The sequence below is a fragment of the Aphelocoma coerulescens genome, chromosome 5, assembly GCF_041296385.1.
Source record: "Aphelocoma coerulescens isolate FSJ_1873_10779 chromosome 5, UR_Acoe_1.0, whole genome shotgun sequence".
NCBI classification, from domain to species: Eukaryota; Metazoa; Chordata; class Aves; order Passeriformes; family Corvidae; genus Aphelocoma; species Aphelocoma coerulescens.
Genome location: NC_091019.1, coordinates 27,785,139 through 28,343,511, shown reverse-complemented (window position 1 = coordinate 28,343,511; position 558,373 = coordinate 27,785,139). Strand labels below are relative to the sequence as shown.

At 44.6% G+C, this 558,373-nt stretch overlaps 13 protein-coding genes and 1 non-coding gene across 42 annotated transcripts; 6 read left to right on the top strand and 8 right to left on the bottom strand.

The window, feature by feature from the left end:
• The first annotated feature begins 12,637 nt into the window (after nucleotides 1-12,637).
• On the top strand, nucleotides 12,638-58,847 carry DGKZ (diacylglycerol kinase zeta). 2 transcript variants are annotated; one of them, XM_069017319.1, is made up of 31 exons: nucleotides 12,638-12,875; nucleotides 33,856-33,964; nucleotides 34,670-34,765; nucleotides 35,569-35,646; nucleotides 35,971-36,027; nucleotides 38,143-38,211; nucleotides 38,620-38,691; nucleotides 38,990-39,106; nucleotides 39,199-39,270; nucleotides 39,562-39,657; nucleotides 39,930-40,012; nucleotides 40,532-40,592; nucleotides 40,998-41,111; nucleotides 41,506-41,646; nucleotides 42,162-42,240; nucleotides 42,530-42,585; nucleotides 43,625-43,687; nucleotides 43,928-44,001; nucleotides 44,113-44,224; nucleotides 44,536-44,735; nucleotides 45,036-45,136; nucleotides 45,267-45,346; nucleotides 46,709-46,778; nucleotides 50,547-50,587; nucleotides 51,165-51,355; nucleotides 51,844-51,875; nucleotides 52,636-52,679; nucleotides 53,024-53,144; nucleotides 53,656-53,692; nucleotides 53,985-54,084; nucleotides 56,451-58,847. In XM_069017319.1, the coding sequence occupies exons 1-31, from the start codon at nucleotides 12,682-12,684 to the stop codon at nucleotides 56,565-56,567; spliced, it is 2,877 nt and encodes a 958-aa protein (XP_068873420.1). In that variant the 5' UTR covers nucleotides 12,638-12,681; the 3' UTR covers nucleotides 56,568-58,847. The 2 variants fall into 2 exon arrangements, with proteins under 2 accessions (XP_068873420.1, XP_068873419.1); XM_069017318.1 differs by lacking the exon at nucleotides 12,638-12,875 and adding an exon at nucleotides 24,705-33,045.
• Nucleotides 58,848-62,201: 3,354 nt separating this feature from the next.
• Nucleotides 62,202-67,427, top strand: MDK (midkine). 2 transcript variants are annotated; one of them, XM_069015956.1, is made up of 6 exons: nucleotides 62,202-62,309; nucleotides 64,510-64,555; nucleotides 65,697-65,780; nucleotides 65,881-66,042; nucleotides 66,150-66,311; nucleotides 66,735-67,427. In XM_069015956.1, the coding sequence occupies exons 2-6, from the start codon at nucleotides 64,549-64,551 to the stop codon at nucleotides 66,758-66,760; spliced, it is 441 nt and encodes a 146-aa protein (XP_068872057.1). In that variant the 5' UTR covers nucleotides 62,202-62,309; nucleotides 64,510-64,548; the 3' UTR covers nucleotides 66,761-67,427. The 2 variants fall into 2 exon arrangements, with proteins under 2 accessions (XP_068872057.1, XP_068872058.1); XM_069015957.1 differs by lacking the exon at nucleotides 64,510-64,555.
• Nucleotides 67,428-67,826: 399 nt separating this feature from the next.
• CHRM4 (cholinergic receptor muscarinic 4) lies at nucleotides 67,827-84,359 on the bottom strand. Of its 3 annotated transcripts, none has more exons than XM_069015954.1 (3): nucleotides 84,280-84,338; nucleotides 71,365-71,406; nucleotides 67,827-70,826 (listed from the first exon to the last, which is right to left on the bottom strand). In XM_069015954.1, the coding sequence occupies exons 1-3, from the start codon at nucleotides 84,335-84,337 to the stop codon at nucleotides 69,349-69,351; spliced, it is 1,578 nt and encodes a 525-aa protein (XP_068872055.1). In that variant the 5' UTR covers nucleotide 84,338; the 3' UTR covers nucleotides 67,827-69,348. The 3 variants fall into 3 exon arrangements, with proteins under 3 accessions (XP_068872055.1, XP_068872054.1, XP_068872056.1); XM_069015953.1 differs by lacking the exon at nucleotides 84,280-84,338 and adding an exon at nucleotides 77,263-77,439; XM_069015955.1 differs by lacking the exon at nucleotides 71,365-71,406 and having other exon boundaries at nucleotides 84,280-84,359.
• Nucleotides 84,360-100,413: 16,054 nt separating this feature from the next.
• AMBRA1 (autophagy and beclin 1 regulator 1) lies at nucleotides 100,414-231,875 on the bottom strand. Of its 5 annotated transcripts, none has more exons than XM_069017315.1 (19): nucleotides 231,667-231,851; nucleotides 220,815-221,070; nucleotides 220,503-220,561; nucleotides 219,581-219,764; nucleotides 218,741-218,913; nucleotides 217,891-217,957; nucleotides 217,152-217,298; nucleotides 215,839-216,923; nucleotides 197,594-197,680; nucleotides 193,113-193,295; nucleotides 178,866-178,946; nucleotides 178,209-178,309; nucleotides 152,187-152,297; nucleotides 144,303-144,491; nucleotides 143,702-143,856; nucleotides 129,301-129,440; nucleotides 112,440-112,532; nucleotides 110,723-110,916; nucleotides 100,414-102,016 (listed from the first exon to the last, which is right to left on the bottom strand). In XM_069017315.1, the coding sequence occupies exons 2-19, from the start codon at nucleotides 220,947-220,949 to the stop codon at nucleotides 101,526-101,528; spliced, it is 3,675 nt and encodes a 1,224-aa protein (XP_068873416.1). In that variant the 5' UTR covers nucleotides 220,950-221,070; nucleotides 231,667-231,851; the 3' UTR covers nucleotides 100,414-101,525. The 5 variants fall into 5 exon arrangements, with proteins under 5 accessions (XP_068873416.1, XP_068873418.1, XP_068873414.1 ...); XM_069017317.1 differs by having other exon boundaries at nucleotides 215,839-215,993; nucleotides 231,667-231,837; XM_069017313.1 differs by having other exon boundaries at nucleotides 215,839-217,298; nucleotides 231,667-231,853.
• Nucleotides 231,876-234,391: 2,516 nt separating this feature from the next.
• Nucleotides 234,392-236,416, bottom strand: HARBI1 (harbinger transposase derived 1). Its single transcript, XM_069017312.1, has 2 exons — nucleotides 235,747-236,416; nucleotides 234,392-235,180 (listed from the first exon to the last, which is right to left on the bottom strand). Exons 1-2 carry the CDS (start codon nucleotides 236,414-236,416, stop codon nucleotides 234,804-234,806), a joined length of 1,047 nt encoding a protein of 348 aa, XP_068873413.1. The 3' UTR covers nucleotides 234,392-234,803.
• A 16-nt stretch (nucleotides 236,417-236,432) lies between these two features.
• On the top strand, nucleotides 236,433-261,160 carry ATG13 (autophagy related 13). 5 transcript variants are annotated; one of them, XM_069017300.1, is made up of 18 exons: nucleotides 236,433-236,521; nucleotides 242,861-242,942; nucleotides 243,816-243,896; nucleotides 244,534-244,653; nucleotides 245,111-245,157; nucleotides 245,717-245,857; nucleotides 246,914-246,954; nucleotides 247,493-247,589; nucleotides 247,934-248,032; nucleotides 248,769-248,859; nucleotides 251,198-251,296; nucleotides 252,452-252,562; nucleotides 253,678-253,811; nucleotides 254,976-255,093; nucleotides 255,807-255,884; nucleotides 256,189-256,305; nucleotides 256,777-256,905; nucleotides 258,117-261,160. In XM_069017300.1, the coding sequence occupies exons 2-18, from the start codon at nucleotides 242,874-242,876 to the stop codon at nucleotides 258,192-258,194; spliced, it is 1,650 nt and encodes a 549-aa protein (XP_068873401.1). In that variant the 5' UTR covers nucleotides 236,433-236,521; nucleotides 242,861-242,873; the 3' UTR covers nucleotides 258,195-261,160. The 5 variants fall into 5 exon arrangements, with proteins under 5 accessions (XP_068873401.1, XP_068873403.1, XP_068873402.1 ...); XM_069017301.1 differs by lacking the exon at nucleotides 236,433-236,521 and adding an exon at nucleotides 237,131-237,430 and having other exon boundaries at nucleotides 252,479-252,562; XM_069017299.1 differs by lacking the exon at nucleotides 236,433-236,521 and adding an exon at nucleotides 237,131-237,430.
• Nucleotides 261,161-263,358: 2,198 nt separating this feature from the next.
• ARHGAP1 (Rho GTPase activating protein 1) lies at nucleotides 263,359-289,313 on the bottom strand. 7 transcript variants are annotated; one of them, XM_069017304.1, is made up of 14 exons: nucleotides 288,341-288,742; nucleotides 286,699-287,004; nucleotides 284,138-284,321; nucleotides 283,259-283,351; nucleotides 272,745-272,832; nucleotides 272,372-272,503; nucleotides 271,786-271,872; nucleotides 271,053-271,151; nucleotides 270,239-270,346; nucleotides 268,961-269,037; nucleotides 268,492-268,569; nucleotides 267,818-267,946; nucleotides 267,562-267,665; nucleotides 263,359-267,133 (listed from the first exon to the last, which is right to left on the bottom strand). In XM_069017304.1, exons 3-14 carry the CDS (start codon nucleotides 284,274-284,276, stop codon nucleotides 266,954-266,956), a joined length of 1,314 nt encoding a protein of 437 aa, XP_068873405.1. In that variant the 5' UTR covers nucleotides 284,277-284,321; nucleotides 286,699-287,004; nucleotides 288,341-288,742; the 3' UTR covers nucleotides 263,359-266,953. The 7 variants fall into 7 exon arrangements, with proteins under 7 accessions (XP_068873405.1, XP_068873407.1, XP_068873410.1 ...); XM_069017306.1 differs by having other exon boundaries at nucleotides 286,699-286,902; XM_069017309.1 differs by lacking the exons at nucleotides 286,699-287,004; nucleotides 288,341-288,742 and adding an exon at nucleotides 289,265-289,313.
• On the top strand, nucleotides 288,867-291,641 carry ZNF408 (zinc finger protein 408). The gene is given in 8 exon segments (XM_069018737.1): nucleotides 288,867-288,968; nucleotides 289,015-289,473; nucleotides 289,870-290,858; nucleotides 290,860-290,886; nucleotides 290,888-291,153; nucleotides 291,156-291,218; nucleotides 291,221-291,283; nucleotides 291,286-291,641. Coding segments are annotated over 8 exon segments (2,325 nt in total).
• Nucleotides 291,642-297,091: 5,450 nt separating this feature from the next.
• Nucleotides 297,092-306,932, top strand: F2 (coagulation factor II, thrombin). 2 transcript variants are annotated; one of them, XM_069017297.1, is made up of 14 exons: nucleotides 297,092-297,214; nucleotides 298,117-298,280; nucleotides 299,278-299,302; nucleotides 299,501-299,551; nucleotides 300,046-300,151; nucleotides 300,233-300,360; nucleotides 301,981-302,277; nucleotides 302,644-302,757; nucleotides 303,026-303,152; nucleotides 303,653-303,820; nucleotides 304,147-304,320; nucleotides 304,433-304,611; nucleotides 305,842-305,912; nucleotides 306,639-306,932. In XM_069017297.1, the coding sequence occupies exons 1-14, from the start codon at nucleotides 297,136-297,138 to the stop codon at nucleotides 306,780-306,782; spliced, it is 1,827 nt and encodes a 608-aa protein (XP_068873398.1). In that variant the 5' UTR covers nucleotides 297,092-297,135; the 3' UTR covers nucleotides 306,783-306,932. The 2 variants fall into 2 exon arrangements, with proteins under 2 accessions (XP_068873398.1, XP_068873397.1); XM_069017296.1 differs by lacking the exon at nucleotides 297,092-297,214 and having other exon boundaries at nucleotides 297,831-298,280.
• Nucleotides 306,933-308,138: 1,206 nt separating this feature from the next.
• On the bottom strand, nucleotides 308,139-361,913 carry CKAP5 (cytoskeleton associated protein 5). 5 transcript variants are annotated; one of them, XM_069017292.1, is made up of 45 exons: nucleotides 361,833-361,913; nucleotides 351,790-351,881; nucleotides 351,064-351,257; nucleotides 349,752-349,958; nucleotides 347,152-347,323; nucleotides 346,105-346,237; nucleotides 345,716-345,819; nucleotides 345,231-345,344; nucleotides 344,923-345,027; nucleotides 342,298-342,387; nucleotides 342,030-342,194; nucleotides 341,108-341,236; nucleotides 340,164-340,343; nucleotides 339,135-339,248; nucleotides 337,819-337,929; nucleotides 336,535-336,627; nucleotides 335,779-335,964; nucleotides 334,095-334,189; nucleotides 332,683-332,740; nucleotides 332,476-332,601; nucleotides 332,003-332,139; nucleotides 331,668-331,842; nucleotides 331,019-331,132; nucleotides 328,793-328,921; nucleotides 328,027-328,221; nucleotides 327,270-327,405; nucleotides 326,428-326,516; nucleotides 325,497-325,607; nucleotides 325,087-325,212; nucleotides 324,282-324,431; nucleotides 323,693-323,896; nucleotides 322,881-323,016; nucleotides 321,897-322,090; nucleotides 319,478-319,650; nucleotides 318,167-318,340; nucleotides 317,608-317,728; nucleotides 316,748-316,927; nucleotides 316,102-316,289; nucleotides 315,632-315,707; nucleotides 314,646-314,834; nucleotides 314,396-314,530; nucleotides 313,794-313,877; nucleotides 313,543-313,702; nucleotides 311,779-311,933; nucleotides 308,139-310,546 (listed from the first exon to the last, which is right to left on the bottom strand). In XM_069017292.1, the coding sequence occupies exons 2-45, from the start codon at nucleotides 351,844-351,846 to the stop codon at nucleotides 310,292-310,294; spliced, it is 6,219 nt and encodes a 2,072-aa protein (XP_068873393.1). In that variant the 5' UTR covers nucleotides 351,847-351,881; nucleotides 361,833-361,913; the 3' UTR covers nucleotides 308,139-310,291. The 5 variants fall into 5 exon arrangements, with proteins under 5 accessions (XP_068873393.1, XP_068873392.1, XP_068873395.1 ...); XM_069017291.1 differs by having other exon boundaries at nucleotides 361,803-361,898; XM_069017294.1 differs by having other exon boundaries at nucleotides 308,139-310,543; nucleotides 361,803-361,898.
• On the bottom strand, nucleotides 317,452-317,560 carry LOC138112134 (small nucleolar RNA SNORD67). The gene has a single exon (XR_011151565.1). It is a non-coding gene; the product is annotated as a small nucleolar RNA SNORD67 (small nucleolar RNA).
• Nucleotides 361,914-363,818: 1,905 nt separating the features above from the next.
• Nucleotides 363,819-448,622, bottom strand: LRP4 (LDL receptor related protein 4). 4 transcript variants are annotated; one of them, XM_069017286.1, is made up of 38 exons: nucleotides 448,419-448,622; nucleotides 406,529-406,675; nucleotides 395,744-395,860; nucleotides 394,032-394,145; nucleotides 393,473-393,589; nucleotides 390,898-391,026; nucleotides 390,424-390,543; nucleotides 390,168-390,293; nucleotides 387,759-387,884; nucleotides 387,175-387,309; nucleotides 386,885-387,010; nucleotides 385,608-385,838; nucleotides 385,194-385,350; nucleotides 384,620-384,837; nucleotides 383,523-383,699; nucleotides 382,833-382,958; nucleotides 381,922-382,130; nucleotides 381,227-381,308; nucleotides 380,500-380,605; nucleotides 379,475-379,676; nucleotides 378,864-379,053; nucleotides 378,482-378,613; nucleotides 377,669-377,809; nucleotides 376,882-376,968; nucleotides 376,508-376,679; nucleotides 376,263-376,425; nucleotides 375,792-376,017; nucleotides 374,089-374,392; nucleotides 373,580-373,798; nucleotides 373,132-373,266; nucleotides 372,772-372,880; nucleotides 372,307-372,451; nucleotides 371,691-371,804; nucleotides 371,272-371,395; nucleotides 370,227-370,294; nucleotides 369,522-369,609; nucleotides 368,856-368,997; nucleotides 363,819-367,114 (listed from the first exon to the last, which is right to left on the bottom strand). In XM_069017286.1, the coding sequence occupies exons 1-38, from the start codon at nucleotides 448,501-448,503 to the stop codon at nucleotides 366,779-366,781; spliced, it is 5,745 nt and encodes a 1,914-aa protein (XP_068873387.1). In that variant the 5' UTR covers nucleotides 448,504-448,622; the 3' UTR covers nucleotides 363,819-366,778. The 4 variants fall into 4 exon arrangements, with proteins under 4 accessions (XP_068873387.1, XP_068873390.1, XP_068873388.1 ...); XM_069017289.1 differs by having other exon boundaries at nucleotides 372,307-372,448; XM_069017287.1 differs by having other exon boundaries at nucleotides 382,833-382,955.
• Nucleotides 448,623-462,072: 13,450 nt separating this feature from the next.
• On the top strand, nucleotides 462,073-544,160 carry CSTPP1 (centriolar satellite-associated tubulin polyglutamylase complex regulator 1). 2 transcript variants are annotated; one of them, XM_069017285.1, is made up of 10 exons: nucleotides 462,073-462,154; nucleotides 472,038-472,140; nucleotides 487,474-487,604; nucleotides 528,969-529,053; nucleotides 534,007-534,092; nucleotides 536,550-536,745; nucleotides 538,435-538,544; nucleotides 541,593-541,656; nucleotides 542,165-542,347; nucleotides 542,511-544,160. In XM_069017285.1, exons 1-9 carry the CDS (start codon nucleotides 462,109-462,111, stop codon nucleotides 542,343-542,345), a joined length of 1,002 nt encoding a protein of 333 aa, XP_068873386.1. In that variant the 5' UTR covers nucleotides 462,073-462,108; the 3' UTR covers nucleotides 542,346-542,347; nucleotides 542,511-544,160. The 2 variants fall into 2 exon arrangements, with proteins under 2 accessions (XP_068873386.1, XP_068873385.1); XM_069017284.1 differs by lacking the exon at nucleotides 542,511-544,160 and having other exon boundaries at nucleotides 542,165-542,451.
• Nucleotides 544,161-544,311: 151 nt separating this feature from the next.
• On the bottom strand, nucleotides 544,312-554,053 carry ARFGAP2 (ARF GTPase activating protein 2). Of its 2 annotated transcripts, XM_069017268.1 has the most exons (17): nucleotides 553,896-554,053; nucleotides 553,533-553,651; nucleotides 552,552-552,624; nucleotides 551,914-552,045; nucleotides 551,744-551,824; nucleotides 550,811-550,913; nucleotides 550,122-550,178; nucleotides 549,526-549,570; nucleotides 548,377-548,429; nucleotides 547,824-547,960; nucleotides 547,147-547,278; nucleotides 546,540-546,668; nucleotides 546,332-546,460; nucleotides 545,823-545,949; nucleotides 545,613-545,703; nucleotides 545,376-545,494; nucleotides 544,312-544,945 (listed from the first exon to the last, which is right to left on the bottom strand). In XM_069017268.1, exons 1-17 carry the CDS (start codon nucleotides 553,965-553,967, stop codon nucleotides 544,925-544,927), a joined length of 1,620 nt encoding a protein of 539 aa, XP_068873369.1. In that variant the 5' UTR covers nucleotides 553,968-554,053; the 3' UTR covers nucleotides 544,312-544,924. The 2 variants fall into 2 exon arrangements, with proteins under 2 accessions (XP_068873369.1, XP_068873370.1); XM_069017269.1 differs by lacking the exon at nucleotides 549,526-549,570.
• Nucleotides 554,054-558,373: the final 4,320 nt, after the last annotated feature.

Sequence of the window (558,373 nt, the reverse complement as noted above, 5' to 3'; positions counted from 1 at the left end):
AAGGAGGAAGATCATGGAAGAAAGTATATGAGGTGCAATGGGTTACTCTGATGAAGAGGCTGTGCAGGGGTCTGTACAACAAAGACATAGCTCCTAGCACTGTGGTCCTATCCTGTCTGAAAAAATACTTAAATCTTTTCATTAACTGTAAAAGCAGAGCAGCTGCACTCCAATGGGCAGCGACCTGGGTCCTGGCTGTCTGTCAGCCTGTACCTCTGACAGTCTATTTACATATTTACATCTGTGAAAACCGATAGCTTTTGTCTTGATTTTGTGTGAAACACAAAACAACAGGAGGTCTAGAAAACAAATTTTCATTTTCTAGCAAGCTCCAAGTGGGTTCATTAGAATCTGACCATTGAAACAATTCCTCGCAGTCAGCCCTTCATGTCTGGAAGGCAGCCCAAGCAGGAGCTCCTTTCAGAGATAAGGTGTCTCTATCTCCCACCTCTGGCTGGGCTGGCACAGCAGGACTCTGCCACAGCAGGATGTGAGGCTCAGGGCTTGCAAAGGTCTCTTTCTGCAGATTATAATTTCTTTGTGGAGAGGAGTAAAGCTGTTGCCTCGCTGTTTTGACTGAGCTGGCCATTGAGCAGTGTCTGGGAGAGACAGGAACTCTCTTTTCTGACCTGGGTCTGTACTTTCAAGAGGGAGTTGGATGTGGGATTCATGGCAGATTAGTCTGACGTGGGTTTTGCAGACCCTTGCAGAGCTCCCTTCCCCTGCCTACCCACCAATGCAAGGAAATGCCTGACCTTGCCCTGCAGTTTCTTCCTGGGCCAGAACTAGTTGTGGAGAATCTGATGTTTTCCCTGCAGCACCTTGTCCAAAAGCAACCTCCTAACCCTGCGTCAGTATGATGCACCTTCCCCCACTATGGAGTGGGGCTGCTCCCTGCACTCACCAGATTTAATCCAAAGGAAGGGCTCCTGCTTTGCTCAGCCCTGTGAAACTTCACACAGCTCTTTGGGAATTGCCTTCCAGGGAGATTTTGGCCTGCACCCTTCATACACACTCCAAAACAGGTGCAAGAGGGAAGCTCTTAAAAGGATGAGTTCTCAGGCTTTGGCTCCTTAACACTGATGCAGCCAGAGCAATCAGAACCCCTTCCATCAGGAGAAAATTTCCCTTCATCTTGACAAATCCTCCTAATTCTGCAGTCTACCAGATAACTCTGAGCTGCTCAAAGCAGGCACATTAGGATCTTTTGATCCCCGCTATGCCTCCCAAAATGCACCAGCCAATCATACCTACCAGTTTGGCTACAGCAACTAATTAGAGCAGATTGAGAGAATAGCAAAGCAAGAGTCACCTTCTTTACAAGTCACCTTCGGCCTCACTCAGTTGCGCTTGTTCTGCTCCAAGTGCCCCAGCCGAGCTCTGCCACAACAAGCTGGGCTTCTGCCCATTCAGGGTCACATTTCTCAGAAGCCTCTCCACTGTCAATTCATACAAGCCCTGAACAAAAAAATGCTGGCAGAACATGGACTTTGTTTTTCAGAGACAAATTATTCCCGATTGTTCTGTTACCAGGCCAATTAGAAAAAAAAATAAAGAGAGAAAATAATTGAGTTTTGTGGCTTCCTGCTGCCAAGCGGGTCACCGGCAGTGCGTGGTAGCAGCCTGGTGGGTGTGTTTTGTTTGTTACAGAAGGACATGTGCTGCTAGGGCTCTCAGGAGAGTATCCAGGCTCTCCAAGGCCGGTGTGGTCCCTCTTGCTGTTCTCACATGGGAGTGTGCTAGCAGTTGTCTCACACAGCCATTATGGGATGAACAGGCTTTGGTCCTGCTACCTGGCAAGAATCCTGGGCTTTTGGACACCTTCTGGGGAAAATGGGACAGTTGCACCCCCTCACACCCCCCAGGTGCTGGGGGCTTGTTAACAGTGATGGCACCTGGATGGACACTGATCTGGCCTGCCTCAACAAAATCTTGTTGATTTTCTAATCTGGTGGTTGAAATGGGGTTTAGAGGTGAGCAGGGTGGAGGTTCTTCTTGTGCCCAGGGAAGGAGACAGTACCTTCACAGAGCTTTACTCACTAGAAATGCCGCTTCCTAGAAAGCTCATGTCCTGCCTGTGCTTGCAAAAACAAGGATGAGGTCTGTATGGTAAATACCAATATGCCTTTGCACTGTCCCACATGCCCACACAGAAGGAAATCCCTACCCAGGGCACAGGAGAGGCACACTCCTGCATGTCCCCCAGGTAAGCAGGTAAGCACCAAGTAAGCAGGTGACCTGGCTCAGCTGAAGGGTGCCGGGAGGATTGGACTGACCCAATCCTACTGTCCAGCCCCATCATCCTTAGGCAGCATCTGGCTGCTCTTCCCAAGTCCTCAGGGAGCTCCAAGTGAAGGGTGACCCTATTCATGACAGAAACACAAAATATCTGGCAGAGAGGTGGGCAGAGAGAGATGCAGAAGCCTGTGCAATCCATTACATCCCTCCATGCAGGCATATCCTGTGATGTCTCATCTTCTCCAGACACGCAAAATCTGGCCTGCCCTGCCTGTGTGACAGCTATACAAGGAGGCACCCAGTGTCCAGCCCCTTACTCTGACTTGATTGAAGGCACTGTTAGTTCAGGGCTCTCCTGTGCCTGCAATAAAGGCCTCTGCTTCCCACCCTGAAGCTCATTTCCTATGGCATTGACACATCCACCACTGAGAAATGCTCTCCCTTCCTTCCTCCCTGAAAGTCTGGACCCTGCTCTCACCCAGCTTCCTACTTGTATCCATCCCTGACTGGCCATCCACTTCCTCAGCTTGGTGGCCACTAACTTGTTTAACCATAAGGGACAAGACAGATGTTTCCCAAAATCCCCTGGGAGCAAGAGTGGACCTGCATTCTGCACCCCCTGTAGCTCCTCTGGGCAACCCATCTTTGTCCTGCCCTGGGAGCCCAGCTGGCACAGATGAAGGTGGCTCCCATAGTCACTGGCAGCAGAGGCTCCCTAGGCCAGGAAGAGCCCCAGGGCAGAAAGAGAAGCATTGCACTGTGAGTGGTGAGAAGAACAAGGTGCCACAAGTCCCTCTGCACCAGCTGGGCACCAGCTGCCTCTCCCTTTCCACAGCCTGCTCCCAGCCTCTGTGGGCAGCAGGAGGACATGGAGCAGGGCCATGCACCCATGCAGGGAGTACTGGCAAGCTCCCAAGCAGGTCTCTGTGCCCACAAGTGAGGGTGAAGATGTTTCCCTAGGGCCAGCTGTGCTTGTCAGGGAGGGCTCACCCAGCAGCACTCCAGGTTTCAGGGAGAACAAAACCCCTGTGGGGGCTGGAAGGGCTGAGTCACACATCGAGGAGAGTGTGGGCTCCCTGTCAGTCACGATTCTGTGGAGGAGTGGGCGTGGGGGCTGCTGTGCCCCTGGGAGGCACAAATCCCCCGGGAGGCGCAGCCAGAGACAGATGTCATTGTGACTTTTAGGGCCAGACAAAGGTTCGGTGACTTGAGCTGGAGGTGCCAGTGGGCTGTGGTCACCGGGAAAAGACACAGCACCTCTTCAGCCCCTGCTGCTTCCCATGTTGGGGTCAGAAGTGGCACGGGAATGTGCTGTGCCACAGCACCCTGCAGCAGAGGTGCTGCAGGGCCCTATGGAGGTGATGGGGAGTACTGGCATGAGGGATGAGACGCTTCTGATGACTCCCAAGGTGATACAACAGTCAGAGCAGGTTGAGGACAGGCTCCTGCTCCCATCATGCCAGACTTTCATGGGAAAACACTGGGATTACAGGTGACTGCAATGTGCTCTTGCTGCAATACATACCCAACCCGCGACAAGGACCTTGCCATGATGCAGGGAACGGCTCTTATAGACACAAAGTTTGAATTTTCCAGGGCCTAGCAGGTAAAGGCACAGCTTGTGAATCTGGGGCAGAACAAATCAGACACATATGGGAGCTTTGTAGGGATCTCTTACCCCAGCTGTCATCTGCAGCACCAGGGTGGGCTGGGACTGTGGTCACAAAGTCCAGTCACAGCCCAGGACAAACAAATGATGCAACTCTTCTGATGGATGTGGGCAGAGAACAGAAGGATGGTTCTACCTTTGCATGCCAAGATTGGAGAAAAATTGACTTGAATAAGGAAAAATCAGGAATAATGTAGCCTCCTAAGTGGCAAGGAGCTGAGTGAGCCAGCTGGAAGGACAGAGGCCATGCTACAGCAATACCTCTGCTCAGCTGGATACCACTGTCCACAGCTGGGGACCCTGTCCCTGGGCAGATCTCATCCATGTTGGATGATTGGACAAAACAGCAGGTACTTTGCTCTGCTGGGGCTGCTGCTGTCCTGCAGTTTTCCAGGCTGCCTGACTTCACCTGACAGTAGGTCTGGTTAAGACAAGTGGCTGAGACCCAGCTGCCTGAGCTGCCCTTGCTGGCAGGCAGGTGCCAGCTGGACTGCAGGCAGAGAGTGGTGGCTGAGTTGTCACCCTCCTCTGCCTTCCCAGACTCTGAAGAGTTAAGTGCTAGTTTCAAGTGTCTCTAAGGTGACACCAGGCTGCCTGCTGGATGCAGCTCCCCACAGCCCCCTCCCCATGCACACAGCACACACTCAATGCTCACTTTCTGCTTTGTCTTTTGAGAGCTGCTCCAGGTTTTGTGCACAGGCACTTTCCTCGCTGCCTACCTTTCCCTGCTGCTCCTGCTCAGCTGCTGCTGCTGGGGACAGTGACAGACGTGCCTGGCTCCAGAGGGACCTCACAGAAGAAAATCCAAGCTCTCGCTCACTGCAAGCATCGCTATCCCTGGACTGTGCTTCTTCAGCAAACACCGTGTTCTGCACTCGCTCCCCGCTGCTCTCACGCTGCCAGCACCTTTGAGGAGTAGCACCAACATCTTCAGGTTTGTGTCAGATATTCCTCCGCTTCGGAGTGGCAGGGCAGTAGAGCCGGCAGGAGGCTGAGCTGCTGCGTCTGAGCTACCCAAGCTGCTATCAAGAGACCAATAAATACCACTGCAAAATTTGGACGCTGTTTTTTCTCGTGCTTGTGCTCCCTCAGGGAGTTAAACCTTGCCGGGATTGTCCCACGGCCCTGGGGAGGCAAAGCGGAGCATCCTGTGGGACCCTGCGGGACACGACTGGGCTGCCCAAGAAGTTCTGGGGGCAGAGTGGGACTCCTCACCTAGAGAGACACCTCACTCCAGCATGGCTGAAGGTCCCGAGAACTGGAGAGACTTCTCCTCTGCCAGGAGCGATGGTGAGGTGGCCAGGGGAGCCACAGGAAGCCTCTGGGGAGCAGGAGATACAGAGAACACTGGGCGAGCACAACGCTTGGGCCTCTGCAGCATGGATCCAGCCTGGGAGGAGATGAGAGGGGCAGTGGCCGTGGCAGAGGTGGAGGAGCAGTTCCTGCACTTGGCCATCAGAAAGCAGGTCTCCTACAGGTAGGAACATCTGGGTCCCCAAGTGTCAGGGCTGCACTGGGGCAGTGGAGTGGCCTGTCCCTGAGGCATCTCCCTCCCAGGGGGTCAGGGATGGCTCTTTCCAGCGACCACCAGCACATTCCCATCAGAAACTATCTCAGCACAGAAACAAGGCAACCAGTTAGTCCAGTCCCTCCCATCGCGTGCAAGAGCCCCCTCTGCAGTGGCAGCACCATTATCACCTTTGCAGACCCCCTTATTTTCGTTCTACCCAACTCCTTCTTCCCATCCTGGGGCTGCAATGCCTCCTAGACAGTGGTCTGGGCCTTTTGGGGGTACCTTGCAGCAAGAGGAGATCTGTCCTGGCTTTTGGCGTGACTCTCCTGTCACAACTCCTGTTCTTACCTCCCCCCTGCTATCACCAGGCAAAGCTGGAAGAGGTGAAAAGTGATTCTTACAGTTCTCATAGGGCTTATGGAAGCCACTGCCTGGTGATACTCAGGTGAGCTCCTATTCCCAACTCCAACCATAATGTCTGAAATCCTGCTTGGGTCAGCATCTCCAGGACTTCAGCTCTATTCTTCTGTCACAGCAAATAAGGTCTGGTGTCCCACCCTGCCCTTTCCTTCGTTAGAAGTGTGTTTGAGCCCTTCTATGATTTACTACCCCCCATCTTTGCAGAATGGCTTCCAGGTGTAAGTGAGGAGAAATCTTTTGACCCTGCACCTGCCCAGAGTAAACATGAGCACTTGCAGAACTGACCCTGGACTTCTGTGAGAGTCTGGGACTGAGAGGAGGGGAGAAGGCAGGAGCTGCCTTCTTACCATTCTCCAGAGCTGGCTTGGCCCAGAGATGTTTGTGTCCTTCTGAGCTCCATGTCACCATGTCATGCCATGTTCAGCAAGTGCCACAACATTTACAAGCAGGTGGAACACTAACATGGAGAATCTTGGTGCCATTGGTGCCATGGCAGACAGAGAAGCTGGATGAGCTCTCCTGCCTCTGGTCCTGCCTTGGGGACTCTGGGGTGCAGAGCTTTGCCAGGGGGAAGAGTTTGGGCAGGAGCTGTCGGTCACCCCCCATTTGCACTCCCACACGTACAGCAGCTCTTTTCCCCCCCTTCCAAGGGCTTCAGTGCAAGCTGTGAGCAAATTGCTCTCTAATACTGCGGTAATGGGAACTAATGGGAAACCTTATTAGTGCCTGCAGAGCAGGAGGGGCCCCGAAGCTGACTCATCCCCAGCACTTGTTATTCCTGTCGTGGGTGGCAAGCAGGAGCCGGGGTGGCAGAGAACTCTCCAGGTCTCCTGTGTCCCTGAGCCTTGACACGAGCTGGGGCAATGAGCAGCTCTTCTGGTTCTCATTCTGTACCCAGGGCTGCTCACTGAGGCACCAGGCAGAGCTGGGAGGGTCTTGGCCCTGATGGCACAGAGGATGAGGAATTACTGTGCCAGGCAGAGCAGGATTTTCTCCTCTTAGCTGTCTTCTCCAGATGTGCACAGTGTGTTTTGCGAACAGATTAGCCAGCTGCAATTTTCCAGCCTTCCCAGGGGAGGAAGGGACCATATTGCAACCTAAATTATCAGCCTGAATTTGTTCCAAAATTATCTAAGGTTGCTAGGGATTGTATACACCCTGCCCATCCCACCCCAGCCACCCCAAGCAGGTGGTGCAGTTGACGTGCTCCAGCCTGTGCTGCCCTAACACAAAGCACCTCTGTCCTACACAACTCTCACAAGGGGTCTCTTTGCAAGGGACTTTTCCCCATCCAATGCAGGCTTTGCAGAAGGGAGGATTCTGAGAGGCTGGAGGGAATGCTGCAGCAACCTGCAGGCCAGCAGCAAAGGAAGAAATGCTTGGGATGAGCTGCTTCCTCCACCCAGTGTTTTGGACAGCCAAGCAAAGGGAAGGAGAAATGGGAGAGGAAGTATCTGGGGGTGGAAAGCTGCTTGTTCTGTCCCGTGACACCCCTGTAGTTTCAGGTCCAGCTGCTTCCTCAAGCAGGTCAGGTGGTGATGGAGCTGTTACCCAGAGGTGGGCTAACCTCCTATCATGTGCCCCTCCTGCAGAGTGAGAAGTCCTAGGGAGCTGACAGAAATCCCCTTGCTGTGCTGTCCAGCTCTGGAGACACTTACTGAACCCTGGTACAGAGTTTAGAGGACCTCCTCCATGGGCCGTGGGCATCACAGGTATCCTCAATGTCAGCCGAAGGTTGGAGGCCCCAGCCCCCTTGCTGCCAACCTGCCTGCTCCTGCTGGGACCCATTAGTCATCACGAGGGGCAGGCGGCATAAGCTGCTATATAAAGGTTTTGAAATGAGCAGAAATGATATTAATCCCATGGAAATAAAGTTCCTTCCATAAATAGCTGCCACGGTGTATGGAAGCGCCTTGGGCGGGTGGAAGAGAGCTCAGCACTCGGGTTATATTTAGGGATTTGAGTAGCAGTTTCGTGCCAAACTTATTAATGATGCTGGCTTGTGCACCAGATTTGCACATTCTGGGACAATTTTCCCAGTAGGGAGGTGCCTCTGCAATGCCAGAAGGACCCAATGCCCTCTGTCACCACAGCAAATGCAGAGCAAGCACCAGGGTTGTGTGCCTCGATCCTCAGACAGTCACTTCAGACAAGGGGAGTCTAAAGTCAGCTCCTGCTTGCCTTGACTGTCTCCACCAAGGTTTTGTGATGGGGCAGGATTATCTCTAGCTCCCAGAGTCGGGTAGCTCCAGTGGCAATAAGGCAAGCTAGAGGCTGGTGGAACTTTGCTGTAGGGAAAGCCAACCTGGAGCCAGAGGCCTGGGACAGGTGGTGGCAGGTCACAGCAGCACCCTGCAACCTCCCCCGAGCAGTTGTGGGTTCCCTCTCAATTTCATCATTGCTTTCAGGGTGATGCTTGTAGCAGTAGCCTCTGTCACTGCCACTGCTCCCAGCAACCCAGCCCGGAGGGGTGTTTACCCAGAAAGGAAACCACAAGCGCACAAAAGCTCCTGTACGAGCACTCCGCAGGCTCCGTCTATGGGGCGGGGTGCCAGGTGTCAGACACGTACCCTTCGGCTCTCGGTCACGGCCGGAGGTAGTGCCCGGGCCAGCCCACGCACCACAGGGCTCCACACAGGCATCTATGGCAGCGGGAAGAGCGGGTCCTGTGTCCCTCTGTGCCCCCCAGGCAGCTCCCGTCCCTGCTAGGGAGATGTGAGGCACCTCGGCTGTTCAGCGCGGTTCCCGGCTGGCAAATAGGACGCAGCTAATGCATCTCACAGGGTGTTCTGTGCCAGGAAGCTAAATATAACCCGCAGAGTGGAGCAGAGGGGGCTTCTTTGTAATGTAAATAGCAAGGGAGCTTGGGCATAGAGCAGGCCAGAGGGGAGAGCTGGCAGGAGATGCTGGAGAGAGTGAGGTAGGAGTCCTGAGGGGCCCAGGGGAAGATGGTTGCAACTCTCTGCTGTCTTCTCTTCTTTTTGCCTTCAAATCTGGGTTCTGGATGTTTGTGAAGTCCCAGGACAGCCTGGGCAGCGCAGGGGCTGAGGAAGAAGGAAAGGAGAGCCTCCACTGTCTGCAGGGAGAAAGGGACAGAGAGGGGATCTCCTTCCTCTGAGTCCTGCCTGCTGGCCTTTTAATCGTGTTAGCCCTGCTCTGCAGAGCAGCATAATCAAATTCCCACTCGTTTCCAGCAAGCCAAGCCCGCTCCACTCTGGCAGAGACATCTGTCTCTGCATCCCTCTGTGCAGCAGGGGAAAGGAGATGGGTGGCATGGCCAGAGGGAAGTGCTAGAAATGAGCAGGTGGCTCCTCACAAAACTTGGTCGGGGGTGACAAGTGTCTCCCCTGCCCTGACTCTCTCCAGAACCAGGGACAAGCTCTGCTGGGCCCCGCTGTCAGATACAGGCTCTAGTGTATGGCACAGGGGTGGGATGGATTCGGAGTTGGCATCACCCTGTGCTTGGTGCACAATGCTGGTGCATGTTCACTCTCATTCTGGCTCTCATTCCAGACGTTCCTATGTGCAAGGCAGTGGTGAACTGGATATGGGACTGTGTGTAACAAGAGATAGAAACATCCCAAGAGGCAATTTTGGAGAAACAGGGAGGTTGTGGGTACAGCCTGGCTGTGTAGGGACATTCCTGCAGCACTCCCAGGGAGGGGTGGCATAATGCAGCCCCAAGCCCCATCTTAAACCAGGCACACTCCCTGGTTTAAACTGACCCGAGACCCTGCTGCTGCCAGAGGGGATGCTCCTGCCCTTCCTCCTGCTGTGTTTTTTCCACATCAGGCAAGCCAGGTCAGCTCCCTGAGGCAGCTGAACACAGCCTCCCTCCCCTGTTTGTCCCCACACCCACAGCCTCAGCTTTGCATGTGGTGTGGGTATACAGGGGGACCATGGGGTGGGACTCCCCGAGCAGGCCAGCAGGGAGGTTGTTAGGGGCACTAGCCAGTATTAGGGGCAATGCCAACCTACATCTGAACACTCCTGGGTGGGGAGAGCTGGGATCCCTGAACCAAGAGCCATCCCTTTCCCTGACCACTCCCTCCCTTATCTGATCCTGTTCAAAATGTAACCCACAGGCAGGTATCCTGCTGAATTGGGCTGAAGCGGGCAGCTTAATCCTTTCAGTACCAGGGTGCTGTACAAACTAGCATGAAGACAAGGGTGCCAATTCACAGTAACATCCAGCACAGTGACCCCCATCCCTCTCCTGTGCTGCATACAGAGAAGCCTGTGCCAGCGGGGTCTGTCTCCTCTGGCCTCCTGACCAAGAGCACCCAAGACTGGGAATTCTAGGGGTTGCTCCACAGTTTTGCACCAAGCCCAAGGGACAGAACCGTGAAAGGATACACGGACACAGCACATAGAGGATGGTGAAGGTCCCAGGGGTGTTTTACTTTTCCAACAGCCCCACCAAGCCCTGGTGCTCCTGATGCTCCTGGGTAAGGGGACTAGACATCAACACCACAAGACAGAGAAAGAAACATGAAAGGGAAATGTCTGCAGGCAGGGAGAAAATGCAACTAACCCATCATGGCATGCAAAGCAGCGGGGATGACGAACACTTTCCACAATAACAAAACTCTCCCTTCCCTGATCTGTGAGCTGGAGTCAGGCATCCAGGACCTGCCTTTTTCTCTCTCTGCACAGTAATTAGTGCAGTGGGTTGTGTTCAGCTTCAGAGCTTGCCCGGTGAGATCAAGGTCTGTCAATGATTTTTTTTTTTTTGCTTTTGATGATGGAGTTTAAAGCAAGACCATGTGCCCCTTTAGAAATGCCATTTGTGCAGGCTGCCAGAACCAGCTTTGCTTGCTTGCCTTTCTCTGGCCCACAGAAGCTGTCCACAGACCCTCTTGGTGATCTGAAGCTCTCCTGGAGCCAGAGCACACCAAGCAGCATCCGGTTGTGAAGAGCTGGGGTTTTTGGAGGTGGGGACAGGCCAGGCTTGCAGGCTTAGGCTGTGTCACCCCAGACTGGGAGATGGATGATGAATGTCAGGCTGTTTCTCCACTCTCTGGAGGCCTCCTAGATGGTTCCACTTTTCACACTGCCCATTCCTGGTTTATCAAGGCATTTTTTCAACGAATTCCAGTGCAGAGTGAGCAGATGCTGGATGTTGTTTTCAGACCCACCACACAGGGAGGATGCATACACCCAGGGGTTGTGAGTGCTGTGGTGCCCTGCAGGGTAAGGAAGTGCATGACACAGGGTGGGTGGCAGGAGGACAACCCCACTGCCATGGCACAGTGCACTTGACAGTGCTGAGACAGCTTTGGGTGAAGGGGCTGTCTCAAGTCTGGGGGCATTCAAAGAACCACCCAGCAAGGGAGGTGCGGCTCCTCGGCGCGCAGCCCAGCGTGCCAGGACGTGCTCCTGCTTGCTGAGGGTGCGCACGAGGCTTCACTGGAGCAGAGCCGGCAGAGGAGATGGCCAGCGCCGTGGGAAGAAGGCCGCACAGCCGGCTGTGATGACAGCCGCCCTCACACTTCCAGGAAGTGCAGAGAGAGGAACCAGGTGGAGGGTGCAAACAAAGCCGGGGCCCCGGCCGGGCGGCGGAGCGCTGCCAGGGACCTGCCCTCGGGATGACTCCGGAAAGCGGCCACCGGGGGAGGAAGAGCGAGAGTGAACCCCGGGCTGGCTGAGCGCATCAGCTCATGCTGCGGCAGATGTGGCGGCATCGCTCCTGGGACGTTCCCCAGAGCCCTCCGGGGGACGTAGATATAAGGTATCCACCGAGCTGGGCTCTGCCGCCTTCCTCGTACTGTTGGGGGGCTAAGGTGCCGTGGCGAGTGCTGACAGCCCGTGCTTTGTGGGCTGGGGGAAGGCTTCCCGTGCTCGCCCAGCGCCTCGCCAGCAATCCCATCCTCTTCTCTTAGTGCCTGGGCTTGCGCAGCACAACCTCCCAGCCAGGATGTCACAGGGCCGCCCGGGCGCTTTCGACGCCAAGCCTGTGAGCACAGCGGGCCAGCCGGGCTTTGCCTGGGCTGTCGATTTCTGGGAAGCAGCAAGGTGTGTCCCCATCGCCACCAGGCCTCCTGGAAACGGCTGGTACTCAAGGTTGCCAGTGGGACCTGCCCCAGGGTGTTAAGGGTCGGCAGGAGCACCATGCAGCGGGCAGCCAGGGCCCTACCCTCGCAGTCCCCGCAGCCCCGGCTTTCAGCCTGGCTCCGCGCCCTTGGAAAGCGGGGAAGCTGCCGTTGCGGCCGGCACATTTTCCATGCAAAGGAGGGCTGGGAGAGCTGCTCCTTGCCTGGACTGGCAGCCATGGCCGGCAGGCCTGCCCCTGCCGCTGCGCCAGCGGCCGCTGGGCCAGGGTGTCGCTGGACTCAGGGAGAAGCGGGGCAGGCGCTCGCCGGGCTTGGTAAGAGCCTCAGGGCTGGGTAAGAGCCTCAGGGCTGGCCTCGGCGACAAGGCCGGCAGTGGTTCCCGGTCCCCGGAGAGGGCGGTGGCGGTGGGGCTGTTGGCTCCGTCCCCTCCGTCCGGCGGTGAACAATGGGAGGCGGAGGCAGGGGGAGGCTCCGCTTCTGCCGCCGAGCCTCTTCCGAGCGCGGGGCGGCGGCGCGGCTGACACGCGGCTTCCTGAGGCGGCGGCGCCGGGCGCGGGGCCACGGGACAGGCTCCGCCGCCAGCCCCGCTCCCCAGTCTCGGCAGGCGGCGCTGGCGGCGCGGCCGCCGGTCCCACCGGTGAGCGGCTGAACTTCCTGCCCGCGGCCCCGGTGGGGCGGGGGAACCCGGGCCGGCCGCGCCCCCCGCCCGCCCCCGGTGCCCTCCCCCGGTGCCCTCCCCTGGTTCGGAACCCCGGTGGCGGCGGCGCTGCCGAGCCTTGAGCTCGGCCATGCAGGCGGCTCGGCCCCCGCCGTCCGGCGGCTCGCCCTCCGCTGCCGCCGCCTCCTCCGACACCGCCGCCGCCGCCACAGCCGACTCCTCCGGGGCGTCAGGTGGCGCCGAGCCCGAGTGGGGGCCGCCGCCTCCGCTGGGCCGCCGCCACAGCAACAAGCGCTTCACTGGCCTCAAGCTCTTCGGGCGCAGGTGAGCACCCGGCGGGGCGGGCGGCGGGACGGTGGGTCCCGCCGGGCGGGCGAGCTCCGTGTGGTGCCTGTGCCGCCGACCCGGCACCTGGCGGCGGAGCGGGGCCGGAGGGAGCTAGGCTCCCGGGCAAGGGCTGGCTGTAGGCGGCTGGAGCATCCGGAACGGAGGCGGCGGAGCACCGGCTTCCGAGGAGCCTCCCGCCGCCGGGCCGTCGGCAGCCGCCTCACCAGGCCCGGTCGAGGGGCTGACCCCGGCTGAGCGCAGCCGCAGGGGGATGCGGGACACGGTGTGGGGATGGAGCGGGGAGTTTGTTTTTCCCTCCTTTCGAGCTCTTGGCACGAGCGGTGGGAAGCTGGGGAGCATTGCCCTCGCTGCGCGCTGTCCTCCCCGTGGAGTCGGAGCCTCGTCTCCGGGGGATTCGCTTCCACCCGCCTAGAACTGCCTGTCTCCATCCCCGCACGCCCGTCCCGTGCTTTGCCTGCGACACTGGCAGTCCTGCCGCGCCGGGGGATGGCTGTGCTCGCTGGGATCCCGGCTTCGCATGCATCCTTTCCAGAGCTAGCCGGGCTCCTTGTGCCTCCCTCAGCCTCTCTGTTGGCCTCGTGGGGATTTGGACCGTGTAAGCGAAGTACCTCGAAGTACCAGAGCCTGGTACCTCTGCCATCCGGAGGTCTTTGAAAATATTGAATAACTGAGGTCTGAAGGAACCTCTGGAGATCGCCTGGTCCACACTGCTGTCTCAAAGCAGAGTTGAATTTGATCGGGCTACTGATGTTGAGTTTTGAGTGTTGCCAGGGTGTAGAGAACACAGCTTCCATGGACACTCGCTCTCGTGCTTCAGCTCCTCGTTTTTTTTTTTTCCTCTAATAACTATTCAATTTCCCTTGTTGCAGCCTGTGCCTGGTCTCTCTCAGGTTGTCACTGTGCACGTCTGGGCAGCATCTGACCCAATTTTCTCTGTACCTTCCCATCAGGTTCCTGAGGATGGTAATAATGTTCCCCCTCAAACTTTTCTGCAGGTTAAACTGCCCCCATTATCTCATCCTCTCCTTGTACTTGATTACTCTTGCCCCAGCTGTGTTGGTGGCCCTGTGACAAACTTGCTACATCTCATGAGTATTTTTGGCATATGGGAGCAATTGAAGCAGGATGCAGTGCCACCAGGGTGGTATCACACGTGCTGAATGGAGGGGAAAGGCCCCAGTTTCAACCTCCACAGCCAAGCCGGAACTGGGAGTGGATGGCTTGCAAGGTCACTCCACCACAGTGGTGTTCTCTGCTCTGGTTTCAGAGCTGTCGGCAGTGGCTGCCTTGAGCTCCTGGCAGTCCCTGGCCTGCTCCCAATACTGTGTGGCATCTCTCTCTGACTCCTGGGGCTTCAGGCTGTTGTTACTGCAATGTAGATGAGAGCCAAGGGGAAGTTCTCCAAGTGTGAATAACCTTTGGCAGCGTGGACACATGGGGAGAGGCAAAGTGGGATGGGCAGGAAGAGCTGGAGGAGGCCAGCAGGCCTGCCAGGATAACTGGAAATGCCCATTAGGTTGTTTGGTGTATGGATACTTCTCTCACCCTTGTGCTGCTGATGTAGGGACCCAGTTCCCTCTGGCTCAGGATGATGAATGCAGCACCCTGAGCTGCACGGTAGTGAGGAGAGATTCCACAGACCTCTGAAATTGAAGGGGCTCCCACACACACCAGTGGGAGGCAGACTCGATGGGAAGTCATGCAGGATAATTAGCTGCATGCCACCGAATTCATGCCCACCTGAGCGTTGGAGCAGGGGATGGCATGAAGTTTCTTCACCTCCTCTGAGGGAATTATGAGGGAAGGCTGTGCTACGCTTCCTTTTGTCAAGAAGTACAGCCAGCCCCTACCCCCCAAATGCTTTACAACAGCCATCAGTGAGGAAATTTGCACCCTCTTCTATTCTGAGATTTACCCAGAGCATATGTGTCTGGGAAACAGGTCTAGAGGAAGATAAGGTAATCAGGAGGAATTTGCTCACTGGCAGCAGTGAGTCTCTGGAGAGCCTTGGCTTCAAGGAGAGGGGTCTCCTGAGGTGGACACCCTGTGCTGGACTCCACCTGCAGCAACACTGGGAGGCATGGCCAGGGGAGGCAGGGGTCTGCAAAATGGAAAGAGAGCCTGTCTTGTCCCCAGGGCAGGTGAGCCCTCAGGGGATTTGAAGCAACAGAAAGGTGAGCCTCTAAGCTCTGGCCTCTGGTGGTACGTTAGTCCCGTGTTTTGCAAGCAGGCTTATTTCTGTACCTTATAATTGCTGTACAGGAGGGTGGAGCAATTGGCTCTAGAGCCGACAGAGACAAGTGCACAATACATGCATCCGGGCCATGGATGGGTAATTCTTTTAATTGGGCTGATAAAGAGATTGGGGTTGATCAGATAAGAGGTAGTTAGGATTAAATTGCCTTTCTAGGTGCCCTGTTTCTTGTGCTATAAGTGAACTGCACAGTTTACCCTTTCCAGGGATGAACTGGGGAAGGAGTGTAAGTGCTGGGGACAGTGCCTGTTTCTTGCTCGCCCCCGTGCCAGTGAGCTGGGATGCTGAAATGGATCTTGCCTGTGAGCTTCAGAGCTTCTGTAACAAATCCCATTTCGAAGGAAGTATGTGTAATAGCTGGTGCGATAGCATAAGCAGGGACCATAGGCATCAGTGGTGCAGATGGTAGTCCAGCAGAGAGCATGGGACTAAGTTTTTGTCTGGGACCCTTTGGCAGGTCTTGTGCTGAAGCCTGCACGTGAGCCTGGGGGTGCCTGCCACTGCCCCAGGAAAGGTCTGTGGGTGGCAAAGCCTGTGGGTAAACGGCACTCAAGAAACTGAGCCAAGCACCCGCCTACGTCTTTCTGGGACGTCACTTGTCACTGTCTTTCTTGCAGCTTGATGCTTGCACCCATGTGAAAGCTGAGAACGATGTGCTACTGGGACGGCAGCCCAGCCTTCCCCATCCCTGCTGTGTGGGGGGTGCCCTCGAACCTGGGGCCCTTGGGCCCACTTTCCCCTGTGCGGGTGCAGTAGAGGGGCTGTGCAGTGGGGTAAGCCCCAAGTGCCCTGGGGGAAGACCAGATGGTAGTGAGGAGCCTGAAGTTTGTGCTCTGCAGGCTGGCAGACTGAGAGCAGTGCTTCCCTCGGGACAAGCTTTTTCACAAGGCACCTTGCTGCCAGCTAGCTGTTGAGCAATCATCTTCCTACTTCTCCTCTATGCATGTCGATTTTGTATGCCTCTAGCTCTGAAACCCTCCAGCCTCTGCTCCCCATCCTGCTCAGAGGTGATGGGTAGCTTTAGCTGGGCCTGGGCCAGTGTCACCTGTGGGGATCCCCAGCTGTCCCCTGCAATGACACTTGGGCTTGTTTGCAGGGCAGATGGGATGTGCCGAGAGAGTTGTTTCTGCTGCTGTGTTTGCTCTGTGATCTCTTCTCAGGGCCTGACCTCCTGTGGGGCTGCTCAGGGACTTTTTATCTTGATGGGGGAAAAATAAAGCACTGGGCACACTGAGCAGCCGTACCTGTTGGCAGCCAATGCAGCCTTGCAGCAGAGCCAGGCTGGGGCAGCTGCCAGCTCAGAGTGGGGCTGTGGGATAGGACAGGGAAAGATCAGAGCATAGGGGGTCTGACTGCTTCCAGAGGCTGAGGTCCTCCATGGTGTGGACCCTACCTGCCACCTGCCTTGTCTCTCCAGTCGCAGGCACTCTCTGGCAGCTCTCCTATGCTCCCAAGATCAGAGCAGGGGCTGCCACAGTGACATGTACCTGCACCAGAGAAGGTGTCAGGACCTTTAATTATAGCATCATAGAATGGTTTAGGTTGGAAGATCATCCAGTTCCAATCCCCCCACCATGGGCAGGGACACGTTCCACTAATCTTCTTAAGAGCTGGAGCATCCTTTCCAGGAAACCCTGTAATCTCTTCAAGGGGCTGAAAGTAGGGAGGAAGACGGACCTGCAAGCGGGGAGAGTTTGAGAGCTGTTTAATTGTGTGAGTCCTCTTGGGGACTAAGGAGATGCTCGTAAGGGGAGACGAGCCCTCTGCAATGGGCGCAATGCTCTCACGAAAGGCAACCTGAGCTCTGGCAGGTGGTGGGAGACACAGTGTAGGATTTCCTTCACTCATCATTGTGCAATGCCTGGGGAGCAGACAGTCTCCCCAGAGACTTGGCAAAGCCTCTAAATTTAACTTGCAGCTCTGCTCTTGGTGAAGCTGTTTTCTTTTTTCCAGGTGACTCTGTGAGCTGAATCTTCTGAGTTATCTCTCAGCCATGCATTCGCTTGCTTGCTGGTTATTTTAAACCAGTGCTGACTTTGAGATACTGAGTTCCAGAGTAGAGTGAGGGCTGTAGGCTGACTTGTTGACCCTTGGGTCCACAAAGAATCTATTTTGGAAGAGATGGGGGACTGGCAGTAGGTGAATGGCTTCTGCTGGAGACTTTTGGAGGTAGAGAGTCTGGTGGAGATCTGACTTGGGAACACGGGCTAGATGTGGAAATAGGGGAAACCTGTTCTGCTAGTTCTTGAGTTGGCACCAGGCGCTGGGGATAATAAGTGGCTCTGTCTTTGCAATCCTGAGTTCAAGAGCTTTCCCTGGGCCAGCTCTCCAGTAATAGAAAAGTAATACTCGGTGTTTCTGTTGCAACTTGCAGACCCAGCAGCAGCTGCAGTCTGTCTTTAGGGGCTGGGAGGCTTTCTTCTTCTCCCCATCAGGATGCCAGGTGGAGGATGAAGCTCTGCCAAGGCAAGCAGTGAGGCTGCGCTGGCCAGGCCGGTGCCCAGCAGAGATGGAGTCCTGTCCACACTGGACATATGTTAGACCCAGTGCTGTTCTCTTCCTGCCTGCAGTTTAGGGGTTGATGCCTTAGGGTGCTAATTTTGTAGTTAACTGTGAGCTCTGCCCCCAGGGAAAGCTCTTCCTCATTGTGCCAGGATGAGGAGCTGAGAAGATCTCCTTCCCACTCCATGCTGTCCCAGACAGTAGGAGTTAATGGGCCTCCTTTCTCAGCCCTGCCTGCCAGGCAGGTTGTGCTGTCTGGGTTAGGCTGTCAGTTCCAGTTTCTACCTGTGACCATTGCTCCCATGCCCAGAAATAGCCTGGCTGAGCTTTGCCCATCTAACAGCTGTCAGCTCTTCCCAGTGGATCAGGGCCTGGGGAAATGAGCTGAGCACGCCCCTTCTCAGAGAAGCCCTGCCCAGCTGTGAGAACTGGAGACCTCTCTCTGGGGGGCTGCAGGATGCTGCCCAAGCTGTGGGTGCAGGGTGGTAGATACATGGCACTGATGGGAAAGGCCCACTCTGGGAGCAGACAGAGGTCTGGCTGGAGGTAGTCCCACCCTTTGGCTGCTGCCCTGTCCTCCATGTGCCCTGTGTTGGCGGGAGATTCCTTTAGCGTGTCTCATGGGCTGTTGCTGCCCCCCTGGCATTACTGCAGGCTGCCAGCTTGTGGCAGGCTCTAGTCCCAGCCCCACGTGGGGGCACCCAGCCAGAGTGTGAAAATCTCACCCAGCACCAACAGTCAAGAGCTAAGTGTTTGCCCTTTCCCCAGCTCCACTCACCCTATCTCCCTTTCCCTGCTTGCCAGCAGCATCTCATTTCTTTTTGGGGCTGGAGCAACCTCAGCTCCAGCATGTGCTATGGCTTTGAAGAAAGTCATGTGTCCCAGCTGGCTGGCCCAGGAAGTCAGGGCAATTAACATAGAGCCTTCTTGCAGAAGGTTTTCCCCTTGTTTTGGTGCAGCTTGGCTTCCACAGGAAACGTGTGTGCAGAACAGCCTGTCCCTCGCTTGCTGTTGTCAGCCCAGGTGTGGATCCAGAGAGGAGGGGTACTCCTTACTGCCTGCTCCCCCTGGCTGTGGAGAGTCCCACTTCCACTCTAGGGCAGGACTCCCCAACGGGACAAGGATAGAGAATCATGGGGCAGAAGTACCTAAGATGGCTTGGAGCCTCCTCCTGAGCTCCCAGCCTCTGGGCATGGCCTGTAGCCATCCAAGAGAGAAAGCAGGGAGCCATGCAGATGGCCTCTGTGTGAAAGTTCCCACTTGGACAGCTTACCTGTACATCGTCCTGCCTTGCCACCCTGGCTCTGGCCAGGAGCCTCTCAGATCCAGGGCTAAGCCTCTTACTGCCCAAGTTTGAGGTCACCACACAAGGGGACATGGTGTGGGGCACTCTGGCACCTGGCGCATGGCAGCTGCTGCTGCTGAAATGTGCCGGGGGGTGGGGTGGGTGGGTGTTTTCTGCAGAGATTTTGCACCCATGTGAGGCTGGCAGATGGCAGGATTAAGAGGCTACAGGGCTCCTGTCCTCTGAGAGCAGCCGAGATGCGTGGAAGGAGGTATCCTGCTCTCCAGTACAGCTCCTGGCAGGGTTGTAGGTCGGCATGGGGCCAGGAAATGTTCGGGCAGAGGCTGGTACTGAGGATCCCCCCCCGGGCTCGAACAACGTTGCCCGCCCACAAGTTTTCTTGTGGTTTGAATGAGTGAGGTGAATGAAGCAGATGTGGTGGGGGTGAGTGTCAGAGGGGTCCCAAGAATGACACTTCCCATCTACACTGGTCACCAAGAGCTTTGCTACCCATCCCCTGGCTGGTGGTAGTTGGGGGTCCTAAGGGTTGGTGCCCATGCACAGGGGCCAGAGGGTTGGGAGCAGGTGAACTGCTCTGCCCAAACAATGCTCCTCCATGCAAGGCTTGGAGAGTGCCTTCATGATTTATTTGAAATTCAAATCCATGCCTGGACCCAGCGGTTGAGGTGAAGGAAGGCAGCCAGGAACCAGGCCAGCACAGGGAAGGAGGAAGGGAAGCAGGGCTCTCTCTCTGTGCCAGCCTGGCCCTGCTCCCTGAGTTGTGTGCCCTCTTGCAGATGGCTGGGTTGGGCTGGAGGTGACTCTGAACTGGGCTGGGTTACTATCCCAGATGAAGGAGAGTGATGCTTGATGTTTGCTGACTGGCTCTTAAGGGAAAAACAGCACTGCTGACTCCAGCTTCACAGGCACGTTTCCTGCATTGACCTCCATGGCTGACAGCATGGGTGGTGGCATGGATGCCACTGGAGCCCCTGGGATCTGCAAGTGCCAAGGCAAGGGGAGAGCATGTGTGGTGGAGAGATGGCACTGGGGCAGCAAAACTGGGGCAGGGGAGGATGGTGCTGTGTGCTGAGCAGCCAGGCATGTCCATGGCTTGCTGACCACTCTCTTTGTGTCCATAGACTGCACCTGCCCAACAAAGGTGTCTTCCCTTGTCTCCAGGGCAGCCAGCCCGGCCGATGGGGATCCAGGAGGATAAAGCACCGGCCAGTGGTGTATAAGTATGTTGTATTTTTATTGGCTTGCACAGGCTGTGCGGTCCCAGCAGCTGCTGCAACATTTCTTTTCAAGAGCTCTCCTCCCTCCCACCCACGTCTCACCCCGCTTCACCTTCTTGTGTCTGTACTAACCAAGGCCACCAAAAGCTGGGCTGCTTGCCTCATGCCAGTGTCACTGACTTTGTTGTAGAGGGCAGTTTGCTGCTGGACTTTGATCAACTAACATGGCAGCTTCTGTTTTGCTGGAGTTTGGATTGAAGGTCAATTGAGCTCTTCTTCCTCTATGTCCTAGCCATTGTGGGCATAAGAACCTAGATCTGGTGCATGCTGAGTGCTTGGAAGACCTAAGGTGAGAGCACTGAGGGTGGTTTAGCCAAATGACTAAACTAAATAATAATAAGTAATAAAATTTAGCTGAAGCAGTCTGAAGTTCAGTAAGGCTGTGATTGCCAGAAATGGTGGAAAAACAGGGCCTGGGAAATAATCACCATTGCTGGGACGTAGTTGCTGTGTGGGAGCCAGTTCCTGGGCTAGCCAATACCTCACTCATGAGTGTTCCCGAGGAGATATGGAGGCAGGCTATGGGATAAGTCCCAAGTTCCATTCCCAGGCTCCCTATGCCTTGGTCTTTGCAGAGCAGCACATCAGCCTGGTCAGGATGTGGCTGCACATGTGTGAGTGCTGCAGTGGAAGACCCTTACTGCTCTTCCTGGCTTCTGCTATACAGTTTCTCTGCGTGGCATCCTGGGCCTTTCTGAGTTTGCCACTCAGTCTCTTGTTTGTCTGATGTTGTAGACACAAAAGTCTTGTGTCTCAGGGAGTCCTGTCGTTGGAGGTGTTGGAAGCAAGAGGCAGTGTGGCCAGTTAGTGATCTGCAAAGGGGAGGGGGATGGGTTTTGGAGAGGTCCAAAGAGCCGTGGGTTGAACACCAGAGGGCACGGTCGCTCTTCGTGCAGACCTCTGGTGCTCTGCTGTGCAACTCCAGCCCTTTCCCTGCAGCTGACTTCAGCTGGGTGTTGTGACATGTCCCTTTTGCAGGGTTGCTGGCCTTGACTCATCACTCCTGGTTTTTCTTTCCTCTCTTCTGCAAGGAAGGGATTGGCAAAGCATTCGCATAGAGCTTTTTTTATGCTGCTGTGGCTGAAGTGGCTGGTGAGCTTGATGGCTTAAACTGGTCGGCTGCTGCTGTGGGCTGGCTGATGCTCGGAGGCAAGCCTCCAGCCAAGGCAGCTGTCAGCCAGCTCCCCACTGCATGGGCTTGTGTGTCCTGGTAGCACTCAGAGCCTCACGATGGCACCCACTCAACTTCTGCACCTGGAGCCTGGGTCACTCTTCCCACACCACAGGTCTCTGGAGCACCCAGTGTCTCTCTGAGGGCATGGGAGGAGGAGCAGAGAAACTCGGGAAGCAGAGCAAGGCAGCCCTGTGTTACTCATCTGTGCTAAAGTGCTAGTCCATTACAGGAAGGGGGACAGTGGTCTGCTCTCTACACAGGCATTGCTTCTTCCCCTCTCTGAAGGATGATGGGAGAAAAAAGCCAATCAGTGATGCTGGCAGATGTGGGGACATTAAGATGAAAGAAGAAAAGGATAAGAGCAGGTATGCTGAGGGCATTTAAAACAAAAAGGGTGGAGGAGAAAAAATCCCAGCTTTTCCTCCTGCCCTCCCATTTGTTGCAGGGGGACAAGCTGACATTCACCAGAGCCAAAAAATTATAGATTTAGCATTGTTAAAAGGAGTTACTTGAATTTTGATGTGAGGTGCGGGACTTAGACACTTGCTGCCACAAGGTGAAAAAGTGAAACCAAAGGTTAGACATGATATCAGTAACAGGGTCACAGTTAAACCAACAAATGCCACTCGTGTGGCAAGTCAGCATGTGCTTTGCTTAGTCACAGGGTCATGATGAAGGCTTGGGAGGTGTCTTTCCTGTCCCAGGCTTTGTGGTGTAGAGAGATCACTGGGGACTGGGTTTCTCAGGGATGCTGAACAGTTCTCCCCCTTGCAGACACCTGCAGGGGCTGCCACTTGTGGTGTGGTTTCAGGTGCGTGGGACCAGGATCTCCTCACATGGAAAGTCTTGCTCAGGGCTGCGTGGGCCTGGGGAGCTTCTTGGTCTGAAGCAGTGGTTTCTGCTTGAACACAGCAGACTGAAACCTATGACAGCAGCACAGGGAGCCAATGGTCTCCATCACAACCTATTCACCTGTCTGCATGTTAACAGGCTGAGGGCTTACTAAGTTGTGGGGGAAGGAGGAGAATGGCAGCAAGGTTTGCATGGCTGATCTTGAGGAGAGGGATCTTAGGCTTCCTGTTCCCACTGCCTCCAGGGACTTGGAGAATTAGTGATCTGGTCTCTTGGTGGTCACATTGACTTGGAAGGGATTTTGGGGGCTACCATGGTCACCCCTTCAGGCTGTTTCCATTTGTAAGTCTAGGTCCTGCCAGCCCAGGAGGGAAATAGGATTGTGGTGACTGTGAGGAGCAGCAAGTGGTATCAGCAGGAGTCTCTGCTATGCATAGATCATGGGGGACAGGGAGAACAGGGTGGGCATGGGGCACTTGAACCCTCTCTGGAAGTGTTCAAGGCCAGGTTGGATGGGACTCTGAGCAACCTGGTCTAGTGGAAGGTGTTCCTGGCTATGGCAGTGGGGTTGCAACGAGATGCCCTTTAAAATCTCTTGCAATCCAAATCATTCTGTGATTCTATGCTAAGCTTCCTTGGCTGGAGATGGGGCTGGGGAGGAACCGCACATATCTCTTACCAGGCTTCTTTGCTCTGAATGATTGACTAGTTGTAGCACATTTTTAATTTTCTCTTTGATAAAACATCCTGCCAGTCCCAGTAAGTGAGTCTTAACAATGATCGCCTTGGGCCTGTTCCTAGAGGCCCTTCTGCAGCTGGCAGCATGGCTGCCCTGAGGCTGCAACAATGCTGGGACCTGCTTGACTGCTAGTGGCAGCTGGCTCTTTCCCAGCAGTGGGAATTTCGAAGGATGTGTAGATACCATATGTAAGGAAGGGGGCAGAACCCTCCACCCTTCCTCAGCTGCCAGTTTTGAGGGGGGAGAGGACTGATGGGGGTGAGTACCTCCTGCCTGCCGTGGGTATCTCCAGCTCCCTTTCCTTGCTGGTGTTGTGAGAAAAGGGCTGAATGCAATCCTCAGCAGCTTTGGCAATGGCCAGGTTCGCTCATGTGTCCTTCCCACTGCTCTCTCCCACTGCTTCACAAAGGCCACTTGCTCCTCCTGCCGTGATGGAGATGGCAGCAATGGTGGTAGGTCAGCCTTTGGGCCTGGCTACCGTCTGGTGAATGGTTTCCTGTGAACTGATTTCAAGACACCCATCGGGGCAGGCAGCTGGCCGCCTTCGCCACACTGGCTGCAGCCTCTGCGACATTTTGTTATGGTTGTGTTACTGTAGTCCCGCTCCAGGCCCCGAGGAGCACTGGCCACGGTCCAAATGCACGCACATTCCTACACACAGAGGAGAAGAGCTCCCTGTCTAATTTTAGCCGTGACATGTCGACAAGGGGAAGGGGCAGGCAGGAGGGGGCAGGGTGTGAAAGGACGAGGTCTCAGCTGCCGCCACTCGCACTGACTCACTCACTACGGCCTTTGTGTGGCTATCGGCTCTCATCGCCCGGGTGAATGACCGAAATAACAATAGCTGGTGACGCATCCTGGAGTCAGCTGGCCTTTGGCGTGACCTTCCCTCCCCTTGCTGCAAAGACCAAAGCCGAGATGGGTTTTGTGGCCCCAAAAGGGAGATGGGTTGTGTTTGGCTGGGAGCAGATCCCTAGAGACAGCTGGGGGACCCGGATAGTAGTGAAGCATGACGGGGAAGTCCCCAGCCTGGCTATGAGAGGTCTCATGTGGGGTTTTCACGACGAGGGAACACAAAAAGCTCCTGAGACATCTGTGGAGCCTACCTGGACCAAAGACTAACTCAGAAGCAAGTTACCTCCTGTGCATGAAGACAGGCTCTCCGTGGCAGGCAGCTTGACTCTCATCAGCCATGCAAACCCCTTTATCCAGGTTCCAAGAAGGCAGGAAAGAATCGCTGCTTTGGTGGGTTCCTTCCCATGTCCTCCTGCTGCCACTGCCAGGGAAGCTGTGCCATCCCCGAGCTGCAGTGGAGCGCTTAGAGAGCAGCTGGCGCCGTGGGGACCCCTCTCTTTCTGGGCCCGCTGTGGTGCATGCGCCTGCGGCTGGGGGCGAGCCGGCCTTGGGGCTGCTCGGAGAGGAAGTGCAGTTGGTTATTTTAACGAGCGCTGTCAGGGTTTGCAGCGTGGGGAGGAGCGGAGGGAGAAGCCAAGCACTCTCTCCAAACTAGGACTTGGTAGGGGAGGGCTGGCCCGCTGCTGCGGCGCGGCCACTGCCACCCACTCGGCACCTGCAAGGACCCCTGCGCTGCTCCGGATCAGGTCACGGGGGCTTTTTCCCACTACCTCCCCTTTCCTTATCCTGCTTGTCCCTCTCCCTCACGTTTGCTGCTTTTGTTTGTGCTGGGTGGGGGATGGGAGGGGACCTGGGGGGAGAGACAGCTCTTAGTTTGTAGGTATGGCCTTTGGTTCCAGAACACTGTGAAAGGCAGGGGGAGCAGACCCCAGAGTCATCCCCAAGACCCTCAGCTTCACTTCTGCCGAGCACTGTTTGCTGCCAGAGCCTGGAGCAAGCTGGTCCACAGCAGTCCCCAGGGCTCAGGCGAGGGGTCTGCGAAACACAGCCACCGTGGCACTTAGTGGTGCCTGGCTGTTGTGCTGTGGGGTTTCCCTGCCAGTGGTGTATTTCCAGCCACCCATTCTGCTGCTTGCATCCTGCCAGTCCATGTGGCATGGGGGTGGCAGCAGAAAATCTGCAGGTAGCAGAGGACAGGGAACCAGCCTGTGCCTTGCTAGGACCCGCAGTCCTCCGTCGCTTTGCTGTGGGATAGTTTAGGAAAGCAGGACAGATTTGCGGACTCCTGGTCTATCCTCTGGTGCTGGTGGCACTGTGATTCCCTGCTTATGCCAGGAACAGTGGGATGCCCTTCCTGATCCCTGCTGTGGGCTGGAGGGAGGCATGTGATTCCCATCTTTCCGATCAGTGCCTGTTGTGAAGTGCCTGAAGTTTTCTTGACTTTGCTTTGGGATGTGTAGAGACTTACTAGCCCTGGGAATCACTGGCTGTGTTCTCTATCTGCCACACTGCAGCTTTGTTGTTACACAAGGTTCATCACCTCCTCCCTGGGGCTGCTGCCCTGGGCAGACACTTTGTATTGCCTTGCCTGGGGCAGCGCTGTGGCTGATAATTATTTCTGCGCCGGGATTTTGCTCTTGTGTGCCAGGGGAAAACTCTGGGACTGCTCTGGGAGTTTCGATCAAACAGCTGGGCTGTGGGACTGGCCACCCTTCAAATCATGCATCCCTCCTTGTGAGGAACAGAGCTGTGCTTACTGAAGGAGGGTGTGATAATGGGAATCTGCAAAAGATTCCATGGTCTGGGCACCTAAACCACCAGGACACCCTGCTGAGGCCCCTGCTGCTTTGCTTCGTGAATGTCACTCTGGAAAGGAAGCTCAGAGAGAGAGAGAGAGAGAAGAAACTCTCCAAGTCCTTCCCAGCCTGCATCGCTGGTCCTGCTAATGGGACCAAAATAGAAACTGTGTGGCCAGCCTCTCCCCGACCCCTGCTCAGCCTCAGCCCCAGCTGATGGTGGTGGCTCACCCTCTGCGTTTCAGCCCTGGTTAATTCATGGCTCAAGGCTGTCAGTCTTGCTGTTTGGCTCCTCAGCCAAATGCAGCAACAGATTGTTTACATCAGTGCTGTCAGGTTTCTTGATTGCCAGGAGGCAGATTATTTACTGTAGTGGCATATAAACTTCATAACATTATGATGGTGGAAAGTTGTCAAGGGATATGAATGCCCAGAGTCAGCCCAGAAGGCTCCAAGGAGATGGTTTGAGTTTAAATTAAGATACAGCACTGTCTTCCATGGATTTTGGGAAGGAAATCATATTGTTGTAATGGGAACATTACTCTGAATGTTAGGGCTGGCAAACTCTTCACTTTATGAAGCCTCTGTGGAGGATCTGAGCTACTCTGGCAGTTGTGCCTTAAAACAGATCTCATGTTTGCCCTGAGAAGGTGGTGAAAAGGAGATGGCCCCACGGCATCATGCAGAGCTTGGGGTGAGGCAGGATGGATCTGCCATGAGAATGGTGTTGGGAAAATGCTAGGAACTGTATAAAAAGTCTCAGTCCCTTCTGCTCCCAGCCGCTGTTCTTCCCAGAAAACCAAATGTGAGCATTTTCTTGTGAAGGGCCAGGCATTAAGGTGGCATGGCTTTTGCCTTGCTTTGATTGAGGCATGGCCAGGCAGTGTCCTTCTACCTGGCTTTGCCACTTGGAGAAGCCTACCATGACAAACTGCCGAACTGTGGTGTTTCATTTCTTTGCCTTGCTACAGTCCTCCCCCAAGGCAGCTGCTGGTCCCTGGTGCTGGATCCATCACCCTGACTTGCTCGTTCAAAGAACGATACAGCTTAGAGGCTGTATCTCCTTCCTGTGGTGTCCCCAGCTCCTGACCAGCTGTGAGTTGTGCTCTTGCTCAGCCAGGTACAAGATGGGTACAGAGAGGCTACACTGATGTAGCTGCATGTCCCTTGTGAAACAGTGCTGTCCTGGGGCCTCCAGGTTGTCCAGCTGGAGTGCCCAGTGACACTGACAGTCTTCTGAGCAAGTTGGCAAATTTGCTTAGGTATTGCCAGGGGCACCTTGCTCTCTTGTCCATGACTAGTAGCCCTGGCAGGGGCTTCTATGCAGCACGTGCAGGGACCTCAGGGACCACAGGGCTGGGAGGAGGTCCTCTGCAGCTGCATGCATCTGACCACCAGCTGGTTTCTAAGCACTTGCCTTGCTTTCTCAGGAGCAGAGAGGTCTGAATTCATCTTGATCAGGCCCAGGGTTCACTGAGAGATAAGTGGAGGCGTGTTACCCTCTGAGTGCCCTGCTAGGATCAGAAACTGGCTTCTGCAGCCTAGAGGGGCAACCTTATGGTTGCGGCAGCAGTCCCCTCCTCTGCAGGGTGATAGTGCAACTGAGGATGTCCTTGGCCATGATTTGCCCTGGGAATACCATGCTCCTGCAGCTCAGAAGCCTGGAAATGGCCCATATAGGTGGTGGCACTTGTTGCAGTAGGTCAAATGTATGAACCCTCAAGTAGGTGAGCACAGCCCATAGCTCACCCCTCATGATGCTTTGAAAGGCTCGTGGTTTGGATGGAGCCTCCCTGCCCCTGTGCTGAAGGGAGCCCCATCTCCTTGCTCATACTGGACCCGGCGTGGGGGAGCTCCTGACTCTGTTTTATTTGCGTGATGGTAGGAGAGATGGCAGCTGGAATGGAAATTCTGAGTAGAAACAAGCTGCACAGTTTGGGAACTTGCTGATCACTGCACACCTCACTGCAACCAAAGCCTGAGGGCTGCACCACATCTTAACCAGCATTTTCCCTTCCCCATCTGGCACGGGGGCACTTTCCTCAGCAGACCTCATCTGTGCAGGTTGCTCTTTGTGTAACATCAGAGAGGCCTGGTTGGGGAGCCCCAGGGAGAGGAGAGGTCAGTGATGATGCGTGGGAAGCAGGACGGGAGAGCGGGGACAGGATCTCAGCAGGGGTGGTGTGAGGACAGCAGTGTACATGGGAAGATTGAATATCAGAGCACTGAAAGGGGGGTGTGGGATGTGCAAGCTTGTGATGGAAACAGGGGCTGAAGGCAACCAGTGGTGTGCCAACAGGGTGGGAATGAGCAGCAGCTCTCTGGACGGGCTCCTGGGCTCTTGTCCCTCAGTCCCTCCAGTGCCCTCGCAGGAAGGAGACAGGGAGGCAGAAGCCCAGGAGATCTTGCTGTCACACAGGAGGGGCTATTAATAACACTTACACTTTCCTTGTGGTTGATCTGTACAAGTCAAGTGTCCTTTCCAGGGAAAGACAGCTTGTAAACTGAAATGGGCTCCTGCTCACACTGCCAGCTCTAGTGCCACAGCAGCTCCCCAGCACCCACAGCTAGCCAGGATGCAGGAATCCAGCCAGCTGCCATCAGGACAGGTGCTCGTCATGGAACAGGGCAAAGCTCTCAGACTCATTTCCCTTGTAGTCCCGTGGCTGGAAAAAATGCTTTCCAATCGACTAATTGGAGGTTTGCTGAAAGGTCAGGAGGAGCTGATGGTATTATTATGTCCAGACTTCTCTGTGGCTCAAGGCTTGTGCATGTGCTGCCAGCAGCGTCCTGCAGTAGGGTCCTCTTGCCTCCTTTGGTGCCAGGAGAGGGGTGCCAGATTTGTCATAGTATTAAGGTAACCCGAGATCTCTCTTGCTTCTGGGCACTGGCAGGAATAGACCAGGCTGCTGGAGGGACTAAGGGAATAGCAATGAGGAGGAAGGGCCAAGAGGGTGTATGGCACAGGATCCCTCTGCCCATCACAGAGGGCCTGTTAAGTATGGTACATGAGAGTTTGCTCAAGGCTAGTGAAGCAAAGTAGAATAGTGGAGCTGAATATTCACATCCTCTTCCTGATGTGGGCAGAGGTTATGTCATGGGGGACACTGCATGTTTAGCCCTAAGAGTCAGCCTGTCTGGTTTTGGAACTACCACCACCAAATGAGGGATAGCTGCTGGATATCTGGAGAGATGTCTCCGTATCAGCTGATCCACAAGCTCTGTGGCTCACTGCAGTTACAAGATGCAAGTTTTTCCTCTTCAATCCCTGCTGTACTTTCCAAGGGTGTTTAGATCTTGCTGGGACATGTTCCTGCTTCAGCAGCATCCCTGCCCACTGAGGCCAGGCAGGGTGTGTAGGATGCTTTAAGGAGCCTGATAATAAAAAACACCCCACCTTTCAAGAGCTCTGATTGCAGATCATGAGCAGACCAGAGCTGCTGTCTCCTTCCTTATTCACAGAAGGAGATTGAAATGATAGTGTGTATCTGCTCATAAGTAGAGTTGATATCCCAGTGCATGCAGCAGTACTTCCTTTCCTTTGCACCCTGCAAATGCCAGGCTGCCTCTATTCAGCCTCCTTACCTAACTGAGCCAAGCAGTGCGGCCTGCAGAGCAGCCACAGGTGCTGGCTCCTCTCCATCTTTTCTCGGTGACAAACAATGGAGATCCCAGAAACGTGCTGGTGTTAAGCCAGGGGCTTCCAGAGTTTAGCTCCTTTCGAGCTCCTCTCTGCCTCGTGCATGGTTCCCCAGCTGCTCTGCACACAGCTCTGCTAATGCATATCAACCATGGGCAGCCCCGGCAGTTCGTCCATCTGCTCCACCAGCAGCAGCTCTCAACACCTGTGATACACCATTTGGAGCTCAGGCTGGAAGTGAGATGCAAGAGGTGGGGATATGTTCACCCAATGTATCTGAGCTGCCACATGCTGCTGTCATGGGCTGTCAGATGGCAGTCTTGTAATAACCTTCACCACTGGTGGTCGGAGCTTGCTTCCATGTGCCATTTACAGACAGCCCTGAAGATGAAGAGGTCCACAGTCAGCTAGAGCTCAAACATAAATGTCAAGCCAAGGTTGTTCTAGCAGGTTTCCTCACGAGACTGGTGCAAAAAGGAAGGAAGCTGTGTTGAGAGATCTTCCTGCCCACAGCAGCAACACAGTGAGTGGTACAGCAGCTTTGTGCTGATGGGATATCTGGGGCAGGAGGGAACAGCCATTCAGCTCATTTGAGGTGCCTTTGGTCAGTATGTCTCCCCCAGCAGCTAAAGCTGGTCAGAAAGGGTCTGTTGCAGTGTGCCACATCCTGTGTTCTTGCTTGTGTTTTTTAATATGTTTTATTTGTTTGGACAGTTTTTAATGCCTGTTGGTGATGATGCTCATTGACAGGCATCTGAGCAGGATCCAGGGTGTGCCAGGTGGCCACGAAGGCCAGCAGCATCCTGGCCTTCAGTAACAGTGTGGCCAGCAGGACTAGAAAGTGACCGTTACCCTGTACTCGGCACTGGTGAGGCCACACCTCAAGTGCTGTGTCCAGCTTTGGGCCCTCCTGTCACTGAGGTGCTGGAAGGGCATTGAGGTGCTGGAGCACGTCCAGAGGACAGTACAGCTGATGAACGGTCTACAGAACAAATCTTAGGAGGAGTGGCTGAGGAAGCTGGGGAGCCTGGAGAAAAGGAGGCTCATGCGAGACTTTATTGAGCTCTACAAGTACCTGAGAGGAGGTTGTAGCAAGGTGTGGGGTCAGTCTCTTCTCCCAGAAAACAAGTGATAGGACAAGAGGAAATGGCCCCCAATTGTGCAGGGGAAGTTTAGATTCTCTGATTCTATGCAGTTTACTGTGCATCATCCTGCAGATAAGGGGGAAAGGGGACACAAATGGAGCACTGCAGTGTTGGGAACAGGCTGGAGGCCAGGGTCATCAGCAAAATACTGATGCCCTCTGCAAAGCTGCCTGGGCCTTGGTGGATTGAACCTTCTGGTGACCAAGTACCTGCCTGCATTGCTTGCAGTGGTAGGACTTGAGAAATACTTCTGAGGAGGTGAGGCTTTGGTTTTGCTTTCAGTTCAGCCAGGCTTTAGCTGCCCTGATGCTGCTCTCTGGAGGCCATTGCCTTCCGTCCTTCCTTCCATCCCCTACCTTACTGAGTACAGGCATGGTGATAAGACTATAGAAACTGAAGAGCTGGCTTCCTTGTCTGCAAGGCTGGAAGAGACCAAACCAAGCCTTCTCTGTTCCAAAAATACAAACTCAGCTTTGTACTCGCTTATTAAAAAGGGGTACAGCCCAATGGATTGCTTGTGCTACAAGCACTATAAAAAACTCCAGTTTGTCCAGAAAATAAAACCTATGTCCCATCTTACGTGCATTTCCCAAATAAAAGGGGAAGAAGCTTCTGATAGATTTGCCTGTTTGTGTGGACCTTGGGTCATTAGAAGTTTGGGCCAGAGTGATCTCCTGAAGGTTGTCTGATACTACTGACCTGCAAGAATGTGAAAGAGCGTGGGTAGGGAGGAAGACAGAAGAAGGGGAGCAGATGTCAGTCTTAGTGGTGAGTAGCATGCCCATGCCCTCGTGGTGGGTAGGGGAGATGCCTTGCACAGCATGGAAATCATTGAGAGTGGTGGTGGCTTGTGTGTGCTTGCTGCCATGATCCAGAGTCCCCTGCCTTGGGACCAGTTGAGAAGAAGTTTGCTTCTACCAAACTGTGTGTTTTGGTGGGTTTTTTAAGTTGGCCTTGAATAAATCCTCTCTAGCCACTGAAGAGAGGTGACAGATGGAGGGTGGGAAACGAAGCGCTGTCTCTGGAGGAGGAGAGCACTGGAGCTAGCCAGACTCAGCTCCTTCCACTCAGGCCTTTGCGTGTTGAGCCGCTGCCACTGAAAGTGTTGCAGCACCTTCCACCTGTGGCCCATGGCTTTCCACAGACTGCTGCAATGTCCAGGCAGCCCGTCAAGTTTTGTGGGCTGGGCAGGGAAAGCATGAGAGCCTCTGTAAAGCTCTTTCTCCCATGAGAGGGCAGTTTTGCTTAGGACATATGGGATGGTTTTCCTAGCTCTCCTCTGCCCTGCTCCAGCCTCTTTCAGCTCTCCCAGACTGCTTCTACCAAATTTTCCTGCCCTGGTTTTACTTGCCTGGTTAATTTTCTTCTGTGGGCTTTGCAAGGGCTTAATTTCAACTTGCTACAAATTCAGTGGGACTGGTGCTTAGCCAGAGTGGTTCCTGTGGGGAAACCAGGTGGATCAGCATCAGGAGAGTGGGGGGTAGTGGGAGGTACCAGGGCTGATTGGCACCTTGGGGTGCACAGGGGCTCTGCTGATCCCACAGTGGAGAGCAGGGAACGCAGAGGGTCCTGGCCAGGTGGTGACACCAGCCCTGCCGTTGCAGCCCTCTGGGCTGAGCTGTGATACTTGTGGAGCAGTAGAGCTGTGGGGAGCAAGCCCCTGCCACACGCCTCAGGTAGCATCGCCATGTGTCCCACTCCCTGCTTCAGCCCTCTGTCCCCTGCTTCCCCCTGTCCCCTTGCCCTGACAGCCACAGTGTGGCCTGGACTCATAGGGGAGCCTACTTAATTCCTGGTCTCTGTGTTAACAGCCACCATCTGGATGCAATGGAAACCTTTTTTAGGCGGCACTTTGGGCGGAAGGGGCAGCGGCGCACCAGCGTGGTGGCTGTGCCCACGGGCAAGGCCAGGCGTCGCTCCCAGGTGGGGCTGCCCTCCACCTCACTGGCCCAGTGCCGCCGAGGCTCAGGCACCCCAGCAGCATCCGTCTCCTGCCTGGGTCTGGTCCGGCGTCCCGGCACCCGTCGCCGTTCCAGCACCACGCCGCCCTGCCTCAGCCCCAGGTTCGCCGTGCAGACGAAGCGCGGGGGCCAGGCACAAGCCATTGATGCCAAGCTGCTGGGTCCCTCTGTCCTGCTGGCCAGCCTCATTCCCACGGGAGAGATGGGGGACAGGGCTCACTGCAGTGACAGCTCCACATCTGAGTCTCCAGAGGACAGTGGTGCAGCAGCAGGAGCTGAGCAGGGCCAGCGTTGTGCTGAGGAGACGTGGCTGGCCATGCTGCCCCAGCTGCAGCCACTCCAGGCCAGGCTGCTGTCGCGGGGCCCCCGCTGCCTGCGGCGCGCTTCCTCCCACCGCCTGCCCACCGAGGTCACGCACAGCCGGGCTGCCTACGGCCTGCCAGGCCGCTACCGCCGCCTCAGCCAGCGCCGGCGCTCCAGCGATGCCCCTCAACCTGGGCTGCTCCCTCCTGGACACCCACAGCTGCTGGCCCAGTGCTGTGCAGGAGTGGCTGGAACCAGGTGCCCCCCTGCCACCCTCGTCAAGGGTTTGGGACCAGAGCACACTTGCCGCACCGCCCCGGACAGCTGGAGCCCCCGGCTGCTGTATGTATGGCAGCAGTGTGCAAGCAGGCAATGCCATGGGGAGGGGAGAGGTGGGGTGCAGACCCAGGTTTGGTGGGGAAGGAGGGAAGAGACAGCGCCATTGGCCCTGGCTGCCATCAGTGTCTTGCAGTGCTGCTGGCGTACCTTGAGCATCTTCCACTCAGGCCAGCACTGCCACTGATGCTCTTGGTGCAGCCCCTGGGGCTTGTGAGTGTCCTCTCCTGCCAGGCTGGGGCCAGAGGAAGGTGGTAGGCCTGGTTGCTGGCTGGAGATGCACACTTTCTTCTGCTGGCTGGATTTCCCACTCCTTTCCTCCACCCTGGCACATCTGGGAGAAGCTCACTAGCCCCAAAAAAACAGCTTCTTTTATTCTGGCTGGTTGTACTGGTTCCTGAAAATAGGCCAAGTTCTGAGGTGCCTTGGTGTGGGAGAGATGCAGGGAGACTGTGGGACAGGAGCTCTGGATTGACCCTGCCAAGGCAGTTCCACCGACACAGCTCTGTGGATACTCCCAAGGTGATTTACAATGGAACTGTCATCCCTGAGGGCATTAACATAGCAGACCCAGGCTATGCCTTTTGTTGGGTACAGAGTATCTGGCTGAGCTGTCAGCAGCATGGCCAGTACCTCTTCATCCCACAGGACTATCTCACAGGACCAGGTCCTTCTCAGCTAGCTGGGCTGGAAATTCACCTCATTTCCAGCCACTTGGTCCTGAGGAGGCTTTTCTGCTCCAGCTTCACGTTGCATTTTAGAAGCAGCTTGTGCTTTGCATATATATTTAATAGCCAGCCGTCCTGTGTCTTCCAGGAAAGCTATTGCCAAATCCAGTCTCCAGCACATGGTAGCCCAGCCAAACCCAGCACTAGCCCTGAGGAGCGACTCGGAGAGGCAGATACGCAGCACTGTGGATTGGAGTGTAAGTTGTAGTGTGTTTTGCTGGGCATTGCATGGAATGGGCTCTTGGCCAAGAAGCAGCAGGCTCTTCCCGGGTTGAGGCTTCCCAGGTGACTGACTTTGACACATTTATGGCCTCTGCCATTGCCACCAGCTGGTGCCAGCATCTGTGCTGCTGGCAGCACTACTTGATGCTGCAAGAGAGAGGCTGTGGAGACACAGGTGGTTCCTGGAGGGATGGCATAACTACTCCACTGCCAGCTTTTCTGCTTCTGACAGCCAAGATCTGGTGGCTGGGCCCAAGCAACAGGAGCAAGCCCCTGCTCCTTCACAGGCAAAGCCCCGCAGGTTTTAAGCTGCACCCTCAGGCTGTAGAACAGAAGCTTGTTCAGGAGAGTTCCCTGGATTGAATCTGCCCTGATGCCTCCTCCCGGGGTGATGAAAGCAGCTCTCCTGTGCAGGACACTGCAGGTGGTTTGTAGGTCTTGGAGTTGGTTTCCTGGGGCCCTCTTGTTTACAGCAGGTGGGCCATGGCAGCAGCTTTGTGAGGTTTCCTCTGTCGAGATGTCCCTGGCTGTTGTGTGCATCTTATCTTCTGGCCTCCACCTAGTTCCAGCCTCCCACCCCCAGCATTGTCCAGTATCTTGTCCCTTGCACAAAGCATTTTAGGGGCTCAGATGCCTCTATGAGGATGCTCTCAGAGCATGTGTTGTCTTGTGTCTTTCAGGAGGCTGCGGTCTATGGGGAGCACATCTGGTTTGAGACCAATGTCTCTGGGGACTTCTGCTACGTTGGGGAACAGAACTGCATGGCAAAGCTGCTGGTGAGTCACCTGGGGCCACCTGCCTCACCAGCAAAGGCCACAAACCCGGCTGTGTTGTCACCTTATGGGGAGACCACAGAGGCCATGCTGCTGCTGCTGCTGCTGCTGCTGCTGGAGGACATGCAGGGGTCTGGAGAGCTGCTGAGGCAGGGACTGTGTCCCTCCTGCCTCTGCATACCAGAGGGCCAAGTCCCCAGTTTCTGCCAATGCTGGTTCTCAGTTTGCAATGGGAACCTGATGCAGGGCTGCCGCTTGTCTGGAGGGTTCCAGAGGGAGGGTGTTGGGACTCCACACCCTTAGAAGGACAACATTAATCCAAGACCTTTCAATAGAGGAGAAAAGTGAGCTCTGGAGACCCAGGCCTGTTGCCTCCTGCCCCTGCAGTCCTCCCTCCCAGTTTGCAGGCTCAGTCCTGCTTGTGATACAGGACACACAGCACTGATGCCACCCTGTGCCTGCCACCTTGCAGGTGTCTGCCACTGATGCCACCCTGCAGGTGCCTCCCAGACCAGCTTCCATGGTGCTCTCAGGCAGTATCAGAAGAGGACAAGGGCTGCAGGACAGGACAGTAGGGAAAATAACCTCCCTGCTCTGTCCCAGGCTTGAGAACATCTGCTATAGGCACATGCTTACATCCCTTCGCTAGACAAGAAGTCTAGGTTGTATCTAACTTTAATATAGAGCTTGTTCTGTATCCCAATGCATATGAAGGAGGTATGATGGGAGGCTGAATTTGCCAGGCTCTGAACACTCCATATATTCATTCACATATATTTTTTTTCTCCCCTTTTCTTATCGCTCAGCAAAAACCTCTCTCCAGACGTAAGTGTGCAGCCTGCAAGATCGTAGTGCATACACCCTGCATTGAACAGCTGGAGAAAGTGAGTAGAGCCTGTTAAGCCCTCCCTGCAGCTCACAAAACTGTAACAGCCTTTTCTTGGGCAGTGAAACACAAGAAAATTGGGGAACTGCAATGTGTAATTGCAAAGAGGGGTCTTCTGAGGAGACAGTACCAAAATGAGGATCTAGTGACATGACTGGGACCCGAGGCCCCATTTTGTTCAGTAACCGAGATGTGAGGATTTTGTGGCAAGTGCCAAACAATTCCAGAGGTTCTGGGCCTTGCTGTAGTACAGTAAATTCTAGTAGGTTTCCTTCAGGTACAATGCTTTTACTGATTCCTCTCATGTGTGTTCAACCTACAGATAAATTTCCGCTGCAAACCTTCCTTCAGGGAATCAGGATCCCGGAACATACGGGAGGTGAGAAATGTGCCTTGGACACTGCCCACATCTGCCTCTCCTGTTTCCAATTTGGTGGGAAAGACACCAGATGCTGCCAGTGTGTTGCCCATCCGAGTGGAGGCGTCATGTTCCTTCCTGCTCCAAGGGGGTGGTGCTGTAAAAGGGATGTTTCTTTGCAAGGCAGCAGCACTGGGTGTGAAGAGTGAGGAGTTTGCAGGCAGCAAATGCAGAGCAGCCGATAGTTTGCATGTTCTGAATCTCCTGAATCTGCCTGGGGGGAACCTACAGATGGTGTTTTCTGGGAGAAACTTTGCCCGTTGTGTTGGTCCCCAGGCACATAGATGAGGCTGTGGCAAACAGCAGGTCTCCGAGTCTCCTGCAGTTTGGAAGGAAGCAGTATGGGCTCACTTCTGGCTTTATCACTCAGCACTGACCTGGCTGCCAGAGGTAGAAGTGGAAGTTGCCCACAGTAGTGCTATCAGACACCTTCAACCCATGTTGTAGTATACTGGACATAAGCAGTGGCCTGGAATCTGTCTGCTGACCTGCACTGGTGGAAGCAGCTGTCAGCCTTCTTGCTTCACCCTCCAGCCTGTGGAGCCAGTGGAGCCTGTGCAGTGCTCTGGAGTGGGTGTAGGTGGCTCGGTCATGTGCCATTTCGGTAACAGAGCTGCCCCCACGCTGTGTTTGTGCTGGCACAGCAGACCTAGTTGGGGAAGGGTATTCAAACACAGGGCTGCCTGCTTTGAAATGCCAGCAGGACCTCATAAAGGGAAGCTTTCAGCATCACTTTAAACCTTCCTTTCTTGCTTTGTTTTTCTTGCTGTGCCTCCTTCCCATATCACTCTTAGCCTAGCTCCCTTATTTGTGTTTCACTTACCCTTTCGGCTCTGCTGACAGCTTGCTGCCTCTGCTCCATCTTCTGTCTCTATTTTTCTTCTCTCCAGCCTCTACAAATTTTTTCTCCCTCCCCTTTCTTGGTTTTTCTTTTTTCTCACAAATTCTGCTTCTCCATCCTGTCTTTCTAATGCTTCTCAGTTCTTCCAAGGCGTCTTCCTTCCTGTTTCCCTAAAAAAAGGTGCTCTCTGGCATTTGTGGTGCCAGGTATCCCCTTCAGGGTCAGCCCTTTCCCTAGATGTGCCTGCTTGGACCCAGAGCTGAGCTCTAGGCATAGCCCTCCTTCTGCTCCTACTGGATTAATGTCCACTAAAGCCAAGAAGACTCTTTGTCCTCTCCCGTGTGCTGCCCAGAGCAGGCAACACTGGAGCTCTGACCCAAACCTCCTGCCAGTTTCTGCCTTTCATCATCATGATCCCAAAAGCTGTCAGGAGCAGGATGTTGGGTCCTGCCATGCCAACCTGTGAACTTGCACTCCCTTTTCTCTTTTTGCTACTCTCTCTGCAGTGCCTTTCCCAATACAGGGCTGGAAGAGTAGGATGGGATTTAGGACATGTGGTGCTTCATTACAAAACTTCTGACTCCCTCACAATCACTTCTGCAAGTCCCAGCCCTCAACCCACCATGAGCCTGCAGGCAGAGCAGAGGTGCTGGTGAGCAGCCTTGCTGCCCACGCTGGGACTGAGGCAGGCTCAGGATTGGTCTGGGGAAAGAGCAGGGGGAAGTGGGTGTGGAGGGCTTTGGGGCTGCCACTCTTCTCGAGGAACACAGAGGGAGGAGGTTTGCAGCTTAGCTGCAAGCACTTCCATCTTCTTGCTGTGGGCACAAACTGTGTCTCCCTAGGGATTTTCACACCTTCCACCAGCACATTTTTCACCTGGCACTAGGGGCATCTGGGCAGAGATGTTAAGGGACAGAGATGTGCTACTGCTTGCCCATTCTCCTTGGGTCTGCTTTGTGTGATTCTCAGTCTTCACTTTCCCTGTTCTCCTTCCTATTTCTTCTGGTTTTAATTCCCTTTATTTGGAGCGTCTTAAATTGGCCTCTTGCCCCCTGATTCTTTGGCTTTGCCTTCTTTCAGAGGGTGGAGGCTGGTGCCTATGAGCAGTGGTTTTGCTGCAAGAGCAGAGGCTGGCTGGCCTGTGTCCATTCCTTCTGCCTGTTCTGTGTTCCCTCACACACTGGGCCCTTCATTCCCCTTTTTTTTTTAATTTTCTTTTTTTCTTTTCCCTTTAGCCCATCGTTGTCCGGCATCACTGGGTGCACCGGAGGCGGCAGGAAGGGAAATGCCGGCAGTGTGGCAAGGTGAGAGGGCATTTTGGGCATTTTTCTCAGCCTGAAGGAAACCTAAGGTCAAGCCAGGGACATCCCACCATTCCTGTTTGGCAGCAAACCCACTACACGTGCCCTGCTTTGCTCAGTGAAGCACTATGTAAGTGCTTCCCACATAGAGTAGTTCTTCCCCTGGGCCCAGTCAGTCCTGAAGGAGACTGTCTTCCTGACATGCTTTGTTTGAGCAATAAGGACACCCCTGCAGAGCACAGTGGCCTCCCTGGTGCCGTTGTGGTGGCTGGGACTGTCTGACAGGATCTGGAGAGCTCCAGCTGCAGATGTGCTCTCTTTGTTAATGTTTCTCTTACTGGTGCAAAAGTCCTGTTGGATGGTAGGAAACTGTGAGGGAATTCTTTAAGCCTCTTATCCTTTCTTCCATAGGGTTTTCAGCAGAAGTTTGCCTTCCACAGCAAAGAGATTGTAGCCATCAGCTGTTCCTGGTGCAAACAAGCGGTGAGCAAAGCCCTCCCCCTGAATGCCTTACTTGTCGGTTCTGCACTAATGACCACTGCTTTCTGCTGGGACTCCCCAAGTAGCCTGCCCTTAACAGCTCCTCCTGCTGGGAGAAGCTGTACTATGATATTGGCAAGCTCCTTCGAGAAGCTTTCTCTTCGTTGCCTTCCCATTACAAAATTCCTGCATGGTTTCATCCAACACTCCTTGCATTGGCATGGGGGATCTGAGAGGAGGAGGTGGTGGCTGTGCCCAGCAAACTGAGCAGCTGAGTTCTCTCTGTCTTCTTCTTGGCCAGTATCACAGCAAAGTGTCATGTTTCATGCTGCAACACATTGAAGAGCCCTGCTCACTGGGGGCTCATGCTGCTGTTGTCGTTCCTCCTACCTGGATTCTGCGGGTCCGGCGGCCCCAGGTAAGTCACTTCAGCTCTTGTGGCTCTCTCACAGTTCCCATTTGCCCAGTGGCTCCTCACAGAGTTTTTATGTTTGTTCCTTTTCTCTCTAGAATCCACTGAAATCTAGTAAGAAGAAGAAGAGGACATCATTCAAGCGGAAATCCAGCAAAAAGGGGGCCGAGGTAAGAGATGAGGGGACTGGGAATGACCTTGTCTTGGAAGGGCAGGGAGACTGAACAGTGAGGAGCAAGGCAGGGAATAAAAGTGGGCTTTTCTGGGTCTGCACTGAGGTTAAAGAGGTTGAGCTGGAGGGAGGGTGCCTGCTGGCAGGGTATATCCCAGATACAAGGTTTATGGGGTGGCTGGGATGTTCTCTTTCTCCTGCTTCTGACCTGCATGATGTTAGGGCTCAGTTGGAGGTGGGAGTTTGCATTTCCCCAGCTTTGTTGAAGGATCTATGGTATCTCTTGCAGGAAGGGAGGTGGAAACCCTTTGTCATCAAGCCCATGCCAGCTCCTCTCATGAAGCCCTTGCTGGTGTTTGTGAACCCCAAGAGCGGTGGGAATCAGGTATGGCCTTGTCTGGTATCTCCCTAAGAAGACATCTCTGTGAGGGTGCTGCCATTTGGCTGCTGAGTTCTCATTGTAGTTTTGGTGATGTCTCAGCTGCACAAGAGGCCACAATGCCAGTTTGCTGCCCAGAAGTTCCCACCTTTGCCAGGCTTTGCCTATGTCCCCTCCAGAATAGTGTTGTCTTAGCCTGTCCCCAGGCAGGACCAGATGCCTCCTTCTGCTGTCCACTGGGAACTCAGTATTACCTAAAGTCTTTCTTCTCCCCATAGGGAGCCAAGATCATCCAATCCTTCATGTGGTATCTCAACCCACGGCAAGTTTTCGACCTCAGCCAGGGTGGACCCAAGGAGGCGTGAGTACTGATGGGGGCAGTACCTTTCTCTTCCCCATCCATGTCCCAGGATTCCTCCCTAGAGCTCTTCCCCCAGCTGGCAGAGGCCTGATGCTTCATAGCTCCCACATGCAGACAGACTTTCAATGCTTTGAGAGGCCTATCTAGGATAGCTTGTGATAGTCACTCATAGTCAGTGATTCCTGATGGAGGGCTGGTCTAATCTTAAGGCTAGTGATGAAGAGCCATGGGGTGAGGTTCCCAGACATAGTTCCTTATATTCAGTTAATGTTGTGTGAGTCTTGTCTGCTTGCTGCATTCTGGGTTATCTATGTGTTCACAGCCTGTGGACACCCCACTCTTCCTTCACAAGAGCTGGCGAAGCCAAAGTTACGGTGGCTTTGCCCACTGCTGTGAGCAGCTCTGGAGGGAGACATGGATGTGGCTTTTTGAATGCCAAGGGCTGTGAGGCAGCTGCTGTGTAACACCTTCAGTACCTCTCCCCTCCCCTCCTCTCCTCAACCTCCCCATTCCCTGCAGGCTGGAGCTGTACCGCAAAGTCCACAACCTCCGGATCCTGGCGTGCGGGGGAGATGGCACGGTGAGTCTCCAGCCCCTTCAGCCCATGGTGCCCCTTTGCCCAGGCCTTTCCAGTGCAGACAGCAGCCCTCCTTGCTGTAATCCAGAACAGGGCAAACTAGGCACACTGTGTCCATGGTACAGCTGGTAGCATGGATACTGTGGGTGCCCTCATGCACTGTTCCAGGGAGTGATAGTCTGTAACATGTCTGGATTTGGAGCCCTTTTGAGGGCCAGTGTCCTCACTGGGGTTCCTGGTATCTCCTGCAGCAGCTGATTAGAGCATTAAAGACTGTGAATAGCCTCAGCTGTGGCTAAGGAGACCCCATCTCTGCCCTCTGCCATCGCTAGTGCTCTGAGTCACCTCTGCCTGCCTGCTGGTCCTTGAGATAAACAATGGTTTCTTTGCACTCTCTTGCTTGAGCAGGTGGGCTGGATACTCTCCATTCTGGACCAGTTACGTATCAACCCACCTCCTCCTGTGGCCATCCTACCTTTGGGGACAGGGAACGACTTGGCCAGAACTCTGAACTGGGGTGGGGTAAGTGATGGGCACAAGAACCCACTGCTGACAGAGAAGGGCTGAATGCTTCTACCCTTGTTTCAGACACATGGGTGGAGATTTGCATGGGCTGGTGTTTTAACTTCCTGTAGATAGAGACGAACAAATAAGTGCAATTTGGATGTTGCTATTCTTCTGACATTTGAATTGTTCTGCATTAGATTATACAAAAGCAATTGCTTTTTCAAATTTTGGAAGATTTTTAGAAGGAAGATTCATTGTTTTAAATTTCAAGTCCCACTTCATTGGGCATTTGAGTAGAGTTGGTCTCTCTTCTCCATCTTTTACTCTGGGATGTCTTATCAAAGCCTGCTATCTGGGATATCTCTGTTGGAGGCAGGCATGAGACTCACCAAGTCCTTCCCTTCACCAGGGTTACACGGATGAGCCCCTGTCTAAGATCCTATCACACGTAGAAGATGGGAACATAGTGCAGCTCGATCGCTGGAACCTCCATGTGGAACCAAACCCTGATGCAAACCCTGAGGAAAAGGATGAGGCAGCTGCTGACAAGGTGGGACACCTCCTCTCGATGTCCGTTCCCTGTGCTAGAGGTCTGCATTCTCTTTTCTCCACTAGCTCAGGCAGCCCCAGCACCTGGGGCTACATTGTTGGATTGGTGTTTCCCTCTCACTCCTCCAATTCCACCATTCTCTTCATGGCTCTGAGCCACAGCAGTCATGGAAAGGCATGTAGAGTTCATAACTAAATGCCTACCAAAGGTTTTTAACCACAACTTGCAACAGGTATAAGCCCAGTCTTCTGTGAGACTGTTCTCTTTAGCAGAAATGTGGATGATTGCAGAAACCTCAGAGAGCAGAGTGTGTCCCCTTGGGCCACTTCCCTTACCCCTAGGAGCCAGGAACTTATCCATTATCTCAGGCTGGTAACCTCTGTATTTTCCTAGGGAAAAGGCAAGCAGGGTCCCTCAGCCTCATGAGCACTGTAGTAGCTCTGCAGTAAACTGACTTAATCTTTGCCATGGGCACATGCTGGCAGCCTCATCCTTATTCTTCCTTTCCATTTCAGCTCCCTTTGGATGTCTTTAATAACTACTTCAGCCTTGGCTTTGACGCACGGGTGACGCTGGAGTTCCACGAATCCCGAGGTACAGGGCAGTGGCAGGACTTGGTTGGTATCTGTGGGATGGGCCCGTTCTTGTTTGTGGGTTCCTCAAGAAAGTGAACAAGAGAATCGCTTCAGGGACAGAGCTGGAGGTGAAACAGGAGGAGCAAGTCCAAGCTGCAGAGGGGGAAGAGGGGTGCCTGCACAGGAAAAAAGCTGGGAGCAGACTCCTGGCTGAGGCTGGCTGTAGAGCTGTGTCTGAGGAGAGCTGGTAAGTGAAATATTTCCATATGTAGGCCAGTGACCTGGACTTTTTTTTCTCCTTTCCCTAGAGGCCAACCCAGAGAAGTTCAACAGCCGGTTTCGGAATAAAATGTTCTATGCTGGGGTGAGTGTGTGGGGGATGTCTGAGCCTGCCGTCACAGCAGCCTTAATGTCAACTGGAGCACAGGCATAGACCTGCCTTCTGTCTGCACCCTAAACTCACTCATTTAAGTTACATGGACCTTCACGTGCACTCAAGCTAAGCCCCCCAGCCCGAAGGTGGAGAGTTGCTGGAGAAAGGCTGCAGCACTGGGAGTCACAGCTCCTCTTTGGCTGCGAGTGCTGCTGGCAGTACAACTTGCTCTGTGGCCTGCAGTACAGTTGCTGTATTGATCTTCTGCCACTATTGTTCTTGATCTCCAGCTCGCGGGTGGTCACCCAGGCAGGACCTCCCTGGAGCTGTGGGAAGGCAGGCTGTCCCCCCTGCAGAGGAATAGGAAGCCTTTCCATAGAGTCTCCACACTACTTTGGTCTTTTATTGTATACCTTGGACCAGTTACAGCTTCCTGGCTAATTACACCCTTCTCCCGTATCTCACCTCTAGAGCCTTGCATCTCAGTATCATCTTTGTTCCTCTGTCTCCACATCCTCAATATGCTTTCTACCCATGTGTCTGGTGACTGGTATTTGAGCAGTACTAAAGGCCAAGCTGCTCTGTGCCATCTCACATCTGTCCTGCTTGTGTCTCTTTTCCTATCTGCACAGTTAAACCCAAAGGGAACCCATGCTATCCCTCCTGGAATCTCTAGATGGGGTCACTTCAGCTTTGTTTTGTGGTACTTCATTACAGCTTGAGACTGAATTTGTCTTTTGTGACTTGAGTCTTTACTGGAGGAGACTCACCTTGCCAGCTCTTCCCTAAAGTCAGGACTGGGCTGGCAAGGGAATACTAGAGCAGGTTACTGAAGGTGTCCCAAAGTTTTTGGTAGACAAAATAGCAAGAGGAATGGATCATGTTGTTTTGGAGGAGGAGAAGACTTCTGTGGATGAAAAGGGGGTTTGCAGGTTTCAGCAGCTGAGGTCTGTGGCGGGTCAGGGGCAGGCTTCCTGGCTGCCCATTCTGGTGAACACCTGGGCACTAACTCTGTCTCTTACCTTGGCAGACAGCCTTCTCTGACTTCCTCACTGGGAGCTCCAAAGACTTGGCGAAGCACGTCAGGCTGGTTGTGAGTGTGCTGGGGTGCTCTGGTCCAGGGAGGGGGTGAGCTGTGGAGGCATGAGGAGTGTCCCTTGGCACACTGAGTACGGCAGGGTTGGGGAGCAGAAATGTTCCTGGGAGCATCAGCTTCCCCTGACTTGGAGAACACTCACTGTTGGGAGCAGAGGAGGGAGGCCATTTCTTCCTAAGTGGGTAGGATGGACCGGGCTCCCCATTACAGCAGCCTGAACACCCGTGTTGTCTCCAGTGTGACGGGACAGACCTGACCTCCAAGATTCAGGACCTGAAGCCCCAGTGCCTGGTCTTCCTTAACATCCCAAGGTGAGCAGCCCCAGGACCTGTCTTCATATGCTGGGCTTCAAACACCTGTGCTGTAGATCCCTGCTTGGGTTTCGGATGCCGGTCCAGGCATTTCTTCCCATCCCTTCACAGGTACTGTGCAGGCACCATGCCTTGGGGCAACCCTGGGGAGCACCATGACTTTGAGCCTCAGCGCCATGATGATGGCTGCATTGAAGTTATTGGCTTCACCATGACGTCGCTGGTGAGTCAGTACTGTTGCCAGCTGTTGGTAGCAACCAGGGGAGTGACTGGTCTCATTGACCAGGTGTCAGCCAGCCCACAGCTCCACAGATCCTCTCTGGAGGAGTTGTGGTACTGGCCTGTGTGACAGTGTCTGCTCTCTAAGATTTGGGTGAGGTGCTGTTACGCCCTGGTCTCTGTGAGTCCCTTCTCACTGAAATCAAACCTGAGACCCTCAGAACTTGATTCACTTGCAGCATCCAGCTCACAGTGGATGCTCTCCTCATCCACGTCTCAGTCCATGCTCTGCTCTAACTCTGGACCCTTTCACAGGCTGCCTTGCAAGTCGGTGGCCATGGGGAGCGGCTCTGTCAGTGCCGGCAGGTGGTTCTTACCACGTCCAAGGCCATTCCCATGCAGGTGGATGGAGAGCCCTGCAAACTGGCGGCTTCCTGCATCCACATCTCCCTGCGCAACCAAGCCAACATGGTGCAGAAGACCAAGCGGCGCAACTCCATGCCCCTGCTCAATGAGTAGGTTCCTCAGATCGATCTACCACCTTCTCTCCAAGGAAGGAGAGTTGGCAGGGAAAGGGATGGGACTGATCCATGACTGGCAGAGGCATTTCAGTCCTTTCTTGGGGAGGGTCTGGGAAGGGATCAGGTCGCAGTAATAAGGCCTGATCGTGATGTTGGAGAAACTCTGGCACCAAGCTCCCCACTCCAGTCTATACAACACTGTGCTCTTGCCTGTTTTGGAGGGATGAGGGGAATAAGGAGAAAGCAGGCTGTCATTTTTTGATATCTTCCTTTTTCCTTGCCCCCTGCACACAGCCAGCAGCCAGTGCCCGAGCGGCTGCGGATCCGGGTGAGCCGAATCAGCATGCGTGACTATGAGGCACTGAACTATGACAAGGAAAAGCTCAAGGAAGCCTGTGAGTGACCAGCTGAGTGACCACGGGGTGGGAGCTGCAGTCCCCAAGTCTGGCAAAGCCTGTAGCTAAACAGGTATTGGTAATGGGGCATGGGCTGCTCCCTGAGTTGTGCCTGTGCCCTGTCCTGCAGCTGTGCCACTGGGGATCATCGTGGTTCCAGGAGACAGTGACCTGGAGTTGTGCCGGACCCAAATTGAGAAGCTGCAGGAGGTGAGTCTTTGCATGAAAAGTGGTCATGGCTGAATGCGGAGGATGGAGGGACTCAGGGAAAGGATTTCTAAGCCTCCTTGACCTGCATGCACCAACACACACACTCTTGCTTTGGGTGACACTAAGAGGTCATGGTTTGTCTTCACCGTGTGGTGGAGGCAGGGTCCCAAGCTGGATGGCTTTTTGCTCCGTGCTGTCTGGCAGCTTCTTTTTCAGCATTGCTCTTCTGACTGTTCTCCAAGCCCAGAGAGTGACCCTGAAAAATACAGAGTAGCATAAAAAGCTGGCACACATCCTCTGGGGGCCTGTAAGCCTTCTACCCTCCACAGGTTCTGTGTTTTCTGGCACAGCTCTGCCCTCTCCAGGTGCCTGGGTTAGGTTTATAACCCCTCCAACTCTTTTCATTTGCAAGCACTAATTTTTGTGTCCTTGCCAATGTACTAGCACGTGTCTGTGACCTGTACACAGACTGTGTAACTCTTGCTCCTGGTGAACAATACCTTCTAAGCCCATAGTGTGGCTCCTGGTGCTGCACTGCTCAATCTGATTGTTGCACAGAAGATTGAAGGGACCTTGCTTAGTCTGCTGTTAGCTGGCTCTTGTGCCTGTGGGAATCCCATCCAGTGTGTGCATAGTGCCCTGCAGGGCTGAGTTGCAGAGGTGCTTGCCTGGGCTGGGACACTGGCATCTGCCTCTTGCTGTGCCTGCTCTGCATGCCTGTCCCCTGCCCACCTTGTGCCCAGGCACTGGTGAGGACATGCAGGCAGACACATGGCTTTCCTGCTGTGTCAGTGTGGTAGACTGGTGCCGCTGCAATCTCCTGCACCTTTAAAACTGTGCAGTGTGGCTGGTGTTCCTTGGTCACCTCATGGTTTACCTCTTCTCACTCCTTGGGCAACGACTGTGCTCGGGCCTTAAAGCCACGCAGGGACCAGGCCAGACAGTGTGTAAAGCCAGATATGGCAGCACATTAAGCAACTCCAGTGGGATGAGAGAGGGACTGGGCAGCTGCCCAGACACAGGCTGTAACAGCACACCTTGCCTTTCTGCAGGATTTCCCTCCACAGCCCTCTGCTTTAGAGCGCCTGCTCTTTCAGGTGTGTATGGCCTCACTCTGTCTGCTGGGTCCATCCGTCATGTCCGCTGTGCTGGTCTCATGGGCTCGTCTTGTGACACCTCTCTACAGTCAGCTCCAGTCTGTCCCATGCTGCTCCCTGCTGCAGTGTGCTGTGCCTGTGTTGAAGTTCACCCAAGTGCCTGTGGTCCTCTGTGTCTGCAGGGATCTCCCAAAGCAGGAGGAATGCTCTGAGGAGAGATGCAGAGACCATAAGCTACATCTTTATCCTCTCTATTATTATGCAGGAGGGAGATGGAGCCAAGCCAAAGACACTGTCATTCCAGAAGCTGTCACCCAAGTGGTGCTTCCTGGACTGTGAGTATCACCCTCCCCTAGGAGTGTTGACTGGGTCTCATGATGTGCTAGGCAAGGTCCTTTTGTCTGCCAGCTCAGTGGAGGTAGGGCGTGGAGATCCATGTGGCTGGAAAGATCCAAGGGTTATTGATGCATTAGAAACCACAGAAGCACCTAAGAATTAGGGCCTAGGAATTATGGCTCCTATCCCCAAAAAAGTGGAGGAATCAGTAGCCCAGCTGAAGTGCATTGACACCAATGCATGCAGCATGGGCTACAAACAGGAGGAGCCAAGAGATACGGCACAGCAAGAAAACTATGACATAGTTGCCATCACAGAGACATGGTGGGACAAGTCACACAACTGGAGTGCTGCAATGGGTGGCTAAAAACTCTTCAGAGGGGACAGGCAAGGAAGGAGAGGCACTGGGGTAGCCCTGTATGGTAGGGACTGTTTCAATTGTCTAGAGCTTAATGATGGTGACAATAGGGTTCAGTGTTTATGGGTAAGAATCGGGGGAAGGCCAATAGGGCAGATATCCTGGTGGAAGTCTGTTATAGTCTGTTATAGACTCCCACCAGGATAAAGAGGCAGATGAAATATTCTATAGGCAGCTGGGAGAAGTCTCACTATCACCAGCCTTTGTTCTTGTGGAGGTCTTCAGCTTACCAGATGTTTGCTGGAAATACAACACAGCAGAGAGGAAACAGTTCTCAGTGTGGATGGCAGCTTCCTGACACAGACAGTGAGGGAGCCAGTAGGGAAGGCATCCCACTGGACCTGCTGTTTGCAAGCAGGGAAGAATTGGTGGGTGATGCTGGAAGCTGTCTTGGGCATCACAATCACAAAATTATAGTTTTTGATCCTTGGAGAAGTAAGGAGGGAATGCCAGCAGAACTGCCACCTTGGACTTCTGGAGGGAGACTTTGGCTTGTTTGGGAGGCTGGCTGATGGAGTCCCTTGGGAGGCAGTCCTGAGGGGCAAAGGAGTCTGGGAAGGCTGGACGTGCTTTAAGAGGGAAATCCTAAAGGCTCAGGTCAGGCCTTATGTGCTGAAAGACGAGCCAGCGAGGAAGAAGACCAGGCTGGCTGAGCAGAGAGCTTTGGTTGGAACTCAGGAGAGAAGGGAGAAGGGGCAGACAACCCAGGAGGACTATAATGATGTCATGAGGTTATGCAGGGAGAAGTTAGAAGGACCAAAGCCCCACTAGAACTTAATTTGGCTACTGCCATAAAAGACAACAAAAAATGCTTCTGCAAATACATCAGCAACAAAAGGAGGTCTGAGGAGAATCTTCATCCTTGACTGAGTGAAAGGGTAGAGATATAGTGTCAAAGGATAAGGCTCAAGTACTTAATGCCTTCTTTGCCTCTGTCTTTAATAGTCAGGCCAATTGTTCTCAGGGTATCCATGCCCCTGAGGTGGAAGACAGACAGGGACCAGAATGAAACCCCTATAATTCAAGGGGAAATGGTTAGTGACCTGCTGTACCACTTAGACATACGCAAGTGTGTAGGACTGGGTGGGATCCACCCAGAGGTACTATGGGAGATGACAGAAGTGCTCACTGAGCCACTTTCAATCAATTACCGGCAATCCTGGCTGATGAGGTGGTCCCAGTTGACTGAAAATAGTAAGTGTGATGCCCATCTATAAAAAGAGCCAGAAGGAGGGTCTGGGGAACTAGAAGCCTGTCAGCCCAACCCTGGTGCTGTGAAAAGTCATTGAGCAGATCATCCTGATCCCATCAGGCAGCACAGGCAGCACTACCAGGGGATCAGGCTCAGCCAACATGAGTTCGTGAAAGGGAGGTCCTGCTTGACCGAGCTGATCTCTTCCTGTGTCAAGGTGACCTGCTAAGTGGATGAGTGGAAAGCTGTGGATGTTGTCCACCTGAACTTCAATAAAATGTTTGACACTGTTTCCCACAGCATTATCCTGTGGGAACTGGCTGCTCATGGCTCAGATGAGTGCAGTGTTCACTGGATAGAAAACCAGCTGGATGGCCCAGCCCAGAGCGTGGTGGTGACTGCAGTTACATCCAGCTGGTGGCCGGCTCCAGTGGTGATCCCCAGGGCTCAGTATTGGGGCTGGTCCTGTTTATTATCTTTATCAATCTGGATGAGGAGATCAAGGGAGCTGGAGCTGGAGAAAAGGAGGCTGAGGGCAGACCTTATCTCTGTCTACAACTACCGGAAAGGAGGTTGCATCAAGTTGTGTTGGTCTCTTCTCCCAAGTAACAAGCAAGAGGTTGAAGGGAAATGACCTCAAGTTGCATCAGGGAAGATTTTTTTCTCACTTGAAAGGGTAGTCTAGCGTTGGAACAGGCTGTCCAGGGAAGTGGATGAGTCCCCATCCCTAAAGATATTTAAAAGATGTGTAGATGTGGCACTTAGGGACGTGGTTTAGTGGTGGACTTGGCTGCTTTGGTTTAATGGTTGGACTCGATGATCTTAAGGGTCTTTTCCAACCTAAGCAATTTGATGATTCTGTGATTCTATGAATTTGGGGGATGAGAGGACAGACACTCAGTGACAAGCCACAGGGAACCACTGAGGCTTGGGACTCACAGATGTTGGGGTCTTTGGGGCTGAGCACAGCCGTGCTTTGCCCCAGGCTGCGTGTCTGGCTGCTGACCATGAGTGGAGCAAGGGGTGTCTGCAGTTCTCTTGCCCTTGGAGCTGAAGACAGCTTGGTGGCGTGTGTTTATCACTGCGGGACTTCTGGGGATGCTCTCCTGTGTCCTGCAGGCAGGGGGCCCCCCTGCTCCAGCATGCTCGGAGCCAGGCTCACCATGAGTGTCGCAGTGTTACGGGCGAGCAGGCTCCCTGCTGGGCTCCAGCTGCTGCTTCTCCCCTACCTGAAAGTAGCTTTCCCTTCTCCCTTTGCCTTCTCTGACCAAGAAGCTCCCTCTGTCCCTGAAAGCTGGCTGAGTGAAATGCCCATTCATAGCATTTCATCTCTCTGACATCCCAGCAAGCAGAGTGTAGACCACAGCAGAGCACAGCCATGGGTTGCAAAGTGGGCCTGGGAAGCCTCGTGCTAGGCAGAGAGGGTGCAACTTCTCCCTTCAAGATTCCAGCCCTGCATGTGGGGTTGCTGGTGCTGCTGCTCCCAGGTGTCGCTACCAGGACTGCTCTACCAGGGCCAGTTTCCCTTCTCCTGCCAGTCTCCCAGCCGCAGGTTCTGGGCTCAGGAAAATGTGTCAGGAAAGAGACTAGAGCCTCATTCAACACGGCACAGGTTCATTCAAGTGGCTGAATTGTAGGCCTTGAACAGTAGCTCCCTAGATATCCAGGATAAACATGGCTCTTTCACTCCTCTCATCTGCTCTGGCACATCCCCACTCTATTTGCAGAAAGACTTCCTTGGGTCTGCAAGGATCCCACTGCAGCAACCTCTCCTGGACTGGCACCAGCAGCCCATCAGGACATTGTGGAAATGCTGCTCTGCATGGGAATCCAGCTGTTCTGGCACTGTGCTCTTACCTGTCCTGCTCTCCCTTGGCTCCCTGCCAGGAGTCATTGAAGAGGAGTTAGCAAGCAAAGGCATGTTTCACAGGGCCACGGTGGTCTATAGGCCCAAGGGGCTGCCTCTAGGGTGAAGATACCAGCAGAATCACGAAGGGAAGTTGTTTGTGCCGAGTCAGGGGCTGTTGTTGGCTTTGCTGTACCCTCTGTGCAAGCCACGAAGTGGCTGGATAGCTCACTGTCACTCGTGGTGGGAAGAGGCTGTCTCCCTTTCTCACACCAGGAATCACCCCATCTTGTTCTGTTCCTGTCTTACAGCAACCACGGCCGATCGGTTCTACAGGATAGACCGTGCACAGGTGAGTGCAGCCTCATCCTGCACCCCCTAGGAAGGTGCTTGGGTGTCCCCACAGACCAACAGGCAGGCATAGCCTTGGGGCCACACAGGTCTCATACCACTGCCCTGCCCTTTGGCATCCCCTAAAGGGATGGCATGACAAGCCTGCGCCAGGACCAGGCTTAGCACCTCCAGGTTTCTGGAGAAAAGTGAAGAAGCCTGGGTGGTAGCACAGAACCCTGGGTTGAAAGCTGCCTGCAGGGCCCTCCAGTGCAGCGGGTAAGGAATAGCAAACATAGCAAGACTGGCCAGGGGACCTGCCAGCTGGGGTCATCTTCACCAGTATTAGATACTTTCCCCAATGATTTGGGGAGGAAGACATGGAGATAAGGTTTACAAGGTTGCTAAGGTGGCAGGAGATAGGAAGCCTGAAAAGAACAAGGAGAGATGCAAAGGCTCCCAGGCACAAGACTGTTCAAGCCACCATTGCTCTGCTGAGCAAATGGGTGAGCTACAGACCCACCCATTGGGATATGAGGGGATGGAGTTTTGCAGAAGTAGGTCTTGCTTCTAAGTATGTCCTTACTTGTGTCTTTCAGGAGCACCTCAACTATGTGACAGAGATCTCTCAGGATGAGCTCTATGTGCTGGACCCAGAGCTAGTGGTCACTCAGACTGTGAGCACTTCTCCTGCCATGCCCGACCTCGTGGACTCATCTGCCACACCCCCTGGGCACCATTTTGCATTCCCCTCCTCTTCCTCCTCTCCACCCTCTTCTCCTGCCCCCAGGTGAGTCTGGAGTGGGGGTGCTGGGTCTCAGGAAGAATGGGCAGTGATGGGAGAGATAGGGTTGGCTTCACAGCATTGATCCCTGGGCCAGATTACAGGGGAGCTCCCTGGAAGTAAGCAGGAATTCAGTGTTGAGTTAGACCAAGGGATGAGATGCCATCCTCTTTTCCTTGTTCCTCTGCCAGCACCGCCCTAAGCAGTGGGGCATCAGCAGGTGGCTCAGCCATGGGGTCAAGCTCCAGCACCTGGCCCACGGGGCAAAGGGCATGGGTGTCTTTCAGCCCAAGTAAGGGCAGTGTTGAGTATGGATGAGCAATGGTGCTAGGAGCAGCAGTAGAAATGGGAGTGGGAATGGGGAAGAATGCAGATTAGGCAAGGAGGAGTGCCACAGGAATGTTTCTCCATCCCTCTAATGGTGGCATGCCCATTAGGGCCATCTGCTGCCAGGACTGGCAGGGTTAGTTACACCTTTTCTTCTTCCCTTCCAGCACTGAGCCAGAGCGCTGCCTCCCACATAAAGGTGAGTCGAGTTCTACCCCTGGTCATACCCCCTCTCAGGTTGCACTGTTTTGTTTTCCTGCCATGGTTTTTTTTGGCCTATCCTTTAACTGGTGAGCGGGCAGGAGCCCTGTTGCTCCATGTGTCCTGAAACATGGAGCCCTGAGGGCGGGTGACCCAGAGGTGAGCACAAGAGACCTGACAGTGATTTGTGGAGTGGCCCAGCCAGGCGCCTTCCTGGCTCCACCATGCGGGAAATCATGTGGCAAGGGGTTAATCCCCCACCTGCAGAGCTGAGCGCTGTGGACTGGGTTGAGAGGCTGTCTCTGCCTCTCCTTGGGGAGGTGGGAACACTAGATCAGGGGCCTCACCAAGCTGAACAAATGGAAAGAGTTTCCTGAAGCTTGATCGGAGCCTGGAAGTGTGAGTGAGTCATTGGTGAGAGGCGTCTTGGCCACTGGCTGATGCCCAGGAGACCTGCTCCCCACTTCCATCACAAGTTACCCTGCCCAAGGGCAGAGACTACTCCCCCTGTACATGCGCCTCCCTGGGGCTGAGGTGTGGCTTCACCCCTAGCTACACAGTGTCTCCTTCTTTCTCCTGGCTTGTTCCTTACATTCCTGAAGGTGGAGGAGCCATGTAAATGCAGTCTGACCAAGGGGTTAATGCCTGGAGGAGCTTGTGCTCCTGCTCCGCACCTCTGGTGCCCACTCTTGTCTCCAGGATTAGATAAGCAGTGTTACAGATTGACTTTTCTGACCCTGGCACATCTCTCTTTGCAGATGACCTTCTGATAGAAGCTGCCAAGAGCGGCAACTTCAGCAAGGTAGGTGCTCGAGCAGCCAAGGCTGGCTTGTGGGCTGGTGTGCCCCTTGGGCTAAGGGAAGCCCTGCCCGCCATGCTCCCCAGTTGCCCTGGAGCAACGCCTGTCAAGGGCCTTCCTTCAGGAGTGGTGGCTGGAAACCAGGCACGCTTCTGGCAAGAAGCCCTGGTTCCTCTCTTGGGGCACATGAAGGGAAGGGACTTGGTAGCATGACTGACCTGGACAAAGCTCCCCACCAGCCCCAAGTATTCACACAACCTGTCAGGCACTTCAGGCACATAGTGCTAGGGCTTGGGGCTTGGAGCTGGGAAATGCAACTCATCCTGAGCAATCTGACAATCCTGTAGTTCCAAGAGCTGCACCAAGCTGGAAGAGACCTGATGGTGCGAGACTCCTCGGGCCAGACTGTCCTCCACCATGCTGTCAAATCAGGAAGCAAGGACATCGTCAAATACATCATCGAGAATGGTGAGCTGGAGCTTAGCAAAGGAGCCTGGCAGCTAAAAAAGATCCCTCTGCTTGGAGGGAGTGCTCCTGGGCTTAGATCCCTTCCCTCTGGGTTTGCTACATCATCCTTCTGGTGTATGGGTTTTTCCTGGCATCTGTCTGCCAGTACTGGGGTGTCCTCATGGCTGTTGCTGCATCCTGGCAGGGACCAGCATGTCTCTGGGAAACATTTCTCAAGTGTCCTGTTTCTGCCTTCAGGGCAGCTGACCTGTTGTTTCTGGCAGTTCCCACTTAAATACAGACCTCTTTATTTAGATATTTCTCTGTAGCGAGTCCACAACCAGTTCTTCTTTCCTGGGATCAGCTGGGCTTAGATGCCATTGTTGACCTGAGTTCTTTGGAGCCAGGACTTGTGCAGGCAGCATGAAAATAGCAGCCCCTATGGAATGATGCAGACTGTGACCACAGAGTAGACAGGTCTGTCTCTGCCCCGGAGCTGGGTCTCACTCACCTGCACTCTTTCTTTCCACAGCTCCTTCAGAAATCCTTGATGCAACAGAGGAGGAGAAGTAAGTTGCTGCCTGACTTGCATTACCTGTTGGCCAGACCCTCTGCGAAGTGACCAGTCACAGGGACACTTCAGCTGTCCTTGCTATAATTGCCAGCCATGATTCCCAGTCCATTTTGGACAGACTGTCCCTGAGTAGCATCCCCTCCTCTGCCAGGGCAGCCTGGACAAACACACAACTCGCCATCAGCTCCTGCTGCTGCTGCTGAATTGCTGTCCCTTGCTGCCACCTGCATGTGCTGCTTGTCCCTGTTCAGGGGGACATCTCACATCTCCGGCTTTCTCCTCCTCAGCGGTGAAACCAGCTTGCACCAGGCTGCAGCCTTACGCCAGCGCACTATCTGCCACTACATCGTGGAGGCCGGGGCTTCGCTTATGAAGACTGACCTGCAGGTGACAGCGGGAGCGGTGGCAGCGGGGCTTTCTGGGGTGACCAGAGGGCTGGCAAGGAGCAGAGCCAGCAGGAGAGCAGAGCAGGGATGCTTTGGGTGGGGGTGCTTGCCAAACAGAGAGCTGACATGGAGCACCCCTGCTTGCCCAGTAGAGCCCAGCTGCAGAGGGGTTAAATCCCTCTTCTCCTGGTGCTTCTCTCCCTGTTGTTTTATTAAATTAGAAGCAAGGGGCTGGAATGTCTCATCCCTGTCTCCCCCTTCCCACCCTCAGGGGTCAGAGCAAGGACATTCTCCTTGAAAGCTCCCTCCCAGCTGCAGGACTACCCCCACTCTCCCCCACAGGCAGTCATGATGGGGGATCTGGGAGCTCCTCTTGGCGGGTGAAGCTGGCCTGCGGGGAGCAGGAGCAGGCAGTGGCAGCACATTCCCTCACATGCCGAGTTAATTGAGCTGTGCCTTAGTGTTAGGGAATTGTGCCAGCCCTGGCAGAGGAGCTGCAAAAGGGGAGGGCTTGGGGCCATATTTTGATACAGGAGGTTCCTGGGGCTGGCATATGGCAGAGAGGATGTGGTCAGGCCTGTCTGGTGGAGGCTTGTAGTGATGGGCTGTAGCAGAGGTGATGTAGAACAAGCCAAGAAGGTGCAATCTGTGGGTCTGGGACGCTGGTTAGGAGCCCATTTGATGGGTGCTGGTGCTGGTGGAGCTTGGGGTTCAATTTAGACAACGCACATCCCTGTTTGCCAGCTGTACAGATAATCTCTGGCTCCCCATCTCTCTTCCTTGTTCCCGTCTAAGGCTTAGGCCTTGAACAGTGCCCAGAGTGGGACTGGCCTGATTGGAGACTCAGCTGGCAGAGGCAAGAGGAGAGGGCAGTTCAAGAGGCATGGCCCCTCTCTGTCCCCAGCCCCCTCATTTGCCTGAAGGAGGGGAACAGCCCCCAGCCTCCCAGCACAAAAGGGAGCCTTGCTCAGGCATGTGCCCCCCCAGGGATTGGGTTTGCACGTGCCTGTGCAAATGCATGTCAGGTTTGTGGCTGCCTGGGGACCCCTCTGTGCTGCTGCACTGACCTTTCATGGGCTCCGGGTCACAGCCTGCTGCACAGGCAGGATCCACCTCATTAGAAACCCCAGCAGCAGACCTGTAGCACGAGTTTGGAGCAGACTGATCCCACTCCCTGCAGAGGTGAGGGAGGCTGAGCCTTATCAGTTGGCGTGCCTCAGCCCAGCCAGGCAGGGAGGCCCTGGCAGCTCCGGTTTCAGGCTGCAGGCAGGCAGTGATGCAGAGGGGCTTCTGCAGGGGAACAGGAAAGAAGCTCAATTCCTCCTCTGTTAAATGAGTGATTGCATTCAGGGGATGTGGGGAGGAGGCCCTCAAGGAGAGCCAGCACCAAAGCACAGAGTGGTCTCCATCCCCTGATGGTGTAGCTGCCAGGGGGTGGGTGCAGGACCATGGGGTGTGTCCAGTCTTGGGATGCACATGCCAAGGAGATTTCTTGGTGCATGATACCTCTCTGCAGCCACACACGGGTGGGCTTTTGTGCACAGCCACATCCAGGCCCAGCGGAGGGCTCTGCATGTCTGACCATTGTTCCTGATGGAGAAATATGGCTGCGGGCTGCTCTGGAGGCCCCGGCACGCTACTGCAGCTGCCTGTGCCCTGCTGTGCACCAGGGGATGAGCTGGACAGGACGGGTATCCCTTCCAGGGCTGGTTTTCAATGGCAGCGGCAGAGCGCCAGGTTTTTGTGGCCTTTCTCAGTGGCACAGCAGAGCCTGGGCACTTGGAGAGGAGGAGCAAGGAGCAGGGGGAGGGAAGGGGGAGAGGAGACAGAGCTGGGAGCTGTTAACAGATTTGCTTTTTATGGAGTGCGGGAGTTCATTAGTGGACACAATCCAGATGGCTGCAATAAGCTGGTGAAATGTGATCCTCCTCCGGGAGCTGGAGCGCTAGCCAGGCTGTGAGGGAAGGGGGGTTGGTATTCCAGGGCATTCCCCAGACATACCCCTCATTCCGCACCCTTTCCCGCCTGCACAGGGAAAGAGCAGCACAGGGGAAGAGCAGGTCATGGGGACCAGCCTTTGTCTCCTCTTGGGTAACTTGGGTAATTCCCAGGATCAGTCATGTCCTAGCCCATGCCTAGAGCTGATGGCCCTTCAGGGGACAGCTTCCAGGCCTGCAGTAGTCAGGCTCCTGAGGAGCACGCTTTCATCCCGTGGTGAACACATGGGCATTTGGCTGCTTCCTGCCTCGGAGTTTGGCTGCAGGCTCTGCTGGACCCAGCCCCATGGGGGAATGGGAATGCCTTTGGGTGCCAAAGCAGCATTCAGGCAGTGCTTGGCACTCCTGACTCCTTGCCTCCCCTGCGCAGGGAGACACCCCGAAGCACCGTGCTGAGAAAGCCAATGACCCCGACTTAGCTGCCTACCTCGAGAACCGACAGCACTACCAGATGATCCAGCGGGAGGACCAGGAGACAGCTGTGTAGTGCTTGGCGTGCCTTAGCCCAAGCCAGCTCATGCAGGATGAGAAGAGGACAATGCCAACTGGCAGAGCTGTATCTGGCCCAACCCTCCCCAGATGTCAACCTGGTCCCTGGAGATGGATACAGCAGAGCTCTGCCCCAGGCTGGGCTGGGGCTCTGTTTATGAGGACAATGGGTATTTCAGACTTGAAGCCTGATTCTTTGTGTGTCCACCCCTTCACCTCTCATTCACCACATTCCCTGCTCTAGATGGGCTCTATCTCCCAGCCGTGTTGGGGCGGGCCAGGCTGAAGCCCCCAGTCACCCTGGTTCATGGGAGTAATGCCAGTGCCCCCTCCACAGGCTCCTACCTATGATCCTTGTGGGACACCATTGCTCAGCCCCTCTCTCCGCTGGCAGTGCTTGGCTAGGTCTGTGTCCTGTTCCTCCTCTCCTGTCTGGCACAGCTATGGGAGGCACAGGCTGCATGGACAGACAGCAGAGGCTGTGAGTCTCAGACTTTGCCCCAAAGGAAGCACCACAACTTACTGGCCCTGCCTTCTCCTCCCTCCTGGGGCTGCACCAGGTCTCTGTGTTGCCCTACCCAGAGCCTTCAGCAGCAGCAGTCACTGGTGCACCCGGCCTTTCCTTGGAGCATCTGGGACTGGTGCAACTGGAAGTAGGGCAGCAGGTGCCCTCCTGATCGGCCTTTAGTGCTCAGTCAGCAGTCTGACTCGGGGCTGGGATGGCATGGAGGAAGGCTACCAAGCCCTCCCACCACGCTTCCCTCCACGGGGCTGGGTGGGACTGTTTGCACAGCCACTCTGCTGGGCATCTCTCTGAGCCCACTGCAGGATGGTGGAGAGCTGCACTCATCTGTGAGTGGCAGTGGCAGTGGTGAAGCTGGTTATATTTCCCAAATGCTGACTTGGATTCAGCTGCCCTCCCTGCTTCAGTTTCTCCCTCACTGGTAGACTTTGCATGGGGCTGGATGGGCAGTGCTGGGGTCAGTGCTGCTCTCAGGGATCCCCCATCCAGGTTGGGATGCCCCCCAACCTGGCAACATGCATCCTTTTAGTCTGACTCCTGCTATTCCCCAAACTGGGCACAATGCTTTGCAGGGAAAACTTGAGAGCTCACCCAGCCGAGACACAACCCACTGGGCAGACCACCAGTTCACCCTCTCTAGTTTTAGCAGAAAGAGGGATTTGGATTCACAGGAACCATCAGGGCTCCTAGCCCTGATTCATGCCTGCAATGGATTTCACCTACCACCTGCCATGGCGCCTGAGCCACCACAACCCATCTCCCCTGTGGATGCCGTGAGTGCTTGACGCAGAGACATCAAGCAAGGCCTTCAGCAAGGCTTTTGCAGAACTGAGTCTCAGACCAGGAGGTGCCCACAGAGGAGGAAAGCTGATGGCTCTGAGCTTAGCAGACCTGCTTGGCACTTTTGGTTGGGCAGTGGCTGTGATGGGGGTTGCTGTTCACAGCTTGGCTCCAGGAGAGGATGCTGCTGCTGCTGCTGTGTGTGGTCTGTGCAGTCCCTCTGCACTCATACCCAGCTGTGCCCACTGGTAGTGCTGGGTGGCACCATTTGAATCCCTCCTACTACCAAGAAAAGGGTATGAGGATACTCTAGGGAACCAGAATACCCTTCAGACTCTTTGGCCAGGGGCAGGGTGCCCTTGAAGGATGGGGGTTGCTGTACTGGGGAACAGAGGCACAGGGCTGTGCAGGGTGCCCAGGGGCCAGTGGCAGTATTGGCAATTACTCATGATAGCAACCTAATGAATTGAGAGCTGGGACATTCCAGCATAATGGAGTTCTCATTAGCACTGCTGCCAGGCCACTGACAGACAAGGCACTGTCATCTCAGAGGTCCATGCCACTGCTGCCCCAGACAGGATGCCCAACTTGGCCCAGAGGCATTTAGAGCCTCAGTTTCCCCCTATCTCCCTTACAGTGTTTGTACAGGTAGTTGAGAGACACACTGTTCCCCTCCCTGCCTGGCCGCTCCGTGCACACGTGAGCTGAGTTGCTGTGCAATTCCAAGCCTGCTTATATTTTGGTGAAGAAGGAGGGGGTGTTGGTCACCCTGCCCGCTGAGGGCAGGGGTTCTGTGCAATACCTGGGTCTGTGTTTCTTAGAAGCTGTTGTAGGATTGTATTTTTGTAACTATGTGAGGGTGCTGGCTCTAGCAGGCCCAGGGCCTGGCACGAGCCTGTGTTCCCATTGCTTTTCAACTTTGACTGTTTGGATGTTGTTGTTTCTTGCCATTGAAATAAAGAGATTGATGTTTTAGTTCCTGTCTCCTGCTGCATCCGCAAGATTGCAGCGGGTACTGCACAACAGATGCCTTGCGTCGCACAGGCAAGGGTGGAACCCAAGGCATCTGCCTCCATCCAAACTTGGGGGTACTTCTGGGAGTTCCCTGCTGGCCCACGTTCTCTTCCCAGCACAGCATCCTTCTGGGACTGTTGCTAGATATGGGGTCCTTGTCCTGTGTCATACCTCAGTGCTCAGTGCAATGTGGGAAAGGGAGAAAGTGCACTGCCTTCCCAAGTGATCCAGAAGGCCTTGAAAGTGTGAGTCAGGAGCTGGCAGCCTGCTATTCTTCCTTCGGGCAAAGTGAGCAGCAGCCCCAGCAGCTGCCACAGCTGTCAGTGGGTACTACAGCAGCATCCAGCCTCCAGTTTCAAAATGTTTGTTGGCCTTTTTTTGTGGTGAGCTGTCCCCAGCCATGCTGCTCTGCAGGAGATGAGCCTGGCAGGGGCTCTTCCTATTCATTCCCAGCTCCAGCAGGGAGTCTTGGGCTTCTGCCTCTTGAGCACTGAGGGCAGGGATTATCTCTGCTGCTCTGGTGGAAGGACTGCTCTCTCATTACAAAAGCAAGGATTAGGGACACTTCTGCTTCCAGCCTCAGACTCGTAAGCATGACTGTGGCCAAGACACTTCTCTCCTGTGGAGTTTCCTTTGAAAAATGAGGTAATGGCAGCGGCCAAGGGCATGCTGGTGATGGAGGTGTTGGGTGATGAGGAGCTATATGCATACCTTAAACTCAGATTTCTGAGGGCAGTTTGGCTGCCAGCCTGGCACTCCTGCCAGCCCCTCTCTGCCAGGAGAAGCAGCCTCCTTCCCTGCCTGCATTGTCTCTTCCACTGTCATTGTGCCTCTCTTTCATGGTCTTCAACCTTCAGCTCCTGCCCAGAGCTAGCAGTGAGGATCTGTAGCAGGTGTAAGGCACACCAACTTGTCCCAGCCTCCCCAGGGACCAGGTACGTGCAGCTGGGAGGAGGGGACCCTCTCTACTTCAGTGCCCAGACCCCGGCATGCTGGGACTTGCCCCACATCTCGGCAGGGAGGGCTGTCAGTAACCATGGCACTAAGAGTCTTCCAGTTGCCCCAGTGTCAAATATACAGTGAGGAAAAGAAGCAGTCCCACTATGTGATCACTCTGATGAGGAGTGTTGGGAAAGGGGCAGTGTACCTTTGGGGCAAAGTCCTACCCTTCTCTCCAAAGGGTGTTGGCATCCCCTCTTTCTCCTTTTCAGTTAGGTGCTGGAGGTTTGGAGGTCTGTCTGCCCTCCTGTGGGATGGAAGCACACCTGGGGGTGTAGGCACCAGGTGCACGTGTGCAGGCTGGAGAAAGCCATGCAAATTCAGCGCCAGCTTAGCAGAGCTGGGGTGACAGCAGTGTGGCCCTGTTAATGATTACCTGCCACACACCTCAACAGGGGAAAGGTCGTTCCTCTCCCATGCATGGCTGTGTTCCTGCACTGGCACTGCCGCAACATCCAGTACCAGTTCCCCAAGGACCAGGCTTTGACCAGAGATGGAAAACGCAGAGCTGACATGCCATGAATTAGCTTGTGACATTTTTAGAGGTAAAAAGCTCAAGTTAACCAGTTGCAGGGAAATGCATCTGGGTTGGTCACATTCCCTCTTTTTCCTCCTTTCCTCGGTATGAGGCCCCTTTCTGCAAACACAGCCTTCTGCTGCTTGTTTGAGCTGGGGAAGGAGCCATTTCCCCCACGTCCCTCAGAAAGAGCCCAAAGGGACCAAGCATAGTCACTGCTGAGAGTGATGTGCAGCAATGCATCTCTGCTCTCTCACACAGCCAGGACTTGTCTCCTGATCCCTTGGAAGGAACGAAAATTTGCACAAGGCTTTACCATACCTTATGCTGCTGTGCCCTGGGGACCCCAGTGAGATCTTCAGCTCCTGGCCCGAAATAGCTGAAGAGAAGCAGCGGTGCTCGCTCCACATGTAGTTCTTTAACAGTTCTACAGTCCCTGGTTTGCTCATCACAGTCCCATACTTCAGACATGCAAACCTGATGCACACCTAGATCCTTCTCCTTTTTTACATTGAAGTTTGTCTCAGCAGCTTTCTTCAGCTTTAGTGCAAAGGCCCAGCAATGGGGGGAGGCTATTGGCTTTGCCACCTGCCCAGCTATCAGGATCCATTTCTGCATCCTGGGCTCAAATGTAAAGCCTGGCATCTCCAGATCCCTCACCACACAGCAGTACCTGTTGCTGTGTGTGCAGCAGAAAGGGGAGATGACCTGTTCCCACATTTGCCAGGTCTCCTCAAAACCTCTGCAGATGTTCAGGAAACTGCTGGCAGAGTGGGAATTAAATGTGGCAATCTCTTGGAAAGTGATTCCTGGTTTTGAAGCAGCTCATAAAAAGCAGCCACCCCCCTGCCCTGCCCTGCAACTCCACCTGTGGCAGCCCTGCTCTCAGCAGACTTCTTCCAGGGTAAGAGGTGGAAAAATGGCTCCATTCCTCACCACAGCCCCATTTTTCTGGCATGATACTGTCCTTTCTGGCTGCTAATTCCAAAAGGGAATTGACTTGGCTACTGCCTTGCTCACGTCCCAAGAAAAGGTGGTGGATGGGGAGAAAGGGAGCAGTCACATCCGCAAGGTCCTTTTCATCCCCCACCAGAAGTCTGATACCACTGCTTGGTCCAAGGAGAAGGGCACATGGCTGAGCTGGGGGCAGGCAGGTCACAAGGGATGGAACTGGGGAGATGCTTCGGACAGCATGTAAGTGATGTGCTGCTCTGGGTGCTGAGCAAGTACCCCTTTCCTGCTAACTTCCCACGAGGGGCAGAGCAATCAGAGAAGGGTGAAAAGGGAAGAGATCATGAAAGGTCGGTCCATTGACACCAGAGCCCTTGATGGAGAAGGAGGCATCCATGGAACTGGTGGAGACGCGGTGGTTCCCTTCACTCCACCGAGCCCCAGGAGTGCGCCGGAGCCGGCTTCCAGCGAAACTCAGAGCAGCAGCGCCCAAGGGAGACCTTGCCCGGCTGTTAAGCTGTGCACCCTTCGGCCACTCGGTGATGCTGGGGTGCGTGCTCAGCTGAACCCGCACAGCTTCCCTGGCACGGCGCCGCGGGTGCGGGTTGGACAACACCGCAGGAAGATGAGAGGGGACAAGGGACAGGGGCCGTGCCCCGCGGAACCTGACGCCCCTCGGGCCCAGCTCACCCCCGGCCGAGGGGCCCGCCGCCGGCCCGCGCTGCCCCCGCCCCGCCGGCCGAGGGGCCAGCCTGCCCCCGGGCCGCCCCTCTGCCGCCCTGCCTTTGTGCCTGCCGGGGGGCAGAGGAGGAGCTTGCGAAAAGTTTTGGGCTAAAAACCCACCTTTTTGCTGCCAGCCGAGCCCGACGTCAGGGGCCGCTGTGCGCCGCGCGGGGCTCCGCACGCGGCCGCCACACAAAGGCAGCAGCTCCGCACCGCTCCGCTCCGCTCCGCAGGTGAGTGCGGCCCCCCGCCCACAGTTCTCGGGTCGGGCCCCGCTCCAGGGCCCCGTGCACGGCGGCACCGCCCGCCCGACACCACGGCGATAGGCGCCCCGGGCGAGGCGAGCGGCGACCTCCCGTCACCTCCCCGGGGAGGCGGCAGTCACCCAGGCTGAGGGCTCTCCGGAGTGGGAAGGGGCTTTTCCGGGGTGGGGGACAGGCTCTGGCTGAGGAGGAGCTGCAGAAAGGGGCGATTGGTGCCGGGAGGCCGGGGGCGGCGACCCCCCCGGTGCGGGCTCGCCTGAGAGGAGCCAGGGAAGAGCCTGGAGGTGCAGAAGGATGGAGTTTGGTAGGGAGTCAGGGCTCCTGGAGAGCAGACGGGTTGAGGCAATGGCCCGGTATCCTACCCCATACTCCTCCGGGGAAGCACCCCAAACTGGTTCGGGGAGGACTCAGCTGGTGGAGATCCTCCGATTGGAGCCAGGGGAGCTGCCCCGGAGCGGGGCTCGACCGCCGCCCGCCTCTCCGGAGGGCGAGGGAAAGAGGCTGTACGGGGCTCACGGCACAGCATCTGCCCTGAGGAGGGAGCAGAGGGAAGAGGTGTGGAAGGGTGCTGCCTGCTCCCCTCTTTGCCCCCAGTGCAGGGGCAGAACTTTTCCCTTGGAGCACCTTCTCCTCCCTGCGAGGGGAAGGTGAGGCCGCCTGACAGAAAGCCCCACAGCCCCCGGCTCTGCTTCTCTCAGCACCTCTAGGAAAGCCTCCCGGTGGTGCTAACGCCATGACTCACGGGCACATGCTCGGTCTCCCCTTTCCTGGCAGCAGGGAACTTACTGCTGTCGCGGTACTTGGCACTCCAGGCCATGGGCTTCCCAAGAGCGCTGGGCTCCTCGAGTGCCGGGCTCCCTGCCCGGAGGCTGGGAAGCAGCTCAGCCTGCGGAGGGAGGACAGCAGTCCTGCGCCCACCACTGCCAGAGCCAGCTGCAATTTGAGCCGAGCGAAGCCGAGCCGAGAGGTCCCGCTACTGCAAAAGGGGCTGTGAGGGGGGTGCCAGCCCAGCCACCGCCCTGTTCTCAGGAGCGCATGGGGACACCATTGAGGGGTCAGGAACTGGGGAGGACCTGTGGCCCGCATTAGGAGGAGTCGGTAGCACTACCTGGCCCTGAATGGTGTCCGGAGAGGGGTCCAAGCTTTCCCATCTGCAGTAGTGGGTATTTGAGCTCTGCTTCATCTTCAACAGGTGATTTTATTTTTCTTTTTAAAGCTGATCCTAGATTATAAAAACCCTAGGCAGCTAGAGGAGGGGGAATGGAGAACAGGGACTGCCAAGATGTGGTCAGGCTCCAGGCTGCTCCGTTCATGCAAGCCCATTCCCGGGAGAGACAAATGCTATGTGTGAGCCAGCCAGCATCTAAGGAGGAGAGAAGCCAGGGCCCCACAGGGATGCAGGAAGAGCACAGCTGTGCGAGTGTGCCTGAAGGTGCTGTCAGCCCAGCCCAGCCCATTTGCCCGACTGTTTGGAAAACCAGTTGGAAAACTGTACTCCTTTTCCCTTATGAATTCTTTAGGATGAGCCATGACTAAAGGTCCCTGCAGACCTTTGCCTGGGGAATGTGATGTGCTGGGCCGAGCCTGGGAGCAGATTCAGGGATCCCTGGGGCTGTAGCTGGTCAGCCCCTCAGAGGGCATCCTTCTCACATCCCTGTGTACACAAGGGCAGGGTCCCACTGCACCCATGGCAAACAGAGGGAGTCGGTGCCTGGAGGCGAGGCAGGGGTGAGCACAGCAGCTGGGGCGATCTGCCCTGGGGGCTTGGAGGCCATGTCAGAAGGGTCTGAGCAGAAGGTGCTGGGCTGGGAGGTAGGTGCAAGGAGCACAGGGGAATGCTCTGCAGCAAAGGATGGGAGAAGTTTACAGAGCACCTGAAACCAGGGGGATGCTGTGAATAATGTGGATGTCAGAGGTGCTATGCCGTAAGGGCTGCTGCAGAAAGCGGGACAGCCATGTCTGTAAGTCAGCTCAGCTCCAGCCTTGTCATCTGTAAGCAGCCCATCTGTGCTAAGCCCTTGTCCCCTTTGAAGGCAGATGGGTGGGAACAGAGCTGAGCCGTGCTGTGCTCGGCAGGATGGCTCCCAGCCAGGCTGGGTGAGGGGGAAGGCAGATCTCACCCCCACAGCTGTGCCCTCAGCCAGCCGGTCTGTGTAATTCCCTGTGACAGCTCAATGCAGAGCGAAGCCGGCAGCTTGGCGGCGGATGCATGAAAGGTGAGTGCACTGGAGCCTGAATAATGTGGGATGCTGCTCTCTCTGGCATGCTGCCCAGGGAGCCCAGGGGAGGGAGCAAACACTGACCCTGGGCTCATCCCTGCATTGATGTCCTCTGGGGCCTGCAGTTCATCCTGTCCTGTACAGCCCAGTTCTGCGAAGCCCATCACAGAGCCGGGGCAGGTGCCATGTAGTTTCTGGATGGCTGCTGCCACACAGATATGGGTGGCATCTTAAAAGGCTTTGGGGGAGCAGGGAAGGGGTCTCCAGATTTGAAATGCTGGCCCTGCATGCCTGCACTCCTGTTCCCACTGAGAGCAGGATCTGGGACCCTAGAGTTGGCAGCAACATCCCACAGAGTCTCATGGTGGCAGCCATGGTCCAAAGCCACCAAGGCAGGGGGACAGGGCATGGTCCCCAGAGCCAAATCCTTATGTGTATGCACCCTTGTCCCAAACCTGCTCCCAGGTGTGTGCACTCCTGCACACCCCCTGCATGCACAGGTGGTGTGGGCAGTGGGCTCAGCACTCCCACTCCATCCCTCCAAAGAGCTCCCACACTATGGATGCTTTTTTTGGTGTTTAATCCACTGATTTAACTCTCAGACCCCTCATTGGCAGCAGGTTTGTTTCTTCTGGGCTTTTTTCCTTCTCCCTGGCATCCTCTAGAACCAGAGTAAGGTACTATGGGAGCTGTGCTCCCCAGCCCCAATGCTCTTTGGTATGGGTCAACAGCCTGCTGGGTCATGGCTAAAGAACCCACAGAGCAATACGGGGTGTAAGGGCTGGCAACTGGCAGCCAGATGTAGGCCCTTCCCCAGATGCTGTGTGGGCTGCAGGAGTCCCCATGGAGAACATTTCAACCACAGGCAGGGCAATAGGGGGGCTGCAGGGGTGGGAACAATCTCTCAGCCCTGCAGTTCCCTGGTGGGACGCAGTCGTTGAGGTACACAATTAACCTTCCTGTTGCAATTAATGAACATATTCTACCGGGTGGCAACAAGCAGGGCACAGGGGTGTGTGCAAAGGAGGCAGCTGCTGTCTTACTCCCACACAGGTTGCCCACAGCCCACCATGCCCCCCCCTCGATACCACATTGCACCCCATCCTCCAACCCACCTCACCCTCTCCTTCCTCCACAGGCAGGATGCAGGTCCGGGGCCTCCTCCTCCTCCTGCTGCTGATCCTGGTGGCTGCCGCCGCTGAGGCTGGCAAGAACAAGAAAGGTGAGGGGCAGCCTGGGGCAGGGGCCCAGTGGGGCAGGGGGCAGAGTGGGGTATGCTCCCCTGTGCCTGCAGAGAGCACCCACTCCACTTTTCCATACAGAAAAGGCAAAGAAGGATGGCTCCAAGTGCGAGGACTGGCGCTGGGGACCCTGTGTTCCCAACAGTAAGGACTGTGGCCTGGGCTACCGTGAGGGAACTTGCAAAGATGAGAGTAAAAAGCTCAAGTGCAAGATCCCCTGCAACTGGAAGAAGAAATTTGGAGGTAGGTACATGGAGGTGGGATGGTTGAGGACCACCCTGTGCTGGGTGACTGGGGCTAGTGTCCTGCCAGGTCCTGGCCAGTTCTGATGCCTCTCCCCTCTCATCCAGCCGACTGCAAGTACAAGTTTGAGAGCTGGGGAGGCTGTAGTGCTCAGATAGGCCTGAAGACTCGCTCCGGCATCCTGAAGAAAGCCCTGTACAATGCCCAGTGTGAGGAGATTGTCTATGTGACCAAGCCTTGCTCTTCCAAGATCAAGTCGAAGTCCAAAGGTCAGTTGCCACCACTCCTGTCCCCACAAGGGTCCTGTTGCAACCCTGGGCAGGGTTTTTTCAGGCGTACCTTGGCCTGTTGGGGTTGCACTTTGCTGGTGGTGTGGGGGATTACATAGGATGCTCTTTCCTTTGCACTGCGAAGTCCAGCTGCTGGCTGGGTGGGATGCAGGTGCTACTAGGAATAACCTTGGTCTCCCCACAAACCACTGGCATCTTTGGTGGGATGGGGATTCCCTGCTCTCCTCACTTGGACTGGTGCAAAACATGGTTTGGCATGGTGGGAGGCTGCCAGCAGGGATGCAGCCTCTGCGCCGTGCCCAGGCAGCCATGCTGGCTACGTTTCTACTGCAGCAGTGTCTGGGGCACCACAAGCTGCCAGCAGATGCACTAACTCTTGTCTCCTGTGCTTCTTGAACGCAGCAAAGAAGGGCAAGGGGAAGGACTAGAACAGGAAGCCAGCATCCTTATCGGTCCCTCGACATGGTGCGTACAGGACTGGATGTCCAGCTGCAGCTGGCCCACACTACAGTCTTCCTCCTCCTGTCCTTACTCCTTTCCATGACCTCCTCTTTCACTGAGATGCCTTGTTTTAATCATTAGTGTTGTAGAGAGCAAACCCACCCATCCTGCAGAATAGGCTGCCTCCATCCTTGCTGCCCCATGGCCACTGCCAGTGCATCCTGCTCACCTCCCCTCAGCTGGTGTTGGGGTTCACTGGGATGTGCTCGGAGAGCTGGGATGGAACACACATTTTTCCACCCTCCAGCACAAATGAGTTGCCTTTAGCGCATCCTTTTGCAAGCCCAGGAGCCTCCTCACTCCTCCACCAGGTACCAGTGCTGGAGGGAAGGGCTGGGTGTTGAATGCCTGAGTAACCCCATCACCCAAGCTTCTCACTCGAAGACTGCTCTCACCTCAGGGGGTTTATTCCAGTATCCCTTTGGCTGGGGCATGACTTACTGCAGCAGTTGAGGAAAACACAACCACCACTCTGAGAAGCAACTGCATCTCCTTTCTGTCACTTCCAACCTTGTGTGTCCATGCTGGAGCTGCAGCCCCTCTGCCTTTGCCATGCCAACACCAGTGCTGGGTGGGAGCTCTCACTCCTTTTGGAAAATGTTTTTTTTTCTTTTCCAATAAAAATCTTTTTAAAAAAAGTATCAGAATCCACCTGTTGTCCCCACAAGGTGCTGCTGTGCTGGAAGCCCCAGCAAACCCCAGTTTTGCTGACCCCACTGGCACCAGCAGTGAAGTTACCATGCAGCTGGCAGTGGTGGCCTGGGTGCCACATGCACATGGTCCTGGACAAAGCACATGGGTCAGACCTCAGAGCCTCTTTGCAACAACGCTTCAGGCTGCCCCCCCCCCCACCCCCTTAATCTTGGCAGAAGGGATAGGCTGCAGGAACTGTCACCAGTGGGTGACACCGGGAAGCGGGGAAGGAGCCACCCGGGTGATGACTCATTCATTCCTCACACCATGGCCATTAGTTTTCTGGTCCAAGGTCTTTATTTGTCTTGGGGTGTGTTGGGCTGCAGTTATAACCATTTAAAAATACCCAGAACCCCACCAGGCCTTTTGGGCACCCCTAAAGGCAGTGGTGGAGGGGTTCCCATCTGGGTTGGGGCAGCCTTTCTCCAGGTTGCACCTTGGCATGAGGATGGGAAGGACACGTGGACACAGAGTTTGCCAGTGCTAGAGTGGCCCCATCCCATCCCTTGCCTGCACCTGGCTGTGTCCACCAAGGCTTGCACCTGGCTTTGGGAGTAGCTGAGGAGCAGCCCCGGGGTGCTCTGGGTGGCCCACACGGGTGGGCTGGGAGGAGGCTGGAGACGCTGGCTGAAGCCCGCATGCTGAGGGCTCTGCCACAACACCCATGACAGCGTTACATCCAGCATTACATCCATTTACAAAGCTCAGCAACCATCTCCTTTGGCCTCCCTGGAGGATCCCCCTGCACTCAGGGCAGGAGCAGGGCTGGAGGCCACTGCCATCCTCTCCTGCCTCCAGAGCCACGCATCAGGCCCCCCATACCTATCATGGGGAGAGCAGGGACCTGCTCATGGCCCAGGTAAGACATGGGGCACCTTGGCCACATTGCAGACCCTCTTCCCACCCTCCTCTGAGACCCTCAGGTCAACCCTATCCCTCCCAAGGCCAGTTATTTTCATGGTCACTGCTGCCCACTTCTCAGGGGCCCCATTCCCAGGGCTGTGGAGCCAAGTCCTGCACCACACCACTGCTTTTCTTTGCAGTTTTGGTTTCCGTCGTCGTCGGAGGTGACTGGGTTTCACACTCCTCACCCAGGAGTGAAATGCTTGGTTTGTCTGTCTGTCTTTCCAGCAAATTGCTGTCTGAGGGCAGAAAGGGTGTAAAGGGGAGAGCAGAGGCAGAGCCCAGGGAAGAATTCTGCCCCAGATTCCTGGGTGAGGATGTCCAATGGCACTCTCAAGGGAAAGGAAGCAGCTTGCCACATCTTTTAGGGTCCAATCTTGACTGCCTTCACAGGGGGCCTGGCTGGGCCAGCAGGACTCCCCATTAGCATGCCTGAGCCAGCCTGGTCCAAGATGTCTAGCAAATGTTTGACCCTGGTTTCTTTTCATTTCTTGGGTAATAAACACTTTAGAAGCCAATGGAAAGCATCCAGCATTAGCCCATCTGCATGCAGACAAGCTCTGATGCCTTGGAGATGGTCAGCTGGGGAAAAAGGTACATCCAGTCTTAGGAGAACACTGATGCCATTTGGCCAATCTCAAGAGCATGGAGCTGGGAAGGGCTCCTGGTGACCACATCTCCTCCTCTTGCCTCTGGCTTTCCCGCTGGCTCCCTGAGCTAGTCCCCAGGCCCCGGGGGACTGGAAGGACCTGCAGCTCAGAGATGCCTTGGATTTTTGTCAGCATTGGATGAAGGCCATCCTCTGCAATCACTGCACAGTCTGCACTGTTGTGAGTGGGGAGCAGAAGAACCCCTGCTGGCAAAGGAGGCAAAGGGAAGGGTTTCCATAATGTTACTGAAGTGGTCCCTGAGTGCCAGTTTATCTGGCTGTGCCAATGTTCCTGTACTGGCACATGAGAAGGTGCTTGAAGGTTTTCTTGAAAGTGGCATTGCAGAGGGCATAGCAGGCTGGGTTGATGGTGCTGTTGACATAGCAGAGCCAGTAGCCAATGGACCACACTGTTTCGGGCACGCAGGTCTCGCAGAAAGTGTTAATGAGGACCATCACGTTGTAGGGCGTCCATGTGAGTATGAAGGCCAGCAGGATGGCAAATATTGTTCGGGTGACTTTCTTCTCTCGGGCAGCCATCTGGCGCTTCTTCCGTACTTGGCTCCTGGCGATGCTGGCAAACTTCCTGGCAACATTGACTGGGCGGCTGTTGGCCAGGGAGTTGTGGTTAGAGGCTCCTGCCTTAGCTGGGACAATCTCAATGGCGGTGACACATTCAGTCCCCGTCTGCTTGGTGACAATCTTAATCTTGGACCACTTGGAAGTTGGGTTCACCCGGGGGATGGCTGGACTCTGTCCTTGCCCTGCTGGCAAGATTTCTGCTGTGGGCTTGTCTTTTGTGGTCTGGGTCATGCTGACAGTGCTGGACTCATTGGATGTCTCCTTCTCTTCCTGATGGCCAGTGGCCTCTGTCTGTGCGGATGGCTGGTCATCCACTTTCCCATTCCTCACTTCCTCCTTCACCTCCACAGCCCTCTTGGGAGAGTTATTGTTGTTCTGTTTGACTGGGGGGCCCTTGAGGAATCTGAGGGACTTGCTTTTCCTCTCTTTCCTGCTCTCAGGCTTGTGCCTCCTCACCCTGCTTCTGCTGGCCAGGGAGATGTGGATGTACAGCACCGTCATGATGACTACGGGCAGGTAGAAAGCAGCAATGGCTGTGCCAAAGGTCACCGCTGGGTTGGAGAGGAACTGGATGTAGCATTCCCTCTCGGGGACTGTCCTCTTGCCCACAATGAACTGCCAGAACAAGATGGCAGGGGCCCAGAGAATGAAGGACAATATCCATGCGGCCGCGATCATTAGCCCTGCCATCTTGGTGGTCCTCCTGGCCGGGTACGTCAGGGGCTTGGTGACACAGAAGTACCGGTCAAAGCTGATGATGAGCAGGTTCATGACAGAGGCATTGCTCACCACATAGTCCAGAGCCAGCCACAGGTCGCACACCACAGCCCCCAGTGGCCAGTAGCCTTTGATGATGTAGACCGTGTAGAGGTTCATGGAGAAGACCCCGATGATGAGGTCCGCGCAGGCCAGGCTGAAGAGGAAGTAGTTGTTGACAGTCTGGAGCTGGCGGTTCACCTTGATGGAGAGCATCACCAGGATGTTCCCCACCACAGTGACAAGGCTGAGTGAGCCGGTGACAGTGGCAATGAAAACCAGCTCCACTGTCTTGTAGTTGGTGGGAGGCTGCACGGCCACCTCAGAGCGGTTGCCCAGGGTGAAGTTGTCATAGGTCAGGTTGGCCATCTTTGCCTGCCAGGGCTGAGCAGAGAGGTTGTGCATGGGATCTGCAAGGAGAGCGAGGACAGAAAGGGAGAATATCAGACCTTCCAGCCTGGCCTGGCAGCATTTCCTCAGTTTCCCAGGCCAGCACTGCTCTTGGCTAGTGCTCAAAAATCTCCTGGATTTCTCTCTGCCACTCCAGGAGTCCGTTGGAGGCACTTTTTGTGTCCCTATTTAGCAGTAGAGGAGACACACAAGTTGAAGGGAGAGAAGCAGGAATGGGGCTAGGACAGTCCTATAGCCAGGGTGTGATGGTCCTTTCTTTGCAGGGCCAGGAACCATATCCCAGCGGGAGCACAACTTCGTGTGCCCCAGAGTGGCACACAGGGAGGCCAAAGGGCTGGGGGGAAGAGGACTGCAGAGCCCAGGGGGGATGCACATACAGCATGCACTGCCAGAACAGCATGGCATGGAGCCAGTGCCCTGCCCCAGGGACAAGAGCACGTTTATGGTACGCCCCAGGCATGTCCTGCTGAGCTCCCCAAAGCACTCCCCAAGAGGTGCCTAACCCACAAAGCCCCTGCCACGGTCCGCTCGGCTCACCTGTGTCTCTTGCAGCAAACAGCTCCTTCTGGAAGATGAAATCTGGGACAAGGAAAGCAATAAATTACACCACAGCTTGTGTGAGTCCCACGACATCTTACTGGGGGCACCAACCTATCCAACAGAGGCAGCCCTGACAAAAGGGTGGCACTGCTCAGATACAGATGCTGAAAAGCCAAGAAAGGCCTGAAGATGGGTAATTTGGCGTGGCACAGTGCACAGCGCAGCAGGCTCAGGAGAGGGAGGGAGCTGCACAAGTGCCATCAGTCAGTGATGCTCGGAAGTGATAACCCCTTCCCCCAATCCCACATCACACTGCAGCTGCAGCCACCCTGGCCACAGAGATGTGTGGTGTGCAGTCAGACACCCAGCATGATACATGGAATTATTTATGAAAAGTGATGAGAATTACAGACAGAATTACTGCCTTCATCCAAACCAAGATGCCTGTGGTTAATCACCCAAGGTAAGAGTAGAATGGACCTTAAAAAAAATCAATAGACCAGAAGTGCTATGTTGAGATGAAAGGGAATTTCCTGGAAAGCAAAGGAAAAGCAAAGGCACTGAGGGAGATGGGCTGGACAGAAGAGCTTCCCATTGAATCTGCCTCTCCCACACCATCCAGGCCCCCAAAACATGCTGGGCCTTCACTAGTCTCACCCTGGCTTTTGGGGGCATCCCAACCCCAACAGCCCATGAAGGGCAGCCCCTCCAGCAGCTCCTCCTGGTGCCCAGGGCAGGGGGTCAGCCCCATGGGCACTGCTGCCGGGAACCCAGTGGGAGCCAGCGCGTGGGCAAGTGTCCCTGCAGCGGGAGTGCTCAGCACAGTGTGTCTCTGGCTTGGGTGCTGTCTCCAAATGCCTGGGACCCCCAAAGCTGATTCTGCTAAATGTCTAAACATGCCATTAACACGCACCTCTTCCAAACAGGGTCTGGCAGGCTTTGAGATCGGCTCTTCTGTTCTAAGTATTTGAAAAGAAATGCCCTTGTCTTTCATTTGTGGTGAGGGTAGGAGATTTCCGCCATCAGAAAATAGCCAAGTTTTTAATATAAGCAGTTTCTAATGAGATACAGGTGTAACTAAATGAAAATGTGGCTGCCAAGATGCTAAAGCCAGGGTCTGATGTAGCTATTTAGGCAGCTTCTGCATTCACAAGGCTACAGCTATGATAGTGGTGGAGCTCTTCTTACACATGCAAGGGAAAGAAGTGAGTAAGGGACAAAGAAATACCTCTCTACCATTATCTGTGAAGACAAAAGGCATTTAAAAGAAAGCAGTACCCTTTGGCAGATGCCACATGCCAGATACAGATGGTGCGAGGAAGCCTGGTAGCACTGCCCATCTTTGCACCCAGCTCCAAGGACAAGGGATGCATCGAGGGAAGGGGAAAAAGGTTTCTGCTGCCATCCTTCCTGGGCACCCAGCCAAGGATGTGAGAAGAGGTGATAAGTGTATAAAATGGCTTAGAAATACATAATCATGGCAGTTTGGGGGTTGGTTTCAGTACGATTGAAATGAGTTTTAATTTCTTCACTTTGGTGAGATGGGGAGATTTAACTGTCATTCTTGTAACAGCTAATCAAACTGATCAGACAAGCTAGCAATCATGCAGACATTTACCCCAGCTCTTCCAAGAAGAATTTGAAAGTCTTTAAAAGAAACCTTTTCATCGTCTCTGCTAAAATATGGGTTTCAGTTTTCTCACTTTTGTTCATGAACTGCCATCCTCTTCTAAGCGTGTCTAATTAATTATTAGACTTGACAAAGACTTGTGTTCTCAGTTACCCAAAGTAAGAAAAGTCCATCTCAGCCCCAAACTGTTCTGTACGTGTCCCAAGACGGGAGGAAAGGCTGCGGCAGCCCCACACGCGAGCCTTCGGATGCCACCCAGAGGTCATGCTGCAAACTGGCGTCAGGAGGCAGAGGCAACTGCAGCCTCAGGGTGGATGGCTTAAACACTGAGCGTTGTGAAAATAAGCCTTCACCGATCAGCAAAAATAAAGCAATCCCCTGTGTGAGGGAAGGAGGAGGACTGAACATGCTTAAAGGTGTGAAGATATGTACAACACAGAGCAACACGTGTGAGCTGGGAGCTGTGCACACCACTCACCCTTGCCTCAGATGCCCAGGCTATTCTCTGCCATGCCCCAGCCCACCAGGCATCCTTCTTTCCCCATCTTCTGCTCTGCATCCCACTGTCTCACTCTTTGCCCCCGACACTGGCTCTGAGCTCACTGGGACCGCTCAGCACTTCCTTTGCCTTCCTGAGCAGAGCAGGCAGCTCAGTCTGGAGCTGGGGGAAGGCCAAGGATGCTGCAAATTTGGTAGGTCTGAGCAGCTGACCAAGCCATAGATCATGCCTGCATGGGCACTACAGATAGATCTTTGCCTTTGAGATGGAGAGCATCCAGGCTGTGTGGGAAGGGCCTGGGTGGGGGCACAGCCCTCAGGCAGCCACACCTCTGTCTGCATCCCCATCATGTGTCCAAAGATGGAAAGAGCACACAGAAGAGCTGTGGAGCTGCAACAAACTCACCAGTGCAACACCATCCCCACCCTCATGCCAGCCACATCACTGTTCCCAATGCTGTGACACCAAGACACCAAGGGACCTCTCCAGGAGCTGGTGTCTCTCCATTAAAGTTCTTCCTCATGTACCCCAGTGCCCAGTACTTGCACACCTCCAGGAGCTCATTTCTTCTGTCCCTCCCCTCACAGCCCCCATCCTGCATCACCCTCTCTGTCTCCATTCCCTTTCGCACCCCACTTTCATGATGGCACCACAGACAGGGAGGAGATGAAGCCTTGACAAAGCTCAGGGAACACTTCAGAAGTGCTCCTGGGGCTGTGACACCAACTGGCTTTTCAGCCTGCACACAACAGTTCTTTGTCTGTGGTGCTCAGTAGGTGCTCTCCCACACCTGCTTGCACCAGCCAGCTACAGCAAACTCCCTCATACTTTTGGCAGTGATTTGTGGCTGGTTTTCTCCTCTGCATCGAAGCCATTAGGAGACTCCAACTCTTTACTGCTAGCATCCTCTGGTCCAAGAGTTTCTGTGGCTGCTGCAGTGCTCACCGATCATGTAATCAAGACAGGGAGATGCCTTTCCCTTCCAATACAGGTACAGATCCAAGCAGAGAAGGTTGTAATTTGAGTGGGGCCCAACTATTGTGGGCAGTGGGCACAGCAGGGTCCCCATTGCTGCCTGCAATCACGGGTGTGACCACTGTTGGGTGAGGATTCAACTCCAGAGCAAGAGCAAAGCCAGTGTTCCGTCACAGGGTGACACCCGAGACCACAGCAGAAAACTCCTGCTATTTCCTTGCTGCACCTCATGTGCCTCTCCAGCAAGCCTTCCCAGCCTGTCAGCTCCTACAAACTGCCTCACAGACTGTTGCCAGGTCAGAGAGGAGAAAGCCCTGTCACAGACTGCTGGTGACCACCGTGTACCCAAAAAGTCTGCAGTAGCTGGAGGCTGGCACTCCATCAGCTGCAGTCAGTGACTGAGCACCTGCTGCACACAGCTCACGTGGGATGGAGGGTTTGGTTCCCTCTTGCCCTTGTTGCTCCTTGTGTGGAAGGAGCTGGCCACCCTCCCCACTGGCACAGCAAGGACAATGGGGGAGGCTGGTATTTACATACACCCATGTGATGGTGGCACCTCAAGCCGTGGGATGAGCTCCTGGAGCAAGCAGCCCTCCTGCCCCAGTGTTCCCTGCCTCTTCTCTCTGTACTGCACAGCCTCCCTCTGCTCCACAGCCCCCATCCCACACGTCACCACCCGCCATCCCCTTTCCTGTTTTGACACTGCCCCCATCCCAGCATAATCCTCAGGGCTGGGGATCCTCAGGGAGCAGGTGCAAGCGAGAGGCAGAGCCACATCTGGTCCACATGTGGTTGAAGCAAAACCTCTGGGAATAAGCAGGGCTCTGCATGTACCCAGTATGCTCTGCAAGGAACCCCATCATAAAGCAAGCCCCATGCTCACACACCAGTCTGGGGAGGAAGATGTTCACAGGGGAAGGAGAGGAATTTGAGAAACCCGTACTTCAGGAGATGCCTATGAGTGTGAGCTGCTCCCAGAGGAGATGGGCTTTAGCTCTGCATGAGTTTGGAGCAACAGCAAAACTGAAAGAGACCTCAAGCCCAGGGACAGGATCAAGTGGCTGTGGCTGTCAGTTCCTGGCTGGATGGATCCTGTGGAGCTCTGGGTGCTGCCTGTCTCCAGGAGAGAGGGAAGCTGGCCCCCTCCACCACAGGCACATTCCAGCAGAAGGCACACATCACCCACTGCTCTGTCCGGGTGCCCAAGGCTGGGCCTCGGCACATCACCTTTGGTCTCACATTTGGAAAGAGCCAGGCCAGCCCCACTGCCAGCCCCACTGCCAGCCCCACTGCTTGTCTTGGCCTTCCTAAAAGCATACAGAGGGTAAAAGTCTTAATGGGGTTAGTCCTGTCATGTCAAACTCCTGATGTGATGTAGGGCTGGGCAGTTTGTGCAGCCACCACCACAAGGAGGAGAGGAGAGAGAAAAAAGAGGGAACAGAAGATGGTAGACATTTATGGCTCACGTACAAAAAGAGAAGGTATACTGAGGGAAGGGTGACAGTTTGTGCTGCTAATTGCATTATCTAATAGCTGTTAATTAGTTCCTGAATCATGGCACCAGTTTACAGCTAGTGAAGGATTGTTCTGGTTGACAGATTCACACCCCTCAGAGTGTGAAAACAGAATTCCTAGATACTGGGAACAGGCACCTTAGAAATAAAACATACGGGAGAAGACTGAGGGCAGGCCTTGTGTCTGGCAGAGGGAGGGTTGGTGTTGGGCGGCTTCCGTGCCTCTGCATTGGAATGATGAAAGCAATAAACAACCAGAAAAGCAGAAAGGAGATGAGGGGCCAGCAGGATCTGTTGTGTTAAAATAGCAGGGCTCCCCCTGCCCTCCCAGCTCCAGCTGGTGGCTGTGCTTTCAACCCTCTAGTCAATGGATCCCTGAAGTCCTTATTCTCCTCCAGAGGAGATCTGAGCCATTGTGGAACAGGAATTGTTTCTTGTCAGTAACATATGGGGTGGTTCTGGGCATTTGATTTTTCCATTGAATAATTTATTCTTCTTTCTTCCTCTGCTATTCAACTGGTCCTCATGAGGCAAAGCAATTTTCCTCCATCCCCACAAGTTAAGAACCTCTGATAGCTTTTCCTGGAGCCATGGAGAAGCAGTAAGCTCAGTGGCACAGGAGCAGCCAGCTTTCAGGGGGAGGCGAGGGGGCCAGAGAACACCCCCGTGCCTGACACACGTTTGCGCATCAGGTTTGGAAAATCTGATGTGTCCGGGGCCAGAAGGGAGTGTTGCAGTAATGTAACCCCACCACCCCCCTCAAGCAAGCCAGGAGCCTCCCCTGCCTTCCCTGCTGTTTGTAACTATGTGGGTAATGCTGGGTTTCAGAGTAAAGCTGAGGCACCAGATCCAAGGCGGCTTGCACCCGGCTGTGGGAAGCGCCCCCAGCTCAGAGCTGTGGCTGTTGAGCTGGGCTCCTGCAGGTAGTGCCCAGCCCAGCAGGCCCAGCAGCATCCCACAGCAGGCATAGCTGCACCCCCTGCCCAAACTGGCCCTTCAGCACTTGCCTGTACCCCTAATGTGCCCTTTGCAGGTTGTAAGGGGCCGCATGCCATTTATCCACAGCATTACCAGACAAGAAGCAAACCAGCAAGGAAGTGTTTTTAAAAAAGTAATTGAAAGGTCACTCCTATAAATAGCCTACCAGCACACTGGTCACTCTGACAATTAATTAACCATCTGTCACCCAATTATTAGGCCATATAAATAACCTATCAGTGGAACGCTACTAGCAAGTGTGCACGGCAAATGCCACGCGAGCCAAAGTCCAGCCTTACCCTGCTGTGCCCAGCCTGCAGCTCCCAGGCACCGGCGGCTCCCCAGAAGCTCCCACGCCTGCGCTGGCTCCGACGGTAACATCCCGGGGGGAGAAGGCTCACCACGGCGGCATCACACAGCGGGATGAGGGGGACGAAGTGTCCTCCCTCCAGTGCCCTCTGCCTCGGCCGCCCCAGGGCTGCAGCTCCCAGCTGGTGGCAGAGCTCAGCCCGTGTCGCTGAGCCAGGAAGGTGCTGGGCTTCCAGCTGAGCCTGGGCTGGAGCCACACTTCCCCCCTCCCATCCACTGCATTAATGCTCTCTGCCTCAGAGAGATGCTCATGTTCTTTTATATGCCTGGGTTGAAGCTTTAACAGAACCCAGCTGTTTCAAGGCAGCGCAACAGAAATAACCCCACTGCAGCCCCAGGTCCCACTGCCGGGAAGGGCTCTAGGACCACCCAGCAGAGAGGAAGGAGGGAGAGAGAGGATTACAGCAACAAGTGACTGCCTGGATTAGCTGGGCTCTTCCCAGGGAGAGATCAGTGGCCGGGATCAGGTGCCTGTGGGACAGAGAACAGTGGAGGAGAGACTGAGGGCTAGAGGGGCAGGTGTTGCAAGACCTAAGATCTGTTTGCTTAGAAAAGCAGTTCCCCCTGCCCCAGGGACAGGCCTTGCCTGGGGATGGCAAGGGGGAAGGACTCAGCTCTTTTTGGGAAGCCAGTTGTAGGGAAGCCCCCTCACCCTGCCATGGCCCCACACAGCCACAGTTGCCCAAGCCAGGTCGCTGCCACCCATCTGGGGGATCTGCCCCCCCAGGCCAGTCCCAGAGGCCAAGGCTGGTGCTGAATAAGGCAGGAGCTGGCCCTCACACAGAGACCCGCAGCACCCTGCACTCACCCTCTTTGCCCCCCAGGGTCCCCATGAGCTGTAGGGTGGGGATGCAGCTCAGACAGTCAGGGATGCAGTGCTGCTCTGGCAGAGCATGGGTGTCAGGAGGGCAGGGGGAACCTGTTTCTCTGTAACTCAGCCCGGAGCTGAGGCATTGCAGGGAGCAAACAGTAAGGTGCTCATCTGAAATTTCAAAGACCTGACAATGGAAACAAGAGCCCTTTGCCCCATGGAGCAGAGTGAAGATTGAGAGCAAATGAGCCAGCTGAGTAACAGGTGAGAGAAAAGAGCTGATGCCCTGAGCCAAGGGCAGAAAATCAGGCAGGAGCAAGAACCCTGCTGGATGGATGTGTATGTGAGAGCCCTAGTCCTGGAGGCAGACAGCAGATGGGAATCTTTGGGGTGCTAATGAAAAAGAAAATTGAAAATACTAGACTCCATTTGGCCACAAAACCTGCAAGAGGGTTTGGAGTTGGAGGTGATGCCTGAGCAAAGGGACAGAGTGAAGGAGACGACCTGCAGCAGTAGGTGGGCAGGAAAGCCCAGGGCATGGACAGGCAGAATGGAAAATGTGTGGGCCAGGGGGCCAGGGGAGGAGAGCAGGTAGGAAATCCTCATCCATGGTGACAACAGAGAAGGGGAGGGATGGAGAGGAGGGAGGTGGGAATAGTCTCGGGCTACCAGGGAGGGATTACGTATCTCCTCTACAGAAAAGTCCTAAGAAAATCTTCTGAGAAGGAGAGATCTCACACAGAGACATTGCCTGCAAACCTCTCCCTGCTATCTTCTGTGGAGGCTCCCACCAGCTCATGGCTGGGCAGAGTGGGAGCTGTGCTGAGGCTGGAAACCTTTGTGGGCTGCAGCTCTCTGGCCCAAGAAGCCTAGCTCTGCCTGGGAGTCACCTCTCTCACTGCAGGATGGTGATCCCCAGCCTGTCGTGCTGGTGCTGAATAAGGCAGGGGCTGGCCTCCATGCAGAGATCCACAGCACCCTGCACTCACCCTCTTTGCCCCCCAGGGTCCCCATGAGCCGTAGGGTGGGGATGCAGCTCAGACAGTCAGGGATGCAGTGCTGCTCACCCCACACTAACGTTTCAGGCAGCACCCACAGCACAGGACAGGGGTTTTAGCCACCTCATTGCCTGTGACTGCACAGGGTAGCAGAGGGTTTCATGAGTTGAGCATCACTTATGGGCCTTGGTGAGTTATCTGAGCTCTGCAAGAAGCATAGAGACCACCATGCTAGACACTGCTCCTAAGTGCTGCAGAAAGGCAGGCCAGAGGCCAGGCAATTCATGCCTGTTTTCAGGCAAAGGCAGATGCCAGAAGGGTTTCATTGCTCTCCACTCCTCTCTGCTCACATGCATGCACTTTTTTGGCTTTATCTGGGACTGCACATGATGTAACTGTCAGCAGAGCAGGGATCCAAACTACCCCAGAGGCACTAGAGACAGCGAGATGCAGGGTACTCTCCTTCCCATCTCAGTCATGCAAAGATCTCCCAAGGATCTTCATCCCTGCTCAGCAGAGCCAGCCTGCCACGCTACCCAGGGCTTGGGAGCTAACATCAACACTGGGAGGGTTTGCAAGTGAGGGGTCAGTGAAGTACGGCGCCATGGAGGCCTCCGGAGAGCTGCTCTGTGACCTGGAGCGGATGCAGGGGCCCAGAACATCATGTTTGCAGACTCATATTTTCAGACCTCAGTGTTGCACAACTGGAGCTGAGTTTCCCACAGACAAATCAATCTAACTCTGCTTAAAGGGGCTGAAGACATTAACCCATTAACTGGCCAATGCAAAGCAACTTCACCAGCAGCGTAAACCCTGCTGATGACATTTCACCTCCAGATACTTCCAGCTGAGGCCCCTGGTGTCAGCCCTCACTGCCTCCTCTGCCAAGCTGCAAGATGCTATACAATATGCTAGATGTAAAAGCAGTTGTGGTACCAGAGGGGCTGCTTCTCTGCCTGGCTTTCTCGGCTGGAGGAGCACAGCCAGCCTTGATAGCTCAGTAACACACTGATAGCTCAGGCCGAGCCTGCTGTGCTCAAGGAGCTCCATGGTTTGCACTGAGTTTTGCCTTTAAAGGATGAAATTCCTAGTTGCTGCCCCTCCTTCACCAACTGACCTGGGATGCAACTCCCCTTCGAGGCTCTTGAAGACAAGTAATCAGGCCTGTGCTTTCCCATGTCCCTCCCCAGCTCTCTCTGAGTCACTGGAACAGGTGGGAGAGGTTCCTCTGCAGCCACACATCTCAACCTGCCTAATGCTGGGGCAGGAGGTGGGAAGGGAACAGGGCACTTGGGCATCTCTGCCACTGCCTCATGCACCGAGTGGGAATGGAGCTCACATTGCACAGGACATAAAGGCGTGGTGGGGACAGGGTCACAGCAACACAGAAGAGACACTGTCACTCACACAGCTCTGATTTGCAGGACCTCTGGCAACAGCTTGGGGGATTGTCAGAGGGACAAAGCACTGTGCCTACAGCCATCGCATTTGCAGGCTTGGACAGGCTGCTGATGTTGATTTTCTCAGCAAACTTACATCATACAAGGTATAAACCGAGCCTTTGCTGGAGTTCCTCCTCCATGCAGTGCAGCCTCAGGGCTGAAGGCATCTCTGGAGGGTCCTGAGAGCAGCCCTGGGGCGAAGGCGTGAGCAGCTGTGCCCGGCACGCAAGAGGTCGTGCTGGGGAGCATCTCCAGCAGAGCCTCATTTGCTATGCTCACAGTGCCAGGGGACTCAGGGTCTGAAGAGAGGTCAAATGATGTTGTCCTGACACAGAATCAAGTCCCAAGAGGACCAGTGCATCGATCCGCAGGGCAGGTGGGAATGGCTGCCAACAGGCACACAGAGTGAGGACACCCAGGTGTCTCTAACTGGGGGAACTGGGACTGGTTGTGTGGCTCCTGCTAAAACTGTCTCTAAGCATCAAGGGGGCTATCCGTTTATGAGACACCTTTCCCTGTGTTCATGCACCAGCAAAATGCTGCAATCATGGGTCAGCCTGCCCAGGGAACACTTGCCCGAGATTAATTTGTTCAGGGAGTGCCTCACTCCTTGAAGCTTCAGTAAATGAATTTGTCTGAATACAGGGCAAGGGTCCACCTCGGTATGTTCAAGGGTCTGGATGCAGTGAGACTCTGCCATGCCTAGAGGCTTAAAAGGATGTCATGGTGGGTTGTGCTGCAGGGGACGGTCAAGGCTGGCACACTCCTCCACCTGGCTGTGAGTTAGGCAGCAGCCACACATTCAGGCCCTCACCTCCTGGTCTGCCACGGCCCTGGGCAGGAGAGCACATGAGTCTTCCTAAAAACTGGTGTCTGTTTTCTGACTGGTTGCACAAAACCCTCAAAAGAAGGATGGATTTGGCACAGCTCCAATCACCAGCTTAAAGAGGCTTCAACACTGCCCGGGTGTGGAGCCCCGCCTCACCACTGGCACACTCACGGTGGGTGCTGGTGCTTGGACAGGCTAAAGAGCAGTCAGCAGGGGATGCTGGGATGGGAATGAAGAGAGGAGAGGAAGTAGATGGGAATGATCTGGTCCAAAACTTCCATTTCCTTGCTGTGTCAGGTCCCAGACTCACATCTCCCTGAAACATGTCTTTTAAACATGCAGTTTTAGAGCCAGCCCAGAATGGGTGCCGAAATGCAAAGCAAACCTGCTCCCTTGGCTTACTGGAGGGCAGTAAGGGCATAGACCCATGTCAGACTGAGCAGCGACTGGCTCCAGGACAATGCCCACCTCTCCAGAAGATGCCCATCAAAGCCCTGACTTAGCGTGCCAAGGAGAAGGGGTCAGCTTGCACACATGAAACACTTGCTGCATGTCTGTCCATGTGGAAAGAGGAGCTGTATTTGTGCAGAAAGCAGGAGCCTCTTGCAAACAGCCTCCATTTCCCTCTCCTCTCATGAGTGCTCTCCCTGCTGCCTTTGCAGAGCTGCGTCTGCCACCTTGGCTGGGCACTCACCAAACCTCTTCACCTCTGTGGATGCTGCTGGTCAGGGCTCAGCAGGGCAGGCAGAGAAGGGCTCAACACAAAGGTATGCTAGGGATTGCTGTGCATCAGCTGCTCCTCCTGGTCTCACTGTTTTTATTCCCTGTTGTTGCCTTTTTTCCTTCTTTTTCTTTTCTTTTTTTTTTCTGGGGAGATATTTGTCATTTTAATTTTAAAAAACAAAACAACAAAATCCCAACCATGACAAAACCTGACATCAATGGGATGCTCGTGGGGACAGTTAAAAGAGAAAAACCATGCTCCTTCTGCAAACTCAGAGTAATTGGATCACAGCATTAATTAATCATTTCAGTTCATTTCTCTTCTATGAAAGAAAACAGACTGACCCGCTGAGACGGGTGCGCCCCTTGTGTGAATAAACAAACTACTTTTACTGGTAGCTCTTCTCCTCCTTCTCCCGCCAGCTTTCCTCTTCCCACTCATCAGGTCACTCCCAGGCTGCTGCTGCTCCGTCCGGCAGCCCTGGAAACTTGCTGCCAGTTTGAGCAAGGGCACATTGGCTTGGGTCCCACAGGGAGCAGGGCCGCTGCACAGCTCTGCACACCTGCTCCCATCCCCACCTTTCCCACCCAGGGCTCCCAGCACTGGCCGCCATCCCAGATGAAGGGTGAACCAGGGATGGGTCGCTGTTTAGGATTTCCACTGGATGCCCTGTTCTTTGCTGAGATGTCCCATGGGGGCCAAGTCCAGGCTGCAGAGCTGCAGCAGGTGCTCAGATCACAGGAGTCAGGGCGTTAGGAAGCAGGAGGTGATGCCCAGCAGTAGTGACAGCGGAAAGCATCTTGCTGTCACCTGAGATTTCAACACGAGCATTGTCTCTGGTGATGTTTCACCAAAAGCCTGGTCTCTCGGATCCTGGCACCTGAGTATTTTGATAGACAGTGCCGGCATCAACAAGCCACCCAACTGCATTGGTAGCAACCCTTCCAGCCCCTGTGTTCAATCTGCAAGCTGTGGCAGAAGTGAAACCACCCTTGGAGATCACTCAAGGCAGTTGTGACAAAGCAGGGAGCCTCCAAATGCCCAAGCACAGCCCAACTGCCAGCAGGGCACAGGGGAACACCAGCTACTCCTCAGGTTGGGAAGTATCTCCCTAGCCTTGGGCTTTGCAAAGACCAGCTATAAAAATCCATCCACAGCACAATCAGAGGGGTTGAAAGCAGGTCAGACAGAAGCCAGGGCTGCTTTTATTTTTAAAAATGATAAGAACTGTTGCCTGATTTGAAGCCAGTGTCATTATTTTGGAAAGAAAGAAGGGTGTGGCTGCCCGACTCTTGTCCATGATGGGCCGACAGAGGAGCACGGGCGAGCTCTGTCATTACCAGCAGGAAGGGTGCAACAGGGCCAGAAAGGGCTAAAGGGAAGATGAGACCCACACTGAGGGAGAGAGTGGGCAAGATCTGTCTCCCTTGCAATGCCCAGCTGGCAAAGGGCTCTGTGGAGAGGGGGAAAAACTTCTGCCTAGTCACATCCTTGGAGGTGGCCACAAGCGCCAGAGGGGTTTGCCCAGTATGGCGACAAAGTATCCAAAAGATAGGGATCGTGCCCCTGTTGCTCTTGTTGGAATAGCAAGGGAAGCAAAGAAAGCGTGCAGGTAGTTTCTTGTCCAGGAATGTCTCCTTCCCAGAGAAGGCACCAGCGGAGCAAATAACCCCCGTCCTGGGTTTCCTCCTGGGGGTGCCTGCCCCCGGGGCTGCAGGCTGCTCATATTCCCTACTCAGGGCGCTGACAAGGCTGTTTCCTGGGTGACAGGAGGGACCCGAGGTTCCTCGGGCGACGGATCCCGGGAACGGTGTTGGTTTGGATGGGAGCAGGGAAAGGGGATGCCAGACATCACCCTGGTGCCCTGGCAGGACTGCACGGCTCCAGACATGCCGGGGCAGCGAACCAGTGCGAGGGTCCCGACCCGCGGGGCATCCCGGGGTTCCCGGGGAGACGCAGGAACGTGGGAAAGTTGCAGAGACACCTCCCCCATTCCTGGGGCGACCGCGTGCCACATCCCGCGGGGGTGCGCAGCCCCCTCCCCATGCACCCTAAAGCCATGCAGACGCCCCCCCGCCGGACCCTGCGGGGGCTGCCCTGCGCCCCCCGCCCTGCGCCCACGGAGCCCCGAGCAGCGACTCACCGGGCAGCCCAGCCCAGGGCGCGCCGCCGCCCGACGCCGAGCGGTTCTCAGCGGCCATGGTGCCGCGCCGCGCCCGCGGGGGCTCCGGCTGGCATGGCCCGGCCGGCTCCCGGCTCCGGTCCCGGCTCCCGGTCCCGGCGGCGCCGCGCGCGGCGGAGGGGCGGGGAGAGGGGAGGGCCCGGCTCTGCCGGCTCGGCCCTGTCCTCCTCCCCCCGCCCCCGCCCTCCCCCGCTCCCAGATGTGTCGCCCCCAGATGTGTCGCCCCCAGATGTGAGCCCCCCTCGCCGCCACGAAAACGCACCGGGGCGGGGGCGGGGAAAGGGGGGGCTCACGACGTCAGGAGCCGCTGCCAATCCCCACGCCGCCGTTCCCCCCGTCCCAGATGTGGCCTCCCGGCCCCGCCGGCCAGATGTGCGGTAGCGCTCCTGCAGCACCCCGGACAGCGCTCCCGGGACCGCCCGCTCCCCGGCGCCGCGGCTCCGGCCCCTGCTGCCACCTCCGCACCCACCGGCGGGGATAAGTCCCGATCCGCTGCAGCCGGCAGCGCCGGGAGCACCGGCGTCCCAAGGCGGGGGAGAGCGAGGAGCAGAGAGGCGCAGAGCGGGGCCCCGCACAGCCTGGGCAAAGGGAGGCCTCGACGCTTTCCCCAGTCCCCAAAACTCTGCCGGGCTGTCACTAACGCTCAGAACTGCGGTGTTCAAACAGAACAAAAGCCTCATCAGGCAGTACCACAACCAGCTGACTGACTGTCCCCCAGGTTTGGCTTTTGGTAATGAGAAAGAGTCAAACGAGAAGAAACAAAGTGAAAAGGAAAAATAGCTCCCTGTCTTCCCTTTCCTCTACACCTTTCCCCTTCCCTCCACTTTACACCCAGAGCAACTCCCTCACCCGCCCTGTGCCTCTCACTTGGGCTGTCTCAGACACACAGGCGTATCATTTCCCCATCTGCTCGGCTCTCACGCACACGTGCATAGACACGCATAAACAAATAAACGCCCCACTTTAACCCTCCTTTGGAGCGATTACAGTTGCAGATGGGTTCCTACCATTCATTCCTTCACCTCCTCACCCTCTTCTTGTACCTCTTTGGCTCTGGGAGGTAGCACTTAACAAAAGCCCAGTATTTGAAGTCAATTTCTCATCTAAGGATGTGTCCACTTCACAGACTGGACTTTTCCCTAGATCCTGCAAACTGGTATCGTCTCACTGCAAATGAAGACGCATTTCTGAATTCCAGCAGAGCAAACACTGTTAAGGTAATTCAGACAATTTTCTCTGATGACACATCTCCTGCTCCAGGTGCACCTCTGCACACTGAAAAGGTTAAAGCCCTTCGGCACTTGCATCTGCTGCTGCTTTTGCACACCAAGAGGCCCCTGCCACAGCAGTGAGGCAGATACACCACCATTTTGGTCACCATAGGCCACATTCTGGCATTTCTTTAGTGAGTTTAGTCAACTTCTATTTGCTTTCCTTCCTACTTCTTTGAGAAGCAAGAAGACAAAGCTTTCCAAGTGTCGGCTGGTGTGGAGCCACGCGATTGCACTGAGTGCAATGAGGCTTTGCTGGTTCTTTTCAGCTTAACATCTACCCACACTCTTTTTGCAGTCACTGACCAAAACCCGTCAAAGACTCCAGCCAGTTAATTGGAGCCTCTTGCCTTGTCCCAAAGCCCTGACCTCAAATAAATACCACTATCTCCTCCTCCTCCTTCTTTCCCCCTAAAAAAATTAATGTGAATAAACCTTTGTCACACTCTGTGAGAATTCATTAGACTGAGGAAATATCTGCTTCAAAGCCAATTTGATTGTACTGGAGTTGGGTTATTTGATTGGACTCTTGTTTCAAACTACAAGTCCCCAAAGACGAACAAAAGACTGTAATGAACAGTGAGATGTCTTCTTCCAAAGCTGATCAGTCATGGAGACAAAAAAGTGTAACCAAAATTGAATACAAAACTTTTCATCTTCTAACTCTTAGTTTAGCTATATACACTCATTAGTCAGAAGCAGAATTTCTGAAAGCCTGTACACATTCCAATTAAAGATAGCACTTGCTTCTTTTGGCTTGACATTTTCACACATTCCCTTCTTGTGGGCTGCCAGTGAGTTTCACCAGCCTCCCTTGCTGCCACCGAAGGGACATCACCTTCCTTCCTGGGCCATGTCAGCACTGGTTGTGAACAACAGCTAATCCACTCCAGAATCAGACCTCAGCTCCAACCCTTCCCCTGTCCAAATACATTGTGACAGGCTGTGAGGTGGGACAGGAGGACTTGTGGTTTTCCCATGGAAGAAGCCAAGGGCTGACTTGACTTCATATTCAATGACCCAAGCAAATTAAGGGCCTCCCTTTCTCTCTTTTGGGGTTAAGGCCTCTGACAGCCTGAGACTCCTGCCATCCTGCTGGACTGGCCCAGCTAACCAGCCAGTAAACTCAGCACCCGTCACCTTGTAGGGATCTGGGATACTCCTGGAGCTGTCCATTTTTCATGTAACTGCACGTCTCCCATTTTTTGCATCACTCTACTCCCAGCCTCTATTTTTTGGATGGCTTCTTTGTCTTTTTTTTCTTTTTAGCCATGCTGTGCTGTGCCTGATGTCTAGTCAGCAATAGCTAGTCTTCCATTATCAGCTGGCAATGTTCCATCATGCTCCTCTATCTCAAAAATTGCCCTTGCAGCAAAGCACCATAAACACCTAGAAATGGACAAAGCCACTCCTCTTACCTCTGCCTCTGAAGTGGGATATGCAGAAACCAGTGGAAATAACCACCGTGATGCTCACCTTGGCTTGTGACAGTTCCCATTCACAGCCATCCTGAGGCAGAGTGATTACACCACAGAGCAGGTGCACAGGAGATGAGTATTTTTGAAGAGCAGGAAAGGCAGTTGGGTCATTTACTCTGGCATCCCCCACAAGCCCAGAAACACCCACCCATTATCCCTGACAGATTCCCAGTAACTATACTCAAACATGCAGCAGCCTCAGCAGCAGCCAGCACTGGCTCCTGGCACACAAACTAATGCCAGGCTGTGTCTGCTGGGGGACTTGGGGAATTCATGGCTAGTCCTGCAACCCTACACTCATGGCAGGGAGTCCTCAAGCAAAGAGCAGTTTTCACCTATCCCTGCAGCACGTACATGAGGCGTGCACCAGTTCAGACACACACCTCTGGCACTGAGCTCTGCCAGGGACAAATCTGCTCACCATCAGCTCTGGCTAGGTTTCCCCTTTCCTTCCACAATTCCTCCCCTAGGCTGACAGTCTCTGCCAGCCTCCAGCAAAAACACTCCAGCCCAAGCCTGTCCTCCCATCCTGCTCACAGAGAGATAGATGCACTCCTGCATATGCTTGCATGTTCACTCTCCTTTCTTTCTGTCCTTCAAGGCACTCAGGTTTTCCTTCTGCCTCACACACCCTTTCATGCTCCACTTCCCTCCCTCTGCCACCAGATCCCTTTGCCCTCAGGTGGATCCAGATTGCCTCCCCAGCACAATGCAGGCAGCCAGTCCCCCTCCCTCTGACAGACGTACTCCCACAAACTTGCTGAACCCATCTACAAGGCTTTAATATTCATAAAAGTCAACCTTAGTCTAAAGAAAATGTGGTTGATGACGAAAGTATTTACATTGCAAATCACTTTTAATAGCCCTCTGGTAGTCAGGCTGGTGATAAATGTTAATCCATCTATCAGCTCAAAAACAAAATAAACCCAACTCACAAGGGGACAGTCAGAGAGAGAAAAAGCAGCTGGTGACAGTAGGAAAGGCTCAGGCCCCTGGACCATCACTGCCACGGGAGATGGGTATGAAGGCTTTGCTCAGCAGTCGGTGAGAGCAGTTAAGTGTTCCAAAGGGAGAAGAGGCAGCTGCTCTACCTGCTCTTGGCCAAGCAAGGAGACACCCTTCACTCACTGGCGTGGATCTGGCATTGCCCGGCAGGACAGAGCTGTCTAAATGCCAGGGCAGTAACTCAAAATCCCTGTCTGTCCATGCCCAGGGCTGCAGACAACAGGATAGTGCCACCTGTGGGTGGCATCAATACAATCCCCAGAGGAACAGCCCTTTCCCCTCATTCCGATTGTCCCCAGGGCACATCAGGAACAAATGGCCCCAGACATGAGTTCTGCAGGACAGTCACTCATGGGTGCAAGGCGAGCCAGATCCCAGACCATGATGAGACAAAACCATGCTGCAGTGAGCGGGGCAGGAGGACTTTCAGGGTCAAGGAGAAGCAGGTCAGCTGCAGCCTTCCTGAGAGAGAAGGTGACTGAAGGCACTCAGCCATGCCCTGCTGCCTCAGCCAGGCCCCCAGTAGTCATCCAAAGCCACATATTCTCATGCCTCATAGCATGCCTTAACTGGAGACAGGGAAAAAATACTGATGCCAAAGCTGCATTAAAGCACATCACTTAGTGCTCAGCTGTTTCTCAGCCTCCCGGGCTGCTTGCAGAGACAGGGTAATGAAAGATTCTTTCATTATTTGGAAAATGTCATTTTTAGCACCAGAGAAGGATGCCAGAGCCACAGCCTCAGGGAGTGAGTGATTATGTTTAGCCATGGAGCAGGTGTGACCCCAGTGGCTGGGGTGATGGTGGCACCAGAGGCCCCCACTCGCCCTGGGCTTTGTGGCAGGGCACAGCCAGGAAAGCAAGGTATAGACAGGGATGCAGGGAAGCCAGGTGAGCACGAAAAAGAGTAGTAACTAATCCAGAAAGCTATCCTCCCGTGCCTGGCTGCTGCACAGCCATGCTATTCACACCAGTCTGTGAGCCTAGGAGCATCCTTGAAATGCCAGTGGAGCACCAGGCACCGGTGCTCTCAGCCTGGCCACAAATATCAGTGCCTTAAACCAAACAAGGGGCTATGGCAGGTGAAACAGACTTCTGGCACCTGATGCTACCCTTGGGAAACCTGTTGGGCACTGCCAGTTGCTTGAGTTCATCAAAAAGCAGGAGGGCAGCTGCAGCCTGTGCCTGATGCGGCACCTCTGGAGAGAGTTAAACACAACAGCCTGCACCCAGCCTGGTGCACTGAAATCTCTTCAGTCAATAATCATCTGCTTTTTGTCTTTTAAAAGATTGCTGCTGCTATTTTAAGGTTGTGCTCAGTTTTGTCACATCTGCCATATAAGCACAACTTCAAATACTTCAATATAATTGTTTTGTTGTAGTCCCCACTCTTGCAACTCTTACTTGCTTTCTGGGTAATAGAAGGGGGAAAGTGCTTCTGAATCACTACTTTTATACCTATTATCCAAAAGAAAAAAAAAAAAAAAAGAGAGAGAGAAAGAAAAGGAAAAGAAAAGAAAATTAGGAAAAACAATTATGGATGTAAGCTTGTGCTGCTCTCCTGCCATTTCTCACATGACACAGAAGACAGCACATCGTCCCTGTGATTACTGTGCCCATGGGATGGGTCTGGCCTATGGAGCCAGGCAGCATGTGGGAACCCTGTGCCTGCCTGCAGTTGCCATGAGCTCCCCAGGACCCTCTCCCAGGCACTGGCCCACACATCAGGGAAAAAGCAAGCAGGGGCTCAAGCCCCTTTAACAGATTAGTCTAATTAGTTAATTTACCAGTTCACTACTTCACTAATTCATGAATTCACTACTCCACCATGCTTGCCCACACGGCAGTTCCCTTGCCAGCAGTGAGAGCCTAGGTTTCCTCCCTGGCATGGCACAGGATGCCCAGAAGCCCAGTGCCAGAGCCTGCCACTGCTGCCTGCCCTCCAAAGGCTTTCAGGGTCAGCTGCCCTCCTGACACCTTCCAGCTCAGGAGATTGGTGCAAACCATTTCTGCTGGGTTCTGCAGGATGTGCCAGCGGCTGTTGCAGAGCTGCAGGAGAGGAGGCCCACAGGAAACATTGGTCCCTGGACTGCAGGGGCTTGAGCCTCTAAACAGGGCAAACCTCCATGGAGCTGAGACCACCTTTGGCACATGTAGCCGCTCCTAGAGGAGAAACTCATCCAAATGAAGAGAAAAGCCCCAGTCCCACACAGGCACTGAACCACTCAGCCCAGCCTTCCCATGGCTTGCCATCCTCCCTGCACAGGGGCACCGAGGCAGACCCAAGCCTCTCCGGGGGCTTCCCTGCAGCTCCACTGCAGGGGCAGAGAGCCAGCAGCCCTGCAGTGCAATCGCCCTGCCACCAGGTTTACTGCACCGAGAGGCTTGGCAGAGCCTGCCTTCTAAAACACACACAGTCTAATAAATATCTGCTTCAAAAGCTCTCCCTGTTTTAAATGTATCTTTTGAAAAAGAGCATTTCTCTCGGTTTGAGTTAATCGCTGGCACTGCTGGGGGACAAAGAGCTCTACATGTGTGCATCTCACTTCAGGCAGCTCAGCTCTGATCCCCACAAGGACAGAATTTGTGCTCCCCACGGGCACATATACCTCACATAGAGGCCCCAACAATGTTAATGCTACCTACAGTGTCCTTCTCAGGGAAGGAAACCAAGAGGAAGACAGCAAGTGTGCAAAATTCACAGCAGGTAAAAAACAGTCAGCAGTTCCTGTGTCAAGAAAGCATTTAATACAGCCAGAGTGAAGCAGATCCTTCCTTTTCCAAGAAAGATGCTGCCCCTTCCCTGCATCTTCCCGTGCCTGTCAAGGACCTGGCCCTGGTGCAGGGGAAGGTACAAGGCCATGGGTCACTCGTCTTCATCCCGTGGGCATTGAGTGTATTGGTGGGCAGCCCTCCAGCACTGACACGTCCACACGTGAAGCTGTCCCTCCTCTCACCCCTTCTCCCCAGCCTCTGCCCACTGAATTTTACCCCGGGCAGAAGAGCCCACCGTGGGTTAGCCATGGGTAACAAACTGCCCCACACTGCAGGGATGAAGGCAGCCTACTGCCATTCACCCCACAGGTCTGTATCCCCAAACCCAGCCCCAGCACTCACCAAGGAGACTTCACCACCCCAAGCCAAGCCAAAAGCATGGCTAAAATCTTTTGTTATGGCAAGAGGCCATATCTCAAGGCAGAGCCAGGGACGGAGGAGGCTCGAGGCTGCAGGATGCAAGAGCTCTGTTCTCTGATGGCCAGGCTAATAACCCTGTATTAAATTACAAGCCTGGGTTCAGTTGTGGTTGTTTTGTTTTTGTTGGGTTTTTTGTAAGCTGTCTGTTTAGATTTATCAGCATAATTCCTGATACTGCCTTGTCGGACATCATTATGATAATCTCACTACTGTGTCTGCCAGGGAATTGGGAGGCGAGCAGGAGGCGGCTGCAGAGCAGGGGAGTGGTGGGGCCTGGGCCGCCTGCAACACACAGCCCCAGGACCACTCACCCCACAGCTGGGGACCCTGGGGAAGGTGGAGGCACGAGCCCCCTCAAGGGGACTCAAAAAGAGCCAGCTCGCACTGAGAGACAAGGGATCCAGTCTCCAGCCAGGCAGGTCTCCATCCCTCCAACAATCTCAGTGAGAGGAAGAGACACCTCAGGAAAAGGGGAGAGGGCACACAGAAAAACCTGGAGGATGTGGGAAAGTTGGAAATGAGCAGCCTCTGTTTTGGCATTGATCCCTCCCCTTAATTTGGAGTAATTACTTGATTAATTTAAATAAGGTTTTTCAGAGCAGAGAGCACAAGAGGAAGAGGGCAGGAGGCTTCCAGCCCCACTCTGTCCCTCCATCCTTCCATGCTGCAGCCCTTCTCTGCTCCATGGGTGCTCCCTTGCACACGTACACACAGGTGTACACACACATGCACACACAGTCACACAGAGCCTTCCTGTCTTCCCCACTGCCAGACCTGCTGTGCTCCACCTTGGCACAGGTCCCCTGCCAGCCCTCAGCCATTGATTCAGCTGGCAAGCCCGGCCAGGAAGGCGGCAAAGTGCTTCTTCCTGGGGACCTGGCACCAAGGCTCTCACTTGAGGCAGGGGGGTGCTCCAATGCAGCACTGCAACCTCTCAGCAGCTGGAGTAGGGTCGGCAGCTTCCCTTCCCAGCAGCTAGAGCAGTCTGTGCTGAAGAGCTGCCTGGGAAGGGATCTTGGAGCTTTAGGAATTTTTGGGCATTACATAGAGCAAAGGTGCCCCTGGGAGCCCATTAACCCACATGAAGCATCCCCCTCTCCACTGGGCAGGGGCTGGGGCAGCCACAGGTGGGAGGCAGGTAATCACATCAGCAAAATAAATAAAAATCCCAGCCCAGTCTGGTGTTTTCATTAATGAAAATGAGCCTGTGATGGGAGGTAATTCCCAGCCCTTAGGTGATTTGGCTGGAGGATGGAGCTGCAGATAGGGATGTGTCTAGGCAGCCAGGCAGAGTCAGAGCCTAATCAGGGACCAGAGCCCCTTCCAAGAGGGGATTGGGTGCATGGCCTTGAAACCTGGAATGTGAGGAAAGGAGCTGTCAACACCTTCAGAGAGCAAGTGTTTCCAGCTGCCTCGCTGGAGATGCAGTGTTACCAGCTACTGTCGCTCGGGGGGCATCTGGCTGAGGTCACCACAGGAGCAAGGGGATCTTCAGATCCCATTTCACAGCACTCCTAGCCCCACGTTCTGGCTACACCTTTTCCAGCTGCTGGTCCCTGCAACTACCTGGTTGAACCACCCTTATCCAACTCCTCCAGTCTCCCTTCATGCACCCACCCAGGCAGTTGCTCACACCAGCACTGCTCTCTCCCAGCTCTTGTGGTGTGCCAGCATCCCCCAGTACTGCTGGGAAGTGGGATGGCAGGCATTCCCATAGCACAATATAAAAACAACTAGGTTCCCCTCTTACTACTGTAAAGTGGGGAAAATCTATATTCATTTTCAGAGCTGAGTGAGAGCGACACATTTTGAGGGCAAATTTTCTTCTCAGGAACACTACACTCTGATGAGCTGAATTAATTCATACCCACTTGAGTGTCTGACCCTAAATAGATTGTATGACTGAAATGTAAAGAAGCATTATTGTAGTGATAGCATTTAAAAGTAAGCAGCTGTAGTCTTATTTGTTTGAAAGGTAAAACTGTTTTATGAAAATTTACTTATTTCACCCATTCAAGGCCAGAGACCTGGCCTGGAAACCTTGCAGCATCTCCAGCACAGAAGTCAAGACCTCTCCCACCTTAGCCATGGAGCAGGAGCACATCAGCCTTGTGAGGAATAGTGCAGGAGAACACTTGCAGGACACAGAGCTTGTCCAGAGAGTGCAAGCAAAGCAGAGCAGTGCTTAATAAAACTCCCCCAAATAGCTGAAGATGCCAGCAGGAAGGAACAACCCTTTGGGGCTGCAAAGGGTTGGCACAAAACCAGAGGGGCTGCAAGTGGGGTCAGGGCAGCTGGAGAAATAAACCCCATGCTCCTGCCAGGCCCAAAGGGCTTTTCCAGCTGTTTCTCAAAGGACAGGACCTGTTCTATCTCCAGCCATCCCTACAGCTGTAGCTGCCAACGCCTCGGGGAGACCCAACCAGCACCAGCCCACAGCTGCCATGCAAAAGCCTTCCCTGGTCCCTCAGCTGGGCCAGCCTTTCCACACTGGGCTACAGACCACAGTCCCTCCATCCATCACCTCCCCAATGAATTGAGGCAGATGTCACTGGCCAAAGTGTTACTGCCAGCCCCAAGCTGGGATGCTTCAAATAGCTGTGCACTGCGATACAAATTGTACTTTGATGTGGTACATTAGGCCATCTGGCCAGCCTTAAACAGCCTTGATGAAGACAGAGCAAGGGCTGCTCGAGGTGGGAGGAACCTCAGCAGTTTCAGGGCTGTTTGCTGTTCCTTGAGCTAACATTTGTGCAGTCAGTGGGGCTGGGTCTGGCAGCATCGAGGGGGTCCACGCAGGGTGGGTCTGCCCAAAGGCAGCGCTTCAAATGACCAACGAGTGACCCCCACTCACATGGACATGGGCACTCACAGCCCAGATCTGCTTTCGGCCAGCAGAGCCCACAAATCTGCACAACCCTGGGATGTCCCTGTGGATGGATGCGAGTCCTGGCAAGCATCCAGACCACCCCTCTCCCATTAGTCCCATTAACTGTGTGGGAAGCAGTGCTCCTAGGAAGGAAAGCCCATGCTCACTGATGGGCATAAGAGAAATAGTGCTCCAGAGAGGGAGGAAAAAAAAAGGCAGGATATGGTTGCTAGAGAAAATCACCTAGGCAGGGGTAAGAGCCAAAGGGCAGGGAAGGAAATAGGGAACAGGAGCCTGAAGAAACCCAGAAGAAAGGAGGTGCACCATCCTGCTGAACACTGCAGTGAAGATCTGAGGGGAGCAAGTGCAAGCCCACACAGCACTGAAGCAGGGAGCAGCATGTGGGACCTGGATGGGAATTCTGCTCGCTGGTGGTTTTCTGACTGCTGGTGTTCCTGAGCTGGCTCTTGTAGCACCTTGGAGTCCTGGTGTGGTTTTAGCTGAGCAATTCCTTGAGTTTAATTTCCAAAGTAACTTGTAGGGAATGAGCTCAGTCCCTCTGCAGGACAGGCCCCAGCGGCGCCATGGGTGCCCTGACCTTCACCTGGCCGCTAGCGCCGTGCAGCCCGGTCTCACTGCTGCGACCTACATTCTGCCTCCCCAAACGTACGGCCTTGCACTTAGCTGCATTCAACCCACGGAGTGCTGGATAGGGCTAATTTCCGACCAGGCTGTCAGGAAGTATTATGTCAAATACCTTACAGGAGCCTAAGCATATTATGCCGACACAGCTACCTTTGTCAACCAAATCAGAGATCTCATCAAAAAAGCAATGCTGGGCTTAGCCATCCTCAGCGCCTCCTGAGCAAACCCATCTCCAGGGCTTCTCCTGGGTCACTGCACCCCAAGCGCTGCCAACCACTCAGCCTGAGGCTGCAGCTCTGTGGGGAGCAGCCCCAACCCCCCTAACAAGAGCCAGTGGAGCTTGCGTGACACTGAAATGAAGAGTTCGTGGAGCAAGATCCTTACTCCCACATCGTGGGTGGGAAAGGCTGGGTGCAGGGCAGCATCTTGTGCTGGGTTACTGCTGCTTTTGCATGCTCAGCTCTTGCCCTCCTTGACTGTGACCCATGGCCCAGGTGCTCCGTATGCATGAAAAAACCTTGTCCTTCTCAGTATCACTTGCCCTTGCCAGTCACACTAGGTATCAGAGCCCTAAAGCTGATGTTTCACGGCTGTGCTTGTCCCCACCTCAGCAATGCAGCAGGACCAGCCTCAGTCCCTCCCTAAACAATTGCTTTAATTAGCATTTCCTTTGATGTAGGTGATTAGCAGAGGGCTGCTGGCGGGGCTTCCATGGGAACTTTTGCAGTGGGCAGACAGATAAGTGCAACCCTCTACTGCTGTAGCACTTAAACGTTTTAATATCAGCCTCCCCAGTGGCTGCCAGTCAGTCTTCATTAGCCCCTCTGAGCCTTTTCTAATTCTGCCTGAGGCTGGAGGGGGAAGTTTATGGCCCCTGCCGAAGCACGGACTCCTCGGTGGTATGGCCCTGCCTGGCAGGACGATCAAACCCAGAGGTAATGACCCCCAGGGAAAAGGCAGAGCCACAACCACAACACCCTGGGGAAGTTTGACAAGGACCCAGGGGAAGGAGAGAAGCTGGGCTTGGGTACCAGCCAGCAAAGGGCTCTCAGCAGTGCTTGGTCAGCAGCCAGCAGTCACCACTTACTCATCCCCCCATCCCCAAAGTCTGCAGCGAAAACAAATCATCTGCAAATTAAAGTTTCCCTGCAGTGGGGTGGCAGTGCCCCACGCTGTGCTGGAGAAGGCACTGGAGTCCATCTGCTATCAGAGCCAGCTCCTGATCCTATCAGGCTCTTACTGTATTATTGAACCAGGGATTGAGGGACAGGCTTTAATAGCTACGATCGTATCGGGGTCCAGCATTAAACTCCAGGAAGCACCATGTAGCTGAGCCTAAGAAATAGAAAGAACCAAGCCTAAATTACCACATCTCACATTTTTGCAGTGTCTATTTACCCCAGCCTCTGTGAAGCTGAGGCTGGGAGCTCAGACGTTGAGGGTGAAAGACCACTTGGATGTTTCGTGAGCTTGGAAAGAGCAGGGACTCCAAAGTCCACCTCCACCAGCCAAACTGAAGCAGGGCAGGATGCAAGGACAGAAAGGGAAACCTCAGCAGCTGCCAAAATCCGTGTGCCTACCTGAAGCTCACTGCCTGCCCAGCCACAGCTGAAGTGAAGGCTCAGTGGGGTGACAGAGACCAGCTGCAGCTCTCCACATACACAGTGGTCCAGTTTCAGCAACAGGTCCTCCTGGAGACTTCTGTGTCTGGCCGCCTTTTCCAGTGGTGGCATTTGCTCCCTGCTGTGCTCACATCTCCCAATTGCTCACATTTTGCCTGTCCCACTGAGTTATTTGAGCGCTTGCATGGCACCCCCAGTCCCTCCCTCCCCTGTGGCACCACAGAGCTGGCATTGGCAAGCAAGACCCTGGCACAGAAGGTGGATGCTTGGAGGCCAAGCAGCAGCATATTGATTTTCACACGAGAGGCAAAGGGGAAGCCTCACAGTGTCCCCTCTGGGATGCTGGCTCCTGGCACAAAGAGAGCTGATGTGCAGGGCCAGCATCCCGGGGAAGACAGCTTGATCCCTGCCAGCTCCTACCGGTGCCACATGCCATCAACAACTGCTTGAAAGGCAAAACAAAGAGGAGCCGAGGGACCTCACTGGGAGCAGATGAGAGGCACTTCTGTTCGAGATGCTGTGGGGAAAACAAATCCTCGTGCTCGGCAGTGTGCACAGAGTGGCTGTACGGGCTTCCCGCCCATTACCACGGCAGGAGCCGGGCAGGGAGGGGGAGAGGCCTCTGCTGCCAGGGGTGAGGGGAGAGGGACACGGGCATTAATTGGCTGGCACAGTGGCAGCTGGAAAAACTGCTTTGCCTTCCAGCTCCCTCGTGTGCTGAGGGCCCCCTTCATGCAGAAGTGGCAATGGCATGACATTTATGCACTGCACACCAAGATCCCAATTAGTGGTGGATGGCTCACATGCTGCACACTTTAATTAATTTGCCTTTTCCTGTTGGAGAATAACTTCTCTGACAGATTGGGACTGAGCAGAGAGGGCAACTGCTCCCTATCCAGCAGCCTGAGCAGCAACTGGAGGAACCAGTTATGGGGCTTGGATTTGGCATCAGTAATAATGGGAGAGACTCCCCACACACCCACTGTGACCCGGTCCCTGCCTCTCCTTCCTGCCCAGCACATCTCCTGGTGGTCACATACAGCTGGGGTCCCAGCACCACCCACTTACAAGGTCACCCCATGGCAGCCACATGTGGGTATAGTGTGGGACTTCCAGGGAGGTTACACAGAGGTACTTGGAGATGGAGCAATAGATCAGCCAAGGAGTGAGGGCAGAAAACTTGGGACTCCCAGGGACAAGCAGGCATCACCACTATACCACCTGCCAGGGCTTCAGCAACCCTGTATGGGATCCCTCTCTCCAAGCAGTGCTCACCCTCTGGTGTGGTCCTAGGCCCGGGGATGCCAGAGCATTCACTGGCTGCAGCAGTGTCCATGCAGGTTTCCATCTGTGAAGGATTCATACAGGAAGTCCCCTTCCAGCACAGAAGCTCCAACCACTACCTCCTCCCACTGCCCCAGGTTTCTGGCACATTCTCTCTTCCTAGCTAACCTAAATAATCTTGTATCATCAGCTGTTCCCCTCCTCTTTAAGCTCATTAGGTCTTCTAGAGAACACTGGCTCCTACTGAACCTGACCAACCCACCATTAACCTCATTCCATGCCAAGAAATGGCTCTTACTTTTGACTCCTATTCCCACAGCTTCTACCTCCAGGAGGACTCTACCCCTCACCCTTGAGGTGACTAAGTTTCTTTAATAGCCTCTTGTGAGGGACTTTATCAAAAGCCTTTTGAAAGCTAAATAAAATTCTCTGCACTGTATTTCTCCTTTCCCCAGGATTTTGTTAGCACATTTAAAGGCTCTTGACAGTCTATGGCTGAGAAAAGCTTTCACTTTTTAAGATTATTTCCTGCTCCTACGCAGTAAAGCTCTCATTTTGCCTCCTAAATTGGGCCAGCAAGTATGCACAGCTCTGGTTTGGTTTCCTGAAGCAGCTCTTGTTGAATTTCCATGTTGCACCTGGCACGGCATTTGCCTCAGTGCTGCATTGTCACACTGCAGCGAGCAGGTAAAGCTGCAAGGCTTGGGGAAGGAGCCCTGAGCTGTGCTGCTGTGCTGTCCCTGGCCTGGGCAATCCCACTGCCTCCTGTTCTATGCAGGGCTCCAGGCCTCAGGTCATCATGCAAATTCAGGGGTGTTGCTTGAGGGTACAGTTGGATCAGCCCAGCCAGAAACAACCGAGCAAGACTGCTGGGCTGTAGCAGGGTAGTCCAAAGAAGATAGAGTTTTATCCCACAAGAAGCATGGGAGGCAAAATAAATAAATTGCACTGGGGTGGGTGTGTGGGTGGGTGAGCCTATTATGTAAGTGGGCTCAATTTTCCCTTCTGTCCCCTCCTCTTCCCACCCACTCACCCAGGTTGCTCCATTAGATCTCAGGCAGGGGTAATCTGAGCTTGGCAGATTCTAGGTCTGAAACTCAAGAACACTGCTATCTGTACACACAAGCCCATCACCACTTAGGGCACCTGCTCAGTTGTGTAGCCACAGCAGGTCATCTACAAAGCATGTCCAAGGCAGCACCTGAAGATTAAGCCTGTCCACACCCACTGTGCCCACTGCTCCTGCTTAAAGCCTGTAGGAACACAGGCTGCAGTCAGGCTCAACTGTTACGAGCCTTTGGCCCAGAGCTACAAAGCTGCCTGCTCTGACCAGGCCTGCACCCTTACCTCATCAGGAAGAGTCTCCCCTTCGAGTCTTGAACGGAAAACTGCTTTAGAGCTTCAGAGGTGTCCCATGTCAACGGCAAAGACAGTGGCTGTGGTCTGCTCCAGCTCCCACTGGAGCTCACCCCCTGCTCTGTCACAGTCTCCAGTGGGGGCAGGTGTGGAGCAAGGGGAAGCTGTCGGCAGGGCAGGCTTCAGGCCTCCGCGCAGCAGCCTGGCCAGAGCGCCCAGCAACAGCGCACGCCAGGCTTTGAGAATCTGCCAGCACCAGAGTGAGGCAGCCCAGAAGACACTTCTCCAACTGAGATGGAAATTTTTCTGTAGATAGCTTGGCTCATTCCGAAAATGGATATCTATAAATGCTCTGCAACACATCTACCAAGAATGGACCTCAAGACTCTTCCAGGAATCATGCAGGGAGAGGAAAGAAGCGATGCCAGGCTGAGCTGAAGCAGTTTTTTTTCCCAGGGTCTGTTTTAGTTTGTTTTCAAGCAGAGCAATAAACAGCTCTGTCTAGACCTGCACTGCCTTGTCTGTCCATCTGAGACATAGCTCTTCTGGCTCCCAACTGCCAGCACATCCCCAGGCCACTCCACAGTAAGGCAATACAGGGATGCATGAAACCTTCCTTGCCGCACAAGGGAATCCCATTTTTCAGGCTGCTCTCCTGTCAGATCAGGGATGTGGTTGGCTCGGGGCAGGTTTTAGAGCCTCATTAACACTCCACAATGAGGCCTGGCAGCAGCTGATTTGATTTAAGGTTCATTTCCAGGCTGTGATTTAAGAGAAGATTTGCTTAATGTTCTCTAACAGACTCTTCTGACTGGGAGCTTGAGTGCTGCCTAATGACAGACTTATTTATTGTAATGTCTTAGCAGCACAGAATCTAGAGGAGCTGCTGGCAGGTGCTCAGACAGCAGTGGAAACATCCCTAACAGCACAGAGGTAAACAGGGGAGTGTGCATTCCTTTATCCAGAAAAGCCAGATACTGCAACCCTTTTCTGTATCAAGGGGTCAGCAAGACAGACCACTCTCTGCTTGCCCAAGATGTTCGGTGCTGCACCTCTACATACCTTTTAAAGCTGGAGAGGTGAAATGCTCCTCTTTCTCCTTACTGCAGTACTTGAATGATGGGAAATGCAGAAGTGCCTGCTCATCTCCAGACTGGTTAAAATGCAATTTGCAAGCAAGACTCCCAAATGCACCTCCCTGTTTCCCAGTTTTGGGCTTTCAATTCACAGGTTGAGTCTGCTTTCCTCCTGGGAAAGGGGTGGTCATCACTTGACATTTGTAAGCTGCCTTGAGCTTCTGAGATGGATGTATCTATCCCCAAGGCCAAACACAGAGACAACTGTCACACAAACGAAGACAGGAGGTCAAGCAAGGGTTTGTCATATTTTAATGACATTGATCTTTGGTGTTTCCCTCGTTAGCACTCGCACTCTCCCCGTACTTCCTCCACAAGCCTGCTAGGGATGGAGAGTTACAAACGAAAAGGAAAATCACATTTGAGACTAAAAACAAAGTATCAGAGCCTTGACTTCTCCACTAGAAACTACATGTACAAGGTCAAGATTTCACATGCAACACTTTACATCACAGACCCATACCTCACACCCTGGCCTGGAGCTGAAAGAGATTTCCTGCCCCTTGCCAAGGAGGTGCAGCTCAGTCCTGGCACCATGAAACCACTGGGGTGGCTCATTCATGTTAATATTGGCACAGCTTAGAACATCCTTGTGTGAACTGCATCCTGACTAGAGAGCAGTAGCCCTTGTCCCTCTACCTATCTATATGGCATCTCTGCTTCGGTTCCTGCCAAGTCCTAAACTAACTCTTAAAAGGAAAGATCCCCACCCGTGAGCATATCCTGAGCCATGCATCTTGTAACAAAGCCCAGTTCTTCCCAGAAAAGACCACAGCCTAGGCAGGACTGGTCTCAGAACACCACACTCTGGGGGGGGGGGGGGGGGGGGGGGGAGCAGTGCTGTGCTATGGAGAGGGACTGTGGCCTGGAAGACTCCTCCACTCCAGCAACAGAACCGGAGCATCACGCCTGGGTTTGCCCAGTACTGCCTGTCTCCAGAAGGATGCTGCAGGCCCCCTTTCCTTTCTTCACTCTACCGATCAGCTCCATGGGTATAAAAGGGCAGGAAACAGGAAAGGAAAAAGGCTTTACAAAGGATGACACACCAAGTTAACAGGGCTTAGCTCATGGGATGCCATGGGGTTTCAAAATTTGGCTGATATGCAGCAAGTATGGTTTGTATTCCTGGTAAGTCTTCAGCAGTGGGAATGTTGGAAGTATGCTTTCTTCCCCATGGCTTCCCTTGCAATTCTTATCCCTTCCCCCATCAGCCAGGATAGAGAAGCCCTCTGAACTATCAGCATCCTGTTAGAGCCACCCATCCCTACTCTTCCAGCTCCTGGCCAGCTGTGAGGTACAGGTCTCTGCTGAGCAGTACAAGGGTAGCACCAACACACAACTCAATCTCTACCTGTTCCGCGACTCCCCACTGGTGCTGTCATTACTATAGAAGTTGGTACTGTCAGGAAGATGGTTATTATTAGTTAGGTCACTGTATTCAATTGGTCCCTCAGTGTCCATGGAGGACTGGGCCTGCTCTGGCAGGTCCAGGTCACCAGCGCTTTGTCCTTCACTCCCGCTAGGGGCTGTCCGCGGGCTCAGGCTGTGCTCTGGCAGCTGCACAGACTCGGACAGCATCCGTCCCTCCAGCTCTGTGCCCAGCTGCTGAGAGGTGGACTGCTGTGCTGACGTGCCCTCAGCTCCAGTGGGCTCTGCGCCAGTCTGAGAGCTGCGGTGGATCCGGTGGCTCACAATGATGTTGTTGCCAAAGCCACCCATGGACGCCATGGTGGTGCTCTGCTCCCGCTGAACCACGGCTGTCATGCCACCTTCTGCCATCAGCCTTTGAATCCTACTCAGGGCATCCTCCCCGCTGGCCCCATATTCTGGCCCTTCACCTGCAAAAGAAAGAAGAAACAACTCTGGTACACAAAGCAAACTACAACAGAAAATAAAGCATGCTGAGTAGTTGCATCACACAGGGTCCATGTGCTGGGACAGAAGATAGATTTTATTCCAGAGGGAGGCCAGTATTTTATTTCCGTAACTTTCCACTTAGTTAAGTGACAAACAAAGGCACCAAATTCTGTCAAGAAAATCCTGGCCACTTCCACAGGTATCCCTCACAGACTTGTGTGTCCAAGCCTTGGAAAAGCAGCTCTTATCTAGCCATAAAGACAGGGTAAAGGGTGGTAGTCAAAGAGGCAGGATGCTTTACCACAGCTGTAGAGACAATCCTGCCAGTCCCATGGGGACAGGAAGAGAAATCTCAGTTTGCACTGCAATAAACCAAACACCGTCACCATGGTGTTAAAGAACCCCATGGCTTTTCCTACTTCACCTGTTGCAGATGACATGACAGCAACATCCCCAGTGTCAGTCTAGGGAGGACATAAGAAGCTGGCCAACAGCAGACAGCAGCTACAGAACATGGTCTTCCACATCAGCTGTGATCAAGTGTGTAGGCTCCTGCTCCCCTTGACTGGTATCTTTCGAGGAATACAAAAAAACATCTCAAGACCTACAGTCTTTGTCTACTGTTATCTCTGAGCCTTCCCTTTATAGTCAGGCTGTAATGAACTCAGAGAACCATCGTCAGATATCTTGGTTGCTCAAGATTACTTTAGGAGAAGAAAACCTCACAAAAGAATTGTTCATGTAGGACATTAAATCACCATGACAGAGAAGTTCATCCCAGTTTGGTTTCCTAACATCCTCCTTTTGCTACAAACCCTACCCAGAGCATTTGGGGAGAACAATCTGTAATAATAAACTGCTAGAAACATTCCACAGTGGGATCTTGCTGATTCTTATTAAAGAAATAAATCTCACTCCCACCTCTGTGAAGCTATCACAGTGCTGATTTGAGGAGGAAGCCATGAGCTCTCCTGGCACCAAGGAAATGAGCATGAATGTCAAGAAGGCTAGATGAAGGGAGGAGTTAAAACACAATAAAAACCAAAATGCCACACTGACTAGGAAAACAAAAACACTTGGGGCTGTGGAGTTTAATATCTTTACCGATGATTTGGATGAGGGGATCAAGTGCACCTTCAGTAAGTTTGCAGATGACAGTAGGTTGGTTGGGAGTGTTGATCTGCTGGAGGGTAGAAAGGGTCTCAGGAGGGATCTGGACAGGCTGGATCATGGGCAAAGGCAGATTCCATGAGGTTCAACAAGGCAAAGTGCCAGGTCCTGCACTTGGGTCACAACAGCCCCATGCAGCACTACAGGCTGGGGGAAGGGGGCTGGAAAGCTGCTCAGCAGAAAAGAACCTGGGGGTGCTGGCTGACAGCAGCTGAACATGATCCAGTGTGTGTCCAGGTGGCCAAGGAGGCCAATGGCATCCTGGCCTGGATCAGCACTAGTGTGGCCAGCAGGACCAGGGCAGTGATTGACTCCCTGTACTCGGCACTGGTGAGGCCGCACCTCAAACCCTGTGCCCGTTTTTGGGCCCCTCACTACAAGAAGGACATTGAGAGAGAAGGGCAATGGATGTAGTGAAGGCTCTGGAGCACACGTCATATAGGAAGAGCAGCTGAAGGAGCTGGGGTTGTTTAGTCTGGAGAAGAGGAGGCCCGGGGGAGATCTTATCACTTTCTACAACTACCTGGAGGGAGGTTATAGCCAGGTAGCAGTCAATCTCTTCTCCCAGTTACCCAGCAACAGGATAAGAGGAAATGGCCTCAAGCTGCACCAGGGGAGGTTCAGGTTGGACATTAGGAAGAATTTTTTCACTGAGAGGGTGGTTACTCATTTTAACTGCCCAGAGAAGTGGTGGAGTCACAATTCCTGGAACTGTTCAAGAAATGACTGGACATGGCACTTAATGCTATAGTTTAGTTACATAGTGGTGTTTGGTCAAAGGTTGGACTTGATGATCTTAGAGGTGTTCTCCAACCTAAATGATTGTATGAGCACGTATCCAGCATGAGAGCTAAGGTATTCAGCACACTCCACACCATGCCACTGTAGAGATGTCATGCAGTCAGTCAGGGACAGCTTATTCCCTTTTGTCATGGTACTTGCATCAAGCACTACCAGTGTCCCCCACCACAGGACACAGCTAATTTCATCCCCAAATAAGTGTGCTGACATACTGCCCTGCTGTAGAAATATTATGGACATTAAGGTCAAATTTAACTCTCACCAGCAGAGTAAGTCCCTTTCTGCTAGGAATGTAGTAAAGCTGCTATATCCACTACACATAGCCCCTTGATTAGAGCATCCATGGGACCACAGAGACACCTGTAACCACATGAGAATCTACAGCACAGCCTTAGAGAAGTGAGCAAGAATATCCCCTGGACAGAGCCTGATCCACAACTCTAGCAGAGAAGTCCTATTCAGGATGCACTTGCTGTATGAATTAGGATGTGGTTGACGCATGAACTAGGAACTTGGCTGACCAGTACAAAGACTGAGGACAGAGGCAGCTATTAAACTGGAAACCCCAGTGTGAAAAACATGCATGCCAAGGGATATTGAAGGATTAATCATGAGCAGAACTAAGTGGAAGGTTTGAGAAGCATGGTTTTGGATTCAGTCATCACTTCCTTCTGAGGGCATAGTCGTAAGCACTTCATTACCAACCATCTGGCCAGGCCAGAGAGGAAGCCTAAGAAAGCCAAGATTTGCAACCTGATCTAGAGACATGCCAGACAGTCCTATCTACACAAGTCCTGAAACAGCAGGTACCGTGCTCTTGATAGATCACTTACTATAAACCAGTCCAGTACAGAAGCACTGGAACAGCAAAACAGCAAGGACTCCCAGCCAGCCAATGCTCCTCAGCATTACAAACACGTGTTTCACCACAGCACCCCTTGCTCTTCCCTGTCCCTAAATTACCATATGCCATGGCTGAATTTCCAGTTGAGACATCTGTTTGCTCACAAAACAGGCAAGGGCTGATGCTACAGCAGGAATCAGCAAGGCATGAGCCTTCCGATCACAAACACAGAGATACAGAAACATTGGAAATTCCCAGCCCACCAACAGCCAGAAGTGAGCCTCACCATTCAAGCAGCCAACAAATACTTTTGCTTTGGGGACTGTCCTCCCCTTTCCCTCTCTCAGGTTTTGAAGGTGACTTTGGCTGACTAGTTCAGAGCAAAGCTTGCTGTGCCATTTGCCTTGAGCTGAGCTACAGCACAGATTCACATACAGCCCGTTTCTACTGCCTGCTGACTCCCACACACATTCTTTCATCAGGCTGCCAATGCAGACTACATTAGTACTCAGAGCAAGTGAAATAAGCTGACTTCCATTTGGTGAAGGTAGAGGGTGTGCACACAGGCACTTACCCAAAACAACAGCAATGCTGCACACCACACACTTTTCAGCTTGCTGCAGTGCTGTGCTCCTACAAAAGTTTTCTACTGCAACCAAAGTGACCTTTCCAGAAGTCCAAACTCCCATCTATTCCAAACACAGAATAAAACATTACTCTCAAGAGCAATTACCCCAAAGACCAGGGGATTTCTGTCAATGTAGCTGACTGTCTCAAACATTTAACTAAGTATTCCCTAGCTAATGCATCTGTTTTTAAAAGTCCTCTATGCTCTAGCTAAGCTACTCCAGCAAGACAAGAATTTGACACAGAAAACTATGCAGACAAAACATCTCATGAACTTTTGATGGAGCTGGCAGGGTATTTCCACTTTTAAATGAAGTGGACTCTCAAGTACTTATAGCGAGTACGACTTGTTTATCTCTGGGCACGGATGGCACACACCTGATGAAATGCAAAGTCCACAGAAGCAAGGATGAGATCAGACTCCCCTGTGTCTGTGCAATATACTGACATTGCTCTTGAATTTTTTCCTATTTTCAACATTCCTTTTTCTAAAACCAGCAGTAGTTAGGAGCCATGTTTGCAAACAAAGCTTCAAAATTAGAACTAACAGTATGCTCTGCAGAGATATCTAAGTCTTCAGAGAACATGAAATAATAGCTCTGAGGTGTGAGCTGACCCACTAATTCAGATGCTCAAAGACAAAAATATCAGCATTTTTAAGTTAATTCACCCCTTGCATAAGAATAGAAAAGGGAGGGACATACCACAGTATAACCAGCTATGAATAATCCATTTCCCTTAATGCCACAAGAAATACTACTAGTTACTTTTCTTTCCAACCAAGCCCAGTAACACGTTCACACTTCCTTTCTGAGGTAGTTAATCCAAACAACTCCACAGAACACAGAAAAGACACAACTTCTTTAACTTGTAAAAATTTTCTTAGTAATATATCACCTTGGCTATTCATATGTTACTTACTTTTGTAATGAGAGTTTAAAAGTAGCCCACATAATTTAATCCCAAGAGAGCCAAGTACTTGGAGTAGATCACGCTGTAAAGTACATACTTCTAGAACCCAAGTCTATTTTTTAGGTAGTGGTTTTCAGAGGATTTTAAAGAGAAACCAAAATTTGCAGTTCTATAGGACATATGACGCAGATTTTACAGATGGACGGGCAGATGAAAGGCTAAGGGATCTACCCACGTTTCTAGTTGGAGAATGAGAGGCAGATCTGGAAGCTGATCCCTGGTGTCCCAGTTCCCATTTCCACACTAATTGCACAAAAGTCACATCACATCTGACAACAGCACTGCAAGAACGTGTTCAGCTAGCATAAAACAACATGTTTCTTCTTGTAAGCATTCATGAGGCTCGGCTGGGGACAGAGTATTCCTGCCCAAACAGCCCCTCAGCATGTGTTCCTAATGTCTCAGATTAAATGAGTTACATCATATGCAGGCACACTGATTGCTTCTAAGTGCTCTTCAGGCATCTTCAGGATGCTCTGCTTATATCAGGAAAGTTTTGCTTGCATGTGCTGTCTTTTCACTACCAATAGTTTGAACAGACTTGAGTCTCACAAACCCAAGCCTTCATTTTACAACCCTCTTCCCTTTCAAATGTATCTGCTGCAACCTCTGAAAGCAGTTGGAACTAATGGAAATTTGCACTGGCTGGTGATAAACACTTCAACCTAACAGGTTAAAAACTGTATATGGCATGACAGTAGTCAATATTTTGCTCCCCTAAGACAGGCAAAGTAGCACTCCATTGACAGCAAATACTCTGATGACTACAATTTCAGTAACTCATAACATGTGCCTACTTGCACAACAAGCACTGCGCTAGCTACCTGAATTTTAAGCCCCAAAGACAATGCAGATTATAGGAAATGAGATGACAATTGCTTTCAGTTATTTGTTGGTGGTTTTTTTTCTCTTTAACAACTGGATTACCTGAAAGATGTAACTTTCTCAACAACCAGGGGATAGCATGGGCCCACTATCAAACAAGTGTCTTGCAGCTCTGCAGAGGTCAATCTCCCTCAGCCTGCAGCAGCTTTGGGACAATTGCAGACCCTGGCAGTTACTGCCCCTTGCACTGTACTCCACAGATCCAACAGCCTGAGCAAGCGACGGCCACAGCCTGACCCAGCCTGGACCAGGAATTACAATTTCTAAAGGTTAAAGCTTTGGGCCATTAAATCGCATTAGGAATTTTTGTTGAGTTTTAAGTGAGATTCAATTTACCAGCTGAATACAGATCCCACTCCCATCATGCCTGTCTATTTCCAAGGGAAAACATAGTATAACGCCCAACAGATTGTTTCTAATTAAGGGTGCCTTAAAGTTACAAATCTATCACTATTTCCACTATGTCTGTCAGCTTAAAAGAAAACAGGAGACAGCTCAAACACTGTTTTAAGCATTTCTTGGTACCTCTCCTAGTTTTCTCTCAACTCTAACTACCTTTCCTTTATGTGTGGCGTGGGAGTAGAGTTCACAAGTCCGCTATTAACTGCTGCAAAACAGAAAGATTCAGACATTAGAGGGATTCACTTCTAATAAAGTCATCATATACTCATTCCTCCAAAGGAGGTAGAAAGATAATCAGAGCAGCAAAGTCCCCGCAGAGCTTTGCATGAGAAAAGGAAACTATTTATACCCGCACAGAGCTTAATTAGATTTCTGATGCAATTCTGCACACTTTTTTTTTTGTACAGTAAGCACATATCTGCAAGAAATGCCCTGAGCCAGAATTCCCCACAACAGCAGGGCTGACAGGACAGAAACCCACTCTCAGGGTAGCATTAGCCTTTCTTTTTCTTTTTTAAACATACAAGGGTTTTTTTTTTCAGTCAGTCGGTCAGTTGGTTGGTTGGTTTGGGCTTTTTTGCCCCTCACGGCAGGGTGATAACTAAACCACTTTCCTTTACATTACTCAGGATCACACTTGATTTATCCATTCTGCTGCTGATAATACTGCTAAGCCTTTACATAGTGATTTCCATCTTCAAAGCCCCATATAAAACACTAATTAATCTCTACAGCCCGTGGTGTGCTGTACTATGGGAGGATTTATTCCCATGTGCTAGACGATTAATAATTTGCCCTGGGTCACACCCCAAGTTACTGGTAGCACATTTCTTCCTTCCCCCCCCCGCCCCAACATCTAGATCATGCTCTTAGGAAACAGTTTCCCTTACAACAAGCAGAGTTACGGTAGACACAGTGGGCAAATTAGCCATCAGACATCAGAAAAACACCACAGTACCTAATCTTGCCTGCTGGATCGTAAGAGTTGATAATGCTGGGAAAACAGCAGCCTTACTGTCACAAGCAGCCAGTGATGCTTATGTGTAATGTGAGGCACAAAGACTCAGAACCAGACCACTGCTGCCACAAATATCTGGCTAACTGGCTGAGCTGTTGGTAAAATCAGAAGAAAATCTGTCTTTCTGCTTCATGTCAGGTCTTTGTACTAGTCTTCTATCATGGATTACTGTTGATTTTTTTGATCCTTCATGCTCCTGACCACTACTGTCTTCACAGCTCCCAGTTTCAAGTTACTCTTGAGCCATTAAACAGGAATTTCCACTGAGCATGCAACTGGCATAGGAACTGATCAACAACATGGTAAAACGTCTTGGCTCATCTCTGGTGCACACGTTTAAACTGCAGTAACTCCTTTGTTTTACAGGCCCTAATACAGCTGACAGAAGTGTGACAGCCCATTTTGCAGGTGTGGCCATTTGCAAGGGGACATGCAGTAAGTCAATGTCCGAGATGGAAATCACACCAGATGTGGAACTCACCAATCTTCCTCCAAGCAAGAAAGGGAGACAAAGAGAAGTACCTGTCCTAGGTTTGTTATTTACACTCCTTTTCTTCCAAATGTTACATGTTTTGCTTCTTTGTAAAGATATCCTGCCCAAGGCACTGGTAAAAAACAGCCCTTTCCCCATCTCATTAACAATCTAGCTAAAACCCATGACCTAGATCTGGAAATTGAAAGGTTAGAAAGAACAACATAAAGAAACTCTCAGATGATTGTGGAACAGTAGGAGAGAGAAGCAGTGTTGGAGAACTCTCCTGGTTTAATCAATTCCCAAAGCATGCAGCATCAGCCATCATGGCCTTGATGGAAGAAGGTCCCACACTGTACCCTGTTCTCAGTCTGTGTACTACATTCAGTGGAAGAACCAGTTCCCATGAGTTCAGCATTTGTCCAGACAGTCTGTGTTCCAGTCTTATTCCCACGGCCTCAATTGTACCAACCTTCCAGAGAGGTTAATCTCAGCTCTGCTGAGATAAGCAGATGGAAACCCACAGGGCAGGAATTTCCCACTTAACTTTGTACAGAAGAGCTGAGATCAGAGAAACACAAAGCCGCATCACACATGCTGGACATTACACAGACAAAACTGTGTAAGAGCTGAAACTGTGGAAGAGTAACTTTCAGAGTGACAGAGAACAAGCAGGCACAAACAGGCGTGTTGTGGGTTGCTTCGCAAAGCCAAGCAGGTTCATCATGAACCAACTCCAAAACTGTCTCCTTGATTTTCTCTTGTCTTCCCTATATACTGCCCAACCCCTACCTAGCCAAGCCTTCAGAGTTGAATTAAAGCACAATGCTACAGTATTGAGACAAGAAGCGTGGATAAAATCAGCATGTTTTCAACAGTTTAGTGACTTCCTCATTGTACAGGAATTGCACAGCAGCTGTTTCCAGCTCCTTACATGTTGGTAAGTTTTCCTGGACTGCTAACCACTGAAGACATTTTTGCACAGCTGAGCTGGGCACTCATCACATACTTCATCAATTGAACTGAACAGAAACCTCAAAGCTGCTTTGTGAGAAGTGATTTACAGTATTTTATTTTGTATCCAAATGTTGAGCTTGTGAAGCCTGAAGACTTTTTGCATAAGTTGGAGGACCAAGCTAAACTCTAACACAGAGGCAGAAAGGATAACTCTCAGCAGCTTGCAGCCTTACTATGGTTAGGAGTTTAGGAGATGTGTGAGGAATGAAGGCAGTACAGTTGATTCTACAAAGACACAATGATCTGGAGAAGAATTTTCCTTCCTCAAAGCATGTGAAAAAGACAACTTCTCTATTCATATGGCCAGAGATTCACTCTCCTGATTATCTACACCTGGCTACAGGCAAATTAGGCTGGAGAAATCTTTGGTGAAGAGATAAAAGGAGTGTCCAAATGCACTGACAGGATGTGGAACATTTGTGGAAACTCCTAAATCACCAAGTAAGCTCTGTCAGATAAACCAGTGATTGATCTCCTACCTTCACCAGTCCCTGCAGAGGCGGATTCCTGCTCCTGTACCTCCCTCTCCGTCTGAGTCTCGGCATTCTGCAGCTGAGGCGCCAAGGTCTGGGTACCCTGTGATGTCACAGAGGTGGGGGGATTTCGGGGTTGTAGGCCTATGGCATTCATCAGGCCCATGTCCCTGTCTGTCCTCCATGTGGCTCTGCTGGTTCTGAAAAGAGAGAAAAACAAGTAAGACCAGGATCATTGGAGGCAACATGCCCAAGCAAGACTGAAACATGCACGTGAGGCTCTTGCCTCCACTCCAACCAGGCACCCGTGTGCCACTATGAGGATGGGGATGAAAGGAATTGGGACCTGCTCTTATTTACACACACTAGTCTCTTGAGTTTTAAGCTAATGGAGTCTTAAGAGTCCACTCACCCTTCCACAGAAGCAGTGTGTCTGACAGGCACAGAGGGATATCCCTGCAGCATCATTAAGCCTGCAGAACAACTGTCTTGGAGTCACTGCGTTGAGGAGGCAACACAACGTGCAGTGCAAGAGCACAAACATGAAACCTCCTGCACGTCAGCAGGGCAGTTTTAACTCCCATGGATGTAGCCTGTATCCTTTTCCTCCTCTGGACTTCCTAGTTTGTTAGCGTCACTCATGAATGCACTCCAGCAGGCATTTCTGCCCATTCCAGTCAGACAAGAGAAATCCTCTGTTCTCAAAAGGAACCACCTCAAGGCTCATTAGATTCTGACTCAAACAGCCAAAGTGCACGATGCTACAGCTGAATCTTGACAATGCCACGACGCTCTTTTCTGAATTGACCTCTAAGTGCTGGGAATGGTGAAGAGATTCAAGGAGACTGCCTCATTCATAACCTTTTTTCATAAGGCTTTGAAACCTGCTACACTTTTTTTGCTCTCTCTTTGAGCTAGCTCATTCTGGACCAGTATTTCTGCCTTCAAGCTGCCATTATACCAGACTGAGTATGTACTGTCAAAAACTTAAGTAGTGGCAATATCCACTCATACAGCAGAGTAAGGAATCTGCTGCTTATTTTTCACCCACAATCAGACCAAGGCTGTAGGACAGCCCAGACATTCGTCTTGTAAACAAGCTCACAACTTCCTTGGGATGCTGAAGCTCACAATTCAGAAACACAAGTATCACCCTCTTGCTGAGAACAGCTAGCTTATGGAGAACTTGTCACTATGGCAAGAAGCAACGGATTGCAGCATCACCCTCGTGTTTAGAACAACATGTGCGTTACTGGACAGACTAAAACAGCCAATGGAGCCATCAAGGGATTCAGCTTTATTTTTAGAGTTTATTGCTGAGAAACAACTGTCCCACGACCAGCAATTAAAAAGATGAAAATCAGTCACCAGGTCGGCACCACAGATTTGCCCTTTTCTCTGTGAACTCCTCTGTTCTTCAATTATCCTCCAAAGGCCATTTGCTTTACATGGTGTTTTGGATGCATCAAGCCCCACATGTTCCTCCCATAGCTGCTACTGGGGCCCTGAATGACATGTGTACTTTACTAGCACTGGCACTTTTGGGCACTGAATGTCACTTGCTGGAAGAAGGCCAGGTGACCCAACTAGGCAATGTCAAAGGGGGAGAAAATTGCATATTTAAAGCTGCCAGTAGTAAGAGAACAAAGAAGTGATGCTGTCAGATGTAGCAAAAACAGCAGAAAGGGTCAGGTCTCTCTAACCCAACACCCAGGAGACTCACCCAGGCCGCTCAGTGTTCCTGCTGCTGGAATGCACAGTGAAGACATTCTCATTCAGCTGGTCCCAGTGGTATTCAACTCCAGAGTTTAAGGCCCTTAAAATGCCAAAGAAGGAAAAAGTATTAGCATAACAGGACACTAATCAAGCCAGCACACATTACATCCCCACAACATGAAGAGCAGCGTTGATTCCTGCCCTATAGAAACTGCAGATCTAGCTCAGTTCACATTTTCATGGAAAGGGCTCATCACCATAAACCACCTTGCAAACACAGAGTGCTGTATTACCAGATTGCTCTGGAATATTCCATTCATTTCAATTCAGGATTAGCAATAAGACACGGCAACAGGAGCAGAGAGATATTCAGGAAATTAAGACATACAACTGTGTGTATGAAATCAGGTTACCCTAACTCCAAGTGACTAAACAAAGAATTGGAATGGAAAGACCAATTGTCTCTGCGGTGTCTGCAAGCACTTCCTGCACTAGGTGATGGTCAGTAAAACACTGCTCTTATTCAACTTTACACTTCTTTGCAAATGGTTCTCATTCTACCTATAAATAACCTTTATCCCTCTCACTGACAGCCACTGTGGAGCAAGGACAGATGTAGAGGGTATTTTAACAAGTTTCCACAGAAGAACTTGTACTGCATCAACAGCATGTGTGTCTGAAAAGTCCAAATTTGAATTTTACATCTACTACTACTAAGTATAATGGAACAGCCAACGCTCGGGAAACCTTTCACAGAGCATTTCCCCAAAAGATACAGCAAGTCAAGCCTTACTACTCACAGGAACAGACAAGGTTAACAACCATTGCTGAAGACTACAGGCAATCACAGAAACTAATCCACCATAATGCTGTAAGTACACATCCCACCAAGAAGAGGGTGAGAGTGAATCCAGCTTACTCTGTGCCATACAGAAATGTCAGAGGATGGGCACTCACTATGCAGTCCAAGGCAGCATGGAGATCTCCCACCTACTGCTGTGTTCCACCTTCAGAAGCACTCCAGGCTGCATTACCATGGAAGGCACTTTCTGTACAGTGTTTTGCCACACCATGCTGACAGCTCACGTTAGCTGGCCTGGGAGTTTTGAAATGGTGCTGTGTACTACCACGTGGCTGCTGGACTGCACACACCTGATGGTGCTGGGTGGAGAGTTAGCAATGCTGTGCAATGGTCACAGCAAGGCAGCAAGTGAGGGGAAAAAAACCCAAACCAACAAGAAAAGTCCTGTGTAGACAGAAGGGAACTGTGTCTGAAGAGCTGAACTTCCATGACCCTGCAGACAGTCTCAGAACTAGGGGTAGTCCCATAATCTGAAAGAATTCACAGCAAGTAGTTGGTAGCTGGTTATGCCTCCAGCACAAACGAGATGTTTTATGTACATATAAAAACTGTTGCCCCTGTAAAGGGATGCCTCAGCAGAACTGACAAGAACCCTGGCTTAGAGGATGCTGCAGGTCAGACATGCTGCAGTGGGAAAGCAGTTTGTACTGGAGGCCTGAGGCTAGGCTGCCAGGGTGACAGCACCCCAGGTTAGGATCCAGGGTGAGAGAGGAACAAAATTAGGCCAACAAAACCACACACAGAGTCTACAGGAAATAAACAGCCATTGCTTTTTTATTTTTTGTGCTGAGCTAGTCCTGTGCTGCATTACACCCCACGAAAGCAGCTGCCAGTGAGATGCCAATTTATAAAGGTTTCTGAGTTTATTGAAAGATGGTAACTTGTCACTAAATCTGTGCCAGTCCCTCTGGCTGCTCCATCCCCTGCCTAATATACTGGCTGAGGCTTAGCTGTCACACTTGGCTGTCTGCTAAGCAGCACAGTCCCTAGGCAAGAGAGACTTCCTGACCTTGTAGTCAAAATTTCCATAAAAAGTCTAGTGTGCTTGGTATCTTCAGCTATTACACAACAGAGCTAAGCTGACCCGGGCTCTTCTCCCTCTTCTTCCACATGTCTTCATGCTTTCCAAAGAACAGGCATGGTCCCCCACAGCTATGTATGTGACTGGTATTCCTTGCCAGTGTGTGCCCTACTTGTCTTTGCCAGCTTGCCAGCTCCCAAGACAAGAAACCAGAACACCACAAAGTTTCTCCCAGGCCAAGATGGGAGCTGGCAATACTGTGTTTCCTCTCTTCCCCCAAACACCATGTTCCTGTACTACACAGAAAGTCCAGCTACTGCACACACACTTCTTTGAGTGGATCAATTTCACTTGTACAAAAGCATCATGGTATCAAACTGACACATAGTACCCCAGATGAAAAGCTCCTGACCATCCTCCTAGCTATTCTGCAGGGTCTCACTACTGTACAGTCGAGTTGTTGGACAGCAAAGTCCATTCTAACTCTATGCTGTCAGTTTGTGCATGGTGAAATCAACAGGCGTTCCATTTAATACGTAACTTTTCACATTGGTTTTAAACATTGCCATTTATCAACTGAGCTTTGCTGCCAGGGTCCTATCAGCTACTCCTTTACTGCCAGAGAATCAAGGACTTTGTCTTCCTTCCTTAGAAGGAGGGCCTGTAGCAGATGGTGCAACTGCTCTGGCTGCTGACTCTGGGAACACCAATAAACAGGCTTAAGCCAAGGTCACTACACCTGGCCACAGTGGGAGTTCAACATTCTCAGCACCACTTTAACCCAGCTTTTTAGTTTGGTCTGAGTGTGTCTCCCTGCTGGGCAAAAAGAAGTGGCTCAGAATAAACAGCTGGCACTCCCTGCAGCAGCAAGCATCTTCACTGCTACCTTTCTGCAGTCTCCTCCTTTGGCCAGCTATGCAACTTACCCTTTCCCAACTCTACCTCTTGCAAAAAACTCCAAGCCAAAAGGCCCTCAGCAACATCTCTGTCCTCTTTTGTATGCATCTGTGTATCTCTGACCTGGAACCCACAATGGTCTCTTCACAGCCCTAAGATCAATATCAAGATTGCTCCTGATTAGGTTTTCCAGCCTTCAGATGACTGATTGAGCCTATAAGAGGTGTTTCAGACTGCATTAAGATACAGTGAGGAGAGCATACACCTGAACTTAACAGAGGGCACTGGTTGGGCACTACCTTTTATATGAAGATCATAATTTCTCTTCTTAATAAATCAAAATTTCATCAAAGAAATACTACTACTGTGTGGTCTAAATGCCCGTTTTAACACCATTAGAAACTTGATCACATAGTCGCACCTTAAACCAACTTCACTACACAACAAGATGTGTGTGACAACTACAATTACCTTGATTTAAATCAGATTTTCAATTAAGCTTAACACTTCCTCTGGTTTAGCCACACCTATTTAAAATAGTGCAATCTCCCTTTTCAGAAAGCCTAAAGGTTTTTTAGCTCCCATTGCAAAACACTGCTTGAATTTTGTAAATGAGCAGCCTTTCACAGTATGTTTCCCAGGAGATTTGCAAATCAAGGCCTGACGATTCATTCCAAAGAAGCAGAGCTTACACTGGAGAAATGAATATTTTTCAGGTAATGTAAGCATTTAACTTTTGCTTCATCAAACTCTAGACATGGAAATGCTAGAGGCACTTCACATTTTTCAAGGCATGAGGTAGAAGCTCTGGGTAGCAAGAAGCACACTGCCACTTGGATGTGGATGCAGTAAAGAGGACATTTGTTGCCCAGGGTTTTAGGGTGAAAAATTGCAATTCTCCACACTGTGTCAGTCATGGACAGTGAAGTCCACTTAGTCAAGTTCTTACTTTCTTCCCTTTTATGGCTGTCACTAAGCTCTCTAAGCCCTCCCTGGAAATTTCCATTAGCTTGTTATATGCAGAGCTGCTCACAGCCTGGATTTCCCAGCAGGGATCTGTTCTAAGATGGACTTTTCCTTCACACTTGTGTCCAGCTCACATTATTAACGAGCTCGGAGAAGATGAAGGGCACAGACTTGCAGGCTTTGCTGAAAGTCAAATAAGGATTCAGAGTGGAGCCTGTTAAGTACCAAAAGCCAACAACTTAGCACAGCCTCTCCCTCTGCATGAAGGTATTACCTACACAGCTCAGTTATGTCCCCAGGAAGAAACTAAGCCCAAGTACTAGGAATTAATGACAACATTATTAACATATGACAAGAAAGCTGAAATACAATTTATTGCATTTGTTTAACCAGTATTTGAAGGGTAAATTGACAAAGCACAGGTCAGCACAAATGGTCTTGGACATCTGGGTAACCCCCTCCAGCTGGCATATCCAAAATTGGGAGTTGAAGAGGAGGAGGGATCAGGATGAGAATTCTCCAGCTCTACCATAACAATACAGCTCAGGAGCATGACAGCAAGACAAAACAACCCATAATTTCCAAGTAGTGTATGCATGTCCAGGAAGGCATAAATAGCACTTACTACCTTTTTACTTAAATTATCAGGGGATGATTTAAGTGAAATATTAAGAAGACAGCAGCAATGAGCAAATGCACTGCTCTCCTCCTTCAAATCCTGCCACATGGAAAGGCCCAACAGCAGGCCACTTGTTTGCTATAGTACCAAATTAAATTTTGATTTAAACATTGCTGCCTGCAATCCCATCTAAAAGTATCAGCACAACTTCATTACCAGAATGAAGATTGTGGCAAGCCCAACATGGAAAGGAAGCTGCACAGTGATGCCATGCAATGCACCTGATCTTCATGCTGCCAAGTTTGCTTTCTCCACAGAAGAAATTACTCCTTAAAGCTGATTTCTCAAATATACAGTCCATTCAAAATCACTAAACGCATACAATACAAAACCAGATTAATTTACAAAGGATTTGAATTCCCCAAGTGCTTTCTTCCCTTTGTGTAAACTTGTCATTCTTAAGCCATTCAAACTGTATCAAGGAACTAGAGAGAGCTACAAGAGAGCAAGGTGACACTATGCTAAGGAACAGGAATCTATTGTCCTGGTTTGGGAAGGAAGAAGCAGCACACAGTATCTTGTGCAGTGCAATGCAATGCTGGCCAGATTCCAAATGCATCCTTGTCAGCAGCTCATTATCTCTTCTGCCAGCATGGTGATGATCAGCACAGCAAGCCCATCCCTAGCTCCCATGATTAGCTAGGCAACGGTATTGTTAGTACAAAGCGAAGTTTGGCACTCCCAGCAGCTGCCTGAATAGGAAAACAATAATTTCTAACGCCCTACTTCATAAATATTTAGCTTTCTGTGCAGGCAATGAACCACGTGCAGAGACAAATCCAAGTGAAAATTGGCTGCAGTGCAAACTGTATGGAACCAGCAAACGGGATTTCTGGAGTAATTCTGCAGGGCACTGGTTCCCTTTGACCAAGGAGAGGTGGTAGCTTCACTGGCACCAGCCCATGTGCAAATAGCCAGGGGAAGAGCACAAGACCGAGTACAGGAATTCACAGAACACAAGATCTGCAGTTCATGATCGACAACCACTGATATTTAAATGACGTATGACATTATCCTGTCCATCACATTGAGATGAATGATGCATCTAAGAGCAGCCTCATTTTTACTCCTTACACTGATACAACCCACTAATTTTCCAGAATCCTGCAAATTTTACCTGCGTGAAAACCAGCAACCATGCAGAAGCATATCCTGACACCTACTTGAATTGTCCAAGGTGCTGCAGAAGCAGGACAGCAAGCAGCTTGGTGCAGCTGGTAGCTGTGTGCCTGCTTCAGGGAGGGTGCCAACTCAACTTGGAACACTTTGCGAGATGACTGGTCCTGTTCATTTGATTGTGCAGTCCTGCCAGCTAGGTTAAACGCTGGGATTTTTGAAGATGCTGTATTCAAACTCACACCATTTATGAGACCAGCCTTATAAAGCTGGTGGCACCAGTAGCTAATTCACTAGCTCTTCCATCTCAACAATGTGAACACACACAAGTTTGCTCTGCCTACCAGTGGGCACCTAAGTCTGGATCCAACCCATGATCTTGTGGCCAGTGGGGAAGATTTAGATAGAAGGCACATCCCTAACAGCCATCTTCCATGAGCAAAATTTTGGTATCTCAGCTAAGGAAGAGAGTTATCAGTCAGCTAAGCTGGTAGATACCTCAGAGAGAAAAGAGGGAGTGAAAGAAAACAGAGATTAATATGACAAGAGCCCAAACAGAATAGTTTCTTCTGATCCACAGGACCACTACACCCAAAAACCAAGTGACTTCCACTAGTCAGCATTTGCAAGCTACCTACAGATTGCATGTAGAAGATAAGCAGACTCATAAAATAAGCTGAAATGGATGATACACCACCAGAAAGCATTAAGAGAAATTTGTCCTATATTCCATGTGAGAAAGTCTTCAATTAAGAATTAGTCTTCCAACACATTCAACAGGAGTAATAAATGGAAATTAAGCACCAAGACAATGACAGAGCAGAAAGAAAAGAGTTTAGTATGAAAGTGTGGATGTTTGATTATCTTGGGACCCAACTACAAATATTGAGGTTGAGAGTGCTGCCCTTAAGGAATGCAAGGCTGCACAGAAAAACCTGTGTTAAGAGCAAGGACAAGAAAAGTCCCTCTCAGACAGCCTTCATTTTTCTGCCAAAACACCACAATAGTTTTTAAAAGTGATTTTCTCAGAATTTTTTTACACTACTGTCATGTAAACACACTGTGTTTATATACAGCGAGACATAGGAAGTTGTAACTTGTACCATGTTTATGAGAAAAAGAGCACAAGACCCAGGCCAAATAGCCTGGAATAAACAAGGCAGAAATAGACCAAGTAAGAATTTCCTGAATTTTCACTGATTTTCTTCTCACTGAATCTTGCCAGTATGCCATGGTATCCTTTGCTATCTGGCTCCAACCACACCAAGCACCACATAGGGACCCCTCTGGAAGGTAAATAACAGATTCCAGAAGACACAGCTTAAAGGTCTTCAAAAAAGCACAATTCAGCTTGATATTATCATACACCCAGCTCTAAAGATGGATAACTTGCTTAAATCATCTAAAAACCTAAAGGCTTGTTAATTGCCTAAAGTGATTACAGGCAGACTATACTCCAAATAAGCTGTGAACCCTCAGACTATCTTAAGCTGTTTATGATCTATCAGCTCTTCCAGTGGCTTAGACAATTTAGGATGTTAGGAGTCTTTGGGGGAGTGCAAATTGCTTATGCCTTCTAAAGCCTTAAAACATCTTAAACTGCTGCAAGTGTTCAGAGCCAAAGTCACTCTTTAGTCATATTTGAATTTTCATCACTGTTTTAGCAGAAACTAACATTGATGAAGTTGGCTTGTTTTGTAGATATGACACCAGCAAACTAAACCAGGAAAATGCATCTAGAATGGGAGAAAGCAACTTCAAAATAAATGTTTAAAATTAGCAAGCATAGCAAATGCTTATTTTTAATAGAACATTGGAATGCACACACACAAAGCTGCCAAGCTCCAGAACCAAGATCTTGGTTTGGTCTAATGTCAATGAGATCCACAGGGCAAGCCAAGTTTTATATATTTAATCTTCAGCATCTCTGGAATTAGCCAACTAAAAAGTATTCTGTTTAGCATACAGAATACTGAAACCTCCTCCAAAAAAAAAAGGAAAAAAAGAAAATCATCAAGAACCCAAAATCCCCAATTATTACTCCAATTACTCACAGTTTGTAGACATTGAGTTAAGACCATTTGCAGAAGGATTTAAAACAGGGAAAGAAAATGAACAAAAATATTGGTTGTTTTATTTGCTAGCTGGATTCATTAGCAGAGTCCTGCTGGAAAAAACAGGCATAAGGGACACTGAATAAAACTCCATAAATAATATGGATTAAAGACCAGAAAATTAAAGAAAATCTTATTGGAAAATAAGAAAATTAAAGAAAATCTTATTGGAAAGCCAAGGAAGTAAACAAATGAACAAGGAAGGTCTAGTATAGATCCGCGGAGAAAAGAAAGGTTATAAGAAAGCAGGATGAACTTGAGCTGCAGGAGAGGGGAAAGACTTTCTAAAAACAAACATGAGGAAAATGGTATTAGAATGAAAAAAGGTCTATTCATTTGTGAGGCTAACAACAGAAATCAATGATGATTCAAAGTGGACAAGATACTGAATTCTCTTCTCTGAAGTTTCCACTTAGAAAATATCCAAGGGTACTTGTGCAATTAGGGAGTAAGAAATATGCCAGACATAGCAGCTAGTTGCACTCATTTAGAAAATTTTTTAAAAAGTTAACTTTTTTGAGTCATTCACACCTGATTTTTAATACCTTACCAAAAAAAGTGAGGAAATGACAAAAGGGCAAAAAAGTCAACTTAGCAGCATTCTTCAAAAAGAAAGCCATAGTTAAAATTATTACCATCTTCTAAGTGTAACTTTTATCCTTAAAGAGAGTAATATAACAAATAGAAAAAAGAAGATATATTGAAACAATGAAAGAGTGAGCCACATGCAGTAGGCAGTAAGTAAAATAATTGCTTGCATGAAATTTAACTGCTTTTGAAGATAGAATTAGAAAAAAGTACAGGAAGAAAAGGTGGCAGGTGTGATCTGAATAGATATAAGTGAAGCATTTGGTAACTGTTTTTACAGCACATGGCTGTGCTCTTACAAAGAGTGCTACTCAAACTGAGAACTAGTTAGGACCTGCAGAAGGCAAGTGACACAGTACACAAACTGGTAAGTACCAGGCTACAATTCCTTAACACAGAGCTCTGTACCAAGTTCCCTTTCTCATGGTGGGAAATAAGTATCACTAAGTAGTCAGTGCTACAGCGTATTTTGAAGAATTGGGTGAGGGAAATGAACTTGCTAATAATTGAAGACTTAAAGCAGCTCTCAAAATTTATCTTTAGGAATCCTAGACATATTAAGTGGAATTTTATGAGGGCAACTTTCACTTAATGCCATCAGTCATGCTGGATATCCCACTCATACAAAAAAAGGAAATAGAATAAAAAATGGTATCAGAAGTGAAATACTGTTTCAGGTCTCCACATTAGCACTCTACTTCTGCATCTGCAATGACCAAGCCTCCTGGCACTGAGGTTACCTAGGCTTCTCTGCACAATTTGGAAATAATTCATTTAGTTTTTTTCTTAAATGCATGAGTAACAAAATCCAAATGTAAGCTTTCAGGATGAATCTATAGTGCAAAATTGGCCACCTTCCTGCCTTTTGAGTCCTTTTATCAATCAAAAGCATGTTTTACCCTCATTTAGAAAATTCAATGTATCTTGTGGTTAACAGGCAGCAGAAGCCCAGGACATGCATTCATTTCCTTGTTAAAGATCCCTTGCAGATGCTGCCTTTCAAAAGGCCATTTGCAGGGAGGACTCAGACCATAAACAACGTTTCCAGCTACCCCAGTTAACAGTTGTGAGAGAGAATATTCCCTACCCTGGGTTACTAACATCCCTTGGTTACACATGAGGGAAGAGAGCTCTTCCTTCTGTCTCCTTGTTTACTCCATCCTCCAGCAGCTATCCTTAAGAGGCAAAGGATGTAGCTTATGCTGCTGGGGGCATCATGGCTGCAGGCTGCAGAGCCTGAGGAATGGAGCCAGCCAGCAGCGAGACATGACCTGCCAGGCAGCTGCAGAGATTACCATCTCTTCACCAATGCTGATAACTAGACGTAGACACATTGTCCCCATTAGCAGATGGGAGGATATGCCATTCTCAGAGAAAAAAAAAAAAGACTGGCACAGACAGATAAATGCAATGATGGCTTGCAAAGCATTAGAATTTATCGTAAAGAGAATTTTCCTAGAATAATTTCATGTTGGAGGCAGATCTCATCACAAAGAACTAAAATATGCACACTGAATAGCACTGAATCAGTTTGAGACTCTCCACACCTACTTCCCAATGAGAGAAATCTAAGGGATGCTGCCTCTGGACCAGATGCATCTTCAGGGGTATATGAATTCCATTACCAGAGGCTCTGACTGCTGAAGAAATCCCTCTTCTCTTGTGGATGCCTGCATTACAAAGGTAGCCTTAGACAAGGTGCTTCAAGAGCTTGGTTTTGAAGTCTTCTAAAACAGTGAGGTTTCTGGAACAGTATTTGCAAAAGCATGTGAGCACTGAGCCCTTCCAGAACCTGCTCCTGAGCACAGGGGAGAGAGAGGACACTCAAGATGAAACAACAAACGATTGATATTTGGATCCCCTGCCTTTTTCCCGTGGCAGTCCTCCACAGGCAAAGCCAGCAAAGGGCAACATGCAGTCTGCTCCTCACCACTTTTGGTCTCATCTGTTTATGTTTCACAAGACAGTTCATGTTTGAGATGCCCCACCAGGGATGTTTCCGAATGGGAAAGCTCTTGTTGGGATGTGAGAGGATCAGAAAGGTTATGAGCATTAAGAATCAAATTCCTTTTTAATTCAGTAGAGGTGTTTCTACCATATAAAACAGACACTGAGGATTTCATTCCATGCTGCAAACCCAAAGATTCAGAAACTGAATCAAACCTTGAAATACGCAGAGTTAAGAAAGATGTACAAAACTTTATTGAAGATTATTACTGGTTATGGTTACAAAGGACATCATGTAGCAGGGGAAAAACATTCTTGGGGAAGCTAAAAAGCCATGTGGAAAAGTCAGTGTGCAGCAGGACAACAGAGGAGTGAGGGGAATTCACACTGCTCTGTATCACTTCCCGTGACAGACCTCCAGGCCACAGCTGAGTAGCATACAGCAGTTCACTTCCTAAATGGAGCACACTACATCACATGGTGTGCCTAAAGGGATTCCTGTTTGTATGTGACATGGCTCTTCCAGCGAATGTCACTGTTACCAATTTAGTGTCTTGATTCAGCTCAGTGGTGCCCACCCTCGAAAACATGGCAGCCTCAGAGCCTTTCAACACCACACTTCTGGACTGATCACAAATCCATCTCAAATCCAAAAAGCACAGATTACCACGTGTTAATGTGAAGCCATGTGCAAGCAGACAGCAGACTCGTGATCTAATGTGTATGCAGGTCTACCAGTTTGCAACCATGACAAGAGTGAACTACAAGACCCTCAGAAAAGAAAAAGGCTGTCACAACTTCATAAAGACTGCAACCTGTTTCCAAGCCACATCTGAGCCAACACTCTCTTATCAGCAGCATTTGCCTGTTAACCACAGACCTAAGTCCTCCTGCTCCAGCTCCAAGATCAGACTTGTGAAAAGTAAATAGTTTCTCCTGTTGGGTCACTTGCAGAGGAAGGTATTTCTAAAAGCTGAGTTCCTGTCGCACAGGAATCCAATCCCCTGGGATCTTTCACACAGACCATTCCTCAGAGACTTAGATTCAGAGGGAAAAGTACACAAAATTTTTAACAGGTTATACAGACCTGCTCTCACCTCCCTAGAGCACAACAGCTTTGAGAGCAAACTTGTCAACACCTGTTAAGATGGTGATGCCTCTTCTTGGTCTTAAAACCAAGAGTCAAACACGGTTAGAAGGAGAAAAGGGATTTTACTTTGGTATTTATTTTAAGGATCCTTAGGTGCACGCATCCAGGTCAAATGCACTGAAATGCACACCCCCAAATGACCTGGTATAACATTATAGGTCTTACTAATTAGCATATCTATCAAAAATTCCCCAGTGAGAGGCTCGAGTGAGCACCCCTCCCCAAGGAACCTTCCACTGGATGGTTCTATCTCAGTTTACAGAATGTGTTCTGGAGAGGACCTTGGGGTCTGGGGTACACTGATCCCTAGCTACAAAGCTTCTAAAACGTTTAGTCTCTCAGCTTGACAAACAAGTCCAAGAATGTAGGCAAAAAAGCACTAAGAATACAGAAGTTGTAAAAAAGGTCTAACAGGGGTATAAAGAAAAGGCAAAAAATCTTCATGGCCTCAATGAGAACCTTGGGTTTAAAATACCAAAACCTGCCTTGTGGCTTAGCAGTTCAGTTTCACCCTCAGTCACAAGTATTCAAGTCATACTCTTGTCTCTGCAAGCCGAGCTGCATTTCCAAATAGCTGAGTCTCTTGCATCCACCCAACCAACACACAGGCTATTGCAGAAATCACCTGGTTGCCACCTTCCTCTAGTTTGCAGTCATGACCTAGTCACAGTCAATTTGTGCCTCTTTGCTGTCTAATAAAAAGTATATATATATTTATGTATCTAGTTCCAAACTGCTAGTCCCATTACCCAGTACGGAAGAAGCCAGGTGGCAATACGCTCACCTGGGTGACAGCTGAAATACTTCCATTTATACAGGTGTTGGCATAGTCAGCATGGATTCACCACAGTGGAATCATGCTTAACCAACCTGACTGCCTTCTACAATGGGAATACTGGTTGGATAGGTGAGGGAAGAGCAGTGGATGTTGTCGAATTTGACTTTAGCGTGCCTTGTTGCACTGTCTCCCGTGATATCCTCATAGGCAAACTTGGGACGTGCAGGCTGGATGAGAAGATGGAGAGGTGTTTTGAGGTGGCTGAATGACAGGTCTTAGAGGGTCATGATCAGTGGCATGGGGTCCAGTTGGAAGCCTGTAACTAGTGGTGTCCCCTAAGGGTTAATACTAAGCCTGGTACTGTTTAACTTGGTCATCAATGACGTGGATGAAGGGGCAGATGCCTCCTCAGCAAGCTCACTGATGACTCAAAGCTGGGACAGCTGATATTCCTGAGTGCTGGGCTGCCTGTCAGGAGGACCTTGACAGGAACAAGAGATGGGCAGAGAAGAACTGACTGAAACTCAACAAAGGCATGTGAAGGTCCTGAACATGGGAAAGAAAAACCCCATGCACCAGCACACGCCTGGGGGCTGATCTGCTGGAAAGCAGCTCTGTGGAGAAGCACATGGGGGTCCTGGTGGACAACAAGCTGTCCCTGAGCCAGCAATGCCCTTGTGGTCAAGAAGGCCAATGGTATCCTCGGGTGCACTAGGAAGAGCTTTGAAAGCTCTTTGGACAGGTCAAGGGAGCTGACCCTGCCCCTCTACCCAGCTCTGGTGAGGCCACATCGGGAGCACTGTGTCCCGGTCTGAGCTTCTCAGGACAAAAGAGACATGGAGCTCCTGGGACGAGGGCTACACTGATGACTAGGGGACTGAAGAGAGGGTGTCAAGAGGATGGAGCCAGGCTCTTCTTGACAATGCTGGGCAAAAAGCCAAGAAGCAATGCGCAGAAACTGGAACACAAAGTTCCACCAAAACATGAGGAAGGACTTCTTTATTGGGCAGGTGACTGAGCACTGGAACTCAGAGAGATTTCACAGTCTCCTTCCCTGGAGACATTAAAAAGCCATCTGGCAACTAACCTCAGTTAGGTGCTCTAAGGGATGCTGCTTGACCAGAGGTTGGACTAGAAGACTTCCAATGGTCCCTTTCAACCTTAACCATTCTGTGATATACATTTAAATAGTTCTCTCTTCTTGGATATTTATGGAAGGCTTTATAACCCCCTCCTTATCTTTCCTTTTTAGTCCTCATAAAGATCCCACACTGCACGTTTTCTTAGATAAAATGTTCCCTTGACCCCTCTATCAAGTGCTCTAAGTTACCATGCCAGTTAAAAGGCAAAATTTAAACTATTCTAGCTTATATATCTAGCTTCTTCTACACTGATATTAATATTTTGCCATCTCTGCTGTTAAGTGTCTTTATCTCATCCTAGAACTAAATTTTTCTTACAGCCTCATGTATTGATGGCTTAATCACCTACAATCAACCAAAACCTCAGGTCTTTCTCCTCCTCCATCATTTTATCTACTGAACTCAGTGTAATTAGTCACTAAGTGCACTTTGTACCGTTAAGTTCTCATTTCTATAGCTCCAGTCACTTTCACAGCAATCCAATTCCCGTGCAATCCTTTGATTTTTCTCTGCAATGACAAAGCTAATGTCACATCCTTGGCAAATTTATTCAGTGCATCCTTACAAGCCATTAGTGTGAATAGTATTAATCAACCAATTCCAGAACTGTTTTTTTAAAGAAGTCCAATGACCTCTTTTGTAACAGAGTTCATATTCAAAAATGTTGTATTCTTTCCTTTATCCAGGACTTCACCTGCTCTTTTCCTGATCTTGTTCTAATCCTAATTCTTCACAAATTAACTAGATTATTTTAGTTCCAATAATAGAAACTGCCTTACTAAAACACAGACATGTTAGACCTAGAGCATTGAATTCTCAAGGACAGGTATACAACCTACAGTACTCCACTTTAGTCAAATTACAATGCATTTGATCCACTTTCCATGGTTTTAACTTTACTTACCTTCCAAACATACCCTATAAATTTGTGTACTGAGATTACAGTAATGGACTGCCAACATAATCTGACCTTGCCATTTCCGTTTTTAACTAGTGTTTCTTTTGAATGCTGGAAGGACTATTTGCATAGCGTCCCATCACGGGTTTATGGAGCTTCAAGTTATGCCCTTTTTTTTTTGTCAGTTTGTACTTCCAATCTACTCATTTAAATCCTCTACTTGAGGAACAGCTGCTATTTCAATCTGTTGTGATTCCTGTAGCACTTGGTTTCAAAATGCCTCCATTGTATATGGGAATTAAGACCCAGGGAATTATAATAATCTCTGTTGTTTGCTACTGACCAGTTTTCTTTGCCAAATTAGAAGTGAGGGGATTTCAGCAGTACAGTTTTTTCTTGATGCCTGCTGTTTGCTAGGCTATCCTCCATATAGTACTCTATCAATTGCTGAATCCTGTATCTAGTATTCATCTTCCACAGTATTATTGTGTATGGAAACCACACAAATATTTTCCATTTTTTTCCCTCACTTCTCAAGTTAAAGTCAATACACATACCAATCTCAAACCAAGTTTATTAAGCCAAGAGCTACTGAGATGGCATCCACATGTCAGGATTTTTCCTTTCTCTAAGGATCTGTCAAGTAGGACAGACACCACAGCTGCAAGCCACTTCTGCTCTGATAGAGCCTCACTCACCTTCATGTTCTGCTATTAGTGCCTCAATGCAAATTATACAGCTCAGTGAGTATCTACACCTTTGTGCTGGGGTTTACAAGTCACTCTTGACTGTTGTTGGTCTATAAAATGGTGCAGTTGAGAACAGAACACATCAGGTGTCCTGTTCCAGAAAGAACCTACCAGTCCATGTGATGTTTACAATTATCACCAGAAGCATCAATCACTCCAATACACCACCAGGAAACCGGCTGAAACATTTTTGTCAACCCCCCAATAAATCTCCCACCTACACAGCCACCTTGTTTCATGTTCACATAAAAAACATCTATTTTTGTTGGAACTGTGCATAATTTACATAGTGAGCTAAGAAGGTTTTACACAGATGTTGCAGAAGAGCTGATTGTGCTTCCATAACATACCATGGAAGCATTCATGTTGAGTCTATAATTAGTGAGGTGCCAAGAAGAGACACGCCACTCAGCTTTGGGGTACTGCAAGCACTGAAGTGGAAATGTAATGTGGAGTGTGTGAAGCCAGGACAGCCAGACCAAGCTTGACTCTGCAGCATTCAATCAAAGAATCCACCCTTAGGGAGACTTCATTTCCCTGGGTTCTCATCCAAGTTCATCTCATGAACCATAATCAGCAGACTAGATCTTCATCATTTTCCTATACTGAAAGTAACTTAGAATAACTCTCGAGTTCAAGAAGAGAGCCATTATTCTTGAATAATTCTTCTGCTTAGAAAATACAGCAACCATTCTTAAAGAAAGCCACTTGTCCTGAAAGAGAGTGATTATAGCTTATTCCGTAATGGTATCTTGTAGAACTTCATGTATAAACAAGGCCTTGATGAAAGATTATGTTCAAAAGAACAAGAGGCTGTTTGAAAAGCACTGGCAATCTGTACTACCAGAACTGGTCCAATCTGAATTCCAACCACAGATTTCACCACAAGGCTATGCTGAATTAGTCACTGTTACAATTGTATGTATTTATTCTGATTTAAGCTAGTGGCTCTAAACTGACAATATGACTCTCCTCAAGCACCACATGCCTGATGTCATGGCACAACAGATGGAGTCCACAGGCATGAGGTACCATCACCAGCAGAGCTGCAAGTTTCTAGCTGCCAGCTTTTAAGTTCCAAGGAACTTCAACATGTGAAGCACAACCCAAAAGAATACCAAGGTAGTTCAGTACCAGGAAATAACCTAAGCAGAGAAACCCCTCAAGTGTTCCTGCAGCATAAAAGAAACACAGTTCCAAAACAACACTTGGACAACACAATGGAGAGAAGGGTCTCAACAAAGTATGATACAGACACTCCCCAAGGACACAGAAAGCAGTATGTTTCAATGTCATCATCTGTGCCAGACCACATCTAAATTAGCTTGTGTTGAATTGCAAGCTTACAAAGGGACAGTTACACCTTTCATAGCTCTATACAAATTAAAGAGAACTGCAATGTACATGTCACACCACTGGGCTTTAAGTGAGGACACCAAAATAATTCACTGTCTGGCTCATAATCACGACAAAAATCTTCGCAGTTCATAGAATCTCTTGCTTGAATATTTTAACAAGTATTTGATAATTCTAGGTCAGCAGCTTTCAACCTGGTTGGTGGACTTCAAGAGGTCCTTGAAAGCTGAGGAAAGCAAACATATTACTAACTCAAATTTCCTGTCACTGTAAACCTTTAGAAGTCCATAAATCCAGAGAGGCTGAAAGACACTGCACTAGTCATATAAGAAATAAAGGGTCCAGAAATCCCAGTAAGACACGGGAAATAACATGAACTAATGAGATGTACTTTAAACAGTCTCTGAAGTTTACCATCAGAAAAACAAACACTGATTTTAAGAGACTCAGGTAAACACTGTGGCTGTCCAAAAGAAGTATTAGGAATTGGGATTTTTGGATCCCTTAAACACAAGAAAAGCCATGTTATCCTCACTGCCCTGAGAACAGAATGGCCAAAGCAGTCATCTCTCTATGTAGTATCTCCATGTAAAGCAAGCACTTACTCTGGTCGGCAAATCACCAGGTCCCCTTTGTTGGTGCCATATGCCAATCCCAGGCCTGGCTCAGGCAGCCAGCGAGCAGAGTTTATGCTGACGTGTCTTCTCTGGTCGGCAGGCATTGGGTACAGAACGTTGAAAACTCTCTGGAACAACAACAGGAGATTACTTGACAGGACAATACAAGGCAGAAGAGCCAAGGCGGCTCAAACAAATGTGCAATTTCCCTGCAGCAGCACAGATGGCCATAGAGACATGTCACTTTACAGGATGTTGCAAGAAACCACTAAATCAGCAGTGAGAGTAAGCAGCTGCTAGAAATGCACACACATGTGCCCCATAATGTTTAATAGGCTGACTGGCACACAGCTGTGGAGCATCCCGCAACCAGAACTGGGTATACTGACAACAATTCATTTAGCCCAAAAATATGACACATGGAAATCATAAAAACAAAGGCAAGGGAAATAGAAAAAGCAGTAGTGAGTCAGTTTGGCTACCAAGAATAGACATGGACAAAGATGCTTCAGCATACTGGGCCACTAAAGTATCAGGACTTTGGACGGGTAGGACTGAAGACTGCATTTACAAGACCAAATCATTAAGAGAATTTCTGCAGTAATTTAGCTAGTATTTAGACCTGTCATCACTGCAAGTAACATAGATTTTGAATCTGGATTTTCAATGGGATAAATCCAAGGTGAAAGAGAGGTTTTCATTAGATTTTCTGGTGGGCAAGTATCCAACCATCACAAGACCTTTCCTTCAGACTTCACAGAAGAGGGGATGATGGTAAACCAGTAAGCAGGGATGGGAATGATGGTATACTGGAACAACAGGATAAATGTTCAGGGGAATGCAGATCAACCACAACTGCACTGCTGAGGTGACTTGAAGCAAATAATTAGAAGCCATTAGGATGGGCCTCATCAGCTATCATAATAAACTGGCGCTGTTTTTCCTCCACAGCTCTGTTGCCCACTGCCTATCTTGTCTGTTTGACAATTTAACTTGAGAAGCCTGAGACAGAGATTACTTATCTACGTGCCCTCCAATAGCTAGTACCCTGACCATCCTGTACGCAATCAAAATAAGTCAGAGCAAAACAATATAGCTGCATTATTTCCCATCACCAGCAACAAATTTAACTGCTCCTCTGAGGAGGCTACACTAGACAAGAAAAATGGCTTTCTCTGCATGGCAGAAGCTGGCCACTCTTTGCCTTGTCTCTCAGCAGTTAGTGTATTCAGAGAAGCTCAGTGTTTGGACAGTAGGAACAGGTCTTTAGGGGTTTAGCTAGGTCGTACCCATCTCTGTCATGTCTGTCCCATTCCCCTGCCCTGCCTTGCTTGCTGGGACAGCAAGGAGGGAAGGGCAAGGGGAGAAACAGAAGGGTGGGGGAATCAGATGTACGATGGTAACACTTGTTACCATGGAGATTAGGATGCACTCTGAGATGGGAAGATTGGATTTAGAGGAGGAGGAGGAGGGAGGGGAAAGGGAGGGGTCTGCCAGAACCAGGAGCATAAATTCATAAAATAAACATTATGAATCTCTCAAGACTGCAAGGGTCTTCCATCATATCCTTCTTTGGTAAGTCAGAAACAAAACAGTTTCTCTTCTCCTGAGAATGGCTATGTCACATCTCTAGAAGCCACCACCTTCCTGGGCTAGCAGCAAGCTCTGCCCAGTTGGCAAGTCAGCTTGCACAGCTGTTGTCCCACACGCTCTGTAACTAGCCACACCAAGGCGGGAGACTTGCTGGCTACGCGTGAGCTTTACTGCTTTGCAGTAAACAGTACCCCATGGAAAATGCTCCTCCGAGGACATGAGTCTGCTTTTGACAACCTGAAAGTGCTGGCTGAGGGCTGAATCTCAAAGACAAGACAGCTTTAAAATTCTGCATCAGAATAGTTGCTTCATCATTCCACTCCACTCCATTCAATTCTAAACAGCTTGTCATGCTGAAGAGCTCCCCTCCCCTGCTGCTTCCCACTCCCACGCTAATGGGACAACTCCATGCAGTGTTAAGGGTGATGACATCCGTGCGTGTGGTAATTAGTATATAAAAAGAGAAAGCAGCTGTACTGGCATAATCACCACTCGCAGCAGTAACCAGGACCCAGCTAATCAATCTGATGCAGTCATACAGGCTGTCTGTTGCAATTGCATCCATTAGCAAGACCCCCTACTCTATACATAGTGGAAAAAAAAAGTTCAAGTTCCTTCAACATCAGCAGGTCTTTCTCTGCAAAGAAGGTCAGAACTCTGCCAGGAAGCATTGTCAAAGATCACTGCTAATTCCTTTTGGATTTTTTTTAGTCTTCTTGTTTCCATTGCTTAATCTTATAAAAAGTTACTGAGATATTTCAACCAAAGTAGCCAACCCGACAACATACCACAGACTGACCATACCTCTTTGCCAATGGATTGTTCATGTTCTGTAATTCTGAACTTCTAGGAAAAATACTCAGGTTACTACAGAAATCCTACATAAACACAACTCTCCAGTTTCTAGATCAAGTGACTGCTGTCAGCCCTCAAACTCTTAAAATTAACAATACAAATGCATAAAGTTGATAATTCAACCATTTCTTTTCATTAGGGCTGGTTCACAGATTTATTGCAGGCCATGTGTAACAGCCATGTTGACAGCCAAGGATTCAGGAATCACTTTAGAAACAGTGCTGTAAAAGTGCACTAATGATCACTTAAAGTGATCTTTAAGACGCTCACCATACCCTATCAGAGTTTCCAGAGAGCTTATTTATAGTAGTGTGGCAGTTCTGGTTAGGAGATATCACATTGCACCACACTTTATCAGCCCATAATGACCATCAGCAGTCACAGAAAGCTTCCATGCTCTTCACCATAACCAATGTCAAACTTGCTCTTAGCATCACTATGCTGCCAGTTCAATAATACACAGACACACCACCAGACATGGCAATTCAGCATTTTACAAAGTTGGCAGCTGCCTTTATTTCCAGATGCTGTTCTGAAATAGTTTTGAATGGTATGTTTCTCTAAATACAAACACTGTGAAGTCTGAGGAGTGTGTGCTTCAGAACATACCTATAGAAGCTTAAGCCTGAACAGGTAACATATGTATAGCAAGCTGTTCTCTTCTTGCAACAACGATGACATATAAATGTTATTTCAGTACATATGACAGGTCCTACTCCTTCCCTTTAGGGCCCCATAACCCACGCTGAATTACACAGAACAGTTGCTCAACCTGTGCTTACGTTTGTAGAAAACCCTGTCTTTGGTATCTCTCCACACTTTGCTGGAGATTCCAGCAGTCTTCTGTCATTTCAAGAAATTCATCTCTCCTTGAGTTCAGGGGATGTCAGGAAGGTAAAAAGTCTTCCTCTAGAAAAACCAAAACTGTCTAGGTACCTAAATTTCCACACAGAAGGCAACTCACACGAAGGGAAAGCAATATTCACTAAAGAAACAAGTTGGTTGCTTCCATTCTACATTCCTGTAATCATGAAGTGTGGGGAAAGAGTTGGTTGAGCAATTTATGTCTGCACTTTTCTATTTCCAAAAACTGTACTAGAAACAACTACCTCTCTCTTTGGTGTGCCTTCTCCATCCTCACTCAACAGGAGTGGGCATGTACATCATGCACTGAACTCTGTAAAGCTCCTTTCAACACTTCACAGCCACAGGAAAAGATGGCTCAAAGAAAGCAGGGCTGTAAGGCATGAAGAAAAGAAAAATACAGGCCCTCAAATTATTCAGCAAACAAGCCACATTTGGAGTGCAAAGGCCACCTCAAGCCCACTGCTGCTGTTTCCCCTCCAACTTGTCACTGCTGTCACATCAGTACTGGCACACCTGTCACAGCCACCAGCTTAGGTGCTTACTTATGGCAGAGTGCCAGGAGAGGCTGCATGACAATCAACAGCCTCAAGGAATCTTTCCCAATGATCTCTTCCTCAGTGTCAAGCTGACAGGCCCAGGGCACAACACATAAGCACAGAGCTAGACAGTTAATTTATACCTGCCCTGGAGGGGTAAGAAAACTTTTTGCTAAAAGTCTCTGCTACATCCTCGTTATTGAGCTAGTCCTTTTGTATTCCCCTCCCACTCTATCCCAGGGAAGCTGCTGCTTTTTAATAACATCAAATTCCACCTTCCCCCCCCCCCCCTCCCATTTCTGGGATGTGTCAACACTAAAAAGCTGGACAGAGCAATCGCCAGGATCCTGTCAGTCATCAAAGCAGCAGCAGGCTGCCCCAAGTCTGTGCTACTGCTGCCAGTTGGCGACGGTGCTGCACCACTCGCCTGATCCAAGCGGCACCGCGCCTGGCCAAAGCGGAGGCATCGCATCAGCTGCACAGCCGCCTCTTTGCTCAAGCCCTTCCCACCTCTAAGGAGAGCAATGGAAAGCAGGGGAGTGCTGAACACTACTTGTTTGGCAGAGCAAGATCTTTCTTCTCTCTGGCACTCAAGAAAGAACAAACATGTTTTGAAGCTAGAGAAAAGTTTTGGCACAAGCAGGTAGGAAAACTCAGCAGGAACTCTTGCTTTTTATCTCTTTTAATTCAATAGAGACACTTCTGCTCTCGACTAGATGCATCTGCTTTCAAGATGCCAACAAATTTCAAGCCATTACCTTCGCTTAGCCTAAGCAGCAAGCTGGCTATTAGATCAACCTTGATAAACACCACTTGGGGAGGGAGTGCAGCTGTTGTCGCCTTTACATGGGGAGATTGTCCTATCCCTGAAGCAGATAAGAAAGGCTTATAAACCACCAGCCTAAAACATAATTATTAATTTTCAACTGAATTAACACTGTCACCAAAGGCTGACAGACAATGAAAACACACAGGGAAAGAAATATCTGATGTGTTAAACACTATAGAAACCTCTTTGCGGACTGGTAAAATACACAGTTTCGCAGCTACTCTGACCGGGGTTACAGAGGAAGAGCTTCAGAAAGGATCATTTATCTCTGCTGGATGAGTATAACTGTGCAGCCAACAATTGTACCATACACCTACACAGATGCAAAGTTTGTATTGGTAAACAAAGTGCTCTTCATATGGGTAGGGGTTATACTATCACAGTGATTGTAGAGGCTGCACAGCTTGGTCAATGCAACTGCAGCTATACCAGAGACTCTGGCCAGCATAGGTACTTCATACTTTAGCAATCTAAGCTGTGTGAAATATGTCACAGGTGCAGCCCTAAAATCACAGCCAATCCACAACACTGTATTAAGTTCACTGAAATACATCTCCAAGGAAGGCCTACATACAGTCTGAAACTACTCAAAGAGCATTAAAACAAATGCATAAAAGTATGAACTCCAATAGTATTTGCCAGAGCAGCACATAAGGTGCAGTGACAGCATGAAGGCATAAGCAGAGCAAGTTTGACTTCATTTTTTTTGATTGCAAGAACCTTGTCAAGAGAGCATTTAAATCAATTAATTATCTTTTTCATTTTTTTGTCTCCTCCCAATACCCTGTTGCCACCAAAGTATCTTACCTGACATTTTTAGAACGTCAACATGTTAACTAGTTCAGCTCTGACATGAAGGTATCAGCTAAGTTTCTATAAAGCATCTACCACTCCCCTGAATACACCACATGTCCTTTGCCAGTAAGCCACCTGCATCACTGACTTGTATTATGCAGTCAATTAGTTTGTTTTTCGAAGGCCCAGAAGTATAATAAGAAAAAGACATTCTGACCTGATCTCCTTAATAAATAACACTATATTTCTGCTTAGATTACATTCTTTACTTTGCCTTCTATTAAACAATTTCACAAAAGATGATGAATTTCAGGCTTAAGACTTGCACTGCCACAAACCCCAGAGCCCTCTACAGCAAAATTCAAGTCTAGCTTGTCTAAAGCAGAGCAAAGCAAAGCAAAACAAATACTCCTTGGGATAACTGACTGATTGCTCAATACATTTGTTCATAAGACAGTGTATACCAGCATTTTGAAACATAGCAAGTCTCCCCTTTGTTTGGAAGGCGTCTCTGTGCCTATATGCAGATACAAAGAAAAAGGCACGCATTTTCCACAATGAGACAGGGGAAAAGATTTGCTTTTTTGCTCCCAGTCTCTCCTTTATTAGGCAGGTTGGTGTGTGCTGCTCAACCCCTCCCCCACAGCTGATTCTTGCTAACAATATACACATCTTTCCAATAGATCTTCTCTGTTAAAATGGAAGAAGTGAAAAATAATGCACTTATCTTTTTGGATTTGTCAGTCTTATCCTCAAATGGATTTTATCGTCCAATGCTCAGCACAAATAAAATTTCTTTCAACTCCATTTATCTTCCTCAGATGCAATAGGATTATATATAAAATTTTTCTTCAGTTTTTACCAATACAACAAACCTCTTTCTGCCTTTTTCCTGCACCTGTTGTCCATGCAGAAAATCCTAGCTTTGCTTTCTGAGCCACAGTGAATTAAATGAGAACTCTTAATTTTCAGCAACAACTGAAACCTTAACTGTGGATAGTTGATCCAATTCCTAAAACAGGTCAGCACCAGAAATTCTTGTTGGATGGAATGAGAAACTTTCTGCAAATGTAAAAGATTGTTGGTTCTTTCTGATCCTACTTGATCACAATTTATTGCTGATATTTCAAATTCAGAGAAGTCTCATTAAAGCACACCTAATCCTTTCTTTCTTTAGATGAGTTCTTTGCATTATCAGCTGGTACTGTATTTCACAAGCCTGCCATGCAACTACTACATTTAAATATAACTAGTGGGAACAAGGTCTTATGAAGAAATGGATCATCTTAGGTAGCAAAGCTCTCTCTCAGTAAAATAACACACTTGCAGTGAAGTGGCTCATTATTTTACTACCTGTCTTCCAAAGCCTGCAAAACCAAGGTAATAGCTCCAAAAACCCCCTTAGGGGACTGGTCCAAACCTGGATCTGAAACCTAGGGTTGAGTAAGCAAGAAACTGTTAAACAAAACAATTACCCTTTCATTTGCATATGCACATGGTTGGAAAAGATGAAAGGAAAGAAACAGGAATGCCAAAGGGATTGGAGTGACGGAAGATAGATACGTGTGTATGTATGTTCAGTGCAGATGCAGAAGCGAACTGAACTGTGCCAACAGGACTGTGCCCCACTGCTACTCTCTCCTGCAAAAGTCACCAACAGCTCTCAATGCTGGATCAATCCAATGAAGATACGGTCACTTCTCTGGCAAAAGGAATGACAAACTTTTCCTTCTTTGCCCTTCACTCAGACTGCAAACCAAAACCACTACCTGTGAATTCCTCATTAAATGTCATGCTGAGACTGTAACAGCAACATCTACAGTGTGTTAAAAATCCAATGACAAGAGCAAAGGATTTGTGCACAGCTGCCATTCCACTCTATTCTCCATCTGCTGAGCCTCAGTAGAATGGCATACAAGATCAAATGTCAACAATATGTTGATGACAGGGCTACATGCATCCTCATCTAGGTGAAAAGAGGCTGTCATCCAGCTGCCTACATGTCTGAAGGAATAAATACTGGAGGAAAGAGCTGGTTCAAATTTAACTCAAGGAAGATGATAGAAAGAAGTACTGAAAAAAAGTTTTTATGAAATTGCAAACAGCAATTTCTTCTCAGACCATGTCCAGTTCAATACAAATTGGTAATAATTCACTTTGGCTCCCTTCCCCCTAAATGACTTGGGCAAGATGACTGCACATAAATAATCTCAGATGTGGAACCATGTTTGCCATAATTTCTTAAATCTAGTTAAAACTATGTACCAAACTGCACTGAAGCTAACAGTAGCTACTGTGGGGTATACAGGCTCAAGGCCTTATCTGAACTGCAAGAGCTCTGCTCTCCAAATACCAAACAAAATGTCTTGGCTCTCAGTTTCACATCCCATGAAGTAAAAACATCCTGAAGAGATGTCATTTGCCTTTTCTTCACACCAGTTTGCTAAAACAGACATTGCTCTGTGTTTAACCATCACATGAGATATTAACACAGTATTTTATGAAGGGTTCTAATGAGTTTTTACAGTTTCCTCTAAGTTCTGCCTTAGCAGGCTTCAGGCAGACACAGCTGAATTGGTCAAGACAGCAACATAACTAACTCTTACAACATACTATTCCTGCATATTTCTGCATCCATACTCAAATGTGCACAACTGTGCAAGTCTGTGTGCCACCTGCACCCCCAAGGTGGTGCTGCATTTTCCAGTGATGCTGAGTACAGCTCTTTCTTACAGCATACTACATAAGCAGTGTTTACCAATATGTGTTTTGGATATGATCTGTTTTCCTAAAGATACCTGACAGAATCTGCCAACATACAGAATATATAAAATATTTGGTCTCAACCAGACAATTACACTCTTCTCTGCTAAAGGAAGGATTGCCCATTTCAGTGAAAAAAGGGTCGTGTTCCCATGTCCTCTCCTAGTATCAAGAACTGCCTGCAGTCCGTGACTTTGCTTGGCCTTTTGAAAGTCTAAAAAACATTCTATGCAGCTTGACTTCTGCCAAGAGCAAAAAATTTCTTTGGGCAGTAATTGGATATATTATTTGTAGTTCTACTTGGAGTCAACAGAAGATCACCCTGTTGACCTGAAGATGTCAAATCTTTCTTAAAAGAAGACCCAAGGGACCATACCAACACATTCTTCTTCAACAACACAGCAAGAAGTTGGTACTTTCTTGCAAACTATTCTTTTTCTCAGAAGTATGTTAGTTCATATGAACTCTTCCACTGAAGGTAATGTGTTGCAGTAAGACATCTCCACATATTCTCCTACCCAATTTTCTTTCCACATTCCCATGGATTCTGACAAAACTAACTTGTGCCTCAGTGAAGCAAATGTGCAGGGTATTTGTTTTCAAGCTTCAAGCCTGGTCGCTTATGGCTACAGTGCAGAAACTGATCGTGATGAGGGGGGGTGCAGTTGGGCCTGGCCGGAGACGAGAGGTCTCTATAAGCAGATCTTTGGTGCACGCTGTTTATTGCAAAGGGCATGGGTACAAGGGCACTGCTTGGAGCTGCCAGCTGCAGCTCCAAGCAGGCCCAAGGTGTAAGAGAGAGAGAGAGAGTAAGCGAGAGAGCTAAGAGCAAGAGGCTAAGAGAGTTAAGAGCGTAAGAGAGACGAATTAAGAGAGTAAAGAGCTAAGAGCTAAGAGAGCGAGGTCCTTGTTACAATACAATAAATCATCTTCTGTACTGAATATTCTAATTCTCACTAGCCAATCTAATACAAGGTACAAATCCTATAACATTTACATACAGCCTATAAGAGTTACTACATTACCATAGAGTGTTACATTTTAACTTCTAAAAACTACTCCTTGGACCCCTTCTGCTGAGCTAGTAGGGTCTGCTCTGACCCTTGGACCTGTCTGCAGGCAGAGGGTATTGTCTAATCAAGAGGGGATTACCTTCAGCCGGCTATACCATTGTTTTCTAGTTGTTCAGTAACTAAGACTTTATATCTTAAAGGTGGCCTTCATTTCGATGTCGCTTACAGTTTTCATATTCCCAAAATCTTTTGTCAGGCAATCATATTTATAAGGCTTTCCTGTTTCATCTTCCCCAACATACAGGACCACACATAGCTCACCCAGAGAGTCAGTGAGTGACCTTTGCAGACCACACTGGATACATTCTACTGACACTTGCATGAAGCTCAGAATGCAATAGCACTCAGTAAAACTGTGCCATCTTTTCACAAATTCTGTGCATTGTCCTCATTGAGAGTTAATATGCTAAAACAAAAAAAGCTTGGCCTTGTGCTAAAACTCTGCAAGTCTTTCTGTTTCAGGCCCTTCTTCCTGTGGTATTTGGAATTCTCCATCTGTTTACAATGGAAATGTACACATACTCTGTTCCATCCAGGCTATTGACCGACCACTTAATTGGAATGTTTCCCAAATAGCAGCAGTCTTGTCAAGAACTAATTCTGGATCTCCACAGCCTGAATTTTTTCCACATTCAAAGCACAGTGCAGCATTTGAGATGGGGCTTGGTTAAGTCACTTTATCCCCACAAATTGTATGATTCATTCTTCAGCTTCATGCCAATCAAATTTTTCTATCACCTACTTCACTTTTTGTATCCTAAACTTAAAAGCTACTTTCAAGGTTTTATTTTAATTTGGATTCCAGTAATCATGTTTTGCTGATATTTCCAAGTTATCTTCCTCTGGGTAAAATGAAAAACATTAAACATTGCAAGGACATCAGCATTTGTGAATGCCAGAAATAAAACTACCTTCTGGCTGTCTTTCTCACTAGTACCCACTGCAATCAGTTCCAGGGCAATATGATCCTTAGTCTTCCATGTTTCTAAGGATCTTCAGCTCCAAACAAGGTTCTAATTTCATGTTCTTCGAAGTCTTTTAACCTCCATATATGCTTGAAAGCACCTGGAATTCAGAAATCACCCTAGACTGAACAGCTTGAAAACAGACACTCTTATTTAGAGATTAATTCCACCTATGTTTTCAAAATAGGCTATACAACCTATCCTTACTCCACATTTGGAGTCCTGTCTCCAAGCTTTCTCTCTCTGAAACTCAAATTGCAGACAATTCCCAGCATCACTGTTATCTGTACCACCCCCAAGCTAGAGATCTGCTAAAAGCAATTCCTTCCCTGTACTCTCCAGCTACAGATAAATTTCAGGGATTTGCAAAAAAATCCCACAAGAACACAAGCAAAAACCACTTGAAGTTCATGCATACCACTCCTGTTAAAAGTCAACACTACTAGAGAGCTTTTGCTTTTCAGACTGAAGTTTAAAAATTATTCTTTAGCAGAGCCAGGTTTCCATGTGAAATGCTAATCAGGCCAATCTGAAGGGAGTGAACAGAAAAAGCATGAACCTCTAGCTCACAACTACCACATTTGATGACAATTCATGACTTTATTTCTGAACACAATTTGTAACTGTCAAATCACGACAGCCCTGACCTGTTGTGAACTCTATCCAATCTCTCTGAAATATTAGGAGTAAGATGTACACAGACAACGCACACTTGTATAACCAAGGTGCCCCTTAGTAAAATCCAGAAGTGCTGCAGTTCTCAGAAAATTTCATCGATGGCCAGTGGATTTCTAGTACAATTAAATGTATTAAAGTTTCATGTAACAAAATTAATTAATTGCATCTTCAAAATCTCTATTTTAACAGCAAGATGGAAGAAACCCTCCAAGCAATAGAAACCTGCATTCCACTGACTGCTAGTTAAGGATGTGGAAGAAGGGTTATTTGAATCAGAAATAATCATGGTATTTCACTCGTCAGCAGTGGCTTAGAGGCCATGTTGCCAAGCCCTACTCTTCTAGTTCATTGACTGCAAATCCAAAGCCATGAGGGAGGCAGGAAGGCAGGCAAGCAGGAAGGAAGGCAGAAAGAACTGTCAAACAACTTTTAAGAATTCTCAAGAAATGTAATGTAGTATTTCTTCTGGGAGTTTTGGAGTAGTGTATAATTAAAATACCCACAAAATATTGCTTCAAACGTGGCTCTGACTCATTTTTAATTAAGAGTTTGAGTAACAAGTGCTTTGTGTTACAAGCTGTTGGCAGAGAGGCAACAAAAATGCTTTCTGATTCTAAGGTGCATATTAAATTAGATATTAAAGAATACAGTTTCACCAGGTTTCCTAAACCTTTTTGTACTGCATGCTGGCCAAGCTATAAACAGATTTTTACACAACTGAATATGAATATGTCAGCCACTGTAAAGATAGTGTGCTAAGAAAATGATAATGTTTCCTACTTAAAACTCTATTTTCATTTTACATGTCTTGAAAAGTATTACAAACTTATGAAGCAGTCTTACTGTGAAACTCAAAGCAGAAGAAATACCTGTGGTGGATGCACTAATATTTACAACTAGATGGAGGAGATATTATTTATGAAATTAACAGCTGTATGCTTTTCAAGCTTGGTCCTATGGACCGCACAAAGACAACCAGCAGCACACCAAAATGTTGAAACAATATTCAACATCACTCAACAGGAAGGTTCTTTAACCAATTAATTCAAACTGATCTAGCTGTGACCCTGTCATACATGCATAAAGCTCCAAGTCCAAAGCAGTCAGAAATAAGACATTTTTAACATCTTTAAACATGATGTGGGGAAGGGGAAAACAGCAAAATAGTTAGCAAATCCTGCTAGACTGGATGGATTTTAAAACGTGGGGGAAAGGTTTTTGGAAGCTATAAATACATGTGCAAGAAACACGAAAAAAGCAACCTTTAGAATACATGCAATCCATCTGGAGAAAAAAAATCCAGAATTACAGCAGATGAGAAAGACAGAAGTGCAGTGATGTGGAGCAAGTCTGAAAAGCAAGAGTGGGAAAAAATTGTACAAAATTTTCAACGCACCAAAACAGCAACCCTCCCCCCCGCCCAAAACCTGACCCTCCCTTGATGGTTTCTGGCTGCGTAAGTAAAGGCCATTGTCCAAAAGAAATAGAAAAAAACTACCCTCTGTGGGCTTCTGGTAAAACTGTGCTTATCACATTACGTACATTTAAACATATCCCAGAAGGAGGGGGAAAAAAAAAGAAAAAAAAAAGAAGAGTTTTTTTTGAGAGAATTCAAAAGAGAAAAAAAATGAAAGCTGGAAGATTGAATTACAAGAGAAGATTAAGGAATACAAAGCATTACTTCACTGAATTGTGACTAAGAGCAGGGGTACAAGCATTTGAAGACACGGAGATGAAGAAATATAAATGAAACATTTAGACAGGGAGCTTGCTGATTTAGCTGGCTACAGAAAAATGTCTCCAAAAGTAAGGGCTAGAAGCCATAGCAACTGGAGTTTAGAGCAAATGTAAAGGACAGATGAGAGGAAGACATGTGATTTTTGCTAATAGGACTTCTCTGTCTTTACTTATGATATGGTAAAAAGACTGTGGGTAGGGCTACTCCAGTTTCTGGCAGAAAAAATATGCATTTCACTAGGATCTTAAAATAGCTGAAAAGAAAACAGTACCAGGGCAAACTACATTTTTAAAAGGATCTAAAAGGATGCTGAATCCATGTACTTTGTGATCTTATATCCACACAGCTTCCACCAACGGTACCTGTAAACCAAATTGTGCTTTTTTTCATAAATACATTGTAATTTCTGTCTCTTACTTTGAGAGGCCTGTACCAGAATGGTAGCTCAGAACCAGGTCTGATAAAGTGCTGACTGGTGCATGAAAGAATACCTTTGTCATTGATCTTCCCTTGCCTTATAATACAGAGCAGATGATGACAATAAACAAGAGAAAATTTTACATCAGCTGATAAAGTGACTCTCTCTGAATCATGAACTGTCTGAAGAGCAACTACAGAATCCAAAGGTGAATCAAGGAATTTCTCCCAGAGACAAGTCTCTCCTCAGTGTCAGGTAAGTAGACAAATGCCTCACTGCAACCCTTGTACACTGGGAAAACACTGCCAAAAGTAATGATAGAGAGGCTTTAAAAAAAAAAAAAAAAAAAAAAAGAGGAAAAAAAGATTTCTCGTGGAATGAGTTTCTCTGTGGTAAAGTTATCCCTCAAAATTCATCTCCTTAAAACAAATCACCTGAATACATGGTCTAGAACTTGAATCCAACCCAAATTTCAGCTTTAAAATTACTTAGTTCTGACTCTTCAACTCTCTTTGTGCATTATGAACTGGACATGGCTTTTACTACCTTGAACTATCAATGAACATCTGTTGTGCTTCACTCATTAAGAAAGCAAGACACACATGTTCTCAACTCTGCCAGTTAGTGAAAAGACAAAGGTTTTCCCTCGGGTACTAAATGAGTCAGAGTGGATCACGGTTCAGCTGTCCTACAAAGCAGAAGAACATAAAGATAATTCCATCACCAAAATATGCTTACATATACATTAAAAACTAATAAATAGCCAGCAAAGCATGTTTGGGAAAAGCCTCAACTTCAGCTTTGGTAAGCCTCAACTTCAGTTTGCAGGTACGATATGAAGCTTGGCTCCTACCCTTCCCAAAACTGCTGACGGCTGCTGTCCTAGAGGTTACTTGCTTTTAGGAATGATAGAACGTGATCCTGAAGCCTCAGCTGATAAGCTGCCTCAGCAAAGCCAACTGTAGTACCACAAACAAGATGCACATTACCTGAAAAAGTACAAAAGACCTAGTAGGTACTCTGAATGATAGCTAGCCCTAGGAATGTATTCCACAACATGGAATGTATTTGTTTGTCATCATATTTGAAACAAGAGAAAAAATTCACAATTATGTTGTATTTACATTCTCCTGCCATGTTTGCATGCCTCTGTAATAAACTCCTTCACATGTTTATTATTCAGTGTGTCTGGAGCACGCTACCTCTTTGTTATTATAACCCAGCAACTAACCACTAGGCTGGAGCCAAACACACAGAAACAGAATACACATACACTCACCCTCATAGAGGTTTCTCCGCCATGGGGCTGTTGCAGCCTGAAAACCTGAGCAACCATGTGTTCTGTAGTGGGGTGCAACAGGATACGTCGGGAAGCCAGTCCCACCATAACGTATCTGCCCATTGGAGACAGGCTCACAGAAATGGCATTAGGTCCTATGAAGAGAAGAGGCGTTATTTCTCTCACGAGTTGGCATCCTGCCCCATGTTTCACCCACACAGGTTTTTTCACTCCCTTCCAGCATTCTCATAATGTACGCCACACTAATCTCATAACGGGTAGAGAAGAATAAGGAGACCTCCACAAGTTACAAATTTTACAGGACATTTCCTTGCTGCAGGTGTTCTATCACTAAGACAATGAAGTCCTTTAAGGAATAAAAAACTATTCCTTAGCAGCTCCCCCATACCAGAACCTTACTTGTCCAGACCATACCACAAGCCTCTCCCCAGCAGTACTGTGTCTGTGGCTGGCTAGATGGCCAATCTAGTGTTTCCTGTTGCTACAATTACTGATGTTAGGCTGTTGCACTTCTTACTGAAGGCTGAAGTTCTGAGGTTCTCACACCCCCTCCCACCCTGACTTCTTGCTGCGTGCTTACCAAATCTTTTTGTGTAAAGCATCTCGCCCAAGTTGTGGGGTGCCAGAGAATATACAGCCAGTATTCCTTCATCAGGGAAGCCTCTTTGACTGCTGGGAATGAAGGCTGCCAGCAGCTGCCCATCAGCAGAGATATCACAGCTAGCATCATTGTAGATCTTGCAGTTTTGGACAAGGACATTCACAGAGGCTGCAAAGAAAGAAAGGAACAGTCATTAAAGCACTAAGGTTGAACAGAGAATAAAGTAAGATTTAAACTTAATGTTGGACAACGGACAGAACACGCAAAAGGCACTCAAGACATTTAGCTTCTTCCAAAAGTTTATGAAATGTTAATACCCTGATTAATGTAAACCTTGCTCCAAAACGGAGATAAGGCACTGCAATGAGCCCAGGAAATTAAATTTACTCACCTCCTGAAGCCCTGGGCCAAGAAATAGTAGCAATTGCACTTTATCAAACCCCTCCCTTTGTTAAGTATAACAGCATCCTTTGCAAAGGACAGCACAGTTTAAACAAGTCTCAAATCATGACACTGACAAACTCCAGCAGCAGTCTCATTAGAAACAGTACACCTTAATTCATTTCCCCTTCTCTTGTGGAGCGCCTCGTTCCCGCTCTCCTCATCTCCAATAAACAGGAGGTGAGTGAAAAACTCCTCCCTGCAGATACAGACATTAATTTCTGACAGCTGATTTTTACACCTATCTTGGATAAAGTCACTGAAAAAGGGCAGAGCCTTCTCCAGCCAGTCCTCCATTTAATTACTCCAGTATTTGAGACACTCATGCAAATTAGCAAAGTAACTGTTCAGCAGATGGTAGTGAGCAGCAACCCATAAAACAATAGTTTTAATCCCTGCTGGTAAATTGCTGGGTGACCTCATGCAAGTGTTTTCCCCTTTGTACCTTGCACATGAAGACTACAAGCTCTAGTACAATCAGGTTCCAAGGCCTTTAAGCATCATCTGCACCAACAGTTCAGTGGTACCTTGTTAGGACACAGCTGGAGTGATGTCCACTTTACCAGCCTAGCCCAAATGCCCTTCAGTTTTTCAGGAGGTTTGAAGCTGAACCAACATACACTATTTTTGGGACAGGGAAATTTCAGGTTCTAGTATTTTCAAACTCAAGAAATATAAAAAAAATAAAGCCCATGCTTGCAATATAGAAAGTTTGCATGCTAGAAGATGGAACACCGCATCTCACATGTTTGAAGCTACAGAACCAGGTAGAACACTGTCAATTTCTACAGTCCAGAAATGATCTTCTAAACCATCAGACCATACCTAGCCCACAAGAGGCCTTAATTGCAGCTAAATTTGCAAGCGAGTTTATGAAGGCACTTCTTAGTCTAGATTCCTTACTAGTTTAAGAAGTAACAGTACCAAAAATGCTTTTGTGCATATTTCTGAAAGTCCAAACCTGTAAATCAAATTAAGGCAGTAGCTCAACACTTCAACAAATCCTACCCTTTGTTTCCAACACCTGTGTAGAAGAAAGCTGCATCAGAGAACTGCTATGAGAAATTACTGTCTTGTCTAGGTCACTCTTTAGCCAGAACAGCTTCCCAACCCAGTACACCCCATGGCTGCATAGACGCTTCCAGCAGCACAAAAAGTAGTCATGAGAGGGAAGCAGACAAGGACTGCCCTTCCCACAGCATTGCTGATTTAAAGCATTCACTGAACCTCATCTTTAATTTTTCTGGTCTAAAAGACATTTCTCCTGGGGACTTGCTTTCCTCTGTGGCTGAGTATCAACTTCTATCTACTGTTCCATTTAAGAAACTCTGATGAAAAAGAAGACAAGGATTGAAAGTGGACTATGTAACTACATTCTGTACCAAACCACCTACACCTGTACTCTAAATTTATTCAACCAATTTTTCAGTCTAGAAGCTGCTAAAACCAGTAATTTTCAGCCTAGTATAAACAGAAAGGTGCTGAACAGAAAAAGGTAAATAATTGTAGTCACTATCAAGGCTGCAATACCAGTACATGAAATACACATGGCCCATGAAGAACAGGTGGTTCAAAAGATCACAAAAAATGGGGGAATGGGAACATACTAAGAAGGTGAGTATTGGGACTCTCACAGCCAAACACTTAACTAGTTAAAAGAGAGCCAAGCAAGAAGACAACAAACAGAGCAAATAAACGTAGCACACATGCAGTGCATTTGACAGAGATACAACTACGAAACACCAGCAACCCTGCAAAAACCTTTGATTATTGGAAAAAAAAAATAATAGTCCAGTCCATTTTTGGGGGGTCTAAGAACTGTTCTCTCTCATTCCTATTCTGCAAGATACCAAAGTTTGTCCTGCACCTCTGGGCTCTGGTTGCAGTTTCTGTAAGTCATGGCTTCTCAATATTCTTAATGACAAGATCATAGACTTGCTCCCTCAGACAACAGGTATGGGTGTCACTTAATCATAGGATGGTTTGAGTTGGAAGGGACCTTTAAGATCACATAGTTTCAACCTTCCTGCCACAGACAGGGACACCTTTTACGAAATCAGGCTGCTTAGGGTCCCATCACACATGGTCTTGAACATTTTCCAGGGAAGGGGCATCCACAGCTTCTCTGGGCAACTTGTTTCAGTGTCTCATCACCCCCCAAGTAAAGAACTTTCTCCTGACATCCAACTTAAATCTCCCCTTTTTTAGCATAAAATCATTCTCCCTTGTCCTGTCATTACCTGCCCAAGGAAAAAGTCTCTTTCTGTATTTTTTTCCGAAGGTCCCTTTAAGTATTGAAAGGCTCCCTGGAGCCTTCTCTTCTCCAGATTAAACAAAACCAGCTCTCTCAGCCTGTCTTCATAGTACAGGGTCTCCAGCCCTCTGATCATCTTCATGGCCCTCCTATGGACTTGCTCCAGCAGGTCCAGGGACAGGTCCTAAACAGGACCTGTTTAGCCCAGGGGCTCTTCCGGACTGAACTCCTGCTTTTTGAAGGGGTACAAGAAGTTTTAGAGAGAACAGATACTGATTTCTCTGTAACTACTGAAGAATCATGGTCTATAGAATCCATGTCTCTTCTCAGCTTTTGAAGTTTGTTTTTGTTTTTTAATCCAGTGCAAACTTGGACATTCCTAAGAGAAAATATCATATTTTTATTTTTGTAAGGTAAGAAATGTTTATATTTTTTCTGTACCATTTACAGATTTGGGGATATTACCATGTTTTGTGTATTTCCTCCACTTGTACAGTTTCAGGGCTATGTTTTTCATTTCCAGGTTTCTAATCCTCTTCCTCATCTAGGATTTACTGTATGTCTTTTTACGACAACATTGGGTTTGGATCACCAGTCACCCAGAGTAGATCATACAGCACATGTTCACTCATTTTCTATCTACAGGATTTTTCCCACCCCCCTGCTCCTTTCCAGCACAGCACTGAGGTTTTTGGTGAGCAGTCTACAATGATGACCAATATGAATGGATATCATCTTGTTTTTAAAGTTTGTTGCATATGGTGAATGTCTCTTAGCAAAACATAATATGTGAACTCTCCTACCACACAAGAACTATCTTTTCACCTTGATGTGTGCCAGGAATACAAAACATTCCAGATGCAAGTTGTGCTTAACGGGAAAGAGTGCTATTTATTTCAATCTTTCATTACCTGATTCATACTGGTATTATGGTTGTTTGCTTTTCCCTCATTTATGAAGGATGAGGACTCAGGTAGCACCTACATCTGGAACCAAGAGAGCCTACTGTGCAATCAGAAAAAGTCTGAATGTGACAGGTGGAAATCTCAGCAAGGTTTCATTTTAAGGACAGCATTTACAAGGTTCTCAAGATATGAGAAAGATAAACATACCCATGCATTTGACAAAGCCAGAGGCTATTTGGTTTCTTTGAGCCTGAGGCCTGACTATGAAATGAAGCCAATACAGAAGATTTTAGGGGGAAAATAATTGCTATTTTTGGAAAACTACTTGGAACAAGTCTGCCCTTTCATCTCTTGTTTTCTTTTGTTGTTAATGCAACCACAGAACTGAAAGAACAGATCAAAGAAACATCAGAGAACAAATTAATCAAGCTGTTGTGCCAACTTGGTGTGCTTACACCTACAACATTAATTATGCTTGAAGCTGGAGAAGGCCTGGAATGCCAGCAGCAATAGCACTGTTTGCCAAAGCAAAACTGTGCTGGACACATCATCCACCCCTAGCCACCCTTAAAGAGAGCATTCTCTTAACAGCTGCTCCTCTTTAAAAAGTTTGTTTACCATTATTTCTTTTTCTACTAAGTTACCCTGCATTCCATTGTGGATCAGTAAGTATTGGTCAAATCACCTTCCTCAAGACCCAACCAGTGTTAGAACATGACAAATTCCTGATTCCTAAACGAGACCTAATTCAGCACTAGAAATTGGCAAGAAACTGAAATTATGAGTAGTGAGCAGCATGAGAGAAACTACATTCAAAAAATATAACCAAGAGAGAAAGCCTTCAAATATTTTACTGTGGAAAGCCTATATTCTACACTGTTTTCAATACTTAGCTGCAGGAATTTTAAGGATATGCAACGCTCACTAGAAGAATATTAAATAAATGCAGAAATAGCGTTGTCTCTGCTGTCAAATAAATTCTCCGCCCCAATGCTGATATGACTGACAATTTCAATATAGGACCGGGTCATGTTTATTTCAGAGCTATTAAAAGCAAAACTGGCAAAAGAAGAAAAGAAATCTGAAGCTATCTTTTTCCATTTTGCAATTAACAGAGAAAGACAGCGCTGAGACTAAAATTCCACTAGTCCCTGCACAGCCATTTTCCCAGGACTAGCAGGATCTGTTTCTGTGCGCTCTTGCTGGAGCATCAGTGAGGTTGCTGCTGTGGAGCCACATCCTGAGCCCAAGGCTTCCAAGGGTGCTGGGGCCCAAACACTGAGATCACAGGACTGCACTAATCACGCTGCTGTCACTTACTCAGATGCATCCGCTTCAATGGAAAACATCCTACTTCCAAGCTATCTTTTCTTTGTTTAATTGTTACAGGAAGAAGAGCTGCTCAGAGATGGAGGTCGGCAACAGAATAATTTCTTTGATGGAGAGAGGAGCTGGCAGGCAGTCCCAAACTTCAGCTGCATGATTTCATCTGCCTGAACTCCCAAACCACTGGCGGCTTAAGCCAGTCCCAGGAAGTGCAATAGCCCCCTCTGTGCAAACAGATTATCTCACAGGACCACCTCTGATTTATAGGAAACAATGGGAGGAAACAGAGGAGCTACTGAGGTCACATGCTTTACTGGGAAAATCGTTTATTTCCAAGTTCATGAAGAATCACAAAAAGCTCGTCCAACCCATCACTCCACTGTTACTCATTTGAGAATATGAGAATCACGAACATTCTGAGTTGGAAGGGATCCACAAGGATCATCAAGCACAACTTTTAAGTGAATGGCCCATATGGGGATTGAACCCACAATACTGATGTTCTTAGCACCATGCTCTACTATCTCTAAGTCGTGCACCTTGGCAAACCTGCAGCTTGCCTCTGGTGCGTGCCTAGGCAAGCTTGGCAAATACCTGGTTTAGTATAAGCATAGCTGCTACATCTTCATACATCCCTACCACACCTTGGCAGAAGGAGATAAGGTTAATAGACTAGAAATGACAGGATTGGGCTCAGCATATAAAAGAAGAATAAAAATGAACATTTCCAAATGGTCATAGGACAAGATGGACAAGCCAAGTACTATGAAGCACATAGAGTCGGAAGGGCTGGGGATGGACTTGTAGCTGGAATGTGGCCCACAAGAAGGGCACAATGACAACAGAAACCATACCCAATTTCCAGCTAATTGGAAGCTATTTCAGAATAAAAGCATCCTGGTAGGTGAGAGAGAGAAGATTGAAACACTGATGTATTGAGCTGCAGATGGTTCTTAATTTCTATGGGATTTTGTAAATTATAAACAAACATCTTATGTTGGTTTTTTTTTTTAATTGGCAGCATTCTCCTCAGCAGCCAGATGAAGCAAAAAAAAAATAAGCTATGAGCAGCTGAAGCACTCTTCAACCACTCTGTAACTTGCAGAGAAGTCCCAAAGAATTTAAGATGCTTCCCCCTCTGAGTTCATCTTTATTCTGTTCCAGAGTCTGGCAGGATCACCAAAAGTATTGCCACTGTGTGGCAAAACTTTGCCTTGAGCACTGATTCTTAGAGGAAACTGGGAGGGAATATGGTCTGGATGGGTGATCCAAACTGTTCAAAGGGATCTTCCACACCACAGAACATCACACCCAGTGTAGAAATCGAGGGAGTTGGCCAGAAGGGGCCAATCACTGTTTGGGAATGGGCTGGGCATTGGTCAGTGGGTGGTAAGCTGTGCATCACTTGTGTTTTTTGGGTTTTATTCCCCGCCCCACTTTCCCTCTCTCCCCTCCATTCCCCCCCTTTTCATAACTACTATTGCTTTTGTTGTTATTAACTTTATTTCAGTTATTAAACTGATTTTATTTCAACCCTCGAGTTATACCTTTGTCTGCTTGTCCTCCCTATCCTAAAGGGGGCGGGAAGAAGTGAGCAAGTGACTGCACGGGGCTAAACCATGACAGCCAGACTGGACGGAGCTTTGAGCAACCTGATCTATGGAAAGATGTTTCTGCTCATAGCAGGGGAAGTGAACAAGATGATGGTTAAAACTCCATTCCAGACAAAACTATTCTTTGATTCTGTGATTTCAGTTCTCTGCATCTCTCCTACTACAGTGTCACCACACATTCTCCTTTTGTGGGTTCTTTAAGCAGCAGGACGCTACCCCACAGAGACATCTGTTGTCAGATATGCAATTTCTGGAAATGCAGAACACACAGAGCTGTGACTGTGAGAGTTTTTCTCAATTCGTTTTAGTGACTACCTGTGAAAGCAGAAGTCTTTCTGAAAACAGAATCCCTGTTCTTCCTAAAAAAAGTCAGTCCCTTAAAGCAGAATCCAATCTGGTTTTGCTGAGAAATCAAGCAGTGACTTTCACATATGCACAGAGATGGCCTAAGCTAAAAATCACTTGTACAAAGAAACACTCATGAATATCTACCTCCTATCTTCATTCCAGGCTGCCACAAACATTTCTGCAGCTGTGCAACAAGCTATATCAGGATAGCATTCTGGGTTAAAAATAGCCTTTCTAGTCAAGTTCGTTTTAGCCCTTAAAATGTCATTCTTTGATCAGCTGACCACAAGCATCAAACATGCTTGTGCCTGCATAAGGAAGTCTTTTCCAATGTGAGAGTTAGCTTATGCCATAGAAGACATGTGAAACTATGGTCTAAATTCCACAAAATGAAAGAGAAAATACATAAAATCAGCAATATTGGTCAGATTCCTGATCCAGAAACAGCTTTTACCTGAGAAACAGGACAGATCACTGCTTTTGCAAATGACTAGAAGGTACATCTACTTCCCTGGGCTTGCAATAATATGGTAAGCAACAGACTAGGGTCCTGATTCCCAAAATGTACTGTAGCACTTTAACACACACTAATGTCAATAACTCAGAGAAATCAGACACAGTTCATTAGCAGGTTCTAATTTAAAGGTATAAAGACAGTATTTCTCTAGAAACTTGTTAGTAAGAGAATGAAGATATTGAATACAGGATTCTAAGAGAATGGTATATGCCCATGGAATGGCTCACAAAAAACAAGCCCTATTTATGCATGGATTTGGTGGTTGCAAGAATACACAAGTGTGGGAACAGCTCTACAAGCTTTTAGTCAACTTCCTCAAAAGACTAAGCATTTTACAGTTCCCAATGCAACATGACAAACAAGACCTGCAACATACAGCGGCCTTTGAAAGATCCTAGAGCTTACCTTAGCTCTGGTCACTATAGACAAAATACGGTATTGGTGTCTTTTCCAGCTTACCATTGCTGATTTCAGGCAGATCAAACTTAGTGAAGTCCCACCACTGGAGCCGATAGGTGGTGTTGGCAATGTTGCTGGCTACAGCTGACTGTCCATCCCCAATCACAGCACCTACAGAAAAGAGGGGAATAATTAGCAATTTAACCTCTATGAGATTAAGCAGAAAAAAAGCTGGGGAGACAAAACCATAGAAAACCTTTCAAAACTCAATAATCAAAACTCTAGATTCTTAAAGAAACCTTATTTACAGAAATGGCAGCACATCCTCAATAAGCCACAGAGTACAGGAAATTAACAGGAAAGCATCTCCCTGCAACACATTTGTGAAAGAAAATAAAGTAGATAAGAGATACTGCCCAGACAAACAAGGCAGAAATCTTAATCAATTCATTTGGTGCAAATGCATTCTACTTATCAACAGTAGTGAAGCTCTATTTTCACAGACCCAAAATTGCCTACTACAGCTATGAAGGCAGATCAGAATACAAACTGAGGAAAAGCATTTGCCCTGGCAAATTACACACATTTGTGGATATAATCACTGCTCCTACTGTAAACTCCATTCAGAAGATACAGGTTGCTTACAGTATTTGTCACATAGTAAGGGTTGTAACAAAATATTGGCCTGGAAGACCTAGGAGCTGGCTCTTTGCTGCTCTGCGTGGCCCAGCCTACAGCAGGCAAGGGCTGCTCTGAATCCAGGCAAATGCCATGACCCTTGCTCACTGCCCAAGGATCTGGGCAACAGCCCAAAATCAGAAAGCTAAGCACAAGTTTTCAGAAACTATCATAAAGAACCTCTTTTTCCTGGCAGAAAGGAACAGGTTACTCAAGCCAGCATACATTTGAGAAAGCTCAGATGCATTAATGTGATTCCCAGGGAGACAAACGGAGACGAGAGACAGTTCATCCACTGCAGTACTACAGTCAAAAATCTCATGCTGTTTGCAGTCTCTAAGGCCTTCACAGACACACAGCCCATGTACTACACACACATTCTGGCAACCAGATAAATACAGGGTAATAGAATTTGATAAGGGAGAGCAAAGTAAGATTATTCCCAAGCACAGTGACTAAAAGCAAAGCCTCCAGTGTCTACACAGTCTGGATTTCAGCATCCCTGCACTGTCTTTCACTGCGGGAAGCACAGAGAAAAGTCCGTGCCTTCACTCTCCTGGAAGGGCTTGCTCAGGACTTTGCTGCCAGAGCAGCAGTAGTAGAAGAGACATCACTTTGACAACTCTGTCAGACACCTGCGCAGAGTTAAGAGCCTGCTAACTGCTAGTAAGTTAAACTGGTGTGGAGGAAGATGGAGAGAGTAGGGTGACTGGATAGTTACTTTTCTTATCAAATCCCAAAAGACCACTCAGGCTTGGGAAAAGAAAGAAAGAAACCCAAAAACGCCTGAACACACAAACACACCAATGGGTTTTTTTTGCTTTCTCAGCAAAGCAAAGAGCAAGGTGGGCAGGGCAAAGTAAGTAAGTAAATTCTAAACTGATGTTGATAAATAAATACAACAAGAAAGCTGCTTGAGTCCTGATTTTTGGTTCTAGAGAAAGCTCAGAAATATACCAAGAACAAGACTTCCAAGCAGACAGCTTTACACTGTGCACTCAGCTCTGTCAGACCTCCAGCAATCAACCAACCTCCACTGTACATCTGCTCAGTCTCTGTACCTGCCTCTGTCAGATGTGCATGTATCACTTGGAGAGCAGAATTAAAAACATTTCCACTGCTGTAACATATGCCCAAGGCCTTGTTCTCTATATTCCTCAAAACAAAGGGCTCCACTGAACAGAAGATATGCACTGGAGAAAGCAGATTCAATTAATTAATGAAATTACACTTTTCAGAAGTAGAAGAAGGATAATTAACTTTTATGTTGCATTATCTTTAGAAGTCTTCTCACTGCAAGCCTGGGTTTGGTACACAAAGGCAGCTCTTCTGCTCTCTTGCCTTCAGCCCTCAGGTAGAGAAGAGAAAAACAGGCTCTCTACAAATTTGAAGCAGTGGGACTTCCTGCAGGGAAACAGTAACTAACATCACCAGCAACGCAGGAGTGCCCTACAGCTCTGAGTCAGGCAAGGAAAACACTCTGTAAAGATCGGCAACAGAAGCTCTACTGAGGGCACATAATTCCAGAATATTGCTCTTATCACAGATGACCATTACAAAGTTACATCCCCTGTTTGGCAATGAGAACAACCTTTATAGATGTAACAAGTAATATATAAAATGGAGAAGAACATATCTTGGGAGAATAATTGTGCTCTCCCTCTACATCAAAGAAGCTTAGCAACATCACTAACTGCTCCACAAACAGTAAGTTCATCTGGCTCATACAACTGCTGCACCTACTGCTACATAGTACCATAAAATAGCAGCTGGCAAGAAGATTTGATTTTTTTTCTGTAAAATTTCTCATCGTTGCATCCCTTTGCCTGTAACCTTCAGGTTAGTTATGGGGTTCATCTGAACCCTCTTCACCTCCAAAGGCAGTCACATCATATGCAGAGAAATTAACAATGGAAAAAAGCAGTACTGCCCCATCTACAGGACAGCCCCACACAAATTTCAGAGCCAGCAGAAGCTATTGAGTAATGCTAATGCTTCAGGTAACAGATACCTTTATCAAAGAGATTAGGACACAGGCAAGAGTTCTTAGTGTGGAAGGTGCATGATCAGAAAAATCTGGTCCATTTCTCAAAGGCTTCAAACCAGTCTACCTAACACTAATCAGAAATCCATGGTCTACATCTTTTATCAAGTAATTATCTCTGCTTATACTAATTATGTAATTGAGGAGTGCCATTATTAAATTATATCTATATACATATAAGAAAGTAGAATAACATTTGTATCACAAGTCCTGCCAGATGCCTCCCACATGCACGCATGCACTGTCATACAGTAAAGATGATTAAAAGCACGTAAACATTTCAGACAATGAATTAAGGGAGGAAAATACCCCCTTAGCACAGAACTATGCTATCCTATCCTGCGTTGTCCTCTTTGGATTAAGGGAAAGATTTCAGATCATGGGTGGAAGACTTGGAAAGTTAAAATCCTCACTACAGAGCTTTGGTTCACCATGCAGCATGAGAACTCATTCTCAGCTGGCTTTGCCCAGTCAGGGTTTCAGTCTGGATGAGAGCAGAAGGTGCTGTTGCTTCTCAAGTTGTAGTATATGTAACCTGGAGGCAAACAACACACTTCAGCTTCTTAAATTTGGGCAGCAACAGATCAGCTCTTAGAAGCAGCTGTTCTCACCAAGCACCTGACAGTCCTCATTCCTGGGTCTTCCACTGTTTGATGGGATCACAAGTGACTGCAGTGGGTACCCAAGGGTCTTGGGCTTGTCATCCTCACGAACAGAACGACCTTTTTCTGCAGAGATGATGTAGATTTCAAAATGCTGAAATCCAAAGCAAGGGCCAATTGAAATGCAGTGAACGTAGGTTTGATTGGCAGCTTTCCTGCGTCTGTCTATCACTGCGTAATAAACACTGGATGATGGCAGAAATGAAGATAAATGCTTTCAGCAGCCCCCCTTTTTCCCTCCACCACCCCGAACTCCATCCACCCCCACTCAGCACATGACAGAAGAGTTTAAAGAGTGGAGGGGGGAGAAAGTCTTAACAAAGACTTAATAAAAAAATCCTCAAATCTTTTCTTATAGGCCACCTACACGGTGACAGATATTTATCCATCAGTCTCAACCTCCTCAGAGGATCCAACGTATCTTGGCATATGGAGAAATGAACCTTTGCCAGTCAACTATTGCTCATTTATGAATCAAGCCATGCAAGCCAATGTCTGAGTTGAGACTGAAAGGGAAAAAAGGGGCGCAAAACCACTTCCCTTGGCACTCCAGCACTCCCTCACTGAAAAGTAGGCTCAGTTCAGACTACTACTGTTGAACTCTCAGAAGAACTAATATTCTAGAGCTACACAGGCTTTGGGGTACAAGTTTTAGGAACATGATACATCTGCATAGTATGGGAATTTCTTTTCCATGTATTTAACAGAAACCAGAGTTCAAATTTTTTCTAGACTAGATCCTTTACCCTTAATTTGTTAATGTCTGGCAGGTCCCCTTGTAATAAGAGAAAAGTTATTGTGATGCTTACAGATAAACTTGAAGAAGTTGGAGAATCCTGTTAGCTGATTTGTGACTCAGTTTGAGGGAGTGATTAGGCCCTGGTATAAAATTCCCCCTAGATTAGTACTTGCATCTCTAAGCACAAGTACCTTTGAAAAGTAATTACCTCTTTATGAAACCATTTTTAACTGTAGCTGATACTGAGGTTAATCTATACTTGGAGAAAGGATCTATCAGAACTGATGGGTTTTACATTTACTTGTTCTAGATTTACTACAATCCAGGCTCCAGAAAGTCTAAAACACAGGACAAACCTATTTGACAAACCAAGGATAGGACTCTTTGCTGCAAGAATACACCAGATTCTCTCAACCAGTTCTGAAACAATTTGAACTCAGGCAAAATGATTACTGAAGTCTAGTGGAGATTCAACAGGTTCTTACACATTTCCAACCCTCAAGTATTTTATGGGACAGCCTAGTTTGGGGGACTGCCTTTGATGACCAGTAAATATATTAAATTCTGAATGTGAATTTGACAAGTCTCAGCAAATCTTTGTTCCGGGCTACCTCGAAGACACAGCCTTTGAAGTGGACGAACCATCTAAAATTGGGCTAATGCTGTAGAACAGTATGCAGAGCAACGTCGTATATTCAACCATTTGTTTTGCTTGTTCTTCAACGTACAAGCAAGCTGTAAATAGGAGATGGGCAAAATGATTTTCATGAATGGATGCACAAAATGCTACTAAGAGTAGCTCAGCATACGCTAAGCACTGAAAGGATCTTGGATTCAACATTAACTGAGAAAGCCTCTAAGAGGTCTATGCTCTCTGAAGGCTGAACCTTCAAAAGGCTATTATTTTTTCTTTATTCCAGATGTATAAAATAAGAAGAAATGTAATTTCCCATTCATGTTCATTCCTACTGCAAAATTTCCTTTTAAAAGGGGCAATACTTAGCATGCTGAGTTCCACAGCCCTATCAGCGATGGGAATTGGAGCAGGGCTCAGCTGTAGGTAAGTGAAGATGACCATCCTAATGGGAACCAGTCAAGTGCCCAAGGGGCCCACTCACATTGAGAACAATGCAAACATCATATAGGACAGGGAATTTTTCAGCCACAAGTTTTAGACTTCAAAAGGAAATCAGTTAATTTGCAACAAACACAAACAATAAAAACAGATGTCTGGTCAAAAGCCTCCACCTCCAATAGATTCATGATGGCTCCTTGACGTCTTACCTTCCTATATTTCATTTCTTTGTCTGATCATCTAACAATTAATAGAGAAATGTGTCTAATAAGCATTTGTCTTTGATGGTAGAGTCCAGTTTCCCCTCAGGGAAACTAGAAGACTTTAAGATCCTTTTGAAACGCATCCCCTCTTATCTGTATTGTTTGCACCTCATCAAGCAAGCTGTCAATTCTTCTCCTTAAGAGAATTCACACTCTGTTGCTGTTCACTCAATAGAGATCCCCTTGCTCATGTCGCCCTGGTACAGAGTTGGAAAATCAGATATGCAACAGCACGGGAGAGTTTCCTGAAGGAGCAAAAGTCGAGCCAATAATACTTGCACAGAATAGAGGATGAGGAAAGTCCTGTACTCTGCAAAAAATAAATTATCTTATTACAGCCTTTGCATGTGCACACTGGAGCAAGCAAATGTCTCTGTTTAGGAAGGCCTCATCCTACTCAGGGTGACCAATAAAGGAACAACCAGTTTCATTTCCCTGCAGTAGCTACATCAACCCTCTCAGCTTCTGTTAGTGACACATCATGATCTAAGTCTCCCAGTTGACAAGAACTTTCTCCAACCTTCCAATATCAGATATGTACTGCTGAACAGAAAAAAACCCAAACAAATAAACTGTGAGGAATACACAGAATCATAGAACTCCTTCTTTCTACCTCCCAAATCACTACCAATCAGCACCTCAAGTATAGCTCTGCCACAATCAAAGTCTAACACGATTTAAACAGTATCTGCACACTATCTTTTATCTGTAGGATTCATAATCTTTTTTGCCATAAAAGGAAAAATACCCAAAACACAGCAAAACAGAGAGAAAAACCATCTGAACCATGGGCAGACCAGGGTATCTTACTCACACTTCACCTTAGTGATGAGTTGAGAGCAACTGCTTAACAACTGCTAGAAAGGAGAAGGGATGAATGAGACGAGTGAGATCTCAATTTTGGCAACTGAACAGAAAGCAACAGTTGCATGTTGTCAATGATATATAATTATTTAGCTTATGCACAGTTTAAATGTTCATTCTTGCAGGGTATTAAGTATAATTCACCAGAGAACCGAAAATCCAACTTGCAAAAGAAGCAGAACTGCAAGTCTTAGTGCTGCTCTTACATCTGTACAACTCAAATGAAGCTGTTAAATGCTATTTTCTCCTCTATAAGAAAATCCTTATGAATAAGGACTGTTCGGGCTTAGCTATTTGTGTTCTCATCAGTCATTTATGATGCTTTTAGCTGCAGTGGATGGGAAGTTCCCTGGGAAGGCTCACTACACAGTTGTTTTACACTATGTAACAGCATGCATGCATACACATTTAAAAGAGCAAAACACCTCTTCCTTAGGGACCATCATGAAACTCCCAGAATTCTGATGCTGGATACAGTACTGGAATGGCATACAGAGATGGAGGTACTCCATGAAGCCCTCAGGTAAAAATAAATGTCATGGGGCTAGGCAAGTCAAAAGAAATCTTTCTACAAATTGAGATGCTGCATCATTGAAAGAGTTTAGCAGGAAAAGGTTATGGACATAAAAGAAACACCGATTAACCTTGGCTGAAACAATTTGTAAGTTGTTTGAGAAGTGGGTGGTAAAACAAGCTCTCTCTTTTTTCATTTAGGCCCCTTGCTGGGAAGGGTACTCAAAGCTGGAGTCTTCCTATAAGCAAACTGCTGAAGCTGTTAAACTTGTTTTGAGATCCCTTCTCTATTTCTATGCAATAGCAGCATGTGTTAAAAGCATGCCTCACACTACCATATGATTCAGGCAGTAAAACATGTTTCCTTCAGTATAGCCTTTTAGGGAAAAATTCAAGCACTAAAAATATATTCCTATCTGCATTTCATTTAACTAATGTTTTGGTTTGACCTTTTCTGCATACTTGCAGCCTTTTATACGATTTGTCTGTATGCATTAAAGAAATCCTAACATAAAACAATGAGTAAATGGCTGGAGAAAGGGATTTACACCTTCTTCATACTTTCTGTTATAAAATCCTCTGATACTTACAAAATCAGCTATAAGAGCCATGAAGCTACTGCCCTGGAATGGGAGTCTGAAATCTGCTTACTGGAAAATACTGGGGAAATAAAGACAATCTTTATCTTGTCAGTGTGGGGAGAAACAATAATTTGGGTTACAGGCATTTCTGCATCTGGAGGTCCACATCAGTCTACTAAAAAAGCAGTAAGATAATACATTTGAAATCTGCTCTCAGCAACTGATGCTGCAAAGAAAAAGTGGTTTTGCAAATTAATGAGGGGGGGTGGGGTGGGGTTGGGTGAGGGGAGCAGTGAATGAGTCCAAGATACACTGATAGATGAAAAGGCAGAAGACAGCTGAACTCTGCCGTCTCTGAAGAAATGTGTACTCACTTCCTTCACCTCTGAACCCGCACATGCAGGCATGTTCACAGCCCTGCTTCCTTGTAAATTTCCAGAAATAGTGGGTGACTCTCCACATCAAAATGCCTTATCTCTCCTGCCCGAATTCAACGAAATCCCTGGTAATGTGAACTAGGAAGGTCTCAATTAATGTGTCCTCTGTGCGTCCGGGGTTCCTCCCTCTGCTTACTCTACAACTCATGATGCCTCTGCTCCCTCCCATCACTAAGTCCCTTGCACCATTACCAAGCCCTTCATTAATGCTTTTGGAAGTCTGCTTTTTAACCTTCACATCTGTGTTTATTCTCGGCACAAAACCAGAGTAGAATCTGTGCCTGGCAGGCATTTCCTTTTGTAAAACTCCTTCTTCTTTCCTTTTCTGACTTTTCAGAGCATGAAATGCGCCTGCTAATCCTAATTGCTGCAGATGGAGAGTCTCGAAGAGACTAGACAAAGGGGGCACCCTTCCGCCAAGCAGCTGTAAGCAGGCACCAGATTCGTAAATTTCTCGAGTTTCCAGAGCTCCCATCTCCCTTTGTCACATTTCTGAAGAACACAAGGACGAAATTCCACAAGTAGCTATACCAGGAATGGGGACTTGCCTTCCCAGACTTACCCTCTCCTGCCTAAACGGCCCTCCCAGCACAAGAGCACAACTGAGCTTAATGTGTGACCTGACTCAGGGTGGGCAGTCCTCAAATATTGCTGCTGTATGTCAAAGCAAAAAAGGAAATGTCTGGCTTTTAAGGGTCATTTGCCTGTCTGTATCCCAACATCAACTCTCTTACCAAAGAAAAAGTTCATAAGGTCCCACTGGCACATCCACACAGTTGGCCTTTCCACTAGCAGTGCCTTGGCCGGTAACAGAGGTACCAAGAAACTGAATCAGTATGGTATTAAGACATTTTTGCCTCCAACAGCCATTGAAGAAGTTACCTTTCTGGCTTAGCAGTGTCTGGATTCAGAGGAATATTTCCACTGCAGCAACAAAAAATTCCTTCAGAGGGTTGCTGTCATCGCCTAACCAGAATATCCTTACCACCCAAGGCTAATGCTTGTGTCTTCCACAGTTGCCACACCACACTCTCTATGAGATCTACTGCAGTTCACTCACCTAACATAGATGCTAACACGCATCAGACTAATCCAACCTTGCCAAAAGTGTTGTATATTGCTTTAGATCATTCAGAGGTCTTGTGATTTTTTTGTTATAAAGACTATTTGCCAAGACTGTTGCCAACTTAACCCATATTCCATGCAGGTTATACTTTACCATCAATTCCATAGCTCGCCAGTCAGTCTGGCCACACTTTTAGCTCACACTAAGTAATTCCTCTTCCTAAGAGTCTCAAATAATGTTGTAACAGCACTCCCATCTAACCAATATAGCTATGCCAACAGACAGATGTAGAATAGACACAAAAATAACAAGTCAAACTGCTTTACACAGAAAAGCCTTTTCCATTGTGAGTGTGCATTTTAACTACACAAAATCCTATTAATCCAAACAAATCAGCAAGCCAAATTCCTGCTACCGCCTCTGCAGCTCTTACTGCAAGAATGTGTGCTTAGCACAACTTGAAATGTGCATGTCTTATGCCAAAACACCCATCTGCAATGGAGAAAAAACCTCAGCAATATCTCTGTAGAGCACATGCATGCCTTATCAATGACCACATTGCAAAAATACAAACTTTCACTAATCCAAGAAGCAGTATGCTCCCTGGAAGAGTTTGAACTCTGGAGATTTAACTGTGTTTCAGTACAACAACAAGCTTCCACACTGGAGCCACATTTCATTGTGGAAATAGCAGTACACAGTATTAATAAACACCAAGCACAAAAAACGTATTCAAAGGCTTGTACTTGCCAGAGAACGGAAGACTTGCAAAAGTTATTACTATCCTTAAACACGTTTCAGGGCTGCTGTATTACAGCACCAGCCCTGTGCATCCAAACTCATAATGAAAATGCTGTATCAGCTTAGTGGCACAGACTAAGCTACCATCACAATATAGAGCACTAGCTAAACATGCTCAGTGGTGGATTTTCACAGGAATTATATCCTGTGAGCAGGACAGGTCCCTTGAGGAAATATGTATCTGTTCTGAATTTGCACTCATCTAGGCAGGTTAAGATGAAGTCACATGCTGTCAGAGAAAAATGCACCTCCATTAATCTAGGACAGGGTCCTGACAACTTAGGTAAATTCCAGACAGTAAACCAACAAAGTGTCTTAGGACAAATGAGGAGCTGACAGGCGAAAGTTACAAAATATATTTTAACGTGTACTCATTAAGAGCCTCTTTTCAGACCTGTGAGTGTCCTGCAGTCACCATGTGTGCAAAGAAAAGAGGCATTAACTTTGCACACATTTAATGCTGGAATACAGCATTAACAATACAATACATGAATACAAAGCCAGAAAGACATCACTAAAGGGAACCATTTACAAGGTATCCCCAATCTAAAGAGCAAGAAGAAGAGCAGGCAGGACAGGAACTGCAAAGTAAGCAGACAGACTTGCTGTTTGCTGCGTAAAGTAGTGAACAAACACACAGCCAAAAGAAAGCAGAAAACGAGCAAGCTAAGAAAACACAAAATCTAACAGTAGTTTAACTCATGTGAAGGCAGTTTAAATTTAAAGCATGGTGAGATGGCAAGGAGGAAGCCCAGGCTGGAAGAACACAATGGGAAGATCACGTTATTCCAACTGAAACAGAACAAAGTAAAAGAAACCTACAGCAAATAAAGTACTTCATTATCACAATGTTCCAAATGCTTTCTCATGGAAGAAGTTTTGAGGGTTTGGCATGATCTAAATAACACCAATGGAAACAAGACTCGTTCCTTATTGCCACTAGCTTTAATGCACAAAGCAGGTTGCAGCACCCCAGCAAGTGTGCAGGGATCTCTGTTTGGAGCCAGTGCAGAGATTCAGGCTCAAGGTGTGACCCAAATCCCAGGGTATGCAGAGCAGGACTGACACAGCACGTTAGTCCACACCTTGACAAACCATGAAAGTAACAACATGAAAGTAACCATGCAACATTTGGAACAGTGAGGCAGTGTCAGAGCTCCCAGAAGTCAGGACTCCACCAGCAAGTTTGGCCAAACTCATAACCTTGCAGTGACTTCTGTAAATCGGTGCCACAGCTCAGTTCAATACAGACAAGTCCAATCCACTGCACTTACAAAACTGACTACAAGATGAAAAGAGACCTAACATCTTATCCCACTATTTTTAAGAAGTGTTGAAAGTCAAAGCCACATCCAGAAAAACTAATGCAGCAGAAGTACTTCTATTTCAGAAGCTACTCAGCATGCAGGCCTTGCACTGCACAACAAATGGATACTTAAATGGGTTTTAGTTCTTTTTTTGGGCAAACTTGACCTTAATCCATCTTGAATTAGCTCATAATGCTTCCAGAGGGTCCGAAGTAGACCTGCTCAAGAAGCTGCTGTACAAAATAACCACCACAGCTATTCCACACAGCATTTACAAGCAAAAGTGGAGAGAAATTTCACATGATGAAAATAGGGCAATCACAATTTACTGGTTTTCAGTAAAATTTTAAATTATACACAAACAAGATTTGGAGCAAGCCAAGCTGTGCTGGAGGATAGGGGTCAAAAACCGAAAAGGAACTGCGGCGAAATGTTCCAGGATCTCATCCTCACAGCAGCAGAGTCAGAGGTCCAGCTCCTTACCAGATCAAAGAACTAGCAGTGCTAAATTCTTCAAGATGATGAACCCTCCAAAGGCAGTCTCTCAGTCCTAGGATTCAGTGTAAAATTACAGTCCCAAATGACAATTTCACTAGGCCTCACAAGTCATAGGACAGCAGAAGTTAGGCAGTAGCTCACTAAAATCATAGGAGTGATCAGGGACACCGACATCCAGTTACAACTAGTTTCTCTGCAAGCAGAGAAGTTATGACAGGGATTTGCCTTCAGCTTTCACTGTTTCTTGTGCCAACAGACATGCGCCTACCCATGAATGAGGGTTCTTCCATGGAACCTCATCAGACAAGCCAGGCCAGGAAAAGATAGAAACACACACCTCTTGCTTAACTTACATGCCTTCCACATACAGAATCCAACAAAGACCTCAGCAAAATGCTTCCTCACCTACCTTTCAAGATCTTTGCAAATCTGCTTACTCCATTTGGCCTATGAGATCTTTCTCTAAACTTTATTACTGAGTCCCTCTCCATCACAACTTAATGTCTTCCAGTGCTTACCATCAGCCCTTCTCTCTTATTTCATCTTGCTATGATTTCTAGTCCATAAATACTGTTAGTTATTTGTCTCTCCTCAGCCTTCTTTCTCCTGTGTCACCTTTTCCTTCCACTCTGGCAAAGTATTTTTGGATTTCCTTTACGCTTTTCAGTGTCCTCACAATGGGGTTGTGGGGATGTATATGTACATGTTGGGTACTTGCCTCCTTCCTTCCCCACCAGATTTTGAGTCTAACCACCCCTGATACCAGTACCCATTGCACCATCTATTGCATGACAACACTAATGAAAACTGCCACCAAACCAGTTCCCTCCACTACACCTTTCTACTCTGGCACCTCAGAGAACTCTTGAGATCTGACTCAGTTGGTCTGTGGTGAACCAAAAGACAGATCCTCAAACAGCTTCTGTGTGCAGCACACCAGGAGACATCACATGGACGGGTGCATGCATGCCCACACCATGAATGCTAATATGAACAATTGTTTGAAAGAAGACAAAGTGTTTCTCCAGCTTAACTGAAACCCACGCCTGCAATCCCAGCTACCTTTGACTCACTCCTCAAACCCTCCCCTCCTCCAGCTTCCATTTGTCTCTGCGCAGAATCTCAGCTGCTTATAAGAAAATTACCAAGTAACATTACTTCCTCTACCTTTTCAACCTTCCCTTCCACTCCTGCAATTCTTCCCATAACAGACAAGCATGTTCCCAGTCCTTCTAAGCACTCCACCCACCTCTATGATTTTTCCCTCTTTTGTATCAATTTCTACCCCTTGCCATTTGTCAGTAAACATGTGTATGCTCCTCTCACAATACAAATATGCATAAACTTCTTACATTTCTAAATTTCTCAAGAGACTCTGGATCACAGTTTGGATGTCTAAGGTGAGAAGGGGAAATGCATTGTCGCATATGTCCTCCCCATCTCTAGCTGTCAAACTGTACCACAGGAACTCCTGGCAGTCACTGCTCTTCTTCCTCTCCAGTATATCTTCCATCTCAACTACGACTGAACCTGCTCTACTTCCAGTGACCCCCTTGCTGGCCAAAACTCAGGACTAGTAGTCTAACTGTCCTCATTAACTCTTTCTTAGCAAAGGTAGTAACATTTTTGATTCTTCGATTACTCTTCCCTTGCCTTTTGTGAATGACTTCAGCCTACCACTACCACTCTAGCCAAACCCAAAGATGCTGAAAGAGACAACCAAGCAATTATGACCATCACTGCAACTTCTTCCACACTCTGCTGCCAGCCCTGAAGTTATCTAATGGGCCATAAGCCACACCTACCTACTCCTTCCCACCTATTGCTGCAAAACCTGGTGGACTGAAGCATATTGATACACCTGAAATTGTACCTAGTTTCAGGCAGTGCTTGAAGCAAGGGGAAGAGATGTGAATCTGGTTCCCAGAGCAACAAGAGTGGAATTCAGAAGCCAGGTTACACGGGAACTCAGAGTCCAGAGCTGTTATATTTGTAGAGGATGGCTCACAGCTCTCACTGATTTTGAACTCTCAGAAACATAACAACTCCTGCCTGCCAGGGCTTCTGGATTACAGCCCACACTGAGCTCAACAGGAGAGTGTGTCAACCTACTGCTCAAGAAAGCAAAATACAGCTTCCTTTAGTAGCACTAACTTGCAGCTCCTGCTTAGCTCAAAACCAGCTCTGAGCTCCTGCAGACACCAGAGACCATTCCTACTTCAGCCATATTCCAGAGGTGTTGGGTGCACTAATTTTAAAAATAAACAGGGCATGGAGAGACACGTATGAGATATGCCTCCACCTTTGGATCCTGTGTGCATTTTCTAGTGTACAAAATCTCCTGCTGTCTGCATTTACTTTTGAGTTCTGAGGCAAAGAGTTAAAAAGCTAGTATGAGCTTACATAGCGCTCTCATCCTGACTAGAGCCTGTGTTTGCCACTGCACAAATGCTGTTTGGCTTCTCTGCTCAGTTTTCTTCAAGAACTTCCCCATCTCATGTAAGACACTTAACACCTTCCCCATTTTTAACAACCCAAAAGCACTGACAAATCCAGCCTTTTTGGGGAAAGTCTGAAGCCTAAATTTATTTCCTAGGCTCTGCCCTTACCAAGGGCATGTTCTAAAACTCCTCCAGGTTCCACACAGGGTAATTTATCATGGCTCATGTTAAGGGAAAATACCCAGGTAAGACAAACCCACAAATCAAAAGTAACTCTGAGGAAGCAAGCAAGTTGTCACTAACCCTGCAAGATCTTCCCATACATCTTCCCCCACAATCAAGGAAAGCCAGCAGACTAGAAGCATAAAACCAACAGTACCAGCTGAGTAACGATACATGTGGAGGGAGAACTACTACTGCAGAATCTAATAGCTAACACAACCTTTGATTTGTGTGCATTAAGTGATAACAGATTGTGACATTAATGCTCAGTTATAAATAAAACATCCAATGGTACAATCCTATCTACCCGCAAAAGGGACCAGGAGATCAGTACACAGTATTCTTACCAGATCCCTTATACAACATACAACTATGTTGCCAGAGCAAGAACTTCCTCCATCTTTATGACAGGGTGGTTATAAAAATGTCTCTGAAGATGTTCTACACTGGGCGTAGCAAATCTGGCTTAGGGTTTGCTTTGTGGTGTTGGGTTCCCCCCCGCCACACATTACACATTAGCAAAAATCATGACAAATCTCTTCAAAGATGACAGCCAAATGTGGCAGGCCACTGAGGATTCCTACCCCTCGGCACGGCACATCTCATGGGCTCCTGCCTCCCCTCTGCGCTCTGGAGCGTGGGTAACTTTTTTTTTTCCCCTTTTTAAAAGGAGGCAGCAAGCTCTGGGAAAATACTTTTATGGCTAAGTGAGTTTTACCACCCACAAAGAGACAGGTCCCCAAGGGGCCCTCACCGCCCACAAAAGATGAGCACTTCTGCAAAGCCTTACCCCTTCTGATATAATGATATCTAGAAATTCATCTCTTTAACAATGCACACAAAAGGAATCAGCCTGCACCCTTCACTTTTAAGAACATGATCATCTCTCTCCAATGCCTTTCTGAATCTCAAAGGCAGCTTTAGATTCCCAGTCACCAACACAAAGAAAGGCTTACTGGGACAGTTTGCATCAGAAAACACGTTATACAAGCTTCCTCAGATGCAATGCTTGCTTCCATAGTGCAGCACTGGAACAGACTATAGCTTGTGACATGATGCAAAGGGCTGGCAGAAGCTCTCCAGCAATGGGACCACTGATGACACCCTATGAAAACTCCTGTACATGTCCCAGGAACTTTGAGACCAGTACTATGATCATAAATTTTCCTTTGAGACTAGGCAATAATTTTGCTAGTTTAAACACTCCATGTACTAGAAAAAAAACCTGTTTCAGCAATGAGTTACCACAAGGTAAGTGGTGAACTTTATGCAGCAGGACTTTGTAACACCACCACTCAAATATCTGGCGCTTTTTTTCCAGGCTAAATTGTTCTAACATCAGGTTCTGCACCTTTCTATGCCTTTTGTCTATTGTATTAAAGAGTGCTCTATCAGAAATCTTTCCTCCACAGATGTATCTAGACCAAACAAGTAACAACAACTACCTACTACTTCTTTGATTAGCTAAGTACATTAAGGTTATGTCATTCTATAGCTGAAGTTTTCCTCAGCTGAGTCTTACTTCGGCTATACTGAGTCCTTCTGAAATGCAGACACAAAGAGTTGCACATGGATTTGAACATCATCTGGAATGGTGTCAATAAAACCATGTAAAAAGATAACAGTAGTTTCATACTCCCCAATATTGCCTGCCTACACAGGGTTGTAGAGCTGTATCATCATGACAAGAATTCATATTCCCTTGGTTCACATGCAGCTCCTCAAAGCCATTTTCAGAGTCACTACATTGCCCAAAACAAAGTGGGATACACATTAATGGTCCCAAAGTATCTCATCTCACTTTGGGCTGTAATAATACTCAGTCACAATGGTATCGTTGCTTGGACCACCACTGGGAAGAAAGCAACTGCAGGAAAGATCGGCCCTCCAAGTAAATAGATTTTGACTGCCACTCTCACACTCCATATTTTACTATCTACAGTCAGAAGTGGATTGACCCCAGATCCCAAACACCTGGTTCTTTGAAAGGTCAACAGCAATTAAGAGAGCTTAAGAGCTAGCTTGTTTGAAATACATCTTGCCTCTGGCAGAGAGTCATTCCATAAAACTGCTTCTTTATCTGTCCAAAATCTTCCCTGTTGTTTCAGCTTAATTTAAGGGCTTTTGAGTACCATTGTTCACATTTGAACAGTCTTCCACAAATGCATATGAAAGTTGATGAAGTGCTGGTAACAACCCTGTAATTGCATCATCATCTTTTCTGGGATACACAATGGTAAAAGTGCAATTAGTATTTCAAGGTTCTGTATTTGGGGCCTTTTAACCCTTTAATACGACTTTATCCTGTGGGGGACAGTTGTACACATTGCTCTAACAACTTCTCTCACAGGGGAGCATAACCAAGGACAACCCACTGCAAACGCCTCCACAATTCCTGAAATGCAGCCAGTCACAGACACTATACGGCACACTTGAGTAAATGCAGATCTTTACAACTACTGCTCATCTCAGTGCAGTATCACTTCCAGATACTAGTCAAAAATCCCCTGATGCCTCAGACCTCATCAAGCACCTCCTGTGAAATGAAGTAGCCTGCACTCACTCTAACCAGAAGAGTTGTGCTTGATCTAATCTCACTTGCAAATAAAAACCTGTAAATTATACTCACAATGTACAGCCACTGACCCAGACCAAGTCTTTCTATGGACACTTCTGCTACATAAGCAGGCAACTGAGAGGATTTCAGCTTCCAGTTACCAAAGGGAACACAAAATGAGACTCTTGGCACAAAATAAACTCATGGAAAGTTAGTAACAAAGCATTTTCCAGTACAATCTGCTCTCTCAGGCAAAAGTTGAAAGAGCCCAAGTCCTCTGCAGTACAACCATCATAAGGTTTTACAATAGGATTAGCAGATAATGCCAATACATACAATCAGAAGCAGCTGTACCTACTCCTGCAATACAGTGTTTAACAGAACTACAACAAACTATTCTCACCTACACTGAACCCCAACATAATTTCAGTGTTCCTGTGGTACCCAGTCAATTCAGAGAATCACTGAAGACTGACAGTGGAAAGGACCTCTGAGATACTCTAGACCACTCTCCTGCTCAGAGCAGGGTGAATTACAGCGAGTTAGCGGGGACCATCCCCAATCAAACTTGCCTATCTCCAAGGGTAGAGACTCCATAATCTCCTCAGGCAAACTGTACCAAATGTGACCACTCTCACAGTAAGAAAAAGTTTCCTTGAGTTCAAATGGAATTTCAACTTGTGTCCATTGCCTTTTGTCCTTTCACTGGGCATCCCTGAAAAGAGTCTGGCTTTCTTCATTCCCTCAGTTATCTATACACATTAACAAAATCCAGTCCAAGCCCTCTCTTCTCAGGCTGAAGAGTTCCAGGCTGAGTCTCTCTCTCTCTCAAGACAGTCTGTAAACCCTTACTCATCTTTGTGGCCTTCACTGCACTTACTCCAGTATGCCCATGCCTTTCTTGCACTGGGGGTCCAAAACTGGACGAAGTACTACAAATGTGGCCTTCCCAGGCCTGAAGACAAGGATCAACACCTCAATCTGCTGGCAATGCTCTTTCTAATTCAACACAGTATACTGATGGCCTTAATTTCTGGAAGGACACATTTGCTGGCTCACGTTCAACTTGCTATCTGCAGAACCACCTGCGGTCATTCTTCCGCAGGTGTAGGGCTTGGCATCTCTCTTCACTGAACTTAATGAGATTTGCAGGTCCATTTCCCAGTCTATCAAAGTCCGTCTGAACAGCAGCATAACTTTCTGGTTCATCGCTTACTCCTTCCAGTTTTGCTGCAGGTGCACTCTGACCCATCAGCCAAGTGATGAATGAAGATCTCCTTTTCTAGATAACATCCTTTCTGCCATTAGAGCAGGATGTAGCCTGCCTAATTTTAGGCATATAAGTAATCCACAGCAGAAAAGTACTCTTTCAAAACTCCCTATCTAATCAATGTTAAATATACTCGTAGCTCCACAGAGGATTCAGAGCACCTCAGTTCAGCTCACTTCAGGTGATGAATCCTCAGAGCAGAAGCTTCTTTTTCTCCACTAACTATACAGGAAGCTTGGCCTCCCAAGTCAGATGCCCCCAAAGTTACAGTGTAAATACCTCCCACAGTGCACATAGCTGTGGATTCTTATTTCCAGTTGACTCACAGTCCTCTCAATTAACACATTCCCAGACTTAGCAGATTGTGATAAACTATGGCTTGAGTTACAAAAGCATAAAGGAAAGACAAGAACAAAAAGGACTGAGTAATAGCAGGCTTTTAAGTGCTAATAGCATGATTTTGACTCTTTAGATCACCTTTACTGTGCAATATTTAAGAGACTCATGGAAAATCTCCAGTTCTCAGGTGTGACGGTTCTTTCCATACAAAGACATTGGTACACAAATTTATTTCAGAAGTTAAACTGATTTTGGAATCACTCAAGCCTTGAGAATACTCTAGTCTCTGGAATCAAACAAGGGATAACATCTTACAAGGGTTCTGATGCAAGTTCATTCCATCTGCCCTACAATCTCTAGTGCTTTGCACTCAATGTCTCAACCAAAGAATTCAAACTGTACCTGTTCACAGATGTAAACAGAGAAGTGTTTGTGACCACAGACCACGTCTGTTGCTAAGTGGGAGATGCAAGTGAGCAGAGACACAGAGCAAGTAGGGCATAATAAGCAGCCAGCCAGATTAAAGTTATTCCATACAGAAAGTACCTTGACACTTTCTGGCTGTTTATGTTTTGTATATGACAGCGTACAGCAGAAACGGACATCAAAATGAGGATGAGTAACTGCTCAGACTCCCAATGCAGAATTTGATATTTTGGATGTGGGGGAAAGGCTAACTGGAAACAACACACACAACCTCTTCCATCACATAAATGCACATGTTAATGGCTTTCTCTTAACACTACCTATCACCCACTTTCAGGATACACGTAGATAGACAGAACTAAACCCCGTTCAGCTCAGAGGAGAATTTATCTGCATAAAAATCAAAGCCACTAGCTTAGGAACATTTGTGGGGGTCTTTGCACTGGACTAATATTTCAGAAGAGATTGCCTGTAGGTCATTCAAAGGCTAATTGCATCAACTACCTATCAGCCTTCACTGTGCCAAGGTACAATGATACAGGATGACACAGATTACAGCACCAGAGAAGAGGCAGCTGGACTGCCAATTAAAGCACAGAGCCGGAAAAAACAAACTCGCTGGTGTCTTGCAATAAAGGGGAAAATTACTAAGGTACTAGAAAGATGGACCTGCTAGGAAGAATGTGGCATCTGTGGATCAGCTATCTGATCCCAGTGTCACACAAAGTTGTGTATTATGAGTTGTTTTCTAGACTTGTTTTTTTAAGCATTAACAAACTGTCTCCTATCTTCTGGGAGAAGGATTTCATTTCAAGGATGTGTGCTAAGAAATTCACCTTCTGACCATAATCATGATGTGGTATAATCCTGTAGCCACAGCTGCAGAATCCATGAACTAGAAGTCAAGAAGGGATCTAATACAATGAGAAAGCTAACTTACAGTATATGACTTTATTCTGCACATAGGACACCAAACTACCAGATTTTATTTATGAGCTATTCCACTGTAATTGAGCAGCAACATTAAAAACTTTCAGTTGAAAGATGATCTAGGAAAACAGCATCTGAAGAGAGACAAAGGCAGGTAAGAGCTGAGGTGCAGTAGCTAACATTTGTGAAAGCTCAAGGGCTGCAAGTGTGTTTTTAGAACACATGAAGCAAACTTATAAGGGAACACTTAGGTAAGACGATGTCACACAATTAAAGTCTTCTCCACATTTCCAAAATCCTACTGTCTTCAGAAGCTTAAGTACCATGTTGAGGAAATCAACATCTCTAAGGATACCTCTCACCAGTCCCATAAATAGACACTCTCCATCATTCCCTCCTGTAAGAAGTTCATTCATTTGCAATTCAGCCATACGGCCTCTTTTTTTCCTTATATCTCTGCATGAAAAGCTGCACTTTCACAAAAATTATAAACTGATCTCAAGTCTGTGATGAAGGTTGACAGGTATCTATAGCTCTCAAGTCACAGAAGAATCTGAGGCATATTTTAAAGCCTCTTATATCATTTAGTGTCCACTGACGTAGATCACAGAAAGACCATAAAGAATAAGTTACTCAAAGGTTCACATCTTTCCATATTTAGCAGTACCAAACAGACTTATAACAGAAACACACAGCCTAGAAAGCCACACAGCTATGTTCATTGATTCTATTATTCTACAGAACTGCCTACTGTGAAAAGCAGGATTAGATCAGGACACTAATTCAAATTCACACAGTTGTCTCAGATGAAAAGGCAGAAGCAAGCCAATATCAATAAGCCAGTGACAGACAGCTGAAGGTACAGATTCAGAATAACACTCAAATCTCAGGGAACTGTACAGAAACTACGTAACTACTAATACTGAGAAAAACATGGGTACACCAGAGACAACTGGCAACGTGTCTTCCCATCAACTTTTGCTGGCCTTCTGGAGCTCTCAAGTTATCTTTGTCCTACCTGCACAGCTGTGCATCACTGCAAGCACATTTGAGGGATGGGAGCATCTCAGAACAGAATTAACAGCACACTGTACATGACAGAACAGGATTAGGACAAGATGACTTGAACCACAGGAGGCAATCATACCTGAAATGCCAGAGGAACTGGAATTGTTGGAGCCTGCAACATGGTTTTGAAGGCAAAGAAGCCTTTTATCATGATCACTTCTATCATTAGAGCAGAAGTGAAAGGTTACTCTAGGGATAACTACTTGCAATGGCAACCAATACTCTATCCAACTGCATGTATCACAGGCTCACCAATATCCATTTAGCTGGCTTTAGGTTAGAGCCATTCACTTGTGAACATTAGCCCTAAATACAGCTAGAGTGATTAATAGATTGGGAATGTGTACCAACCAGGAGGCACCTTAATTAGTGACTGTCACTGGTGAGAGGCCATCACCGTAGTTCTTATTAGGAGGACTATCACATGCTCAATCACATCCTTCCTGTCCCAGAAGGATGACATTTATCCATCTTAGCTAAAATTTTCATCATGATGAAACTTCATACACTCTAACAACTGTATGTTGTCAGTTGCTGGCTGAAGTATAGAAATTTACAAGACACATGACTTTGAATCTTTGAATTCTCCCAGGAAGTAAAGCTTTGAAGAACGGCAAAGCTTATGGATTTTGGGAAAACAACAGCCAAACTCTACACTTTGAAATTCTAGACCCCCATTAAAGGGATCAATTGATTGTTAGCTGCACCAATAGCCTCAGCCCCACCCCAGTGTAACAAGGCTACAGAAAGCTTGCTTTGGCAACTCCAGCAGAGATATCCAAAGCTGAACCATTATTGCTCTTGCAGCAGGCTATACCCCGAATAGGTGCAGGATATGGAAAAACCTGTAATCAAGCTCATTCTTTGACTACATGTAAGTGCTCAGTCTCTGGTCTGAATTTACTACCCTGAGATAGCAATGAAATCACTCAGAAACTGTAAATGTAGAATTTGTATCACTCAACCCTTAAGCCCTGCTGAATCTGGATCTCCCCATGAGGTGAAAGACTCAGATTAACTGTGTTGGGTTGTGTTTAAACAGATAAAAGTCTTGGTGGCAAAGCCAGAACAGATAAATATGACCTATGACCACACAAGGAAGAATATTTTGTTTGTTGAGATACACATAACTGAATAGAAGCCTATTAAAACAAAGTGAGGCGAGACAGAGCATTTCACAAAGCTAGGTAACTCTAACAAACTTTCATCTGCAGGTCTCCTAATGAGTAACAGAAATGCCAACAAAATGGCATTTGTGTCAATTCTTAAAGACTCCTGCAAAGTTCCTTGGGAAACACTGAGTCTCTTCTTCCTCTAAGCTTCCACTGAACTGAAACTAAAGCCTTCTTTGTTTCACTATACCATCAGCATGTCTTGTCCATCCCAAAACAGTCAATTAGTATAAAGCCTGAAGCAAAAGTTCACAGAGGCAAACAAGAGGTCACAAGCACTTCAGTGGCAATGATGCGGACCTTTTCTTTTAAATGTATCTACTGATTTTTAAAAATATATTAAAATGGATATCCTGGTCTGTGCTACCAGATGCCAAAAAATATCTGTAACCTGGCCATCACAACTTATCAGTGTCCTGCTTCACAATGCAACTTAGGACAAAGAGAAATTTATTAAAAAAACAAACAAAAAGACCAAACCAAAACCAACAAATAAATGAACCAAAGAAACAAACAAACAACAGACCCAAACAAAAAATCAGGCAGAAAACCAAAAATCAAACCCCCACACTGTTGGCCTACAAATGGCAGAGAACCCAAGAGACTCTAAGACTGAAATGGCCCCAAGATGCAGTATTCCACCTGTATTACCACATGCAATCAGTCAGCTATATGAAGTGAGAAGCCAAAATATATATACTGTTTTCATCACCACTTTAGCAAACAACCACTTCAACTAGCTTTCACTGTATGGATGTTTCCTTGGAGACATCACTTAGGGCAGTTCACCAAGGAGAAGAGAGTGCAGAGGGCGGCTTACAGCCCACACTACCAAGAGACTTAAAAGAGCTGCCAAATGAACTCTCAGGTTTCTTGATGAGTCTTGAAATAAAGGGGAATATGGAAGACTGAAAAATATGCTAGTGTTATACCAGTATTTTAAAAGGTTGAAATAGGATGAGACTGTCAGTCTTGTCAACCTGACATTGATTCCAGACAAAATAACGAAAAAGCTGATATAAGACTCAGTTAATAAAGGATTAAAGGAGGACAGTGTAATTACTGCCAATCAACATAGACTTTACAGAAAAAAATAACTTGTCAAACTACCAACACTTTTTGGTGTGATTACAAGTTTCAATGCTAAAGGTAACAATGTTGATGTAATATATTTTCACAAGGTGTTTTACTTGGTGCCAGAAAGCACAGTGATGCAGCATTCTGTATCAGCTGAGAGATCTGAACTGTACCAGTAGATAAGGAGGCAGGCAGGTGCTACTGGGGCGAGTTGCTGTTCCAGTGCTCCATGCAAATCAGGCTGCTGGCATGGAGATCTGTCTGTCATGCTGACTGGTATCGCTTCACTCTCCCCCTGGGCTCCCACCTACTCTACCCATCTGCTGCCACCTTTCCCATGCTTGGCACAGGGATGGTCACCAGTCCCCTGACTAGTACAAAGGGCTCTGCTTTGACCTAAGCTCCACCTGGCATGTTCGTCATTCTGCCCAACCCGCTGCATTGCTGTACTAGTCCATCTGCATAGATAACCTGCAATTTTTAGGGGTTCATAAAACTTGACTCTAAGGATTTATTCTCAAGGCAGTCTTCCATAGCATGAAGCAATTGTCTGTGTAACACTTGCATGAGAATGACACTTAAACAACAGAAAGCTGTTCACATAAAGTAGAGAGCTGAAAGTAAACGGACAGAACCTGACAGCAAGAGCTCTGACATTAAGAAATTTAGTCAGCACACCACAGTAATTCACACGCTAGGATCTCCATCTGCTCCTTTGATTTCTTCTCAGGATATAGCAGTAAATGGGGCAGTGGACAGGAGCAGAAGTATAATTGGATGTATTTTCCCAAACAGCAGCTCTCACTATACTTGATCACAGAAGTCTACTGTCAGTTTTTAGAAAACTGTCAGGTTAGCAATACAAGATTTTTTGGTATCTCTTCTCAAATGCTGTAGAAGTTACATAAGAAATACATTTGACATTTTTGCATTTAAACATAATTCAAAAGTGACAGTCTGGATACATGGCAGAATGAAGCAATTCAAGGTATTCAAGCTTAGATTAGCCTGTGTTAATGGGAAAATAGATTATCAATTTTTTCCTCAGCCAAGGCTATCAACCTCACCCATAACTACCAGGCCAGGGTTAAAGTACTTCTGAGTTTGAGTAGAGGTTTTCCACCGTGATACTGAAGAAAGAGCTACCACAAACCTTGGCACAGGCTAACTATAAAGGAAAGCATACTACCAGCACTGTAACTTTCAATGGCTCTGAAATATAATACTGGAAATGACAATGCTGCTGACCAACGTAATGAGTACAAGAAATTCTCTGGCTATTCCACAATTGCAACATCATTTTCTAGTTCTTGCCTGTCATGCCTCCACCTAATATTTGCAATTTCAACTCTCCTGGTTTCTGCAACATATGAACAAGTTTTTGATCATGGATGTAAAAAAACATTTTGAAAGCTGAAAGCATAGGTAAAATAAACCAAATATTAAAACAACATAACACAAGCAGCTACTGAACTGGAAGAATTAATTTTATATGTAAGTCAATAAAAGCCCTTACTGTGGAGTTCCAGCCATTCCAGTGTGAGGTTCCACGACACTGTCAGAGCCAACAAACCTCACCTTACAAAGGCTCAGCACAGCATCACACAGAAAAGATTGATCTTGTTTTTTGAAACTCCCATGATTACAGTTTCTATCCTCTTTTGTTATTCTTGGCATGCATACAAGAAATAGCAAGCATGAGTGTTTTGGGGTTCAAACTCCCCAAAAAGTGCAGATTAAAAAGCCAGGCTATTTCCCAGCCACAATGGAACAGGCAAACTGCAAGGAGGCCTGGAGGAGGGATGAAGGCAGGTGTCTCCAGCAAAGCTGGGCGACATAAGAGTTCTGCAGTGTTGCCTGGCAGCAAGTAATTATCTGCCAGTGTGCTGCTTCCACGTGCCAACAGCCAAAGCCCACACAGGCAGCACACACAGGAAAGTACATGCGTCAGCTAACACTACAGGTTAGCTCCACTGCCTCCTAAGGGATACAAGCAGAGGTGCTTTGGATGAGACTATGGCTGAGTTCTTACTGTTATTGCAGTAGCACTAGGAACCACTCAAACCAAAATGTCCAGAGAGACAGAAGTCTGGAAGATGACAGACATCTATTATCAAAGACAAGACCACTGCCATACTAAACCAGCATTGCAAAACCAGCAACAGTTCTACCCCAAAACGACTGGGAAAACACCAATAAAAACAGGTTAGATAAATCCTGTCAAAAATGGCTTAGATACAGTTGGTTGTGCCTTAGGATAAGGTAAAGGGTCATGCAGCCTCTTGAGAAACCTTTCAGCACTCCTTTCAGTGATGGTCCTGTGATTACCTAAAGGAAGGAGGAGAACCACATCCCAACCTACCCGTCCATATGTCATCTCTTGTTCTTCCCCAAGCTTCAAAATTACTCCCCCCCCCCACTGGGGTTAATTACAGAGCAACTCAGACCCAGCCAAAAAAGACTCACCCTCAAGATATGTGTCATCTATAACCATCTCATTCATGAACTGCCAGACTGCCATACTCCTCCTCCTCTTTCCCCCACCTCCCTTCCCACCTCCGCTTGCCCTCTAAGGCTCCCAAACGCCTGTGTGCTGTGTGTGGTGGCAGCTGAGTTTTTTAATATGCACTTATTAAGATCCTAATTGAATCCCACATTGCCTTGTGTGCGTCTTCCTAGCCGGAACATGAACAAGGCACCCTATAATTCAATTAGAAGGACCTGCAGCAAGCTGATCATTAGTCTGTCAGGTTGTTTTAAAAAAAAAGACATCTAGGAATAGGAGAAGTTAAATAAAAGAAGAATTGTTAACACCCATCCCGAATTCATGCAGACACTTCCACACATATACCTGAAGCATGGAATCTGCAGTGTTCAAGCACTTGAATGGCAGCTTACTACATCAATCCAACAGTCCTTTCTCTTGCTTCAGACAACTTATATAGAACCTCAAAGGTTGGAATTACTTTTCTTCATCAGTCTTCCTCTGCTCAGATTCATGAGCAAACACCACTAATATACATGACTACTGCAAACAAGGAAATCTCATTACCTGCCAAGACCCTGTTGACAGAGGAATGGGTGGCCAAGCCAGGCTGTCCCCGTTCATGGAAAATCCCAGCATAAGGCAAGTACTCTGGCAGCAAGAAGCGTCTGCAAAACAAAGAGAGTAAAACATGGAGAAAGCCATCCTGTGTACTACAGCCCTGAAGAGCAACTGCAATTACTTTGAGGAAATATGACTACATTCCAGCAGACTACATTAGAGGGAAGGCTGGAATCCTTTGCTTAGCCAACCGCCTCCCTGCTTCAAACAAAAGTAAATTACAGATTAGATCCTCCTCTGATCAATGTGGCTGCAAAGATCAGCACTAAACAAATCCTCTACCTCTCACAATAGTTTTCTAGTCTCAAACCAGCACATTGTGCTGAGAACTTCTGATCAGATTCTTTTCTCCTCCTATTCTGCCTTCACACTGTGACCTCAACCTGCAAGTAAAAAGCACTAAGACCATGCTGTCATTCAAATGTCACAGGATGAGCAGCTCACACTAACATGCCATCATCCCAGGAGTCCCAGAAACTGCAAACCAAGGATAAAGATGCCCTGTGCAAGAAAAGGAATCCACCTGAAAGCACCAGAGAGCTGTACTGCAACTGGTACCTCTAGGATTTCCACACCTTTTACTCTCACACATAGATGCCTTACCTTGGGACAAAGCGCCCCAGCGATGGTGCAGACATGCGGGCATTCCGGGGAGCTCGGTGCCTGGATCGGTCTCCATTGTCCCTTCAGCAAAAGTAAGAAAATTATTGTACATTAAAATTACTATGTCATGAAAGTATTTTCCAAGACAACAAAACACCAACGACATCACCTAGTCAACCTGAGTATGCTACAGAGATTCAATGGTTCTTATGCTTCTGATGTTCCAAATTCATGTACGTAATTTATATAAGGGTAACCTTGAAGTCCACTTTCTTCATTAATCGACAATGTCTCAAAAGTATCAACAAAACCACAAAGAGTCAATGCATCAATGTCAGCACCTGAGCAAATGAAAGAGAAACCTTAGACTTTTGACCAGGAGAGCAAAAAGCAAGCTCACCCCAGTCCTGAGAAGAACCTTCTGTTAGTCAAAGAGATCTATTAAAGTTCACATTTTCATTCCCAGAAGTGCAGGCAAAAGAGCATAATCTGCAGACTATTCTTTTGTGTTCCTTCCCTTAAGGTTCAGTTTAAGTGCCATCACATATTAAAACTATCTCACTTTTCATAATATTTTCCAGTTAAATAAGAAATGTTAGGTGGTATCAGACAAAATTGCACCTCCTTAACAACATCTCATTCTGTTTCACAATAAATGTCTGGGCCTTGGGGAATGAGAGAAAGGGTCTAGCATCCATTGTCCTACAGTAGACACAGGAAGGTCTTCTTCCCCAGGAGGGCAGTGCAACACTGAACAGGTTTCACAGAAAGGCTGCAGAGTTGCTATCCTTGTAAGTCTCAAGACAGGAGCTAGACAAACCCATGGATGGCCCAGTTTGATTTTGGTAATGATAACTGTACAACAAACAGGAGGTCAAACTGGAGGATCTTCAGAAGCCCCATCACACAAAATTCCTGATACTGCATTCATAGGTCACAAGGGGACCTCCAATTACACAGCACTAGAACTGCAAGGAAAATAACGAGATCCCATTAGTGACTCTGGAGTTCTGAAAGAGACCTCCACAGTGCCTTCTCCTCTGTTCAGAAATTTACTCTCTGTATGACCTTGCACAAGTAACAAGTCTGTTCTCCTTGGATTCCAAGTCCCCATGTGTAAATGCAGCCCTGTCTCCTTCCCAAGCAGTTGTGGGGAGAATATTACTTGCAGAGCCTTGAAATCACTAAGAAACTAAATATTCCTTATGCAACACATTAGCAGCACATTTCTAACCCACTCCAGCAAGCTGTGCATTTTATGATTTTTTTTCATTTTGCTTTTTTAAAGTCAGTGAGCAAGAAACGTGGGCTGAGAAGAAAGTCTATTACGTGGCTGTTTCCCACACACTTGAGGAACTCAGGAACACAAAAGCAGAGGTTCTGCAAAGCTTGTTAGCATTTCAAGCTATTTCACCAAAACCAAATCTAAATCCAAGCTCAAAGCTTCAATTTCTCCTCCCACTGTAGATGCAGCACTTGCAGTTCACAGCCAAAGCCGCACCTCACCCTCAGGATTTTGTGCAATCAGCAGGGTTCCTGAGATCAGAAATGTAAAAGCTGCTGCTGTTCTTTTATCACAGGCCTCCAGCCTATTAAGATGCGGATCAATAACAGAAGGAATCCTCCAAACTTGAGTGCTGACATATCAACTTTTGGTGCTAAAGAGAAAAGGCCAAAGGGAAAAAAGTGTCATGTTCCAGATCTTGCCACACACAGTAAGAGCTAGCAGAAGACAAGAAATATTTGTATTTCTGCTGTAGCAGCTTTTGAAACAACACTGATATGCAGCCCCGGGAGAAAAGCAACAAAACCACTTTCAGGGTTTGCATTTGCTTTGGACATTTACTAGAATTGGAAGATACTTTTGAAAAGGACAAATATCAGCAAGAGGAACAACAGCAGGACTACACTCTACAGAAGTCTCCAGCTGAAGAGAATTTCTGCAGCAGGTTTCAAAAGGAATGAGGAGTTAGCTCCAGCAAACAAAAGGAGATAAAAGGGCAAAGTCTACAGACTAAATCAAGAGACCTAGAGGAACTAATTGTTCCAGTTTTTTTAACTGCCACTAACCACAGGTCTTAGCATCCACAAAAACATTTTCAGACATTTTCTAACCAAGGTGACCTTCTGATGTGAGAAGTCCATCCTGTACTTCCCTATTTATTCACTGTGTACACAATCTCCCAACAATATGGAAAAAAGCCTGAAAGGCAAAAAATATAGACTAGGCTTTTTTTCAGTTTGCACCATGACACAGTCAGTCTCTAGTAATTCAAAAGACAGACATATATTTTTAACATCCGCTAAAAAAAAAAAATTAAAACCCACATCCCAATGGTCACCTGCCCTATAAGTCAGGCTGCAGGGAGTAAGAAACAATGGCTATCCTCCAAGACTGCTAGAATTCCTATTTACTATAAGTAGAAGTGTAAGATATTCTTCTTTACCTCAGGGGAGTGTACTACCAAACATTACTCTGAATTACTAATTTGTAGAGTCATTTATATCTTAACTCCCATGCTCAACAACTAAGAGTGTCTAGTCTAGTGTTGCAAAGCTAGAACAGCTGATATTACCCTGGTACCAGCTGAAGATTATTTCTGCGTCCTCTAAAAACGAAAATAAAAAACCCCCTATAGATCAGTGAAAATGAGTGGCACTTCGTGTTATTTCTGTACCACATTGAGCCTGCTGACAGAGGGAGGAGAGCAGATGTTAGCACACTGCAGTGCCAGCGTGAAGCACTCCAGCAAGAAATGAGAAGTTTCCAAGGTTCCCTAAAGTACTGATGAAGATCTAATGCTCTACTTTCTATTTAGTGTCAACTACCTACAGATTCATTAGCTAATGATTCACAGTGGATAGTTTAATTAACATTACCTGCAGAAGTGGAAAGCAAATCCCTCAAGAGTGTGTGTGTGTGTGTCTGTGTCTACATAAAAAAGCGTCTTCTGTAAAGCAACTCAATAACCTTGCTAAAGTAAATGAAATAAACCACAGCAAGGTGACAAGGGAAACTTAATACTCTAATTATTAACAGAGTAATTTGCCTCAGCAGGAAAACTGCAAGAACCAACAAATGGTCAAAATAACTTTTAAGGTCTGTCTCAAAATTCAGGTTATTCATTATTTGTTCAGATACCATGGTGGGACAAATCAACAGAGTGATGTGGCAAATAAGAGTTGGTAGGGGGGAGAATAGTATTAACACTAACCTAAAATGGAGCATGAAAAGAAAGCAATTCCCAAACATTCAGGAGAATTATGGACATTTAATAGGGCATAAGAAGGATGAAAGTTTATCCTAAATTGGATAAGACAGTCAAATCCCCTTGGATTTTTCTTCTATTGTCTTGTTTTCTTGTTGAGAGAAAAGCTGACCAATGTAAATTTAATGGACCAGCAATGCCAGCTCTGAAAACCGAAAGAGATACAAAATTTTGCATCCTAAAGTTTGGAGAAAAAGGCATTCTTTTTCATCTGGCAACTTGGCTACTGCATTAATAACAGTGGATACTGAAGACAGCAAAGACAAAAAGAAAGCCATGTTCTGATTTTCTGTCTTGGCAAGAATTCACTTTAATATTTAGAGACTTGTATCAGCAAGTGAAATTAAACACACAGCATGGGATTTCTAAGACAATCTGTTGGTCTAACTGTTCCCATTGTAGTCAATATTAAAACTCCCACTGACTACACTGCTAATAGAATTAGGTCAACAATGACCATTTTGAAAAGCCATTTAATTATCAAAGCCAGCACCAGTAAGCCATATAAGTTCAGAAGAATCAAGTTATATCAGACCAAGCCAATTGTTTCATATTTTCAGCATTTTATCATGTTTCATGCAATCCAATTTAAAATGCTAAAACAATCTGTATTGCAGAGGTTAGACACTTACATACAATAGAAATGGTAAATAATTGTTTGAGTGGCATCTACTACTATCCTTAAAGGTTGACACTGGAAGTTGCACCATCTTCATGCAGCAGAAAAAAGCAATGTTTGAAGTACTGAGAAAGTGTGAAGTATCTGTAGCTACTTGCTGTATTTTTTTTTTTGTTAATTGCAGTAGGTTACTTCAGAGGAGTAGGACACAGGGCAGGAGTAGCCCAAAGGCCCTATCAGGAGCTCAGAGGAGGTTACCATGCACTGCAAACTTATTTGGCTTTAGTGGCTGGTCAGGTCTGTTCGCAGGTCCTCTAAAGATGGTTCCTGGAAAATGTCATATTAAACTGGCCATACTAATGCAGAAACAAATCCTGAAACCTTGCAATTCATTTCACAGTATTCACTGCTGACTTGGATGAAAACAGATGATATATACCTTTAGAAGAGAGTACTCTTCTAGAAGAGTTACATAGGACTACAAGATGAAGTGTGTACTGTGTTTTACAAAAAGGGTACAGAAGTAGGAAAAAAGATGGTGAAGGGAACATTACTTTTGCTGGTGGTTCTAAGAACATGTCAGTTGCTGTCCAGCACCCTCCAGATGGGTAAGGTAACATACAGTGTTGGGAACACTGTGATAGAAAGTTAGCTACTAGCTTCACCACTGAGAGGAGCAGCAAATACCAGATATTAACACTTTAGTTTTTAATCTGTCTGATCCTGCAACATCCTGAGCATCTAATAGAAATCAATTTAGAGAAAAATGGGAGCACTTCTAGTAAATAAGCCTCCCAAAATAGAGAGGTAAACACAAAATAAATAAAACATTGACATTCTGAATATTTTAGCAAGATACAGGCATCTTAGAAGACAAAAGGAAAAGCCACACTGCAAGTTGGTCGTAATTCTGCATAGGGGCATAGGAGCTAAAATAGTATCTCCTGGATCAGTTAGACTAGTCTCTTATTCAAAACTAAAGGTTCCATACAGTATGTGCTACTTTACTCAGAGTCCTCAAGTCTTGGAGAAGTTATAAACTCAAACCAGGAAAAGGGGACCACCCTACTTACAGCTCTGAGGACAAGCATATCTCACCTAAAACCAGGATTAAGCTAAAGATGAAACATCAAAGACAACTAACTTATCTAAGCAGATATTTCCACTAGTAAATACAAAGGAAGTCAGGAGCATCAAAAAGGATACAAATCCTGACATCCTATCAAAAAGGATACAAATACTGACATCCACAGACATTAAAATGACTACCGGATGGTTCTTTTAAATTATATCTAAAAGAATATACATAACCTGGTAAAAATAAAAGTTACAAATTTATACACCCATCTTAGAAGGAGATGACTATTACTGAATGAGAAGCACTGAAGGCAGAACTGAAGGAGACAACAAGAAACAAGAAAAACAAGGGGAAAAAAAGCATTTGTTACACGAAAAGACCTGCCTGGCACTAAATGTATGACTGTGGAGCGAAGTCCCAACTGTAACACTGGAAGCCAAAAACAACTGAAGAATAAAAATATTAGAGAAACTGTAAAGAGTGATGGTGGCCAGCTGGAGAGACAGGAACTAGAATAGATTTTTAACATAGTAATAGATAAAGAAGTTAGACAAGTCACCCAAACCTTTCCACCATTTTGTGTTCTTCTGAAGGCTAAAATGTCAATCTTTCATAGGAGCTTTTTGAAAGGAACACCAGAGAAAATGTATATCTATTCATCAACTAAAACTTCCTATAAAACAGCAGACCGCTGAGTTACTAATGGCTGACCAGAGAGAAACAAACTCCCCAGCCTTGATTACCTCTCAGAGCACTGTTCAGGGGAAAATGTATTTACAAGATTAAATATGGCACTTCAGAAGATCAAGTGTTTCAGAGAAGCATCACATATGAGAGGTCAAGAGAAACAGCAGTACTTGCCTGTTAAATGCCATGGATTAACTGCCTCAGAGAAAGACTGACTTGGAACTAGAATGAAGCACTCACTCTTTTCTAGGCGCATGATCCAGTTGCCTCTATTTTAATCACTTCACTGTGTGGTGGGCTCACAAATTGATGATGATGTTTTAGAATAAGACTGATACACTTCATAGCTACAGTGAATCATTAGAAAATAGAAACATCAGCAGCCAGACAAAGCTAGAGAGGCAGCAACTTCTTTCTCTTAAAAAAAAAAAAAAATTGCACTGTTATGCTTTCAAAGGAAACAGAACTGAAACCATAACTTCACAAGCAATGCTAATCCGTTAGACCTATGGGCTTCAAGAATGCTGACCAGCAACTAATGGCCAGCAACTAATCAGTAACAGCTTGCTTCCTAATCACTCTCATTAAGACCGGACCTCACCTACTAAGTGACCTAGTTTGACTTCTGAGTCACACAGACACAAAATAAAACGAAAACAACAGACAGAGTTAATATTTGGCAGAAAAACTCAGAAGTACCATCTTGACATCAAAATTATTTCTACAGATTCAGGCAACCAACAGCATGGAGTATGATGGGAGCTTTTCTGGCAACTGCCACCTTTCTAAAGGCACTTGTTCTTTCACCACCCTGCTATGAAGACACTTGCCTTGCTGGAATGTGACTTAATGGTAAAGCAACATTATGCTGGAGAGGTTAGTAAAACCCTGCTGCAAGGAAACAGTCATTGCCTGTTCACTGCATCGATGCAGCATTACTAGACATTATGACCAAGATACAGGTAATATAAAAGACTGTCACAAAAGATAAAGATTAATAGAACAGGGAAAGTGAAGCCGCAGGCTACTATGAGTAGATCACAAGACAAGCTAACACTCTAACTAATCCTTGAAAAATTAAGCTCTAAGAGTAGATTCAGTATCATTCCCATTCATCCAGCACTTGTAACTTTCTTAGCCTGAAACTGTGTTTAAGATGGTGAATATAATTAACATAAATTGCCGTGCATCTGGAAATGACATCCCAGTGCTAACTGCTTCAGAAACCTCTACCAGAGAAGAACAAAACCCAGAAAGTGATCACCAAGTTCCCCAATATTTGTGTCTGTCTTGAAAGCCAGTTTTGAAAAGGCCCATCTGCATCAAAAACAATGATGCAGTGCCATATGAGCCAAGAAACACAGACAGAGGGAAAAACGACAAAAACAGATAAAGGAGCTTTGGGAAGAAAGTAACAAAGGCAGGTACTTACAACAAACAGCAATCCTGTGAACTCAAACAGCAACTTGCTAGCAAGAACATTACTTGTACGTGCTCAAGAAAGACAGATAACAAACTGCCCCATCTAAGACTTCCAGGAAAAAAAGGCTACATTTTCTGCAGTATACCGACCTGCCATGGATCCTAAAAAATCCATTTCCATCAGGATTTGACTGACATGAAGAACCTATTGAGATTCTCACATCTCCTTTATGTCTTTTGTTAATTTCAAATGTAAACTTCAGGATGGCAAGGACAAAAATGAAAAAACCCAGCCTAGATGCTTTCAGAAAAATTGTGGTTTGGGTACAATACCACTACCTCTACAACAAAAAGCTACTATTGATCAAGTCATCTCTCTTATCCACCTTCACTATGCCTGATGAGAACTTAACACCTGGAATCCCATTCACCTAAGGTTAACGTGTCACCTTAACCTACAGACCTCTAACAGAGTAAACCTCTTTCTTTACCTCTGAGATTCCTTCTGCTCCTCTCTCCACAATGACAGAGCTTGTCTCAGTGTTCTGGAGCTGTAGATCAAAAGCTCTATACTTGCTTAAGGTGTCACAAAAAGGCTTTAACCATTCCAGTCTCTCCTTTCTCCTGCCAAGAAAACCTGGCTACTATTAGAAGGAGTTTCTTTTGCAGAAATGGAAGGTTGTCACAGAAAGGAAAGAAAACACTCTGAAATACATGAGCGCAGGGTGGACAGCTGTGGAGGGCAGTAAAGACCAAGACTTCACAAAAAGAGTCCAGGTTCTACCCATGTGCTCTTAGTAGTTGCTGTGCTAAGGGAAGTCAGAAGGTGCATCATGAATTGATTGCACTGCTGCAGGTTAGTGCTCCCATTGCACTGTCTCTAGCACAGAGTCAGACTAAAAAGAAGTGGATTTAAACACACGCAGGGACTTCTGTCACAAGGGTAAGGAAGAAGTTATTTCAGTAACTGGCAATCTCCAACCTCTCCCTTCACTCAAACTTTCCAAAATCTTTCCATCTCAGCCATCAAGCAAACCACATGCTTATTCTCACCATGACACACAAATCCCTCCTCGAAACTCACTTCTACCATTCTACCTGAGGAGCAATACAGAGAACAAAATCCAAAACCAAACCTTCTACCCAAGCACACTCTACTGAGTAACCACACTGCCACAGCCATTGTCTTCCCTTTTATCTCCCGTTGCATAATGTTAGTTCAGACATGACTGCATCCAGACAGTTACTAATTAATATTGTCAAGTATCAGTGCCTCAGTCAAGGTTCCTAAAGAAGCTAACAACAAAATACACTTTAAATGAAGACTTTCCAAAAGAAGGGTGACTGCCTGGATATCTCACACAAATGTCTAATCAGACATGCACTTTTCTCCTTAATACATAAAAAAGTTAAACCAGAATGCCAGCTTAAAGTGGAGCACTAATTACGACACAAACTAGACTCCCAAACCAAACATTTCACCCGTGAAGTATCTGAAGGAGTTTCTTTTGTGGAAATGCCAAAAAATCTACCACATTATTCTCCAAAACGAATGAAAATGACATACAAGACACTGGAAGTAAGACTTGCAGCTTTAATACAGTGGCACTTGGCTAGCAGGCTACCATCTCAGAACCTTTCAAGACAAGAGGCTGTTGGAAGAACTTAGATTTGGCAGTTTTTGCCAAGACTGTGTCAATAAAGCAATCAAAAATGGCAGGAGACAAGTATGACAAATACTCATGTATCTTATGCACTTACAAGGAGACCCTTGCAAGATGTCCATCTGAGAAACCACAACTCTTGGTCCAAATCATGCCTTAAACAAAAGGATTTTAAAGTGACAAAGCCAAATAACATCACCCTGAATCTTGTAAGCTTTCCCTAAGTGATTAATCACCAGAAGGTCCATTAGAGTCTCAGTAAAACAGTGCCTACAGTTCTCATATTTTCTGTCTGGATGCTCAGTGGTGTCTTGAAAGAAATTCAAGAGATGAAGCACCAAAACAAGATTTCAGGCCTGTCAGGTAAAGCCCATCTTGTTAGAGAGACACAATAAAGACCTTCCTAGCTTGTGACAATGGCACAACTGACTGGATCCACTCCAGCACAAATCCTCCTACTAGGAAGGAAAAAAGGACAAAACAGAACAGGGAAAAGGTGGAGACATGAAAAGAGTGTAATCTCCAAGCTCCTTCGTATCTATATTCTGTCAGGCAGCCCCCTCTCGAAAGTAGACAGAGGAGTCAGCCATGGTCACACCTTTAGCCTTAGCTTGAAAACCTTTTTTGAACTGTAGTGAAGGGTTTGACTCAGGCTTTCAGAGCTGGTGCACTGTCCTATATATATGCTTTTCAGTCTGAGAGATGAACCAAACCCTTATTTCTGTATTTGCTCCCATAGTTACTGCAGACAAAAAGGGACACAGATGGCCAAAATTCACCTACATGAAACACCTTCACATTCTGATTATGGTGACAAATTCAGAATTACAAATGAAAAAAATGAGATTGCCACTATCCAAGGAGACCTAGAAGCATCACCCACAGTCTTCAACATCAGAGAGCTGTTCTAGACTAAAGGAAGTCTACAGAAGAGACCAAATCAAAATTCTTGGAAAAGTCAAAAGAAAATAGTTTAGCTTTAACAATCTAAATTGACTATGTGATGCAAACATAAGACACTCAAATAAGAACTTGAAATTAGAAAGTTCAACATGTATAATTTGTCTATAAAGAATCTATTTTTATCAGTTATGCTGGAAGACTAAAGTGATGTCATTCTCCATTCAGAGATTCTTATTCCACAACTCAGGAAACCTTTTCTTTTTAGCTTAGGATTCTGCTAAAGCTAACCTTAAAACCCACTCATATCAATCTATCTGTTAATAACCTAATATTACAATCTGTATATATATTACAAACTCTATTAAATGCTTTCATATAGACATGACTAAGTTTACAGTTGATGGTTGCATTCAACAAGCAGTAAGATGACAACAGTGACACGTTAAACACAGGGAGCACATGTACACAGGGAACATCTAATTAGACCAAAAAACACAGGTATAGTGTATGTCCCTCCTCCTCTCCTGTCCATAAAAGCTGGTGCAAAAGAAGGATATTACTAACACCTATAAAAAACACTATTTCACATTCTTATACCAACACTACTTCTATTGTCATCACAAACTAAATGTATTTATGAATGAATTCACCCTTGATTGAGACACAAGAGAGGCTTTAACTTAAATTTAGAGGCTGTAAGTACACAAACAGTGCATAGACCAAGTTTTTCATGCCCCTTACTAGGCCATTAGGTAAACAAAACTGAAAAAAGACAAAATGAATTTCTGAGGAGAAAAAAACCCTCTGAATCCCACAAAATATGAAAGTGAAGGAAGGCTTGTCTCCCAGGCATCCTGCACAAGCACAGTGTTCACTCCTTGCCCAGAGCTCTATGTATAATGAAACCAACAGGTGTTTCATGTCCCTTATATCTTTCTCTTAATCTCTGGGAAAACAAGAGAGATTATTTACCAATTACACCAACCAGATTAGAAAGATAAAGTACCGAGGCAATTTTCTGGCTTTTATGGAAAAAAAAAATCACTGTATTTCAGGAGAAAAGCATGAGTTGCAGACAGCTAGACACAATAGCAACACCCTTCCCTATATCAGATCTGGAGACACAGGGAAGTCAGAGCATCTAAACCACAGGAAGAAAAATCATCCATGAAGAAATACATCATTGCACAGGTGACCAAGCAAAGAAGGAGGGATACAAGAACCAAAAGGAGAAGCAAGAACTCTGTGTAATTGTGAAGTCTCAGCAGAAGAAATCAAGTGAGTCACGAGAAGTTCCAGCTCTATGGACCCCCGCACAGCAGCCCTCTCCAATCAGCCAAGCAAAATAATGAAGCAGAGAAGTAAAAAGACAGCAGGTCTTAAATGCACAGACCAGAATTCGATATGAAATATTCAACCAGCAAGTTCAGGCACTGCACATTAAGGAATAAACACTTCTTTTGCTCAGTATGAAATGAAAGACAACCTTAGTACGGCTGATTGAATTGCTTCCCTGACTGGGTGCTCTTACTGTGTGAACATTATCTGCAGGGGAACACACTTCTCTGCAGGCATTTGCCTGGCTCTGTGAATGAAGAACATACCATCTTTTACTTTCCCAGCAGAACAAGCTGCCCCAGACAAATAAAATGGAATAATGGAAATAATAAGGTCTATGCTTGCAACACACCCACTTCACAAAAGCGGGCCCAGCAGCCACCATATTTCTGCTCTTCCAGACCACAAAGATGCTTGAGAAAAGCTATTAAGCAGTGACCCTTCTGCGCTATCTCCCCTCATTTACATTTTACACAAACAAAACCACAATGAGACAGAAAGACATTCTCTCACCCTGTACTTCAGAATATTTAATTGCTGGAGCATGAAATGACAGCTTCACAGAACAACTTTCACAGAACAACTTTCTATGAAAAAAATAATCTACCACCACTTAAAAAGTTAGAAAGGGAAAGTATCTCACTTTTGGGAATAGCTAGTGTTACTAGTGTCCTTCACCAAGGGACTTCACCCTGACACAAAGGACATGGAACTTTAACAGCGTGCCATCTCAAGTATGTGCCACTGCAGCAAGTGAAGTGCAAATTAAAATAGTAGGGAAGTTGACAGCATCCTTTGCTGGCAGCTGCAACGTAACAACCCAGATTTTTTGAGGACTTCACAGCTCCCATCAAACACACCTCCCTACTACACTACACTACAGCCATAGACTACTTCTACAACCATGCTCAGAATTATCATATGTTTCAAATGCAATATACACAAATGGGGGAAAATTCAGTGAAATACTTAAGACTACTCAGGGAAAATCCTGCATTTAAAAGGAAATTACCAAAGACAGGCTAGAAAGGTTATATCTTCTTTGCTGCTAAAATGGATTTTAATCTAAATTCCTAAGCTTTTGGTCTACACGCCATCTAAAGAATACATTATTAAATTCTTTCATTTATTGGAAATGAATATTTTACAATAAATTTTTTTACAATGAATATTTTACAATAAATTTTTTGCTGGGATTACACTGGGTATCACTCGAAGTCCAAAAGCAGATGCTGTAGAACAGACTTTAAAAGTTTGTCAGCAGAACCACTCAGCAAGAAGAACAGTGGCTAACAGGAATATTCTCCTAAGGTGTGGATGCACAGCCATTGCTCACTTTGACACAAGAGGCCTTTTTATCTCGTTACAGGGAACTAAGCCTTAACACAGATTCACAATCACCAAATTTAAAAAAAAAACCAAACCAAGAAACCCCCAATCCCAGGAATGTCGGCTAATTTGACAAAGCTATAGAGATAGAGCAAGTAAAAACAACAGGACATGTCTGGCTGTCTCCTATAGCCTTAGACCAAAGAATTAAGTCTTGCAAATCCTCTTAGTGATTCCTGTTCTGTCTCAAGATTTGACAACTCTAGTAAACTTTTGGTTCCCCATCTGTTCCATAGGAGAAAAATATTCTCATTTTCTTTATTTAACCCGTCTTCTAAATGTGGTTGAGATAGCCTAAAGTGTTGAAGGTAGCCTACAACATCCTTATTTTTCACAACAGAAATTACAAGACCTATTTCTAGCAACCACTACTTTAATTATTGATTGAATTACTGTCATAGGTTAGCAAGCATAGTCCCGGAAGGGATATCCTTGCTAAGGGGTGCTTACAGCTTCCTCTGGGACCTGATAGAACCTATCAGCTGGCCAGTTTGAATATGGACAATTCTTTAAGCCACTTAAAGTTGTGACCGCCTCTGTGATACACACTTAAGAATAGACAAACTCCCACCTCAGCTCTCTCTCGTTTCCGGCGCTGGGACAGGTGGCTGCAGGCCCCGTGCAGGGGCCAGCAGGCCCGACCAGGCCCTGCTTGGGCCAGGCCGGGCCGGGCCACGGCCAGCCTGGAGCCATGGGCCTGTTCCAGCCATGGAACCCCCCCCCACTGCCTTGCCGTGGGCAGCCGGAGCGGCTCGGAACCCCCCCTCCACTGCGGCCGAGATTCAGCAAAGCGGCACCTCTGTCCGGCAGAGGTCAGTGACCAACAGCGATAAGCCACATTCCAGCTGCAAGGCCGAGGTGAGATTAACCCTTTTATTGCTGTGAAGAGCTGAAAACCTGAGGGAAGAGAGAGAGGAGATGCTTAAAGCTGAAAGTCTGTTGTGAAGCTATGATATATCAGAGTATCCTGTTGTAATTTCATGAAGATATGGGGGGTGGAGTGTTCAACTCATAAGCAGAAGCACCTGCGCTGAGATAGGCAGATGCTGACGCAGCTGTAATTTCATGAGAAGTTTGGACAGAGAGAGATGAACCAGATGAACCAGATGAGGACTTTTGCTCCAAAGAGGAAAGGAGAAAAACCTCAATTCCTAGAGATGCTTCCAGAGATAGTCTTAAAGATGAAGATGACCCTTTGCTCCCAGGGAAGGAGAAGGGCCTCTGTTTTTTTGTTTCTGAACAGCTCAACCTTAAAATTGTACCCCAGAAAACTTTCAAGAGGGGACCCTCGAAAGCAGTTGCGGGAAAAGCTGCAAGTCGGGGGAAGGGACTCACATCGCAAGCAGAGAGACTCCTCTTCCTAAATGGACTGAACAATATTTGGAAGTGGGTGGCTGTCTCGGTGTGATACTGTTTTCATAGCATGAGCAAAAAGAGACTTCTCTTTCTAAATGGACTGAACCAGGTTATTATGGAAGTGGTAAACAGACTGAACATCTTAAGGGTTGTCTTTACATTGTCAGTGGGAGACGGGAGGAAGGTGGGGGGAGGAGGAGAGTTCTAAAGGTGGTATAATTTTTTTCTTTTCTTCTTTTAGGTCTGTTAATAAACTTCTTTATATTCATTCAAGTTGGTGCCTGCTTTGCATTTCTCCTAATTCTTATCTCACAGAAGATAAACAGTAATGAGTATTTTAGACCAAACCACTACACTAAATTGGTGTTTCCGCCCGGTTACAAACCCAACCCGCGACAATTACTTAACCTGTTCCTACAAGAAGCCTAAGGTGTCTTTGATTGATAAACAGTACGGAACCAGAAAGCAGTCCTGTGCTGACAACAGGCTCAAGCAAGAGGGCTAGGCAGCACACACACTTACTCAAAATCTTCAAATTCCAGATCATTTCCCTCCACAGATGGGCTTGAGTTCTCTGAAGTGGAAGCAGACGAGGAGGAAGAGCGGAGACGGTTTTGCTGATACCGCATAGAGCGCTGTCGAATACTGTCCCTCCGGGAAAGATACTGGATCATCCTCTGAGCATAATATGCAGCAGGAGACAACCTGAGCAAGAAAAAGATACATAAATATTCATTATATAAGTATAGAATGACAGCCAGTCCTTTTTTTCCTTTTGAACTCCAAGTGCCAGGGCAGTAACATCACAAAACGGACTGCTTGCATTTTATCCGTGAGATAGAGTAAATAAAGAAAGCAAGAAGAAGTAATTTTCCCTTTATACACTATACTCCCACATGATCCCCTTTGCAAACAGAAGCACCACACAAGTACCTACAGACAAAAAGCTAGCTCATCCACAGCAGAGAAATTGGCTTCTCAGGACTCTCTGGAGCTCCTGATTCATTTATTACCAGTTCACTCAAGTAAGCCCATCAAGCACCACTTCTAAGAACCAAGCCCAGTCCTATTGTGAACTCTGCCTGCAATGCCAAACAGCAGCACCATTCAAATAAACATTGAAGGAAGGCCCTGTTGTTTTGATGGTACTTACGGAGTACCACGGAATATCAAGCAGGAGAAAAAAAGGTTTCACAGCTTTAATTACTTTGCAATCTAAATGATAGGGATTTTATATAGTGGCAATTTCATCAGATCCACTAGATATATGTTAAGTGGAGCTTTAAAAGCCTTGCATCCCACCTGAAAGGAAACCTTTCCTCTGTAATTAACTCTTAATTCTCTCTCATGCATAACCTAGCATTTGTTTGCATGAGCTATCACACACCAGTATTACTCCCTTGAGACAGGTAAACACATACTCTTTTCCTACCCTGTGCATATCCACAGCTCCTCGCACATGCTTTCTGTGACACAGTTACTCAGTGTTAAAATCCAGACACCTCAGATGCTTCATTTATCATTTCATTAGCCTTATTTGGTTAGATGTGAATTTTAATTTGGGGGGAGGACAAGTTCAGGAGACAGACTACACATTCAGGGGTGTAAAAACTTAAGCCAATAAGCATCAAAAGGGTAAGAGGAATGACACACTCAGCTTGATTCCTCCAGAATGTTTTATGCACTGTTTAATGAGTTGAAGCTGTTAATGCTTACATAAAAAAGAAGGCTTTGCTGGACTAACACATCACTTCTCTCTACTCCCCATAAGACTTAATAGGCCAAGTACAAAAAAGCAAGGTATCACAGATGTGCATTCATAAATGAGGGGCTGTTCTCTTCTCTGGGCTTTTCCATAAGCCAAAGCCTTTGTGCATGCCTAAAAATAAATCTACAGCATAATATGTACCGAGAGAAAAAAGAGGAACATGGACAAGGCAAACACTGGAAAACACAAACAGTGGTCTCAGCAGTCCAGCAGTGTAACCACTTGTGAAACTTTTCTTTTTCCTAGTATCACACCTAGGGAGAATATTACAGAAGAATATGAAGAATGAGTTTAGCAGTCCTCTAAAATTATGCAGGACACGAGAAGAAAAAACCTGGTGATGCTTGTTAGAAGAAAGAGTAGGCAATAAAGAGTGGCCATAACCAATGACAAGATGCCAGATTCAGCTTCCTGACAGCACATGGTGTGTACACTGGATAGACTGTGAAAAAGGTCTCAAAAGAGAACACAAGAAGCTTAAGCCTGATACACAAAGGTGTAAATCTAACTGCTTAGATTTTTTTCTAGAGATATATCCAACGAACACCCTGTGATGCCTTATATATGCAGCCTGGGAGCATACATAACTCTTACTGAGTATTTATATTTAAAAAACATTACTATAGGTGTTCTTTGATGACAGCTTTATTTGATTCTTCTGCATATTATTTTCTGAGCTCAGTACATATTGAAACTGTGGAGAATGACAGAACAGCCAAGCTGACTTTAGAGAAGTTCAGCAAGGCCACTGAGAAATACCACTGCAGTCTACATCAGACTATTCTTTCTAAATCTGAGGGAACTTCAAAAAATATTCTCCCTGCCTCACTGCTGACCTGGGTTATTCAAATATAGCACCACTACAGACAGTAAATGCAGGAACAAAACTAACACATACACACGCTCTCAAAAATAAATTTTTCAGATCATGTAGTTTATGTAGTCTTTAAAAACATACTCCATTGGAGAGAGCTTGGTCTTAAGGAGGTATATATTTTTAATATATATTTAAAACACATAAACACACTAAGACATATACAGATGTTTATTTATAGATATAGATGTGTTTATTTCACCTTTGTTTCACTTCTCCACCTTGTCATTTAACTTCTCAAAGACACACGTTTACATTTGGAACTTACAATGCTACAAAAAACCCTTCAAAATGCAGTAACACTCCTTTTAATCACTTTTCAAATTTCTAACAAGTTAAAGGGACAGTTAAAAATATCCTTCTAGCCCAGCACACCAGTAAGGTTTATGGAGGAAGACTCTAATCCTATCCCACTCAAACTTCCAGCTGGTACTGTTTATGCATCTATGAATCTCATCCTCTGAAAAGGACAGTGATATTTACTGGAACTCTCTTAGAAGAGTTTCAAAACTGGACTTTTCTTCCAAAGCTCCTTATAAACTCAAGCCACTGTAGCTTCTACCACAGTCTAAAAACCACTTGAACTGTCACATGAAGAGCACTGTATCAGTTCTAAAATGGCTTCAAGTAGAAAAATATTTTTGACAATGCTCCTTATGCTAGGAAATGTCTCAGGCACTGATCCCTTTTCATACATTTTATTGAACTTCATCATAGCAGACATCTGGCAAAAAAAAGAATTCAGATACCTAGGCAGGCCCTCCTTTTCTTTTTTAAAAGACAGCTCCCAGAGAGCTGGAATCAGTTCTTAAAATCTCTGCTCTATCAATCTGCTTGCTTTGGACAAGGCATTCCAGAAACAACGAATGGTGCACTTCCAGCAATATAGCAGCTTTTGGTACTCATAAATTAACCTGAATGCAGCAAGAGCTTTAAATGAATATTTGTAGAATATAATTTTCATCTTTCCAGGTAAATCAATCCCTTTACCTGTGATTTAACCAACTGCCATTTAGAAGCTTTTACATTTATCAGTAGTTCTGATATGCAGTTGCCAAGACCTTCAGCAGTCACGGCAGCACACTCCACCATACTTTCACTTCAATACAATTTTGTTTACATCATTCCTAACCTTTGAATTATCTTTACAAAGCAACTTTCTTCATGATAAACGGAAAAAAAAACAATATAAAATTTCACCTCTACAAGGCTTTATCTACAGAGACAGTTAGCATGGAATTATTTACCAATTATGCCATCTGGCCAGTTTGCAACACAGCCTTTTATTTCAGAACTTGTACTTAAGAGTGTCATCTGTATAAAAATGCAGATTTTGTTGTTAACGATGAAGAAAATAACAAGATAACCCCTCCCCCCACAAACTCACAAAACAACAACCCTCGTTCAGCAACTCAAGATTTAATTTTCAGTGGTATTCCTGGACTCTTCCTTATGATAAATCCTAGTAGCCTTCAATTCACACAGCTATGCAAGAGATTCCCCAAAAGGCTAAATCAGATATATTTTACTCTTACTGAGTTTCTTCAGTCATAGCTTTGCTAAACCCATCTAAAGAAAGCTTATTTGTCACGGTTTATTCTTTGAAAGTTTCCAAAGCTGCTTACTGTTCACGATTCTATCATTTCTTCTGACAGAGTCTTTGGGTCGCAGTATCCCATCTGTTGCTTTCTTAATACACTAAATAGAAACTGCAAAGATCATTTCTTTCCATTTTTGATAACTGCCACATTTGCTTTTTCTAGTCCTCTGAAACACTCCCACCTCTTTTGAAGATTAAGCAGCACTACAGGTGTTTCTATGTCTAATGTCAATGATTCATGACTCTTCAAAAATAATTGTCAGTATTTTGTTCTTAGTTAAGTATACATAACCTTCTGGCTATGCTCTCTTTTGTATGGATACATTTATGGAGACAATTCAAGCTTCCAAGCACGTTGCCTGCTCACACCAGCTCCTAACTGCCTTTACTGCATTCCTTCTTTCTCCTGAAGAGATTATTTGTTTTTTAATTCATTTTTATTCAAAAGAGATTTTTAATATATTGCTGTATCTCATTTACTGTTGGATCTGTTTGCCACCTAGTGTTCTCCATCCCGAACGATTTCAGGAATTCTTATGTGTTTGCTTCAACAGTAACTCCTTCCTGTTTTCCTCATTTCCCCCCAGACTTAATAGCATCTGCTCACTTGTTTTGCTCTCTGTCCCCATGGCAAGTCATTAAGAAGGAGATAAGCCCAATATTAGAACCAATGCCACAGGATTCAGTCTGTTATACTGAAGTTATGCTCTTGCACATGGAACTTAAAACTTAAATGCCTTTAGACTGCATTTAGATCTTACCTGGCTGGATCTGGGTAGATTGGATGTTCCCGGGATCCTGCTCCATCATAGCGAGATAATGAAATGAGGGAAGACTCCAGCAACCTCCTAGAAAGGAAAAACAAATTACAACGTCAAAGATCATTCAGGAACATCCCTCCTATATACGATCTACTTTCTTAAACCTCTTAAGACTATTTCTGTCATTTGAGAAGAGAATTCTGCAACATACTGAACCACTCACTGATGGCATAAGTGTTTTCACCACACAGCTATTCAAAGTTTTATATTCTCACGGCACAGGAGAAAGAACACCTCAAGTAAGGAAGAAGAGTGGTCCCATATCTGCTTCCAATTTCCAAGAGAAAAATGTAGATGTCACTTCTCTGGAGAAAACCCATCCCAATTTGTCAGGTCCATAAACACTATCACTGCATTGGCCATCTGCCAAATTCTTACCTGCTCAAAGATGGCTACACATGGAATGGGCCAGGGAGCAGAGGACAAAGAACACACATTAGCATGTGGACTTTAAGGGCACCACTGGTGTCTATTTACAGTAAGATCTTGAATCTTAGTCTCAAGGCTCTGAAAGAGAGGTTTTCAGCTACAAAAAAAAAAATGTTCTTTTCCTCTGTATTTTAATCAGGGAGAGATACCAAATATTCACTCAAGAAGTAAATGTATGCAAATGCAGCCAGACAGCCTGAATATATGAGAAGTGAGACTGAGTCATGAAGGCAGCAGATTCAAAAGTATATAGCAGGAACATGTCCTCAACCCTAGCTTCTACAGCATTTCTGTCTAGCTTCTCTTATAAACCAGAGGACAGCACTGTTTCAAGACTGACTCATTGCCTGTTGGAGTCATTAGATTAACACAAGAGAGATGACTTGGGGCAGGCACAGAAAGTGGAAAAACCAACTCTCAAAGTTTTTAAGATTGCTGAGTTCCCTTTCAAATCCTTTTACCTCAGAACTTCTGCTAAATTTTGTTTTCCAGATGAAAATAGTGGTGGTTTGAAAGTCAAAGAGGTCCAACACCACATCTGTTCTAGTCACTCACACACACAGCTGTTGAGAAAGATTTGAATCCTTCAGTCTTAGCCCCACACCCATAATAATCAGTTAGCCTTTGCAACTCAGGACAGCAAGGATCAACACAGGAAGCAGGAAGAAGGACCAGATAAAATCCACACCCAACTTCCCATTTCTAGCCACATAAAGACAGTAGAATTGCAAATGAGACATCTTTTTTCCTAGCAGCAGCCCACCCATCAGGATATAAAGAAAAATTTTTACTGTCTTCCAGCAATTAAAAAAAAAATGCACTTCCTTTTAACATTACAGATCTGGAATACAGAAAACAGCGAGAGATTGCTTCAGTTTCCCAGCTGGAAAGGTGTGTGTCAGCTTGAGAAACTCAGTACTTGCTGCAAGGCACTGGGACCATAGACAAAACAAGAAATCCTGTTCTTTCTAGCACAAAGTTGTTTGGCAACCATTTGTCTTATTCAAGAACAATTATTAAATCTCTTAAACTTTGAGATTAATTAATTCCCCTGGTTCCTGGGTTACTGAGTCAAAAGCTCTAACCTTCAATACTGCTGGATATTATGAATCCCTTGGCTACCCAAAAAGTCGTTATACTTCAATCCTGCTTTACCAAACCCTTCCTTCTGCTCCAACTATGTATCAATATGTACAAAAAACAGCCAAACCAGAATGAACAGTGCTACAGCCTTATGAGGTATACCTGAAGTCCCATACCTGTGAGGTACACAGGTATACCTAGTACTTGCATCACATATAAACTGCTTTAATTCCCTCTAGGGAAAGGTAGACAGATTAAAACCAGCAGAAAGGATATTCTACCTGCTTAGGCAGATGGCCCTTTCTAAACCACTGGGTCAGAGTTCAGAGACTAGGTTACTGCCACTGCAATACCAACATGCTTTTTAGAAATCTGCTTTTCAAAGCTGCTTGTGCAGAGTGCACCAAAAACAGCACTTGCGAGCAACCTGAATATGCCAAGGCTGCCACCCTACTGGAACATCCTGCCTGATCACTGGACTTAATCAAGGAGAAAGAGCTTCCAGAACATGCAGATTCTGGCAGGGTCACAACCCTAGAAACAGCAGCTGCCTCCTGATGTGAGCAATGCCTATGGTGTTCCAATAATGTGCACACAAATGATCACCAAACTCATTCCTATCAAAAGTCCTGGTGCCTACACATCCCACCCTCTTTCCCAGCCTTTCAGCCTCTGTCCACTACCTGACACAGTAAAATCAAAGCCACAAGGGAAGATGACCAGTACATGCTGCACAGCCTAGCAAACCCTGTTAGAAAGAAGTCTCCTGGTATTCTCCACCCATATTTGTCTTCTTACCTTTGGAAAAACTGGCCTAAGATGATCATTGACTTTGACCTTCAGAAAGCATCCAGTAGCTATACTGAAAGAAATCAAAATCTATGCTAAGCAGAGGACACCACAAGGGTGCAGGAGCAGAGCACACATCATTGTAACTTGGTATGGGTCAGCAAAGAGACCCTCTGCTTGGCTTGGGAACAGCACTTTCGGGAATCCATTGCTCTCACCACTACACTGCAACAGATCCTTGAAATAAATATTTGAAGAGTCTTGCTATAGCAGGTAGTTGGCAGCTCAGATGAGACCTGGTATGGGTCACTCTAGTAACCAACAGTTACCTGAGCCACAGGATGGCCAAGTGTCCAGGTAAAGAGACTTCCTCTGGGCTTCAACAGCCCTGTGACACCACCTGAACAGCCTGCAATTCCATCCCATGCAGCAACAGAAGCTGCTGCAGCAGGAACATCTCCTTCACCAGAAAGGCTCCCATGGAAGACCAGTGGTTACAGGGTTGATAGGAACAGGATGGCAAACATTCTGTTAAATGCATTCCCCAGAATCCTCTCTGAGCTTTCACTGTCCAAGCTGAATGGTCTCAGTTAAGGTGGCCTTTCCAGTAGAGCCTTCCAAGCCTGCCAAGACCAAATCCAGCTCCTGCACTACCTCACAATGAGGCACACAAGCCACATACTAGGGCCACATTCAGATCATGTGGACAAAGATAATTAATTCAGTTAACAGTAACTGCTAAAAGCTAGAGCTGATTTTAAGTCTGATTAGTAGATCTTAATTATCCTACAACTGTGCCCTCTCAGATCACAGAGCAATCAACAGAGGGATACAAATACACACAACAGGCAAAAAATCCAAAACAAGGCAACAAGCAACCTCATGTGATCCAGACACACCATCTCTGTGCTTAATGCTCCAGAGAAAAACAATATCTGTACTGAGGCAGAGTACTAAGCACAAATAAAATCCATTTTTAACTAACTCATTCTAGACTTAGCCCTTGAGACCCAAAGTTACAAATCCAAATGCATTTAGTACTGACAAATGGGTTCAATAACAGATACACTGCTATAATCATCAAAGTGTCTCATCTGTGTCACTAGTAGTATAACCTACTGTCCCTCAGGAAGGGGCAGATAAATACTCTTAAAGTACGTCATGCTGCATTCTGCCAAGTCTTAGGTGTCACACCCGTAACTTCTGGCACCAGAAATCCTAAAAGAGACACAGACTATTTGTTTTCAGTAAACCCGAAGTGTAAGGCAGTCCAACACCCTACCACAGTAAATGTAAGGTTGGGAGCAATGCTGCTAAGGAGGACAAACATAATCCATGGATGAATAGAAGCAGCTCTGTTACACTAAACTGCTAGCCACTAAACATTTAAGTTTCCAACAGAGAAGCATGAAAAGAGAGAACAGAAATGCATATTGCTTGCATCTCCTTTTGAAACATTTCAGTAGATCACGCTTGACTCCCGAATCCTTTCTGCAGCTTACAGCAACCTCCTCCTCTCCCACATCCCCCATTTTTGCTATCCAGATATATAACAGGCTAACACTAGGCTCTATGGAAGCAATTGCTCCACTATCTCTGTCTAGACAATATGAAATTGTCACAAATGACATCTAAAGTACAATTAGTAGAGAAACTGCAATTTCTACTCTCTTCCCCCGCTCACCGGGAAAAAAAAAAAATCACACATTATCATCCTCCAGGTTGTCAGTCACTCCTGCAAAGGATGAAGATTAACTCTGCTCACTCTGAGAGATGCTTCTATCCCAGCTTGCTAAATTAGGAGGAGGGGGATTGTAGTTTTTGTTGGGTTTATTTTTTTTATTAAAACTACTATAAGATATAAATTGCCTCTGTTTAGCAGCACTGAGATCTCAACTCTCTGACTGAGATCAGGCTCCTTTTCTGTCAGACATCAACAGCTCTGGAACTGCTGCTCTATACTTCCTCTGTTAACTCAGGTCTGCAGCAATCGCTAGCAAGGGGGCAAAGGAAGCAGACTCCAAGTTACACGACACTTCTAGAGAGGGGAGAGAGAAGGAACACACGCATACAGGACACTACAAGCAGAAAAGGGAGATTTTTCAGGAATGAAGCTGAATGCCAGAAGCTGCAGTTCGAGGGGAAAAAAGTCATGAAGCCATCTTCTCACAGCACATCAGCCATTGGGCTATACCCCCATTCTCCCTACAGGGGTGAGGATCACCACCAAAGCCTTTTGGGACAGAGATTCATCTCAGCAGGCTTTGAGAAGATACTTAACTGCAGCAAATTTAACTTTTCAGTAACAGTTTCTAAGGATACGCAATCCGTACACCACATCTTCGATTTGCTGTCACAGCAGGTGCATTACTGAGTAATGCTACTCCAAGCCATACTGAGGGACGGGTTTTCCTCCCCACCCAAAAGGGAGGTGTTAACAAACAGCACTGAGGCTCAGTTTCCTTAGAATCAAAAGGGTGTTCAGTCAGCTGCCATCCTCCTAAGCTGCTCTTCACCAACAACCAGGGCAAACCAGTAAAATGAAGCACTCTAAGGACAGCAATCACACCTACTCCTCCCCTACTCCCAGCCTTCAGCTATGAGGAAAACTTAAAACAGCAGTTCCTAGTTATCCTTTGAAGCAAAAGTATATTGACGACTCTTGGAAGCCTCTGACTTTCCTCCCCTGGTTTTGTGTCTTCCCTGAGAAGACTTCTATTTCGTATACTGCCCATTCAGAGGTGAAAATTATCACACTACATATTACATCCCTTTTTCAGCCCTCCAATTTACAGCCAGCACTCAGTTCCCCCAAGCGCTCATCCCTGTGAATGTGCTCCTGTGGTTTCCCACAAGAAAGTAAAGAATAGCAACAGTTTAAAACTAGATTCCCTTCAATCATCTTCCTCTTACAGCCAGGCAATGTATGTCCTAAAGATAACAAGAAAACTGAAGCATGAAAACAGCAGAATGTTCTTCAGCTGTCCAGTAACACCAATACCCTCCCTCAAACCTTGAATTCAATTATTAACTGTTAACAAACCAAATTCATTCTTGGAGATCAATTATAGCCTTGATAGAGCACTAAAAAACTATTTTAAATAAAAATCTCACTGGCTTGGTTATTTTTCCCTTCCCTTTTCTCAGAAGAACAGGAAAAAATTATTTCAGACATCTGCATTGTGTTGCCTACTTTCAAAAAGCAAACTGAAATCACGTAAGCAGAAACCATCAAGCATTTTGTTCCATAGCTTCATTTTCCATAAAAGTTTTGTAGTCCTTCTCAAACAGAAAAACACTATTGCTCTTCACCAGTTTCATATTGAAGCTTAAAATAAAAAAGCAATCAGTATGCAGTTCTAAAGATTGCCTGAAAAAATTATTTCTAAAATTAAGTTCTTAACATAATCTGCTCTGATACCTCAAAGCTAACATTTCTAGACTGTTTCAGCTTTCACATGGTTATGGTTAGACATATTTAGCCTGGCATCAAGACTGGATTAGGACAGGTCAGAAACAGAGATTAGGAGAGAAAAAATAGTCAAACAAAAGGATCAAGCTTTTCTTAAGATAGTTCTAACCATCTACAAGAGATAAATAACCTGAAAATAATCACTACTCATTAAAACCTCAACAGTCACTTTTACAGTTCTGAGTTAGCTACTCCATCCCCTTGTTCACATCTGTGCCAAACAACTCATCCTCAGTGAGGAACAAGAGCTGGCAGCTGTCTTTCTTATGAGTATCTAAACCCTGTTAGGCATCCTTTTCATCACTTTTCTTAAGCTATTCCATACAACGAGCAACCTTTACAAGGAAATTTCCTTTCTTTAGGGAAAGCAAAGATACAATATGTGATCAGAGACAAGCTCCAAACACAGCTTTTGTAGAACACTTTGGCCTGTTTGTGGGAAAGAACTTGTGTTAATTCTGAAGGTGCAACAAGGGACAGAGAAGACATCCTTCCCAGTTGCAGGTGCAGAGTTGTCAGAGGAGCAGATCCGATATAAGGCAGAAGTTATCACAGAAAGTGATTTTTTCCCCTTCACTGATTCTGGGCAAGAATCCTGTAGAAAACAAACTGTAAGGATTTCTCAGTCAGAAAAGAGACAGCACATAAGGTCTTCAGCCAAGATGGGAAGCAGTGCAGAGAAAAAGAGCACAATTACATGAAACAAAGAAGTGTAGGTAAGAGTTTGAACAGCAGAAATAAGCACTGGGAATTGAGTTCTCTTAATTACAAGGTGGGGAGTAGAGTTTCAAGGAAAACATGGTTAACCCTTTAAACTTACTTCAATTTAACTAGAAAGTAATACCAGATAATGAATTGTGCTATTACTGCACATTTACTGCGCATTTACCACCTGATGCCACAGGAGCTACAGAGCAACTCTGGAGCTCATCACAGGGAAGGTGGGTGGCTTTACAGAAAGTGACAGATTCTTTTAAGAAGACCCAAAGCTGCACTGTTAATCTATTAGTTTACCTGCTAAAAAAGGCCATGCATCAGAACAGAAAATGAATGAACATTATGGAGAGGTCCTCATCATACAGCATCTGGGGAATGATTACTTCAACAAGCAAGAGGGAACACACATCCATGACAGGTATTAAAAGGGTCAAGACCAGCTACAGCAAGCAGCATTGATTAGTTTTGGCAATAACTCCAACATGAAAAGAACAACGAAAGATCTTGCACTTCCATTTTGCAGGGGCAAAGCTCGAGGGACAGGAGGGGAGAAGAAATTAAAATCAGTTCAAGCTACCACATGTGCTATATTGCTCTACAGTGGCAGTTTCACACCAGTGCTCAGGATGAGGCAGGCACCTGAGCAGAGCTGAAGACAGACGTCACATTTCTCCACCCAGACCCTTAACAACATGCCATTATACCAGAAATTCAGCTAGAGGGTATGGGTTTCTAGTTAGGGTAAGGTTTGAAAGCACGGTGAGAACATAGCTAACACACTGAACTCCTTCAGCCTGCAAAAAGCTTTACTCTTCTGAGGGCTCTTCTGCCTACCTTTGCCTGTATGTCTGCTTCAAATTCACCTTGTTCCGGGAGATCCCAACATCAGCGACTCTGTGGCCAGCAGAAATCTCTGCTTACCCACACACAGATCTGCGTCAGCTTCTGGGATAATTACATACGACTCATGTTTCTCCATAGGGAACTGAAGAGGAGGTGTCTTTCTTGAGGGGGCAGAAGCCATACCATAGGTTTCTAAGACTATGATAACAGAGGTCTCCTCACAAATCAAGCAATTCCTTTAAAATGCTCTTCTTCACGCTGGAGTAATGAAGAAAGTCTGGTCAACAGATGACTGGCAGGGTAGTTCAGTCATTTCGTCCCGCCTTCCCACTTCAGGAAGACAGGGGAATGATTTGATACTAATGCATTTCAAGCAGAAAAATGAGTCAGTTTCCTGGCAGATAATGAACCCTGTTTATTTACAGCCTTCAGTTTCAGCAGGTGCTCTCTCAAGAAGAGCAAGGGAGGAGGTCACTTACATCATCACACAAACAGCCATTTGGTGCAATCAGTTAAATATGTATGTGGAAAATGTTTAAAATGCATGTTAGCTATTCAACAGACCAGAACAGCTCAACTGGAGAAACCTAGAGTCACCACTATTTTGGTTACAGTTGTATTACTGAGTCAGATCACAGGTCTCCCTCTTTCCTCTTGCTCCAGGACCACAGATTAGATAATGCTGCCCTACTGCAACTTCTCCACCCCAGATTAAAAAGGAGCAAATAATTGGACAAGAGCACTTTGTCCCCAGACACACCATGCCACGAGAATTTCTAAAGAGCATAAAGAGTGAGTGCACACATGCAATATATGTAAAGTGAATGCATATCTAAAACTTAAGGGCTCGTATTACAATAAAAAGGCACACTACACTGCCAACATCTCCAGTTCTTCCCCACAGTGAAGAAAGCTACAGAGAGCTTTTAGATGAGCAAGCAGGCCTGAAACAGAAGGTCTGGGGGCCTGCCCAAAACTTGTTTCTTTGCAAAAACCAAAACCAAATTGAAACTTAGACACTGTTTTAACGTGACTTACCTGAAGCCAGACTACAAGCTCTAGAAATCACAGCTAGATAGTTTAAGCAAACCTCTATTAATCATAAGCTGAGCATCAGCCCCTAGACAGAATTCTACAATTACCTGAACTCAAGGCACATAGATTAAAAAAAAGAAACAGGAGCAACTCTACCTGGTCAAGTGAGCTTGTCTGGACATGCTGCCTACCCTGCAGCAGCTGGATCAGGTGGCTGCAGGGAAAATATGTGCAGACAGCAGAGGAGACAGACAGCCTAACAAAGGATGGCTTTCAAGAGAGGGAAGCTATTCACACTTCTTCCCTCGTTGTAGGAAAGTTGAGAACTGAATATGTTTTATGGTATCCTCAAATAGCTATCTGTTTGAAGTCAGCTGTCTTTAAACTTCTAAGCAATTTGTGTTTATTCAAGATCTTTGGTCTACAGTCACCTCATGCATGTATTCCTCAAAAAAACAAACAACCCCACAAAAAAACCTGCCCAAAACAACAACAACCAACATCCACCCACCCAAAAAACAATACCCCCCCCCCCACAACCCAGTTAAATAAACCATACACACACAGAGAAAACCACCACCAAAAAAACCCAAAACCCCACCCAAGTCTAGATCTCAACAGAAGCAAAAATAAAGGCCACTTTGGAAGCACATACCTCTTTCATTCTCACTAAAACATCACTTTAATCCAAATTCAGTAAGTTCCCTTGCTGCCACACTGCAGCAGGTGAAATTCCAGAACAGTTCCCACAGGAAAGACACTTGTAGGGAAAGAGGCTTCTGTTGCCTGAAGATTGCAGAGGAACAAACTTTACCCATTTCTTTTATAGGTGAACTCCTCACTGCTAGGCCTAGACTACTAAGAAAAGGGGTGGAAGAAGGGCAGCGGTTGAAATGGGAAAATACCATAAAGGTATTTGAGAAAGCAGAGTTATTTCAATACCTGCCTAGTTTGTAAGTCAAGCTGCTACAAGAGGAACATGGAGAAAAGAATCTCTTTTAGTCTGCTACAGTCATTGCTGTATATTTAAATTCAGACCAAGAAAAAGCAGCTTGCGCCTTGCTGCAAGTTTGGCGAAGGCTGCAGATACATGTCCAGCTTTCCAAAGCACTGGGGGGAAACTCGGCAGCAGGGAGTGACCTCTATTAGTTACTGCAAGAATGAAAGCACCAGGCATCACTTTTCTCGCCCACCAACTCTCAGTGAAGAAGAATAGAGCTCTAGCAACCTTACATTAGTCTTAAATCAGGAAACTACCAAAGGCAGGGAAGGAATATTTGTGCAAGAAAACAGGCACTTCTTTCACTTGTTCTTCTGCATAACTAGCAGCATACTAAAGAGCTCAAACTTCTAGAACTTCAGGAAAACAGTCTTTCCTGCCCACACAGAGACAGCAGGCTCGGTCTGGAAAAAAAAACACAAAGCGGGAAGGTGACAGTAATAACCTCAGAGCTCATAGGCATTAACTGACCATTTAGGTATCATGGCAACCTCTCCTATAGTTCAGGCTATGTTTTTATGTCAGTCTCATGATAAAACTAATTTGTATTTTTCAGTTTTAGTAAAAGCCAAACAAATAATATTCACCAAGTTAGTCCACAGCTTGCACATCTCACATATAAACACTGCTAATTATCATGTCTAAATGCTCATGTCACTCTCAGACTATCATTTCACTTTATGTTTGCAACAGACAAATTAGGTCTTTGTTCACTCTTGTGCCCTGGTTAACATTTACAGAAATCATTCCCATACCCCACAGTTCTGGCTTTCTTTCTACCCTCAAGCACGTCTTCCCAAGCACAAACCCAAACCTCTTGTCTCTGCTTGCAAATCCATTTATAACTTCTGTTTACCCCAGCACTCCCACTGACTGCTGAGATATTACTTATCTCTATCGCCACCATTTTCAAGAATTGTAACAAAGCATCTTTGGAATTATTTCTTACCAAGCCTGAAAACAGCACAGCATAAACTCTTCCAAAACTATCACAGTGCACATAGAGGCTCCAAGACTTGTCAGAAAAAATCTTTCCTTCCACAGTACCGGTAAGGTCTACACACCATAACTTTAAACAAAATACTGAGCCCAAACTACAAATGCCAGGCCACAAGGTTAGCAAGGTTTCCACCAGTAACGGGTCTGAACAAAAACAGTCAGGAAAATTATGTTGGGTAGGTCTATTCAGATTTAGCACCGGCCACATTCCCACTGATGTGCAGTCTGAGCAGCCAGCACCAGATACTGCTGCCTCTTCTCCACAGCTCAGGTGTGCCCCTCTCCTGCTCAAGCCTCCCTTTCTCTGTGAACTCAACACCACAATATATATTAAACACTTGAATAAGCAAGCCACAACTGCTGCAAGTAATTAGGAAAACAGTAGTAACTACAGTGATTTTGCTAAATAAGGAATGGAACAAAAAAAGGCAGAATACACTAGGTGTGTATTCTTTTCTTCACCACAAAACACATTTTGTAGCTTTATATAAGGTAATTCCCTCCCGCTTTAGTTCCTCTCCCCCAAATAGTAAAGTGAGTAGCACTATCCTCCTCTCTGATTTTGATGGTAAATGCCAGTCACAGAACTGTCTCTTCCTAGGCAACTCTGCATCCACAGCAGGGGACAAGGAAGTGCTCTCGTTGTTTAGTTTTTAAATCAAGGATATGAGTGACATACACCCTTTCATTCAGTGCTCTGCACAGTGAGAAAGCTACCAGAAGTCAAATACACGCAGAGATCCGATCAGCCTTGGTCATTTATGTCAGAAACCAGAGCTGTACATACGAAACTCAGGCTCCAGCACAAACTCAAGAACAAATGCTGCAGAAGTGACTGTACTCTTTTCCATTTAATATACAGCAATGACTACTGTTGGGCAGGAATGCAGGTGCTCCTACCCTGTCCATCTACTTTAACCATGGACTGGTCCCAGTTCGACCACAAGTCAGCACTGTATCTACAACTTAGAAGCAGAAGAGGCATCCCCTCAAGACCTTGAGCAAGCCATACCTATTTGCACTAGAAAAAAACCCACACCCAACACAAAAAGTCCCCAAACATATTCCTTGCCTTCTTATGGAAAAGCTCCAAAATTTAGGTAATAGCTCAAGGCATACTTGAAGAAGAAAACAAACAGAGCTGGGGGGGTGGGGGGGGGAAGGTGACTGCCCAGACTCCAAACAACACCTGCCAATCAATCCTCCAGAAAACAAGCTCCATATTACAAAAGTCATCCGAGGGGGTGAACAACCATTACCATGAAAACAAAACCTTTGACAAGGCAGACTACAAAGAAAGCTTTGCTCCAGGCTTGGTAGGCAATAAGCAAGAAGTCCAGACGAATTCTACAAAGTTGTCGAGGTCTTTTAGAGCTCTAACTCATGACCATTTACATATGAGAAAGACAAAATACCTGACTCACCTCAGATCCACATCTATCTCTTTCAAACCCTTAAAAAAAGCTAAAAGGATAAGCTCCTCCCTTGCTTGCACTCTGTATCAGAGCCATTTCCCGTCTGGATCCCTGCATTCACGCCTTTCTCCAAACACTGAAGAACTTGCAAATGTATGGTAACTACAGAGATAAGCTGCCGTTCAGGAGTGTGGAGGGTCCTCAAGCTACCCTTCATACAAGAACTCGGAAACTTTTGGGTTCTGAAAGGAGACAGAAAGGAGCAGAAGCAACATTACCCCCTTGTGGCAGCAAAGCAATATGGAAATGAGGTCTGAAAAATTCAAAGGGGAGCAGACTAGGTGTTATTCTTCATAGCTGATGTAAGAAGAGCTTTGTGTGGTCAGAAAGGCCATCAACACCGAAGAGAAACGAGATGAGCTGGAGTCACTGTACTATATGTAACTGGATTCACATCACATAGCAAGAACAAGGCAGGAGGGACCAGAGTCCTCAACTGAGACCTGACAAAATGAAAGACACAAATTTGTCCCTGGACCCTGTCAGATGGGTCCAGGGAAGCTGGTTTCACCTGTCACTTGTGCACAGTGCATCCAACAGACTAAAACACACCAAATGTGTGCCTTTTATACACTCACAAACAAAATAAAAGAGTTTATACAAGGGTCTCCAGACAAAAATTCGCTCACTCCTTTCTGCTTGTATGCATGACTAAAGTGTCACCCAGGATGGTTCAAAAGACTTCTCAGATTTTAAGATAACTTCAATAATGTATCTTGTCTGTCAAACTAAATAGGTGAGGCAAGGTGAAAACGTTATGCATTCATAAAATGCAGGCACGGAGTTACTCATACCACAGCCTACAGAATTTGACCTCTGGAATGAGTGCAGTGGAGCGGTTAAAGAAGTTCAACATAATTGCCAGACAAAGCTTCTTCGTGGAAGAATACGGATAATAAGCATTTCCTTGTGAAACTGAGTTTCATGCAAACCTGCCTGGCAATAGGACAGAGCACAGCTTTCATTTGCAATAATGGACTGAAATCTCTAGACACAATAAACAGGTAAACCATATCAAAATTGTCCCCTTCATGTATTATAAGAAGCTAAATCTATCGAGAACTATTTTCCTCTTCCTTCTTTTCCCCATCTATAAGAATTGTTTCACAGAGTAAGGTTTGAAATATGTTAACAGGGACACACGTCGCTACTTGCTCCTTGCATCCATTCCACAAATACTGTGGAACTCAAATACCAGAACTCAGAAACAAAAATCAATTTATAACCTAATTACTTTCCTTTTTTTTCCTAAAAACCCCACAGTAATTCTGTAAATGTCACTTGTGTCATACTGAAATAGCCAAAGAGAAAATCTGCATCAGTTTTATTAGTCAGCATTGCACTGTACCTGTAACTGATAAACTGATACATATTTCAGCAGAGATCACTGCTAGATTCTGTGTATCACTGTCTTAAGAAGGTGGCACCAGCTCCTCTCAAACAAGCAGCTGACTAGAAGAATCCTCTTTCATTCCCTGTTCAACTTTCCATTATCAACCTGAATTGGCCCACACGGCAACAATGGCTTAAAGTACTTAGAGGATCTTTTCCCACACTGAGATTACAGTATTAATACAATACTGCCTCAACCCATTTTTAAATTAACAGGTAGCTATTAAAAAATTAAACTAGCTATCATCTGTTGCTCAGTTATCCTTCCTTCATCCACCTCTTTCTAATAGCTTCTCATGACCAATTTTATGCAGCACATTTCACATGGCAACTTCAGAGATTTCTGAGATTCTTTTCGCTTTGATATTAAAAGTGAGGCAAAGACATCCACAGGGGAAAATTCCCTATTTTGAATTAATGAGATCAGCCTGGAGAACCTCCAAAAAGCTGAAGCTCAGTCTCACAAACTTTTGCTTAACACTGTCACAGGTTAGCAAGCATAGGTCCCAGAGGTGATATCCTTGCAAAGGGGTGCTTACTGCTTCCTCTATGACCTGATAGAACCTATCAGCTGGCCAGTTTGAATATGGACAATTCTTTAAGCCACATAAAGTTGTGACCGCCTCTGTGATCCACACTTAAGAACAGACAAACTCCCCCCCAAGCTCTCTCTCGTTTCCGGCGCTGGCACAGGTGGCTGCGGGCCCCGTGCAGGGGCCAGCGGGCCCGGCCAGGCCCTGCTTGGGCCAGGCCGGGCCGGGCCACGGCCATCCTGGAGCCATGGGCCTGTTCCAGCCATGGAACCCCCCCCACTGCCTTGCCGTGGGCAGCTGGAGCGGCCTGGCTCTCCCCCCTCTCCACTTAGATAAGAAAAATTCCAGCTGCAAGGCTGAGGTGAGATTAACCCTTTTATTGCTGTGAAGAGCTGAAAACCTGAGGGAAGAGAAAGAGGAGATGCTTAAAGCTGAAAGTCTGTTGTGAAGCTATGATATACCAGAGTATCCCATTGTAATTTCATGAAGATATGGGGGGTGGAGTGTTCAACTCGTAAGCAAAAGCACCTGCGCTGAGATAGGCAGATGCTGACACAGATGTAATTTCATGAGAAGTTTGGACAGGGAGAGATGGACCAGATGGGGACTTTTGCTCCAAATGGGAAAGGAGAAAACCTCAGTTCCTAGAGATGCTCCCAGAGATAGTCCTAACAATGAAGATGAGGAAGACCCTTTGCTCCCAGGGAAGGAGAAGGGCCTCTGTTTTTTGTTCCTGAACGGTTCAACCTTAAAACTGTACCCCAAAAAACTTCAAGAGGGGACCCTCGAAAGCAGTTGGGGGAAAAGCTGCAAGTCGGGGGAAGGGACTCACATGCAAGCAGAGAGACTCCTCTTCCTAAATGGACTGAACAATATTTGGAAGTGGGTGGCTGTCTTGGTGTGATACTGTTTTCATAGCACGAGCAAGAAGAGACTTCTCTTTCTAAATGGACTGAACAAGGTTATTATGGAAGTGGTAAACAGACTGAACATCTCAAGGGTTGTCTTTTTACATTATCAGCAGGAGAAGGGAGGAAGGTGGGGGGAGGAGGAGAGTTCTGAAGGTGGTATAATTTTTTTTTTTCCTTCTTTTAGGTCTGTTAATAAACTTCTTTATATTCTTTCAAGATTGGTGCCTGCTTTGCATTTCTCCTAATTCTTATCTCACAGAAGATAAACAGTAATGAGTATTTTGGACCAAACCACTACAATGTAGACCATAAACCTTCCCCAAATTCATGCCTCACCAGCACAACTTCAAGAAGCACACAGCTCAATGCCACACTGCTTTCAGGCTAAGCTGAATGAGACAGGACTGCTTGTATTGCTGAGGTTCCCAGTGACATGCTTCTCCTAACAGAGGGGCCAGAGCTGTTAGTTAGGAATAGTGTCATTACCTGCTTATTAATGCTTTTGTGATTAGTCCAGGATAATTAGCCGAGTACCATCAGAACGAGCAGAATTCTCTTCTTGCCCAGCTGACACAGTTGCATAAACAGAATTCAAAGAACAGCCTTCACTAAACTACCTTATTAACTTAATTGGCCCTCAGTGACAATGTTTTCCCAGAAAGCTACTTCTCAACCAGGAAGGCCATGTCAGGGAATGAATGGACATGGACAGCGAATGAGAACATACAGTTTTCACATACAATTTTTATCTTACATTTTTCAGCTAACCTTACAATACAGAGCTCAATTGCCCAATGAGGACATCTAATGGAGAGACAAAGAAGAACAGAATTATAAAACAGGTTATGAGCACATCTTGGATTGCAACACTAAGAATTAACCAGAGGCTGATAGGCACAAAATTACATTGATTGGAAGTGTGTCTGCAGTTACCACTTGTACCCTCAGGTTTGAAGGCTTATCCTCCCCCTTCTATTTCCTCAGCACTTTGAGCATTACATAGCTTATATCTCAGGACTCTTAGCCCCCATCTTTGCATGCTTCTGCAGCTCCAAAGGTTAACAGACGTTTTGGACTCTGCTGTGCAGAAGTGGTTCCAGCACTTCCCATTGCCCTAGGTCTGGGAGACATGAAGGCTTGGTGTGAGGATGTTCGTTCTGTGCAAAATTTAGGTAAGCGGGTGCTTGCTGACTTGTTAATAGATTCACAGGATATTCTGAGTTGGAAGGGACCCACAAGGATGATCAAGCCCAACTCTTGAGTAAATGGCCTGTATGGGGATTGAACCCACAGCCTTGGTGTTATTAGCACCATACTCTAACCCAACAGGGCTAATCTCATCTCCCACATTCTACAAAGAAAAATATAAACAGCTAATTAGAAAATGGCAGAAAATTATACCTGCAGGACATAGCTATCCTGCATGCAGGGTTCCTTTTAAGGGAAAAGATTTCATAAAGCCCCAAGCCCACCTGATGTGTTTAACAAGAAAGGAAATGAAGTTTTACTTCAAGGAAATTGCCACAAGCATTTAATACCAGACTGCCCACTGCTTCCAGCTTCTTACCTCAGAACTCTACAGATAACCTTAACTTCAGTTAGAAGGAAAGCAGAAGCCCCTGCCGTGCCTGTTCTTTTGAAAGGCCTGACAACAGAAGCAGGAGACTGGGAAAACAAGAGTCCCTAGAAGATTCTCAACAACCTCTGCCAGAAAGGTTTCACTAAAGGTTTCATCTTACAGGAATTCCTCTGGAATTAAGCTCATGCTTCAAACTACACACTCCAAATTAGAAGTCACAGCAAAAAGCACCCGTTTGCTCCTGGTTTATGACCGGGTAGGCAAGTAACCCTTCACCAAAGCTACAGCAACTGGAGCAGGCAGCAGCAACCACCATGGACGACAGGCAAAGTGACCCAGAGATTTAGTCATAGGACTGTAGCTGTTAGACTCCTGCAGGCTGGGGTGGATTGAATTATATGCCTCAGGGCATTTTTAAATTATACAGTTACCACAGAAAAGATCGTATCTACATATCTCACTACATCTCACTGTCCAAATATGTGCCAACTGCCTGACCAATAAGAAGGTTATTTGCCCCGTTACTTCTGCCACTACAGTGACTCATCCCAGAAAACAAGACACAGTGGAGATGACATTAAGTATGTACCACTATTTCAAAAGAAAGATAACTCAAGACTTACTCAAGTGTCATTTTAAAGCTAACTTTGTCAGCTCCTTCTCACTTTTATGCCTTTTAATAGGGGACAAGAGGATATCTGACTTAAATTAACAGTAGGTAAGTTCAGGCCCAAGCAGTACATACCATGTAATCAGCTTGAGACTCTCATTACGGCAGGCTATGAAAAAAAACTGGGGCAAGGATTTAGAAATAGATGAATAATTTTATGATCACCACCACTTATTTGCTATGCAACTACAGCAACAAGAAAGGCAGTCACTGTTCCAGCCTCAGCATAATCAGCTTATCTGCAGGACAGAGGAAAGAACTCCCTTTCCTCAGGCACTCCTGTGCGCAAACCCTTCTTCGTTAGTTACATCTGCATCCAACCTGGAAATTTTGCTTTTCTACAGCTCAAAGCATCTGTTTCAGAGAAACAGTTAAGACTGGACCTTTCCTCTGGTGAGAGCACAAACCACTTGACAGAGAAGATGTGAAACTGAAACCCAATATGGAAACCCTATCCCAAGTACCAATGTAGCTATATCATCCACACAAGCCAGTGAAGACACTTTCACACAAAGGAAAGATCTTTCCTGATGCAAGTTCAATTTAGCTTATCCTGTTTCTTGTAACATATCTGAAGCAGAAGAAAAATATCTTTCCCAAAAAAGAATAACCTTCTTAAAAAACAAGACAGCAAAGCCTAAAATTTTCAGTGATCAGCATGTCCCCAGCCATGTCCCCAACCAGCTCAGGTCAACAGGAGCCACTTTGAAAACTTACCTCTCTTATCAAGAGGAAACCAACTGCATATACCCAAACCACTGACACAGAGCTTTGACTTTTTTTCCCCTCTGGGCAACACTAAGAAAATTATTGTTAACCCTTTTAACAACTTACTCGTGACCAGTTTTCCACACCAGCCCTGGGCAGAGTCTCCATGCGTAGCACATGATGATAGGGTGTGTGATGGGGGGCACAAAGGACAGCATTAATGCATCCTGTGTTTTCACCCTTCTGCAGGGTCTGGCAAACACCAGGAGCACAGCTCACCCCAGAGATCTGCTGCAAGAGCCCATTCTTTTGCCTGTCTGTACTACCATTCAGAAGTCCAGTCTCTGCCCTTAAAAATCTTCAGAACCCATCTGCAGCATGACAAGGGCAGCTATAAACACATCAACACCAACACCTCTATTGTCATCTACACAAATAGCACACAACCATATGAGAAAAGGTTTTTAACTCTGTAAACATTGAAAAACCTCAGACTAGATGGGAAAGGTTTAAGAAAAAATAGAGGAGGAAGGGCAAGCATGTATCTTACCTCCTGAGTGAATCCTCCTCTGAGCTTTCCTCAGGCATTTCCTGGTTTAAGGCCTCCTGTGATACATTCCCAGGTCTGCTTGAAGCCGACTGGCTGTAAACTCTTTCCCAGTGCCCCGTCTCCTGGTTAAAGACCACTCCCACGGTCCTCTCCTCCTGCGGGGTGGAAGAGCTGCCCAGCTGCAGTCTGCTAGAGGCAGGAGCTCTGCCCTCGGTTCTCTCTGCAGGCTGCACCTGGCTGGTATTTGGAGGCACACCCTCAAATGTGCTTTGGACCTGCCCTGGTGTGTAGCTAGGCGTGCTTCTTTCCCAGCGCAGTGTGTCATTGTTAAAGGTCAGCAGGTTATGACAAGCACGACAGCGGTTCAGGTGACCCCGGGACAAATTGGAATTGTTTTCATTGCTTTGTGGAGTCTGCTGATGGGAGGGACCCGGTCGATCAGGCTCAATGTTGTTGTTGAGCATTTCTTGAGCCTGTTGCGACTGGCTGGGCTCCCCACCAATCCCCTGATCTAACTCCTGAAGCCGGTCATATTCCAGGAAGAATCGCCTCAAATCACAATGGAGCTCATTACGAATGCTGGCCGGATTGCTCGGGCCAGCACTACTACCACTGTTCACCTCAGCCCCTGGGGCCAGAAAGCCCCTCCCTTCTGTTGCAGAGGTATAGACTGATGCCTGGGAACCTCCCTCCTGCTGTCTGAGCACGGACAGCAAGCTCACGGAGGAGGCACTGGTCCTAGGAGGAGGCATGGCTTCCAGCTCGGACCGAGAGCTCATGTTCAGCACTGTCCTGGACCAGTCAGACCCACCCAAGCCTGAAGCCATCTCTCTCGCAGACTGTTGGTACCGGGACTGGTGGCCTGCCAAGGACCCGCTGAGGGACCGCCGTGTGGGGCCCAGGCTAAGGTTGCGCAGGGTGTTGCCAGCAGTGCTGCTCTGAACTGTGCTGAAAGCAGAGGGCCTGTTAAGTATCCCCTGCTCCTCCTGCGCTACGGATGCCTGCTCTGGGGGTTGATAAGGCTCTGTCTGCACAGAGGAGAAGGAAGTGCCAGTGGCCCCAGAAGACGTGGAGGGTGCGTTTTCCTGGTGTGGGAAGAGAGAAGAAGGAAGTCTTGCACTAGAGCATCGGCTGCAAAGGCACAACATCCCCAGGTGCTGGCAGCACTCTGCTGTGGGATAGCTGACTCGCTCCCGGAGCCTGTTATAGACAGATGCCCTTGTGTTCTCACTGGCTGGAGGCGGAGGTGGTGGTGGTGGAGGCGGTGGAGGGGATGGGGTAGCAGAGTCTTGAACACTGTTTTGCTCTCCCACCTGTATGCCAGAGGAGCGGGAGGACAACATGTGCAGGAAGTTGTGGAGGAGGGGTGTGCGCCTCACAGGCTGAGACGGAAGGATAGCGCGCTGACGATAATGAGGCATCTCTGTGCTGTCCACGGAGATTTCCACTTCCTCATCGCTCTGCAGAAAGAAACAGTCAAAGTTCAGGCACCCCAAGGCAAAATCCTATACCTCCAAATAAACTGCAGAAACTCAGCTACCAGCCCAGACTGATGAAAGGATGTGTTAAGTCCCTTCCTAAAGGCCTTGACTTGGAGGAAACCAGATGAGATGATTTCCAAGTTCATTTTAATGGATCTAGACAACCTCCTCCTACAGCCCAGTGAGCTTTCACAATACACTCTTCATACAAACAGAAGTATCAGCATCTGAGGGTCAACAGCTGAGGGGAGAATTGTTAATACCTCAAATAGCTTCAAATCCAAAAGAACATCACAACAGAACTGAAAGAGCAGGACCATTGGGATGTTTGTCCCACCACTAGTCAGACAGAGGGCAAAACAAACACATTTTGGAAAGCACTTTATTAGCCAGGCACATAACACAAGAACATTGATGTGACCAATCAAAGTGAGACACAACTCAGCTTAAGAAGACTTCAGGTTTTCAGAAAAGCACGAGGCTGCTTAGAAACAGACTAGGGCTAAAGTACATACATACAAAGAGTATCTTGTAATTAGCCAGTCAATACAAGTACTGACATTCCTCTTACCTGCTGGTTAGAAGGGTTAACAATCGCTGTGAGCAAGTAGTGTCCCAAGGGATCAAACCGTACCAGCCTAAAACAAAAGCAGTGCCAGAACATCAATCATCAGTTCACATTCCACATTGACACAGGAAGCTGAACACAGCAGGCAACAAAACCCCACACAACATATTTGCAATGAGAACATTACTACATTATCATCTTTTTATGAAGGATGTCAAAAAGTTTACGCGTTAAGAAGAACAAAACGTACCTATCTAGCTGAAGATTGCAGGATTTTATAGTCCACAGCAACACTATACTAAAGTTAAAAGCTGGAAGTAAGTACTCCTGTATCAATTGAAATAGCCAGAAAATTTAAAGGAATACACGTTTATATTACAAAATGGAGTTTGGTACAAAGGGAGAGATTAACTTGCCTTGAATGTCACATCATTGTCTTATTTTAAATTGTTCAAAAGAAGGCATCAGGTTTCCAGCAATCCAGTGTCCTCTGCAAGTGTGCCAAAGCAATAGCTCAGCACTCTGTTAAGGCAGTTGCTGGGTTTTCTCATCCTTGTGGCTGACAAGTTTAATTACTAAGCTGACAAATCAACATGAAGTAGATCTGGGCATTTAATGGACACATGCCCTATTACAAGTATGAACAACCAAGCTGATCTATTACTTTCAATTGCTTTTCTTTCTACCCACAGAACTGGTTTTCTACCAGCTGAGGCAAGGAGCTGCAAGCAACACTTCTCTCCACTGCTTGAGCGCAGAGGGTGCAGCATCCCAGAGGAACCTCACACACACTTCCCAAATCTGACCATTTTTCACATACAAGTGTTCTCTGCACCCAGAAGCAGGAGCTCACCTGACCCGCTCCATTTCACTGGCTGTTTTCACCACTGCAAAAGGCTCCCGACGACTCCAGTCCCAGAAATGTATCTCATTGGCAGTAGCAATCAGCAAGAGCTGAGCCGTAGGATGAAAAGCAAGCGATGCAATGGCATTGTTGCTATCTGTGAACCAGCTCTCACTTCCACCCTAGAGTGAAGAGTCAAGAACCACAAGCAATTTATCACAAAGTTTGCAATCATTAAGTTTCCATGCACTTGCCATGCCTCCCAGACTGCCTAGAGCTTTGGAAGTGACATGCTACCTTGGCAACAACAACAGCTGTTCCCATACAAGGTCATGTGCCAGGTCTAGAATGTAATGCTACTTGCAACAATGACCACAGATATATTTTTGTAGGTAAGTGTGTCTCAAGCAGCCTGTAAAAATCCTTCATTTCAAAGCAACCAGCTAAGCCCACGTGTTTTGTCTCTGTGCCAATCACCAAACTAGGTAGAGCAGCAGCTCCTCTAATCAACAGTTCAGATATGCTCGGTGTAATGACAAATGGTATGTCTCTCACAAAGGCTAAACAGGCACCTTGTACAAAGTTCTCCAGCATTACCTGTACCACTGTAATCAATGAAACAGGCACTGTTAAAAAGCATGACCTACCTGGCAGGATTGAATGAAGAATCTGTCACCTCCTCTCTAGACAGAAGAGGATGGCTATGGTCTGTTCTATGCTTTTAGAGACAGATCCCAGAAAAACTTCCAAACAGCTCTCTTACCAGGTAACATTTGGAAAACAAAGTCACTCAAAAAAAGTCACCACCCACCAAATATCAAAGGAACATATGTTTCAGGAAAGACTTACATGTAAATCCCAAATTCTAACCTCCCCATCTAGGCATCCTGAAGCAATGAGGCCTGGGATGGTGGGATGGAAGGTGACACACCAGGGAGTGCGGCGATGTCCAACCAAGGAATGAACACACTTGCCCGTTTTCACCTCTGTGATGTAGATGTTGTGGTTCACATGTGTGGAAGCCATTAGGGTCCTGGGAATGCAGAAGGTATGACAAACATTAGCATGAGAAGAATACAGCAAAATCAGACCATGGTTAGCTTCATCTCAACAGGGTCTGTTCACACCTAACCCAGCAGCTCTCCCACACAGAGCTCAAAGGATAAGGGACTACTGTTTCACCAGTGGTCACAAAGCTTCCTGTAGCCAGATTTCAGGGTCCATGCAAACATGAGCTCATCTGAATCTGCAAGCACAAACTTGACCTTGAATGTCTGAGTGAACATGCAGCTCAGAAGGCACTCATGAGTGACAGTCTGGGGCAAATAAATATTCCCAATTCTCCGCACCATGTCAACCACTGTCAAATCAAGTGATACTATGAGAGATCCCACCTCCATTTCTGCTTCCAGTACACACATCATTCTGCTCTGTTCTTTATTCCTAGATACCCCAGTGAATGTGTCACATCATTTGGGCATGTTCTATTAAAACATCCTTTACTCCCTTTAGTTTCTTACGAAATCCCACGGTGTCTGCACAGATCCTGTTTCCTTAGAACTCTGTATCACCTGGGTACCTCAGAAATTAAACACCAACTATGCTCGAAGCTGTGAGATTAGGAAGGTGCACACGTTCCATCCATGCGTGTCAGGAACCAGAAGTTTCATTTGGCTGTTCAGGACTGGACAACTCAATGGGCACAAGCCTCCATCACTTTTGTAAGTGTAGGGAGACTGCTGAAACAGGGAATGAACTAGGAGTTAATTACCTGTCTGGACTAAACGCCAGCAAGAAGGTGGAGCGTGGACTGTCTGGCAACTCAACTTTCTGAAAAAGCCAACAAAGCAGGAAGTGTTGCAAGAGTCATATGATCATACTTTGACTGTAAGCCACACAGACAACAAGGGGAACCCGCTGCAGGAACATATCTAGTATCACATCACTGCAGGAACTGAACAGAGCCAGAGAGCATGTCAAGTGTAACACATCAAAGTACAATCACAAGGCAATTTATTTCAAATCCCTGCCTCCCTTCCCCCACTCCAAGGTCAAGCTATGCAGCTCTATCCCACATCCTTACCTTGCCCTCCCATTTCATCCATCGAGTTTTATCCTCCACCAACTCCTGCAGAAGCCGCTGAGCACCCAAGGCTTGGGTACCCCGTTCCCTACCCCACAGGATGCGGACAGCATTCTTCTCTGGGACAACCTTCATGGCTCTCAGCCGCCAACACCACGCCAGCTACTGAGAGGAGACACCAGCAGGTTCCAGATGACAACCACCACCAAGCTACAAATAGGCTATCCACATTTCAGTTGTTTATCTTCATGGAAACCTAAAAAGATAAGAGACTAATAAGGAAGGCAGCTTTTACATTGATCACCCAGATAAAGTAAAAGCTTTAAATCCATAAAATACTAGATTGAGAGACAAATCTTTCTTCGTACATAGCCTTTGCTACCTGCTTCCATTATCAAGGCCTGACTTTGACATTTCTGCAGCCAAAGATTACTTTGAAAGCACCCAGCTCTTCCCTTGTACACATGCCCTAGGCACACTATACATAAGGAGAATTAAAAATTGGCCTTGAAACTCCCTTCCCTTCATCTCTTGCTGTATATAATTAAGAAAAAAAGATTTAGGAAGATATAGTCTTTACACCTTGAAGATTTAGGTCCTGTCTGGGAAGGGTGTCTGAAAGCTAGAGGAATAGCATTATCAAACTGACAATATGACAGAGGAATGAGTAGCTCTCAGGAACTACTCAAATTTCAGTCACAGGTCAAACTATCAAGGTCAGACAATTGATATATCTCAAGTCCAAATTATTTCAGACTCCATCAACAGCTTACAAAACATGAAAACAATGATGTATGGGACAGCAGCATCAAGATTATTCCATTGTCTGCACATCATCTTTCAATCTGCATTGCTCTTAGGACAACAGTTCACCCAAGTAATGCACAATGGCAAAGAATAATGCTTTTGAAACACTTTGAGCTGCAAAGGAAAACTTTAATATCCATTGTCTACAAAAAAATCTAAATAATTATAATAAATAAGTAATATAGTGACTCTAATAGCAACCAAGCCACACAGCTTTTCAGTGGTGTCATACATTGGAGTTTGCCACCAAAAGCTCTCCAGAAAAGTTTCTTAGAACAGATAAACCAAGAAACTCTGCTGCAATGCTATTACTTTCTGATCCCAGCAGAGTGTGCATACTACTCTGACATCTCTTGGTAACATGAAGACAAAGATAAATCCTACTCAGTTCATGTTACACTGAACGAAACCATTAATATTCAATAGAGAAGGAAATAACAATTAAAAAAAAAACAAACAAACAACTAAACAAAACATATAAAGAAGAAAAAAGGTTCATGTGCCCAAGAGACAAATAGTTAAATGAAAGAACTCAGAATGGTCATTAGCAAAACTTTCTTTCCTCCCACTCTCCCTAAAAAAACTCTTCTGAACAGATGATTTAAGACAGCTGCAGCTTGTAGGGAAGAGCTGTCTGAAGAGATAAGTCAGGAAAATGAGTTCTAATAAAGCAAATCAGTTTTTATTTGTAGAAGGAAAATAAAGAGTACTGAAGTGATTAACAAGTAAAGGTATCCATCTTCCTAGAAAAGAAATTCTCCAGTGGAAGTTCAGCTAGCTGGAAATTCCTTGATGCTTAATGTGAACAGCATGAGGATCATGTATTTTAGAGAAGCTGAACTTCACAGTGTACAATAAGCCTTCTTTTGAGAATCTGTGAAAGTCAGCCAAACATTAGGTAGGAATTACTCTACAAAATAAAAGTCTTACTGGAAAGCAACACAAAAACTAAAGATATCATGCTGCACGAGAATTCTTAAAAATAACTGTACAGATTAAAAAAGCCCAGATCCAAAAAAGCTAGAAGAAGGGTAACTGGGATACATCGAAAAGCACAATATAATACAGGAGTCCCTAAACTAAAAATCTTCTTTAACTAAAAGCTAATAAATCCTGATCCAGATTCTGCAAACAGCCCCAGACACCCATGTTCAGAAATGACTAGGTTCAGGCGGTAAGCAGTATGGAGGAGAAGGACAGCTCAGAACAATACAGGCAACAAAAAGTCTACTTTACAGGAGGAAACTCCAAATCTAGTTTAACTCTTAATCTAGTAAAATTAAGAAAATAGTAGCTGAATATTCTATATGGGTGTATTCAGGGAATTTGGACTACAATAACCCAAGAATAAACAGGACACCAATGGAAGATCAGTCCAGCAGCTAGAATAAGCTGAAGTTTGAAAAGACTTAAAACATTAAGCTTTGGAATAGCCTTTCGACAGCTGTAAAAGATAAACTACATAAATAACTTGAGATCATGGTAATTTACAAGCAGGATAACCCAATCACTCATGAGAAAGAACAAGATCTGACAACCTAGCAACATTTCAGTCCTATCAGAAGAACTAATGTTCCCTAAAGTACAGTAGCAACAAGGAAATCAAGAGGTTTAACAAATGACTTTAAGTTTATTTATGCCATGACAAGTTTACATATTGTAAAACAAATGGGGAGATAACTCCTACAACTGCAATCAGTGAAGTTCTAGTATTCACCTTATTGAAAGACCAAGTCATCTCCACTATATAAAAGCAAGTACATACCTTAAGACAGCTCATCTAAATCTTTGCATGTGTGTCCTAATTTATTCAACTAAAACGGTTATAACAAACACTTCATATGTGAGCCTGAGTGCTTGAACTTGATGTTTTTCCCTCAGGAACTGTGCCTCGTTTTTTCAGCTTCTTCTGACTCATGTCTTTATCTCATTTTAAAAGTAAACAAAGAAAAACTCATGGCTCTAATGCCTTCACAGTACCCTGCTAACCTGCTCAACATTTTTAAAAGCTGCAATCTCTTCAGAAAACACTGAATGAATCCTTCTGGAGTGATGCTGTTTCCAGTGTTACCTCGGGTCCTTTCAGGGGCCAAACTTTATCCTTTGTCTGAATTAGCCTGAACACAGTAACTGCTCCACTAGCTGGTGACACATTCAGCAAAACTTCAGACAGGCAAAGAAACTCAGAGCCTTCAAATGGAGAAACAGATGCAGTGTAGACATTGGCATTATCTTCACTCATTTTAGCAGGAAGCCTTTAACCTTTCTATTGGAACATGTGTTCAGCTTCAATTTGTTTTGGTGTGGGGGTTTTGTGTTTTTTTTTTCCTTTGTGTTTTTGGTTTGTATAGGGTTTTTTTGTGATGGTGTTAAAGGAGCCTATTTTTCCTCTAATCTAGTAAAGATACCCACCAACTACAAACATTTTGCTCAAATGTAGGTTGAACAATGACAGCATGTTCTTAAATACCATTACCAGATAAACCATTGATGTACCAACCATATTTACAGCCACTCATTAGCCATCTGACTAACAAAGTTTAAATTAAACGCAGTGGGTTTGAAAATACTTCTTGGGACTCAGCATAAATAAAACTTGCAGCTCACCAGATCAAACCTGTTCAGGTGAGTGCTGGACTGATTCAGTAACAGCGTCTAATACCCACAACTATCACAACTGATAAACACCTGACCACCTAAAGAGGGATTGGTATTGTTCTGTTTTCTTCTTGTTGTTGGGTTTGTTTTGTTTATTTGTTTTTTGGGGGGAGGAAGGGCAATTTGGTTGGTTGGTTGGTTTAATGAGGATGACCAAAAGTGTCCAACAGCTGCAAGATTAGCTGATGCCCTGAATGTGATCTAGAGCACCACTGAAAATTCTGAAAATGGAGAGTCAAGAAATTTTTCTATAATTGGCAGCTTTCTTTCCTTAAGAGTTTTGTCCCTTCAGGGCATTTCAGGACAACATGCTGGGCTGTTTAGTTTTGGAAAGAGCATTACACAGCCCAAACCCAAGCCTTTTACTTGCTCTGTACCAGCTGTTCTCGAAGAAGCCTGAAGAATTCCCAGCATTAGAGTAATGTAGGTTCACTTGTAATTGTCACTTTTACAGATGCTGAACCTCTAAAAAACCAAAGTGAAGCTGCAAATTTGTAATACTTCGTAGTGGTACACGGCCCCCTGAAAACACTGACAAAAAGGGAGGGAGGGAGAGAAGAGGAATAAAAAGAAGCACATTCAAATTGCCATATAGAAAGGATGTCAAGTTATTTTATGCATTATGCAATGGCTCACCATTCCAGTTCAAAACTTCAGCACTTTACAGAGATGATGGTCCCATCTCTTAATGTGCCCCTCCCCATCTTTGTTGATATTAATTTTGTGGAGATTCTGGTACCACCACGCTGGGAACACAGCTGGCTTTGATACAAAGCCAAATACTGCAATACTACCTCATGTTATTCAATTCTTCATGGGGGAAAAACATTATTCCATGTGCCCTTCAGCTCTCAGACTAATCTATCACCACTCCAAAGAACTTTGTGGTTGTGTGATGAGCCCAACACTAAAAGCCTTTCCTAATGCACGTGCACAGAATCAGTGTAAACAGCTCCATCGGTGTTTAAAAAGGAAATAAAATTTTTAAAAAGCGCTGCAATCAGTAAATGATATTTACAATGGGAGATGTATCCAGAAGATACAAATGTCCAAATAATTTCAGACAATTTTGCTGCCCAAAGAGCTCTCATGTGACTGATGAAGAAAGAGGCAATATGAAGTGAAATATTAAAGCTGTCCCTGACTTTGCAATCTGGGTTCCACAGAGAGAATGCATTTATAAGACTTCATGTAAGAAACCAGAGGAAAAAAAGCACATGCCAGTAGTTTTGGTTTCCAAGTCTCTCTGTCAAGTTTTAAGACTTCCAGAACGTATTGACTGTAAAACAGCCATGATCCACACAGCTGATGGGCCAGGGCAAGCAACACACTTTGTATTAAAAGAACATGCATGGAAAAAAAAAAAAAAAAAGGATTCAAAACACAACAAAAGCAAAACTGTGGTGAACAATGAGGCATGCCACTGTCCTGCAAAACCACAAGCCAACTTGTCTGCAGAAAAGAAGAGGAAACAGATTATTACACTGAATTCCCCCTGCTCTGGCATGGGGCCTACCTATCTTGTAAGACAGTTACTTCTGTTTTCAAAATGTCTGTTCTTAAGCAGTGTGTCCAGCACTTACAATGCCATTGCAGTTACTCCAAATTAAAGTGCAGCATCTCAGGCTTTAACACCAACAACATACTAAAAATGTCAAGAGAACTGTTTATTGCATTTAATAAATGTTAGTAATTTAAATTTAATAAATATTAGCAATAATTTAGCATTCCCACTACTGCATATGTGGGTGGGTTCTCCAAGAGCAATAAGATCATCAGACAGGCATGAAAACAGTGTATGCAGCACTACAGCCCAAATGCTTTATCTTACTGACAGTGATCCTAATGAAGGCTGCAGTCACAAGACAGGCTATTTCCTCTAAGGATTTTCTACAAGTCGGTTTCCCTTGTATTTTACACAGTTTAATTTTGAAGCAAACTGATTTATCAAGACCCTTATGCTTTTCAGAAGCTCGAAAGAGCAAAAAGTGCCCACTGAAAACAGCCAAATATCATCTTGCCAAGGACTACAGACTACACAGCCCCTCCTTTTGCAGGCACTCCATTGATAAAACGATAAAATCTGGCTCTGAGACTCACAGACAGGAGATCTCCAAGAACAAACCAGATGCCTAGAACATAATTTGGAATATATATGAGCAATCACACAGCTCCAGGGACTTTCTAGTTCCCTTCCTTGCTTACAATCTGTGTTACCCTCCCTTCTGCAATATGGAGATTATGATACCATCATTTTCCTAAACTGCATTAAACAGTACCATGTAAGAAGCCCCAGAAACACTACACCAGATAGAAGACCTGAATTTATACTTGCAGTTTTATTAAAAATACTGATGAAATCCATACCAAATGTCAGGCCATTCCCTCTAAACCTTTTTGTGTCTCCACATGAAAAATTGAGCAAAATTTTTTTAAAAGTTTATGTAAAACCAAAACTAAAAAGCTGATTTGCCCTCTTTACACTGCATCAACTCAGTTTAACAAACAAGACAACTCAAGGAGCCCTAGTTTGGTAAGTAACTGAACTATGTATCACTGGCATTTGAACAATGCTATAACAACAACAAAATCAGTAAAAAATAGGTGACATGAGTCATATCCCAAATAGTTGCACAGATCAAAACATAAGCGTTGGAAGACCAGGACTATGTTCATTGTTAAATGACAGGGCCATATGAATTTCTGGCAATGTATGTGATCAGCTACACGTTTAAATTTACTTCAAACAACATGATTTGTGTTCCCTTAACTCCATTTGTGGTAATTCCAGATGAGCCTTGAGACTGTTTGTAGAGGTATTAGCTCTTCTTGGATTAAAAACAAACAAAAAAAACATCAAACAAAAAAAACCTCAAACATCAGAAAACATTTTGCATAGAGCAAACTTCAAGATACCTTGCAGTAATATCTAAATGAACAAAAAATTGAAAATAAAACTACATTGGACTAGAATCTTTAAACACAGCTAACCCACAAACAAAAACAGTCTACAGAAGGGTAACAAACAACTATCTTAAGCATGATTAATCAAAACAAAAAGCAAACCCATTATTTTGTTCTGTTTCTACTTATGTGTCCTTGATTATTCTTAAAAAAAAGAAAAAAAAAACAACAACTGCTTAATTTAAGAATTTAGTTAGAACAAGAGTCAATCTTCAACTAAGTGCTCCTAAACATGGAGAATAAAAAACACTTAGAAGTGAAAGAAAGTTCATGATGCAACTATCCAACAGAATCCAAAACTAATACCATGAATGCACTTCCATTATAGGGCCCTGGTTTTACTCTTCCAAGTTTTTAAATATTCCCCAAAGGATTATACTGTAAGCTGAAGTTTTTCCTTGATTAAAGCCAGAGAGAGGTGGAAAGTAATTCAAAAGCACATTTTCTGCAGATGCAGTAGACACACTGCTCTAAATTGCATTCACTGCAATAAGTGTTTACACATAAAACAGGATTCCTAAAGAAAAATAACTTGTCTTAGTGCTTCATGATTGAAAAATTCAATGCTGCATTTTAAACTGCAACTACAAACAGCTCAGGAATTTCAATTACCTTACAAAGATGTCAATAGTACTTTGTCATTTCAAGATCCTGTATGACTGCAACAAGGAGCTAATTGCCATTAGAATCTTAATTTGTCTTCCCAGTCTGGATTAAATGAGCTAAATGCACATAAAAGAACTTTTCAGTCAAAAGAAGTACATTAAAGTGCTAGCTATTTACAGCAAAATGATAAAGACATGGAAGAGAAACTTGCAGATACCAACTCCTACAGGTCAGAAAATGAATGGTAAATATAAAAAGGGAAGTAATAAAAATAAATGTAAGTAATCACCCATGTCTGGAGTCTGACAGTTTCATCTACCAATGAGAATACGGGGCACTTTCATAACTATTATTACAACTTCCACATAAACTTAATGAATTCTTGAGAAGAGAGATATTAGTTTCAATCCAGAAGACAGGAAGAGAATAGATATAATTTCACGAAGCTGCAAGATAAGTTAAATGCTAGAACTGAGATCTGGAAGATTAAGAGTTGGTTTCCACAATTCCATACTCAAACCATAGCATCTTTTGTTAAGTACCGTACACAGCAGGAAATGAGGGACAGAGAAAAGAGGAAGCCAGAGCAATAGAGAAACAAACAGAGCAATACAGAATTCAGATTAACCCCCTAAAAAATTATTCTCATTTAGATAGGAAGGTAAAGGAATTTTCAATTCAAAGTTCCATTATTTACATTAGAAGTCGCATCAAAGTTCCTCAAGCTCAAGGGCCACAGCCAAGTGCCCACATGTGACATCACACATTCCACAGAAATGTGGGAGTGCCAACACTACAGAGCAGCAGAAGCAGCATCACGTACCCCCAAGGAGAAGACAAAGTGTTTTATGCATTCAAGGCTGCACTTAAGGCATACGCACCTTATCCAATAAAGAAAAAGCAACTGGAAGCAAGGACATGTTTTAGAAAACAGTCATAATTTCCTGCTCACATGGAAATATGATAACAAGACCAAAAGCAAAAATGACCCGCACAGAAGCTGAAGTCTTCACACAAAGAGGTACCAGAATTATAGAAGAGGTGGGAGACAATGAAGATTTAGACTGAACAAAGAAACACAGCCAATGCTAACACCATTGCCCTTCTTGGCTTTAGACTGACTCTGTGGGAGAAATATAAAGGGAGGGGAAAAGGCATCCAAAACATGAGTCAGAGACTCCTCTCAGCAATTCTATGCTGCTCAAGGTGGAGAATTAGTAATACACACCAGGAAGAAGGAAGCAGGAATCACTCTGCAAGGACAACCCAGAACACCTCCCTGAGAACATCTGCATTGGAGCTGTGCAAGCACACAGATTAAGATGATTCTCTCCATGCTCAAGCCTGAGACCTCACCATCCTGTTCAACAAACAGCTACTAGACAACAATCCCAGTCAGAATTCCTAACGACCAACTAAGTCCTGAGATGCAGACAAGTAGTGCTTCCTCTTGTAGAGGAAAGCAGGTCTCTTGTTTCAAGCAACCCAATCAATGGGTCTTTCATCAGGCAACTACTACATCCTGTAGTAACCTTCCAGTAATGTATTTCTAGTATTAATCCTCTTCCACTGCATATCACATTGTCATTCACTTTTGTAAACCAAAATTCTTCTGTCCTTGACTTACTAATATTTTGTTTCTACCACCCTCCTTGCTAGGATAGCACAGGGCTCCTAATACAAAACACACAAGGTAACTATTACCATGAACTATACCCTTTATCAGGCCCCCAGAAACTCCATAGGGGGAAAAAAAAGTACCTTAGTGCTGTTTGCATTAGTAGTACTAGTAAGTATTCACATCAACAATAACTGCAAGACCCATGAGTTCAGTCAGCTCGCTAACCATGGCATAACACATACCACAGTTTCTTTCCAGAAGTTTCTTTAAAAAATAATTATTTGAATGCCAAACTTCTGGCAGAGGGATTGCAGCAGACAGGCTCATTGCTTGCCTTCTTTAGAACTGGTTGCTACAGCTGCATAAAAGTTAGAAGTGCTGCTCAGAAAATGGAAAAGTAGGAAACAACCAAACAAGAATCTAGAGGGTCAGTTATGACTCAGAAAAGGGCAAAAGAAAGAAAACTGAGAAGAAGCTGTCAGCAAAGTAAACATTCAGCAGAAACTGCCCAGCAACTCAATCTGAAAAGGCACGTCCAGATATTTGGATCCAAATACATTCTTCATTCCAAGTATTAGGAAAAATATAAATGCTAGTGGACTGCCCTAGTCATTCAGAGCCACACTGCCACAAATAACACACTTATTTGTGACCATCAAAATACAAATGGACCGATTTTTTAAAAAAAATTACCCAGAGAAGCATCAATTGTGGACTCCAGAACTGGCACACAGGCTACACTGAAGAGTTATGAATGTTAGGAAATGCATTATAGCAGCCCTTCAGAACACAAGAAAGGATTTTAAACTTAGCAGAGAATTTCAGGTCCTGTTGCCTGCATCACCCATAAGGCATTCAAATCTGCATGGATTTAACCCCATACCACATTCTGAAAACCGACCCGACAACAAACTTAACAGACCAGTAATGGACTGGCAGTAAGTGCACATTACCAGCAGGTCATTCTTAGGTCCCATTTTAACATTCCCATTAGCAATTTGAAAGAGGATGGGAGTGGCAAAGGCAAAGAAGCCAGATGACATTTGCAGAGGACACCAAGCTGGGTGGAGCAGTAAACAAGGACAAATATAGAAAAACACACTGGGTTTTTAAATAAAGACCAAAGAACACGTTATACAGAGGAGAAAACGGAGCACTGACCATATTTACACAGACTTCACATTCATATAACTGATCTTCCTGAAGACAGGCCTGCATCTAGATAACAATTCTTGAATCAGTCTGTTACCACAGAACAATATTCGAAAGTGTGTAGTGAGAAAAGCTACTTGTAACTACCTACAGAATCTCTTGAAGATGAAACACTGATTTAGTGCAGGAAAAAATGGTTTCCAAAGGCAGCCGAACACATGGTATTGACAAGATCACAAGTAATCCAAAAAACACTACAGGAACACTACAGAAATTGATGTGTTGTCAGGAAAAATGTGGTAGGTGACAACAAAAATGTTCCCAAAGATGGTGAATTAGTTGGGCTCGTTTCCTCACAAGACAAGACGTAACTAGAGATACACCTGAAAGCATCTTATGCCAAACACTACTTTCACAAGCAAGTGTTCTGCAACACACGGTGAAAAACAGGAGAGATAGAGCAGACACTTGCTGCACACTTTATTTGGGTAAGGCCGGAAAACAACAACAACAATAAAAGACATTATTTCAAAGTAACAGTCCCAGAACGCAACCGGACCGAGCCCGGACCGCGGGCCCTCGGACGGTGCCGTGGGGGCAGCCAGAGGGGCGGGGGCGATGGACAGGCAAGCACCAGGAGCCCAAGCTCGGACAGAAAACCCGGTCTGCGGCACGCTGAGGCGGGCGGCAGCGGGGCGCGGGCTGCTCTCCGGGACTGGGGAACGCTCTCCCCGGGGGCTCCCGTTGCCGCCGGCCGGCGGGAGGCAGCGCCGCGGGTTTCGCCCTCCCGCCACGGCGCCCGGCCCGGGGCAGCGCGGCGGCCTCCCTGCTCCCCCCACCGGAAGGCCGCGGCCCCGGAACTCCCGTACAAAGGCCCCGGCAGCGAGCCCCGACTCCCTCCCGGCCACGTTCCACCCGCCGCGGCCTCACACGGGTCGGTACCGCCGCCTTCCGGGGCGCCGCCGCAGGGCCGGCCGCGCCCGCCCGGGAGCGGCAGCACGGCCTCGGCGCGGGGCCGGCCGCGCGCGTAGGCCCGGAGCGTACCTGTAGCGGCGGGGCCGGAGCGGGGCCGGGCCGGGCGGGCGGAGCGGCCCCGGGGTCGGTCGTCGCCGCCGCCGCGCCGAGCTCCGGCCAGGCGGGCCAGCCGAGCGCCGAGCGAGGCCCAACGGCGGCGGCGCCGAGCGCGGGACCAAGGCCCGAGCAGCCGAGGCTAGAACGCCGCCAGGCAGCGCCAGCCGAGCGACGAGGTCTTCCACCGCCGCCCGGGGGCGACGGAGAGCAGGCAAGAGCAGCCGAGCCCCGAGAACTACAGGGCAGCACCCCTGCCTAGAATTTAAAAGCCGCATAATTTAGCTTAGAGAGGTGTGGGATACGGAAAAAATGCTCTTAGCAGAATTAATGCAAACTAATATGTACAATAGTCAGACTATATAAGACAGATTGGAAGTTACTGTTCTAAATTTCCAAGATAAGGGTCGTCCAGGCTTGATGGGAGAGATGGGTTTAATGTGTTCACAAACGCCCAGGTGTGACAGAACCGACCCGGTGCTGAGCCACGGCTGTGGACGTCTCCAGGTTGTTGCAGAACCTGGGCAGTTTGAAACCCTGAACTTTAGAGGAAAGATGTAGCAGGCGGATCACGGAGGGTGTACCTTCCCAATACCTCAGCCAATGGGGAAAGGAAGAGGAGTTTGGGATACAAGGATAGGAGTCCTCCAAAATCTTGAGAGACCCTACGGGGGTATGCCCCAGTGGACTCTCTGCCTTTATTCAAATGAAGTTGCAGGACTCCTCTGTCTCCTTTGTGGACACTGGCTTTTCACATTGTGATTTTCTGCATACACCAAATCACAAATCTCGAAGTCATTTGCAGAAAAGAATTTTTTTTCGCAGTTTTTTTTCAGCCTGGAAAAGAGAGGGCTTCTGGAAGACCTAATTGCTGCCTTCCGGTACCTGAAGGGAACTTAGAGGAAAGATGGGGCAAGACTATTTTCAAGACCATGTAGTGACAGGACAAAGGGGAACAGCTTTAAATTGAAAGAGAGTAGGTTTAGATTAGGTATTAGCCAGAGAAACTGTGAATGCCCCATCACTGAAGTGTTCAAGGCCAGGTTGGATAGAGAGAGCTCTGAGCAACCTGGCCCCACGAGGGAAAAAAGTCTAGGTGAATTGTTTTGAAGGAAGCTGCTTAGGAGTATGTGAGGCAAACTGCTCCCTACACTTCCTGAGTGAAGAAAAGGGTACTGACATCTGACTCAGGCAAGAATAGTGTTCCGTGGATTGGTTTTGTCTGGTGTGGCCTGATGCAGTTTTTGCCCAAACTGACAAGCAGTGAGATCAGTTTTGAAATTAAACTCTACCACAGATGACAGTGGCTGAAAGAAGACAAAACTGAGCAGCAGATGTGTTCCAGGAAGTGCCTTCACTCTGAGTTCGCTCTGGCCTCGGCACACGCTGGGAAGAGCTATTCATAGCGTAAATTGAGAAACTCCAGCTTGTCATTAAGTGACAATGTTTGTACCTACACACGTCCAAGTCTCACTCGACCTTGCCACCACCCACACAGCTCATTCAGTGTCTGCTGGTGTTTTGGTCTAGTGAACAGTATTTTTAGCACAGACCATCAGATGTGATTATGAGCCATCAGGCACCATATATGGCAGCAATTCTTACCTTAAAAAGGTTTTTGTAGAAAACAATGCTTGTCTGCTTTTTCTGAGGTAAAAGGAGCAGGAGTTTTGCTGCAGTGACCACTAGTAGTTCTTATATGATACCTCATGTGTAAAGAAAACTGAATTACGTGTCAGATCTTTGTACATAACATTTTACAGCTCCCATCGAGGCTTCTGAAAATGTTTCGCTTACACGTCATCAAGCAGGCTTGGTTTTCTGTGAGATGGTAAGTGCTCACTGCCACTGCAAACCTGGCAGACTGTATCTAACCCTGCATCTCCATCCTGCACTTTGAAATGTGTCCCATACACTTGTATTCTTCAAATGTGGGGCACGATCCAAGCTCGCTTCCTCTAAAAGGACAGACCCATAATGTCAGGTGGTTGCACTGCTACTTTAAGTAGTTACAATTTTGTAGTTTTCTGCATTCCCTACCACTTTTTTTTCCATTTACTGCCCAGTAAACAATAAAATCTAAGAAACAAAATTTTCTTAGACTGCTGTCATGAGATCCTTGGAAACACTCGTGCCTTTCAGAGAGAGAACATTTCCAGGAAACTGCCCAGCCTTGTGCCAGAAACAACTGCGTGCATCAGTCATCTTGTTCCACTGAAGAGGTAGATTGCCAGCAGTGCTAGAGCAGCCTTTCCACACCTCTGCTTTGATCTAAATGGAGAACTTTCGCAATCAGTTCAATTTTTGTGACCCAGTCAGTCCTTGGTGTTTCTTTCAGAGCAGCCAACAAGATGACCAGTTTCCTGCAGCAGCAGGTGTGTCCAGTGAAAACCAGACTCACCTTCACTAGCCAACCTCCTGATATCTGTTAAGTACCTGACAGAGTCAACCATAGCTTAATATCTTCTCCAGGTTTTTTGGGAAAGAAGGAACATTCAACCCTTCTAGATATGTGCAAGCACTAGTGTGTGCCCAGCAAAATGCCAGACCCCTCCCAGAACACAGCTGCCAGCTTTCAGAGAAATCACTGGGGTTTGTGAGATGTGCAAAATGGCAAAATGGTGTTGAGCAAGAATTTATACCTGCAAACAAAAAGACAAATGTTTGCTTTGCTGCTCATGAATTCATAGTAGACAGGAGCTCATGTGGAAGTTTAATTTGTGCAAAATACTGTTTAAAAATCAATCATAAGGGTTTTGAGTTACACAGTGGCATAGAATTGTTGCTTTGTGAAACAGGGCAAGGTTTACAGATTTTCCATCATTATAAAAGACAAATTTCCCCAATTTTCCCACTGATGTGGCTGTAGTCATTGTTCTCTAAGTCAAGTGAAAGGGGAGTCTCTAAGCATCACGACAGCAAAAATGTAGCAATTAAGCTGAATCTCTGGAGAGACTGAGAGAAGTTCAGAAATTTGCCTAAAAGGAAGAGAGTAAATTTCTTCTTGTCTCACATCTGCTTAAGTCTTTCCAGGCTTAAAGAAGAGGAAGGGGCATATTTGCTCTGGATAACTTCCCAGATGAACTGTTAGAAGCCTTCTCTCTGTCACAACATTAGCTAAAATGAGTAAGGAGAAGTTCCTGACGAACACGACAGGCTTCCGAGTTCACTGATTCCATTTGCTCGTACTCTTCTTCCGGTTGTTCCACGTGTCCTGTGGCTGGTGAAGACCACACATCCAGTCCATGTTCCAGGGAGATGTTATGAAGCACGCAGCAGGCCAGAATGATGTGGCTGGACTTCTCTGGAGAATACTGCAGGGTGCCTTTGGACCCATCGAGGCAGCGGAACCGCGACCGAATGGTTCTGAACGTGCGCTCAATGACGTTGTGAGTGGCGGAATGGGCCATGTTGTAGCGGTACTCTGCAGGCGTCTCGGGGATGTGCAGAGGGGTCATCAACCACGTCCGGAGCAAGAAGGAGCTGTCACCTGTTAGCAGTGCAAAGGAGCAGGACAGGTTACACACCTACAGTTAGCCACAGGTATCAGCTTGGTTTTCTGGTACAGCAGATACAGAGTAACTTCTCCGTCTGGCTAAAAGAGAAGGCACGAAAGAAGTAACTCTGGTTTACAAATGTGACAAAGTAAAGGCATTCAGTTTTAAACAAGAAAATTCTGGAAGATTTTCCACAGAAGGGTTTTAAGAGAATTACTCTTCCGCATAAAACGGGGGAAAACAGCTGAACTAGGACAGTACCGAGAATTAAAAATTGCATAATTCAGCATGGAAAGGTGTAGGATACCGAAAGAAAGCTATTAACAGAATAAATGTAGATTAATACACACAATAATCAGATTGTATAAAACACATATTGGAAGTTACTGTTCTAAGCTTCCAAGATAAGGGTTGTCCAAACTGAATCATAAATCTCAAAGCAATTTGCAGGAAAGCAATTGAAAGTAAGCATATCACTTGTGCCCAGAGGTTCTCATTCAGTAAGGAGACAATATATAATAGACTTTCTACTGAAAACACGGATGAAAAATTGTCTTACCAAGTAGCCAGCCATCTTTATGTAGTTCAGTTTCAAACTGGCTTGTGAGGGCTGCCTGCTCTAAAACCGTGCAGTCAGGCAGGCTGCCTGGCCAGTGCGTTTCAGCACTAAGGAGGACTCCTCTGGAATCACACACCATGAGGCAGTTTAGGGAATGAAGACCCTTTCGGTTCACATAGGACAGATCCTCAGCATTTGGCGCTTTGATTGCCACATGGGTGCAGTCAACCACGCCCAGCACTCCCGGCATTCCTGCTAGCCCATAAAAGTCATCCTTCAGGGTCTGTACAGTAGCTTCATCCTCAGGAAAGTGAATGAACTGTGAGGCTCTTTCCACCAGTGCCTCGGTCACATTGGCAACACAGCGGCTCATCGAGGCTTGGCTAATGCCAATAGTATCCCCCATGCGAGTCTGGAAGGAGCCAGAGGTATAAAAACCCAGCGCAGCAAGTATTTGCGTCTCTGGACTGATGGCCCTGGACCGCTGTGTAGGGCGTGAGAGAGTGGCTCCCAGGAGATCCACCAGGTAGTAAATGAACTGTCGGGGAAAGCCGTACGTGGATACTAGATACTCATCCGTGACATCCTCCAGCTTGAAGCGATCCAAAGTCCTGTGTCCGCGGCCATAGAGCAAGAGGTCGCAGTCAAGAACCGCGATAGGTACGGCCATGGCTGACGGCCGGGGCGTTCCCTGGGGCTCCTGTCTGACAGGGCTTTCCTAGAGGCTTCACCTGCATAAAGGAAAGGAGAAGGATACTCAGAACAGTTATTACTGGTGAGCTTTTCAGACTCCGTTGCCATTTTCCTTTTAGTCTGATCATCCAGCAAACCTTTCTACTTCTTTTTATCTGCTTTTAAATACACGGGCAGCCAGGTGGGCTCACCGCCGAGCCGACAACTCTGCCTGACGCTGACAGGAACTTACCTCCCGCGGCGGAGAGGGAGCTGGAGCCGTCCCCAGTCACCGCCGCCGGGGCACGGCAGACACGAGCCGCGGGCAGCCCGGCGGGCGGTGCCCTTGCCGAGCGCCCCGGACCCCACGGGCCGCCCGACCCCCGCCGGACTCGTCCCAGCCCTTACCGACCCCGCGGCCGCTCCCTGGCGGTCCCCGCCGGCCGGGCCCCCCATTCGCCGCGGTAGATTCGCCACAGGCAGGGGCTACCGGCGGGAGCGGCGCCGGGCGCTGCCCCCTCTTTTCTCGGCCTCGGCGACCTCCTGCCCCGCCGGACCGTGGGCTCACCGTGCCGCGGGCGGGCGGGGAGCGGCGACTGCGTGTGGAAACTGCCGCTGCGGACGCTCAGGCACCTCCCTTCTTCCCTCCCTCCCTTCCTCCTTCCTTCCTTCCCCCCCCGCCCGCAGCGGATGAAAACAAACAGCGGCGATGGCGACGGCGATGGCGGCGGCGCGGCGCAGCCCGCGGTTCTGAGGGCAGCGGCAGCCCCGGCCCGGCCTCCGCCTCCGGCCGCGCACCCCCGCCGGCGCTGACACTCGCGGCGAGACCCCCGGGCCGGGAACGAGGAGGAGGAGGGGCGCCGGTCGGAGCCCCGGGGCGGCCTCGGGGCTTGGAGGCGGCGGGCTCTCCCCGTGCCCGGTTGGGGCGCGGAGGAGGCGCCAGGGCGCGGCGGCGGAGCGGGCCCCGCGCGGGATGAGCCGCCGCGCCGCCAGCACTGCCGGCTCCGCGCAGGTACCGCGGGCCCCGCAGGGAGGGCTGGGAGCTCCGCGAGCCTGCGGGAGGCCCTTCGAGGGGAGGGGGCCGCGACGTGGGCCTTAAGCCTTTGGCTGCGGCTTCGTGTCTCTGTTATACTTTGCTTCGCTGCTCGCGGGGGTCGGTTCCCGACAGCCGCGCGTTGGCTGAGATGCGTTTTCCTAACGACTGGCGGCTGTCAGTGAAGCCTGGGGAAGATGTGGCCCGCTGTCATTTCGGCAAGTGGCCTTTTAAAATCAAAATGCTTCAGAGCCTGTTGGAAATAGTAGAACGTGAGACCCCACGCGATATTGTGTAGTTTTCCTGTAAACATGCGTGTTTGCGGTATACTGGGAAATAGAGGTTTACAGGTGGTCGTATCTTTCTTTCCTGTTGGAGCTGTGGCTTTTAGGGCACAGTCAGAGTCATTCCCGTGGATTCGGTGGGAGCAGAGATACCTTCCATATCAGTGAACAGGTAGACTCTTTGGACTAAGCCTACAAACCGCCTACTTACAAGTCCCAAAAGCGGTGTGACTAGGCACATACCAAGGGGGAAAAACATGGAACATTGCTGCCTTAGCTGAAAATTAGTTGGCTGTCCAAATAAAGTTTAGAGCATCTCCAAATTATTGCAGAAGTGGCCTGACCTGGAGGACCCCTCCCTCTCGTGGCAAGAAATAAGTCTTTCAGATGAGCCAGGCTGTATGTAGATGTCCAGAAGGATCATACAGGATCACTTTATTTTGCTTGAATGGTATTGTATAATCTTAACATTTCTGAACATGTGTTCACACAATAGTTGAGAGGTTGTGATTATGTTTGTGGTTATAGTACAGGGTGTGTAGAAGCAGATTCTGGTTTCATCTGTATACTTTGGCTTGACAAACAGAAAGGATGGACCTTTGAACTGATACCAGTTTTAGACCTTAGAGAAGGACAGAATGTAACTGCTGGTCAACAGGAATTACTTAATTTCGTTTCTAAGTCAGTGGAGCAGGCAGTGCTGGCTTTAGTAAGGTATTTACTAAGTTGCAGTCACTTATTGGTTGTAAAGTGAATCTGTTTCCTGATCCAGAGGAAAAATTACCTCTCTATCAATCAAAACCTGAGCATTATAGTGAACTACAGAACCTTTGATTACATCAAAATGTTTACATTATGTAAAACAGTTTTTCTGCTGGAATTTAATCTTCTCTTTAAAAAAAAAATCCATAAACCTCAAAGAATGAGAGTGTCACACCTTAGAACTGTTCGCTACTTCTCCCCAGGTTTCTGACTAATCTACTAAGAAGGCAGAATGGAGATTAATTTTAAGTAATTGTAGGATACTGGTGTTTGACTTGTAGGCCCAGTCTTGAAACAGTGTTCCATATTTATGAAGATCTTTTTATAGTCACTTATTAGTGTGCTCAAAATACCTGCTTGCAGTGAAGCTTCTTGGTCATTCAAGGGGGGATGTGTTCTAGGCACTCTTAAAAGCTTCAAAAACTTCCATGTGCTTCTTGTTTACTGCATGGTTCAGTGAGGCTTTTTTGAGCTTCTCATAGGACATCCTTGGGGACTGGATTTGGGTCCTGTATGAACAAGCTCTGGAAGAGTGGTATGGGCAAGGAGCACAGTCTGGGGGGCACAGTCAGGTAACTGGGAACAAACATCTGGGATGAGTGATGTCCACAGCCCTCTCCTTACAGCTACACCCGCTCTGGTTTCTTCCCTCTTGTCTTTTCAATTTCACTCTGGGATAAGAACAATGCATTTTGCATTGATGAATGTCTGGTTGAAAGGAAAGAAAGATGACTTTAAGTTGTAGCAGCCATGGCTCAGAGAGAATGTAGGAGATGATGGAAGCAGCCTGTATATGCTTTCCCCAGCAGCAGTAATAATGCCTGGTATGTGTCAGGTGCTTCTGCTCCTTTCCTGTTTATGTAGGTGTCAGATGTACTCGCTCAGTTCCCATGGACAGAACACGTACTGTAATGCTGGTGATCCCAGGTGTTCCGTGCACCTGTTGTGTGCCAGGTTACAGGTGTGTGCCGGCAGCAGGGCTGCTCTCGACTGGGAGCACGGCTTGGAGCACGGCGTGCTGGTCGCTGTGGTTCCTCTGGGCTCTGCTGAGGCATGAAGGGGAGGGCTCTTGCAGCTCCTTGCATCATGCAAACAGCGCCATCAGCTTATGCTGATGTGTCCTTCTCCTCGCAGAAGGAGGGTATAAATAGCAGTAGAGCCTATAAGGCACAATGCTTAGATGTTAAACTGTTGGATAAAATCTGCCTCAACCTTGTGAGAAGGAATAAGGATTTAGTCAAGAGAGCCACACGTAGCAGTTCTCTTTTGAACATCCTGTTTCTGATGTTTCTGTTCACAGTAAAGTGAAGACAAAGGCATATAAATAAAAGCAATAGTATAAAAATGGGTGTTGCAGGAAGAGGGAGACAAAGCAAAAAGCCCTATGGACAAGATGCTTGTTGCATCACATGCTGGTGAATATATTGGTTTACTTAAGGGATTACCTGGTTGAGGGGAAATCAGTCATCTGTATTTTTCTAACCTAGACCAAAGGTTATTTCCTTCTAGTTGTTATTCAGTGTAAAATGAGCCAGTGTTTTCCTTGAGTTAAGCGTAGGCCTGTGCAGTAGCACTTAACAAGGAGCCGTGCTGGCATTGCAACCTACAAGACATGAGAAGTTGAGTGAGTTAGGTGGAACTAAGTTTAAACAATTTCCTTCCTGTTCAGGTCAGCTGTGACAGCTAACCTGTGAGTACTGAGGAATTTTTTGTAAATAAAAACTTTGCTGTAATTCTAGCTCCATCTTTATTCTTATCAAGACTGATTCTAAAGGTGAACACTGTTCTAAGCTTTAGAAGCTCTCAGGCAATCATGAGAGGCCCTCCTACAAAAATGAGGAGATGATGGTTGTCAGAGGAGAGCCCTTAGACATTTCAGGAGCTGAGTTCCAAAGTCTCGGTTTCCCCATGAAATTACTTACTCCTTTCCAGGAAACTTTGCCTGATACTTTCTGCTCTACTTTGGGGTCTGGTGGGTCAACTGTTGCTGGCATTTGGAGCTTGAGAGGTAACAGTATGAATCTCCAAATGTTTCATGAGTGTTACAGGTAGTTTGAGATCTTGCAGGAAGAATCCCAGTTCTGCTGCAGCAGGGCAGAACCATGAGGCTCTCATTTTTTTTAACCCTCTGGTAGCTGTTCTCTCCTCTAGAGATATTTCGGTATCTGGTCATTAGAACTAATTCTTGTACTGCACATAGAACCATGCTGATGATCATCTTTACTTCCTCTCTTAACAGACCAGTGAGCCTAACACCTTCCATTAGTTCCCAAGTGTCTTGAAATAGTTGATATCAGAATTTTTTTCTAGCCTCAAAAGGCAAATGTGGGTGCTTCCTTTGACAGCTCTTCCACAATATCAGCATATGTATTTCCTTGCATCTTTCTGCAGGGGTCACATACCACTTTTCACATTAAAAACCAGTATGATTTTTTTAGTATTTAAACATTTAAATGTCAGCATTCTCTTCACTGAGAAAGATGTATTTTTAAATGCAGTATTTTATTGCCTATATCAGCCAGGTTTGTCAAAGATCTCAGATCTCCTCAACCCTTACAGTGCTTTACTTAATTAAGTCAAAAGAATAATAACAAGTTGTTCTTGCCTGGGGTTTTGTTTGTTTGGAGGGGTTGTGGTTTTTTTGTAGTGGTACATGTCTGTACTATAGGGTTATTTTTTTTAATTTTGAGTGCTGCATCAATTAACCATCTAGCACTTTAAATGCTGACTTCCTTTTGCACCCCCCACAGTGGAAAAGGTCTGTAATCTCAGTCTACAGGAGGTCAATGCAGGGAAAGAAGGCATAACAGTTTTAATAAGGAGGTTAAAATATCCAAAGGATAATTTGATAATGCATCTGATGTTGAATCACTTGTGCTGTTAGCTCTCAATTTAAATTACAATTTGTAATGAGAGCAGTACAGCTCAAGGAGATGCAGTATGAATGTAGCCTACGAATTTTCAACCATGTTATATGTCCAGCTTTCTTTTTATAGAGTCATTTAGAAAGCAGCACTGTTCTCTATAAAATGCTCTGTAAATTGCAGCACTCTTATCTCATAGTCCTTTTTGATTGATGCTCCTAAAGCATTAGGCCTTTACTGTCATCAAGTGCGGTATTTTAAATAGAAGTACTGTGCATGTGCGTGGTCATTAAAGATTCTGTATTTTCCGTGTGAGCAGAGCTATTGGCCCTTTTGCCCTCCAAGCTTGAATTTGTATAACTAGCAGACCTTGCTGTAAGTTCAGTCTTTGCTTAACGATTGAACACTGAATAACACTGTGCACAGCAGCTGCTTGTGCTCCCTGACCTCAGCTTGCTGACGTTCCTGTGAGGAGCAGCACGTTCCATAAATATGGGATGTCTGATGAGCTGCTTCAGGCTGATTAGCTGTCTCAAAACTGCAGCAGGAGTTAAGAGTGAATTAATGCTTTGAAGGCTTACGAGCAAAAATTACAATGAATGCTGCTAATTAAGGCATTCCTCCCCAATGGTCTCTGTATGATTATTAACTTACAGGTGAAGAAGCTGAGAGACAGAAGAATTGTGATTTATCCCAGGCCATGTGACATGGTGGCAGAAATAGGATTAGTGCCTTGCCCTGCCCTGCTTCAGACGCTGTGCAAGTTCATTGTGTTCCTAGAAACAATTGTATTTTGAAAAACAAGGCAGTGTCAATGTCAAAGCTACATATTTATTATCAGAGCATTCAAGAGAAGTGAACAAAGGATTTTGGTCTCTTTCTTGATAAAAATGTGTCTTTTCAGTTGGTTGTAGGTAAATTTGTAGCTGTACAGTTTTACTGCAAGTACTATTTGTTGAAAGTAAAGAAGCAGTGTAGCCTATTCCTGTAATGGTTTGTTATACAGATTTCTGCTGAAATACCACTGAAATACTTTCTAAGAATTTCAGGCTCAAGAAAACAATTTGGCTTGGTTTTGACCAGTACTGCTAGCTGAAGATACATTATTTTTGAAGCAGAGACCTCCATGTCTGATGGTTAGCTTGGCATAGAATGCAGTTGGTGTGGTGTTGGGGTGTTCTGGGGTGGTTTTTTTGGTTTTGTTTGTTTTGCTTTTTTAAATTAAGCTAGCAAAATTGTAGAACTTGTACTGAGTTTTAATTGTGAGCCCTCTTTGTTGTTTTAATTTATTTTATCTTTGCACTGACTAGATAAACTATCAATGCACATTTATACCTCACACTCACCTCCCAAAGGTTTTAACATGTTAGGATTTTGACAGGTAGAGGGCTTTGGTGCTTATCATTTCTTTTGAAGTGGCCTCTAGTGGCAAAAATATTTTGAAATCTAAACAGAAAGCTGAAGGAAGACTTCATTCCCAGACCTGTGCTATATTTCAGATTGCCATATGCAATGGACACTGATCTCAGTTCCCAGGACAGGAAGGACCTGGACAAGTTCATCAAATTTTTTGCTTTAAAGGTAATTTTTCTCCTTTGGACAAATGCCTCTTCTTCCTTGTTTAAAATACCCCAAAAAACAAACAATGTACTTGGTGTGGCTAGAGTAACAAGATTGGGGTTTGGGTTTGTTTGTTTGTTTGTTTGTTTGTTTGTTTTGCTGAAGAATAGCAAATGATGTTTTGATTTGAATTTGATGTCAAATTTAGGAGATTCCTGAGAGCAACTAGAAAAACATCTTTTCCCCCTTTTTCTACCCTCAAATCCTGTTCCATCCTCCAGAAGCATCCTGCTTTAGAATCAGTTGTAGGCACTTCACACCTCTGTCAGCTTTGGGTTTCTAGCAGCACGTCTAGCCATCCAGCTGTTGGGTAGTTTATTCTGCTGGACTCCACTCTTTCAGCCTATCTAAATTTTTATATTGCATCCAAAAGCAAGAATACCAGAATGTTCTTTTGAATTATGTTGATATGTAATTATAAAATTTGTCCTTACTTGGTACATAGGTGCAAGTAGATACTCTGACAATGGCTTTGGTATAAATGTACAGATTCACTTGACTTTAGTTTAGTTGTCCAGGATTGGGATATTTTTGTAAATTTTTCTGAATTTTTTACTGAAAACTGCAAATCCTGATTGCAAAATTGACTTAGTCACTCAATGTTGTTACACAGAAAGGTCAGCCTAAAATTATTTTCTCTCTGAAATGCATTTGCCTGTTAAATGTAATAATTTAAATTTATTAGACCTGAAAATCAGTGTAGCAAACTCTACTTCTCTACATCCTGGTCAGCCCTTTCATTTTTTGCACTTGGAGCTTGTGTAGCTCAGGCTCTGAACTGAGGGCTGTGCTGAGCCCAAAACATTATTGTGTATCTTTTTCTTTCTATTCCAGACAGTACAAGTAATTGTCCAGGCCCGACTTGGAGAGAAAATCTGTACCCGCTCATCATCCTCCCCAACAGGTTCTGACTGGGTAAAGTCATATTTTTTAAAGCAATTCCGTAACTCTGTGTGTGTGCTGAGAACACCATGTGATTGTTACAGTCTTGTGCAGACAATAATAATTATTCATACAATAAGGACTATATTTAGTTATGTTCACTGGTGATGTGGGGAGGGGGTTGGTGGTTGTCATTGTTCACATGCAACAAATCATGCAGGACTCTTACAGGCTGATGAGGAGAAAAAGAAATGATGTCTCTCAGCAACTCCTGCCAGCTAAGGCACATTTCTAAGATCTGCTTGGGGGTTGGGTGATGAGTTCTTTTCTGTCAGAAGTTTGTTACTCTGCAATTCAGGACTTTTTAGTAATGGGCTTTATTAAAATTGAAAAGACTCAAGATACTCTGTGGTTGAAGATAGGACTGAAGTGAGGGAAAAGGAGCATATTTTTTATAGCAGGATCAAGAAAAGCATTTGAATTAGCAGCCAAGGGAATCTTTGTAAATATGAAAAGCCTGAACCCAGCTGGGAATTTTTTGTTTCATAAATATTTCAGTGGACACTGACCTAGTATGTTATATATGGGTCTGTGAGCCTGTCTGAAGTGTACCATCAGGCAGTGTTTCAAAGAAATTTTTAAAAATGGAACCATCTCTTTAATTCTGCAGTTCAATTTGGCAATCAAAGATATACCAGAGGTTACTCATGAAGCAAAGAAAGCCCTGGCAGGACAGCTGCCCGCTGTTGGACGGTCTATGTGCGTGGAGATTTCTCTCAAAACCTCAGAGGTGAGAACTGAGTCAAAACAGATACCCTTTTCTTTCATTTGTGTTTTTTTTTACTTGAATCTTAAGTCAACTACCAGAGCTCCTGCCCTTTAGTCCAGGACAATGTGAGAATATCTAAATTTTATTAAGTTAGGTGATATGCTAATGAAAAGCAATATATTGTTTAACAGAAGCAATTCACTGCAAACATCTAAGGCCAAACACACAAATGACACAGCAGCAAAATTTAGTTTCTTAGACCATGGAAGAACTTAGGCCTTCTGAGGAAGGTATTCCCTCAGGTGATATAACTATGCAGAGAGACTTCCAGTGCACCTTTTTCTATCATTGCATCACAAGAAAGTGGGAGCCAGGAGACAAATCACTGAGAGGTGTGGCCATTCCTGATCACTAATGAGATTTGAAAAGGTCTGTGTTCTGAAACGAGCCTTTGTTTGTCATGTTTTCTCTGACCCAGGGGGACTCCATGGAGCTGGAAATTTGGTGTCTAGAAATGAATGAAAAGTAAGTGCATTCTTTGTGTTTGTAGTTTTTAGCTGATGAAATGGGTACATGTGGTTAATCCATGGTGATCAATGAGCACACACTGGCTGTGTGGCCAGGGGCACTTCAGAGGGAACTCCCCTCTTTGTCTAGAGCAGCAGTCAAACTGTTTAACACCAGTGTCAAGAAAGTAAACTAGTAATTTAATTCCTTCTTCATTCTTCCATTACAACTCGTATGTTTCCTCAGATACAAGAACTCATATTCTCAGTAATGACAACTGTTTTTAGTACTGAAAAGATGTCTCTGTTTAGTAGAGGGCTGCATGGCATTTTTCAGCAACTTCTTCTACAGCAGGTGACTAGGTTGAAGCAGGCCTCTTAGCTGGTTAGTCAGTACAGGTAGCCACACTGGGGCTTTATTTATCATTTTGGCAATAAAATTAAACAGCTGATCGAATTTAGTTTTTATTCAGAATAAAATAGACAAAAGCAACTCCAAACTAAAACAAACAAAAAACCCAAACCCAGGCAACTTAGTTGTGAACAAAAGACTAATTCTTTTCCTTTGTGTTCTCTAGGTGTGACAAAGAAATCAAAGTTTCATACACTGTATACAACAGGCTGTCTCTACTGCTGAAGTCTTTGCTTGCTATAACCAGAGTAACTCCAGCCTACAGACTCTCAAGGAAACAAGGCCATGAATATGTAATATTGTACAGGTAAAGCAGAAGTTTCCCATTTGAAATGCAAACAGCAGAGACTCTAGACTTGCACAGTGTAGCTGCAAATGTAGTTTAAAAGGGATGAGTAATAATAAAATCAAATTATTTGGATAGCACTACTGCTGATCAGTGACAGAAGAAAACTTTGGTCTATGTATCACATTATAGCCTTCACTTGAGCCACTGAAAGAAAAGCTAAGCACTAAGCACTAGGCTGTGAAGTGTTTGCCTACCATGTTAGGAAGAGTAAAAAAAAATTCTACATGCAATCCCTGGTTAAATTGCTTACTAGCATCCAGTTGTTTGTTGTCTGGCCTGTATTTGATAAATGCCTCTCTACATTGCACATGACTGTAATGTGTACTTCTGCAGCAGTGATTCAGACTCTCTCCTGTTACTCCATGCATCCTCAACTCCACTTCCTGTAGTTCCTGCAGTTTACTCATCCAAATACTGGGTTCAACTCTGTTTAGCCTGTGAATCTGACTGGCTTGTGGTTCATAGTTATCTTCCAGACCCTGTTTTTGGCTGTGAGAAAAGTCTTCAACATGGTTGCATAGCTAATTTATATGATTGTACATCTCAGGTTTGTTGTCATTTGCACAGCTGAGAACTCAAAAAGAAATTCCAGCCATTTTCTCATTTTTGCTTCAACTGCTGACTTGGCATGTACTTAAGAGCAGGTCTCTTTACAGCACAGTTAATCTTTTATGTGGTGTGATGAGCATCAGCTTTTAGACTCAGACCTGTCTGTGAAGTGCATATCACTAAACATTTTTGCTCTGAACTATAGACTTAACCACAGAGGCTTAAAAAACTTCTGACTGGACTACCATTTTCTCTTCTTCCTTCTTTTTACATGACGTGTCTTTCTCTGAAGTAGCTCTAAGGATTTTTGAGATGGGCGTTCCAGCCATTTCTTTTGGGCTTGTTTTCCTGAAGAAGAAAAGTAGTTCCGACCTTTCAACTCACAAAATTAAATAAGGGCTAAGGATATGTATAGCATTATGTCCCAACTGGACCTAATAGCTTTTCTTTTTCCTTTTCCTTCAGGATATATTTTGGTGAAGTGCAACTGAGTGGCTTGGGAGAAGGTATGTTAGACAACACACAAACTAGAGCAGAACTGTGTTTCATTCTGACTAGCGTTTTGTTACTATTCCCAAGTACCATAAGGAAAATTAGTCTGAGGCTTTTTATCTGGATCTGCCAGTGAAGCCTTGTGTCACAAGGTGACAAGTATAATGGTGGTACTTGGACACAGTCTAGGGTGATTGCCATTTTGACTCTAGTGATCCAGAACTGAAATAAGAATATGGAATTACGTTGATAAGGGGCAGGACTGCAGATTGTGATCTCCAGGAAATCATGATCTACTGAGGAACAAGAAGCACTTCAGAACAATATTTTAGACCAAGAAGCCAGGAGGCAACATCAGAAGGCTTGCAGGTGAAGCCTACCAGCAAGGCAACCCAGTGCTGCTGTTTTGTTATGCCTTCTATGTGCATTTTTGGAGTTCAGATTGCAAGAGATAATGGAAACACTATAGAAATAAGATAATGTAACCTCAGAATAAAAAAGTATGGCACATAAATAATCAGTGAAACTGATAATTATTCCTTAACTTTACAGGTTTCCAGACAGTCCGTGTTGGGACAGTGGGTACCCCAGTGGGCACCATCACTTTGTCTTGTGCCTACAGAATCAACCTTGCTTTCATGTCAACCAGGTGAGAAAATGTGATCATGCCAGAAGCTGTTTTACAATAATTTACTGTTAAACCCCTCATATTCTGAGCCCCCAAATATTTCCCTTCTTATCCTTTCCTGCCAAGATTCTCTTTCATGAAGAACGCTCTCTCTCACGCTTAAGTCTTGCAGCAAGGGGAGTATTTGGGTAGCCCTGAGCCAGGCTCTGGAACTCCAAACTGTTGATGCATGCCTGGAGTCACAGGACTAAATTGTAAAGATGCTCTGGTCCCATTAATAGACACAAGGGTTTTCTGTGAGGGCACCATGAATTGGGAAGAGTAGAGAGAAAAAGCCAATAACACCATTGCTTGTTGCCTTGCAGGCAGTTTGAGAGGACCCCTCCTATCATGGGGATTATAATTGATCATTTTGTGGACCGTCCCTATCCCAGCTCTTCACCCATGCATCCCTGCAATTACAGGTGAGGAAGTACTGAGTTGAAGTCATGGACCATGGTCAAGGCATCAATTATGCCCAAATACAGAGCCTTTTCCACTATTTGTTGACAGCATGGGAACGGACACTGGAGAATTAGTGTCAGTCACATTGACATAGTTGAGCCTGTGATGAAGGGTGACGTTTTTATCCTCACATTGAGAAGACTGAGTGCAGCAAGCCTCAGTATTTTCCCAAATTCTTCACAGAAGCACTTGGACACAAAGGATGTTTAATCTTGGTTGCCTTCAGAAATTTGCAAGTGTAATGGTTAATCCTAATGCAGAACTATGTGTCCAGATACATGCATCCCTGGATATTTCCACTGGGGGGAAGATCAGTTTTAATTCCTCTTTGGAGAGGAGAGGTTTGTCTTTGCTAAAATGAACGTGAGGGCATTCACATTGGGACCAGTGATGTTGTTTGACAATGGTTGTGTAAACACCAAAGCCAGTAGCAGTAGCTGGTATAACAAAAGCATTAGTTAGAAACACCTCTGTTATTTTAGGTGGGGTAGAAGACAAACACCTGAGGAAAACGGACGTTTTCCCACGTTGCTTTCCTCAGTTCTGCCAAGTAGACGAGAGCCCTTCATAATTCTCCTTTCAACTACACCCAAATACTCTCAACCTCCCTGCAGTGTTTGTCCCAGTGTGTTTTACTATTTGTTTGTTTTAAGGAATATTTCCACTTAGAAAACTTGTCTTTTCCTGCTGCTTTAGAGCTGGTGAGGACAATGGTGTAGTATACCCCTCAGTAGAAGATTCCCAAGAAGTGTGTACCACATCTTTTTCCACCTCTCCTCCATCTCAGGTAAGAGAAACCAGGCTCTTTTTACTTCTAGACAGAACAATTGCTGTAAGAACAGTTTGCATATTCCTACATCAGTCATTGTGCAAACTGAAAGCCTCCTGCTGCTAATTAAAATTTAATGTGTGGGTTATTTATGTTGTTACACTCTTGAGTAAAATCTATTGAAATTAGATACTAATTTCAACAAAATTCCAAGGGACTAGAAAGACTGAGTTACTGAGAATGATTAAAAGAGCCTATTCCTGAACTTGGCTGAGGTATGCTTGAAGGGATAGCAGTGTACTTACACATTTACACACCAATACTGCAAGAGGAGGAATTCAAGACATTGATGCCAGGCAGCCTAAGTAGGGGTAAGAGACTGACACTGAGAAAGAAACACTGAAATACCAGGAAAATCCTGGAGGAAGACAGAAAAAAGACAAAAGCTGTATTTGTTGGAGCGTCTAAAATTAGTTGGGGCAGCAGAAATAAGTATTGGCAAAAAAATTGCCCATGCAAATTTCATTTAACTTTCAATTTTAAAATAAATAGATAATGGTTTCCTTTTGAATATGAAAACCCAGAAACTCCCAAGTTCTTTTACTGTCTTATGTATCTGACTCCACAGTTCTGTATTTTGAAGACTTGGCCAGAGTTGCAGTTGTCCTATTGCTTTAAATATTCAGGATTGCCCTACCTTGTCCAGCCAAGCAGATGGCTCTACTGACCTTTAAAGACAATCTAAAGACCCTAAATTTCTTTTAATGTCAATGTGAAACATAGAATGAAGTATAATTGAAGAATGAAAGAATGCTGTTCCAACTGAAAGAATTTGCTATGGGTCTTTCTGCTGCTTCAGAGGAATTAATATGCCTGGTTTAGCAGAATGTATTCTGCTTTATGAATGAGCTTCTATTAGGAAGCATTTTTGTGCCAAAGTGATTTCAGGTGACAAGGCATCAGGCAATGTTGAACTAATTAGCTAGCACTCACGGTAAGTCTGATGGAATAAAGCTTTTCTTATTCTGCAATACACAGTTCAGGAAATGAGTTTGTGGCTGAGTTGTGTCCTGTGTTTTCCTAAAGTGGGGTAAATACAAAAGATTTCATAAGGAAATTTCCACTGGCTTGCTTATGCCAGTGTTACTTAACAGTAGTAGTGTATGTAACTACATTGAAGTTGACATTTCCCTAGGGGTCATGAAGCTTTACTGTCATTCAGGGAGAAAAGCTTTATGAAATCACTTGAACCTTGAGGATTCACATTAAGTATAAACCTTGCTTTCTTGCTTTTCTGTGGCTCATAGTTGCCATATGCTGTGTCCTTACTTCTAAAGCAACTGCCAGTCTTTGTTACCACAGTTAGAATCCTAAGGCTGCCTTGGCAGAGTGGACTTTAAAGTAAATTAAAAGGGAAAAAAGAAGTCAATTTTTTCCTCCAGCTTTCTGTATGTCCTGTCTAGCTTAATGACTAGGAAAATACTAGGAACTGTGTGATTTTGTGGGTAAATTGTGTGAATCTCTACCTGCCTTCTCAGTAAGTGAGGCCTAACCTGTGTGATACAAGGAAATAGTTGTTACCTTCTCTGTGAGCTTGCATGTCTGTGTATGTGTTTTGTGAAGCAGCCCAAAATTCAGGAGAGTCTGGCCATGAGTAGTACCCAGAAATGAAGCTGAAACTTTCCTCAAAGGAAAACCGTTGGTAGGATAACAGCTGGGAGGAGGTATGGGACTGAACCAAGTTTGGATTGCCCTTTTTGCATTAGCACCCTTTATGTGATTTTTACTTCTGGAGTTTTGCTCCTGTTGATGGAGTTCTCACTTCACATCAGTGTTTGAATTGCACTGTAGTCTGGGTCCCCTTTATTCTAAGGGTGCAGCACAGACCTGCCAAGATAGGATCCCTCAGAAAGCTGGAAGATAAGGAGTATGGATGGATGGAGAGTATTGAAATACAAGTAATTTATAAATTTAAAAAAAGAAAGTACTTGACCTTTTCTAGCAACTGCTCAGCCTTCTCCTTGCTAATTGGCTGGTACCAATTATAATTAACTGTGGAACAGTCTCTGGCAGTTACTTTCTGTCAGGGTTCACTGGACTCTAAAATATTACCTGTGTTCAGTGGTTTGCTCAGATTGGAAAACAGTCAATTCTTTACAAAATGAATGTGCTTCTGGCAATACTGAGACTTCTGCTCTCTGTGTAGGTGTGGCTGCTCCAGCCAAAACCTCTTCACTAGCATTCAGTTCATCCAACTCTTCATAATTCCTCTCTGAAGTCCTTCTCTCTTTCTTTCTCTCTCCCCCCTTACTCTCTCTTTTCCTTGTTTCCTCTGTTTGTCTGTGTCTGTGCACAGTGTGTTTTTACTGTCACAAAGGCACATTTTCAGACCCCTCCTCCTGTGGTGACGGACACCTTGAAGGTCCCAGTGATGGGACTAGCCTTTTCACATCAAGTGAGTTGCCAATAGAATATGCTCTACATGGCCAGAGTGTGAGTTCTGGCATGATAAAACAAATACAGGAAAGTACAAATTTGACAGTGTGGAGTGTTTGTTGTGCATGGGAAAGACTGGTGGACCCACAGTGAGCCAGGCACTTTGCTGAGACTGGCTTCTTAAATGCCCTTGCAGATGAAGGGCTCCCAAAGACAGGACAAGCATCCCTAAAAAAACAACAGGTGCCAAGGATTGTTAGTGAAAGACACAAGTGGTAAGGCACAATTCTGAGTGTTTTCTGTTTACAGCCAATATCCCTAGAACCTGTACAGTAATTAGAGCTCCACTAAGCTTAACTAGCTTCATGTGAATGAAAGTGCTGTTCCTCATTTTGATCCCTGTAAAGGACATCAGCTTTGGTGCTGCTGGAGCTCACACTAAGCTCTGGAAGAAGTGTTCCTCTTGAGGTCAGGCAAGTCAGAACAGGAAAGTTTTATCTCGCCTGACTGGGTAGATTTCTGCCTGGCATGTGTAAGGAATTTTTCCTGGATTTCACTGATTCCAACACTTAATTCCTAAAGCAATCTCACAAGGGTTAGCTTCCCAGTTCTCTTTACCTTGCACATTTATGGGAGCCTGTATTCTTTCACTGAAGCTATTTGAACAGGTCTGGAAGATCAGCTGTTTTAATTTGCAGTGGGAGTAGGTTCAAACAGTTAATAATGTAGTTGTTTTCAGATGAAAAAATATTAAATATTAGCTCTTTAGTAAGTTCATTATGGCATTCATCCATCTGGCCAGCATCAACCCACTACACTAGTATTTTAAACAGGCCTGTAGAGCAGAGCTTCCCTGTGACTGGATGTCAGTCACACCTTGCACAGCCTCCCCCCCCTTGTGTAGGAAGCCAATCTTGTTTTCCTGTCAAGGCTCAGACTTAGTCCCCTGGACTACTGTCAAGTAGTCCTTGTAGCAGGAAGATTTTTTTAGAGCAATAACCTACATTATTGATTCCAGTGAAAATCTAGCATCCTTCTGCCAGCCTGAAATGCTGTGCCTCTGACTTTTCCTGGTCCTTCTTCAGTGACTGGTGATTATTCAGGCTGTGGGGCATTTCCCTTCCCTTTCCTCTCTCCTCTCCCTTTGCCCTTGTTTTTTTCTCTTCTTTCTTAGCTTTCCAGCTCTCGTCTTTCCTATCAGCCTGCTGCCCTGGGAGTTGGATCAGCTGACATGGGGTGTCCTGTACTCTTTGCTGGTGGCTTGAATGCTGCACACCCTCACCAGGTACTTGTAGAGAGTAGAACCAGCATGGCTGGTATTGCAGCAATTTGTGTCACTTGTACACCCGAGAGAGGCATTGAAACTAATGCATGCATTGGTATCTTGTCTGTCAGAATGGAAAGAATGTAAGGTAAATACAGAGAAAGCACAGCTTCCACAGGAGCTGGGAATTGGCTCCTCAGCATCCCTGACTTTATTGGGATGGGGGTCATGTGGAAAAACTACACCAAGAGAGCAGGCACCACACCTGTTTGCCTGCACCAGCTTGCACTGATTCCAAACTTTGCCTGTCTTACAGAGCTGCTGTCCCTGCAGCTGTCCAAGCACAGTTCTGTAGGCTAGACATAGGATACAATGACAGTTCATATTGACATAGTTATATGGGTTCATCAGACAAATAAGCAAAGTTGACAGAAGTCTTTTTCTGCCTGTGATGTTGGTGTTACACCAGTTTTGCTGACATGATGTTAATAGAATATAGTAATTTCAGTTGGAATGGTCCTACAGTGAGCATCTAATCCAACTGCCTGACCAGTTCAGGGCTGACCTAGTTAAAGCCTGGTATTAAAGGCACTGTCCAAATGCCTCTTAAAAACTGACAGCTTGGGGCATTGGCCACCTCCTGGGGAAGAGAACACTGTTCCTGTGTTTGACCACTCTCTGCAAAGAAATGCTTCCTAATGTCCAGTCTAAGCCTCCCCTGGTGCAGCTTCAAACCACTCCCATGCATCCTATCACTGGATCCCAGGGAGAAGAGATCAGCACCTCCCATCTCCACTTCCCCTTCTCAGGAAGCTGTAGGGAGCCAGAGGGTTGTAGCAAGAGGATATAAGTTTTTTTTCCTCCATTGCTCCCCATGAAGCAGAGGACCTACAGCCAGAGAACTCTGCAGTGTAAAACAGGCCTGGAGAGGAATAGAGTAGAAAGGGAACAAAAAATGAGTTTGTATTGTGATTATCCACTTCCACATGACATCTCTCTCAGCCTTACAGGGCCTAGAGCCCAGTCATATGCCAAAACCCCCACAATTTATGCCCAGTATGATGGAATCTGCTTTGTATTGCACTGTGGTGTTGGTTTGATTTTTAGATCTCTTAACTCAGCTGTTCCTCTCTCAGTTGATTGGTCCAGGCAAAGAAGGGGGAGTTCCCCCAGTTCCTAGCCAGCCAGCACATGGCACTCAAGCTGACCAAGAGAGGATGTGCACCCCACTGGATGGAATCCATTACTCAGCAGCTACTCCTTCTAGTAGGTAGGTTGGGTTTAGATGATCCACCACTTTTGCTAACCCATTTATAAGCCTATTAAGATAAAACTTTTTATTTCCCCTTTTTATCTATTGTCTTTCCATCCATCAAAGCAACTTACAGCTTTCTGTGATTGGGGCTTTTTCAGCCTATCTCCAAACAGTGATCTTGCCCATCTATTTAAACCTGCTAGTCCATGCAATATCCTCCTGTTATGTCAACTTTATTATAAATTTTATAATTTTTTTTCAATCTTTCTGCTGGTTCTGCTGATTGTAAAACAAGATGAAGTAAGTTCAGAAATGAGTCTTAAATTCTCCAGAGACTTAATGTGCATTGTTACCAAAGCCAGTTGTAGTTACCATAAATCTGTTCACCATTTTAGTAAGAAACTTTAGGCACAAAGTTACTTAAAAGGAAACAATGCAACCTCAAACTGTCCTAAATCAACTCCCTCTCAGCTAGTTAAATCCTTCTGGTTTTTTGATCACTGTATTTATTTCTTGAGAAATCTGTCTTGGGGTCACATAGTTGTGAGTTGTAGAGATCTTGCTCTGGGGAAACCAAAACTCATTTGCACTAGCACTTTCCTGGGTATACTGTATTAAGTAATCCTCTTTCCAAGAGACTAAACCAATTTTTGTTTTAAAGTTCTGAGTACCTGTGGTAGGAAAAAAACCAAAACAAACAGGTCATGGAAGTACCTAATGGCCATGCAGTGAATTAATCATACTGGGAATGGCTTTTGTGATGTACCAGATTGCTGCCTTTATAAAGTGAGTGACAGATACAATTGTGGTTCTTGCCCTCACCTCCTGAGAGATCTGTGACTACTCTGTTACTGAAAAAAACAGTAGTGATGAACAGGAATTGCTGTGAACATGCACAAGTTAAAAGTCCATTTCCCAGAAGAAAAGCCTATTTCGGTTGGCAGCAACTCTGCATTCAACTAAATAGGTTTTGTCCAGCTTTAAACAAAAATCTGATTCCACAAGTGTCCACTCTCCTTTTGTGCTCCCAACTGAGGAGGACGGTATGGTACAAGATTTTTGTTGTCCTTCTTCCAGTACTAGGATTAAGCCAAGAACAATGAAGGAGTCTCGTACAGAATGTTATTTATCTACACTGTTTGTGTCACGAGGCACTAATTATGTATTTTCCTCCCCCAGTGAGGACACAGAAACAGTATCCAACAGCAGTGAAGGAAAGTGTGGCTCCCCCCATGACCTTTTGGAGACCATCTTTATCCGGAAGGTGGGAGCTTTTGTCAACAAACCCATTAACCAGGTAACGAGCAGTAGATCTTCTCAGAGGGCACCATAATACCTTTCTTTTCCCATCTGTTCATACATAGCACCCCAAGTCCAGGGCAACCTCAGAGACTGAGAGTGCATATTTCTGCCTGCTGCATTTCCCTACATGGTTTTGCCAAGGCTTGTTTTTCATAAAATCCTTTTGGGATATATATGATGGCCATTGAATTTACTCCACTTTGCCAACACCCTATTTGAGAATAGAAGACTTGATACTCCACTTGGATCTCACAATGATCTGCCACTACCACAGGTCCATAAACTAGGAAAGCTGGTAGCAAGCCTCCCTTCCGTGAAGGAACATGCAGTAGACCAGTTCATCACTAGAAGCAAGTATTTAAGTTCAGCTAGGGCAGCTCAGAGATCTACCCAGTTCCTAGGGCTGCAGTTCTAGGCCTTTTGGATGAAGGAAGGAGAATTGTTTCAATTTGTAGCAGTTCATTATCCGTGGCTATATTACACAAGATACATATAGAAGCAATCCCACCTCAAGGTATGTATGTGCTTTAGGTCAACTGAGTATCATCTCTGGATTTCATGCCTTTTAATTGAGGTTGTCAGCCTCCTGCCTAACTGCTGACATGATTTTGGGCCATTTTAGCTGGCCTGACAAAGACATTCAATATCCTTTTCTGTGCCAGGTAAGCAGAGCGTCTTAGTGAAATTCTGTTTGCTAAATCTCCTCAGGTGACCATGGCCAACTTAGACATTCCTTTTGCCATGTTTGCTCCCAAGAATGTTGAGCTGGAAGATAACGACCCCATGGTAAGACTCTTCCAGAGGTATATGTGCCTTCTCAGCATCCCTTATGCAAACATCCATGCTGTTCTCTGCCTTGAATACACTTTAGTTTTGGAGAAAATAACTAGTTATTCAGATTTTTTTGATTTCAAGAAGTCTCCTGTGTTGAATCTTGGGCTCTCTAGACATGCAAATAACAGCATGTGTTTGCTGCCCCTGCTCTAGTTAATGTTTATTGTCCAACCTCCTAACTGCCCCCACACTGCCAAAGTACACAGACAGACATGATTGTAAGATCAGTACTCACCATCTTTGATTTCTTGGGCAGGTCAATCCTCCTGAATCCCCAGAAACTGAATCTCCTCTACAAGGCAGCTTACACTCGGAGGGCTCCAGTGGCAGCAGCACAGGGAACACCCATGATGACTTTGTTATGATCGACTTTGTAAGTGCCCTCATCAGAGCTCTTACACAATACCTGCACCTTAGGTGGGCTTCACATGCTGGTGCAATGCCAAAATGATGTCAGAATAGTTTTCAGTGGGAGTGGAAAAGACACATCATTCACAGTACCACACTAGGGCTTGACAGTCCCAGAACTGCAAAGACTCCGGTACTGGGAATCAACAACTACAAATTAAATACCATTTCCCTTCTCTACCAATATCTGGGCTTGGCATCCTCTCTCTTAACACCTAAAGGAGCCAGATTCCAAAGAAATGTCCTCTTTCAATTGCTCAAGTGATATTGTGATATCAAGTGATACTGGCTGTTCTTCGGTTATCTAATATGCATTATTTCAGCAACAGTTGTAATGCCAAGGTGTTTACTGATAGCAGCAAATTACTTTACCTGAGATTATAACAAAAGGGAAGCCAGTGTCTCTGGGAATTAACAGCAGTATCTTTGATTGCAGAAACCAGCATTTTCAAAAGATGACATTCTTCCAATGGACCTGGGGACATTTTACCGTGAGTTTCAGAATCCCCCTCAACTCAGCAGCCTCTCGATTGACATTGGAGCACAGTCCATGGCAGAGGATTTGGTATGGAACCCTGAAATTTCTGTTTGTGGGAATCATATGTACTTTATAATGTTCTCCCTATTCCTAGTTTGAAAAAAGTATCTTCATAGAATTTTAGAATAGTTTGGGTTTGAAGGAACCTTTAAAGGTCATCTAGTCCAACTCCTCTGCAATGAGCAGGGACATCTTCAACTAAATCAGGTTGCTCAGAGCCCCATCCAACCAGGCCTTGAATATTTCCATGGATGGGACATCCACCACCTCTCTGAGCAGCCTGTTACAGTTTTTCACCAGCTTCATAAAAAAACTTCTTCCTTTTATCTAGTCTGAATCTACCCTCTTTTAATTTAAAACTGTTGCCTCTTGTCCTATCACAACAGGCTCTGCTAAAACGTCTATTCCCATCTTCCTTAAAGATCTCCTTTTAATACTGAAAATCCACTATAAGGTCTCCTCAGAGCCTTCTCATCTCCAGGTTGAATGACCCCAAGTCTCTCAGCCTTGTCCTCACAGGAGAGGTGCTCCAGCCCTCAAATCATTTTTGTGGCGCTCCCCTGAACCCACTCTAACAGGCCCCATGTCTTTCCTATACTTCTCAGAAGAGAGACTCTGCCCAAATGGGTCCATCACTAATATATTCCAGATAAATGCAGATTTGTTCGTGGCATACCTGAACCTCTGAAACCAGTGTGTTTGTCTTGAAGCTGAAGGCTGCTGCAGCATGCTTGCTCTAGTTGTCATTGAAAGCCCCCAAACTAATCCTACCTCTGGGGTGTCACACTTGGTGGCAAACCAGGCCTGACCTTGCAGCCCGAGCAGAGTTGGAGTTCCGGTGTGGCTGGTAAAAGTCATGCCTGTGTGAGTGCTCTATTAGGCTCTCTGGCATTGTACCACATGTGGAGAAAAATGAAAACCAGTCTGAGAGCAAGTGACTTAATGAAGGCAGTGACATGAGTGGGTTACTGTGCTGCAGCTGGTGGAGATTGCACAAGGTCAGGCCCCAGTGCACCTGCTGTTCCTGCAGAACAAACAGACTCTGGGCAGAGTGCCCTTCTCAGGGTCACTTGCTGGATGCTGCCAGAGGGCTTCTGGTTTTGTGCATGTAGAAAGGAGAGCCCAGAGCATTGGAGAGGGATTGCATGACTCAGAAAGATTTTTTTCCTAGTGTGTTTAAAATTTCCTTCTGTCTGCTCTGAATGAACCCTGATCTGCACCTTTCCTTACCCTTCCAGGACTCATTACCAGAGAAGCTGGCAGTCCACGAGAAAAACGTCAAAGAATTTGATGCTTTCGTGGAAACCTTGCAGTGAAGCTGTTTCCCAGTTCTGCTGCAGCAATTCTTCCTCCTCAAGGCATCCTGGAGATAACAACAAATATCTCTATTGCCCCTGCTCTGCCTTTTGTTCACACTGACTAGTTCCTTCCATCAAGTGAGCTTTCTTTGCTCTCTTCAACAACAGACACGGCTCATCTGCTGATTTTCCTCAACTTTTCCACCACATAGTTCTGGACCGCTTTTCCTGCTCCAAGTCACTTTTAAGACTTCAGTAGGGATGCAGGAAGTCAAACTCCAGTGTATGGAAACTTATTTTCTCCTCAGTCTGTGTTCTGTATGGAGGGGCTTTGTGAAAAGTTGCCATATAGTTTCCTCCAAGGGTCCTACTGTGTAAGTTCCCTAGGTAGAGCTTCGTGCTAACAGATTTTTTCCTACAGTCTCTGATCCTGTTAGAGCATAGAAAGCTTTGGCTTATTTCCAGGGTCTGTGAGTTCAGCAAATTCGACAGTTTGAAGTCCAGGACATCCATTCCACAGAACTGGGCATTTAATCCTGACTTCAGAGTGCATGCTTGAAGCCCAGGGAGAGACGTCAGCTTTGGGACCTGCATAATACAAGTTACCTTTGTTTTCCTGCTTTTAAGGAACTGGGTTTCTACATAGTCATTTTGTGCAAGGCCCTCTGTTAGGTGCCTGATAAGCAGGAGTGAAACTATAGCAATGCTTTCCACATTTCCTTCCCAAGTGCACCGACACTCGGCCATGCTGAGTTCAGCAGTGTTGACTGTTGGCAAGCCTGCACGTAGCAGCTGTGACAATGCTGGGTTCATAGTCTCTGCTTCTGAAACACAACTGTAAATACTAGGAATCCTATTTCTTTAGGGTTATGTAACTAGGAGTCTTAGTCCAAGATTTTTTCCTCTAATCCTTGCAAGCCTTCCTGCTTTATGGTTAATAGATGATCTTAAGAATTAAAAAATATTTATTGCGTTTAAAGAAACCTATATTTAAAAGATGTTCTGTTTTCATGTAGTACTGCGGGTCATTCTGTCCTGATCACTGCAGAGAGCAAGTGTGCCACGGAACCCTGGCCAGTGAGACTGGTCTCTCTTTGCAGGAAAATATCCGAGATATTTATTTTCTAAGACAGACTTGATTAATATTATACTCTGTTGTGGGGACTGTGTGTTTATTACATCCAGTCAGGGCTCATTGGAATGGATGGAATGAAATGCACACATCAGTGGAATGGAGGGCAGGGACTTGGTAAAAAGCTGTTTTCTGATAGGCATGGATAAATTTGTAGCATTCTTTGGCCATTCAGAAGGCAGCTTCTTTAAAGAAGCACACTTTTTTGGGAAGCTTATGGTACTTTTTAATCAGCTGGCTTTTGAGTAGCTGAAATTTTATTTTTGTAATAATCCAGCCATTGACAGTGCAACTGGCTGGCAGTGCTCTGTGGGTGATTTGGCTGTTGCATGTCTTCTGCCTCATGGAAGGATGGGAGGAGAAACAGTGACACTAAACAGAAACTTAGATAAAGTGGGTTTTCTCGAGGTTCTCTCTCCTCCTCCCATCTGTAATTAGAGTGAGCAACTGCAAGACCCCTTACTGTCCAAAACCACATTTTTTTCCCCTTTCTTTCAAGTGGAGTTGTGTTGCTGGAGTACCAAGAAACCATCTTCATTTCCTCAGAATGGCTGAGTAACCACCCGAGTTAATGCAATGTAGCAGCTTCTTCAGCTTAGCTGCACTCATAGTTGAAAGAGAGCGCCTGCAGCTGATGGCAGAACCCCAGCTCTACTCTGGAACACTATTTCTGTGCCACTGCTGCAAGGAGCCAAATTCAGAACAGAGTTTATTGTAAGGTCAGAGCAATGCAGTGCTTTGAACTTGACCAGATTTTTTTTGAGCAGTGTGTTTGGTGGGAGGCCTTGTAAACTCTAGAAGTCTAGGTAAGAGCTTTACTGAAGGAAAGTTACCTACCAGAGCCTTTTTATTTTACTCAACCAATTCAACTTTTTAGCAACCTCACAAGGAAATTGCTTTGTCTGTGCAAAGTAAGATGCACAAACACTTAAGAAAGCTTCCAAGATGAATCAGTTTATAAGAGGGCCTTAGTTACATGGGCTGTAACAAATACTTGATCCCCAGCCAACAGCCACCTTGTTTCACAGGTGGAAAGGGTCGCAGAAGGGTGCAGGATCACAAGGAGTTAATGGATCAGCTGCCTCTCACCTGTGCTCAGGCAGTCGGTCTGCCTCTGCTGCCTTCTAGGAAGTAGGTCATAGCCAGGTGGTTGTCACCTTTAGTCTCCAGAGTGCTACAATCTGGGCTGCAGAGCAGCAGAGATGAGGCAAAGTGCTGGTTCACATGTATGAATGGAGAACAGTCAAGGTTAAACTTCCATCCAGCCAGCACTCCTGCTGTGCTCTTCTGCTGCCAAGCTGTGGAGCTGGCAGGGAGCACTGCCATTCTTGTTAGTCCCACCCAGGTCAGTGCTTGTACTTGTGCTCTTTTATTGATGGAGTTCCTAATGTGGCTACAGCTCTCAAATCTCATGAGGCAGAATGTCACTGTGGAACGTTTTTTTCTACTTCAAAAGGCTGGAAAATTGCCTATATAAGCTGCTAGTGTTGAGCTGGATGGCCATAGCAATAAGAGATTCTCCAGGGCTGAGTCACCTGCCTCTTCTCTGGAAATTCCTCGGTTTCAACACACAGTTGCTACATTTAGGCTCTGAGTTCCCTGACCACTGCACAAATGCTCTGCTTCAGTAAAGATCTAGCTGCTGCTGTGGCCTGCCACAGATTGTATTATGAAGGCTGTTTATTTTAGCAGCTCTCTGCTCGACTCAATATTAAGGACAGTATGTATGTAGCTGCTGATTTACAGATACTTTGGGTGGAGGGGAAGGCTCCTCAAGTGTATTGTTTTGGAAAGTCTCCAGTGTACTTCAAGTATTCAAAGAATTTCCAATAAAACTTTTATGTAAGCAACACTCTCTGCTTTTCTCTGTGTGTACCAGCAGGTCTGGGACAGCCCCAGGCTCATGCTTGTTTTCCTCCAGGAAACAGGAGCATCAGGGGCCTGTCAGTGAATGCAGGACAGAGCAAGTTGCTGCCTCCATCAGACAGGGCAAAATGGACTGGTGCATTATAGTTGCAGCAGTCAGTGGGATCCTACTGAGATCAACCTACTGGCAGGACAGCAAGGGACAGACAGAACAGGGGCCTGGAAGTGGGGAGAACAGTCATACAGTATTTGACCCTGCTGACCTCACCAGTGAATTGGGAAACTCAATTATCTGGATGTCCCACCCTCACTGAAATATCAACTTGTCCTCAGATGGGAAAAGGGGGAAAAAAATATACCCGCAGACTTTGCATTGTACATGGTTGCTACTTCATGCTTAAAGAAGCATAGGAATGTTTTGAGTTGACAGGCAAGGTAGCAGAGACTAATAAGATACAGAAAGAATAACCAAACTTAACAGCTGTATTCTAGTATTGATAAAAGTTAACCCTGTATAACACACAATGTCAGGCAGGGTCCCAACACCTTCCCTTTAAATGAAAGACAAGATTATAAAAATCTGTGTACTTAAAACAACTGCTGATTTAAGCTGCAGTGTACAGGGTGTCTGGTTATTATAAAAAAGACACAGTGGATAAAATGGCAGGAATGGGGAAGAAAAAAAAAAAAAAAAAAGACTGTGTATATTAGAAGCTTCTATGGAGGGAATATTCCAGCTTGGGATACAAGGGTAACTAATAAAAGCAATCTTTTCTTGATCACATCTTCAGAAGGTAACACAGTAAACTGAGCATCCCACTGCAATCTTATGGATAACTGATCTAGCTACATTATATGCAGGTATATGTATGTATCTAAGAGTGTCATTTCAGGAACTTAAAAAGACACTGTACAGTGTCAAAACTCACAGAACCCATCCTGTAGGATCTGGGGTTTACTACAGGACTTTCAGGATCCACCATTTACACCATGTCACCAGTAAGACAAGGGACTGGAAAAACCATTAGCAAGCGTGTGAGAAAGTAAACAATCACAGAAATATGATATCACCAAGGTCATGAACAATTAAAAACCATCCCACTGTGAGCCTACTGTATGCATTTATATTTTAAAAAATGTTCTCAGAACAATGGCCCTAAAGCCACGGGGCAGCGACTCATGAGAATGTGTCCAGGTGCAATGGTGCTTACGCTGCGTTCAGTACTGCCCATGGCTGTACATAATGTAGGTCCTGCCAATGCCAGCTCCCTGTTGGGGACAGATGCACCTGCTCTCCAGCTCCTCTGAGCAGATGTTGCTAGAGCACAATGCCAGGCAGGTCACTGTGACAAAGCCCAGAGCCAGGACCAACTGCTACACTGAGAGGAGGTTTGAGATCTCGCTATACAGTTGGCATGTTAACCATGCTGACCCCATTACAGGCGCCATGTCAACATGCAGAAGGAGAACTGGCAACACTGGGAAGCCCTTAGCTGGACAGTTTATGAACAATAAAAACTGACAAGCAGCACACAGTTTAGACATGCAAGTGCTGACATCAGCATTAACACATCATCCTGACGCATCACTGCTGACAGCCCAGGAGTCAGGCTACTGCCCAATGCTGATGGTTTCAGCTCCAGTGCTCTCCATTCTACTCCTAATTCTTGCATCCTAGCCAAAAAGCTTACTGAAGTAACAGGCAAATTACAGTCTAGGAAAAGGCAGTGAACTGACTATGGATCAAGGGGAGTGTGGTGGTCCTATCCAGACTATTGTTCATCAAGTTAGCAATCCACATACATCGAAATCAGGTGGTGCAGGCTTCCATTGCATCACCTGGCCACAGGATAAACTTAGCCAGCTAATCATGAGGTGGCTCCCACTCAGCACCCTGGGCAATCCTAGGCAGACTGCTCATCATGACAGGAAGATGGTAACATGGAAGAACAGCCCTCTTCAGGAAAGAGCCAAATCTATACTACATTTTTGTTTTAACTCGGTTTCCAGCCCAAGGCTCCTGCAAACTAGTATTTCTTCAGAGTTACTCACATAGGAGGCATTTCTTACTTTCTTTCCTTCCTCTCAGCATGGTTGCGGTTGGCGGCATAGACAGTCTTAACTCCTGTTTCTTGTAGATGTGCCACTGCTGCTGCCACTTGACAGACATACCTGGATCTGAGATTACATTTTGATTTTTATTGAAATACAAAAAGTGCAAACTGTGAAATACAAGATTGGTGCAGATTAAAAGAAAACAAACAGTGTGAACCGTGAAAACCCAGGCCTGCACCTGGTGAACATCAACAAAGAAGAAGGCAGGGAACGCCAGCAACAAAAGCAAAGCCGAAATTTTTGCACAGGAGCCCCTGTACATAAAAAAGGAAACTGGGATCAAACTGGCCCTCGGCTCTCTCAAGTTAGCACACATTGCCACAAGGCATCTGGATGGCCCCAGACCCCCTGCACCACCCAAAAGCTCTGGTGTCAGTTCACAGCTTGGGCCAGGGAGTGATCAGAGGCCATTAAGACTGCAGGAGGCTTAGCAGAGGTGTTCTGGTGCTAAAAGCAGGAGGCTGATGCAGAACAAGTACCCCCACAGGAAGAAATGGCTAATAGCTAACCTGAAAGATAAGCCAGGGAAGAGACCCTTGGGCAGCTCTACAGCAAGGAGAAAACTGACACAGACCAGCACCTTAAGTGTATCCTGCCCCTGACCCACACAAGGCAGAGAAACCCAGCCCAGCCAGCACCCTGCCCATGTGAGGAGGGAATTTAACCCCCTGGCCTCGGCAGGTGCAGGCTCTGGTGACCACCCACCTGACACAGGCTGCAGGCAGGCCCGGGCCAGGTCCCGGCTCAGGTCACAGGACAGGTATTTCAATACAAGGCGTTCAGGAGAACAGACTGCAAAAGCTACCCTGGTTACTGTGCCTGCTCCAGGGCCCTCAGCAGCTCCAGCACAAGGAGCAGCAGAGGAACGGGGATATTTACAGTTGGGTCCCTTCCAGGATTTGCAAGCACTTTCCCACCATGAGCAGTAGTAGTTCCCTGAACACTCTCCGAATCTGCTCCCTGCAGGCACTGAACCAGAGCAGGCTTTTATCCCTGCCTGCAGGGGATGAATCAGCCTCTATTTTGCTAAAAGAGGAAATGTCATTTCAAGAATTCACTTTAAAAAAAAAAACAAATCCCAAAAAACCCCACAAAATAAACCACCCAACTCCAGCCAGAACTCAGACACTTGCAGTAATCCTCCACTTCCCCCTGGACAGGAGCTACTCCAGCACTGCTCCTCTGGCTACTGGGCAGGGAACAGTCCTTGCTGCTCTGCAACGCCAGAACATGCCACCTTCCCCAGAGAGTGCATAGGGCCAGGCCTCATGCACGCAGGCACTTGGATTCCAGGTTGCCAAGCTCGGGCTTGTTTGTTCCAGACGTTAGCTGGGCTTGCCTTTCCTCTAGGGAAATGAAGTTGAGGCCAGTGTCAGCTGCAGATACAGTCAGAGCAGGAAGTCTCCTTCTTCCCCTATCAAAACCTCCACAGAGCAGGGTGCCTGCCGGGAAAGAGGGGCTGCACTAGGCTCCCTCAGCCTCCACAGGCTTGCCCCTTAAACAGTGGGGCAAGTACACTTCTCTTCACACTAGTCCACCCCAGATTACTCCTCCACAGCACATCAGCCCTGCTAACTCACTCTAGAAGAGTTCACAGATGAATTAGGAGCAGATTATCTCTACCTCCAAAACATTTACTTGGTTACTGCTGTGAATTGTTCAGGATGAAACAATTCATATCCTTGCCAAACAGGAAAGGCTCATACTCTTGGAAGAGGGAGACCTGAAGTCAGCAGTCTGGTAGCCTCCATAGGGCAAAGTCTCCCAGTATCTAGAATGGATCAGATCCAGTCCTATCTTAGAACATCTCTTGCTCCAGTCTTAGTAATGCTCACTTTCTTGTTCACTGTTCCCACCCACATGGTGGTGTTCCTCCTGCAAGCCAGCTGGCTGCACCTGCACTGCCTTGCAGAGCTGCCTATGTTTGCACCCATCCCCATTCCAGAGTTTAGCAAAAAGAGCAATCTCCTTAATTCCTGCAGCAGATGCCACTTACTTCAATTACACTAGGGGCACCAACCTTTGGTCAGTGTTTAAAGGCAGGCTAAAATATTATGAAAAAGCAAATTCTATTTAGCATCCAGTAGCTTTTAAAAAAACAGTTCTGCTTGGTCCAAAAGATTTGTCCCTGAGGCCAGATGCAGCAGGGAGGTCTGGCCCAGGCACACAGGGCACAAGATACAAACATCTATCCCACCAGTGAAGTAAGGCTAGAAGCTCTCTCCTAAAACCCTGACAGGCCCAGGCTAAGGAGAAGGATCTCTTTTAGCTCAGGTAATGGGAATGAGGCAACCTAAACCCAATGCTCTAACAGTATTGCAGCTGCTCTGGGGAGGTGCCAGAACCACCCCACTCTGAGCATGCCCTGGAGAGATCTCTCCAGCTGTGCCCAGGCCATACAGGATGCATCTGACCAGATGGTATGGTGGAAGGTATGAACCCAGGAGGAGACACGGCAAAGGGCCTTGGCATGGAATAGCTGTTCCCTCACAGCTTTGGCACACAAGTGCTCAGCACCTGGGCAGAAATTTGTAATCCAGGCCTGGTGCACTCCACAGTGAGGGTTAGCCCCAGTCCCCAGACCTTCCCTCAAGGCCATGCTCTCTGTTACACTGTGCTGGGGGTAAAGTTGTGCTCAAAAAGACAACTAACTAGTCAAGGCAGTCTGTGGCAGTCAGCACAGATACATGTGCCAGAAGAGGAGGCCTCGTGCTGCTGCCAGGACAGACGGTGATCCTTATGGTGTTTAGCAGCTCCGTGCCACCAGGGCACTTCCTCCTGCCGTTCAGACACACCAGCTGTCAAAGGGTCACAGCTGGCCCGCATGCACATCCAGGCCTGGCATGAACCTTCCCAGCCAGGCTGGAAGTGCTGCTGGAAGGACAAACACACCTGAGCTGGTAACTACAGGAGGCAAGTCACCCACTACAGTCCAGCAAACACTGAATAGTGTCTAGGGTGGGTGACCCCAGAGACGCTGGGCTTTGGGCTAAACTCACCTTCATTGTTTTGGAGTCTGATAGGTAACACAGCCCATTGCTGTGAGCCTGTCCTTCACCTGCCTGCCAAAAGCAGGGGGTCTAGAATGGTGTTTGCAAGTGCAGGACATGCTGCTACCTGAAGCACAAGGGCTGCTGCTCCCTTCCCTGCTTTAGGTGCCTCTGGGGAAAGGCAGGATGCATGTTCAGTGCTGAGAAATGGCACTTGCAGTAAGAATGTCTCCATCACAAAACCCAGCAAGCCCACCCTAGCCCAGACAGACCAGCTGAGGCAAGGAGGGGTGAGCTGGGGCTATTGGGAGCTGGAACAAAAAGATCTGTGCTGAGGAAGGGACCAGGAGGGCAGAAAAACTGCACATAAGGGAAGGAGGAAAGGAAGGCAGATCATCTGATAGGGCAGAAAACTGGTGATGAGCCCTGGAGGAGCTGCACAGGTGGGTTAGGAGTCCAGTCTCAGCAGCTGGGAGACCAGCTCCCCTGCCCATCCAGAGCTGCAGGTCTCCTGCTCACTTACTTGCACACTTTCACCATCATCTCCACAGCCCTCACTCTGCTCATCACCCAGAAGATCAATGGTCCCTTTGTACTGGAGACAGCTTGGTCACAGCTCCAAGACAAAGAAGGGGGAAGGTGGGCACAGTGTGCAGGTGTGGGCTGGCCTGGATTCAGGCCTCTGCAGCCTCAAACAGCTCCTTCTGGTGGTCCAGCAGGAATTTGGTAAAGGTATTGATGGGATTGATGGCTTTTAGAGTGATGGCCACATCTTTGGCCCAGAGCAGATTTGGGCCAAACACAACTGCCAGGTTGGTGTTTGTCATCTTGTTTCTGTCGCTGTGAGCAGAGACCTATGTGGGAAGGAAAGAGACCATTGTGAACCCTGCAGAACAGCACAGCAGCTGCCCTTTACCCTCCCCAAAGCCAGAACTGACAGACTCCCAGAGAAAATGAGAGGAGAAAAGCTAACCAGGCCATATCATAACAACAGGACCAAGAGCACTGTCAGATAATATCTCTACAAGTCCTGATCACCACTCATGATCTTCCCTCTTGCTTGAATAGCCTTGCAATGGCTTCCTCGGCAGCAGAAAGTGCTGTAAAGCAGATCTGAGACCACTCTTCTACTCAGATACTTTGTAGTTCTACCTCCACCATGGGGAGCTTTCAGCCTCCCTGGCCACAGACCACACAGGCTGTATTGCCTACACCTTTTAGGCTGAAGGCCTGCCTGCCCCTCTCAGCATTATGACAAGCAAATGCTTAGGCTAGTGCTCACCTGCACCAGAAAGGCTGTCAGTAAACGGAGCACTTGGTAGTTTTCTTCTGGCAAATCCTGGAGTGTTTTGCGAACAACATCCACACGTTTCACCTCCTCCACACCTAAAAATAAAGAGAGACAGGACAATCCTCAGCACCCATCTTGATGAAAGCCCTGTTGGCAGTCACAAGGTATCCCATGCATGCCCCCACTAAGACGTCTTTGTCCTTAGCCAGTGCAACATTCAGGGAGTAGCACACTTGTTACAACTCACACTGGAAGCTGACAACATGGCTGTAGAGGCCAAAAGTGAGGAGGGGCTCAGGTAGCTCCCTCAAGAAGGTCTTGAGAATCACAGCAGGGAGGTGGACATCTTCATACTCCTGGAAATCTACAGGCACACCTGAGAAAGCAGAGCAGAGACTCAGTGCTCACTGGCCAAAGCAGCACCTCCTCCAGACAAAGGACAAGACATGATGGTCAGAGCCCAAAACTAAGGAAGGAGTATTTTAAAGAACACAGAATCCTGAAGTACCACATCTTCTAGCAGAGTGGAAAAATATGTCCCAAAATCATATACAAAGCAGTGCTGAATCCAGCACTACATCTTTAGAAGTCATCAAATGAAACATGACTAAGTTTCTTCCTGGTCATCTTCAGTCCCTCCAGTATAACCATAGTAAGACTGTATATCCCACCCCAAGAAACAGGGAAACTTTCAGGAAAAAAAAAAAACAGTAAGGGGAACATAAGTGGGAAGGAATAGGTTTTCCACACAGCAGAAGTATCAGATGCTTCTCCCTTGCAACTCAGGTCATACCCCAAGATGAGTCCTCACCTACAGACCTATCAGAGGAGAGGATCCATGACAGACTAGTTCCAACACAGTTGCAGTTGGACAGTAGTAATTAGGGAATGAGAGGGGCTCTGATGTGTTTGGGCACTCACCCATATTGTATTTTTGCTGGACCTCTTTGACAACCTGCGTATTTGCTGATCTCCGGAAAATCCCCTCTGTATTAAGAGCTGTGAAGTGACAGAAGATGGACAAGAAAAAAAATCAGCCATGTGAGAGTCTCTAAAAATGCTGGCCTTAACAATTATGAATTCATGCTGTGCAGCATTCAGACAGATGTCAACAAGTCCCTTTCTTAGAGTACAACAATTCTTTCTGCTTCCAGTATCAGACAAAGGATACAAAGAGCATTTGGCTACTCTTATACAAGTGGGAGTATGGACTCCTGGAGGAAGGAGGTCTCCTAAGCCCTGCACAATCTCACTTGAAGGATAACTCCCCTAGTTTGGATTTTTACACCCTATTCTAGACCGCTGTTCTTCTTTATCTTACCACAGTCTTCATGGGAGCTTGGACAGAAGAGGTCACTGATAAGGGATTGCAGCTTCCCCAAACACTTACCATGCTCCCGCAAATGAGCAATGGTGTCTCTGACCACCAGAGGAACTGGAGACTGATCAGGGCTCTTCTCCCTGAGACTGCAGCAAGAAACAACAGGTTACACACGACTGGTCCCGCCCTGTATGCAGCCCCCAACTCTTGAAGTTGCCCGCACAAGCTGTACTACATATGATCTTGCTATCGCCATCCCTGGTTCAGCCATTATTCATTCCAGCCTTCTATCCTCTTCACCCATCATGTTACATCATTCACTGGAGCAACTAGGAGCTCATTACTAGACCACAGGAACATTTTTCCATCTTCTGTAAAAATCCCAGCCTTTACATGCCAGGGCAAAGATGGTAAAGGTAGGATGAGAAGGCAAGGATGCTAGCTATGAATGAATCAGGTGAAAGGGGTTACGATTCCTTTTTCCTTTCCCATAGGAACAAGGGCAGAAAGAAGCTGACACATTTTAGCCACCACACTCCTGTGACAGAAGATTTATCAACACAATGGCCATCAGGGAAAACCTTGTGATGCCAAGGTGTTCACTGCCACCCTCACGTTCGATTGTCCAGACCACTTGATAGCTTGGCACTGTTCACCCCTCCCAGGCTACCAACAAACTCAAGCACACAGCACCACAGCAAACACCATCTGGAAATGTTGCACTGAAGCTGGGGAATGTGTTCCCAGACTGCTTCTGAGGATCTGTCTAGCTACACAGTACTGGCTCCTCCTCATTCCCTGGGGAGGCAAAACCACACTCAAAGTTAAAAATATCTTCACCACTTACTCACTATCACCACCCCTTGCCAGTGTCTGTGTTTGCCTGTGTCACTATGCAGGAATAGGGAGTGGGATTCACTACAAGGGTGAACAGAAGTGCTTCTAAAATAGAATTTATGATTTGGAAAACAACTAAGAAACAAACCCACAGCACGGCTCAAAGTAGCATAGTCCTAAAGAGACCTCTGTCAGCCTTCTACACACTTCTTTTGCTAAAAAGGAAGTTTCTAGTGCCATAAAGCTGTCCCTATGGCCCTTATTTTGCTCCTCCCTTAGTGATCCTAAGTTGCAAAAACAATCTAACCCAGGGATCAAGAGGGTGGAGCTGAACTGAGTTAGTCAGGATCTGGACATGAGCACAGAGTTCCTCAGGAAAATTATTAAAGTTTCATAGGAAACTGAACTGCAAGAAATTTCGCAGCTATTTTTGCTGTTGTTCAGTTATAAATACAGTGACCTCATATCAAGCAAGTCAGGGCAAAAGCAACACAGTCCAGAGATACTCACTGCTGTAGGGAGACTCCAAACTGCTGGTTTGGCAGTGGTGGGCGTGGGGGTGTTGGCTTCTGGGGCACTTGCAAAGGTTTCTGCAGGGATCTCAGATATTCATCATACCTGCAGCAAAACACAGACTAGTAAAAAGGCACTCCACCTCCCAGAAAGTGCATGAACCCAGCACTGCACACCCACTGGTAACAGCACCAGACTACTATGGTCGATTACATCTATGTAAAACCAAGACAAGCAGCTCTGGAATACAAGAACAAACATCTGGTTGCCAGAAAAAAAGCAAGGAGAAAAGGAGTATCTATCTGGAATCAAGAGTTGGAGTAGCTGAGTAACAGCGTGGGCAGGAGGCCAGGACAGCACTGCCTGTGATGAGATAGATGCATACGTGGATGTGGGACAGGGAAGCAATCTGGTAGGACTGAGATTATGGCAACTTTGGGAAGCTCCAAAGACAAGCTGAGCAGTGCAAAATGAGCTAAGCAGGTGCCCAGACACAGCAGATGTACACCATGAGCTCCAGGTCAGTGTTAAGGTCAGCATCTTGCATAAAGTCCCCTAAGGGTGAGTGGGAGATGCAGGACTGATGCTCCACTGGAGGAGGATTTTTAACTCAAAGACAGAGCTGGGGACTGGGGCCAAGGACACACAGGAAGGACTATAGAGAGAAAGCATAGTCTTGAAGGCAACTTGTCACCACACCCTCCAAAACCACTGCCTGAGTGGAACAAACTCTTCCTTCCCTTGCCACTCTTTCAAAAAAAGTCCCCTCTCAAAGAGCCCAAAGCAAGTGGGAGACAGGCAGTATTCCTACTTCAGCACTTGGTTTGGGATCCCCAACTGTTCCAGCTTCACATACTCCTCCAGCTCACTAAGGTAATTCACGTAAAAAATCTTCCGTCCGAATTTAAAGCTGAAAAACAAGAGAAAGGTAGATATGTGAGGAATGGGGAAATCCAGTAACAGAACTGACTTCTTACAGAAAAGGAGAGCAAGGGGCTGCAATAAACATCAGTGGGGCAAACAGTAGGTATGGTTGAGCAGCAGAGATGTCACCCACATAGCTCTCCCACTCTATCTATTTTACCAGGAGATGCAAAGACTTTCCAAGATGCAGTAGAAGCCCTAGCAGCAGCAGGCTCCCTAAAATGCTGGGTTTCTCCTTCTGATGTTCAGCAATAGGCTTGAGAAAGTTTTATTCCCAATTATTTCAGAGAGTTATGATTTCAGTATCACAATAAATCAAATATAACTTGGACTGATACTCTCACTTCCTTTTTCACTATTAGCAGAGCCTGCAACTTTTTACTTCTGCTTGGCTGGAGAGAAAATGAGCAGCACAGAGCTACAAACTCTGTAGGTTCCTAAAGAGGTATTTCTGGTGCGTGAGTATTTCTGAGCTCAGAAGTAGGAGGAGATAGAATAAGGTGAGAGACTCCAGGATAGGCTTGGCAGCCTGGGCTCACCTTGTGCCCTTCTGAGAATGCCCCACTGTTCCCCCACAGTGGGAGCATGTGGGTGAGCCTCCTATAGTGCTTCCCTCCTACCTGATCAGAGGCTTGAAGAGTATCAGTAGGGTCTTGATGAACATGGTTGGATGCACAATATACAAGGCTTTGATGTTCTTCTTGTACCTGCCAAGAGAAGCCCAGTAACGACAAACTGAACTTTAAGCAGAGGAACCAACGTTTCCGCAAGACTAAGGCACCCTGGTTGCTTCATCCCTTTTGCACTGGGCATCACCACACCCCAGCACCCATGGCCTCTGCTCTCCCATGCTCTGTAGCTGTATCAGGCCACTCGGCAGCCTTAAGGACATGCTACCCTGTATTCCAAGATTCATCTAAAAGCAGCGAGCAGCCTCACCAGGAACCTACAATTATACCATGAGGCTGACACGCTTGCACCAGGTCCTGGGTTTGCTGCTTGCCTGTTGGCTTAAAGGATGTAACTACAGAAGGAGCTGTTTATCCTGTGATTCAGTCTGCATTAAACAACAATCCACCTCCTTAAGCAGGAGAATAAATGACAGTAAATTATGATCACCAAGCTACACAGGGGGCCTGGGGAAGATCTTCTGTGTCAGGCTACAGAACAGCACATAACATCCTTGCTTGCTGCAGCCTTACTCACTTGCGATCAAATTCCCTGTAGGCATCCCGCAACCAGCTCAGGGATGGCTTGTTCTCACTGGTCAGGCCATGGTGCAGGTACACCAGTGTGTAATCACTCTCCACATACTGGTCTAGTGTGAATTTCAGGTACCTGAGAAGAAAGAACTGACAAAGTCACTTTGTGCTCTGCTACAGAGAGGTTCTTCCTCCCTTTGGGAGTCTTTTTGTGTGCTGTAATAGAGGACTTGCATCTCCAGCAATGGAGGTAAGCACTTGGGAAGTCATGTCCAACTGAAGAAGCTACTGCAGATGGATCTGTCCCCAGGAATCCAGCACCTGAGAATTAGGTCAGATTTAAGAAATTAACAGCAGCCTACTAAGACTCTACTTACTCCAGCAGTTTCACATGATCCAGTTGATGACTTGGAGGCATCCGGCAGGCACTGAACAAAATCACTTTTCTTCCATATTTGTCATCACCTGCAGGTAAAATTCCAGAGATTACAGGGAGTTTAAGGACTTCACTGTGGAAGCAAGGGGTAAATAAAGAATGGGAAACCACCATAACAAGGCAGAAGTCTGGTTTGTCACAGCTGCCACCAAAGCTAAATCTGATTTTCAGCAGTTACCCTGGGCCTAGTGTGGAAGCAGAAACCTGAACACCACGGGCATGGCAAGTCAACAAAAGAGAATGAAGAACAGATTCCCTGCTCCAGCCCTGAAAGGAAAGGAAGGACTGGAAGCCAGGATGCCTCGGGGCACATAGGGATGGAGGCAAGTCCAGAGCAGAGCGCTCAGAGCATTAATCCTGCAAAGCTGTCCCTGGGCAGTGCCCCTGATGCACACGTGTCCAGGGAGGCACAGGGAAAACTGCACCTCACTGGCACAGTTAACTCCTTCCATCCTGCACACAGTCCCAGACTGCTTATAGTCTGGTGCATCTGTTTCTTGCTTCAGCTGAAGCTTAGTCCTGCACACAGAACACAGACCATTTCATACCCTGGAAACCAAGAAATTCTAGACAAAGAGCAGTTCCAGTCACACCCCAAAGATGAGAAGCAAGCATCATCCTAAGTCTCTTCTACAGATTGGCCAAGCAGGGCTGCTGGATTCTCCAGGGGGATTGTAGAACGAGCTCTTCACTGCTTCCTAGATTTTCCATCCACAGAGAGATTTTTCCAGCCAGAGACGGAAGGAGCTGCGAAGTGCAGCACAACAAAGCATTCTTTGTAAAAGCCATGCAGAAAACAGTCCCCATCGCACTGGAACCAAATAACCCATAAAGCGCCGTCATGTCATGGAGGACACTCCCAGCCACCACTTGAGGCTTCAGAGACAACAAGCCAAGTTTTCCCCAAAGCCAGTCTTCAACTGTCAGTGGACTTCTGCCAGCAGAGATCTCAGCCCCATGAACAAAGCCCAAGCAGACACGCATGGCCAAGCTCAGCAGACATGCTGGGAAATAGAGAGATTGGGATGAGCAAGAACCAGGTCACAAATCTTGCGGACATACAGAGTTTGAAGGAAAGTCTGATTCTCTCCCAGACACAGCACCCAATCCATTTCCACAAAGATGACTTCTTTTTAGCAGCAGTGGAGATGAAATTGTTCCTTTAGTGTGAAGGGTTAAAGTCTTCCCACCTTTTTAGCTACTCACCCTGCTCTGAAACCTGTGTTTTCTTGTCAAGCAGAGAGTGCAACGGTGAATGGGGCTATTGATGTTATACTCAACAATACCCTCCTTCCTCCCATATGGTAAACCATCTCGTACGGACCACGGCACAGAAAAGCAGCAAGGATCACTACTTACGCAGGAGAGACCTGCAATACATCACTCCTCTTGAAATAAGTCCTTTTCCCCACGTAGATTTACAATATTCAGATCATGCAGCCATTTTCTCACCTTTGCACAGGCTCTGGCCCTCAACTACCATTTGGCTACACTTGCCACGCAGCAACTGAGGGCTTGGAATAGCAAACCTGATGTTTCTGGGAACACTGCCTGTTAGTACCAGATGACCATTTGGTGCTGCAAATGGCAGCCAGAGAACTCATATACACCAGCCATGACATTAAGATGCCACCAGTCCTCTTTTGCCCCCATCTTGCCAGAACAGATTCTCTTGCTACTTGTTTGCTTCTATTTTCACCCTGCAAGTCCCATTTTCAAGTCACTCACCAGACAACACAGAATTTACCGATGCACACAAGCCAGAAATTCTACAAAAGCTAAGAACACCGCGGCAGCACTAGGTACAGACCAGGAAAGGGGCATAGGCCATCACACTGACATACACATGCGGAGATACGGGGCAATTAGGGAGGACGCATGACCTGGAATGCAGGACTAGGAGAGAGTGATGCAAGGCTCATCTGGAACAACTGGATACAGTCACAGCCAGGCCACAAGACCAACATCACATTGCATATCCCATGGTAGCCCACTCTCTGCCTAGCCCAGAGTTTCTTAGTAGCTTGCTATGAGCTTTAGGGACAGGTCTAATGTAATTGAGTTGTCTAAAAGACTAAGTGCAGGTTACAAAGTCCTGGGCAAGGAATATGGCATATTGTGACTCTTCCCATTGGTCTTGAGAAACTCGTATGTCTCTATCTGAAGGACAAAGGGTCCTGCCTGCACAGAGAACCAAGAAGATGTAGCATTTGAAAATCTGTTGAATTTTATAGTCATGAAAGAGAATGGTCAGAAAGACAACAGATCTTTGCAGATCATACTTAGCTCTATGCTAAATTCAGAACAGGTGATATCTTCAGTTAACTGAGAGGCTTCATTTCACACCAGAGTGAATGGTCTGAGGGCCAGATGCAGACTGCAAGCTTGATCAAGGCAGGCCTTTGTGGTGTGCAGTACAGCACCATGTTTGTGCCATGTTGTAGGTGGCCATACACTCAGTCTCCTGGGCACTGATTCTCAGACCTGACAAGTCACAATTCGGGAACCACATAGCTTAAATAGCTTTCTCTGAAATGACATAAAAGCCTACAGCAGGGCCTAGGCGAAGTCTAGAATCTTATTCCTTATATAGCCTTGGTGAAAATGTCTGGGATCACTGGCAAAGAATAAACAGACAATCCATGATTCTGCCAAAGGGGAGATGGCATGTATCCCCTGGACAATTTCCAGGGCCAAGTACATCAAATATAATCTACAGTGCCCTAGATGACTGAAAAAGGAGTGGCCTGCTTTGCCTTCCAAATCAGAATGAATTTATGCATGAGACCCACAAAGGAACCAGCATGCCTTTTTCTGAGTTCTGGGTTTTGCTCCAGTTTCATCACACTGAGCTCAGCCTGTCAACACAGAAACTTTCAAAACCATCAACTCCCAATCTTGTTTCTACCTGACATATCTGATCAGTCTCCTTGCTCCAGACATGACAAAATCAAAAATTCAGCATTAAAGCTGAACAATCAGTTGCTCCAATTTATAAACAAGAACCTAAAGTCCATTCCACGCATTCTTGTTGGAGGAAACTGCCTCTGCCTCCTACAGAACAGATTCTTATCAGGTTTGATCTTCCCCAGATGCTCCATCCCTTGTACTATTTGCTTTCCTGTTTGCAATATTAATCTTACATACCTAGGTCTTCACCCCTTGTTTGCAATTGCAAACAGCTGAAGTTTCCACTGAACACAACTATAGACCATGAAGTAATCACTTGGCTTCCCAGCCTGCCTCCTACCTCTACCAGATGGGGAATGCTCAATAGCTAACAGCAAACCAATAACCAATTATATACCATCAGTACTCACAGAGCGCCCCAACTTTGTAAGTTCAAACGTTAAAAATATTTTCAATGTACACTGGAATCAAACTACCTCCCTGAAGGATGTAATTCAGATTATTTTGCTTTTAATAACAAAGAGCAAGACAGTAACCAATATCTAAAGCCTCTCCAGCCAAGACAGCTGCTCATCTAAAGAGATATTAACTTGTAGCACTGATGGATATAACCTCCTGAACATTGTTGTGGTACTTTTAAGGCCCGAACTGCTTTTTTCCTCTCACCCGAAAAGCAGCATTTCCAGGGCACTTCTGAGACACGGGGCAAGGAAAATCACTGCTGTGTTTCCAAGCCATGAGTGCAAGGCCAAACTTCTAAAAGGGCTGAAATTTAAATACTGAGGCTAATGTTTCAGACTGAAACCTGCAGCAATACGACCGTATCACAGCAGAAATTCAAATCAAGATGGCAATAATGTCCTGAGACAGGACTATTGAATGAATCTGCACAGCCAACATGGAAAATACATGCCTGGCTTGCAAATCCTGTAATTTACTATTTCTAGGTAAATAGAAATACATCCGTTACATATCCTGAAATATATCCTGTAGCATTTATGTCATAATTTGAGGCAGCCTAACTGCAGTCTAGAGACTCTGCTCATTACTACCTTCATCAGGTAGCCTCGGTTAAGTGCCCACCCTGTTGAAAGATTCAAATGGGGATATCCAAGTACTTTGATACAGAGAGAATGCAGATGGATAAGACTTGCCACCAAAAGCTAGTGTTACTGGTAAAACAGCAGAGTTAACAGAGTTCAGGGTCAAGGAGAGGGCACCACTACAGAATACCGGAACACTACTACGCAAGTTTCACAAAGCTTAGCATGTTTAATCAGAGCCACTGTCAGTAAAAAACCTGTCAAATGTAATTTCAGGTTCCTGCTAAGCTTATGGCACAGCTGGGAAACATTTAAGTATAGTAGATTTTAGTTGCCTTTTGAATTCCAGAGTGGATTTAGCCCTGCAGGAAAAGAAGGTAAGGAGCTCAAAGCAGAAGTATTTTAATACATGGTACCTTCCACCTCGATATTCCCAATATCCAAACACCGCCAGAATCAGAAAGCCTTATGAAGTGAATATAGTTGTAACTGATACAAAATATACTAGAGGGTCAGATTAAGGAGTGCAGAATGGGAGGATGTCTGAGAGTATAGAAAAAGGGGGAAAAGATTCCACATAATGAGGAAATGAGAATCAGCATTTCCATGAATTGTGTGAAGATCTTAGCAAAAGAATTTCACACCAACAGAAGTTTTCATGTACATCGAGAAGCATGAAAGCACCAGCAGCCAAATTATTGAGACTTAGGACTGAAGTCCGGAGAGTATTAACAAATGCTCAGCAAGCACAGGGCAGTCAAGCACGGCCTCGGGCAAACAAGTTACCAGAACACAACATCTCTGCAGCCAAATGGAGAAGAAATAGATAACAGTTGCTTTCAGATGGAGAATCCAGTTTAAGTGCCAGCTGCTTAGCACATGAGTGCAGCAGCAGATCATGTGAAAGAATAGGAAGCAATCCTAGAACAAACTTCCAAAGCACATATAGTAACAGGATAAACTGGAGTTCAAACTGAACTGGTCCAAGCAGGCCACCACCATGACAGGACAGGACCAGGATTTACACTGAGACCCATGAGCCCCGAAGTGCCCAAAGTAAAGCCCACACGCCAAATTTGGCTCAGATGATTCTGCTGTGCCTGAGGCAGAGGTGCAGCCCCCAGACGACAATTTTGTGCAGCCTTTGGACTCCTGAAAAATTGCCAGTGCAGCCTAAGGCTGAGCAAAGTTTGGGCTCCCCTGAGACAGTCCCGCTACAGGCCATGGTCATGCTAAAGGAATACCATGATCTACAGAACCAAACGTTAGTGCCACAAAAAATCTACCTACCTGGTTGGACCCCATCAAGTGCACCCTGGTCTGGAGGAACAGAAAAAAAGTTATAGCAAGCCAAGCTTTGCATCCTTTCCCAGAAAGTAATCATGAGGGTAAAGTTGGAGAGCCTAGCCAGATTGCCACTGGGATGCATCTAGCCGCTGTCTTGCAGCATTCAACGTCATTCCACTTCATGTTTCCCCCATGCTCCTCTCCAAACAGCCTCATCTAACAATTAGAGGCAAAAACAGCAACCTTGATTCCCAGATCTCTTTTCTGAATTTGCAGCTAATTCTGTATAAACAAATTTCTGGCCCTTATTGTAACACCTCCTCTGCCACCAAAAAGGCAACTGCTGTATTGCCACTTTTAAAAAAGGTTAATTGCAATTAATTCTGAAGTCCTCTGAACAACTTCAGAAGTGTACAGAGAATGGCATCATACCACATGAATAACACATCCAACACCCATAGCCTTTTTTTCAAGATTAGTAGATTCTGAATAAAAAATAAACTGCCAATAAAAAAAAAAAAAAAAAAAAAAAAAACAAAAACAAAACCAACGTTCCTCTTGTTTTGGAAGGCATTTATTATCATACCCAGCCCCTTTCCATCACTCTCACAGCTATATACTCAAGAGATCCACATGGGCCTATGAAGACAGGAGCCCTTGCAGAGCAGGGCTCTAGGAAGAAATTCTCCATTCTCTTGGTCTCCCTTAGAAACTTAAAATTCCTTAGATACTCTCCCTTCCCTTGACCTTGCATATCAAAATATGGTGCACAAGCTGGGCTTGCTTTGGATGGACTCAGTTTTACAGAGGCAATTCATCATTTTTTACCATACAAAATATTCTTAAACAGACAAACAAAGTTAAAAGCCAGAAACGACATCCAAAAGCAGCAGAAATGCAGGCAGCCTGTATTAATGGAGCCAGTAATAACATCCCACGCCTGAAGGGAAAAGGACCCTTGTTACCCTTTGCTAATGGGCCTTTGCTGACTCCATTAGCCACCAAAAACACACTGAAGCACACCTTCAATACAAACTGTGTCTGCCACTTCTACCTTTGCCTGCCCAGAGAAACAACAGCTACTGGTGTTCCAAGATTGACATGGGGAAGTAAAATCAATCACCAACACCAAATCATCAGCACTAGTTACAGCTTTGGCACCTGCAGCCACAATGTTTGTTGGGTAGGTTTGGTACCAGATTCACCAATGAAAACAGATTTACTGCTGAAACTACAACTTCAATCCATTAACACAAAAGAAGGTACACTCATAGCTCTCCACCTTGTTTTCCCGCTTCAATAACAGGTCTTACACATATTGGCATCACAGCTTTTCTGCAAGGGCAGCCCCACAGTCTGATAATTAATGGTGTGAGGCAGCAGATTTCCCACAAAACTAGCAGAAACATGCTCTGAGCTTCAACAAAGTTTTGAAATCACTGGGCAGGGATTATATAGCTGGAGTATAAAGTGACAGCCACTTTCCTGACCACTGATACACTATCTTCTACCCTCCATGGCAGTGAGACATTCATATGCCAATATATGTTAAGCCCCCATTTTCTTATCCCAAAAGAAAGCAAGGCAGTTATTGTGTAAAATGGGAATGCTGACAAACCTCATAGCCATAGTTTTGCATATTGACCACAAAGAAGAGATCAGTATTTCAGACTGGGCAACAGAATGAGGAGGGAACACCTTGCCACAGCTGACAAGAGCCCTGCTCTTCCCACACAGCCACAGTATGAACTGCCATCTCCAGAGACCTCCTTCAGATTGTTACTACCTATTGCAATTCAACCTGTGCTAAAATTCAAGGCCAAGACTATGTCACATCTAGTCTGCCTCAACCCCCAAGAAGATGGAAACATCACCTTTGCTATGTAAGAACTGGCAGGAGAACACAGAAACTCTGAACATAACAGAACCTTGGGATAGTTCCTTAACAGCCCTCAACCGGGAGCTTCTGTTTCCTCCGAATGCTGACTGATGTGAGCAAGGAAAAAAACACACTTAGCAGAAGTGGATTGTGCAGTGAAATCAAACTTCCTCTCTTCCAGCTTCTGGCCACATGTAAAGAAGAATTTCACTGCTACGGTACTCACAAAAAGAGGCACTCAGAGTCAAGAAGAACAAACCACACAGAGACCTCTTGAGAGCCTCCGTAAAACACTGCACAAACACACACCTTAAGGCAGCTCTGAAAGCACCAGCAGAGCACCATCATCTTCCTTCAGAAAAGCATCGAGTCCCAGAACCAAAAGAAAGTTTCCTTAAACTAAAATATTGTGATTCCTAGCAATACTCCAGTTCTGAGTACTCCCTCAGGACTGTGGCCTGGATGCCTTTTGCTGTCATCTCTGTGTAACACACCACCACATGGGACAGCAGTGACATGCCTGCTCCTTTCCCACGACAGCCTCTTCCAGCAAGATCCCAGTCCCCAGAAGAGACAGGAGCACAGGGCACAAAGGAGAGTCTCCATGAAACAGCTGCACCATTTTTAAGTGAAAAACAAACCCCAAAAACTTCTTTTCCTAAGAAATTCTGCAAAATATTTTTTTAGTACTTTCCCCTCTTTAGGTCACATAGCCAGACTTTTCAAATCCAGCATGCCTCGAACTGAATCAGAAATTAAGGTCAGCTAGAAAATGAGTGTGCTAACTTATTGTCATCAAAACCGGGCTTTTATTAACACCATGCACACAGCCAGCAAGAAGCAATTACTTTTCTGACCACACAGGATAACACTGGGACCATGGAGTTCAGCCCAAAGATGGGAACCAGCCTTCTACTTTTGTCTCAAAATAGCATCATCATCCCAGAATATATTTTAGCACAGGCAGGAACAGAGTTAGCCATAAGCTTTCTGCTCTGAAGTGCAGAACAGGGAAGAACATGGGACAGAAAGCTAATAAATCAATAGAATTGATGAAACTATCCTTGATCTGCTGCCACTTGCTAATACTTACAAGAGAACTAGGGTAGAGTTATTGTGTTTCAGGCTCAGCATAGCCAGTGTTCATTGCACCTGGAGGTGCTGACAAACAGTTTGTCAGCAGAGCCAGGTCTAACAGTTTCATATTAATCCTCCAGTAAGGTTTTTATTCTCCAGGCTACTTCTAATAGGATTTTTCCAGACTTTCCCAGATTGTTTGCCTCCAACTACAGTCCAGAGAACAGTACCCTGTCTGATATTCTCAACAGTTAAAATTATCAATTGTTGACCCCAAAAAAATTAACGGCTTCCTCCCAGAGCCCAGGTTACACCTCTTTGATCAACTTCATAAATTCTCCTTTCAGGAGACGAGAAACCAGCAAGTTTCAAACCTATATGGCAGCAAATCCTCTTATCTGGAGCTGTGCTCCAGGCTCTCCCAGTGCCAAAAAAGGCACCGCACCACACGCTGTGTGTGGGACCATCACATGCTTTCAGACACATCAGCTACCGGTGAAAATTGGCCAGCAAGAGCCAAGAACAGAAGCTTCTCTGAGCTGTTCCTGCACTATACAGACACTGCAGGGACACAGAGCTCACTTGGAATACAAATTCAAACCACAACGGGGAAGAGTTTAGAATGCAGGCACGGCTCCCAGTCAGCCACCATCTCTCCCCGGAATCTTTTCAGGAAGCTGGCTAATTCTTCATTTGCTACCCTAGACCATGTCCAACAGCTGCTGACACACACCTCCACTGGAGTGAGACTCCATTCAGAGGGCTTGTCAAAGAAAAAACCACTTTACCTTGGAAAAGAAATCCTGCAGAAACAGTGGTGTTTATGCCAGCAGGCAGCAGACAAAGTATATCCTTGGCTTGGGCTGACATTCCACTCTTATCAATGTCTCTGATCTAAACTTTGCTAAGCACTTTGTCTGAAGCTTAGTCTAAAGCTGACAACTGTATCATTTAACTCACCCTATGCCAGAGTCCTCAAACACCAATTACCTCTGCCATTTGCATTCCAAATATTCTGGTCATTACCACTGAAATGGTGGAGTCCACACATCTGTCCCTTTCCAGTTTCAGCAGCAGGGAGACCAGAGTGCAGACCTCTATAAACCCCAGTCCTGAAACTCCAGCTCAAGGGAAAAGAAGCTTAGTAACACATTTGCAAATAAAAACATTTCTGGCAAATCTGGTCTGTCAAACTGAGCAGAAGACAAAAAACAACAAGGTTTTGAGTCTGCCATTATTATTTTGTTCCACAAAAGATGGAACATGAGAGATCAGGAAAAAGAAAGCTCATTTGAGAAAATTGCCCAGATGAGAATGATATCAAGACACCTCTTATCAAAGTAAGTGCCTGAGACTCTTTCCTTTGTGGCCAAACTCTGCTGCAGAACAACCCTGAATCAGGAGGACTCCAGCTTGTGCCTCTGCTTCCTTGAAAATTCACACCTGGGGCAGAGATGGCAGTAGGAGGACTAGGAGGTGGCACTAGGAGGGCTAGGAGGTGGCTATAGATAGCCAAGCAGGAAGTGTGAATCAAGTCACAACAGGTTGAAGAGCCGCTTTTTTTTAAAAAAAAGGCAAGGAACACAAGAAAAACTGGCCTTACCCTTCACTCAGACTCACCACAGGAACCTCAAGAATACCCCCAAAACTCTTTCTTATGGAGGTTCCAGCAGTATATCACCAAGGGTTAGTGTAAGACAAGAAAACACAAAAAAAATGCAAATGCTTGTGACCCTGAATGAACAGGTGTTTCCTTGAAGTGGAACACAGGCCTATTCCCCCTATTTCAGATTTCTGTACATGTTATTTCTAGATAGGATGGCAAACTCTGGCCATTCAAATACGAGAGAAGCCACCTACTGAGGATTACTCAGTCAGCTGAGGACCTTACAGCTGTATTGCTTAAGTAGCCAATTTCTCTGGCATTTTCATGCAAAAACCACTTTTGTGCTCAGGATGTAGTAAAGGGCCATATCTAAAACAATTCAGCAAAAGCAACTGAGTCCTGCTAATAATATAATCAAGATAGCAAGAGCCAAAAAGGAACTCAAGTTTAGCTGAAGTCAATGGAAAATTACACATATCACAAACATTCAAGAACTTTGGTGCTCCTTCTCTTCACAGTGGCACCTGTCATTGCCACTTGGGCCTGGAAAACAGCAGATGTCCCCAAATTAGAAAGCAGATTCCCCCTATTAGAAAAGCCCTTCCTCAGCCCAGCTGCAAAGACATCAAAGGAGAAAACAGAAAGGTTCCTACCTGCTACTTCCACAATGTGGTGCCTGGCGATATCATAGTAGGGATCGTCCCACTGCAGGTGAGTGACAGGCTCAGGGGAGCCTTTGGAGTCGTCTGCACAAAGTACAAGAAACAAGCAATCAGAAGAAGAGATCTGGAGCGCACTGGCAAATACAAAGAGATAGAGGTATAAGAAAAAATGGCACTTCTACATGAGAGGGACAAACGTATGCAACTGTACACCTTGAAAACGCACTTTTGAAATTCTGAGGGGACAAGAGCAGCAATGACTTCAAAAGAGTCCTGTCAGTCCTACGAGGTCCATATGCATCCCTCAGAATGCACACTCTCTCAAACAACTGCTCAGATACCTCACAATTATTCACAAAGACAAAACCCAAGGACACCATAATGGCTTTTCAGAAAAGGAGGATCTTAACATAGTCCCTTGATGGATGGCCATCCTGTATGTCCTTGAGCTAATTTTCCTGACCTCTTTGGCCAGCAGTTCATAGCACAGGATTTCAGAGCAACAACTCAGATCTCCAGCCCCACCTCCCAGACGGAAGTTTGAAACCAGTCCAGTGCTAAAGGCCTAACTCTCCTGCAAGAGGCCACAGTGGAGGACACTCAAGGATTTACAGCACATCTGTACTTTCAGCACCAAAATGTAGCCAAGCACAGGACTGACAAGAGCATGTTTACACCAGCTGGCTCTGCACTTTTTAGTGCTGTTCAATACTGAGCCTGATTCACTTGGGTGTGGTGCAAGTTTAATGTGTCTATAAAGCTTTTAAATGGAACTGAGGCTCTCTATATATGCAGATATGACCACGAAGCTGCATGACAAACAACTGCTTTTCAGCCAAAACCCAGATCCCAAACAAGCAGGATACTTACCTGATTTGGGAAAAGCAGGGGCTTCATCTGCTGGCCAATTCTTATCATCTATGGAGGCCAGTTTGAGCTGGCTGAGGGACTGGTTGGTATCATCCAAGTTCAGATCATCCTGAAGCTCCGAGAGTGGGTCTGTAGCCATGGTTCCCAAGTACCACACTTTATTTTGCAGTGTCTAGAACAAGGACTGCACAGATTGTTAGGTGAGACACGGAGATCACAAATTTGCCTCCCCACAGAGGCGCTTCCTCTTCTCACTGATTTTTCCCCAATACTCCCTTATCTTTACTTATCCAGAGATTATGCTCCCCTCCCCCTTAATACCAGCAGGAACTCCTCCTCCTTCTCCAAGCCCAGGGACGACATGTCAGATTCTTCCATGTCAATAGCTACCAGAGGCCATCAAGAGCTGTATCAACCCTCTCAACGAGTCTCTGCTCACCACAGCTCTGGACAGAAGAGTTTTTCTCTCCTGAAACAGAAGCAGCACCAGGACGCTGCGGAAGGCGACAGGCTGCACCAGCCCCTGCCTGATACACTCCCTGTACGGCTCTGAGCTCCCCCTCCCTCTGAACAGCTGGCACAAAGCCCGGCTGTTTCCACAGTTGGCCCAGTGCTGGAAGCTTTCCCAACAATCACCCCTCCTCCTTCTCCCCATAATGGAGAGCCAGAGCTCTCAACAACACTGAAGTGGGTGCTTCAGTGTGCTGGGATCTGAACAGAGAAGTGAACAGCTCCTTAAAACAGGAATTTTTTAGGCTGAGCTAGTAAGACAGGGAGAAGAACACACATACAACCCCCATCTCCTTTCAGCATCACCCAGTAAATCCTTTCTTCTACATAACAGCTAGCAGCAAGGAATCATCTCTTTCATTGAAAGCCATACTGCCTGAATATTTTTCACCAAGCACACCATAATACTGAGGAGACCAACGAATTAAGAGAGTCCAAGAAACAGACAGCTCAGTGCATTTGCTGTTGTTTGCAAATATTTCTCACTCTCATCTGAAGCAGAAGATACAGTAAACCTGGGACTGAGCTAGCACAGCATACAGGACCTCCTAAGAGTACCAACTCTTAGGGACAATGCCTGGGAAACAGCTGTTATCCTCTGAATTCAGTGTCCTGGAAGTAAACAAGGACACATTAAAAACGATAGCTATGTAGATCTGGATTGCTCACACAGACCACATGGACAATAATTCAGTGGTCAGCAGGCAGAAAGCCAAGAGGAACTGTAGAAAAACACACTGACACCTCGCATCAGCTAGAATCTCTGTAACACTGTTTCACAGAGATGCTTGTGCTTATTTTGCATTATGAGGAAAGCAAAGGGTTCAAAGATGATCTGAGGAGGCACAACATCTTAGTGTGAAAAGTATATTCACTGTAAAGCTATTTTCTTTAGCAGAATGGAGAGGGGGCAACGATGTTTTGCATCGTCCATCCCTAGAGCTTGGATGTGTATATTCATCCAGAGAAAACAATGAAACAGTTACTGAGACTGAGCACAGAGGACAAAACCTGTGAGAGACTGAGCCCTGGAAGGTGTCACATCCACGTTCAGGTCTATACTTGTCACCAAGCTTGGGGATGCATTTTGAGAGCACAGGAAATTGGATAGTCAGTGTTTTTCCTCTCCATCTGGGTCATTCCAAGCTTATCACTTCCTGTCCTCCCTTATCTGCTACTCACCGGTTTACCAGTTTTCACCTCTCTGGGACTCCCAAAGGACTGGAAGCTATTACTAATCAAATGCAATGTTTCCCAAAATATGAAAGAGCATGACATATACAGGCAGCAAGTCACATCAGACACACAGGGTCCCACCACTGCAGCCATGCAAAGACCCAAGCAAAATTATTCCCTGCCCTCTGGCAAGGGCTGCCAGAGCTGCCTGACTTCCTCTGATCTTGACAGGCCAAGGAGCAAGAAATCAGGTTCCCTAGCACCATGAGCTCATGCTGGAACCACGAAGCAGTGGAGCCAAAGGACAAGGACTCCCCACCCCTAGCAGCTGATCTGATTTCTATGGTAACAGCAGGCACCGACTCCTATGACTCAGCGAGCTTAAAGCATTTCCTACAGGAGCTCAGCAGCCCCAAAAGCCAGTACTCCATGCAGAGGAAGCATCCATGGCTCCCTAGGGCAGCCTCTCAGCATTCACAGCTCTCAGGGACTTTCCGGCCCTGGTGGGTACAGAGGACCCACGTTCGACTGCTGCCATCCACTGAGATGCCTTTCATGGGAGATTCTTGGGGATGCCCGGTAGCAACAATTTCTCCAAAGCCAGCTCATGAAACGTCTGGGGTCCAAATCCCCCCACGGAGCAGTGATGGTACTGCCACAGGGCCAGCAAGTCACCTTGTTCCTACACAGATCACCACTTGGCTTCACAGTCAACTTGCAGCACTCGTCCAGAGACAGAAGAGCTGGTTATTAAACAGCACTGGGGGATTTCCCCTGAGGCATAAAATTAATCTTAGTGTGGCACCATGTGGAAGAAGGAAGTTAATAGGAGCCACACTGGAAAAAGAGCCCAGCAGATAGTGCTCTTGCCTTACCCCTTGGAAAAACAGACAAGGCTCTCCAGATAGCTTCATGTGGTTTTCACAGCCTGCTCCACTGCTTGGCTCTAGGTTAGTGCTCCATGGTGTTAATGGAAAGAGGATCCAGACCAGAAGACCTCTTAGATTTCAGGTCCTTCTTGTGAACCAGACTGTAGCACCCAGAGAGTCCCAGAAGGTTTTGCAGAATTTTCTCCAGCCCTTTCGCAACATGCAAAAGGCAAAAGCACGGGGTCTCACATCAGATAACCATACAGCAGTTTAGGACATATAATCCTCTAAATGCTTGGGAACTAGTAGGCTCTGAGAAGGAGAGAACTTGAGTTAGGATGTAAAAAACTGAAGAAACTGTAAGAAATTGAGGCTCTTCGTATAAGGATACACATTTCATTTCCCAACAATGCAGCTGCATGAGATATTTCTCTGTGTACTCAAAAACGATCCATAAGGATCTGTCATTAAGCAGAAAGTCCATATGTATCATGGTGACATGGCTGTTAAAATGGGTGAAGTGTTTGTTAAAAACATTTCATGCTTTTTAACACTAAAAGAGCATTTCAACAGATTTAACTCAGTTTAAAAACTGCACCTGTTTTACATAAATGTCATGACAAGATGCAAGCGGTACACTCCATATAGCAAGTAATAAGATAAGAAAAAATACACAACTGGATTTAAAAAACAAAAACTCTAGCCAAACATTTAAAAACTAAAGAATCACACATGGCAGCAGAAGCACTTACTTACTGCCAGGCTCTAAAGAGCCAACAGCTTCCTTTTTTCTCAAGTATTTGAGTATGTTTTCTGCAACTACACTGCACCTGAACACTTGCTGTTTGATAAAAATTAACTTTCCTAGATAAGAGAGACGTGATGGAGAACAGCACATTCTGCTAAAGGAGAGAACTCAGCCCATTAAAATACAATTTTCACACAAATTCTGAGCTGAAGATTCCTTATACAAGATCCAGAATTTAGCCATGGAAGACCATTCACTTAAATCTAGGAAATCTTGGTAGCTGCTGTTCATGCAAACTATTTTTTCCTGCAATTTGAGTTTCACTATTTTTCTACCACTTCTTTCTAAGATACACTTGGTTGGTAATTTCCTTTTCCTGTTTTTCTTGCAGATGTACTATTAGTTCAGAAGTGAATTACACTTCAAAATATGTCCATGCATATATCACCACACCCTGGAGCTGTACATACAATAAAGAATTACAAAAGCAAAGTGGCCTCTTTTTCCATGCCAGCTGAACAAGCAATGGTCAGATGCAATGCAGTCCAGTTCCGGGATTATTTTTCTGACTCTGCTGCCAACCACACCTCCTCTCAGCTTCGATTTACTTGTACATTTGTTATTGCCCATTTGTCTCTTTTTCTGTACACATCAATCAAGTCCTTGCACTTTGCTACAGTGTTAAAAACAAGCACATCACAAGAAAAGGGAGCAGTTACCCAGCAGCAGACCTTCAGAGTACTCACGTGCATGAATGAACTCCAGAACTAAGACTCACCCACAAAGCCCACCCCCCGTCTTCCCTCACATCAAGACTGATGATACCACCGAGAGCATCACTACTCTGGTACTACCCTGAAAGAACGTAGAGGACAAGGGCCAGATCTTGTCATGGCTCACCAGGAGCAGTTAACGCAGGACAGAAACACTATTGCTCAGGGAAGTTCTTTGGTCCGTCATTATTCCAATAGCTTTTTAGTTGTGCAGCCTTCCTTCCTCAGTCACCTCAATCCGTTTGCTGAAGGCCACCTCCGTGCCCGCTGGAAATCCACCCTAGCGAGCAGTCAACCTCCCCTTACAGGTTCTCTGCAGGGTCTGAGGGCAAAAGCGCTCAACTCTCCAAGCGTTCTCTCCGGAGCTGCTGCACAGTACAGAGGCTGCTCTCAGTGCCGTGCAGGACCCACCCAGGATTCCCATGTGAGGGAGGCAGTGGGGCACACACAGCCTCTTCACCCCCTCCATCACATATCCCTTCTCTCCCGTTCCGTTCGACTCATCTCCTGCGAGACCCTTGAGCCAACCTCAAGATTGCTTACGAGGCTCACAGATTTGATATTTACACTGTTTAAAACAAAGGTCCCCTAGTACCCGCCCCCTGCCTGAAGGCAGGACAAGAACCAGCCCCTGCTGCTGGGCACCTGGGTTAATGGCAGCCAGGCCCGCCGCAGCCGCCGAGGTCGGGAGCAGCCAGCAGCACGGCCCGGCGGCCCCGCTCCGGCGGCGCCTGCACCGCCAGCACCGATCAGCGGTGACCAGGATCCCGTGGGCTGCCGGCCCCGGCTCTCCCCGCCCAGGTCCCCACGGTGCTTCACCAGCCGCGCACCGCGGGCGAACCGAGCCGCGCCTCCACACAGGGCGAGCCCGGCAACACCCCGGCGGAGCGCTCGGGGCTCCGGGCCCAGCCCCGGCCCGCTCAGCCTCAGCCCCAGCCCCGCTCCCCCGCCCCGGCAGCACCAGGACAGGCCGCCGGGCCCCGCTGCTGCACGCAGGGCCTGGCCGCGCTCCCCGGGCACCCCAGGCCGCCCCGCCGGTGCCGGTACGTACCTGCCGCGCCGCCGCCCGCCGAACACCGCCGCCCCCCGGAAGCGCGGCCTCACCGCCGCGGGAACCCGCCCCGCCCCGCCCGCCGCCGGTCGCCGTCCGGGCGCGTCCGCCGCTCCCTCGCAGCGTTCCGGCGGTACGGAGCGCCCGAGGCCGAGGGGCGGCTGCGGAGGCGCGGGGGTCCCGGGCCGCCCCCGCAGGCAGAACCCCTCGTAGGTGCGTGCCGCGGCCCAGAGTGGGTGGGATGAGCGGCCCGGCCTTCCCGAGCGTCGGGTTTACGCCTTCAGCCGTCCCCAGCATGTGTGCGCCCTGCAGCCCCTGCGGGACGGCGGTCCGGACCTTGCGTCGCTTTTAGGAGCTACCAGTCGAGAAAAGAGCGTGTCGCCCTGTTTTATGCCAGTCATGACGATACCTCCTAAAAATACTGCTCGTGAAACACTAGGAATGCTGCAGGGATACTGTCTATGATGAGAAATCAGAGATTTGTCCCTCTTCCCCAATTTAAAAGGAAAAAAGATCATAAAAGTAATAGTTCTCATGGCAGGGCCTCAGGATTATTGCATAGCAGAGTATCCATCTCCATCGTTCATCCTCCTCTTATCCAGTAGCAATCATATCAGCCAGCGTTAATTCACCCATCGTGCCTTTGTGTTTGTGCAGGGGATCCCGAGGTCCCTAGGATGGTAGCTGATGAAACCACAGTCCTCAATGACCCTGTTAGCAGGCTGTCCACCAAACATTTCCACAGGCTGCCAGAAGCTTCCAAACATAAGCCATGACAAGCCAGGGTGCTGGAGACTGAGAATCAGCATGTTGAGCCCATCTCAACAATTACGACCAGTGGCAAGTGCCAAGAAAAATTTGATAAGGGTGTGGATCCCAGATCTGCAGCAGAAAAAGTGGAAATGGGACAGAAGGCAGCAAGTCCTGGAAACCTGGTTCTGTTGTCTCACTCAAGGAGGGTTTGATTCAGTGCTTCCTTGGTTGGCAAGCCATGCAAGGTGCATGCTCTGGCCAGCCCACTCCAGAAGTGCCTGCAGGACTGTGGTGTCAGGGCAACTAGGCAGGAACCCCAGAAGCCCAGTCCAACAGAAGGAGAGACTGTAGAACTTTGTTAAAAGGAGAGGAAAGCTTCCAAAAACTTCACACTGGCATCCCCAGAGCATGGGGGAAAGGGCTCACTGGAGGGGCCTGAGTGGCAGGAGGAGTATACAGAGCTGGTGGAGGATTATTCTGGCAGCCCAGGCCTGCCACTAAAAGCCCTGTCCCAAAAGGAGATGATCAAGCACAGGTGGTGCTCCAGGGAGTATGATAAAGCCTTCCTGTGGCTCTGCCACCCCAAGAAGCACCGCTTTGTCCACCCTGCCCACAAGCCCTTCCTGCACACAGTGTGTGGCAAGAGCTATAGTTCAGAGGGGAGCTTCAAGGCCCACATGTTGACCCACAGGGCTGTGTGACCATTCCAGTGCACCCAGTGTGACAAGGCTTGCTGCCTCAAATGAGACTTGCAGGAGCACCAGGTTCTGCACACTGGCCGGCACCCCTTGTCCTGCCAGCAGTGTGGCAAGGCCTTTGTGCACTGGCTCTCTCTCCACATGCCCAGCTGGTCCCAAGGGGTGCCAGTGTGATATGTGGGTATCACCTGGCCAACCCCAGCTCCTTGTGCAACCACATGTGCCTGCACATGGGGGAGTGCACTTTCAGCTGCGAGCAGTGCAGCAAGTCCTACACCCTGGCCACTAAGCTGTGGTGCCATCAGAAATCCCACCTGGCTGGCAAGCCCTGCAAATGCAAGCTCTGTGGCATGGGCTACACCCTTCCCCAGAGACTTGGACACCATGTGCTCACCCACAAGGTGGGAAAGGACTCTGAGGAACTCGCCATTGCGGTGACCTACCCCAGGAAGCAAGAAATTCACCACAGAGGAAGAGCCAGCAGGAGGGGATTGTCACAGAGCCCCCCTGCTCATGGTGGAGGTGCTGAGGCCAGCAAGTGAGGCTGAGCTGCTGATCACAGCCAGCAGCCCTGCATTGCTGCTTACCGGTCTCAAGGTGGACCCCAGGTCCTGGGGCACATGGGAGAAAGGGCATGTGTCCATCAGCAAAGGACATAATCAAAATCATCCTTTGAGCATGAGGACAAATGGATTATGATGTAGGCTGAGGCCTCACTGAGTGACATGGTCATCATCCAGGAGGGGATGAGCTTTGGAGCAGTGGCAAAAGTGGTAGAGGTCAAGACAGATACCTGGCTGTCCCAACATGCCCTGGCTGATCTTCTTCTATACCTATTAAATGAGATAAAAAACCAAAACAAAACCTATATCTCTCATCTCTGTGTTAGCAACAAGGCCCTGTGGCTCAGCCCCAGGCAGAATTAGCAGTCTTGAAGGTAGCTGCCTGTGTAAACGTGGGGCTTTGCAGTAGCTGCTTGTTGAAGCTATGAGCCTACACATGCCACATGCTGGGCCTGGCGCAAGGAAGGCATTGGCTGCTGATGGGAATAACTTCTTAGAGAAGACACAGCGTTAATGAGCAGTGCTTCTGTTCTGTCTGTGTTACATTGTCAGTCAGTGACAGTGCACTGCAGGGATTCAGGAAAAGTCTCAAAGCAGCGACTTTGAACAGTGCCTTCCTTTCAAGTTTTTTAATTACTTGTTGCTATTCAAGCACTTTCCTGGGCTTTTACTCTTGGAGCTAAGCAACACTTCTGATCATTTGAAGGTCGTGCTGGTGCCAGACAGTACTGGTAAGCAACTTCCCAGGTGTTTACAAGGTGTCTTGTAATATGAAGAGCATTTTTCACAATTAGCAGAAGCAAACTCCTGCCTTGGAGCTAGGGCTGAGTGTTCCTTCCCAGCTGTCACCTGGCTTGCTTGCTGTCAGCTGCCTGCACTCACAGTGACTGGACAGTTTGTGTGAGGACATGAAAAGGATAGTTTTGTGTCTCACGGTGCAATTTTCACTGTCCCCAGCTGAAAGGCTCCTCTCCTCTCCACATAAAGGTTGACTAGTTCATCCCTGCTCAGAAGATTTTCCATTTCCTCTCCACATTCAAGTTGGGTTCATTAATTTTTCCCCTTGTTTCTCTCCTCACATTCTTGCTTCCTCTCTTCCACTTCTTTCCTGCCCCTGCACCACCATAACTACACCCCAATATCCCCTCTGCTCCATCTTCTTCAGTGCCTGTTTGCCAGCTGAGGCATGCTGATATAAATTAGTCCTGTTGCAGGAAGAAAGGGCACATTTCCCAATGCTATGTGAACTTGACCTCCTAGGAAGAGACTGACAATACCAGACCTAACAGAGGTCTTTCAGACTTGCATGCTCTGCACTCTCTTTTCACATGTTACAGGAACACCACTTTCATTTGCTGAATCCTCAGTTTTAGCTATTCTTGCTCTCTGTCTTATGCCTCTCAAACATCTTCAATTCCCCAAAATTTTTGGTTCAGTCTTGCTTAGTGGCTTTAAATTCTCTGGGTTTCATATGCCCCCTGCACAAGAGGAAAATATAGAGGCACCAGGAAATCATAAGTAGCACAGTTCCCTTTTGGGGTGCTGTGAATGCAGTTATGTGACACCCCTAAAAGCTGCTCTTTGTGGTTTCTACTTTTTTTTTTCCCTAAACTTTTATGACCAGTTTTAAGACAAGATGCTAGAGTGAGATCCGTGACACTTTGATGTGGTGTAAAGATGGAAGGTGAATTCAGTTAATAAACCTTTGGATGTCTTAATTTTTAATTAATTATTTTCTCTATAGTTAGGGAGCATGTGAGCTAAGTCTTCTCTGAGTGCTTGAAACACAGGCATGTGAGGGGGCTCATATTTGAAGCTGCAGTGCTTCCTACTGTTCTCTCTTTGGTGCCTGTCCGAACTCAAATATTGACACAGCTGCAGAATGTTCTCACTGGAGCTGGCCTCGTGCTGTGTTTGAAGCATGTGCCCTCTGTCACAGCAGAACAGGAGAGAAGGGGGAGCAATGGGGGGAAGGGATGGGGAGAACCCAGACTGCTATTGCCTAAACAGCTGACCTGCTTTTTTATTCTAAAGTAACAAGAGAGAAATAGAAGGAGCAATTATGAATTAGGAGGTCATTGTTCACCTGACAGCTGATCTGAGTAGGTGGGAGCAGATCTGTGCTCTGCTGCACGTATCACTTGGCTGCAAGATAAACTTAGCTGGCCAATCCTGACTGAGGAGCCCATAGGTGACTTCCACTGGGCCCCTGGTGGTGATGCCACCACCGTGTCGTTGTCTTAGAAACAGCATGTTCTCATGTGAACAGCCTTTTGCTTGACAGCAAAATGATGCATAAAGTATAGGATTTTCCTAGGAAAATTCTATAAAAGCCCTGAAGACTAGGGTGCTGGTGAACCTCAACATGGATGGGATCTGTACAGGGTGCTGTGGCCTGACTAGATAGCTGTGCAGTGATGTATAACTTGGTGTTTGCAGCATCTGAAGGGGTGTAGGATTATCTAATGCCATACCCTTTCTTGTATCATGTCCAGTAAAGGGTATTTTAATTACTACATTGTGGGCTCTGAGTGCCTTTTTTATTGGGATCCATAACAAGCCCTCCCGCCAGTGCATTACATTTGGTGTAGTTGTCAGGATCCTGGTGAGAAGGGAAGAAGGATAGCAAGGAAAAGGATGTGTGCCTGCCTAGTCCCATGTGCTGGCATGGGGAACAGTTTCAATGCCAGTGAAGGTTATGCTTTGGGACAGCAGACACATGATTACCCAGCTGGCTGGAGATCCTGTGCACCCATTACCTCCACAGGTTCAGGCAGCAAGCACACAGCTCTCCTGGGTGGTGGGGTCCACCATGCTGGCAGGGCTTCACCAAGGCTTTGGGGTGCTGCTGCAACACTCCCAGGTGACAACTGCAAGGTCTGTTGGATGCTTGTGTCCTTCACGCTGGCAGGGCCTCACCAGGTGCCAGGCATGCACATAAACTCGTGTTATGTTTAAACCTCACACTACGGTCAGGGTTCAGCCCTTGGCCAATGTGTAAACTGGCTTAAATCTGACCAAGGTGTTTGAATGAAAAGCAGCAGGCTGCAAGGAAAGGAGACAGTTCTCTGGGTCCTGAAGTTGCCCCCCACTTGGCAGCTGCCTGGTCCTCAGGAACAGGGGAACCCCTGTGTGAAGGGATAAGGGTTTCATCTTTGTGATTGTAGCCAATGTGTTACTTTGATCAAACTGTATAACTCACTTTGGGAACAGATTGATAAATGCCCCAGCTGTTGAACCAGCAAACTGTATCCATCACAGAATAGAAAAAGGTCCAAGAAAATGGGCCAGGGCCAAGGCCAAACACCCTATATTATGCCCCCTGGAAGTTGACAAAGTAGTCACATAGGGAAAAAAACTGCCAAAGGCTTTTTTTACTTAAAACCAAGAATCAATACATAGAGGGAAAGAGATCAAAACTCCCAGCTGTGTTAAAAGCCATAACTCTGGACAGTAAAGGTATCTTAACTCTCATCCTAAGAAAGAAAATAGCATTCATCATTCATGGGTGAGCGAAGGCAGAAAGAAAATGAGATTATAAAAATTTGCTTACAGGAATGGAAGAGTTAAATGTTGCAGGGGTTAAGTCAAAGCCCCTGGAGAGGTGATAGCTGATGCATCCTGTGCTGCTGCAGAGGCTAACCACAGGAATGGGACAGAGACAAGCCCTAGAAGTACATTATGGAATGACAAAAGGCACAATGTGAAGAGTCAGCATCTTTAATTACTAACTTCGTGAGACACCAGAAAGGGCTGGAAAGTGTCCCAGGATGTAGTGAAAGTCTCCAATTACAAAGCACAACCTACATAAAGAAATAGAAGGAACCTAAGTGATGGATGTAGCCTTGAGTAATCTAGAGATAAGAGGTTTCAGCAGTTACAGTTAACAAGTTGCCCTGAGAGGTAGGTTTGTCCTGTATCACAGGGGAAAGAAGAACAGCAGCTGGAAGAGGAGCAGCCAGACATAGTGACAGAATCATCATCAGTTTCAGTAAGGGTTTTTCAAACAAATGCTTAAGCAACAGAATGAATGTAGGAACCAGAACAGAAGTAATGTTAAAGGAAGATGGCATAGGTAAGTATTAGAAGATATTCATACCTGATAACCAAGTCTGATAACCAAACTTAACTGCTGTAGTGTAGCATTGCTGAAAATTAGCCTTATATACTGCATGATTCCATGGAAGGTGGTAAGACCTTTCCTTTAAAGGAAAGACAAGAAGACAGTAAAAGTCGATGCATAAGTATAACAACATTGACTTAAGGTGCAGTGTAAAGGCTGCCTGGTTATTACAAAGAAGAGACAGAGATGCAGAAATGAAAAAGAAAGTGACTGAGGATATTGAAAGCTGCTTGTGCCTCCTCCTCCAGTGAGGAGCAGAGGTGGCTGTGTGGGACACAGCCGCAGCTCTGACCTCACTACTCTTGTTAGTGCTCTTTCCTGTCCCTGCCTGTGCTCTCTGCCTAAATGCTGCTTCCCCGGTGAAGTAACATGGGTGTTTCTAGGGTTGTGTCTAATCCCATGCCCACACTCTCCACCCAGGTCATCTCCACCCAGGGAATTCCAGCCATTCCTAAAGGTGTCTCTCCAAAATCCAGAGCGGGGGGTAGAGATGTGTGTGGATGAGAACAGGAGACACTCTTAGGTGAGGAAGGAAGCCTCTGCAACTGCTCTTTGTACCAGTGGCCAGAGTCATTCCTCAGCCAACCTAATGCTAATATTTGCACTCCTTCTATGGAGATAAACATTACAGATGTATCTGCTGCACAGAGGCACAGCACTAAATATGCTCCCTGCTGGCAGAAAGAACTTTTGTGGCAATTCCTGAGACTACCCCCATGCTGCCCTGCTTTTTGCTGTTTTTCCACTCTTGCCAATGGTCTGCTTGCAGTAGCAATCATTAGAGCTTTCCCAGCTCTGGTAGTCCAGTTCTTAATAGTTGATGTCATGACATCCAGAGAATTCCTGTTTCCCTGTTTCTGGAAGCCCTTGTTTTCCTGGCTGGTTTTGGGTGTGCTAGCTCCCTGCTCATCAGTTTCTGTTTCCTTTTGGATGGACTTTAGTACGTTGCACTATGGGGGGAAGAAAAGGGGGAGCCCAGACTTCATGCTGCTTCATCCTCCTCCACTCAGCTGGGAATTGTAAGGCGTTAGGAAGAATGTACTGTCAATGGCATGCTGACCTAACTGGGAGGAAAATTTAACTTCCCAATGGATTGTCAAAGGCACCCTTTCTGCTCCTTGTTATGGGCAAGGGAGAAGGGGGAACACTTAAACTGTGTTGTGGTGCCAAAATAGCTGAGGCTGAGCTTGCTCATAACTGCAGGAAGGAAAGACAACTGAGCACTAGGGAGAATCAGGGGAGCTTGTAGCTAAAAGAAGGACTGGGAATGGCTAAGGAGATCTCAAAGTCTTCCTGTGTTCGAGGCTGCTAGAGTAAATCTGAGAAGAGTCAGTGGCAGGGGCCTGACCCAGCATGGTGGGGAGGCAGTGATGGTGCCAGGGGCTGCACGGGAGCAAAGTCAGGGAAAAGAAGCAAGCTCTCTGGCTGGGATGGCTGTGAGCTGGCAGAGGTACCTCTCTCCAGCCCGAGTTCTCCCTGTGCCCTGGGACAAAATTGTCCTCTTGCTACTCATGCCATCTTCCCAGATATGAAATAGGAAGTTAAGTAAGGAAACGAAGATGCTCTGAAGGGAGGGAGAGATGCCAAGAGAGGAGGGATAAGAGTCCCACTGTCCCTGACACACCACGACCTGGAGTCCTGTTTCTTCATTCTGGTTCAATATTAACTCAGCAGGGCTGTGACTCCGCTTATTCTGCTTCCTTTGCAATTCCCCTGCAGCCAGGGCTGTACAGCATGGCGCACACCAAAACCAGCCTACTGAGGGGCCTGCTCTTCTCCAGCCTTCTGCACCTCACCTTGAGCCATGACAGAGGTAAGACTCAAGGGCAGAAGTACCAGTAGATGACAGGAGGAAGAAAGATGGGGTTAGTTCTTTCCAGAGGTAATGCATGTGGCAAGTTTTCTTCCTCAAGTCAGGAGGACAGGCTAAAAGCTTGAAGTTGAGAGCAAAAGGGTGCTGAGAATGGAGTGAATAGAGGAGGATGCAGCAGAATCTGTCAGCTGGTGGCAACAACTCAGTGGATTTTACAGGTCACCTGGGAAATGGCAGGGAAAAGGATTGTGGCTGAGTCCAGGATCGAGTGTAACACAGCCATGGGGCTTTTGGGGATAGAGTTCCTCTGCTGACCTAGGTGGCTTTAATGCTCCATTGCCTCCCCAGGTGTTCCTTATTGAAACTTTAGGTCAAACAAAATATGCCACCTTCCTGCTCACTGCTTCTTTTATTAGATGCTCTAACTGTCTTTCCTTAACACGAGGTTAGTCCTCTTGGACCCACTACTGTGTGAGGGAAGACCTGTCTCCAGATCTCAAATCAGGGGCTCTGAACATGAAATGGAACCAAGCTGTGCTTATCACAGTGGTCTGAGGCGGGCAAGACAAAAATACAGTGGCTGGGGATAGGGAGAGCAGCAGGCTCAAAGCAAACAAGCCTCTAACTGCAAATGTGCAGAGCAGCTTTGCTGAGGAAGCAGTGTTCTTGTCACTTCTGTTACCTAAGTGATGGGAGCTGTGACAGGATGAATTCCAGAGAGCGTGCTCTGATAAGCAAGTGTAGACCTGACAGGGCTTCTCCTCTCTACATGGTGCACTGGGGGAGGCTGGGCTGTGGGATTACCACATCAGCTGCATGTAGTTTTTGGAAACTGAAAGGGGAGACGAAGGTGCCCTCTGGCTGTGAGCAGCCCTATGACTGGCAGTGTTCTGACCCGATAGTTTTCCTGGAAAAGGGGCAGGCATTGTCCCTGCTCAAGCGCCCACGACGTGCCAACAAGGGATTTCTAGAAGAGATGCTTAAGGGAAACCTGGAGCGAGAGTGCCTGGAGGAGATATGCAGTTATGAGGAGGCTTTCGAAGCCCTTGAATCCACTGATCAGACGGTACGTACCGGGAAACATTCCCTCAGCCGTCCTCCGCAGGGAGACGGCAGCAGGTTGCACACGCAGCCAGGGGCCAGGGTTCTAATACTCAGTTCTGTGAACCAAAGATGAGGCTGATGTGTGTGTGCCCCAAGGGGAGCTCAGGCTTTCTTAGGGAGCTTCCCTCCTTGAGACACTCCAGGGAATACAGCTGAAAGCTCAGGTTCTTTTCTCTCCCTCTCTACACATGAAGTGACAAGGTCTCATTGGTCCTGAATAGCATCTTCCACTAGCTCAGCATGCTGCCTCACACATGTGAGCTGCTGTCCCAGACACTTACAGAAGCACTGGCGTAGCAGCCAAACACTGAGTGCAGATGCCTCAAACTCCTTTGAGCTGAAGCTTTTGCACAGTCTGTCCCTGTTTCTGGTTTCCAGACTCACTCATGCTGCTGAATTTGTGCTGCATCCTTTTGGGATTTGTTCCTAGCCCCAAGGAACAATGTCCCTGCTGAATTTCACACTCAAAATACAACAGATAAACAGTTAGGAGCCTAAGGCAGCAAGACACTACCTCTGTGGAGTACTTCAAAAGCAATCAGGCCCAGGCTGCATGGCAGAGATGTATATCCAAAGAGCTGAGCAATACCTACATGGGATCTGTGGCCTTAGAAATTCCAGAGTCAGCTGCTTGGACTTCTGCAATGTAGCCCACTGCACCCTAGAACCCTCTGCTTCCTCTGAAGGTTGATGAAGGTCGTAAACATCTTTGGTCTCTTTAGAAACAACAGTACTGTCTTGATTCCTGAGTCTGATGCATAGGAATGTGGCTTTGTATCGGGTTTTTTGCTTTATTTGCTTTATTTATTCCACAGCAATTGGTATAAACAGAGCTAGGTTAGTCTTTCCTTTTGTTTTGATGGCATGTTCGCTTACTGGTTTGAATTGCAGTAGCCAAGAAAGGTTTGATATTCTGTGTCCCTAAATATATATTTTTCTTTTTTTTTTCTTTTTTACAGGACATATTTTGGTCAAAATACCAAGGTAAGTTGTTTTGAGTCCTGCAGGTACTGTTATCCCTTAGGATGCACTGTCATCCTGGAGAGATGGCTCCCTCTTTTAAGAGCTCACTTTCTAGGGCTAAGCACTTGTGTTTTGTCTCTAGATGATAAACTGGTTGAAATGATGATGCTTATTTGGATTGCTTTCATATAATGTGTCTCTTTCTTCTTATTTTACTAGTATGCCAGGGCCTGGGAATATCCAGGACAGTTCAGGATGCTTGTCTAGAAGGTATGAACTTCATGCTGACTTCAATCTCCTAGATACAGTGAGTGACAGGAACTTGCTTCCTGCAGAGATTGTACAGAAAAAAATTAAACTCATGTTGGAGAAGCCATCCAATTATAGAGAAAAATATCAGTGGAAGAATTTGAAATTATTTCTTCCTCTTTATTTCCCCACTAACCATTTCAACAAACAATCTGGCTTGTGCACTGAAATAGCATGGGGTAAATATCCTTATTCTTGTGACTCAGTCAGGTGTGAGCAGCCTCTCAGAAAGGCTCTGAGCCAAAGCAAAGCACAGAGCCTCAGGGATGGCTCCCTCTGATGAGGGAGAGAAAGCATAGGCTGTGTGCTCTTCTCACAGGAAGAGGATGCCTCTGCTCGTGCAGGCTCATGCACACAGCAGAAGTTAAAGGGATATGGGAGATGGTACTTCTGACCTTGAAAAATGCTACATCCAGTTCCACTGACTCTGGCTTACACTGTTGGGATTTTGACAGGTAACTGCGCTCTTGGGCTGGGCCAGAACTATCGGGGAACAATTAGCCACACCAAGTCTGGGATTGAATGTCAAGTGTGGACAAGCAAATATCCACATATTCCTAAGTAAGATCATCTTCTGCATACCCCTTAAGAGTTCTCCAGGGTGTCCTTCCTTCCTAGCCTAACCAGCTTTGTCTCTCATAGATTTAATGCCACCATTTATCCCAACCTCATTGAGAACTACTGCAGGAACCCAGACAACTCAGAAGGCCCGTGGTGCTATACCCGAGACCCAACGGTGGAACGGGAGGAGTGTCCCATCCCTGTGTGTGGTATGCCACAGCACTCCAGAGACCCCTGCACTCACAGCAAAACACTGCACTGAGACTCACAGTAAAGCAGTCAAGGAGAGGGTTAAGGAGGGGGAATGCTTACACGAACAGAGGTCAGTAGGAGTAGAGAAACTGCATCTTAAAGGGTAAAGGAGCTGAGGAGGAGAAGTCAGAGTTGCCCATACACAATGAGCTGTTTTCTCTAGATTATGCTAATCTAGATCTAAATTAAAACCAGTGTCAGCAGTCCCCTGGAATGTACTACAATATTCTCTAGTCAGTCACCCCAAAATCCTGGTTCAGTTGTCTCTAGTTTGTGACAGCCAAGAGTCATAATGTTTCTTGGTCTGAATTCCTACCTTTAGGACAGAGTAACTACAGTTTGTGTGTGACTGCCTGCCGTAACATTCTCTCCTGTGAAGGTGTGCAGTTTAATACTCACAATCTCAAGAAAAGAGAAGATGCCCTTCTCTCATCATTGCACTGGACATGGAGGACCATCCCCCATTACCCATTCCCATTTCTCCCCAGTACAGAGCTATCTCCCCTGGGGCTTGGCCTCTGTCTCAGAAGAACTGGTAAAGGAGAGAACTTCTCACAGCAAAAGTTTCTCTTCCAAAACCAGAGACTAGAAGCAGCAACTCTTACAAATGAAAGTTAGAGGTCAGCAACCATTTTGACGTGGGGTATTCTGAAATTTTAAAAGCTATTACCATTGCTCTGGTCTGCAGAATCTAACAAACTGAGAAGAAATACTGCTCTGCTTTGAGGCCATCAGGCATCTGTACTATCTCTGTTCACTATTTAATTTCTGGCCTACAGTAGCTTACAGTTACACGTGCATGGATATAGCAGGATTAGAAAAGCCTTGGTTTTGTGCACAGTTCTTTTAGAATCATGTTGACATGGGTCAAAAAACAGAAGCAGCCTCACTGATTAAAGTGAATGCTACTTGCCCAGTGGCTGTTGTGCACCAGAGAGAATAGTCAAATGGGGTGTCTTCACATGGGGAGCCCCCCCGTGCACACGGAGAAGGCACCTTGAGGCCAAGCAAGAATAGATTATTGGGTAATCACTCCCTCAGGAAATGCTGCTTAAAACTTGCAGTCATTAGGACACTCACATGAAAAAGCATGAAAAGTCTTGCAAGGAAATTTTTCACTTATTATTAGATTTAGAAACATTGGCAAAAGTTAAATTTGCCATTTTAATAGCATATAACAGTAAAAGGCTCCCCCAAATATGGCCTAGTTAAGCATTTGAGAATAAGGTGTTGGAGGACCTAATACAGCAGCATTATGATACCTGAGGCACCTACCCATCCCTTGAGCTGGTTCTCAAAGATGCCCCAGAAGGGAACACAGTATTGTTCCTCATATCCTAGTGACAAAGAGAAGTGTGATGAATAGTGCCAGCCTCACTTCACAATACTGCTGGACCACCTCTGACACTGCAATATTTTAGAGGGCCACCACATGCATGAGAACACAATGGGAGCTCCCAAACATAATGGGAGGCCCTATGGAACTCTAGGCTTCAGTAAAGGGGCTCTGTGCTATTTGCTAACAGCACTTCTGAGTGCACAGCTATGGCTTAAATCACAGCTCTCTGTCTTTCCAGGTGAAGACAGAACAACAGTTCCATTTACTCCACGGGCCACACCACCTGCACCAGTGGAGCCTTGTGAACCAGAGAAAGGCATGCTTTACACGGGGACCCTCTCAGTCACTGTGTCTGGAGCCAAGTGTCTGCCATGGAACTCTGAGAAAGCCAAAGAGGTGCTCCATGGAAAACACATTGACCCAGACGTGGAGCTGCAGGAGAATTACTGTCGGAATCCAGACAGAGATGACGAGGGTGTCTGGTGTGTCACAGATGAACCACCCTACTTTGACTACTGTGATCTGCACTACTGCGGTGAGAAGTCTGCATAGGTTTGGGTAGGCACACATTTGAGGCAGTGGCAAATAAGAGCAGGACTAGAATGAAGCGCTTGGCCTGGGAGGCATAGACAAGGATGTATGTGCACCATGCACCTGGGAGTCCTGTTTGTCCATATAGCACATGTATTAACCTGCCTTAGGTGTGTAGTACTGTTACCTCTCTCAGGTGTTCTCCCTGAAAACTCAGTGGTGGACAAGGCGCATTAAAAAGAGCACTGGTGTTTTAAAACATCATTCCTTAATCAGACCCACTGTGTGGGGAAAGGAACATTTACATTGCTGTTAATTATGGTAACTGCAGTTAAGCCTTTTACCATGTTTATCTTTCCATCTCTCTCAGACAGCTTGCTAGAGGATGAGAACCACGAGTTCGAGGGAATATCAGGACGTTCTACCATTCCTCAGGAATTCAAAACCTTCTTTGATGACAAAACTTTTGGTTCAGGTGAAGCAGGTGAGCAAAAACTCTAGATACAGCATGTTTGTAGAAGGGCTGTAGTTTCTTCCTGTTCCTCAGAAACCTCAGCTAGCCAAATGCTGTTAAAAGCAGGGGAAGATACTTAAATTCCTTGAAGAACTCTCAGAAGTCAATATCCAGTTCCAATCATGGAGCTAGTAAGCACTTCCTTCCTAAGATCTTCCAGCTTCGCATACTGACTGCAGACAATAGTTCTGCACTGTGAATCAGGTAAGGTAGCAAAGCCAGACTGCTGTTTTTTCAGATTGTGGCATTCGTCCTTTATTTGAGAAGAAAAAGGTAACAGACCAAAGTGAGAAGGAGCTGTTGGATTCCTACATGGGAGGCAGAGTTGTTGGTGGGGATGACGCAGAAGTTGGCAGCGCCCCCTGGTAAGTACTGGTTTTGCACAGTCTTTGGGAACTGTGTCTTCCTTCTCTTCAGCTCCAGCAGGTAGAAATAAAATGGCTTTCCTATCTCAAGCAGCATGCACAAATTACGGATTCTAATCAAACCTTCTCCAAGTGGTTGACAGAGCAGTACTAAAATATAGCTGTAAAGAAACTCACCTCTTGAATCAAGTATGCAACCACTGGAGAAAAGCAAGTGTGTTGGTGTGTTTCATCTTCATGTCTTCCTCTTTCCAGCTTTGCTGGAACAGAAAGGAGGAGAAACCTCTCCAGGTGAAAGAAATTGGGTAAATGGCCTATTACATAGGATATACATGCCCAGGGAAGACTTTTGCTACAGAGCTACTTATGCAGTTTTGTCAGTATAGTGCAGTGCTGTTTCCTTCTCACTGCCAATTCTGCACTTTCTGCTTGACACCAGGACCCATTCAGCCAGCCACATCTTAAGTCCTGCTAAGGCTTCCTTCCTCCTCATCTCTCAGGCAGGTGATGCTTTACAAAAAGTCTCCTCAAGAGCTGCTGTGTGGTGCCAGCCTCATCAGTGACAGCTGGATCCTGACTGCTGCTCATTGTCTTTTCTATCCACCCTGGGACAAGAACTTAACTACAAATGACATATTGGTGCGGATTGGCAAGCACGTAAGAGCAAAGTAAGAGTCTGGATGAAGTGAGAAGGAACCAGGCTTCTTCTTGCAGTAGTGAGATACTTTGAAGTTGGGCTGTCATTCAGTATCCAAGGAAGTATTATAGCTAATGTTTCATGCCTCTCAATAACAGGATCTAATGGGGCTGTCATTTGCTGCTCTTGCTGATCCTAAAGGTTAAAGTGAAAAGGAGCAAGGAAGCCTGAGAAATCTGAAAGGGTGCTCCTATGTAAAGACAGCATTGTCTCGGAGGGTACAAAGCTGAGAGTATCATGAACTCCGACTCTCAGCTGCTACTGTACAGTGAGTTCTCTCCTTCATAACTATTTCAGATATGAAAAGAATAAAGAGAAGATTGCTCTGTTGGATAAAATCATCATCCATCCCAAGTACAACTGGAGAGAGAACATGGACCGAGACATTGCACTCATGCATTTAAAGAGACCCATCAGCTTCAGTGACTACATCCATCCTGTCTGCCTGCCTACCAAAGAGGTTGTGCAGAGGTGAGGAGGAAAGAGAGAGGGAGAGAGATGACTTCTCAAGGCTATTTTGCAGCAAGAGTGTCAGGTGGGAGAAAGCTGTTACATTTAATTTTACCTGTGCTTCCTTCCATAGGCTGATGCTGGCAGGTTACAAAGGGAGGGTAACTGGTTGGGGAAACTTGAAAGAAACATGGGCCACTAACCCCAGCAACCTGCCCAAAGTTCTGCAACAGGTCAATGTGCCCATTGTAGACCAAAGTACCTGCAAGGCATCCACCAGAGTTAAAGTCACTGACAACATGTTTTGTGCAGGTAAGTAGCACTGGAGCCACAGAAGTCAAGGGCTCTGAGCTCCTGGTGTGACTCGTACAGAAAGGTTACTTTCTGATAAACTTGCAAATGCCCTCCACAAAGAATAACTTCCCTATGACAAGAACTTTCTCAGCTCTCAGAAAACATGAAGGCTGGAGAACTTGAAGCTAGGAATAAAGTTTGCAACACTAACCTGTGTCAGGCACTAGTCTAATGGTACTAGGTGGCAGCAGCAGCTGCGGGAGAACTAAGCACAAATAAAATTATCTTTTCACCAGTATACAGAACAGTTCAGTGACTTCCTAAATTGAAGGCTGCACACCTATTATCCTGTTTCTAGCTTGTCTCAATCTTTTGGAGCCCATTCATACTTATGCCCACAAATTCTGAAGGCTCCTACCTTCCAACATCATACCCTTCTCTTCTAGCATCATACCCTTTTTGAGTAAGAAGGGAAGTGGACACAGAATTCAAGTTACCAAGAGACTATGGATTTATGTACTAGTTTAATAATTCCTGCTGTATTCTTCATTTGTGCAGACTTTATCAGGTCCTACAGGCAAGCCTCCAGTGATCTTTGACTAAATTTGTGCTGCTTTCATCTAAACACATGCGATTGCTTGAGTTAGGATGGAAGCCAATTACATGAGTGTGCTGAAAATACAGAGTGCTTGTGGATTCTTTTTCTACATAACATCCTTTGAAATAGCTCAGATGCAGACATACAGAAAAACACAGGTGATGGGAAAATGCAGACATACTATCTAGTTCATCAGGAATGAGTGAAATCCTTTTCTTCATAGTGAGACTTTAGGAAGACAGCTGGGGAGAGGAATAGCAGAACTTAAGAGTGACAGGAAGGTGAAAGTGGGGACAACAGCGTATCTCTATAGTAAACAGAAGAACAGGGAACAGAGAATATGACAAATAAGTTTCCAAGACAAGAAAAGCACAGTAGCTCAAGCTACAGCTGTTGTACAGTGTCAGTGCACTTGACACTAACAACAATTCTGACGAAAAAACAGGAATGAGAGCACAGAGGGTGGATTCAAGAAAGTTCCAAAGACAGATGCAGAGTTAGAATCTTTACATATGTAAAAAACAAAAGTCCAAGAGTTGACAGAAGCAGCAAACAATCTCATGGGTCTCAAAACATTTATGCCATTTATCCCAAAACTTTAAAGAAACCATGGCCAACAAATGTCAAATGTCCATTTTTCTTGCCTGTAGGTTACAGTCCTGACGACTTAAAGAGAGGAGATGCCTGCGAAGGGGACAGTGGGGGACCTTTTGTAATGAAGGTATGTTCAACAAGTTCAAGCTTATAAGACATACAGAGATAGGTTTGTTCTATGCTGAACTTCATAGTCTAAAAAACAGTAGCAGAGTGGAGCCACAGCTGAGTGGCTGAAGCAAACCCAGCTCATGCCCAAGGTGAGCAATGGAGACGAATCCTGCAGTCATCCAGCCCCATTTCTATACTGAGCTCTCAGCATATTGGGAGATCACCTGCAGGACATATGAGTGATGGCCAATTCTTAACTAGAGATTTAAGAGTAGAGACAAAATTACTCCAACAAACTGTTGGAGATGCCAGTCTGAATCCCAGAGTAGCATCCATCATTAAACAGGCTGGGGCACATCCAAGGTTTAGATCTGAGAGGGCACCCAAGCTGCTAAACAATCCAGAGCACATGTCTTAGGAGGCATGGCTGAGGAAGCTAGGCTTGTTTAGCCTGGAGAAAGGGAAGCTCAGGGGAGACCTACTGAAAGGAGGTTGTAGCTAGGTGGCAGTCAGCCAGCCTCTTCTTCCTGACAAGCAAAGGACAAGAGAAAATGGCCTCAAGCTGTGCCAAAGGAGGTTCAGGTTGGACTGAAAGAGTGCAGTCAGTGCTGTGGTTTAGTTAACATGGTGGTGTTTGATCAAAGGTCAGAGTTGATCTTGGAAGTCTTTTCCAATCTTGGAATCAGAGAATCATTATCAGTCTCTTGCTCCTTGTGCCAATCCCATTTTTTCTTCACTTTAGAACCCAGATGACAACCGCTGGTATCAAGTGGGAATAGTTTCATGGGGAGAAGGCTGTGACCGAGATGGCAAATATGGATTTTACACCCACGTATTCCGCCTGAAAAAGTGGATGCGAAAAGCCATCGAAAAGCATGGGCGATAGATGAAGCATTGACCTTGCTTGCTCTCAGTTTTGCTACAATGCTGCACTTAAAAACACAAGTATAGAAGATCCTGAAGTAAAACAAGTTATATCCTTACAACTTGACAAAGGAAAGTCTTATCCCTTGAAAAATAAAGGCTCTGAAACCCATCTTCTTCCTTTTATTCATGCCGAGTTGAATTGCAGTTGGATCTAAATCATGACAGGAGTACCAGAGTACCAGGAGTACCACAGCACTAGCTGTACTGCTGATTACCTCTTGTGCTTCAAACAAGTTCCCCTCCCTTCCATCAGCTATAATCAACACATTTTGGACCTCATGTAATGGCCTTGTCAGCCATAGCAAGCAAGATTGTGCCCTCATGCACTGTCCCTTTCCTCCCTTCTACTTTTTGACCCATGTATGTACCAGAGATAACCACCCTACAGTACCTGTGGCATTACACAAAACACCAATGTCAAAAGTAAAGTAACTAGAAGCTGTTTTGATCAGATAAACATTGTTCTCAGCTACAACAGCAGGCAATAAATACCAGCACCACTGTGTGCAATTCATCCTACAAAGGAATAGCAGCTTGAATACATTAAGCAGCACTTCCAGTAAGTTCCTACACAGCAGGTGGTGCTGGGTCCTCATTGTGTATTTTCCACCTGCATAGCAAGATTCAGAAGGAAGCAATTCATGCAGTCATTGTCAAAGCCTCCAAGGTATAGTGCAGGATGCTTCCATGTTTGCTTGTGTTATAAAGGCTGTTAAGGGATCTCTCCAAAAACAGGCTTCAATTTTTCATAAACTCCTCTTTAGCAGCAATTTTGGAACACTGAGGACCTAGGAGTACAGCAGCAAACACAAATTCTTGACCACCAATCTGTTCAGCCCAATTTCCTGCTAAGGCAATCATGAGATTTGAAAATACTCCTTGCTTCCTATGGCACCATATTTCTAAACTCCTCACTCAGAGTGCCATAAAGTCATAGAAACAGGCAACAGTGAAATTAGTTGTTCCAAAAAAAAAAGTTATTGATCAATTAGTGTCTGACAACCTCCTTTTAGATGGCTCATTTGGGAACCAACTTGAAGCAGCTCAATTTGATTGCCCAAATAAAGCATAAAAACCAACCTCTCAAAGAAATCTGAAGAACAAAACCTCAAGAGCTCACGTTTCACGGTTGTTTAAAGTCATTGATAACCACAGACACTGAACACTGAAAATGTTTAGCCCTTCTCATGTTTAAAATTTAAGCCTCACCCCTTCACTACTGTCAAATAATCTGTGACAAGAGGGGAATCAGGACCATACAGTTTCTGGAGAAAGTCACTGTTCATATTGACTTGTTACAAACAATACAGAGGAATAATTTTTAAAATTCAGTTTAATGTTATTTAAATATTGTCTGGGCTAAAGGTTAGGCTTTATTAATTTATGTGCACAAGTTTTAGTTCAGAACTCCCAGGATATTGAGTCCAACCAAACACTACAAAGACACAGGGCAAAAACTCATTCATAAAAACAACTCTATCTTCTGCTACTCAATTATTCCTGTATTTCACTTTCGATTCGGCTTCAAATTTAAAATAGTTTATGCAGGTTTGCAGGCATTGCTGTTTTAACATCCTGAGCTAATTAACAAATAGTTCTTCAGAATGTCTGCTGAATATGGTCAAGGGATATATGGGTTAATTTAAATGTCACTAAGTTTCAGAGAGCAGCTAGTAATTGAGAGGTAGTGGCAGTAACTCTAGTGTCAGCCAACACAAACTATTCACAAACTGCCCCAGTTTAAGTGCACAAAACCACAGCACTTACCAGTAAGGGCCAAACCCTGATTTGTAACAGAGCTCTGTTCCACAACTGCATGCCCATTTCAGGTTATGAGAGGAGACTGTGACTACTAAATCGAGGCAGTGGAGCAATGAATGGCGTCATATCAGTTAACACAGGATGGAGAACGCTTGTGATCACCTGCTATCACAGTGTGCAAACTCACCATAAGCACCAAGCAGCATTATGTCAACGGCAACCCCAGCCTAGGGGTCCTGTGAAAGGAAGATTTCAGACATTTGCAGAAGCTCTGGCATAGATCTGTTGTACAAGTACTAATTTAAAGCCACATTTTTACTGTAATCAGGCAAGACAGTTTCAGTAATGGCCCTTACGCAGAGACTGCTGGTCCACATAGCAAACAACAAAAGCAGCAGTTACAAGGAACAGATTAAAATCTAGCATATAGGTGTGTTATTTTAAGTCTGCCTGTCCAACTCTTCAATAACACTGTTCTAGCTATGGAACAGATGGTACAATTTATGCTTCACAACCAGTTCTCACATGGAAATGGTAGTAAGGTGAAAATACGTCACCTCCCTAGAAATGAAAGGGCTAGAAAGGATACACAGTGTGTCTGTCAATCTTCATTATTTGGAGCTTCTGAAAAAGGCTAATCACTCATTAAAAAAAAGAGAAGTGGCTACAACTTCTGCAGACTAGCTCTGCTTAGGTGTCTTAGATACAAAATGGTAGAGATCACTGACATCTGATGTTTAAGAGCAAAAATAATGTAGTGAGTGAGGTTTACCTGCATGAGGAACATTCCTTAATCAGATGAGTTCAGGATAAATGAGTCCACTGACTGTACACCACTGCTAGTCTATTCCATATCAACAGCAGCAGGCTCCCTCAAAGAAAGCTCCCTCAGATGGGACCACACAATCTGGGTAAAGGCATCACAAGGACTAGATAATTCAAAATAAGCATTTCAGCAAACTAAATAATCTCAAGTTACAGAAACATATTCCAAAACAAAAAAAGCAACCATATGAAAAATGTACTACTACTCATACAAGTACGAGTGCAAAGTCTCAGGACTGCACCCACAGACAGTATATTTCCACTCATCTTCCTTATAATGTATCCAAACCCCAAGGTTCATGTCAGGAATAGCTTAGTTCAGTTTCTAGATGCCCAGTCACTAACATTCAAGAATAGAGAGTGACCTCTAACCAGCAGTCGCTGCTGTTCCTATAGAGGCTGGTATAGTTAATGCAAACTTTATTTACAAAAGACACTTAAATTAGTTACTTCATGCCATGTGTCCATACAGAATCAACAGTTCAAGGATTACATGGAGAAGAATTCACAAAATTAAAAGTGAAATCACTAAAGGTCTTCTAAGAGTTAAGAACTAGGAAAAGATTTTAAAGACAACTTTACAAATAAAAACCCCAAGTCATGAGAAACTAGTCTGAGCAAGAGGATGGTTGTTTACAGGTCTGTACACTAAAACTAATACACAGACAGCCTTCTATTGTCAAAGAGATGCTCATTGAGAAGCAGATTATGTACAAATACTTGTGCCACAATGACTCAACCCCCCAAAATCCACTGTATTATACATAAACCAGTTTGTATACATCAGGCCCAAATGAGGCCATTTAACTATGAAGACTTCTAGTTTAGTAAACTAAAGCTGGAGACAGCCCCAAGCAACAGCAATACCGTCTCTTTGCATCTCTATTTGCGACTGCTTTTTATTCTCTCCAATCTTTTTTTCAAGTCATCAATGTTGGCTGCTGCAGAAGAGGGTGAAGCCAGGGTAGTTCCAATGCCAGAAGAATGAGTCTGATTGGAGTCCAGGTCCAGATGTTGGTACTGCTCCCGGGACTCACGCAGCTGGGAGAGCTTACTGTGAAGCATATCTGTAGAGGATGCAACTGTAGGGAGTGTTGGTTTAGAGAGCAGAGACGTCAGAGGGGGTCTGTCTTCCTGCTATGAGGGAGGAAAGCAAAGTGTTAAGACAAATAGTGGTAAAGGCCATGTAAGTAGTACAAATCATAATCAATGGCTTTTCATCTCTACAGGAAGCAATAAAAACTGAGGAAAGGGAAGGAGCACTACAACACAAGTGGATGTGGAGCAATAAAGTCAGTTGCTGTCAAAGTCAGAGCCATGCAGAGCTAATTACAATACTCAATTTCTTACCATCTGAGTAGTTAATGTTTAATTTTATGTCAATAGGGACACAAAGAAACTAGTCTTTCAAGATCAAAAAAATTCCCTGCAGACCAGAGTTTTACCGAGATAGACTGCCAGAGTCTTGAACAGCCTAAATTCTAACACAAGAGGAAAATCCCTGCCTATGTGCAACATCAGCAGACAATGAATTTTCTGGAAGAATGAGAAGAGGAAACTTCAACTGACTGGCAAGACCGAACCTGTCAAAGACTGACAGTGTCAATTCACTGTTCTTTTATCAATTGATATTTCCATCTGAGTTACTTACCTTGTTATTAATCATCTAGGAAACATTTCCCCTCCTCAGAGCTCTAAGCTGATACTCAAATTTGGGTCAAAGTTTAAAACAGTGATGCATCCAGGATGACTATCCCCAGAGGGAACATCACTTCTCCACATGGCCAAATTAAAATTTCAGGAATTGGCACTAGATTCCTAACACACAGGTCATTGGACTGTAAGAAATTTTGGTCCACAAGTTTCCAATACTAAGCTCATTCAGCATTCCTTTGCCTCAGTAGCCATATACCCAAAATATATAATACTTCAAAGTCTTAATTCAGCTCTCATGGTTGCTTCAGAGCAGAAAGACCTAGAATTTCCCATCATTCATCTCTGAGGTCAATATATGCTAACTTTTAGAGAACAGTAGTTGTTTGAACCTTTCTGAGACTCAACTGCCTGGCAAGGGAAGATAATTAGCTGCAGACCTGTAGAGACAACCTGCACATAACACTAGTGATGCAGACAGAGTGGATTGAAATATAGACCTATTTATCCACAAAATGAGTTTAAAGCCATTTATACAAGGCATAGTGACAGGCAGTGAGTAGCTAGGACATGCACTGTAAATGAAAGATCATAAATTCTGATTAGATTTCAAATGCCAAAAGGCAGATTCCAAAAAAAAAAAAAAAACACCAAAACAAATAAGTGCAAATCAAGTGCCTCCCCAGGAGATTTACAAGTGTTGTCAAGTACAATACCTTTGCATTGTCAAGGCCACAACGCTGCCTGAGGATTTTTAATCTTTCCAAGTAAACTGAAGGCCCCACTTCCTCCCCATTTGTGTTTCCTATAGATGAAGATACAGTGTGGGTAGACACAGGAACACACGTTCCTTCCATCTGAGGAGAAATTCCTGGAGGATGAGGGGAAGGAAGGAGGAAAGTTAAAATTTAAAACATCAGAAAAGTGTAAGCCTCTTGGTCAGTTCCTTGAAATAAGATGCACTGGATGAAGAATTAACCAACCTATTATTTTCTGGTTATTTGCATTTTCTAGGAGGGACATAGCCACCCTTTCATTTCCTTGCAAAAGTGACAATTGAAAATCAAGAAAAGAAACGGAGAAATTTAAGGAGTGGCTGCAGAGCAGCTCTAGAAGTGCTGAGGAGAACAGTGTATGGAGAGGAAGATGCTGATGTGCATCAGCAGGGACCATGTCCAACAGGAGAACTGAGCAACTGGCAAGGTGGGAAATACTTGGAGTCATCTGTCTTCTTCTAGTTTAGCTGTAACTTTGGGGCTTACCACTGATTCTAACCCCTCTTCATTTCTCATTTGTGCAACTTGAAGCTTTTTATTCCAATTTAGTCTCAAAGAGTGATTTCTGGAATGCACAAAGTTTTTAAAGCTTCCCTACCAAGAGACTAGAAAAAGAATTTACATTATGAAAAAAATTTTTCCATTATTAAAAGAGTTGCAAATTCTAAGACTTAGCATGGACAAGAATTTGTTCTCATTAGTTTACTACAAGGGTGTTTAAAATAGATAAAAAGAGAATTAAGGATTTATACCTTACTCTAAATAAAGCACTGTTGCAATATTCAACAGTATGTTCTATTGTATCAGACTTGCAGTTAGCAACGAAAAAAAAGACAACTGTAGCACATAAATTTGGTTTTAAAAACTGCTGAACTAATATTTCTCAGTTGTACAGACTTTTAGGATGAAAGGTAGAATTTTCTGTCCTACATAGTTGGACACATTTAGGAGGTTCTGAAATAATCTCATATCATCTTCCTAAAGTAATCTACAATACAGGGATAGAAGAAGGAACAGTAGTAGAAAAAAGGCTAAAGTTTCACAGGACACTGTGAAATGTGTAAGAAATAGAGGTAGTTTTGCTAAACTGTGTATCAGCTTTTACTGTCAGCTAATAATTTGTCATGTTCCTTCCCTAATATTTCATTAAATACTCCTTTGTACTTATCTGCAATGAAAAGACTCACTAGAAGCGGTTTTACAGTAATTCATCCAATTAAAAAAATAATTTATTGGAAGGGGATTTCTGAAGAAAAAGTTCATGTTATTCAAAATAAGCTTTACAATTCCACAGAAAATAATACTATTAAAAAGCCTCCTACACGTTTTTAGTAAAAAAGTAAAAGAAGCTGACAGCTGCTGCTGTTTTAAACCAGCTTTATACTTTGCAGAACCAATTCGTGATACCAGACACGAAACACAGCCTAATGTTCAAGCCACGCTACAGGATATGGATTAAAACCAGTTGTTTACCAAGTCTTTCAGATGTTTTCTACATTTAGTGTGGTTATAACTTCAGTTTTTGTAAACAAAGAATGCATACTCCCTAAAAATGGTGCCTCATGAAGCAACACAAGCACCAAGAAAATACATGTCTTGCTTCAGAAATCTGTAAACGTCTACAAATATTAGTTTCTACCAGGAGACATGTAACTGTTCTAGCTCTGCTTCTCATAAACCAGTCAGTTTTGCTGCAACATGTACCTGTAGAAGTAGCAATGCGTCCTTTCCCTTCCCGTTCCGTTTCTATCAGTCGGAGGCCTCTTTCCACATAGCTCTGGAAGAACTGTGAGGAATTTTTCAAGAAGGGCTCAATGTCTGCATCAGAATATTTCTTTTTGTATTCGTACAGCTCTGCCAGACCCTGGGAGGGAAGAGTTGCTATGTATTACTACAACTGCTGCATACACCATTCTAGTGTATCACGCTCTTCCTTGCAGGAAGGGGGCACTCACCTCCTTGGTGTTCTCCTTTGAGCCAATCTTCTTAAATATTTCTGCCAAAATATCATTGACTTTGGCTTTCGAAGCCTTTTCCTCCTAATAAATAAACAAAAGGAGACTTTAAAAACAAAGTGAATCAGACAAACCCACTACACCCTCTGACCTGCTAGCTAGATACAGAGTTTCCAAGATGAAGAAAACCTTGAAGTGATCAGGGTTCTACATAGCCACTATATACACAGAATGAGAGCAAGGACATCATGAAGCTGTAGGACTCCTTCTGAGAAGTTAGTGTTTAAAACCTGTTCTGGGTACGGCTAACTTTTAGTAGATCAGATGCAGTACCATGCAGCATAAAACTTATGCTGCACATCTCAGTGTCCTGAGAGCACTTCACCCTGGGACTGTGCACAGAATACTCAGGTACTAACACACACAACAAATTCCCAAAACAGCTGTAAATGAAAATTTCACTTTAGAAGAGTATTTCCAGTATTAGTTACATGTTGAAAAGGGAATTTCTACTTGATATTCCACAAACACAAAATTAAGTTTCTTTCTTAAATAAATTGCTTTACACTCACTTTCCCTGCTATCACATTTTCTTTACTTACTATGCGAGAAGCTCCTTTTTCTGTATCCTTATCGGCTTTTCCAGTCTGATCCATGGAGTGTTTCATTACTCTACAAAGGTGAGCTTCTAGCTCAGACTCATTTTTGTTGTCTATCATTGTTAAATGATCTAAGATCTAAAATAAGAAAAAAGGGGAATTAATGAAAAAAAAACCCAACAAAACAAAGGAAAGACTCTAGAGACTGCATGAACATCCAATTTAAAAACACATGAGTAGTGACTGCTCTGACCTTGGGCCCTTTCAACTTGCACAGGGTGTGAAGCAGAGTCTTCAGTGTCCTTATAGGGAACTCACTCTTACATTGCTTCAGCTTCTCTTTGGGAAAGACCTTCATGAAAATGTGGATATCCAGCAGAATCCGATCCAGATTGATGCTATTAATGGTTTCTGGAAGAAGACGCACCATTCTCCACAGACACTGGAACGAGAGGCTGACTTAAAGCAAGACAACTCAAGAAAGAAGCATTTGGTTATATAAGGAGAGGTTACACAACACTATCACTGAGCCACTTCACTCTGCTAGCACATCATACAAGCAGGCACTGTCTGCTGCTCAAGCTATATTTGCACTGGTACATACTTTCTCTTTGTAACTGGCTGTACAGTATCCAGATCTTTCTTTAGAGTTGATGCATAAGCAAGGTGCTGACTTCTCTACCTATAACAGGAGACTGAATGCTTTGTGTGAAGAAATTTCAGCAGATAATATATATATGCTATGTATACCTACACACAACACAAGTTCTTTAAGTTTAACCTCATTAAGAATGCCTGAGCTGTCTTTAAATCATGTCAGTCACAATAGGGTGTTTGTCATATGGTAAGAAAAGACCGTGCTCATGCTTTAAATGCATGCATTTGCCTGTTTACTCTGCCTATCAACACAGATGACAGGATACAAGTCAGCTCCAGCCTGGGACTGTTTGAATCCATAGTACAGTGTGGTGCCCAAGCAAACAAGTCCAGCAGGTGACTGTACACCCCTGTATGGAGTTTGTATTAGTGTACACAAGTTTCTGTAAACTATTAGCAGGTGTTAAGCTCCTGCCTAGCATACAAGAAGTTCCTCTATGTGAGATGTAATAGGATCAGAATTATAGAAGTTATAAGAAATATTTCAAGTTATGGACACTAATTTTTTTAACTATATGTGTTCTTTCAGGTAAGATGATTCAAATAAACCACATAAGTTCAAAATCTCTACTACAGGCTCACCTTCATGACAAGTTCTGAAAACTTGGGAGAACTGGCTGTTGCTAGAAGACTGTCTTGGAGCAAAACAAGCAGAGCACTAGAAAGAATAAATTTATAAAGGTTACACAGAAAAAGTGCTATACACAAGAAAAAAAGATGCCAACTCACCACAGAATACCATACCAGAGACTAGGATTAGTCCAGCAGTTGTGCAACAGCTCTTTCCTTCTTTCTTTCTAGCATGTTACAAGAATTTAAGAGACAGTCTGCTGAACTCCAAAACACAAAGAATCATACTAAGCTGGTTTGTTCAGCCTGCCTCCAGCTGTGCAGTCAAATTCCGATCACAATCGGTGATAATTCTTTATTAGCTAGTGGAGTGATTCTACAGACACCAGTCTTTGCTTACAGAATGACTACCAAACTCAGCCATTCAAGGAACACACAGAACAGGTAAAGAAAGCAGTAACTGTGCAGTTTTCATTATATACCTCAAGATGTTGGTCTGGTCAGACTTCTCCAGAACTTTCACTACCAAGAGGTTGACTGATCGGATGACCTGCTCACCCTCCTCAAGATCTTCAACCCGAGAATCCAGCATTAATGTAATAAGACCATGCATTAGGTCTTTAAGCACACCAGTGGAAGCCTCTCGAGCCAGACTCTCTATCTGAAACAACTACAAATGGAAGAAAGTGTTAGTTTTCCCTGAATGAAATCCCTTTAGCATAGGGATTTCTCCAGACTATGTTGTCAAACCATGACATCTCTATTTCCCACAACAGTAAAAACAGTCAAAACACAACTATGAAGGAAGCTATTTCTACTTAGTGACTTCTGAAAATACTCAGGCCACCAACTCAGCACTCAAACAGTAAAGAATATTAAAAACAGAGCTTAACAGAAGTCTTAGTAGCTGTATTTTGCAGAAGCAGAGACCTTCTTCCCTTCCCCAGAGTTTCTTGTTCCCTACCTGCTCTCAAAAGGTGCACTGCTGAGCAGACAGTTGGCAACAAGCCTTCATAAGAAGGACTTAGTAGTAAGCTAACCTAGGTACAGGACAGACATTCTGTTCTCCCACAACTTCTGCACAGAAGTTATTTGCTCTTCACCTTACCTTTTACATCAAAGCCTTACCGTGATCATGCTCCCAATAATACAGCTGTAAAGTCTGACTATCTCATCTTTGTCCAGCTTCTCATCTGCCATGTGTGTATTGTAGATTAACCGAAGCTGCATAAATGTGGCTATTAGGAATTGGTCGATGTGGCCAGACATAGCTTCTGCTTTGTCCTCCTGTTTGAGTACCTCATCAATCTAAGATTTAAGAACAAAATGCTCTAGTAAAGTCAACATAGTGCAAAATAACAATAATCTAAATACTTTTCTATAGGAAGGGTCTTGCCCTGACCAACCCATTTGCCAAGGCAGTTGTATTCTAAGCTTTCACCCAAAATCAGTAGCTAGAGATTTGTATTGCTAATCCAAACAAGACCAATTCATGATATTTTAGACAACTGCAATGCTATCCTGCACACAAATGAAAACATCAACAGCTGCATTACAGATTCTGGAATTAACAGCTTTATGAAACCTTCTGGACAAAAAAAACTAAGTAGTGAAAGCCACCCTAAAATCATGCAAAAACTATGAAGCAAGACAATCCTTTTGCTAAGGATCTATCAAACAGTTTACGTTTAAAAGATAAGTCTTGCTGACTAACGGGCTTTTACAAACTCTTAGCACAAATAATTTGACAAAACCAAAAATATAACACAGAAGCACAATGAAAAAAGTATTAAGTTTATTCTATATCTTTCAAGTGGAATTTCTCCTGCTAAAGCGAGTCAGATGGCCCCTGTGCACTTAGTTTTGTCATCAGGGAGACTCTGAGCAGAGCCCATGTCACCTGACATGTGCTCCACTGCAGTGCAACTCATCACCCTCGCAGGCCAAGTTTGGTACTCTGTGATTAGTTGCTACCTTAATTCACTGACCTGTGTCAGAGCCTGGATGCTTGTATTTATATCACCACTGGCTACTTGGGAAATGACAAAGTTGATAGTAGAAGCTGTATTACTGTGCATGTCATCGAAGTGTGGGGACACAGCACGGATTCTAAAGGGTTGAAAACAGGATTCATTACTTTCTGGAGAACTACTTCAATATACACTTAACTGCTATATTTCAATGATGATTTAGAGACATGGGAAAAGGATTTCCTTCTTCACTGAGGATTCTCAAGTAAGGAATCGTTCTTTTTATCATGTCTATTGCACTATTTGTAAAGACACTGATGATGCATTTACAAACTCAAGATCCTCTGATTATAAAAATGCCTAAGTAGAACTCATGTTTTTCATTAAAAATAACTGCTCTCCAGATTTCAGAAGAGTACAACAGACCTTTGTTTTGCCATCTCTTCAAATTAGCTGACACCACCCTCTTATGGAAACAAGTCTGAATGTAGAAATTAGCACTATCAATTCACCTCAAAATATTTTTTAGGCAGCCCTGCTGATTTCACTTAGGAGTTAAAACTAAAGTTAAACTCACTTGGGCTCAGGAATCAAGACTGGCTCAAAGATGTCATCTAGTTTGTGCTGTACAAGTGCTGGCATCTCACATCTGACAGTTCCATTGTCATTTTCAATTTCATCAAGATCCAGCTGAAATTCCCGTGGAACCGTATGGGTTGTCTCAGAGTGGCTGCCCATGTTGCGATTTTGGCTACAGAAACCACGAGAGAGGTGATTATTATACATACACAAGAGCCAAGAATATTAGCACTAGCATCCACTGGTAGCCCTAAAGCTCTCATAATAGCACAGGTTTTGCAGTTTGGATTATATTCAAGCCCCTTAAGTTCCTCTGCCTTTCCTCTAGTCTTTAGTAAAACAAACTTCTGTAGGCCAGAAGAGCAGCTGCTACTTACTTGCTCTCCTAGTTTCTGTTGTAAACCACTACAAGACACCCTGCACCTGTGCTAGGTATGCATGGTTTGAGGTAACTAGTACAGCTTACAGTACTATTAAAAGAATATAACTTCAAAATTTGAGTGGCTTTTTTTCACCTTTGGTTTTTTAAATGATGGACAGGATGCTTATGTACACAGCAACCTCACAAGCTCCTCTGAATCTAAGACTCCCAGCACCCCACATGACCTCTGCTGCATATCAGATTTTCCAAGGAAATATTCTAATACATAATTCTCAGCACAGACTTGCATTCCAAAATAATGAGCAGGCGCAACAAATAGTTTCTGAGCTTTTTGTTTTGGGTACTGTTGCCCCAGGCTCTGTAAATCACACATCCTTATCCATTTCTGTGCTTTGTCTAACATAACTGAACAGGGTCCAACAAATACTAAGTTTAATGCAACACATTGAAAGTTCTCCCAATATTTTGAACGGTTGCTTAATGTGGAAGTGCCATATCTGTCTGCAGCTTAATCTACGGTCACCTTAGCAGAAACCCATATTTCTGGTTTCTTTCTTTTCTTTAAGTCAAGAGACCTGTAAATAACCTAGAACTAGCCATGGCAAACCCGTCACCCTCAGGAAGGGATGACTGAGGTAGAAGCTGAAAGATACAAGAGCCTTGCTACCAAGGAGTTAGTGGGCAGTACTTACATCCTATAAGTGCGATACATAATTCTGTCCATGGAGAAGCAGTGAAAAAAGGCACAAGACCATTTAGAAAGATTTAAAGACAGACAAGACAAAAAAATTTCAGACATTTAGGTTTGTATTATTTGGCCATTTTTCACAACATGCAAAGATGATGATACAAGAACTAAAATGGCATTGTCAGATGTATTAGTACATACACTATGCAGGATAGAGACCGTAATATAATGTTACATACTTGAGTTTGGAGGACATGTCTTCAGCTTGTCCCTTCCGCATCATGCTGGCGTTGGTGCTGATGTTCTGAGTACGCTGAGGCTTCTCCTCTGCCTGTCTCACTGGAGCAGCAGAGGGTCTCTTGGCTGACCGCTTTATTCTTTCCTCAAGCATGCTCATGTCTTTCTCTGAAAGCTGCAACACACCATGCTTTCACTCAACATGAGTTGAGTGTTTTAGAAATCTCAGTCACCTACAGGATTCATACCACTTACTAGTGCAGACTGAAGTTCTCTAACATGAAAGTAGGAACTGTTAATGCTACCTCCTTGCAGCAAACTAACCAGGAGACTCTGGACTGTCAGGTGCTACTTCAAGAACTAATTAACCCATGTTGACAAGCTGTAATACAGAATACACCTATTTCTAGCCCACATAATGTCAAGAAACAGTTCATCCTGAATTCAAACTATAGTACTATCCTGTGTTTGCAATTGTTGCATGTGTTGCTGCAAAAACCCCAAACAAGAAAACCCCCCACCCACCTTTCTACATTCCCTATTAGCAGACCAGGCAGTGCTTTAACACCCTGGACCCTGCCACAGAAGCCAGAGTCCTTCTGACAGTTGTCCTGTTCAATGTACTCATAATTCACTATGAACACCAGATCAGCCAAGGTAATGCTCCAACTCAGGCAGTAAAAAGATTCATATTTACCTGCTTATCTACCGGACCAAAGACCACCAATAACTACATTTGAACAAAATGCATTACAATTTTATGAGAAGTACTCTCCAGCATCCCTATGATTTAGAAATCTTCCTGAGAACCCATACATTTTAGATAGATCATACTGAAGCTCAGGAAGTCATGGTTAGATAGGGCTGAATTGTTCAGGTGCTACAGTTTCTTCCTTTACTTTGGAAATTCAAAAGCAAATGGACTATGTAATACTGAGGCATACAAGCATATTGTACTCTGAAAAATAGTTAAATAGGATGGAAATCTAAAATGTTGATGAAAATGCAACATTAACTCTCATGGGAACAGTTACCAGAGAAAATGAGTCACATTAAATCTCAACTTTTCAAGAAACTGGAAGTAAAAAAAAAAAAAAAAAAAAAAAGGAGGGGCAGCCTTGCTTCCCCTGCTTGTCATATTCCATAAAATACCCATCCAATAGCTTGTATGCCCCATGGCATATGACTCAACACAACAAAGGCATAAAAATATCTATCACATTCCAATCAGTTTTAGTGCTGCTAGAAACATTAACAAGACCTAATGCAGAGAACAGAATTGTAAAAAATTATCTAACTGCTCTTGATTAAGATTGTAATTCAGTGTACTTAATCTGATATGCACAATGATTATAAACACAGTAAACTAGCTTTCCATTGCTGGACACTGGAAACTGAGTTTTGCCACCTTTAACTTTTACTGCATTTAGATGATAATGGCTAAGTATGATTTTCAGAGAGCAAAACAGCAGCAATAGAAAGCAACACGGTACTTACACTTAAGCAACGAAATGCAGTAAGATAAAGCAAATAAGCCAAACTTCCCAGACCTCAATTGCAAAGCAGTAGGGTAAGTTGGACATTAAAAAAAAAGCTGAGGACTTAATGGAGCCCCAACAACTAGCCTTTTTTGGCCAAATAAGTTATCCCAATACTTTAAATCAGATGTGTTACTTGTACAGTTGACTATAAAACAAGTTACTCTCTATAAACAATTTAATTCCCATGAAGGTCAGTGTTTTCCTAATTTTTTCCCAGTTTTGTTTTTCATTCATGCACACCCAGGTTATATACACCTCTTATGAAGGCAGGCTGAGAGTTGGGGTTGGGAGCATGCTGAAGAGAAGGTCTCTCTCTTGGGAGACCTCATCGCAGTCTTCCAGTACCTAAAACAGGCCTACAGGGAAGCTGGAGAGGGACTTATAACAGGAGCATGCAGTGATAGACAAGTGGTAATTACTTTAAAATGAAAGAAGCTAAATTGAGATTGTATTAGAAACCCTTGACAGTGAGGGTGGCTGAGGCAATGAAACAGGATACCCAGTCCCTGGAAGTGTTAAAAGTGTCCCTGCCCATGGTGGGGCAGTTGGACCCAAATGATTTTTAAGGTCCCTTCCCAAACCATTCTGTGATTTCATATATTCCACAGTCTGGGATTAACCAAAAAACCATCAGAGGATCTATGATGTAGTAAGTTTTTTTCAAAACTACAAAATGCTCTTGACGCCAACAGCAAGAGGTACTATGACCAATCACAAGCCAAACAGTGCTAATCCCCTACAAAAGTGTAAGTAAGGACTTGGGAAAAAAAACCAAACCACCAAACCCCAAACAAAAAGCTCCCAAACAGTGCCATAAACCAAAGCAAGCACAGCACCCTAACCGCAAATCCCCCATAAACTCATTTGCAGTTATACTGACATTTCCAATCAGCTTGAACACTTGGTCGCCATGGACGTTGTAGACGGTCACAATGGTGTTCAGCGCAGCGTTGCGCACAGCGTTGTCCCGGTCACCGATGTGAGTTGCCATTTCTTTTAAGGCTTTCCCTGGAGTTGGCTGGCAGACATTCATGCCATACGATTCAACCAGACATCCAAGCTCTTCCAAGCATTCTAAATGAAGACAATAACATGTGCACATTCAAATTTAAAGCTGCTGGGAAGAGAGCCCTCCCAATTCCTGTGTTGCTTGCACGACTTGAACATTTACTGTAGAGAGCTGCCAATCACAAAGCTGATGATAGATATACTCCAGGTGATGTATGGGATCAATAGTAAGCCACAGCAGACTACTTCACAGATAGTATCTAAAAGTTGTCAGTCACCTCTCTACACTTCAAATATTTCCCATATCCATATATGAGCAATGTTACAGTTAACATCACATTCACGTTAACAGTTGTGAGCTTGCAATGCTTTATTATGTATAGAATTTAACTTTCTGCTTGTACCAGGGCAAGATATTTTCAAAGTGACCAGGCAGCTGTTTGAACCACAAACACCACAAATTTATTACAGCCATTACTTATGGTGAGACAGGTGTACAGTGTAAAAACATTTCTTGATCAGATTAACCTATTCCCTTGGTGAGTAGGACAACAGTATTGTCACTGGTCTCCCCAGCACTGTTCCACCAAGAAAATAAGCCTCAAGGGAGACTCATAATACCAATAGCGACTTAAGAGATTACTTGTCTTTGGAAGGTACAAAGACACCAAAAATTAAAAGCAATATGATACTACTTGAAAATCTGATCCTTTAAACACACAAACATCTGCATAAAATGCCACGTGCAGGCAAATCTCACACCCCACCCAACGTTCTTATGCTGGGTTTTTCAAGATGCAACCCAAAGCAATTTCAAGTACTTTGCACATGTGCAGTTCAACAGCCCGTTTCCCACCTGCACGTTGTTTGGAGTTTTTTGATTTTGTCCCCTCCATGATGAAAGGGAACATCTTGCTGGCTGGATAGATGAGACACATTCTGTTCAGAATGGCACGTACATCCTTACGGATGACATCTTTCGGTTCTCCTACCTAATAGAAAATTAAAGTAAAAAAAAAATGAAAAAGAGGGGAAGAAACACAAAATATTTTATACAGTCTCACAATGCTTTTGACTATTCTAAATAATGTTGGGAAAGCCAGAATCATTCTCAAGGCAAAATCCCTTTTTTGTCAACGTTTTTTAAAGGGAAATATGTAATATAAAATCATAAAGGTTAGAAAAGACAACCTTAAGATCATCAAGTCAAACCATTAAACCAACACTGCCAAGTCTACCACTAAACCACATCCCCAAGTGCCACATCTACATATTTTCTAAATACCTCCAGTGATGGAGACTCAACCACTTCCCTGGGCAGCCTGTTTCAGTGATTGACCACCCATTCAGTGAAGAAATTTTTCTGAATATCCAATGTAAGCCTCTCCTAAAACAACCTGTGGCCTTTTGCTCTCATTCTATTCACTTGTTACTTGACAAGACAATAACAATACCCCCCTCCTTTCAGGTAGTTACAGAGAGCACTAAGATCTCCCCTGAGCCTCCTTTTCTCCAGGTTAAAAAAACATGGCCTGTTCAATCTCACACCAGCTACCAACTGGATTTAGCTCCATTCACAATATATTTAGAAAGAACATATTGCAATTTTTGATGGTATTCTGCCATATTCCTCATGAAAATTGTTAGATTCTGTAAAACAAATTGTACCTTTAGGATAAGATATGGGATGAAAGAGGAGGCTTCATTTTCAGTGAGGTGATACTCTTCTTGACTCAACAAATTGAAAAGCAACTTAAGGTATTCAAGCGTTTTCATCAAAACACTTGTGTTGGTATCAAAGAACCGCAGGGTAAGCCATTTTAGGACCAAATCCAGGCAGCTGATGACTCCATCTTTTTCACTCTCCAAGTGCTTGAAGGAAGAGGAAAAAAAAAAGATAAATGAAACACACATACACTGTTCAAGAAGAAAATAAGCTAAGCTAAGTCCGGTGAGATAATCTACATTTACTGGTAGATTCTTAGAACCATACATACTCACTTTTAACTTATATGGCTTTCTGAAATTCTAAGAGAAGTCTCTGGTAAGGAAATTTTCCCTTCTCCCAAGAAAGAGTATTAATACATCTTCATCATACCACTAAAAATTACTTCTATGTATGTTTCAGTTTCAACTACACAGAACAATGACCCCTGCCTCCTCAGAGAATTTCTATTTGATTTTAATTCAAGCAGTATCTTTCATAGCAGATAGTAATTCTATCAGCCTCATCCTACTACCACAGATCCAAACCCACCTCAATCATAACAGTCAGTGCTTTGTTGTGATGCTGGAAGTCTGCATGAAACATCTCATCCTGTAGCCATTTGGCTACACAAGTGGACATCTGAGTTTTCAGCTGTTCAATATATTCATCACGGGGAGTAGTGAAATTCCACTTTAACACCTGTAAAAGGCAGCATTTAGAACTCAAAGCAAGCAATGCCTTTTCTTCCTGACAGACACTGCTGACTGCACATCTTTTAATTCTGCTTTAGAATCTGTTTTCAAAGTCCTCTTATTGACAATAAATAATGAAAAGTGTTCACTTTTTTTTACATGACAAGTTTTCTTCATGTGGACTGGTTATCCTTATGCCATTATCTTAATAATTATCACTTAAAGTGGTTTTTAAGCTACAGACTGGCCTACCTACAAGCAAGTTACAAATAACATGCATATTTTCAGTAATAGAATTTCCCTACAAATTTCTAAGTGAGGCTGTTCAAAATAAATATATTAAAGCATTTATAATGTATCCTAGAACTCTGACATGGTACCTGAAAACAATTGACTAAACTTAATAATTCTTCACAACTTGAAAAATGTAAAAAGGCCTTTGACTTTTACGACAGGGTATAGATGCACAAAATTTGAAAATCAGAAAAGGAACACCACAGTAAGCCCACTATTGATGTACATAATTCAGCTCAAGAATCAGAATCCAAGAGATGGACAGTGGCTAACATGCCAGAGTTTGTTTAATTCTAAATTAAAAACTAAAGAATGCATTAAAATTGCACCCACTTCAAAACTTGCGAACACATTCTGATTTTTCTCACCTTCAGAGCTTTTTCTTCTTTCATCCTCTGTTCCTTCCCATTTGGGACAATGATAAAAATAGGACCTGATTTATCATCGTCTTCCTTTAAATTAGGCTTGCTTAGCACCTTCTTTCCCTGCACACCCTGAAAAAAGCAAGGTATTAACAGGCAACCCAAGCCATATAGACGCGCCTCAGTCCCAGCAACTGCAAGCGTTAGGTACCTGCCACCCTCATGCTGCCTATGTGTACAAGAGCCAGAGAGAAGCTGAAAGAAAAATGTTGATTAGAAGTTTAAAAGTATGTGCTCAGCTGCTGTGGAAGCAATACCCGTGACAGTGTGCACAGTAGTACCCTGTGAATTATGACACATCACTCTCAACCAGTGTGCTAGTCACCCACACACATCCCTAAAACCCAATGTGGTACCTGCTTGATAGACTGCCTCTTTGTCAGACTTGAACCGCCCTTGCTGAGGCTTTTATTAGCTTTGGACAGGCTGGCATTACCCTTGGACATATTGCTATTAACATCTGACTGCTGTAAATAAGCCATAGAAAAGTCTTTGCTGTGAATCTGTTAAAAGGCTTGGAATGGAAACTCTTAAGAGTAAAGAGATGTCTGACAACAAAGGCCTTAACTCTACCTACAGAGTTCTGACAGAATGTGGCATCAACTTCAGCAAACCTACAACATTCCCTCAAGGTTTGTTCTGCTCATTCTTGCCATGAATATGGACCTACGCAAATGTTCTTGTTACAGCACTACTTCAGATAATGGAGACAAGGGGACTGTAGAACAATTTGGGTTATTTTTAGTTATACACATAGGAGAAACTTTATTATTAACAGCAAAAAAAAATTACTGTAACAAAACAACAGAAAAATCTAACCAAAAATTGACTGTAATCAGTTGAGGTTATTATGTTTTTAAACATACTCCTTCCCTTTTTGCACTTTTGATTGAGAACTTTTTACCTTTCATACTTTAAGGCAGAGATTAATTTCTTTCAATACATGGGTTCAGAAGTAATATTCAAGTGTAACATTGGAACTGGCATAGTAAGAATGAATTCTCAATAGCACAAAATCAAGGAGGCCAAGAAAATTTAGAACAGACTGAGTTGCTCTTCGGACTAATTTTTGGCAATACAGACTTTAAGAATTAAACAGGTAATGACAAAAGCAGTGATCAGGTAAGAGATATGGGAACGCCTGTCATTTCACAGTTCAGACAAGCATAAAGATTTTTAATAGAAGCTGTCCCTAGCAAGGACTACATTCTTCTACCTATACCACATTAACAAACCACAGCTACTAACTTAATGAAACTGATTTTATACAAAATGACATCAACATACCTTAGTTTTAGAGGAGAGTCCTCCTGCTTTGGCTTTTTTGGGATCAGGCTTGGATTCCATGGTATTAGACCCCAAATCATCAGCAAATGCTGGAGAAACAATAGACCATTTAAAGTTTTCTAGAAGCCCATTTTAAGTTACCAGTTTTCTGTTCTCAGGACATAAGAAAAACTGTTTGTGGACACAATATGCTTAATCACACAGATGTCTGAAGATTTTAGACCCACTGAAGAGGCCCCTTAAATTCCATGTTAGCGTACAAAGTCTTCCTAATTAAGACCACAGTATATCAGCCAATGTGTCATTTTTCAACACAATTTAAAAATGCAGACATACACACTGTGAAGGCTAATGTCTAGAGCTGTAGTTGCACCTGTTTTAAGGAGGCAAGCTAGCCCCAGCAGGCAGGACTACTTCTTCAGATCACTTGTCCCCACACACTTTCCATCACACTTTTTTCCATCAGCACAAGCATTCTGGTAGTCCCACAGTGAACTACACCAAGGAAATAATCCAGATAAAAAATTATGTGAAAACATTAAAAAAAAAAATTGTATTAAAATCAGATTAGTATTAGAAAAACCCTCCCCCTTTAGCCCAGCTTGGTTTTAGCTTCAATACCAGGCAGATATTTTCAAGTTTTCAAAGAGCAGCTGACAGATGGTTGTGTGGAAAGGAAACACCCTCCTACACTGGAAGCTGATTCAAATGCAAGAAAGACCAGAACCCTAACTATGCTGATTATCTCTTCTTCAGTTAAGTATGTTTATTCCTCTGGCACGTCAAAAAGCTTCAAAATCCACCATTTTCTCAGTCTTTTCCCACAGTGTCAGAGAGGTTACCTGATGCAGGTTGGAATTTGGCTGGAGCTGCTCCCCCTACCACTCTGGAAGATGCTTTAGCAGGAGGAGCTGGTTTGGCTGGCATGTTGGCTTTGGCTTTCTCAAGCATGGCCAGTACCTGGTCTTTGGAAGTTGGCTAGAGAACAAAAAAGGGAAAAAAAGAAGTGATAAATTTTGTACTGTCTATCACTAATCTTTCCAATACATGCTACAGAAAACAAAAGCAAACGTAGTTTGAAACAATCCATTCTCTGTTAGGCATCTTGGAGGATACTCATCTTAAACCATCACTGTTCTCAGACACTTTTGTTCCAAGTTAAAACATTTTTCTTTAAAGTTTCTTCTGCAAGATCCATGGGACATATGTAAACCAGAGATCTGTTCTAGGTGAGTGGTCTTAGGACATCAATGGAGTGCCTACTCACCACTCAGGGGTCCATAAGCCAAACCACACTGCTAGAAATCATGTTAAAGTATGAGTACAAAGGCATAGAATGGGACAGGAACTGGTATGGAAACTATCTGCAAGTAGATCTTTTTTTCAAGCTCTTGAAGCAATAGGCCTGTAATGGCAGTAATCATTTTTAAAGTAGAGAAAGCTCCAGCTCACAGCTCCTGATACTATTTTCAGTCCCCCTGAAAATATTCAATGCAGACAAGCTCACATGACTCAAGACAGCATATCATGAGACTGTGAATAGGACTTAGTACTCACACATTCAAAGATCACATTATTTAATCTCTGTAACAGAAATACCTTCAGCTTGCCAGTGGCTTTTGCCATCTTCTCAAAGCCAAGATGCATCATGAAGAACGGCAGGGCATCCTGTGCCTTTTTACGCACATCACCATTTCGATCTTCAAGGCAAGAGTACAAGTGAGGCACACACAAGAGTAGGTCAGAAGGAACAGAACGGAGGGCAGGCAACTTCTCAGCCAACCAACCAAGAAGCTGAAAGTTTTAAAATAAAAGTTTTTTAAAAACTGCTCACAGTGCTATGTCAGGCCACAAGAGTCTGAATTGCAGTCCTTCACATACCTCTATGTAAGTAGGAAAAACCCACCCAAATTTTTTTCAGAGAAATATTCTTAAACAACATCAATTTTCATATCAGCAGTTACAAAAATTAAAAGGTAAGTACAGCATATTAGCACACAACTATCTTAAATCTTTAAGCCTGTTTCTTCCTTTTGAAGAATTTCAGCTGCTCTTTTTAATGTCTCCCATTCTGTTCCGTGGTGAACTTGAGGGAACACACACAAGCTCTTAAAACACTAATCAAAACAGACAGAACTTTCACTTTAGAGGCACTGAAGTCGAAATGACAGCTATCATGCAGGAAGAAAGCCTGTTATTATCCTTTTGAGGTCTAACAATTTTGTGTCAGTACAAATACACAGCTACTTGTTTTCTTATATAGTGGTAGCATCATGTCATTTCAGTCTGCATAGATAGTGAGTCAATAGCATAAAAGGTTATTTAGATTTGACACACATAAGAAGTTTACTCGACAGAAGCCTACCTCTTGTCTTAGGAAAGGATTTTCTTTTTTGAGCTCTTCAGACAGGTCTTCCCCTTCCAACCACTCTTTCATGCCAGTTTGTTCAGCCCAAGCATTCACAGTTGCTAGTGCAGCAGCACGAACATTATTCTGCAGCAAGAACAAGATTTAAAAAGAATAAACCTAAAGAGGGGTCAGAAGATTACAACAGAAGAAGCAACAGTCATCCTTCCTATAAAAGGAAAAAGCTTCCACATCATGGGCTTTGAAATCTTTTTCTATTCTCTGCTTGAGAAGGTTAAAATTCAGAAGAATTTAGTTTTAGTGATGGTATCAGCTGCAGCAATCTCCAAAACAGCCATTTTACTTATCTACCATAATTTTTTAAAAAGAAGTTTGATAAAAAGGGTGAAAGAGTGTCTTTAAAATTACTTTGTACATGGTACCATTCATTGATGACAATTCTGGGAGTCTAACTCTCAAAGAAGCTAAAAAATAATGTTAGTGACTTATACAGTGCTTAAAATAGACTGTGCATTCATAAATCAAGGCAAGTGGATTATGGAGCCTGCTATTAGGGCAATGCCATTTAGGATACACATGCACAGAAGTCAAATCAGGAGCGAGGGAGCCCTCTAACTCCTACCAATTTCCATCTTTAGTGCTTTTTTTCCAAGCAAAATTTAGAACAACACCCTTTTTTGAAGCAGCTATATGAAGTTATGCAAAGCCAGATGGAATATCTAACAATCAAGGCTCTTTAAAACTTTATCAGTCTAGACATGACTCTATACATATGACCCTCTCCTATAGACTGAATTTCTGAGGAAAGCTAATAATGTAACAGACTCATTTAGTTAAGTATGAGCCAATTGTAAAAGCAGAAGTAACATCCAGGCATATACGTAAACAAGAAGTGAGCATCCTTGCAAATAACTTGCCCCATCTTCTATCTCATTGAGGAAAAGAAACAAATCATGTGCTGCAGATGAACAGATGTTCATCATCCTCTCTGACAAGGCCTTGGTTCCCTTCATCCAAATTTAATTTGTCTTCACTCATGCTACAAGCCGATGACTTTCCTCAACTATTCAGTTGGATCCACTATAAACATATTGAAGTAGGACCCAAAAAGGACCATTCTCATCTTCAAAAACTTGACAAATTTGATAAACTAGTTAAATCTTGCACTTGCAGTACTGAAAAAATATTACCACTGTAACAGTGTTCAAATGAGCATAAAATCTTCTCTCAGCATTATAGCACTTACAAGTTATGTTGGTATTATGCATTTTAGCAACAGTGTAAGTTAATCACAATTGGTCTTATCCTTAAACATGTACTTGAAACTCTTCTACCAGTCTGGGGCTCTAAGCAACATGGTCTAGTGGAAAGTGGCCCTGCCTATGATGGTCTGTAGGGCTCCTTTCCAACCTAAAAAGTTCTATGACTCTACAAAAGGAGCTTGCTGTTACCTCAGGATAATTGGTGAGTTAAAAGAAGAACTTAACAGTCATATAAAAACTCAGTTCTTGAAGACTCTTAAAGACAAAACAGTTTCAACCAGGAGATTTTTATCTAGCCCTAGAACCAGTCATAGTCCTTCCACTGCTTGAGACAGGTAGATCCAGCTCCTGCTCTTTTTCCCTACTCACATTCCAAGCAGAGACAGCTGAAATATGCCATCTCAGCTAATTGCCCATGACTTCTGGCACAAGATATTGGCACCTTCCCAAGCCTCTTTCCCCATTGCTTCAAAGAGCTCTTTCCCATGATCCTAGCTTGATTTTGACACAGCATCCTGGCAAACTCGACATTGATGTTACACAAGCTTCAGTGTCAGTTGCGACTATCCTGTGCCTACCTACAGTTCAAAGGGTTCATACACAGTGACAAAGACAACAACAGTGTACACTGGAATCCACAGTTATACACTAAAAATTCTACCAGGAACTTTACCAAGCAAATATGTTCAGTGTCTTAGCGTACTTTCAGCAGCAGAAATATGCATATAGTGACCACATTAATTTAAAAGCCAGATTGTGACACTGGATTTAGTTACAAGGAGGGGAATATATCTGAATATACATTCAGGCACACATTTATACTTGAATATTCAGCTGCCATTCAGGCAAGAACTTTAAAAAAAAAAAAATTGTAAGCTTCCAAGGAAGTTTTAACTACCATCCACCTTTCAGACATAGTTTAGATATGCAAAAAGCGAAGAGATCTGGACATTTGTCCTACCTTACTATCTCCTAGGACTGTAATGACAGGAATCCCCAAATTTTTCACATACTGTTTGATATTGGGGCCCATTGCTGTTGCTAGCTGCTGAAGAATGCTCAGAGTTTGTTGCACCTGCACATAAAGAAAAAAAGGTTTAAAATAAAACAGTGTTACAAGCAGACGTGCAAAACCTCCAAGTTATACAGGGAAGAGAGACACTGCTATATATTGAGCTTTTATTTTAGAATGCCTGCTCAATGACACCTATTCCAGTCTTCAAATTCACCACACTGAAAAACAAACAATACTTCCATATTCTGAGCAAATCAGGTTTCAAGTAAAAACATTTTCAAACAAAGGACAATTCACTTTTCTCACAAATGAAGCAATTAGTCAAGCTTTTTTCTTTTAAGATTTCCTTACATTACATTCAGTGTAAAGGTAGATTTCCCTTTCTTTTGAAGCATTTTTAAATTTAAAAAAAAGGGAAGTATTTATTAACATAGGCGAATATATGATTTAGAAACACACAGTTCACTGTTTTCCAACTGTTGACTTAATGACATTGAAACAGGCCACACAGTAATAAGCAAGGTTCATCATAAGGAATCATAACTATCTTAAGTTTTAAGCTGAAATCAGCTGAAACAGATTTTGAAAAACATACCAAGATTTTATTGGAGTCATTGAGACGACCCTTCAGAGCAGCTGGAAGTTCTCCTATGTTTGGCTCTATGAACTTTGCTTCATTTATTATGCTTGTCACTTCATCCAGACCTTCCTTTCTGATCTTCCAATTTTTATCCCCAATCTTAGACACTAGCTCCGCTGTGATCTTATCACTGCAAGAGAAAAAGAGGTAAAGTGTCTGTTTACTTAGTTATCTCTCTATTAGTATTTGAGTGCTTTAACACCACAGATTTCTGCTTAGAAAGCATTTATAAATGCAAAGTTTTGAATTGCAGTGAAAGTGTATCTTCAGGTGGTAGAATCCAAACCTACCCAATATCTGTTCTTGGCAAGAGATCCACAACATCATTCCCAACCTCCTCCTGTTCTTCTTCCTCACCGTCATCCCCACCTCCCACACTGTGCCTGGAAATGCCACGAGTTGGAGCTGGTGCTGTCTGTCCTTGCATCTGCAAGCAACACAAAAGCAGAAACAACTCTTTTACAATTTTTCATTTGACATTAAAAATAAAACCATTTGTATGATACGAATGCACTGGCTCAGGACAGCAGACTTCTAAAACATTACACTATTCAAATAAACCCAGGAACTTTTGAAGTTCATAATGAAAAAAAAAGACTTGAGATTGCTACACATATTGAATTTGTGGCCTTTGTGCACCATCTTAAAGAATCTGGTTCAATTACAAGCCCAAGGGTTAGACCACAATATTACTACAGACTCCAGATACTTAAGTTTCAAAGTAGCTTTAATGACACTTGGTAGCAAGAGCTACACTTCCTACCTTTTCAAATTCTGCATCTATCTGGGAGAGAAGGGCTGGCTTCTCATCCTCAAAAAACATTCGCAGAGAAGGTCCCACATAAAGATACATTACTCCCAGCAATGTAATGGCAGAAGTCCTCACAGCCTGCCAGAAAGAGGAAAAAGCACTCAGTCTTCAAATTCAGGACTGATAATAATTTAGGATTAAGATTGTAAATTTACTCACTGGGTTAGTTGCAGCAAGAGCTGTCTTCACATTACTGATGAAAGCTTTGACATTCAATCTGTGGAAAAAAGATGTCTCCCATAAATAAAACACAACACAGGAAGCAGCACCAACAAACAAAATCACAGTATGTTAAAGAAAAAAGATACCCCTAGACAGATTTACACAACTAACTTACATGCAGGAGATAGGCACACTTACAAAATATCATCACAGGTACAGTGTAGGTAGTAGCTGCTTAAATAACTACTAGAAGAGATCAGTTTGGAGAATAGCCTATTGTGAAAAATCAATCAGTAAACAATTTATATCAAAGCCTACTATTATCACAGCTGTAAAGTTTCTTAAACTACATAACCCATGTGACTGCTAGGACTGAAATGTTGAGGAATGAATCTAGAAAACATTTTAAGTACCTGAAACATGACTACACAAAAAAGGTGGGGGTATATTATTGTTGTGGTGGGTCTTTCTGTTTTGTTAGTCAGTCTCAGGATCTTCCAGAAAAAGGCATAATTTTCAAAAGGAAATTTTCAAGAGAAATGAAGGAAGGTTTAAATTCCTGAATCTTCTATATTTTCTGTGCAGCCTCAAACACTGCTGTCCTAGTAACACATCTACACACATTACCATGCTGTAAATACATTTTTTGGGGGGAATTTACTAAAGAAGAGTTTATTTCTCAGACTTAATCAATGTCACTATCCATTTAAAAGCCACAAAATATTTTAAGACAGGCATAGTAACTGCCCCCATAGTCAAATAAAGATATTTGAAGTTTTCCCTGCTTGCTTAGAGATTTTTTTTCTCAGGACTAAACTATTACATATGGTTGACCACTTTCAGTTAAAAGACTAGTGATTAAAAAATCAAGGAAAGCTATCCCTGGTTCTGATGGAGAATTAATTTCTTACTCTCATAGTGCCAGCTATAACAACAGCTATTTTGTTGCCCAAAACTTCATCCACCTGTTATCAACCTCAAAGTGTCTCTCCAAGGAGATTAATAGGCATGCTGGTATGCACTCTTCTGTAGGCTGTCAGATTCAGTTGTTGTGGTTTTTTCTTTTAAAGTATAAAATATAGTGGTCCACCTGGGTGCAAGTGTATCCAAGTAGAAAGAGTGTAACAGACATGCAATACCACAGCTCTGTGCCCAGCCCACACCTAGAAGTACCTTAAGTTCAAGACAAATGCTCTTCAGAGGTCAAGTGACAAATAAAGCAGCTAGTAGTGTAATCACATCCTATCATACTAGTAATGCCAGATACTTTCAGTTATATACTGAAGAGCTAGAAGAGTATGGCTAGCATCAGAGTTTAAGTAACTAGAGTTCAGATGAACAGAATCTTAGGTCCAGATTAGAAACATTTTCTTTGAAGTTTGTCATAGCAATTCATTTAAAAGACTTACCCAGAAAAGCCAAACTCTTTAATTGCATTTGAAAGCCAATTCAAGGTTTCTGACTGGTTTTTAGGATTCTTCTGAGAGAAAGCCATAGCCACAACCTGGAATAGAAGAGAGTTAAGTATAAACTTTCACTGGCAAAGCAGGTGACAAAGCACTGTAATAAAGAAGTGAAGATACCCACAAAAAACACAGGGCAAGTGAACAGAAGAAGCTGGGGTAACAGAAGAGGAAGAGGAAGAAGCAACTGTGTCACTGTAGCAGGATGTAACTGGAACCGAAGTGAACCAGAAGCTCCTGAAGTACTTAAAGGCAGCCAGCAACACCTTTATTATGGATTTGTACCTGCTGTGGCAGTACAATAAAAAGCACTGAATAATTATTCATTATTACTGTGCCTCAGAAGATCATGAAAGAGATCCTCCTAGAAGCACATGGAGGACAGGGAGGTGATTGAGACAGCCAGCACAGCTTCACCAAGAGCAAGTCCTCCCTGACCAGCACCACGGCCTTCTGATAAAGCAGTTACATCAGTGCAGCTACAGATACCACATATCTGGACTTCTGTCAGGCCTTTGATAAGGGCCTCCACAACAGCTTTCTCTCTAAACTGGAGACACATGGATTTCATGGGTGGACTCTCGTGGATAATGAATTGGTGGAACCATCACATCCAGAGGGTAGTGGTCAATGGCTCAGAGTTCTGATGGACATCAGTGACAGGCAGCACTCCTCAGGGATCCATACTAGGACCAGTACCATTTAATGTCATAAATGACAGATAAAAGGATTGAGGGCATCCTGAGGGCAAGTCTGAGATTAAACAAGCTGAGTGGTGGAGTTCACACCTGAAGGACAGGATGCCATCCAGAGGGACCTGGACAAGCTTGAAAAGTGAGCCCATGGAAACCTCAGAAGGTTCAACAAGCCAAGTGCAAGGTGCTGCAGCTGGGTCAGGGCAACCTTCCAAGGAGGCTGGACAGGAGCCAGCAATGTGCACTCACAGCCCAGAAAGCCAACTGCGCTCTGGGCTGCACCAAAAGCGGTGTGACCAGCAGGGCAAGGGAGGGGATTCTGCCCCTCTACTCTGCCCTGGTCTTGTGAGAGCCCACCAGCAGTGCCACATCCAGCTCAGGGGCCTTCAGCCCAGAGCAGGGCCACCATGATTAAAAGGTTGGAGCACCTCTCCTATGAAGAAAGGCTGACAAAATTATAATTTTTTAGCCTGGATAAGGCTCCAGGGTGATCTTATTGTGGCCTTTCAGTACTTGAAGGAGGCCTCTGAGAAAACTTTTGACAAGGGCATGCAGTGGTAGGTAGGACAAAGAGGAATGGATCTGAACTGAAAGAGGAGTTGTGGATGCCCTATTCCTGGCAATGTTCAAGGCCAGGTTGGATAGGGCTTTGAGCAACCTAGTCTAGTAGAAGGTATCCTTGCCTGTGGTGTGGGGGGAGAACCTAGATGATTTTTAAGGTCCCTTCCAACTCAAACCACCCTGTGATTCTATTTTCAAGTTTAGAGGAATACATATTTAACTTGTGCCTCAGGAAGCATCTCGAGAGCAAACAAATCACTTTCATGCAACAGAGAAAAACCAAAGATTTGGGATTTACTCCTCAGACTGAAAGGACACCCCACATATTATTTCTGATTTTATTTACTGAAAGAATACTTTTGCTGCTCACTCACCTGCTCAGCAGTCCACGGCAACTGACACGCTTCTGCTATTGCTGTCATGGCCTCTTTTGCATTACTTCCACATTTCACATCCCCAACCTTGTCTACAAGGCCATCCAGCACCACCTGTGCTGAAGTTTTGGAGAAGTTTCCTTTCTGTGCAATCAAAGCAACTACATGCAGCTTCATCTGCATCACCTGCAATGTCCATAACAGCAAGAAAGTTACTCATGTCTTTGTGTATTTTAGACTAATTTTTCTTATTCTATAGATCTATAGATACACATAAGAATTACATGTATTTGTGGGTAAACACAAACATATACACAAAATTTTTATTTGTGTACATATACACATTTGAATATGTAGAAGTATTTAAGAACACAGATACTTTATACACATACGTATATGTGTTTTGTGTGATTATATACAAAAATTGTGTACAAACACAAATACATATTGTTATACATACACAACACCAAAAGACTGGGCTGCCATTATCTACTTTTAGAACTTATATACACACACATATGCTTATATATATGCACATGTATACACACACATCTAAAGAATCTTTAGATATCTTAGATGACATTCAAGTCTCAAATCTCAACAGAAATAAAATCCAGTTTGAGAGTTTATATTCTCATTGATTACAGATAGAACTGTGGCCACAGTGATAGATGCACTTATAGCCCTTTAGCTGGAAACTACTTAATTATATTAACAAAAGACGGACTGTTTACTTACTGAAGGATAATGTATTACCTGAAAATTTGTTTCCTTCCAACCAGGTTTCTTGGCCAGCATTCTTACTAGAGCTTGGCAAGGCATTTCACTTCTCTCCATAAGCTCAACAGCCTAAAGTATAAACATTAAGTTAGCCAGTGGGCCACAAATTATACAAAACTCAAACAGAAGTTCTCAACTGTGCTCTAAGTATTTTCTTAATACTGAATTAAATTGCAGGAATTCTCAGCATAATAACTTACCTGAAGAGCCTCTTTTACAAGGATCTTGAGGTACTGAGCCAACATTTAACCGACAGCATTCACATCACCACTCCTTTAATGTTCTTTAACTAATTTCCTTAACAATCACTATTGGCCATTCCAACCATGGAAATTTACCACTTAACTAAAAACAAACAAACACCCCCAAATAACCCACCTGCCCCTCAAAAGGCTGCTTTTGTTTTTGAAGATGAAGTATATTATGCACCTTTCATGTTGGAATGCTGACTACACAGCAGAGATTAAGCCTGAATATGATCTAAATTACTGGGGTTTAGCTGTTGTTAGGCTTATTCATTCAACTGAAATGGCAACATTTGAGTAAAGTAGGCTTCTGCAGCAGCATTTCAATGCAGCCAGTCACCATTTCCTAATTGAAGTTAGTCACTTTTCCCACTAAAATATTAAAAACTCAGTCACAACTGTACTGGTGAAGTGGTATGAACTACCTGTACATCTACAGTTGAAGCTTTTTTGAATGTGAACTCAAAGGTTGTCTGATGGATACCTTCTGAATGACATGTGATGCTTTTTTTTTTTGTTTGTGACTACATGAAGCACTTTCCACCAGCTGTAGAGACTGCTAGTATTGTGTAAGACTCTAAACAAAGATGTCAGCTGGCAAATAGTTGATTATAATCAATTGCTGCCTAATACACAAACACCAGGAAATTATTTGCAACAGATTTGGCCTAGTCATTGCAAAACCTTTTGTTTAAATATAGCTATCTTTGAGACCAAGCTTTAGAATTGTTTGGAGTTTTAAAAAGACCTCTAAGTATCCTTGATCAAAACACAAGTGTTTTTGACAAAAGCACAACTACCTACATTAAGATAAAATACTTACTCCACTATTGTTATGGAATTTAAACCATATAAGCCATTTGGCTTTTGCAAGTATTGTTTAATCCATCAGAAGTGCTGACATACAACTACTACTAGTATGTACTTCATGAGACTTACCAGGCCTAAAGAGCTGAAGAAATTAATACTTGTTTTCTCTTTCCCTACTGCCTCTTATCAACCATTACAAACATACCTTCTGAAACTCCTCCATGCAAGCAAGCCTCTCTTTCCAGTTACCACTGTCCAACTGCTGGATACAAGAAGCTGGAAGGACAGCAGCAGCTTTCTCTTCACATACTTCTATCTGCAGGCAGAACAGAAAAAGGTTAACACTCCACTGTATACCTTCAGAGGAGAGCAGCAACCCTAAGGACAGGTAATATAGTGGACTGACCCTTGTATTGTGGTGCATTTACAAATTATGAAACAGGTTCTGTTGTAGATTGAAAGATTTTAGAATAGATTATAGTTTAGGGGTCTCATGGGTTTAGGAAGCTGCTAAATTGCACTGCAACAGAAAAGTAATCCCTGGAAAATATGAGAAACTGTGCAGACAGTCAAAAAAAAAATCTTTAATACCAGCTATCTGCTTAAAGAATCAAGCAGAGGCAACCTAAAATTTGCAAGGTAATTTTGGATCAAGTCTGAATAAACAGCGACAACAATGAATCAGCACTTGATGAGGGCAGACAGGAGAAGCCCTATCTTCTGCCTCCATTTTAGCAAAATGGAAAATTAATGTTATCTAGTGATAAAAACTTCCCTTGTTTCACTGGTGTCTGCATCACCTTCAGGAACTGTATTCTCATTTTCTACTGTATAAACTAGCAGTATAAACTGGATACACAATGGAAGTTACTCATTCTAAGCAACACTCCAAATACAACTATGGTTTGGACTGACAGTCCAAAAAACTTGCAGATACATCTAGCAAAGCTTTAATAGGTTTTTTGTTACTGTTTGACCTACAGATACCTGACTGTACCTGGTTCCCTACCAAGAAAAGTAGGTAGATGCCCAGCTAACATGCAGAATTCAGTAATTTTTTTGAAATGTAACTTAATATGAACAGCACAGAACAGTTTTGTATCAGTTCATTTAATTGTTACTTTATTTCAATTCAGATTTCAATGTAAACTCCAGAATAATGTATTCTCAGGCTTTTAATAAGAGACTCCTTCAGTAAATAATGTGTCCTAAATTACATATGAAGTATCATTGGTTTTTTCATCTTTTCCTACTTCAGAGACAACAATATACCCTGTTATAAGGCTATAAGCATGATTTATTGCTTACTGTCTTATATGGCCCGGTGCCAACAAGAGCCTGAAGAACAGGTGTAATTACCAAAGATCCATTTCACCTGTTATAAATTGATACGTATTGCTTTCCCTTCTCCTAACAAAAACAAACAACCTCAGTGAAAAATTTTCAAGTACCTGAAGAACTGATAAACCAAAGCTGCAATCACAGCAGGCTTTGTACTTCAGAGAACAGCAGAATACTCACAGAGAGCTCAGACTCAAATATTTCTTTGGTCTCAGGACCCTTCTTGCCTTTAGCCCCAGCACCTCCTGTACCTGCAGCTGTAGCTGGTTTGCCTTTCTTCGGTGGGGCCCCAGCCTAGAAAGTTAATGGACAAGTTAGCCAAGATCAAATAGGTCTCTAGCACAGATATCAAAAGAACTGCTATCTTTCCTATACTACACTGCTATATTCTAATGTCAGAAAATACGTATTTCTTTGATAGATAACAACTGCAGGCAGAGATAGTTTTCTGCTAGAGCTCATTTAATTAATATATTGCTTTTAGACTACAGGCATTACAAAACATAACAGGGATGTACAAGACAAAGAAAGATGAAAAAGGAAAGAATGTATGTATTTATGAAAGTTCAGGAAATAATGCATTCATCTATGTGTTCTCCTACAGATCCTGGTTAGATACTAAACTTTGTGACTGGTGTCTCTTTCCCAGGTTATAAATTTCAAAAATTTATCTGTTCTCCTATTCACTTCCAGGTATCCCACCTGAAGAACTAAGTAGCATATTACAAAGACCACCTACTGCAGTTGATTTTTAAAATCCAAAGAATATTAGAGAAATAGAGGCTAATAGTTCATATTATTTCAAAATAAACAAAGGAACGAAGTAAAAACAATGCTGAAGAAATACTCAATACTTAATTAGTAACCTTGCTAGTTATAAGGAATGTTGACTTCAGCCAAGTATTACCATATCACAGAGCACATCAATGCTACATGCGAGGCTCCTCTGAATGCCTCCAGTCTTATCACTATTTCAAAATCAAAATCTGGTATTAAGACTTAAATGACAAGCCAGTTTGTATCATTAAAAACCGAGAGTTCATCAAGTACACTCCCAGAAAGTCCAAGATTCCTTCTGCTGTTAGGCTCACCTAGTCCTGCAAAACGACAGTGAGAGCTCAGTGGAAGGAGATTCAAGAGACCACCTTTGATCTGCAGTAAGTAACTATTTGATGCAACCATATACAACTGATTCTGACAATCTCTTACCTTCACTGCAGATGCTTTTTTCAGTGGTCCTGGTTTGGCTGCTGCATCTTTTGTTTCTTTATCTCCTCCAGGCCCTGGAAGAGCAGTGGTCTTTCCAGCAATAGGCTTGCCTTCTTTTTTCTCAGCTGCTCCTGTTTTTTTACCATAAACCAATTCTACCTTTTCAGCACACTCTTTAATCTGTCAAGCAGTGACGGAAAAAAAAGGTGGGGATGGAAAGAAGCTATTTAGCTACAACAATTGGATGTAGAGTGTCCCTTTCCCAGCAGTGGCTCAAACTTGACTACTCTGGAAAAAGTGTGAAGAGTTTAAGTTATTTACTTCACAAAGTTTTGTTATCCAGTGTTCCTTCAATAGTAAGGCTAACCAGTCAGTAGTATCTGCCATCACTGTATTACCAAAATAATTTTCCTAGTTCAAAATTAAGTGCATTTATATACAAAGAAAACACTGACATCCTACTGATACTTATAGATGCTCTAAAACTAAGTCTGAGCATGTTAAATTATAAAATCTTTACTCAGTCAACATACCTGTCAGGTTACACAAAAGTGTAACAATTTTGTTGTTGGAAAGTAAGTCTTTAATACCAAATCTTATGTAGTAATAAAAAATTAGACCATATGGTTGTGACCTAAAGGCTTGTTTCAGACAACAGAGAGGAACTGTCAAAAAACAAACAAAACCCCATATACCACTAACCAAAACCACAACTAAATCTCACAACCCACCTCATAGATAATACAGTCAGATACTTTATGTAAGAATGAAAAGAGTTTCAGATTCCCTGCAACATCAGTAAAATTTAAGTAAAAAAAATACATCTTCAAAAACCTGTGCTTAAATTAACCAGGCTGAAGCATCATCTTTCATCTTCTCTAGCCTAAGGTGTACCTTAAATTGATAAATGGAGCCTTTTTTACAACATTTATAACAATACTTACCCGATCAAGCTTTAGTTTGTCTACATCTGCTAGAAATGGATTCACAGCTTTCTCTCCAGCTACTTTCAAGGCAGTGCCTAATGCTTCAAATCCAGCATCTCTTACTTCAGGAGCAGAGTCATTGATATGCTGCAGAGAAAAGACAACTTTTGTCATGTGACTTGCGGCTCATATCTAAACATCTATTATATAAATCCCCTCCCCTTGTTTAAAATCTAAATCTACCAAAGAATAATCCTTAACATTCCACTGCAGAAAGAAAAACGTTGTTTTTCCCTTCTGTTTTCCTGTGTGCTGACCAAGTCTACTTTTTCTCAGATACAGCCACGTTCTCATCTTTGCGCCTCTTCCACAACAAGAGGTTGAACACTCATGCTTTAAACTTTATGACAGTTCATAAAGAATTTAAAGTTCTGCAATCCTGCTCAAATCTCCATTTTTTAAGCCAGGGATATTGCCCATAACAAGGAAAGGGCTATTTTGCAATAAGAAAAAAGTATACATTATTATTATCATTTACACTAATTAATGCTCAAACTTCACTGCCATGTATGAGTCAATGACAGTTGTTCTTTTGTTCATAGTAAATGGCAGCATTCCAACAAAAACTTGCTGGAGATGTGTGCAAGAAGCAAGTGGCAGTGTCTGGGAGTTCAATAGTTGTAAATCACTGCTTTGATCTGTTACAAGCTTAGTGAATCTACAGCTTCAAAAAAGCTAAGAAAAAGGAAACTGAATTGTTCCCGACTGACAGTCACCCTCAAGTTTGACATCAGTCAAAACTGACTCTGAGGGCTACACAGCACACAAGAACTCTTTGGTCTCTGCAGTACCTTCAGGTCTTTCTCCCCAAACAATCCAATGTTTCACAACAACACTGCCCAAGTCAGTGCCAGAGAAGTACCAACTCCTTCTGCTTTACCTTGAGAAGTGCAGCACAGAAAGGTTTTAACAGGCTTTTTGGCAGAGTAGAAGGTGTGCAGTGTCGGAAGCTTCTTGCAATGAAAAGGGATGTTTGTTGCTTAATTGTTGGGTTTTTGTTGTCCATGACTGCCAAAATATCTTCACTTATGTTCTGCAAGGTAGTCTACAGAATTGAATAAGAAAAGTCATTATTTCAGTAAAGAGAAAAGAAAATCAAAATTAGAGACCAATTCTCAGACAATGGGGAAACTTTCACTTTTACTTACTGTAAGAAAGATTGCATCAATGGCCTCCTGCAGTGCCTGCACTACCTGGGGCTTCTTCTCTTTGAATTTCTCCAAGATTGTTGGAACAACCTATGGAAAAGGGAACAAAAATGTCAACCCCCTCTTCACTCATACAACTGGAAAGCCTGATAGTGTGCGCCCTGGTACTTTGCAGAGAATTCAGTAATTCAGACATCCCTGCTGTACCCCTCCAGAAGTACACAACAGCAGTCTGAACTAGTTTATTCTTGCTGCTCTCTGATATTAAACTCGTTCCTGTCACTCAATTAACAAATACAGATTTCTGAACAATTTCATAACAAAAGGCAGACATACAAATTCACAGATAATTACAGATTAATGCTCCGGAATACAGAGCAATAGAATGGAAATAAACGATTTCACAATACAGAGTGCTGTGCTCTTGTATTCTAAGAATCCAAGAAGGCATTTAACCTGGCCCCTCTTTCCCAGCTTTCTGACAGCACTTAGCATGGCTCATTAAGAAGTCCTCATCTGATTCACAGCTAACAAAAGCAACCAGAATCCTCTCTGCGGCAATATTTTTCAGATCTATCACCTTGAAAAAGCACATCTGACAGTAAACTATGCCATACTGGAATTTGACAGCAATTTCTACCTAGTCTAGGTGCTCAGACAGTCACTGATGAAAAAACAAATACATAAAATATTAAAGGGGGAAAAAAACCAAAAAAACCCCTACACTGCAGACTTTCTCACATGCCAGTAATATGAACAGGTCCATTATAATATGTTACACAGTAAGTACTTCTGTCAGTGAGCCAGAAACATGCAGATCTTAACTGTGGAAAGTAGGCTATTTTCAAGATTTGCACAAACATAACAGTTTGTAGTTTGGAAGCGGTTGGATGCTTTACAGAAGTTATAACTTCTTGCATAACACAAAATAGATTCACCTTCTACTCAGAAGCTGACTATGGGATCTCAACCCCTTGTGGCACACCACGACCTAGGCTCAGGTGGTATCCTTTTTTGGGCTGCAACCTCCAAACTCCCAGTTCACAGACTTCAAAACTCAAAAAACCTTCAGATAATACAGATGGCACCACAAAGACCATCATACATGCTACTGAAGGTGCTAGACACCCCTACAACCTACAAAGTCATAAGGAGGATATATTTTAAATCATGAAGCCTCTGTTTTAGAAAATGCTGACAGCCAGAATTAGCATTTTTTAACATGGAAGTTAGAAGCCATAGCCCACGTGAGAGGGAAAGAAGAAAAATTAGTCCAGGGCTACAAATGCAGTCAGAGGTGAAGCTGGTACACATGTACTAAATTACAGTGAGTAGTATAGTTCTATGCATGATTTCATTACTCTTGTTAGAACACAAACTGCAGACTAACAATGCAGTCCTATATTTAACTAATAAGAGCTTATAATCATATAATTCTAGCAACAATTCTGTTTCATAACACTTCAGTGCCCACTCTCAGGAGAAGTCTACATCTCCCTCAAGTAAATAAATCCAGTAAACAAATCAAGTGAACTGCTAAAATAAGTACTGAGATTATGCAATTCAATGCTGCCATTACAGCACTGAAAAAGTCATCTTCTCAACAGCATTTGCTTGGCAACCACAGAGCTACACCCTTATTTTAGAAGCTTGGCTTTTTCAACACTAACTCTATATAGCTATAAGGGTTAACCTTCAGAAGTCAACTATAAAACAGATGCAAGAATGATTTTTAAAACTACAGACAGCTTTCAGAATGAAAGTGACTGTCCAAACTGTTGTTCAGAGTTCAGGAGACTTGAATGTTTCTGAAGCAGTGAGATTCAGCAACTTCCCAATTCAGAGACAACTCTATCGACAGCCAGGCACATCAGTTCTCTAACACTGTTTCTTCTTCTTATCACAGGAAAAATTTGACTGAGTATTTTAAAGGACACAGTGACACAGGCTTGAGAAATGAGGGAGAACTGCAACTCATTAAAAGCTCTCTTTGTTTCCACATACTGATTAAGCTTCCCTGTATCCCCTTATGTTAGCTATTGGTAAGAAAAGAGCAGCAAAGGAGAACAAATAGCACTAAGCTAGATCACCAGAACATTTTGGTACTAAAAATCTCAGAATTTTTGGCTATTTAAAGCAGACAAGAACCCCCACAAAACCCAGGCAACAAAGAAACAGAACGCTCACCACCTACCATCCCCCAACATTCAAAAAACCCAACCAACATAAAACATACACCATGGAGGTGCTAAGTAGAGCTCTGATTTAGAAGCTTTTTTTTCCACTGTGCCCTACAAATAAATGCATTCCTGTGGGGGTATCTCTAGGATGAGGTAATGTAAATAAAGTTCATTTCATGGCACAGCAATTCAATTTTCTTAGTACAGAAGACTTATATTGCAACAGAAAGTTCCACGTTGCTGAATATGAACGAAGAAGGTCCTTTCAAACTTAAGCTGCAAAGACCTAGGCAAGTATTTCAATGCTTACTCTTTCAAGGGGTAGGTAAGCATTTCTAATTGTACAAAGAATACCTTTCATAAATACCAAGGCTTGACAGGGAAAAGGGAAAGAAGGTGTCCAGCATCAATAAAATCAGGAAAAAAAGTACATACTCTTACTTACATGCCCTGCATACTGTCCAAATTTCTTTCGGAGGCCTGTAGCTAGTCCAGCAAGGCATTTGGCAGCCAAAGCAACTAACATAACATTTGTATCCTTTCCAACAACCTGAAGAGAAAATCCAAGTTTCAGAGACAGAGAAGAATTTCTTACAGTAGTCAGTGGGCCACAGATTGGGTTATTTTCACAACTGTTCCAGTTAGTAATTTTCTACTCATGAGTATTATATCAACTCAAACTTTTAAACTATCATACAAATAAATTACAAACAAATATTAAACTATATGTGCACTCTGGGTTTTATTTATTACCTTTTTGAGAGCTTTCACCAAGTCTGCATAGTCTCCTGATTCCAGCTTGGGATTTTTCACTAGCAGTTCAACAGCCTCTAGAGCTTCTTTCCTTTCTTGCCACTTTTTTGCTTCCTGCAGAGCAAATAATTTACATTAAATCTATGAACAGGAACAGTTCTGGAGAAGCACACTTGCCACAAACCATAGATTAAAAACTTTTATTCCATCCTGAGAAAATCAAGGTCTCCCTATAGTTCAACATCAGTAATTACAATGAAATATGAAATACAATCTTTTCCCAGGACATACCTCAGCCCCTTAAAATTACAGCTTTCTTGCCACTAAATTCAACTTTAGGACTTATTTGTGGTAGTCTATATTTTATTAACACTAGTCTGTTATTATCCATGCAGCACTAAAGCACACATTGCAGAATACCCATAAGTCTTCAGACTCATCAGCTACACATAGAATTAACAGGTAGTATTTAAGTTTATGCTTACTATTTTCTCATAGAAATCTTTGGGAAGCTTGGAAAGAATTTCTACAGCTTCAAGCAACTCATATGCATCTACTTGCGGTACCGCCTCTTCTTCATCATCACCTCCTGCAACCAGGAGAGAGAAATATATAAGCAGAGTGACAAAATTTTGACTAGAGCACCACCTAAAGCTCATTGTTTAGAAAGTGCTATAAGCAGCTGTGATTTTGCTATTTAAAAAGACAGATACTCTTTCATCTAAACTTCCTCCCGCAGACATTTTCTTTTTGTGTAGGGCACTCCACGTTTTGCACCAGCTTGAGTAAAAGCTCCTTTACAATTTAAAGCATTCCTTCACAAGCTATATACAAGTAATGTACTTGCCAATGGAGTTCAGAGATTGAAGTTTACCTCCATCTGCATCTCCTCCAAGTCCCTGCTGCTGCTCAAATTTTGCTTTCAGCTCCTGTTGGGAACGCAGGAACCTGGTCTGCTTAGGAGCAGCTGATGACACTTTGATCCATTCTTCTTCCAGTTCTTTTAGCTGCCAAAAGGGAAAAGAATCATTGTATCAGAGACATTATGCACATATTTCAAGACAAGCAACCCATTACAGTTTTCCCATTTCAAAACCAAGATAGCACTATCTTTCAAGGTTTTTTTTCTGCCACTAAAGGAGTGACTTCATTTCACTGTTCAGAAGTCTTTGACTAAGTATATCCACAGAACAGAATACCATTGCAAAGCATTTGTGTAAGAACAAACTGTAGAACAGTCAGAATGGTGTGGCCCTCTGTAGACACTTTGAATAAAAATGGCTGAACATGAAGGAAGCTTTCCTTTATAGCCATGCTATTATTACACACTAAAACTGAGATGAAACACACATACTGAGCTACATTTGATGAAATGGTTTGGTTTTTTTTAACCATGCCCTTTTGAAGCGAGCTACTGCTTTCCACCTGAACACAATTAACTCAAGTGGGTAGGAGGAAAGGATGCATAATTTATAAAGTTTTAAAACTATGAAATATTCTATCTATCATAATGCAATGGCACTTCCTGAAGGGCAACAGTCACATCCTCAGCATCATCAAAACAAGCATGAACAGATGCATAGAGGAAAAAACTTCAGGAAAAAAGGAAACTGAGAATGAAAATGATTGACTTGAAGACTTTCAGTTCAAGCGTCTTTTATAAGGGCAACCATCCCACTGCTCAATTTCCATCCTCAGTTTCAGTATGACACTTCACCCCACAACTTCATGTATGTGCAGAGCAACAAAACATTGTTAAAATTTCCTTACAAATGACAAAGAGTGACCAACATTTTGGGTAAAGTTACATGGAGCTAAAAAAATACATTCCAGTTTTGACTGTAAGAATGCCACAGAATCAGGGAGGATGAGCATCAAAGTGTTTGATCAAATGTTTGGATACAGAAATACTTCTGCCTACCTGAACAGAATTTATGTTCTGCAATGGAGGTCTCAAAGCATCCCTTATCCAACGGTAGATCTCCACAGCAAGGAGCTTGGCTTCATCTCGAACAGCCTTTTCCCGAGATTCAAAAAGTTTTGGCAATACTTTTATGATTGGCTTCAGTGAGATTATCTTTGAACCAAATTCACTGGAAGTTAAACACACAGAATAGCATCAGTGTCCAGGAACCAGGGAGCAATCCACAAATAAATAATCTTTTAAAAAACAGTCTGTGAAAGTCTTACAGTGCACATTCAGCAATTTTGTCATTTACTCAAACCATTATGATAGATATTATTTTGAGATGATGTACGATTTAAAGAATACATGCCCTATCAAAATTAACCTCCACACCCAGTTTGGAATTATAAAATCAGGCCTCTCATATTACTTCAAAGCACTTAATCTAATCTGGTGCTTAAATCGGCTCCCTTGCCAGGGGGGGAAAACAAAAAGAGAGGAAAGAAAGAAGCTGTCCTTAGACCAAAATTTGTATGACCTACTTGTTTTTTTGTTAAATCAGAACAGAATCTCCTTTGTCTACCCTTGGAAGCAAACTGCAGTAAAAGCATTAGTCACTTTTCCACTTGTTGGACCAGATAATTAGAGTGAGCTTAGGTCATCTTCACAGAAAACATATGTGTTGAAATATGTGCTACTGAAAAAACACATGAAACAAGTTTCCCCAGCCAATCACTCGTCCTTGACAGGAGATTCTACATGCTGCTGCACTTAATACACAAAACTTCCTGTTTCAATCACTGATGAATGAGAACACAAGAACTTTCTTTTCAAACTCAAAGTTAACTGCTGTAGTTACTAAGGCATCATAAATAAATCACCTCAAAAGCAATAAATTTTTTTGATTCAGAAACATTTCTTCTTAATTCTGAATTACCTTTTCCACCAATCACACTCTTTCTTATGGTTCCCTCCAATTCAAGTTCCACATAAAAAAGCTAGCAAAAAAGGCTGCTCAAGAACTAAAATCTACATGTCTCACTTTCTAGAAATTCTAGTGCACATAATTTTATTTCAACACCAACTTAAAAAAAATACTAAGTACAAAAACCTTCAAAAGAGGTCTTGGAAATAACACAGTTTATGTGAACAATAAGTTGCCCAATAATTCAATTTTTCTATCATGACTCAAAAAGAGAGCATTTGGGAAAAGTGCCTATGCAAACTTATCAGTATCTAATTAATATAATCTAATTTATATAACAAGAAAGAACAGAAATCTTAGCACAAGACAGAAAATACAAGAAATTAAACTAGTTATACATTCAAGCTACCCACCTAGGTACAACATAGACAAATTGTGTTATCAATGCAGAAAGCCTACCAAAGCATAAGAAAAATTTAAGTAGCAACACAGCTCAGAAGCAGAAGATGGAGTTTAAGCCAAGAGGGCTGCATGAGAGTATTTGATCTTAACATCACAAAGACAATAAAATACTGCATGTAAGAAAAAAAACAAACAGATGTGGCACATTTTACAGAAGTAGTTAGTTGAAAGATACTGAGGAAGGTTATGCAGGTTTCTAATTACACTGCACTGTTAAAAGGACATTTAACTAGATAAGCAATTTAAAATAGCTAAAATATATTCTTAAATATAGGACAGTAGTTTCACATAGCAGAATCATAGGTAATGTGTTAAGCCCAAAGGTTTATTTTAACATTACCAAAGCCTGAAACAATTAGTTTAACAAGGATCATCTCCGTGTATGCCTCAGCAAGTTCTCTAAAAGAAATACAGCATAAGGCACTCTCCACATAAATGATACAGTTTTCACATGAGCTACTTTACTCAAAAAGAAGTGTTCTGTCCATAAATTCCACAATTATCTGTTTCCTTTAAAAAAACCCCTAATGGTCAGTAAACTATACATACACCAAGTATAAGAATTTCATAAAGTCCTAGTATTTTTCACTCAAAGGCAGCAAACAAACTTGATGTGGAACCAAAAAATAATGTAACACTGAATGAAGCCTACTACATCATCTTAAATTGGAATTGATTTTTAGGGAGTACTAGCAGCTCTCCTGGTGAATAAAGGAATTATTATATAGACAATAGAAGCTTACTGTGCAATGAGCTTGGTTTTCTTTTTCTTCTTCTAAAAACACACACCATGTACCCAATTAAACATGTCCACACCAGTGAGGAAAACAGTGGTTAAAAAAAACAAAAAACCAAACTACATTTTAGTTTTCACATCAGTGAGTTTATTACAGATACTCAGAAGAGAAGCTTCACAGTCTGTAACAAGACTCACTAATCTTGCCCTTTTTTCAGAGGCTGGGAAAATGCAAGTTTGGTAAACAGTTACCATGAATGACAGAGATTCAGATGAGGCTTGTACAACATAGACAACCCTCACATCTAACAAATCCCATGATGCTGTCAACTGTTGTTGCCAAAAAATACCAATTCAGGAAAGATGCATTCTACTCAACAATAACAAGGGCCTGCTAAAAACTTAAGCAATAAAATTAGACTCCACATATTGCTGGGGTGAGGAAAAAGCAAAGAAGAAAACCACAAAAAACACCATGAACTAAAAGCTTACCTTAGTGCTTTCCTTAGTGTCTCTATACATGCTACTATGATTTTCGGGTTTTTGTTGTCCAGACCCTTTAATAATTCTTCTTGTATTGCCTCTCCTTTCTCAATTTCTATATACATTAGACATATATCTAGACCCAGCTCTTTTGCTCTGGCCTTTGGCTGATTGAACACTTTATTTACAACTCCAGATGCTACTTCTCCTGTTGTCCTGAAAAGTGAGAGAATATTATTTTTGAAACATTTATGTGAATTAAGTGTTCTACATCATTATCCACAGAAAAAAAACACACACAACACGGAAACCAGATTAAAACCCAACAAATCTTCACACAAAAGGGACTACATCTTAAGATAACCTTCAGGGAAATAACCTTTTGTAAGGGATGACTTTGACATCTGGTTTAATTAAAAGAACACAGATCATAGTTAACATGATTCTAACACCAGACTACACCAGTGAATAGTAGACATTCTCAGGAGTGTATTAACATTCTCTAGTTGAGGTTCACAAATAAATGCCATGTCCTGGATTTGTATATGTTGCAATATGCTATCTGTATCAGTACAAAATCCCAGGACAGTATTTCACATATCGTTCCAAGCTTCAGATAAACAAAATAATTTACATCACTTTTAAGTCAAGGAGTGTGCAAGGTTGTTAGATTTTTAAACAAAGCTTTGGGTTTATTTGTTTTTAAGTAAGACTTTTATTCATTTAATCAGGTCACAAAGTCAGTGGACCAAAGCACTAATCTAGCCTGTTATGTGCTTTTATTTCACCCTCAGTATGGCCTATTTCATGGGCTAGACAACAGAGAAGTACTAAAAAACATCCAGTGAAGAAATTGGCATGTATGGAGATTCATATTGGTTATGCTGGATGTAACATCATATAAACCTAACTACATTTTATTTCATGTATGAATTACACAAACATCCACCTGAAAAAAAAGCTCCTTCCTGTACAGGTAAGACTGTTTCAAACAAGAGCAGAGATTCCAGTTCATAGCACTTACACCACCACATTACTGATTTACTTTTTTTGCCATTTCAGAAATTTTTACTAGCGCCTTCAATAGTTTCTTAGAACACTGCAAGCAATTTGTGACAAATTAATATGCACATGGAGGCCATCCACAAGGAAATCCTGCCATTTGGCAAGTTCTCTGGATTAGAAAGCAAGATCTGCTCTTAACGAGAGGGATCAGAATTGTTAGTGGCCACTGCACAATTGACGTGCAGCTGCCGCCTTTCTCAGAGAGGCACATTAAACTGTCCTAACAGCCTAAGAGCAGCAAGGAAAGGCTACTTACTTCCCAGCTACATGAGCATTTTCAACATAAGCAAGAGCTGCTTCCAGTCCTTTCAGCTGAGCCACTGCATTGGAGTCAGTCACAAATTTCTTTATCAATCCAAGATACTTGGACCATTCAGGACTCTTTTCATCATCTATCTTCTGGAAGAGCTTCAGGGCTTCTTCATAACCGTTTAATCTGGCTTTCCATAGCTGGAAGCAGAAATTGGACACTTAAATGTTGTGCTAGTACAACCTTAACTCACCAATCTCATAAAGCTCTTCAACCATACTTGAAAATATACTCAGCAAGCTGGCACCTGCAGATTTCTCTTCAATGTCTATATTAATAACATGCAACAGGACAAAACACTTGTTTTTCTCCTGCCAAGAATGACCTGGATAGAGAGATGCCAGTCTTCCCCACTGCTCTTCCTAAGTTCTAGCAACCAGCAATGAGGAGGTGGGAGCCCAACAACAGTTGCAGCTACAGATGAGTAATTTCTCCACATGAATGAGTGAACTGATCTTTCCGTGCACAAGCTTACGCCATACCACGCTACTAAAATCTGCTTAATAAAGGTTATTCAACCTCTAGGCTGGATAGAGCTGATGCAGTTTCAGAGCTGTTAATACTCACACCATGTAGCTGTCAAGATTACCTAACTATGGTGTATTTAGATAGAGAAGCACTACAAAATCACCATAAGCAGATACATAGCAAGCCAAATCCAAGATTTCCTACCTTGTGTTCACATTTCTGATCAATGGGCAGCTTCATCCACTCGCTGTCGTCCCCCATTGTAAATCAGGCTCTCTCTATAACTACAGTAATTTCTGTGGAGATAAGGACAAGTTAGAAAACAGAAAAACACATACTGGGTGTATCCATAGTTATACCTAAAAATATAAAACCACAAAACCAAAAAAAACCAATCCCCCTCCCCCCCCAGTTCTGTAGCAAATCTCATTGCTAATATGCAATCCAAGGTTGTAACTATATTTAGGTACACACCTTGAAGACCAGACCACTATTTTTTAAGCCCTAGAAAATTACCAGAAGCCGTTAGAGATCAGAGAGCAATGCAGTTTGTAGTATTTCTGACACTACAAGTCTCAGTCAGTGAAAGTTTTAGTAAGCCAAAAAAGCATGTGGAATACAGCCTCACCTAAGCTTGAGGAAGAATGTACTACAGCTAAAGGCACTAAACCAAAGTGAGTTCCTATCAACACTAAACACTGACTCTTACTGACACATGCTTTTAGCAACAGGTGCCATGAATCAGTGTCAGAAAATAATCAGATGCAAGTGTAAGGACAGTCATTTTAACAATTTTACAAACAGCACAACTGAAATGAACAGTTACTGAGAAGAACAAAACCCATTTTTGCCCTAATTCTAATGTAGGCAGCATCAGCAACTGTCAACAAGAGATCAATTTCTTGCCACGTGTAGGGTTCAAATCCTTACTCATTCAAGTTTTAGTGGTTTCCCCTTCCCCCTTTCCTTTAGATTAAAATAAGAACACTATTACGGTCTGACAGATGAGATCTCAGGCTCAATGCCTGTCTCAGACTTATTGTACAACTAACCTGACTGCTCAGAAAATAATGAGAGAACATGTCTGATGCAGAGAGATCAGCAAAATGAAAATAGCAGCAGCAGTAAAAAGAGCTCCCAGTGTTATTTATACACACAAAATCAAACTAGAGATGGAGTAACACATTTCAACACACCAGTTTGAATTCACAGACCAAGCCCAAAACTCTATAACCCAACCATTTACAACAATTTATCACTACAGGCATATAAGTACACAACACTAGTAGAATGCTCCTAACAGAAATTCAGCCTATAGTAGCAAAACTGTATACTTTAGCATACGAAGTATTTCACCTAATACTCCGAGGTTCTCTGTAGATAATTAATCCCTTGAATTAGGAGTGTATTTTCACTCACATAAATTAATATAAGCAAGTTCTTCAAAGCCTTCTGGTCAGCCACACAACACTTACAGACACAGCTAACTCGATGGCAAAATTAGGCTAGCAACAGCCTACAGTAAAAACAACCTTTTTTATTCCTTCCTGGATTAGTTAGAAGATACTTAAAAAAATAACAACCCAACCTCCCAATAATTAAAAAACAAAAACCATTAAGAAACACAAAGAACTCCAAAACCCCTACCTGTCACCAATACACAGAGCCCCACAGCAAATTACACTAAGCTTGCCTTAAATATTTACAAGTTCCTATGGATGTTAATACTGTTCTCACTATAACTGCATGAACTATTAATTTGCCCAATGGCAGTAAAACAAGAGTCAATGTCAGAACACAAGTTGACTACATATATAAACAAGTGTATCCAAGCATTATTATGGTTTGTCCTTCTCATTTCCTTTCTCATCAAACAAACAACAATATGGCTATTTTTTCTTGACATCAGCACAGTGGTACCAAGTGTGCTTCTAAAGAAAAAAAAAAATCTTTTTGGGAGGGCCAAAGAACTGTAAACCACTAAGAATGAAAGGATCTGCTCATTATGCAAGAAGAAAAGCACTCAGAGTGAGGCTACCTAAAACCTACTGAACTGTTAATTCTGTTTCACTACCTTTCTTACTGTTCAACTTACTAAAACACAAAACAAAAAAAGCCCTAGTCACAGCATTCCTCCATGTCAGGAATTGACAATAAAAGGTACTCCAAATTAAACTTTACAATAAGAATACAACTCAAAGGCCATACCAACCTCAAACAATCATACGAGGTCAAAAGGGCAAGTGAGTTACTGCATCCAAACCTCATCAGCCTTTTGCAATGGATCTGCTTTCATCTGTTTAAACTCCTGCTTATGTTTTCTCTGCCCCAACCTCTCCTCTTATCCCTCCTTCAGCCAACTGAAAGAGTTCAAAATTAAATAGAAATCAGACTCCTGATTCAAACTCAATGCATTTTACCTATTAAAAAAACAACCTAACAAAAAAACCCAAACCCATCAAAAAACAAAAACCAAACACGCACACCAAAACAACACAAAAAAAGCACCACCACCACACCCAAAAGCATGGAAAAATCAGAGGTGGGGGGTAAAATATATCTAATTCTATGAAGGTGATGACTTCTCTCCAAAATTAAGAAATACGACTGAACTTACATGAAAAGGTTTCCAAACAGCCCACCTAGCAAAAGATGCAGGAGTGCCCTAGGGTGAACACAGTTTCTAGCAGTAAAATTCCCCATTAGTCAAGTTAGTTCTGCAGCCAAGTGCCATCAGCAAAGACAGCTTTGCCAGTATAAAATGAGCTTGCATTAGGAATATCTTCATTTTAATGCACCAGTATAGAAATAATGGAGTACTTCCTCAGTGTGGATGCAGACAACATACATAGATGCAGCAGTCTCTTCCCAATGTCACGTACACCTTTGTGAAGAACAAGCAGAGTGAACTTTGTAGAAAATTAGGTAGTTCTGATTCTTAATCAGAAACTTGGAACTAACTCAAGCTATTGCCTCTTTATATTATTTTTGTTCTTATTGAAGAACACATGAGGAACCAATACAGGGATAACAGATATTCACAACAAAAAAAAAAAGGGGGAAGAAAGCGCTAACACACCTGCCAGCAATAGAAACAGGATAAAATTTTGAAACCTGTATTAGACTATTAGACATCTAAACTCTGTTTTTTAGAAAACTGACAAAAGCATGAACTTCCTACTTCAACAATAAAAAGAAACATTTATTTCTCTCTGGAGATCTGTTCTGCCAAGGAAAGAAGTCTCATTGTAGGACAGTCCTCAATCAAGTACTACAAACCTCAATTCAGTTCAAACCCTAGTCAATAGCAACTCTATTAAAAAGCCTTGTCCATTACAAGACTAATACTGATTTACAATTATTTTTTCCTTACACATATACAACAGTTCACTGCCACAAAGTACAACCGCTTGCTTGTACACTAGCGATACATTACAGAATCTAGAAGAAAAGGATCTAGGATTTCCCTTCCCACATCACAATGTACTTAACTTGGGGGGATCACACATGATAAGAGAGACAGAGAGAGGGAAGTTGAATGACCATGAAACAGCATTTCACCTATTTTTTCAGTCTAGTCAATTCAGTTCCCCTACTATTTTCTGTCATTAACATCTACAATCAATACTTCAATTAAAAAATGGGTTAAGTTGCCTTCTGCACTGACTCTGCCATCTAAAAATAGTGATAAAATTATACTTCCCCCAGCAATTGACAAATCCCTCTAGAACAGAATTTCTCAGAAAGTATTCCATGGTCACAGAGAGAAAGCTCCTTCTTAAACATCCAGTCTTTCTAGCTTCATCACTGCTCACATTTGTCCAAATGCCAAGATTTTGTACTGTCTACATCTTGCATTTACAAGAATAAAAGACAGTTGCTTCTCCTTTCAATTAAGTTACTGGGTTCTGTATGATCATAGGGTATCCCACATTTGACAAAAAGGTTTTTCTTAAAAGCTTCTTTGCAAAGACACGTAAACCTCAAGTCCTTACTTCTCAACATCCAAGTAGCAAGTGGCCTCATTATGCGGTAACACAGCTAAATTCTGTTATTACTAGTGAATTTGCAGCAATGAAGCGTTTGACCTACATAGATTTTTTTCTGTTGCCACAACTTGGAACAAGCAGAATTAAGTCTTTCAGTAACAACATTCATTTTGTAAAATCCAGAAAACAATACTTCTGAAGCAACTGAGCCATCAAAGTTAGTTTTGTGAAAGACATCTGTCATAAAAGTGGTCAATAATGCAACAGTTCCAAAAGCAAGTCACCTAAGAAATCTGTAGTGGAAATGAGTAACAAATCTTTCCTGACAGTTCTTGGCAGGGCAAGTTTATATTATGGAACACTGAGAAAATGAAGACCATCAAGAAAAGAACAGGATCTTTTTAAGGGAGATCACACAAGATCTGGCAAGAGTGGAAAGCATTTACAAGGCAGCACAAATGCAAGAGTTTCAAATGTGAAAGTGAAAATTCTCAAATGAATATAAGTAAGTTTGGAAACAAGTTTACCAACACATTAAAAGATTGTGGCAAAGTATCAAAACATCAAAGTTTGGATTAACCATACACTACTCTGAACAGCTCCTACTCAACTTCCAAATAAATGCTTTTCCAGCTACAATTTTGAGAGCTGAACTGCATTAACATTTTAGGTTACAGCATGGGGTACCGCTAAGGAAAAGTCTTTCCATCATTAACATTCTGAAATGCGATTTCTTTTGAAGCATACATTCATCACCTATTATTACATTTTATTGTGAAGTGTCAGCTTCCAGACCATTTTCTACAGATGTGCAATGGCAAAATAGGAAGCCATTTTATGCTAAACAAAACCAGCTGTTTATTGATACTGATTGTCTACTTCTCCCTACTCACTTTCACCTATTGAATATTACTGTGGCACAAGAACATCATCAAATATTTTCATATTTTGAAAGATTCTCAAAAGCATTACTCAAGACTAAGTTCTGAGAAATCAAGACAGGTCTTTTTAAAGGAAAAATCTGTTTGAAATGTTCCTATACAGTAGGGCACAAATTTGGAGTGTATATGGTTGGCTGTCACATTTCAGATAAAACTGTACTTCCTGCAAGACAGATCTCTGTTAGTGCAGCCACAGTTTTCCTAGCAGAAAAAATTTTAATTTGTTTGTTTATTCATTTAATGGCAGTTTTGGGTCACATTTGCTCTTTGGCTCTGAAACAATGAAATTTCACTTTCTTAGAAGTTTAGTCCAACATGTTTTTTTGTATTTGCTAGCCAAACCTTCCCATTGGACGCAACATAAAGTAGTTCAGAAAAAAGGTTGAAGACTCAAGTAATCATAACACAGTAGGCAATAAAAATTTTACCAAATTTTAAAGGCTGTCATTTTGAATTGATAGATGAATTATAACTCGCAAGCTACAAGACTCTTGCTGAAAAAATAGCAAAACCTCAGAATAATGAAAAGAAAAAGGAAAAATGCATGCTAAAAAGAAGCTAAGGCTTCAGCAGCAATGAAATGGCATTCACGAACAAACAGCATTAAATTCTCTCTTGCCTGCTCTAACTTGTATGTCCTAACTCACCTCAGTGAAATTTTAACAGCATAAATGACAAGTTATTGGTAAGATATATAAACACTTAGTTTCTCTGGAAGGATAAGTTTTAATACATGGCCTGTGAAAGTAACCAGGGCCGTTCTTTTCCACTCATCTAAAAGTGAAAGACAATGCAAAATAAACTGACCTTCTGTTACAGCAAAGACCAAAAGCAATTTCTAACTGCATGGGTAAGCCTGGAGTGAAGCCAGTCTTACGGAGATGAGAAGGGCAAAAGGGAAAAGGGCAACCCACGGGCAAGTGCACAGGCATGCACTGACATAATTCTAAGGATGGACTGTTGGAGTTAAAGATGTCGGTGGGACTGTGCTTATAAGCTGTAAAGTCCCTCATCCCTCAAGAGGTTTTACAAAGCTCAGGCATGAAAAGGCTCATGTGATGTTCTTTAAAAGGACAGCCTGAACTGCTGATGAAGGAAAGCTCCCGCGGAGACATCACTAGCTTCCTCCTTCGCCAAGGGAAGCTCCCTCCAGCACGGCTTCCCTCTGCAACTAGCGGCGCCCCCGCCATGCCCAGCACCTTCCAGAAGAGCACCCCCTCCACTTCTGCCCGCAGCCCCAGATGCGTCCCCGCAGCCCAGCGATGTTTCCCGTTCCGCGGGTGTCTAGCCGCAGGCCGCGGCCGGGCACGGAGAGCAGGCCGCCCGCCCGCCCGGCATTGTCTCTGCCCGCCGCCTCCGCCCCACGGCCCGGCCAGGCCGGGCCGGGCCAAGCCCTGCCAGCGCCGCCGCGCAGCGCCCGCGGCTTGGCCGGGCCGGGCCGGACACTCACCCTGACAGCTCCGGGCCGGCTCCCGGCGGCAGCAGGCGGGAACCACGGGCGGGCCGGGACGAGCCCCTCCCCGCCGCGGGCGGGGCTCGGGGCGCCGCGGCCGCACCTGGGCGGGAGCCGGCCCGCGCCGGGGCCAAACAAAGGCGGGCAGGGCAGGGCAGGGCAGCGCCAGCCCCGCTGCGCTGACCCCGCAGCAGCCCCGGGCACATCGCGCTCCCTTCCCGCCACCGCGGAGCAGCCCCCGCGGGGCCAGGCGGGCGGCAGCGGGCGCTGCCCGGCCCTGCCGGCGGCTGCGGTGCCGCCTCCCGGCGGGGAAGGGGCCGCCGTGCCGGCGACCAGTGACCAGCTCGGCCCGCCAGGCCTGCTGTCCTCATGAGTCATACCCCGAACGCCCATACCCGTCAGAACAATTACTACTCTAACACAGGGAGCTGCGGTCATACCCGAGTATGCAGCAGACATTATCCGAGGCCACCAATCATCCAGCAATCCCTAATTGAAGGAGGGAGCGGTTCTGAAATCCGACAGGAGGAACGAGGCCAGCCGTGGGGAAGGAGACACAGTGCCTTCCAAAGGAGGTACGAACGAAGAGCCTATACCATCCCCGCGTTTCATGCTGCTGCGAGATGTGTAATGACAGCACTCTGGTGGAGCTGATTCATCAGCAATCTCTCTAGCCCATCGTCTGACATTTTGAGACGCCTTTTCTACAGTGACAATAGCAACTGAAGATGCTGGTATGGTGGAAACTGGCTGTCACTAGCTTCCTCCTCAGAAGAGCATCAAGCCATGTGATACAAGGCTGTATTTCTCCAGCCATCTTTTTAGCTAGCTGAAGAAAGAAGCCTCTTCTAGGCACTGCGAGCACCAGCCATGCTCCCCACTGAATAACTGTCCAAGTTACTTTTCCTACCACCTCACTCTGCCCCCTGCAACAGGAAGGCATGGACATGCACAGCAGATTCTGCTTTTCAATCGAGCTGTCATAGAGACAAGCCCAGATAATGTACAACTGCTCAGGTCAAGAGACTCTTTATTCAAACAAGCCAGAGCAACACTGCCTGGTGCAAGGCAATATTTAGTTTAAACACAAGGGTACAGGGCTTTTCCATATCACTTCAGAACTCCACCCATATAACATGAACCACTGGGAACATTCTACAACAAAGCATCAGCAACGACAGCAACACCTTATTAGTCTTAGGCTATGTTGTCTTGAACCAACTACTCTGCTACAGATGCAAATGGCTTTAATGCCATCCTACTCTGGCAAAGACTTGACAAACCATTTACACTAAATAATTTACAAACAAATTAGCAATACAAGTTTATACATTTCTTTTATAAACCATATAAGGACAGCTGATGGTAGTGTGGAACAGAGAAGTAGGAACAGGGAAAAAGGGAACCAGATGAACACTGACCATGATTTTGAAAACCTTAATTAGATGGTTTGCAAGCATTTACATCTCTCACGTGTCCTTCCAATCATACATCCTACCCAACAAAATCCTCCAAATTAGATAATTAAGATAGGTATCTCTACTCCACAGAACATTCAGAGCAATTTCTAATTGTGTGTAATGTTGAAGATGTGTGTTAAGTGATGTACAAGAAAGGGCAAACAGAAGTGCTACATCTGCAGATGACAACTGGGTAGCAAAAAACAAATACAAAAAAGGATTGACTGAAGGAGCATACAACATGCCAAGTGCATTTCGGCTGTAAATTTATCACCGAACACACAGAGTGAAACAATTTATAACATTACACTGAAATTCAGGTTTTCTGCACTGACTATTAAACAAAACAAGATCTTCCCATTTCAGCAGACACTGATATGAGAGCACAGCCCCACCGTGGCAGATCATGTTTTCAGAAGCAGAGGCCCAGCTTACATAGCTGGCCCATACAAGGGAAAGGACAAGAGCCAGCATGAAAGTAAAGTCTGACAAAATACAAGTCCTATGTGTACAAGAACCAGGAATCATGTTCCATCACCATGCATTCCCTTTTTTTATATAAGGATATCAAGGGAGAAGCTTTCCATCAATACAGATCTAAAGCAGTCTGAATAACTCCCATACTTCTGAAATTTAAATTTCTGTTCAAGTCATCACATAATCGTTTCCTGTAGTAGGTCCCCTAGTTAATGCACCCAACTTTGTGGTTTTGAGAATTACTTTCAATACATCTACAACCATTTGGTCAGAAAAGAGTCTGTCATACCTGAAGGCCGTTTACCAGGGATTCTGTTTTGATATATCACTCTCTCAATGTTGCTTATAAGGCTTAGCCCTATCACAATTCTTGAAGAAAAAAGAAAAAGAAAAAAAAGGTGAAGCTATAAGTTCAATATGGGGGGAAGCTACCAAAACAGCAAAGTTTAAAGAAAAATCAAGCCTGAGGCAGGAAAACCAAACCAAATTCTAAATTTTGCACTATCAAGTGATCTCATGTTGGAGACCAAAGAGTCAAAACTATACAGGCTAGTTGCACTCAATCATTCTTCCTTCTAAGCTGCACCTATCTCAAAGTTTTAGTAACAGACTTTTGTGAGCAGACTTTTAGAATATTCCAGTTATTTGAGACTCCATGCATTCTGAAATAAGCAGCTTTACAGTTTCAAACTAATAGATTCACTGAAAGCCTGTAGCAATGCTTTCTTTGATATATCACAAATACATAAGAAAGGGCTCCCATAGCTGGTAGCTCAACATCCCGACAGCTACTCATCCCCTTCTCACCTGCACAAGGCAACTGTAACTGCACTGCAGTTCAGCAGATATAGCAAAAATTCAAACACTAAACACAAAATAAATCAGCGAAAAATAAAAATCTCAATCAGATAGATGATACACAGCAAACATAAATCAATTAGAAAACCGTAGCTTTAAAAAAAATTTTTTTTTTAATTCTTAGAACAGAATCCAGGTTTGCTTAAGGTGCACAGAGGTATCGTTCCTCAGCCTCTGTCATGCAAAACTTCGGGTCTCCCACTGACAGAGAGCCAAATTCAGGAGGAAACCCCTCTGTACACCAACCAGAAAATTACTGTCTTTGGAAGAATCACAAGACTGTCTGATTCAGAAACAAAATCAAATGCAATGGTGGAAAGGTGTGTGTGCAGAAGCATGGGACATACATTTCTATCCAGCCCCTCTTCGCATACACTAGAGAGAATCCAACAGGAAGCATCTACTGGTGAGAGGCTCTGGCAATCTTAACAATTGCACCCAACAACGCAGCTGCAGAAATAAGAGATGAGCTCGCGCCTCTTGTTTGAAGACTACAGTCACCCCAGAGAACGTTTTTCTTAGGACATTCTGGAGGGGGAACAAATCCTGCACGCAGCCTCGGGGGACAGAAGGCGTCCGGTCCGCTTCTCCCCCGCGGGGTGCCCGGTTCCCCCGCAAGCCCCCGGGCCCACTCTGCCGGCCGCCTCCCAGGGAAGGCCCCCACCAGCAGCCCCAGGCCCACAACGACGACAGGACGGAAGCAACCGCAGCGGAACCGCCGAGCCCGCGGCTCCCCCCGGCCCCATCGCCCCTCGCTTGGCGGGCGGCCTGAGCGAGCTACACCTCCCCAGCGCGGCGCGGTACAGGCCGCGGCCTCTCACGGCTACCAGCCGCAATCCTCAAGCCGCCGGGCTCTGGAGGTGGATGCCGGTGCAGCCCGCGGGCCCAGGCCATCCCCATGGGGAGATATCGCGCCACTAGGACTACGCCTCCACACGGTCCCCGGGAGAAACGGGGAGGCTCGACCCTGGCGGCGGGGGAAGGCCTACCCACCCTCCCACGGGCACGAGGAGCGGACAGGAAAGGGATCGGGGCTCACCGGGGAAGGGACAAGGACGGCGGGGCTCACCTGGGCCCGGCGGGTCGGGCCGGCGACGGTCCAGCGGCTGCTCGGCGGGGTTTGAAACCGCCAGCACCGCCCGCACCTCCCAGTGTCCGCCGCGCCCATTGGCCGCTGCAGGCCCCGCCCGCACTCGCGCCCGCGCCCCTTATTGGCCCGTTTGAATCCGGCAGCCGCAGCGCGTGCTCTCCGCGCGCTCCCGAGACGGCGGCACCGCTGCGCGGGGAACGCGCAGCACGGCCGGGCTCTCCCCGCTCGGTGAGCACCGGGACGCGTCCCCCGCTCTCTCGGCCGCTCCCCGCTCGGTGAGCACCGGGACGCGTCCCCCGCTCTCTCGGCCGCTCCCCGCTCGGTGAGCACCGGGACGCGTCCCCCGCTCTCTCGGCCGCTCCCCGCTCGGTGAGCACCGGGACGCGTCCCCCGCTCTCTCGGCCGCTCCCCGCTCGGTGAGCACCGGGACGCGTCCCCCGCTCTCTCGGCCGCTCCCCGCTCGGTGAGCACCGGGACGCGTCCCCCGCTCTCTCGGCCGCTCCCCGCTCGGTGAGCACCGGGACGCGTCCCCCGCTCTCTCGGTGAGCACCCCGCTCGGTGAGCACCGGGACGCGCCCCCCGCTCTCTCGGCCGCCGCCGTGTCCCCAGGGGCGGGGGGGCTGCCGGGCCCGCTGCGGCTGGAGCAGTGCCTGGCGAGAGGCGCTGGTCCTGAGACAGCCGCGTCAGGCCGCAGGACCCCTTTAGCAAAGGGCTAAAGCATCTCGGAGCTGATTGATTCACCTTTGGCGAAGATCCTATTAGAGAAGAGTGGGCCTTCTCTTTCCTATGGTCATTGAGTTTGCAAAGCAGCAACTGAAGAAACGACTGATAGGGGCGCTCATCAATGTTTATCAGTATCTGAAGGGAGAGTATCAGAAGGTAGATCCAGGCTCTGCTTGGCGGTGCCAAGCAATAGGACTAGAGGCAGTGGGCAGAAACATAGGCAGGCAGTTCCACTACGTGGGTGTGCTGGACGATGGCCCAGAGAAGTTGTGGAGTCTCCCTCACTGGAGAACACAGGATCTATCTGGACACAATCCTGTGCCAAGTGCTCTGGGGTGACCCTGCTTGATCAGGGAGGTTGGCTCAGATGATCCACTGTGTCCTTTCCAACCTGGCCTAGTCTGTGAACTGGTTTTGGAGACCAGAGTGGTTTTGCTCCTTTGTTTCTTCACTTCAGCTTAAGAAATTGAAGGAAAAATTTTTATGGGTAATTAGAATAGAAGACAAGGGACAGCAGAGTGCCATGCATGCAACTGCAATTAATCTTACACTGCTCTCTCCCTACCATGCCATGTAAGCACGATCATTTTTTTGAAAGTGAGACAATTTTTTCATGATCTGACTGAATGGCTTCTGCACTGTGCTTCAATTGTGAAATGAGCAGGAATACAATTGTTTAAAATGTTTTAGGTAGTTCTTTCATCAGAAAGGGACAGAATGTGTTACAAGACTAGCACCAGTACTGCAGTGTCAGTTATTAGTGGATGTTTCATTAATTACTCAGCCTTTTGCACTATTTAAACTCTTGGTTATAAAAAAAGGCAACGGAAGCCTAAGTAAAACCCCCTACAGAAAGAAAAAACAGCTCTTCTTCAGAGCTTTATTTTCCACTCGGCAGAGGCTTGAGATCTCTACAGTCCTAATACACACAAGAAAGAACAATCCCTTTGCTGTTGCCATGTTAAAGAGGGGGGGAAAAAGCAAGGCAGGGCAGAGTGAGAGATATTACGTATATAAAGAAATCTGCAAAAGTGAGTGTAGGTATTGGGCCCTTGATTCAAAGCAATAGGGGTGTAGTGTATGCTGCAATCAGGTACCTAAGAACCTCAAACTGTTCCTACCTTCTTGCTCCTCTCAAATGAAGCGAAGTTGAGGTTCTGTCTGAACAAGTTTGGGAATTCCTCATTCAAAGGGGATTCCAAATAACATGCATGATTCACAACCAAAAGCCAGGCAGAGTGGTTAAGAAAAGCTAAATTTATATTAAATTATCATCAACCCCTAAAATACTGAACACAGTGGTTAAATAACTCCAGAAAATCCAATGTCTCCAGTGAGTAACGTTAAAACCATTACACAGGAACACACGGAAATCACTGACGTTAACTCAGGACAGACAGGAGAGAGGTTTGCTTTTTACATAGTAAATCAGTGCTCAAGAGATCATCCTCCAGTAGCCTTTCTACATTCTTAACATCCTAAGTGCAACGAGGGTCTTCTCTTCCCCAGAACGGGGAACCATGATGCATCCCCAAGGCAGCATCTCACTGGGGCTGTCTCTAGGAAAAAGACATGTATTTCTGCCCACCTCACTGGTAGAGGACTGGTGTGACATTTTATTACTCCTTTTCACCATAATCACTTGAGGAAGGGAGCAGAGAGCAGTTACAAATGGTTGTTAGGCTGGAGTGTGCAGGGTCTCTCCTAAGAAGCAGCAGAGATATTGATCAAGGTGGAGATCACAAGCACCATGAGTTGTTGAAAAGACTGACTGTGTTTTTCCTTTCCATTCCACACTTGTGACTTGGACAGCAATTACTCTGACAGGCTGACTTAAGTGACAGGTCTGGGCAGATGTTTCCCTTCACCCCTGTCCCACCTCAGGATTTTGGTGCATGGTTACATAAGCTATTGGGGAAAAAAAACCCCAACCCATTCCAAAACCCAAAGAAACCCTGCTCTTCTGTAAGTCAGAGCCTTCCTCCCCAATCTCCCCACTCCCAGCCCTGATGCCCCTGCCCCTACATGTGGTTTCTACTCAAATCGATGCTTCTGCCTATGCCTCAGCCCTCTGGTGTTGTCCCTGCGTGAAGTGGCTTAGATGGGCAGGTCCATGTCAGTGATATGCACTCCTTTCTCACTTCCCAGTCAAGTCCACACCTCAATCCAAAAGTGCCTCTGCCCAACAAAATCAATGCTTCCCAGGCTGGAGTCAATCAAATAAATAATTAAATAAAAATCTAATTAAAAAAAATAAAAATAAATCCCTCTGGGAATAGGGAAGAGTCCCACATTAACACAGGGAAATTTCCAAGCCTTAGCTCCAGTTCATTTTCCACAGGAATATACACCTGTCAGCCCAATGGTGCAGTTATGGACAGAGTTTCAAGCCACCTAGCCAGGTCAAAGCTGCAGACTTTCCCTATCTACAAAGCTACCTCTGCTGTGAAAAGTGCAGCCAAACCACTGGCAACTGTTGTGTTTTTCAGGGGTAGCAGGCCTGTTAGTATATAAACAAGGCTAGAGCAGAGTAGGACAATTCTCCTTTCTTTTCACCTGAAAAAAACATTGCATGGGAGATGTGCCCACCCCCTACCTCTGAACCATACCCCTGATGTTTTGCTCTCTTTACACCATGGGTGGGAATGTACTTGACCTCTTTCCAGGCGATAAAGAGGTTACAAAGTTTGCAGTGAGAAATTCTTCACTGGGAAGTTCTGCTTCCAAGTATCTGGCTTAATGCTTAATATTTCACCATGTGACTTGAGGGGTTCATATAAATTTCGTTTTTGAAGAAGTGTCAAGCAATATTTTCTCTTCTATATTTTGAACAAACAGATGACAAGAGAATGTGAAAAGGTGGCAATAGTCCTTGGGAGCATGCTCCAAATGCTGCTGGATTTTGGCTGCAAGGGTAGGATGACATTCCCTAAAGGGTAAGAGCCTTGGAGGCCGGAAAACAACTGAAGCTCATGCAGCTAATGGGGAAAAATTACTTAGCAAGGAGAGCTATTTAGTGGTAACAGAAGAACTTAAAGTGCAATTCTATCTGATCTTAAAATGGCCCTTGCAGCTCCCTGATTATTGTCTCCCATTCTAGGTCAAATGGGCTCAGCCTAGTAATAAAGCAGTTCCTAACTGTCAGCACTGAGCATTCCCCCTAGGACTCGACCTAGGAATTCTCTCTTTTCCCTTATTACAGTAATCAAAGGTCCTAAAGGCCAAAATAATTGGGACCTTGCAGAATTGGGACTAGGGGGGACCTAGCAAATTTTCTTTTTCTTTTTTTATATATCAGTTATGCAAAGATCAGTAAAATTTAGGTCTTGATGAGGTCCATTTCCTCCCATTAGCTCTGTAGAGCTGAGTGAAATACCAATCTCTTCTTGTCTCAAGTTCAGCACTCAGACTCCAGTACCCACAGGGAACAGTTCTGAAAGGGCCATTGGCTGACTCTTGTTTTTCCAGAGTAGAAACATATTTTAACAGGAGAGGGGAGAACAGGAGCAGTGTCCACTGCCAGCAACAGACACAGTGCTCCAATCTGAGCATTAATTGAAATTTTTAGTAGCAGATACAAAAGTAAGCAGTGATGCTCTCATGAAGTGAGTCTTGGCAACTGTGGTTACCCTCTTTATGCCTTTACAAGGTGACCTGATGCTATGTCAGTGTCCTCTTGAGCCCCAAAGTATATCCCATCTATACCAAGACCTCTCTCAAGTCAGAGACCCCTCAACACAAAGCCTCGAAGAGTGCTGCTAGTGCTGGAATGACATGGGGTACTTCTGTGACCAGGAGCCAGCAATGAGGCAGCTCTGCTCTCTTCATGGGCATTGACCGTGAGCTGGATGGCACAGGACTTGCAGGTTGCCAGGGAACAGAGACTCTGAACCAGATTCAGGCCAGAGGAGTCATTGCAAAAGTTAACGTGGCAGCTTCCAGGAAAAGGGAACATATAAATAAACCACAGACAGTGAAAAGGAGTCAAAAGGGTCTCTGGGTTCCAACCAACCCACCCATCCTCCTTCTCCAACCACAACAATACAGCTGCCCAAGCTCCTTGCTGAAAGGCAGTCCCAGTCTCGGGGCCCTTGTGAGAGAGGCTGGTCTCTGTGCCCTTCCTTGCCAGGCAGGCAGAGTCCTGTCTTTTTTGTGCAGAGCAGAGGGTAGGGAGGGTACGACTGTTTGCAAAGTCACGTGCTTTACACCTCGCTCTCTGTGGAGGGCTTGCGTTGGTGTTTCCAGCCTGTGTCTGGGAGTGAGCCACGCCGCTCAGGAGTGGCTGCTGCTGTGTTAACACTGCTGCATTCAGACTGTTCTTCCTGCAGCAGCTGCTCAGTTTCAGTGTCATCCAGTGAACCAGAACTGGCCTGGATAGAGACCGTATCCGTCTTCATGCAGACGTGGTCCCGGAGGATCCCTCCACGGGAGCTCCGAATCTGCTTAAGGTCATCCCATTCGGAATCATCACTGGATAAAAGGCATATTCCCTCCACAATCTTGATCTTCTCCTTAGTGTAGCTGTGGTCAGGACCAGTCTAGGGAGAAGACAGATTAATGAAAAAAATACATCTATGGAAAAATATGGCAAAGAGCAATGCAGAGCTGGAATGAAGACAGTGAAGCAGACAAAAAGCTGGACCTCCATGTAAACGGCCACTGGCTTTAACTGCCACAATGGCACAACTCTTTTAGTTCTTTACCACCCCATGAGTCCTCCCTGCAAGAGCTCTCCTTTCAAACTCCATGAGTCTTCAGTCATGGAAGTGGAATGAGGATGAGGTTGCTCTCCTCATTCAACTGTACATATTCCCTGACAGAAGACAGTGAAAACACTGAGCCTAGAAAGGAAGGAAAAAAACAAAATGGGAAGCAGAAACAGACAGAAAACCTCATGGTAAAAGTAGGCAGGGAATCAATTCAAGGTTTGCAACATCTTTACATCTGAGTCATTCTAGATTGACGTCTCAGCAAAGCACAGCTGGAATACTGCTGTTGAGTCCAAGTCTCACAGTGACACAGAAAGGAGATTATAGGGAAACAAGCAAAATGATCAGAAGCTAAAGGGACCACACTGAGATTAAAGTATTGAAATCTGTCTAACTTGGCTCACCAACAAATAAGGAGCATCTGATCTATCCCTGAGGAGAAAGTGGAGGGAGTGGGGAAATACACATCTGTGTGTATCAAGGAACATTGGAATTACCAGAAAAGTGGAAAGGATTTAGATTCCCAGATAAATAATCCTAGCTTATCCTTAATAGATAAAGCCAAAATGGCTTGAAAGTTTGGGAAATCTATTGGATAGTACCTTTGGAAAACAGTAAGGGAAAACTCTTCCCTGTGTAAATCTGTGATCCCTGCTAGAGGATCTAAGTGATCTAACAGATAATCATAAATAGTTCTAACAGAAATTACCTTTTCCAAATCTCACTGAGTATGAGTAGCCAAAGCCCAGACCAAAGAATCTGCCATAGAAAATTACTTATACCTTCCTGAAGACAGTAGAGCTAGTTTAAGGACATAAAAGCCGGGGGGGCAGGGGGGAAACCAAGAAAGAGCAGTTAGTACAGACAGTGCTTGAGCCACACAACAGAGCTTGAGTGAGGGAGGCAGGATCAAACACACAGAGCAGTGATACCTGACGTGAGGATGTGGACGGAAATCAGAAGAGGGAAGATGAGAAGCTATCTGAGTGATAAGAAAGCTTCTGAGGAGAAAAGAGAGGAAAAACTAAGTGCTGCAAGATATTATATTAAACTGTCTCCATCCTGTGGCACAAAGTACGGACCTCTGAAGGGCCTTTAAAATGCTCTATTTAATAAGGGCTCTATTTTTTTCCTCTCTCCCACCCCTTCCAGGCAGTGCACACCCAGGAGCTACATTCTTGTTCGCAAACCCCTTCTGACTGCCTGGTTCCCCATGTAACTGTCCAAAGCAACCTTGGTGCAACAGTCACTAACCGGGAACCGTATCCACGGAAGACAATTCCAGTTGACTCACATACTTTTGAGAGTCAGCACCCAATGTAAATGAAATACAAGACATTGTGGAAGTGGGTAAGAAGCAGAGACCTAAAGACAGGCCAAATTCACTACAGCTCACTGGGGAAGAAGTGCTGCTGGTTGATCTCCATAGCAGTCTGAACAATTCACTGAAGCTGTCCTCCTATGTCCTAGAAGTAAACGCTCACAAGCTGCAATCCTTCCACTTAGTGAAGCCTGTAATACTCAACAGCAGCTTAAGCTGGGCTCCCATGTCCTTAGTAGCAGCTCTTACCTCTTTCTTGTAGCACAGCTGGTTGTACATGGTTGGTTTGGGAATCGATTCAATCTTCACCTCCTGGGTAGATGTCCGATATGAAGGATTACTGTAAGTTAGGTTCCCCAAGCCAGGGTCCGTAAACTTGGACTTATTATGCCTAGAGGGAGAGAGCTGTCAGAAAAGACACAGGAACCTACTGCCAGGATCCAAAGTTCCTGAGTGCTCAGCAAGTGGAAGGCTCTAGCAATCTCCACTGTCCCTCAAAGAGAGAATGCTGGCTTCATCTGGCTCTTCAGCTACTAGTCCATTTACTAGCTACCAGTACAGCAAGGCACTGCCATGTAAGTACAAAAGCTATGCTGGCAGTAACTGGTGAAGTTATCTGTCAGAAAGCACATGAGCTCACAGATCTATACTGAGATACAAATTATCTCACATCCCTGTCCGTAACTCATAAACTCTTTGCAGAAAATTTAGCCAATAAGGTTTCAGAACTGCATGACCAACACTTCAGAGGCACAGGACTGAAACCTTGCAAATAAAACCATCAAGCACTCCTTCCAATGGAGAAAAAAAGGACTGTAAATGACAATAAAGAAAGATTTTGTGCTTTCAGGAACTTTCTTCTCCTACAACCCTAGAGTTTACAACTGGCCAGGAGAAGGAAAAAAGATCACTCACCTATATATAATTAAAGCAGCAATAAGCAGCAAAATAAACAAGATGCTGAGAAGACCTCCAATAATGTAGCTGACGTGCAGTCCTTCTCCTGAAAGTGAACACCAAGGGTAATTTATGCACTCATATTTCACTGGATAATACTGACCTTGGTGTAGTGCCTAGTGCTGGGGCTTTACCCGTACAGAAGTATGTAAACTAAAATGTCAGCACACCAAGGTTTAATAGAGGGTTTTGTTTGGCTTCATATGAAACCAAACATGTAGTAAACTTTCCTCCCACCCAGGCCCCAGCAAAGCAAGGAGCGTCAAGATCTTTGTAATGGGCTTGTAATGGATGAGTTGGTCCCCGTTGCTGACAGGTTACTCCTGCAGTGGGAAGCAATTACCCCAGTCAACCATCTTCAACTAAACACAAAGGGGACAATGAAAAAGAGGGAATTATTATTGTATTAATGGGAAGAGCCCAATGAATGAGGTATGGGATAAAAGAAAACAGAACTATTCTTCAGACCAGAGAGTCATCTAGGTTAATGAATATCTACAACTGATGTTCATCCTTAGAGGCACTTTGTTCTGCTCAGAGGGCATTTGAGTATTTCAGATCTGAGTTTCAGAAATTTGAGTTTCAGACACTATGGACTGGAATGCCCTGGGCACATCTGGAGGAATAACCCTGGTGGCGAAGAGTTAAAGAAAAGGAACTCACCCATAGTGGCCAACACTGCCTCGTTGGCACGAGTACACAAGCCTTGCCTAGCATCTTTGTCAGAACAGCTGAATGACAGAAAGAGAGTTATTTACTGAAAGTAGAATCAACAGTATCAAAGGTATCAAAAACCAGGATGAAGTAGGCTAGCACTGATATCCCTTCCCTTTCCAGTTAAAAAACACAGGTCTTCCTTTCTCTTCTTCAGTATTCTGTATCCAGAGAAGAGACAACCATATACATATATATATATAGGGGGTGTGCATGTATATATCAATTATCAGTCTGCAGTATCTTTGTGTCTGAGTCATTCTAGATTCACCTCTCAGGTACACAGGTATACACATATATCTGTCAGGAAACAAATTTCGGCATCATTGCTGAAACAAAAATCAAAATATCTCAGAGTCAGCACGAAGACCTTTCTGTCCAATAACTCATACTCAACAAAGTGCAAATTTTGCCCAATAACTCAGCCATATACTATAGAACCACTCTTTTGCTGAGCTGTATAAATAACAAGTTGTAAGGAATTAGCAGAAAAGAGTCTCTTAACTACCTGCATTGCAACTTAAATGTTAGAGCTGCAAAGATTCTGTTCTGTCCCAAGCAAGCTATCCCCTTCCCAGGGTGGAACCACTTCCTCAGCTGTGTGGGTCTACTTTGAGATGTTTCAGTGAATTGAAGCAACAGACTCCTCTGTCCTCTCAGAAATGAGTTCTCAAAATTAGGAGATTCAAAAATCAATCAAATGAATGACACATGTGCTAAAGGAGGATTTTAACACTTCAGCACAGTCAGCCTACACACACATTTCAACAAAACAGACAAAAAATCTGAAGCTCTTTCTTGCCATCTCAACAATATTCTGCATCTTTGTCATAATAGTTTCATCCATTAAGAATGTGAAATCTGAAGCTGGAATATCCTCCCTTGGCTAGGGATAGGTATATTTGGATGATGGCAACCAGAGGGGGCTTGCATGTGGCACCTTGCAAAAGCTGCAACTTTCACACCCCAGTTCCAAGAGAACAAGAACACTTACTTTCCTTCCACTGTTTCCAGAGATGTGAGAGGTTTCATTGTTGAGGTACCTAGTCTGCCAGGCAGTGTTTGACTTCTCTCACTTACACTGGTTGGTTCTGGACCAGGGGGCACCACACCAGGAACTAGAACAACAGAGAAAATAAGCAGGACTCCAACTCTGTGGGACAGATGGTCAAGTCTTATAGGCCATTTCCAAAATCTCTATAGCTTATATGAGCAGCCTTCCCATCTCAAACCCAGTCTGTCAGCAGAAAGGACAGAAGAAGGTGCTATTGTTCACAACTGTTACCCTTACTTCCAATAAAATGCATAAAATGCATACACTGGAGAGCTCAGCTGCTCTGGTTGCCACTGCATAAGCAGTAGCAGTGGCTCAGTTATGGAAGCTACTGCCCAAGTGACACTCAGTAAACTCACTCGTAGAACAGGGCCGCCCATCTGGTTCATCCGGACACGCGCAGACGAAGTCAGAAGCCCTGGCAAAGCAGAGGTGAGTGCAGCCTCCATTGTTCACTCCACAAGCATTACTACCTGGAAGGAACAAACAAAAAGGAGCTCAGAGCAATAACCTTTCCTGCTCAGCCAGAAATACTTCTTAGAAATCCAGCAAGTTATTATGTTTTTGGCATATGCCCTTCATCTGATTGCTAAGAAAGTGATGACAATAGCCAGACACTGGATTGGATTAGGGCAGTCTTGAAAGGAAGGCACTGGAAATCTTTAGACAGAAGCCCAGACAACACAGCTGCACAGATAAAAAAAGATAAAAAGCTCACATTCTTCTGTTTTAACACAATGTTGGGTGAACAACAAGAAAGTGACATTTGCTAATCAAAGCTCTAACAGAACACCATTAAGATGTACCTGACTGAAAAGTCACAAGCAGACAAGGAATGTGCTAAGGGAAGATGTGTGAATAATCTGAGCATAAAAAAGGATGTCATCCTTATTTGACATCCACAGTAGCGCAGTGGTTTTAGAGTTCCTTTGGTCTACAATTAGCATTTGCCTGAACCAAGGTCCTTCTATTTACCTGTCTGTCTCTGAGGAGAAACCACAATGATATCCATCAATCCCTCAACATTGGCTAGGACTGTCTCTTTGTTCCGCCCAGAGTATTTGTCCACTCTCTGGATAGACTTCGTTTGCCAGTCAGTCCAGTATATCCATCTGTCCTGCTGCTCAGGGAGACAGCAAAGAAAAATCACAGCCATTATTAGCTTGTTTAGTCATGTAGGACACCCATATAAAACATATCCCAGTGGCAGAAGGCCCAAAACAAAGGCCTTTTCAAACCTTTACCCTCTTATTGTAAAGATGATGACTGTCTACACCCCACAGTTTAGACAAACTTCCTTTGTTAGCTCCAGAGATTTAAGTACTATCCTCTCAGCCATCTTGGTTTCCCCAGACTGTAACACCTCCCTGTTCCCAAACTCCACTGGACAAACTCATCAACACACCAGGGAGAATGGTGGCAGCAGGAAAATCTTCTCACCTGTGTCAGAGCAAAGGGATGTGACACCTGGCTGACCAACACTTGCCGTAGCTTCCCATTGAGGTCACAGCTCTCTATGCGATCAAGGTGCGCATCCACCCAGTATATCCTGAAGGCACAGGGAAAGAGGTGAGCTTTCGTCTATACAACCCCTCTTTACTTTCTAGTCATTTACTGGCCAAGATCATGGAATCATAAGATGGATTGTGAAAAAAAAACTAAAGAAAAAACCCCCCAAACACCCCAAAACCAAACCCAAACCCAAACCCAAAGTGTTACTCCAATAAATGAAGCTAAGAGGGCTAAAAAATTCATTACATCCCTTAACTCTTTGCAAGTATAGGAAAATCTTTCACTGACCTCCTGGTGTCATAATCCAAAGTCAATCCATTGGGCCATCCTAGGTCAGTGTTAATCAGGATTTTACGTTCAGAGCCATCCAAGTTTGCCCGTTCAATTTTAGCAATGTGACCCCAATCTGTCCAGAAGAGATACCTGAAGAGATAAAAGGCAAATGTAAGAAGAAAAGACCATTTCATTTGGCCTAAAGAAAGTTTTAGTTATGAGTGAAACTGCCAGATTCTTCAGGCTAAAAAAGATAATAGGGCCTGTAGCCTGCTTCTCACTGCTATCTGCCCAACCTTCAAATTCCCTGTCTGCCTGACTACTGCAACTCACTCAGAGTCAACCCCTTGCTAGTACCTGCAGATGCACATGGCACATCTCTTCTTCCTCCCACAACCTCCTCTTCCAACATGCCTCCAACATGCAGCCCTTCCCCCTGCCCCACCAATAACCTCATACCTACCCCTTCTTAGGAAAGACAGCAATGGCTCGGGGCTCATCCAGGCTGTTATTGATCAGCACTTTCCTGGAGCTTCCATCCAGTCTAGCCACTTCGATGGTATTGCGTCCTGTGTCTGTCCAGTAGAGGTTCCTGGCAACCCAGTCCACTGCCAGGCCATCTGTAGTCTTCAAACCCTGACCAATAACAGTTTCCATGTTGCTGCCATTCAGATCAGCCCGCCTGGATAGAAATCAATGACAAATGGCAGTGAGGAACCGGCAGCTCCTGGAAAACCTGGATCTCCATCAATCACAGGGCCACTGCATACTACTACCTCCCTAATACTTTTTTCCCCAGTCTCCAGCAGGTTAAACACACCTTCAGCATGAGTTCAGTGATACACATGATGCTGTGTACCAAAGAGAAGGTCTAAGCAGTGGTGTAGTGCTCAGTCTCCCCAGTTTACTGGCACATTAAGCACAAGTCACTGGGTGACCTGGGCACCGGCCAAGCAGTTGACTGGCACCTACCTGATAACATCAAGAAATACATCTGTGTAGTAAATCTTGCCATCCACACTATCATAGTCCAGAGAAATTACATTGTTCAGCTCAGGGACAGGTATGTGCACATCTGTGTGGTCACTGGTGTCCAGAGAGATACGACGGATGGAAGCACGGCTAGAGAAAAGTAGGTAGGTCTCTGGAGAAGAGTCACATGTCTGCTCATCTCTCTTCAGCTGGATGCCAGTGGGGCAGGCACAGGAGAAACCAGTGGGGTGAGGCAAGCAAAGGTGGGAGCAGCCACCGTTACGAACTCCACATTTATTGAAGCCTTTAGAAACAAGGAAGCATAGTTTTAGAATCCCACAGACCAAAGTTTTATTTTAAAGGCTATGTACATGTACAACTTGCTAGCAGCTGAGTTCATCCTTACTGTCCCAGCCTAGCTGGGAATCTACAGCCTTTGCACAGAGACACTCTCCCTCCTCTCCAAGATTCATGGTAGGTATGGGCATGACTGGCGGAGAACAGGCGGGTTCAGAAGAAGAGGGATCATTAGAAGAAAAATCTTAACCTGCATTCCTTGCTAATCACAGTTTTCCCAAGGAAGAAGGAACAGCCAAATGCTCCCAGATTTATGCAACTGCATAAAACCCAACCCTGTGGGGAAGTAGTGAGACAATGCACCAGAGGCCAGGCTGACAAAGAAGCTTCTGTTTCAACTTAGCTGCGCACAGTGGCAAGTAAACAAAGGCATCAGAGAAGCCTGCTGGAAGTGCCTGACGTATTAGGGTCATATAAGTTTTTTTAATTGTAAAGAACCCAGCATACATTTACTAGGAGGGAATAAGCCCCGAAGACAGGTGCAGGGAGCAGGAAGAAGACAACGTGGATATGATGGCTAGGCTTTTGGTCAGCTTCAAGTTATATTGCCAAGTTATGCAGTCAAGAGTGATGTTCTGCTGTTAGCAATCACAGGAAAAGCAGCACAGTTTTCTGTAGAAGTATGTATTGGGGAAATTCTACCAAAATAAAGCCACAGCACAGAGCAGCGACTTCCACTGAAAAGCAAGGAGGCAAGATGGGGTGTTATAGGATCCCCAAAGAGTAACAAGGAATTGACTCTGGCACAGAATAGTTGGACAGCGTGATATATTAAGAGCAATTAAAGCAGCAGAAGTTTTGCAGAGCAAAGAGGCAGACAGGAAGATGAAGGCTGCAATGATTGGGAAATAATTCTAGAACTTCAAATAAGATTTCAGCAACTGGTTTAAGAAGAATTAGAGTCTTCTGGAGTCAAAAAAGGGAAGTTGTCCAATGGCAGTACACTCTGATGAAGCCTAATAAGGCATGACTTGTTCATTTCTCCTAAGAAAGTGGCTCTTCTGTGTGCGAGAATGAAGTTGTCAGTGCAATCCAGTGAAGGAAATGCTTCAAAGGGGTCAAAAAGCATGCAGGAATCAACACTAGTCCTACAGAGCTGTGTAAACAGGGAGGGGTGCAAAAATAGTTAGAGGGAAGAAGGGATGCTTTAAAAAAAGGGATCAGAAGAAAAGAAAAGCTGATTTTTGAGAAGTCACTCTATCACTCCTGCTTTACACCAAAGGACTCTTTCCAATGACAGCTCTGAAGGACTCCCCTCCCCTTTCCAATGACAGCTCTGAAGGACTCCCCTCCCCTTTCCAATGACAGCTCTGAAGGACACCCGCCGAGACTGGGGAGCAACTTACCCAGGGGCCGCGCCCTATCAACAGCTTGAATGTCCATGAGGCCAGGCAGGTTTGCCCTCACCAAGATGACATTGGCACCAGTGTCCTTGTCAGCCCTGTGAATGCTGCGAGTTTGCCAGTCAGTCCAGTAGATGTAGGAGTCCAGCAAAGTGAGGCCATAGGGATGTTGCACTGGAGACAGCAGGGTGCGGCGGTTCGCGCCATTGAGATCTGCAGCCTCGATCCGCTAAAGAGAGAAGTAGAACATCACCCCGTACTCAAAACGCTTCTCCTCTTGCTAGCCCTTACTGCAGCAAGTGGGAAACAGTCTCAGTGAGTGATGTTATTCAGGTTCACCCTCCCTCCATAGCCCACACTCTCAGAAAAGCTTACATTCCCCTTGCTCTTTTGAAAACTTGCTCAAGAGCTTCAAAGAAGCCTCCAGGCTACCAAAGACCCAATGACAAACAACACTGAAGAACAGAATCAGACCTCAGTGTGTGCATCAGCCCAGAGCAGCTGGGACCCAGCCTTATCCACTGCCAGTCCATTAGGCCAGCCCAAGTTGTTGCTGATCAACACCACTCGTCCAGAGCCATCCATCCCAGAGCGTTCCAGCTTGGCATTCTCACCCCAGTCCGTCCAGTACATATACCTGGGGAAAAGTCAGCAAGTATTATGGAAAAGGATATCAGAAGTCCTGTGTAACTCCTAGACAACCTCTTGACAACACTAACCCCATTTCATGGTATAAAGCTATTGCCCGAGGACTGTCCAGGTTCTGCCAGACCAAGACTTTCCTCATGGAGCCATCAAGGTTGCCCACTTCAATCCGATTTGTTCCTGTATCTGTCCAATATATCTTCCTGCCAATAGCATCCACAGCCAGCCCATCTGTAGTCAACAGACCTGAGAAAATAGAAAACATTTTGGTCACTACTTATTCTCCCAATTTAGTCAGGAACTTCTAGTATTTCTCTTGTCCATCTCATACGGAACTGCTTTAGGTTTTGCTTGCCTTTCCACCAAAAAAGTATGTTACCAGGGTACAAGAATATCTCTTTTCATACTGCATAGAAGCAAGAGGCACTCAGATCAAAATCTCCCTCACCTGTAGTGATGATGTCCTCAAACTGTGAGCCATCAAGGGCAGCCCGACTGATTTTCCTCAGTGTGCTGTCTGACCAGTAAACCTTTCCTGGGTTGAAGAAGAAAGAGAAACTTGAAAAAGCCCAGAACAAAACCAAACCAAACCCCAACAACCAAACAGCAAAATCCTTAAAAACAGATCCAAGTTTCTGACTACCTGCTACACCTTTCAAAATGGATCTGATTGTACAGGAATAGTAACAGCACAAGATTATTAAGCTAGAGTGATAAAACAGTGCAAACTTTCTTGTTCCAATTCTCCCCAAAATATGTAGGACCTTTACACAAAGTCTGACCTTCACACAGGGACAAAGAACACCTAATACCATCAGCTAGTAGTAGAGTTCCACATCTGATTTTTCAAAATGAGACTGTCCACCTTACAGTGCAACAGCGTTTACATCCAAAACAGCATCAGATGTTTACTATATATGAACAACCAGAGTCTCAACTCTACTGTCATAAAAGGCCTCAGCAGGAGGAACATTCTTAAATCTAAAATGCACGGGAACCCCACTCAATATTGCAGGCACATTTTCCATATAGTTTGTGTCCTCTGCTTTCCTATAAGGATATTCCTTTCCTCACTGGAAACTAATTATTTGCAGCACATACAAGGAAAAAAAGCCAAAACCCACCCAAATCCACAGCCTACAGTAAGATCTGTGCGTGGGTCTTTACTCAGACATTTAGATATGAAGTTACTTGTTGCATTTCAAACACAGTAGGATACACTAAGAAGTTCAGACCTTCACGAGAATCCACTCCAATTGCAATGGTGTTCTTCATGGTGACATTGACTGAGACAACAACATCTGCAAAGTAGGGGATATCCAGAGAGACCATCCGGATGTCAGTCCTTCTGGCAAAGATCAGAAAGCTGGTCATTCCTGCAGAGTTGAAAACGGACAGGTATTAGTGAAGAGCAAGTTCAGTCAACTGTAGCCATCATTTATCCAATATTCTAGAGGTTCCATCCACTTCAGTGGAAAAGGGAAAGTGTGTCAGGCAGATCTCGGCTTATGGACAGTCTGTGTACAAAAGCTTTATTGAGCATCACTTAATGCTTCTTTACATCCAAGTTGAAAAGCAGTACACTCATAAAAGAGTTACTTCTGCTAATACGTGTGGGAAATGGAAATCAGGAGTCACTTTTTTCCTGCTGAGGAGGAAAAGTGGATGTACCATGGCCTGAAGCCAAGTGCCTTCCACCGTCCTCAAAAGAGGGTTCACAGGAGGAGTGTATACAGACCTATTAAAGAATGTAGCACCTTGTAGTTTAAGATTTCACCTCGATATTACAGCAAAAGTATGGGAAAAAATGTGGCATTTGGTTTACTTGTCCAACATCATTTTAAGAAAAATGTCTCCTTCATCAATCCATTTATCAGTAAGTTTCTCCATAGTAATTCCCACTCAGTTTGAAGGTACAGGCACCAAATGGGTTTTTCAAGGGGTAAAGCAGGTAAGCACATAGAAGTGAAATTTGTTCTCTAACAAGGCAGAGGCAAAATGTAGCTGTGATACAAAACTGCAATGAGGATCCTACAGAGAAGACTCACCAGGGGAGCAGGTCTTGCCATCAGATTGCAGGTTGATCCCTGTAGGGCAGGTACAGCTGTAACCTTTTGGAGGAGGTGCCAAAAGGCACAGGTGACTGCAGCCTCCATTGCTAACTTCACATGCTGTATGTACTATGGAAAAGAGGATGAGAAATCCATGAGCCAGTAGCACCAGTACAAAAAAGGGATGCAACAGCTATAGAAATGCATTCTAGAATGCCCTCAAATACCAAGTTGAGAGTTAATTCTCATGTTCTCATATCCTACACAGACACTTAAGACAATGAGGGCTGACAGGTCAGCTCCTTGCAGAAAAGATGTGCCACACGGCAGAGCCGGACCAAGCTCTCAGCTCAGTGGGGCTGGGGGGTGAGCTCTGTACCTGGTGGCCTGTGCCGGTGGAAAACATGAATATCCATAAGATTCTCCAGATTGTCCTGCAGCGTTTCCCGAGACTGCCCAGTCCTCCTATCTGCGCTCTGGATACTTTTGGCCTGCCAGTCTGTCCAGTAGATTCTCTCGCCATAAAGAGTAAGTCCAAAGGGGTGAGGCAGATTGGTCCCAATCAGCACCTGCTCAGATTGCCCACAGCCCCCCAAGAAATAATATAATGTAATGTAATGTAATGTAATGTAATGTAATATAATATAATATTATATTATATTATATTATATTATATTATATTACTTTAAAACTAATATATTTATACAGAGTATATATAAGTGACTATGAAGTCACTAAGGGGAAGAGGCTTCCCTTGCTCCCTCTAAACTTCATAACATACAATCACAGCAAGAGGAGAGTGATGAGGCAACCCTAGCCCTCAAACTTCCCTCACACACAGTTTGAAATTAAAAGGGAGCTTTTTCTCCCAGTGAAAGCAGCTGTGTACTTTGACTTGTAAATTTCCCTTTCCATTGGAAAAAGAGGCAGGAGCCATGAGCACTTTGTGTTCAGGCTCCCAGGCCTGCTCCTCAAAGACAGCTTCCATACCTTCCTGTGGCTTCCATCCAGACTGGCATACTCGATGGTCTTCATGCCTGCATCTGCCCAGTACAAGCGCTGTGACTCGTAGTCAATGGCCAAGCCATTGGGCCATGTCAGGTTGGAGGAAATGATCACCAAGCGGTTTGAGGCATCCATCCCAGCACGTTCAATTTTTGGGTTAGCTCCCCAGTCAGTCCAGTACATGAACCTGAGAAGAAGCCCAGACAGGAGTGAATGCCCACACTTCTTCAGTGCCACTACAGCCAGGCAGTGCTACAGAGAAGCAAGGGAGCCTGGTGCCTTCAGGCCCTAGCAGGAAGAAGCATTAGACTATTACTGTACTCATATCCAGCCTTCAGTTTTTGTAATGTTCCTAAGATCATACTCAAATTTATATACCTTCTACTGCCCATGGGCTGGCCTAATTACAATGTGTAGGAAAAAGTTCAAGGTAATAGGTCAAGGTCTAAAAATGAACTGATTATTTACCAGTCTACACCACTAGCCCTTTACACTCTTGCTGCATTTGTGTTCCGGTAATCCACTCAAGGAAAGAATAGCAGCACACTTTCACTCTAGACATTCAATGCTTCTAAAGCAATGGCTGGCAAGCTTTTTCCTATCCACCCTATCCCCATCTCCACAAGGTCTGAGGACATCCTTCTGACTGAAACTCCAGTTGATAAGCAGGGAGCTTGAATACAAATTCAGTGTACATGTGAAATAGAGAAGTAGAAAACATCTAGATGGCCCCATTCTTAGTATTTTTTGTACCATACCTTTAGTTATTACATCCCCAGGACAAACAAATGAAAACACCAGCCACCTCCTGCAAGCTCCACAGCACAACAGGCAATTACCTCTGCTTATCTTGTTCCATTATCATCTAAAATCATATCTCTAGTTTCTGCTGTTAGCAGCTTGTAGAACAATGGCACCAGCAAGGAAGAAAATTGTACAAAACCAAAGAACCAGAATATCTTTAGACATGCAAGAATTGTTATGTCATCCCAGAAGAAAGAATCTCTTACCCTCCAACAGGGTCCACCACAATATCTCTAGGTCTGTCTAGGTTCTCCCAGATTAGAACAGTTCTCATGGTCCCGTCTGTGTTGGAGACCTCTATCCGATCTGTTCCTACAAAAATTGAGAGAGAAAGTGACAGAGATCAAATTGGAATTGCAAGAGCTCAGGCAAAAAAACCTCCATATAAAAATTCCCTATATTCTTCCCCTATATCCATCACTGTTCTTAGCTGGAAGATGGGTAAGAAGTGGGACTTAAAGTGTCACTTTCCATCCTCTCAAGTCACCTCTGTGGCTGCTACTGATGTGGAGTCCTGTATGGATGTAAACCACCTCTTACCTAAGCCCCCAAGCCATGAGACAGCACCTAGGAAAGAATAATCTTCCTTACATCTCTCTCAGCTATGACTATCCAGCAGGGAACATGCTCCAAGTATTACCTGCTGCACCCCAAGATATACTGCTGGAAGATACATAAACGCACACAATCACAAGCTCTGCAGCAAGACAACAGTGGTGAATCTTTTTACAGATTTAGTACTGGAAAAAGAATTAAGCTAAGGGTTGTGCCTCAATTCACACTCATTTAGAAGCACATGACATGAAGCTCCATTTTTTGCTACACAGAAATAGACAAATTTGGAATGAGACAGACAGAACTACCCAGTGGATTTTCAGTTTTCATGACTAATAAGGAAGACAGAAATCTATGTAAAGCAGAGGATCCCAGTACCTGCATCAGTCCAGTATAGTTTGTTGGTGACCCAGTCAATTGCCAGTCCAGCTGGACTTTCCAGGCTAGTGTCCACCACAACCTAAATGAAAATAAAAGGAAAAAATCCTTAGTGAAATTAGACCTTAGGGAGGAAGTACTTGCCCAATGCACTAGCCATGCACAAACAATGTTAACTTTCAAAAGTCAAAAGCCTGAGCAGAGCACTGCCACACAAGAGAGAACATCAAGGACTTAGAAGTCCAAATAAGGCTTTTATTTGGAGAAGCATCTATTTTTTGTGCCTGTTCAAAATGCAAATCCAAACTTTGAACTCTGTTTGCCTCATTTATAGCACCATCAACCTAGGAGTGTGTGCAAAAAGCATTCCCAAAGAGCATGACTCTTGTTCCAAATGTAGAACATAACAGAGGATTTAATACTTCTTCCTTTCAGATTTTAGGGCTACAGCAAAGGAATTGACCACAGCCCACAAATCACCATGCTTTATGTCTCCATTCAAGGTTTTCCATACATCCAACTTGTTTATGAAGTGTCCAGTGATCTCATTAGTTTGCCAGAACTAGGCAAACTAATGAACAAAAGATCCACCACGAACCGCAGCGCCTTAAAAGGCCAGTGTATCCCAGTGGCTTCAATCTGATGCTCAAGGAGTCTCCTGGCCAGGTGACCTCCACCCACAGTGAACACTGTACCTCCTGGTTTGATCCGTCCCATTTTGCTCGGCTGATGGAGTCAGTGCTAACATCTGTCCAGTAGACATAGTCATCCTTTGAGTCCCAATCTAGAGCCACAGCACTGCGAACATCAGCAAGGGGGATGACATCATCTGACAAGTCATCTGTGTCAAAGCTGATCCGACGGATGTCCATCCTTCGGGCAAAAAGCAGGAACTTGTCAAGACCTGATCAAAGGTCGAAAGGTCTTCTTTTAATTTCTCTAAGTTCAACAATACAGTGACAGACAGACAATTCCCTGCTATATCCACAACCTACATCATCTCTCACTGCCAAGTCTTTTGTCTTTTTTTTTTCCTGGAAGCAAAACATCACTGGGAGAGGGATGGGCAAGGGGGGTCAGAGTGGTTGTGAGCTCACTCCTGGGGTGTAACTTATGCTGAGGGAACAAGGCCAACCATATTCTTCAAAGGATGGCACAGACATCCCTCCAAATCAAATAGCTATTTAAAAATAGCTCTTGAGAATTTGGGAGATAGTTGGTCTAATTCTTTTGCATGGTTGCAAACTAGGAGAAATGTGGCAATGATGAGGACTGAATTGTTGTTCATCACTGACACAGTCATAATGGGAATTTTAGGGAGACAATCAGCTGTGAAGGGTAGCATGGTATCAATAGCAGCCCTGAAGTAAGAACCAAGGGTGGAATTTGTCTGTATCCCCACTCATGAAGCCTAGTGAGGGCAGTGAGAATACACAACAGGGGAATGCATCAAAAAGGTGAAGCACCCTCTGGAAGGACCCTTAATACTTCTAACTCCGTCTATCGAGCTGCATCTCCTCGGAAGCAAAGGCTGCTGATGCTTAATCCCACTGCCAACCCTCTGCCGCCCACTGAACATCTGAGCATGTGGTCCCACCTCACTTACTCTGGGCACAGGCATGGCTGCTGGTCTTGCGGAAGCCTGTGGGGCAGGCACAGGTGTAATCCTTGCTGCTTGGCAAGCAGAGGTGAGTGCAGCCTCCGTTGTTGTCCCCACAGCGGTTTCTCCCTGCTCAAGTAGCCAAAGAGAAAAGCAACCACACATAAAGCAAAGAGTAAAGAAACAAAGAGGAAAAAACACTAGCTGAAGTGTCAAGATCACATGGATATAACTTCCCTACCCAGCACTTAATTGAAAATAAGAAAATGTATAAACTAAAACACTAACTCCATCTTTATGGCTGAATTTTAAAATGAACATTTAACTCAATTCACTTCTAGAGCAGATAATGCAGATAAGGCAATTGAAGAGGAATAAGGGAGGTGTCTGTCATTATGATGCCCACTTATATTTTTTCCCCCATCCCAAAACAGCTCTTGCATAAACAAGGCCCCCGTATTTCCTACTCAGCGGCCTCCACCCCCGATGTCAGCAGGGGGAGCTGCGGTAACACCCAACTCCGAGGCCGGGAGACCTCAACACGAGGGCGGTGGAGCAAGTTCAGCCACAGCCCCGGGCACAGGCAGCGATGCGTCCATGTGCTGGGTTCAGGCTGTCATCTGCCGGCTTTACAGGGAGTGGGTGGCTCCAGGTCTTGTACTGGCTCAAATGAGTCTCTACCTGCTCTGCAGTTACCTGCTGGCTGACGCTGAGGATGCAGCGTGTGGATGTCCATAGGGAAGTGGAGTTTGTTGCGGATGATCTCCTGGTTCTTGCCTGTGAATTTGTTGGCACTATTGATGCTCTTGGTGTGCCAGTCTGTCCAGTACAGACTGTCCTCAAACACAGTGATAGCAAACGGGTGTGGGAGCCCTGCAGTAGACATCCAATACAGGTATATAATCAGGTCTAACACGACTTGGGCTAGCAGGGAGACAAGGGAATGCTCTTTCCACTGCCCCTTAGGCTTCACCACAGTCAACCTGCTCAAATACGCTTTACACTAATTTAACAGAAAATTATTCTCTGCTGTCCTATAATCAAAGATAGAATGTTAAGGGGCTGGAATGGACCTTAAAGGTCATCTAGTCCCAAGACCCCCACCTTAGGCAGGGACATTTCCCACTAGACCAAGTTGCTCAGAGCCTTATCCAACCTGGCTTTGAACGCTGCCAGGGTTGGGGCACTCACAACCTCCCTGGGCAACCTGTTCCACAATCTCACCACCCTCACAGTAAAAAATTTCTTCCTAATTTCGAACCTGAATTTCCTCTCTTTTAATTTATATCCAGTACTCCTTGTCCTAGCACTACAGTTCCTGGTGAAGAATCCCTCTCCTGCTTCCATGTAGGCCTCCTTCAGATACTGGAAGGTTGCAATCAGGTCTCCACACAACCTTCTCTGCTCCAGGCTGAACAGCCCCAACTTTCCCTCCAGCCTGTGTTTGCAGGAGAGTGCACCAGTCCTGTTATCAACTTCATGGCCCTCCTCTAGACTTCCTCCAACAGTTCCATGTCCTTCTTATGTTGGGAGCCCCAGAGATGGATGCAGCACTCCAGGTGGAGTCTCACAAGAGCAGAATCACCTCCCTCAACCTGCTGGCCATGCTGCTTTTGATGCAGCCACTGACGACTGGATAGAAAACTCCATCCCTCAGTGGTGACAGAATTCATTCCACAGTCAAAGGAGACAAGCACAGATGCAAGAGCCAGCGTCTCAAACTCAGATCAGCACTGTGCTACTCTGTGGTCTTTATTGCAGAAAGCACTCCCTGGAGAGAGCCTGTTACTCACCTTGGCTAATAACAGCCTTCCTATTGCGTCCATCAAGGTCAGCCCTCTCAATGACATGATGTTTGGCATCCACCCAGTACATTCGATGTCCTGCATAGTCAATGGTCAGTCCATTGGGCCAGAAGAGGTGTGTATCCGCAATGATGCGCCGATTAGAGCCATCCATGTTGGAATACTCAATACGGGGAGTGTTGCCCCAGTCAGTCCAGTAGATAGTACTGGAGGAGGCAGGGAGAAACAGCTAGAAAACTTATGGCCCACATACTGCACCCAACATCACTCCCTATCAGGGCAAAACAATATCTGTCCTGTGACCTCGAGCATGAGACTGGGTCACAGCCATGGAAGAAGTGAAAAGTAACACCCAGCCTGCTGAAAGCTGAAGGGTCCAGAGCAGTATTAAGGCTTTGAAGGGTCCCAGCATTGACAGGTTCCCTAAACTGTCAGTGCCAACTGAAGTCTCGAGCCCAGAGGTAACCTTTGCGACCTAGAATGGGGTTTTCAATGTTCAACAAGAAGCATGTACATGGAGGGATCACTGGGCTCCCCCCTGGTTTCCCACGTTTTCACTCACCCCTCCATAGGATGCAGGGCAATTGCTCGGGGCTTCTCCAGGTTCTGCCACAAAAGCACTTTCCTGTGAGTGCCATCCAAGTTTGCTACTTCAATTCGAGATGTCCCAGAGTCTGTCCAGTATAATTTGTCATGGATCCAATCAATAGCAAGTCCACCTATGTCCAAGAGAGAATTAAGTGCAGAATGAAACCATGGATCTGCACAGAAGAATAGTTCCCTTTCCCTGTTCACCTTAGAAGAGGCCCAGTTTCTTTCCTGCCAGCCAAGATTAACTCCAGGGGGACACTCACCTCACACCCATTCCATCCAACCCATACCCTTGCTCAGGGAGATGCACTTTGTTCTGAATGTTGGGTCCCCGCTTTTCTCCCCTCACCAACCCTAGGCTGTTGCCTTTTTTGTGATGACGCACCTGGGCTCTCCAGCCCTGTGGAAACCACCTCTTCCACATTGCTACCATTCAGATTGGCTCTCATGATGCGATCAAGCGTGACATCAGACCAGAACACCAGCTCCTTGCTGTGGTGGAAGTCAAGGGCAATGGCATTTTCCAGGTTGTTCAGGAGCAGCGTATACTCGGAGCGATGAGGCAACACTTGTCGGATATCAATTCGATTGGCGAAGAGCAGCACCGGCTCTGGCCCTAAGAATATATAGGAAGATGGCATTAGAGTACTTCACAGCATTTGACTGGACCAACTGGACCATCCCTCTGCACCAAGTCCCAGAACACAGTTTTGCAGGACTGGCAGCAGAAATCAACCCCCAAGTGCAAAACACTTCAGAGAGCTGTTTTTACATCCTCTATGCACAATCCTAACTCGAAGATGAGCAGTTTTAAAACTTCTGGCAAACATTAACTCAGCAAGAAGAGATCATTCCAGGTCCCACCTAAGCCTACCTCACCTCAGCCTCTGAAACCATATCACTAGACAGCCACTTGGCAGCTGGACTATAGTTTGCTTTTCCTATGTCCATTTCCTAGCCATGCTAACACACATGCTCTACTACACCTTCTACAACAGACAGGGCACAGTTGAAATATACCTCGGCCAGATATAAACTCAGCAGGTACTTCCACTTTAAAAAAAAACCAAAACACACAAAATATCAACATCCTTCATGGATTTCACTAGGGGAATTCCTAATGAAATCTAAAGTCTTTAAGTGGAATTTCTAATTCCTCAGCTCCTACATTAGCGGAGGAATACAGTTAAAGAAGTGCATAGACGTCCTTTAAAAAACCCAGCAGATGTCCATACAACAGCCATTCACAGCATTCAGGATTGGTGACCAGCATCAAGGGTCAAACCACAAGGAGGTGTGATACATCCTCACTCATTGGAAAGACTAACACACTTCCTGAACAGAGACAGAAAGCTCATTTTGTCCCAGGTTCTGAGTCACAAGGAATGACAAAGGACTAGGAGGAGAAGGCAAGCACTATCTCCTTGGCAGGGAAAGGAAACAGTGTAGTATACCTCTCTCCATGGTCAAAATCACACAAAATTTTCACAAGCATTTATCAACAAAGTGGGCATATCGAATACAAATCCAGGTACTTCCTTTCCTTCACATGTTCGTTTGGTGAACAGCACAAAGCTGCCAGTGAAGAACTAGAGACATAATTATGAGAACTGGAGCAACAGATGCACATCGGTTTTGTTGTTAGGTTGAGCTCCCCTTTACCTAGAGCTTTGCAGCTACGTTTGTCAGGTCGCAGCTCGTAGCCTTGCTCACACCAGCACTGGAAGCCTCCTTCACTGTTGGTACAGCCTTGGCTGCAGTAGCCTTCCTCAGCACACTCATTCACATCTGCATGTTACAGAGAAAGTTACCATTAGATAGATCATCAACAAACCCGACAATCTCACTGATAGATTGCATCTGTTTTCATACTCTGATTTTCACCCTGTCATAGCCACCAACTTCAAACATACCAAAGCAGCAGGGAGGAGGCTACTGCTCCAAAAACCTACCTTGGCATGATCGGCCATCTTCCAGGAGCCTGTAACCTGTGTGGCAAGTGCACTGCACCATCCCTCGTACCGTCTGGCACTTCTGAGCACAGCCACCGTTGTTGACATTGCAATTCTCCTCCCCTGTTCGTGGACCTGCGGAAGAAACATGTGAAGATAACTGAGCTGAAACCACATGGCAGCTGCTCTTGCCTTCAGCTGTTAGGCAGCAGTTGCCCTTCAAAGCAGGCTGAACAAGAGGGGGAGGACACAATCTGTGCTGGAAGCTTCCTCTTTGCAGTCAGAGCTCTCCTCTGCAGGCCACAACTGAACAGGACAACAGAGCTCAGATCAACTTGTTTTTAGGATTCAGTGTCTCTGCAGGCAAGTGGTGATACCTGAGATCATAATCTTTTCCCCATTACTCCTCGTGTGCGGTCTTTAACTGGCAAAACCAACATGTTTTTTTTCCTCAATCTTTAACTCTCTCCCATTATCACAGCTCAGGCTTTCTTTCCTACACGTATCCTTCAGTAACACCGGATAGATTCCCACACATTACTAAGCCTCCATTTATGTTTAAGACTGAACTTGGGAGGACTTACGGCAGTTTTGATGTGGGCTCTCATCACTGCCATCTCCACAATCATTTGCTCCATTGCACAGCTTCCTCTGGCCAATACAACGCCCGTTCTCACACAGGAACTGGTCTGGGGCACACTGAGGGGTGCCTGCAATAGAAGAAGGGAAAAGTAGCACACCACAGCTTACTGATGGAACAACAGTCATGATGAAGAAAAGAATACAGAACATTTTCTAAGATTTTTTACAAACTTTTCCTATGAGCACAAATCCATTACTTCCTATTTTCTCGAGTTCAGCTCATCTAGCACTCCTTATTCCTCCACATATTTTTATGCTTATTTGGAGGTCTGCAAACTCTCTTCCAATCTGAGTCCACTGCTGCTTTACTGTGAAGCTCATCTAACTAGTTTCTCTTACAATGACTGGAAGGCCCTGGCTTAGCTCCCTTTGGTACCAGAATCCACAGCTCTACTCAGCATGTGCAAAGGAGGAGTCAGTTCCTCAGTTTAATAATCTGATCTGTCACACCAGCATGGCTATGGATCTTAAGCCTGCCTAGGAAGGAACATCTTGTCTAGCCCTAGCTGCACTTTGATGGACTTGGAATGAGATTTACATGCATCCCTGAAATCTGAGCTCAGGCAACAGGATTTCACATGACCTACACGCTTCAACTTCTGCTGTTGGCAAGGAGACTGTACAGAATTCTTGTAAGCAAAATAATACTGTTTGTAGGGACTTTGCCAATCTGATTGTTTCTTCAGCAATAACTGCACTGTCCTGTTGCCTCTTACTTCTTGTACCTCTTAAGGTGACTTGATTAACAGTCCCTAAATCATCACCCTCTGATAATCTTACAAAGATAACAGGACAATACAGTTACCAGCAGAGAAACAATCAGATTGGCAGACTGCCTGTAAGCAGCATGGAAAAGGGTAGTTGTGAGATTAACAAGTATAGTTAAGAACTACAGACACACAGAGTGGGAACATAAAACCAAACCACATGCAGATTCACTTTTCAGAGCACAAGAATACTTTATATGAAGGATTCTGAAACTTGGACTTCATTTGTCATATTGAACATAAAGATCCTTACACCAGCTGACTGCCTAGTATTTTAGGAATCTTCTCTATGGCCAAAAAAAAATAACTCTGCACTAAAACCAAGAGGATTTTAACTCTTGCTACAGACATTGGGACACCACACTGTGTCACTTAGATGAGCCAGTACACATCCTGCTTGGAAAACCCAGTTTAATTTTCACCATAGACCTTTCACTCTCACCATAAATCTAATGTAGAGCTGTACAACTAACCTCACAGTAACAATACCTTGTGTTTGGTTTGATGTGGACAGTGAATTTCAGTGGCTCTGGAAGTTTGACTTGGTTTCTAGGTGGCAATTGTTCTTTCAGTACCTCTAAATACCTTTGTTATCAGGATGGGGAAACAGGGTTACTAGCTTGTCTTTAAGTACAATTGCTTTTTCCAGGATCACCACACTGATGCTCAAAACAGCTGACCAATGGAGAGCAGCTGCTCTCAAATGACTACAAAGTGTGCCTCTCCAGGTCATCTGAGCTCAGTTGTCCTTGTAGAACACCCACTCTCCACTCCTCAACAGCCCCAAAATAAGAGGTACAGTTTCATAAATCCATTTTGTCACCCCTAAAACCACTGCTCAGAATACACTGATCCAGAAGGATTAGTACATATAGCTGGGCTCCACTCACTAGGATGAATTCAGGAACCAGTACACTCTGTTCCTCAACAAAGCCTATAGGCATCCTGAAGGCTTTAAGGAAAAGAGAAGATTCTAGACATTCCTTGAATCCTACCATAACACTAGGGTGTGTTGAAATCCTCCTCCTCTCCATAACCACTATCACGCAAAAGAATACCAAAATGTGAAATGAATACTAGAAAGAGTAATTCCTGAGCAAATATCTAAGGGAGAATCTGACAACCTTAATCCTCTAAAACAAAGGCTTTATTCTTCTCTTCCACTAAATGTCCTTTTTGATTCCACTGCCTGCTAGAATTGTTAGCAATTTCACAATGCAACATGAAAGCCATCCAGAACTACCTAGAAGGCAGTTAGTATTTAAGTTAGTATAGCCCATGTGACAAAGGTAGTAACTTGGCACATTATTGATGTTTCCAAGTCTGAATGGAATTGTCCCAGAGCTCTGTGGTAATTCACAGTGTAGGGACACGATAGGAGGATACTTGACCAGAAAACACCTTCACCTAAGTTAGTTTAAGCACACAGACCTGCACAAGTTGGCAAGCACCTACAGATCCCATTCTCTGGGAAGGACAGAAACTCTAGGCTGAACTCAATGAAGCAATCCAAAACAGACTTCACTACCTATTACCTTCCGAATGGAAACATTAGCTATTAAGCAGCAAGGCAGCAGGTCAAACCTGTGTTCTCACAGTTCTCCTCATCACTGTTGTCAGAGCAGTCATCTTCCCCATCACAACGCCAGGACAGACGGACACAGCGTCCCGACTTACAGCGGAACTGGTCAGCTGTGCACATAGACATAGCTGAGGGTCCAAAAAAGGAATATTAGGTGAGCAAGAAGGATCAGAAGAGAGCCAATTCCAAAGCTAACTGTCCCAAACACTCTTTTGCATCCACAGAAATGGAATGTTTCCACCAGTTCCCAGCACTCACTGCAGTTCCTCTCATCTGACTGGTCATCACAGTCAAAGTCTCCATCACACCTCCAGCCAGCATTAATGCACAAGCCACTGTTGCACATGAACTCTCCAGAGCGACAAGGCTGGTGAGATGCTGCAGAGATGACAAAACACAAAAAGAGCAAACTCAGACCAACATAACACCCCCAAAGCTCCTCAGTACCACTCTTACCCTCCATTATTAAGGAGCTTGGTCCTGGATAGATTTCTCCTGGAAACTGTTGCAATTCTTGTAAGCAGAAGTGCACTGACTACACAGTCAGTGTGTGCTCTCACCACTATTCTCACTTTCCAGAGTTAAACAAAACCCCTAATAATGAAGGAGCCAGCTTATGTGTGAACAATTAGATTGCCATCTACACTGTAAGCCCTTCTCAAGCCAATGCAAAATCCATTTAGGTTTGTAACTCTGATGCTTGGACAAGGACATCACCCTGTACTAACTTACAGCAGTCAGATTCATCAGACCAGTCCCCGCAGTCATCATCACCATCACAGTGGTAGATGTCCAAGATGCAGCGTCCATATGCACACTGGAATTCCTCCAAGCTGCAGGTGGCAGCTGGAACATCTGATGCTAACAAAGGAATCAAAGAAAGAATGTGTGAGGTGACAAGGTTCAGTCCAGTTTAGAAGCAACCTTCTCAGTCCCATAATGAATTGGCAAGTATTCAATGGAAAGGAGTTGGAAATTACTAGCCATTGCTGCATAGCTCTGCATGATTTGTATTATTGAGAGGAATGCTGATTTTGCTTCACTGAAAAGCAGGTTAAACCTATATATAAAGACCCTCAAGCAGACAATCCAGTGAATACAATTTTAAAAAAAGTCACATAGGATATTAGGCTATGAAGACTGAACTTTCCAAGAGTTAAACTCTAGAGAAGCAAAAAGCTATGAGGAATTGATGGGAAAGCCTCAAAAAGGATCCAAGAGTGTCGCATTCCATCTTATGCTTGAAATACTATGTCTTAGTGCCCAGAAAGTGTTTAAATTGTTTAATAAATCTGAAAAAAGCTAGACAGAAAAACAGAGAGAAAAATAAAGAAACCCTTAGGGACAGCTCCATATTAAGGACTGAGGCATTTCAGAATGCAAGGTTAAACTAAGGAATGATTCCTTTAAAATTTTAACAAAAATAAGCACTTGAAGACCAAAGGAAGCAAGCAAGCAGCAGGGTGTCCAGGCCAGCACCTGACCTTTGAGGATTTCCCCCTCCCTTTCCTCTCAAGCTCTCGCCAAAACAACCATGCCTATTTAGCAAGGAGCACTGCCAGAGAGATGACCCTGGGCAAAGCCAAACAAACTAATGGGCATGGATTTGCCTACTGCTCTCTGTTCAACAGTACACTAAGTGGGAAGGCATGAAAAACATTTTGAGTCCCACAACAGAATCTGACACCTCTTCTCATACTGTCTGAAGAAGGTACTGTATGTTTCAGCTATACAAGTCTCCCAGCTGAGGAGTTCTGAATATTAATCTATTAAACAAAACAGAAAAGAAAGACTGAAAAGAAAGAGTAGTCCGGGAAGTGAACTACACCTGCCTCTCCAACCTGAAGTAGTGGGTGCAGCCTGAAGGCAATGAACTAAGAGCTTAATTCAGTGAGTGTCCAGTGGCTGGATATGAAAATGTGTCTTAATGTGTCGCTCACTAAAGGAGTCTGAATGTTTTTGGTTTCCTTGAGAAAATGAAGTCAGTGACTTAAATTATCATGTTGTGTGATTCAATTATAACACTCACATCCCCAAAAGAAACAAAAAGAAAAGAAAAGAAAAAAAAACACAAAAAAGAAGAGTGTAGTCCTGCCTTGTCCCAGATGAATGACAAACATGATTGTAGATAAGGAAAAGATGACAACCACATGGATGAAGATAAGAGAATAGGAGGTAGCCAAACTGACCTTCTTAGCAAGTTACTTAGAATGTCTTACAGAGACAACTGCCAGCCAGGACTGAAATAGCATTCCAGCTCAGGAAGCAGGGACACCACTTCTAGGTGCCCCTCCACTCCCACAGGAGGCAATGCTGGAACATCTCTCTTCCCTTCCTGAGGGTCTATTCACAGTCTTCGGTGAAGTGACAGGCAAGGGAACAAGAAAGGCAGAGAGCGAAAGGAGAAGGAGAGAGGCTGGCTTCCTCTTAGAGTCCTTCCCTGTCTTAGAAATGTTTGCAGCCCCTGGCTTTCTGCCAACTCTCATTATCTGGAGAGATAAAAGACAACTCCCCCATGCATCCACTCCCCCTGCCCTTCAGGAGCTGGCGGCCCTCATCCCCCTCCCAGAGCCTTTTGAAGTTTCCTGCTATCTAGAACAAATTCTGCAAAATGCCTTTGAGAGCAGGGTGGGGGAAGGGACCACTGCAAGTTCCAGAGACATGGACAGTGCTAACAGACACAGGAGAGAGGCACTGTGGATTAGAAAGGGACACAAATTCCTGTCCCACTTGCTACAAGCCTGTGAAGGCAAAGAAGGAAACAACTGTTGTGGGTTCTCATACCCCAGCCCCACTTTGCCCTTCAGCATCAGTCACTTTTCGGGAAACATCCTGCAAAAAGCACTTAAGTGAAAAGAGACTGGGCAAGCAGGAGGTGTCTTCAGTGTGCAGTACCTGAGGGTGCTTTCAATAAGCAGAGTACCCCTCCCCTTCCAAAATTTCACTCAGGAATCAGACAAGAAGAAAAAGAAGGGAATAGTATTCTTGTCTTCCAGCTGCCCTTCAACTCCTCCAGTTTTATAGAGAACTATATTCAGTAAAGCATAAACCTCCTGCTCTGACTCAAGGTCACAGCTATGGGAAGGAACAGAGAAGCAGCAAGGCACAGATGAAGTATGCCTGTGAGGTAACACAAGAGAGACACCATTCTTTTGCGCCCTCTGGGGTAGGCAGCAGAAGGCAGCATAGCTGCCAGTACAGGCAGGACTAACTCGATTTTGATCTCTGCTGCAGAAAACATGCCAAAACCCAAGGCAAGAGCAGGTCCAAAGGGCTGTTTCCTGTGATTACAAAGGAAAGCACTTACGGCAATTCTCTTCATCTGAGCCATCCTTGCAGTCTGTGTCCCCATCACAGAACCAGTGCTCAGCTATGCAGCTGCCATCACTGCAACGGAACTCCTTCTCTGAGCACTTTCTCATATCTGCAGAGACAGCAACACAAACAAAGCCTTAGCTTTTTCCAGAGTACCCAGCAAAACACCACACCATCCTCCTGAAGCTCCTAGGGCACCCACAAACAAGACTGCTCATTAAACCATACATACCCATGTCAGGCAGGGCCTGAGCAGAACCATCATTGTTCATTGAACTGACACGGAGTGCTGGATTCAACAGTAATCTAAAGGGACTTCACAATGGCATGTCAAGGAATGGAAGGTCTCAAGGGATTTCTTTTGCCTGGCAGGTAAGGCAAACAGCCCAAGATGCTAAGCAGCCAGCCCTTGGAATGGAATATCCCACAAGTTCAGCCCACATAAGCCAGCTGGAAGCCTTAGCCATGTTCAGGGGATCCTAGAACTGCACAGGCTGGACTCCGCACAACTCCTTTCAAAGTACTGTGAGGGCAGTATTTACATTACTCACCACACTGCTCATCACTGTTGTCCCCACAGTCATTGTCACCATCACAGTGCCATAGGCTGCGAATGCAGTATCCATTCTGACATGAGAACTCATCTTCCTCACACTCCCTTGGAGCTGCAGGGACACAACAGGGATAAGGTAAAGGCAAGGCAAGAAGATTTAGCTTGCAGAACACCAAATATGTGATGTTACAAATCAAGCAACATCATCCTCCATGGACACAGTGATGCTGGAGAGCTGATTCCCCTAACAAATACCAGGAGAGCCACTGGGAGATTTCTTGAGTGTCTCTTTTCCACTCTGATCACATGCCAACAATACGGCAGGCTCAAAAACTTGAGAACATAGGTTGAAGGAAGTAGCTGGAACAGAGAGATGAAGCCACCCATCCTATGCTGGTACGTATTCGAGCACAGGCCCAAGCCAGACTCAAGATAACCCTGCCCAAAAAAAAAGGTAATCCATGCCTCTTTTTAAATGAATTAATAGTCCCTATCATTATCTAACAAATAACTGCTAGTAGTGCTGTATTTCCACCTTCTTTTCACAACAATGCTAAAGCTGTCTTCAAAGCAAAGGGCACGTTCACTGAAGAGGGAGAGAGAAAATTTGAACTTCCTCTTCTGAACACCTCAGTATTTGCAGCCTCATTCCACTCTCCTTGCCAGTCTCCAAAGGAAGCTTGTCTGCAGACCCGTAAGGAAAGAAAAGGGACTGCAAATTTAGCACCCAAGGACTTCAGTCCAACAGAAAGCCTCCTATGGTTACTGCTAGTCTGAATAATCCCCCAGGAATCTCTCATGCACAGAACCTTGCCTTTCTCCTTTCATTAGTCTCCAAATCTTTTGATCACACCCTTCTCCACTGTTGCCTTAGATATGAGGGCATTTCGACCTTTTATGAAAAACAGAAAACCAGACCCAGACCTATATACCTTTTTCTTCATGAATATATTTGAATAGACTGGAAAATTGAGCTTAGTCCTGCATTCCAGAGCATCACACAGGATGTCAATCCCTGAACTTTGCTTCCCAGTCCTTTGCCCAAAAAGGCAGGCTAAGATCAGGGATATACTGATCAGAAAGTGAACTCATTTCCATGCATTTAGTGGACATGGAATAGTTTACAGTCAAGAGCTTTATTTCCACATTTCTTGAGATGGGGTTCCTCCATCAGAGTCACTCTGGAGCACCATGCACACAACTCTGTGTAGGCAGTATCCCTACAGCACCTCCCTCTCCTCAGGGAGCACTGTTTGAAGGGACAGGACGCTGGTGACAGCCCAGCACTGCAGAAAAGTCAGACAGTGGAACCTGAGGCCACAGGAAGTCAGCCAGACAGGCAGTTCAGTAGGATTTGGCAGGGGTTAGGTGTTTCCACTAACAGGGGAGGGCATGAAGAGCTCAGCTCAGGGAAGTGCTTCATGGGACATTAACTAGCAAAGCTGCAGGGCATAAACGGTTCTACAGCTGGATGGAGAAGCATACCCTCCCCCAAGACAGGCAGCTGAACAGCAAGCCAGGTGCCAAGGCAGCAGGGCTCACAGGTACACATCTCTGTCAGAGGCAGAATATAGCTTATTACAAGCCAGAGATCCAGAGGTCCAATTCAGGGGATAGATTTTTACATTCCTGTAATAAAAAAGGTCAACTTTCCCCAGGCATAGCAGGCAGGCACTGCACCCACCCTCTTCCCTCAGACAGGTGACTTACGGCAGTCCTGCTCATCAGAATCATCCTCACAGTCATTGTCTCCATCGCAGACCCATGACCGCCGGATACATTTTCCATTATCACAGTGGAAGTCCAAGGGGGAGCAAGTGGGCAGCACTGAAAGAGCAAAGAAACACCTCATGGAGCTGCAGCCAACTTCCTTCCTGAAAACAAAGTTCCTTCCCTCCTGAGGAAGCAGAGCTACATCTCTTAGAAACAGAAGAAAAAATTTCAAGTCATCAGGAAGAGCTGTTCCTCAGATGGGGGTCAGGGTAGGTCTGTAGCTTGGCAGTCTCTCTTCCCCAGAGGAATGCTGACCTTTCCACAATAAAGTAGCTGTTGCAATTCCCCCACTGAGTTCCTTTTTCCTCTTTCATCCTTGAGCCTGCTGTCCTCCCACAACTGCACTTGTTTTATAACAAGCAAAATTAAACTATCAACATCTTTCCGGCATGATTCCCAGTACAATCCATCCTGTTTCTATTACACAGCAAGTTCCTTAGGGTGAGAACTATCAGAAGCAATGTTTTGGGGAACAGGACTTGACAAAGTAACATGCTACAGTGTGTTTCAGCATGAGGGCTCTGTCAGTTTTTTTGTCTAAGAAATCTGCAAGGAGAAACTTAGAGGCAGGAATCCAATGCTGGGGATAATTTGTTGTACCTCAGGTGGGGACAATAGAGTCCAAACCTTGCTCGAGGTTTCCATCCAGAAAGGATGGAAGGAGGGGACAGACATGGGATGACACTTGCCTACACAGGAGTCTGTTTGCAATGGAGTGCAACCACAAACCCACAGTGTTTGAAGAGGCCTGGAGCCACAAAGCTGGAATTCGAGGGGGAGCATCAGCCCTGTTCTTTCCCCCACAGATGAGAGGAACACTCAACCCCAAAAGGTTCAGGCTTTTAAGTGCTGCCAGCTGTGGTAGGCAAGGGGCTGCACAAGATTGCTCCTGACAGGTGTGTTCTCCAAAGAACAGCCTTTGCTCAGCGATGTGAAGGGGCGAGGGCTAGAAAGGCTACTGCCTGAAACCCTTTCATCCCAGCCCAGCTTGCCGACAGCACCTCCCATCTGTCACCAGGCAGGCCAGCCCTTTTCTGCTATGCTGCTACTCCTTTCCCTGCCAACGCTATCCTGGAGGTGGGAGTGAGAGCAGAGGGAGGTGGGTAAAAAAAGAAGGTGAAGACAGCAGCCACACACAAAAGGAGGATGATTTAATAAGGAGAACAAATAGTCACATTTTCAGCTTTTCCAGCTTTCTCAACCTTCTGTTTCCCCTTGGCCCAGGACTGCTGCCAGTGTCCTGCTAAAGAAGCATGGATTATATATACTAAATTGTTCACTGCTCTCCATAGCAAGCACTCCAAAAATTCTCACCAAGGGCCTGTCCTAAAAGCCCCCCTCTCTAAGAATACATTAGGGCAGATAAATTCAGACTTTCTCTAACATCCATTTTTCTAACCACAAATTCAGATCATCTTTTCTGCTGTTCCTGTAGTGTGGCAGGCATTTCTGTACCTAAAGACATCACTGCAGATGTAATTGCTCTCAACATTCAAAGAATTTGGCATTGGCCCTTGGGAAAAGGTCCTTCCCATCATGTCCAGGCTATCCCATGCAGATATCTATCCATTTCATATCCAGCTACTTTTAGGCCCCAGAGGGGTATGAAGGAGAAAGAAGCACAAAAATCTGTATTTTCCCTCTACAGGTTTGACAGCACTCTGGTCTTCCAATAGCTGACCCTTTTCCTTACATTGCACTTTCTCTGGGCACCCCTGTGCTGCTGCAGCAAAATGAAGGAGTTCCCTCTTCTTCCTCAGGGCAGGTAGAAGTAGAAAATTCTCCACTTTCCAAACTCTGCTTCCAAATAAAATCAAGACATTTTTGGACTCAGTCAGTCCCACAGATCAGCCCTCTCTCTCCCAAGCACAACTTCCAAACACTGCATGCTGAGAAAACCTTCCGTGGCCTCAGCTGCAATTTCAGGACTAAGACCATCCATCCAGCATATGCTTTAGCATGACTAATCACCAAAGGACTGCACAGGAGCCACCTGGAAGGGAATTTGCATGCTCACTCTCCAGGGGAGAATTCTTCAGGCTCCCAGAGGGTTAAGCCATTAGCGCTGGTTCAGAGCAGATACCATTATCCCACTGAACTGCTGCATCCTTCATGAGGTAATGACATAAAATGAAATTCCACCCCTACAGGGAGCAGTTCAGCCAATTTCATACTCTTCCTAGATATAAAAATCAAGCTTCAAGCACAGGGGAAGAGAGCAAAACACAAACTGCCATATACAGAGGAGGACCAAATTCCCCAACCCAGCAGAGAGCAAGTGTGTGCTAGCCCAGACAACACTGGGGTGGAGGCAGGGTGGGATTAAATCCCCTTCTACAGGAGTTCTACTTTAAAGGAGGAAGAAAAACCACAAACCCACTTGAGACCAAAAAAAACCAAACTAATGAATGAGGGCTGATGTCTCATAGAGCAGAGGAACTGCCAATGGGATCAGGGCAGGGATCCACATAAACTTGTAACCTGAATCTAATAATGGTCAGGAACAGATGCTTCAAAAGAAAATGCAAGAAATTCTGGGAGCAGCTTTCACATGGGAGCAGTCTCTTCCTAATCCCCCTCTTCCTAGGTCTGCCCTCCCAATCCCTTCTTCCCACTAAAAAGCACACTGCTTACACAGAAACATTCCTGTTTCTTTCTATTTGTTCTAAGCACATCAGGCCCCAGTTCCACTGCACAGCCCTTTGCTGTAGGGTTGTTACTAATCAGCTCTTCTGTTGGCCATTTATTACTTCATATTTTGATGGGTTTTACTCCTACAGAGTCAAAGCTGAGGCCATATCACTAGCCCACAGTGAATGTTTAGTACTGTTGTAAATACATCCAGAGTGTCTGGAAATTTGAAGTTAAGAGGAAATTCAAAAGTTAGGAGGTCACACTTAGTACACTCAAACAACCACCACTATGTTTTGTTCTGACATGATGGAGCAGCTATACAATCTGGTAAGTGTATTGCTTTTACTCATATAGCTCATTTTAAAAACCACAGTCAGAAGATGTGATACAAATGAAGCAGCATGAACTCTCTTCACTGACAGAGGTGGAACAAGACCTCTTCATCTTGCTGGAGGACAAGCTGGATTAGCATCAAGAAGACTCGAAACTGAATCCCTATATTCTCTTCCCAGCTTGATATTGATGCATGACTCTGGGACAGTTCTGCCTCTTTAGCCTCATTCTCCAACCTGTAAAATGAAGGCTATTTATTACTCTCTAAGACAGCTGCAAGTCCTTCATAGGCAGCACTTCCACGGATAAGAAAGTAACCATAGATAGTACTAACATGCTTCCACCAGTACTCATAGCAGGATTAGGCTACACCAACACTAAACACAGTTAAGCTTCAACCCCCCTTCTCTGCTCCATTCCAGCTTGATCTCTCCCTATCTATGCAAAGAAACAATATTTTCCTAAAAGAAATGAGCAAAGGCAAGTCCCAGGATGGAGCTGAAGGCAGGCAAATGGCCAGACAGACAGGGACTAACTTGCCTCCCCAGGCAGAGCCAGAGGCAGGATGGGGAGCAAACCCAAGGAAGGGGAGCCAGTGGGAGGAACTAGGCTGGGAAGCAACAGCTAAAGAGAGCACATCTGTCAACTGACAGTGAGCAATACAAAAAGGCCTTTGAACTTCCAACCATTTCCCTGAGCTCATCCCTCTGCATGGTCACACTGGACATCATCCAATGTTTCAGCAAAGCTAGGTCTATCATAAGCCTGCTATTCCTCCCCCTCTTCCAACTCCTATTACACAGGACACTCTTTTATTGCCAAGCAGAAGGAGAAGGGGGAGGGCAGGGGAAAAGGGAAGTTTATAAGGTGAAACGCAGACTGAATCACGTCCCACTGTCCTTTGAACACTTTATCCCTGTTGCCTGTTGTGAGCAGGTTGCTTTGTACCCAAGGACAGCAAGCAACTGGTGTTCAGAGCTCTGGAACGCAGAGAGGCTTGAACAATACTGGCTGCTTAATTAGACAAACTCTCATTCACATGAAGAACGAGAAGTTAATTTAAAACATAAATACAACAACAGCAAAAAAAGAAAAATCATGTTACCTACATTAGAAAAGTGCAGCCTGACCCCCAGCTATATCCACACTCATGTACGTGTATAAACACATACATACCCACAAACAGACCTGTTTGCTGAGATCTGCAGCACAGCAGGCAAGAAGTCCAGGGAAAAAAATAAAGGAAGAAAAAGGAGACACTACATTTTACTAACATTTTGTTAGTAAAAAATCTAATTCCAGAATTACATAAAATGTTATTGCACTGCTGAACTGTATTTAAGGATGTTGCTGGACAAAAAGAAAAAAAAGGAAAAAAAAATTGGAAGAGTAATCAGCATCCAATCTTTCACAGCCCTTTGATCACAAGCACTCTGCCTGAGGGGGCACTGCATTAATTCTGGTGCCTTTTAAAGGAAACACACATACTCCAGGCCCAATAAAATGACAAAGTTGCAGATACGGAACTGGTCTGTTTTCAACAGAATATTGAACTCTTGACAAGAGTTCCTAGTTTGTAAAACTTGGAAGTTTAGAAATGAAGCTTCACCTAATCCATTGCCTCTGAGCTCAAGACTCGTGATTAAGTGAATGGCAGAAGGAAATTTTTTTTTGTAAGTTTCCACTAATTTTAGTTAAAGACCTGTGAGATTTTTATCCTAAGGTCACCTTAAAATTTTTTGTTGTGGGGCTGATGAGCAGGTTACACTGATAGTCCTGCCTGGCAAGTAAGAGACCCTTTACTGGGGTTGAATGAGCTGTAGCTCAACAGAATCTGACTAGATTTCTCCATGAGATGGGAACAACAGATCATTTTCAGTGATCTTCAAGGTAAAAGACGTAAATTTTTCTTCAGTCCCTTTAAATGAAGAAGTATTGTACAACAGTGCATGGAGCTAAGCAAGCAAGTCTGTGTCCCAAGAAGTAACACATTTACAAGTTAATTATGTATGATACAGATCCAAAATTCAGAGCAAGAAGGCTCTTCTGGGGGGGATGGTTATGGGGAGATTTGGTGTATCTTATGAGAAACAGAACTATTTATCAATCCTCAGGCCAAGTTTACTCAGTTGTCCTTTCACCCTTGCCACAGGAAGTAAGACTCATTCACACCACGCAGGACTTCAAAGGGCGTGCAGGAGGGCAGAATGAAAACCATTCCTCCGCTTGCATGCGGCTTTCGTTAGGGACGGGCCAGAGCAGTCTCTCTTGGCACAAGGCAGGAAGGCAGCTGAACTACTCTGTGCATGGGTTAGCGAGGGCTTCCAAGCCAGACACTGTGAGCAAGCCAGAGAGCTGACACCAGACAAAGTCTATGGAGCTGGCACGACAGCTGGCAGGTTGCTTATTGCTATTATTACTACAGCACTCTGGCTTGTAAACATGATCCAGAGCAGGAAGCAAACATGTCACGGAATAAATGGCTTCCATCACAGCAGGGCTTCAAATTTGCAAGGAGAACAGTTTCTGTCACAGGTAAGCAGAGGCATGGTTCTCCCAAAACCAATGGAAAATACCTATGGAGAAGCAGACATTCTGAGGACACCAAGATGAGTGTAAAGTGTCTGGGGTGTACAGAAATGGTGACAGTTGAGGAAAAATTTAGTGCAACCAACTCAAGAAGTGGTAATTTTTTTTATAGTATGCAACAGAATAAAAAAAAAAAAACAAAGTAAAACACACCATATTTTAAGAATTTATCTCAAAACTGAAAAGATCTCTCAAAAGGAGTGTTTCCCATGTCTGCTCTTGTTTTTCATAGCTGTAACTCCACTCACTGCCAGGTATCTTGCTTTTTCTTTTCTTTATTTAGCAAACTCCAATCAACTACTCAAGCATACATGCAGTACTACATAGACACAGGTGCAACACTGAATCTTGACTTGCTAAAGTAATTTTCACCTTAACCCCCGGCCTGTTTCACTCTCTGGCTTTATTAGTCCAGTAGTCCAATGTCTTCACATTTTCCTCTCCTCTTCCAAGGAAGTAGACAGAACTCTCTCAGGAAATCATTCTTCTTGTTGTATTAGCTTACAGCATACATCTGAGCATATGATACACTGAAGTAAAGCACCTCAAAAAGGTATGGTTGCAGCTTTATTTCTCTGGAAAGTTTGGATATACGCAGGAGAAAAAAGAAAATCCTGTAATGCTAAAACTAGCTTGCAGCAGACCAGTGGAAAGGTGGGATTCCTTGCAAACACATCTGTTCACTCTTCCAGTCACAGATATCTACTTGATATTATAATTCCTGCCTGTAAAACTCAGAGCTGCACATCCATAGAATTGCTGGAAAAGAACTTCAATAGCTTTGTCATCTCAGAAGAGTCCATATAAAGTGGTTGCACAGACTGAGGTTCATAAGTCAGAACAAACAACTGGAGCATGAAGACTAGCCCCATGGTTTTAGAGGAATTTTTAAAATAGGCCTTTAGTATATCTGCAGCTTGCTCGATGACTTCATCAAGACAATCCAAAGCTTTAGCTCAGTATTTGTATTTAAAAGAAATTTACTAATTTCAGTCAATAAATAAAACCATAAATCAAGTTCAAAACAGAGAAGCTCGAAATTTCACTCCAACCAGGAAACTGCATGCATGCCACAGACAGCCAGGGAAGGAAAGAAAAATTGGTGAACCAACTGTTCTCATGTACTGTGCGCATCACTGCTGATTCGTGAGAAGCTTAAACTGATTTAAAGTTCGAGTTGCTGTTCCAAGGGGCTCAAGCCCTGCCCCAGCTCTTGCACTCCTGCTGCCCTGTTTAAGCTTGGCACAGTCAGCAAACAGAGGAAATGGAAAGTTAACCCCACAAACAAGTACACCTTCACAAGGCTCCTGTACACCAAAAAAAAGGGAGGGATTTAGCAAGCAACCTGCTCTGGCAGCACTGTTCAGTGCTATAATAACTAAGCAAGACAAGAAACAGCACAGACAACTACCACAAACCTACACTGTAGAGTTGATCTAGTTCTTGCAAGCTAAGAATAGTATCATACCTGGATTCATAATGAGCAGCTACTCAGAGCAAGATATAACAGCCTTAATGGAGTACGTGTTCCTAGGGCTCCTCCACTGCAACCTTGCACGTGTGTGCTGAAGTCATGCACTTAAGCAATGGGGCAAAAGATGCTATAGAAATGTTCATGTTTTATTTTTGCTTTCTTCTTTCCACTAAATTGCACTTCAAGTACTGCTGGCTGTCAGCTGATAAAGTTCTCTTCTTTGTATCTATTCTACTAGGATGCAATATTTAAAAAGGCAGCTCCTATTCTAGTCCTTCCCCTTAAGTCACTTTTCTACTCTGTATAAATGGAGCTCTTTGTCTCCCATCTTGTCAAACCTACCATCTTTCTCTGTACATGCTTGCTCTCCTCTATCACTAAATTGCAGAGACCTACAGCACAAGTTATGTCCTGAATAAGAACACAGAATCACCAAGGTTGGAAGAGACCTTCAAGACCATCTAGCCCAACAGTCAACCTAAACCACCCCTAAGCTACATCCTCAAGTGCCACATTCAGACACTTCCAGAGACCATGACTCCACCACCTCCCTGAGCAACTTATTCCAAAGTCTGACCGCTTTTTCAGTGAAAAGTTTTTCTTCTAATGTCCAAGCTGTACCTTGCCTGGTGCAACTTAAGGCCATTTGCTCTCATCCTTTCACTTGAGACATGGTAGAAGAGACCAACCCCCACCTCACTAAAACCTCCTTTCACGTAATTATAGAGGACAATGAGGTTTCCCCAAGCCTCCTTTTCTCCAGGCTAAACACCCCCAGCTCCCTCAGCTGCTTCTCCTAAGACAGGTTTTCTAGACCCTTCACCAGCTCCGTTACCCTTCTCTGGATGTGCTCCAGCACCTCGGTGTCCTCCTCGTAGTGAGGGGCCCAAAACTGGATACAGCACTTGAGGTGTGGCCTCACCAGTGCTGAGTACAGGGAGTCAATCACTGCCCTGGTCCTGCTGGCCACACTAGTGCTGATACAGGCCAGGATGCCATTGGCCTCCTTGGCCACCTGTTCACTGCTGGATCACGTTCAGCCACTGCTGACCAGCACTCCCAGGTCCTTTACCCCTGAACAGTTTTCCAGCCACTCTTCCCCCAGCCTGTAGTGCTGCAGGGAGTTTTTGTGACCCAAGTGCAGGATCTGGCACTTCACCTTGCTGAACCTCACGCACTTGGTCTCAGCCCATCAACCCAGCCTTTTCCTCATCCACTAAGTGGGTCATCTTGTCATAGGAGGAGATCAAGCTGGTTAAGCAGGACCTGCCTTTTGTAAAACTATATTGTCTGGGCCTGATCCCTGGTTGTTCTGCACATGTTGTATGATGGAACTAGGATGATCTGCTCCATGACCATCCCTGGTACTGAGGTCAGGCTGACAGGCCTTTAGTTCATCCTTCCAACGTAGATGGGTGTTAGATTTGCTGATCTCCATTCAGCTGGAACTTCTCCGGTTAACCAAGACTGCTGCTAAATGATTGAACGTGGCTTGGCAAGTTCTGTCACCCTCATTACTTTTAGGTGCATCCCATCTGGGCTCACAGACTTGTGTGTGTCTAATTAGCATAGCAGGTCACTAACTATTTCCTTCTGGATTATGGGGGCTTCACTCAGCTCTCTGTCACTAAGTTCCAGCTCGAGGAACTGGGTATCCTGAGGACAACTGGTTTTGGCATTAAAGACTAAGGTAAAGAAGGCATTAAGTAACAGCCTTTTTCTCATTTCCCTGACACTATGCTACCCTCTACATTCAGCTAAGGGTGAAGACTCTTCTTAGGCCTCCTTTTGCTGCCAATGTATTTATATAATTTTTGTTGTTGTTGTCTTAACTGCAGTGGCCAACCTTCTTAGAAACTGTAAATTAAAAAAGGCAGAAGTCAAACCCAGTTCCCACATTCTCTGCATGCCTTTATATTCTGCCTCCTATATGTCTACCTCTTTTTATATTCTTCCCAATCTCCAGTGCCTGAGAATATCAGCAGATTGCTCACAGTTCACTACTGCTTCCTAGTTTGTACAGCTTCCATTCAAATAGCTACAGGCCAGATGTCCTTAATATATTGTATCTTACTGTGCAAGACTGAAAGGTTCCTCTCTTTCAGGACAGAGAGACATGATGCATCAGTAGATGCCAAGAGAGGAGTGGAAGGAAGTAGCACAAAAATAAACGTTCTTCCTCAAAACACAAAATCTGCCTCTATTTGTAATACAAAGACATCCCAAACAAGAGGTGGCATATTCATCTCTAACAGCCCTTAGTGGATTATACATCCATAAACTTGTCAGATTGCTGCTTGAGAATGCTTCTGAAGTTTCAAACAGTGTTTTTTGGCAAGGGGAATCACAGTTTAGGCATATGTTATATGAAGCAACTCTTGTTAGCTTTGAAGCACCTCCTGCTAGCTCCTGTGGAAGATCTTATCTCTCCCGCACCCAAGTCCTACCATGCCTGCTTAGCTTAAAACTTTTGGTGCTGGAAGTTGTTGAATTACAAAGAAAATCATATCAACAAGTATCACTTGTCTAAATTGTTACTGAGCCCACCAAGAAAAAGTCAAAACAACCCCACCAGCATGCTCCCAATCTCCTCACCTGCCTGCAAAAAAAACCCCAACCATACAAAAAAAGGAATTTTCCTCTGTGCTTAGTAAGAAGCCAGTAAAACCAGCTTAGCTATTGGATATGCCTTACCTCCCCAAGACTCAAGGTCTTCCATATTGTTCAATGATTGCAAAATTTTAAGAAACAAGAATTGAGAAGGAATCATATTTTCACATAGGTGGGTTGATATCTCCCACATTTAAGGAAGAAGAGACTCTAAGATAATATTTAAAAGATGAGGAAAGCTCCTTTCCATACAGTAATCAATGGCAGAAACCAGGGAAGGTTAGAGAAAGATCCTGCAGAGGAAGATAAATTTCTCTCTCATGTTCATTGACAGAAGCCTTGAATTTTCAGCTCTAGGGAAACTTTCAGGAAAGGAGTTTCATGACACCAGGCCTTTTTTTCCTCTCTTCAATTCTACCACACTCAATGGAATCCAAAGAGATGAGGTAAAAAAGGAACTTACTCGTGTCTCCACGGAAGGAGGCTTTCTCTATTCATCTCTATCATGCTACACCCACTCAGAGTGACATTTCACATCAGTTCTCACCTAGCTGAGCTCAGCTACATGGATGCCAAGAGTACAGATACACCGTAGCTGCAAGGTAACTTCTCTCAGCCAATCCCAAGACCAACAAATGTTATTGCAGTGTTTGCCTTTCCCTCCCTTCATAGGGCAGCCAGGAAAGAAACTAGAATGTTACTGAAGAGGGCAGACACACTCAATATGCCTCTTCACACTGTTTATTTGCCATTAATATTTACAGCAAAATCATATAATTTAATTCACAGATAGTGCTCTTGCAAGGGTGGAAAAATGAGAGGTACTGTTCTCTGTCCCTCCTCTCCCTCTAACATATTCACGTCCAACAGCCATCTAAAACCAGCTGCAAAAAAAAGCCAAAATTAGGCTTTCACTGTGGTTTTTATCGGTGGACAATGGCTTTGTTAGACTCCGAGTCAGTCATCTACAATTGAAAACTTTTGTCATACAAATGGTAGGCTGTGCCTGTAAAACAGAGAAGCACCTGCAAAGAAAAAGATATTCCATTTTCCCAAACACAAGTCAAGGATGGTATTCTTACTGCAGCCATCTTCATCGCTGTGGTCCCCACAGTCATTGTCTCCATCACATTGCCACTGAGCAGGGATGCATGTGCATTCACCAAAAGCACTGACAGCACAGGTAAAATGATTACGTCCACAGGAGCACTCAGTGCTACTTGTAACTCCTGTAAAGGAAGAAAAAAAAGAAAGAATGAAAGATGTTTTGAAGACATCCCATCTATTTTCGAGTGAACATTAAATACAAAGTGACATCACAACTCTTCTCTGTATACACACTACTGTGTATGAACACATCCTCAACTGCAAAGGAAAATATTCACCCTCCTCACACTGCTGAAACTAGAGATCAATTATTATGCACAGTTTCTTGGAAAGGGGCTCTTTGAAGGCAACAGCAAAGTGCAACCTGCCAAAAAGAGACTAGGGAATCAGAAAAATAATTCAGCACTAATCACAAACATTCAAGGAATGCCAGGTATCAGAAGACCCTTCTTACTTTACAAACTCAGTCTCTGCCTAGACCACAGTGCTGCTGCTGCTGCTCTTCACTTAGTTCTGACAGCACAATACATGGGAAAACTCTCTGAAGTAGAATCCTTGCTATTTGAAGGGTCTCCTCCAAACCCTGAACTTTTTGGATGCAAACCTTTTGCATGCCACTATTGTAGACATTTCAGACTCCAGTGAAAGTGGAAAAAAACCCTTTTATTATTTACCCATAAGCATTAAACTGTGACATTAGGCTGCACCTAACTAACATTTATAAGAGCAAGAAGATTTTCAACTTTACAATCTGACAAAAAGAAAATGCAGTCCAAATGATAATATATAATCTGATAAGAATATTTTTTCCAGCTTTAAAGTTAGCCTAAGGACCTCCCAGCCCTCCTTTCCCACCTTGAGAATAATACTCTAACATAACTCTTGACTCTCACCCCTGTGCAAATGCAACTATTTATGATATTATCCCACACTTCCTCTTAAAAAAAAAAAAATCTCTGCCTTGAGAAAGAACAGGCTATAAACCAGCTCCCTCAAAAGGAAAAGGTCATGCCTGAACTTCTGTCTGACATTATCTAGACAATCTATATAATCAATATCACTGTTAAACAAATGATTACTCTATCAATCATCAACTCCCTCAGGCTAGTCTGGTTGGATTTTTTTGCATGGTTCCTTCTTTCTCCAATTCAAACAAACCTAAAGCTCTTAGATTAAACAATAGATCATAAGGAAAGAATTAGAGAGAAATACCTGCTCCAAGTGGTAATCACATACATACTGAGCTATTTTCAGGCTTTTTGATTTCATTGAACTCACTCGTACATCTAGTATACCTGTGATTAACCATAAACTGTATCAATCTAAGCAAAAAGAGAAAACAAGCCTCATCATTTCCTTATTTTCCATTCTAATTGAGAAAAAGCAATAGCTGCAAAATTGATGTAATACTTCTGCAACTCATTCAACAGTAGAATTCCCCCCAGTGAAGACATCCACTTGTGCAAGTAAAGCCAAGATTTGAGTTCAGAGGGGATGCACTTCTTCTTTGAAAAAGGATTACATTATGTCTCTTCTGCAACAAAACTGGCTGAAGAGGTTTCTGCCAGCCTCAGCTGCCTGCTTGCAAATGCTACACTGCAGGTTGCAAGGCCTTAACTATAAGCTATTTTCCCAGCTGAACTGCACCAACAAATTGGTTGTGGGATTTCTATTCAGTCTGTCATGGGCTTAACAACCTTTTATTCTTTCGCTCATGTCCACTACAAGTTATCTTTGACAGGTTTAGTACAAAACATACATCTCAAGGTATTACTGCATACAACAGAGAAAGCAGCCAACATCTGGTGTAACAAGGGATAAAGGCTAAAAGAACAGGAGGCGAGTAAGGAATGAAAGAGGGCAGAGAGGTAAGATCTTCAGAGGACTTATCAGGTACGGCCAGGGTAATGGCTGGCTCAAAAAGACAGCAAATGGGTGACGCAGTCAGAAGGCAAAAAAAGCAACAGACATGCCTAAGGAAAAGCAATTCATCATCTTTGCAACATTTCAGACTAGTAGAAATAAACTAAAGGAAATTCAGGACTACAACCACCCACAAAAATCAAACAGGTTTCCTCAAACTGACAACACAGAAAATTCAGAACAAACCATCTTCTGCTGTCACCTACAACCTTTTAAAAAGGCAGAACTAGTTGTATCCAAATTAGCTGCAGTTTAAACTACCTTTTCCAAAGCAATTTTCTACCATTATCCTCAAAAGCACTCCAAAACACTCATCCCAACTACTTTAAGCTCCAATACCCCTTCCTGTTGGAGTACACAAGACAACTATCATTTAGGTTGGAAAATATCTCTGAGGTCACCAAGTCCAACCATTACCCCAACACCAGCAGGTCCAGCACTAAACTGTATCTCTAAGTGCCACATCCATATGCCTTTTAAATACCTCCAGGAACGGAGACTCTACCATTCCCTGGGTAGCTTGTCCTCCAGTGCTTGACAACCCTTGTGGTGAAGAAATATTCCCTAATATCCAATCTAAACCTCCTCTGACACAACTTGAGGCCATTTCTGCTCATCCTGTCACTTTGTGCCTGGGAGAAAAGACACCTACTTCCCTACAACCTCCGTTCAAGTAGTAGTGGAGAGTGATAAGGTCTCCCTTCGCCTCCTTTCCTCCAGGCTAAATAACCCTAGCTCCTTCAACCCCTCCTCTTAAGACTTGTTCTTTAACTCTTTCACCAGCTTTCACCATGGCCTCCCCCATGAGCAGCATGGCAGTACAGCTCTGCAACAGCAAAGAAAGAATTAGTGCAGCTGTCCCAGTCTGCAAACTGTAACTTAATCTGCTGTATTGTCAAACACACAGCTCTCTTCAAAGTTGCTACTAATATTAGGTTATATATAAGCACACACATACTGCATCTGTTCTTCTCACCTCATTAAAGTTGCTATGTTCCATCATCTCTGCTTTGTGATTTTACCATGCTACTGAAACCGTTGGAAGCTGAAGGACACATTAGGACCCAGATACCAACACTCTCTCACATGCACTAGCTGGTGTCTGCAGTGCTATTATGTAAGCATACTTTGCTTAACTATTTTGAATTACAGCCTTTGCAAATCTAATGGTTTGTGATTTGTGACCTTTAGTGGAACCTTTGTAACCTTCTAGTCATTATAAATCATTATCTACCCTGGTTTTGCCCTTGTCAAATAATGCACATGATTGTTTGGAAAGCACACCAATTTCAACCTATGAACAGTATCAGAAACCAGTCCTGGATGGCTTGTCTTTCCCAGCAAAAAAGAACAAGGTGAATGAAAGCTGGCACTCCTGAAGGCAGCAGGAATTTTCTCAATGATTTCAGCGCGGATAGCGTTTCACCTTTGGTGTCTCATGATTATTTCCCAGTGCTCAGAGCTCCAGTGACACTACCCTGTATCTGTAACAGTAGAGGGTCAGGAAGGATAAAGATGAGGAGCATGTTTTTTCCAGCTCCAAGCGGAAGTGGTGCACTTGGTGTGAGAATCCCTAGCAGAGGACCTACTGTCTTACCTCAAAGTGTCATTAAACACTGGCAGCGTGAGACAGAAGACTAACCAAGTGCACATATAAAGCTCCAGTGTCACGTTTCAATTCCAGTTAGTCAGTGGGCCAGGTACAGGACGGAAATCAGGGCTTGCTGTTCAGGCAACTGGACCAACAATCAAAGTGGACATATCTAATTGCACTTCTACACATTATTCTGGAGCAGGAACAACAAGAGGCACCTCTGGGCTCAGTGATGACAAATATTTTTCCTGAAACTTTTCATCACATTGCAGGCTTGGACATTTTACTAACTGTCTATATTGAAAAATCTTTTCACTTATGGAGGAGGGAAAACCCTGACATATTTTAGCAATGCAATGTATACAGAACAATACAAAAATCTAAACAGAGATATTGCCACGTGCTGAGCTGATACCACTCAACTTTCCTGGCCTCTCCTGATACCTCATGTGACCACAGCACGAATTTCCTACTCTCTCACTTGCCTGTGGGTACAAACAACCAAAAAATCATCTTCACTGTCTGTAGTTTGGTTCCCTCCAGATGCATAGCAGCAGGATTCAGTAACCAAACAGTTTTCTAGCAAAGTATACAAACAACCTCTGGATTTTAAAAACAGGAAGTCAGTCTAAACACAGGCCTCATACTTAACATCTGCCATCACCTTAAATTTAGCATGGTATGCTCAGTTTCTTCAAATTCCTTCCAAATACCCTCCATATCATCATATCAATCTGAAAAAAGAAATGTCTCCTGAGGAAGGGTGAGTTGCCCCAACTCCCCTTAATAGTTAGGATCTATGTAGTTTTATGTCTAAAACTGGCAAAGCAGTTATGTAATTTCTGGCTGAAAATCAGAAGTCAATCATCATCCTGTTATTTCTATGTATCTTTTGGGGGGGTGGGGGGGGGGCAGGGCTGCTTTAACAGTATGTTGTTACTCTACTTCCCTCACCTCCCAACAACTCTTCATCAGGCCAAACAATACAGCCCCATAAAACAAAACCTAATATACAAAGCTTCATTTTGCTGATAAGGTCATTTGCAACCCTCAGAGCTATTACAGAGCAGGCCTGTATTTGCCACAGATTCATAAAAATATTGACATTACAAAGAAAACTTAAGTAGACAGGATAATTACAGAACTGGACTCTGTAGTGTTTGCTTTGATAGAAACAGCAGATTTCTGGTGGAGAGTGAAAACACAGTCTTGTTTAAGTCCTGATGGCATGCTTTATTCCAAAAAGAAAGATGCTAACCTGCTCCATCTTCAGTAAAAATAATGACACATGGCAGCTCTTATCATTATTTTGCAGCAATTCAACCTTTGGCAGGCTGTTGCTTCAACATGGAATCATGCAACAGTCTAGTTTGGAAGGGACCTCAAATGATCAGCTGGTCAAACCTTTTGTGGAAAATGGAGCCTGGACGAAACTATCCAGCACCCTGTTACAGTTTCATCCTGAGAACCTCCAGTGATAGGGACTCTATTATGTCTTGGGGGAGCTAGTGGGGAGGTAGCATGATTGTTCTCACTGTAAAAAAGCATCTTTTGTTGAAATGAATACATTCCTGGTCTGTCAGTCTCTGGTAGCATTCTAGCACTATGTCTTGGGGTGACCTTATGATGTGTATCCCATATTGCTGCCTATGCCCAGAAATTAATTTTTGTGCCTTTCTATGCCTCTAAACTGAGCCTGAGAGGGGGAAGAAAAAAACTGAGCAAAACTTTCTCAAAGCAGTTTGCAGCTTGTTCAAGGTCACATAAAGATAGGAGGGTTTTTTTTGTTTTTTTTTTTTTTTCCCCAGCTGCTGCAGGGGAGAGAGGAAGCACCCGGCTTGCTGTGTTCCAGTCAGTTTTGGCCAGTGGTTTTCAGTTTCTGGTTCTCCGGAGAGAGACTGAGAGTTGGACTTTACTTTTCCTTCTCTGGAATTCCGGATTTTCTCCCTTTGCTACTGGACTGCTTTCAACCTCAGAGCACATCAGGAGGACTTTCCACCGGGCACAGGGGGCCTGGCCCTGGGCCAAGCCCCTGCTCTGAGGAGACCAAAGGGAGGACTTGAACGCTTTCCCAGGTTTTTCCTCCACAGCGAAAGATTTTACCATTTAACCTCATTTTCCTTTCCCGTGTGTTTGTTAAATAAATAGTTTTATCTTCTTCACTTTCCTTCGAGGAAAATTTTTTTTTTTTTCCCCGAACCTGGTGGGGGAGGGGTGGTTGTGCCTTCTCTCAGAGGATATATTTCTAAATTTGGCCAAACCGGTACACACTATCAGAATTTTATCATATTCACATACAGATGAAGTTTCCTCAATGAACAACTGCAAAAGATCCTGGCTTCAACGGTCAGCACCATGCTGCCTTTCCAAATTTTCTTTTGTGCAGGTATCAAGAACCAGCTACATAAAAAAGACTCTTCCACTCCACACCACCCCGTTGATTGTATCTTTTCCCTTTTTTTTCCTAACGTAGAACCTGTGGCTGTTATTTTTAAAATCAGTAGTAATAAGTTTACAGTTTGTTTGTACTGCTCTCCAATTCTTCATGTACCTGTAACACAGGATAGCACAGCTAAGACCATGGCTAAGTATCCATTAAGTTCTATGCTGCAAGGAAAATAGCACAAATAGCTTTAAAAAAGTCAGAACTACAAACTTATTTGGCATTATTTACAGTTGCAGACTGTTCAGCTCAGAACCAGAAGCCTCTGGAAAGAACAATCATTCTCTTGGTGCAGGACTGAGTAACACATGGATCTGGGTTTCTCCCCCTCCATGGACAGGCACCTAATTCTGGCCTACAGAAGACCTTCAATGGAAGGCAGAGATCTTTCTGCAATCCTCATTATTACAATAGACACAACCAAAAAAATGACAATACCATCTTTTATAACTTCAACTCTACCGTAGAAAAATGATGGGAGGACAAAAGGTATAAGTGGATATTGAACAAGTGTGAACATATTTGACACAGAGTGACAAAGAGCGAAAAAGAAATCCAGGACTGTGTTAAAAAAATGGAATATGATTAAAGGAATTAAAGGCAAAAGGAGAGAACTAAAGTCCTAATAGTGATGGGCATAAGGCTATAGGGTTTTTTCCACAGAGAAAGCACAGAAAGGTATCCCCAGATGCATTTTTGAACAACTCTGGAATAAGCATCAGAATATTTTGCCCTGGCTTCAACAGATGCACTGAATTTCTTCTGTGTTTTAAGAACTCATGAGCATCTGATTGTTTACTTAGGGTTAAAATTAGTGAATTCTGTAGCATAGCCTTTTGCCCACCTGCTGTTAGAAGGCCTGTGTCAGATAACAATTATCTCTCTTTATCCACTTCTAGGCCCAGGCTCACTTTTGCATTCTCATCACATACACACCTTGATAAGGGCAGATGTTAGATATGTTAGATGGTCTTGAACATAGTTCAGATGATACACTTTCCTTCTTTATCCAGCACTTCCCTGAATTCCTACAGCAAGGAAGCTTGGCTTTATTTGCTTGCCTGTCTTGAGGGAAAATGAAAATTTTGGATTCCTCTCTTACCCAAATAGCAGTTTCCACTGAAGGAAAAAGTACAGTTAATCCGGCTTTAGAAGAGGGATTTGCTGACCATTGTTTAAACTCAGAGCTCTGCTGGCAGACACAGCAAAGGCAACATTAGCACAACAGCCTGATGTCAGAAGGGGCACCATGCACTGATAAAAGCCAACAGTTTTCTCTTCTTTTCTACTCACATTATAGAAGCATCTGAAGCAGTTCTTATTGGGTACCCACATGGTCTTCAAGTTGCTGAAGCCTGCCTAGACTAAAGTTAACATCACTAAGAAGAGCAATCCAAAAGTTTTCAAAGCTTTAAATGGAATTGTTACAATTTTTTTTGAGGAAGTACGTGATAGTGGCAAGGTTAAGGAAAAAAAAAAAGACATTAAAAACCCTCAACAAAACCACATGAACCAGAGAAGAGATTGAAGATGTTACAGCTTTTTGGTAATGGAGTATGGTGCCTACTTTGGCAGTCTCCAAGTGAGAATGAAAGTTTCCCAGTCTTAGAAGTTCCCCTTTCAATTTGAAAAAGCAGGGGTTCCTCAATCCTGAACCAGCTTGTTCTAAATTAAACACGTGACTGAACAAAGTGCATGGGAGAGGCACGTTATCAAGCACAATCACCTTCAGTTACCATATTAAACTGCACAACCACACACCTTAGACCTCAAAAATGTTACACTTAATATGAGCACAAGGAATAGAAAGCATAAGGAAGAGAAATTCCACAGGGCATCTGCTAATTAGGACTTGAAGAAAATAAGAGGTGCAACAAAGTGCAAACTGACTGAGTGTTGGTGCAATGGGCATATGACTGAGGTAGAGTGAGACTGGAATATAAGCTATATTTTCAGAAACACTGCATGGGGAGTAAAATAGGAGGACTTCAAAAACATGCTTGAGCCTCTGGAGCCCAATTCTGATCCCACAGAAGTAAAGACCAGCAATCCCACTGAAAACCTCTACCTGCACCCAGGGAATAGGAAAGCATTTACAGAAACAACTATTAAAAAAAAATAGAAGCACCATCTGATTTGAACATAAGAAATCTCAAGGATCAAGAAGCAATTGTTACAGTTCCTTCTTCCAAAACTTTAAAGTCATAAATTGATACCTTGCAATAATCAATGTGACTATAACTGAGGTCTCTAGACACTTGTCCTAACTTCATCCATATCTTCTACAGCACTTGACAAAATTGCCTCTTCCCTTCTAGAAGTAGGTATACTACTATTCTGCCACCACAATATACTGAGGCTTAATGTTTAATCTGTTTCTACATATACAGAGTCTTTGAACAGAAGGTGCACTATTATTGCCATGAAAGCCTACTCAAAATCTTATTCAAATTGGCTGGGTTACCAGCAAACATAGATCAAAAAAGTCAGCTGAAGGACCATAAACAAAAGATAATCAGAAATGGCAGCAAATCAAGCTGCAGGGGGTAGAGATAGCTAGTAGGTATTATAGGGATCAGCATTAGATCCAGTACCATTAAATAACTTCATTAATGACCTGGAAAAAAGAATAAGTATCAAGTTAAAGGAGCCTGCAAATGATACCAAAATAGGAAATATTCTGCTCCAAACACAACAGAGGAAAAAGAAGTAATATAGAAGGGACCTTAAAAGATTAGAATTATGGGCAGGAAATTAAGATTCAACCTTCAAAAAATATTTTTTTAAAGCTAGTGCATCTGGTGGAAATTAATTTGAAACATATTGAACAAATTAATAGAAAAGGCTGGGATGCAGCAATGCCTGGAAAAATCAAGGAGCAATAATAAAAGACTAGCCATTGGTTTCTGCTATGACACAATATGGCAGCCAAAAAAACCCCTTTAAGCTCAATATGCATAAATGTCATATCATGAAGGAAGAAACTTTTCCCCCATTTGCAGAAGTGGAATATAAGATCAAGGTCCATACTGAGGCTTGTACAGGGAAATTAAGCAACATATTCTAACCACAGTAACAAAACATTTATCAAAGTTGTGTTATGGCACACAGTTCCCTCAAGACTCCAAAAAGGTTCTGTTTGAAGCCTGAACTAACATGGCATATATTTTTATTCCCTGCTGACTATTTAGTTCTTGAAATCAGAAAAAAGGCACCGGAAACTACCGACTCTATGAAATTTTTTTCTGAATAGGAAATATATTATCCTCTGCTTCCTGAGAAACTTTCTCAGTTGCCTATGGAAGTAGCTCATGGTGGACAACACGTGAAATCCCAGTATAGAAACAGGAACCTTTCAACCACTAAAGCATGTTAAACACATCAAAGTTTCAGCCTAAAGTTCCTGTCCAAAAGTAGGCATGAAGTATCAGGTAAATGACAGCTACTTCAAATCGACCGAGGAATTTTAATAGGAAAGGCTAGACAGGAGAAAGCTGTATCTGAGTGACCACACCTGGAGTGCTGCGTGCAGTTCTGGGATCTTCAGCACAAGAGAGACATGGAGCTCTTGGAGCTGGTCCAGTGGAGGGTTATGAAGATTAAGGGGCTGAAGAATCTCTCTTATGAGCATAGGCTGAGGGAGTTGGGCCTGTTCAGCTTTGAGAAGGGACAACTGAGAGGGGACCTCATCAATGTCCATGAGTATCTGAAGGGAGGGTGTCAGAGGATGGAACCAGGCTCTGCTTGTTGGTGCTAAGCAATAGGACAAGAGGCAACAGGCAGAAACTGATGCACAGAAGTTCCACTTAAGCATAAGAACTTCTGTGCAGGTGACCAAGCACTGGAACAGGTTGCCCAGAGAGGTTGTGGAATCTCCCTCACTAGAGATAGTCAAAACTATCTGGATGCAATCCTGTGCCATGTGCTCTAGGATAACCTTGCTCGAGCAGGAAGTTGGACCAGAATATCCACTGTGGTCCCTTCCAACCTGACCCATTCTGTGACTTTTTACCCCAGCCCTCCCTTCAGAATCCTATGCAGCTCTTTCCTGGGAATACCAGAACTACCTTTGTAAGATCCTAGTAAAATACCTCAACTCTAATTTCCAGATCTGGAAATGTGACCATACAGTGACATATTTGGCATACTTAATAGCCAGTAAATGGCAAATGTCCTTTCTGTAACTACAAGGTTCCCTCAAACATTTGGAACTAAGGAAGGAGAGTAGAAAATGCAGGTTTTGTTCTGTAGCTCCACATGTCTGTCAATCACTGTTGACATCCAAGATACCAAGCACCATATCAGCCTGCTTCAAACATCATGTCCAATGTTAACAGAAACAGCCCTTTTAGAAATGGCTTTGAGCCTTTCAAAAGACCAGAATTCAATATGATGGTTCTCCCACTCCCTCTAGAAGTGTGTACAAAAACATTAAATAGTGTGAGCATCTGTTTGTTTTACCAAGAATCTATGAAGGTGCAAAGACCTCAGAAAGCCATGAGCTGCAGTATTCTACCTCTGACATTCTGCTTCTTACCTCCAAGGCCCTTACTGGAAGAGATTGAGCCTCCTATATAACTTTAACCCACATAATTATATCTTCTCTGTGGACCAAATAATTTTTCCTACCTCTAAACATAGATTCCAAGGAGCAAGAGCACTATGTTTCCCACCTTGAATTTTTTTTCATGTCACTGTTAAAAGCATCCCTTCAGTCTTGGTATTTCATTACCTGTAGATTTTCTCTCTTAAGCAGAGAGCATGTCATCCATTTTATATTATGAAGTGCAGAGTGATACCTGAAGGATGCCACCAAGAAACATGCTTTGCTGATTTTTAACATGAAGTAGCATTTTCTTGCATAGCTGTAAGCTCCTTTGCAACTGCATGTCAATAGAGAACTACAACAAAGAATCCAAGGGACTTATCTCAGCACTAAATTACTTGTCATGCAGGATCATTCCACTCAAGCACATTAAAACAGAAATGAAATACCATTCAGAAATGGACAGAATAATAAAAGGTTGTTACTGCATAACATCACTCAAGGACATCATAATCCAACCTAGAACAGCATGGGAATGTTTAGCTGGACCGCAAGGGCCTGACAGGCAGAGCTACATGACTCAGACCCTTTCAGAATACACACACATGCTATACAAATACTTTAAAATACTACCTTAAGCCTACATTGTGCTTTGCAAGAATTAGTCACTTCAACAACATGAGACACATAACTTTCCATTTCTTTCACTGTGGTGGTTTTTTTTTAAACCCACACACTAACAACCTCTACCCTTTCCTGTTCCATAAAGGTTGCAAACAATTTACTGTTCATTTATCATGAATCATGCAGTACACTAAAATTTAGAAAATAATAGCACAACAGCAGAAATCGTACCAAGTACCAAGTGACGTTCACAATTGCTAAGTGCCAGCTACAGAAGCAACCTGCTGTTTTAAGCAGATAATCCACAGGAAAAAGGTACTTCTGTTGTATTTCACCTCCTACAGTCACCTATGAGTTTCACCAGCATTGCAGCGCTTTTGAATGAAAGTCATTGAACAGTCAGAAATCTTTCTCCTATGTCAAAGTTCATGGAGGTGAAACACTGGAGTTTGTTTTCCCAGTTACAGGGCATAAAACATTGGCATTTTAAGTTCTGTGATCTTTCCTTTAACTTTTCCATTACTTCATGGACGGATTTCTCTCATCCTTGAAGCAATTATCCTAAAGTGATCCTTACATTATCTCAGCTACAGCAGCACCAAGGTTTATTATAGTCACAGTAAGGATATGCTTTGTCACTTCTGGGAAACAACCTGGAAGAATCAGAATCTCAGAGCTATTGCAGAAATCCTGAGGCTTAGCAAACCTTCCCCTTCACTGAATGGAGAAGAATGCAAGCAGCCTACAAGACCTAATGAAAACCAGCTTGGCATCTGCCACTCATAACTACAATATGAGAAAATAAAGATTTCATTTGAATACATGCATTCCTCCCTCTTCTACTTCTCTTATTTTAAGTAACTTGAGTATTAACTTTTAAGGCAAACAAACAATCAGTACTTTTCCAGCATTTATTCTGTTGCCTTTTCCTGGTCTTAAAATCAAGAGTCATACACGGTTAGAAGGGGAAAAGGGATTTTACCTTGGTATTTATTTTAAGGATCCTTAGGTGCACACATCCAGGTCAAATGCACTGAAATGCACACCCCCAAATGATCTGTTATAACATTATAGGTCTTACTAATTAGCATCTCTATCAAAAATTCTCCAATGAGAGGCTTGAATGAGACCCTCTCCCCAAGGAACCTTCCCCTGGATGGTTCTATCTCAGTTTACAGAATGTGTTCTGGAGAGGACCTTGGGGTCTGGGGTACACTGATCCCTAGCTACAAAGCTTCTAAAACATTTAGTCTCTCAGCTTGACAAACAAGTCCAAGAATGAAGGCAAAAAAGCACTAAGAATACAGAAGCTGTAAAACAGGTCTAACAGGGGTATAAAGAAAAGGCAAAAAATCTTCATGGCATCAATTCTGCTTCTGCTCCAATTCCTGTCATGTCCTTTTCCAAGCTGCAAGCATACTTGAGATTTCACTGAATTCCTTGCTTCACAGCTGAGAAAGACATAGGTGTTATCTCACCATGTATGGACTAACTAAACACGAATTGAGCTAAAAACAAGCAAAGAAAAACTCACTCAGTTTTCAGTTTCAGACAGGACAGGTATACATCTTCCTGTCTGCACACAGTCTTGAACAGTAATGGCGTCCAACCCTGACAATGGCTATTAAGGAACCAGTTACAGGTCACAGCATTAACAAAAACTGAAATTAATGCCAGTTTATTTTAATCTACTGGTTGTAAACTGCACTGATTTACCTGCAGTCTCATGAGCAGCTAAGGTGTCTCAAGGTGGGGCAAAAGGAAAATGGAGTGGTCAAAAGATGGCAGCTAAGAGGAGTAAGCACCACTGCCATCTTAGCTTAGATAGAAAAGTTGTACTCCGAGGCTTCAGGGATCCAAGAAAAACTAAAAGCGGCATTTTTTGATCTGGGTTGCAAGAATAAATGTACTTATGGAAATTCAGAATCCAGGCACTTCCTTACCACAAAATCTTCAAGAAAATCCTTTTCCTTTTGATTCAGAAGCTCCTTCTGCCATACCACTCATGATCTTTGTTAATTACTGCATCAGTGCTTGTCCAGTGCTCTCCGGATTTACAAAGTACCCATATCCTTGCTCAATACAATTTGGAAGCCATTTTTGATCTGTCTTTAAGGTTTCACCCTGCACTGGCTCTCTGAACTACTCTGTTTGTCCCACAGGAAATTATCAGCCAGCTTCTTTCATATTTCAGATGCTCCAGGCACCGGACAAGCTGTAAGGACATTCTACCCTCCAGAACTACTCTCCAAAACCCAGAAAACTCTTTTGTTTAACCTCTTCAAGACTTCTGTCATGATCAGTCCCAGAACACATCAATAACGATTGACCTTCTGAAAAGGAGTATATGGCTAAGTGAAAGCACTGAAAAGTCTTCCTTTTCAAGGAACTTTAGGTTCTAGCTGGACTGCATTTGTCCAGGCCCATAGTGCAAAGAGATCAACTCTGACTCCAAAAAAGCCCATTTTGGCTTTTGCGGGCTGCAGTCAAGACTTCTCCCGTCATTATGGCATGATACAAAAAAGAGCAGGTTCCTGGACAAGATAGAGACTGTTGTCTTAGAGAGATCATTTTAAGGAGTTTATTTTGGTTCTCTATGAAGAGGTCCTCATGTTAGCAGTGGAGCATCTGAGCTTTGTAGCTTTCCAGCCCTGTCATACAAGAGACTGGAAAGCCAACCACAACAGCTCAGCTTAGCAGAGGAGTCCTCCAGGGAAGGGATAGGATACACAGTGTGGTTTTGTGGCAATAAGGGGGCAGGAGCTCGTTTTCGCAATCCCACGGGCAGGAGGACTTCAAAAGCACAAACCACAAGATAAATGGAGCTATCATGGGACAAAGAGTTGTTCTGTATGTTGTTTTCTAAAAAATAACTCCACACATGATATTATGTTGCCCTCAGAGGATGAGGGGCAAAGGGGCAATTATTAACTGGCCAGATTGAGCTGGAAGAACAGAGCTGGGTCTGGCAAAGAGAGAGGTACCACACAACCACAGAGGCATCACAGCAACTGTGCTGCCTACCAGGGAACTGGATTAACTTAAAAGTAAAAAATAAACCTTTACCAGCAGTATTTTTAAAAAGATATATATGCACACATATACATACACACACACGTGCACTCAAAACCACAAGTTTAATGCAAATACGCTTTATGGGCTCCAGTAGGATAAGTTCTTTTTAACAGAACTTCCAACAGGAAGAACAAGAATGTCAGTGTTGGGGTTACTGCAGGGCAGCTATACTGTACATCAGCCCCTATTCAGCCCACCCACATTTGTTTGCTTTCAGGGCAGCCCATGAAGCACTGACCCACACCTCCCACAGCACCTGGACTTCAGACTCCTTTGCAACACTTAGAAAGTGGTCAGAAAAGTCTTCCTCTGCTTAAACTGGAAGTCTCAGGTGCTGCCTCTACAAACCTGCAAGTTCCACAGTTCATTTATACTCACACCCCAGGAAAATTAACCACAATAGCAAAAAACACCAGAGGATCCCTTACAGCCAGTTTCATACTGCTCACATAGGGCTTCACTTCCAGTTAAATAATAGCAACAGCACCGAGGCAGGCAGAGGAAGACACACAGAAAGCAAAATGGCCCAGTCATGGAACCACATCTTTCTATGGTATGTGTGTGGTCTCTACTATTACAGTGTCAACTTGCCTTTTTCTACTAATGAACAATTTCAACACCTCTTAAAAAGCTGGGAAGTATTATCTTCAATACAGAAGCCAAAATTGGAAGCCAAACAGCACAAAACTGTGAGTATTTGGGTGCCTAAGTCAATTAAAATCAGTAGAAAATTAGATGTTTAACTATCATTACTCGGCTGGCCTAAGAGATTTAGACCTGCCTCTGAATATTACAAAATAATACTCATACCTCCCACCACAGGCAGTCTTCACGCTTGGAAACCTGAGCCTTAAGTGACTTCCCAAAGAGCTTGTGGCCAAACTGAGAAATTAAAGCAGATCCTACCCAGTCCCAGTCCACTTCTTAACCAAGGCACAATATGCCCTTCCATACCTAGGTTCTTACCCCAGAGAGCTTATTGAAACAAACTTGCAGGAAATCAAAGCCACTATTGCACAAACATGGAAGGATTTACACACACTTCTTGGGAAGTCAAAATTACACCTCCTGCTCCACCTCACCAGTCTGCTCCTCTATGCTCCCTGACCCAAATTAAGTCAGATCCAAGTCCTGCTTCCAGAAAAAAAGGTCAGAGTCTGGCTCCTGAGACCGTCCTGGGGGTTCCCAAGTTCCTGTAGTAGCCTTACAATTCTTATAAGGATAACATTAAAAGGAAGTCCAGTCCTGAGGCCACTGTTAAATCTAATAAACACTGGAATTAGATTTCTTCTCAGTGAGGAGGCTGTCCGCCTCATGGCACAAAGCCAACATTTAAATGCTACTGTTGCTCAGAGCCCTAAATTAGTATTGGATCTGGGGAGTTTGCCTTGAGCTACAGCCAAAAGAAACATAGGAACTGGAGGGAAATTTGTTAAACGTTAACAGAGCTGCAGGAAAGGACTACAGCAGGGCTAGTAGGTGGCAGGGAAGAAGGTAGGGAAGCCACAAATGAACAGCAGAAAGAGAAACAAGACGACATGGGAAGTGACCAAAGAGTAAGGAGATTTTTGTACAGAAGTGACTCCCCTGTCTGACTGCACACTTAGCTGCAGGAACAGCAGACTCTAAGTCCCACTTGCTCATAGGGTTTTTTGCACTACAGTGGTTAACATCTACGTTCCTCTCTCCATGTTCAAAATACAGATTAAGAATCTCAGGAAACTCTCATTCCTGATTCCTTGGGCTACACTGATGCTGACTTACCATGAAATTTGACTCTCATCCGTGGTCAGTTGAGAGCAAGTGAATATTTCCAGTATCCCTTGACAGAATCTCAAGAGATTCCATGTTCTCAAAGGGAGTGGTACACAGCTGTCTGCAGGAACAACTTTTGCAGCAGGCTCTTTTTCATGAAGATGATGCAGTGAAAATAATGCAAGGTCCTGTCTGTTCATGTTGTTCTTCATTTTACTGATGAATTGTAGGACTTAGCATAATGCCTTTCTTCCTCAAATACTCAAACCCTTGATATAATACAAATGTCTACATAGAGTGAGTTTAAAGATGACATTTTGACTTTTTTTTTCTTTTCCCAACAGGAAGAGCCCCCATCTGACAGCTGCTTCCTGTGAAGCCATGCCAGTGAAGGCACAATGTGCATTCTGACTGAAGTGACCAGAGATGCAGTACAAAAAAAGGAAGATAAGCAACTTCCACCTCAGAAAGCTCCTATGAGAATGTGACCTGCTTAGTGGGTGAGTGAAAGGCTGTGGATGCTATCTACCTACACTTCAGTAAAGCATTTGACACGGCATTCTCCTGTGGGAACTGGCTGCTCATGGCTCAGATGAGTGCAGTGTTCACTGGATAGAAAACCAGCTGGATGGCCCAGCCCAGAGCGTGGTGGTGACTGCAGTTACATCCAGCTGGTGGCCGGCTCCAGTGGTGATCCCCAGGGCTCAGTATTGGGGCTGGTCCTGTTTATTATCTTTATCAATCTGGATGAGGAGATCAAGTGCCCCCTCAATCACTTGCAGACAAACTGGGTGGGAGTGTTGACCTACTGGAGGGCAGGAAGGCTCTGCAGAGGGATCTGGACAGGCTGGATCATGGGCCAAGGTCAGTTGCACGAGGTTCAACAAGACGAAGTCCCAGGTCCTGCACTTGGGTCACAACAGCCCCATGCAGCACTCCAGGGGGAAGAGTGGCTGGAAAGCTGCTCAGCAGAAAAGAACCTGGGGGTGCTGGCTGAGAGCAGCTGAACACGATCCAGTATGTGTGTCCAGGTGGCCAAGGAGGCCAATGACATCCTGGCCTCTATCAGCACTAGTGTGGCCAGCAGGGTCAGGGCAATAATTGCCCCCCTATACTTGGCCACACCTCAAGTGCTGTATCCAGTTTTGGGCCCCTCACTACAAGAAGGACACCGAGGTGCTGGAGCACATCCAGAGAAGGGCAATGATGCTGGTGAAGGGTCTGGAGCACAAGTCTCAGGAGAAGCAGCTGAGGGAACTGGGGGTGTTTAGCCTGGAGAAAAGGAGGCTCAGGGGTGACCACTACAACTCCCTGAAAGGAGGTTGTAGTGAAATGGGGGTCAGTCTCTTCTCCCAAGTAACAAGCAATAGGACAAGAGGAAGTGGTCTCAAGTTACACATGGGAAAGTTTAGTTTAGATTTATTAGGAAAAATTTCTTCACCAAAATGGTTTGTCAAGCATTGGAACAGGGAAGTTCACCATTCCTGGAGGTATTCAAAAGACACGTAGACACGACATTTAATGACGTAGTTTAGGGATGGACTTGGCAGTACTTGGTTAACAGTTGGACTCATTGATCTTAAACGCCTTTTCCAACCTTAACTATTCCATGAATTGCAAGGAATGAGGAGCTTTATAGAGTAAAAAGCAATCCCTCTGTCATTTTCCCAGAGCCCACAAAGGACCTTTGTTTGCTCCAACCGTATCTCCACTCTTTCCACTTCTCTACAGAAACATTTCCAAGCCAGTGGGCACACATGTGCACAGGGTGCTGTAGAAAAAGATAAAACGACTGGAGAGCACACTCATTAGAGGCCTTATGTGCCATCCTTTACTGTGCCACACTTGAAGCTAAGCATTGCTGGGGGGCAAGAGCATCTGCCCCCCCCCCCAAATCTCCTCACACTGCAACACAGAGACCCCTTTCAAAGCTTGAAGAGTCTATTTGAATAAATCATCTGTGCTTCTCAACAGAAGCAAGCTACAAACAGGGTATTAAAGAAGAAGAGAATGAGCAGAGAGCATTCAACCATGTCCAGACACTAAATCAGATGAGCAAAAAAATAGGTTAAAGAAAACCACATGGAATTTTTTCAAAACTTGTAAAATTAAATCAATATATAACAAAATGAGGTTTTAGTCCTAGAAAGGGGTTTCTAAGCATTCTGAAATTCCATCCCATCCCTGCTGAGACAACATATGTCCAAGCTGCCATCCACTTTCCACACCAGTCCCCAAACTGAGCTCAACTACAGCTTTGTTCTCACACAGATTATAGCATTCCTTTATATACTTACCTAGTTTTTATGTTCTTCATGTTTCTACCAAGTTCTTTTGCAACATTCCCCAAGCAGTCTGTGGAACTTTACAGGTCTCTTCACAGAATTTTTCCTACTGCCACATTCAGGATTGCACAGGAGAGACAGATATGGGTGGACAAGGGCTACTGAATTCTGCAAAACTATTAAAATATAGCCAGTAACATTTGAGCAAACCCTCATACAACCTTTCCACAAACAAAATGACCCTAAACCCTATTTTCATTCTTCAGTCTCTTGTCTTTCATGAGATACAGTCTGTTTACAGGTATCCTGCTGTGCACACAACTCCTTCCCCAAATGACAGAAGTCTTCTCTCACACAAACACGTATACACAGACTGAGCAATGTTGACTCCAGTGAGGATCCCCCTCCCCCATTAGCCTTGTAAAGGGTTAAGGTCCAGTCATCACATGCTGGTAGGCTGACAGCTTTATGTCTGTAATGTCTGTGTGGGTTTCAGACTCTCCCTTTAATCGGGTTCCATTGCAATTAATCAGTGGGTTTCTTTATAAGAAAAAAAATAATAATAATAAAAAACGGCGAGCATTCTATTCAGCCCAATTCAATCTGTCCAGCCAAATCTCACGACCAGCTGGAATGCCCCTTTCCTAGCCTGCCCAGCAGGATGCCCAAGAATGGCGTGTGAACGTTTCTCTCTGCTCCTGCTCCAGCGTTAAAATGAACAATAGTCGCTGCCAGTGTCATTCTTCAGCAATTCATCTCTTCCTGTCGCCAGACTCTTTCGTTCCTTCTTGCCCCTTCCACCTTTTTTGTATCAAAAACAACAGCAGATCAGCAGCAATATAATAAAATAAAATTGTATTTACTTGGGAGATTTGAGGGAAGGGGCAAGAAGGGGGTTGAGAAGAGCAAGAGCCCCCACCCCCCTTCAGCAACGAAGACACCAAAAGGGAGCGTTCTCAAGCCCCAGCTGACCTGCTCTGCTCCATGCCTGGTTTCCCTGCTGCAAGGAACATCAAATTTGCCAGGGGGGCTGTAGCGGGGACAGGGCTCATTTCTTCTGGAGGATGTTGGAACTGTAATTACAGAGAGGCAGTTTCTGGGGGGAAATTAACATGGATCTCAACTCATGTTCCCTGTGTTTTTCATCTGCAGACCTGCGGCCTTTACTCAGCTTTCTCATTCAACAAGGAACGGGTCAAAAGAGGCTGAACAAACCAGCAAGCCCAGTGTTATGGGAGACCTGGACTTCCTCTTCCTGAAGGAGCAGAAAGGAACTGCTATGGGATGATTCCAAGTAAAAATATCGTATTACATGCAAATATATATACATATATATATATATATATATATATATGTATCCATCTAAATACACATCCACTCCTCAATAGAGAAGGAAATGTGTAGTGTAAAAAATTAGACAGTACTGAATGGTCCATGAGGAATAGGTTAACCACAGAGGTAGCAGTAAACACCATGCTAGGAGAGACACCCCCAACACCAGCTCTCCCTCCATTGAAAGGAAATGAGGGGCCAAGGCCTGGAAGATTTCAGCAAATTTAGTTTCCCAGGTGTGAATTTAAAAGGGTTGCTTCCTGGTACACAGAACTGAGCAAAGTCTGGCAAAGACAGTATCTTATGCAGCATGCTTCAGAAGAAAAACCCAGCTGCTAATGATTACACAGGACATTTAAAATCCATTATAAGCAAGTTAGAAAAAGCTTTAACGAAATCCCAGAATTAAACTCACCTGCACAGCTTCTGCACTTTTATGGCACCACACAGTCTCCATATTATTTGCAACACAAACTCCTGAACTCAATGCACTATTGAGTGAATATATATGAATCACGAGAACAGTCAAGCAGTCCATAAACACAGATTCACCTTCACATCTTACTGCTTTAAATGGTATCATTAGCTCTGTTTTTTAGATCTCTGACAGACAGAATCCCATGACAGAAACACAAGTGTCCAACTTGAAAAGCCAAAGAAAGGTTTGCACAAGGGCTGGATGCTCTTAAAACACTACAGAAGGAAAGGGGAGTAATACAGGTGATACGGAGCTAAAGCATGGTGCCAAACAGGTCAGCCTCAGGCCTTGCAAACTGGCAAGTCCCCTTTCTCTAAGAAAAAGGATGGGCTACAAAAAAGAATATGAAAGACAGAAGTTGCTTTGTGGGTGAGCCACTATAGGAAAGCAGGACTTGGGAGTAAAAGGTACAGGCTAGATGTATGAGCTAGATGGAAGAAAAGAGAGCACAAAAGCCAGAGTGTCCCATCTCATACCCACTACCCAGAACCCTTCTTCTACCTGCCCACATTCCCTCATTTCTTTCTGTCTCTTAACAAGCTTCCCTACTTCTATAGTCTTCAATTCTCTTCTGCTACTCCTTCCTCCTAAACTTTACTCTTTATTTCCTCCCCTGAAAAATGCCCATAAATTCAAACTCGGTCCAGATCGTGTGGCAGCACTTTTTTCTCCATTCCCACTGAGTACAAATATACAAGTTTAAGCCAGGTGCAAGCTGATGGCAAAGAATAGCTCTTTTCCATCTGGCTCACTTGGCTACCAAAAAGTTAATCCTTTAAAATTACCTGGAATAATTTGACCAGGTAGACAAGTTGTATTATTCAGTATCTGACATCACGCAGCTGAACTGTTCTTGCGTGCACCCCTTGTGGGATGACAGACTCAGCTCTCCATGCTATTTCTTGCATTGCAACACAATCTTCAACACTGCTTTGTGGCACACAGAAATAGCCTCCTGCAGCTGCCTCCTTCTCCTCCTCCTCATGGCCTGTAGGCCAGTAAAGAAGCACTCAGTGCAGCGGGCAGCCTCTCAGAAGGCATTCTCTATACCAGAGTTCCTCTGAAGCCCTTTGCTTGGGGCAATAATTGGAGCAGAGCTCCCGGGTAACTCAAGCCTGTCACTGGATAGTCAATGTCCACCACAGAGGGTGTCAAAGAGGCTTTTGCTGGCAGGTTTTTAAACTCCTACTCAGCACATACAAGTACTGATTGAAATTTTTTTAAATATTAGAGATGTTTGAATATTTGCAAAGTATTTATAGCTCCAAAATTCATGAGTGAATTTCAGAAACCAAAGAATCCTTAACCTTCCTCTGGTTTTGGAATGTTTTTGTTTGTTTTTTTCTTATTTCTGGAGCATGAGAGCTTCTTTAATGTTCTCAAACTTTTCTGTACTATGGCAAGATTTTAAACATGGAGGGGGGAAGCACTCTCTCTCCATTCCTTACTCTCCAAACTCACTAAATCATTTCTAACTTGAGTTTCACAGACAGTTTTAAGCAGAAACTCTTCTCTCTCTCCCTCAAGTTTCAGCCTGGAAAGTTAGAAATTGGTGACACCTTAATCAACTGAAAGAGAAAATCAGGCAAGGATTGGAGTAGGCTTGGCCCCTCTTGCACCAACTCCTTTCCTACACATCATCCCCCTTCTGCTCCAGAAGTATCAGGAACTTTCTTTGTAATATCTAATTCACTAACACAGTCAAGCTGAACTCAAAGCAACTGTTCTCAACTTGTGCTTGATTTAAAGATTTAGGCTTCTATTTTAGTTCTCAGGACAAACTGCTCCCAAAATCTTGTTTGTTTTCCCAGCCACATTAGTTTGGTCTAACTAAAGTTGTTCTCTTTTCCTACAAACCTTGCCTCACTAGTAGTTGTGATGCTCTAAGGGTAGAATGCTGCTACAAATACTATATCATCAGTATTAGAAAACAAAGGGGCAGTCCCGGATGCTAGCAAGGGTAAGGGTGCTTGAACATCTTAAGGACAGATTTACTCTATGTTCTTTTTACTCTGATCTGTATTTGGCCTATCAGTAATTTCCTCCTACAAATAAGGATTCACATTCTGTGCTCACCTCCAAATGGAAGGCAAGGATATCCCTTATTTAAAAGCATTGGTTATATCCATGCTAAGAACTTTACTCTCAGCTTTACCATTGCACAGTAGTCTTACTCATCCTGTATATGGCCTTGGACAGAAAGTCCAGTAAACTCACTCTCCATATATGCAGCCCCTAGTTGTGTTCAGTGTGAACCATCTGTGCAGCTATGACATTAGAGCAAAACTACTCCCTGTTCTGGGAGAACACTGACACAGGTAAGCATCTCCTGCCCAAATTTAATTTCTGACATAACACACCTGGAACAAGGATTATGCTTCTGGTATCACTCCTACTGTAACACAAACATCAGGTCTAAGGCAACATTTGAACCTTTAATACACATGCAACACAGCTTAACCAACATAAGAATTTAACTCCAAACTGTGGGAATGCCAAGCTTGCTGCGAGCCCTGCAGAGGTGGAAAGGAATGTTTAAAGGAGGCGGCCTGGCTAATTTTCCACATAATGCTACAGAGAAGTGGGCTCACATGATCTCTTCTTGACCCAATCAAGCAGTTTCATGCTGTTTAGGTATCTCCACTGCAGCTTTAGAAACAGGGGACAAAACCTGTCTTTGCCAGGGCTACAGCAGTGGACTCAAGCAACATTCAAGTTGAAAACCTACCAGACAGTAAAGGTGAAATAGTTTACTTTAAAAGAACATCACTTCTCTGATTTCTTCCAGTCTGGAGCTGTGACCCAGATCAAATGAACTAGAAGTTGAGAGATAATTCACAGGTAATAGAGAGAACAGGAAATCAAGCATAAACCCTACAGAACAGCTAAGCAGAAATAAACTAGACATACCTAGCACAAAAAAGGGCTGTACTTTCAGTCTACAGCAACACTTTGGATTAAACTACACAGGAGGGGCTTGTCAGCTATGCTTCCTACTTAAAGGAAAACACTAGACTGGCTGAGCTGAAACCACTATGTGTTGTCTGCCTTAACCTCCCTCCTCCTTCAGATCCAACACTGATGCTCCCCAAACCCTCTCTAGCTTTAGCATGGAAGCTGACAAAGGTTCCTTTTAGAATCCTGGACCACAGAAGCCAGAGATAAATCCATCCACTCATATCTATTTTTGTCTCCTTTGCATATACAAAATTTCTTTCGCCCTCCTACCTCTCAAACCCATCTCACCCTCCTCCCCTCAAAAGCGATTAAGGAAAAGCTGTAGAAATATTTGCCCAAAGCCGGAGCCTGTTGCTGGGCCCAGCTGTATTGTTGGTAGGAATACACACAGCAAACTTTCACTGTGAGGAGCCCCGCGGGACTCCGGGCGCTTCAGGGAGGCTTTGTGAGCCCAGCTCTGCATGCACTAGCCAGGCTATTGTGAAAGGGAAACAGAAAAAAGTGTTACAAACCCCAATGCTCTCCCACTCTCGTCTCCCTCCACCTCCCCATGTGCCCCCCTTCCACCAGCCGCCACCTTCCCCAAGACAAATCGAGAGGGGAGGGGGCCACCGATGAAGAGACTGAAAAGGTTTCCTCAGTTAGATTTGAGGCAACAAGTCAGGGCTGCAAGGAGTCCTTTATCCACCAGGGAAGCCTCCCACTGCTCCAGAGCTGGGCCGAGCGGGGATCCTGGGGGCCAGCTTTCTGAAGGCTGCCATTGATTTGTCACTGATGATAAGTGAGGCCGGAGTCGTTCCCACCATCGCCTGCAGAGGGGACGACTCTCCCACAACGCCCGGCAGGGGAGAGGGGCGGCAAAGGAGGAAATGCAGAACCCAATGGTTGAAAAAATCCCAAATGGCTATTTTTCCTCTAACGAGCTGCAACAAAAAGGAGCAACCGTGCTGAGACCGAGGCAGGGGACAAGAGGCAACAGTGCACAAGGGCAGCGCAGTCACTTGTCAGTGGACAAACCTTCCCAAAGGAGAAAGAGCAGGGGGGATTTCTTCAGCCTTAGCCGCCAAAGGGCCTCGCAGTGCCAACTCGGTCAAACAATATTGCTTCAAAACCTCTCCAGCTGCTCCCTTGCCAATTGCTTTTAAACCTGTTCTATTTACATAGAGACACTCTTCTCTCAAGCACATGCTGCTGAAAACTCGTTCTTCTGCTTTTTGGGAGGGGAAATCTTTTCTCACAGTACTAAATAAATGAGAGAGGCTAATGAAGCACCATGTCTAAAAGGTGAATTCCCAAAGCAACAGGAGATCTTAAAGGAGCACCAGAGCACCCCCAGGGAACATACAAATAGAGCAGCAGCTGCCTGGGCAAGACCAGATGCAGATGGGTGAACTGAAAGCAAGACAAAAGGTGGAAGGGGAGGAAGGCTGAAAGAAAAAAAAAATAGCAAAAGAAGTAATGATCCTTGGCCTTTCTGATGTAACTAGTTAGGAAAAACCATCAGAACTGGTTCGACTTGCATTATAAAATGTCTCTCTTGTGTTTCAAGACACTGAGGATGTCTAGAAGTAAATAGGACACCTTTCCTTCCTTTCCCTGCCCTCAGCAAAAGCCCTCGGCTATCTTCTTCCCTGGCCAGGCTGACGCACACAGGCCTTATAGCACGGCCTGAAGAGCAAGAGGCACGTCTCCAGAGGGAAAAGAGAGTCACGCCTGCAGCTTCTTTCCAGTTCAATCAGACTAGACCCAGCAATCCAGAGAATCTTATCTGGCAATACATTACCTCAGGACACTTGTGCACAGTTCCTAAAGCACCAGTTTATAACCCAGCACGCTAAAATAAATGGAAGTTGCCAGGCTGTAAAATGTGACATTCAGCAATATTTTACCTCATATTCAGCCACTCAGAGCCACAGGGTAGATCACAGGGAGTAGTAATTATTTCAGATATTCTAGTTAAAATTTCTTGATATACAAGAGAGCACAGCCTCCACAGACCCTTAAGATGGGGACGAGCCCAATATCAGAACCTTAACAGATAAAATCCAGCCCAAAAACTTCATGAGTTTAAACATAAAAAAAAACCAAAAAAAACCCGAACCCCAAACCTCATTCATATTTGGGAAATAGCCAGCAACCAGTTAGCTCAAAACACAGGTTTAACATTCTTCTTTCCAGAAATATCACTCTCTAATCAAGCAGCCACATCCTAAACCAAATAAAGCTTTTGAGCAATCCTAAAGTGCAACCCAATTAAAGCCCATTAAAGACCTCTGCCTCCTAATGAGAGAGAACTAAACACCTCCTGGGCTTCATGAACTAACCCCTCAGACTATTGCCACTGCTTGGGGACCTGGAAATAGGCTTATATCCAGTAAGACTCCAATTTGCACACCTGAATAATCTCAATAGCTACATGAGAAATGGGATTAACAAAGCCAGTTTCAGATGGATTCATCTCTAACAGTCCATTTTGATGCATCTGTTGCCAAATGGAGGGAGAGGATTCTTTCATGTCTAACAAAATGCAAACTCATGAGGAATCTTCACCCACAGCCAAGTTACTTCTGTGGTCCCCTCCCTTTATTGTGAGGCCTGTTTTCATGAAATTTCTATTCTCCGGGACCAGGGTTTTTTGTGAGAAGATATGCACACATATTGAAATAACCATTGCTTCCATAGAAAAGCAGGCTAAAGATGCCTGCAGATTTTTCTAACAAGAAGAGTCTGTATTAACAATATAATTAAGAACTGCTTCTGATACTACTTCCTGGACCAAGTTCCAGGATTTGAAGTGCGTATCTAAATAAAAGATTCCTCATGAAGCTCAGAAACCATTTAACATCATTCAGCCCTGGAAGAAGAATTTTTCATACTCAAAAAGCTTTTAAACTCTTCTGTGTCCTCCATGCAAGCATACTTCCTTTTGCTAGAACCATGATCTCAGGGCCAGAATCCATGAACAGACAGTGTGATGTCTCCTGTCTTATAGTTGCATTTACCACAATGACTCAAGAGCAATTTTCCTTCTGTTATTCCACCATACTTTGGGGAGTAAGGTACAACAGACAAATCAAGTTGAATCAAGCTTTTAAGCCAATTTGTGGGCATTGCAAGACATAATATTATTCGGCTAAATATAGAGTACTTCCTCTGATCAAAGAGCAACCCAAACCCATCAGTGCTATAAATGTTACCTAAAATGACTGGATAACAGTAGAGAAGTGACAGAACACAGGGCTACTTGTCTGCTTGTAGCAGAATTTTATCTCCAGTAATTACAGTCTACCTTGAGAAGCTCCTGGGAGGTTTTTCAGTTGAATACAGACTTTTTTCCTCTCTTTCCACTCTAAGTGGAGAAGTTATATACTAATTATTTTCAATAGCTGTGCAGTATTTTTTCAGACAGGAAAAAAAAAGAAGAAAAAAAGAAGCATTTCTGAGGAGGGAAAAAAGGCCCTAGTGTGCAGTTTGTATCTTGACTAAATGAGCTGAATTTTTCTGGTACCTTACGCTACCATTCCCAGACACTGTAAGAACGTAACATTTATTCCTGTGGATCATTCTCTAAGTAGGAACAGCTGGTACATTTGGACCTTAAGCCAACAAGCCTTGATGAGTCAAGATCAGATCAGCTTAAGTCACACTACCCAACTAAGCTACACACCATTACAGTCATGACAGCATCTATCTCAGCTTCAGAGGCTGAGCTCAGTTAGCTTTCCCATTTCCTGGTCCTTTATTCTGAGGCTGAATGTGGTCCACTAAGTCCAGATTCTGAGAAGCATGCTTAGAGTTTCACTACCCTCCCTTCATTTTTTACTGTACTTTATCAAACAATGTGGAATTACAAATAGCAACAGCATTCTGGAAATCATTCCCATACCCCTCCTTAAAAGTGCACAAACACTTGGCAAACTGAATACACAGATGATGATTTAGGTATCAAGGCCTCAGAGGAATATGTCTGTTTTCCATGGGGAAGATAAAATCTCCTGCCCTTCATGCTGTAATCTAGTTTCTTGATTTCTTTCCAGGTATCCCTCTGAAACAAACCTTCTTCTGTGCACAGTAAGCAAAAGACAGAAAGCAGCCTTGACTTAACTATATTTAAGTGATAACACAACTCTCAGGTTCTCCAGAAACACAATTATGTTTGCTCAAAACGGGAAAGAAGCTTCAGGAGGGTGATTGTATATTAATCAGCTGTGCTACCCTAAAGAGCTCTTAGCCCTCCTTCTCTTTCTCCCAGTCCTAAAACCCCCATAAACTGGCATAGCTTCGTGCAGCCTGATAAAAAGACAGATGAGCAAAAGTGGCACAGTGGGCAACAAGCGTCAAAAAGATGCAAACTTGAAGGATCTTCCAACTCTTCCTCACCCAGCCCAGTTTGATTTCTTCTTTTGCTTCAGTGCTTGCAGAACCATGGCCTCAGAGGCAAACTGACAGAAGTAGCTGGGGCCATTTCCTGTTTAAGGCTTTACAGATGTGTCTACTACAGCAGCTCACAGGTTATTTTCTTCTTACAGTCTGCTTACCAAGTGTTTGTACATTTGGAACTAGGATAGGCATGCTACTGTGCTGAAAATTCTTATGAAAAGGAATAAACACAGTGAATTAGGTCATTCTACACTTGAGTACAGTAAATGTTTAAAATTGTAACATTCTAATCTGGGAAAAAGCCACTGACTTTAGTGTGCAGAAAAAAAACAGCTATTAAGCAACCAGTCACCATGGTTAACTTCTTTACCCTCAAAAGAAAAAAGTCTGTGGACTCCAAAATAAAGTTGTCAACTATCCTTAGAGAAAAGTAAAAAAATCCCAGACCTAGCTATTGTCACACCTGGCCCAACAACCATAGGGAATCTTTATGCTACAGCTTGCTAAGATGGCACTCCCAACCCAAGTTCTGTACAGCTGATCTCCAGGGGATGCAGGGAAAACCACTTTAGCTATTGGGTAAATACAGCCACTGGAGCCAATTATGTGTTTACAGAATTCTACCCAGCAATCTAGCTTGCTGCTACAGAGCAGCAAAAAGGAACATTTAATAATTATTAGGTAAAGTTGGCCACAGCTAAACTATCCCAAGTGAGGAATCTAGGGTTAAAACTTGGATTTCTAACCAAGTCCAAGTTAAGCTTCTGGTCTCAAATTTCTTGACCTTTGTGATTACATGGTTAAATATCATTCTGTGATCCATCCTAAGAGATGCTACAGCCAGGATAGGGGAAAGGGTGGAAGAGTCGCGGACACAGAACAGATCTCTGTGAGCTGGGTTTAGATATGATGCTCCTCATTAGACTAGTGCCAGCTGTTTATTGAATATGCTGGCACATAACAGGAACATGCACTATCCAGGGCAAAAAGAGCAACTAAATCCTCTTTAAAGGACATTACATCTGAGAAGAATTCTCACTCTCCCAGTATCAGACCTCAGATGCAACAAATGTCTCTAATTGTGTTAATCTTGCGTGCAGCATATCAGAGGAGGAAAAAGAATAATTAGAGAAAGGCAGCTTCAACAGAAGGACAGGATGGAGAAGACAGGACAAGAAGCATCACCATATAGACTAAAAGGCAAAGCTTAAGTGGAGCCTCTATTTACTACATTAATCAGTATTTCATTGCGGGTTTTTTCCTCATTATTTCATACATCTGTCAATTTAGCACATGTAGAAATTACTAATTATTCAGAGTAGGGATTGTCCTTACTGTATGCACATGCTCCCTGTAACACTGTGAAGCTCTGATTTCCATTAGAGTGAATCTTTACGTGATCCAATTGACAATTCATGTGTAAGATTCATCCTACGTACATCTTCCCCTTCAGCCTGCCACATATTCATTCAGGGAGAACAGGAATGGCCATTTAGACAGCTTATGTTTTCCCACAGCTAGCTCTGTCTTCCTGTGACTAACCAGACACTTCGCATCAGCACTGCCATTTCTGCAGCAGCTCAGGAGAAGAGTGGATTGTGCCTTCTTTTGTGTGCATGCCCAGGCCAAGCTTGTCAAACCACAACATCTAACTACATCAGTGGAGAGTGGTGGGGAGAGCAAGCAAAACTGATCCAGAGTCTGCAAATAAGGGTCAAAAACCAACTCTCTGCTAGACATCAGTCATTTAAAAGGCAAGATTAAGGAAGAAGAGTCAAGGCAGTAGCAAGGGGATAAAGCTTTTCATATTCAGATTGACCATTTCTCTGGCAACAACTCACAACATTAGTCTGTGGTAGCCCAACTAAAATAAGATAGTAGGTCTTTGCTTCCAACCCTAATGAACAGAAGTTTCCACCACAAAGGGCATCACCAATTAATGTACTGCACCAATTGCAACATCTATGGGTTGATCTTTCATCACACTTGGATGCTAATACAGCACTAAGACTGTCATACAAGTAACAATACAATAAAGAGGCCCATGCTTACATAAGCCACAGAAATTAAATCTTGGGCTTGAATTCTCATCTTCCCTTGTTTCTAGGGATAGCCATTCCAAATTACTATTAAGGCAAAGCAAAGAAGCAGCAAGTCAGTGCCAAAAAAATGGTTGGTCTTGCCTCCCTCTTGTCCTTCCATCAGGTCTATACTGATGAGCAATTCACTTCAGCTTGCCAATACCACACAAACTGTGGTTTCACCATCCTGCAGGCCAGTTCTGTGACAGACCAACAAGCTGGACTGATTCATCCAGCAGACATCTACACAGACCTATCAAAGGGACAAGAGAGTGAGACTGCTCTCTGGGTCAACCCACAGTTACACCAGACTAGGCGCAACAGGAAACCACACCCCTGGGCCAAGGAAGCCCAGCAGCTGGACGCCAAGCCACATACATTGCAGGCAGAGGAGAACAATCCTCAGCAGTGACAACATCATAGCACCCCCACCAAAAAAATTTCTCTCTGAGAGATATCAAGCTTACTAAAAGAAAAGGCGGCAGGAGCAAAAATTCCTCCAATTCTGCTATTCCAGAACACGGGCTTTATATTACCGTAAAACTGTATATTGGTGACAATATTTCCCATAAAGTGAGATTATCCTAAACCCTACTCTGAATCAGTTACATGCCCTTGTAAGTCATTTGGAGTTGCATTCCTAGTGCCACCTGAAACAAGCCACCAACTATGTCCCAGGCAAACCAGACCTCCATGGTCCAACCCACTGTTCAATCATTTTAAGCAGTGTGTTTAGTTTACAAAATTTAAAAAGGAGGAGAGAACTAAATTGAGAGATATGAAGGAACAAAGGATTGGCAAAATGCAATTCATGATCCATAAGTCATCTCTTCTAGCATCCTTGCAAAAGACATGGATCTGCAGAAATGCAAGTGGGCGATAACTGGGGACAGTTGGAACATTGTTTATTTCCTGCTAGCAAAGACAGCAGTTCAGGCCTCCAAGGATAAATCAAATTTCTTAACCAGGTGGAATCCATACAACAATGGACCACAGAAAGAAAGGAGCCAATTCACAACAGCAACAAGAAAACAAAATTACTAGAGATTTTAGAGATGAGTTCTCATCAAAATCTGCACTTGCAAAGAGCCTCATGTTACATCAGAACTTGCAGAGCATCCCACCACAATCAATTCAAAGACACTTTTATTGGCAAAACAAGCTCTGCAAGTGTTACCCACATGTAAAAAACAGCATGCTTGAGTTTCTTCCAGAAGTGGATTCAAGATATGAAGGGCCTGTCTCCACAGAGGCTTCAACAGAAAGGGATACATGGCATGGAGTCCAAGGATAGAAATTAAATGTTCCAAAGAATAACATTTTATTTCTAGTAATATAAGTGTTCCTTGCTCTAATATATTTTATATTTTACTCGTAAGATTATAAAATTTTCTTCTCGGCCTCTCCTTTTAGTTCTCATTCCAATTTTTTTTTTTTTTATGGTATCCTCCCTGTATCCAACTTGCAATCCAAACTGCACATGCCAGTTCAGTATTTGGTAAAAGTCTGACTTGATTTTGCACATTTCACTTAGCACTAGGTGCCAGCAGAATAACTTTGCACAATAACTCGTGGCAGTCTAGTTGGCTAGCAGGTTCGGACTGCTTTTTTCTGCTATAGCAGCTTGTGTTCTGGTTTAGATTTTGACTAGTTTCTCATGTGAATTTTGGATTAAATTATTTGCTTCCCAAGCCTCAAAAGAGTGTCAAACCCCAGAAACAATGTTTTCATAGGCATGGACAGCATTTTCATTTGGTTTCAATCTATGATTCTCTTGTACTTTTAGGTGGAGACATCTTTTGCTGCTTTGGATGAGATTGCGTAAAAAGAATTGGTATTGGTGCTGCTGAGATCAGCAATGGAAATCCTTCCAGTCCTACTCTGTAGCAATCATTACATAGATCGCATAGATCTAGTAATTTCATGTCTTTGCACATCTGAAAATAAAAAAGTTGACTTCCCTTTGGTTACAATGGAAGAACATACAGAGTTCTGGAGCTCATTCTTATGGGAGTCAAATATTTAATTTCCTCTTGATTAGTATAGGAGGAAAATCTCAGCATTGTATTCAGTTCTCATGGTTTGAGCAGTTCAAACATGTCCTACTTGCTGGGGCCACTTAGACAGACAGCACAGCCACACAGAGCCTTAGGCATGCAAAGGTTCCTGAGCCTCATTAGTGTGGGCCTGTAGAGGGTCTGTGCTGTCTACCCATCTTAGCTCAGTCCCATCCCACAACAGATAATATTCTCCTTATGGAGTTACTGTCATTTTTCTCCTGTGAGCCACCCCCATTCTGCTTGTCTCTAAAGGGCATGGAGCCACAAAGTACATACCTCGGAGACTTTGGTATGCAGCCTGCAAGGTCAGAAAAGGTGGCTCCTTAGGCTACCTGGTCTTCTGGGGTGCAACTCAAATGGTCCTCTGTCCTCACAACACTTCAAGAGGCAGGTTTAGCATTGCCACCATATTTAGTTTAAGATCTTGACATACAGGATGCAAAGCATGTTGTTGTATTGTTCAAGAAAAAAACCAAGACAAACCCAGATAACATTCTCCATGCCTTTCCCAGATTAACCTGCAGGACCAATGCACTGCATTGTATTAGCCAGCAAACGTAGGTGTTTTGGCAGCTATCCCAGTTACTTAATCGAAGCCTGAGCTCAGAGCCTGTTTTGCCTGAGTGGGTAAGTCAAGATGTACATACCAAAGATGTCATCTCTACCTCACTCCCTTCCTTGCTGGAAGGCTTCTTCTGTCTGAGTACTGTTTATTTTTATCCTACAATTGATGAATTGTACATAGGTCTAATTTGCCCTGTTATTTCTCCCATTATTTCTATATTGTAACTGTGTTAGGTTTCACCTTGTGTACCCAATTAAGCTAAACGGGGTTTTGCCAAGCATTTAAAGGCGGCAAGTGTCTACCATCCCCTCTTTCTTGCCAGTCTGCTCTAAAGCATCTCATCACAAAAATTGCTCACGGGTCCTTTCTCAAAAAATAATCGTCTGAGTTTCTCTTATTCTTCCAGCATACATATTATCATCATCAAGTTTGCCTACCCAGCACAACCAACCAAGAAAAAGTTACTACATGGTATCACAGGAATTGTCCTTTTTTTTTGTTTTAGACATTCCTCTCAAGCTTAAAAGTTTGCTCACAGACTTCTAAAGACTTGTGGGTGAAGAACTAACCATAACAAGGCAAGAAAAGAAGCACCAAAAACCACCCAACATTTTCTAGGGACAATTGACTGGAAAACTCAAACCTAAGCAATTTGCTTATTTTGTTCTAGTCTGGAATTTGCACTAAGAGCAACAGAAGATTATAGCTCCTCATCTTCCAGTTCACAGAAGGCAGGTCACAAACAAGAGAAACCTCAGAGAAATAACAGGCTTCTCCTGTTAGTGAGCAAGCTGCTTCAAGCCAGTTTGCAGAAGTCAAGGAACACCAAGGTTGGTCTTGCTTGAGTACTTGTAGCATAGAAATTACTCAGCATAACTGCCAAAGATGCAAGGATGACAAATCTGCCCTTGTAGAGGAGTTGAGGCACAGACAGGGGATCCACCTGCTTCCCAGACAAAAGAACCTCATGCCTGGGAAAAAAACCCAACAAAACAAACAAACAAAAGAAAACCCCCTAAAACCAACAAGTAACACCCAAAAGGCCTAAAGGTCTTCTGTTGTTTGAGGTAATGCTGACTGCAGGTCTGAATTCTTCCATACACTCAAAAATGCAGTGAACAAAGACCTACAGACAGTATTGATTCATGAGTGGTGACAGCTCAAACTGGAACACATGAGGTTACCACCCTAGTGGTGGAGACAATCGCTTGGCAATCAACTGTCCATGAGTCAACACCCTCTTGCAGCTGCTGTTCACTGGATCAGGAAAGAAGTCAGATCCAGAGGCAGCCTTCCCTGAGATAGCAAAGGGCCATAACCACACCAACCAGACAAATCAGTCCTTCCCTGTTTCCAAGTCAATGCCCAAGAAAATTCCCTTCACCACTTCATCTCGGCATGCGTACAGCTCTGAACTCAACCTGCTCTTTCCTTGTATAAACTTAGGTCTGTTTGCAGGGCAATGACTGTTGCTCTTGAAGGACTCCTGCCGCAGTCTCCCACTTACTTCTACATCAGGCTTTCTAAGATTTAGACACTGAATACTTCTATTTGAGATCCATGACAAAAATGCAGATAGCCCTCTAGCATTCCTATTTACCAATGACTATTCTATCCTGTTTCTTGGCTATTAAAGCCTCCAGAATGGCAGCCTCCAATCTATCTCCCCTTTCCCATGCCACAAATGCTCTAGTTTTCTCTCACAGACAGACTCATTATGTTTTTCCTCATGCTAATAGGTACTATGCTGATCAAGGCCCTTTTATAAAGGCAGCACAAATTAGTGGCATGTCCTCCAGCCACAAGAAACTCAACTCAGGCTTTTCAGGAGTAACAGGCTTCAAAAATCACAGTGAGGAGAACACAGTCTCTGAGGCCTCAAAAACCTAATTTCTTAAATTTGTCAAGTCTGAAGAAGTGGCAGAGTCTGAATAACAAAGATAGGACAGCAGTAAAGATGGCTTCCTCTTAAAAAATGCAATTTTAATTCAGAGAATTATCCCACCTCCTGGTTCATCCTCAGAAGCTTGGAAGAGAAGCAGGAAATTACAACCCTGAGACTTTTCTCTTTTTTTTTCTTTTTTTTTTTCCCCTGCCCTCAGAGTTGCAAAGAAAGGATTTGACTATTCAGCAGTTATGGAAATTTAGAACTAAAATCGGGTGGGAGCACAAAGGAAAAAGAAAAAGAAAAGAGGAAAAAAAAAAAAAAAGAAGGTGTGTCTTTATTCTAATCCTAGATCCCATGAGACAGTTCTGATACACTGAATGGCTGCACCTTAAGCAAGAAGCTCTCCCAGCACTACCAGCTGTCACCAAGTCAAATGAACTGACTGAGCTGGAGATTCAGGCTAAAGGAGCAGAGTGTGTATTTCCCTCTAACCTTGCACAGTGCCAAGGCTTCTTACAAGCCTTGCAGAGAAGAAGGCTGAGAACATCGGGTGCCTATGTTTTAACAGCTCACAATCACGATTCACTCTTTCACACAGCAAGTCTTAATGGGGAAGGGGAAGAGAAGTAGGCTCCTTTTCCAGGAAAGCCACAATTTTCTGCCACCAGACTTACAACTTGCTTCTGTATCAAGACTTCTTACCAAACCCACAGTAATCTCCTATTCTCACTTCATGCTTTTGTCCAGGCAATTATCTCCAAAATTCTAGCTTCTCTCTTCAGTTCTGCCCTTTCATTTCATACACTTTTCCAGACAATACCATCCTCCAAAATACCTTCCTGGACATCCCACTCAAAAATCCTTCTGGTTTATGTGCTCCCAAGGCTGACAGATCCCACATTCCACCACCACAGATAGTTCCATCACCACCTCTATCTCATGGGCTCACCATCTCAGTGTTCTGCTAATAGTCTCCCTTTCCACCTCTGACTCCATTGCTAGGTTCCTAATACTTCATAAAATCACCCCATTAGGTCAGGGACTCTACTGTCATGGATTCCTAACAATTTGTCACATCCTCCTTTAAAGTACTAGTAAAGTCAGTCTTTCCCTGTCTCAGCAGTTAAATTCTGCTCACTGCTCACCTTCACTTCCAAAATTTCCATCTTTTATCCTACCTAATTAACAACTCTTTCTGCCATCAGATCCCACATAATTACTTCACTTGGATTTCCTTACACGACTCTTCTGTTCCTTTGCCAGCTCAAGTCCTTGGCTCTCATTTCCAAAATGCCTATCTTTGCTTCTGTTAATATCTATACTCCTATATCCTTTTACCTTCTTCTCATGGTTTACTCTTGCATCTGCTTCCTCATTTGTAACTTATTTATACAGTTACCAGCTTTCAGTAGTCTTTGATAGCAACTCCTACCCAAAACCTCTCTCTATCTTTGTTCTAAGAATGAATGTTTTGGAATGAAAAACTTTAGAAGCTATTCCCATTAAACCAAAGCTAGAGGAAATTTAATTAGAAAGCTATACCATTTTAATAATGACCTTATCTATCCCAGTAGAATTATCACACCCCTGATCCTTATCAGATGTCAGATGTCCAACTAAGACTATAAGCCCTTTGGGGCAAACGTAGCCTCTTCCTTGATGTTACACAGAGCCACAGCACCTAGACCAATCCTTAAGTTAAGAAAAACACCTTGGAAAGTCAAAGAACTCGATTTTGCCAAGGGCAACACCACTCTACTGTAAATGATTTGTAAATTATCAGAGAAATTAAAAGTCCTCACTCTTTGAAACTTCAAAATGCAAGAATAGGGTTCCCCTCAACAGAAATAATGTCTGACCACATCTGACAAGAGAGGAGCTGGGTACAGAATGCACTGAAAGTTTTTCCATGGTATCTCTAGCTCCTTCCTGCCTCAAATCTCCAAAGCCATCACTTATCCACTTCGAAACAGCAGGAGAGTCACTTCTTTTTTCCTTCTCTTTCCAGAAGGAGCACAGCAGAAATAAACCTCAAGTGATAAATTATGCACCACTTTTGTGTGGCTGCCTCTTGGCCAGACGGGAAATTTTTCTCCCAAAGCCTTTTGTTTCCAGCTTTGATCCCAGTGTTGGATCCGCTCTGTTCAGCTTTCCCTCAGCATGGAGGTGAAGGGAGAGCTGACACAGGCCAAGTTCAGGCTTACTGCAAGTCACAGTCAGATCTTCCATTAGCCTTCTCCCCTCCCCCTTTCCAACTGGAACTCTCCTTGAGTTTGAAAAGATCCTATTAAACATTTTCCAGAGGGCCTTACAGAGGATACATTATTTTGATGGATGCTGGGACTAAAGGAGGAGGATTTCTAAGTACAGTGAAATAATGGAGTTTGTTCTAATGGGTTTAAGAGATGCCCGGGGGCACCAAGTAAGTTCCTTCTCTGCAAATCAAAAACACAGAAGACCAGAAAATGGAGCCGAACAACTGAACGCCAGGAAGCGGGGAAATCGGGCTCTATTTAACTGCTGCTCTTGGTTACAGCCAACTTCAGGCTGCTTGGAAAAACAGCACACACACATCACTGGCACAAACTTAACAGGAGAAAACAAAGAGACAACAGGGGTCAAACTGGGGGTGGCAAGTAGGAGAAGGATGCAAGGCTGCGTCCCCACCCCCTACCAGAGAGTCGGATCAATTATCCTTGAATACTAACAAGATTTCTGATTAAAGAACTGCTGCTATGCAATAGAAACAGAAAGCTCCAGCAGCTGGGAGGGGCTGTCAGGCAGTAACAAAGAGACACAGAAGACTATGCCCTGCTAGGGCATACGGAGGAAGTCACCATGCTGGTAGCCAGGAGAGGGGTCTCCCCTGCCTGGAGTCATGATAGCATCTCACTGCTGGTAGATTTAACTCCAAGAGTAAAACTCCACCTTGACAGTACAGAATATGGGGTCTGTTTTCAGGCAACTATATTATCTACTGGAAGCCTTGCTGGACAACAGTTCTTTACACAACCTCATCACTACAGTACAAGAAGGTGAATTCTATTCTACCTCTAACCCACTCAGGGGAAAGAGCTGGTGCTTTTTACTTCTGAGTATTGCAACACCAGAAAGTTGTGATCAACATACAACAGCTGGAGAAACAAGATCTGTGCTGTCTTCAGTCATACACTTTTTGACAAAACTGCAACTGGCAGTACAAACATTGAATATGCATCTACATTACTGCCTGTTAATCTTAATGGTTTGTGACTTGCTGACTGGTGGCTAATACCAGAAGAACCTAATCACCTAAGAACCTCATGACAGACAAAGCTTCTGTTACTACTTTTCAACCCACAGGTGTGCTAACATGCTTATACCAGAATGCTTAACGTATCTCATACCATCAGAATCGGGCTCGTGACACTTCATTTCCTTTTTTCTCTTTGTCTTCTATATTAAATTACATAATTCCTTGATATGAGGAATTTCAGTCATTCACAATTTAGCACTACAAAAGTCAACAAACATCAGCTCCATTTGATATTTATAAAGTCTTTATGAAAACTTATTTTCCTGCTCTTACACAGTGAGTCTCCTTTCATCTACGCTCATAACAGCTGAGGAGAGATTTGCTCCTCACAGAAAGACTGACTACAGCTCAAGAGTCCCCCAGACTAAATGCACAGGCTGGAATACTTCAGCATTTAACAGACAGTTCTGCATAAGAGAGACAAGAAAACATGCCTGGAAAGCTGAAAAACCTGAACATGAATTCACTCACAACAGCAGGGCAGTCAAATACTCCCAGGTAACAGTCCCAGAGCAACCAGATATACAGCACAAATAAACCACAAGTCTACTGAATAACAAGCCCCTGGATCCATACAGTTACTATCTTTGGTACAGAGAAATGGAAATCTACACAGAAGAAAGAAGAGATTCAAGAAGCATTACAGTGCCCAGTTTTCACTCAGTAGAGACAACAAAATCCCATAGAAGAGTAATACCTAACATAACAGCAATGGCAAAGAACCACTGGCACCACAGACACAAAAGCAAGAGCCTAACCATCAAGGACATGAGATTCATGGATGACAACTACGTTTAGTGTTTTCTGCTGTGATTTGTGTGAAAGACAGCCACCAAATATAGTATGCCATTTAAGGGAGCAGGTTTGTTGTATGCCAGAGCTCCAGCTCTGGATGTTTTATCAGGCAAAGCCAAACATCTTAAAAGACAGTCAGTTTAAGTCTACATATATACTATTATGTAAACACATAGAAGAAAACATTACAAATAGGTAAGCTAGAAAAAGCAGAGGACTAGAGAAATTAAGTATCCACCTTTCTTTTACATTTCTTTTAAGAACGTTTTATTTACCAATTCACCCTTTCTAACAGAGACTCAGTAAAATTTCTGTGGCTTTATGATCTTTTGACCATCAGCAAGAGAAATGCAAGTATTATTAAAAAGAGAAGCAGTCACAAGCAGCAAAGGAATTCAATAAGGTGCAGAACATGCACTTACTATATAAACCTATTTTTAAAACCTTGACTGGTTTTTAAGATAGTATCTCTTTATCAGCTTTTATAAGTGTTATGAAGCATATATTCTATTGTGTTCGACGGTAGGTTGCATTCTAGGGCAAATGGAGTTGGCCTTGGGCAAGACAATTTCTACTTCACTTCCCACATTTACAAAACAAGGATAATATTTGCCTATTTCACAAGAGTGCAGGAAGATTCAAGAGCACTATCAGACTACAGATCATTCTCACAGAATTAATGTTTTAACTATTTTTTAATGTTAATTTCACTAGTCCGGAGAGTGTTTAGGAGTAAAAACAAAATGCAAATGACTTTAATTTCTTTTTCTAGTTAACATGGAGCAAGTACTGCTTTCTGTTTTGAATTACAAACAACTGGATGCTTGTATCTAACCACTTTTTCTTCTGTAACTTCAACAAATACAATGTAGAGAAACGGCTACAAGTTTTCTGCATCTCATTTTGTGGCCCACAGGCAGAGAATATCCCTCTTCAAGATTCACAAAACACTCTGGAAATGCAAGCACTTTATGTAACTAAGCACCTATTAATTTTCTTGCTGCATACACCCACACTCTCAAGACACAAGAAGTTTCTCCACTGCAGGAAACAGTGCTATAGCACACAACTGAAAGCTTCTGGAAAGAGAATATAAAAGAAAATTGCTTATACACACTAAATAAATAAATCAATAATGTTAACTTCATACTGGAAGATTTATGCTATATGCTTTTCCACTGAATTTTAGTAGACAAAATTGTCAAAAACAAAACAAAAAACCCACCACTTGTCACCATCCTGCAGCATGTTGCTCTTCATTTTAGAAGTATAGGGAATGTTACTCAGTGCCATCACCACTTTGGAAAAAAGAAAGTCAAGATAATTCAGGGTGATCAAGAGATCTGTGACTATTATCCAAATTGCTCATCAGCAAACCCCAGCAGTCTCAGCACACCCAGGAAGTAGAACATTATCAGCTCCAAGATGACAATAAGAAAACGGGTGCTTCGCACTTGGCTAAGAGCTTAGAACCAACAGCAATGCCAAGCACAGGCAGTGGAAATTGTGATTCCCACTGCAAAATATACTTCTACAGAAGTAACACATTCAGGTTTGCAACGATAAAATGTAGTCAAGATGTTTCAGAGGTGAAGCTCTGAGATTAGCAGTGTATTTTTCCGGCAGAGCTCCAGAAGCCAGAACAGCAAACACATCAGCCAGACAGATTCTGTGACATTCTGTATTTGTACTAACACAGACCACCTTAACTCCAGACCAATCTTCACTCCAGCCACCAGCGGTGCATGACATTAGCATTAAATTCCCTCTCTACACCTGCTTTTACCTGCAACGAACTGTTCCAAGAGCTCAAGATACTTGCAGACCTCTTTTGTTGGTTTGGGGTTTTTTTGGCACAGACTCCTCCAGTTTGAACTGCCACTATCCACTACAAAAGAGTCAAAGGTCAGTCTTGCAGACTTGTTTGCTTTACACTCTCCTGTACTGAGGCAGAGTGTAAATGACCAAGTGTTTCTAACAATTCACCTGTTTGGCATCACAACTTCTGTGGATGCTTTATGACAGTTAAGCTGCACATCAACCCTGCAGGTACTTCTAAGGAACAACTTCGAAAATTTTCTAGCTAAGTGGAGGAACACCAACTCATCGCAAATTTTGGCATTTTCTCTGCACCTCCAGCCTGATGTTTTTCCTTGCTTCAAATAGGAAAAGATTGCTCAGGAATTGTGTCCTTGGTGCAAAATTCTGTCCTTATTTCCTTATCTTTCAATGAAGGAAAGAAGATATTCACTTCTGGAAGCAGTTGGCACATCCAGTCATAAACTTACAGTCACTTGACAAGAGGATACACGAAAGTGCACTGATGAGAAAACTACTTAAAAGAGAAACAAGCTGCCATAAAAAAAAGCATCCTAGAGACATCAAGGAACAACCACCTACTAGCAAACTTGCATTTTACAATCAGACATCCCCCACATGGCTGTTAACAGCCCAGACACATTAACTAGGAGCACCTGGGCAATAGCCAAAATAAAACACATCCAGATCTGTACCTACTATGAGCTATCTTTTAGATCCTTCTCACTCCTAGAGGGCAGCTAAGTATCTGTGTGGCATTTGGGAACTCAAGAGTACTTCTGGCTTCTAAAAAGCAGGCTTTCTGACACACAGGACTACACCCCTCTCTAGTCAGTCTATCCAAGCTGGCTTAGCACATTCTTCAAAGCTGCCTACAGTTAGGTTTCTTGTTAGAAGAGAAATAATATTACTTGAAACCCAAACTCCCTATGATTGTGCCCCAGGGGCAATACTTGTAGAATGATGGAGGTCAGCAGCACCACTGCAAATGCTTCCTGTAGTTTCAGAGTAGCATAGGAGAAAACGGATGGGTGAAATTCTACAGCAGCTGCCAAAGCAGTGAAGGGAGAGAAACGAGGTACGTATCTCCTCTCCACACCCCTCCCCCAAAAGCCTTCTAACTCTTTATAAACAATTCTGCGAACCGTTTAGATGTTTTCCTCTCCACCGGGCGCACTTGTAAAATAAAGAAGCCCCCGCACAAGACGAAGAAACAGCAGATAGCAGTTGATAGAGCAACCACAAAGCTAAAGTTTTCATGGCGAGACTTCGTGGGACTAGCTCCTGGCTCGCTAAGAGCGCAGCGAAACCCTCCCCTCGTCACTATTTTTGGTACCGCTCCTGCTGTGGCCCCGCTGTGCCAGGGCGCTGCGGGAGGACTCCCAGTCCCCGCCGAGGCGAGGCAGGTAGCCCGGGGCACCACTGCGGAGCCGGGCTGTACCTTTAAGGGGCCCGTCGCGGCGGGTGTGCGGCTGCATTCCTGCTCCGGAGCGGCGGCTGTCCCGACACGCCGGGCACGGCAGCCTGCGAGGCAACCTGCGCGCCCGCCCCGGCCCGGCCCGCCGCTCGCACCGCGGGAACAAAGCCCGCGCCCGCCGCCGCCAAACTTCCGCGGGGGGCAGCGGCCGCGTGGGCGCTGCGGGCTCTCCGCTGCGGAGAGCTCGCTGGCCAGGGCAGCGCCTCTCCGCGACCCGCGCTCCGGCCTGCCGGGGCACTCCGCCGGCTCCAGCCCGTCGCGCCGGGGCACGGCGAAGGCGAGAGCCTCGCGTCCGGGCGCGGGACGGGGCGCGGACAAAGCGCGGCGGCGGGGCGGCGCAGGGCAGGGCTCCCCGCCCGGCGGGCGCGGGCAGGTGAGCGGCGCGGCCGGGCAGGGCTCTCCGCCGGGGCACGGATCGCCACCGCCGAGCCCGGGACGGCATCTGGGCCCCCCGCGCTGCCGCGGGGCAGAGGGTGCCGCGGCAGCCGCTTACCTCTGGAGCGGAGCAGCGCTCCCAGCAGCACCAGCAGGAGCTGCGGAGGCGCGGGCAGGAGGCAACCCCCGCCACGCCGCCTCATGGTGGCAGCGCCCCGGCCCCGCGCCCGGGCCGCCCGCAGCGACGTCGCGGACTCCTCCTGCGCGGAGCACCCCGACACGATCACCGCTCGCTCCGTCCGCAGCCGCGGCAACTCCGGGGCCGGGGGCTCCCTCCCCGCTCCGCCCGCCCAGGCCCGGCCCCGAAGGAGGAGCCCCGCCGGGGCAGCCCCCGCCCCGCTCCCCCAGCGCCGAGGCACTTCGCAAACTTTCGGCGCGGCTGAGGCGGTCTCGCGGCCGAGGTTCCGCGGCGAGGCACGCACCTCCCTTCGCCACCCCCTGGGGCCGCCCAGAGAGAGACTTCTGGGCTCGCCCAGAGCCCCCGGACCCCCTCAGCCCTTGCCCCGGGTGTGGCTCCCTCACGGCGGGCGGGGAAGCCCTTCCTAAAGCGGCCCCGGTGCTCGGGGCCGTCGGTGTCGGCTCTCCCTGTCCCAACTCCCGCAGCATCGCCAAGGAACACTGCTCGGGGCTCTCGGCTGCGTGCCGCAGGGTTGCCCGGTATCCTCCGGTCTCCGCGCGTTGCCACCGCTTCCCGACTTCTGCCAGCTACCTGTACCCAGGACAAATCGCAGAGACCTTCTCCCCGTCCCGTCCCCGTTTGCCAAACTCCCTTCGAAAGGGAAATATTCACGAGCCCTTTGCCCAGCATGCACGTTGCTACTTAGGAGAAACATCTGATTTTTCCCTCCGTTCGTGGCACCTAGTCTGCTATTTGGTGTTTTGCTTATAGCCGCGGTGTCCGAAGACAGCTGACTATGTATGAATCTCAGAGACCCTAAAAAAAGATTTAGGGTCGTTTCCTGCAGGAGTAGAAATTAACACTTGGACAATTGGCTTATGTGCCTTCTGTTTTGTGCTGCATTAAAAAGCAGACAGGCTTTTACTGGAAATCACCCTTAGAGCCAGTTTTATGATGCTCTGTGGCATCATTTGGCATTTTAATACGTTAGGTTGACAATACAAGGAACTGTTGTTAAATAATTAATCTCAGTTGATTTCAAAGTATTAACTTAAACAGAAAGCTGAGTCAGATAGTCCAAACCCCAGACCACAGGGGAAGATGAGAATTTTGTCAAATTGACACCAAAGGGCCAGTGATAGAAATTATCTTATTTAAAGCCTTCCCATAGATGAATCCAGAGGAAGCTGCAATTAATCCCATCTTTTAAACAATCACAAGAAAACAGCACAGCGTGTGATTCAGAGAATCCTGCCACTCCTATTAATTAAGCGTAAAATGGTGAAGACAAGGGGTATTATTAAAAATGTCAACATAAAATTAAAACAGGGACTGAGTCTTGACAAATTGAGCTCAGTGAAAAGAGAAAATAATCCAACACAGCTTCACTGAGGAGGAGAACTCCCAAGAACAGGAACACCACAAGAAACAGTAAGCAGCAAACCATGTATAAATCTACTGTACATGGCCACCAAAATTTTTAAAAAGCAGACTTTTTCTTTATATGCAGAACCACTGGTTCAAGATAGGAATAGATCCACGTTAGTGTAGGACTGCAATAGCACGTCGACTATGGCATTGCATTCTATGTATTTGGTAGGCAAAGTGTGCAAAGTTGCAGAAGAGTAATAACTAATAGAGGTAGTCAAGAGGGACTGGTTGAGGTGGAGAGATTAAAAAACTTCTCTATTATAATATTGACTTGGAATCAGTGACAGACTGAGGCACAGAAAGTATAGGCAATTATTGGAAAGTAATAGACTCTGAGATATCAGAGTTTAAGATGGTTGAAGGGGGAGAGTTTGGAATAGTGGGTTAAAGTTAAGAGAGAGAAAACAATAACCTCGCACTGACTGGGGGCTGGCTGACTGGGGACTGGCTGACTGTCTAGCATGCAAAACCCCCACTATATCTCCCCAAAATACAGAGCAACATAACCAAAATTCATTTGAATTTTCTACCAAGGCCAGAGGAGGAGTCCTTCTGACTTCAGGCTCACAGAAGCTTTTAGAAGTTTACATGCTGAAGTACTGAGTGTGATAAAGCACAGACACAGGGCCCAGAACTTCCTGATAATTATATACTTAGGTCATGGAACAGTCTTTCAGCTGTTGAGATGAGTATTTTCCTATGTTTGAAACAAAAACCTCTTGAAAAATATTGTCCTAAATGCAAATAAATTCACTTGTTAGCTCTTCAGTTCTTTCCCCAGGGAACAATTGTTTTTACCCATTCTGTTAAAGTGTGTTTACCAGTCCTCTGACTCTTGCACTGTATTCTGGCAAATAATTTCCTCTCTAAGCTCAACTCAAACTATACCACTGTCTTATTAGTACTTTTTAAATCCCCTGGTGAAACATTAGAGAAACATGTAGTACTGTCTTCCACAAAAATCTCCTAAATAGGTTGCAGTTGAACAGACAAAAATTTATATTATAAACCTCTCAATTACCTACCTGTCGATAAAATACTATGATTGAATATAGCCCTGATTACATGTGGTGTCTTTGAGGAATAATTGTAAAATAGATTTATGCAGTGTAAAATGGATATTTATGGTAAAAGTAGAAGAGCTTCTAAATAATGTTGGTAAAAGCCATATGCTTTGGTCTTGCCTCTTTCAGACCAAATAACTTTAAGACTATGTAAATATCAGAATACACTTCAACCCATGCGCCAGATAGGTACTTGCTTCTACCCACACCTGTGAGGGAGGAACACCATGAAGTAACCCGCAATAATTTATAGATCACTGATAAGTGATATATAACGCAAGTACAGTAAGACAGATGAGAAAGAAGTAATTAAAATATAATTAACAATTAATTTATATGACAACATGCCCAAGCAAAAAAACTCCACCAGTCATTATAAGTGGAACAGGAAGAAGATTATTATTCTAATAACCCTTTTGGGACATAATTCAGACACACCCCCTCCAAAAAGAAACATTAAAGAAATAACACAATCCAATGATAGAAAGTAAGTGCCATGAAATACTACTGATAGTTTACATAATTTTCAGGGTGATTTTAAATAACAAACCTGTGCCAGGGAAAAGACAACCAAGAACATGGTGTCATTGGAAAAAGAAGAAAGAAAGGGACCATATCCAGGTAGGATTATTAGAGAAAATACACTTTATCTATTCTGAAACTGCAAAGATCTTAATAAGAGGTTTAAAGAAAGAAAGGGGAAAAAAAATTTAAATGGCCTAAGTCTTACCTATCAAAGTATTTTTAAAGGATTCAAATGAGCTTTTCCTTGAGAAGATGCTTCTCCAAACCTCAGGTTTCCTAGAAGAGAATGACACATTGGGTAGCTTAATTGTTGTGTTCAGAAAGGTTTGAAGCAATCGTGTTTTAAATATTTGAGAGAGAATTAATTCATTTAGTAGAATGAAAAGCACACATGAAAAATGAGCAAAATGCATTTGTGCTAAATCAAGTTCCCTTTTTTAAGTAATGTTAAGCTCACTGTGTGAACAGAAGGCAGAAGACACTGTCCACCTTGTATGGCTTTTAGAATCATCTCACAATGATGATAGAATGACATTTTAAATACAGATAGGGGGAGATGTGCAAGCATCTGATAGAAGGAAACCACAGTGGTCATTAGTCTTTATTCATCAACATGCAAAGGCACCTCAGATCTGTTTCAAGATATGTCCTGAGTTCTGTTTTGTCTACTATGTTCACTGACAACTTGAATGATGCAATATTTATGCTTGTAAAATCTGTGCTACAACAACTGATAACCTCAAAACAAAGGCAAAGGGCTGCAAACACTAGGAAGGATGAGATCACACACCCCAAATCCTATTGACATATCAGTCAGGTTGTCCAAAAACCAACCAGGAAAGATACTGTAGTGAGAAACATATTATTCTTAGGAAACAGAATGAAAAATGAATAAACTGCACTGAATTTTGGACTAGGTGTGTCATATATGAGACAATTTGATTTCTTAAATTCCCATAGTACTGAAGCCCCAGTTGCATACTGTGTCTGGTCCTGGCTGAACACTTTAGAAACATAAACACAGCTGAAGAGAAACAAGAAAATAATAAGAACAAGAAATGTATAAATTAAACCCTTTGAGAAAAAGCTGAAAGAATTAGGTATGCCTAGCCAAGAAAATAAAAGCTTCAAGCCAGATGCAGCTTCCTGATATATACAAGAGCTAATTACAGAGATGTTGATCAGCCATCTTCTATGGCTCCAGTTGAAAGACATGAAGGAGTCAACTTGATTTGCAACAAGAAATGCTTAAAGATTTTGCTGATCAGCATTCCAGCTAAGGATTTTTCAATACGGGAGTAGACTGTCTAGGGGGGCTGTGGAATCTTTTCCACTGTATTTTTATAAAAACACGATTTGATAAGCATGCTGATACTAGCCTTGATATGTTTAGTCTTGATGCAGTACAGACTGGACTAGGTGATCTTTCGGAACCCCTACCAAACTTAGGTTCCACAACGGATATAGTTCAGGAAATTCTAACTGGAAAGATAATTACAAACTCTGCACTCTGATTGATCAAATTCTGTTTTACTAGTGAGCTCCACTAAATAAACAGAAAAGCCAGGAAAGCAGTAAAATGTTCCCAACAGAGCTCTAAGTTCATGATAAAATCACAGGTATCAGACCATGAGATTTTCCAGTGGCCCTTTTCTTTTCTGTAGTCATTTTACTGGTACATTACCCACATCACTTCCCTCTTCCATATCACCAGTGAACTAAAGAGGTGGTAGCTTGGATTACCAGGTAAGTTAAAAGGCAGATTTTACCCATACATAAAACAGTTGGGTATCTAACTTCACTGATGGACATGTAAAGAAACAATTTAATTTTCCAAAGAGCTGAGGGATGGACAGCTTTTGCATCTGGTTACCTAGTTTGTAAATTATGGTCTTTGTAAATTGATGTAAATTTATGGTCTATGTAAATTGATTATTACATCAAATAAAATATTAGCATTGGTTTATATTTTATGTACTCACTTTTTCCTTTGTTGCCTTCCCTTAAGTTTTCTAAGTATTGGCACTACTACTGTGTACCCAGAGATGCTCGTAGGTGTCATAAACATTCAAATGCTGTCACCATTGTCCTCTACAGTGTTTCTCAAGTTACTGCTCATTTAATAAAACCATATGCCATCTTCTGCAGTGTTATCACAATTGTTTTCATTTACAAAAATAGAAAATTCAGGTTAGCAGGTCAGAGCTTATGTATTACTTAATTTTCTTCACCTTTCATTTAACTGCTGCTTTCTAAGCATTCCAGTTGCACATTTGTTTTGGGAAACTTTATGATCATCTCATGGACCACTATTAATTCTACTTTGCAGTGCAGCCCAGCAAAACTAAAGATTACATTAAATGGCTACGTTCGAAAGCTGAGATATAAATAATATTGCAAAAGGTCCTTTGTAATGTAATGACCAAAGTACAGATTCATCTAACCCCACCCCTTTTCATGTGTGTGTGTGTGTGTAGCAGGTGGGACAGAAACCAACCCCCAAGGCCCTTCAGTCTTCCACTCTAGGAAGGAAAAAAAAAAAGGAAACAAAACCATAAGTAAATTGACTCTCATAAAAGAAAAAAAAAAAACCCAAAACCAAACAACAGACCAAACCAAACCAACCCTTTCTTCATGTTTTCTCTGAGATGGTAGGTCTTCCTGTGTTTTTTGAAAGCTGGTTCTGCTCCTTCTTTTGCTGGTTCCCTAACATCCTCTATGTAAAAATAATGCAAATAAACACCCTCTTCTATTCCTGATGAGACTCCTCCCTGCAGTAAAATGGCAAATATCCAGGCCTTGCACAATGTCTGCATTGCAAAGGTAGCCTGTGGCCTACCCTTAGGAACTGCACAGATTAATACCTTGACTCTGGCAAGAAAAAAAAAAGAAAAGAGGAAGAGCTTAAAAGGAAAATGTTCTCTTAAAAGCCAGCAAAAGAAGAATTCAGTTTGAAGACAGAAGCCTAGCCACCTTTATTCCCCAAACACATTCAAATGTATAAGTAGCAAGTTTTGTCTCCTAAATTAATTTTTGACTCCACAGAGAGGTGTTTTCTAAAGAACTGAAGACCTGTGTCTTTCTTTGACTTCCAGCTGTTAATGTAGTTTGCCATCAATAGTCTCTGTACTCAGATAAGAAGTTTGTGGTAAAAATCAATCACACAATCAGAAAGAAAAGTGACCTTATATCTCAGCATGTGGAATATCTTTGATGGGCTGATTTCTCCTTTCTTAAAAAACCTAGAATGCATAAATTTGGCCTGTAAAGAAACAAGTAGCCATAGGAATAGATGTGAAAGACATAAACATATCTTTCTCTCAGCTCACACACCTTTCTTGTTTGCAGAAGCCACTATGGAGATGTAAAAATGTAGACAGACCTACAAAGAGTTTTCTTCTTTGAAGATGATTCACTTCTAATATTTTATTGGCATGATGGGTCTGACAAGTACTGCCAACACAAACAAGATATAACCCTTGAGTGTTTCTGATAAGATGTCAACCATCTGCTTTCCTATCGGGTGGCTGAATCAGAGACAGCTCTTAACACTTCTCCCTCTCTCATACTAGCTCTTGATAAATGTGAGTGAGGGAACAAATTAATTGCTCCTTACAAGCACTGGGTGAGACCTGAATAAAGGCACAGGTGGGAGCAAGATTCAGACTTGCACACCCCCTCCACATGAGTCACCCACATGTATGCACACACATCCAACCTCCCTCCCAGCCACATATACTTGTGTCCATATCATTGCAAGTTTAGGATTTTAGGAACTTAACACATTAACATGATACTAGCATTCTAAGAGTTAAGGTAATCTGGGTTCATGTGTGGCATTTCCATTTGTGCTTCACTGTAGGTCAGCAGAGTTGTTGGAAACTCTATCAGAGACTTGAGTGAGCAAAACCCAACACTTTTAATGCACAGGGAGCACCGTGTCAGAGAGACCACAGGTTTCTCTTGTTCTTGTTTCACATAACTCAGAGCACACTGAATATCTTTAATAAATATCAGAAATGGACTCTAGCCACAGAATTTGAGAGAACCTCTGATCCAAATCTAAACTTTACATATTCAAGGAACACCTCTTCCTTCAGAAACAGTATAAAATTTAACACTTAAAGATAGAACCTTAAGGATATTTTCTTAATATCTAAAGTTATCAGATTCAATGCAGAATGGTCAATCTATTTTGCTGTGGTATAAAAACTAGAACGATAAAGTTAACAGATCAAAAGAAAAATTTAAAACCATTCCTCAGATAGAGCCTAATTAGGTCTTAATTTTCTACTATATTCTGAAAAATGTTCCACGCTTCCTCTAGTCTGTTTAGAATTAATTGCCATAATCTTCATTTACTGTTTCAGTCTCCCTTGGCTTATAGTCTCTCTCAGTAAGTGATTTGCTTCTCTTCCTAAGTACTCCGACCATTATATCATCATCCAGTCTTTACCTTCTCTTCTAGTGACTCCATAAAGGTGTTACTCTTGAAAACACCTTATGCATTATGTAGCAGAAAGGAAAAAATATTCATCACTATGTCCTCTTATATTATGGAGTAAATCACCAGGATACTGATGTGTGCTTTTGCTGAAAAAACATTTTGACTGCAACTCCTGTACAGCGGCAGGGTTCTGCAGTGCTGTCTTCCAAAAGCCCTTTTGTGTAGCCAACAGACAGAATTAAGAATTGTTTTGCAAGAATTCTGCTATTTTAATGAATCTGTGATCTCCTCTTTCTTTCGTTGTGTTGGTTTTTTTCCCTTGATTCCAACATTTGCTTTTCCATGCAGATGTTATAAGACAAAGTATTTCCAGAGTACTTTGCATGTGATAAAACTCTGTTGTGCACACAGAAAGTTACATACTTTTCCCATAAGAGCTGGCCACTACTGCCATCAGAATTACGCTGTCACTTCATCCCCAGACACAACAACTCACTCCCACTTAGATTTGCCTGCTCTCTTGCACACAAACAGAGCCATTTACTTATTATAATTTTCTCACACAAACACCTTGCCTAATGGATAACAGAGTCTAGCAGCTTATGTTTGCAAGGAACATTCGATAAGTAGAAACAAAGAATGAAGATTGCCGGCCTTTTTGGGTTACCCCCCAGGATGAGCTAAGCCTTGGCTGTCAGAAATGCTTCCCATGCCAGAATTTCATAGTGATATTTATTTTTACCAGGCATTTTAGACTTTCTTTTTTGTTTGGCATGAGAGATCCTGCAAACTCTGCCAGAAATGGCTGTTTTTCTTCTCTGCATCATTAGTGGGGCAGCATTCCAACAGAGAAGGGTCACTCACTTGGTACTTAAGTGTTACAGTGGGGAAACTCTGCGTGTTGCAGTTTCCCCACTGTAACACTTAAGTACTTTCAAAGATGTTGTCCTTTCCTTCCTGATGACCTAATGGGAACAAAAACTGGAGGAGAGACTTTCAACAGTTTGCTCTTACAAAAAAGCCAAATTTGCTTGCTAAACACTAAACTCAAAATCAGAATTTGGACAGTGCATTTAATACATGCCAGGAATCTATTATACAACTTACAGCTACCATTGATTTGAAAATGAACATGTGGCCTCCAAGAGCCACAGAATCTGTCATACTACTATTCCCTTTTCTCATAAGCAGATCATGCAGAATTCAAAAGTACTCCTATGACTGAAGAGTAGAAGAATATTTCAAGGGGGTTTTTTCCCCCAACAACTTGTATTTAAAATACAAGGATCTTGGAGCTTGTTTAGATCTAAGTCATTAAGTGAACATTAAGTTCATCAATACAGACAGATCTCAGAATCAGATCACATCTCTCTTTACTTTCTTTCTGTCCACCAGATCAAGAGGAAAAATAAAATCTTGGTAATCCAGATTAAAATGCAGTTAAACTAGTAAATAAAAAAGAAATTATGATGGCATAATGTTCACAGCACAGTTTCCTGTATGCTTATGATATCTTACTAGTTTAAGTGTATTCCTGACTTAAGACTTCCAGGTACAATTACTGGTGTCACAGTTAAGCTTTGTAAAGGTGCAAATGCTGGCTACTTAAAGAGAGCTGCTGCTGTTATCATGTTCTACCACTAGCTGGAAAACACATAGCTGTTTCTAGAATTCATCTTGTGGCATGAAACAAGAAACTTTGTGAATCTTATTTCTCTAAAAATCTTAAAGAACAGTGTAAGTCCTATCTGCTTGTCTAGGTTTTACCTGAAGAGCTAAACCAGTATGATTAGTGCATTATTTGGGAAAAATAATTAATTTACTTGTGCAAAACCACTGGGCTGTAGGTGAATCACATAAACAGTTCATCCAGTTTGAGAAGGCTCAGATTAGGAGAAATACTAGAAGTACTAGATCTTTTTCTCTAACTGACTCCTGAGGAAGTAACAATATAAAAATATGGATTTCATCGCATAATTTCATTCTGGTTTTGGCTGACCTTTTTATTTAAGATAATCTTATTTTTAGTGCATGTGTTTAGAGAGTTTGGTCATAATTCATATAAATAATTATCAAATCAAAAATTTAATGAGGGGTTTTTATGGGTTTGCAACTGACTCATAAATAAATCATACAGCTTCAGTGCCATTGATTTTTAAAATTACTTACATAATAGAATCATAATTTCACTTACAAGATTTCAAATAATTTACATAAATAATAGCATGTGCAACTCTTATTCTCCATTTCTTCAGATCTCTCCTCAAAACCTACCTCTGCTATGGTGCCCAAAATAATAGATTATCAATAAAGATTGACAGTTGTTTAAGTCAATGCTTTTCTCCTCACAGTATAATTTGGTTTTCATGTGTCTTTTTGTTATCACACCTGCAATTTTATTAATTATTAGGTACAAGGAAAAGCTCATCTGGAAAATATGTGGGAAGCTTTGAAGAATACAAAGTACTATCAAACTTAAAAAGCTGAGTTCTGCACAAGACAGGCTCTTAGCTAACTGTTTGAAAGTAGAATAAAGCTTTGGATGCTCAAAGGATGAACAAGAAAGGCTAGAGACATTTTCTTAGTGTTTCTGTGAAACTGTCTTACATTGATTTCATAGTCAGATGGAAGAATACTGAAGACAGCCCACAGCTTAGTTCTTTGTACATTGGAGGTGTAACACCCAAAAGCAACAGAATTTCCAACAGTCACTTGAAGAAAAAAAATGTTTGTTTCCTCTAATACATCTAACAGGCTGTATTGTAACTACTTCAGTAATAGTTGTTAAAATTCTAAGCAAATGAAACATTTCATTCTAAGAAAGTAATAGAAGCCAGACAAAGTGACTCAGTCTATATAAAACAAGGCATTTCCTCTAGAATTTTCTTGATATCTAGTCCTGTTTATTATTCTATATAATACTCTCTCTGAAAGAGGAGCTGTTTCTCAGGAGAACTTCGTCTAATAACAGGAAAATATTTCAGTTCAACATCGATCGTATAATTTAGGAAGATGAACATAAAATCAGCAGAGAGTAAGCTAAGCAATTAACATAGTGGGGGCAAAATATGTGGTTCTGGAGAAAACCAGAAATCTGATTTTAGCAAAACTTACACAGAAAAGAGTTTTTCAGTTCATGCATCTTAACATAATAAAGACATTTTACTTCATGACATAATTTAAATTACACCACTATTTTCAAACTTGTGGTCACATGGACTCTTATATAACTCAGTTGGCCCAGTTTACTAAATGTATGGTTTGTGAAATTCTACTTAAACCACACTTCGAAGTGAATTAAACTAAATCAACCCAAGGTCACATTAACTCTGAAAGAGGGTGTGCACAAAATGTACCAATGTAATCCAACTGATCTTCCTTGAAAGACTGATCTGGATACCCAAATGTCCCTGGTAAACAAAATGCAGCCATTTTATTTAAGAGATTTAAGCACCACCATGGTTCCCAGGGCAGATGGTAAAAGTGTTTAGGCTTGCTCTAAGTGAGATCTGTACCTCTGATAGTCTACCAAGGGGCTGTGACAAGGAAAAATAAATCTTTTCACCATCATTATTCCAGCTGGGTTCAAAAGAACATTAAGCCCTTGTTAGATGTGCCCCTCTGGGGGCAGCTATGAAACTTGCAGATGGTTTCCAGTGGCCCAGAAAATCCTTCTCAAATTATTAAAATGCACTAGTCTAGAGTTCTAAAATCAAGTTGGTAAAACAAACTTAACACCTATGGCCAGGCTGGCAGCATTTCTCCCTTTTCAGGTCATGAGAGTGAGGGAACAGGTGAGTGCTGCTGATCTGTTATGTCACCAAATCCTCACTCTGGCAAGCCCAGAGAGAAATAATAGTAAACAGGGAAGTCTGTAAATAGCTCCAGAAATGACATCTTGTTTTTATACAATTTTCTTTAAGTCCTTAACAGCCAGGCACCACTACTACTGAAACTTACTGTTATTAAAACTGCAAATGGGATCAGTGTCCAGAAGGTTTCCCTAAGCAGGTCTGAAGGAAATAACAAAGTCTAACCCATAGAGATGAAAGAATTACAAGTGAAAAAAGAAAAAAAAAGCCAAACCAAACCAACAACAACAACAGCAACAAAACCAACCAACCAAACAAAAAAACACAAAAAAAACACCAACAACAAAAAACCAACAACTAAAAACCCAAAAACAACAAAAAAGAAACCCAAACCCACAAGCAAACAAAACAAACAAACAACACACACACACAAAAAAACAAAATCAAAAAACCCAAAAGGAAAAACCAGAGAGATGTCAGAATGTGGTATTCAAAACTGGACTTTAAGGGCCTCTTGCAAATCAGTGTTCCAGATACTGATCAAGGCTAAGTTCTGGTTTACAGACATGGTTTAAACAACAAAAAGGAACCAGTGCACAACCTGTGGAAGGCTCCTACCAGCTTAGCTGACCAGCATTATGGAAGAGGTTTTTAAACACCAGTGACACTGTTTATGTGTGTAAAAACATAATCCTGTGTTTTCTCATTCTGCTTGAATATATCCACTTCCTTTCTAAATTCTGCTGAATTTCTGGCCTCAAAAATATTTGTATCAATGTATTCCATGATCTAATTGTACCTATTACTAAAAAATATCCCATATTTAAATTTATAGCCTATAACAAAATGCACAAAGTGCAAAACTGAACAAACTGGAGTTTTGAATGAGTTTCATGGTAGCACAAATAATTTTGGATAACATCATTTCATATGTTATGCTTATGCTCTTTAAGTCAATCTTACATTTTTTCAATCATTCTTCACGCTGGAGTGTCTCACTGTCTGCTCCCTAAACTATTCTCTCTGCTCATCTTTGAAATATTTATATCTAAGCCATATGCTTTTAAAGACAGAACAAAAGACAGAGGAATGGTCCAGGCAATCTTATGTGGGATATTAATAGTTAAGTTATAACATCCTGTTTGTCCTTTTTAAATGTGGCTGTCCTTTAAATATATATTAAAGTTGAGTTGCCAATGCCTCAGCATTTTCTCCTAGTGGAATAAAGGCAGATCATATGCATGTACAAATGGTTAATTTAATTTCTGTTCTTTTGCATTTGTCATTAAAAACATAGACAACAGTTGTAGTTGACTCCCAGAATTACATCCTGGGCTGGCATTTTTCTAATGGTGATGAAAGAAACTGCAAAGTAATTTGGGCATTTTAGCCACATCAGCTTCTGGGAAAGAGGTGCCCAGCAGGCTTGCTTCCAGCCACATGAAGAGCTCTGCCTCTCCTACATCCCTGGTCTGATGGCCATTCCCAGACAAGTTCCCAGCCAAGAACAGAAAGAGCCCTGTGACTCAGGACTTTTCTGCTCATTTCTACTTGAATCTACTGAAGGGACAATTCCTGCTACTCCCCATACCTCCCTCTCCTGAGCACAAGGGATGCAAAAATTCCATCTGTGGAATGGTGTGGATAGAAGGACACAACTTTAAAGTATCTTCTTAGTCACACTTTCAGTCCTTGCTCTCTGAGACAAGGCTGCTACACAGGCTATTCATTAACTTCATTAACCCAGGGAAGTGGTCACAGCACCAAGCCTGGGGAAGTTCAAGAAGCGTCTGAACAACGCTCTCAGGCACATGGTGTGATTCTTGGATGTCCTGCGTAGGGCCAGGAGCTGGACTCCATGATTCTGATAGGTCCCTTCCAATTCAGCATATTCTATGATTTTAACTTATTAAAATTCATCTTGAAATTACGGTCTTTCTCCCACAGCTGAAGTTCTAAATAGCCCCTAGCAGTAGATACCTTCTGGTTTCCAACTTAAGTCTAATCAGAATGACTTTACAAGTGCCTTTCCTCTTGCTATTTCGGCTCTTCAGCCCGACTCGCTCTTGCCCCTCGGAGGTGTCCCTCGGCCCTGGAGCAGCAGCCAGGGCATCGCTCACCGCGCCCTCCTCACAGCCCTTTCCTCACAGCCCTTTCCTCACGGCCCAGCCTCCCGCAGGCTCCCTCCGCGCTCCCAGCCGCGTCCCAGCTCCTGAGGGCGGGGGCGGCTTTGGGCGCGGAACTGTGGTGGCGTGGGGCGTGTTCCCAGCCGGGGCGCGCGGCCGAGCAGCGCCGGGAGCGTCGGGCGCCTTGGAAACGGGCGGAAGCCGGGAAGGAGCGGCAGGAGGAGGATGCTGAGCCCCGAGCGGCTCTCGCTGCCCGGGCCCGAGTACCTGGGTGAGGAGCGGCTTGGCGGGGCGGGGAAGCTTCCTGAGGATTCTCTCCCCCTGGTGTGCTGCCGCCCGGCATGGGGAGGGCTCGGCGGGGCGGGGTGGCTGCGGCCCGGCCCGTCCTTCCCGGGGGTTGCGGCGAGCGGCCCTAGGCTGGGCCGGGCTCAGCGGGGTCGCAGTGGCTCCCTGTCCGCCTTGGCTGGGCAGCGGGCAGCTCCGGGCGGTAACAGAGCGGGGTTGGAGGTGGGAGGTGGGAGGGCTGCAGAACCCTCTCGGGCGCAGGGAGCATCCCTCCGGAGCCCAGAGGTGTGGTCTCCGCGAGGAGCCGGCGGGAGCTGAGCTGCCGTCTCCTCCACTGTCCCCCTTGGCGATGCGAGTAGCCGCAAGCGGCACCCAGCCTTTCTGTGATAGACTTCACCCATTACCAGCCTGTTTTGCTCACAGATCTACGTGAGCATCCTTATTTTATGCTCGTTTCCCAACGTATGGAAGGAGTGCTGCTCTTGTGTTGGGAGATGGTTCGAATGGTAGCTTTGTTCTGAAACAAGGTAGCACTGGTAATATTTCCTACATAAAATGAAAATCTTTTAACCTGTGAAGCAGCTACCTCTTTGAAGACTACATCCTTTTAAGCTTGCTGTAAAGGCTTGATGTTCCAGGAAACTAAGGAGCAAAATGATTTGGAGTTGATGTGTCAAATAAAAATAATTAGGATGGAATAAAGTCAATATTACTTCATCTAATTGCTCAAGAGGAGATGAATTACGAATAGTAAGCATTTGGATTGTGTTCAAGAGAATATTTGTGAAGTAAAACTCTTCAGCCATTATTTCCTAGGCCCAAGACCCTGTTCGGTAATAACTTAGGTTATAAAGGTATACATAATTTTCTGTGGTTTTCTTGTACAAGGGAAGGTCAGAAATGGAATGGATTGGTTTGTTCTACTTGTTCCATCATGATTTTGCCATTTCTGTAAGTCAAAATGGAGCATTTACTGCTGTAAATGAAAACCTGTCTTGCAGGGGGTACTAGACTAAAAGAGTTTTATTTAACCATTTAAAGGAGTGATCTAAGCCATCTTAGAGTAGAATCTCATTGTGCTGCTGCTGCTAGGGTGCTGTTAGGGTGCTTTGTGCATACCTGTGTAACTGCAATGCTATTCTGTGTCAGGGAAACTCAAGGCAGAAGTAGGTTTGTTTACTGCTCTATTCAGGGTGATTCTCATGGGACTTGCTTTGCTGAAGTTCTTATTGCTGATTTCAGTTGTGGAGCTTTGGGTGTTTGAGAACAGTATCACAGTGCCATGTAGACACACTAGACACACCCTTTGGGTTTGTGCTATTCTGTCACACCACCTCAGCATTTTCAACCTACATGCTAATAGAGAAGTTCATAACTTTTCTAGGGTTGCTCTGGGTTGAAACCTGCAAAATTTCTTTTCCTTAATGGGCCAACTTGGTTTTAGGTTCTTGTAATTGTTTTTAATGAAATAGGCAATTTTAATTGTGTGAAACTTGTTGTTAAGGATTGAATCACTCAAAAAAATCTAGGAAGCAGACTAAAAATATTTAAAGTGTAAGAATAAACCAGTTTTCTGTTGCACATCTGAAGGTAAGACAAGAGATTTCTTAGTTGTTCAAGATTGTTAGATGCAAGCAGCTTTACTAGCCACTTAAGTGAGCCTCCTTTTATCTCTGTTCCACATGCTGATTTGGAATTCCCTTTTCATTTTGTACAACTTTCCAAATTATTCTGACACTGGGGTCAGAAAAAACATGTGTGACTATGTTAGATTGAGGAATAACTTGTATAAGGGTCTGTTCTGTTCATCACTTAGTGTGACCTTCCCTTTAGATTGCAGTATCTGTTGTCTATTAGAGGGGGGAAGCATATTCTTATTAGCTGTAAATATTACCAAAACCAATCTTTCTGTCTTCGTGAGACTTTGTAACTTACCAAACTGCTCATAGATCCTAAGAAATTTAGTGTGTATTAGCAGTAGGAAAGTGGTTAAAAACCAAACCAAGACAAAACAACCCCCAACTCCCCCTCCTCCCACCCCAAATAAAAACACCTCCCCACATGTTTTTCTAAGTTGCTTTTCCATTTTCTACATTGGCATTCTGAAATCACCATTATTTGGATTTGTTCTATTGTGCACCTCAAAGCCTTGCAAATACAGTTGTCTGAACTGGGGTTGTAAGGAGCTGTGATAAATTTCACTTCCTATGATTTCATTCTGAAATTGTGTTGCTCTAGGTTGCCACATAAGGTATTCTCTGAGTCTCACAGATCAGATGACCCTGCCTTTTCTGAGCTGGAATGGGTAACTGCCCCAAACTCTTTTTTCCCTCTTCCCTTTTTCATTATCAAAACCAGGCCAACACATAAATTGAGCAGCCAAAATAACATAATGTGCTACTTGCTGTGTTATTCACCCCCCCATCCTTTTTTTTCCCTCTATTTGAGATAATTCTTCTACATCCAGTTATAATGCTAAGAGGGAAATAAAAGCAGTTGTGAGTTGGAATAGAAATTAACAGGGAGAGAATTAAGTATTCACTTAAGATGAAAAATAATTGCAAAGCTTTGGTATGCCAAAATTCCTGGAAAATAAAAATCAGGGCAACATGTCGCATGCCACAATGAGACAGTAAGTAGAGGAAAAGAGATGACCATTACTTAGTGAATAGGAGTGGAGATGAGGTCTGGAGAGTTGGCAGAAAGGCTACAGTAAAGATGATGCTGTTACAAGCAGGACATTATAAACAGTATTTTCACTGAATAAACAATGTTTATTGTTTGGGTATAGTGATGATAATGTGTTTCTCATTTGATGGATGAGACTGGAACTACAGTAGGCAAAATGAAGCATATTTGAGACACTTTTTCATGCCTTCCTCATTATGGTTTAATAACTGGTGATTGCTCAGTTATTTATAGCAGGCAGTGGAGCACTTAGTGTATTGTTCTGCTCATGCAGCTGTCTCTGAAGCTTCATATTGTATTACTTCCCTGCTCCCCTTTCCTGTTATGGAGAAAAAGCAGTAGAGTACTGCGAATTTCCAAACTTCTCTTTTTCTTTGTATTTTCCTGCCTTCTACTACCCAACTCCAGGATGTTGTTTCTTGTCCTTCTTTGCCAAGATAAGGCATGTTAGAACGCAAATACTCTGCTGGGGAAGTGCTTTATCAGTAAAGCATGGGCCTCTTAGTGCCAGAAACACGGTTATGTTTCCTCATTTCTCTCATAAAAGGTCCTGGGCTTAATGATGAGAAAGAATATACATGCTTTTACAAAACTGAGAAGCTCCCAACAGAGAACTTCAGTTGTGTAGAGAGACTGCTGATGCCCGAGGCTTACTCTTCTTCTGAACAATCTTAAGAAATATTGATCTGGAAAGTACAATTGTTTCCTTTAACAGCACAATCACTGCATAGGCTACATTGTTATCCAGGCATCTCAGCTGACACTGATTCTCCTCTTAGTGTAGATATTTGGTGAACTTCTGTGAAGCACTGTGGCTGAAAGAGCTCATGGTCTAGAAAAAGAGAAGAGAATGCCTTTTTTGAAATTTTATTTCTTGCTCTGTTGTACACATAGGAGAACTGTAATGTAGAAGATGAATATAATACATAAGAGTTTTCTTCTAGAAATGCTAATTTGAATCTTCTCAGATTCAGTCTAGTGCTTTGTCCAAAAGATGGAGGTTTCACTGCCAAACTGCTGTTGTACAACAGGACTTCCACCTTAGCTTGAAAGGCACAGGTGAAATCTGATCCTGAATTAGGTCAAGATCCAGAACTGGAGAATACAGTTCTTCTGCCTATGTCCTTCTGAGTACGAATAGGTAGGGAACCATTAGGCTACTTAATGCCTTTTAACAAACTGGAGTGACAATTACTTCTACAATGTTAATTATTACACTGCATAATTTTAGATTTAAACAAGAACTTCCAAAAACCCCAACCAAACAAAAAAAGAAAAGATAGCTCAATGATTTGCTTTGGTGACGGGGTGGTTTGTAACAGCTGTATGACACCTCGCAGGAGGCAGTCTGCTGGAAGGACTTGCACAATTAAGTCAGTCTTTGTGCACTAATATGCTCATTGTTTGAAACAAATTCTTAGCTGTGGTCAAGATTAAATTATAAACGGAAACATTTCTTAATTTTTTTGTTGAAAGTGGTTTTGAAACTGCGAACATATGAAATATGCTATAGTTATGCTGTGTGACCCCTTGGCATGTGCTCCTGAGTAACAGCACGTCTCACATTGTGTGATACCTCTGGTATGACAAGGTCTACTTGTACTTATATGTTCTGTCCTTCAAAAAAACATTTTGCTTTTCAGCATTAATAAGAAATTACACTGTGAAGCTGTGCAAAGCTGGAAGGAACTATGACTTTACAGAGTTGTAGCATTTAGTTTAATTGTTTTGTTCACTTACTTCTCTTTCTCAGGCCATTTCTTAGCAACATCTGAAGAGATTAGGCCCGTAATGATACCTGAAAAGATTAAAAAGAGCAACCTGAAAAAACATTAATGCTGGAAAAATTTCCAGAGTTGATGTGATTTTGTTCTTGCAGTTTGTATCCTTACTATTTCTCTTTTGTGTCATTGTTTTGGTAATGTTTGCATGAAATTGATTTTATGTTACTATAAATGTATCTTCCAATGTGTGTAATATGGTGGTGTCCTTAGTTAAGCTCCAATTTAGAACAAATACTGAAAGAGTATTTAGCTATTACCTTATGCTCTCAGAGAATATGTTCTCATAGATTAAAAAATGCCAGAAATATTCCAGATACATTAAAGCTTGTTATGCTCTTGAGCTTCTGATAACTGAAATTAATCATAATGTTAATTGCATCAAGTAGTGTGTATTTTCAGCACTTCAGCTGAGGAGGAGGCAAATAAGTAAGAAAAACTGGTCTTATTATCCAGGAATTCCCACTCCTGCTTTTTCAGCATATTCAGTTATGCCAGGAATGACCCCAACTTAAAAACAACAACAGAAAAAAGCCCTCTTGTGTGCATACAGAACAAATTGCTTTGATAGACAGCTCTTGTTTAAGAAGTCATGTCTCCTGAATAGTTAAGCTATAATATAACCAGATGAGGTGATAATAATTTTTTAAGTAAAGACTTCTGTAAGTAAGCTGCCGGTCTGTTCTGCTGCTTCTTCAGACTATGTGATACATTTTTTACTATCTGATACCAATTTTTTCCAATCATACTCTTTCTTCAGGTCATTTGGTACACTTTGTTTTTAAGTTGCAGCATCTGCTTTGATTTTTATTGCATCTTCTGGTCATCACATATTTGCTATTTCAAGTATGACAGGCAGCTTCACTTCTCAGTAGATGTGCTGGTATACTAATCTTCAGGTTTCTTTGCCTTTGGAAAACTCAGTCTTGTCGGAAAAGGAAGCTTGTCACTGTAGCATTAGGCAGTTGTATCTAAGATGTAAAACTGGGAATCTATTGAGCAAAACCAGTATGGCTAACGTGATTGGGTTGCCAATAAGTCCTGAAGTAAGTATTACCTAATTGATGCAAACAGTACTGTGGCACTTCCAAGATCTTAATCCTCTCCATTCTACTTGGATAATAAAATCATTACATATACACCGTATCATGACTTAAAGGTGACATCTATTTCCTTACTTCCTCCTGAATTTCTGGCTCTAAGAATTTCAGTGCATATATTCTGTTTTGTGCAGTGATATTATTTGCATTAAATTTTCCTTCAAGACTTTTCAAATATCAGTGCTTATTCTTACAACATTTGTAATCAAACCTACAAAGCAGTGGATTGTTCTCATCCAAAGATTGGAACAAGTAACTTGGTGGCTTATAAAAAGACTATTTTTACTATTTTAAATACATATGCAAAATTATTTGCTGTGGTTATGACTAAATGGAATTAGCTGTGATTGTCTAATCCATTGTAGAGAAATCCATAGAGATTGTGGATTGACTGTGGTTGTAATCCTCATTATGCCTTGTAAGCTGAAGATTTTTATGACTTGGTCTGGCCATGCTTGAATTAAACAGCCACTGCTCAGCCCTGAATTTGGTTCTGAGCCAAAATTGCATTCATTCCAAAATTCATTTTAAACACTGGGCATGTGAGTATAAGAGGCCGTTCTCTTAAGTGGTGCAGGAGGCAGCTTTGGAGGAGCTGTACATGTTGCTACTGATTGGACAGAGGCTCCAAGTGTAGCATCATTGCTAGTGGTTTAGTGATAAGAATGAAGATATTGTGCGCAAAGGTATTTACTTAACATCAGGTTATGAGCTGGCTGAAAAATCCTCTTAGTCTGTCAGATTCCTTTGTGAAAGCTCACTGTTAGTTTTTAAATCTGACAGCAAAGAGTGTGGCACCTACCAAATGAGTGTGGCAGGCACTCTGGCTTCCTGTTTGGGATAGTTGCCTGGGATTTCAGAGTCGAGTTTACAGAATATGGGTTGCATTGGAAAGTTCTGTACGAGTTGGGAACTTCTGTTACAATAAGCCTGAAACAAACAGATGCTGAGATTGATGTCCTGATGTAACACCTCCTGTGTGGAAACTGCACTATACTGGAGTTCTGTCAGGAAGAAAATTATAGTAGAGACAGCAAGCTGTAATAGCACAGTGGCATGAGTATTTGGGCTTTACATTCTGATTTGGACTTGCTGCCTTACTATTGCAAAGTGGGCCTCAAAAATATGAGTAACATGTATACCAGTACATCATTATCCCTGAATTTTCAAAAACTATTAAAATGTATGAATCATTTATTTTGCCTAGAACCCCACAGATTTTTGATTATGCTTGCATAAACAGTTAATGTTCCGGTATGGTTCCAATGTTTGTTATGGAAAGTACCATTTGTATAAATTAAGGAACTATTCTTTTGCTCTAACCAGACTCCTGGCACTTTATTTTGCCTCTCTGGCCTGCTAAAACCTGCCTGCTAAAACCTGCCTGCAAATTACATTTTGTTCTATGACTTTTCTGTATAGTATAATGTTAGTTGGGTTATAAAACATATTACTTGCATTGTTCCATGGAACTGGGCAGTCAGTGAACAGGAAGCCAGGCTGGAATTTGGTTTGGCAGTGTGAACTGTGCTACCTGGAAAAGAGCACAGCAGCCAAAGGGACAAAGAGGGGGACTTCTCAAGGAGATTTCAAGTGCTATTTTCTTTTAGCTTCTCTGCTCACAGGTTTCTTTCCTTCCCCACACCTCTACCCACTCTTCTGGGAAATAGGGAGAGATGCTCTTTGCCAGGATCCTTAGGCTGTGCAACAAAAAGCTTAACAGAAATACCCTTTTACAAGCAATTGTATTCAATAGTGACCCATATATTTTTGTGTACATTTTGAAATGTCATACAAATGTCTAAAATTCTATGTTGAAAGTTAATTTATTTTCCAGGAGCAGATTCAAAGGTATTTATTATAGAGTCAGCCACATTGTGTTGTGTACCACTGTGGGATCGTGCCTGTCTATTCACAAAGGCTTTTAGGGGAGGTTTATAACTCGAAAAAAGGCAAAATAATGCAGTATTGTTCATTGATAGGGACTATTCCATGAAAGGCATGGATACTTCCCCACAAAGTTTTGAGAATGGTTTTGCAGTTGAGCAGTTTATTGCAGGCTGAGGTGAGTGGAAGCCTGTCTGCTAGTACCATTTCCTGGCTTAATCTGCTACTGCTGACACCTCAAGAGGGACCTGGGGAGATGATTGCTGAGTGTAAGATGGTCTGCTTCAGGAGGAGGGAGGAAGGATGGGCTGAAGTAAAGCTACCCAGTTGTTGCTATCTTGAGCCTATGACTGAGCTGCACAGACTCATTCTTCCCTCAGGGGACACAGGTGCGCAGAGTTATTTTTCTTTAATCACTCACATAAATTAAATTTATTCCTTTGCATTAAAATAATTAAATAAAGCTACGCCCTGTATCTTTTAGTGCCAGATAATATCTTTAAACCTTTGGCTCACCATTTTGCTATCAGCTGCAAGGTATTTTCCAGGGTGTGCTTAACCAATTTTACCATTGTCCTGAAAAGTGTTCTAGGCAGAGAAATCCCCTGATAGCAATCAATATTCATGCATACTTTTAATCACTGTATCCACTGGGAATAATCATTTCCGGGCCTCTCTTGAAGTCCACCTGCCCCACACTAAGATGAAAGGGCCTTCCATGCTGTGTATCAAGTGGTACAGGCTTGATGCTTACCAGGATATTAAACACAAATTAAAATGGTTTGAAGAATATTGATGTGGGTCTGAGGTTGGCCAGTTGCTGGTGAGGGGGTGATTCTGCCAAGTCTGAAGCAGATTGGCAAGGAGCAAGAACAGCCCTTGCCTTTCCTATATTCCCTAAGGGTTTTCTCCTGCTCTTTTTAGGACACGACACTACTTGCAAAGGTGCAGTAGGATACGTGTTTAGGATGGAGGTGTATGCTTTGGGAACAAGGTTTGTGTGCTTTCCGGGTTAGGAATGATTTTCCTGGGTTCGTTGTAACTTGTCTTCTGATTGTTGAACTGTAGATTTGGAAAGTCTACTGCTTGATAGCTGGCACATCACCTCAGACTCGGCTCTTTGTTGCTCCACCTTGGTTTCTAGCCAAAAACATCAAAGGGGCTCAGTGGTAAATCTGTGCTGCTTCCTCCCTGGCAAATGCCTGTTTGGTATAGCCTGCCCCCTGTAGAAGCAGCAGAACAGTTTGTGTTGCACCAAACTGTCTTTACTCAGGGGTCTTATAAGTGAGTGTCATTCTGTGGTGGGGTACTGGCAGATCCCCCATTTCTGAAATTCTGCCATGTTTGGCCTAGGTAGTTATTTGAGACTGGCTGTTGAGCAATATAAATCTCTCTCGGTTTTGAGACCTGTTCTCCACCTGCACAGTCACTGATGCTTGTTTGGAAACAGATGTACTTTTATTTGCACCTTCAGGAAGAAACCTTTACTGTGATGCCATGGTGACTTTTTGCCTTTTCTTTTATACCCCTTTTATATACCTTTTTATAGCTTTTGTATTCTTAGTGTTTTCTAGCCTACATTCTTAGACTTATTTGTCAAGCTAGGAGACTAAACATCTTAAAAGCCTCGTAGTTAGGGATCAGAAAGCCCCAGACACCAAGGTCCCCTTCAGAACACATTTTGTAAACTAAGATAGAACCATCCGGGGGGGGAAGGTTCCTTGGGGAGGGGGGCTCACTCAAGCCTCTCATTGGGGAATTTTTGGTAGATATGCTAATTAGTAAGACCTATAATGTTATACCCGATCTATTGATAGTGTATGTGCATTGTGGTGTGCATTTTGGTGCATTCCACCTGGACATGTGCTCCTAAGGATCCTTAAAATAAATACTGAGGTAAAATCCCTTTTTCCCTTCTAACCGTGTTTGAGTCTTGATTTTAAGACCAGGAAAAGGCATCAACAGAACAACCATAGGGCTATGTGGCTTTATTATATAGAGGGAAGGGCAAGGAACACCTAAAGCTCTGCAACAATCCCCTTGGAAAGGCATTGACCACCTGTGTAGGAAAGATGGCTGTGACTCAGAACAGGGATCAGGAACTCCTCTTGAGTAAGCATTTTCCGGTGAAACTGCCTCACAACTCCTTATCTTCCTTCAATACCAGAATCTCAGGGGGATTCTAAAAAAGAGTCTGTACTGTCAATGACTAACTCTGTGTAGCCAGGAAGGAAAGCGGCATTTAGGTGATGAATTTTACTATCCATATCTGGGAGAAAGAAACCTCTACTGTCTAACTGAGGAAGCAAATGCTTGATGTCTTGTGTAAGGCACACAGCTGGGCTTGTCTGGCTCTGGGCTTTGTGGTCCCCTTATAATCTAACTTCTGTCTCTTGCTGTCTTTTCTTTGCAGCTCAGCGACATGTCCTCACATACATGGAGGATGCAGTGAGCCAGCTGCTGGAGAACAGAGAAGATGTTAGTCAGTATGGCATTGCCAGGTTCTTCACTGAATAGTAAGTACATCAGGATGCTGCCAATAGGGCCAGCCTGAGGGGAGCTTTTGGAAACAGACAGCATACATGGAGAATGGAGCTGGACATGTGCTGGTTATGTTGTGAATGCTGGATTTTACTGGGCTAGCCAAGGGCTGCCTGAGCATGTTTTGGAAATGTACATGGGTTTTGTACACTTCAGTACCTCTTGTACTACAAACATTCATGTGAAGCAGTCACTCTAGGGAACAGAGATTTTTAAAACATGGAAAACCAAATTCTGCTTGTCTTAGTCAGGACTGTTAGTATCAAACTGCTTAAGAGATACTGAAGCAAACTGCTTCAGGGACTGCTTCTGGTTTCAGCAGCACTCATTCTTCCTTTTTCTGAGTATGAATTTGAATTGTTTGTCTGCTCGTGTGATTGTTGTCCTGTTGAATGCTTTAACAGGATGCCTCTTCTTCCCTTAAAACCTGTATAAATCCTTAAATACTGGACATGAGCACAATCTCTTCTTACTAATTTGCAAAAAAAATCTTGAGGGAAAAGCTGTGCTTTCTGTCCACAGAAAGTAATACTGACATAAGTCAGCTGAACAAATAGTTGGTAAACAAGAGCTTAAGAAAGATAAAGAGCATGATTACAGTGATCTCCACCCAGTGACAGGATTTCTTTACCAGTGTTGAAGGCAAGGTGGCTTTGAAATACCCAGCTGAAATTCTCATTCAAGCATCTCTGCAGATTAGGTTTAGTTTGCATCTAATTTCAAACTGACACTTCTGTGCCTTTTCGAAACTTCTGATCAAATATACTTCAAAAATTAAATGGTGAGCAAGAGGTCATTCATGCAGTGAAACTGTTCAAAATGCTTCTCCGTAGTATTTCTTCGTCTTGACATGACATCTTGACTATTTTTTTTTCCCTTCCTGTTCCTCTTCTAACTTTGAAAGAATAAATAGTGATTCAAGACCATTATAATGAACCAAACCGTCACCATAGAGCAAAACCCTGCAATTGACTTAGGTGCTGGAGGTCTTGTTTTTCCCATTTATTTTCAGAGATAATAACCATTTTACAGTGGTTTTTGTTCACAGTGAGTGTTTTGTGGAGTTTCTGGTTTCATGAAAGACAGGAAAAGGCTGCATGTTCATTCATTCTGTAATACAGAGCTACTAGTTCTCTTTTTTCTATTAATTTTTTTCTTTTATAATATATCTGGAGTTTAGCAGATGAAACGGTAGCAAAGCACCACAAGCTTAGTAATTTTGAGAGCTGTGAAGATTTGAAATGTGGGATTCTTCATTTGAAATGGAGAATAAATGATAGCCAATATGGGTGTAGAATGCAGTTTCATATTATGAAAATGTCATATGTTCTGGCTCCCAGGGCTTAGTGGTGAGCCCTCACTGCCCAAAAGATTTCTGTTTATCCACTCAACTATCAATATTTGTTCCGGCTGTGCTTTGTCTCTCCCAAGCAAATAAACTTAATCTTTAGTCTCAGCATCTTCAAACTCAAAGATAACTTGTGAGATTCCAGAAGGTTTGTGGGCACTCTCCCACTGTTTTCCTTAATCCATGTTTTTCTGAGGGGGAGGATTGGAATGTGCATGTTTTGAAGTATGCTGCAGTGATTTGAGATGAAGAGACTTGGTATTAGGATGTCCAGTTTTTAAAATTGTCCTTTTCCTATTTAAGCTCACTTAAAATTAGGGACCAAGCACTGGGTTTAAAAAGCTAGCAGGTGGGGCCCAAACAAGTAACTTTTTTTTTTTAAGTGTTTATGGGGTAAAAGAACGATTTCTGTAAGTTTTTAGAAATTGAAATTAGTCTGTCAAGGACAGGTGTTAGATATTGTCCAAACTCTTCTCAGAGGGCATACTTTTTAAATTCAGTGGTGTTCCATGGACCTCTCCGCTGGATTCACTGCTGAAGAGCAACCTGATGTCATTTCCATCATGCATTGCAATGTCCCGCTTTACCACGAGTCAATTCAAGTCTTTGAGGCAGTTACAACAACTGTTTTTTTGGGTAATTAAGAAAATTTTTGTTGGGACTTAGCATACCTGAGTGAAATTTCAGAATTGAAAATTATGTGATCATTTAGCTCTATATGGATCAAGCAGTAAGTGTTTTGCTGGCAATGAGTGTTTCCAGTTGTTTCTAAGAAATGGAGTTGGGTCTGTATTTCACTGCTATCCACCATCTAGCACTGAGATTGCTGATTACAAAGGGCTGATCTTAATCTCTACAGCTTTCCTTCCAGAATAGTTCTAGTCTTCAAGGACAGTTTTTTCTCCCACTTTATTCCAGTGTTCATTTGTCCCAATCACATGGACATCTGCTTTCAATCTTGGGAGTACCTTGAGGCTTCCCTCATCTGCCTCACTCCTGACCCTTAAAGGAATAGGGATCAATCATCCCTCTGCCAATTAATCCACATCTTTTAGTTAAACAAGTAAAATTATGCCTCTCTTAGGACTAATCTTGATTTTATAGATATGCTGAAATGCTACTGGTATTTGTTCAATACAAGCCTGAGAAAGCTCTTGAATCTCCATGAAATGCAGACTCTTGAAAACCCTCTGTGTAATTACACACTAATGCTGCTTTACTTCTTCAAGCCTAATGTCTGTGCCAACATATCTTAAAGGAACATGTTCCCCCTATACATTATTTATCATCCTGTTTTCTTGATCTTTCCTATATTGAAGAAAAACAGGGCCCCCACGCTAATGCATTTGATCACGCAGAGGGAATGTGCATAGCATCCCACTTTATATTTTCTGGGATCTTAAAGGGAGTCTGTGTGTCTTTTTTTTTTTTTTCATTTCATCCTAAAGAAGCAGCAAAAAAAAAAAAATTGACCAAAAGACTTCCTAGTAGTACATTTTATTTTTCTTGTTGGCTAACCCTTTGCCTGAAACTTTCTCTTCCAGCATGCAGGTAGATGTGCTGCTCTGTTCAAGACTCTTTGGAAAGCTCAAAAATAATAACCAGTCATAACTTACCTTGCTTAGGAAACTGTTTTTTCTGTAACTTTAATTGTTTGTTTGATAAACCAAACACAAGTAAACTGGAGACATGGGAATGGACTTTTTTATGGAGTCTATATTCTTGTCACAAAACACTTCTCCTTTTCTTTTGTTTCTGGTGAAATGTCTCCTGACCACCTGCCAGCTGGAGCATGACTGAGAAAAACATCTTGCTTTTAGCTTGCAGATGTAGCACTGCTTCCACTGGACTCTGCAAACTGATGTCTGAGATCCCCTTTTTCTGTAAAGGATGTTTTTCTGCTGGCTCTAATTTGAACGCCCCTGCTGGATCTTGTGTGACAGTTTAACAGTATTTATCTGAGAAGGCATCTGTGATGTGTGTGCTTGAAAGGCTTGAGGGTCAGATACTGCTATTAGATCTCTTGTGTGCCCAGCAATTCAAAATACCAGCTCTACTATGTAGAGCCCAGTTTTACAAAAAAGAACTTTTTGTAAAAAAGTCTTGTAAAAAAATTTGCCTTGTTCCTAGTAACAGGACTGCCAGTGCTATATAGTTTGGGATCCTTGGGAAGGAAGATGTTATCATGGTGAGAACTATCAACTTCTAGCAGTGAAAGTACCTCATTTTCTCTTGCTGTCTGGATTGGATGGAACAATTTGTTCAACTCTTTCCTTAGGGACAAATATGATACCACTCCCTTGGCTTTCTCTGGCAGTAGACACAGGCTTTGGTATCAGACTAACTTTTGGCTTGTTCAGTCCTTTATTGCTGTACAACATTACAGAAATAAATCTGTAGAGTAAACAATGTCCTCCTCTTTTAAAAAAGTCTCAATACCCTTGGGGGTGGAGGGCAGGGGGGAAGGGCCAGGAACAAGACAGATGGGATGCCCATGAGAACTAAGCCACTCACTGAAGACAACCTTAATTGGCAACTGGGAATAACCGGAATTATCTGCTTATAAAAAGGAGAGATTCTTAGAGCTAGCTTAGAGCCATCAATTTTCTTTTTTCTTTGCATCTGTGTATGTAGGCCTTATCACCATCATCATCTTGCTGTCATCTGCTCTGCATCTTTCCCCTTTTCAGAGTAACTTGTTTTGTCTTGTTTGCAAGGATAGTGTAAGCTCTTCAAGACAGAAGTGATATTGTACTGCATGTACTTTACAGCACCTAGTATTGTAGAATGTTGACTCTGTGCTTTGTACTATAACAGTACAAACAGCAAAAACAGTAGTGAGAAGGTCCTTAGGGCTTTGGCAAGTTGTGCCAGATTCCCTTTCTGAGAGATGGAGCCATTCATTAGAATTTCTCAGTACAACTGTTTGGGGGAGGGGCATTGGTTTTGGGGTTTTTTTTAGTGTTAGTTCTTTGTGTTTTGGGCAAATCAGTAGTATCTGTGAGGTATTAATACTTTTAGGATATTACCTAAAATATTGATATTCTCTCTGATATAATCTTCCGAGCAATTGCAAAAAAACCCACAACATTTCATGTATTCTTCAAATACTGTCAGGATTCCTACATGTCATCTGCTCTGGAGAGAAAAAGATAAAATTATCCCCCTCAATGCAAGACTGCACTGAGCCATGTGATCGGTATCAAGCTGCTGCTGTCAATGACCTAGCTGTGCAGCAGCCCTTTGGGCTGAAAATCTCAGCTAGGATAATGTGCTTGATGGTTCCTGACAGGCTTTTACTTGAGATTCCTTGATCCCTAGGGCACTGTGTCTGCCTCTTCTTTGCTCGTCAGTTATCAGTGGAAAGAGAGTGAATATATGAACTCAGACACAGCATTTGTGCCAGAAGCTCTGAGGAGATTTTGCAGCTTATGTGAATAAGTTGCTGTGAAAGAAACATTTTGAAAGTGTCTCTCCACAGAGTACACGGATTTGCAGGACTGAATTTGTTGATAAATCTTTCTGGGGAACCTACAGTAATTGCATATTTCTCCACTAAGAGTGTTGCTAATGGACACAAAGCCTTTCTGTTAGTCCATTTGTTGCCTTCCAGTCTCACCTCTACAGAGAAGCATTGTCAGAAGGGCAAACTCTCTTTCTTGTAATCGAGTTTCTCCAGCCCACCTTAGAAATGGGATTTCAATACCTGCTGTCCATATGCATGGGGTATGTGTTTTGTATGAAAGCTGTGGAAGACCTGGGGGCTGTGGATAACTCTATTTATGATTTAAATTACGTTAATTTTGTCTGGAACCTGTAGATCTGTCACCCAGTGTTTTTATAATAGAATTGCTTTCTGGCAGAAACAGCATTGGGATTTTGATATGACAGCCAGGATCTATGAAATGCTGATTTTCCCAGAGTTGTTTCTTTGTAATAAACATTGCAACAAGTCCTAACCTGACAAATATGCTGATTGGGATAACTGCTGTTGAGTAAACAGCTGGAAAAAATGCATATATTAATTTCAATAACACACTTAATTCCCACTGTAGGTTGTACATGTTGCCAATATATTAGAAAATGCAGTATTTTCTTACCATGCTCTTGAGAATCTTACAGGTGAGTGGATTCTCAGATATGTCCCTTGCAAAGAAATACAGGGGAGATAAAAAGGTAAAGAATCTTTTTGGTAAGCAGGATTGTCTTGGAAGATTTGTAGCAAAGCAGTAACAGAATTGAACTTAAAGCATTTACCAGTGATGCTGTATGTGGTAATATACTCCACTTAAGAAGCTTCTCATACCGTTTTGGTGACAGAAGAATCTGCAGGATTTGCCATAGCATATGAATGTTAGCACTTGGTATCAGCATCTTGTCAGCACAGGGGAGTTATCCGTGATAACTCTGCACTTATACACTGACTTGACCTGCACTGTGCTCTTGCTCTTTCAAGAGAGGTAATCACAACTTCCATGTGCTGTGGGATCAGGTTATGATGCTCCTAGTAGATACTCACTGGTGTAGCAGTGCAGTCTTTGCCCACTTCTTTCCTATTCCTTTACATCATGGAAATTACATATTTATTTGTGGTCTTTGTCAGAATAGTTGCAGCAGGAGTTGGCTGACTACTTTATGGAAACCTTAAGTAGTTGGGTATATTTTATTTGTTCTTACAGCCTTGAAGGCTGAAATGCAACACATCTGCCATGAAATTGAGCTTCCTTTAGGTTAAAGCCAACTGCATACAGGCAGTGTGGATAGCTAATAAAACTGGAAAGAAAAATTTGAAATTTCCGAAAAGCCAAAGCCCAGGAATGTGACAAATGCTACAAACGTCAAGACTGTATATACCTGAGTTAACTGTGTTTGTGCCTTTTCTCTGGGCTAGAGTTGAATGTACAATCCTCTCTCTAGCTTTAGTTTTAAACTCTGGTATAATTCTTGTTTATGCTTCCAATTTTTTTTTGCTTTTCATCATAGTTGCTGATATTACTAGTACAAATTTGGAGAAGTATATGATCCCAGCTGGGAGTTAAAATCAGACTTTTTTGACTTCAAATGTATGAACTTACACAGGTTGCCCTGTTCTTGCATTTCTTACCATGTATCTCTGCTGTGGTTTTGTTTGTGTCCTTGTAGAAGTGAAAGGGCCCCCAAGTCAGAATTGGGGAGCTCTGAAAATCTTATATTGCCCATCTTCCACTGTGGAAAGCTCTGTAGTAGAGTTTGCTGTGATGCAAATTAGATATTCAGTGCTGATGTAACTGGTTTTGCATACAATCTGCAATGTGTATACAAAGCAAAAATCTCACCTCATGTTTGATCACATGCTGCAAAGATTGGATTTCCTGCAGTTTCTCTAAGTGTTTTGCAGAAAACTGTTTTAGTAATGTGAAATTGGCAACTGGAATTCAGTAGAAATGCACATGACAATAGCAGCTTTGGAAAACATAGCAGTGTAGAAAGTTTAGTACACATTGGTGTTTTTTCCCATATCATATGTGGGGTTTTTTTTAACTATTCTTAAGAATTAAAGGCATAGTTTTATAATTTTCTGTTAGGAGTATTTTCTTTTTAACATACTATTTCCTCCAATAAAGCTTTTGATGCCTCAAGCCATAAGAGTACCACTGTTGGATACATGATAACTTCATTAATAGCAATAACTCTGTATTACTAACTCACATAGTTCTTGTTTTAATGAAGCACTTTGGCGTGGGTCTAGGCTACTTTATGTATATAGGAGATCAGTTTTAGGGTTCTTGGCTTCCATCTGTCTAAATCTGTAAGACTTTCTATTAAATTGGAATAGTAGTGTAAGTTTGAGGAACACTTTATTTTTTCCCAGAAAGATCTTTAAGGAAAGATGGATCAGAATTGAAGTTGGGGTTATTTTTTTTGTTATTGTTGGTTTGGGGTTTTTTCCCAGTTTTGTGTTGTTGGAAGGACTTTTGTGTTTTTTCTTAGGCTGCAAAATGTTGAGGCATCACAGAAAACCTTGAGGAACATTTCTAATTGCTTTGCTAAGAATGTATGCGTTCCCTTGTGGACAAGGCCAACAAATGTAAAATTTTTCCTAAATTAGATATGCCAAACTGTAAAAATGAGCAAATGTTTGCAGCAATGGGATCTGATAAGATCCCATGATAGGATTCCTTATCCTTTACAGGATAAAATCCCTTAACTATGTCTGCATTTCCATGAATACCAAACACTAAAAGCAAGCCTGAAAAACACATTTTTAAAACGTAGTTTATCTTCCTTTTCTTTAAAAACAAAACTAAACCATAGCAACAGAACTCTAGTTTGTAGAAATCTGCATGTGTTCAGAGAACCTGAGATTTTCCGTGCAGTGCCGTGTTGAAACCATACAGATCCCAGAATACTTTAGCTTTAGAGACTTGCAATAACCAGGTGTCGTGCAAAATTAATGTTATTATGTATCTTCAAGTGAATTAAACAAACTGTAACTGGTCAACACTGTAGCCAAGCAGTTGTAGTGAGCACAAAGTGGTTTAGCTAAGCAATCTCTAAATGCAGTTAACATTAATGTCAAATGATGTAACTTCATCTATATTAAAGAATTTTGGCAAGGTTCATTTGTTGCCATGATGAAAATATTGGAAGCTGCTCAGTCTTTGATGTGCTATAGTTCTTGCCAAGGCAACTGAATAGGTGAGAGAGTACTAGTTGTAAATTTTTTCTTCTGAAATTCTCCAGTCAAACCAAGACTAAAACAAGCAACTACGGAATCTGTTTGCATGGCATCAGTCTTGAATCTCTCTGGAACAGGTATTCAGTTATATTTCAGTATTTCGTGGATCATCACAGTCATAACATGATTATGCAGCTACCTTTTAAAATAACTAAAAGGCTAATTTATAAAACATGGAACTGTCTTATGACAGGAGATACATGAGACTTCATGCAGAATGGAGCAAGCAGGCCCTTACTCGTACTTATACTTTGGCCTCAATTTTCTGATAAGTCAATTTGCCTTTACTTGGAATTATACTTTGATTTCAGGAGTTCAAGATCGGTGCAGTTCCTTGATAATTTTCAAATTCATACTCCTCCTTTGGTGGTCATTTATGCTTTGGTATCAAAATCCATCTCCAGCCAGTGTCAATTCCATAGCTACTTTCAGAACTGTTAGACAAGAGGAAATCAGAATGTTACTTTGTGTGCCTTGTGTTTTTCTTAGTGTTTTTCATCTTTGTGCCATCTTCTCACCCTTGCCACAGGTTCACTGTATAGTTTCTGTAGCATCTTGAAGCTAGTGAATGAATTCCACAGCATGACTGGGAGGACAGAAACACTTGGTTAATAAAGGAAGCCAAAGAATAGAGATCATGGCTGTATGCTAAGGAAGCTAATAGCGGACTTTAATCTCCCATAGCCTCAGAATATAGAGGGTTATAGAGCAGTTCAGTAAGGAACTTTCTTCTCACCCCAAAATGTCAAGTTGGACCAGTTTGAACAAATACTAAATAGATTAGCTGGAAGAGTTACCAGTTTTCCTTGTGTGGTTATAACTCTGGATTGGTTTATTATTTATGTATTTAGTTTAGGTTTGGGCAGAAAAAGGCAGGGTTTTTTGAGGGAAGCTGGGTAGCAACTTGCAGTGACCTCCATAAAAGCTAGTTATAATGGTGTTCGTGCAGCTGTTCCTGTGGTGTGCAACTTACACAGTTTCCTACTGTAAAAACTAAATCTCTGTTTATACCAGCAAGACCTTTCCAGACTTGCTGAAACACCATGCAGTCTGAAATTGTACCTGATCAGACTGAAAGAGCTGGTCATGGGTGATTGATGCTTATCTGTGAAGGCTTCTTTACTTTTCCCTTAAGCACCTTGGAGGGCTTCTGCAGGGCTATTTACGGTCTTTCATTGTATGCCCTTTCCCATCTTCCTGAATACTAGGCTTCCCAGCTCATAATTCTAAGAAGAAGCTTTATTTCACAGTAGAAAGGGGCCCCAATATGTGGCCTATTATATCCATATCAGCTTGCTTACCCTTTTCAAACAGCTATTGTGTTTTAATAGGGCCCTGCCTGGCAGGGGGAGTCCTTAATTCCTGCTATATAAGAATGGTCAGATTGAGTTACAGCAAACTGCAGGATGCTGCTCTGATCAAAAGGCCTCTGTTTTTAGATTCCCGTGTCCCCCCCCTTTGCATTTGCCTTTTTTTTTCCTCTTTTTTTTTTTTTTTTTCTTTTTTAATCCTGGGCTAATAATTCAACACAGTACGGTCATTTTGGCTTGTGATTTGGAAGCCTTGAGGTGTTAAATTACTGACCTAGCATATGAAAAATTAAGGGAGGGGGACTCTAAAATAGATAAAGGCTTTCTTGGTAATAACAAGCAAGCACAGCAACTCCTTTAATCCTTTCCTTCTCCAGAATCTGTAAACTGGTCTCAGAGGGTTTGATTTGCTACAAAGCAACATACTCTGAGCTGTGTCCCAGGTGGTGTGGTTCACTTTCCTCATCCCAGTACACGGGATAGTGTCTGTACCACCTGTATTAAGTCTGCCACGAATGCAGAGATTCCTAGCCTATATCAAAACGTCTGAAGACACATAGTTAAAATTTGTGTCGCTCCTTTCCCTCTTTCCATACCCTTCAGCTGAAGTAAGCTTGAGTGGGTGAGACAGAAAGGATCTCAAAAAATCCAGTCTCTGTGTTTGCAGTGTTATACCACCCAGTCTTGCCAAATTTTTGTAGTGTTAATGATTTCCTATCTGCCTGGTTGTTAAAAAAACCAACTATTTTTTCGTAAAGCCAGTCTTCAGGAATAACTTCTAGCATCTGTTTTGTCTTAACACATTTCCAAGGAAATGCCTAAAAAGCACTGCTAATTTCATTAGAGGAAGGTAGCAGTTTCCTTGAGGCTGACCTCAGTGTCCCAGGTTCTAAGATCTGTGGAATTTTAAAAGCATTTGATACAATGGCATTGAATTGAGGATTGCTAATGGTCCTACACTACCTTCCAAGGGGGATAGCTAAAGAAACAGTCCAGTGATTCATCTGAATATTGCAAATATTGTAGTACGCTTAAACCAATAGGTGAAGAATAGAATGATCTTAAACTACATTCATACAGCAGTAATTTAATCAGTACAACAGTGATTTTTTTTTACCCAGTTATGCCTACAGTTTTAAGTGTTTCAGGGTTCCTTCTAGGCAAGGTAAACCTCACTTTGCTATTTCAGAGCATAGCCTTGGGCTAAGTGCGATTGGTCATTTGGGGATGCTTTGTTGTGGATAGGTTATTTAACAACAGAAATGGCCTGGTCTTTAAAGCCTTTTGTATTTCAATATTTTCTGTTGCTAGAGCTAGTTCTTTGTTACCCATTGTACCATAGTCTCTAATCCTAATGCTCCTGGTTATCCCTACTTACTGTGCTTTAGTTCACACAGTGAAGCAGTCTTGGACCTCTGGGTTCCTTTCAGATGGAGCTAAACTGGAAGATGTGTTCCTTCTGCAAATGAGCATTCAGTCAATAGGACTAGATTAGAACTAGTCCAGAGCATGTGTCAAGATAAAACAGATCCCGGGATGCCCATAATGTTGACATCAAATCCTCTGCACTGTTTTTCTCTACAGACATTTTGGTCAGTCTAAACATAGCCTCTGATAGCAACTTTGCATTTGAGACAACCTTCTTTTTTGCTTAAGACACCCAACTCTGTTTTAATCACTTAGACACTTGTGTAGCTGGCAAGAAAAGGGGTGTGTGTGCGTGTGTATGTGTGTGTGATTGTGTGTAAATTGTTCATGCTGAAGAAGCCTTCAAAATTGTTTTCTTCATCATGCTCTTGATAGAAAATGCAAGCAGTAATGCTATAAGTTAAGGAAGAATGGTCATTGTTCCTTGTTTTCCATTTAGTAGAGGAGTGGTCCTGTGAGCTTGTTCAGCTCTTTGCATGGTAACCAAAGGTGGTACCTACTAGGGGGACAGCAGGGTCCTGGCAAGCTCCGCCATCCTTCTCGAGGCCTTGGGACTCTCTGCATTGTGCATATTTGGCTTTGCCTGAGTTCAGCAGGCAGAGGCTAACTGCTATAATGGGTTTCAACTGAGATGTTACCATAGCATCCTGGGGCTTTTACAATCTATTTAGAAGTCCAAAGGTTTGAAAAGAGTGCTTGAAAGTTTCTGAACTCTGGCAGGTTGCCAAAATGTAATTACACAAAAGACAAAGCCTTATGAAAGCTGCTCTGTTCAGAGAAGCAGCACCTGAGTGCTAGAATTCCCAGCATAGCCATTTTCAAGAGCTGGGGCTGTTTGATCACAGTCTTCTCCCAAAACCTTTCTCTTCCTCTCACGTGTATGGGCCAACCCACATAGCCTGAGCGTGCTGCAAGATACAGCCCTCTCAGCATGTTGGAGGAGACTGTTCTGGGGTTTGGCTGCTCTGGTGCACGTGAAGGAAAGGAGTGAGAAAGCATCCTGAAGCCCCTACTGTAAGAATTTCTTTAGATGTCCCCATCAAGTGAGAACCTTGCTTTATTCTTCTCTCATCTTTCTCCAGGATTTTCTCACAAGTGAATGGAAAAAGCTGTTTTGTTAACAGCGTAACAAGTTGCCTAACAATTCTTGTGTGAAATATGAGTGCTCACAGTAAACTGGTGTTAACTAATGAACATTCAATTCAATTTGTAGTCTTGGTTTCAGCAAGACAAATAAAATCACATCATTAGTAACTGTTGTTACTCTTCTAATTTGCCTACTCTACTGGTAATGTAGAGGACTGAGGCAATCATTAGGTTTGCAATAGGAGGCTTGGAGAATAGCAGAGTTGTTGAAAGCTTCCTTCTGGAAGGAATCTCTTGCAGATGGCTGCATTTTAAATGCCTAAAAGGGGAAAAAGAGAAGTTAACCAGAGAAGTGAAAAATTATTTTCCCTGCTTCTAGGTTTGCAAACCCATTTCTAAATGATTGAGGATAAAGTAATAACTTGTTGAGGTACCCTTTTTTTTTTCCTAAGTCTTTTTTCTTCAAATGTGCTGAAAAGCTCTGGCCACTTAACCTTGCTAACAGTATGAGCTGTTCAGTGAGAGGAGGACAGATAGCAGGAAGACTCAGCAATCGTAAAGGAAGAATCTCAGCATCTGTTAAACTTGCTGAGAATGATTGAGCTTAATGGTTAAGTTTGTATCTTTATTGTTGATATCTTGCTTAAGCCATTCCTCTGAGTGCAGCTTGTTTCATTTTTGTATTCAAAAAGAATTGGAAAAGACATCTGTTCACATGTATATAAAAATCATAGGTAAGCTGTTGGTCATAGGCCCTACTTGCTGTTGGGATACCTGTAACAACTTTGGGTTGTCATAATTTCTCTTTCTTCCAGAAATGTTTACCTGTAAGATTACCACATCTATGGTAGCTTCACCTCTGGGCAGCTGTTAAAGAAAAGGTGGCCAAGTTATTTTGGTACTGCCCATCTACCCATGATAAAGGAGTTTCAACATATATGGTTTATTCAAAATATATAGTGTTCCTGTCCCTTGTAGTGATCTTGACCGTGCCTGAGAACAGATCTGTTGATTTGTTATTGGGCTGCTTGCTGGATAGCTCCATCATGGGCTGGCTCCTTTGAGCTGAACTTCTACTACTTGTAAAAAGGAATTTATAAAGTAGGGTGTCTGAAATGTAGCATCTTAACTAGGATAAAATTCTGACTCCCAGGCTTGCAATCTTGAGCTTTTGTTGAAAAATCTTTCCATTGTGTAGTTAAACAAAATCCTCCTTTACTCAGCTAGCTGGCGGCACTTGGCTGTCAGCACATCCAGGTGTGCTGATGTTCCAGCATATCCACCCACTCTGTTAACAGAGTAAGCAACAAATGATATCATACCCTTCTGCCTGGTAGGTTTAGAGCCATCCCATGCTGAAAATGCAAGTGACTAGAGTTTTTGCTTATTAGAAATAAGGAGTAATATAGTAGGGCTGTCTGCTGTGGATTAATAGTATGTTAGCTTCATGTCTGGACCTTTGCATTACAAAGGATGCCAGGATGTGCTTCCAAAATTTGCATGTTCTGTAGATGCTCTGAGCAGCATAATTTGGTGCATTTAATTGTATCATTGTGCCTTCATTTTCTTCCTCTTCCAAAATGTCTCCCTTATGTGTGTTATCTTTCTGAAAGCTGCCTTCTTCTATTACACCAAGTTTCTTCTTTTTCATCTGTATCCTTCTTTTCTCCATCAATCTGTCAAATCATCAGCAAAACAATGCAGATCAGAAATTAAAGAAGTCATACAGCCTGTGGTTTGGGATGAGAAGATCTGAAATTCCATTTCCAGCTTTGTCACAGGCATCTTGTGGGACTTTTTGCAAGTTACTTTACCTTACTCTGAACTTGTTCACTCTATGGCAGTGAGTGACAGCGCTTTGTAATGAATACTCTTTACTTGCAATGACAGTCATGTAATTTTGGCACATTTTGATCTGGCACATGATTTATTTATTTACTTTAATCTCTTGGGACAATGGTTGTGCTTTACTTTGCATGAATAAAGTTTCATAAATATGAAATACTGTATTTGTCCATGGTATTTACAGAAAGAATATTCCTAATTCCAGGATTTAAGTGTCATGAGTGATTCTTAATTATAAGGAGATTGTACTTACTTTATTTGAGTTACATTTTCTTCTGGATAGGGGGGCTAGAAACTGTGTTCTGTACTACCTTTCAAAACATGACAACAAATTCTGTTTGCTTGCTGTTTGAGAACCAGGACATTAAAAATGAGAAATTGTGATTCCTTTTTTAAAAATTGAATGACTTCTCTACACACATACACACAGCCCCAGTTGTTACATGACTTTTTAAATTTTGCTCAACTCTGTCTGGTATAATTCTCTTTCAAATGTGAGACCCTTTTGTGTACTATGAAGGATAAAGTGATTTAAAGTCTTTATATTTAAAGAGGTGATTTAAAATTCCAAACTGAGAGGGTTCACACTGACCACTGGATTTTGTCTGTTTTGGAGATGGTACCTATGGAGAGGATCTGCTGTGATGAAAGTAAACTTGTATCTTTTCATTAATTCTCTCCTATGAGGGAGAGCTAAGCTGCTGTCCCAAGTGAATGTTTTAATGATCTCTCTGGAGTGTTTCAAAGCTTTGTCCCACTTGCATGATGCTGAGCGAAATGCACAAAATCTATCTTTGAGGCAACCCTGTCATTATACCTTTTGGTATATAATGTTTGTATTTGCATTTCTTTTGTTCTTGTATGTTGAGCTTTACCATGCCCAAAGGAGAACTTCCTGCACTTCAGAGAAACCTTTGTAAGACAAATGTTTGCTGTAATAAGTTAGCCTAAAGTGCTTGCAACTTGTATTTTAGGAATTTATACTAAAATACAAAAATGTGAGTGTTGATTTAATGATCCATCATAATGACCAGCTACTCTTTTCAAAATGCATTAGTGCAAATTGTTTAGTGATGTGTCAATCAGCTTTTCATCACAACTGCAGTAAATTTTATACATCCAATAGTCAAGTTTCAGTAATCTAGAAATGATATCTTGAGGCTTCTCTTAAAGAGGATGGTTTTTTTGTGGCTTTGAAGAAAACTAATGCAAATGGCCGTGAAGTTCAAATGGTACTAAAAGAAAGGGCATCTTCTGGTCAGATAAACAACAGTTACTCTTGGTGAACCATTTTCCAATGGATTGTTTTCAAATAAGTGGCTCTTGGGCACTCCTTGCCGGGATTCTTTAGAATGAATTTTACTTTCACAAACCTCTAATTCCTATAATTAAATTTCAATGTGTGGTTTTTGCAAACAGTATTCGCTCTAGAGAACAGATGGGTATAAACTTTGGAGATTTGGTTTCACAAAATGTAATGGCCAGTGGTTTTCCTGCTACTGTTCTAGTTGTTCCCAGAACATTCATGTTGGTTCAGTTTTCTAACGTTCGTGTTTTGACTTTATGTCCACAGTTTTAACAGCGTGCGGCAAGGAACTCACATCTTGTTCCGCGAGTTCAGCTTTGTTCAAGCCACCCCTCATAACAGGGCATCTTTTCTTCGGACCTTCTGGAGGTGTTTCCGAACAGTGGGGAAAAATGGAGGCAAGTATTCCAGCATCTGCTGCTCTCCTTTTACCTGAAAATCATTAGCTAGGCTATTAATGCACTACAAATAGTGACCCTTCACATTGTGTTCTAATATTCTGAAGGTCTTAATGGCGAGACAACATCACATTTCCCTGTGGAATGGTTAAAAAATGCTCCCAGAATATAGTAGTGTAGAAGCACCTTCTTGCAGTGCTACTTCTGTTACAGAACAGCATGTCATGCAACAATAGATCAGAGGGAGGACATTGTAGGCCTGTGCATTGAGATGGATAGGGGAAAAAAAGTGCTGGAGGTTGGTGGATGGGACCCAGAGAAGGTTAGAATATCGGGTGTAGAGCATGAGGGAAGGGGGTGCTGAGATTCTCAGCCAGCTGGGTTCCTGAGTGGTTTCATTAGGAGCCTGCAGGAGGTTGGGTTCATAGCTGTGTGCGGTGGTGAATGCTGCCACATGAGCTGTGCCTGACTTGTCCTGGCATAGCTCCTAAATGATGCTGCACAATCCTGATGGCTGTGGAAGAGGGACCACTGACAACTGTGTGACCTCTTCCCCACCCCTACCCACAAGGAAAAAGCTCCAATGCCAAAATAAATACTCAGCACTGTGCTATCATGTCTAGCTATTCTTATATTGCACTTGGTATATTAGGTATTACAGAACTGGCCAGAGTTCAAAATAAACTCCTGTAACTACATGCAACTAAAATTATGTTTTGTTTTAGTTTTTAATTTAGTATTTTAAGCAAATACACTGAAAGTTGCTGTACAAACGTGAATGTTGGTGGGGTTTTTTTTACTATAAGCCTCATTTTTTTTCAGGCTATTCAGCCTCATTTCTTTTTGCAGGAAAGACTAGAACCATCTCTTAACTGTAGGTAAAACCTTGCCCTCTGGCTAAGCTTTGCCACACTTGTACTTTTGATGAACAGAGTTGCAAGACTGTGAATAAAGACTTCTTTGACATATGCCATCTAGATCTTTGGCAATTAAACAACCATAGTGAAACATGACAAAATCTGTAGTAAGCTACTGAAGTAAGTGACTATGCAGTCTGTAACACCTTCTTCCCTGTGAGAGGTACTTTGTTATAAGTAATTTACTTTAGTTCAGGGATAATATTTTAAATATTTCAGGTAAATGATAGGATATGTATGCAGTAAGGACATATCTGATTTGAGATCAGGTCATAGTCAGGAAAAATAAAATGTAGACTCCTAGAACATATTTCTATAGGGGAGTTAGAGGTAATAGTGAAGAAGTCATCCACCAGAACTGCAGCTGTTAGTGGTGAATGTTATTGAAAAATTGAGAAGAAGCTCTCTGATGGAAAATATCCACTGCAGAACTTTCAGTGCAAGGTTTCATCAGGCTTCATCTACCCAGCATCAACCTCAGCCAGATGAAGGGCACCTGGATTTCTTGAAAAGAACAGAAAAGTTTTAGCTTTGTAATATCTCTTTTCTCTTTGACTTTTAGTAGTTTTATGTGAGTATGGAAGAGGCTGTGGAAGCAGGAGTAACCACCAAGGTACTTTGAAGAGAAAGGGTAATAAGCACAGGAACAAAAGCTCGGGTGGATGTTGCTATGCTCCGGCTGTGGCCTAAAAAGAGTTCAGTGTATATTTTTCTAACTTTGAAGTCCAGTAACTATACTTTTTAGTCTGCATCAATATTACATGTTTAACTCTATATTTATGCATTTATATACATTTTCTTTTTACACTAACTAGAGGCAGAAATGCATCACTTTAGTTAAATTACTATCAACATTTTCATCCACTTAGTCCAATTTCTCTGGTTCTCTAGCCATAATTATGGACTAGAACCTTGATATTTTTCATTTCAGTTTTACTTGCTATGGAAATTTTTTTGCTATACCTGTGTGTAGGGGAACTCATAACATTCATGGCCACTTAAGAATTAAACTCATTTAGCAAGAAGCCGAACCTGTGCAATGTGGTGGGTGAAATATGGTCATTAGCACACTCAGGCATGGACTAGACCTAGATTTTTTTCTTTGGCTGTGTTTGCATGGGAAACCTATGCTGGAGCAGACTCCTGGAAGGAGCTGTGGAGAGAGGAGCCCATGCTGGAGCAGCTTTGCTGGCAGGACTTGTGACTCCATGGGGAACCCAAGCTGGAGCAGTGCATTCCTGAAGGACTGCACCCCATGGAAGGGACCTACTCTGAGCAGTTTGTGATGAGCTGCAGCCCTTGGGAGGGTATCATGCTGCAGAAGTTTGTGGAGGACTGTCTCCCATGGGTGGAATGCCATACTGGAGTTGGTGAAGAGAGCAAGGAGATAGAAATGGCAGAGACAATGTGTGACTAACTGACTGCAGCCCCATTCCTGGTCTCCCTGTATCACTTAGGGGTGGGAAGGTGGTAAAGAAATCAGGAGTGAGGTTGAGCCTGGAAAGAGGGGAGGGCTGGGTGGAAGGTTTAAGATTTGGTTTTATTTCTTACTATCCTACTCTGATTTCATTGGTAATAAATTCAATTTAATTTCCCAAAGTCGAGTCTGTTTTGCCTGTGATGGTAACTGGTGAGTGATCTCACCCTGTCCTACTCTTGCCCCGTGAGCATTTAGTTATATTTTCTCTTGATTGTCATGTTGAGGAGGGGGAGTGACACAGCAGCTTTGGTGGGCACCTGGTGTCCAGCCAGGGTCAAACCACCACAAGGAGGTAGGTTAAGTTATAGGGTCCTGGTAAGAAATTCTGCTTATGGTTATATACTATGCAACAGAGCATGGGACAAGCAACCTGCTTTTTCTGAAATTAGTAGCAATATAGCATGGGCTAATATGGAAATACTGCTTTTGAGACCTGAACTAGAATTCCTGCATTTGATGCCCTGTGTCAGGTGTATGGAGTGTTATTCATCAAATGGCTGTTTTATGTCAATGGAATTTCTGTGTGCAGAAAAGGATGAAAATATATCCTTTGTTTTCTACAACAAGATTCTGCTCTGCCCCAGTTTTCTCTCCTGGGTTTGTTTCTGGGCAGGGATTGCTCCATTCTTTGTCACTGATTTATGTCTTAAATCTTTTGCCTTCCTTTGTCAGAAGTATTACATTCACTAACTTCCCCGTCTTCTAGGATGTTCTTGGTTTTATTTATTCCTTTGTCATAAAAGTATTTACTGCTGTTTCCCCCTCTCTCATTTACTTTAAATTTCATTCCAGATTTGAATTTCATGTTTTAGGAGTGAGTGCTTCTTCTTAATTTTCTCCATCTGTGGAGGGTATCCCTGATAACCTACATAAATGCCAACCCTATGAGGATATAGGCCACCTAATAAATAACTTACATCAAAGCTTGTACCCTGGCTGGAGGGAAGCAAGGGAGAATATAAAAGATGTACAGTGATGCAATTTCCAAGCTTATACAAACTCACAAAACCCTAAACGAACAAAACACCCATCTTTCCACTTCTGAGTGTTTAACTGGGATTTTAGAAAAGTAGACAAAATCTCACAAATGAGTGAAGTGATTGCTTAATCTGGCTGCTAGTTGTTCCTCCTTGAAGCAGGGAAATTTACTGCTTTGTCTGTCAGTCTTGAAATGACCATGCCTTGACTTGGAATGTGCATGTCATTCACCCAAGCAGATGCATCTAGCCATGAGTTCTCAAATGGCCAATAAGAGAGAAATCTGTCTGAACACAAGCAGTGCTTAAATGTAACAATCTGTGTATGTGCAGAACCATGTATACAGTAATTGAAATGCACTAACATTACTGTTCCTCTTGGGAAATTGCTGTAGATGTTACTTGTCTACTTAATTCCTTATCCTTTTGAATTACTGGGAAATAGCTCTTCATGGAGAAATATAGCAGATTTTATGTTATTTTTCCATGTTAGCTCTCTACTTGATGGGTTCTGGTTACATTGACCTTTAAAAGTCCCTTAGATTGGAGATGAGATTTATTTTTTCTTTTGTCTCTGGATAGCAAGGAAAAATTACTAACTTCAGTAAATGTGATGATAACACTTCAAAAAGTAAAGAAAAGTTTGTTGTTTGGGGGTTTTTGTTTTCTTGCTTGTTTATTTTTTCTTAAGAGGATTTATTTTTGGTGATATGCTGGCTCCATTTTACAGGATTTTCCAGTGGTTTTAGAAGCTTAGTAAGATGCAGAGTTCTACTTTCAAGTATGCATGAGCATATCTGGGATTCCATGCATTGGAAATGTGATACCAGGACTAGAAGGAAACAGATGAATGTGATCCAGTGTCAAGAAACTGAGGTTTCTTTGTGAAAAAAAACTTCACAGAATTTCTTACTACAGAATTGTAGAATATTAGTCGGAAGGGACCCATCAGGATCACTGAATCCAGTTCCTGGCCCTGCACAGGACAATCCCAAGACTCACACCATGTGCCTGAGAGCGTTTTTCAGATGCTTCTTGAACTCTGTCAGGTTTGTGCTGTGACCACTTCCCTGGGGAGCCTGTTTCAGTGCCCAACCACCTTCTGGGGGAAGAACCCTTTTCCTAATATCCAACCCAAACCTCCCCTGGCTCAGCTTCATGCTGTTTCCTTGAGTCGTGTCCCTGGTCACAAGAGAGACAAGAGATCAGTGCCTGCCCCACCACTTCCCCTTGTGAGGATGCTGAAGACCACCATGAGCTTTCCCCTCAGTCTCTTCTCCAGGCTGAACAGAGCAAGTGACCTCAGCCACTCCTCATATGGCTTTCCCTCCAGACCCTTCACCATCCTTGTAGCTCTCCTTTGGATGAGCTCTAACAGCTTAATATCTTTTTTATATTGTGGCACCCAAAGCTGCAGCCAGGACTGCAGGTGAGGCCACCCCAGTGCAGAGCAGAGCGGGACAATCCCCTCCCTTGCCCGGCTGGCCATGCTGTGCCTGATGCCCCCCAGGACACGCTTGGCCCTCCTGGCTGCCAGGGCACTGCTGACTCAGAATCCACCTTCTCTCAACCAGGACCCCCATGTCCCTTCCCTGTGGCTCTGCTCTCCAGCCTCTTGTTCCCCAGTCTATCCACAAATCCAGGGTTATCCCATCCCAGGTGCAGAATCCGGCACTTTGCCTTGTTAAACTTCAAATGGTTGGTGAATGCCCAGCCCTCTGATTTGTTGGGGTCTATCTGCAGGGCCTCCCTGCCTTTGAGTAAGCTGACAGCTCCTCCCAATTTAGTGTCATTGATAAACTTACTTAGTATTCCTTTGAGTCCCACATCCAGGTCATTTATGAAGATGTTGAAGAGAACTGGGCCAAAGATGGAGCCCTTTGGAGCCCCACTAGTGAGAGGTCACCAGTCTGTTACCCCAGTCGCTATAACCCTTTGTGCCCTCCTTTTAACTTGTACCAATGATACACAACACTCACAGAGGTGGTTAGAGGACAGCTAGTGTTTGTTGAAGCATAATGATCAGTTAGCAACAGATTTCTCCCGGAGGAAGGCAGAATGGCCAGAAGTCTTGTTTTTCCTCTGCTTATGCTTAAATTGACCTCTTGGAATCTATCTGACCTGCTCTTTTGAATTGTCTGTTCCTCAGGACTCTTTAATTAAAACTGTGCTTTCTCAGTTTAAACGGCCCCTGCAGAGTTCTGCTGTGAAGCCTCATAAGGTCAACATATGCCTCTCCCAACCCCCATGGCTTTCATGTCTTGTTGGTTCTCTGTTTTTAATTAAAAAGATTTTTCCTTAAATGCTTTCCAGCCAATTAGAGAAATTTTGCACTGAGAAACTTGTTCCAGGCCTGATGTATTGAGAAGTGAACAGAAAGCTCAGTCAGAACCATTGGCACTTCTTGTCTAGAGCTCCAGCTTTCTTTGGTGCTTTTCAACAGCTTTTCCCTTTTTTCTTTCTTTGCACTTCCCCCCCTCCCAATTTAGAACTGCTTCCAGCAAAAATAGCTGTTGTTTGATACCTTAGATATAGCACTGAAATGTAAAACTGCTGCAGAAAGTATGTTAGACTATATTGCTTGAGAATCCTTTTTGCAGACACTTGCCTCCCCTTCAGACAAAACATAGTTACTGTTCATATTGAAATAAAATCTTAGAAAATGACCGTGTTTCTTTCACATTCATCACATGGTGTGATGGCTACCTCTTTGCTTCTGCACACTTGAATTAGGAAATTGGAAGCCTAGCTGTCTCTGGAGCTTGTGGAAAGGGAGGTTTACCATAACCAAGGATACAAGCTATGTCATGAAATGAGAAGAGTGGTAAGCCTCTATGACTAGCTCTACTTGAATTTGCCAGGAAGGCTAGATTCCTTACAAAAATGAAAGAAATATCTTATCTATGTAATTCATGTAACCTGGAGATTGAGAAGAGCTAAATGGACCACTCTTCTCCCAGCTCATTTTTGAAAGATGCTATTTTAATGCATTTTTGCTAACAAGATTACTTTCCTGACGTTACAAAATCCCTTCCTTTGCTAGTGTCATTCTAATGCTTCTAAATGTTATTCTTTATATTCAATTACTCTGCCTTTTTTTACTCCCTCCCTTGTAAGCTTTTACACTATCTCCATTTTTAGCTTAGCCAATCTCTGCTAAGTGGGATGTTTAGAACAGTATGGTGACAATCACAGTAAATATCAGAATCTTTTTCCTTTCCTTTTTGTTATTAAAACCAAATCAGATTTTATACCCTGTTATTATAGGAAATCTTTTATGAATCAGTGAGATCTCATAGTATGTTCTAAAGATAAGTAAGCTGTGAATTTTAATGCAGTGTTTTCTGGAAACTCATTCTGCAGTGAAATAGCCTTGGCTGAAATGATTGATCTCCAGCCTTACTCACGTCATAGTTCCTTCGCCCTACAGTTACAGCTGTTGCTATTTATGATTTATCAATGTAGCTCTGCCTGGAAGCACTGACGACTCTGGAGTATCAGGACAAAGGATTTCTGAAGCTGGGGAGAAATAAGTGGAGGGTTACATTTTAGAGATGGTGAGATATATCTACAAGCATTGTAAGTTAAAACATTTGCATTATGTAGATCTAAAATGCATTGCAGGAATCATTTGTACAAGTGGGTCAGTGATGGAGTCTTCAGTTAGTCTCTCCCTGAATTCAGTTCACACCATTCTGTCAAGGCAGTTTGTGAAATTAAATGTAGTACATTGAAAATCCTCCTTGTCTAATCTGGTTTTGGGTTTATTTTTTGTCCCAGTATTGTATTTCCTTTTCAACTGTCTCTGAGCATACACCAGCTCTTCTTAATATTCAAATGTTTGTTTTCAATTTCATATTCCAGATGTGTATCTCTCTAGATTTTTTTTTTTTTGAAAACCAATAAACTTTTCCGTTTGTTTTCTAATGTTTTTTGGCTATTTTGTGTCTTTTGACAGTTCTTCACTGGTTGTGTCATTAAATTAAATTAATACGTTCTTTAGTTTTTGTCTCAGTTGAGCAAAACTTTTAAATAAGCAATTTAAATGTAACGTTGCATTCTTCTAAGCAATTATCCAAAATTCAAGTGGTAATTATTATTACTATTTGCTTTGCAGTCTTCTGGCAAGTTTCCCATCCCTATGACAGCATTCTTATTCAAACCAACTGAAATGGATTTTTTTAATTAAGATTTTTTTAGGTTCCAATATAGTCTTGAAGAGCTTGTATTCCAAATTGTGGGGAAGTTCCCTGGAACAAAACTAGTTCTAGATTGTGTGACCTGGCCTGGGATTCTGAATGCGTCATGTTTCTTATATTAAATAAACTTGGTCCATCTCTTCTCTCGCTTGTAACGTCTTGAAAGATGATCTGCACACTTCATATGCATAAGTGATCATCCAGAAGAACATCTATGAAGCCATAGTTTCATTAATTTCCATGTTTTATGATATTGCTGACCTATTCTTCAGCAGCAGAGATGCTGAAAAAGAGAGAGGTAGAGAAAGTAGATGAAAATTTTGTTTTATCTCAATTCCTTATACTGTGACTTCCTGCAAAGAGGTTTTACGAGAAGAGTCTCTGTGAAGCCCACATCTGCTTTCATCCCAATGTTGGCTCTTAGTCTCCCCTGAGAAGTCAAAGTGCCTAAACTGAGGAAAGCATTATCTTCATCCCTTCTCAGTGAACCCTAAAGCTTACTTCTCTCCGTGCTGTTGGCTTCAAGTGTGTGTCTATGCTGTGTTTGTATAGACAACCTAAGCTCAGGGTTTGTATTTCCATATGGTACAATTCAGCACTTTCTCAAGATACTAGCTTGGGACCTGGAAGTTGCAGAGCTATATTGCTCTGACAGCAGTCTGAGCCTAGTTGATCTGTCTCAGCAGATCAGCTGACGTACAGGGGGTGTTGCTACGGTGTGTCTGTGCTCATTTCTGTGGAATAAACTCTGGCATCCCTGTGTTGAGCTGCTGTGAGCAGTGTAGATGCAATCTGAGGAGGAAGACTGTGAAGGAGGAATGTGTGTTCAGCATGAACAGAAGAGTAAGGACTCTCCTTTACACATGCAGTTAAGTCTTTGACATAGCCTTGGTGCTGAGAGTTATCATTTTAAGTGAAGAGATAACTACCTTTTTAAGTATTGTTGTCCAGGTGCACAGAAAATCTCTGAACAAATAATTTTTGTGTCTTTATCATCCACGGTTCTTCTTCAGCTTTTCTCTCTGATGGTCTTGTTATTTATAGTTTCCATCACTGGAAATTCACTTCCTAGCTTTCCTAAATTAACACCATTGATTTATATAGTGTGTGCCTGACTCTACAATATGTTTCTCTTATTGGGTTGAGCAGACCTGACCTCTATCTAGGAGTTTTTTTCTCTTTGTTCATTGGGAATTTGCACAACTACAATCTCTAACCCCCTGTTCTTCCTCTTCTTCTATTAGTTATACTCACAAAACTTTACATTCAGTTATTTTGATAAAATAAGTTTGGGAGTGCCATTTATTTCTTTTGAGTAACTGATTTTTCCCTGTGGTGTTAAAAGGACTGACTGAATTTCTGTTTCTGTAACTATATTACTGAACTCTTCCAGTAAGCCTTTTCTTGTTAGGCAAGATAATTGGATCCTAGAAACTTAAAACCTTTCAGGAAGTCCGTACTTCACACTTTGTTTAGAGGCCTTGGTTCCATTCAGTATGTCCATGTTTGACTGAAAATGTGATGTTGAATTAGTTTAGCTAAACAATACAGCCATGCTTAGGTATAGAAATTCTTGCATCCTTTTAAAGTTGCCTTACCTGAGTAAACATCTGTAAGTCTGGTTTAAATCAGTATGATCATGTATAAAGTTGTTGCTTATGATGAAAAAGATTGTTGCCTTATGCTTTGTTATGCCTCTTTCAAGGATCCTAGATGAGTATCAGTAGAAGTGATCTGCATGCATGATTAGTACTTTGATATGCTACTGCTACTCTGTGAAATGGGGATAAGGTATTACTATGGAAAACCTGTAATCTGCAAATGAGTTATGAAATGTAGTCTTTAATATTTATAAGTTAAGCTTGATCAGTTTTGAATTTGTCACAGGACGTGATTGTGGTAATGTACAGTCTGTGATACCTTCCTTCATAAGCTGATCTGAGAGTGATTTGCATTCTGTGCTCCTGCTAAGCATGAATCTCATAACTTCTGTTGGAAAAATGGACCTTTCTGTATCTTGGATGAAAAGACACTTACATATCAATCTCTTCTTGACCCATTTTTCTCTTTAGAGCCATATCCCACAGGATTCTTCCAAGGAGATCTCTGAAGTCATTAAAATCTGCTCTCCTGAAATCCAGGGTTGTGGTCCTAATTGGCAGGTAGATACATTTCTGAAACTTCTGTGAAATGGTTTTTCAGGTATAAAGAAAAAGACCTTAGAAATGCTTTGGGCACAGGAAAAGCTTCCACAGAAGTTCACACTTTCCTAGACTGCGATGTCAGTTAGCCAAAAACCCAAAAATCCATAGGATAAAAGCTTTGCTAATTCTAGTGCACAGAGATACTTGTCAAATCTTGTCTTCTCTGAGGTTTTCCTGCATTAAGGTTCAGACCCAGAAGCAGTCAAAATTTACTTCAGCTAATTTAATGAATTTGTACAGATTCTCCAGCAGAACTTGGGTAATATTTGTAATGCAGTAACCTGGTATTCCTCAACAGAAGAAGCCATAGCATCAAGGGAGGCTGGAGAGTACATGGAGTACACAATAAACCTAAAGGAAACTGAACATCTGAAAAGAGGTTGGTTTTTTCTGTTTGGAAGTGCAAGTATGTGAGGTTCCAAAGTGTTACTAGTGTTCATTTTCACAGAGGGAGGAGAGATGACAGGAAAGGCAATATTGTCCTGAGTGGAATTGCAATTCTTCCCCTTCAGTTCCTTTGTGTTGTAGGACAAACTCACTGTGAGCTACAGTCATCCCCTTCTCTTGTCAGCTCTTTACCTGCCCAATTTTTATTATTTATCTCTGTTTTGATCATCTGTTTGTCAAATATTTGTTTCCTTCCAGCTGTCGTATATGCTTATCTGTTACTAATTTTCTCTGTACTCTTTCTGCTGGAGTTAAAGTATTGGATATTCAAAGTGCTCCTCTACTCTTCACTCAAATTTCCCTTATATAATTACCAGAATAACTTATGCATTATCTGAAAAGAAGTCAAGCTGTCAGTGCTTTTGGCATGAAGCTGTCTCTGCATCACTATCTGATGTCAGAAACAAAGCTTTTTCTTTATTTCCTCTTTCTCATCCCCATTCCCCATGCTGCTATTAGGTAGTTCTGCATTCTGCTGGCAGAGGCAGAGGGATAGCTGTACTGTGAGAAGTTACAATGCAAAGTAAATGCTAGTTAACATGATTAGGATACTGAGCAGTTAATATTGAAGCTTATTCCTGAAAGAATTTAAATTTTTCTGTCTACTTTGACTGGAAACTTCTTTTATCAAATAACTTGGATTTGAAGTTTGAAATAACTGAGCAAGTGTAATTGTCCTTAAGGTGCTGAGAAGTGTTTCATGGTTTTCTTCTGTGATGGACAGGACCTCAAATGTGATGTCTTAATTTCAGAATGATGATTATTGATAACTTGAGCAGGTACTTTTCTGTACCTGCTCTCTAAGGATCTCCAGGTATTTTACAGACATTAGGGAATGAAGCTTCCCAAAAATTCTTGACAATACTATTTTCGCTTCAGAGTTCCAGAAAGTGAGACAGGGATATGAAGTAATTAGCTGAAGTTCACATAGTCAGAATTCAAGATGTTTGGCCTTTTGATAGATTACTATAATTTTATATACTAAAGTTGTGTTTTTTACAGATACAGGATTGTTTTACCATGAAACAAGTAGGAAAACACACATATGTTAGCATAAAGCAGCACCATCTAGATAAATTGTTTGTAAGAATCTGTCATCTTTTTTTCTTTTTAAAAAGTTTTGAGAGTACTCATTGTCTTACTCAGAATAGTAGATCACTGTGCATGAGCTGTGTGGGATGATGTCGGCTGCATTTGTAGTTGTTTCCAAGTTTGATGTTACAAACCCCCTTTGCTACATGCATTTCTCAACGGTGTCTTTAGAGCAAGATAGAAATCAGTTTAGTTAACATGTGTCGTCAAGTTCATCATCTCTGTTGTAGAACCACATGCTCAGTAGTATTTTCCTGACAATTCTTCGCTCTTCAGGAGGGGAAGGTTATTTCATGTGTGTGCAGTACTAATGTGTACTGTGTCTGAAAGTGCCTTAGCTCATAAGCAGTCTGGTGCTTAGCTGGTAACTGTATCACTTAGAAAGGCAATCTTGATCTACAGAAGTTGCTGGCTTCTAAAGGTTAAAAATTGGCAAGAGATTTTCCCTTTTGAAGGAGCTCAAAATAGAAGCTACTTTTATGCTGAAGTATATTCTTTATTCATGTTCCCTCATTGTAAATTCAGACTATTTCCCTTTTATATAGAGGTTGCAGTCTTTTGTTGTTTTGCTTAGCTTCAAAGTACCAACGAGTAGAATCTTGTTCAAGCATGTTGTTCTTCAAGGGACCACCTTATAAAATAGCTGACTGTTCTTTCCCCTTGGGTCCAGTCTGCTAGGCAAGTTGCATGCAATGTCTAGTGAAAGATTTCTTAAACACATCTTTTCTGTGAAGGGCCATCTTCTGAGTTCTTTCATTTAAAGAGTAAAACTATGAAGCTTAGAACCTGATCTGGCTATGTCATGTCTTGCTGTTTATCTGGAAAAACAGGCTTAAAAGGTGAACTCTGGGTCTCAAACCCAGCAAAGTGGGATTTTGGCATTTGCTCTGAAGAGGCTGCTCCATGGGAAAGTTGAATATGTACAAGGTGTAGCTAAAGCCAAAACTAAAGAATACCTGCTGGAGCTTGTCCGTTGTTGCAGGTTGTGTCCGTCATGCCTTGTCCTGTGAGTATACAAATTTGATGCCCAAACTCAAAATCTGATGCACTTCTTTGGTAGTCAGTAGACAGTGCCTGATCCATAGGGTAGTTTTGAAAAGTTAGATGGGCTTCTGGTCACTGTCTTTCTGCTGTTGTTTACACTAGGAGTTTAGGTAGAACAGCCTTTTCATTGGTGAAAATGAAAATAAGTTTGGTGCTTGAAGAGACTCAACTTAAACATTACATTTCTCTCTGCATTTCAAATGTTTTCTGTTTTCCAGATTAGTACATCAAACCCTTAACAAAATGTGTCTTTCTAGTGATGCTGTGTTAATTTGTTCTGGCACTCACTATTCTGTAAAGTTCATCAATAAACCTTTTAAGAAAGTTTTTTATTCCATGATGCTTTTCTTCCCTTATAAATCTTCCCCAGCTTTTGTATCTAAAGTATCCCCTAAGCAAAGCAAAGGGAAGTGAATACCATATTAAATCTTATTAGATTAGAGGAGTTAAGAAATGAATCAATGGTCACTGAAATCAACTTTGTAATCTCTTGAAGCGTTTCCTTTGAACCCCAGCTAAGATATCTTGCAGAACTAAAATTAAAGAAAGAAAGTCTAGTAAAATGTTCTTCATCTGTTTCTTGGTAAGTAAACACTGCTAGCTTTAGCAGATTGTGGTGGGTTGACCCTAACTGGATGCCAGGTGCCCAGCAAGGCTGCTTCCTCACTTCCCCTCCTCAGCTGGAGAATCAAGAGGAAAATATAACTAAAGGCTTGCAGGTCAAGATGAGGATGGGGAGAAATCACTCACCAGTTACTGTCATGGGCAAAACTGACACAACTTGTGGAAATTAATTGAATTTATTACTGAAGAAATCAAGAGTAGAATAAAGAGAAAAACAGATCTTAAAAACACCTTCCAGCCAGCCCTCCCTTCTTCCTAGGCTCAACCTCACTCTGGATTTCTGTACCTCCTTGCCCCACCAGAGCTACAGAGGTATTTCTGCTCTGGTGTCTGGAGCACCTCCTGCCCCTCCTTGTGTGTGCTAAGGTGTGTGCTAACTAACCTTTGTGTCTGCAAAGGTGTTTCTTTCACATAGTCTCACTTCCCTCTCCAGCTGCAGCTCTGCAGTTTGGGGTTTGCGTTTTTTTACTGCTTCTTAAATGTGTTATCCCAGAGGCACTGCCACCATCACTGATGGGCTCAGCCTTGGCCAGTGGTGGGTTGATATTGGTTCTGGCTGGCATTGGCTCTGTCAGACCTGGGGGTGAAGCTTCTGAAAACTCACACAAACCATCCCTGCAGCTTCACCCACTACCAAAACCTTGCCACACAAACCCAATACACAGAGGCAGCAAATAAACAGATTTACTAAGGGAAGCAATTTTTAAAGAAGTAATACAGCTACTGAAAATTTTGTTTGTTATTTCTTTTGGCTCTCCCTGTTAGAAGAATATATCTGCAACATCCCTATACACACACAGAGCCCAGAGTTTTGTTTTACAAGGTCTTACGCTGATTTAAAATAAATTAGATTAGTTCTTCAATTAGATTCACAATATTTTGTGTACTCAAAATATTATTTCTGATAATAGACATACTTTGGATGCTTGTTAAGGCAATTTCTAGTCAAACAGCTGATACTGAGTAGGGTAGTATGCAGTATTATAAATATTATAAATATTTTTTTCTTTATGCCAAATGGAAGATGTTAGCATTTTCCTCTGTTCTCTGCTGTCCTTGTTGTACTTAGTTTGCTGGAGCAAATATGGGATAAGCAAAGAAATTCAAACTGGCAACTCCTGAATCCTAAGCCTGTTAATCCGTATCTTTGGCAAATCCCTTAATCTCACTGTACCTTCATTTTTCTATTTATAACCTGGAGTTCCACCTGTTGGATTGAATTAAGTAATCTTTGGACATACAAGTTTTGGCTGGATGGGTAAAACTAAGAGTATTTAGCTATCTGTATAGATCAAATTTGATGGAATCAAAGCCTTAATGAACTCACACTTTTTTGTTCATGATAAACAGTTAATTTTAGACAGATGCATGTAAACTTGCAGCTTCTTTCCATTAAAATAATTTAACTCTTTTCTGAATACAGAAAAAAGAGTGAGTAAAACATTATAAGCATTTGAAATTTAAAAGCTGTAACATAAAAAAGCCTTTAATATCAGTCGTTCTTCTCTTCTTTCCTCCCCCCCCTTCCCCAGTTTAGACTCAAAGTTTTTTCCTATGGGAATTTTCCTGCTTTTTTAACAGTTCTTTGGATGATATTAAAATCAGTTTTGGAGGAACGGAGGAAAGGCTTTATGGTTGATAGAACTGGATTTCAAGAGTTATATCTATTCATGTGAAAACTAACCAAACCTGCAGAGAGTAAATGTGAAAGTGGCGGCTCTGTTTGTTGTGGTTTGGTGCAGAGGATTGTCACACACAATGTACACATAATCACCTTAAAATCATTCAGACCTGGAACAGTTTCAGCAGAGTGTGAGGTGTAGCATTCGCCCAATTGTTAACATTTGCTCCTTTGCCTTTTCTTACTCACTTGGTATTTGAGCATTTGCTAAACATTTAATAAAAACTAGGTCAAATACATCCAATACTTAATTTGTGGATATTTGTATTATTCTAATTGGTACAAACTGAACATATTAAAAATGTAAAACTCAGATTAGGAAAGTGTCATCATACAAGCAAATCTGTCTTAATTACCTTTTTTTTTTGTGAGCATTTTTTATGTAACGGAGATACAGGTAGAGAAGAATTTTGCTTTTTTCTCAGTTATGACTACTCTGCAGGGCAGAGACCTCACTATTATGACAGTTTTAAAGAATGGCTCTAAAGTATTTTTAGAAGAAGCTTAAGTGAGTGTTAAGTTAATCTAATATTTTAAGCAGCCTTGAAACACTGGATATTTGCTTGCTACTAAGTTGACTCTTCTTAGAAAATTATTTATTTGTCTTGTAAGTTCTTCTACAGGCACCATGGCAAAAGGAATTTACGTAACTCCTGAAGTTACACAGTAGTGTTCATTTTGAAACTGGAGCATGGTAGTAACTGACTGTAGAAGAGCCTGAATCCTTAGAGAGTTAACTGTGTCATCAAACATATTCCTTACAACCTAGGAACATGATTGTTCAAATTATAGCCAGAAGTTATTCTAAAATCTTATTTTCAGACTATAGTAGCTTTTTGAGGAAATACAAGCAAAAATAAATAAATCCAGAATTAAATAGATTGTATCTCTGCAGAAAAGATGATTTAAAGAAAATATCAATAGAGTTTTCTTCAAAATACTGCAGTTTTAAGTTATTGAGGTATCCAGAAGTGACTTTTCTGCTCTTCAGAAACCTTGTTCAGATCACTTTGAACTTAAAATGGTTTCAAGGTAAATATGGATTTGACAGATATTGTTATCCTTGAGCCTTAAAGAAAAAATAGCATTTTATTTGTCTTCTTTGATGATTTTGAGTAGAAACAAAACCAAATAATCAAAAGTGACCACACTGAGAAAGAATTGTTAGCGAAAACATCTCACAGAACATACCTTCAATTAAGCTTCTGAGACTGGCTCCCATCTGCTGTAATTGGAAGTGCAATGCAGAACTTCTTAGGACTTGAATGCAGTCAGAGCAGCATGTAGGCTGCTAATTTTTCTGCACAATAATTTATTTTCCCTTTGCTAACTGGGGAATTCTCCAGATATACTCAGTTCAGTGTTGTTCTATCGTTTCACTACTTGTACTGAATTTTTTTAAAGCATATTTTTAACTCAGATCACTTTTATAAATAGTTTTCTCCGAAATCTTGACATTGGATTAGTCTAAGTGGGATGAATTGGGTGACTTTTCACAGAATTCAGTTTTGGCTTTAAGTGAACTACTTGAAATTCTACTAGAGTTAATATCTTTGAAAGTTGTTGCAGAATTTGTTCTCCCATTTTTGCATGTGTCGCTATATAATTTTTTTCCAGTCACGTTAAGGTACAGGTGAGAACCTGAAGGGATACTGTGTTCTGCAGTTTTAGCCTGGTCTGGATGCCACTTCTACAAAATATCCTTTGGTTGTCTTCTACAGTATTAGCATGTGACTTCCATGCCTGAGAGCCAGAAGACATCTAGGGGTCACTAAAACATTGTGATGGTTCAATTGCTTTGTGCATACACATTGTTGCAGGCTTTAGAGTCACTGAATAGATGTATTCTGATAAAACTACTGCATGCAATCCCCTTGCTTCCAAGTAGCATCAAGTGATTTGGAAAGGGCCAACAGCACCATGACAGGAGCTTGCGAGACAACAAAAGAAAGGCAAATTATTTCACTGGTTTTGAAGGAGTTTCAAAGTTCTAAAGTATTTTAAATTTTTGCTTGTTGAAAAGTCCCAATTCCACAATGTTTTACCTGAGTCACAGGTGTGTTTGAAGAAGCTGCCCAGTAACTACACTGTGTAGGCTTTGTCTAACATGGAAGTGAAGGTGTTGTAGTAGAAATGTTTCTAGGGAGTGGGACAAAGCATAGTGTGTTGCATTATTTGTTAATGCAGCCATTTTTTATTAGAAATGCATTGGCAGGTTAGGGCACAGAGGAGCACCTGTTCCCTGGCTTTCTCTGGCCACTGAGTATCAAAGCATCTACTTTTTGTTGATGAAACAGAAGAGGATCTGTGTGCGAGTTCAAACGTCTGAGTAACTGGCAGCTGGGTTTTCTCCATGTAAAATTGCAAGCATTCTTCTCATATCATACTATCCTCCCTCTCGCTGCCTTCAGTCCCGCCTTGAAATCTTCTATTTTGAGGGCAGAGTCTGCCAAAGATGCATTGGCAAGAAAAGTAAATTCTCCCTCTGAAGAGCTCATGTCACTCATTAGCATGTGAGAAGGGTGATTGTAAATAAACAACAAATTATTTTAAGTTCTGTGTAGTGTTAATTCTAGTAATGTATACAAGGACATACAGCTGACTGGATAAGGTAGAGATACCATTATTGTTTAGAAAGAACTGATCCCTGCTCCCAGTTAAGTGCTTGGCACTTTATCCCAGAAGCCTTACTGTAACGAGAACAACTGACACTATCTTTATGTTAGCATTACCTCTAGTGTCCTTGGTTTTTTTCAGTTCTTACCTTATCTTTTTTTCAGATCTTACCAGGTGAAAGAGGACCAAGAAAGTACGTGTGTGTATCCTGTAGAGTTGTCCAGTATTCAGTTAAGTGCTATTGCCAGTAATGCATGTTATGATCCCACACTATATCTTTAATATGAATAAGGGAAATATACAGGACTGTATGTTCACCCCACAATGCAAATGGGTTGCCCAGGAATACTGCAAGTTGAAGCCTGTTCTATTAGAAATTGTACTTTCATTACCTTGGAAGCAATATAATTTTTCTTTCTTCACAATCATTTTTTAAAATGGCTTTAAAACCAAACCACTATGCTTCACATGACTATGAAACATTTACGGTTGGTTTAGTCTACTTTGCACTGGAAAAAGGCTCAGCATTTAAGATATCCTAGTGATTCAGTTTCTTGTGGTAAGAGCTAGACAGGAAAAAGAGACTTATTCTGGTCATATGCCTAAGATAAATTGGAAACTGAAGGTGTTGTCTTCTCAGAATTGAATGCGTCTGAGACTTTACTAATGCCTTAATTAAGTCTCCAGTACCATGTCAGCATAACCTGATCTAATTGCTGGCTAGTGAGGTACTGCCTTCTTGCATCCTTCTTATGGCAGCTCCAGCACTTGTTCCATCTTGTGCTGATCTGTCTCAGCATGCTAAACTGGCAGAAAACTATTCAGTACTTCTGCTGCTTGAGTTAGTTTTCTCCCAGCACAGCACATTGAAATGTGCCAGTGCAAGGTCACAGAGAGGTGGAAGGCAGAGTGTGGTACTCTGCAACCATAGCTGAACTCAAACTGCCAACAGTTCCCAAGTGCAAAAATCCCAGCATTGACAAACCCAGCCTTAAAATACAGGTCATATTGCTTTGTATTGGTATTTAGTCTAGTCTAATTAGATAATATACTGAATATAGTAATATTTTGCTTTAAAACCTCCTTTAGAGAGTAATACACTTGTTGAGTTTACAGCCAGAAAGTACCATTAGGCCGTGAAGTTTGACCTGTATAGCACATCATTAAACTTCACTTAGTAACACCAGTATTGAGCCAAAACACTTTTGTCTGACTGAAAAATAATTTGCATATCTTCCAGAAGGGCATTCAGGTTTGATTAAGTCATGTGAGCCTGAAGGGGCCAAAGGGCCCCTGGGAAAAATAGCAGGAGGAAGCAGTCAGCTGCCGGTGCTGCCAGAGCAATTAGGCTGGCCTGCAGCCCGGTCCCCATGAAGTACTGAGTTTTCATGGGAAGGAGGGTTTCTGCAAATAGTCTGCTCTCCTCTTGGACACCTTCCTCAGGAAGGCTGATCCATGGGTAGTTGTTCTGCAGGCATGCAGTAGGGTGGCCCTCGTGCACACTCCACACTGCTGCTGCTGCTGCTGCTGCTGCTGCTGCTGCTGCGAGGAAATTGCTTGTGGAGATAGAAGGGCCAGGTGAGAAAGAAATTGTCCTGACAAGGAAGGAAGGTTGTTTATTGATAACTTGTGTGTTTTGTTAGAGGTCAGAATTTACCAAGACTTACTTGATTTTGATATCTTTGGGGGCCTGTAAAATCAGATTCCTGAACACACTACTGGAATCTCAACTTGGGCAGTCTTCAACAATGTGATTATCTTCACCCTAATTTTTTTTTTTACTTTGTGAAAATTATGGGGTTTTAAGTGTTTCAATCATTTGTTGAAGTCAATTCCTTATTCTTGTTTTTGACAAGTTAAGTAAATTATCACCTTGAACCTCTCTCTGTGAGGCAGGCTTTGTAAGCACATGATCATTCTTGCAGCACTTCTGACTCCTTTTCAATTCAACCATCATTCCCAAGTTGTGGGTATTTCTGATTGGTCAAGTGCTGGTATCTGAGCCTCTCTACTTGACATTGCTGTGTTTACTCATCTCAGGACCATGTAATCCTCCGAATTACATTTTTCTGAGAATTTCTCGTGACCACCTTCACCTATCTTTGTAGAAACTATTTACCCAGGTGGAGCCCTCTGCATTCTTTGTTTCTAGATACAATGTTTCATGTATGAGGCTCTAAGCTACATGTGAGCTGACTATGCCCATGAGGTTTTTCCATGTTACTACTCATTACTTTTAAATTTTTAGTTTCCTCAGTTTGTATATGGCTCACAAATGCTATACTTAATAATTTTTCTCTTCTAGGCCATTAATTGAAACATTGCTTTAAAATGTAGAACTGAGGAGGTATTCTTGGGGGTCCCAAGAGAAATACATCTCCTAAGTAGTGATTCCTCATCCTTATTTTGAGATGTAACAGTTCATATGGTTAGTTGTTGTTTTGAGTAATTAAAAATTTTTAATCACAGCATTGTTTATATAAAGTGTACTATCTCGGAAAAACTAACTGGGTTTTGATGCTTTTTTACACCTAGACTTGTGTTCCCCTTTGAAAAGATTGCTTAATTCACCAAGAAACTTTTATTCATGTTTCATAGCTATTAGTTATTAACTGATAAAATACAATATTTTTCTGTTTGAATATTTTGTTTGGGAGTGCTATCAAAGTGGCCATGATACAGGTGCCCAGGTTATCTCAACTGGTGACAGTACTTTAAGTGTTATTTTGACCCCATCAGCATCAGTGTACTGTGTGCTCTTTGGGTAGGCACTTCACTCAGCGTAAGCCCCAGTCTTATAATTTTTAAGTGCTAAAGTGACTTCAGCATTTTTCTGGTCCTGTAAAATTTCCCAGGTGTTTCAGGCTTTGAAAATCACTTCTCAGTAGTACTGAGAGCTTGTCAGCCAACCCTCTTCAAAATTCTCACAGAAATTATGAACATCTGCTTTTAATTTTTTAATATGTTAAGTACCACTCCAGTACTGACATCCTTGGAAATTATCATTGAAATGGAAAATGTTTTGGATTCTGCAGAAAAAGAAGGATGATACGTATCGGATTAAATATAGCACATGCTTTTTCTGAACACTGCTTTATTTTTCCCCCCATGTAGCAAAATGTCAAGAGGACTATCATTACTACATTTTTCTCCTGATATGCATATCATTATCTTTGTCTTTTTGTCCCCTGATTTTTTTTTTACCAGCTTTATTTTGTTTCTCTTCCCAGTTTCCTGCAAATTCCTGGCTTCTGAGTATTATTTGCTGCTGTCAGATGCCTTTATTTTTTTTACATTGTATTGTTTTTATACTGCTTAGGAGTCTATGAAAGATATTTATGCTAATACTAGATGAATTTTACTTGAATCTTCCACTTGAAATATATCAGAAAGGTAGTTAAAATATTGCCAGTGTTTGGCAGAGAACTTAATATCTCCCACTGTCTGAATTTCATCTTGGGAAGGCTGTGCACCTTTTGGAAAGGGATATATCACAGAATATGCTGAGTTGGAAGGGACCCATAAGGATCGTTGAGTCCAAATCCTGTCCCTGCACCGTATCAGCCCCAAGAGTCACACCATGTGTCCAAACACCTCTTGAACTCTGTCAGGCTTGGTGCTGTGGCCACTTCCCTGGGAACCTGTCCCAGTGCCCAGCCACCCTCTGGGTGAAGAACCTTTCACTGCTACTCTACCTAAACCTCCCCTGACACAACTTCAGGCCATTCTCATGGATCCTGTCTCCCGCCACCAGAGAGAAGAGATCAGTGTCTGCCCCTCCTGTTCCCCTCACTAGGAAATGTGTGACATTTCATCCAAATAAGGTATAATACAAAAATGTGTCAATAAAAATGTTTGGCAGCACTGTGACAATGAAATTCATATGAAGTGTGCAAGTATGATAAATATTATGAAGAAAGGAGGAGAAACTCTCTAATAGCATAATGCTTCAAAACAGTGTTTGCATAATGGAGAAAGTGTTGATATAATTTATACAGACTTGAGGTAGTTTTCTGCACATTCAGGATTTTAGCATTTTTTGACATTTACAATGTTGTATTACTGCCACATTTTTAAACAGCTTTTCCTTGAATTTTTTTGAGATAAACATGATCTTACACTACTGAAATAATTGATTAATACTAACACCCTTCTTACTCCACGTACTGCCATATCTTCCATGTACTTACTGAACAACTTCCATAGCAGGTGGTTGTTCTTTGTTCATTTTATGACTTGTGCATAAAATTAGGTCACAGCTTGGACAAAGCCTTGTTCTATTCTTTGCATGATTTCTAAAACATCTGAAGGAGTAAACAGGGAAAAAAATTCAGTTTCAGATGCAGGAATTTGTAACATAAGATTAAAAATTCAGTGCTTAGGCAATGCCAAAAAGTTTCTAAAAGGGTTATTTGCTATACATGGATTTATCTCTGCTTATCCTTATTTTATTTTATTGGGTGGAAAGTTAGATTTTTAAACTGTGACGATCCAAAAGCAGGTTTTTCAGTTTACTCAAATTAGAGTGGTTTGCTGTAATGATGTTTGCCATTTATAAAGCTGAATAATAAGTCGTCTAAATGATAGAAGCTGACAGCAAAGGCAAAATAAGCCTTATGTTGGCATGTCAGTTCAACTGTGGGTGGATTTTCAGAGTTTTGAACTCTTTAGCTATTAATAACCCACTCTCTGCAGAGAAATCTAATCGGGTAATTTCAAAATTAATTATCACACTTTCAACCACCTGATAGTCATGAGTAACTCTTGAAAAAAAAAAAAAAAACAACACCCAAACCAACAAAACCCAAAACTTCAAAAGGATATGTACTCCCATTACTAGGAAAGAAAATTGACTTGTCTGTAATACCTTAAGGCAAACATGGCACTTTTGAAGAAGATGCACCTTTCCAAGTCAAATACAAATGCATAAGAGGGGGTGGAACTAGCTGCACTAATGACTTTTTTGCCCAGAGCAAGGGATGTTCCAGTGTTGTTTAATAAAATGCAGTCTCTGAATGCTGCAAAATAGAGGCTCATACACCACTGCTGAGTGCTAAAGTGACTAGTTAAAGATTCATTTGTCCTTAATTAAGATGACCTTAAATTTCTTTGCACGGTGGCTACTGGAGGATGTAATTGAAGGCACCTGACACTTATTCACTAACTTTAGTTCAAGATTTTACTCTTGTAAGAGATTCTTCAGTAGATAAATTCAGAATGATTTATCCCTTTAATGCTTTAGCTTTAATAACCGTAAGCTATTTCCTTAGTCATTTAGAATTGTGTGATGCAGGAGATAGTTAAGCTTACTCTCCAAGAGATTAATTTCCTGCTTTTACACTGGCATTGACTTCTTTTTTTATTAAACAGGAATATTACGGATTTCAGTCACATTTTCTAATTGCAGGTACTATCATTTATAAAATCACTCTCTCCTGTGTGCTGTGGAGGTAGGGACATTTTGTAGATTGCATTCTGAGGAAGGTGATGCGTTGCTTTCAAACACTGGAGAAAAGAGTTTGCCTGGGAGTCCTGTGGCCAGCTGTTCTACAAGGTGGCTTGCAAGGAAACTGCTTCTTCCGAAGGAAGCAAGCTGAGCCTGTGGCTAGATAAGGACTTTTAGGTTGGCACTGGTGAGAGAAGGAGTAGTCCTTGCCTTCCTCTCTACTCCTGATTTTCTTCCCTTTCTTTGTGGGGATGCAGTTGGCTGTATAGTGAAGACAGCACAGAGCTGATCCAAACAAAAAATAGCCTGTAAACCAGAAATTTCTTTTCAGTTTCATTAGTTTGTTGTCCTGTATAAGCAGCTGTGCTGGAATAATGGAGGGGATGGGAATGAAATGTAAGGGAGAAAAAGACTTCCCTTTGCAGAAGAAGACCCTGTATAAAATCTGTGTTTGTATTACAGTGTTGTCTGATGGTGTTATAAAGGGCCTGGCAGGCTAGACCTGTTCTTAACACCATCAAACTTCTCTTCCTCAGAAAGCAATTTATATATAATTTCAGATCTCTTGTTTACAATTGTAGCATAAGCTATCAACAGCTTGTTGAATTTGTCTTGTCTGACTTTATCTGCATGCAGGAGAGTGGGAGCCAAAGCAGAAAGATGACTAGTTTATTGTCTCACATAACATTTTAACTGAAAACATCCTGGTTGCAGGTATTTCTAGTGTTTTCCTGAACTTTCCATATGAAAAGTATTATGGATGCTTAACTGACAGATACTAAATCCTCTGTGGTATAGGTCCTGTTTTTTCAGTTTATTGTTCTTCTGCTCATCCCAAAGTTGTTAGAATACTTTTTCTATTTTTTTTCAAAAGCCCGCTGGTGCTACAGCCAATGAAGTAGCTTTATTCTTTTTCCTGACTTTGTGATGTATATTATAATTTGCTATACATACAGAAAAGAGTTTGCACAAAATGATGCAGGTTTTACTCAGACCATAGATGTAATGAAGTTGCTTTCACAGGCAACTTTAATATAGCTCTGCTCTTCTCAAACTGTGAAAAAGGCTCTAGGGGAACCAAGAATGTTTGCCAAAACTGCTTAGGCAAATGCCTAAACATATCCTCCAACCACACTCATAGTGCTTGAGCACAGCAAACTAGGACTGAGTCAGACTGACAGTGTTTCTAGAATAATTCTGTTTCAGATGTTAAAATTAGTGGATGGATAAAGAAAGCATCTCTGCTGACTGCAAGTACATTAGAATAACAGAGCAAAACACACCACTCCAGACAGTCAGGAGACTAACATTAATCAAGGTGTTCACCTGTATTTTGTATTGAAGCTTCCCAAAACAAACAAAACCACTGGAAACATTATTCAGGCTATTACCAGTGGTTCCTTAGTCTTGACAGTACCAGCTCAATTCAGAGCTGGTTAGCCTGGGGATTCTTTCTCTTTACCAAGTAGTACTATCTCTAGCACTCATCTTCTGAGCATATCCACTTGTATTAAAGAGCCTTTGTGTGGCAGTACTTGAAAGCCTTCTTCAGAATTTGTTGTGCCCTGTGTTTTAACTGAGCAGTTTTTAATATAAACCTTTTCTGCTTCCCTTGTCTATTCTCTTCTTCCCCTCTTCTCTATCCTTCTTTTTCCTGAGTAACTGTAGGGTGAGAAAAGAAGCAGTTTTGCATTTCAGTGCACTTAATGTAGCCAAGAGGTTTGTTCATTGCTGCTTTGTACTTTCAAGCAAACAAGAAAATTTAGATTAATAGGTTGTTTATTCTTTTGCGTGTTCCTCAAATCAAAGGCACTGGATTGCATTATTAAAGCAGTTTTGTGTGGCAGGCTTGGAACTGTCCTCACTGAGCTGTACATGAAGAAAAACGATTGCTTTTCATCCCCCACTCATTATGCAGATTGGCACAGGAACACTGTTAAATGTGGTATCATGTACTATCACTTAAAGACCTTCCTTCTGTACAGCTAATGTTGGGCTCCATTTTCACAGGATGATCAGTCTTGGAACAGACAGGGAAAACCCTAGAAATAGAAACACGTATGTCCTTAAATTTAAAAATTTTAAATACTAACCAGTTTAATAAACAGAGGTTTTGCTCAGAACACTAGTGACTGTCTGCTTTGCTGTGCTCTCAGATCTCTTCATTGAGGATTCTGTTCATTTGTTTCTCATCCATTCAGTTAGCAATAATGCTTAATTTAGGCTTTCAACAATAATCTATCCAGCCAAATTATTGAAGAAAATTTTCAACATTTTGAGAATAGGCCCATAATGGAAGGATCTAGCTAGTGTTGGGTAGCTGACTTAAATGCATGACTGTGTCCTGTGGATGTTCTCTAATGAATGGGCAGAAGTGTATCTCTGGGTCTCTGATTGCATTAGGTACTCTAATTCCTTTTTCATTCTATGACAGCAGAGTGTCTCCTCACCCAAGGCCTTCTGCTTTCAAAGTGAAAAGTCTGAGGGACATAATGTTAGAGCAGAGGAGGCAATTGTGCCTGTCTTAGGTAAATAGGAGGAAACAAGTTTCTTTGCCTTATTGTTCTATTTTGGCTCTAGCTAATGTTTAGAGCAAGAAAGCACTACATTCATCATCTTATGAAATGGCAAGACTTCTACTGTGTGCAACACACCAGCATGGCCAGGTGCACAGTGGGAAATAAGCACTGTCACAGTTACCAGACTGGCTGAACCTCTGTACTCTCCTTGTGCAATATCAGGTATTCTTCAGTGTCAGACCTGATGCAGGATGAAGTAATTATGATTTTTCTCATTGTGTGCTCTGTTTCTGATTCTGTAGTCCCTTTTCCTAAATTAGAATCCTCTAGTTGGTCTGACTGAAATGTACATTCTCTCTGAGATACCAGCTGGGTTCTCCAAGTCTCCCTAGAGGAAAGTGATGAAAGCAAATGTTATGTAGGCTTGTTTATAAGGTACACTGTCATCTTCGACTTGAGGATCATGTAGAATTCCTCCAGCCACTTTCTTATTTCACTTGTCTTTGTTAGTTTGTATTTGTATCACAGATCACTGGGTTTTCCCTGTCAGGTAACCCTTTTCTTTCTCCAAGTGATCTCTACCTTTTTGGGGAATTGAGAGTGCCAGTACTTTGTTTTTTAGGGGTTGGTTTGTTTGTTTTCAACCTCTGCATAGAAAAGTGATGCATCTTTTCTACCTGAAACACGCAAATGTACTAGTGTCTTGTAACTGCTATACCAGATTTGTGGGGACAGTATCAATTTTGGTCTTTTTATAACTTTTCAGTTCTCTAGATTGTTCATTCATGCATTAATGCTTGTAGGCCATGATAGCCAAGTTCATAAAGGAATTACAGATCTCTGTTTCTAATGTTACATATTAACTTTTAACCTGTTATAAAATGCCTCAAACATGAATAATTAGACCATTATGTTCTTCTCCTGTATTCCTAGGCAGGGGAGAAAATGTGACTGGATCCCAGACATCCTATGGGTAGCTATGTGTTTGATCTGTGACAAATATGACAATCATTTAGCTCAACATTGTCACTTTTTTGAGAAAACCATAAATATTTTTATCTTTCTGCTTAAACATTCTAGATACTATTTTGCCTGCTTAAATTTACTCCTTAATTCAATTTTTTTTTCCCTTATAGCTGTTGGACATTTTTGAGTCAGATATGGCTGTTTGGTGATATATCATTATCATTAACCTTGTGTTGGTGACCAGTAGTATTCACACTTTGAAATACTAAAATACTGAAAAGGAGAAGAATATGTTACACTTGTATTATCTAGTTAAAACTCTTGTGTCCCTATTCCTGTTTTGCATCTGAAGGCACATTACTGCAACAATGAGCTCCACTCTTGTGTCCCCACATATTCCTGCTATACAAGACACTTCCAGTAGTTGTATGGTTTTCTTTTTGTTTCCTAATAGGTATAATAGAAAGTATTTTCAGTGCTTCCTTTTAACATCTAGAATAGTTAACATTTTACTGAGACATTGACATTAGAATCTAATCTGTCTAGCACTGAAAAGGTTTTAAATCTACACTGTATTCCTGGAAAGACTTCAGAGTGATATAGACAGCAGTTCAAAAATGAAATTGGAAGAAAAGCTAATTAAATTTCCAAATAATTCACTGATTTCTTATTTCAAACATTAACTGCGAAGCAAGTAATGATCATCTTCCTTTTGCAGTGGCAGTGGCTGCAGAACTGTGTGTTCCTCATTCAGCAGAAGTCTGTTCTGGTCACAGCTGTGTATACAAAGCTAGAAGTGAAAATGAGATGTACACATAAAGGCTCTCAGTCTATTTCCCTTTGTAGCACTCATCTGTTTGTTCTTTACCAAGCCCCAGAAAACATCCTCCTAAAAGGAAAGCACAAAAGTAAATAGTGAGAAGATTTGTTTTTTCCCTTGATAAACATGTCATGCAAAGTGACTTTCCAAACATATCCCATTTAGTGGAGATAATTTAGAAACCTTGAACTTCATCATTGTTTGTTGCCCACAAGCATGAATCCTAAAGGCCCCCATTCTTCCTGTTTCCAATTCCAGGATCTGTTAAGCCAAGTCTTGTTTTGGCACATGGACCCATGTTTTCCAGTCTGAAGAGTCACTTTCTGTATTGTTCTAATAACTGACTGACTGTCTCTTGCATTTGTCTGCTGAATGTCTCTGAGTGTTCATGGAGATGGGATATTTTTCACTTTCCTTTTGGATCCCCTATGTGTTAACAATTTCATTTAATCTTGAATCTCTTAAGAGCTAGCACTACTAGTTTTGGAGCCCTTAGTACTGCATGTAGGCGGGGACTTGGCACAGCAAAGCCTGAAACAGATCCAGACAGAAGATAACTCATGTGAAAGACAACTGAAAGGATGGATGCTACCTTTAAATGTGGCGTGAAAGTAAGAGGAGTATGAATTAATACATTCATATAGCATCCCCTTTTTTACCATCCACTTCACATAAAGTACTACTAAAATACAGCTACATCTGATGCAGTGAATTGAGATAAAGTTCTTTTGCCAGAAACACCAGGAAGCAATTTTTTTCCCATCAGGGCAGTATTAAGAAATATTTCTAATTGCAGGGAGCAAATAGGACCTCAGCTTTCAAGCTTTGCTTTGAAAGATGCAGCACATTTCCTTTGAGTCAAGAACACATGCCGAAATACATTACACTTAAGTACTTCTTACAGCTATATTGCTGTACGATTTGTGCCATCTGATTTTCAGACTTACTCCATAAGTCTTAATGTTGAATGGGAAGAAAAGGGCAAATGTTGCAGGAAATAAAAGGAACATGTGTGTTCTAAGTCTTCAATGGCTGGAGATGCTTAAAGAGCAGCTTTCATCTTACTCCTCCTCTGAGGGTTTACCATACTTGCATTTCCATGATGGTTTTTTTGCTGAACAGTCAGGATATTGTTGCATGGGAGATGAAAAAATGTAAGTGAAACCACAGAGAGTACAGTTGTGTTAGAGCAATGTAGCTGAGGCCCCAGCTGCTGGTAGAGGTTAATACAGTGTTACTCACTGTGGATGGCCCATCTCACTGATTATTGCTATTAAATGGGTTAGTCAGCAGTAACTGTGGGTTTTTAGGACTCCTGCCATCTTCTGTTCCAAATAAGGAATGTCCTACATCTTTTAGAGCTGGTGTTTTGTTTCTCTTTTTTTGCGTTGTCTTCTCAGTAGCCTTCATCACAGCAGCAATCCATCCAGGATTCTGCAGAAAACTGATCATGCTTCCTTTGGGAGAAGTCACTTGCATATCATATCTAGTGAAAATCATTTGCTTACTCTGCTAAATTATCATCCCACAACTAATCAGTTAAATGATACCCCTTTTTTTTTGCTCCTGCCATAAAGGTCCTTACAAAGATCTTGAAAAGCCTGACCTCATTATGAAAAAGATTACACAACTGAATTCTGTTTTCCGTTTGAACAAGCCAGGATTACGGTATGGATTCCTCTCTACATCTGTCTTCCAGTAGATGGCCTTTTATTCCCCTCTAGAAAGCACTGTGCAGCAACAAGAAAGTGTCCTTTTTTCTTTCTGCAACAACTTCCTCTTTTGTCCAGTTTCTTACACTTCCCTGATTACCATAATATATGCACAGCATCAGTGTTAGGGCATAATGCTGGAATATTTAGGATATTTGCCTGAACTTCCAGCAAAATATTTTTAACTTGTGGTTCATGGTAGATGGTCCATGGAAGTTTATTTAGCTGTAAAATAGGTGGCATTTAAGTTTAACTTTGACAAAGATGCATGGTGTCCATGAAAAACTTTCAGGATTACTGGAAGAATTTAGAACTTTCTTAAAGAAACATTAAAAAAAAAGGCTTTGTTTCATTTTTTAGAAATTACTATCTATGTTAAATTCTTATTAATATGTGTTTCTCCATGTGAAATACATAGAAAACTAACATTCTTTCTCTCTCTTTTCAATCTTAAACAACAAAAAAAATTTTTTTGACACATAGCTCACTAGAGTATTGTAAGAGTTAAAATCAAAGGACATTACAGAACCTTAGCCAAAAGCATAGCGTTAAAAGGGGCAGTTGTTGTTTCAGGTTTCTCTTAGGGCATTCATTCTGTTCTGCATTCAGACCAGTTCTGTAGTGGTGGTCATTTACAATCATTAATCTAGCTCATTGATATTATAATGGGCTCCAAGCATTCTCTGTGAAGCTTACATGCTCCACTGCATTTCTTTCTAAATAACTAATGATGACTTCTTCAGTCTTGTCATTAACCAGATTACCCTTCTCCAGCCAGTTCTCTTATAGATTTGCTTTGAGGTTCATTTTCTTTTTATGTTTTCACCCTTATAAAAGAGACTCAATATTGGTGTGTTTAAGACCATTTTACATGCCTGAACAACACTGCTCGAGCATAGGTCCAGATACCATACCTATTTTTATGAATAGAGACTTTAACTGTTGACTCAGAGGCTCCTATAAGCAATGCCATTTCCTTTCAGACTGTTTTTCTAGGCATTATAATTTGTGAAAGAAAATTGGAGAGAAGTAGCCCACAGTCTGGGTACTTGGGATTATACTGCATAGCCTTGTATAAACCTCTAGTAAATGTACTGTGCAGTAAAGTCAAAGAATGGCCAGGCCTGCTGATGGCTTTCAGTTCTTGGAAGATGCATGTTTATGTCAGGTAGTCAAATTCTCTGTGAATTCAAGTGCACAGGAAAGATGTGCTAGACCCTTCAGTGCTTTGTGGATCACAACCAGCTTCTTGGGTTTCAACCACAGTGAGAGACTGCTTTGTGTAATTGCATAGTGGTGTCACTCTTGGTGGCATGTGGAATTCTCCATTCCTCAGGTGCCTGAACTTGTCTCCTTCATGGTTGGGCTCATGATGGATGTGTTTCAGAGAAGGAGTATCAGAGTGCCTGCTGTGATGACAGCTGTTGGTGAAGGTGCAGTTAACTGTTCAAGACTTGACAGTGGATTAGTTAAGAGTTGATGTGGAGCAGGGACAGGAAGAGACACACAAGGCTATCCTTAGTCATGATATAAATTATGCTGAAATGATTTGTCTCTCTTCCACTGGGTGCTTGTAGCAGCTGCACTGTTCTTTGAATGGTTCTTCCAAAGCAGTCATTAAAAGAGGAAAGTCCAAAACATTCCTGTTTTATTTATTGTTCTGAGAAAATTGTTGACTGTTGCACTTCATGCTTTTACATGCCACTTTGTGCCATATGCACACGTGGGAGATTCAAGGTACTTGAAAAAACCTGGTTCTACCAGAACTGGTTCACTGGAGCCTTTCACTGATGTTTTTTGGAAAAGTTGTCTAGAAAGAAATTGGAAATGGAGGAGATCTTTGATCTGACATTGCTACAGCAATCTGCAGCATTTCCGTGGTTCATTGTATATCCTCCTTATTATCTACCTCCTTTTTGTTTTAGGTCAATGTCATAGCTTTCTTCTGCTCCCTGACCCTGTGTGCATGACAGAGATGAACTGTCTGCCAGCTAACTGTATTTCTTGGGGCTCCCAAAGCAGAGAGGAAATACCAAGCACTAATTGAAGACTGGCCATATTGTCACTAGTCCTAGTACATATCCGAGGGAGGAGGGGTTGTATGTAAGGTCCTGCATTGAATGAAATACAGCTGCATGCCACCTGCCCATTTACTCTGCCCATCTCGTGATGTGTAGCCATGAATTCTTCAGTTGTTTTGAAGATCTTAAGCTTAATGACAACTTGTTTTCTTGAGTAGAGGCTGATGCACATCTTGTCTAAAGATTACTGCTGCTGTTTGAGATCTTGGGGAAATGTTGATGGTATCCTTCAGTGAAGTGTTGCCGGCATTTCTGTACTTCACTATTAAGAGTGCTGTGGGTCCTGTTTCAAGTGGTTGAGCAGTCTGCCCCCCAGATGGCCAGAACTTCAACAGGAATGTTTTCTCCTTATTGTTTACAAGACCAATTAGCTCTGGCATTGGATTGATTATTTTCTACACAAGTGACTGAAAACCTGTCAAAGTGAGGAAAAGTCAACCATTGAACAAGATAAAAGCGGGCTAAATCACCTATAGCTGGGGAGATCTGCTAGTTATGTCTTTAGTAACATAGTGAAAGGAAAAAATTGTTTCATAGTGGACACATACAAAAAATGTCAAATGTTATGGCATTTCAGTTATAAATTGCTTTCACTCGGAAATGGTACCTTATTTCTAGTTTTCTAGTTTATCTGTCTTAAAAGCCAGTTCTGTGTTGTGTTGTTTTGGTCTGGGTTTGCTATGCCTCTGAAACATGGTAGGTAGTCATACATTCTCATACTGTAGTCCACAAAACTAGGTCTATGTCCTTTTTTAGAGAAAGCTAAATGCCCTTAGAGATCATACCCAATGAGCTGAGCATATATTTAGGATTATACATGCTTTGGAATATGCATGGATTTATCTTTGTAAATGTTAAAGTTGCATGGAGAAAATGGGTGTCCATTTAAGCCACCATCTGGTTCCTGCAGTCAACTATGTACTGGAAAATTTAAACCAGACTCTTTTGTTTGTCTTCTTCTATCTTCTTTCTCTGCTTCTGGAAATACTGCCAGAAGTTGTGTCTGCTTCTCCTTTCTTATTGTTTACTGTTCTTGCACTTCAGGAACTCTGAATTCTTTAAGCCCAAACTACATTCAAAGTCCCATTCTAGACTTAAAACAAGAAACTAAGGAGTTAACATTGTCTTTAGTGTTGCATTAGATATAGTGTTAAGGTTCCCAAGATGAAAAGATCAAACTTCAGTCATGTTTCAGATTTTCTGTGGATTCAGGAATATCACACTACATCAGTTAAACTGTTCCAATATTGGAATGTTTTCTTTACAACCATGAGAGCTGAAAACTTTCTCTATGTTTCTAATGAAAGTTTGAATTTTTCAGTTTGTGGATGTGCCATGTTAGCCACATAAGCATGCCAAATGATAGCCTTGGACTGTACCTTTGGCACAGCTCATGGTGTCCTGAGTAACATTCACTGAAAGCTGAAGTGATGCTGCCACATGAAACACTTCGTACTAAAGGGTAATTATGGGGAATTTGAAAGGGGCTGGAGGATGATTAACATTTGTATAAACAGAAAGAATCTGGTTTCTGGGGATAGAATTGGAGCAGTTCTGTATAAATTCATTTTCTGTTTTTGTTAATCTGGCAAGTGGTTTATTGATAAAAGGGCTCAAGATCAAAGTGCAGGAAAACAATGGTACCAGCTAGAAGATTTAACTCTTTTAAAAACCTTTCACTTCCTCAAAGTAGGGTGCTACAAGTTTTGCCCATAATGGACCCACTTCTCAGTTTGCATGAACTGTCCAGGCTACCTCCAGAACAAATTACTTCATTCTTCATATCAGTGGCAGCTGAATCTTTTCCTTCTCATCCAAGTACTTCACAACTAGCTTTTTGCTCAATCACAATGCTAATCCTCTCTTCCTGTTCTCTCTTGCAGCACTCCCCCAACAAATCTTTTTAGGTCAGTCTGCTTAGCTCTCCACTATATTCATCCTGAGTCTGACATAGGTTGTTCCAGGCAAATCTCACTAAATCTCTTTCACTCTTTGTTTTTTCACATCATAAACTGGGTCTTTCTACCTACTGTCAACAGGAGTCACCTAAGTCTGCTGTTTGCAGCCGTGCTCCACATCTTGTTTGTGAAGACTGCTCACCTGCAGCAGCACCCTTATGTCTGGCAGGATTTTGCTCGTATTCTCACAGGTTAGGAGACGCAATCCAGGGTGCAGCCAGTTCCTGCAGGTACCTTTCTATCTGAGCCAGTAGTAACTGTAGTAACTGTGCATTCTTCAGTTACCCTGTCTGCTTTTGCTGTCGTGTCATGTCAGACGCAAAGACTTCCAGGGTCCTTTCCTGAGGATGTCCTGGGATCTGTTCTGGGAGGACCTAAACAGTATCAGTGGAAAGAGTAGGTTTGTGAGTAACCTGAATTCATCTGCCTGCTTGGATAGTAAGGATGCCAAAAGTTCTGTTTTAAATGTGTCGGATACCAGTGTGTTCACACCATCACAGCAGTAAGGGTAAAGCTGAACCTGCTGTCGATTAGGAGGATCACTAATCCAATGACATTGCCTTACATAGATCCTGGACATTAAAGATTAAAATGTCTTAAGCAGGGAACTCCTTAAGCCTATCTAACAGTTTTTCTTTCCTGAGGATGGGTGAATCTGCTGTCCTTATCCACCAATTCTTCACTCTTCCCTGCACCTGGCTGTGCCCTTCCACAGCTTGCTTTGCATGAGCTTTCAGCACATATTTCTGAGAGCCAATTCACTAGCCCAGGGAAAAAGTTGAATTTTCTCAGCAAGAGGCCTGCTGAGTGCCAGAGCTGGTATGAGGGGTGGTTCAGAACCATGTGGCCACCAGCAAGTGATGGGAAGGGAGAAAGAGAAGTGAGCCTTCCAGCAGGAGTAAGCGTTTAGGTTGGCTTACATGCATGTTGAACTTCATCATCAGGAAGACAGAGTTAATGCATCCACTTGTTAAAATAAGAAAATAAGAAAATATATGCTAGTAATATATAAAATACAGAAATAATATATGCTAGTATGTAATGAGATTGAGCCAGACCTTGGTACAAAGCCACAGTATTTAAAGCTACTTATGTCCAACACTGCATGGAAAGAACAGGTTCTTATGTTGATCCATGATACAGATTTTACCATTATCCTCTTTAAACTGTTCACTAGAAAATCTTCCTTTAAACAATTAGGTTGTTTTTCATCTAACCTTGCATCAATCTTTGGCTTTTAGAGCATTTTCCTATTACTTAAAAGTAACAAGTGGGTCTCTCTCAGTTTTCTCCTGATTTTCCTACACTCTTTAGACTATGATGTAATGATCGTGGAAGCTGTCTGTACACTTCAAGAGCAGAATGAATCCTGCTGTACATGTCTTACATGAACATGCTTAGTCCTATGCATGGATTAATTTTCCTAGAATTCTTGGCTCTCTCTTTGTTACTAGCACTAGATGTATGGAGGAAATTAGGCCATAGGTATCCTGTGAACAAGGCATGTGCAGGCTTAGCCTACTAGCCAGATGGTAGTTGTGAAGTTGCAGTATTATCAACACTCATGTATTTTGTAAAATTGTAGTTCTGGTAGACAGCGTGAGAACACATCAACTTTTATTTTGGGGGGCTTTTGGTTTTTTTTTTTTGTTTTTTTCTACATGGTTGCAATCTTGCATGGATATAGAGAGAATCTTAGATACATGATACACCAGAAACACTAAAAAACTAAAGGCCAACAAAGACTCTTCCAACACTTAAAAAAAATTAAATTAGACTGTTCTCTGTTATATTTGCAGGAGACTGATTTACAGCTCTATGACTTTATGACTCTTGAATGACTTCATGACTGTGGTAGAAAAGCAACCTGTGGAAATTGTGTGTCCTAACATAATTCAAAGGGGACAGCTACATTGCTCAGGGCTCCAGTCTGCTTGGATACTGGTTGTACATAAAAAATTATGGGAATAGGGAACTTTAATGTATATTCATCAAGGCAATCCTTGTGTTTCTGGGAAGCTACTAATGTGACTTTTTGGGACAGATTTCATACACCAGCTGCAGTAAATAGTCTCCTACTGCTTTGGGCGTTTTTATAGCTGTCACAATGTTGTGACAGTGTTGTAGATAGCTACTTTTTGTGCTGAAAGCAGCCTAGATACAGCAGCAATGACTGCAGTTCAGGCTAGGTCCTAAATATTTATTGGCTTCCTGGGTAGATTTTACAGCCTTCACTGAGCTCCAGGCTTCTATGTCTAGGCTGCTGTCACTATGAAAGATAACTAGTTTTAAGATAATTCAGGTGTGCCTACACTTCACACACAACACCGACAGCAGCATTAACACATCACTTAGTACTCCTGGAGTGTGCATCACTCCAGGTCATGTGCCGTCTGTTAGCCACATACAAACCAGAAACAGTTTTGATATGTGCTTTAAAAGCCAGAGAAGTACAAAGCAGCTGCCTCCATGTTTCTCAAGGTAGGCCATTTTTATCCAGAAAGTGGTACCTTCTAAGACTGTACCCCATGGACAAAATTATTTCTCCACTCTAGCCCTGAAACACGAGAAACAGTCTGCCTCAGGCACTAAAAGACAATAAACTACTCACAGGACACTCCAATCTGTAGGAAAGGGTTAGGATTTTGCTAGTGGCATGGTCTCAGCAGCAGTACAATCTAGGCAAGAATTTGAAGTCCAGTACAGCAAAAATTATGCTGAATGGTCAAAGTACTTCCTGTTAAGCTCCTTCTTAGTGAGCTGTTGTTTTCAAATGACTTTGGAATTTGTTATTAGTTCTTTTTTCTAGAAGAGTGAAATGTTAGTTCAGCTGTAAATGAACATGATTAACATGGAGACTGCAATCTTCATCCTTAAGCACATGGTATGAGCAAATTTGTTCCACTGCAAGGGCATGGTAGAGTGTATATATCTCACTGCCCTGTGCTGTGGGGTCAGATTTAAACGCTCCATGATTTGCTTCATTTGTTACTGGAACTTGAGATGCAGTAATTTGTGGTAGCAACCAAAGTAGCAGTTGTGGATTCCAGTTTTCACTCATTTTGACTGGTACCTTCCTTCTTTTCTTTCTTTCTTCATCATGCAACATTGAACTCTATTTACTCAGCTGTGGCCTGGAGACAGGAAGGAGCAACGTGGTCATGCACCAAAACTGCCCTTGTTTATTCCAAGCAGCTCTTGGCGGACAATGTGGTGCATGGGCAAATGTAATTTTCTGCATGGTCTTCACTGACCTTGCTGTTGGGGATAGGAAAACAGTGAAGACACCTCCTAAGGTCTGTGGTGATCCCACTTCCTGTATAAAAGGTATCCAACTATAGTCTGAAAAACTGGTATGATTTGTTGGTCAGGCGCCTGGGGTGTCTACGGATGGGTTGTGTTACAGCCTAAAAAAGTCTGCCTCTGTACTTCAGTGAATAATTTGATGCCATTTCCCCAGGCATAAGAAACAAAAGATTTCTTTAGAGCAGGAACTTCTCTGCACCACTTCAGCTCTATGGGCAGTTCCTGTCTAAATGGACCATTTGCCCAAAGATTGAAACTGTAATTAATTCCACTTTTATTGACAACTTCATTCTCTAATGTGCTGGTTGGAGAGGATCTCTGCCACCCTTTCCCAAATTCTTTCTGAGCAGACTTCTGTTTTTATTCTATATTGTTTTCTTGTTTTATGGTAGATGAGTAAGGATGATGCTGTGATTAGGTATGAAGAGAGAGAAGAAAAAGCATAAATTTTTATAAGTTTTAAAAGTATCTTATTTCTTACCAAGTGAGACATCTCTATTTATGCCTTAAAACTAATGCTCTCTTAGGGCCCAGTTACCTTCTCAAGCTGCTTTTGTCTATCAATCAGACAGGGACTGAGAAAAAAGTGCAACTTTCTCTGGAAACCTCATCCTTCAAGAAAAACCAACCTCAAACTCCTTCACCTTCAGGGAGAAAAGAGGAGACTAAAAATCGAAATTAATGAAAAGGGCCTTTGCTGATTAAAGCAGGCAGATTATCCTCCTAGAGCCTGTCTGTTCTGAATGCATGAAAGATGCTTTGTATACTGCTGGACACCACACTGTGAAAATCTAAAGGGGATCAAAGCACAGAAACAGATATAACTGGGCTAAGTAGGGAAAGATATAGAGGGTAAGGTAAACAGATTTAACTTTAGCTAAATGTTAATCTGTTAAGTAGATTGAATAAAATACAGTATGAAGAAAGGGTTATTATAATGGCCTGTTGACAAATAAAAGAAAAAATAATGAGCAAGAGGTATAAGGATGCATAAATAGGAATTTGAATTTAACCAAACAAAAAATGGAAATTAAGTATTGAGTAAAGCTTTCAGTTGGTGTGACTCCTTCAGACTAGCATGTAAGACGTTTTAGCAAAGGTCAGAAATGTATTGCCCAGCGTTATTCAAAGCTAGATTTAGAAAGCCTTGAAGAGTAAGAGGTCCATACTATCCTGTTCAATTATGACCAAGTGTCAGTTTCAAAAAGAGCTTTTTTATGCCCAAATTCTGTTTTCATGTAACCTGCTTCCTGTGCTGGGCTTGTGGAAAATCACAGAATCATAGAATGGGTCAGTGACCACAGTGGGTCATTTGGTTCAACCTCCCTGCTCATGCTAGGTCATCCTAAAACACATGACAGAGGATTGCATCCAGATGGTTCTTGAATATCTCCAATGAGGGAGACTCCACAACTTTCTTGGACAACCTGGTCCATGGTCACTCCCACAGTAAAGAAGTTCTTCCTTTCTTCCTTCTTTCCATGTGGAATTTCCTGTGCATCAGTTTCTGCCTGTTGCTTCTTGTCCTACTGCTTGGCACCATCAAAAAGAGCCTGGCTCCATCCTCTTGGCACCCTCCCTTCAGGTACTTATAGACATTGATGACGTCCACTCTCAGTTGTCTCTTCTCAAGGATGAACAGGCCCAAGTCACTCAGCCTGTGCTCGAAAGAGAGATTCTCCAGACCCTTAATAACCTTTGTAACCCTCCACTGGACCTGCTCTAGGAGCCCCATGTCTCTCTTGTCCTGAGGATCCCAGAACTGGACACAGTGCTCCCGATGCAGTCTCACCAGGGCTGAGTGGAGGGACAGGATCACCTCCCTGGACCTGCTGGCAATGCTCTTCCTAGTGCACCCCAGGATCCCATTGTCATTCTTGGCCACATGGACACTGCTGGCTCAGGGACAGCTTGTTGTCCACCAGGACTCCAGGTCCTTCTCCACAGAGCTGCTTTCCAGCAGGTCAGCCCACAGCCTGTGCTGGTGCAGGAGGTTGTTCTTTCCCAGGTGCAGGACCCTACACTTGCCTTTGCTAAATTTCAGATGGTTCCTCTCTGTCCATCTCTCCAGCCTGTCAAGGTCTTTCTGAATGGCAGCCCAGCACTCCAGGGTATCAGCCATTCCTCCCAGCTTTGTGTCATCTGTGAACTTGCTGAGGAATCCTATGTCTCTTCATCCAAGTCATTGATGAATAAATTAAACAATATTGGGCCCATTATTGAACCTTGGGAGACATGAAACTTGCGTGTACCTTACATGACCAGATAGTTTTCTTGAGAACTTAGGTCATAAATCTTGGTGATACTTTTCTTGATGACTGTTGAGTTAACAAGATAATAGAGAACAAAATTTTCCTTCTTCTATGTTGTGTCATGAAAGAGAGATAGTGAGCTGAAAACTCAATTCAAAATATGCATAACCCTGTTTATGGTAATTGGGACTTTTTCAATATCTTTTTGCAGTTATACATAAAACTTGGTGATACTTTCCTTAAGGACATTCAAGGAACTGATTAACTAACACTGCAGGAGGAAATCCTACCGTTCCACTGAATTCCATCATTAACACAAGCTCAGGTACACATAGACTGAAGCACCAAGGTCATATCTGCAATAGAAAACAACTCCTGATTTGTTTTTTGACAAGAAATGACAGTACAAACAAGGTACATATGCTCCAAGACACCTGTAACTTCAGTACAGTCACAGAAATTTAATTCTGCTCAACATTCAAGTTCTGGAAGAAGAGAGGTTCTGATGTATTTATCCTTACAATAGATTAGGTTCTACAAATCCCTGCAATGGTATTGTAGTTCTGCACAGGCTGGGACTTTCATGTGTTACAGCAGATTTCTGACTGCAGAATTGGCTGTTCCAGACAGAGAAAAATCACCTTTTCATAGCATGACCTTAAACCCAAGGTGCTTCATTAGACAGAAAGTCTTTCCAAGAGCAGTGCAAAGTATAGTACTCTAGAGAGTGTTTATAATGGATGTCAGAGTGTCTCAGCTATGTTTTTTAGCCATGAGGCTTCCTGAACTGAAGAGAAAAATCATAGCTCTTGCTTCTCTTTCCCCCACTTCCCTGGCTAACAATGAAGATAAAGGAAAAGTCTGTAACTTGATTTTGGGACAGTCTTCCTGCAGTATTTTTTTAGTCAGCATTGAAAACATTAATTTGACTGGGTTGGATGTTGCAGTGAAATGTCCCTTTGATACTGTATCCTGCCTCTTGAAATATCTGACAAAGATGTAACACTTCCTCTTTCTCTTGCTTTTGTCAAACTGCCAGGCTTTGAGGAGTTGTGGAGATAGGGAGAAGCCCTCATCTGCCAGGGCTCAGTATTGGGGCCAGTCCTGCTTAATCTCTTCAACAATGTTCTGAACAAGGGGATCAAGTGCCCTCTCAGCTAGTTTACAGATGACACCAAGTTGGCCAAGTGTTGATCTGCTCTCTGCAGAGGCATCCTGAGAGGCTGGATTGATGGGCAAAGTTCCAGGTCCTGCATTTGGGTCACAACAACCCCATGCAGCGCTGCAGGCTGGGGGAAGTGTGGTTGGAAAGCTGCCTGGTGGCAGAGAACCTGAAGGTGCTGGTGACAGCAGCTGAACATGAACCAGTGTGTGTGCCCAGGTGGCCAAGAAGGCCAGTGGTATCTGGCCTGTATCAGCACTAGTGTGGCCAGCAGGACCAGGGCAGTGATTGTCCCCCTGTACTTGGCACTGGTGAGGCCACACCAGGAACCCTGCATCCAGTTTTGGGCCCCTCCCTATGAGAAGGACACTGTGCTCTCTGGAGCACATCCAGAGAAGGGCAACGGAGGTGGTGAAGTGTATGGAACACAAGTCTTGGGAGAAATGGCTGAGGGAGCTGGGGTTGTTTGGCCTGGAGAAAAAGAGGTTCTGGGGAAACCTTACTGCTCTCTACAGTTACCTGAAAGGAGGTTGTAGTGAGATGGGGGTCAGTCTCTTCTCCCAAGTAACGAGATTAGAGAAAATGGCCTCCACTTGTGCCAGGGAAGGTTTAGATTGGATATTAGGAAAAATTTCTTCACTGAAAGTGTGGTCAAGCATTGGAATGGCCCTCAGGGAAGTGATGGAATCACCATCCCTGGAAGTGTTCAAAAAACATGTAGATGTAGTGCTTAGGGATGTGGTTCAGTGGTGGACTTGGCAGCGTTGGTTAATGGTTGGACCTTACTTACTCTGTGATTCTAAGTTGTGGCTGTCATCTGAAACAAGATTAATTATTTGGATGAAAGCCTAATGAAGACTAACATGTTTGTGGCAAAAGAACTTATGCTCTGTACCTCAGTCCCACTGCCAGTGCCCTTGAGATCCCCTCCCTGACTACTGCTTGGCTCTACTTCCACCTCTGGCTCCTTCTTCCATACTTTGCATTCTTCTGTATATAGAAGTACTGCAAAATTGCTGCTGTTCAGCTAGTCGTCTTCTTAACTCCAGTCCACAGCCTTTTGGACTGTGAACATACAATCATGTAGGGCTTTTTCACATCAGGATGTTTCCATTCCCTTGGGATCCTATAAGCTTCCCTAAGAGTCACCTCTTTTAGACTCCTTCTGCTGAGCCACAGAGTCCCTTCTTGACCAGTTTTTCACAAAGATGCTCTCTAACACATGAATCATTTGATTGGTTTTCTTGTGTTTTTTGGATCTTTGTTCTGTGCTTCCTATAATACAGTGACCAGATTTGTACACATTATTCCAAAAGAGACCATCCAGCTGCCTTACTGAATGCCAAAGTAATAACGTCTGTGGTTTATACTCTGTAGCCTTCCATACACAACCCAAAAACCTTGTTTGCCTTTGTTACTGCTGCCAGATGTTCTGTGGATGATTTTCAAGTGTATTGTGGGGAATGTCACCATGCCAGTGAATTTCAGCAAATTTAAGCAACTTTGAAATTAGTCCTTTTTCCACATGGTTATATTCAAGTCAAACCAAACTGTGTTCTCACTTGAAACTGCCCTATTTTGGTTACTCCTTTTTCACACTGAATCACTACCTGTTACCAGTTTCTCTGCAGGAGCCTGTTCAATAGGATTTCCCCTTTATCAGGCCTCTTTCAGATTGTGCTGGAAACTCCATCTGAAGAGCCCAGCTCTGAAGGTCTAGGGAGCAGTTACATTGTCTTTAATACCCAGACTACTTGAATTGGAAGTAAAGGGAATATGAGTTTTTTTTCCTAGAGAGGAAGCAAGGGGAGGGAACAGCCTATAAAAGAATTACAATGTTCTCACCTCTCTTTCCCTGCAGATTTGCTGACAGCACAGGAATACCACTGCCTGCTGCAGCTGCTCTGCCCTGACTTCCCAATGGAACTCACTCAGAAAGCAGCAAGGTGGGTCCTCATTCTCTCTTTAAAGGCAAGATTAGTCCTACGTGCATGGACTTAGGAGCTAGATCTGTGGGTAAAGGCATGAACAGGGACCTTCAACTTTTAAGGTTTTGGGGAAAAGAGACACTATCTTTTGAGGTTAAAAACAGGGTGGGTGTTTCTCTAGCAATGTGAAAGAGTATAAATTTAAGATACACAAAAACTGAAATATCAGTGCAGAATGCTGCTGTTGGCTCTATGTTCACATGAATTGTAGATAAAAGAATGTTAGCCAATATGGTTTTAACTGACATGATTTTTAAACTCTATTTCAAATACTGTTTACCATTCTAAAATGTGTTCCACCTTGCCCCAGCTTCTATGGTTGATCACATTTAAGCACACTAACCTCTGAAGGAATGCCAGTGTTTTAAAGTATGTTTGGTAAGAACACGGTAGCTAATCTGTTTGAAATTTTCTTTTAATCTAGACAAGGCAAAAAGCAGATAGTTGGCTCAGGGCATTGATAATGTGATATGGAATTTTTTACTGATTGTGCTTGCTGATTCCAGTGCAGCCCAGGCGGTTGATTATTAACTACCTGATATTGAAAACTTAATAAGGTACACACATCTGTTCAGTTGCTTGTCCCCCAGTGCCAGAATAAAAAAGAATGCTAGCCCTGTAGTAGAGATATATCTGCTGCTTCTTTCATGGAGGTACACAAGCACCAGTCCTGTATGCTGGTGTGTATTTCATAGGACTCCAGCTGAACTGAGCAGGAATTTGTGATGGTGCATGCAATGGAGACTTCAGCATATCTACACATGTTGTAATGTTTGTGTCAAGGAATTTAGTCCACAAGGCTGCTGTAAACTAGAGGCCCCATTCAGGGGCCTGCTGCACTGTTGTGCATGTGCCATAGAGACAGACAAGCTGGCTTTGGGAGCAGGTGTTGGAGAGAAATGAGATCTCCATCAGAGGCACCCAGGCTCAGGTGGGGGTGACCTCACTCCTAGAGATTGGCTGGCTAGAGATTTACTTGAACATTGCTAGCTCTGTAGCAAGCTGATCGATGTGAACAATTTTAATAAAACTTGCCATATTTCTAAAGTATCTTTCTCTTTGCTTACAACTGTTGCTCATGCTCTTGACCTTTTTCTGGTCTGTACTTCCCACCTTGGTCTCTGCCTGTTGGAAGGGTGAGCTCTGCAGACTTTCTTACAGCACCAGTTGATTGAGTCTTTGCAAAACATGAGTGTCACATGCAAACCTACAGACATTGTTCCTTCTTCAGTCTGCACACCCCCAACGGATTTGTTGCTAATTTTCTTGGGAAGGGAATTAAAGAAAGTAGCAGCAGGAGTAGCCACAGCATTCAGTGATACAGTGAGGACCTGCACTAGTGCTGCTGGGAAGAGGGCAGTTGTAGCTGTAGTCTCAGTGCTGCATGACTGAGATGATCTCATGGCATGGTGCAGTCCGCTCATCCAGGAGCTGTTGCTACGCACTGGTAACAAACACTAGGACTAAGATCAGGAAATGTCAGAACATAAGAATGGAAGCTGCAACAATACAGGTTTTATTCTAATGACATCAGAGAGCTCCATTTTTCTGTTCCTGGTGCTACACAAATGCAGAAGTCATACCCAAAAAATGAACCAGGGTATCTGTGTCTGTGAGATTTCTTGGATGTTTTCTTCTTCAAATGGTTAAAGCCATTAGCAGATTAAAGACTTTAATCTACAGAGATACCTTTGAGGTTCAGAGACACCTTTTGGCTTTCTGAAGAAATTGCAGGACAGAAAATGAAGGAGTTTTTCTGGTTTGATGCCATGATTTTAAGATCTGTACCTGAGCACTGATTTTTCTATTGTAAGAGAAACAAAAGGAACTCACTGCACACATTTGAGTAGTGAGAGCCAAGAAGTTCACAGCTTCTATGCTGTTTTATTTGGTGTGGAAGCTCATGTTGCACTGATCAGTACTAATGGAACTGGGGCTTGAAATTCAGTTCCCCTATTGTTAAAAGATTGCTTAAGAATGCAGATCTTGCCTGTTTTGTATGTTTTGCTTATTTTTGCCTCCATGTCTCACTAAATAAACCAAGTCTCTGAAAACTCATTTGAGCCATCCTGGCTTTGAGACAGATTGTGTCAGTTAGCCTTTAATGGTAGCAGAAAATGGTAAAAGTCCTTTCAATTTGCCTGGTCTAGAGTTTGTCCTGGGAACATCCTGTCTAGTCTGGATTTCTGAGATTTTAACCATAATCAGTAGACCATAAAGTTTCCCCACTGGCACAATATCAAGGCTTTCCTGCCAGCCAAACCCACTTGAACCCTGAAAGACCACTATACCCTCTACCAGAATGCCACAAGTGCAGGCATTTTTATTCAGTGCTTTCCAAAGTTCCTCCTTGATTTTCATTACTCATTGAGTGCCAGCTACTAACTTTTTAAATACATCTGTGGCCTCAGGGCTTAAAGTCTAATTTGGATTAAAAAAATGAATAAAAAATGCCTTGAAATAAGAGATACCTGATGAACTTTTTTGAATTGCAGTTCAGACGTTCAGATTTTGTCCTCAATTTTGGTCCTGCTGTCTAGGTAACAGTCCATGGCTAGGTTTTTCTCCTTGAGCGATATTTCAAGGAAGAGATGCAGATATGTTGCATATGATGCTCTCTCTCAGCTTCCTTGAGTGCTCAGTCAGCTGGCTATGGGGGGGAATTGCCAACTGCAGTCAGTCTCCTCATAAATGATTGTCTTGGATTTAAAGACTTCTCAACATTTCCGGCATGCAAACTTCTGGGCCAAGCAGAATCAGTAACCCAGCACCAGAGTGCACCTGCTTCTATTTAGACGCTTCTCCGTCACATATGTGCTGTACAGGCTTCTGCAGAGGCTCCTTGCTGTCTTTAACAGCAAAAACTGTCCAGCAAATTCTCATGTGTACTTCCTCATGCTCTCCTCTAAGTAAGAGACTGGGACTTGGTGCTGCAGAGCACTGCCATTGACTAGAGTTTTAGATTTAACAAGTGAAATGAGTTTCTTATTATGAAGGTGGTGTAATGTTGTCTCTCTGCATAACAAATATCTAAAACCACTCTCCACTCTTGTTTTCCCGCAACTTTGAGAAGAAAGCTTCAGTGCTTTGAGGGTATCTGGGAAACAGACCATCATTTCAAAGGAGGGAGTGCAGCTCATCAGTGATGTGGCCAATCACATTTCCAGTGCTTAAATAGTGGTTGGAAATGCCAGTGGCTGAGCAGTATTGCCTGAGAGATGAAGATGCTCTGCCTGCCAGCTTCAAAGCCATTTCCTTGATGTGGCCACTGACAATCTCAGTAACATGCTTATTAGTGAGAATTAAGAACTGAAGCTACTGCTTCTTTAGACAGGAGGAGAGGAGGCTTCTGGAACATAATAAATAAATCAGAAGCACTTTGACATCTTCAAAGGGTTTTGTTTTAAATACTGGCTTTTCTCCTGGGGACCCTCTTAGCCCCAGTCTTTCTTCTTTGAGATAATTAATTCAAGCTGCTCTACATGTTTGATTTTGCCACAGTGAACAGAACTGGTCTGAGTGGCAGGGAAGTCTTGCAAGATCCTGTGTTCTTCTAGGTCAGCCTCCCACACAGCTCCCTGGAGTCTTTTACATGAGACAGAACAGTGTTTCCCCAGCAATGTGTTTAGACAATTGATGCTGCAGAAGTTGGTGCGTAGATTGCATCTGGCCCTGTGTTCAGAAGGGTCCTACTGGATGACCCATACTTTGGCTATAACGAACTGACAATCCTCAGATGGCACAGTGTGCCAGGTACTGACTGTATGGGTTCAGTAGACCTACACACAATTGAAAAGAAATACCAATTGCCTTTCTTTAGCATTGCCTGAATACTCTGGGTTTTTTTTCATCAAAGTGGAGTATTTTTTTCTGTTTTACAGTTTAAGCTGTCATTGCTCAGACAAGTTTGATTGTCCCCACTTCAGAGACTGACCTTTTTGTCCTTAAGTAGTGGTAGCAGTGACCAGAGCATTATTTTTGTTTTCATTTTGATGAACATTTTTGCCCTGAAATCCACAGGTTTTTTTTCCTGAAAGGAAGAGTTGAACTTTGCTATCACTTATATTTCATCTTTATGGCCTCTGGCTGGTATTTTCCATATTCAAGAAATATGCTTCGAAATAGGGACTCGTGTAGCTCCCTACATGTACCTACGGCTTAGCAGGGAGAAAGAAGACTGTCCCTGGCCCAAGAAGTCTTCAGTAGCCATGAAATTTGACCTGATAGTCAAAGAGACCTGATATGAAAAGAGACCAATTCTTTTATCAGGAAGGGAGGATAGGGTGTTCACAGTGTGCTGATTGTTGGTGCAATGTTATTTCCTTTGTAGTCAAGTAGAGTTTGTTTGAATACAGATGGTGAATTGCAACTGTTGCAATCTTTATGAATCTGAAAAATATGCCAGTTAGATGAATTCTGGTATACAGAGGGATAGCATGAGTCTTGTTCTGCTTACACCAGTTTACTATTTGTGTAGCTGTCCTGTCTGTAGTCAGTTAGTCAGAAGCTGGACTTTGATGATCCTTGTGGATCCCTTTCAACTCAGGATATTCTACAATTCTATTATAACCATGTGAACCAGCCTTGCAGTTTTTTGTGCCAGTGTTTGTTCCACCATGTCCACCAGGCTTTGAATGTCACACTGCTCTGTTCACACTGTAGCTGAAATGTGTGATTGACATTCAGGATCTTCTCCTCACTCCAAGTTCTTAAGCTGCCTTTGTTTCATAGTAGGGCATCCACATCCATGCAGCAATGGGTGTTCCCATTCCTCTCTCCTAACTTCTTATACTGGGCCACTAGCAATCCTCAGTTGCACATAATTCCTTGCTGCACTTTCTCAAGGTCTGGGGTTCCTGGTTACAGACTTTAGCTTTTTGTAAATGCTAAACTGTTTCTCTCATCTTACAGGATTGTGCTGATGGATGATGCAATGGATTGCCTGATGTCTTTTTCTGATTTCCTCTTTGCTTTCCAGATCCAGTTCTACTACTCAGGTAAATGCGGGGAAGCTGTTGACTTCTTTTCCCACTTGTAGCATTACAACTTTACAGCTTCCCAATGTTTGCACTTTTTTGACACTTGAAAGGATATGGTTTTTCACAGAAAATATATAGCTAATGGAATCTACTGATGAAAAGCATTGCTGATGTCAAGAGATTAGGAGACTTAATGAGCAGATTCCAAATTTTTGTGAATAACTACATACCTGCAACTACTATGTCTTATGCATGTATTTTTCTTGGCCTTGAGACATAAATTTCGAGCTTTATCTAGACTATGTTAACACCTAACAATTAACTTTTACTAGGAACATTTTTTTCCCTTTCTTTAAGGAAATTATTAAATCCTACTGGAGACAGGATAGGAAAAGCCCACCAGCTAGTGCCTTTTAAGGGAAAAGGAACTGCACAAATATATATATAATTCTTCCCCTTAATACTTGCCCAACTATTAGCTGGTTTCAACCCAGAGAGTTTCTGAACTGGATATAATTTTAATAGGTTTAGGAACTCTCAGTGGACTCCATTCCCAAGAATTTCTCCAACAGTTTCCCCTTGAAATCACATAAAATTGTAACCTCCACACCTCTTGGTGAAGAGTTGCACACTGTCCTGTAAAGAACCACCTCTCTTGTTTGATTCAAGGCCTCCTAGTTGGAAAGCAAGAGGAACAGATAATCCATATGAACATTCTTCATGTTGTTGGTCATTTATCGTATTTTATCCCTCTTCCTGAGTCTGAGTTTTAACTAGATGGGATAGTTCTAAAATTCTTGGCAGGAAAAGTACAAATCAAATAATATTGGTTTGTGTGTGTGTATTTACTTATGCTTACCCACACATACATATCTGTAAAATCCCCAGGTATTTTTAAACTTGAGTTCAGGAGACAAGGTGGAGAAACTTGGATGAGCAAGCACCATTTAGGTGCTTGTCCTGTATGGGAAGACTGCATTAAAATACATCGGTCTGTTCACCCTAGCCCCTCTAAATTGTGGTTGAGGAACGAGAATCTCATTCAGGACAAAAAGAGGGAAGCACTAGATGTGCTCCCAAGCACTGGGGACTGCTGGCATGCCACTTTCTCATCTCCTGGCACACAGCAGTTTCTAACATAAAGCTCATGGATTTCTGTCCACTCACACTGAAATAGCTCCCTCTGATGGACAGAGCTCACAATTGGCCTCGACCAGGCAAAATAGGCCAGGTCTGGAGACACGGGCTAGAATAGCTTTTGTGAGCATAGTCTGTGGTCAGAGAGTAAGCTTGGGTGGCCTTCTGAACTGATCCAACCTGTGAGTTCCCATCTTTCTAGCAGTCGAGAGTCAACTGCTATCCCTAATACAAAAATCTCTTTTTCTCAATACTTCTGTGTATATACTTCCCTTGTAACTGCGCTGTGCATATCACAACTTTATCCATGACAACTCACTGTAAAAAAACAGTTCAAAATGGTGATTTTGAGTTGGGCAGAACCAGGCTTGTAATGCCTTTAGTCAGGGACAGAAAATGTGTTTGGAAAGTTTTCTCTGATATAACAAATATTTCCACGGGGCTGCAGAACCTCAGCACAGCCTCAGGGCCTGCTGACATCCTGACTTTCCTCTCCACCCACCTCACGCACAACATTGCACTTCCATTCACTCGGAACTGAAATGCCACTGGAGTCCTGGCAAGCTCATTCTTGTGTACCCACACTCAAAGATCCCATCCCTGTCCTGTTCACCCAGGCACAGTGCACACACGCAGCCTGTCATACACTCTCCCACCAACCCACACACATGCAAACCACTCCAAATGGAATCTAGATTTGTAAACTGCTGACCACATCCATAAACAAACTTGTTTAAAATTAGACTCCTGCAGTAAACAGTGGGTAGTATGAGGAGCCTGGGGAGAGGCTTTCTGCCAGCTCTAGCCCTGACCTGCCCTGGCCCTTCCTCTAGATCCTGTGTTATATTTACTTTGGAGCAGCACAGAGGCAAGCTGGGATACAGCCTGGAGCCCTAACTAACTTGCTCCCTTTCCTCCTGTTGCAGTTCAATACAGTTTGCTCCGAGCTTGGATGAGTTCTTAATCAGTGTCAAGAGGTGGAGAAGGAATACATTTTAGACTTCACAAACTAGTTTTGTGTTTGACATTAGCTTTTACGCTTCTCTGTTTTATCCATGTGCTAGCTAGCCTTTGTTCCCTTGAGATGAATCTTCTCTCAACAGAGTGAGTGACCTCTCATAGTCATCCTAATAAGAAGAAGACAGCAACTTCTATGGAAATGGCTGTATGGGCCTGCATAATATCTGTTCTGAATATGCAGGATGCTGTAGAGTTGTGCTTATTTCCAGTTGGTGCTATGTACAACACAGAACAACAGTTTAAGCCACAGTCCGGTAGGTCAGGAGGATGCTTTGCCAGTTCCAACCCTGAGTTTTAAATGGCTTTCTGTTGTTTTAGAGTTCCTGGAAAGTGTGGCTGCCATTTATCAAGACCTACTGGCTGGTAAGAATCCAAATACTGTGATTGTGCCAACATCATCCTCTGGGCAACATCGGCAGCGCCAACCCCCAAATGACTGCAACCCACTTGAAGGAGTAGAGGCATCTCTCTTCTACCAGTGCCTGGAGTCCTTGTGTGACAGATCAAAATACAGGTACAAATGGAGTCTAAGATATAAATTTCAAATCTGTTTCTCTGGAGACACTTTGTAAGGTTGGAGCTGTGAAGAAATAGAGGACTTTGAACAAGCTGATATTCGCACATGGGTCTCATTGAAGAAGTATGAAGGGAAACATCATAGCTGAACAGCTTTAACCAAATGAGAGAAACAATTTCATGGACCACAGAAACATGGGTTTTGGACTGGTTCTTGAAGTAATAGATTGATTTGGGTTTCTGCTCTCTATCTCACTTCTGCATTGACACCTTCATCAAGGAGAGATCCATCATGAGTTACCTGGAGGGGCTAAACAAGTGCAGTTGTGTTCTTGGGAGTTCAAAGAGCCCACTGGGTGGATGGAGTATGAAGCCTTAGTACCTAGGCAAGTTCACACTGTCAGTCTGTACGCGAGCCTGTGTTGGAGCTGATCTCCAGCTACAGATCCCTGGCACAAGACTAGCTTCAGTTCAGCAGGGGATGGAGCAATAGCAGACCTTACTGTGTAGCTTTGACAGACACTTTCATCATAGTTTCTTGCAGGTAATGAGCATACACCCTCCTAGAAGGTCATGGTCTAGAAATACAAAATAACTCAGGACACAATTCTACCTGATTTCTGCTTTAGGTTTCCAAATCCAAATTTGTGATCCACAAAATTACCGCTGAACTGCTGTCCAGTGCTATAGATGTCTAAGCATGGAGTTGATGAGTTGTTTTGTTCCTTTAAACAACAAAAGCTCTACATTCCCTGTATGTCCTGAGAACTTCAGATGGGATGAGTACTGTGGGCCTGTCTGGTAGGTCAGGCTTTGCACAGCACTATGAGGGGAGCCATTCCCAGCCTTTCATGTCATAACTCCGTACTCAGTCAGGCTTTGGTAACCACTTCTGCCTGAGGGATCACCAGCCCATCCCCACATCTCCCAGGGGTACCACTACACCATTGACTGTTCAACACTTCCTCTTCATGAGGCAGTTTGATTTTGCATCAAATCCTTCAAGGAGTATTGGTCAAGAGCAAGAATCACCATCAATCACTACTGCTTAGAACTCAGGACCAGGGGTTAAGGTGAGTGTAGAAGAAGGGGATTTGCTAATTTAGTCCTCACTTAAATAGTGTTCTCTGACATATTTAGGCTATCATTGGAGAGGTTTTCTTGCCCCTTAGATGACTATCACTGATAATAGTGTGATAGCAGCATTGCTGAAAGTGTTCAAAAATGTGTAGATGTGGCAGTTAGGGGCATGGTTTAGTGGTGAACACAGAGGTGCTCCATTAACCACTGGACTCAGTGGTCGTAGTCTTTTCCAAACTTAACACTTCTATGAAAGTTTATTGACTTCTCAAAGCAAGTATTTCCCAGAGGATTTTTGAAAGAACATGCTAGGGGTTGGCATGTGTATGCCTCTGAGTGCATCTAGGCTTTTTTCACTGTGCTTGGAATGAAGACAGGTAAGACTGCTCCTAGGGATGTCCCCCAGCTCAGAGATCTTGCTTAACAAATGGGGAGCAGATCCAGTGCTCAATAAGCAAGCTGCTGGTTATTTGTTTTAAACTGAGTCAGGGCAACCTGGCAGTGTTAGAACAGGTAAAAGGGTTTATTTCTCCAGTTTGAGCTGGGCCTTAGAAAAAAAAAGATTGTAATTTGGAAGACAAGATGATCTCTGTCTCTCTTTTCCTAGCTGTCCACCTTCTGCTCTTGTGAAGGAAATGTTGAGTAGTGCACAGAGAATGACCTTCTGTGGATTCCTTATGGCTCTTGCAAAGGATCAGGCTATCAATCGAGCCCTAGGTAAGACTCCTCTGAATGATACAGCTCTAGATTTTCAGTCATTCTGTACTTCGGTGGAATTTCCTTTGAAATTATGACCCACATTTTACACTGTCAGGAAGTGAGTGAGGGAAAGTTTTTCATCTTTTTGTTGATAGATTAACTTTAAAAGCACAACACTGTGCCTGTCTGCCTGAAGCTGTGGAACTTCCTCAAAGATTACTGAATTGAGGTGCCATCCTATGTTTTAACCCTTTGTGCTCCCACAGATTTTAAATGGCTGCTCTCATCTATAAGAAAAGAAGGCATACCTAATGGAAAACCTCTTCTGCTTCCTTGTCTCAAAGGTTCAAAGCCCAGTCTTTCCCAGCTCTTCCCCACCTTCCCTCAAGGCAGTGTGATCTTGCTAGTAGCTATCTATAGCCTGCTGAAAATCTGATCATAAAACACAAACTGCTTCAAAAATCTGTACCACACTGCTGTGGGAACCACAGGGATTACCAACCAGCATCTCACTGCTTGTTTCTATGTTGTGCTGGTTTGGAGCAAGGAAGCAGTTTTGCATTGGCAAAGGACAGCATGTAATCCATCCATAATTCACTCACGGTTTCATATTTCCCCCATATGCCTTGCTTGTGCTCTTCCTCCTCTTACAAAGAGGAACTGAAATGGCTTTTCTGTTTCACAAGACTGTATCCAGGAGATAAATTTAAATGGCAGGAGCAGGGAGGGAAGGGTATGTGTGGGGGGGTGTTCCCAAACACTCATCTTCACTCATCTCCACTCAGCAAATCACCTGGCCATTAGGGGTAGGCTCTCTCTGTCTTTGGGTAAGTATCCTCTTCCTCTGCTTCTAGGCTTGAGTATCTGCCAGTCCCTAACTGCAAAGATAAAACTCAATGAAAAGGTGTACCTTGCCTGAGGGCTGCTTCTTTTGCATGGGTGTGTGTCATAGTACAGTAAAAGTGTGCCTTCCCTGGCTGAGCCCCTTCTTACAGCAAATCATTTAAGCTGCTGGGGCAGGGCAGATTATATATCAAAGGTACATGAATACAGCCCTGCAAGCCCCTCTGCAAACAGGTTTAGAAAGCAGTGTATTCACTGGGAGGAAGGTGATGCCTGGATGGCAGCAAGCAAAATCTTTTTTTCCTTTGCCTTATGAAATCCACTTCTAGTCAAGCACAAAGAAAACAGATGAAAAGAAATAAAAAAATGCTGCCCACAGCCTCCATTGTGCCATCTACAAAGTGAGTGGGGTTTCATTTCCATTAATGTAGGCCTGTCCTCTGGCCCTCTGCCAGCCTCCTGCTGAGGCCTCTCTCAGAGGAGGGGCAGCAGCACAAGTCTGACAGGTGCTAGCGTTTTGGCAAGGAAAGGAGGATTCTTTTCCTGGTGTCTTTTAATCTCCCCTGAAGGGTGATTTCAATAGTCTTTGGTCTGAAGGGGATCACAAGCTCCCCAAAGCCCTTTGGCGAGGGCCATTTCAGGCATAGGTGGTTTTGGTCTGACAAAGCCAGCAGCTCCTTTTAAGGAACAGGGATAGGGATTAAAGCAGCTTGTTCAGGTTGGGACAGTGCTGATGAGTTTGCCAGGCAGACTGGAATCTGCAGTGTATCTCCAATGTCAATGTTGATTTGTGAATTCTTTAAGTGCCATTTATCAACTCTCCCAAGTAATTCTTGTGCCCTAGAGACTTCACTATGCATTCTGCAACTACATAAACAAGCTTTAGTTGCTTATTCCTTTAATTGAGCCCACGGAAAGAAGCAGGCTGGGATGCTTCTGTGGATCTCCTGACACTGTTTTGCAGTGCCAGGGTTTCCTGTTCATTTGCAGGAGTAGACCAGAACCCAAAAAAATGGGGGAATGAGTTCTGATCTAAACTTACTCTAGTTTTCGGGCACTCATTGCTACATTTTTGATGACTGCTGCCAGCCTGCCTCTGTGGGACAAGTGGCTCTCCAGCCTCTCCTTCAAGAGCAAGGTAACACAGCCAGAAAACAGATTTGTGTCCCCACAAGGAATACAAAGCCCCTTCTGAAATGTATTGAGTGTAGCACCCAGGTCTCCTGAAAAACTGTAGAAAGAACATTCCTCACTGTACCATTAGTATAGATTATCGAATGGGTTTTTTGTCCTGGTGTGTAGTGGTACTCTCCACGCTCTGGTAGGCAATCTCTGTGCTGTTCTCTGTCATTTCTGTGCTGTCTGATCACACTTTCTCATGACCCCTATACAAGGTGGAGTTTATTAAAGAATTAGGAAGGAGGGCTTTCCTAAGAGCCCCATCTTCCTTTCTGGCCTGCTAAGGTCCCAGTATTTTCAGAGAAGAGCAAGGATCATCAACCAGCTGTTCTAGTCCTGAACTATACCATGTCCTTCATCTGGAGTAGGGTTTCTAATGTGAAAAGGAGCATGCTGATCTTATGCTGAGAGGGTACCCAAGTACTGGCCCAGCCTTTCATGCTCCCACCCAGACAGCAAGCAGTGCTAGAGCACAGTTCATCCACACTTAACTCCTGTAGACAATGTGCACAGGAGTCAGACCTGACTTTCCTGAGTTGCAGGGAAAGCACAAGCCTTAAATGTGTGGAGTGTTTGATCCCAAGATCAGTGTGCGACAAGAAACACAGGTGGCACAAAAATATACATTTCCCTGGGTGGTATAGCGTGTGTTTCAGGCTGTGGCACTGACAACACCACGACTATTACTCTTGTAGGATCTGGGATTGGTGACTACACTGGGCAATGAGCGAAAGCCCAAAGTTGACAGACTACTCTGTAGTTTAGTACAGTGAATGAAAACTGCCAATCCTCAGGTTGTACTGAGGCTGCCTCTCATTTAGTCTGAGCTCAGCTACAGCATGCGTGAAAGACACACAAAATGATCATCATTTTTAATCTATGATCCTCAACATTCAGTGTCCATTTCTCTAATAGGTATAAAGAAAAATGTTCTCTGTCTTGCAGGCCAGATTTTGGATGCTGCTATGGCTTGAACACTTTTCTTGAAGAATGAATAGCCTAACTCTGCTCTGATACTTCGTTGGTTGTTGTTTTTCCCCCCAGGAGCTCTACCAGATAAAGGAGACTTGTTTCTGGACCCTGCCATGGATCAGGAACTTGAGAAATTGTAAGTGGAATTGCCTAAACTAGGAGATAAAGCAACAGATTAAAGGTAGCATGCTAAAGAAGAGTGTAATAAAGTACTGTCCTATTCCTCTGCTACACTACAAAACAATAAAGCAGCTAAAAGAGCAGCCTGAACAGGAAGGGCTTCTTTGTGGTGCCTCAGTGCAGTTAACAAAAAATCCTTACAAAAATCTTCAGAAACAGAGGGGAAGAGTGTGACTCAAAGAGGGATCTAGAGGAAGAAGCAGTCTCTAATGAACAGGGAAACTTTGTCTGGATGGTGAAAAGTAGGAGTGTTGGAAGGAACGAGCTCAGTCCAGAAGATAAGTTTAAACAGGAAAAGATTCCCACAGTGAGTCTGGGAGGTACCCAGTGCAAGGTATTCCCCCTCTATGCTATGAACATCTTTCCATCCCTGTGCTAGTTTTAAGTCTTCCAGGTTGACTCCAAAAGTGCTGCAGTAAAAGTTTATGCAACATGCTGCCAAGCATTTATCTTTTCTCTTTCAGGGTAGCTCAGGTTTCAGGGCTTTCTGTCTCTGGTCCTGCCAGCTCCAGTGCCGACACAGCAAATATGCCCGTTCGTAACTCGCCCAGGATTAACTCACTCTGGAAGCCTCTACACCATCGTCGAAAAATGGATGCTGAGAGTGAAGGCTCCAATGAAGAGACAGACTCCTCTGAAAACTGAAGGTTGTAAGGGTGGGCACCATTCCCATCTTGGGTTTCTCCAGAACCCACTGGAGGAACAGCTCCTCCCAGAGCATCTGCTCTAACAGTGGGTTCTGTCTACGTCACCAGTGTGTGTGTGTGGCTGTGCTAATCCCCGGTGCCGGGCTCACTCATCTTTTCCCAGGAACAACTTGCCTTTTTCTTAGCTCCAAATCGGTGCAGGAATAGCTCCTCTGCAGAAGCCATTTACAGCTACAGAGTTATGCTTCCCTCTGCTGGCAAGCAGGACAAGGCAGCAGCCGCCAGCTCTGCCACCACTTGGAACCAGCTGGGTACGCTCTCACCGGGGCGCTCCCTTCCAGTTCCGCAGTTCAGCACCTGCTGAAGCAGCGGAAGTACTACTGCAGGCCGCCTGCCAGTGTTTTGTTGTGTAGCTCTGTTCAGATTTGACCCAGATAACAGAGTGGTTAAATGGCCAGCAGCACCTCTGCACTTGTGTTCTATTATTCTTCCCAGTAATGCTGCACGTGCATATGATCAAAGGTAAGGAAGTTCCTGAAGTTCCTAAAAAGGGCAGCTTACATATTGCCATGCAACCTGTCTCTGCTTTGTGCTTTCTCCTCCATGTGTCCAAGACTTGCCAAAGCAAATACAGCAAATAAGCTAGATTGCAGTAAGTACTGCATGGTGCTGTCTAGCTCCACTGCTGTACTGAGTGCCCTTCTGTGAGGTTCCCCCCTCTCTCCAACAGCACGTTACATTCATTTGGAAAAGTGAGTTTCAGAGGATTTGGATCAGAGGGAGAGGGTCTTTAAATTCCTTGGCCACAGGTGGTATGGATTGCAAGCATGCTGCTGGGTGGGCAGAAGCACTAAGGGAAAAGGAAGCAGTTCTCAAATGAGATCGCATTGGGGTTTTTTGTAAATATTGGTATTGTTGTAGCAGCAGTGTAGCCCTTAAAACTACAAAAATAAGTAGCATTACATTGCATTAATGGCAACCAATGCAGCAGTTTTAACCTCCACAGCCCCGAACGCTTTATCAAGCCCAGCTCCTGTGCCCCAGCTTGCATAGACTGGTTATTTCCTGGGGAACTTCCGTTTCTCATGCTTCTTTGGGAGCCTCCTCGCTCCTCCTGGTCATGAAGTGCTGCAGCATGGGCTACCAGGGGCTGGTAACCCAAAGCTTGTACCAGGGTGCCGGCAGGGTTATTTATTTATTGTAAGTTAAATTATTTATGATCTGTGCATTCTCTCCCAGCTCAGTGAGTGGCTGTGACAGCCTGGCAATAAAGCACGCTGTGTCAGGCCTCTGCTGCGTCTGGGTCTTCGGGTCTTCTGGGCTGCCCTGGCCCCTCCTCAGGGGCAGCAGTATCTGGTGGGCAGGACCAGCGCAGGGCTCTGGCCCCCTTCCACGGCCCCACCAGCCCCTCGCCTCGGCCGGGGAAGGCGCCCAGCCCACCCCCAAGTGCCAGGGTGCACTTGTGGCCATGCCCGGACTGCCACTGCAGCTGCATGACCGCTGCCTGGAGCCCCAGCCCACTGTGGGTGCTGTGACATTGACACAACTCCGTCAGGGCACAGGGACAAGGAACAGGAAGATCTGACCCTGACCACCCTCATGCCCCACCGAGCTGAAACATCAGCACAGAGTGGCGGAGTAACCATTCCCCTCCCGCCCGCAGCTACCACAGCCCCTCAACTCAACAGGAGAGGTGAAGCCCGTGCAAGGTGCAAGCCTCTTCCCAGTCCCAGACAGAAGGTTCCAGAACAAACAGCCCCAGCCTCTCTTGATGACAGCCCTTTCCCACCCTTCTTCTTACTACCTAGTCCTCAACACCATAGTCCAAGGAAAACACTCTTGGTAAAACCAGAGACCAAGCTGAACATGACTAAAATGACAGTCCTCACTGCTGCATTTCATGGTTAAGTCAGAGGCTCAGTACTTTGATCTGATCCAAAGCTGGGCAAAAAAATAACCAGGGATCCAGTAAATTTCTTTACTTCTTTACCTGGGCCTTTTTTGCTGATGATGTAGTTAGAAGCTAAAAAAATAATCTTTGCTTTGATTTTTTTTCTCCTGCATTCATATATGCTGGTTTAGAAGACAGTAAAAAGGACTAGATCACGGTAAAAGGCAAACTCTGCTAATACAGAGGACTCCACAGCACCATGGATTGGGAGCAGTAATCAGAACAAAAAACAGTCATGTCACATGATGTTCAGAAAAATAGCATTCCCCTTTCCTCTGTCACTTGGTGAGCTAAGTTATGGGCCAAAGAAGGACAGGAGCACTGATGAGGGAAGCCCAGGAGTTCTGTCATATCTTTTACACCAATGAGGTTAACCCTGTAAGAAGGCCTGTCTCCACTGGCTAGTAGATAGCAGTGGATATGAGGGCACATTGATTTTTAATAGAGTGGAATCCAGAGATATTCAGAAAGCATCCTGGGCACAGCCATGTCCTGACCCCCTCCGCTTACCTTCTCCCCTCCCCACCCAACCCAGACAAATAAGACAATCCTGCGGAGTTTACTCCAGGCAAAGGTGGCATCAGTGCCTCTTGCTGGCTTCCCTTTGAGTTGCAGTCCCTGGGTCATCAATATGAACCATAACGATCCTGAGAAGGAAACAGACAGAGACACCTTGCTACAACACCTTTGTGCAAAATCCAGAGATGGATAACAAGAAATTGGGGGGGTTGGTATTTTAATGCAGTGTGAGGTTATCTAGACAGGACACCGTACAAAAGCAGAAAGTAAAATGACCTTGACTTTTTAAATTCCGCCTGGAATTTGTGGGAAAAGGTGTATCTGACATAACAAGGTGCCCTGTGCAGCAGGAGGGTAAGGCTGGCCAAGCAGAGTTCACTGGCCACCTGGAATTGCTCAGCTATTGTACTGTAGTCATCAGCTAAAAAAGACAAGTGTCTACCTGGGACTTTCCACATAATTTGAGAAGATAGTGATAATTCCAGTGGAAGCCAGCTTATGGTAGAAGTCCCTGAACATGACAACAGCCTTTCTGAAGGTGCCATCGTGTAACCTCACCTGGAGGGAGTTCATCACCCCATTGGCCAGGACAGCCATCTTGCCGGCCACTGATTTCACTCCTTGCTTGAACTGTGCAATGTCAGCTGCAGGCAGGACATTTCCAATAGACACACCGCCTACAAGAACCAGGAGGAGTTATCCCAGAGTCGTTCAGCTCCAGAAAGCACCCTGATCCCCTCCAGTCTAGGTCTTCCAAAGCTGCCCCCTCCCTCAACCCGCTGAGTGCTAACAAACCTGAGTGCACGTTGTCAGCCTCTCCAAACAGGTCTGCAGAGCTGATGGCACTGCTGCCCGAGAGCTGCTGCAGTCGGGATCTAGCTTCATACTGCAGCAGAAAGCAAAACAAAAATGTTATACAGGAAAGGAACAAAGTAGGACCTGAGCAAAAGAGGAGGAGGTAAAGCCAGAGCTGCACCAGTGTTAAGCACTGCAGAATGCATCTACCTCAGCATCTGCCTCCCGCCCGAAAAACATATCTGAAGAGATAGCTTTAGCCCCTGCAAACTTCTGCCGAGCTTCATTGGATTCCACCATGGACGGCCTGTTCTCCATCTCCCGCCTACTGGTGGGTCTGAGGAAACAAGAAGAGACATCTCAGATGAAGCTCACCAACAGAGTAAAGAATGAGATTTCTGTCTCAGACCTCATCTAATCAAAGGAAAGCAAGACATCCTTAAATGTTAGTTATATTGGGGCTCTCCTTTCCCCATTTCAGGACAGTCAGCACTTGATGGCCACAGGCTGTATAAACTTATGAATATGACAGGCATAGAAGTGTCCAAGGCCCTTTCACTCAAGGCCCTTTTTCTTTTTCTTGGGCTTTTCTGTGCAAGTTATATTTCTGCACAAGGCTCCTGCTGTAACACAGCAGCATCTATGCCACAGCCCCCACACTCATCCTTTGTCCCCTATGCAAGGGGCAAAAGGTACACTAGCAGTGGCAAGCCCTTTACCTCTCTGAAATCGGCCGAATACTGGAAATGGTCACCTCCGGTTCCTCCTCTTTGTCCATACCCCATGAAGAGTCCGTTTCCCATCGTGAACCAAACGCATCTTCGAATGAGAAGGGATTGTATTTGTACCTATGTACCAAAAATAGGTAATTTAGGCCAGGCATGAAATTCAGGAGTAAGACAAGAGTACACTGAAGCTAAGTCTTACTTGGGGGGTCCAGATGTGAAGCTTCCACCATCTTCAAATAAGTCCAATTGGGAGCGGGAAGATTTTGCTACCAGCGGCGTCTCCTGCTCAATTACTTGCATCTCAGCCATCACCGAGTGTGAAACAGAACTAGCACAACAAACAGGCAGAGTCAGGGCTGACAGGTCTGACAGCATCCAGTCCCTACAACCAGTGTGCCTCACAACTGAATCTGGCCTTCACAGGCAGGGCGCAGGTGCCACAAGTTTTGAGGGAGAGTTGTGGGATGTCAGCCCCCTTCACCACTTATCTATATTCCTTCAGAAGTCTTGAGCTACCTTCTTGAAGGAAGGATTCTGCAGGGGGACACCTGTCAAGCAGCAGGGCTCTAGTGCTAGACACTGACAGGCCACACATGTCTGTGGAAAAGCTCAAATGAGAACCACAACCTTTGAACAGAATGCTTATTCCTTCTGGGGCCTGAAGCATTTTTAGTCAGAGACCAGCATATGAGCACTTAACTCATCTCCTTATCTGTTACAAGAGAAACTACTGCCTTCAAGAAACTTTTCCAGAGCAGGGTACTTCCAAGACACCTGTCTGTCCTATGCCATCCACAGCCAAGTACCTTCTGGACACCAGTCCCATTCCCAGCCTCTCTGCTTGTTCACGTTTCTTCCCTTCAAGGTTCTGGAGTTTCTTCTCTTCCTTCTTCCGATCCAGCTGCAGTTCCTGATAAGCCAGTCGCATTGAGGTGACTCTAAGGGAAAGAGCCATGGTGGGTAGCAGCTCATTACCCTCCCTTGCTGCCCATGTTGTAGAGGAACAAGTGGTAAAGTAACCCCAACCACCCTTCAAAACAGCCACTTTCACAACAGTTCTGCCAAAAATCCTTGCACAGAAGCTATTGCTTGTTTTGCCATCTCACCTCCACTGGGATTCAACTCTTCTTTGGCTAACCATGTTTTCCTTACTGTAAGCATCACAATGTCTGTCTTCTCCCCCCCTGCACCCAGAATGATCCATCCAGTTCCCCCTTACCCTTTTTCAGTCCTGTCCAAAGGTGAACAGAAACACACAATACAGAAGTATCTGCTCCCTAAATTCTTCCAGGAATGCTAATTTGAATAAAACACAGCAGTATAACTTATGCCCTGCTGCAAGGGCCATACTGGCATATAGCTACTGCTCATCCTCTCATGCAGTATGTTCTGTAGTCATATTTGATCCTAGGGCGAACAGCATTAACCTCATGCTACTTCTGCCTTAGGTATGCAAGGTACTCATCCCAAACAGGGCACTTACATGGACTCCTCGGCTTGTTTCCTGGACTCCACTGCTTGCTGCTCCCTCAGCTGTTCTGCCACCTGGGCTTGCCGCTCAATCTCACTGAAGCTCTGGCTGCTTACTTTCTGGGCTCCAAGACCTTTTTTTGCACCCAACTTGAAAAACAAAACCAAAATCCTGTGAATTCTTCATCCTAGATTGTTCATTGTAGAAGGAAACCTGAATCCTACTTCTTGCTGCACCAGTGAGGCCTTCAGTCTCCCTGTGCAGTCACAGCCTACAGACCCAAAAGAGCTTGCAGCACAGTATGGAAGAACACCCAAGAGTTAACCCACCAGTGGCCAAGCACTTGGAGATCAGCCACATAAGCTTCAGACCACAACCAGTAATGATCCAGAACTTAATTTTCTTTTGTAATAATACACAGGCTTGCTTAAGGTCTCCTTTCCCAAAACCAGATCTCTACAGCTTTGTCACACAGCTGTTAAGGGCAGAAAGCAAGGATCAGGGAAAGGACAGCAGAAATGCAAGACATGTTTTACCTCCCCTCCATGAAAGAGCTCAGACATACCCCTTTCTTGGCAGCTGCTGGCTTCTTCTTTCCAATGAGGGAGGATTTAAGTTCTGCAAGAGAAGGGAAGCAGCAAATAAGCAGAAGTAAATTAATTTAAGAGGCCAAAATTAGACAGCAACCCCCATGAACATCCACCACAGTCCAGCTGCGGTAGCATCCAGGGCACACCATGCAGCTTCACATCAGAAGCCTGGGTGATTTCACCCAGGCAAGAAAGATGCATGTAGAAGCTCCACAGTTACAGGCTGGGGGCCTAAAGAAGCATGTCCATTTCTGGAGCAACTTATAATTGAATGAAGAACTGTGAATAACTCCTCTGAGTTTTATGCAGTAGGTGACCCCACCCAGCAGGGATCAGGGTAGTTAGAGAAAGACTAGGTTTATTTCATACACAAATTCAAGAAAACACAGCTTCAGAGGCATGTGAAGGTCAGTGCCTCACCAATGCCTTAGGGACAAAGCAGCAAGAACCCTAAAGTTGTGTTTACATGAACATACCAAAAAAAGGGACCTAAAGTGCAGCAAGCTGTAAAAGCAACAGGTTCCCCAACACCTTGCACTTGTCACTGTTGAGGGCATGCCACACTTGTAAAACCAGACAAGCGCCAGCCAAGCAGCAGATGTCTGGGGAAAAGTGTAAGAACAAAGCAGAGAGGAGACTGCCCAAAACATCTTCCAGCTTCCCATAGGTAGCTCCAAAATCTTTTACTGCCCTTGTTGGGCTTTTCTTCTGCATGTGTGTGTCTCCTGACTTTCTACAGCCACAGGACTTTTGTTAGCCCATAGATTATTCTTGACAGCCTTTCTTTTATCTTTCCAAGTCTTATAATAACTTTTTAAATAAGGAGATTCAAAACATTCTCACTATCTGAAATGGTTTTCCACTCGTTGTTCCTAACACTTGATTCGAGGTTGTTTGGTTTTGTCTTTGGGGTTTTTTTATACTGTCAGGAAACAGAAATGTTAATAAGGTCTCTTTACAGGTATGACATATCTGGTTTAGATCTCAATACAACACATATAAGCTTTGGCTTGTTCTCTCCCTCTAAGCACAGGAAGCTAAAGTTAGAATTGAAGGCAGAATCTCAGGAGGGGCAAGCAGAGTTGTCACAAGCAGCCAACGCAGGCCAGCTGTTAGCCAGTTACCTCCAGCAGGAGTGGCCCCTTGTGTTGACAGATACATGGACATGTCTGAGGAAGAGACGTAAAACATGGGGAATGAACAGACACTTGAGGACACAGGCCTTCCACCCAGAATGAACCCACTGTGGGCTAGGAGCATGCTCTCAATAAGGAAAGAAGCTCCAGCTACATGTTCTCTGTGCAGCCAGGACAGTAATGGCAAGGGAGAAAGAGATACAAATCCCCATTACTCTGAAAACTAAAAATTCATTTGCCTCCAAAGGTTCTGTGAGGAAACAAACCAAAAAACCAGCCATGTGGCCTTGATCACCCAAGTTCTAAATATGCAAATACCAAGTTTTGTCCAAAGCTCAAAACCAGGAAAACATGCTTTTGGGAAAGCAACAGCTTTGAACTCAATCATCCAAAGGAGGAGGAAACCTCCAGAAAACTGTGGCTTGGTTTTGGGCTTCAGGAACATCCTAAGTACTGGCTCCACAGGGAGATAAGCTCGTTTAGACATTCTGGAAACTGGCTCACTGCTTCCAGCTTCACTGAGCTTACTACTGAGCAGTGGGTACAAGAGCAAGACTGATCTGAGAGTGAAGAGTCTTACTTACCTAGGGGAGCTTTAGGAGATGTGCTCAACAAGTCAATAGATGGACCTTGGCCAGGATCTGTGGGCACAAAACCAGAAGAGAACAGTCAACAGATTGATTCTCAAACCTCTTTTTTCCAGTATGTTCACAATTCCACTGCACGTCTCCTAGCTCCTCTGCCCCCAGAAATAAATCCAGTTACAGCTTGAAATATGCAATTTCCAAGCACAACAACTTTACACCTCCACAGAGCAATTCCCTCTGCAGTGTTCTTAGAGTAAAAGAAAGCAAACACTGCAGAGAAATATACAAAGCTGTTTCAAATTACAGCTATACCTCCAGATTCTTGGTTTCCTTGTCCTTCACCCTAGAAAATTTTCTGTCCTATGTCATTTTCAGACCCACCAAATTCAAGGGACAGAGAAGAGTGTTTAGACAAATAATTATGTCTGAAAGCAGGGAAATGGGGCAGCTAATCCCCAAAACAGTTTTGTGTGTGTTTCAGGAAAAGCAAAGAACTGATCCCAAATGGAGCAGTGTTTTTAGAAGTCTCCATTAATTTAACTAAACATCATAAGAGTGCATAGAACTTCCACTCCTTCAAGCCTGAACCAAAGGAAAAGTTCAGCCCTTTCAACAGTGGTACAGAACTGTATTCTCCTGGAAATGAAAGCAGGTTCTCAGAAAAAATGATTCAGCAAAGAACTCACTCGAAACTTCACTGCTTTCTGATGACTTTGCTGCTTTTTCCACCTCCAGAGAAGACTGTGCAGGATTCTGGCTAGCATCTGCTACATCCCAGGTACTGGAGGACTGCAAGGAGATACTCATTCCAGTTATTTGCAGAAGATGAATGAACCAAACAATCCCAAATTTACTACAGGTTTAGTGACCTATATTCGATTTTAGGCCAAAGGAAACTTGTTCCAAACTTCAGACTATGCCTTCCTTGAAGACAACATATAGACAAGTCCATATTCCCTTATCAGGGACAAAAATTAAAAAAAGAAAAAAAAGGAAGCTAAGCTGAATGAATGGCCAGGAGGAATAGGAGGAATGACAGAATCGTTTGACAGTTGACTAATGGGAGGACTTTCCAGGTTAAAGGAAATGAGTTTAAGTCTGGGAGAAAGTGTGAATGAGTTTTCCTGGAAAAAAATTAATCTCCTCTCCCACTGTCTCTACTGGCCATACAGCCAATACTCACATCACTCTATGCACCTGAGAAAGTCTGCCTGGCATTTTGCAGTTGCCCAAATCCACTTTACCAGGGTCTGTGCACTGAAAAGTTCCTTCTAAACCAGAAGTTCAAAGTAATAGCTGGTTCTTGCTTTAACTGTACAAAGAAACTAAGCATTAACACAGCACACAAAGCATCTTCCAGGGCATAGCTTCTAGCTCTGAGTACTTCTTGAAGTTCAAGATGGTCTCAAAAACGAAAGACATGGATATTACAGGGACTGTTCAGATATGTGACTATGTCCCAGGCAGATGACTGAATCTTACTTCCTCCATGTTACTACTGAATTTAGAGTATATGCTGAATACAATTTAGAGTCTTCCAAGCTAAGGGACTGCTCCTGGCTGAACAGCTGGCTATTGGAGAGCTATTAAGGCTGCCTGGTTTAGGTAGTTCTTCTCACCTGTGTGTGTTCTGTGAAGAAATCAGCATCACTCTTGTCAGGGGAGTGCCCAGGGGCTCCACTCAGTCCATCTATAAGCAACTAAAGAGAGGAGAGTGATAAAAGAAGATATCCTACAAGACTCAGCATCCAGCACTACCCATCTAGCACTCCAGAGCTCTCAGACTTACATCAGTGCCATACTTGGCCATGGCAGCACTTGCCAGCTGCCGGATCTTCTCCCTGTACATCTGGGCAGCTCGACTGTTATATTTAGCATTGGCATCTGTGGTGGTACAGCCGTGCTGGCGGAAGAACGCAGTCTGAAAAGAGAGGAATATTCAGTCTCCTGACTGCTAGATCCCACTCAAGCAAGGACTAGACAAACTCAAGAGAAAAAGAAAACGTCCCAGAGACAGGGGATGATATACTGAGAGCACAGCATGAACCAACCATTCATTGATCAGCTTTCTACAAGAAGTCTCACTCCAGGAGCCTATGAAAATCATCCGTCTTCTCTACAGAGGGATGATTCTGAGTCACAATGCTGAGCATGATCTTTCAAACTGGTGTTATTAACTCCTATCATTTAAGAAGGCTATGCCTCTCATTTATATGAGGTGCAAAAAATGACAGCTCTGCACTTCAGAAAACAATGCATGCAAAGATCACAGTCTGACTTCCAAGCACACTTGATAAATGCCCCCCTTCATTACACATTTCAGATGAGATTGGTACCAAGAATGCCACACAAAGCAAAAGGACAATAAACAGAGGATATGGATTAGCAAGAGGGAAAGCAAGCAAAATGCCTACAGAGGCTCCTCACCGCGTTGGCATTACTGCCCACTTGCATACACCTCAGCTGGAACCAGTTCCAGTTAGAATCCAACTCTGTGGACCTGTGTGAGAACCCATTTTTCTCTATTAATAAAGAACAGGCAAACCAAATGCAAAACCAAGCTCTGGCCTAAAATGGTCAGATATTCCACTACTATTCCAAAGTGTAGAAGGCAAAGGTGGAAAGAATATCTTGAGAACTTCATTGTTCCTATAAAAAATTCATTTCAAATTTTAAAGTGAGGAAAAAGACCAGATTTTATGCAAATTTTGAAGATCTCTCACTTGTAATGCTTGTTTAGAGGGCGGAGCTTGAGCTAGGAAAGCACGGTCAAGAACTTTCATTGTACATGTGATCTCACCACAACATGAGAGAGTCATATTCAGCCCGTCCCACAGATTAGGCCAAAACACATGACAAAGCAACTGAGGATACATCCAAGTAAAGCTAAGGAATACAGCATGTCTCATATCAGTTACTTAACTTCCCTCCTAACAAGTAAAGGTCACAGTTCTATTAACTTAAAATGCTAATTTTTACAAGTACCAGAAATAAGAACTAGGCTGAAAAGCCAACACCATCTTCCCCATCAGGTTGATACTGAAAAGATTAAACGATATTCCTCTTTTTGCCTTGCTCAGTCTTACAAGAAGGTATATACACCACACTGCTGCCTTACTGGCAAGATTCACACACCACACTTTCGTCTCTGCTCCTAGAATTCCAAGTCCAGAGAGCGTTTCTGCAAGGCTAGCGAAAGCAACATGTCCATGTTCCACCTGAGGTGCTTTGGAAACTCCATCTTGGAAGTACTGAGTGACCCAGAACCTCCAGCGAGCAAGCCACATAAAACCGGAGGTGATCGCTCCGTGATAAGGCTTCTCTCCCAATCCCTGCGTGCTCCCACACCAAGGGGGGATGGCTGCCCCGGGCCTGCCGGCGGTACCGCGGGCCGCGCTCCCCACGCACCTGATGAAGCTGAGGTGCACGCCCAGGGACCTGTGGACGCCGGAGCAGTCGATGCACAGGAAGACCCCGTAGGTGATACTGGCCCAGCTCGGGTTCTTGGCGCCGCAGTCGAAGCACGACTAAAGCGAAGGCAGAGAGACAGCCAGGTTGAGGCGACGGCTCTGCCGCTCCGCCACCCCCTGCCACATCCCGGCGGCCCCGGCCGCTCTGCCCGGGCCCTCCCTAAGGGCCCCAGCCCGGCCGCCCCAACAGCCGCCGCAGCGCAGCCTGGAGCCCACCGGGGCCCGGTCGGAGCGCAGGCCACGGCCGCAGGGCAACAGCCCGACACGGAGAGTCCGGCGGCCCCCGGCCACTCCCCGCTACCTTGTTGGCCGGCGCTGCCCGGAGCCGCTTGAAGAGGGTCTGGATCTCCGTCTTGCTCGGCTCCGCCGCCATGATCTCTCCTTCCCAGACACCCCCGCGGGGACGGCAGCCGACGGGGTCCAATCGGCGCCGCGGCAGGTCCGTGCTGGGCCGGCACCCCCCCCCCCGCCGCGTCCGTGGGTCTGGACAGGGAGAAGAGATCAAGGTCCTTCTTTTCCTCTGGTCCCGGGCTGTGGGGCAGCTTTAGCTCCGGGTCACCCCGGCCGCTGCCCCGGCTGCCGGCCCGACGCCTCGCGGGGGTTACGGCCTCGCCTTGCGCAGATCGGACGGTGCAGGCGCCGAGACGCCCGTGAGCTCGGAGCGCGTCCGGCAGTGCCCCAGCGCCGCTCGGCGCTGTCGGGGGGCCTTGTGGTTGTGCTCCTCCTTTTGGGGCCGCTGCGGGCCCGCACCGAGAGAAGGGCCCTGCAATAGCAATGGGGCAGTGCCTGCCGTGGGTCAGCTGCTACCGGAGAAAAAGCTCAGAGCAGCGTTTACAGGGATCGCCTGCTCCAGCAGCCGACCTCAGGGCACCGGGCCTGGTACATTGGCACAAGCAAACGGTGATTTGGAAATGATTTACAGAACCACAGAATGTCCTGTGTTGGAAGGGACCCACACAGATCATCGAGTCCAACTCCTGGCCCTGCACAGGATATCCCTCAAGTCACACCATGTGCCCAAGAGCACGGTCCAAACACTTCTTGAACTCTTGTCAAGCTGGTGCTGTGACCACTTCCTTGGGGAGCCTGTTCCAGTGCCCAACCACCCTCTGTGTGAAGAACCCTTTTCTAATATCAAACCTACATCTCTGGTGACACAACTTCAGGCCATTCCCTCAGATCCTGACACTGGTCATTAAAGAGAAGAGATCAGTACCTGCCCCTATGCTTCCCCTCGTGAGGATATTGAAGACCACGATAAGGGATGAGGTCCCCTCAGTTTCCTCCAGGCTGAAAGACTAAGTGACTTCATCCACACTCATATGGCTTCCCCTTCAGACCCTTCTCCATCTTCATAGCCCTGTTTTAATCAGGGAGGACCTTTCAAGAAGCTATTACTTGGCTATACAGTAATCAAGGCATCATGAAGCAGTAACCAAGGTAGGGAAGTTGTTACTTCAGAGCAAAGGTGATGTCAGGGCCCTTAACTGCTGCATTTATTACCTGCCTAGAAGCAGCAGGATATTTGCTAGAAAGTCATTCAGTTATAATGCGAGAAAAACAGAAAAAAGTATGGTTGTGCTGTGAACTAAAAGTCAATGGCATATAGTCCATTTCACGCTTTAGTGAAAAAAAAAAGTGACTGCAGAGCAATGAGAGATTCAGAAGGACGACAACAACAACAACAAAAGTTAATCAGTAGCATGGTATTACAGAGATGGAATACAATGGGATTTCCTTACCTCTGAAAGGAGGTTGCTCTGCAGCACCAGCTTGTCACTAAAATAAATTGTTAAATGTACTAATATCTGGACAACTTTCAGTTTAAATATAAAGGCTTTTTTCACTAATTTCCACATTATCCACAGATGTTAAGGTAGACAATAGAATTCCTTGCAATAGGAACCTAGGACCCATGGCCTTAGGAAGATACATAAAGCATTGGGACATAGAGATGCTCTCAGGAACAACGGAGTTGTTGAGAAAAAAAAAAAAGCCCTGCAGAAAAACCCTTGTATGTTTAGCAGGGTCTGGTGTTCTGGGAATCGGCAAAGCTCTAACTGTATGATCAGAGTGAGACCTGATATGCTAGGCACATGCAGTAACATGAGAGGCTTCTGGCTGACATATCTGATTCAAGCTGCTCTGAGAGGAGTTTCTGAGCTGGGTACTGAAGCCTGATCTAGGCTGACAGAGCTCATTTTTGGCAGCAGTCTTGTCTTAAGTAGTCCCTGGTTCTGTTGCTTTTATTCTACTACCTTGATGGTGCCTATATGCCATTTCTGGGATTACACACACATGTACTGGGGAAACAATGCAGGTAAAAGCAACCGATAGCATTTTCCTCACAGCTATTTTTAAACAAGCTGAGTTCCCTGATGCCATTTGTGGTGCAGCTGTCCTGGCAGTCATACCAGGAGAGCTGGTATCAGGGTGCAGTAAGGGCTGGCTGCACACTAGGACAACGAGAGCTGTGAGGGGCTGTTCCTGAGGCCAGCAGCCAGGGCCCTCATTGGGCATGGCCCATTCCCACAGTACCTGACCACAGAGAGCCAGGCAGGCCCAGCATAGTGGCTGGATTTGACCAAGAATTGAGATAGCTGGACAAGCTCGTGGTGGTGAGGTCACTTGCAGTCAAACTGGGTCAGGATCAGGCCCAGCAATTGCCAAGCGTGTTTGTGGTGATAAGGCAAGGGAAGCCTGAGGTCAGGCTGATAAACCAGCCTACAGGTTAAGATCAACAAAGCACAGCCAGAGACTACTATTCCTCCAGTGTAGCTCAGACAGGGCCTGGGAACTCTGGGCTGAGCTTAAATGCAAACACACTGTCTCCCCAACCCCATGGGCACGGGCTTTGGGTCAGGCCGCAGGTGAGGCTGCTCTGGACAATGAAGGCCTGTTAGTGCTTTCAGGGCCCTGACAGGTGAAGCTACAGAAGGGCAGGAGAGGGAGTCTCTGGTGGCAGGGTGGATGCTGTGTAAGCTGCATCTTGTGCAGAGGAGGGAGTTCAGATGATGAATGTGCATTGGGAGTGTTTGCATTTGTGTTGACTGTAGCTGCCTCAACCTGAGTTGCTTGCTCCTGCCCTGTCATCATCAGTTGTGTGGTGCTGTTCCCCTCCTCTGCTTGTTTCTTTCTTGTGATTGCTGTTTGGGAATGGGATGGGCAGGCGGTGAGCAATTGTATTGTATATCACTTGTTTTTCTCGGGCTTAATTCCTTTTTTCCTAGTATTATATTTTATTTCAGTTATTAAACTGTTCTTATTTCCACCCACCAATTTTACCTTTTTCCGGTTCTCTTCCCCATCCCACTGGGTGGTGTGGGGTGGGTGGAGTGAGCTGTGTGATACTTGGATGCTGGGTTAAACCATGACAGAGAGAAATGGCACGTGCTCAGGAGGAGCCAAGGCAGCCTCAGAGGCCAGTAGGTCAGTGTCACACTTTGTCTCTGCCAGTCTGTGCTAGGAGACATGGGGAGATACAGTGCAAGCTCCTCTCCTCCGTGGAGGAAGCAGAGTTTCTGTTCACGGCATTGTGTCCTAGGAATGCTTGCTACAGCAGTGTTACTTCAACTTCTCTACCTCAGCAGGGTCTCTTGCAGGCCTTCAATCCCATGCTGGTTGCTCCAGATCCTGGCAAGGCTGCTGATCCTGTCCATCAGTTTTGCATAAAAGCAGCATGGAGAGCATGCTGCTGGTCTGAGAAATAATCAGCTTCTTTTTGTTGCTTTTGTCAGTACAGGAAAGAACTCCTGCTGCTGACTGTTCCCTGTGAATGAGTGCTGTCATTGCACTGTTCTTGCTACTTCCTGCATCTGTTTCTTTTGTATCTCATGTGCTTTAGTGCTGAATTTCTGAGCTCCAAGCTGGCAGCCTGCTCTTTGGCTCTCAGCTTCCCTGTCCATCTGCATCCCATCTGACGTCTACCTGTTTCCTCCTGACTGCTCTGACACCAGACCCCGAGCCTGATGCAGCCTTCTAATCAGAGATCACCTTGCTGTTATCCACCTCTGCCAATAAAAGATAGTTCCCAGCATTATCCAAGAGAGAAAAGGAAAGCAAAGGATGATGACCAGGCATGATCTTGGAGTCTCCCATAACACCAGGGACACATGAGGTTACTGTGAAAGAGTTGGAGAGACTCAGGAAGGAAGTGCTGTGATGGGGATAAAACATGCCCTGCACTTTCAGGCCTGAGCCAAAGGTAAGAGGAAGTGCTTCTCTGTGAGTCTGTCCAAAAGGAGGGTGGTAGAAAGAAAGAGGGACCTTGCTCTTTTCTCGCTGCCCAGCAAAGAACATGGGTGAAAGGATTCTGCAGGAGAGAGATGAGGTGGCCGAGTCCTCCTCTCCTATTCAGACTCACTGGCCTCTCACACTTTTGCTGAATGAGAAGTTTTGGGAAAGGGGATAGCAAATTCAGTAAACTACCCAAAAAGTAACAAGGAGATAGAGTTTCCCATGGATCACAATGTTGAGTGGTGGGGTACCAGAAATCTAGAGTGATGCCTTGGGCAGAGAACAATTCCTAACACGAATCTATTTTTGTATATTTTTTCCTCCTCTCTTACTAAGCAGTTTACAGACACCAACTAATCCACATGATTTCCCTTGGGGCCAGTAACTGTGGGAGAAAGCTCTGCTGAGTATTTCAGGGCAGCCTGGCTATTTTCAGTAGCAGAAAGAGCAAATACAGCCACGAATGGAGGAGAGGAAAATCGGGTAGAAAGCATTCTCCCTCTCACTGGAACAAGGGACAGGTTCTCAGCAGGTATGCCCCTT

Excerpts from the sequence above, each read along its gene's own strand:
- DGKZ (XM_069017318.1), top strand. The coding sequence starts at position 32,267 with ATGGAAACCTTTTTTAGGCGGCACTTTGGGCGGAAGGGGCAGCGGCGC. Across the intron at positions 39,107-39,198 it reads TGCGGGTCCGGCGGCCCCAG|AATCCACTGAAATCTAGTAA; the intron begins GTAAGTCACTTC and ends TTTTCTCTCTAG. Across the intron at positions 51,356-51,843 it reads CCCTCTTCTCCTGCCCCCAG|CACTGAGCCAGAGCGCTGCC; the intron begins GTGAGTCTGGAG and ends CTTCCCTTCCAG.
- MDK (XM_069015956.1), top strand. Across the intron at positions 65,781-65,880 it reads GGCTGGCAAGAACAAGAAAG|AAAAGGCAAAGAAGGATGGC; the intron begins GTGAGGGGCAGC and ends TTTTCCATACAG. Across the intron at positions 66,043-66,149 it reads CTGGAAGAAGAAATTTGGAG|CCGACTGCAAGTACAAGTTT; the intron begins GTAGGTACATGG and ends CCTCTCATCCAG.
- CHRM4 (XM_069015953.1), bottom strand. The coding sequence starts at position 77,344 with ATGTTACCGTCGGAGCCAGCGCAGGCGTGGGAGCTTCTGGGGAGCCGC. Across the intron at positions 71,407-77,262 it reads TGCAGGCTGGGCACAGCAGG|ATTTCATCTTCCAGAAGGAG; the intron begins GTAAGGCTGGAC and ends TCCTTGTCCCAG. Across the intron at positions 70,827-71,364 it reads GTTTGCTGCAAGAGACACAG|ATCCCATGCACAACCTCTCT; the intron begins GTGAGCCGAGCG and ends CTCTCCTTGCAG.
- AMBRA1 (XM_069017313.1), bottom strand. The coding sequence starts at position 220,949 with ATGAAGGTTGTCCCAGAGAAGAATGCTGTCCGCATCCTGTGGGGTAGG. Across the intron at positions 217,299-217,890 it reads TTAACCCTTCTAACCAGCAG|AGCGATGAGGAAGTGGAAAT; the intron begins GTAAGAGGAATG and ends TTCTTTCTGCAG. Across the intron at positions 112,533-129,300 it reads CTGGTGATTTGCCGACCAGA|GGCCTTAAACTCTGGAGTTG; the intron begins GTAAGTGCTTGC and ends TGGCATTTTAAG.
- HARBI1 (XM_069017312.1), bottom strand. The coding sequence starts at position 236,416 with ATGGCCGTACCTATCGCGGTTCTTGACTGCGACCTCTTGCTCTATGGC. Across the intron at positions 235,181-235,746 it reads TAAAGATGGCTGGCTACTTG|GTGACAGCTCCTTCTTGCTC; the intron begins GTAAGACAATTT and ends CACTGCTAACAG.
- ATG13 (XM_069017300.1), top strand. The coding sequence starts at position 242,874 with ATGGACACTGATCTCAGTTCCCAGGACAGGAAGGACCTGGACAAGTTC. Across the intron at positions 247,590-247,933 it reads CTTGCTTTCATGTCAACCAG|GCAGTTTGAGAGGACCCCTC; the intron begins GTGAGAAAATGT and ends GTTGCCTTGCAG. Across the intron at positions 248,033-248,768 it reads ATGCATCCCTGCAATTACAG|AGCTGGTGAGGACAATGGTG; the intron begins GTGAGGAAGTAC and ends CTGCTGCTTTAG.
- ARHGAP1 (XM_069017309.1), bottom strand. The coding sequence starts at position 284,276 with ATGGCTACAGACCCACTCTCGGAGCTTCAGGATGATCTGAACTTGGAT. Across the intron at positions 272,504-272,744 it reads GATCATGTGAAACTGCTGGA|GTACCTGAAATTCACACTAG; the intron begins GTAAGTAGAGTC and ends CTTTCTTCTCAG. Across the intron at positions 271,152-271,785 it reads CTCTTCAAGCCTCTGATCAG|CTTTAAATTCGGACGGAAGA; the intron begins GTAGGAGGGAAG and ends CTTGTTTTTCAG.
- F2 (XM_069017296.1), top strand. The coding sequence starts at position 297,846 with ATGTGCAGAGCAGCTTTGCTGAGGAAGCAGTGTTCTTGTCACTTCTGT. Across the intron at positions 303,821-304,146 it reads GGCAAGCACGTAAGAGCAAA|ATATGAAAAGAATAAAGAGA; the intron begins GTAAGAGTCTGG and ends TAACTATTTCAG. Across the intron at positions 304,612-305,841 it reads TGACAACATGTTTTGTGCAG|GTTACAGTCCTGACGACTTA; the intron begins GTAAGTAGCACT and ends TCTTGCCTGTAG.
- CKAP5 (XM_069017292.1), bottom strand. The coding sequence starts at position 351,846 with ATGGGGGACGACAGCGAGTGGATGAAGCTGCCCATTGATCAGAAATGT. Across the intron at positions 342,195-342,297 it reads TTGATGCAATCTTTCTTACA|ACTACCTTGCAGAACATAAG; the intron begins GTAAGTAAAAGT and ends TCAATTCTGTAG. Across the intron at positions 318,341-319,477 it reads GACATGTCCTCCAAACTCAA|CCAAAATCGCAACATGGGCA; the intron begins GTATGTAACATT and ends TGGTTTCTGTAG.
- LRP4 (XM_069017286.1), bottom strand. The coding sequence starts at position 448,503 with ATGAGGCGGCGTGGCGGGGGTTGCCTCCTGCCCGCGCCTCCGCAGCTC. Across the intron at positions 393,590-394,031 it reads CAACAGTGATGAGCAGTGTG|ATATGAGAAAGTGCTCAGAG; the intron begins GTGAGTAATGTA and ends CTGTCTCTGCAG. Across the intron at positions 372,452-372,771 it reads ATCCCTTTGCTCTGACACAG|CAGGACAGATGGATATACTG; the intron begins GTGAGAAGATTT and ends CTCCCTGAGCAG.
- CSTPP1 (XM_069017285.1), top strand. The coding sequence starts at position 462,109 with ATGCTGAGCCCCGAGCGGCTCTCGCTGCCCGGGCCCGAGTACCTGG. Across the intron at positions 487,605-528,968 it reads AACAGTGGGGAAAAATGGAG|ATTTGCTGACAGCACAGGAA; the intron begins GCAAGTATTCCA and ends CTTTCCCTGCAG. Across the intron at positions 538,545-541,592 it reads GGCTATCAATCGAGCCCTAG|GAGCTCTACCAGATAAAGGA; the intron begins GTAAGACTCCTC and ends TTTTCCCCCCAG.
- ARFGAP2 (XM_069017268.1), bottom strand. The coding sequence starts at position 553,967 with ATGGCGGCGGAGCCGAGCAAGACGGAGATCCAGACCCTCTTCAAGCGG. Across the intron at positions 552,625-553,532 it reads GTGCACCTCAGCTTCATCAG|GTCCACAGAGTTGGATTCTA; the intron begins GTGCGTGGGGAG and ends GTTCTCACACAG. Across the intron at positions 545,950-546,331 it reads ATTCGGCCGATTTCAGAGAG|ACCCACCAGTAGGCGGGAGA; the intron begins GTAAAGGGCTTG and ends TTGTTTCCTCAG.